Below are 576,716 nucleotides of genomic sequence, written 5' to 3'. Positions count from 1 at the left end.
TGGTCGGCTGCGGGAAAGTCCAGGCTAATGGGCTTTGGTTCAAACTTTGATAGGAAAAAAATCCAGGAACAAAGGCACTAATTCTTCCAAAAGCCCCAAAATCTCAGTTTATACATTTCTGTTTATGTTCATTCATAATAGATATACACAGCTGTTCTTATCATTCATATTCAAATTCCATATGCATCCTTAGCAGTTACTACTCCTGCCTCAAAATGATAAAAAAAAAAAAAAGAAAAAAAAAGCCATGTGGAAGATTAAAGAAAACTGAAAAACAACCTGTCTTGGGGTGTGAATTCTCCCAGCATCTGTGTCTGAGCTCTGGTCCTTGTGCTGGGGTCCAACCTTGGGACAGGAGAGGAGCTCACTGTAAGCCTGGGCTGGACATTTTAGGGACTTATTTGAGTCTCTTTGTCACCTGCCACAGACCACCCATCTGCTGAGCTTCCTCTGCCCTGGGTAGTGAGGTGGCTGGCTGGGGTTCACCCTGTGCCACCAGTCCTGGCTGCCATCAGTGTGCCCACAGGTTCCCCAGTGATAGTCTGCAAACTGGAGAGGAGTGGGCAAACCTGACCTGTTCCCAGGGCTGGGGCATCTGTGCTTACATCGCCCTGCATGAGCAGAAGGAAACTTTTCCAAATTCAGTGGTTTTAAGATTAAAAAAACTCCAAAACCAAGCAAAACCAAAACTGTGATTTTATGCGATTTGGTCTTTTCTTTTAAAAAAATTTCTCCGTCTCACATTCCAGAGGATCTCTCCTTGCTTCCTTTAAAAATTATCCCTGGACTAAGGAACAACAACAAAACAAATCTTGATATCTCATAGAATATTTGCATCTTAAACCTTTTTTTTTTTTTGATCCCTGGAGTTTGCTCTTACAGACAAATCTAGCGCTGTTGAGTAAAGCTCATTAGTAGGAACTATCTGCTAGAATGAGCAGCGGGGACACAGATAGCACAGATACTTAGAGTGTTGTCACTGGGTTTCCGAGTTAATCCTGCTGAGAAGTTCCCCTCTCAACTCGGAGCTGTTGTTCTGCACATGCATGACACTGCTATTGATTCTTAGGATTACTGGGGCAGGCTGAGACTCCATCCCTCTGCAGTGTGACCCGTGGTACCTCAGCGAGCAGGAGCAGCAGCAGTGGGACTGGGCTGCTGCAACAGCCCCTGACCCTCCTCCTCCTCACTTCTGCGCAGCGCCCAGGTGAGATGCAGGTTCTGGCACCGCAGAGCTGTCCTGGGCAGCTCTAACCCGTGTCCCAGAGCCAGGAGGGGGATGACACGCCCTGCGGAGCAGCGTGCTGCTGCTGTATTTACATTCCAGCGTAAATTAGCTTCTCCTCTGGTCTCTCACGCGTCCTGTCCCCGTCCCCTCCTGCTGCGCGCTCCCCCGGCCGCCGCAGCCCCTCCGTCTGGTTGAAATATCCTTTAATCGGGAGCTCATGTCTTCCCGCCCCAGCAGAAGGGGAGTGGCAGCCTGGGGACAGGGGACAACTCGAGCACGGGCAGACAGGGCCCCTCGCCCCACGAGCTGTACCCCAGCCCGGTCTGTAGTGCCTGGGCAGGGCGCAGGGTTGTAGCAGCACCTTCCCCCGTGTCATCCTCGACACCCAGAGCACTGGTTCAACATCTGCCCGGGACATCACCCCCACGGATGTGTCCCCCACTCAGGCAGTGTTTGGGTGCCTGTGAGACCTGAGGAGAGGCGTCATCCCGAGACTGAAAGATCCCCTGTGGGCTGCAGGAGGCAGGCCAGAGGAGTGGGAAGTAGGCTCACCCAGACATCTTTCATTTCATGAACAAACACACGAGGACCTGGAAGCAATAAATCCAGAGCTTGGACTACAAAACCAAACACGGCTGCAGCTCCCCCTTGGAACAGGAAAGTGGGAGGAAGAGGATAGCCACAAAGCCAGCTGAGGAGCATGGGCACCCTGTCCCCTCCTGAAACCACCAGGATGCTTTAAAGGAGCTGCTTCAGGGTGCTCTGGCCAAAAATGTGTCCCCCAAAAGCTGCCTGTGCTGGTTCTTTTGTGCTGTCAGTCAGTGTGCCCCGGGGATGCAGAGAGCACACTTGGAAGCAGCCTGGATTGACAGGTCCTGGGGCGAGCAGCCATCCCTCACCCTGCTGGGAGCAGCGGCAGCAGAGCCCAGGGGTGCAGAGGGTGCACTGGGAGGACATGTACCTTGCAGGTGTACAGCATCACCCACACCCCGTGCTCCAGGTGCCAACCCGTGCAGCAGCCAGAGCCCCCTCAGGGGCCACATGTGCTGTGCCAGTGGGTGCCGTGCCTGCCTGCTGCCCCGGTGTGGGGCTGCCCTGGGGGTGCTGCTGGGGGAGGGGGCTGCCCTGAGATGCTCTGTGGCAAGGTTCTGTCTGTGCAGGGGCATCCAGTTAGGTATTTCCCAGCCTGGGTGGTTCCTACCCACGGGTGCAGTGTGGCACCCAATTCCCGGGATGATTCCCGCCTCCCAGCGCTCCGTGGAGAAGCAGCTGGGAGCCAACAGACCCTGTTGCTGTGGGCTCCTGTCAGGTCTCCCCAGTGCAGCTATCCCACTCCTGCTGCCAACCTCCTCACTTTCCCCCTCCCACCTCGCACCAGGACCTGAGCATTTGTGTTGCTGTGCTGGCCCTGCCGAGACCCTTGGGCTCACTGGCACCTGCTCGTGCAAAGGGAAGGACGAGTGTGTGCCCAGGCTGTAAGTATTGCCCCCAAACCAACAGAGCTCACTTTAGGGAGCCCTGATTCCCATGTAGCAGGGGACATCCCACCCCACAGACTTGGGGAGTCCCATTCCCATTGGTCTGGAGACCCAGGGAGGAAGAGGAGAATGAGGATGGAGAAGTGACAGCACAACCAATGGGCAGTACAAGTCATTAGTGGGATCCCTGGCCAAGTCTGCACTTTCCCATGGTCAGCCTGCAGTAACCTCAGCTTCCCCACATCCCTGCCAGGTGTAAGGGCAGACTGGGTACCCACCAGCTCCCTCCCCACGACCCCACTCACCTGACTCGATGATCTTACAGATGATCTTTTCCAACCCAGATGATTCTTTTATTTCCCCTGGCAGCCGGGGAAGCTGCAGCAGAGCTGCCTTCTCCTTCCAGCACTCGGGCAAACTGCTATTTGTAAAACAAAGATGAAAACATAAAATCAAATGGATGAGTCAGAGGAGAAGTTCAAAAAACGGGGAGTGTGGGGAAGGGGAGAAGCAGGATCTCCATCTCCCCTCCCACCTGCCAGCAGGCAGGGAAGCAGGCAGGGAAACAGGCAGCACCTCGCCTGCTGGCAGCCCATCACGGCTTCAAAGCGGGCGCAGATCGGATCTAGCAGCAGCCAGGGATGCACGGAGCAAGCGCTTAGCGGGGAAAGGAGATGGCTCCGATAAGCCAACGTGTGAACTCCCAGGTTTAAATTAACTAATGACTTCAGATGCTGCCGATAGTCTGCAGGGGATGGGGAGGAGTGATTTATGGGGGAAGATTAAACAGACTAATTAGGCCAGCTTTACCACTTAGGAGTTATCCAGCCAGGCTGGGGGCTGTGCCAGGGAGGACCCACTGTGCCTCAGCCTTGTGAGAAAGGATGGGGAGCAACTCCAGGCCCTCCCCATGGAGACACAGGCACTCTGGCAGCCTCCTCACCCAGGAGCATCCCTGCAGGAGCACTGGAGATGCCACCATGCACTCCAGCGCTCAGCCACAGCTGCCCACTCTCAGGTGCAGACATGGGACACTTGTGGACTCTCTTCTGCTGCATGATCTGCACCTCCCCAGTGCTTCCCAACCAGCACAGAGGACCAAGGCTCTGCTTGACCCCCACTGCTTTATGGCCACTGGACCAGGCACTACATGGACCAGGTACCACAACTGCCAGGTCTCTGGGGTGAAGTGCAAGGTCAACAGGACTCACACCAAGGTTCTTTCAAATCCCAGTTACGTACATGCCAAGAATCAGTGATTTCCAGTGGCTGGGCAAGCACTGAGCTCAGCCTCATGCTGCACTGACTCACTGCTCTCACGTGTAAGAAGTTGCTGTGGTCTCAGCCAGGAGAGCTTTTTATCACGTTATGGGAAAGCACTTGTAGTTTCCTTTTCCAGGAGCCCTGGATATAATAAAAAGGCCTCCTCAGGCTTCAAAGCAGGAGGATTTTCATTGCTTCCTGGGCCAAGAACAAAGCACCATTGAGCACGGCCAACAGTTGTTGTCTCTGTCCCTTGATGTGCATCAAGCATCCCGTCCTCAGGCTCAGAGGGCTCGGTTCACAGGGATGGAGACAGGTTCATCCACAGCCATTGCTCTGGACCAGGAGCACTGTGAGACAGGCTGGTCCCCCTTGAATCACCCCAGTTAAACCATGAACTGCCAGGGTGGCCCTGGGCAAGGCAAAAGGAGTGCTGGTGGCCTGACCCTGTGGTTGGCATTGCTTCCCCATTCACACACTCGGTACCTGAGAGACAACGGGGCACTGCTGGAGTTTGTAATGTGGTTTTCAGCAGGGATTGAATGCATGACTGTGTAAACAACACAGAGATACCATGAAAACAGCTGTTTCCATGTTAAAATTGAAATTTAACAGAGTGACAAAAAGGAGCTGCAGGGGATGCAGCACGGGCTTCCTCCAGGAGCCCACATAAGTCGCAGCTTAGTGCTGGGGCACGAACTTCCCACCACATCCAAAGCTCAGCCTGGGGGTGATGCTTGCCCAGAGCAGTTCAGGGAAGTGTGGGGACTTCCTGCCCCTGGCCCCAGGGCACCCACACAGAGCCTGAGCCCTGCTTTCAGCCTGCCGCCTCCAGCACTGTGATATGCCAGGGACAGACAGCTGGGGACATTTCCCAGATGCCTTTGGAGAAATAGGAGTTCCTTGTCACTGCTATCAGCATGAGGCTCTTGGGCCCTTCGCCTGCCCACGCTGGGTCTAGGACGGGTTTCCTGGAGCTCTTTGTCATGAGGGCATGGGGACTGGCTGGGGAGGGCTCTGCCTGGCATGGTGCCACCAGTCCCATTGCTGGAAAAGAGGTTTTGGGAGAAGGAGTTTCTGATGTCCCCAGGGATCCTATGTGCAATGCAAAGCGCCAGGCCAAGCAGAGCTGTGGTGGTCTCAAGAGCCCCTGCCTGCTCCCCACATCCCCTGCTGCCAGCCCACGCTCTGTTTCAACCACCTCACCCCCTTCCCCAAGAAACAATAAACTTTCATGTTTGTGCAGAGACAGAGTCAGGACAGTTCACATGGGAAAAAGAAAAGGAATAAAAAGTCAGAGGAAAAAGCCTGGGCCCATGATGTCCCACAAACACCTCACCGTTGCGGCTGCCCGTGATCTGCTTCAGCTGTGCACAACATCACTGGCAAGAAATTACTCACTGCACAATATTTTTGTTTCCCCAAACCATTAATGAATTATTTAGGCATCTCTAGCAGTTACATGGAGAATGATCAACTGCTGCTCAATGTGGGCTGCCTCAGTGCCTGCCAGGGAGTAGCTTTTGGGAAAAGCACCCCCATTGTCATGACATTCTACGTGCCTGAGCAGAGCCACAGCACTGCAGAGCTCACTGTGGCACTGCCAGAGGGTAAAGAACGTCATCTCTCCCTACAAAGGCTACGGCCAGGAGTAGGAGCTTTGTTCCAGAGCTGGAAGAGCGAAGTTCACCTGCTCCGCCTCCCCCAGCCTTTTCCTCCCTGCAACGTGCTCCAGGCACCTGCCCAGTGCCAAAACCGTGGAGAAACTCAGCACTGATTTGTAATGTGTGAAGGTAATCCAGTGCTGGAGCAAACTGCTGCACTGAGTCACAGCAAACCTTGGCTACCTGCTAACGAACACGGGCCTGGGATGTCTGAAACCTGCGGAGAAAGCCTGGGCTGTGGAGAGGGGAGAGCTCCGGCTGTTGCTGATTGCAGCCGTGAAACTTCACAAGAGTGACCCCAATCCCTGGCAAAACAGCCGCTGCCAACACACACACATGCTCAAGGTGTCTCTTCGCAGCCTCCTGGAGTAAGGCACCCCTTGATATTCTGCACTAGCACTACCAGGCACAAGCTGGAGGCTCCTGAACCCAGGCAAGCCCCAGGCAAGGAGGTATTCCCAGCTACTGGAAGAAATACCTTTAATCCTTCAGATAAAGGCACCAAACTCGGAGCAATGAGGGGATAAAAGCACTCTCTAAGAAAACTTCAGAAGGACAAAAGTCCTTTCATAAGATTGCTCTTCCCTGTTGGAAAGGCATAGGGTGAGGATGGATTACTGCTGCTCTGAAGGTGAGCACTGGCTTGCCTGGTGCCTCACTGCTGAGGGATATGGGAGCTAATGGGAAAACTAGGGAGCTGGTGCTGACCTGCAGCACAGGGACGCTGTAAGGCCCCATGCCCTGTGGCTAAGGAAGAAGGCTATGTTTTAAAGCCAGAATCCCCAGGAAGGGATGGGAAGCCCTGCTCCTGGCTGTGTCTTTTCTGTCAGTATAGCCAGCAGGCTGCTCATGCCAGGGGAGACACTGGTCCTGAGGAATGACAAAGAAGCTCCCTGGGCTTTCAGCTCAACCATAAAGTCTCCTCATCCCTTCCCTCTCTCACTCTCACAACAACTTTACAACCTCTGCCACATACCCCTTTTTAGGCCCATCCTGGACAGGCTGGAGGCTGCACAGATGTCTGGGTGAGGGTCAGCCTCACCAGCCACCATGGATCTTGCCCCCCAGCAGGGCCTGCATCCCATGTGGCAGCCCAGCCATGCATCTCTCCCAACACTTTGCCTTCTCCCCTTTCTCCAGCTCAGCCCCCTGCATGGCCTCAGTTACTGGCAAAGGTTCCCATAGACCCTGGCTGCCTACATCCTTCTCAGACCTGGGGACCATCACCTGCTCCCAGCTCCTGAATAATATCCAAAACCTCTTGCTCATGGTTTCACAGCTGCCTGATGTCTCAGTCAGCCCCAGCCTGCCGAGTTCGTGGCATCCCCAGCACTCCATGAACTTGGCATGCTCCTGGCCCAAGGTCCCCAGTCGGTCTTTTGTCTTCTGAATTACTTCCTCTATGCTGAAGGATGGGGCAGAAAGAGCTGAGGGGTGCAGGTGAGGATGGATCTGGAATCCATGAAAGCCTGAGCCTGAGAATCAGTGCCTGTGTGCTCAGCCACTGCAATTTCCAGAGGAGAAATCACTCAGCCCACTTTGGCTAGTTTTTAATTTGGTGGAGCATCTCACCTCGAGGGTTTGGGCAATTAGACCTTTTCTGTAACTGATGGCTCCTCTGGCCCTGGTCCCTCTGATGTCTCAGTGCTGAAAGCTAAGATGAGACCTGGAGGGAGGGACCCGCTGTAATTGAGAGGGAGTTTGCAGACATCACCGCAGCCCCAGCTTCCCCTCCTTCACCCCCAGCCCCACTGTGCATCATGCGGCTCTCGCCTTCAGCGGGGCCTCAGACCCGAGGAACACACGCTTTTTGTCAGGGCTGGTCTCCTCATGTTTATTTCCCTTTGCCGTGTGAGCAATTTCCCCTTCCCACACAGGCAGCCCGGCCGTGGCTGTATCAAACGCGGCCGTGGGGATGGGGCCAGCCCTACCCCGTGCTGGCAGAGCCAGGCAGGGACGCGGGGCCGTATCTCATCCGCTGGCATGCAGCACGCCGCGCCTGCAGGAAACATATGTCACTGCTTAAACAGATCGTGAAAGCTTCAATCACTTCCTTATGGCGGAGCCGGGCTGAATTCATACCAACAGCCAGCATCTCCTGCGCTCTTTCCTGTGAGTGAGACCAGCCCTCGGCCCTCTGTGGGGTGCTCCCCTGCCTCGGTGCTCCCCTGTCCCCATGGACAGCTCCACAGGGAGCTGTGAAACACCATCCGGAAAACAAACCGTGTCTTGTCAGCACCTTGTTACCTCCCTGAGATGGTCCCTGCTGCCTGCAAACCTGCCCCGCAGGAAACTCACAGATGGAATCCTCCCCAAATTCACAGTTCACCCCCTGGCATATTTGCTGGGTGCACAGCTGCCGTGTTTGGGGCACTGCGCTTGCTGGCAGCACATGGCCAGAGCCCAGAACAGCCTCGCTGGTCCACAACCCCTCACTGAGCCCTGGGGCAGCATTGGTGGAGCTCACTGCATTTCATGGGCATGAGCTGTGCATGGAGGACAGGACCCCCCAGCTCTGCCTGTCCCCAAGAACCTTCATACAAAGCTTTCTTGGGGTGTATCTTGGAGCAATTGGCTTTGGAGGGATGTCAATCACACACTCTAGCCCGCTCCACTGATGGGGTTCTGGAAGCTCCCAAAGTCAATAAAGCAGACAGCCACAGCTGCCCCCCACGCCCCATCCCCTGCAGCAGGGTCCAGGGCTGCCAGGCGAGTCTCTCCTCCCGCAGACGTGGGTAGGTGTCGGTGAGACGATGCATCATCACGGCGTCTCTATCATTGCGCTCAGTTTTCTCCCGTGGGCTGGAAGTTGCTTTTTTTGGAAGAGATGCAGGCAGGAAACCTCACGTGGGCTTTGGTGATGAGACTGGCGGCTGCAGTCATCTGAGCCCGGCAGAAGATGTTGGTGGGCCAGCCAGCCTGGCCGTGAATGCTGTTGTGATGGCAGACTACCTGCCAAAAGAGCTCCCCCAGATTCTCTGCTGCCACCCTGCCTTGCCCAGGGCTTCCCCCAGCTCCCCCTGTCTCCCTGCAGCCTCCAGCCACCTCCGCAACACCTCTCGTCTGGCATGGAGGGGAGCACTTGACAGTAACATCTTCCTTATGTGCCTGTAACAACAGCCAAAATCCTTGGCCTTTCCTGGGATTGCATTTCAGTCAAATGCCCACACCCTCACAAAAAGAAAGAGGAAGACAGGAGTGTCATTTCTGCAAACACAAACACCCACAGAGATCCTTGCCTGCTGGAGACAAGGGCACACAGCCTGGTGCCATGTCTGTGCAGCTCCCACCTCCCCAAGCTCTGCTCACCAAGACTTCACCTGAAACAGGCAGTTTGCTTGGGACAGTCTTCCTGCCTCTCTGGTTGGAAGCAGCACCACTCCTGGAACGTTGTCTGCTGATCAGCTCTGGCTCCTTGCTGCAGGATCATTTTTCTTACCCAAAGCACCTTCTTCTTTGTGAAGGACAAGAACCAAATCCCAGCTCGATCTCACCAGTGTGATCTGCCTGGGTGCCTCTGCTCCGGGACCATGCACTGTGTGAACAGCCCTGGTTCTGTCAGTATTGGCAAATCCAATCCCAGCCAGAGCGGTGCCTCCCGCTCATTAAGGAAGGGAGTTGTACCTGACAGAACCCTCCCTACCCACCCCTGCAAGCCACCCTTGGGACGCTGGCCTCACTCAGCTGCTGTGTAACACATGTGGCAGCAAACCCATCCCCTGTGTGGCCACAGTCTTGCCTGAGAGATGGGAGCCACCACGGCTCTGCCAGCTCCCGTGCCTGCCCCAGGCAAGAGGTGGGGTGGCTGCAGCCCTATTTCACTGCCTCACACCCATCCCCTACCCCGCAATCCTCGGGGTCAGGTTTGCCTCCAACCCACGCCTGCTGCTTTGATGGGGCAGCAGGAGTGGAGCAGCCACCTTCCCAGCAGGAAAGAGGACTGTTCAAAGGCACAAGACAGTTCACATGGCCAGTTCCTGCCATGCTGGTGGACGTTCCTGTGGAACACACCTGCAATCCAGTTCATCTGCTCCCTTTTATTTCCAACCATCTCCCTGCCACAGCAATTCTTGTATATCAGTATCAAGTGCTTGGCTGCACACTTAATTTGTACCAATTAAACCAATTTTAAGGGGAAGAGGAGGTGCAGACTCACTACCCATAAACATTTTGCTATGTGGTCTACAACCTGCTCAAACCACATAGCTCCTCATGGTTGTAAACAACTCCCAACTTCTGGTTCCCAGCCTGTGTCTCCAAAAACATTTTTGGGTCGGACCCTCCAACCCTCCCCATCTACCCACAGCTCCGGTCCCTGGAATTTAGCAACACTTAAAAATATTTTACACGTCCCTGTAAAATCACACACATTTAAAGCCAGTTAAGGCCTGAATTATGTTTTAAGATGTTGTCCAATTTGTAAGCACCATAAAAACCTGAAATAAGTTATTGTAGAAATAACCACAGGGTAATTACTGTCCCAACTTGCAGCCGAGGAGGCCATGACCCAGGAGCAGGAGCAAACAGCTCTTGCTGTGGCTAATGCAGTGAGTGGGAGGGCTGCCAGCACTTTTGGGGGATCTATTTTAACCATCAGATTTGCTGTAACCCCGGGTAGCTTTGGGGCAGTCATTACACAGCTCACCTTCTGTTACAAGAACTCTGTTTTAATCTGGGTGCAGATTTGTCAGTGGCACAGAAAAGCCCAGTCACACTTCACCAGGGAACCCCATGGGTGCTTGAGGGAGGGCGGGAGGGATGGGGAGTTCAAGGAGGTGGTGTCAGGGCAATCCACTGCCCTAGACCTGTTTGAAAGCATGGAAGGAAGCATAACTTTGGCTGACAGGTTTTTCTCCCCAAAAGTATTACCCAGTGAGTAATGCAGAAGGCAATTAGGCCCATGCAAAAAAGTTTCCTGCTAAACCATACCAGGGCTCAGTCTCATGTTTTGTATTTGACCAACCTGGCAGGGGCTGGTGAAGGAGGCTGCAGACCCTCAGCAGCACTAAGAACCAGACAGCACACAAAGTGGCTTCTGCTCCTCAAGTCTCCAATTCATCTCTGCAAGGTTCTGCTGCCCTCTGCTACATGATCATTTTCTCCATCTTGCCTCCTTTCCAGTCACCATTCTGCTACATCTTGGTTTTTCTCTGAAATCCTCTTGTTTTTGCTGCCAATTTCCAGAGTGGGAAATCCACCACCGAGTCGGATGCACCAGCATTCCTTGGCACAGGAAGGTCTCATGGGAACATGTCTGTTCCCAGACACCCTGAGTGTCTCCAGTGACACATATGGGCTATTGGCTTCCCACTACCTCCATGCTGGTTTTGAACATCATGGATGTGCACAAAAGGTGGGTCATGAAATTAAATTACCCAGAGAAAGACATGGAGCAGCACCCATGCCTGGGAGCAAGCTGATCCCCTGCATGGCAGGAGCAGCTGGATGCCTTCCCCATGTTTTGCACTCTCCATCTGTCTCCAATGGAAGGCAGGAGCCCAGCCTGGAAACCCGCTGATTCTTTCCAGAGCTGCAAAACGAAGCTTTTTCATCCCAAGGACGCAGGCTGCTCTGCAAGCTGCCCTCCTGCCTCCCTAAACTCCGACCAGATTTCACACTGAGCCTTCAAAGGGAAGGAGCTGGAGCAGCATCCCCGGCAGGCAGTGCAGTGGGGCCTGGCCAGCCGAGCCCCCCAGGGACACCACGGGGCCACTGGTCCCCAGGGCAGGGCAACAAGTTCTCATGGCAGAGAGGTGTTAACGAAGGCCAAGCAAGCAGGCTGCGGCTCAGCTGCTGGCAGGGAATCAGAGAGCCCAGGTCTGTTTTGCTGCCAGGTTATCAGTGGATCCATCAAGGGATGCCTTCAAGACGCCAAATCTATCAGCTCTCCCATATGGATGCCATCCACACTGAGCCATTTCCTGCCTAATCGGTATCAGCCCTGCTCCTCCCTCCCCAAAAATTGCTCTTTACAGCCTGCTGCAACTCTACAAATATTTTTACAACAGGTAAAAAAGGCACGGAAAGCATCCCCCCCCCGCCCAAGCCTCCCTTGGGGCATTCACTGTGCACCACCACAACACTAACTGGGATGCAGGTGCAGGAAGACATCCTTGTGGTCTAACATTACTTTGCACTCTGAATTTTCACTGTGGCTCTGCAAACACCCTGGTGAATGTTGCAGGCATTGGAGGTACCCAGGCAGAGGGATGCAGATGACAGGGGCTGGACAGGACCTTCCTGGGTGCCAGCACAGAGCCCCAGCCAGGGTGTGCCTTATTTACCAGCAGAGAGGAGTTTACCTTGCGAAGGTTTCTGTGCCTGATAGCCTGGGATTATTTTGTCTTTCATGTGGTCTCTAATGAAAGGGAGTCTGGAACAGATGCAGATTTGAAAGAAAAGAGGAGGAGGAAATTTCTTAGCATAGGGTTTCGGTTCCCCTGCCTATAAACAGTGCTGACAGCGAGAGGCGGCAGTGATAAACACAGCGATAAGAGCCCAGCTAGACAGGTAATCTGGCACAAAAGGTCTGTCTGGAGAAGTTTAGGTAAAAGTCGCCACACGCTGTTTAAAAAACACAAAACCTCAAGCCCTGGCCAGTGCAAGTGGTTGCACCAGGGAATTCCCCAGCTGCTTGGGCACAGGGTACCCCTGGTAGGAGGGGGGTTACCCTTGTTACTAAGCGTGGTTGGTTTTTCTGCCTCGCAGCAGTGGGAATTCCCAGCAGAGGGGTTGTTCCCAGCAAAAGCACTCGGTGTTCCCTCCGCAGCCCTAAAACCATCTCGCTTCCTCGTCTGATGAGCTGTCACATATTCTTAGAGTTAAATGTCTTCAATGCGCAGTATTCGGGGAAAAAATCCCTCCTGTTTAAAGATTCATGGGTATTGGTGTCGGAGAGAAAACAGCAGTTTTCCCTTCCTTGTGGTCAGGAATTGCTGCAGGGCAGGATTGTTTCTGATAACAACAAACTGCATCCTGGCCCAAGGATCATCCCACTGGTGATACCATTCTCAGGGTCCCAGGTAAAGGACCATAAATCCTAAAGCCTTGAATAAAGAGTGTAAATGTTTTAAGGCAGGAGCAACATGTATAAATTGTGCAGAACTTTATAAAAGCCACGGAAAATACATCCCTGCCACACGAGCAGCATAAGCCTTACACAACAGCCGGGATGATTCACGGGAGTGGAGAGGCATGAATCACCGGAGGCGAGTGAAACAGGTTTTTACCCTGTACCTGTAATGCAGAGACAGCCCAGCTTCGGCAGGGATCTTATCAGCCCCATCCTGCTCCCTCGGCACTGCTGCATGACTTGACTTGCCGGCATCGGCATCACCGGGGTGTGATGGGAAGGGCCAGGGCAGGCTAAGGTGCTGTAGGAGAGCCAAGGAGGGTTTTCTTCTAGACCAGCTGATGCCTAGCAGGGATAGCAGAGAGATGCTCATTATTTTCAGGTGATAACAACAAAATATTTCTACAAAGAGCCATGCCAAAGGAGCAGGAATTGTATGAGTCTGGCCAGCACAAAGCTTCTGAAGTTGAAAGCGAAATACCCGAAGGCTCTGATGGCTCTCACTTGCCAAGTGACCTGGCTGCTAACAAAAGAGCCAGCGGGGGAATAGCCTGCTCTCTGGCAGGCATGGAGACGCGACTCTCTTTTGGACTGTGAGAACTGAATTGGTGGTTAGAGATGAAGGTGCTCATAAGAAGCTGAATTTTAAAACCTGTAAATTAACTAAGTAAGAAGGGGGCAAACAGTCCTGGCTTCCTGAAAGGGGGTTCATGCCTCTATCTGCCAGGATGCTTTCTTCTGTTGTCAGGAGGGCAAAGTAAGGAGAACTACTTGACATAATGTGTTTGGGGTTTCAAAGCTCTTTGACAAGGGTACCTTATGAGAGACTATTAAGGGAATTAAACGCTTGCAAAGCAAATGGAAAAAGTAACTCTAATGGTTGGAAGCAAAGAGGCAAAACAACATATATTAACAAGGGCTACCTTCCAGAAGGCTATGATACCCATGGGGAGGCTCCCCAAGTTTTTGTGTCAATACCAGGGGTGTTAAAGAGATGCCTTAATGATCTGGAAAAGGAGAATGAAAAATGTCATAAGAAAAAACCTGGCAGAGGACCCAAACTGCACAGAGTGTTCGGAACAAGCGAAGGCTACAGGGAACTTCAAAAGGCCTGAAAAGAGCTTGATGGATGGGCCAGTCAATGGCGGATGAAATCCAAAGTAGACAAATGCGTAGTCATGCACGCTGCGAGGAGCAGGCCCCACTAATTCAAACAGAATGTGAAAGCACAAAGGAACAGGAGAGATAACCGGGGAAACGCTCTGGTGCCAATACCTCCATCGGTGGCACCCCCTCATGGAAATCCCTCTTGCAGTGGGATTAGATGGTGCCATGCTCAGCCCAGGGTGCTTCACTTTGGTAGAGGCACTTTTCAGCCCCACTTTCCCCTGAAGGAGCCCAGGAGCTGCATCTCCTCTGTCAGGAGCTGCTGAGCAAGAGCCTGATTTTGCAGGCTGGGATTGCCCTCAGAGGGACTCTCCTCATCTCCCAGGGGAAGAGTCCAGTGAGACCTGCCAGGCATTTATCCAGCAGAATAACCTCCTAACAGCAAGGTAAAGTGAAATACCATGCTGCTGCCCCTGCCCAGGCATCAGCCATCCCAGAGGATAGCTGCTCTGAAGCAGACTGGGAAGGTGGGAAGTCCCAAACGGAGCCCAGGTTCAGCGGGATCAGCCGGTCTGGTGAGGTCCACGTGGTGCCTGACCCCGAAGCTGTCTCTCCTGGGACTGGGCGAGCTGCTTCTTTGCTCAGCTGGGGATGGCCCCAGATCCCTGCTTCTTCCCTCTCCCTGATGCTGCCAAAACCATGGAGGAACCGTAGAGCTGGGGCTGGACTTGATCAGCATTAACAGGTCCCATCAGCGGGTGCTTGGAAGTGAAAAAGATCTAAGGTGCCTTTGAAAGAGATGCAGATGTTGAGATGTATCAGTCACTGAACAAGGGGGCAGGGAGTGGCCCCAGGGCCAGGACAGAGATGCCAGCAGGGTCCTAACAAGTGGCTTTGACACTTGAGAGATGCTAGGCTTTGGGGGCAGCTTTGCTTTGAGAGCTGGGCACTCCAGCCCCAGCACTGGCTTTGGGGAGCTTCCCATCACAGGCTGGGGAGGGGAGAAAGAAATAAATACAGGAAACTGAGAACCACTGGGCAGTTTGGGGTGAGCAGGGACCTTGTGAGGAGCAGATGGGGAAGACCTGGTGGACACAGTGTGGAGGAAGCAATGCACACACAGCCAGGAGTGGGGGAGGGAGAGCTCATCCCCACAGGAGAAAGTAAGCAAAGAGACCCGAAGAGCCTCGCCGGGTTTTTCCCATCCATTCACAGCTTTGTCAATGGTTACTTTTCCGCAAATAAATTCAATATTTATTTCCAACAAGTGGCTGGTGGGAGGTAAAGGAAGGAAAGACACTTATTGAATAATTGCACAACCCTCAAGAAAAGCCATAAATTACCCAGCTCTGTCACTATAATTTCCAGCCAAAGTCCTAATGAATCTTTCCCAACAATAGTGTAAGGACAGGCCTGAAAATGTATTGAACCATCTAAGCACTTGGGTAAGCAAAGCAGAGGCATTAATAACCACCACGCGACAGCCCACACAGCGGCAGGGACAGAGCATGGCGGGCTGCCTTCACCCCACGGCCTCTGCCACAGCCTTTGCTGCCCTCTCACGAGGCGAGGGCAGCTCTGAGGGTCACCAGCCCAAAAGAGCAATTGCAGGCTTAAATAGTTCAAAGGTTTTGATAATTATAGGCAAGCAAACTCAACAGCAGGAAGGCAGCACTAACAGAGGCCAGTGCCTGAGGTATGTCTATGGGTAGGAGAGCAGCGGCAGTTTTGCTGGTTTACCCTGTAGTTTTGGTCCACAAAGCAATAGAAGATGAGAGGTTTGTCCACACAATGAGTCGTGTTTCACCTACAGCCTTCAGCCTAGCACATAAATGTAAGAGCAGATTAAAAATACTGGCTTTTTTTTTGGCCAGACAATAGCAAAATACAATAAAAGCGACTTCTGTGAATTGCTTCTCCAGGAAGTGTTTCTTAATTCAAACGTATCTTTCTGCCTTTTCCCCTCAAACTCTTCCAGCAACTAGCACAAGGTTAAGTTTAAAAAAATAATAAAAATTAAGTAGTCAGGCAGGTGGTGGTGGGTGGGATGGGCAAACCCCAGCTCTCACCAGGATTACACTCACCCTCACAACTGGGGCACAGCAGCACCCTGATGGCCATGGGATGCTGGTGGCCAGGGCCACTGAACTCCCTTCTCCCAGACAAACCCAGTCCTTAGCTGTGAGTCCTGTTGTGCCCGTAAGTCCCCAACATGCTGTGTGCTTTCACTTCACGTTTCACTCCTGCACTTCAACTGCTGTTCCCACAGTGAGGATTTAGTGCTGCCAGGCTCTCAGCACTCCTCCACTGTGTATCACGTAATGCCGTCTCCAAACCGCTGGCATGGCTCTCTCAGTGCTCGCAGGACCCCCATTACTGACATCCGAGCACTTCACAAACTGTAATGGATTTGAGCCTGCAACCTCCAGCTGAAGCAGGGAAGAGTTATTACTCCAGTTTACAGAGGGGAAACCACGACACAGCAGGGTTGGCTTGCCCAAATCCACGGTGAAATCTGTATCGAAGCAGGTGAGAGGGATGTGGTTTTCTGTCTCTTGGATTAGCATCTTAATACCAAATCTGCTGTTTCCTTCCCATTCCCATGGACGGCCTTCCTCCCCCAAGGTTTTGGATGTTATTGCCTGTCCAGCCACACTGGAGCTTTCAATCCAGAGGGACACACCCCAGTCTTGCTCTGCCAGAGGGCACAGACAGCTCCTGGGACCCTGGGGGGGCAGCTGGCAAGGGGGTCCCATGGGAGATCACAGCCTCCTGTGGCAGACAGATTAATGTTTCAACTTGTCTTGGTGTGACATTTCCATCTGGTTTGACAAACTAAACATTTGAGTTTGCAAATGTCAAAGTATTTCCATCAAAAATGTCGGCGGTGAAGCCTGACATTTCCTAATCTCTTTTTTGTTCCCATTCTGCGAACATTTTTGATATTTCAACTTTGTCTTGATTTGAGAGGGAAAACACACTGCAATTTTTGACCAGTTTAAGCAATTACATATTTTTAACCTAAGCCATTAGCTAGGTCCTGTGGGCTATTCCTGCCAGGAAGAGACATTGATGGTGGCACTGGACAGTCCCTCCATGAACCTCGGTTATTTTACAGAGGGGGTTCAAAGTCACAGCCCACAGCGTGCTGGGAAGCAAGCACATGAACTTTCCTTGCTCCAGGCTCCAATCTGCATCCAACCTGCCCTTCACCTCCAACTTCATGCTCAGCTTTTCCATGGGATCATGCTGAGCTCCATCTCCAGGGGCCTGGGCAAGGGTTTCTCAGCACCTCCCGGCGCGTGAGTGGAAGAAGGAGCAGGAGTCAATGCAGAAGAGCACGTACGGTACAGAAATCTATAGTCAGCTGCATTTTGATACAGTTCCCAAAGTACCTAATTATGCAGCTCGGATTTCTCCCTGCTCCTCATTCCAGCGATAGCTCACCCTGAATCTTTATCAGGCCTTCGGGCTGCGCAGACTGGAAGGAGACATTCGGCTCTCCCCTCTTCCCAGCAGGATGGGAGGGCAGAGGTAGAAGGGCAACATACTGCTCTTGTCAGATTTGCAGAATGCAATGTCAGGGAGCAGGCGTCTAAGTGCACATAACACCTAAATAAATGCCTGGCTTCCCCACGGTGCTCGGGCTCTGCCGGGGAAGGCTGGTGTGGAGCCAAGGAGGCAGCTGCAGCAGCACAGGAACACGCTCCGAGGGGGTCTTAGAGGGATTTGGGAGAGGGACAGCGTGCATGAAAATTGCATCAGAGCAACAGCTAATTGCCAAGATTAACAGGCTCCAACAAGTGAAGGGTGAGCACTTGAAGTATGAAGTGTTGACTGAGATGCGAGTGTTACCCACAGAGCCAAGTGGGGATGATGTGGAGAGGGGCAGAGCTATTTTTGAATGGAGAGGGGGTGACAGAGCCCCAGAGGGACTGGAGGGCCTACTGCCCCTTATCCGTGGCAGGGAGCATGGCTTTGGTGGGCAGATGTGAGGAAGCAGAGAAAAGGAAACCATGTTACTCCACCCAGGGGTTTGCACACTGGAGTTTTCTCAAAGATGGGGTTGAGGACAGCCAGCAGCACTGCCAAGGTGCCACCGGCTGTTCCCATTGCATGTCCTCACCACTACATCCCAAGAAAAGCATAGGAATGCTATTTGCAATTAGAAACTGGTGACCTAACTGGAGAGGATTGAGCCACCGGGAGCAAGCAGACAGCAGGGCACAGGTGGATGCCTGCTTGGAAAACCAGAGCCAGCTGCAAGAAAAATAAATACAGCCAGCCAGCTCCAATGCTCAGCCAACCCAGGGGCATGTTAAGTGCACAGCCAGGGAGAGCTGTGGGATGGCTGCAGGAATTGGACAGCTTATGAGATAGATGAACACCGTGGCCAGTAGAATTTGTTGGTGTTTAAATTAAATGAGAATGGACATGGAGGTACTATGGCTTTAGCAGAAACACCTGGGACTGCATAAGGCAGAGGATGATGCTGGTGTGGGCTGAAAGAGGAGAGGAACTGCCTACAGGAGAAGACAAAAATGCCACTGCTGTCTCTGTGGATGAGGGGAGGGAAGAGGGACGGCTGGGGCAAAGGCTGCAGCCCAAGTCTAGAAGCAGCTTTGCATCATGACACTGCCATGAGGGGAGAGGAGATGGATGGCACCAGGCAGGCTCCAGAGCACACACCAGCCTTGCAATGGCAAAGCTGGCAGCTTTGAAAATTCCTGAAAAGAATTCAAGGGAAAAGCTGAGATACAGAAGGAAAATCCAAAGGAGAAGCTGCAAGAGTGTCTTCTACCCCAAACACCAGCTGTGGGAGTGAAGAAGGTGCCTGGCTCTGTGCTGAGCTCAATCATTTTAGGATAGGGGCTCAGCTGGCATGAGCTGTAAGTGGCTGATACTGCAGTGGGATCAGGAGAGATGGGCATTAGTGACCTGCAGAAGAGTGGTGCCCACTTGAATTTGTGCCTCCAGGCCCTGGAGGGGCAATGCAGAGAGCCCTGCCAGTCTGTGGCTCTTCTAAAAACCCCAAAGAAAAAAGGAATGGGACACATCTGTGTTTGGCTTGGAAAGGCAGGAGTGCTGCGGAGGAGGATGATTATGAGATTTGCACCAAGTCCTGGAGGAAATAGATGTAGCAACTGGGAGCAAGCCCTGGTTTCCCCAGTTGGCTGGTGGCAACTTACAAGCACTTCGCCTGAAACCAGGTTTGGGGCAGGCATGATTCACGAACTAGAGAGAGATAAACTTCTAACAAACATTATTTGCAAACGCATCATTCAGCCAGCCCCGTTTCTAGGTTACACAGCTGACAATTTTGCAATGCAGAAAGAGAAAAAAGATCAAAACCAGCCAACATGTCAAGGAACATAAGCCACAGAAGACAAAACACAGGGGAAAAAAAAAAAAGAAAAAATACCAGTTTTCAAAGAGAAAAGGGAAAGAAAACATTAAACCGTGGGATGCCTGGAGATCTCCACCAGAACCAGGCTTGTCTTCCTCTTTACCAGGGCTGGGAAGTCAGAGTTAAAGTATTGAAAACTTGCAAACTCTTTGGGGTGGGTTAATGTAGGGCAGTGAACACTGTGCAGGGCACAATGGGGCTCCTGTCACAGCTGGGTCCTGCTGCAGGGGACAACACTGTTTTCCCAGTGCCTGGCATGGGGATGTCCTGGGCTATTCATGTGCACAGAAAATGGTTTGATCATAGCTGAGGTGGAAAAGAAAATGCCTGAATATCACTGCAGATATTCCCCCAAATGCGTCTATGCATAATGCAGCAGCATTCAAAACCCAAATAAAACATTATAGAATATATAAAGGGCGGGATAGAAAATACAATTATATAAAGCTGTCTTCACATCCAGACTGGGGGCCTTTCCAAAAAGATACACTTCAGCCAAACAAATGATGGAGCTTGGTACAGGGATAACCAGATGAGGTTTAATGGCCTGTAATAGGCAGGAGGTCGGGCTAAGTGAGCTAACAGTTTCTCCTGGCCTTAAAGCCTATGAATGTATGAATAAATCAGGGGAATACTTGTTTAGTTCCAGTCCCCCAGCCTGCAAAATTACGGTCCAGCAGGAGGGGAAGGAAATTAGAGATGGGCAGTGGACAAGGCATGGCATGAGGAAAGGGAAGAGGGAGGTTCAGGGAGCACAGGACTGGAAAAGCTCAGAAGCCACAGATGAAGATGCTGGGCTTTGCTCAGTGTGGCTGAGCCTGGAGCTGGTGGACAGAAGGAATTGCTGCAGTGAATTACAGAAGTGAGAGGACAGCTGGGAAAGCACAGCAGTTGCTGGGGCAGGAGGGAATATATGCCTTGGACCAGGATCAGCCAGTGGGACCAGGAGGAGATGCAGGATGGGAGCATGGGACACCAGAAGAGGTGGCACCAGTCCTCATTTCCTAATGCCTATGGACAGAGGAAGAAATCCCTCCACCAAATACCTCATCCAGGGGTGGGTTGGGGCTGAGAAATTCCAGAATAAAGATGGCCAGCAAGGAATGGGGAAGCACCAAAGGCAAGGGCATGGAATGAGTGAAGCCACAGGGATTGCAGCCGACCAGTAGAATAAGTAGGAATTTACCAAATGTTCCAGGGAATATGAAGGGCTTTTAAAAGCATTGGGGAAAAGAAGCGCTGGAGAGACAGAAGGATAATAATAAATGAGAAAGGGACTGGAAGGAATGAAGAGCTTTGAAATGGCTGTTGCCGAATTGCTTTTTTAAATTGCACTTTAAGGCGATAACTAAAGAGAAGAGGCATGGTCAATTAGGAACTAATGAAGACCTTGTAAATACACTTACTGATAAAAAGCACGTAAGGGAAGCCCTGACAAGCCCAATGTGCACAAATCAGCCGGGGCGAACAACATGCATTCTGAATTATTAAGGGAATTCACTAACGAACTTAGCGAGCCTCCACCACTTTAAAACCCACCACAAGCACCGAAAATAAAATTGCAGCCAGCCAAATTCCAAGCTAGCGTAACAAATCAGTGAAGGGCATGGGGGGGTTGGTGGGAACTGTCATGGAAGGAAATAAACACAAAGAAAAATTCAAAAGAAAAATAAAAGGAAGAGACTGGAAAAGGAGACTGACAATTAGTAGCCAAGAAATTTGTTTCATCTGCCAGGCAAGGAATGCCAAAAAAATTGGGGATTAAGGAAAAGGCATTTGATGCTCCCGGAGGAGAGCAAAGCCATGAGCAATGCCAAGGATGAATTTATTAAAGGACAAACTAGGGCAGTCAAAGCCAGTTGGTATTTTACAGGACTTTGCACCCTCTCTGGAGGCAGGGACTGGTGGATAAAGCCCTGCAGGACACACAGCATTTCGTCCTGTGTCTTGTAGACAATTCCTGGAGGAATTAATTGGTTACAAACAAGGCCAGCTTAGGAGCCCATGCGGCACAGCGGCCGGTGGAGGAACCAGCACTAGGTTTGGTCTTGTTTGGGACAAACATTAACGATCGAGAAGATAAATGGCAAAGTAATTGCATTTGCAGATGATGCTTAATTAGGTCATGCTGCGAACAGCAATAACACAACAGGAACTGGGAAGGTTTGAAACACAGGTGGAACCGGGCGAGTAAAGAGCCTGGAAGGATGCAGGGACCTCAGGGAGAAGGTGTCCTCAACGTAGGTGGTGGGGAAGAGATGGGAAACAACCCCGGAGCAGGAGGAGGCTGGAAACAGCAGATTAGGTGGGATTTCTCAATGCACTCTCAGTGCTCTGGAAGTCGTTGGGGTCGCTCAAAATTACCAGTGGCATGGTAGGGTTTAGCCAGGCATTTTGAAGCACAAGGAAGGCACTGATTGCTGCCTTGTCTGGGGTTTTGGGGCAGAAAGGGTGGTTCTGCCAGGAGAGAGATTCTCCCTTGGCTCCAGGCAGCTGGGATGCTGGCTCTCCCCTGTGGCATGGCCAGGGCTAAATGGGCATATAAGAGAGATGACATCTCCACTCTGGGAAAGGGCAAAAAGATTTCCCCAGCATGGGAAGAAACTCCCTCCTGCCATCACCCCAAACAGGGCAGGGCAAATAAAAGGAGTCCCAGCAGAACTGGTGTTATTTGGGAGAGCTGTCAGAGTGCTCACTCCTGGGGCACCTCTGCTTCTCATCTGCCTGATGGAAGCTGACGTTGCATGAACCTTTCCGAGCAAACTCAAATTATTTTAATTTCTAAATCCAAACAGCTCCAATTATATCATTTCCCCTGTGCGAAGCTGGGTAATGCTCTCCCTCTGCTTCCCTGGCAGGGCTACGGCAGCCCTGTGTGCTGGCAGTGCTGGGGGCTGAGGGCTGCTTTGGGGGTGCCAGGAACTCACACCCCTCCTGTTCAGGGACAGCTCTAGGGGCACTTTGGGACAGACCCCAGCAGGAAATTGAGATGGGGTGATGGTGAGGTGATTTAAATACACAGGGGTTTCCAAGGTTCAGTTTTGCATATATATCAGATAAAAAAGAACAAAAAAATCAGGCTTTTCAAAGAAATTAAAAATCTTTTGCATGAACATTTCTATCTACAGCAGAGCTCTTTGATTTTCCTCCTTTTGCTCCATACAGAGCAGCCTCCCTTGGCAGGCTCGGGGAAGATTTCACCATAAGGATGAGCAACAAACCATTTGGTAGTTACGGAAATAAAGGGGTGAAAAAAGCAATTGAGGAAACACTTCCTGAAGAGCTCTGCTTCACTAATTAACTGAGTTTCTTCCTACACTAGCCTGTCCCTCACAGCTTCAGTGCCATCCCTTTGCAGAGGGTATATTGCACCAATATTTGGATATCATAATTGTAATTATACACCTGTGGCTGCCTTTGGTAATTTTTTTTCTCCCACAAGGAGCTCTCCCCCTTTTCTCCAAAATTGCTACTCCCTCAGCACCCTTTTCCCATTATTATTTTACCCACAGCCCATGCAGAGCAAGCAGATCAATCCCTGGATGCAGTTTCTGCCTCTCCCACCCAGGCCACCATGGCTTTTTTCACCTCCACCCCCAATCCCCATCACCCCCAGCATCACCTCTTTCTCCTTCCTTCCCCTTGCTGCCTTCTCTTCCATCTCTCCCTGTGCTATTTTTACCAGGGTGCCAAGGTCTGTGCTTCCAGCAGCTCACAGAGACTCTTCTCCAGCTCAGCCAAGTCACATTCCAGGCACATTCCTTGCACCCACACTCAGCTCCCCAAGCCAGCGAGGGGTTTCTGCCGAGCCACCCCCAACCCACCCAGTGCCATGCAATCCCAGCAAACCTGGTCTCACACAGACAAGCCACGCTGGCTCTGTCACACACAGGAGATGCTGACACTGCTGCCACCACCGCCTCCAGCATCCCTCCCTCAGCCCTGCCCTTGCTGCCCTTCAGCACCTCCAGTGCTACTCCAGCATCACCTGGCTGCTGGCAGCCCCTGAGCCCTCTCAGCACCCTGCCTGCACACAGCTGGGGGCAAGGCAGGGGCTGAACTGCTCTTGCTCCCACCTGCAACCCCTTTGCTCCAGGAACCGCAGCTCTTCGGCACCCTCTCCTTTCTAGGCTCCAATAGAGTTTGCCGGAGAGCCCTCAGCCCCCCCTTCCCCCTTAGCCCCTCCATTTCTGGTTTAAATTCCCAGCCCCTTATCACATTACAAAGTAACCGGGGCGCCTCTGCGCTCCTCTAAACTTAAACACCTTTTATTCTCATTAAAGGGGTCTGTGCTTCTCTCCCGCTTTCTCTATCTCCCAGTTAAAAGCCAATTAATTACTGTTGACTTTCCCAGCAGATGTTCTCGCTTTGGCACTGGTCGGAAACGCGGTGATTTGTGAACCGCAGGGCTCCGGTGTGGAGGAGTGAGGACCAGGACATGCAGGCCAGCAGGGAAAGGAGGCCTTCCCAGCCAGCCTGGCTTTTGAAAAGGGAGAGAGCATGGCTGTTTATGAGAAAGTCACCGGCTGTTTTTCTTGGAAAGAAGCAAAATCCTCAGATAGGGGTAAAATCCTGATTCCACAGAAAATGAAGCAGTGTGGATTTCAGTTGGGTCTGGTCAGAGGTTTATTTCCCCTCGTACAAGAAACCTCTCATAAATCACCGCTCTCTCCCAGGGCTTTTCAAAGCAGTGATGCAAAACAGAGCTGCACTGTCCGCCAAAGGCTGGCCGGCCCTGGAGTACGCAGGGAAATGGAAAGGAATGGGAGGCCATCTCCACTGTCCCACTGCCCTGCCCCATGTCCCCACCACCCTGCATCTGTCCTATCATCCCTGCAGCTCACAAAATATCAGCCTAGGGAAGCAAGGATGAGGAAAAAATGGGTGCTGTGGGAAGGCGATGGGTGACAGCAATGGATCAGAGGGCAGATGGATCGAGGGAGGGAAGGGGCAACAGTGCTTGTTGATGGGGGTATCACTGCCATGGTGTGTGCAGGTGCACTGGTGGGCATGGGCATCCCAATGGGCATGGGCACCCCAATGGGCATCCTGCTGGGCATCCCAGAAGCATTTTAGGGGGTAAGGATGTCACAATATGAATGGGCATCCTGGTGAGCATGTGCATCTCCTGGCTGGGGCTGGCATCTTCACCACTGCCTTTGCTCTGCTGGGAGTGCAGCACCCTAGTGCGGAGAGGGACACAGGGTTATGGAGTCTCTGCCAACAGGGTGCTTGTCAAAGGCACCTTTTTCTACAAAAATGCTGCTGAATATACTTGAAAACAGTGAAGCTCCTGGGCTAACAGCCATGCAAATCCCCCTGATGATTACAGTGACTTTCTAATATCGACAGAAACCTCTGCGCTAATGAAATGCACTGAAGTTAAGCAGCCGTGGAAATGCCAGTGTAAAGGAGAAAGGCCACCAAACAGGCACTAATGGAAACCCAAATCCCCATAACTAAAGGGCTATGATTGGAGAAGAGGGAAGGGAACAGAGGTCTCCTGTGTCGTTGTCCCTGGACAGTGGTGTGACCTTCTCTAGCTTTGGCTGTGTGGTGCCCTTGTCCTCAGAAGAGAGGGGGATGCACGGCTGGGGATTGTAAGGGAGCACTGGGGATGGAAACTGGGAAGAAAGGGAGGACTTTATCCTTTCGTTCCTCAGTTTTGGCACTTTGAGGTGCTTGTCCTTCCTGGTGAGCCTCCAGTGGGAGCCTCCAGTGTGGCTGGGAAGTGCTGTCTGTAGAACAGGCACCTAAGGAATGCAGCTACTCACAGCCCTGCCTGGCCCTGACAGGCTGTTTCCCACTGAGCTGCGGGAAGAAAATGGGATTTCAGCTTTTCTTTTTCATGGTAAATGTTTCTGATTCTGCCAGCTGATGTGTTCACCTCTCAAGTTAATAGGCAATAAGCAAAGCGGTGTCATTCTTGTTAAGGAGACAGAAAGGGTTCCATTTAAATGCAATATGCGAGTGACATAAGCTGGGATGGGAGAATACCCCGGGCCTCCTGGCAGCGGTTCGGGGAGCTGGGAAGGGTGGTTTGCATTTTCTCTGACAGCAGAGGCAGGCTGTGGGCACGGCTGGAATACACCAGCACTGAAAATAGGGATTTTTGTCATTTTCCTGTCAGCTCTGCCAGGTATTTGAATTGAAATTGACCTCAGACACAGGTCTTCCTAGCTGCTCCTTCCTGGTTATCAGGACAGACCAGGCACCCTCTCCCAGCCCCACTCTGCCCTGTGTGCTGCCACTCTTTGCTGGGGCTGGAGCAGCACTGTGCTGATGCTGTGAACCTCATTTTGCTGGAGAGACGCAAGAAATAGGTACTGAACCCCTTCAGACATCATCCATCTTCCCGTGTGGGCTGCAAGGTGCAGGCAGCACAGCAGACCAGGGGGCCCTGTGCTGCAAGTACATTTTCTGTTGAACACTTTCTACTAATTACATTGAAAAATCTCACACTGAGATGAGGTTTAAGGCACCCAGGCGGTCAGCAAGAACATGCTCAAATCGACTCATTACAAAATCTCCGTTGCTGATAGGACCCTCTTATTAAATAACAAGTGTGGGATTCTTCTTGCTTTATAAAATTCCATTTAAAGGAGAAATTGCAAAAGCTTTCTGGCTCCTTTGATCATTTTTAAGGGGCCTTTCCAGTGTGGGAGAGAGACATTGACTTGAAGAGAAAGGGAGCAGTGCTGAGCTAAGGGAAGTGCTTGGTGGGGTGGCTGCACTGGGCTCTCCTCACATCTCCAAGGAGAAATTCCTTGGCTGTGTGCAGAGCACTGCCTGCCTTCACTGACATGTTCCCAGAGCCCAGCAATGCTGTGGCAACTGGTCAGGTTTGGATGGCCCTGATCCCTGGGACTGGGTGGTGAAAGGAAAGGAGAAATGCAGGGGGCTTTGTGACCAGGGGGCTGCTGGTGATTACATGTCTGTGTCACCTTGGAGGAGCCTGTGTGGTTTGCTCAACAAAGTTGAAAAGTGTCAGAATTTGGGTGCCAGTCTTGACCACAGACTTGGGTGATGGGAATGGGGTAGCACACATGGAGGCTGTATTTTCACTGCCCAAGGCAATGCTGGCATCACTACATCCCCACATCACTGGACATCATCCTGGGGAGACTCTGCAGCCAGGACCAGCACTGGGCTGTGCCAGGCTCAGCACTGCTGAGAACATACAAGGTCACCATCAAAAGCCTTCTCATTGCTGTGGCATGTGAGGGATCAGTTTCCCTACAGCCACGTACATCCTTTGGCTTAAACACCAAAGCCCTGGCAGGTAAAACTCTTTTTGTCTTTTGTCTTTTTATTGAAGGGCAGAATGCGCAGGGGAGGGAACGGCAGCCGGGTGTGTTCTAATGAACCCTGATTTCTAGCAAAGCCTTTAATAGTATCTCAGTCTTGTGGTATCTTGCTTGAAAAATTAATTCAAATTGGTTTGGATATAAGCCTTTTCACAGGGGCTGAGAACAAGCAGAAGGATCTGAAACAAAAGGGAACAATAATATCTTGAGCTGGAAGGTGCTGTTCAGCCCCAGCAAGGATTGGTGTTAGGCCTGGTTTTATCTAACACCTTCAATTAATTATCTGGGAGAGGGAACAAACAGCACCTTAATTAAATCTTCAGATGACATTACAGTGAAAAGGTGTTAGACACTTACAGGGACGTGCAATGTAGAAGGAGGTGGAGAGAGCCTGGCTGACTCAGTGATGCCATTCGGGAGGAGGATTTGGGGCAAGCTGCATTCTCCAGGCACCCCTTTTCCTCCTCTGCCTCATGCTGCATCCACAGAGATGAATGTGGGAGAGATCTCTGCCAGCTCTGTCTTCAGCATCCTTTGACCCCCAGATTCCTGTCTGAGCAGGTTTTGATGCTGCCAAAACCATCACCATGGAATGGCACTCGATCCTCCTGCCCGCTGCCCCTGTGGCTATGCTGACTTCAATCACACTGGACCGTGGAGGACTTGCACCTCCTGTGGCTGCTTCAGTATCTTTGAAGCTGTATCTGGGCTGGGTCTGCTCAGAGGAAAGCCAAAACCCTTCAAGCAATCTATTTGAGCTGGTGGAAACCAAGGGAACTTAACAGAGGTGCGCCTATGGTCTTAACTGGAAATACCAGGTTTATTAATAAAGAAACCAAGCTAAGGAATTTCTGGACAAAAAAGTTAATTAACTAAAAATTGAGCTTCCAGAGGAAGTTACATAAACATATTGGGGAAAAAAAAACAATAAACACACAGAATATTTCCAAGAGAATTAAGAAGAGCCATAAGCATTTCAGTCTAGAAATGAGAAACTAATATTGTGAGCATAAAGATCTCAGTTCCTTTGCAGTTCATACATTTTATAACAGAAATCCAGACATCTAAAAACCAAAATAAAACACTCCAATAACAATCATAACTCTGACTCTCTCTTTTTCTTCTTTCCTGGCACCCAGACAACGGCTCAGAAATGCATCTCATAACTCGAGCTTGGCGCCGGAAGTGACTTCTATAAAGTGGGATAATTAAGCAAGAGTAACGTGTTATTTTAGAAATTACATCCTCGCCATAACACGCCAGAGGAGGATGCTGGGCGGCCGCGGGCTGTGGCCGCTGCTCGATGCATGCTGGCATTCTCAGCACCAAAGCCTTTGGTCGGCATTTGCAGGGGGGAAGGAGGGTTGCCAGCGGCTCAGGAGGGTTGCAGTTAGCCCAGGCTTTGCATTTGGAAAGAGGTAGTGCTTAAATTGTGTTTAACTCCCAGATTCTCGGCTGCTGGGGAGGGCAGAGGGGAGGGCGGAGGTCAAAGCAAGGCTGCTCCTGGCAGACTGATTAATTCAGGCTGCGAGGAGTGGGGCTGCAGTGCTCTGGGATGACAAGCACTGACATCTCCCCGTGCCTTATCCTGCTGCACTAAGGCTGTGTTTTGCATCTTGTATCATGCGTCAGATGTTTTTGGTGTGGTGTGGCTAACAAACCAGCCGCTGGCAATTCCCATTCTCCTTTTCCACTGCATCTTTTTTATTGCTGGGGCTGTTGTCCGTCTTTTACATCCCAGTGTTTATTTTTCCCTATTGTTTAGATTAGCTTTAACTTCAGGTGGACGCCAGGCTTTTGTTCAGGAAAAAAACCAATCCCATGAGCAGCCAGATCTAAAAACATCTTGCAAGCACCTCTAAATATTTCAGAGAGAGAGTCTGTCAGGGTTGCAGGGAACGTCTCCGATCTGCTCTCATTCATGGTTTAACACATCCCTCGCCTCCTCCCACCTCTACAAGTGATCGCGCCTGAGCTCAAACACACAAGCACCTTCCTCATGCTGAAAACATGTCAGCAGCTTCCCGCGAGGAGCTGGGCCAGCCCGGGCTGCCAGCTCGGCTGCCCTGGCCCTGTGGGGGGGAGAGGAGCAGGAGGAGAACCGCTGCCTCCAATTAATCCTGAGCAAAGTCCCAGTGCAGCCAGAGAGAGCTCAGATTTATCTCCCGACTGCCTGACTTGGCTCCTCTCCCCCAAGCATTTGGCAGCGGCGGCTCCGACGCGGTGGCTGGTGGAAACCCACGAGGGTCTGCTGGTGCTGGAGCCGCTTCAAGGAACCTGCTGAGGGTCCCTGTGGAGCGGTGGGACCCTCGGGGCACTCCAGGACAGCGATGTCCGCCCTGCTATGCCCTGCTGCCATGCGCTGCTGCCTCCTTGCCCTGACCCTCCCGCCTGCCGCTGGCAGCTCCGCTGGTCACCGCGGGCACACGGCAGCCCAGCCTTGGCTGGGACCCTTGCCAGGCAGGAATGCCGCGGGGATGGCAACCTGCAGCCAGTGCCTAGCAGAAAGGATGAGCCGGCTGGTTAAAGAGGTGTGAAAATAACATTTTGTTTCAGTTTGGTTTGGTTTTTTTTCCCCTAGTTCTATTAAAAGAAAAGATTGGTGAAATCCCTGCAGCCGGGACAGAGCCAGCCACTCTGGCAGATCCTCCAACCTTAGAGGGAGGATGGAAGCAACTGGTGCCTGGGAGCGACGCCGAGATGCTGCTTAACCTTGGAGATGACCCATCTGCCCAGGCAGCTTCCTGCAGCCCCGCTGGGTGGGCACGCAGGGATAAAAGATTTCGTGCTGCCAGCGCAGAGCAGTAAATCACACTGGAAAAAGAAAAGGAGAAGCAGCAAAGGCAGAGGAAGATCGAAAAAGGGGTGGAATAAGTCCTGAGAAGAAGGAAAGGTGAAGGAGCACTTGGGTTCAGTGCTGCCTGGGGAGGCCTGGCAGGCTGAGCAGACCCACAGCCTCCGCTGCTCAATTCCCACTGCGCCAAGAGGAAAAGGATATCGCACGTCATTTGTAAATAAACCCGCGGCATCAAAGGAGCCCTCCCTCGTCTCCCTGTGCACCCATCCCAGCCTGCCACTCTGGGGAGAGCACACCAGTGCTCCCAGGGATGAAGCACAGGGAGGCATCAGGGTTTTGGAGCCTTATTTACCTTCTGCACGAGCTGGTGGCATGTCAAGGGGGGCTACCCAGGTGCTCGGAAAAGGGACATGTTGGAGCAGTGGGTAGAGATGTTTCCATCCCTTCAGCCCTGGCTAGTGGTCAAAAGCCGCCCTGCTCGGGTGCCAAACCATGCGGTGATGGCTTCAGGAGATGCTCGCAGGATGAGGACCCAGGATAAGAAGAAACTCGCGGGTACCACACGACTTCCCCGGGGCCCTCCTGCCTCCGCCCAGGCGCGGGGAGCCCGCCGAGGGAATCAGAGCTGCCTCGGCTCTCCGACTTCAAAGCTGTGAGGGGAACATAATGATGTGCGAAACGCCGAGCTGCCAGCTCCCCGCGGCCGGCCCCACGCTTCCTTTGGAGTAAATAATGCCGTCTAACGAGATGGTTTAATTGTGTCACGCTAATTCCACAAAAAAGCAGACAAGATTGAGCATGTGCGCAGTCACGGTGGGTGCAGGACCCCAGCGCCTGCAATGTCCCCCTCCCCACGATGGCCCGGTCACAGCAGGGCTGTCTGATGATGCTCAGCCCGGGTGTGAGTGGCAGAGGCTGCTGCAGGGATAAGGGAGTGATCGGCAGAGCTGTCCCGTGCAGGAAGTTCTGCTGCTCCAGGGCGCTCTGGGGTGCACATGGCTGGCTGGTGGAGAGATGTCTGGTGCTGGGCAAGACAAAGGGGTGAGGGAAAGTGCTGTCCCACACTGCAACCATCGGTACATGCCATGAGGGTCTGTGCGAGGGGCTGGGATGCTGGGAGCACTGCCAGCTTGTGAAGCCGTAGAGAGAAGCTGGAGTTCTGGCTGTGTGGAAGGGATAGCCTGTGGCTTAAGTTTGTCTGTGCTCCATGGGCATTCCTGGTACAAAGATACGGCGTTGTCCTTGATCACAGCGCCTCAGGGAAGGATGCTGTTGAGCCTTGCCTGCCACTGAAGCCCTGTGCTGATACCTCAAGGCCAACCCATGGGATGGCTGCAGGCAAACACCAGCTGGGAAAATCCCAGCAGCAGGACACGCTGTGCCCGGGGCACAGTCATGTCCTCAGTGGTGGGCTGGGATTCGCATAGCCTGAGCTGGAACGTGAGCATCTTCCAGCTCCCAGCTCACATCCAACCTCATTCTTCTAAATCTGTTTCTTAAATGAGATTAGGACAAAGAGCATGAAGAGCAGAAATGTGTACAAGGGGTAAACCAAGCCTGAGAAAATCCCCCAGCGAGCCTGAGCCTCGTGTCAGGATGTTTTGAAGTGACAGTCCCCAACTTCCATCTCCACGGCAACACTGGCTGACCTGGTGGTGCTTCCTGTCCCCCTGCACAGGCGTGCACAGCACCACGATGCTTCTGGGTGGCTTGTGGCCACTGTTATTCCTGTGGATTAGCATCTTATTGTCTGCAGGCAGCCTGACCCCACTCCCCTCACTGGGCTCCCTGCTGGGGCTCCTGGACCCCCAGGCGTGGCTTCAGCCATTGGCCACATGTGACAAGGTGCTGAGAAGCCAACACCTGTGCTTATGGTGGCCCAGCCACCCTGGCCACTGTAAGCTCTTTCCTGGACATAAACCCTTGGTTTTCTAGGCTGTTTTCCCACCACATGAATGAAATAAACCGATGATTAAAAGGAAAAGTAGGAAAATAAATTGCACCATGTGCAGTCGTTTGGACACCCCAGATGGCTTGTCAGCAGGGTTTGACTTTCAGGTCTACAGCACAGATGGCTCTGAAGCCAGGGGAAGAGCTGCTACCCGTCGTGTGCGGCAGCCCCCAGCCCTCAGGGCGCTTCTCCTCGGAGGTCAGGGGCTGTGCTTCAGCACCAGGGTCTCTCAAGTCCCACCAGTGTGCTCAGAAGAGGCTCCACTCACGTGGCTGTCACACTGGATGGGTGATGCTGTGACAATGCCCTCGTGTGCTGCCTCTTGTGCTGATCTGTTTGCACCAGGTGATGCCGAAACATTTTGAGAGCAATTCAGCCAGGCACCACGCCAAGAGCAGGATGGGAGGGCTGACTTTGGGCAGGGAGCACAGTGTTGCTGAGGGGACATTGTGCCAGGGGAAGGCTGGAGCAGGTTGAGGAATCTCAGTTGCCACGCTTGCCGTTTGCTCTGTGCAGTAGTGATGATGACAGCCATCCTCTCCTCCATGAGCCTGTGGCCCTCAGAGCTCCCTTCATCCTTTTCCTCACAGATATATGGTCTAATTTGGAACAGCAACTCCTTCGAGTGGAGGCTGCATCAGTCTCTGCCTGTAACTGCCAGACACATCAGTGTGGTGGCATCGGCATGAGACAGTAGCAATAATCATTAGCACTGGAGCTGAGAACTCCGTGCTGGCAGTGATGTAGCATTTCCATTAGGAGCCTCATACCGCTCTATTACTATGGCATTAGCAGGAACAACGCTGCTGCAGCCCTGGGAATGGCAGAGAATGTTGGCTGTGGTGGGGCAGCAGATCCTCATCAAACTTTCCTACTCTGTTCCCAGCCAGGACGCAGTGGCAATGCTCATGTCAACACCCAAGGGAAAACCTGTCCCCTATTACTGGTGGGTCAGTGCATCACACAGGGTCTGTCCCAGTGTTTTGGCATTGGTTTTGTTTCCTTTTCTTCCCCCCCATCTCTGGTTTTCATTGTAAAGCTCCAAACTTTCCCCTCCACTTCCCTGCGTGCAACAACATTTCCAACTCTCCCCTCCTTGGAGACTCACGAAGGCTCCAGGAAGAGGGAGGTTTGTGATAAACAGATGGGAAATAGGGAAAATAGTCAAACAAAGAGAGGAATGAGAAGGAGAAGAGAACAAGGTGCAGATTCCTGGCCACTGGGGTAGGAGGGGGAAGCGGGTGGATTATTACGTTAGGAGCAGCTTCAAACTCCCAATTCTCAGGGCACGAAACCTGCACAATTTAAAGTAGTCAAAACAAACCCTTTGCCGCTATTTATACTTGGGCTGCCTGCAGGCGGCAAAACCTTGAATCCATATTCCAGACCTAATAGATTCCAGGTGTTTTCCAACAAACTCCCCTCCTCCAGTGAGAAGACTGAATAAGCTCCAGGCACCTTTCATTCCCTCATCCCCCTCGGAGCAGCCAGAGGGAAGGAGCTGGCCCCCAGGGTGACCAACGCAGTGGGGCATCCCCTGCTCCCAGCCTTTGCTGCTGAGGCTGGAAATACAGGCTGGGAGCCAGGGCTGATGCTAGGGAGGGGAGCTTTCCTGATTGAGGGGCACAGGGCAGCTCTGGGAGTTACCTCTCTGCAGCTGGGCTGGCTCCCGGGGTGATGGGAAGAGGAACAAGTACGGAGTGGGAGATGGCCTTGCAGAGGGGATGCTGTTTATGCCTGTTACATCCCCATCTCCCCTCCCCACATCGTTATGGATGGCCCCGGGAGGTCTGCTGCCTCTGGAGGGGGTCCAGCCCCATGGCTGTGCTGCACAGTGCAGCCCCCGAGGGTATCTCCAGCATCTTCATCTGCTGGGTCTGGGGCAAAAGCTCTGTCCTGGCAATGCCTCACCGTGGTGCTGAACATGGAACACCCCGGGAAGCATCAGGGTTCCCGCATCCCTGCCTGCAGCCCCTCTCCTGAAGGATGCTTAGGTCTTGCAGAGCAGAAAACTCAGCCTTTTAAAGCAGCTGAGGAGAAGCAGCGCTAAGCCATGCTCAGCATCAGGCAATTAAGCTGGTGACAGGAGTCCAGAACAGGCTGTGCATTCCCTCTGCTTTCCTGCTGCTCTCCCAGGATGCTGGGCACAGCCAGGCTTTCTCCCTGGCATGACCCCCACACCCTCCCAGCCCACCACAGCTCTTCTGGTAACATTTGACAGATCAGCATCTATTCCCTGTAAGCTAAGTGAGGTTCATTTGCAGCTCCCCAGGAAAAGGTGCAGGTCTGGTTAAAAATGTCATGTTTCAGAAATTACTCAAGTGGGATAAAGCCTAACTCTGCTACTTATCAGATTTACTCAGCTCTCTGGCAGGAGGGTGCTGGGATGGGGATACAATCAGGCTGAGCCACGGAAATGCACAGCAAACCCTGCTCCTACCCCCTCCATCTCCAAAGAGGTGCGCGTGAAGGAGCTGGGAACTGCTTTTGTTTTATTCATGTCTCAGAGCCAGCAGAGGCCACAGGCATTAGCACTGCATTGCACGTGGCAGAGGAAACTCCCCATCAGTTCCTTTAGTGTGTGGAGGAAATTAGACCTCAGCATTTGAGCGACACCCACTGATTTAAGGACCCTGTACGTGAGGACCCGCAGCATTCCCTTGCTGCAGCAGATAATTCTTCTCCCAAATAAATATTTGTGCCTGAATTCAATTTTTTTTCCTCCTTTGAAACCTCCAGCTGTGGCATCCTGCTTTACCTGCTAAGCTGGAGAAGCCTCTGCTATCAGATATCTTCCCCTGGTGCAGCTCAGGTCTCCTCTCCTTTGATCAACTGATTGGGATCCTTAAATTTCTCACGGTAAGCAGGTCTTGCAGCTCAGCCCTGCCACGTATCTCAGCCTGTTTCTGATCTTGTTACTGTTTTCCAATATCCTTTGCAGGAATGAGGTCACCAAAATTGGACCCCTGCTGCTCTCCCTCTTGCCTCTGAAGCAGCACCCACCATGTGTACCCCACATCCCAGCCCAGCCAGCACTGCCATCATGTCTGCAGGCAGAGAACCCCACAGACCCCATAGCTGTGCAGCATCCCCCACACCTGGAGGTTTCCGAAGCATGGCTAAGGGCTTGAGCAGGAGCCTTGGCACCCTCTGGCAGCTCTTGTACCAACAAGGTGTGTCCCTGCTTCTTAAACAGCCCCTGCTCATTGCACTTAAGGTCAGGATTGACTTTCCTTTTTTTTATGTGCCAGATTAGCGAATCTGCCAAGAAGCAGAGCCAGAGCATCCAAGACTGTATGTAAGGGACAGGAGAGGGTCAGGACCCGGGGCTGGCACTTGTGACAGGGAAACTGCTCCCTCTCCTGAGAAGGAAAAGGGGAAGAGCTGAGCCCTTTGGAGTAATTTAAAATGAAAGAAATAAAAAGAAAGCGCGGCAGGAAAGACAAATAGTTTTCAGGCACTGTGTTGGCATTTTGGCCTAATGACTGATTAATCTAAAGCAGAGTCTCGTTACGGATTCATGGATGTCGATTGGATCAGATCATTAATTCCAGCATGCACTGACCGTGATTAGAAATCCAAACTGGCAGAGCCTGTGGGGGAAGGATTAAAGACTTGGGCCAGGAGGAGGGAGTGAGGTAGTGGGAAATGGGAAGCATGGTCATCCCTACGATGAGGGGAATGCTGTGCTGTCACTGAAATAGCTGCTGCTGTGGTCCCAGGACTGATTTGCTTTGGAGCAGTGGGAAAGCATCGCTCTGTTGGGAATGAAGACCGTCAGACACAAATCCAGGAAATCTTGATTGTATCCCCCAGAGCTGGGGCCAGAGGCACTCAGACGGGTCCAGTACTGCTGCTCAGAGGAGGCACAGCTCCAGAGAGTTTGCCATCCGCTCTTCAGCTGTCGGATGTCAACTGATTAATTTTGCCTGGGATTAATTAAGGATCAGCCAGTGACCACTGTGCTGGCGGGGTGGGGGGAAGGCTGTGGTGACCTCTTCACCACAGGCAGTAGTGGGAAGCTGGGGTCAGTGACCTCCTCCACGGACACTGCCACCGCTGGGCTGGGCTCTGACCCCACCAGTGCTGACCCAATGACTGCCTGGGTCACATTTCATCCTGTGGAGATGCAATGCCAGGGCGGTGTGCAGGAGCAAGGCAGTGCATCTCCCCCATGTTTCACCTGGACACTTCTCGGTTTCCCTCCGCCTCAGTTCCAGGTTTATGGCAAGTATTTTGCAAGGCACCATGGCAGCAGGATCTGCTGCTCGGCCAGCGTGGCTGCAAGGACAGGGGCAGGTTGTGCTGGCTGAGCTGAGCTTTGCCACGGGTGGGCACTGCCAGCTGTTAGGCAGGTGTAGGACTGTCTCACTGATGGATCCATTGTCAAATCATCACTTGGTCCAGGATCTGAGAGTACTGAACAGCGATGTTTTGGGGAATAAAAGCACCGAGGCTTAAGCAGATTCAGTGGCAACCTGAAGGAGGTGGAAGGCAGCTGTTTGAGCCAAGGCTGTTGCAAGATGTGCTACACTGGTGTGAGATTCCCATGGGAGAAGTGCAGGCGAAATCCTGCTTGCTCAGGGCTTCTACACTGGCTTGCCATGCCCTGTCATTCCCCTCTTGGTCCCAGTGGGAGGATGCAGGATGGAGGTCCTGGCTGATGGGGGTGGATGCTCCTGATCCAGGGGTGTGGATGGCTATGGCAGCTGGCCCCGGGGCCACGCCGCACTTCACGGCTGGAGCTGCTCTCACCGTGGGTGAAGCCAAGCCAGCCCGGAGCTTGCCCAGCCTGCTCCTCTGCCTCGGTGCTCCGGGGGTGGATAATGACAGCCCTCCGTTTCATGTGGATGTGAACGCCTGAGAGTTGCTCCGGGACGGCAGCTAGAAGGTGAATCATCACAAAAGCCGGTCCTGCTGTCCCCAGGAAGAGCTGAACACCTGGGCGGTGCTTCACAGGCACAGGTTTGAGAGATCGTTAAGCACGAATTCGAGATGCACCCTCACTGTGGTTCCAGCAAACGCATCCTCACACCTACAGAATGCTCACACCCCCCTCCTGCTGTAGGAACGACACAAGAGGCTGCACTCTGCTCCGAGCAAAGCGCTGGAGGTTGCAGCAGCAAACACAGGCTGTTTGAGCCTGACCTGCTGCAGCTCCCAGGGCCCTGCACTCCCATTTCCCTCCCATATCCAACCTGCAGAGCAGCCTGCCTCACTGCTCCCAGCCATCCCAGCTGAGACCTACCTCCATCTGGGAAAACCTCCCAGCAGAACTCAGAGCCAAGGCAGAGGAAGGAGATTGTCTCCAGGTCCCTGGCACTTGGTCTCAAGAGGTGTGCATTAAAAATGCTTGTAGGGAAATTAGTTTAATGGCATCAGCCAAGCTATGGATGCTCGAGGAACCCTCTGGCAGCACCATGGGTACAATTTAGTGGTGCTCCTCAGATTCCTTAGGAGCAAATTATAATGCTTCCACAGTGCTTCCAGCACCAGAGACAGGATCCAATTCTCTTTCTCCCTCGAGTGCTCTGTACGTGGCTGCGAGGGGACAACAGACACTGCATGGCTCCCTGAGCTGCTCCCTGGAGCAGGTAAGGGGGTGGATCACCCACGCTGCCGGTGGTCCCCAGGCTGGTGGGGAGACCTTGCATGGGGCGGCGGCGAGGGGTATCACTTACAGGCAGCAGGCACACAGGGTGGCTTGGGGTTCTCTGCTCCTCCGCAGAGCAACCTCCATATGGAAGCGAAAATAGGAAAAGAGGAGAAAGAAAATAAAAAAAATCCATACCATAGGGAAGATTTGCTCGGATTCCCCAGCTGGGACATTACCGCTGCTATTGCAAGAGATCTCTGTCAGAGTTTTACAAAGAAAAACTACCAGGAGAAATACATAACCTTTTCTTAACATCAGCAGCTCAATTAACTAATGACAGCAAAGCATTCTCCAGTGTCACCAGCCCCGCTGACTGTGAGTAGGTGGGGGGTGAGGGGGGCCACCTCATATTTATACAGCTGCGCCCGGCCTTTGGCTGGGGCTGGCTACTTAGGTTTTATCTCTGGCGGGATCTCTCCTGCCTCCCGCACGCGTGCGCGCACACATGCTTTTGAGAAGTGAGTTCCACTCCGCACAAGAAGGTTAACAAATACCAGACTGCCTCTAAAAATACCTCCTCAATCGATGCCTAGCATAAGCCAGACCGGAGTGCCAAAAGCTGCGAGAAAAGGCATTTGTTCCCCACAGGATTACTCCTTTCCTTCTCCTCTCTATGCTGCCAAAACTCTGGATCTGTCCTGGATGCCCATCCCACCTGGGTGCCTCTAAAAGGCTGGTCCCTCTCCTTACTTTTCGGTAAAAACCTCTATAATAAATCATTTGTCTGTGTCAATTGATTCAATATTGAGACGCGATTTGTAGCCACTTGTATCTAAATAGAATCTAAATTGTTATTACGGCTCCATAGTCGCAGCTTCTCCAGCATCGTCCCTCGTCTTGCCAGCTCCGCTCCGCTCTAATTGCCTTCAGCACGCTGAAAACACGAGCGCCTACAATTTGCAGGGAAGAAATTATCATCACATCTCCTTTCAGATCTCACTAAATGCTGTTGTGTTTATTCATTCACCCTGTGATTGCTCCCGGGGCAGAGAGCAGCAGGCAGGCTAATAGCAGGCAGATAGCGTGCACTTCTGATCAGAGGCCAAGAGGAACATGAAAAAAGAGGGAATCCCATCTCCGCACGTGCCGCGGGGGCAGCCCCCAGCTCCCAGTGGCTTCGGTGTCCCTGGAATGCTGCGTGTCTCCATCCCACCTGCTGCACACTGGGGACGGCTGCCCCGGTGGCACAGAGCCCTCCCTCGCACTGGGCTGGGCATTGCACGGGGTATGATGGGCATTGCGAGGCAGGAGAGGCTGTGACTCTTCTAATAATGGGGAAACTGAGGCACAGAGGGCAGTGGAGGTTGCTGGGGTGTGAGCTTCATTGTGGGGAGTCCTGCTCCTGAGGCTTCTCTGCGGGGCGAGTTCTTCCCAGGGCTGAGCCAGGGTGGAAGCAGCACTGCCGCAGTCAGAAGAGCTCACTGGCTCGCTGCCCCTCCTTGCCAGGCTTGGCGAGTGCCCACCGTGCTGGGCAGCTCTGGCAGCAGCCCTCAGAAGGGGCACCGGCCCAGGCTGCCCATAAATCACCCGCCGCATGTGTGTCCCTGGGCTCTGACCTCGGCGGGGCCGAGATTAATGGACTATCCGTTTAACCCCACTAGCCCTTAACTAGCCGTGAAGCACAGGAACAGCTCACCAACAGCACCGGTGGGAACAGCCCCGCTCCGTGGGTGGCTGGGGCGGAGAGGATGAAGAGCCCCTCTCTTTTGGAAGAAAGCTGCCTGGGAAAGTCATTCTCTCCAAGCAGGGGGGAACAGCTCTGCCACTTCTCCCCTGTGCAGGACATTTTTCATAATTACAAGGAAGAGCTCAGTCACAACAGCTCGACACAGCTGCAGTTAATACCTTGCCTGCTGCTGGCTTTGCAGCCGGTTCCTGCTCCACCTTCTGTTAGAGAGATGAACGCAGGACAGGGCATCTCCCCGGCGCAGTGCTTCCCAGCTGGCAGTGACAGCTATGTGCTGGGAGCCTGGGCAGAGGGACAGTGCCAGCCCCTACAGTGGGGTCCCCCACGGCCCCACAGAGCTGGGGGGAAGGCATGCAGCCTTTGAGGGGCAAGAGAAAGGAAAAGCACACGGCTCCATCCCCAAGCCCCAGCAGCAAGACACAGCTCGACCTCCCACCACCCCACCCTCTCTGCTGAGAGGCAGATTGTCTTCTCCTGCCCAGCATCAGGGTGTGTTTGGGGTTTCCTACTGCTTCCCCTCTGGGCTGCTTATCCAGCCTGGCATTGGTAGCAGCAGCACCCAGACATGGGGTGTCTTTGCACCACAGGAGGAGGCTGTGCAGCAGAAAAAAGCCCCCGAAGCAGAGCCAGGACACCTTTGCAATTGCTGGTGGTGACAGTGGTGGGTCAGAGCCCTGCTGCAGTGCCGGTGTTCACAGCCTCCCTGCCAAACTTGCCACCGTGCATTTTACAGCAGGAAAAGGGATGGGAGGTCAGCCTGGTGTGTCCTCAGACTCCCTCACTAGTCCCATGTAAGTTCACGCTGTAACCCCCAGAGCACAGGACTCCTGGTCCTGTGTTGCAGCATAATCCCCTTAAAGAATGAGCTGTTCTGCCTTCCCAGCCCAGCTCCTGTCTCCTTCCACCATCAATCCAGCTTGCACAGTCATCCATCCATGGCATTTCCCCACACCATGAGGGATACCTGGGGCAGGGTACCAAGGCGTTTTCCCCATTTTCAGCTCACAGCCCTCTAACACCGTTTTGGGGTTTTGAGCCAACTGCTTCTTGGCTTCAAATGCAGCATCCTCATCCATGGCAGGACCTGGGAGCTGCTCCTGAGAGCAGGAAGGCTGAGGTGCTGTGCTTCGTGCTCTACTCCACCTTTTTCCTCAGCCTTGGGAAGACCTGAGGGGTGATGGCCAGGCAGCACCACAGCCTCACCAGGACCTGCAGGTGCCAGCTCCCCTCTGTGTGAGCAGGGCTGGCCAGCTGAAAGCAGGAATCAGATGTCCCCAAAACCGCAGTGCTCACTCTTTCAATATTGTTATACAGGAAAATGGAGAGTAAATATGAATGAATTCAATATTACCCGTGTGAGATAGGATGTCGTATATTCACACGATTAAGTAAAAGAAAGTAAATGGAAATCTTTATCACTATAGACTGCTGAATATTAATAGTTATTGTTTGAGTTGCTGCAGCATGGAAAAGTCAATTATAACCTAAGTGTAAAAACGTCCTGAATTATAGATAAACCAGGCAAGGAAAGAGACGAATCTTCACCACACAATACAAAAACTGCGATAGAAGAAAAATAACTATGATAAGAACTTTAAAACAGTAGCTGTCAAAACGCACCCTACGATTCTTTGTGTTAGTTAATGCTATGTATAAACTGGAATCCTGAAAGGGTTAAATGCCTGCATGTTAAACACTTGCTTTATTTCTACAGCCTACACGGAGACATGGGCAATGGAGGGGAACTAACATGTTTGCATCTTCAGCACAAAGCCTGAATTTTCCAAACATCTCAACCCCCACACTGAGGCCAGGGTTTTCCAGCATCCTTTGGAGGACCAAAATGGTCAGGTTTCCCCGCATTTTCAAGAACAGAGAGCTGAAAATGCAACCACATGTGCCTTGGCAGTGGCTGCTGGGCCCTGAGCATGTGGGGAGAGCTTGTCCTGGGTCCCTGCCCAGGAGCAGAGCATCATCCCTCTGCTCTTGTTAAGACAGGAGCAGCCCTTGGGATACAGGAGGTCACTGAATCCCAGCCTGGGAGGTGAAACAGAGAGAGCTGCTGTAGCCCCTGTCCCTCCTCATGATCACACTTGTGAGATCACTTCTGGCAGTGAGAAATTAGGATACACACCATGAGCATTTTCCCAAAGATACACCATGGAGGCTGGATGGGGTTTGCTGCACCCCACATCCCTTTTTGTCTGGGAATCAACCAGCATTTCTTGCATTTATATCCAGAAGAAACACATGGATATCTATGGGGGGTGTCTTTGCTGTCCCTGGGGACAGTCTAAAGCTGGCTGGGGTCTGGCAAGGGGACAGTGTGACAGGAAGCTCTGCACAGCACACTGGGGAAGAGAGGTTGCCATTCCCCACTCACCCCGACACCACTGTGGATATGAAGGAGAGCTGCCCCTTGCAAGATGTCACCATCATTGTCCCTGACTGTTCCTGTCAGTGTGCAGGCAAAGGAGGAGGTCACACCTTCTTCAAGTCCCTCTGGATCTCCCATCATCCCAGTTTGCCCCATTGATGGCAGTGGTTTTGGCTGGTGTCCTCCAGTCCTGCAGCTATGCTAATCAACCACTCATCCCACCTAAATTTCCCTAGCCACGAGCAAGCCTTTTGCCCCGGGATCTCAGATGCCTTTGTGGCAGGAGAAGAGGTGAGCCAGGTGATCCCTGCCCCCTTGAAGGGCCAGCATCCGTTTATCGCCCAAAACAGAGGTTTCTAAATCACATTAGCTGCACACGTCATTGCTCTGAGGTGGTGCCAAGTGACCCATTAGAGCAGGGGTAATAACAGCAGATTTCCAGAGTGAGGAGGTTTGACCCTACACCAAAGGTGATGTGCTTCCTCTTCAGTAATTAACCCGTCCTGCTCCCACCCCTAGCAAATGCTGTGTCATTATTTTGCAATCTGGATCCTTCAAACAAGTATTTCTGCTCTCATTGGCATCATTTCTCCCTGCAGAACAGTGCTGGAGTTCATTGTATCGGCACTCATGGATAAGAATCACTTTCCTGGAGGAGCAGAGAGGAGCAGGCAGTCAGCCTGCTTCGCCCTGCCCTGGACAAGCCGTACTCCCTTTGTGCTGGGATTTGCTGTGCTGATCCCAGCAGGGAATTACAGACTGTCCCTGCTCCTCTGCCTGGAGTTGCTGGGTGCTGGCTGCACATTCCTCCGGCAGTGATGAGGGACTTGAGGCTGCCTACATTCTTGTCTGAAGCAGAAACAGGGCAAAGCCTTAGCTCTGGATGGAGTGATCCAAAGCTGCGGCTGGTGGAAATGAGGAACATTTCCCTCACCAGCCTCAGCTCAGCTCTCTAAGAACCTCCCATGAGAAAGAAGCCATGGCCACGGAGCCTTCATCCTCTCGTCACCATCCTCGGCTCAGATCTGCTGCACATACCAAGCCCCACTGCTGAGGTTGCACAACTATTTCCATTAGAAGCCATAATTAAGGTCAAAAACTATTTCTATTACAACCCTGCTTTACTCACTCAGACCTTCTTGAAAAATTCTCTTTTTGCTCTAATTTTTTCCATGCCCTGAGCCCAGAGGCAAATTGGGAGTTAATGTTTAAATTAAGCCTATTGAGGAGCATCTGAGAGACGCGAGAAGCACACTGTCCTGCTCCGGAAACAGCCTGCATCCCCCAACCAGCTCCATGTCTGGGTCCGGAGGGGATGCTTTGCTAGATCTGAGTGGAGGAGAAAGCTGATTAATATTAAGCTTGATTAATATGGGTCCATTGTTTAGACATACCCCATAGAGCATTTATATTAATTCCACACTAGCACTGCGCTGTGACCCCATGCACCGTGCCCACGTGCGGATATTTGTGTAGCCTGAATATTAAAATCATTTCAAAATAAGGAAATCTTGGCCACAGCCAAGATCAGAGCGGCGGTGGATGACAGCCCTAGTTCCCTGCTCGTGTGGTGAGCTGACACCTCTGCTCAGCCCGGGTACCATTCGCAGACAAAAGATGAACCAGCGCAGGAACAATTTGGCCTCAAAGCAGCTGTAAGTGTTTGGGTCTAGCAGATCACCTGCCGCAGGTCCTTCAGCGCTGCGGGGCGGGAGAAGGGCTGTTAGGAAGGTTACAGGCTTCAGGAGCAGACATTTGGGGAGATCCTATCGCTTCAGCTTGCTGCAGGCACAAGGGGGTTGTTGCAATTAGTGTAATTTCCTCTAGGAATCTAAGAAAACACCAGTTCTCCAAATCTGCTGAAATTCCTACCCTTCCAGAAAGGCAGGTTAGCAGCAGCCAGCCGGCACCTCCAAACCACCTCTGCTCACAGACAGAATTTGTGACTCATTAAGGCAACAAATATGAACAAGATCAATATCACCATCTTGAACAACTCCAGGTACGATTGGCATGAAAAAAAATCATCTGATCCGAGCTGTGGGAGAGAAGAAACACTCTGGGGCAAGACCCTGCAGGTATTCTGCTGCTAGCAGGCAGAGAGGCGGAGATGAGCTGGTGTAAAGGCGTAAGGGTGTTTTTTGGAGGACGTCTCCAATTCAAGGGTAGTTTCTCCTCCCCGAGAGGCTGCTCAGAGGTCTCGGGTTGTGTGCAGGGACCGGGAGCCGGGCAGACTGTTCTTGTGTGCATTAATCCCCTCCGTCTGCTCGCCATACGGGCTGCTGCGGCTGGCCCCGGCGGGGAGAGGAATGCTTTTGTTAGCCCAGCGCACTTGGCAGCCGGGAGGGATCGCTGGAAAGCAAAGCGGGCACTTAACGAGCCGCGTCCTTCCATTATAATTAAAGTGAGACCCAGAAATCAAAGCTGTTATCTGCCTGCCTGCCTGCCAGGAGATACACTGCCCTCAGTTGCTGCCAAGCCGGGGTCCAAGCCGAGCCCATAGGCTTTCTGCCCTAAGGAATGGCTGTGGACAAGGGCCAGGGCTGCCAGCGAGTCCCTGGCACCAGCTGGTTTAATTTACAGGTAACCCCTCTCCAGCGCCCGAGAGCAGCCGCAGGGTGGAGAGAGACCTCCGGCTGTCAGAGATCAACAGGGATAAGCTCCCCCCGTTTTCCTCCCAAGATTTCAGATGCTGGGTCACCTTCAGAAGGGAGGAAAGCCATGGGTTTTGGCAGTGGTTCCCAGAATAGAGGTGCAAGCCTGGCTGTTCACATGCTGTCTCGTCATTCCCCACGGCAGGATGGTGGGATGAGTGCAGGGGATGCAGCTGAGCTTTACTCTGCTCAGCTCTGTCAAGGAAAGCCTGACAGCAAGTTTTCACCTCAATTGCCCTAGAAGTTATGAGCATACGATGGGGAAAGGGGAGTTTTAGCAAGGAGTACCTTCCCCACCCAGCATCCCAGGGCATCCCATGGGTGTCAGCACAGCATCCCACTCCCCACCAGGCCAGGACAGCTCCTTGCACTGGGCTGGCGTCTCTGTGGCCACTGCAGAGACCAGACTCGGCGGGACCCTTCTGGTTGGATCAACATCTAATGGCCACAGCTGGGGGGAACAGCCGAGCTGGGGACGGAGGGGTGAAAGGGCAATGACTGATTCACAAACCACCCAGTCACCAGAACAAAATTCCCCTTCTAACAAGGCATGGAGCAAACAAATTATCTTTGTTGTTAGGAAATCTGTAAGCACTTATGGTTATAATTACCATCTGTGGTTTTGCCATTCAGGTAAAGTAGCAGCAGCAGCACTGATATGGGTTAGGCTCAACCCCGCGAGCTGCTAATCAAAACCAACCCCTTTGCCTTCAGGTTGAGGATGATGTCAAACTTGATAGAACGTCCACCTTTGATGGCTTTACCTGAGACCTAACAACATCTGTGTCCTACTCACAGTAGCTCTGAAAGGTAATATGTGTGGAAGAGTGAAGCCGCCTGCCATCCAAGCAGTGAGCTCCAACCGAAACATCACAGCTTCAGGAATCAATAAAACACAACTTGGAAAAAAAAAAAGAAAGAAAAAAAAGTGTAAACAACAGAGACCAAAGCCCAAAGAACTGGTCAGAAGATTTATATGCAGCTTAGTTCAAATTTCTGTAATCTATTTAAATTAATAGCCATGTCCCCTGCTAAATTGCTTCCAGAGACCAACAGCTTCCAGGTTGTTTCATTCTTTGCAAGGGAAGCGCAGAGGGGGACCGAGCTGTGGGCTTAACAACACAGTGCAACTCATCCTTTGAGGACTGAAGGCCGGATGTGGAAGGAGCTTGGACATGGCAGTGAGCTGGAGAGGTCCCTCTTAGCCGCTGCTCTGTGCAGAGAAATGCAGTGGGAAACAGGCTTGGAGCTGCTGTACCCTGATATCTGCTGTACTCCTTTGGAGTGGGGACAGGAGCATCCTCCAGAGCTCAGAGAACATCTGTGCTGAGTCCAGCTTAGCTCAGCACAAGGGACCCTGTCCCCACCAAGGAGGTTCCCCTCACCATGCTGCATGCTCCAAAACTATTCAGGCTTACCCAACATTTTCCATTTTAAGTTCTTCCCTCAATTCCTTATAACTGTGCCAGCATTTTAGTTTTCAAAAACAAGAAAAGCCCCCGGAGCTGGGGGCATAACCCAGGCCAGGAAGATTTCAGCCAATGTGCCAAATGAGATTCTGGAAAACAAAGATGGCCAAATTGAGAAATTCCTACAGCCGCTTCAAGGAGAAACTTGAATTCCTCTGCATTTGTGGTGGAGCTCTGAATTTCCCTGGGGTGCTACAGCAATTTTCCCAGTGATAATTCTTCCAAGTTGTGCAACATTTTAAGCCTCTGAAGCTCCTGGGTCACCCTTCCCGAGTGAAGAGCTCGCCTTTGCTGACTGACAACTCTGAGGATTTAGCCAAGCCCCAAACTGTGAATGCTGGGACAGCAGAGCACTCTCTGCTCTTGCACCTTGCAGAGGCTGAGGTGACTCCCATTTCATGGTGCAAACTCTCCAAATCCCAGGTAGGAAGAGAAGGGAGAGGAAGACTGCATGTGAGCAAAAGAAAAGGGAGGAATGTGCTGGAATGTGGTCCGAGGAGGGCTGGGACTTGGCAGGAGCAAGAGGAGTGCCACAAAAGTGCCACAAAAATGCCATAAAAGTGCGCAGGCTGGATCATGGGATGCTCAGCCTCCTGCAGTTGGAAGGCAAGGTCATTTGTCAAATACCACCTCTTATTTGTGCCAGGAAGAAATATTTAATTCCCTGTGGGTGAAATTCCTGATGTCAGGGCCTACTCATGAAATGGAGTAGCATCAGACCACCAAGACTAGAAGCTGCACCCAGCTTTCACCCCATGTCTGTAAGCTCTTGAGAAGGAAGAAAAAACAATTCAGAAAGGTCTCCTCCCTCTCTCCATCACACACTTGGTACCACAACACAAAACCCCACCTAAAGAGAGTTTGATTTTAACTCATTCTCTCTACCACAACCCACCTCTGGCAGAAACTAAGCCCTGGGAATTAGACCCCTAAAAACTGAAAGCCGGAAAATCTCCTGGAAACCATTACACAACCCAGCACTGTTGCGACACGTCTGAGGTACAATAAACAAGGTGCTCGACATACCAGCAATACCATTGCTCTGCCCTGCGTCACTGCCACCCACTTGCAGGAGACTTTTGTCTGTCCCCAAACCTCTTCTGAGCCTCAAGAGCCAGGCTGAGGTCCCGCCCCAGTGTTATCATGGTCACCTAGCCCCAAGCAGCTAGCATCCTGGAGGGAGGTAACAGTCCTGGGAAAACTGTGCTCCATGGATTCGACGTTGCTGTTTGTCTGGGTGGGACTTCTGCTGAGGTTTCACTGATCCCATTTCTATCTGTAAGCACTGTAATCACTCTTATTGTGAATGGTAAAGGACCCTTCCCCTCACCTTGCCTGCTTTGGGGAGTGCAGAGCCATGTACAGTGACTGCAAGCCCTTACATCCAGCAGCATCCCTCTCCCTACCCCTGGATCCAGCACCACGGGTGCAAAAACTTCTCACCAAGGATGGAGAGGTTACCTCTGTTCCCAGTGCAGCTGTTCTGTATAAACCATGTCCCACAGATTATCATCTGAGGGCAATATGTTAACCACAAACTATTATTGTTTATCTGCTATGGAGGCAGGCAGGTGCAGGAGGCTCTTTACGCTGAGTCATGACTGTGTGAGTTATGGCCGGGGGGATCAAGGCACTCAGTGGCACCAAGAGCTGCCATTATTCTTCAGTGCTACCTGGAGATCTGCAGACAACTCCCCCTGTTTGTCCATGATTCCTCCCAGCTTTTTAAGAAGCCATTTCCCTAGGCACAGCTTCTCCTCCTGCTTCTCCCTGGCAGTGTCCTGGGTGGTTTCCTCCAGCCCCAGCCATTGCCCAGATTCAGTGACTATCAGCTCAGTGCTGATCACAGGCATCCCCCAGGAAGGCTCAGCTTCCTGTGTCCCTGGGGAACAGGCAGCTCACAGGCAGGAGCTGGCAGCTTTGCAGTCCTCGTTTAGGCACCAAAGTCCCTGAGGATGGAGGATGCTGCAAATGCCCCAAATTGAATGTGCACCGAGCTGGGTGGCTGCTGATCCCTGTGCCAGGCTGGAGGGAGAAAGGAGGGCATGCAGAGGGTTTGGCACCCTGGCTCATTGCTGTTACCAATTCACTGGTGGAAGGGAGGTTTTGGGGATGGACTGATGGATGGATAAAGAGCAAAGTCTGGCAGCCAGCCTCGTGCTGGTCATCCTCACACTCCCTCTTCTGCAGCCCCAGACACTGGCAAATTTCTTCCTGGAAGTATTTGTAAAATGTAGGCAGCTTTTATAATAATTGCCACATGACATGATTAAAAAAACCCCAAAACCCCATGCAGTCTCAATGTCTCCTTCAAGCTAATATCATGCTAATGCTGAGCACAGTGAGTGGTGTAAGAAGGTGGATTCACAGCAGAGGCACAAAGGGAAGCACTGAACCCCCTGTGTTTTGGTCCCAGCTCTGCTGCAGCCCTGCCTGTGCTGGAGGAGATGCCTGTCCTCATATCCAAATGGGAGTTTGGTACAGCTGACAGCTCTGGGATGGAGCAAGACAGACTCACATCTTCCACACCACTGGCTTCCCAGTTTTCACATGGTTGTGGGTGCACAGCTCCAGGACAGCCAATCACACCCTGCCATGATGGCATTCACTGGCACAGGGAGCATTTCCTGTGGGTAAGGCAGTGGCTCTTCTGGGCTTCCAGATCCCAAGATTTGCATGTCTGACAATTCACATTGGGGAATCCTCTTGCATTGATATTTCCAATATTTGGGTACTGTAAAGCAAGCACAGCTGATGTGGAGTCATTAATATGAAATAAATGCAGCTCCACCATGGTGCTTTGACAGCCGCAGTTTTTCATAAGAGAATGACTCTTCTGAACACATTTTAAACCCAAACAAGCTTTTTCCTGGCAGCTAACAGAAACTGGGTTTTCAGGTGGTTTCACTGGCTCACAAGGCTTCAGGTGTGCCTTTGCTGGGGAGCCATTCACCTTTAAACCTCTACAAAGGCACAAGCAAGGCTTCAGGGCTCTAGGTGCACAACCAGGGCAGTGGCAGCATGGTGGGAGATGCAGGTGGGTGAGCTGGGATGGGGAGGGGTCACCCCACAGCCCTCAGGTGAGCTGGTGGTATGGGAAAAAGGGGTCCTGCAGCCCTAACCTGTACAGATGGCACTGCCCACTGGCCTGGGATCCGGTGGGACTGTGCTTGGGATGCTGCTGCAAGGGTGGATTTTTATCCCTTGGCTGTTTTTTCTTTAATTCCAGAGCCCTGGTTTCAGTCTGTGGCTGACACTGGGTTTCAGCGCAGACATCAGGCAGCGCAGCTCTTCCCGCATCAGCTCACACCTGCTCTGCAAAGCTGCTCTCCATCCAACACACACAGCCTGTTTGCAAGCTCTGTGTATGTTTGCATAACCTCGGGTTTTTTTGGCCGGAAACCAGGCTTTTGGGAGGATTTCTCAGGCTTTCAAAACCCATCATGGTGCTGGGGCCGTGAGTACGTGTGCTCTAACCACACAACGTGACAGGCAGGAGGAAGGAACGGCAGCCACGGGAGGGAAAGATGGGTCTGTCCAAGCTGTGAAAGCAGACTTTTTGGGATCACACCTTGCTTTTTTTTTTCCTCTCCTCAGAGATATTTTCTTTCAAACATCATAAAAAGGTATTGGATATTCTTTCAAGGATGCCCAGGAGAGAGAGCAGAAGGAAAGCCAGCCTGCAGCGTGGCTCTGTGGATAACTGATTGCTTTGCTCATTTTGGTCTGACCCAGAACAAATATGTTTCATTTTTCCAATGAGCTGGTAAAAAAATACAGTCCCCTTATTTCTAGTTTACTTAGGGCTGTTTTTTTCCTTTTTTTTTCAATTTTTTTTATTCTTTTCTTAGTGCAGGGCAATTTCAGAACAAAAGGCCAAAATGGAGACTTGAAAAATCACTTTTCAGGGTTTTCTTATTCTTGTCAATACAATTTGCCCCGCTCAGCTTGATTTCACAAACCATTTACAGTCACCTTGAAACACCTTTTTTTGGCCCTTTCGCTGCTCACCAGTCACCCTGCCCAGCTGTGGTCCCAGTGCCCCCCAGCCAGGATGCCAGGGCACCCCAGCACAGCAGCTCCCATGCAGGATGTGCCTGGCAGTGCTGCTCTCCCCTCCACGCTGGGATCGTGCTGGCGGCTCGGCTCGACGCCGTTTCCCCAGCGAAAGATGCTCCAGACTAAAGCTGAGATGTGGTTTGCCAAAATATTTGACAACACGAAACACTGCTTGGCAGGGTGCCAGAAACCCCATTTGAAAAGTGAAATTCGGCATGCTCCAGCCCCAGGAGTCTTTCCCACGTAGCTGGGGAGAGCAACGGCAGCACCCAGGCATGGGGATGGAGCTGAGGGCCCATGGAGGGCCCATTGCCTCCCATTTTGACCCTGGTGGGGCATGAGCATCCCCACAGCTCCCGGAGTCTCCACCTCTCCTGCCCAGGTGAGAGGGTTGAGGTGATGCTACACCCAGGCACTCTCTGGTAGGGCACAGGGAGTTTGCCTGAGATGGGGCATGGCTCTGGGGCAGCCTGCCCTCCCCCAGCAAGGCTTCCAGCCACAAATCCACCCTGACACAGCCTCCAGGTCCCACTGGCTCCAGCACAGCCTGCGGCTGAGGTGCCAGCCTGAGTGAATGAGCCCTTGCTGAATGCCAACATTTTCCCCCACTCACAGGTGGCTCAGGGGGACTGTGCCAGGCTGTCAAATGGTCCTGGCATGGCACCATTCCCTGGTCCCTGTTTGGGAGCTGTGTGCCATATGCCCTCCTTGCTGCAGCTTTCGTGGGACTCCCACCTGCCAAAAGTGATGGCTTGGGTGAGGAGCAGAGCACAGTGGGCAGCAAGGCTGCCATGGGGCAGAAAAAACCTCCCCCATGTCACTAAAAAATGTAAAAGTGTCTCAAAGCCCCTGTGGCAGCAGGACAGGATGAAGGCCAGGGCACAGACATGCTGCTGCTTCTTTCCTTTGTAACTCAGTCAGGATTTAATGCTGGGTAAATCTGTCACATGGACCTCATCTTTTTCCCCGCACCGTAAAGTGCTGAGCACACATCAGGGTGCTGTAAAACTAACTCATAATAAGAAATAAGGTCTTCCAGGATGAAAAACTAATGCATTATCCTCAGCACAGGGAGAGGTATGACAGAGGTAAGTGGTATATTTGGGAGGAATCCCTGCCATGTCTACACTTTGTCCTCCTAACCTTGCTGTGCCAGATGTTGGGGACACCCACTTCTGCCCAGGCTGTCACCCCTCCATCACAGCCCTCACAGGAGGCCCAGAGCTGCAGTGCCTGCATGGAAAGCTGCTGCCCACTGCCCTCCCACTCTCTGCCAGCCTCGGCTAGGAATGGCCAGGACTGGTTTTTGTGCAAACCAAATGCTCCAGCCTTCATTTGCATCACTTCGTCTGCGTGCCAGAAAGAGAACAACAAAATTAAAGAGCAAGGCACGGCAGTAAATACAAATCTAAAAGCAGCGAGCAGCATCCCCGGCAGCAGTAACACATGTCCAAGAACTCCAAATCCCAGCGTGGAAAGATGGCGCTTCTGGAAAGAGGTAGCAGAAAGGAGGAAAGTCTTCTCTGAGATCCCTGAAGCATAAATCCCCGATTTGAGCTATGAAGTAGAGCATTAAGATGGAAAAAAAAAAGCCCGAATCTTTGCCAGTAGGGTGATGTTCATGAAAAGAATAAATATCTGGAAGGAGAGTGGCTGTTATTGCTGGAATAACACAATCACAAAGGAACACACCGCAAAGAATTACACTGGAACTAAGAGGGATGGACGCTCGCTCTGTATGCAATTAGGCACAGCTCTGAGGCAGGGAAACACACATTTTTCTAGAAATACTGAGCTTTTCCATAGCACAGAAACCACCTCCTGGATGGCAGGATAAAGTAAAAAAAAAAAAAAGAATAAAGGGAACAGAAATCTGCAGTATCATAACAGAAATCACAGATCAATGTGTTTGCCCTAGGAAATGAACAGATACACATCAGGACTTGGCAGCTAAAGGAGTCTCCCAGGCAAAGCAGAAACAGCTCAAAAGGGAAGGAACAAAACTGAGAGGGAAAGAAAGGGAAGAGGGAGCAGGCTCTGGAGCAGACACCATCAATCTGCACATGTGGAGAAGGAGTCAGTGGCAGTACCTGCCTCCCGACCAGCAAAGGCTGTACATGCAAAGAGGGAGGACAAACAGCCCTGAGAAAATACAGATGATTTGCTTCCAAGGACTTTTTCTTGCCAAAATTTACAGGCCTGCAGTTCTCAGTTAATAGATGGAGCTCCCCTTAGAGCTTCTAATGGAAGAGGCTGAAATGAAAACCACCCGCTCCCCAAGGGAGAGGGGGGTCAGATCCAACAGCCTGCGCGAATGTGTTCTGCATCATCTCTGCCGGGACAGACCCCTGGACACCTCATCACATGCCCTGAGATAACGAGCTATGTGGAAGTGGGAATGTGGATTTTTAAATTAAAAAAGAAGAATAAACCGCCTAGCACAAAGAGATGATCATCAGAAGGAAATCCCAGTCTCCCGGCGTGCCTGAGACATGCGGGGTTTTGCTTCTTCCCTCCAGGACACCTCCTGCCTGACTGCTGGTAAATCCCATGAGATTTCTGTGCCTCATCTGCCTTTTGGGTGGAAAGGGTAAATACACTAAAACCGTGCAGATTTTGCCTTCCAGCTCTGCTCCCCAGCAAAGAGCTGCTCACGTTTTCCTTTGGTTCCTGCTGGTTCAGGATGGGGAGGGGAGCACAAATCACTTCCCTCCGGGGCACCTTCCTTGTGGTGATGCTGCAGCAGGTGGGCAAGGGGACTCGGGGACTGTGGCCAGTGAGTGCTATGGCTGCTGCAGCTGTTTGGATTAAGCACCCACTGCCGGCACCCAGCCAGCGGCGACTCCAAACACGCCGCAATCAATAACTCTGCCCAGACAGAGACTCGCTCCCAGACCTGCACAGGCTGGCAGGCAGCAAATGACACAATGGTAAAAAGAGGGACCCCAGCAGCTATTAAACACAATAGGCAGCAAACGCCTCCATCGATATTCTGGACACACAGCCTAACTCTCACCATAAATCACTCCCGATCACACTGTGAACACAACCTTTGCAGAACTGGCGAGGTGTCGCGCGGCTCCACGGGCAGCGTTAAATGCAAACTGTTTAGTTAACGGGATGACATATTTGCAGTTCGCCTGCATATGCCCCGAGTTGTCAGCCTGTTCCCAAACATACAAGGCAGTTGGAGTTCTGGCACCAAGCAGGGCACTGATGGATCTAAAAGGTAATGGAAAAGCAAGGTGTCACGGAGGAGTGAGGAGCAGAGCAAAACCCAACTGGCCCATCATCCAGGCTGTAACACCAGCTTAAAAAGTCTACAAAATGGGTGTGAAGGGATTATCCCGCCCCTTGCATATTCCCAGTTTGCAAATTCAGACCCCTCTGTCCCCTACAGCCCTTCTAACCCCTGTGGCCAGTTCTCTCCACCCTGGCAACCCGTGGCAGCAGAGCAGGAGATGGGAAGGGGAGCAGAACAGAGTGACCCCCACGCTCAGCTCCCAGGGAGCAAGGTAACCATAACACTGATTTATCAGGCCAAAGGCAGGTAAGTGCGGTCCCATTGAATTTGGAATACACAGTGAGTTGCCATCAGGAAAGACCGAGCGTAACCCAGGAGCAAAAGCAGCATGCAGGACCCAAGGGCACATCGTGCAGGAGAAAGGCACATGAAACCATATATGTCATATGAAACGTGCATATTTAATATATTTGCTTGGCAGATGGAATAACTTTGTTAACAGACTATTTAAATTCCTGAGGGGGTACCTGTAACTATTAGAAATTGATTTTATGAGCCTGTTATACAAACATTACACTTCAAGGTCTAAAGCATATTGAAATTCTTCCTGTTCTCTCTCAAACAGATGGTGCTAGGAATTTTTCTGAACCTACTTGTATCCATAAATACTACCCGCCAATCCCTCTTGCAAGACAGAAACGATCCTAATTAGAATGGTGAGCCCTCACCATCTTTTCCTCATCACACAGTTACTATAAAAACGCTCCAGAATAGGACAGTTTTGGCAAACCCCTCCCTGGGCAAGCGGCCGTGAGTACTCCCCTATGTTTGTCTTGATTAGACAGAATAAAAAGGGCTTCAGTGCCTGGAAACAAGGAAGAGTGGGATGGAGACAGGAGCAGTCAGTGTCTGTGGGTAACAGAGGGTTACAGCTGGGTAAGGATGAGGATGCAATTCCAGCAGCATCACACCTCCAAACCCAGGCTCAGCAACACACTCAGAGCTTCAGAGTACACCAAGAAATTGCAGAGAAATTAATGTGGGGGGTGATATTCCCCTACAACAGAAAAAAAGGCTCAAGGGATTGGTTTCGAAGGAAAAATTAAAAGAGCTCAATTTACCAAGCTTGACTAGGCATCAGCCAGGAGGAGATATTGGGGCTGGGGGAGCTTGATGAGGAGCCACTGGTGCCCAGGGTATTTCCACACCACCAGGAGCTGCCTTCCAGGGCATTACAAACAGGAGTGGGGGGGATCAGAAGCAGGTTAGCACTGTAAATACAGCCCTGAGCCCCTCTGGGAGCCACCCACGTGTATCTGTGGCTTCCTCGGTGGGTGTTCAGCCAGAAATGAAATTTTGCTCACTGAGATATCTTTCAGGGCCGGCAACAGATTCATTTAATCAAGCAGCCAGATTTGTTGCAGGATGAAATTAATTTTGTTCTGGGTAGGAGTGGAGGTAGTTGAGGGAGATGAGAGCTCCTATTCAGGGGAGAGAAACAATACTTGGTGCGATAAGGTGCTCGGCCTCACAGTGTGAATAGCAAACTGCAGCTCAGATAGGCCACCACATTTTTTTTTTACTCTACTGCCATTCATGAACAACCCTGAGCTCAAATATTGCCATAAAGAGCATTCACTGAATGGAAAAAAATCATTAAAAATTGTGGTCTCTTCCTGGACAACTCAGCAACAGAAAGTGCCAGCTACATTTGTTGAATAAATTGCTTGCAGGGAATAGTTTTTACTAGGTCTAAATGGGATGAAATTAAGCGTAGGGGGATGAATGCCAAGTACCACAAAACTATTCCTGGGTGTGAGAGGTACAAGGCAGGGAGCAGCCTCTTCAGGCAGACCTTGACAAAAAGTCATGTCCAGACCCCTCTTACACCCCTCCACCTGGCACCCCACCAATTTGAGGTTTCTTGCTCTGAATTTGGCACTTCTGTATCTCATCAGAGGGCACAGACTGGCCACTGAATCAGGGATTGGGGCCATCAGGTTGGGCAAGTGGACATGAGACTCTGTGGGTCCCCACATGCCCTGTAACACTCCAGCAGAAGATCTGTTCAGGTATTTCCCCACCAGTCCCAGCCCATTGTAGAGATTGCAGTGGATTGTTTGGATTTTGGAAGTTGAGAGGGCATCTCATGCACATGGGAGAGGGGCAGAGCCTGCAGGAGTAAGGCCACCCTTCCCCTCCTCTGTTTCTCCTGCTCCTCAGCTGCAGCAGCCACCCCCAGGCTCCTATTGTCCAGTCCATCCCAGTGTTTCCAGCCCATTCCCTGCCCTGACTCCCAGGCTCACCCCAAGAAAGTACCAGGACCCCAAAAACAGATGCAGGCCTGACACCAGCAATAGATGAAGCTTTTCAAGCAGTTATTTTCTAGGACTTCAGAGAAGGGAAGAAGGTGTTGTTGAAGAAGAGAAAAAGCAAAAAAATCCCAAATTATTCGCTTGTTCCATCTGCTGTCTTGTTTGGTCAACCCAAAGCAGGGGCTATCATAGGCTGAGGGCTGGTTCTCACCAAGGGAACATTATAAGGATATTTCACAACCTCCATCCTCCGCAGAGACAACATTTTTGTCCCTTTAACAGCCATTAAGGAGCAGAGCAGCCCAGGGCAGGATGCTCACAGCAGAGGCTCTCCAGCCTGGCCTTGTGCCTTTCACACTCAGACCCACCAGCATCCCCAGGCCAGGCACACGCTGAGAGATACCTGCAGGGTTTCCCTGGTCTCTGACCCGTGTGTGAAAGGCATCTGTGCGCTCGCAGCGAGAGGAGCTCCTGCCGTGCCCCCGGGCGATGGCGCGGCGCAAATTGCCGCAGACAGGGGACTGTAATGCGACCCAGCAGCAGCAAAGCGAGCCAGCATCCTTCCCGGCTGGATGCACAAACGCGTTGTGCCATGGAGCAGGGAGGTGACAAACCCCTGCCAGGTGGAATGGAGAGACCGTGGAGGTCTAGGCTTTCCCTGCAGGGAAGGGAGGCTCAAGACAGGATCAGGCTAATCAGCTTCAGGATCTCCTCAAAATCCAGAGGGTGAGAGAAATGCAGCATCACTATCCCAGTGCTACATTGCTCTCCCCTGACAGTTTAAGAACACAGAGATTGGGAGTCCCTTAGAAAGCAGCTGGAGGAGAATGGGTGTGGATGAGGGTCAGGGAACCCTGGAAATAACAGCTCACCTTGAGCCATTTGGAGATTTTTGACCAGACATGGGTCCTGGCTGCCTCTTGGTGCTGTGAAGTATCTCAGGAGCTCCAAGGCAATGGTGCACCCAGACAGCCCCACTAGCCAAGGCAGGAATGGGACAGCAGAGAGCTTCAAAGAGCATCAGAGATGCCCTCGACCTAAGGACTGCAGTGACTTCACATCCAAGAAGCACCACCCATTCCAAAAGCAATTCAGCACTGGCCACATCCTGCCCTGCTGCCACAACCAGACAAAAAATGAGCTGAAATTGGTGTCTCTCTGCCTACCCCCAAATTTTGCTTCATCCATGGGTGTGACAAGAGCCTGAAACAGAAACTTTCTACTTGTGTCCTCCTCCAGGTGCCTCCAAACCACTGCTGGGGGACACTGATGGGAGGTGCTGGGCAAACCTGGAGTAACAGCACTGCTCTGGGTCCAAAAAATCTTCCCAGGAAGCAGAATGGGTGGCTGAGAACATGCCATGGTCACGGAAGAGAGAAGAGTATCCAGACACTTCCTTGCCAGCCCCATGAGCGTTTCCATCACACTGGCACAGCAATTACAGAATCAGCCAAACGGTTAAAGAGGCTGGAGGGTTTGATTTAAATAAATAATAATAATTTAGCTTCCAAATTGCTCCCGCATTGAGGTGCTTCAGGCTTTGTGCAATGCAATAAAAACCCTCTCTAAAAACAACAAAACACGCTAAAATGTTATCAGAAAAACACTAGTCATTAAAATTAACAATTAAAACAAATTAGAAAGGCTCTACTGACACGGAGGGCGAGGGAGAGCATCCAAATGAGGAAAAATGCCTGGTAATTTTTAGTCACTGATAAGTAAAATAATGGTCTCATTTAGTACTGATTACCTAGAATTATTTAATTTTACTTCAAATTATTCAATTTTTGGTTCAAGTTACCTAGTAATTTTTAATTACCGATACATAATGCAATGACGAATGGCTCTTATTTACCTCTGTCTGCACAGAAGCGTGCAAGAAATCAATAGGCATTTCTGGCAAATTATTAAGCGACTTGATGAAATGACAGGAATGCTTTTCCCATTAGCAGGAGTTGCCGAGGATGAGTGCTGGGGCTGGGCTCAGGCTGAGGGAGGAGAAGCCAGAGCAGCTCCAAGGCAGGGAGGCCTGGAACACGGAGCGGCTTTCGGGAAGCGATGGGGTCAGAGCTGGGAAAAGGCAAACCCACCCTGCTACACTCAGGAAAGAGGTATTTGGTCCATTTTTAGCAGAGAGCAGGCTCAGCCACAGACTCTTGGCTGCCTCATTGATTTTTCCTTCTTAATGGAAACAACCTGCAGGACTGAAAATATTTGCAAACTGCTCAGGACAAAAAAGGGAGCAGCAATAACAACAGGGGCAGAGGGGAGGCTCTTCCAGGGCAATGTCATGCTGTGCCCCTTTCCCAGAATCTCTAGGATGTTTGTCTTCCCCTGGGCATGCTGCCTATCTATTTTTTTGGGGGGGTTTTTTTTGTTTTTTTGTTTTAATCCTCAAGCAAGGGCATTCCCTGGGTATTTGCCAGACATGGACAGGTCTTGTTAATGATATGAGAGGGGAAAGGGTCAAATGAAGAGGAACTGATTGTCCTTAACCTGTGCATGGACAAAAGTCACCTCTTGTCACCTGCTGGAGAATTTGTGCCTCCTACTGGAGCCAGGAATGCTTAAGCAACTCATCTAGGCAGGATTAGGGCTGAAAACGATCTTCATAAATCAGAGACAGAGCCAGGAAAAACAGGAGGGTGTTCACCAAGACAAGTGCAAGGTTCAACTGAACAAATACAGGGCAGAGGGGAGGAAGCCTAAATAAATACAGCAAGAAGCTGGCAAGGTAGCTGCTCTGCAGAAAAGAGCTGGGGGATGTAATGGATTGCAGGCTGAACACAAGGCAGGAGCCTTGTACTGCAACAAAAAAAGATTAAAAGATTAAAAAAGGAGTATTGTTGGGAGATACAAAAGGAGCATCTCACCTCCAGCACCCTCTGAGCCCTGCCAGAGCTCCCATTGTGAAGATGCCCTAATTTGGGTGCCACCATGTAACAGAGGTGGGAAATGAACAATGAAAGCTGGCCAAGGTCAGTGAGATCTCCCAGAGGTCTGCAAAGCCCTGGAGTGCTTGCCTGGCTGGGGTCATCCATCCCCTGGGGAAGGAGATGGGACATCCTTCAGGTGCAGAGAGGAAGAGACACACCCATGGTGCATGAGAAAAAACAGGCTGAAGCTTCAGGGAGGACAAGCTCCTTTTGGCTGCAATACTCATCAGGAGTGAGTATCACCTCCATCCCAGAGGGGCTGAGAAATCTCCCACAAACCCAGGAGGGGTGAGCTGGTCCTGCCTTGGTGCTGGGCTGTAGCTCTGGCAGCTACTGCTCCCACCAGGGGAGGGGACAGGGTGCCTCCCCCCTACCATCCCAGGTCACATCCAGATGCATTTTGCGCTGCCCAACGCCACCAGGACTGTTTGGCTGCTGAAGTGTTTTCAGCAGTCACTCCTATTATTTTTTTTAAATTAAAGAAATAGCTGTGAAACACATGATAAAAATCTATAGCTCTCCTCGCCAGCTTGCAGATAGAGTCCCACGACTGTTCATATTGGAAATTCAATTCCAATCAGCGTATTGGCAGGAAAGGATTAGGGTCAGTGCCAAATGCATTCATCCTGGCCAGCACTTCCATGAGCCTCTGTGTGCTCCACCAGCTACTCCGGTACCTGCAGAGGGCCCACCTCAGGAGCTGGCTGCTGGAATGACTCCCAGTGGGGCTCTCATGCTAGCATCCCATGATGTGCCCTGTGGAGGGTGTGGGCACATTCCTTGGTGATGCCTCCACATGCCCAGGCTGTGCTTACTTCCCTTCTTCCCAGCAATGCTCCCATGCAGATCAGAGAGCCCTGAGGCAGCTGCTCTGGTCTCTGCAAGCAATGGGGCCTGGCCAGCAAAACCTTCAATGGTCCTTCCTACCCTGTTCCCTCCACCTTTGGCAAGGAGCAGTCCCTATATCAGGATCCATATGGATCATCTGACAAACAGTAACCAGGATTTTGCACAAAGTAGGGGCCTCCAGGACCCCCTGCCAGCAGCTCTGGGGCTCTGTCCCATCGAGTCTCCCAGTCTAAGCTGCTCAAAAACATCACAACACACAGCTTGGTGATCAGTAGAGCCCAGGACACCAAACTGCCTTTGAGCACATGATGGCAAGGCCAGGGAGGGCTGTGCCAGGCTAAGGCAATACAACAGTTCATGTCTCATTGGGTTCAGGTGCCTCACTGTAAAGGGGATATTGGAAATAGAGTCAGCAGTGGAGAATTTCAAGCCATTGGGTTTTATTAGGAGTGTGGAGATAAATCTGAATAAAAATGAGTAAGGTAGAGGCATTACCCACAGGGTCTTATCTGATCTGGCGTCCAAACCTGCTATTGCCTCCACTTCCCTATCTCGAGGAGCTTTTTAAATGTGCACAGCTACAAATCACACTCTTTCAGTTTAAGTGTCAAATTAAATCAAGAAAAACGTTCCCCTGTTCCACATTTCCTTTGGTCCTTGGCTAAGCCCTGCAGCCCTTTCCCAAACCTCCACCTCCCACAACCTGGCACAACCCCAAGCCTTTGCCTTGGGAGACATCTTCAGCCTGAACTTCCCATCCCTCTGGCATGCAGAGCTGCTCCACTGCCAGCCCCTCTTTCCAGCAAGAAAGTTACTGAAGACTTTTTGCAGACAAGGTTTGCTATCAAACTCTTCCAGTCACCAGCCCTTTACCAGAAGAAATCAGGAAAAACCAGAGTTCACCTTGGCATCCAGCTCACTCCTCATTGAGTGTCCATCCCTCATGCAACAGTGAAAGCTCTGCTGGGACAGATGGTGAAATCCAAAGAGCAAAAGCTAAAAACTGATAAGAAACTCATTTTTACACCAGCACATGATTTATGTGTGGAACTCATCTCCGTAAGATACAACGAGGCAGAGAGTTTTGTAAGATTTTAAAGAAGATCTGACATTTACGCAGCTAATAGAAGATTCTGTTGCTCCATGAGTCAAGGTAGATAAAAGGAAGATGCCTGGAGGGAAGATAAGGCCATGTGCTTCGGAGCATAAGCTAATGACTAATAGCAAAAGACAAAGAAGAAAGCACCCCTGGGAGGTTGGGTTTTTCCTGTGTACCAGGTGTTTGCTTGTACCTTCTCTGAAGGTCCTGGCACATGTTACTGCAAGATCGGATATGCGACGAGCTGCATCACAGGCTTGCCCCAGGACAGCAACTCCCCTGCTCCTAAATTTCTAAGTTTTGTTTTGGTTTTAAATTAGACCCAGATCTCAAAGCCCTGAGAAGCCTCTGCCATTAATCCTCCTGACACACAACCTGGCTGCATGCACTGGAAATCATTGCTCAGGGGTTGGCAGGGCTCCAGGCAGAGGGGACTGAGTGCTGACTCACAGGGGCCCCAGGGATGCTGACACCAGGGCAGGCACCAAGGATGTCATCTTAGCTGTACCTGCACACAGAAGGATCTTGTCTGAGCAGGAGCATGGTGCTGCCTGGACTCTGCCAGTGGCTGGAGGGACATGAGTGATGCTGGCAGGACAGAAGGGTGCATTGCTGGCTGGCTGGGCCCCATCTCCACAGAGGGAGCCCAGAGCCCTGTGCCTCAGGAACTCTCACTGTGGCAACTGCTGCAAAGCATGAGGCCAAAGTGCCACAGTTCAGGGGACACAGTGGCAACTCACAAGCCTCTCCTGTGTAGAAGGGCTAGGAAAGGTAGCTGGGCTGGAGCTGAACCACAGGCAGAACTGCACAAATGTGCTGCTGCTGGGTGTGGTGGCACTGGGGCTTTGTGTTCACTTGCAGCCATGTGTTCCCACCTCCCATCTCCATGTTCTTCCACTGCAGCAACACTGCCACAAGCCCACCTCCCACCTCTGCCAGATGTGCTGCTTCACTGCCTTCTCCTTTGAAGGCCCTTGTTCCTGTGCGTTGACACCCGGAGCTGTCACTGGCCGCCTGCCGGCGCGTGCTTCGTGCCTTGGTCCAACATCTCTTACCTTCACAGTGTTTACATGATCTCAGCCTCCTCCTCCCCCAGGCTGTCTGCGGGCTCTGTCCTGCCTGTTGGCATACAGAACTCTCTTTGTACAGCTACTGTCCTCCGAGACATGGATGTTTAGGTTGCAGGACCCATCCCCTTCCCCTACATCCCTGCATCCAACCCCCACTTCACCAGCCAGCTCTAGGCCACTGACACCACCCAGGGCCCGTACCTTGAGATTTGTGGGCCCAAATGTTCCCTGTCTCCTGACCAGTGCTTCCACACACAAGTGGACCCCATCTCTGGGGCCAGCCTGCTGCTCTCTGCCTGGCCCAGCTCTGCAGGAGGCAGAGCTGCTCTGTCTGTACCCTGACCTCCTCCTCCTCCTCCTCCTCCTCCTGGTGCTCTCCCCATATGCTTGTTTGTGCCTGGCCCAGCCATCGTGCCACATAAAGTACTATTTACTGATGGCATTTCAGCCTCTCTAATTTGAGATTGGGAGAATTCTGGGGAAAGACTGCTTTTTCTTTTATTTACATATTTCCACAGCACCCAACAGACCCAGTCAGGGCCAGAGCACACACAGCCCCATCAGGAGCCAAATGGGTACTGGTTCCATCTCACCAGACCAGTGATGAGCCCACCTTCCAAGGGCTACAAGCACAAAGAAAGGATGAAACCCTAAAATAACTCCCTCTGCCTGGAGCTGGCAGCAGCCAGAGCCATCTGAATGGGGACACCCATCCCACCCTCCATCCCTCTTTAGAAAGGCTCAGCTGCCACTCAGCGGGCAGGACCCAGCTGCGAGAGGCTGATGAGCCTTTTAGCATCCCGGCAGATTGCAGCGAGCTGGTGTGATTTGCTCCATCCTGATGCAGCAGAAAGTTGCAGCTGCAGGGAGAGCTCCGGCATTTGTTACAAAACAGCTCCCCACCCTTTTCTTTTTTTATTTTTTTCTTTCTTCTTGAAAGCAAAAATATTTGCTTCAAGCTGCAGTTAGCAGAGCGCTGTCCCCGCGTTGTCACAGCCCTGGCTGCGTGGTGCCCATGGCCCTGCTGCCATCTTCAGGGCATCTCCCACCAGCCCGGGGTTGCGGCGGCTCTGCGGGAGGACGTTCCCGGCCACAGCTCCTCCGAGACCAAAGGCTAGGGGAAAAAAGCCAACAGGCAACTTCTGGAGGACTTTCCACAGCGCGATCCAAGAATTAAAAAAGCTAAACAGATTTTACATATTAAGACTACAACCCTTTAGTGCAACATTAAAGACTATTTACTTAAGAGGTTGTGGATGTTACGCTGGGAAGTTTTCCCTTCCACAGATGCTCTGAGCAGTGATGGGAGAAGCTTGCAACCAGCAGTTCATGGTGTTTTATGGCGTCGCTGCTGCTGCAGCCAAAAATGCTCGCTATCCTCCCAAAGTGGAGGTTTGCCCGTGCTGTGGTGATGGGCAGCTGGTCCCTGAGTGATGGCTGTGGGTGCTTTTCTTCTCCAAAATCACATGTCGAGGATACCTGTGGACTGTCACCAGCAAGTCACTGCTCTTATGGTTATTTACATAGTTGGGGATCTGGAAAACCATGCACAAATCTTATTCTGTGCCATTTTTCCAACATGGCATTGCCCAACATTTCCCTCCTCCCCCCTCCAGCATCTCTCCTCTGGATGACCCTTGGGAAAGCTGGAGGAATTAGAGATTAACAGAGAAAAATACTGCACCTAATCAGAAAAAAAGATATAATCAGAAGAGCTCGTTGTGAGCCCAGAAACTTGATGGGCTTTAAAGCTTTGAGTTTTCCTCCCGACCTCAGGGAGCCGTTCCCACTCCTCCGTTGGAGGCGAAAAGGAAGGTAACGCCTCCTGCTAAATCCAGATAACCCTGTTCATCTTCTGCGGCTGCTCTTTAGCGTTTTTACTGGAGAGGAGCCAAACACTGGGAAATCCAAGCCTCACCTCCAGCCCGCTCTTGGGCCACCTGTGCTCGAGTCGGCACAGCTATGACGGCCCTGTGCCGCCTCCCGAGCCGTCCTGTGGTTTCCTCCCACCCCAGACGGCGCTCCTGGAGCTCTATCTCCAATTCATTATGCTAAATGGGAGGAACCAGAAAGCCAGACTTTGGGTCAGCAGATTTTTGCTGGGGGGAAAAAAACCTAAAAAAAGAGCAGGTTTGGCTCTTTGTAGACACACTTCCCGCTACAAGAAAATGTGGGAAACCCCAGTGGGGCTAAAGCAGCCATTTTGCCCCAATTTTTTGATTGCTCTTCCCTGTCCAGGTCTGTACCTGCCACAGACCCAGTGATGTCTCCATGGTTTTCAAAGTTACGACCACCTGAAATTGTGTTTAGATGAGAAAAGCAGCTTTCATTAATGTCTAACATGTCCCCTGTGTGCCCAAAACACTCAGAAAGCTGAAGAAAAATTAAAAGTCATAATGTATTTTTTTATTCTTATTGATTTTTAAGCCTATTTCATTTTGGGGAGCTGGCTTGTAATTTTGGAGCGCTTGTGGGATAATATAAGTACCCGAGGCCTCATGGTAGGATTGTACAAAGACTTTTACTCATGTTTTATTTTTCAGTAACCTTGATAGCTAAACACAGTCTTGTGGAGAAGAGTTTTTAATATTCAGGCTGCCAAAAATAATTGCTTTTCAGTATTACGTGCTAAACCACCTGATGGGGCGACAGCACTGGAATTCATGTGGGCAAGCTGGCCAGGGCAGATCTCTAGTGAAGTGTGGGGACCAGCCACCCCATCCCAGGGCTTCCTTGCTTCCCCCTGGCTTTCATTGCAGGACACTGGACTTACCACCAGAAAACTGGAAGCCCCAGGGTGTGCTGGCATCTCCCAGTGCTCATGGGGAGGCTGGGCTGGCTGTGCAGGGCACACTGCGAGCCCAGCAGCTCCACATGCACATCCTTGCTCAGGAAGCCATGCTTTAATCAAGGCTCTGGGATCCTTCCTTTGCTCGCCTGGGGCGGGGGGATTTTAACTCTAAACACATTAGTGTGCGAGATTGAAAGGTAACGTGTCCTCCCGGGGCTGCCGAACAACGGAAAGGAGCCTGGGTTTCATTTGCACAGAGTGCGCAGTGGGAATTTCCCTAATCAAATAAAAAGAAAATGAAAAACTCACTCTCTCCAAAAGTTTAATTCTCTTAATTACATTAATTGGAGAAACATAGGAGCCTCCTTTGTACGCCTTTCTTTCTGCAGAGGAGAAGGGCTGCAGGAAGGGACTTCTCTTGCATGAGGGTGCAAGCTGGACCTGAATGTGCTGGCAGGATGGGATGGGGATGGAGGAGGCACAGCAGGGATGTTCTGTGGTCAGCCTCGCCCTCTAAGGAGCCTGGATGACCCTTGCATTGTCAGACCTTTTCATCCCTGGGAAATGTACAAGAGATTTTTCTCCAGCCTTCGTCTACTCCGGATTCCCATCAGGCGTCAGAAGGGACATGGGGAGCAGGACTCGTCTCACCCCCGGCTTCTCCAAGGCATTCCAGCAGCCAGGAGGTGGCACATAGCCCTGGAGGGGCTGTGCTGCGGGCTGGGATGCTCTGTCAGCCGCAGCCATGGGCACCCCCTGCACCCCCTGCCAGGTGCTGCCCACCTGCACAGCCTGGCCCTGCCGCCCCATTAGCACTCGGCTCATTTAACGCTTCCTTGGGGACAGAAGGGAGGTGACATCATGGCGAGCAGCAGCCGAGAGGGGGGAGCGGCTTCCGCCCCTCTCTGCACAGCCATGGCCCCCCAACAGCCCCCTGGGATCCACCCTGTCGGCTTTAACCCCTGTGCTGCCAGAGGGAAGGGAAGAACCTGCAAAACCCCCATGGTGTTGGATGTGTGGGCTCCCTGTCCCCACTGCTGGCCATCCTGACCCAAGTGGGGATGCTCAGCACCTTCACTGGGGACCATCCCTCAGTCCCTCACAACCGAGAGATGACACGGAGCAACTTCATAAATATATCAGAAATACCTGCAAATGTGTATTTCCCAGCCCTGCTTGGAAATCAGTGCTTTTGGAAAACCTGGAAGGAAAAGGGGTTTTGAACTTGAACCCACACAAGGCTCCCGCTGAAAGCAGCCTGGCCCCCACCCGACCTGCCTCCAGCTTGCTGGAGGAAAACAAACACTAAAGCAGGAACACGTATTGCTCTGCTCTTGGGCAAAATGCCTTCTTCAAGGGTCGTAATTCAGGTTTCCCGGGGCACCTGAAGGGCTCTGGGGAGGGTCAGTGTTTGGGTGAGCTGCAGAAAACTGAGCTGGGTTGGACGGCAGGATCTCCCTCCTCACGCCAGCTCCCCGGCGGTCGGCCAGAGGCTTGCTCCCCACTGACACCGCAGCAGGAAAGGTGACTCTATAACTATAATTTTAATATATAATGAGAAAAGTCTGTGTTTACTAAAAAAAAATAAAATAATATAAAGTAAATGGACATGGCCAGACCATTTGGCTGAATGCTCTTCCTTGGTAAAAAAAAAAAAAAAAAAGAAAAATAAAAGGAAAAGAAGGAAAGAGCCACCTTTGTAGGGGAGATCACGTCTGGAAAATTCCAGCCCAAATGACATAAGTTATGAGCAATTGAGAATTTGGATTAGAAAGGAACTGAGCACAAAACCTCAAGTATGAGCATCAGCATCCTGCTCACAGGTCCCCATCGCCTGAGCAGCAGTCAGCAGCCGGATGGCTCCCAGGGTGCAGATGCTCCAGACTGCTTTAGGGCATGGGGAGAGGAGAAGGGGGAACCTCTGAGTGACATCAGGGTGCTGGTAGAGCAGGGAGGATAGGGGGGAGCCAGGAATAATCCAGAGCCTCCCCCCTGGGCTGTGGATATTAGCAAAGAGCTGCTCTGAGGTGACATCACTTACCCACAGCAAAACACTGCACCCCAAACACCTCCTGTTCTCTCCTGCCATCTCAGGGTGGGGTTGAAGCTACAGCCCAAGTCTGGGCTGCTCATAAGGCTGAACCCACTGAACTCCTGTTGTTTCATGCTGGCTTAGCTCAGCTGGGGCAGCTTTGTGCCAGAAATCTCCTAACTGAATTTACTCCTGGCTTGCTGCAGGTCAGTCTGTGCCAAGAAATGCACAGGTGCAAATTAAATCAATATACCTGGTGTGGGGGGATGCTGGGGGTGTCTTTGTGGAAGATTTGCAACGCTGTCACCAGATTGGCCTTAAAGCCAAGTGAAGCTGAAGCACTGTGACTTCCATTTCAAAGCAGCCAATGTGTCTGCAGGGCTTTCCCAGCTGTACCTGCCTCTAATGAGGGCTGGAGACACAACATGACAGCAAGAGTAGCACCCTCAGGGTCCCTGCTCCTGGGGCACAGAGATGAGCCTGTCTCATTTGGCACAGCTACACGAGCCCTGGCAGCTCCATTGCCCCAGGGCAGGGATCAGGAGGGTGTCCTGCCCTGGCTCCCTGGCTCTGCTGAAGCCTGTTGCAATATGTGAGGCTGGATGCAGCAGGGACTCCAGCTGGACAAGGTCCCTATAGGATCAGGGTAACCCAGTGCAAACCAGATCCAGTGGGGCCAGCAAGCAGGGAACTGCTCCTTTTCCTGGGCAGGATATAGCTGCTGTGCCCCAGCTCCACCCCAGGATGCTGGTTCCCTGGTAGTGCTGGTGCTGGAGATCCTCTTTCCTTGGGCTGCCATCCATGTCCCTCGCTCTCCCCGTGTCCTAATCCTGTGTTTCTCAATCATCCACCGGGTGAAGGTGAGAGTTCACAGTCCACCTTGCAAGCTCCTTGCAGGTCACTATGGTCATTTCCACAGTAATGAGCAAAATAGTGCCAGGGAGTGGGAAATCATTAGCACAGCTCTTCTAACATGACTCTGCTAGACGTGACTTGGGGTGGTGTGGAACAGGGATCCTTCCTGGGTGACAGGGTGGACATGGCCTCATCTGGGATGCTGTGAGATTTGGATAACCTGGAAGTGATGTGTTTCATGCTGCTCAGCTTCAGCCTCCCAGCCAAGCTGTGGCCAACAGCCAGAAAACACCCTGGTCTCTGGGTCTGATCCACCCAGAACAGCACCTACTCCATGGTGCAGCCGCAGAGGATGGGATTCAGCTTCCCAAATTCAGCGGTCCCCACCAAGGTGGGTGTCTGTGCTGCCTTCAGGGCTCTGTCACAGGGATTATCCTGCCTGTGACACTGTGCCCTAAAGCAGGCAGACACCCACAGTGAGAGCCACCCAGTTCCCATGCCTTGGCATCCCAGACCTTGAGAACTAGAGATGCCCTTTGTCAAGTGAGGGTGCAGAGACCTCATGTGGGAGCTAGGTCTTGGCCTTGGAGTCAATGAACCCAGCCACAGCCTGCCCCCACTTTGTTTTATTATCTGCACTGTTTATGGGCACCCAGACATGGGCCTGGCAGTGAGGGGACATTTCACCCCTCTGGCAGTGCTGTGCACACTCAGCATCAGCCCCAGAAGCCAGCACTGGACAGTATCCATGGACAGCATCACCCCCCTCAGCCAAGGCTGGGAGAAAGGCAGGATCGGTGGTGTTATTTTACTTAATTTATGATTAAATGCCCCCAGAAGAGTTTAGCCCTTATTACCAAGATATAATGGCCTATTAAGGGAGCAGCATTCCCTGGAAAGCAGCCCAGTGTCAGTGACTCCTTATTGCGATAAGAACTTAATAATCACACGTGGGGTGAGGACAGGAGGAAGCCACAGCCTGCCCATGGTGCAGCCCAGGGGCTCCTGCCCGGGGGGGAAGGGGGCTGATGGGAAGCCCCTCTGGGGGCTCTGCTGATTGAGAAGGAAATCCCCACGCTTGTAAATCTGTAATTCCTCACTAAATGCTTCGTAACGACAACAAATGTAAAGTAGTGTCAGAAACCTCTCATTTTCTTTTACGGTAAAGTCATATCCTGAAGCCAAAGAAAGGAACTAGAGAAAAACTAATTGCTCACTCACTGTTTAAAATGTGCTGGTCTTTAGCATCTTTGCAGCTCCTTCGATCTGTTTTCCATGTTGTCCTATGGGCAGGGTGGAGAGCTTGAGCCCTGAGTGTCTCCTACCCTTGTAATCAATTAATTTCTAATTTAGCTTTCAGGAGAAGGGACCCCCCTCCTCTATGCCCATTTCCCAGCACATCGCTCCCAAGTGCGATGGTCTCGTTTGCTTCTGGGTTTGTTATTGAACAGGGAACATTTTCTCAGCAAAATGTAAGGCTGGGCGATAAGGACTGGGCAGGAACTGATAGAGACTTTGCAGATCGAATATGATGTTGTTTATTTGACTATGATGTATATTTAAAGGTCTCAGTTACAATTGGCCCCAGGCACTCTCTAATGAGCTGCAGCTGCCTGGACTCTCATTAGCTTTAATGACATCTTCTCAGTACATTTTTCTTGGGGTAAGACCTTGTCCTCTCTATGGTTGTGCACACACTAAAACCAAGAGACATCTCACCCTAAAAGGGCAGCCAACTCAAAACAGTGGAGCAATGATAAATGATGCAAGTGCCCAGGAGAGACAAACCTTTCCTGGAAGAGTCATTGTTTATTTAAGGCAAACTAAATGTAATTTACTTTGGCACGCCTTAGAATTAGACCGGGAGGTATTTGCGCCGAGGCTCAAAAAGTGGGTAACAAAGTCACCGTGTGTGTTCGGCAAAGATCAATTTGCAATTTCCCTGATTTTTGCCATTTGCCTTACTCAATGGGCAACCATCTGCCTTCCCAAGAGCCACTTTCGGAGGCAGAAAAGCGGCGAGAAAAAAACATGGATTAGGAGAGGAGGTGAGAGGAGCAAACACAAGCCCCAGTGTTAGGCAGCACCTCCCTGCTCCCGCTGCAAGCCGGCGAGCTGCCGGCGCTCCGGCAGGCTGCTGCCTATTGATCCTGCCCCTCCATGCGGAGCTCTGGCCTTTTTTTTCACTCTGGGTATGTCTTCTGGTGCTCTGCCCCTACCGCCAGCGGAGGCCTTATCCGACTTCCATCTCTTCTTCGGAGAATTGAGGGAGCAGTCATTAATCATCCGAGCTGTCCCCTCTGTGGGAGCACAATGGCCTTCTTTATCCTGCACTTCAACAGCCCTGACATGTACAATAACAATCAGCCTTGACGTATCTGTATTGCACCAAAGAGACTTACTCAAAAGGTTCTTTTGCAACATTTCGGGTTGTAGTTAAAATATATTGGTGTATTGTGAGGCGAGTGGTACAGATCATATCGGAGATGTATAAGGGTTTCTAGGTAGCGGGGCAGCATCTCACAAACATTTTTCTGGCTGCGTTGCTAACCCTGGCAGTGGAGATAGAGATGGCTGGTGCAGGGAAGGTGATCCATGCTTTCATGGGGTGGTTTCCATCCTGACTGTTTTCTTAGGGAATCTTTCTAGCTGGGTAATTTGGCTGCTTCTTACTGAGACGTGCAGAGCTTAGGAAGTTCCTGTCCCAAACTGAGTGCTGCTCTCGTGACATGATGGATAGTAAAGCACCATCCCAGCAGCCCTGGAAAAATCACACGAAACTTGTGTCTCCCAGCTGATGTCTTCAGACCAGTCCCACATTCAGGGATTTCTCCTCTACAGTGCAATACAGTGGAATTTTGTCCTCAAAATCCCGTCAGAGGCACACAAAGTTTGCAGGAGCTGCTCCTAGGATTTTTCTGAGGGAACATTCAGATCTCACTGCCACCACCACACGTGTGCACCAAATGTCCATGGACACAGGGCAGGAGAAGACAAGTTGGGTACCACAACTCCTGGCATGGTGGGGGACAAGGGAGAGGTCAGGAGAGGGGAAGTGAGACACGAAGGAGAAATGCTGATTGAAAAGGCAGCGAGCTGCCTTCACCCACGTTTAGTCAGTTGAAAGTTGCACTAGGAATTTCCAAGCCCTCCTTAAATTCCTGGGCTCCAAAATGCCACTGAACTAGCAGAGGTATTTCTGGACAAGTTGCAGGAGCTCCCAAACAACCAGGGAACACCAAGAAAATACAGAAAGATGGGGGTGGGGGAAATAAAAACAGGAAACAGGTGGGATTTACTTCTCCCTTTCCCCCCCTCATAGTTTCACTGCTTTCTGCAGGGGCAAGCTGCACCTCTGAAGCACAGATTAAATAGTTTGCTACAAAATAAAAATGCAACTGAGCTAACAAGCTCTGAGATTTAGGGAGACACCACTCCGGGAGATACACGTGTAGGTCACCGGGGCATTTCTCAGCTCTCCAGACCCCTTGGGTAACTGCTTTGCCCCTTCCATCCCCAGTGAAACCTAAGCCTGTCGTTTGCTCACAGCCAGGCAAGCTGCACTCGCTCAACTGTCCCAGCAGCCAGCCCTCCATTTGGCTTTCACCGCTGCAGATCCAACACCCTGCTCTGCCTGAGAGCAGCTGGGGCTGAGAAAGCAACGGTAATAGAGCAAATATTGGGATTATTACAGTTCAACGGCCTTTCTTGAAATTACAAATTGCTTTCAGTCCTCTGTACTGGATAAATGGGTGGGCAAAGCAGCGCTGGGGGAGTTGCAGGGTGGGGGTGAAGCTGTCCTGGGATCCCCACACTGTCCCTGCAGAGCTGCTGATCTGCTCCAGTGCAGGCAGACTCGGCGTCCCCAGCATCAAGTGAACCATGCCAAGCAGAGCTGCACATGCTGCCCTTTTGCTCTTATCCAGGAACTTATTTTTTTTAAACACATATTTTCTGCTGGCTGCCTCCACGGACTTTTTAAAAATATATTTATTTATTTCCTTCTTTCCTTCTTTTTGAAGAAATGCAGGAATCAAAAAGCACACGGCTCACAGCACACAATGACCTGGCCAGTGCTGCTGGATCCAGCACAGCCAGAGCCAGGCTGTGGGCGTGCTCTGAACGGCACCATCCCCTTGGCAGCCCCAGCAGCAAATGCATCTTTTCCCTTTGACACAAAATACACCCACATCCAACCTCTCATTCTCCCTCCTTGGTTCTCTCCTGACCTCTCCACGAGCACCCATGGAGCTGTTGTTGCTGAGTGCCACAGGTGAATGTGGGTGCTGCTGCTGACTGAGCTGGAGGCCCAGCAGATGCTTCCCATTTGGTCATGTTTTGGTGCAGTGGTTTGACGTGTAATTAGAATTATAAATTTATCCCATCCTTCCTCCTACAGCCATGAATTTCCCTGATCTCCTCACCGGGCTTTCATCATTTACAAATGCTTGCAGGGGTGACTGAATGTGGGGTTGGAGGGCTGCTCACCCCTGGCCATGTGCCATCATCCCACCACCCCAACCAGGGAAAGGCATTCCAAACTGGGAATGGCACACTGTGAGCAGCTGGCAGAGGGGAGGGAGATGGTTTGGGCAAAGCATCCCAGGAGCACCAGGTGAGGTTGAAAGGACTAATGAGCTCTGTCCTCCTCCTGCTGCAAGCTGTGGACCCAAGCACAGACATTTCAGCTGGTGGAGACTTGCACATCAACATATCCATTCCTCCAGGTTTTCCTTTTCAGTCTTTCCCCAAATAAAGGCTCATGCTGCTCTGCAGCAGGCTCAGGCCCCAGGCTTTTTATTATTTCCAAGGTCATTTGCTCTGCAGCAGGGCTGGAAAACAGAATTGCCTTTCTTGCGCTGTTTATGTCTACCAGATACACACTACTTGCTTTTTCATTTGGATTCATTTTCTGTGCTGTCCTGAGAGAAAGGAGCAAAGCAATTTTCTATTTACTGCAAAATTCCAACTGAGCAATTTTGTGGATCTGGAGATTGTCAGGAAGAGGTTACTGGACTGTGTACACAGAGGAGGAGGAGAGCAGAAGTGATAGGAGAAGTGCACAGAGCATGAGAGGCGATAGCTAAAGCTGTTTCAATCCCATCCCTGTCTCAAGAAACCTTTGACTAAACACCCAAGACTGGTAACTATTACTGGATGTGTGAGTAATTCCTAGATAATTTTTTAAGTATTTGGAAAAAAACAATGCATAATGAAAACATTACGTTATTGTCGTGCTGCTGACACTGTTGGCCAGATTCTCAGCTGCTGTGAATCATGATCTCGCCTTTGACTTGAGCAGAATTACGCCTTATTTTTCCCAGCTGAGGATCAAATCCACTGGCCAAGACTTGTGCCACCTTTGCCTCACAGGTCACAGCGAAGTTCTGCCTAAAAAGGTGGTAAATTTGGTGGTGCCTGCCCGTGGCTGGGCTCTGAAAGGCAGCTAAGGCTGCAAAGTCCTGGCTACAGCTGTTGTGTCCAGCCCAACCCCGATGGGGTGAGCTTTGTGCAGGTCTGGTGCTGGTGAGGGCAGGCAGAGCCTTTGCTGGATCCCAAGGATGAGAGTTCAGCTAGGGCAGGGCTGCAGCCAGGGAGCTGGGAAGCACCTGGCTGGCAGGAGGGAAGGGTAAACAAGAACTGGTTAGCAGTTTGCACATATAGATTAATTCCTATATGTTTTTTAGAAGATAGAATAATTTATTGTAATTACTGTTGACTGAGTTGTGTTTGAAGGAAGCAGCACTGTTTAAAAGGATTTTTTGAAAGGTATTGAATTGGGAGGCAATTATTTTTCTTTAAAATATGTTTAAGGATTATAAAAGTAATTACTGCCCTCAAGCCAGGATGTCTAATTATGTTAAACTGTGGCTTAAGACAGCACAACTTTGAGTCTCTTCCTTGGGTGGCTCACAAAGGATCAGAGCACACGTGGCATGGCCGGGGTAGGGTGTGGCACCGCAGCAGGGCTGCAGCCCTGCAGGGACAGGGGACGGACACAGGGGGATGAACGTGCGGCCACAGGAAAGCAGAGAAAATTGGGTGGGAAAAGGAGAAAGGGAAAAACTGGAAGAGCAATGGAAATGAGGGACTGTGGGCACCAAGCTGGCACCCCCATCATCCCAGTCTTTGGGCACCAGCCAGCCTGATGCCTGCGGGGAAGAGCTTGCTCTTGCTTTGGGGAATGGGCACACTGACCCCTCCGGGGCCTCTTCCTGCCCTGTTTTTCCCTGTTTTCCTCTGGGAGCCCTTCACGAGCAGCAAGAGAGAAGTATGCGTTTATTTTTCAAGCTTGCCTTTTGACTCCAACTCCCCTCTGTTCTTCTGCCAACGTGTGAGAAACAAGTTCAGGTTTAAAAGGCAACCTGAAATGTGCATGCACGCACAAAACAGTTTTATTTTTATAATGCCGTGATTTATGGGCCAGCTTGGGGCAGGGGGAGGATTTCACTGGTGATTTCTGAGCGTTTGAAGGCTGCCCATAGCAGGAGAGACAGCCAACATCCTACGTGCCAGGGATGTGGCTGCTGCAGGCAGGGGCAGAGGGCAGCGAGGGCAGCAGAGGGAATGGCACAGAGGGTCTCTGCCGTGGCACTGCGGCTGCACAGGGGTGGAATGTGGGGAGGCAGAAGTGGGAATGAGAGATGGAGCTGCAGGAGTGACAGGCAAAGCTATGCCTTAGGGATGTCTGAAGAGCTGCTGGGATTTGGGCTCAGCTCTGAGCTGGGGACCCAGGGGGAGGTGATTGCTCTCGTAGCTGAGCCGGATGGAGGCTGGCGTGCCGAAATGCGGAGCTCTCGTTCTCCATCCCTTGCAGCACCCGGCTCTGGAGGTGTGCTCACATGGCTGATCACACACATCAATTTTGGATACACATCACCTGGCTGATCCCTCTCACCCCACACCTCTTCTCCCCCAGGCAGCAGCAAGCCAGGAGGCCGTGGGCTGGTGGGGATACACACACACACTCCTCTTCCAGCATGCCTCAAAACAAATTCACCCCATTTAACCCAAACTGTCAAGAGGCATTGACCCAGAAAAGGCTGTTTCTGGGGGCAGCAGCCGAGCAGGCTGGGGCAGGAGGGAGGGCTGTGTTCCCCACGGTGCTGCTGAGTGGGCTGGGTGCTCAGCCCCGGGCTCGGGGGCAGGAAGGGAGTGGTGACAGCATCCTTGGCCATGGCACTGCAGCCCCAGGCACTTGGTGGTGCAGAGCTGCTGTCTCAGCGGCACTGGGGAGATACTGCGAGGAGGAGATGCAGCGAGAGGCGACGGATAATATCTGCTTTCTGGGAACAGAGAGTGCTGTGCTGCCACGGGAAGCAGCAGCTAGAAAGCAAACCAGGAGCTGCCAGCGCTGGGAGAAGAACAGCAGGGCAGCTTCCAGCATCCCACGAATCTGTCAAGTGTCAGCGCTGGGTTTATCTCTGGCTCGGCTGAATGAGATAGACTGGGGAAAATGCAGTCCAGACACAAGGTTTTTTTCAAATACAGAAAATTGCTTATTATTATTATTATTGTTGCTGTTGTTATTATTACTAGTGTTATTGTTATTTCTCAGTTTGGCTCCCCAGTGTCTTTGGGTGATTTTCACCCTTGGAGTCTGCCAGCTGAAATACTCGGTGTGGTTTTTTTCCAAAGCCACACGTGGAAGCAGTTCTGGGTGGTTTGGATCCTTTGTATTCTGTGGATTATAAAAGGTCTCTCCTGTAAGTAGCCTGGAAAAGGAGAAGTACTAATTATTATTAACTCTGCCAAAGCCAATAATATCCTTGGGTAATTATCAGTTTACCCAATTTTCCTGTGAGCCTACTGTGTAAATACACCATTGTAAGAGGCTATTATTTCCTCCATGCTCCACCTCACCATAGCACTTGATAGTTTCGGGCTAGTCACGTGCCTGTTGTGTTCAGGGCTGTTAATTTTGGTGGACAGTCACCACCAACAAACAAATACAAGACAGGGAATGGCAGTATATGTGCTCCTGCCACCCTCCCAGTCCAGCCCCTTCTTTCTGCTGCTGAGCCCCTCTTGCCCCAGCTTGGGCCATTTGCCACCTTCGTGCAAAATCCAGCAGGATGCTCCCCAGGGAGCATGACCACCCCTCCAGCCCCTGGGCAAGTGGCATGGCATGGCAGGGGTCATCCCACTGACCAGCTGCCTCCACTCCTGATCCTGATCCCGGGCATGACTTTCCCTGCCACGCTGAGGTGAAGCCGGGCAGGGATCCGGCAGGGAGGAAGCGTGTCTCACGGCAGGAGACCCGAGCTGCTTTCCCTTTCATCGCTGCTCATTTATTTGGATTAGAGTCAGCTCTCTCCTGAATCCTTTGTTCGCTGTTTGTTATTCCACATGCGCCCAGTGCTGCGTGTTCATCTTTATTAGCTTTAATTGCTTCCCCGTTCTAATGGGATCTCGCTATTCGCATACAATTGAAAGGAAATGTATTCATTAAAATAATTCTCCTCCTAACTGTTGTTTAGAGCTGGTGCTGTCAGTGCCACTCACCGTGATTTTGTCCCTTCCCACTGTCCACTGCCGCACGGGATCAGGACACGGGCAGAGCTTCTCTGGTGATTTTCTGTTGATGTGTACCACAGGCTCCAGGCTCAGGTCAGTTTGGGTGATGTTTGCCGACAGAGGAAAGGTCACATAAAGCCACCTGGCTGCTCTTCCTGCAAAGCCTGAGGCACACATGAAGGGGCAACACGTGTGTTTTCCCATCCCCAGGCTGCCTTCCACTCTCCCGGCTGCACCAGGGCTGTGCTTGGCCTCATCCACAGTCCCACACACCAGAGCTCCCAGCCTTCACCTCTAAGGGGAAGGAATTAAGTAGGAAAGTGGCAGAGAGACAAAAAGGCCAGGAATGCTTGAGGGCTGGAGACCGTGCTACAGAAAAGTCTCCAGCTGAAATTAGTGACAAGAGGCAGTTTCAGGCAGCAGACAAGCCATCTCCTGAACAGCTTGGCTTCCTCCCTGGCACTCAGACCAACTTTTCCTCCTTATTTATTTCCTCCAACCACCACTAGTTAAGGGTCTTCAGGGAACAGTTTAATGACCCTTATTCCTCCTGGCTGTTTATGCTGGGCTCTCCCTCCCCTACCTGGGGCTGCTGAGGTACCATCGCCACTGTAGCTAAGCAACCTCCCCATTAGCACACTGGTGGCTCAGACCAAGGCATCTCCTCACCAGCTTTACACAATTAGCCCCTCGGATTTTGGCTGCTGTGCCCCTCTCCTCCCCTCCCAACACCTCTCAACAGTTTGTTTCTGCAGCACTGTCCGTTCAAATGAGTAGATGTCCCTTTCGATGAAAAGAACATCCCCTGCTTTGTGACATTCCCAATCCTCTGTGAAAGCTGCCTTCCCTTGCCTGGCATATTTATGCCATAGTTTGTTAAGACCATCATGTAAGGCCAGGGATTGGAAACTGGCAGTTTCAGGGCTTGCAGAGCTGTTACAGTGGAGATGGGCAACATGTTCTCCTTGTAAGTGATGCAGACATGCAGGAGTTGTCCCTGCAAATGCAGCTGGCAGGGTCCTTCCCTACTGGCCGCCCCATGGGCTACCTTTAACTCACTAATGGGCCATGAGGGAGTATCAACCTAGCCAAACACCACCGTGCTGGAAAATACCTCGGCAGAGATGAGTGCTGCCTCATCTCCCATGCTCTTGTTCCTGTCCTGTGTCACCTCTGTGGGGTGGCTTTGCAATCAGCTCAAAAGCTGATGAGCCCATGCAATGTTTGTTTTCACTAGCCAGGTATTCCTGGACACCCCAAGGCTCCCCTGGTACAGACACAGCCTTGCAGGTTTCCTGGAGCTAATCCTGGACTGGAGCTGGTCTGGGAGCTTTGTTTAAAATGTAAATGACTCGGCGTTGCTGAACAGCAATGGCATTAATGGGATGTGAGTTTGTGCCCACTAATAGCATCCTGCAGGACTTCTGAAGGGAGTGTCTGCTTTATGTCTGCATTTGTCTGTCACACAAGAACATTGCCCAGGCCCCGGCTCCCAATCTATTAATATATTTGCTTAATTACACTGTACAGAGCGAGTGCCAGGCTGGCAGACAGACTGCAGAAGCTCTGCTATCACTGGAAGTGCTCCTCTGAAGAAGACAGCAGTGACATCACAGGCAGGTGACATCAGCCCCATGACAGTCTTCTGTTCTTCCATCCTTCTGCACACCCTTTTGCACACCCTTCTGACCTTGCCCTGCCAGCCTCAGGATGAGCATGGATGGGGCTATCGAGTTGGGCCCTGATGACAGACACATGTCATGCTCCCCAACAACTTGTCCTGCACATCCTAACACTGGCATTCAGCTGCCAAGCGAGGCCTTGCCATCTATCTGCATTTTAGAAGTGCCTATCAAGCCCCAAAAGACAGTGTTAGACAGACAGTAACCATCTGCCTGCAGGTCAAGTGGCTGTGACAGGCATCCTCTGGCCACTAAGACAGTGAGACAGTTTTGAGACTGCCTTCGCAGAGACCCTGACTGACTGCAGAAATCGCTACCTGTTCTGTCGCTTTCTATTCATCCTTGGGATGTACTTGAGAGCTGTCAGCTCCCCGAGTCATGGGCAGGCTAAATGTCTTGCCAAAATGTGTGCTCAGGTAGCAAGAGCATGCTGAACACTTCCAGCAGCACTGGGAGCCATGCCCTGGGGCACACACAGCAAGGGAGGACCCCAACTTCGATGGCCAGCAGCCCCCAGGCAGCAGTGATTGCTGTGGCCACCAGGCCCTCTCAGGTGATGCCAGAAATGCCCTGCACAGCTTCGCTGTAAGCGGTGTGAGATGGCTGTGAAGTGTTGAGGTGTGAACGGGGTGGTTGGCTGCTTTGCTGATGCTTTTTTGGAAGCCTTGCTGTTTGTCTGGCCAAGCAGTGGGACAGGACGTGTCCAGGCCAGGAGCTTTCATCCCTAACAGCCCTACTGAGCTGCAGCTGAAGCCCAGGTCTGCTTTCCTTCCCTCCCTGCCTTCTTTCTCCCCAGTGAGGTCTTTTCCTGATGCCTTCTCTGCTTTGATTCTTCACTTAATGCTTCACTTTGGACCCCTATGCTCCCTGTCCTCCTCCATTCCTTCTTCAGCAGAACAAAATGCTTGATCCCACCTTTGCAGGAGGTGCTGGTGGTTGATCCAGGACACTCTGATGGGAGGGAATTTGTAATAGGTCAACAATAAAGAAAAGTAGTCACCCCTTTCCAAAAAACCCAACCCCCCCCAAAACCCCAAAAAACAACCCCAAAAAGGAACTATTATGGTATCACACAGCAGCAAAGACAGCAGCTCGCAGGAGGGACCTCCTGACCAAGCCACCTGAGCAGCCAAAGAGGCTGAGCAGGGGTTACCAGGGGTGGTGTGGGGCTCCTTAGGCACAAACACTGATGGGGGAAGCTGAGCAAGGGCCAGAGCAGCCCCAGCATGGGTTGAGAACCACCCCTGGGCCCTGGGAGCTCTTGCAGAGACATACTAGAACTGGTTGTGAAAGATTCTGGTACATTTGCAGGTCCAAGGATGTGCCATGCTTACAGGGAATAACACCCCAGGATCTGGAAACGCATGCTGGCAGCAGGAGGAGCTTTTTCTCTCTTCCCAGCCATGGGGAAGGAGGGGAGCTGAGGGGAGAGAGGACAACTCTTGCTCCAATGAGAGTAAAATGAGATTATTATTTTTTGCCTCATTCTGCACATAAACCTAACACTTCCTTTGAGGCAGTCCTCCAGGACTTCCCAAACCCTGACTTCATCAAAAAGGAGAATATTTAAAAAAACTAAGCCATTGCACCAGAATTGGCCTCCTGAAGCTTATAAACATGAGTGAGATTAGAGAGGGGCAGAAGAGATGGGGAAATGTGCCTGATCCTGCAAAGGGTGGTGGGCAGAGAAAGCAAGGAGGGCTGCTGGGGGGAGATGGGGCAAGCAGGGAAAAGGTGGGAGAAGAAGGGCTGACCTTTGGGGAGGGAGACCTTGGCCCTGCAGGCAGTGGGGGCACAACTCTGTAAACCCCTCCCTGCTCCTGGTGCCTTTGAGATACCTCCTGAGGAAGGCACCAGGGCCACAGCAGGAGAGCCAACAGCTGTGCCTTGTCCTGTGCAGCACTGCAAACCTTGGCTGCCCCAAAGCCTTGGGGTTTTGGGGTTTTTGGCTCCTAATCGATCTTCTTTCTAAGCTTTACTCCGGTTACAAATGTGTGGGTTGTCATTTTGTTGCTTTACTATTTTTTTTTACTATTTGCCAGGTTTTTTTTATTTTCCTGCCTTGTTCCCTCACTGGGGTGTCCCCACTCGCCAGCAGCACTTGTGCTCCCCCCTCGCTGCTGCCTTGGACAGACATCTCCCACCAACCCGACAGTTCCGTGGCATCTCCCACATTCCTGAGCTGAAATAATCCCCCATGCTTTGTCAGGTTTCTGCACCAGTGGCCCCACTGCAGTTTAATTAAAGCAAAACCCCTCCTTGCTTTAGAGATTTTCGCTTACCAGTGGATTTCCCTAAGGCCTCATCAACCAGAACGCTTCTCTCTGCCTGCTCCTCCTCTACCAGCAGCGCAGCAATCCCTGGCTGCCCAGGGGGAATGGGCGAAGTCTGGATTTAAGGTTCCTCTGAGGGTACCTGTGTGGGATGCCCTGACACCCAGGGATGCACCTGGGTGCATCTGCTCATTGAACTGAGACTGGCCTTGTCCTGGGAAATGATATTTTTGGTCTTAATCCTAGCTTTGCTTTAGGCTCAGTGCATTGCAATTTAGCTCCTGTGCAAGTGGCTTTGTGGCCATTGCACAGGCTGGAGTTTGTGTTTAGTCTCCAAAAATATGTAGAGCTGGTGATGGCTCTGCAGCTGGAACAGCAGCCAGGATTACCCAATTACCAGTTTTTTTTCTTCACTGAGCTCGACAACAAGATTTGTGAAAAATTAAGAAAGGGCAATGCTTTTCCCTGCTTAGAGGAAGAATGAGAGCCTATCTGCCATAGGCTTCCAGATGTCATTTTATATTTTCTATAAAAATTTATAGGGAACCCAGCTGGCCCTGGAGACACAGTGTGAGGAGCAGACAGCGAATTGCCACTTGGCAGAGGTGACCATGCAGCACATGCCAGCAGTGCTGCTGCCTTCCCCAGCCTGGGGGTCATGGCTGAAGCAATCCTGGTACCAGAAAAACTCTGCCCTGTGCCAGGCTGGTGGGGCTCAGCCTGCCCTCGAGTGGACAGTGGGAGGACAATGTTTTGAGAGCAAGGTAAGCTCCTCCTTTGATGGGTGGATGAGGCCCCCAGGCTGCTCCTGCTCTCCAGCTTTCCTCACTCCTCGCTGCTGCTGGACCTGGTATTCCTCTGGCAATCCCTGGCGTGCAAAGTGCGCTGGAGCGGAGAGGGGAGCAGGATTGGCCCCTTCCCTGACTTGGTTTCGTATTTTCAGGAACATGAATTGCCATGGTTACCAAAGCCTGGGCTCCTCATTAGCAACATTTGCTCTCGATGTCAGATTAACGAAGTTGTTCCCTCGCAGCACTGGTGGGAGCTGCAGCTGTTCCGGCGCCGTTCGCCAGCGCGGGCCATCGCCTCACCTGCAGCCACCACCCGGCTGGGGGACAGGAAACCAGCCCGGGAGCCTGGCAGCAGAGTGGGAAGGGAACCCAGCCCCAGGAATGTGGCACCGCTGTGGGAAGGCAGCAGCACGACCAGGGCACAGGCTGCTCTCCAGCGCTCATTCTGCTGCATTTCCCCAGATCCCAATTATTCCGCCCGTGTCATGCGGATGCCTTGCACCCTCTCACGAGCTGCAGGAACAGCCCAGCCTTCATTTTCCCTAACGCAGGCTGCCGGCAGAAGTGCCTTTGAAAGCACAAACCACATCTGCTGCTCGTATCATTACTCGGCGATGGCTACACAGCATCAGTGCCACGGCCATTGTGCCTTTCTGACCCGCTCTCTCTCTCTGAAGAGGAGCTATTTAAAGCATCATATTGAACCATATCATGTGTCCACAGAGGAACTTCCAGTGTTCCCACTGTTGTACAGCTCTTGCTGGTGCCAGCTATGAAAATGCTGTTCATGCACTCTCATCAGCAAGGAGGGAGCGACTGCCGGGATCACACAGCCCCTGCCAGGGAGGACTGATGGACACAACAGAGTGCTGGGGATGTGCTGCCTGGCTGGGCATTCCCAGGATGCTGATGGGGGAAAGAATCAGCTCATGCCAGAAACTCTGGACCTGACCAAATGCCTTCAGTGACATCAGCATGTACGTGGTTACCCTGGCGATGTCATGTCATCAGGCTAATCCCCGGCGGCGCGTAATCTTTCCCTGTCACTAGGACAACACCGGCGGAAAGCAAACCTGGACCAATATCTCCTCATTTACCCAGACCTACCTAATCCCAGAGAAGCAAGTTAATAACATACATCAGCTCGGTATCTGCAGGTTTTTTATTAAACTCCTCGCGTAAGTTTTATATTATTTTGATCCTTGCCAACTCAAGCTGCCCAGCTTCAGAGCCAGCGAGGATGTGCTCACAGGAGATGTTTCTTGAGCAGGCCTCTGGCTAAAACTTATTTCCTCTCACTATCCGATGAACTCGTATTAATAATGAAAACATTTGTTTTAAAAATATAAAAAGTAGGTCAGATCCCTAGCATTTTACAGATGGAACAGGCTGAGAACAATTGACCGAGTGATGTTACAAGGGGTCGTCTGAGCTGCTCCTTTGGCCAGCATCTCCTCCTGGCATCTAGTGACTCCCTGGTGCTCATGGGGTCGTTTCCATTGGTGCCTGGCCGACCTATGTAAGCCCTTACCCACAGCTTTATCATCCCAGTGTGGATGAGCAGGTTTTTCCTTACCCAACTGTGGCTTAATAAGCTTCTCCAGTGAGCGCGGATCTGTAAACAGTGGTATCAGTTATTCTGTCTGACCTGCAGCACAAAATTGTTTTCCTGCTTGTGAAGGAAATCTTCAGAGGAGAGCCGAGGATACACAAAGGCGGCCCCATGTAGACCATAAATAAATATATATCGGTGCACGTGCTCTTTTACTTTGCACGCCTGAAAGCCAGAAATAATGTCTGATGCTTAGAAGAAAGGAAATATTTAGTTAGGAGAAAAAGAGAGAGCTGTAAGAAAAAAAGAAAAACACTATATATTTATTTTTTATGGCGCAAGTGAAAAGCCTGCGCTTTCGGCTTTGTTGAATTATTTTGCGCCGTATCTCTGGCAGAAATCGAAAAAAGACCTGCTCGCATCCAGCCCCTCAATTATTGCACCTCGCTTTTCAGTGTGCCAAAATGACATCTGAAGAACTGGCAGGAAGATTTGCCTCCACACTCTCCCTTGCACGCAGCAAGGCAGCTCCGCCGCGCTCAAAGGTGTTGGGAGATTTTGCAGCTTAGGTCAAAGGATGTTAATAAAGCACTTGAGCCTCCATATGGTATTTTGGCACTAAAATGTCAGCTGCTTTTCAGACACTGTACTTTAATCATTTCAGACAGGCCCCTTTTAAATGGTTTGTTTAGTTTGCTTAGAGAATAATATTTGTTATTTGGTTTTCAGAATGACTAATAAATGAACTGTCTTTGCTCGGGGAGAATAATGCCACTTAAGCAAAACCTGGTACTGCAGTTCAGAGCTATTTAATAAGAAATACCTGTCAGTGTCAGAATATATTTAGCGTGCATTAGCTTTGAAGAATTGCAGAATAGGTTTTCCCCTCGCTAAGTTTACTTTATGTAAAATGTAACACATGAGCTGTGAATATGTGGACAGCAAACAGACTGTATCAATGAATTCAGCCTCCCCCGGAAAATGCTGACAGTGGCAAGAGAAACACCTCCTCACAGCCACGACTGACACCGTCAGAAGCGGAACGTGTGACAGCTGCCAAGGAGCAGCAGCCTCCCGCCTCCCTCCCCTTGTTTAAAAAACAAAATCAAATCCAAAATAACACGCTGTAGTCTATTTATCCTCTTGTTTAATCCGCTGGGAAAGCATCAGCATAATTAAATGCTTTTAACCTTTTGGTTTTAACTCGTGATCAGACAGGGGTGCAAAGGGAAGCCGTAAGGAGCAGGAGCTCAGCACTGCAGCAGCCCAGCCATGGGGCATCCCCATCCTTAGTGCCACCAAAGCACTGCCCTGCCGTGCTGGATCCACACACAGCAAGAGGCATTGTGACTTCGAGCAGTTCTCCAACCCAGATCTGAGGCTGCAAACAGAGAATTTGCTGGACCAAGCCACAGCCACCCCATGTCTATTATTCATGCAACTCGGCGCTTCCTTTCACAACCCAGGTACTCTCTCCAGCCATCTGGGGCAGCTACTTGGGAGGCTGGCAGTAGGTTGCATGAAGAAGCAAGTTATTTACTTAGAAACTGTCTCTGTGGCATCTTGACCATCTGGAAAGAATATGGAAATGAGACTTTTAGCGAGATGGAGCTTTTCAGTTGATAAATTAACCAGGTATCTCCAGAAGTAGGTAGAGCTGATAAAAGTGAGCATTTCTGAGCACATCCCACACTTTTATAGCTTGCACACACATTTATAGGTGTGAGCATTTGCAATTTCCCATCTCACCTGCACATCTGGGGACTAAAGTCACTCTCCTGCAAACTGCCTGGGTTTCTGGGCAAACAAAGCCTGACTTCCAGCTGTAAAATTTTCGTGCAATGAAAGGAGGGGCCAGGCAGGGCTGGGTTACACAGCTTTGCCACCAAAGCCCTGCTTGCATCACCAAACCTGCCCCAAGGGGACCGAGCCCAGTCCTGCAGGCAGAGCAGGGCTGTGAGCGTCCTGCCAGGGTGGCTGGTCAGCAGGAGCTCCTCACCCCATGGCAGGGAAGGTGAGGTGCAAGTGTGCACCCCAGCATGGTCCTTACTCACTCCCCAGAGCTGCAGCAGTGAGCAGGAGCCTGGTGCAGTGGGGGAATAACACTCACAGCCTGTCACACACAGAGGAACCTCTCAGCTCTTATGCCAGCCTCTTACTAATCAAAATATCATGCTAGGCTGGAGTGGATCTGGCTTCTTTGAACGTGAGTCACATCATTTGCTGATTGCCAGGAGAGTTCCCAGGAACTGGGGGCAGCAGGACACAAACTGCAGCCATCCTCAGAGCTCTGTAATTTGTGCTGGAGCTGGATGGCTCTCCCAGCCACCCCGAGACAGGGCAATTAAGGCTGGCTTCGAGCCAGATGCAGGTCGCTGGGATCAGAGCATGGAGCCCCAAATTAAGCACTGTGAGAACGGAGCCAGGAGACTGTACAGAAGAAGTTAGTGAAGTAGCGAAGTCCCTGGAACAGCCACCCTGCCTTTCAAATGCAAATGCCATCTCAAGGAAAGTGTTTTGTTCTGCAGCCTCAGAGTGCTGACTTCTAATCGCCGAGCAGAGAAAATACACTCAGGAGTACCAGCATGGAGAAAGGGCTCTGGGGGTGGCTGGGAGCAGGTCAGTGGTACAGAGGAACACATTCCCACCAGCTGAGTCAATCCAAGAGCACACATGTTCAGTAAAGCCCTGCTCTGTGCCCACCAAGGGTAGGAGTTCATCTGTGTGCCCCTGCCATGCTGTACAAAATTATCTCCTGCTAATGCAGCCCTCACCCTTCCCAAAATGCAGTCTGAACTTCCCAAAAGCAGTTGAGGTATCTGATCCCTGTTCTCCTTTCAATATCATGTAAAAAAAGTTATGTACAACAGTGGGCAGCTCCTCCATTGTCTGCTTCCCAAGTGTCCCAACTGGACAAAGTTGGATGGATACACACAATCCAATTATAAACTGAAATTAGTAGATGTGAAGCACCAACAAGGGCTCTAGAAAAAGCAACAGCCCATCTTGCCAGCCCTGTGATAACCTCCACCAGGGGTGGGGATGTTGTTAAATTCCCAATTTTTTAGTTTCCAAAAATCTCCCTTCATCTCACAGGATCAGCATCAGCCAGTGGTCCTTCTGCCCTAGCATGGCTCCTTTGTCCCATCACCTGCAGGTTTTCAAATGGGAGCTCTGGGTATGGTGGAGTTGGAGGTTGTACCTGGCTGCACCTGCATGAGCCTGTTCTCCTACACCAGCATCAGGCAGGTGGATGCTTCTGCTCCCTGAAGCCCAAGAGGAGACTCACTACAACCTTTGGATGCACCCAGAGAGTGCTGGAGCTGCCTTGGCAAAGCACTGAGCAGGGAACAGTATTCCAGGGTGACACACACTTAGCTCTCCAGGGCAGGGGACTCTTTTGGAGATGCCCTGCTGTGCCCAAGCCCTGATGATGGTCAGCAGACAAGCAGGTTCCTCACTTCAGGCTCAGTGTGGTCTGAAAGTCTCCTTCATACAGGCATTGGCAACTCCTGTGTGATGAGGAACAGCGGGAGAGCAGCGGCTGAGCATCTGTCCCCTGAGCCTGTGCTGCAGCTACAGCCATCCACTGACATTTTTAACACTTTTCTCTAAAGAAATTTTTTTTTTGCCTCTACACATAGGAATGCATCGAGCTCAGGTGTGCCCAGATGGCTTGAGAAAACCCATGGGACCTCAGAGTGGGATTTACTGGCCATAATACTATGTAAACGTGCATGTATTTTAAAATCTGTGATTCTATTTTGTTAATAGACTGAAAAAAGTGATGCATTAAAGCAAAGCTAAGATCTAAGCAATGTCAGGTGACCTTGGAGACTCACAGTGCCAGGAGGGCTTGAAGCTGGAGCTGGCAGAGGTTCAGCCCTCTGGCTACTGAGCTGAAGGCTCTCCAGGTGGACTCATCCTCCAACTGCCCACTGCAGCAGCTAGGCAATGTGGGGGAACAAAAGCCTCTTCAGCAGGAAATTTCCCAAGAGGCTCCATGCTGGGTCCTGTGCTGTGTTCCTTTATGAGCAGCGACACAGGCAGTGTGAGATTTTGCCATTCCTGAGGTTTCCTAAAGTTATGAAGCCCTTGGCCAGTGAAGGGCTCCAGCTCCCTCTATACCCACAAATGCCCTGAATTTTTTGAGGAGCAGGAAAGTTCTGAAAAGAGACCCTCTCCCCTATCATCCCAGGATCACAGGCAGAAGTGCTCACTTTCTGAGGAACCAGGTTCAACTCCCATGACATTCATAAACTCTTTAAATGCAGGAATTAACCTGGGTTTCTAGAAAGAGTCTCTGATGCTTTTAAGCAGCATTTCAGAGGCAGAAATGATCTTCAAAATCTTTTGACTTCCAGTTTTGAGAGAAACACATTTTTGTTTGAAATTAGTCTAATTAAAAGATCACAAAATTAATTAAAACACAAAATGAAATGCAACACTTTGCATCAGGTCAAATTAAATGTTTTCACAAGATTTAAAATTAAATCAGAACTGATTTTCCCTTTGATTAAAGAAACCTCCCTCTCCCTCCCCAAGTTCTGGAAAACACTGATCCAAGGAGAATCCTCCTCTCCCAAACCTGCCCATTCCAGCAGGCAGAGGGGCACAGCTCTCCCTGCCCTGAAATGTCAGGGAATGGAGATTCCACTTCACACTCAACCCTCGGCTCTCACCACAGGCACTTTGGCTGGATGATATTTTAAGTGCTCCTACTTGGTGGCAGCAGCTCGTTTAAAATTAGCAGCACCCCTAATTGGGCAGGGGGGAGCTCTGCCTGGCAGAAATGGCACCACCGGCCCCGGGCACAGCGGGGGCAGCCCAGTGCCACTCTCAATAGCCATCACTGTCACAGGCGGGTTCCTGGCCAGGGCTAAACTGTCTGCCTGCTTAAATATAGCAAATCCCAAAATGTCAGGAGTTTTGGAGGCGGCTGCAGAGCGGTGGCAGGGAGGAGGCAGGGCTCAGTGCTGGGTGCTGGCACAGAACCAGTCCCTGCCATGGGCTGGGTCACTCCAATGTGCTGGTGTAACACCTGAGCTTTAATTGCCTCTGCTGTGGCCTTGTCCTGCTCCCGGTGGAGCTGCTGACACAGCCCACTGTAGCTCTTGGCACCAGAAAATACATTCTCCTCCGAGACCAAAAATATCAGTTCTCTCTAAACATCAAGAGAGTGGCTTGTGATTAAGCAGTTGGGGTTTTACAGCATCCTGAGGATGTAAAGTGCTATTTAAGTGATAGCTATTTTTACTGTTGTTATTTATTACGTGGGGCTGGTCAGTGCTGGGGTCCAGCCCCCTCTGCACGGCAGGTGTTCCCAGCACTGAATTCTGGTGTTACATGGGCCAGCCTCAGGCAAGCACCACAGCAGCAGGTGGCCGTGGTCCTTCTGCTCCCTCGGCAGGCTCCTGAAGGCAGGAATCACAGGGGGAAGATGTTTTGGCCCTAGGGAGAGTGGTTAAGCCAAGACCCTTAGAGGCGTTTATGCTGCTAAACCCATGGGGGAACCACGTGCTTCCCCACAGCACAGCACTGTAAGGTGGCTGCAAGGGCTGCATCCCTTGGGGCTGGTTGGACTTGATGATTTTGGAGTTCTTTTCCAGCCTGAATTCTATGAATCTATTGTTCTATCCCTATGGAGTGGAATGAAGCACAAGCAGGCACTTTTGAGAGAAATACTCCATTTTTCTCTCCCTTCCCTGCAATCTGGCCAAGCACAGCCAGCTCTGCTTGTCCCACTGGGATAACAGCAAGACCACAATCCCAGCTCCTGGTGCCCATGCCAGGGCTCAGGCCCACAGCAGCTGCCTTGGCTTTGGGTTTTACAGCTCCCTGCTGGCTCCCCTGCTCAGCTACCAGACATGAGCTCCCTGGGCACACTGGCAGGCACATCCCAGCGGGAGGGCAGCCAAAGGGGCTCTGTGTGGACAGACCAAGGAGCCAGGGCATGCATCACTCTCCCTGTGGCCACGGTGCTTCTGAACCCTCATTTGTGCCCAGAGTGACATTGCTCAATATCACTCGTGTGCTGCTGCAGCCCTTGGGGTCATTCAGCCTGGAGGAGCCAGGATTCCCCTCCACCAGGCACGGTGCCTCTAGAAATCCCACACGGACATGGATCCTCCAGCATCATGGCAGAGCCCTGTCTCTCCCTGTAGCCATGCATCCTCCTCCCCTGCAAAGGCCCAAGGATGAGCTAAGCCAAAGCAAAACCCCAGGCAGCTTCCAAGGAGTTAAGCACACCCACTCTCCCCTCTGCAAAAGGCAAACAAAGAGGCTCTCCTAAGAGTACCTTGGCCTGCCGTAATGGCATTAGGGGAAGGGCGGAAAGAGATCCTAACTCTCAGCTCACATTTAAGCATACAAAAACAAACAACCAAAAAAAGGGAAAAGTTAAAGCCATCTGAAAGTGCCTCCCTCTCTCCCAGAAGAGTGATAAAGGCTTTTTGGCAGAGTGAGGTGGTGTTTATTTTGGTTTGTGTTGTGTTGCTGCTCTGACCCCCTCAGCTGTTAGCCGGCAAACTTGACAGCCTGATTGTTTTTACTGGACTGCGCCGGAGTTTTGCGCTTTGCAAAAGTGATCTGGGAGCAGTTTGCACTGATTGCACAGAGGGCTCTGACCAGGGCCCATCGCCATGTCCTGCGCCATGCCCTGCATCCCAGCCGGGACTGCAGCCGGGGCTCGGCCCGCAGCTGGTTTAAATCATCACTTTCTTCCCATTTCACTGCACAAGGCAGCGCTTGAAGATTTTCCTTTCTATTCTGCTGAAATGTGACTCTAATTAGATGATAACAAGGCTCTGACATTTTCTAATCGTAATCCTATCCGTGCGAGGGGACGTTATTAAAACGATTAAAATTATTGATAAAGGGAGGAGGGGTGCTCAGTCAGAGAACTTGGTATTTGGCCCATGGCACAGGGGGGAGGATAGGTCTGGGTGTGTCCCCTGGGATAAAGGCACCACTGTCCCCCAGGTATTGCCACTCTCCAAACACTTGCTTAAGTAACACAATGCTGCCCACCAAGCTGGAGCCTCCAATCATGACCAGGACTTAAAGGAAAGGTAGCTTTGGAAACAAAAGGTGGCTTTAATGTAGAGCTAAGGAAGCACAGCTTCACCAGTACTGAAGTTACCAAGGAGGTGTCAGGACCCTTGTGTGCTCATGGAGAAGACCCAGTGCAAACATCAGCACTGCACGTGTTGAGGCTTTTAGTCCCTCTTTTGGCAAGATTTTTGCTCCATGGGATTAGCATGGGGGATGAGCAATTGTGCTCTCATCTGCTCAGGTGAAACCAGAGGGCACCATGTCCCTGTCCACAAAATGAGCAGCAGTTTTTAAAGCCAGGCATGTCTCTGTGGGCAAGAGTCAGAATCAGAGATGGAAAAGTCCTGAGGGCTGAAGTTTCCACAAAGTGATGGTGAACAGGGCACCATTTTTCTAATTTTAGTTCTAAAAGTAAAAGATTTTTCTTTTACTACCTTTGAACCCCCCATGGCAATGCAACAACCACCTCCTCTCTGAGCCAGGGGACAGACAAGTGATATCTCACACACCCTGTCCCAAATCAGCCACAGGCCCCTGCACAGTGCCATGTGAGGGGCATGACAGGTCTCCTGGTGGAGCCTGCTGTGCCACACAAGAGCTGTCCTTGTCATCCAGCTAGAGTCTCCTGAGCAGTCCATGAGCACAGGGCCAGACCCTACAGCACTCATCTCAGGGCTCCCTGACTCTGCACTGCTCCTGCAGGATCCCATTGATTTGTCAATCAAACATCCTTCTCAGCGGGGCTCCGCGCCCAGCTCCACATCATCGCTGCCTGGCATGGAGGCAGGCAGTTCTGAGCCAGATTTCTGCTCTGGAAACCTCGGGAATCTCCCTCAGTGTTTCCCAGAATAGCCCCAAGGCTCCTCTAATTTCCTACAGCTGCTGCGTGGCAGCGAGCCGGCGGCTCCACCCGGAGCATCCCCCTCGGTGGTGGCAGGAATGTCGGTGGCACAGCCCCAGGAGCTCGGGGATTCCTCATCCCAGGGGAAGTCCCTACACCTGCAGAGAACAAGGCTCATTTTCTAGCTCCAAAACAAGCCCAAAGGGGACAGCGACACGCAGGCGGCTCAGCCTGTGCGCTGACACTGCGGAGCTCCATCGCCAGCCCGCCTCACTGCCGAGGGCAGGGGAGACACAGCACTACCCACCCCAGCTGGCATCACCCCTGTAGCCCACACTTTCTCGAGGATAAAACAGAGCAGGACTTTTTCCAGCAGCACCCACAGCCCTGCTCAGCATGGAGATCTCCAGCTGAGGAGGCAAAGTCCCCGGAGAGCAGGAGCCAGAGGCAGACTGGGATGGGTCAGAATAGCCAGAATGTGCCAAAGCTTGGCGTGTTTCAGAAGCCTTTCCCAGCACTGGTTTGCATGCAGGGTGAAACCCCCAGTCCAGACAGGACTAAGGACCCCAGCAAACTGCAGCACTTCTCAAAGAGAAAAGTCCTCTGGAGCCAGCAAACTGTTTGCAGCAAACAATTTATTAATCCAATTTACATCTTATTTCTCTTCACAAGCAGATCATAGTCTTCATGAAATTGCCCATTGCTAGAAATCATGCAGCAAATATTTTAGGATATGAATCTCCAGCCAACTGCCTGCTGCCATTGCTATTTCCCTGTCCAGGACTGGAAATCTGAGCTGTGTAGGACATGCAGCTCCCACAGCACAGCTCATTCCCCACAACAGAGGCATGATGCTCTCCCAGCCAGGCACCAACAGGCAGCACTTCTTGGCTTATAAATAAAAAGCTACAACAGAATCAACCTCACAGTGCAAATATTCATGATTCTGAATTTGAAAATCACTTCCTATGAATAAGCCTGCATATTTTGCATTAAAATATGCTGCTTCAGCACCATTCCTGACAGTGTACATGTTTGCTAGAACAGCCACATAGAGCAAACCTGAAAAGGTCAGGAAGGGAAAGGGAACAAATTTACTGAGGAATTGAAACATATGTTTGGTGCTGGTTTAAAAAAAAAAATCTGCTGCAAGTACATAGATGGTGTCTTTGTCAGGGAAAGTGCACTATGCAGAGCTCGCTACACAGGGACAGAGGTCTCAGCTAATTGAAAAACTGATTAATTTTTACACCTACGAACTTTGGTATTTGGAAGATTTTAATTTCTCTTTAAAACGCTGAAGATTCCTTTGAAAAAGATTTAGAATTCATATTGGAAATCCACAAAGGAGTTTTTAAGACTCTACCTTCTTATTTTAATAAAATGTAGTTTAGATTTTTTTTTCTTGGAAATATCTTCATTAAATAGAAGAAGAACTAAAGGGCATGGTAATATAATTCACAGATGATACTAAATTAGGATATATTGTACACGGCAGTGCGGACTGAGAAATAATACAAAGGGCCCCAGAGAGATTGGAAACCTGGGTAGAAAATAAATGAGATTCAATTTGGAAAAATGCTGTCAATGCCTCTGGGGAAAATAATTTGAAACACGCGGAAACCTGGGAAGCAGGAATGGCTAACATGGAGTTTAAAACAATAACAGAGAGAAAATTGTCTGCAAAGCATTACAGACCCCCTCGAATGCCCGCTGGTGTCAGCAAAGAGGTTCCTGCTCCCTGCCGGGATGGCCTGGGGATGGTCACTGCTGATGGCAGAGGCACAGGCAGGGACAGGAAGAGGCTCATCAGCACAGCCCCGGCAGCGCTGAGGTGACAAAACACACGGAGGTGACCGGGGAGAGGATCAGGGCAGAGTAATTCAGGTGTCTGGGGGGAATGACCAGGGCTGGGAGCTGGGAATGGCCCCTGACAGGGTGGGTGAGGATGCTCTGTGGGACCCTGATGATGGTGAGGGAGCGTGGGGCAAGAGACGCACAAGCTAAACTGAAAAACAAGCTAAACAACCACCACCTCACAGGAGGATCTCACAGCAGTGAAGACCAAAGGCACAAAGAGCTTTTTGAGAGCACAAAAATCGTGGACTCACATACTCCTGCATGCAGCCCTGTCCTGGAAGGAGATGGGCTGAGACCCAGGTGGTTCCTTCCTACCTCAAGTGTTTCCTCTTCTGTTTTTCCCTCAAACTGATATGTGTTTATCAGAGCTGGAGAAAAGGAAGAAATGAGGAGCACAGAGCAAGTGTGGTCATGGATCCCATGGATCCATCATGGCATGGATCATGACCATGCTCAAATCCCCTTTTTCCCCCCTGCCCCCACAAACACAAGCTTCCCCCATCTCTTGGGACTGCAGTTCTGAGAAAATGAAGATGAGGTTTCTCACCTGCTCTTGCCTCTGCTCAAAGGGCTGTGAGAAAGGGGTTTGGCCCTGCAATGTATCTGAGACACAGGAGCAGCTCCATCTCACACCCAGGAACACCCACAGCCCCAAGCCTCTCACACAGAATGGCACCAGGTCAGTCCAGCAGGAAAACAACTAATTGCCTCTTTTTTCTACAGTTTCTTTTTAAAGGGTTGGGTACTATTTCTCCAGGGTATGCAGAGCTCTGCTCACCTGTCTTCTGTATTTCAAGAAACCATCTAAGCCTATACATTCCAGATGATAAACTCCACCTAGCAATTTTCTCCTTTTCATTAAAATTATTTACACCAGAAAAACTTAAAACAAAAATCGATTTCAGGAGAAACAAGGAGGGACAGACCAAGGACTCCAGCTTTACACTGCTATTTTTTAGCTTCTGAAAGGCACACACTTCGTTTATGAACTTGAGCATCACATATATATTTTAAAAGGTAACAGTAGAAACACTTGTTACTGTATCCATCATTTTTTCTTGACCTTACAAAAAACAGAGCTCATCAGGTAACAGCATTTCTGACATTTTGAAGTTGTTTTCTTTCACCTTTGGGATAGAAATAAAACCTTTAAGCATTCTGTTGAATGAGCTTTCAGAAGTGTGGCTTTGGAGACATCTAACCAAAAATCAATAGTTTTGTTTAGATAAGGTTGAAAGTATCCAAAACTTCCCGTCAAGTTGAAAAAAAATCAAATTTTAATTCTAATTCTAAAAGAAGTCATCATCTCCTAAGAGCATTTCAAATTAAATGCAATTGTTCTTTTCCTCCAGATGAAAACTCTGGCGTGGGAGTGGGGCTGAAGATGCTTTTGATGATTCTCCCCAGAGACATCCACAGGCTCTCAGAGACTTCATCTCAAATCAGAGGGAACTTGTTTACTTTTTTCTAGGACTATTGATTTTTAAAGACATCTCTGAAGCAGTTTGTATCTGCCTCTCACAAGAGGGGTCCTTAGGAATGAAAGGTGTGGATATACAACTGGCTCTTGAATTCCCTGAGAAACAGCAAAGAGGAGGCTTGAAAAGGCATTTTCCTGCACACCAGGACTGCCACAACACATCCTCTTTCCAGTCAACACTGAGCTTGAGCCAGCAAATATTTAAACCTTTTGAGGGCAAGAGAGAAATGAGGAGGTCACAGGACCCCAGCCATGTACAGCACAGCCTTGACTGTCTGCTCTCACATCATCAACAATCAGGTATTTTAAAAAGGCCAACTTCTGATGATTTGAGTCAAACACTTACTTGTCATTTAAAAAAAATAACCTGTTTCTAAAGTTGAGAGCCACAGCACACACTGAGGCAAAAAATTCAGTGGAATTATTATTATCCAAACACTATACCATTACTCTATTATCCAAACAGAGACACGATGCCCTCGCTCCTCATGGAACTCCATCAGTTTCATGGATGTGGGAATTTTAGCAGGTTACAAACTCAGAAAGCAGCATCCTTGCCTTCAGAAGATACCTAACCCTTTGGTTACTTGAGTGCATTGGCTCCCCCACTAAAACACCATGTCAGGCTTCAGACTGGAACAAAGGATGGATTTATCTACTACAGTGTAAATATCTGCACATTTTGTCACACAGAAAGCTCATCTCCTCATGCCACCAGTTTCCAGTCCAGCTACCAAGTGCAGGGCAAGGAGATCTTCACCCAGCCCAGCTCAGATGGAACTGGGAAAACAAGGAATCTCCCCACCCTTGCTCACCCAGAAAATCTGGGCCCACAATGGAAGGGTGAGAGCTAGAAATTCTAGAATTTAAGAGGAAAAAAGCCACACAAACCATTTAAAAAAGCTGTAGGTATTAAACCAGTAAATGTAAGCCCTTGGTCTCTCATAAATGGCTTCTGGAAATGCTTTCCATGGCTGCAGAGGCCCTGGATGATGAAAGGCATCGTCCTGTTGTGACCAGAATCTGTCACATTCATTATCTTGTACTCAATCACTGCAAAATGCAAAACATGGTTTGACAAGTTCCATTTCTGTATATAACCAGTTTAAAAACTGTATTGTTTATTTTAATTGCATACTATCCTTCATCCTAGTGCAGTTCAACAAAATTCAGGCTAAAAAACATTTCAAGGTTACGTTCACTTTTTTAAAAGTGAAAAAGCTGAGGTTTTGAATACAAAAATTGAACTATGCAATTGTTTAAATGAGCATTCCTTTACCATATCATCCTCCCTAGTAAGAAGTAGTGCCATTTTTAATGCAAGCAGCTATATTTGGTTACAAATCATGTTTTAGCAATTATACTACACAGCAAGAATGAACAACTCTGTAGTCTTTAATAAAACACACATGAGAAACAGGATCTTCAATTTACATTTATTTTTATCTTGCTTGTTCATTAAAAGTCTTGTTCAAAAACTACTTTGTCTTGTCCTTTCATGAGAGCAAAGCAAGGATGTGCTTGAGCCCAGCGTGGGACTCAACTGTCCTGAGTGGCTCAGAATGGAGCTGAATCTGCAGGTCTGAACTCAAGATGTGGCATCAAACTGCAGGCTGAGAAGCACTGCTGGAATTTAGGGCTGGGAAGTGGCAGGACCCCCTCCCTCGAGGGGCAGCACCCTGCTCTCAGCTGCATCAGTTGGCTCCAGGGGGTTTGGTCATTCTCAGCCTCACAGGTTGCTGTGATTTCACACAGCCAGGAGCTCACACCTACGGAGGTGAGAGCTGCACCTCACAGAGACATTGCCACCTGCCTTCCTGATGTGTCCCACGGACAAAACAAGGGTTCCCGCTACTAAAATCAGCCTGCAAAGGCAAAATTCATCTCCTCATTTTAAAGCCCACCAAAGGCTGCAGTTAATTCCCACTGGCAACAGACAGGATTCTTAAATCTACTGTGTTTCAGCCCTTAATTAAGACCTGGGGTAAGGAAAGGAGGAAGGCAAGGAAAGGCATAAGAAGGTAAAATAACAGGGCTGCATGGAAAATAGATAAACAAATCTCCCTCAAAATACCCAAGAGATGAGTAGCAGCTCACTACCCTCCAGAGCACCTTGGTCTCCTGCTGCCCCCATGGCTGGTCTGGTGTCAGAAAGGATTCCCACAGCAGCACACTTTGCTCCCACTCTAGGACAGACAAGGCTTCACCATCCCTGCTTCAGCAAGAACATTCAAAATTTTTATCAAAAATGAGAATCCAGGTCAATAACTTGAGGAGAATGATGACTTTGGTGGACTTGGCACCGCAGAGCTGCCTACCAACAGCAAGGGCAGGACCTTCAGTGAGTTCCCAACAGGCTCTTTCAAGTTTTCCAAGCCAAAGCCTTCCCTAGACCCAGAACTTCAACAACCGGGATGAGGATGCTGCAGGTCACTCAACCCAAGAAATCCCATCAGGAAAGCAGAATAAAAAGGACACAAAGGTGAAGCCATCGCAGTGCAGTTCACTTTCTGTCCACGGCGGGGATTAGCATAATTAATGAAGTATTTAGAAGCTTTTAGACTAGGACGCAATGCCACCTAGTGAACAGGATGGCGTGTGACAGACAGGGGACACCTCTGAAGGTTGGTCCCCAGTGGGGTGTCGATGCAGCAAGGTCCCACTGCTGCCCTGGCATGAGCAGTGCACTGGATATCATCACATCTGTGCAAGGATGCCCAACATCTGCCCCCAGCTCACCAGCTACACAAACACAAGTTCAAAGACATTTTAACCAATGAATAATTTAAAGAAAAATGCATTTTCAGTAGGCCATGAATTTAAATTTTCTTTCAACAAGACCTTTGAAAGCTGGAAAATATACAGCTCAAAAATGACAGATGGCTTTAAAATTAGAGATCAGATTATATGGGAATTTATAAAGGTATTGCAGAGAAAAGAGAGCACTGAATGTTACTAAATTTAGGATAAAGCCTGAGCAGACTCCAGCAATTAAATAAAAATTCAGAAAAATCCATGGCCCAGAGACTGTCACAGCGTTTGGCAGTGGCTGACAGTCACAGCACAACCCCAACTCACTAAGAGGGCAACCAGTTCCCATTCCTGCTCTGAACCATTTTCCACTAAAAGATCCAAATTGTGAGCAATTCAGACTCTCCATACAAGATATTTGATGCAGCCGTTTTTTTGAGTTTGGGGTAGGTTTTCTTTTTTTTGCCCCTAAACGAATTCCTGGTTTTGTTTAGTTATTTGCAAAACCATGTCAAGTTATAAGCATATGACCACAAATCAGACAGAAGTTGCTACTGATGTGGTTTCTCCCCCATCCCAGCATTTGCCACGGTAATACAGAGTTATAAAAATAACAGTCATGATCTATGGTAGGGCAGCAGTTTGATCAGACTAAAGACTTCTGGTATGCAAGACTTCTCTACCAAAAAATGTTTCGGCCAATTTGTAAAATTGATGGGACTCTGGAGTAATCGCACTGGAGCCGAACACTTACATGTTTGATACAGAGGGATTTTCAGTGGATTTGATGGTGGGTGGAAGGTGGTGGTGGGGAGGTTGGTTTAACATTCACATTCTTTCTGCAAGTGCAGTGCAGACGTTGCTGAGGAACGTGTGAGGAGACAAGGAGCGACGTGGCAGTGACACGCAACCAGGAGACACCATGGCTTGGTCACCATGAGCAGGGAGCTGGAGCACAGCAGCACATGCTGTTCTGGTGGTCCTTGCGTGACATCTGGTGGCCAAAGAGTACCCTGGGAAGAACCATCTGACTCAGGCTGCACCCAGGGAACCCCCACAGCCCCAGGGAAGGCCATGAGCCACAGCTCTGCTAGGAACTGCACTAGGACTTCAGTGCTCCATTTCTGATGTTTGCTCTGGTAAAATGATCAAACAGTGAATTTGGGAGCTGGACCTGTTTTCTAAATAGCACTGGTCCCCTCAAAATACATCCCAGTCCCTTCTAAAGAGTAGGACATCCTGTCTGGGGACAACCAATTGCTTACAAGAATCTTAAGTGGCCATTAATTCAAGGCATTGCATTTCATTACTTAAGAATATTTTAGCTACATTCATGTTCTAAAGGAAAAAAAACCATTCACCTGAAGAGTCATTCACCAGAGGACAAAACCCAAAACTCTGCCAAAAATTCTGCCCTGAAGACTTTTCTGTCCATTAATAGTGAAGCATTTCAGTATGCAAAACTGAGAGCAGATCTCCTAAGCCAAGTTTCCTGAATGAAAGGGGAATATACTAAATGAAGAATTACCCTAAAATTCTCTGTACTTCAGACTTTAAAAACAAAACAAAAAACACCAACCCCCCCAAACCTGAAAGCCCAAAGAAGCCAGACCTGAAAGATAAGCTGGAATCTACTGGATTTTTGAGTGCCTTTCCTCGGGGCAGCCCCATGTTTGCTGTGGAACAGCAGCGCCTGCCAGCTCTCCAATGGGCTGGAGCTGTCAGAGACACTGAGGATGAACTGCCAAACCCCAAGTGCCCTAAACAAACATGATGTTCAGCTGAACACTGCAGAGGGAGTTTCTTCCTTCACTGCAGCTGCTGCCTGCATTAAGTTGATCTAAAATGTACAGGCTTGAAGCAAGACAGAATGTCCCTTTGTGCAAAGCAATGATCCCTGCAGAAGGCATTTCTTTCCCAAATTTCTCTCCCACTCATCTCAAGGGCTTCCATAAACAAGATGGCTCCTTGTTTATGGAATCTGCATCAAGCTCATGTATCACAAACATGACCTGACCCACATTATCCAGTTAAATGCATCTTTTCTAAAGCTCGGTTTCTCCCCTGCCCTTCCTCCCACAACACATTTATCATAAGGTGGTGCACACAGATTCCCCAATGGATTTTTGATCCCTCCTCCTCTCAGCCACTTCCCAAAGTTGCCTGTAAAGAGCCCCAGGTAACCTTAGTGTTATGTAAGGTCTGGAACCTCAAAGTGCCAGGTTAGGGGAGATGAGTTACCAGCAATGCTGAAATGAAACCCAAGAATTAAGAACTCATCAGAATTTCAGGCAGAAGCTGGAGCTGTTTAGCACATGTTCTGCTTACTTGTGTTGAGAGAAAACAAACCAGTTGATTTCTCAAGATATTTCACTCAGTTTACAACAGTTTTTAGCTCTATAGTTTGTAATATTACATGCTCTGAAATGAAATTCAATCCCCAAATCCTTCTAGCTGGTTACTCATAAAACCCATTAAGTTCAGGCATAAGCAAACCAGACTCATCTTTTTCCCTCCCAGTGCCTATTACATATAAATAGTAATTATTGTTCCTGGCAAGGCTCTAGTGTCTCTTATGATTCTGTACTTTAATGATCTGATTTCTTAGTACTTTCCACTGAAGAATATATTTAACAAGCGTCCATGTTTCCTCCTCCATGATAGGATTTTTAAATTATGAATGTAATAAAGACAATGATGTTGCCAGTCTCATGATTAATAGCTTAAAGAGACATTTGCTAAGCCTTCATTCTCATCATTATCACAAATTCACAAGCTGTATAGCTTTGTAAAATGTGGCAAAGACAAGATTTAACTCTATAGTTACACAGCTAAATCCACAAGCAATACAAGAAGGGCATAAGTGTAGTTTGATCTAGAAAAGCAATTTAAGTCCTACGTGTTCTGTTGACAGATTTGTGTTTTTTAAATGCCACCTTAGAAGAAAGTGTCTAATGCAAGATTTCCACCCTTATTTGTGCAATGGGTGACATCTCCAATCTTGTATGTTGTCAGAACTTAAACCACAGTAAGTTATATCACTGCAAGACAGAGAGCATCATTAGTGTTCAGCTCAGAGTTATTGAACTAATCAACTGGAGAGGCTTCTCCTAATAACACAGATCCCAAAACAAGCTGCTACAAACATTCCCTCAAACATCACATCGGTTACTTTTAAAATTAAAATGAAACCAAACCGCTGAAAGAAAATAGGTTTTATGGTAAAACTCAATTTTATTACTTCACAGGAACATAGGCTTCATTCAATGCAAGAGCACACCCACAGCGCACAGTCATTGCTCAGTGGAGTTAACTCTGCAGCACTTCCCTAGGTTTAAATTTTCACGTTGCATTGAGTAAATGCTACAGTAGATAACGCCAATCAAAGCTCTGAGAAAGTAAAGGCAGGCTAAGCATTACGCTGGAGATTCAACACAAGCCAGCAGCTCTGTGCAAGCCTGTCTGGCTCGGTGATCAGTGCATGTGAAACATTCAAAATATCACCTTCACACTCAAGAGAGCCAGGTAAGAACAGAACAACTGCATATTAGCACAAAGGTCCAGCCTCCATTCTGCAAGTGGCAGCAGCTCAGCAATAGGCATCTCTCCACTCACCTTGCAGAATCAAGGCCACACTCTGCATTTATTGATTTGTATCAGGGGCACAGTCATTTAGAACTATAGATTAAAGCGAACGAAATGGAAACTGATAATTCATTTTCAATTCTGTTTAAGGTTTATTACAACTCAGGTAGCTTAAATTTGTCACGCACGAGGCAGAGGCTTCACCAGTTCTGGGACTATTTGTATAAATCAGCACAGCGAGACAATCTCTTTGGAACAAGTCGTGAAATTTAAGCATCCGCCAAACCAGTTCAGAGTGATTTATGAAAATCTGAAGATCACATTAATGGAATTGCTAACAGCCATAACTACATCCACATAAATGTGCCTCTCATAATAAAAACACTCTACATAGTTCTGAATGTTTTAAGAACTAGTAAAATGACTACAGATTATGAAGTCCATCTCCTCTAAGGCATCAAAGACATTCTCAAGGAGGAGTTAATTAGTCCAGTTTCACAGGATACACCATTACAGAGCCTGAGATTCCGACTGCCTGTGATTAATTTCAACACTGCACCAACATACTTTGCTTACATTAGATCTGTTTTCAATTTCCCCTCCTTTTTTTTCAGAGGCCCCTCACTGGTGTGTTCACAGCTGGAGACTCAAGTGCAACTCCTCTGTGATGCCCCATAACCAACTGGAACACTTGTCAGGAAACCTCTAGATGACAAGAAAGCACATAAAGAAGTACTTTCCAACATGCATGTTTCCCCACCCGGTTCCCCAGTTCACAAGGCAGCAGATTCAAATGCAAGCCCCCTCCTCTCAAACGATCTGGGACACACATGCACTTGCTTCAAAGCACCCACGTTCAGCACACAGTTCACAGAAATCCTGCTCTTCTGCTGATGCTGCTGATAAAGGGATTGTGATTTAAAGACTCCTCAGGAGCTCTCATACAGAGCAAGATGGATACCTACCAACCAGTAGTAGGCACCAAGCCTTAGGAAACAACTGCCTGTAGTCCAATGTTCCAGCACATTCCCATGCAATGAAAAATATCCATCAACAAGGCTACTTTCACAAGAAAATAAGGATCTTTCTTAGCAGGATTGAGCCTCTCAGGCTCATACAGTCTCACAGGACACCTTTCAAGCTTCCTTACCAAATCGCTTAGGTTCTGAAAACAAAAGCAATTTGCTCATGCAGTTCTCATTCAGTGTTCCACTCTCTTTCTGCCAGGAGTCTTGCTTGAGAATAAAGCCTCACTTGCACACTCCCAAAGTTGGCACCACCTCCATGTCTCTTCCTGGCCACCCAATTCTGTATGTTCATTCATATCAGGATATATATTCAGTGACAAGTTGAGGTAGGAACTCTGTCCTCTGGGTTAGCTGTAGCCTGGACCAGTTGTCCCACCACATGGCAGCACAAGAATTGGAATCATTCATGTGACACCAGTGCAGAGAGAAGATGAGAAGGGCAGCACTGGCTCACATGTGCTACCCCACAGGAGAAACTACACCCCAAGTTTCAATTTCCATGGAAGTCACACTCCACTGCTCGCAGTCACTCACCCCAAGAAGGAGCTGCTGTTCCTGTCAGTGACACCTCAAGGAAACACAAACAAACCATGTGCTATGGGGTGCTCTGCACTGTACAATGGCCAAATATATCTTCCCTGACTGGGTCTTAAGGTTCTTTCTGATTCATTAAGTTCCTTGTTTAAATTATCTAACCAAGTGCTTAAGGCTTTCCTTATCTTGCTAAATTAAGCCAGTCCTTGCCAGCTGCCAACAAGGGGAAGTGGGAACACGCAAGGATACTGCAGGAACTCCTTCTCCAGCACAGCACAGCACAGTGTACACGTGCTTCCACTTCCTGGCCTGACTGTGCTTGGCATTCCCTCCCTTCTCCCTCCCGTCATCTAGGAGGGATTTGCACCTGGCTTAGCTCAAGTCTGAATTAATTTGCAAGACAGGGAAGTCAAAGTGGTTTTCCTCCATCAGAAGTCAGGGCTATGGACAGACACAAAGTGAAGCTGTGCAACAGATGATATTCAGCAATGAAAATACTTTTCCTCTGGGCTCACTCCTTTATCTGGCAGAAAAACACAGCAAAGACATTTGCTGGTGTAGCAGTGCCAGACAACAATCTCTTCAAACAGAAGTAGCTCTCTTGAGCAAGGAGCACATCACAGTTTACAGACCAAGGTGAAAACCCACCAGATGCACCACTCTCACTCCCCCTTGCCCAGTGCAATAACCCTGCAAAGTTCAGTGCTGGGCTCGTGGGCTCACACCCCTCTGGAGTGGGATGACATCACCCCACTGTGTTTGTACTACACCCACCACAAGTGAGTTATTCCCAACCAGACCCTTCGGTGCTACTGAACGCAGACAAAACCAGGGGTGTTCGAGACAATCAAACAGCAGATGCAGCAGAAATGAATTAATTTATATTTGAACAAAAGCAAAAGCCAATGGGAGGTTAAAGACAACAAGCTTTGAAGAAAGAGCTGAAGGGAGAAATGGTACATTTTCACTGCATATTGTGGATCTGAGAAATGACTCAAAGCCATCTGAGATGTAAACAGTTACAGCCAAGGAGTTTATCTTACTAAGCTGTGACTCTTCAGGGCCAGCTTTATAATTCTCCTTAATACACACATCATGGAGACTTCTGCAGCATCCAGGAACTTACCATCCCTCTAACTGACTGAACACTTCTGTACTTTCTATTATACAGACAAGTGCTGAAGCTTTATTTGTGCAAAGGCTGCTTTTTATCTATAGGGACAGGCTGATTATGACAGCCAGAGAAATGCTAACAGAACAAACCTTATTAGCAACTTGAGCTATTTTATAAAGGGGTCTTCACAAATTAAAACTGTAGATGAGTTTAGCCACCCTAAAACGTGGTATTCAGTATTACACAGCCACAACAGGGACAATGGAACTACCAAATAGGTTCTAGCTGTTCTTTTTATGGCATTGATTTTCTTTTTGATACATTCAAAGCATTATTGCATCAGAAAACATATCATGCATCTTTATGTTTCCAGACAAATTCACCTGTATTTGTCATTTCTAGCTACATCTCAAAGGTGCACCAAATCTACCGTTTCATGGTTTTAATTGCATGCTTTGCCTATATGCATGCTGAGATAATAAATATTAAATACAGGAAAGAACATAAGAGAACCAAACTGACATTAGGAATATTCTATGGCAGCTCTGTTATGTTCTGCCAATTAAAGAACTTTGCAAAAAATTGAGGTAACAACAGTGGCCACACCACTCAGCTGAGGATCGCTCAAAATTCATGGAAGTTTTCAGAAATTCAAGTACACAAACACCAGCTGCAACTTGTCAGAAATGCCAGAGAAATTAGGTTGGCTGCATTTTATTAGTCTATTAGCTGGCGTTCACACAGCTCCTTGTAAATCCTTTTTCTCACTCGGGGCATATCTTCCTGGGAGAACTGAAAAGGCTGGTCTAAGGCGAGGCACTTGCAGTACTGGGGAAAAGGAAAAGGTTTGGTTGAAAAAAAAGGACATTTACTACATTAACAATACAGGCTACTGATTTTTAAAAAGGAATACTCTTACCTGGAGCACAAAAACCCCACAGTCACTGTCATTTTTCTGTTGTGGAATGCACTGAAAGGAAAAGAAACAAGCAGAGACATGTCAGATCCTTATCCTTTTATTTATCCTTTTGTTCTCTAACTCCTGCTTAAAGTCCAAAAGGAAATTCAGCATAAGGATCAGCTGTCTCGTGCTCAGAGCTAGCTGTTCTGCAGCACTAGAAACTGGAGTTGTAATTACTTATTCTGATCCCAAATTTTGCAAGGTGACACTCAACACCTTGTTAGAATAACACCTAACATTTAGAAAAATATATAGTGTAGGACAGAAAATAAATTACAAGTCTTTCTTTCAAGTTTATTTTCTTTTAGTGACCTACACAGAACAGCTTCTCAATTAGTTTAAATAAATGTTTGTACAGCATTATCTACTTTACACAGGACAAAACTGTATCAGCAAAGTCACACAGGCCTAGAGGAAGATTACTCTCAGCATCCATGCTACCAGCAGTGGCTTTCCTCCCCCAGCCACACCAAAGGGTGTCAGAGAACATGGTAAATGATACATCACCGGGCAACAGGACTGAGCATGGCAGTCTCAAATGATAACTTTCTACCTTCATTATTTCCTCAAACATCCTCAATTTTTGATATGCAGAGCTAAGAAGTCTCAATCACTAGTGTTATTATGTCTCTGGCACTTGAAGAGGCAAAGTAATTGTTTTTTCTCAACTCCCAGATCTTCTGCCTCACAGAATGCAGGAGGACAAACTGACTGCACAGGTTGTGCATGAGTGCAGAGAGAAATCACTTCATCATTGTATCAGCATCTAAAAATAAACCTGTGCAAGGAGGGAGCTGTTGGAAGTATGTCTAGTGTGCAATGACCTGTTTTATATCTTTGGAGCCATTATGGGATGGCTACACAAATTACATATTCCCTCATTTACACTACACACAAGTTATTCCCTTTTATTATTGCCAGACTTTGTTTACTTGAGATCAAATGCAATGTGCCACAAACAGCCCTAGAGACCAAAGCCCTCTATCCGTAGCAAACATAAAATATCAGCAGTAGCAACATTAGCCTGTTCCCTCCCTCACCAAAGCCCATCCATTTGGCATTCAGAATGGCCCTTTCAGGAGAAGAGGGGCAGCTGAGTCTCCAGCTCATTCATTGACCTTGTGTCAATATGGACACCAGCTGCAGGTTTTGCTGCACACATATTTAATTGTCCAGAGAAACGCTCAGATCACCAAATCACTTGCAGAAAGTGTTAAAGCCCTGGTGGGAGCTGAATGAGCAACAGGGCTGGAATTCCTATGTGTAACTACCTGCATCTCTCCCAGCAGCCTCCACGTGGGCAGCATAAACCCATTTACTACTTGTACAAATATATGAATTTAGAAGCAGCTTCATGAAATCTCCCACAAAGTCAAACCCCAGGGCTCAAAGTGCTGCCATTTACCTTTGTCACAGCAGTCTGCCAACCCTGAAGGAACTCGGGGCGATTCTTTTCTTTTGCTTCAGTCAGCAAATACTTTCGAATGTTCTTTAACAAGGAAAGGAAAAAAAAGCAACGTTATTCACCTGCTAAAGAATAGGGGAGAGACACAGACAATGTTTGACAATGAGGACAAATTTCAGGTGAGCATTAGAGCTGAGCCCAAATCTAGAGACAAAGAAACAAACTCTGGAGGGTACTGTGCCTTCTACCATCAAGGCTCATTTTGGTCTATCAAGGGGAGTTTTAACACCCCCCCCGCCACACTGTACACTGCTCTGCTTCACACCAGACTAGCTGTGGCACCCAGGCACAAGGTCAGAGTGCTCCCAGACATGCAGAGAAAAACAGAGCAGCCTGGCATGTGTTCTTTCCTGGCTTATTGGCTGCCACCAAGGCCCTTACGTTCGATACGGCTGCGTTTTCCTGCTGGAATCTCAATACAAAATGCTTGAGTTCTGCAGCTAATCAACAAAGCTCCAGGGAGAGTTTTAGTGACATACAGGAAAAAAAATAGGCTGACACAAGCGAAGAGAAGGAAGCAAGATAAATGAGACTATGGTCCTGGGTTAAGCAAATCCTTCTACTTCTCTGTAAACAGGCTGGCCATTTATAGCATAATTTAAACACTGCAGCACACAAATATATTCACCTTAGCATATGGATCACAGTGAATTTTGGGGTAGTGCTCTCCCTCAATCCCCTAAAACAGGCAAAAATAAAAGTGCCTCATGTTTGAGAGACATTCAGGTGCAAATGCCTTGCCTGGAATGGGATGGGAGAGACCACGTTGCAAGGCTGCATGAGAAATTGTAGGGCTGCTGAGGGGTGGCTGGTTTATGCTGCACATTCACAAGCTAGAGAGCATGAGATCTCTTGCTCCCATGACAAACATTAGCTTCATCCTCAGCAAATGCCAGCAGGCATACTATCTTCATTCAGAAGTCCTAGCTGGGAACTCTCCTGGGTACAATAATTACTACTCTTCTGTAAGCCAACAACTACACATAGTTAAAAGTAGAGGGCTGCTGCATCAAGCAAGCAATTAAGTTGACAAAATTAGCTTTTGTAAGAGGGTCATTACAATTTGCTAAGCCCAGCAAAAATTTCCTGGCTGCTCTTTATCAGGAAGACTGATAATTTAACTCCAATGTTCAGGCTGCAGCCCTGAAAGGTTGCTGGGTTATAACCAGAGGCAAACACCCTGTTTCAATGCAGGCCAAGGAAAAAGGCAACACGCTGTTAATAGCACAGTAACACATAAACCCCACTGGGCAACACTACAGCATCTTCAGTCCTGTGCTCTCACCCAGGCAACCTATCCCCAAAATGACCACAATATATCATTTATCCTAAACACAAGTCCCTTAAGAGATGAAAGAAATGCCCTCACTCTCCTTGGGGTTAGTCTGCTTCCCCATGGCATTGGGCTTTGAGCTCCTGCTTTTTGTGGGAGTGACAAGACAGAGTCACCAAAGCTGTGCTGATTACACGGTCAGGCTAATTGGGCAATAGGCAATCTGACCTCAACTCCCAGCTCTTGTGTGACCCTCGAGGTCTGTGCTTCAGACTCCTCAGCAGGACAGGCTGATTCTCATTTCATACACAGCAAGACAGTGACAGACATACCACATTTAAAGTTTATGGCTGAACAGAAGCAAGGGGGGAGTATTTTGTTTAAGAAAACAGTGCAAACTTTGCAGACACAGCTGTCACTCTTACCTCTACACAAAACTTAAAATGAATGCCTTGGGAATCATAAAATGAAATAATTCGACTGGGGATGTTCACAGTAATGAGGGACCAGTGGACTTCCAGGTGAATAGGAATTAATAAGAGAGTCTTTTTGAACAAGTCCACCTGGCAAAAAGAACAACATATATTAGAGAGTGTTCCACAGGCAGAACACAGCAAAGCAAGAAATTAATCATATCCAAGTCTCCTCTCTGCTACTCCATAACTGAAGTCTTCTTTTGCCCTCACCACTCCTTCACCACATTCTTCATGTTTACCTCATACACAACTTACTAACAAGCACAAAAATACAGTTGCAGCCCAAAAAGTGACTAAGAAACCTTGTACAGTATCAGAATTAATCACTACTGTATTTGTAGCAAAATCCTGTTCAGGCTGTAATGCAACATCTGTGTTGAAGTGGCATTTCATAGCTAATGATGGCAATACAATTGAGCCTCAGTTTAGGTTAGCTTCATCTCTTCAGTAATGACACTTGTCCAGAGTGAGTACCACTCATTTCTATTAGAGCTGCACCGTTGGTAGGTGACAAACTTTGGGGGTGTTGATGAGCTCAACACAACACAGCAATGTGCATTCACTGCCCATTCACAGGCCAGAAAGCCAACTCTATCCTGGGCTGCATCACAAGCAGTGTGGCCAGCAGGTCAGCGAGGAGATTCTGCCCCTCTACTGCTCTCTTGGGAGACCACATCTATGGTGCTGTGTCCAGCTCTGAGACCCCCAATGTAAGAAGGAGGTGGACCTGTTGGAGCAGGTCCAGAAGAAGCCAAGATGTTCAGAGGCCTGGGGTACCTGACTGAGGGAGTTGAGGCTGTCCAGTCTGGAGAAGACAAGGCTCCATAGTTTAAAGTTTCCATAGAAACTTGATAGCACCTTCTAGAACCTAAGGGGCTACAAAAAAGCTGGAGACGGACTTCAGACAAGGGCATGGAGTGATAGGACAAGAGGGAATGGCTTTAAACTGACAGAGGACAGGTTTAGATAAGATGTAAGAAAGAAATTCTTCCCTGGGAGGGTGGTGAGGCCCTGGCACAGGTTGCTGAGATAAGCTGTGGTTGCCCCACCCCTGGAAGTGTCCAAGGCCAGGTTGGATGGGGCTTGGAGCAACCTGTCACGGTGGAAGGTGTCCCTGCCCATGGCAGGGGGGTGGAACTGGATGATCTGTAAGGTCCAAACCCAAACCATTCCATGATTCTATGAAGAAGCTGTAATTATAGACACCCCACAAAACCAGCAAGTTTGCAGTTTGACGACTCCTGCTCTTACACTGGCTCTGGGACTTGCCATAGGAATGCAGGATGCTTTGGTGAGTGGATGAAAGGAGAGGAATAAGGCAGAGCAGATTCAACCTTTCTCAAACCTAACCTTGCAGCAGATGCACTGTGGTCACAGGCAAGCAAACAAGGGAAAAGGTCTTCAAGTACAGAACAAGCAGATCACATGCAACAGCCTCAGTGTCTCTGCAGCAGATGAGCCCTTATGCTTTTGGAAGGCAGCCAAGCCAGGGCCTTTCATGATCTTCCTTCTCCTAGCTCCTCCTGAAATGAGTGTCTAATTACTGGGGTTTTGGTGGCACAGTCCAGAAAATAAGCAAAAATAGAATACTGAACTAAATGAACTCATCCTGTGGGAAGATTTCTATGCTTTCTTCCTTTTTTTTTTTAAGCACTGTGGAACTTGAACAGTACATAATTGCAACACTGCTGGCAAAGGCAGGTCTTTTGTAGGAAAGAAAAGTGTATTTCTTGAGTAACAATGGGAAGTTGAAGAGACAAAAAGGTCTGGGCATTCACAGCAGTTATCAGCAGAGCCTGGTTCACAACAATCCTTTGATTGTGACAAGCATCGACCCTGCTCCCACCTGCAGAAGCTGTTTCCTGACCGGATTACAGCACACTCGCTACACAACGATCCATCATTCTTGGAGAGAAGCAGGGGGATGTCAGCCAGCAGCAAGCTGACACCACAAAGGAAAACTGGAATAAGATAAATGAACTACATTTTCTGTGATGTCCAGCAACAGCAGAGCCACATGAAACTCAAGGGTCCTCATGTGGCCCTAGTTGTTGGATTACTGCAGGTGTGCAAACCTGCAGCAGGGGTGTGGGAAGAGGCAGCCAAAAGTGGGGTCTTTAGTTAAGAGCTGATGTACAGAAAGAGTGGTGGCAATCCAGATTCACTTCTCCAAGACAGCAGAGTCAGCTCTGTGCCACGACAGTGGATCAGGAGTGCCAGTCTGATGGGTGACCAGAAGGGACAGACACCAACATGAGCTCTGAAACCACTGCAGCCAGAGGAAGAATAGGATATCCTGTATCCCAGGAGAGAACATCTATAAAACATGGTGCAGTATTCTGGTGTGTTTAAAGAGCACAAACAAGTTCCCCTTAATTGCACATTGCAGGATGAGAGTCTACAGAATCCTTCCCATGGAAACTGCTTAGTTCTCATTCTTGCTTGAGAGATTCTCCAGGAATTTAAGTGTAAATGTCTGAACAATTGTCCTGCTTTCATCGGGTACCTCTCAGCAGCAACAGCAATACAGATTCTGCCTCCAGAATCTACCTTAATTTCGGGGGTTTTTACAAAACTTGGGTTGCTGGAGAAAAAGAATGTTTAAAAAATAATATGTGGGAATATTAAGCACTGATATTCCATCTCTCTTTAAAGAGATTTTTAATAAATTATATGAAAAGATTTTATATTTGGATAATGAGTTCATCTCTAGCATTTCACAGATGTGTGCTATTTAAGTACTTCTGCAGAAAGATCATACATTCAAACACGGCCTTTGATTAGTCTTGCCTCATCTCCCATATTAGAAAGGACAAATGTTCATAGAAAAAAAAAGGAAAAAAGAGTATTTCTTTTTGCATTAGCTACCCCTGAAAATATCACACACATGATCTGGTATGGGTTCTGGAAAGCAAGGTGAATTCTGTTCCCATCACAAGAACAACAGTCTGGCTTATTAACCATGGGTCTCCAATTTCTGCTTTCTAGTACCTGGTATGTGTTACTTGGAGTAACAATTTAATTTTGTCAAAGAATGCCAGTTTGAGATAAAAGGAAGAAGCAGAATTAAGTCTGCTCTCCTGTAGATTAGTGTACCTGGCACTGTCAGGAGCAGTAAGAGACATTTCTTGCAGTTAAATTAACAACTTGCATGAACATACACAAAGAGATAACCTCCCACTGAAAATTTAGCCATTCAAAGTACACTCTTACAACATACCCGTACTAACTTGAATAGAGCCACACTACTGTTTTCATCAAGCCCTCCCCACTTTGTACAGCTCCTTTGCCAACCATCCTTTGCAAATAACACACTGTAACCCAGCTTCTAGTTAGTAATTGAGCCCAGCCCAGCAGAACCTGAGCACTAAAGACACCACGTTAAAAGTACCTTTTTAGTCCATCGTTTTACCCCATTATATCCTTTGGTTACGAGCTGTCTATGAAAAAAGCTGTTAAAGAAATGAACCTAAAAAGAGACAGAGAGAGAGAGGAGGAATGAGCACAGAAATTTTCATGCACAGTCATTCCCCTTCCCCAGGATAATTTATACAAAACAACTTGTAATGAGGCAATATTTAATGCAGGTTTAGAAACAGAACCCCAGTAGGGACAAACAGAGGCTTTGCCAAGCCTCAACTATTGCTGTTCTTCAGCAAGCTAATAAAATAAGCCTTATTTTCCTATAATACATGATGTGAGCCACTGCAGCATTTATATTTACATTTTTGTATCTCCAGGCATATCATGTTTAATTTTTTGGTTGGAGACAGACTTGGGAGAAAAACACCAGGACAAGGAGTTAGTTTTTGTTGTTCTTTACAGGGATCAAGGAAGAGAACACTGGACTGGAAAAGCGGGGGTGGTGGAGAAGGGAGTAATGTCTGGCTTTAGTTGCTGAAAGCTGAGACTCAATAAAAGAAAATTGATCAAAACAGTTAGGAGATTTAGTCCAACAACATTGTCTTTGGTATTCAACTACTATGACCAGCTCCTGACAAGAATATTCTGCTACTGGGAAGTATTTTTAAGATATGACAGATCCATTTGGTAAGTAAAAACCTACAGTTATGACAAAAAAAAATGCAGGCTTATGAAAAAAAAATTAGCTCCAGGTTAACACTATTATACACTGTGCTTAGCTTCTTGCAATTATAGGAACAGATTAATACAAACAGAAATCTGCAACATCTGTTTTTAATAATTCTGCTAGTGTAGAAGTGGTAGAAGGCTTGAGTTGTTACTTGAAAAAAATAGTTAGAAAATTCAGCATCTGAGAACACTAACACCCATTAGCTATGCCAACAGACTTCAAAACCACATTCTGAGGTACCCGCAGAAAATCTCCCGTGAGGATTTCAATTATGCACTACGAAGAAAAAGCAGACACAAGCAAACAGATACAATCTCCAATACCCCAAGCTTAGCACACACTCAGGAAATATGGAGAATACTAATGAAGAATCACCATCACCTCCAATCAAAGCAACAACACTCTTTCTTCCGAGCTTGAAGATTTTAAGAGTTACATTGTGCAGAGCTCATCTAAGAATGGCTTTGTTTGGTTCTTCCTTTGTGGTCTCACCTGAAAATTGTTCTGCCCTACTAGTAAACAGATGGGGTTTTTTAATTGTCACTGCTGCAAATTCAGACACAGAATGGGGGGGTTGTTATCTTTTTTTTTTTTTTTTTTTGCTTTCTTTTTCTCAACTGCCACCAACAGTTAGGCACTGCAGTTGCAAAGCTGTAAGCATTCTGTTGAGGATGCAAAAAACAGTCCTGCAGAGTCAATACTGCCACGGAACCAAGCAGCTCCACACAGATTCACATTCACCAGGCAGGCAGCTGACACAGCTTGAGCTGTTACAGCCCCCACAGCTACGAGGTGGGCGGGAGGGTGAGTGCAAGCAGCACATGTGCATGGTTCAGATGCTAACACTCATGGTTTGTCATCTCAGCAGAAATCCATCTTCATCAGAGATTTCAGCTGGAACACCAGGCTGGTGAGCAAGGGCATGAATACTGCACTTTAGAAGCAGATAACCTGGAAACAGAAACCTCTAGGGAAGAGAGTGGGATGGACCAAAAGAGGGCATGTGTCTTCTGCAGGTACATCAGTAACATTAGGCTACCACAGAGACACCTGCAGAGCTAATTCAGTCAGTTCCTGAAACAACAGCAACAGCACTGAAAAGGGAAAAGGACAGGTAGAAAATCTGAGCAGCACATAGCAACAAATTATAATGGAACCACTCAGAACATCGAGTTGAATCTCAATTCAATATCTGAAGTGTGCTAAGTTTCACCTTTCTCTCCAAATCTCTCATTAGGTACATTTGCATAATAACAAAACCCCCTCACCTTTTCAGGGACTGCATCCATTACGAGTTCACCATACATGTTAATTATCTGTAAAAGTTAGTAAATAGTTAAATACATACATTACAATTTTTTAAGACCCAAATTCACAAGTGCCCAGAAAACATAGACTCTTACCAACTAAAACCAGCAAAATGGAGAGGAGCCTTTATAGCCACATTGTCTGAAGGACAAGCACTCTGCAACTAATAGTGGTTGGCCTAGAGAGAGACTGTAACTGGCTGCTTGAAGTCTGCCTCAATCTTAAATGCAGTTTAATTCAATTTAAGCCTACTGGTGCATGCCCTGAGCTCTGCAGCCTTCCTGGTTTTTTGGCTGTGGGCCACAGTTTGCTATTTCATTCTGTCATTCTTGTAATCTGCTCAAGCTGGGGATGGGGAAAGTTACTAAAACCTATATGGGTAGCCACTATTTTATCAAAATAGTGCCACACCATTCCTTCAAAAGGAAACAGTCTGGTTGTGACACCTCCCAGCTTCCACACTTACTGCACCTGTCACTGTAAAAGCTGCTCACCACTCCTTTTACTTGCCAAGCTTAAAGTAAGAATAGTCCACCTCTAATGTCAGCAGAAGGTGCACAACTGATACTCTAACATAAATGAACTAAGAAGGGTTAGGGAAGCACATAAAAACCATGCATCTCTGACCTGGTCATTCAGCCAGTTCTGGCCTTCCAGTGTAGCCAAATCATCCATATCTAGCATGTGCTTGTTATAGAAGACCCGGAAATTGCAAGTGGAGGTTTTTGGATGTTTTTCCCGATACTTCATGATTTCCCTGGTGATAAAAGGTTTTCTAAAACAGGATTGAAAAGGTAGAGAAAAATCAAGTCAAGGTCATGTCCTATGGTCTTCTGTTCTGCTAGTTGTTAGATGTGGAGCGTGCAGTAGCAATGCAAGTGATTTGTCTTTACCAGGTGTAGAATGTGATACTGCTACACACCTATGGGAGAAATCTTCATTAAAGACTTCTTTTAATCTTCCCATGACATCTTTTTCACAGAGTGGTACTAAACTGCCATATTTCTTCATAACTTCATCTAGGAATCCTTTAAATATACCAGAAAAATGAAAGTGCAAACATATAAAAACCTTCTGAGTTCACCAGCCCAATAAAGCTCTTGGTTCTTACAAGAGCAAGCAGCAGTCATTCTGCACCCAACCAACATGCAGCACCACACATGGCAAGTATATATTTAAGAAAGCTAAGCTCAAATTGGCAACATTAAATAAAAGCGGGGGTAGGGGAAGAAGGACAAAAATAAAAATGCATGAATCTGATCACTCAAGCTTTACAGGAAAAGATCAGCCCCTGTTCTTGCCATGTACATATATATCCACATCCAACTAATTATACCAGTGCTAGAGAAGAATCCATCCCCTTCCCTACTTCAATTAGCATTTTAAATCATTTTACTGCAACGTGAAAAGCCATCAGTTCCTGCAACAGGTTTCATTGAAAAGCCAGTATCCTGTCCTTATGGCAGGCAGAATGACTCTCCTCAAACGCAGGCAGCTGGAGCTGGCAGCGTTTGCAGTCTGCTCAGTTCCGCTGCCACACCACAGTGAACAGAAAAGACGCCAGACAGACTCCCAGCAAGTTTAACTCTTTTACCCTTGTATCCTAGGGATGGCATTTAAGGTGACACAGACAGGCATGTTAGCCTGCCATTGCTAACAACAATGTTAGCAATCACAAGACTAGAAACAAAAGGTATTAACTTGGAAATAATGAAGAGATGAATGCTGGAGGAATTCGAAAAACTTAGGAAAAAGACTTTTTCTTCCTCAAACACAAGACTGGAATGCTGGAGATATAAATTCCACGCAAGCATCCAAAACCACTTTGAGAATGAAAGAGAATGGAGAACAGGATTTCAACACTTGCTAATAAACAAGAGGAAAAAAAGGCCAAGTTGTCTAGCTTTCTGAAAATTAATTATCAGATGAAGCAGAAAACATGTGTTCTTTGTACAGAAAGCTGGTGTGTACAGAAAGCTGGATCTGAGATCAGAGTCCAGGGAAACTGCACTATTCCAAAGTCCAGGACTGTTGTGAGGCCAGGGTGCGATGGCAGAGAGCATCACTGGATAGTGCAGTGTGTCCTTACTAAGGCTTTAACATTTCCTGGAAACTTTCAAGATCAGTATAGCAAGAGGCAAGATGAGAGAAACATTGGACAAAAAAAGTGCCAGAAGAACAGCAGTAAGAATACAAACCAAAGGAGAGAGATGAAGGAAAAAACCCAAAACACAATGGGCTGAGAATAGTAGAATAACAGTGAAGATGTAGCAAGAAGTGTGACAGAAGGAAGGGAGGAAGGATTGAAGAGATCAGATCACAAGGAAGTATTCTTCATGGGAAAAGAACCTTCCTTGCAACTCTGCCACAGACTTGCCTAACAACTTTTATCCCTTACATCTCAGTACACTGTGACAAGGAGGACAGTTCTCACTCTGGCTGTAAGTCTAAACAGACAATGCATGGGGCTTATGAATGTACCTTATTCTGTTTTAATATATAAAAATTTTAAAAGCTCTTTATCAATACACAGAGAAAGGATTGTTCGTGTCATTACAACTAAGAGCAGCAGAGACCTCCAGCTAGATAGTGACCTCACTTGGGCCAGTGTAACTCAAGGAAGAGAATACAAAGTTCAGCCCTGGGGCAAAATCAGTCACCCATCGAGGACAGGATTTACCATGGGGCTGTTTGATACCTAATAGCACTTTTAAACGAACTAAGCATTGCAGCCCATTAACATCTGAGTTCAGCTGTTGCAGAGAAATTCAAAACCCGAGAGCAGCCCTAACACTTGCACCTCCTTCACGTTTCTACCCCAGGAACTCTTGCCAGGTTAGCACATTCTTTTAGGGTGCAGTTAATTATTACCAACACTCCCAAACACACAAGAGCTCCTGTACACAGTCACAGCACAACTAAAATTCTTCTTCACTACTTTTCAGCTGAGAAAACGCAGTACTACACTATAAGATCACAAAACTTCAACTTTTGCCACCCTGATATGACCTTGGTTCTTGCCTGTTACAGAAGGACTACATCTCTTTTTCTGCTGGACAAACTTTAAAACTCCGTTGCAGAAGTGGTCTGTTCACCAGGTTACCACAGTTTCTCTCCATTTCTCACACAGCATCTGGTCCTTGCTGGATCACATAAAGCCTCTCACAGAGAAACACATCCCACACTAAATTGGAGACAAGGACGTGGAAAGCTAACTCCTCTCTTGAGGAGTCTCCTTTTTCACATTTTGCTTTAGAGAAATCAGTGGCAAAAGTGAAGGACAAAAAGGTGGGCAGAAAAATCAGAGTGTGTCAAACTTCAAACAATTCCTTCAACACTAGCTGACACCAGCTTCAGGTTTATGGGACTCTAAAAAGCCAGTTTCTCCAAAGGAAGTTATCAGAACATCACTGAAGTTACAGTGATGGTACAAAATGGCACAACGTGTTAGCTTACTGCTCCTTACTATGTGTGTAGAGTGCTGCTACACATAAATAAGACACCAATTACTATTTTTATCATGCTCCTCTTTAGAGAGACTATCAAATACTGCATGCTCAGCATAGCATAGAAAAATCCCAACGCCTTTTTGCTCAACCTTTGCTAAGACTAGTCTTGCCTTTAAAAAAAAAATATGGTCTAATAGGATTCATTAAGCCTACTTTATGAACAACTGGAGAGAAAACTAAGGGACAGTGAATAATATCTGGCTATGAAAACCTGAGTTGAAGTGATTTAGTTTAAGAGCAAGAGAAGAGAGTATAAGGGTAGAGAGAAGCATTAGAATACCCAGGATTTTCAAAAACCAAATTAAGAATAACAATTGTCAACCACTTAAAAACCTGACCTTTTGACTCCACATGATAAGACATTTAAAATTTCTATCAACAATTTCCCACAAAGATTCCAATTAAACTACATTGCATTCTCTAAAACAAAATAATCTCTTAAAATAGTTTGTCAGTTAAACATTCATTTGTCCCCCCCTTCATGCAGCTTTCCTCTTTGCAGTCTCACTTCATCAAATGTTATGCTAAGTGATCTTTACAATTCACAGCAAGAAACCATTTTTATAAAGGAATTAACAGAACATGTGAACTCCACAACACATGTAGTAGTTTTCAGGAACTCCTGGATGCCCTAAGATATGTAAAAAATATACCACAAAGCCACGTTGCCAACTGCTCATCAGCCACCCGGGAAGTTTTCTGACTGTTCCTTTTGCCTCCCTTCCGAGTTCCTGATTTCGGACCTGTGCTTTCTGGTGAAGGCTCCTCAAGGGGACTTTTACAGTAAGGGTGATCTAGTAATTTTGAACTAAAAATGTCCAAGTTTAAGGAACTTTCTACTTCCATCTGGCTAGAGCTGTCCTCATTCTGTGTCAGCTCCATGGATAAAGGTCCATTTGCAAAACTATCATTGACATCAGAACCCTGCAAGGAGGATTGCAACAGTGTCATTCCATCTACACCCACAACCTCCTTGGATTCTGCACCATCTTGATCTGAAATAGCAATTTCTTTTCCTGTCACAGAGACGACAATGTCAGAGCAATGATCCTCTGCCAGAGCCCCGTTGGTCACCACCTGGTGCAAGGTCTCTGTCTCTGGAGAGGCTCTAACATGCAGTTCTGGTGGGACAGCATCCACATTGCCATCCTGCCCTCTGGATTCTGGCTCCTCAGAACACGGCTCAGCAGACACATCCTGCGTGTGGCAGATCTCAGGTGCACATACTTCATTCTCCTCTCCCAAAGATTTGGGTGTATTATTGTTCATATCTGATAAGCTGTACCGCTTCCAAAGACGGTTACTTTTAGATTTCCAGTAGGAAAACCAATTACACAATCCACTTTCAGAGTCTCGCTGAAGCGTTTCTTGATGGTCCCTTGTAACTTTCTGCACCCACCTTCGCTTGATTTTTCTTAATTTGCAAGTCTTGCCTCTTGCTCGAAGTTTCGGGAATTTTATGATTCTATACCGAAACCTAACCATAGAAAGTTTCTTATGCATCATAAATAAAAATCTCTTTTTTACAGTATGATGGTTAAATTTGGACCTCTTTAGAGCTGTCAAGGGGCCACAAGTTCCATTCCACTCCCTTTGCAACAGCATTTCCTTTTACAGTTGTTTAAAACTACCAGGACTGTGTTGCCCTCATCATTATTGCTCTCCCCTCTGCTATATACAAAACCACCTTTCTTTACAGGTAAGGCAGCACCTTCCAGTGAATCACATGAGACATAATGGATTCTGCCAGAGATGCTATTGAGAACAGCAACAGTTTCAAATTCTTCATTCAAGGGATCCTCACTCTGAAAGGATCCATTGTTGAGTTTCCTTACTGCTTCTCCAGACGAGCTTTCAGCTTTGAGACAGGGACAAGATCTTTTTGCTCTCAGTAGTTTTGTACGGAAAGCTGTATGATTCAACAGTAGGTTTTGAAGAGGTTTCTGCATTTAGAAGCACATCAGGAGCCCACCTGATTTAGAGCTCAAGTGTCTTCCTTCTGCACCGCAGTCTTCTGTACAGTTTGTTGTGATTTAAGCTCACAGATAGCTGAGCACTCTGTCTTTTCTTCTAAGTGAGAAAAAATTGCTTTTGGAAGCAGTATTTCCCAAGCTTCCCAAAACCAGTGGTCCATCTTCCAGACTGGGCCAGCAGCTGACTTTGCCAAAGCAAATGTCTTCTATGTTTTTTCATTTTTCTGCTGCATTATGAACCTGAAAAACAGCTGAAAGAAAAAGGGAAATTAATTCAGAGTTATCTGGACTGTAACATAATAGCAAAACACTAAAGCACATTCCTCAGGCCACATGCCTATCTAAAATTCCACCCCTCCTCTAATCACAACGCCACAGTCCCTAAGACATTTTCACTTGCACCAGAAGGAAAAACAAGCAATAGTTGCAATGGTTCGGTGTGTAAACAAGCTTTCCTCATTTACCTTCCCTAGAGGTAAGGCAATAAACAGGTAATTCCCACCCATCCCATGCTCCCCATATGTAATTCATGACTCCCAAGCCTGAGGTTAAACCTCTCTCACTGCCCACGCCTAGGGCAAGCACAGTTAACCAGCTTGCCTCAAAAGGCTTTTGAAAAACAAAACTTTGAAGTCCAAGTTATCAACAAGTGTGTGCAGGTACCCAACCCCATCAGCACTGTACAAAGGAGCCTTTACTCTTGTGCAATAAACGTGAGCAGCCTCTGAAAACATTTCACATGCTCACACAAAGTCTTCCTTTAAAGGAACAGCAAAGCACGCACTGCCACAGAAATTTTGATTCTCCGACTAGATAAAGAATGACACACTTTACTCCATGAAGTAATTGCTCTGTATTTACAGCAACATCTCACTCCATATGAAACCACCACCATCAGCTTCTATAATCAATGTTTATCTTTGCATTAACAAAGCAGTACCAACACAACACACCGGTTAATCCTCTTAAAAAGTCCTTTCCCCACTAAAAACCTGCATCTCAAAGTGTTCAGTAAGCATATGTCTGAGACTATACAAGAGTGTAAAGCCTGAATAGTAGTATCTGTTTAACTTCACTACACAGCTAAAAATATTAATTAGAAGTTAGAAGAATCCAGAAACACAAGTGGAAGGCATGAGCAGCACACACAACATGGGATGTTTCACACAAATTGCCTCAGCATGTACATCCCATCCTATGTTTTACAACAGTTTTTATTCTTCTCAAATTCAGAAATGGACTTTTTCCTGTCCCTCTATCAGACTTATTCTGACTTACAGACTATTATAACAAGTTTTGCCTTAGCCATGTCTGTCCTAATAATTACACATAGGCATGAGTAGCTGAGAATAAAGGAGTCTATAAATGAAAATAAACCATTAACAATTTGACTTCTAAGGCAAATATGAATGACACCTTCAAAATCAGGTATTCAAAGTCTTAAGAAGCTCTTCTGCATTTTTCACTCTACTCATCTTAGACACAAACAGCAGCTGTAATTCTTTAATTTATTTTTATGGAGGAGAGGCGAGTGGAAATGCAGAGAGGACAAAGAATATAATTTATCACTAGGGTAAGATATTCCCATCATACAGAATACCATCCAGAATTCACTGGACTTACAACCTAAAATGAAACCTCGCTACCTCCACTGACTGACAGCACAGCTTAACAGTGTAAAAGCACTGCAACAGGGCCTGGCTCTTTTGTAATCCTCTATTACCACACAACTCAGTTATCAGAAAAATCAGGAATTAACATCTCATCCCACCAATTTTCTTGTACTTGCTCTTCCAGCACTTATATATTTCTCTACCCTAGATGCAGTTTATGCCTGCTTTTCCACTACGAATTCTACATGTCTGTCTATTGTGTGCAGCACCTACAAAATGTTCCTTGAGTGGCCTCAGTAAACATCAGCCAAACCACAGGCTTGCTAGGACAGCTTATTCCAACCTCACTTCATCCAGGTAAAACAAACAAACCCTGCCAAATCTCAACATTCTCAACAGAGCCCCATACACAGGGGGCTTCTGCCAACACAGAGAGTGTTGAGCACTCCGAGGAGAGCACAGCAGATGAAAGCAAGGATTTCATCTTCTCAGGCTCTGCAATAGGTGCCATATACCTGCCACTTTTAAGAACACTCCTGAACAATTTGGAGTCATCATCTATCTCCTTGCTCTCTCACAGCCAAGTCCAACAGTGTCCATGGACACTGCCTCAGCCATGGAAAAAGACTGAGCCACCACTGGATTTCTGAATAGCCAGGGATTACATGGGAGCTGAAATTCCTACAGCTGTTTCACCCATAGGAGACTGAACTAATGATCACAGTGGGAAAACCACTGAACTGGATTCTAGCAAAGGTATGCCCTGACAACAAAAAGAACCTGAGGCAAACCTAAATTGAGACAAGAGTGACACAGTTTCAACACAATTGCAACAGCAATGGAAATAGATCATTTATTCATTGGTGTCATGAAATCTAGCTTCTTAAAACTACAATAAAGGAAGATGTTAGGAAACCTACTCTACTACCTGTTCTTCTACTTCTTTTTTAACTTAGATCATTAAAAAATGCTTCACATTGTAACTTACAGAATTAAAAAATATTTCATGTTTGTATGTGATGCCCACACCAATTTCTCCACATTATAAAATCTTCCGTATAAAAAGGTTGCTCCTTAAAGTGTGAATAAAGTCTGAGCAAGCTATTTAATCCAAGCAAAGTTTTCTTGCCCTCCCCTCTCCCGTTTCAAAAATAATCAGTTTTGATTCTGGATCCCCTTAAAGCAAAGGCCTCCAAGGAGCAGTTAATCCCAGTCCTAGGAGCTGAAACAGTTGACTTTTCTAACAGCAGCGTTACTTAGAGCGCCAAAAGATAATCCACAAAAAAATATTTAATTAAAGATGCTGCTTGAAGAACTTGCTTTCTACCAGTGCTACACTGGAGTATCACTGGGTTCACCTGGCACCATAAACCAGCAAGGCAAAAGGACAGCTTAAAAATCCACTGCTAGGAAAGGAACTGAAGCAAGCAATGTAAAAACAAAAATAAAGCAAGCACCACCCAAAGTTTAAGAACCTGAAGAGAAAGTGAAATACCTGCCCCATCCATTGACAGAGATGAAAAACCTCTGAACTGAGGAACTTGCACCACTAACAGAGCCATTTGGCTAGTGTAAGCCACACCTCCACTGTGCAGGGATGCTGCCAGTTCTACTCCAGGAAACCTCAAACCCAAAATGCAGAAGATGTACATGTCCCAAAGACTAAAAGTGAAAGAAATTTACCTTAACTCACCCCTTTAGCTGTGTTTGACATACCATCTGCAAACGGTTAAATACTAAAAGGCACAACCTTGTTTGCACTGGACGAAGACAACCCCAAACTGTTACACCTCTGTATTAACGGCAGATTCTATTATAAATATGCTTTGTATTCGGATTTTTTAAAAATGTGTTTGGGAGCCACCCAATTTTCAGAATAGACTTATCCCAAGAGCTCTGGTAAACTACAAGCAAACATGACTGTAGCAACTTGACATCAAGCACTGCACACTTGCACAGGAATGGAGGAACATGAGGCCCTCAATCCTCTATGAGTAACAAATTCAGTGCACACACACACTGTATTTTCCTTAGATCAATTAGCAGCTCTCTCCATTTGCAACTTACCCAGCTGCAACTTACATCACCTTCACTGGAGTACTTTGAAAGACACTGTACATTCGTATTTTTCACCCATTATAACCCTGTTAGTTTAACCACTCACAGTGGTTAGCTCTTTGCAGTCCTATTTATTTTTGGCAGGTTTAGAGACCCCAGGTTTTAACTGAAAAGCACATACATGGGAAAGGCAGTCCCAGCAAATGCTGCTGACAAGACCTTACCAAAGGTTTCCAGCTGACATCTGAACTGTCAGACCACAGAAACCTTTTGTCCACACAAGGGCAGAACAAACTCACAGCACTGCAGAACAGCTGCTCCTTCATGCTTAGATCAATCACCTCAAGCCATCTAGGGCTGTGTCAGGGTGCCCAGTGGATCAACAGACACATGGAAATTCTTCTAATAAAAGAAGCTTGTTTTTAAGAGCATCAGCAATGTAAATAAAGCAAACAGCCTTGAGAGCGTGGCCTTGTGCAGGCGGGAGTATCTCATGCACCACCTGCTCCCACAGGAGGTAGTTCTTGCAACATCCACTGAGTTCAGCCTTTCCCAGTGGAGATCTGGGCAGCTCTCAAGGACAAGGAGGTAAGCAGGAAACAGAAAGCCAGCCTGGGACTGTGGTGCTCAGCTATGCTGTGCAAGAAGATGCCCTCCCTCCCCCAAGCAGAATCCAAAATTGGAAGGAGAGAGAGGAAGCTGGGGAAGGGTGTCTCTGTTCAAACCACCACGTGGCCAGAGCTAAGTTGATAAGGTCAGGAAGTCTGAAACGACTCAATAAGCACATGCAGGAGCAGACTCACAGCACTGGCAACTATCTCCTCTTCTCTTTCTCTTCTGACCAGCACAGTTCTGTGGACTGTTTAACAAACATTTTGTCCCAGAGGTGAAGCAAGCCCTAGGGAAAGGCACTTTGACAAAACATAACTCATTAGCACAAGACCATACAGAAATAGCCAAAGTCCAAAGTTACTGACTCACAGGAACACAGCAGGGCATGCAGCTGGTGACCTCATGGTCACACTGCAAGGCTTCAACTCCTACAGTTACCATGGACTCCTCTCAATCAGCACTTCTGGGAATTAACTCACAGTCTCACCTAGCTGGCTCATCTACTAGATTTATTTCTGGCAAGATTATATTATTTATTTACAGAAACACCCTCCTTTAGGCTAAACTAGATTAATGAAGGTATGGACATTAGGTAACAGAACATTTAAGAGAAATACTGTCACAAATCAGAGATGAACATTTTCTAGATTAAAGAACCCAAAGATCCTTTTGTACAAGCAAGGTGTAAGGAAATAAGTATTTTTAAATCTTCAGGTTTTAGACTGATTTTAATGAAATATGACTCAAGCTTTGTCCCTTCCTCTCTGAATACCACTGCAAGGCAGAAACACGGAAGTAGCTGAAACAAAGTCTATCAAACTTTGCTGTCCAAGCTCTGTGAAGGGAAGAGAAACTGTTACTTCATTTGAGGTCCCTGCATGTGTCTGAGGTCAAGGGTCTCCTTGATGCTTTCTGAAGACCTTCCTTAAGAGAGAGTGTATTTGCACAAGTATTATCACATTTTCCTGCACCATTTACAGATGACTTCTCTTCTTGTGTTAGCAACATACAAAAATAAGTAAAGATGAGGGTATTACCAAAGGCAATTCATCTCTCTTCTGAGCTAGAAGTCTGGGCTAGAACAACTGGAGCTTGGAAATGGTACAGCACGTTAGTTAAACCCAGTCTTTAGCTGAGGAACACATTCTGCTGTGCCTGTCCCGTGTCCCAGCGCCCACAGCTGCTGCTGCTGAGCTCCCCATCCCTCCCGACCAGCACAGCCCAGCTTGGAAGGACTGAGGGAGGGGAGAGCAAACAGCACTGGAGGAGATAAGCGCTCTGCTTACACTGCAGGGAGACTGGGAGCCTCCGGGAGCAATACAAACTTGGGGGCAGAGGAGCGGGGTCGAGAGCCTAACGAAGGAAAAACAAGGGTCTTGCAACAACTGAATATTCCCTTCTACAGCTTCCCAACCCCATCAACGCCCCGACGCTCACAGCGTGTAGCCAGCGGGAGCCTCCCCATGCTGCCCAGGGCACAGCGTCCCTGGGCTGTCCCCGAGTCCCGCCGGCCCGGCCACAGTCACAGCCACAGCCACAGCCACAGTCACAGCCCCGCGGCAGCCCCGCACAGCTGGGGCGGGCAGGGCAGCAGGCCGGAGCGCAGGGAGGCCGGAAGGCAGCGCAGCCACACGCGGCGCCCCGCGGCCTCTGCCCGCCCGCCCGCGGCCCCGCACTGACAGCGCCCGGGTCCCTCCGCTCCGCGGCCGCGGGTCGAGCTCCGGGCTGGCCGGGGCCGCCGCCGCCGCCCGCCGCCCCCCGCTCACCTCCGCCCGCGGCGCCGCCCGGCTCAGCCCGGCCGCCGCCAGGGCCGCGCTCCGCCCCCGCCGCTCTCGGGCCGGAGCTGCGCCGGCGCCGCCGCGTCAGCCGTGCGACGGGCGGGGAGCGGCCGGGCGGCACCGGGGCAGGGCCCGCCCGGGCAGCCAGCGCAGCACGGCACAGCACAGCGGGGCAGGGCCCGCCCGGGCAGCCAGCGCAGCACGGCACAGCACAGCGGGGCAGGGCCCGCCTGGGCAGCCAGCACAGCGCAGCACGGCACAGCACAGCGGGGCAGGGCCCGCCTGGGCAGCCAGCACAGCGCAGCACGGCACAGCACAGCGGGGCAGGGCCCGCCCGGGCAGCGAGCGCCGCGCAGCGCAGCACAGCATAGCGGGGCAGGGCCGGCGGCCGCGGGCAGGGCCGGGGCTCAGCCCCACCCGGCCCGCCGCTCCCCCTGCCGCCAGCGCTGTCTGCGGAGCCTCCGCGGGGCAGCCCGGGCTGTGTGAGCCGCGGTGCTCCAGGCGGTGCTCCAGGCCATGCGGGCCCTTCTTGGTGCCCTGGGCCCGCCGGGACCTCCCGGCCGCCGCTGAGCCCGGGGCGGCCGCGGAAATTAAAAATGCCAACCTGACTTTTTAAAATAAACCGGTAATTAATATCTCGCTCTGCGGAAGTGCTTCTCAAAAACCTAATTTACAAAATAAGAAACTCAACAACCTGACCTTTTAAAATAAACCATTAATTAATATCTCGATATATGGAACTGCTGCTAAAACCCCCCAAATTAAAATGTTCTGCTGTTAACTCTGGCCCCAGCAGTCTGGCGAAGCTGCTGCTGCTTCTGCGAGGCAGGGCTTGTTTCTCCATGTGTGCCCTGCGGGTCATCCAGCATCTCTGTACCCCATTTCCCCTCCCTGCAGCCCGGGGAAGAAGCTTCAGGCCAGTTTAACTTCTGCAGTGTTGTACAGAGACGTCATGGAAATGGGAAGTGCTCCAAAACCATTGCATTTTTGTTGCTGGGTGGAGAAAGGTTACACTTCCTCTCGCTGGGTAGCCCCTGTGAGGAGAAGCTGAAAGAATTTCTGCAAATAAAAGAAACCAGTGAAGCAGGGAAGATTGGGAAACAGCCACGATGCATCGTTTTCTGCTACAGCTTTGCACGAGGTGAACTGTTTTGTGATCATGCAGTATTCATTATGCTGTGCATTCCTTCAGGAATTACAGCATCCAGGCTGGGGGTTTTGAAATGCCGTAACAAAGAAATTTAAAAAAAGAAAGGATAGAGAGGACAATGGGGTGATGCAACAAACAAAACGGCAAAGTCCATGCCAAGCTGAAAGTTGCTGGCTTTTATTTGTTTGTTTGAAAAAAAGCCCAGCCCGGCTTTCTCGTTAAATACAGCACTTTCCTAAGCAACCGTTTGTTCTTCCTGAGCAGTAAATCCAGCCAAAGATGGGCTAAGCAGTTTCGGAGCAACAGGATGAGTCCTCTGGCCTTTATGAAACACGCAGTAAACAGGGTGCACAGGGCAAGGCTCAGGCCATGAAGTTAAAACAGAATATAATAAATGGAAAGAGGATTCCTCCTCCAATCCATCTGAGTGCTGCAGAACTCTCTGCAGCTAACAGCACTTCTGCACTCGAATCACGGCCTGACCCAGGCAATCATTAGTAGAGTCTACTCCAGGCACTTGAGACACATAAATGGGAGCCCAAGTTCATGAGATCCTCTTAAAAAATCATGATTTGACTTTTTAAATGTGGGGTTTTATGAGCCTTCTGGTTTTGCCTGTGAGGATCAGCCTTATCACACGTTCCTGTTTCCTCCCTGTCCGTGAGGGCTAATAGCAGATCTTTAAAAACTGGAAGCTGAGATTCTCAGATGAGTAAGATGCCTGTAAACACCAAGGCTTTATGGAATGCCTGAAAAACATGAGACTTGTGAAAATGAATAAATAAATAAAAGCCAGACTTGGCAACGCTGACAAAAAGGACTGAATACCAACTGCATTACGGTAACATTTTTGTGGCCAAACTTGCAGCCTCAATGTTTTAATGATGGCAGCCTTTACTGCATTTAACAGAAGCCTGGATTTGATTCTTTCGGAATAAAAGGGCTTTTGAATGCTCTGTAAAGGCAGTTTCCTGACTTCATTGATCGCTGACACAAACACCAGAATTAAATCTCCTACATCTTGAGCTAAAGCAACAATCCCATTAATTTGGAGAGCAGTGGGCTTGTACAGGAAGCAGTTGCTGGAAGAGGACATGCAGCATGAGCTGAACCAGTTGGCTGCTCTCTGTGTCTCATGTCGCCAAGCAAGAACAGGGCCAAGGTAAATCTCCATATAACCATGTTTTATTTGGAGGCTGCTAACAGCTAGTCTGAATTCAAGAAAGAATGTGAATAGCCACATCAGGAAACTCAGCAAGAGATTGTTCGAACTGGCAGGGTTTAAGAAGGAAAATTAAATTTGTTCTTTGTTGTCCTTGCCTGTTTTTCCACTTCTGAATCAGAATAAAATGAAGGACCACTCCAAAGAACTCGCACATTCCTTCACATAACTTCGAGTTGTGATGTAAAGACTATACTGGCAGAAATATCTGTAGGTCTCAGCACATAGTTGTCATTAAATACATGGAAAAGATTTTTGCTAAATTACAGTGAAGTAAAAAAAGTTTAAAAAAAGAAAAAAGGTACGTTCACAGCAGGCGAACTCTAACCTGAACATAACTATGTACATAATGATGGAATGTGACTACTCTTTGGCCCATACCTTGGAAGTCTGAAGTTTTTCCAGGCCATAAGCAGTTTCATGAGGTTAAATCCTTCTATAGCGCAGGGGTACAAGAGGTGGGAAGGAAGCAATAATAAAACAGATATAGCCCAAGCTCCCCTGAGAGGAAGCAGCCCCACTATGTAATATTGCCTCAGTACTTCCAGACCCTGCCCAGTTAATGAAGAGAATCTTGGTCAGTCATGGCAGCTCTGGCCCTGCTGAACATCCCCATGGCCACCCCATGTGCTCACACCCTGCCCAGGATTCTGCTGCCTCCACCCCTACTTGCTCATTAATTCCTCCCAGGACAAGTGTACAGCAGCTTCTGAAAAGAAGATAACTTCTGCATATCCCAGAGGTGAATCTTCTAGAATTTCAACATTGACTTCTATTTCACAATAAAGTAAAAGTGGCATTTCTTCTTGCCAAGTTCAATGGACTCTATAAAGATTAAGGCTTATGTCACTCTAGCCATGTAGATCTGCACAAACTTCATTTAAGAGGTTGCCAATTTTCCAGCTGCACATCTTAGTACATGCTGGTTACCCCAAAGCAAGGACTGTCCATATAATGTATGTAGCAAACTCCAAATTGGATTTGCAAAGTGACCTGATCAAAAAACCCCAACCCCACATTTTAAAGGTAGACTTCTATAGCCTGTTTAGGGCTATTCCATGGCCTGCACAGTTCACCCACAGCAACTTCTGGCAGAGGTGGGGGTGAGAGCACCTCTGACATTTCTGTCACTGCAGGGTGAGGCTTCCAGTTCCTCCTCTATGATTATAACCCAATTATATAAATACAGGCAGAGCTTTTAAAGCACGAAGCTACCACAACTTGCACATTTACTGCACTACATTTAAAATATCTCTACTTTCATAATTACAGCATTGACAAGGATTTAAGAGGGAAGGCTAATTTTCATGGGGGAGAGAGGATGCTTAGTGATTGAGGATGATGTGCATTAACATCAACATTCTGCTCTACCACAAACTCCTAGTGTGAACCACCCTGTATCTAGAATTTCAGGACAGTGCTTTCCCCACAGTGGTCACCTCCTAGCCCAGGCTGCAGGGCACAAAATGCTCTTGCTCTCTGTCCTCTCTGTGTGCAAGTCAGAATAGCTTGGGCCATCCTCAAGTGGTGAAGTGCAGATACCCAGCATTGTGCTGAAGGATGAGGAGCTACACAGCCCATCAGCTTTGCTGTGGCTCTGCTGGCTGCCCTCACACAGGTGGAGCAGGAAAGTCCCAGGTGATTCTTGCTGCTTTTGAGTATGTTCTCAGATCTCACTCTACAGACGCAGACAGGGCTGCTTGCCTGCCCTGCAGGTGTCTTTTAAAAACAAACAGATTGAAGTCAACAGGCTCCAGATATAATAGCAAAAGGCACTGTGGAAGTGAAAGAAACACAGCCCTAACCTAGTGTTTAGCTTTGGACTTGGAAAATCCATAATTATATCTTGCTGTATGTCTGCAGAGACCAGAGCTCATGCACAGGCTATATTTAAATGAGCTATTCCAGGTACCACAGGCAGTGTCGTCATGGTACCAGCACAGGCTGTAGAGCCCACTTCTGAAACCCAGAAAATATTCAGGTAACCACTGCTGTGCTCTGTAGCTCACCAGCTGCTCAGCAGGTAATGTGAAGCTAGTTCTAGGTACAATTTCTCACGTTTATTTAGGCAGTGAAACCAGCAGAGGAAGTTCTTGCTTCCAGTCACTCTTTTTCACTTCTACATCTCTGTTCCCTTCCACTGTCTCCTGTTATGCCACTACAACTATGCATGAGGCTCACTGCAAACTGAATGCTTGAATTTATTCACATGGAGAAAACAAAACCAAACCAAGACCAAAACCAACCAAACAAAAAAACAAACACAAAAAAACCAACCAAACAAAAAAACAAACACAAGAAAACCAACCAACCAACCAACCAACCAACCAAAAAAACCCCCAAAGAACAAAACAAAAAACCAAAAATACAACAACAACAAAAAAACCAAAACAACCAAAAAAACCCAGAGAAGCAATACCCAACAATTTTTCTCTAGAGTTGCATAGGAACCACCAGAGGCAGGGGCTGAAGTGGTCAAGGCTGGAAGGGTAGGTTGGAATCCCCCTTGAACATGTATAAATGGCACTAGTCCAAACGGTGTTACAGAAAGAATAAACACAGTTTCTTCTTTTCCAGTCAGCTGCCAGTAGTGTTCATTAAAACATGTTGGTTGTGTTCCCTCTAGCAGTGACACACCAGGGACAAGATCTGGGAGAAAGCTGCCTCCTGGAAGTCCTGCTGCTGCACAGCATCCTACTGGTACATTTTGTCTTTGCTTGGCAGCCAGACGTGGGACTTGCTTTTGACACTCTGCTGGCTTTCACTCATGTCAGATTGTGAGGGGTTGTCTCATCAGAAACAAAAGAGTGAAATGGAATAAGGAATAAATTAGAAGAAGGACCAAGCTGTTGTTGCAATTCTTGTAACTTGAAAGAATAAGAGGTATAAACCAGCAGAGATTTGATTATCAGCTTCCCCAAATGATACTGTTATTGTAATTACCAAACTCCTTCTAAAGCAGGATATAGCTACAGTTATTGCAGAAATGTACGTGGAGAAGGATGCAGAACATGCACTGCAGGACAGAAATGAGGATGTTTAAGTCAGTGAATATCTTTGTTATCAGGAGAGGCTGGAGAAGCTGAGACCATCTTCAGAGAGAAATGAGAGTGCTGCAGGGGTCTTCGTACATGTTTTCAGACCATTGAAAGGCAATTGTGTTTATGGATTTTTCTTAGCCTGGGAGAATCCAGTAGGAGAAAGTAAGGTCAAATGGGGAGCTCAAAATGACGTAGGCAAGGTTGTCAGCCTTTCCCAGTGTCCTATCAAGACATTTATGCAATATCATCTGGAGCTGAGCTCCCATACCTAAGGCTTTTGACACAAAATGAACTTTGCTTTTCAAATTTGAACTGACAAATAAAATGGATTATTCATCTCTACTAAAAAAAAAAAATCTAGGCAGTACATTTGGAACCCTGGAACTTACAGAAAATATTTGTGATAACAAGTGTGTTATTCAGACCTGGGCACATTTTCTGAGTTGAAGTTACAAGTGAAAGGGGAATGCCCCAACCCAAGCTCGGGGCCACTCCAATGCAGGAACTATCATCTTATAAACATAGCCATGGTCCGATTTAGGTAATTCAAGAGATGCAGCAGAAGATCAGCACTTACTGTCAGCCTCTGCCTCAGAGGCATCAGTTCATTCTGTGTCCTTGGAATTTTTAAAAGCCAAGCAGATGACACATCACATAGAGGCATCTGAAAGTGTTCAGACACAACCTCTGTTTCTGTACAGCCCTTGGAACACCTGCAGAAAAAGCCACGTGTCACTGCCAAAAGAGTCGAACCTCTAATCTCGTCTGTTTGTGTCTTTAAAACAAAGGTAAACTCTCATGTTAGAGTCCAGTGAAAGATTCCTGTGCTGGGCTGAGCCTCAGGTGAATAAGGAACTTTAGTAGTTTGAAGCATCAGTTGCTTGCATTTGAAAGGCATCCAGCAGTGGCTAGCCTGTGGCAAGTGACTGTAATCACTCCAACTTCACACTGATAAGTGTTGAAGTTTTAAGATCATGGATTACTGCTAATGGCTGAGACTAAAAAGGGAAAACAGGTTTCATTAAAGGATGCCTTGTGCTCTTTGAGTATACAAGAAACCAACCAATCAACCAACAAAAAAAACATCCCCCACAAAAAAACCCCCACAAAAACAAAACACTCCCCCCAAAAAACCAAAATAAAAAAACAGCCCCACAAAAGCAAAGCCCAAGCTAAACCTGTACAGTGTTACTGAAGTTGCTCTAGCACAAAAAACATCAGGGATCCTACTGTGCTTAAATACATTGTGGTATTAACCAAAATTGACTGCAAAAGGAGACATCCAGTCTGACCTTGCTGCCAGGACTTCTGAAATGAACAGCAAAGTATATTCTCCTCCAGTGGCAAGTCATCAGATCTAGATTAGAAGATGAATCTTCAGGTGAAGAAACCATTCCTTCTCCATTCATTGTGGACACACACAGACAGCTCCTACAAGTCAAAGGTGAGGGAGATGAATCTACCTTTAGTGAAAAACAGTTTCTTCCCTAACTTGTCATCAAAGACAATGGAGAGGCATCCCAATCCAGAGTCCAGAGCTCCCAGAACAGGGATGTGCAGGTCTCTCTGGACACAGAAGATACCATCTAAGGCAGCTGTTTGCTCTCAGATACACTGCAGTCACTGGCAAAACCCAGCCAAACCCTGTAGCCAGAAAATCCCTTTTTTAAAAACAGAAGTAATCTCTCCCATACAATGAATATTTTCTTGAATTATGAAAACATTGTGCCTATTGTTTTGAATGAAATCCCAACTCATCCTTATTTGACCTAGTTGAGATTTTTAGTAGTTTCTCAAATTTCTGCATTGCAGTGCTGTCAATACATACTCACAATAATGTTATAAAGATCAAAGGCTAAACTTGTTTCAAGAAGAATACCTGTAAATATTCCTACAGGCTTTTACGGGTAGTGATCCAAATTCTGCACTCACTTTTCTCTGGATAGGAGGGAAAGATGTTCATTTAAAGCCTGTTAGATAATTATTTTAACTTACATTTCTTGAACATTTATTTGTGGTCCAGAAGATACTGTGATTTAGAATCTTATAAAATGCTCTAAATTGGCTTAAGAAGAGCCACACAATGATCCGATCTAGCTAATATGTTAAATTGGAATAAAGTTGGATTAACTCACAAGAAGATAAACCACAAAATACTCCAGATTCACCTCAGTGACCAGTGATTCACCCCAGGCTGAATTTCTGTTCAAGAAAGATTTTCAAAGTTACTGAAGTTCTGGCTGTTGAGCAATTATTCATCTGCAGTTCTGAAGGACATTCTTCACATTCCCCACTTCTTCTAAAAGCTAGTAAGTATAAAAAACTTGAAAGAACTAAGCAAATGAAATACTTGAGCCTCTTACCAAAACACACTAACAGCTAATCATTATGCAGTCCAGGAAGGTGTGCTGCCGTAATGTATTCAATAATGTATTAAAGTTCCTATTGCAGTCAAACAAAATCTATTGTAAGAGATTTCTAGATAGACTCCAATTAATATCACTTTCAGGAGGTCTTGCTTGTCTCTGTGAGGCCAGAGCAGCTGGGGCAGCCTTTTGACTAACTGCAGGGATTTTCATCCAGCTCACCCTCAGTGAGCAGCTGCTGCTTTTGGTTACTGTCTAAACCTCACCCATGGAATTTTCCTTGGATGGAGGTCTTGGCCACCTGAAAGTGGCAGGCAGGTTCTTGGGCTTCTCTGCTACTTTCTTGGCCAGGTGATGGCAGCTGGATTTAGAAGAATGGGTCAAATGGTGCAGACAACAGTGGGAACTGGGATGTAGTTTTGTGCAGGAGAATCCCAGAATAAAATAATGCCACTGCTACAGATTCTATCTCCAGTCTTTTCTAATTCAGATGGTCTTCCTGCCTAGTTGAAATGCTTTGTAGCATCCATACTATGAACAGCCCCCATTTGAATGCTTTTTTCACAATGCAGTGTCAGACTTCCTCTTAGGAAGAGGAAGGAATCTCAGAGATTAGGACTGGGATTGCCTCATGTGGTAACATACTGTGATTTAGTTTCCAGTTGGTAACATAAGAATAATAATTCCCTAGCCAAGGGGGATCCTGTGAAGATGAACATGTTTTAGGCATTCAGCTAGCAGAGATACCATGACTGAATGCACAGGTATCAGAAATGCTGGGAGGAGCTTGCAAGGTGATGTTGTCCATCCCCTTGTCCCAGTATAGTGGTAGGTGACTTCTAACCCTCTCCTAGAATATATTTACATGTGCCCTATGTACACAGCCTGGTGTCATCCCTAGATTTACTGTTTGATACCCCTTCTCAGGACTCACCTGCACAAACAAATCTGTTTTCACACCTTCCCCTGTAGTTGCTTGAGATTCTTATAGAGCAGGTTCCCCTCCCTTTTATCATTACCCAGAAGTCCTCAAACAATTTGCTCTCATCGATCTGTCAAGGCAAGCATACTCAGATGAGATACTTCAAACAGTATCTTCCTCCTTTTCGTCCTGCCTGTCATCTCTGAGCAGGCTGTACACATAGACAAACTCTAACTAGCTGATGCCTTCAAAATGCATGTCCAAGTCTCTGTTAAAATCTGCCCCCCTCCCTCCCCACCCCCTGAAGCTGAATGCGTTGCAGAGCCTCTGAAAGGATAAGGCCTTAACTGCTGGAGTTTTTAAAACTATGCATCCCTTTGATCCCTTTCCCAAAATGCACAAAATACTAAAATTCTATCCTGGATTTCATTACACATAAAAAGACATGAAAGTGCAATTTACTCCTTACTCATCAACAACTACCCATCAGCCCTAGCTCCAAGCTAGACTGTTCTGGCCACTTGAAGAAACGGTTTTGAAATTTCCATTTCCAGATTGCCCTGGCAGGTATAACTGTGACTTTGCAAACAGCTACAGCTGTGTGTGCTAATTGCTTTCCTCTAAATTATTTATGAGACATTTTTGACTGATGAGATTTCTCACAACAGCATGTGCTAACCATTGGCAGTGGGCTCCTCAAGTGGTGGGAACTCCATCACCTGCCGAGCTGCAGAAAAGCCAGCTGTTAGCAGGCACTGCATCCTGCCTTTGCACTGAGCTGGGAGGGCAAGCTCTGCTTGCTTTCAGCTCCTTTTCCAATAACTGCTCAATATAAATTTATGTGTAAGCATTATATCTGCACATAACACACACCCGCTACTTTTGGGATTAGATCAGAGAATACTGGAGACTGCCTAATTTAGATAAGGCAGAATATAGGGTGTCAATGACCTGTGGAAGACAATCCATTTCACTAAACAGGACTTTTCAAGCTCTGGTCCCAGAGGCAGCAGGGGTTCTGTAAAATGCAATTAGGACAGCTACAAATCAATAGGCTTAAATTCACCACATAGAAGGTAGCAGATTTACCAGGAAATTTTTACAAGATACATAAACTGAAAAAGAATGGAAAACACGACTACAGAGAGAACAAAATACTTCTCATGACCCACTGCTTTACCACTGCGTTTTCCTGGAGGGCTTATCTCTGTCATCCAGCTAAAAGCTACTTTAAAAGCTATGTCTGAAGGTAACCATAAGCCCTGTCAATTAAAAAAATAATTTGTGTTCCAGGGACCAGCAATTTTTGTCAGTATATTTCCTTTCCCTTTCAGATATGAATAACTGATAGGGAGAAGCAGTTGGAACCACATTGGGTAGAAGAAAAACTTCATGTCTGGAGTTGCAGGAGCTTGAAAGGAGCAGCCAGAGGAGCGAAGCAAAGCAGCCTATTAGAGTTACTGCTCACTATTGGTGCTGTGATTACCTTCCCAGGAGGCTTTCAAGGTTGTTGGGTGAGCAACTGACATGACATCTTCACGAGTTTCACAGCTGTGTTTAAGAACTAAGTTTAAACAGGATTCTCAGCCAAACTGTAGATGAAATGGTGCACTGGGTATCTTCCTAAGCAGCAGTTTTTTCTTATTCCATAAATTTTAAATAATTTGAATTTACCTTGTGCTCATTTATTCTATATATGCCAGAAGATTCCGTGTTTTTTCTACAAAAGTGTACTGACCTCAATACAGGAGCTCAGACAAGAACAAGACAGGGTCAAAGGGGCTCTGTTTCTTCTCAGAGGTGAGCTGGTATTTCTGAGCCAGGTCAGATATTCCTGAGCCACTGTGCTCAGTGCAGCAACGATATAACCTGAATTGTTGTGGAAGGTGTACAGCACACCATAATCCAGCTGTGCATAAGGTCAGGAGGAGGAAGGCAGGGCAGAATGTGCCATTGCTCTAAGAGCACCCAGAAGTTTCATTTCCTTGCAGTGGAGTTGGCTCTCTGGCTGTGTCCTGTTCAGTGGCTGGAACTTGGGAATTGGACTCCTTGTGCTTCCATGGAACAGCAGCCTGGGGATAAGGAGATGGGTTCCCTACAGAAGAAGAGGAGGAAGCAGGGAGGGGAAGCTGATGTTCCCAGCCACCCATCACAGATGCAAAAGGAGACAGGACAGAAGGTATCTGTCTGGATCTGACACAGACTAACAGCATGGCACAGGTAAGGCTAGGAAGTCATTCATGCCTCATTTCCCCCACCTGTAAATTATTCCTCCCCCTTCATCCCCATTGGCACATCATTATGATTGCTCAATTAATTAACAGTTTAAAAGAGCTTTGAGACATTCAGATGGAATAAAAGGATTTTTTCTATTTCTGCTTCTCCAAAGTTGCTTGTATAAAAACTGAACTTTGTAAGTCTTTCACTGATGATGAAGATTTACTTCCTGTTTATGGATGGGAAGGCTAAACCATGGAAATATTAAAGTGCACATTTTGAGAAAGAGTTTCAAGTTCCAAGATCCCACTTTCTGCATGTCCAGCTACACACAAACACAGCTTGCCTTTTCCCAATCCTACCTGTGAGCAACCACAAGTGAAGACATTCTCCCACTCATGTTCAAGATCCCAAATCAAGTATCTCAAAGCTTTACCCTCTCTAGGAAACCTACAGGGAAATCCAAGAAAACCTGTCTGGAAGCAGTGCACTCCAGTGCTCTGCCTAGCACATCACACACAGCACACTTGTGTTTGTCCAGAGCTCCAGAACAGCTCCATTGCCACTGGGGGGTCAGAAGCAGGGATCAGACTATGGGAACTGTCTATCCCATGGCTCTCCAGCACAGTGATTGTGAATCAATGTATGATGGGGGTGAGAGTTTCCCTGACCAAAACAATTAAAACTCTTACATAAAAATAGAATGCTGAAAGGAAAATCTGCCCATTCTGCACTATTATTGTGTTTTAACAGAAAACCCAAGTTCCTGTCAAAAACAAGAGAATAGACAATCTCCAGCCAGCTTTAATAGCAAGATCTTTTGAAATACTCAGCCATCTGTCACAGCAGGAGTGCTTGTTGTTCAGCCCTTCTGAAAAATTTGGCCTTTCTTTGGGAACATGGTGCTTTTGAAACTCAGCTCTCTGGCCCTCCTAGGAATCACTTCTTCCATGGAAGGTCCTGCTCTTTTTGTGTCTACCAGAGCTGTCCTCAGTGCAGTGCAACCTGCCAGTAAAGCAGATAGAGAGGGGCCTGAAGCACAAAACTGGAAGGTTGCCCTGAGCTAGCCCTAAATCCAAGGACAAATTGATAGGTTAAGTCCAGAGCTAACTGTACTTTCATTTAACGTTTTTTTTACTACAAAACGTTACAGACATATTTTAGCAAATTACCAAATGCATGTATCTCATGAAGAGTCATCACAGAATACTCCTTTTCCCCCTCCTCTGATTCTTCCAGTCCTTTCACTTCCTTCTCTCACTATTGTTGACTTTATCCCAGGTGAAGAAGAGGTGACAAAGGAATCAGCAATGGAATGAATTGCTCCATGCTCATAAAAGATTGTTAATAGTGAGACCTCAATTTGGGGTGGAAAACCAGCTTCCAAATAGAGCTTTCTGGGGGTTAATAAAATCTGCTATGCAGAAAGGAAAGTGCAGAAGCAGGTGAATCATCTCACACACTGGGAGCAGGCAAACAGAGAGAGCATCATGCACAGCACTGCTGTGAAACAGAATCCCTCTGTAAACACCTACATCTGGAACCTGCAGTGATTTTCCTCCACAGAACAAACATTTAAAGCAGTGATGTGAAGACAGCCCAGCAAAGCAGAACACTAACGTGGACATTTGCCCTTTCCCCTTCTACTGGTGTGTTAGAAGAACATTTTGCTGGTCTCCATTTTAACAAATATAGATTGAGTTCCTTGTGGTTCTCTGGGACACAGACAAAAATCTTGTTACCTTCAATGAAGCAAGACCTACAAGAAGTCGATGGGATACATAAGAATATTTTTTATTTCTGAAGTGGGCCAAGAAGCTTTGAAGTTACATTAATACCTCCAGATAGAGAGTCACACAATCCCTCCTGCTGCAAAGAAAACCACAGTAAAATGGCTACATTAAAGTCAGCAGCAAAATTCCCACCAATTTCACTATGAACAAGACTTCAGGCCATAAATCTGTTCTGCAAAGGGTTTCCTACCAAATGTTTGAAAATTATTTTTTCCAAAGGAAAAAAAAAAGTTAATTGTTTCACTGTATTTTCTATAAAAAGCCATAACCAAACATTTCATTTTAGATTGGGGTCAATCCCAATTAAAAAATTTCCAGTTCCCACACATGTCTTCATGAAGCAGTGGAACTCTGTTGGCTGATGTGTCCTATTGCTGAACTGAACTGACACACAAGAGCTTGATAATGCCAGGCAAAATGTTTTGGGTTTCCAGCCCCACAAAAGAAAAAAAAAACAGCATCTCAAGATTCTTCTCCAACTCTCCCTCCCAAGTTTGCACAGAAATACATATGATAATACTGCAATTTTTGAAAGATATGTTAAAACTACAATTCACATCACCAATGGCTACCACCTGGCACAGTCTTACCAAAGTTAAGAAGTTACTCTGGAAAATAGAGCATAATTTGGAACAGAATTCAGCCTGAAGAGCTTCATGTCCCAGAGAGCCCAACAAAACCTTCCCCTTGGCTCTGCTCATTCCTTTCAGGAAGAACCCAGCGGAAGGGAGGCAGTCAGTGTGACTGCCAGTTTTGCAGAGTCCGTGAAACTCTTTGGGGACATGACCCCTGTTCTGGCTCTGGGATCTCCAACAGAGGACTCTATTAAAAATTATCCTCTCTAGGGCCCCAAAAATCTTCACCTTTGACCTTTCTGAGTCATTAAAGAGTATTCAGCCTGTAATACAACAAATACAGCAAACTTCCATTTGCTACAGCACAGCAACCTCAGAAGCTACTGAAACATCATAAAATAACAGCCCAGACTTTGTTCTGCAAGGCTGAAGCCCCAGGAATTGAAAAGAACTTCAGCACTTGCTTAAGCTTAAGCACAAGCTGAAATGCATGGCTGAATAGGAATGGCCTGAGGAATTATGCAAATGCTTAGATGAATCCGGGTCCAAATATGAATTACTTTAGGAGACAGAGAATCAAGCAGTGCAATTTAATCATTTTTATCTCCTTACCAAGAATGCACAAGTTCTTACAGCTAATATTACAGCATCTTCTGCTGCTGCCAGAAGCCAAATGACCTATTCTTTAACAGTCAAGCTCTCCTCATTTTCAAACTGAAGATTAGTCCATTTATGCTGAACAGTGGCACAGAATGACAATTTCATAATACACAGATTGAGTGCTATTCCGTTCACATGTTACATTACCTTGCCCTTTCATCCACTGCACTACCACTTGCAATTGACTATCATGGTAATAAGGTGGAGCTGCTTCTAATCTCCAGTTGTGTATGTTCTGGGATGCTGGCAATTCATTATACACTGCCATGGAGTGACCAACTGGATCTGACCTTGAATCTGAACACACCAGAAAAAGTGAAGATATAACTTATTCATATGAACAGACTGCAGTAAAGTTACAGGAGCTGGGCACTTCCTTAAAATGCTGAATAAAATGAACCTTCAGCAATGGCACTGCCAAGGGCAACCAGCATCTCCCAGCAGACTCTCAGTGCTGTCCACAAGTGATCCATCCCATAAACATGAAGGCTGATTGTGAAAATTCTTTGACACATGACTAGTCCTTACTTCTGCAAATATTCTCCCAGACATGAGCATTTTCAGGGTCAAGTCCCACAGCTGTACTGCTAACAGGCAGTACAGTAAGTGTCCAACACAGTTTCCAGTTTGCCCTCCTTGCAGGAATATCAGTGAATCCATAATATAATCTCTGATTATGTCACCATAGAAAACTAATGCTTTGCAGTAGGATATCATAATGCTTCCACACACTAAATAAAGTCTTTATTTCGCTGTGATCTGAGCAGAAATGTGTTGGAGAAAGTGGAAAGCAATTAATAAGTTCTGCTACGAGAAAGAGGATTGTGGTAATTACAGCACAATTGCTGTAGAAGATATACAAAAGAGCTCACTGAGAAAACATCCCAATTTAGACTGCACAACTCCAGGGACTGCTTGCTAACAAAATACAGAGTATTTTACTTCTAGGTCACTGATTCCAATCTGGCCTCAAAGGAAAAAATGACTGGAAGTTAATGCCAGCTGACAGTGGTGTGAAAGCTGCAGGGTGGATCTCAGCCTGATCCTAGCAGATTGGAGGACACAACCCAAGTATTTGTGATTTGTGTAAGTAATACGGCTAACAATTCAGACTGTGATTCAATGATACTGTAAATCCAGCTGTAGGACTCTTAGGACAAGGAGCTGACATGACATACACAATTCTGCTGATTCCAGCTTGTCTGAAACCTTTTGACAAGTTAACAGTGCACAAACAGGTGCTGGGGCAGATCGGATATCGTTGTGCTTTTTCCAGCTGTAAGAAAAATCCAGGTGGTGTGTGCCAAGCAGTCCAACAGGAGTGCAGGTAAGTGCCCACAGCTCACTGAGATCCAAACTGCCTGGTATCAAGGGTCACCAATCCATGGCCTCCCACCTTCATCCTTCAGTGGCAGCAGGTGCAGGCTCTGTAGGAGCAGGCACATCAGAACTGTACTGTTTTATTGCTGCTGGTCACTCTCTGAACCAGAGACAAATGAAGGTGCTGTCTACACCTCCGTCTGTCCTGTGAAAGGGTGGAGGGTGCCAGATGGTTTGCAAGTCACCCAGGACACATAAAGCCACACAGGCATTAAATAGCATAAATAGCGAGGCATTAAATGACACCATCCCTGCTGGCACCACATCCCTGCTCATCAGTGCTCCATTCATTTAAACACTTTAAAGAGAGCAGGGAAATAGGAGATTAGAGAGATGTGCTGCTGCCTTTGATAAGCCTGAAAATAGAAGCAATGTTTGTGTTAATCCTGCAGCAGTAATATAGAAAAGGCACGATTAACTGCAGTTGCAGGAACAGTCTAGTGCAATCTATTTTCCCAGTGAATTTCTCCACGGAAAGATGGGTCACAGGGCACACCTGCAAAATGCATCCAGGCATTTATATCTGCATTGTGTCCATGGCCTCTGTTCCAACAGATGGTTGGCCAAAGGATTTCTTCTCCTTTTATTTTATTTTGGTTTTTTTTCTGAACACACAGGAGCAGAGCAAGCCCTCCTGCCAACAGCACAGTGAATGCAGAGCATTCAGCAATGAAGGGGTGACCTTGATTAGTGTCTAATGTGTAAAAGCCAGTTACTTTTCAGCACATAATAAAGTGGAAAAGTTCTGCTGTGATCTGCCAGAGTTCTTCAAGCTGCTCTGAGGAATACTGTTGGAGATGCTGTCCATACAGTCTCTGTTTCAGGCACCAGCTAATCCTTGGTCCTTCCACACATGTGGTTTCTCCTGCTTCACTGCAAGATTGCTCCTAGAGAAGAGCATGTGTTGTTTATTACATAACAGGCTATTCCTTAACCAGCAGCAAAATATCAGGGGCAGCTCTACCTGACTGGTACCTACAGGTAGAAAATGCAGACAGCTTTGGTTTAGATTCCTTGTTTTCTGTCTTATTTCTCTTAAAAATGATTATATTCTGTAAGCAGTATCTATCCCTCATTGCTGCTAACAATGGAGAGGAGTGAGCAGCCCTGTAGGTAAGAAAAGAAGGAATTCTGGATCCACTGATACTGAGTGAAAATATCCTTGCTGAGTGTTCGCCTTAGAACTCTACACCTTTGGGAAAGAAGCCAAAAGAGGCTGGATTAGCTGGTGTGAAGGCTTGCAAGATCAACTGTGCCTTGGAAAGGCAATACCATCATAAAGGTGCTACTGAGAATAGAGAGGGATTAACACGGTGTTTGAGTGGATCCATCAAGTCTTGGGATGGGGAAACATGAACAGTGCTGGCATTATGGGATTATAATAAAATCAGGCTGATGATGGAGAGGGGGAAAGAAGTGGTACCTCTCCTCTACTAAATAACAAGAAAGAATGCTGGCTAGAAGGCTGCAGTCCCTGTGCACACAGCCACATTTCACAGGAACTGCAGAGAAAACCCCCATTCGGGACAGAGTCTGCGTTAGCAGAGGCCACAGAGGAACAGAAATCAGGAACTGGTATAGACAGTAGTATAGAAACAGAGTGAACCAAGGAGTTTCCACATTCTTTAAAAACGCAGGGCACTCACAGGACAAAAGCTTCCCTGGGGGCACGGGAAGGGGGTAAAATCTGTGCTTTGAAAGGGAAAAAATTCACAACTTATAAAAAGGAGGGTGGGAATCACAGATCTGGAAGCCAAATGCATACAGGGGCTGCGCTCTGCATGCAGGGGGAGGGGTGTTGCACATGGGAGGAAAGATTTTTGTGCTTTTTAGAGGTTTCTAAACCCAGAAACCTACAGCATTCACTTCCATAAGGTACTCGTCTCTCTCTCTTTCCTTTCAGAGCCTATCTGGAGAGGAAAATGTTACGCTGTTAGCATTAAAAAGGAAGGAAAAAAGTTAAAGTGTTTTTAATTTTAAGAAGAAGAAACTTCTTTATAGCTGCATAATCAGTTAAAAGTTGCCTGTGGTGTTCTGTCCATGTGCTAAGTGTCCTTAGGGATCCATATGCATCTGCATAATCATCTATTTTAATTATATGATGCCATAGGGTATATGATACTGCATGGACAAGTAAAGAGACAAGGAGATGACAGTGGGACGGAAAATACAGCGACCACATTTCCATCAGCAAAAATGACTGTTGCATGCAGTCATGAGCATGGGATGGAGGAGGAAAAGTCATGTGTTATAAGTTACTTCAATCCTTCAAGTTCCTAAAACAAATTCCTTCAATCCCTTGTGAGGCAGATTTTCTCTCTCTTCTGTTCCACGTCTCAAACCCAGTATGATTTCCTGCTCCAAACTGTGGCAATGCACTTCAAGCCAAGGCATCCATCTTCTCCAGGCTATAATCACAAGTCTCTGCCATTTCAGAAGCCCCCACCTCACAGCAAACCCCTCCTATCCCAACTCAAAATCCCAGCATTTCTCCAACCTCCCTGTTATCACTTATACGTATATAAACATTGACATTATCTCTACAAAAGAGATCAGGAACTTCTGGTATCTGAAAAATCCCAGATCACTCTTTCCAACCATGAGATGTTCCCATTTCCTAACCTCATTTACAATGGAGGTGATACAAAGAATGAGACTTGTTCACATCAACGACAGCTCAAGGATTTTGGAGTTGGAGAGAGATCAGGGGAGTACGGTCTGTCCACAGCCAGATCTCTGAGCAGCACATGCTGTTTATCACACCAAGCCAGAGTCATGACTGCATCTCTTCCTGGCAGATGAATCCTTTCTCTTCCCTTGCTTTTCTCCCCTGGTAGCTGTTGTGCTCTCCCAGCACCTCTCTAGAGACCAGCAAAGACACTGGTAGTACAGTGGCAGCACACATGCATTAGCCATTTCCCAGTGATCTTTATTAGCTGCTCTGGCTCCCAGAAGTATATGCAGATTTTGTAATGATGGATTCATAGGTCTCTTTTTGGAGGTGAATCCCAACAAATGACAGCACTGATGAAGGCACCAGGACCAGTGGTGAAGCTGTCCCACCTCAGACTCTTAGGGACACCAGGAGGTGAAGGGTTTACCTGAAAAACAGAGCAAGGCACAGGGAGGAGTTTTAAAAAATGAAAATATTTCTAGCAGAAAGACAGTGACATGAGCAGGCTAAAACAGCTGCCAAGAGCTTGTCTTTCCAATGTTATGTTCTAACTACCAGCACAGCACATCCTACCACTGAAAGTCAATTCAACAATATCTGGATTAGTAACTTGAGATGTTCTGTTACAGACTGAGACAGACTTGGATGGAAAGGAGTTTCCAATCCTGAAACGGCAGGGTACAAACTTAGGTACAGACTGAGACCATCTGAGCTTTAACTCCTGAGTACACTTGAACTTTGCTCTAACTATAAAATAAAAGAGGCACAGGACAGAACAAAGCAGCTTTAAAAAATGCTGTTGACACTCGCAATTTCATAAAGAATGGTTTCACCCACCAAAGTGAAAAGATGATCATGCAAGTGGGTAAAATATATTAAACTGGGAAAACAGTGCTAGCATGCCCCATAAAGAAAATACCCTGCAATTACCAAGAGACAGGATATGGATAAGCAGTTTTCAAGAGGAAAGCCCCTCTATCTCATTAAACAGCTGCTTCGCTCCTGCATTTTTTCCCTGTTCAACTCTTCACCTTTAATCTGCAATCCTCAGCTATGCTGCACACACCAAGAATGCAAAGCTGACAAGCACAGAAGGGCCTCCCTTATCAGCTTAGGATAAAAGCAAGAGATCGGAAGGATGGATTGTCTGTGATTTTTCATTGCAGACTGGTAGATACTTTATGCTAGTTTCAGACAGGCTAAAGATTTGGAGATCTGAAGATTCATTTATCTTGAAAGATATATTGGAGAAATATTGGTAGAAAATATCAGGTGAACTTCCACACAGGAAAGAAAGAAGTGCCACGGTGTTCACACCTCTGAGCAGTGTGACAGTGCAGGGCTGTGTGGCAGGAGCTGGGGACAGCAGGGTGATGCCATTGCTCCCCCTCACACAGGACTGAGCACTCCCAGTGCTGGGGAAGATGCAAATCAATGAGTCAGTCCTCTCTCTCTACAGGGATGTCAAAAAAGAGTATATGCAGGTAAGAAGTCTGCAGTAATACACCACCAAAGGAAGTTTCCTCCTAATCTCAGTGACTGCCTTATGGCCTTTAGAAAGAGGATTTCGATTTTTCCTGAGGACAGCAGGTAACCCCAGAACACTGCTGAGCCACTGTGGCAGGCAAGGGAGCACAGAGGCTCCTAGGCACTCTTCCTTGCTGTCTGAATAAAGCTCCTGAGCACAGAATAGACAGCTTGGTCAGGGCCTTCCTTATCCTCCCCTCCCTGCTGTGATCTCAGGGGGCTCTCACTCCAGGCCTCTGATGTGTTGGCAGCCTCTATAATTTAGAGTAGCTGTGATTTATGGCTTGGACAGAGCCTGTACTTAGGGAGTACAAGGGTAGGGCTGGCCTGACCAGTATAACTGTGTCGTTGCCAGCCCTTTGTATTGATCAAATGAGTGATGGAAGTGAAGAATTCAATGGCATTTGCTGTCTGTGAGGATCAGCGAAGGGACAGGGAGCTGGGGTGGAGGCAGGGATTTAATTACCACTCACACCCAGCACCAGCAGCCAAAAGTGTGATGGTGACACTCTGTATTGATGGGAGGAATCACTCTTGGCGACCTCCCTCTGCACCTCCGCTCAGTGAGGAAGGAAACAGGAACAAGAATGAGAAAATTTTCTGAATGCTTCATCCTGCATTAATCACGTACCATATCCTTCTCCTCATCTAGTCTCAAGGGGAATGTCACAGGCACTGGAACAAGAGAAATGAGAGGAAGTTTACAGTTGCCTAAGTCTAAGAGAGAGAGGTGTTTGTGGCACACAGCATGTTGTAGCTCCCACTATAAATTCATGGGCGGATTTCCAACAAGTAACAGGGAGCCAAATCCAAACTACTCAGTGAAAGGCTTGAGCAACCTTTAATCAGATTCCTAATTGGTCTTTTCCTCTGTTTCAACATTTGTTGTTTGAGGAAATCAACAAAAGTTCCCAAATGAGCTTTTAAAAGTGCCATTCAGGACATGATTGGGTCTCTTTGAAAAGGGACAGTTCTAAATTCAATCATAAATATTTAATACTGTTGTCTGCCAAATTTAGCAAATGGTTTTAGTCGGGACCTGTATTTATCATATTACCACCTTCAAGACAAATGCTTACGAGGAATGCTCAGTCTTCCTAGACTTTATTCTGCTAATGAGGGCATGGCCCATCTTTTCCAAAACACCACTTCTAAGACAATGGTCCAATTTTTACATTACAGCCACATCTGCCTTGTACTGGCTGAGTAGCTGTCATTTGGATTCCTCCTATCAACTCTGAATTCCCTTTCATCTAGGGTCTGTGTTATGTGATGGCAGCCCAGAGCAGTGACCTATGACTATGCTTGACTTCTTATCTCATGACATGTGGACTAACTTACAAATGCAGGTAATTAGTTAAAGACGTTTCATGACAAATTAGACTAATGGAATTGTAATGGTTAAATTAAGTCCTGGGGTCAGTTTTAAGGTCCCTTGTTAGGGGTGATAGTTAAAATGCAAGCTGTCAGACTCTGGGAAGTATCTTGTTTCTTTTACTAATGTGCTTCTTTTGCATGTGAAAAGCCAAGGACATAACTGCTTGATAGGGCCTGGTCCAAGGGAAACAATCTGGTTGGCAGTTTCTGGATAAGTCCCTCAGTCCTGCTCCCAAACTGTGTCCTGTGGGCAAGGCACACGGTGGAGAAGAGCAGTAAATGTGCAGAAGGATCAAAGCACACAACTTTGAACTGCTCTGAACACTAATCTCTCACTCTCCCCTTGCACCTTTCAACTGAAAATTTCGTCTGACATCTTTCTTCAGGGAGGAAGTTAATTTTGCAAAATCAAACAGTCCAACATAAATTAAACAGATAAATCATGTCCTGTTATCCACATCCTTCCTCCAGAAGGAGTCTGCGAGGCTCTCCCTGTAGGCTCTTCTAACAACAGAGCGACTTGATAACTCACACACTGCTAAGGACAAATAGGAAAGGAAGAGACAACAAAATGGAAAACATTATTCTGTAATTTTGTCAATCCCTGGGTACCCACATCTTGAGCACTGCATGTAGTGCTGTCTGTGCAATCTCAAAAAGGTACATAAGAGTGAGGAGAAGCAGCAAGAGCATCACAGGTACCAAATGGTTTCTGTAGCAGAGGAGACTTCATACACAAGGACTCGTTTGTTTATCAAACAACAGCTGAACTTGGATGTCATTGAAGTATTTAGCATGGAGTGGGAGGGAGAAAGCAAATGGAATAATTACTCTTTGCTTATAATAAAAAGGAAACGCCTTTTACAGAGTTGGTTGTTGAATGTGGAGGTCACTGATGTAGAGTCCAAAGGAATAAGTGCATTCAAAAAAATTAGATAAATTCATGGGAGTCTGCTAATAGCCACTACATACAGCAATTCAGATAGAGCCTGGAGCTGAGGAAGTGCCTCCACATGGAGCACCTGGAGCTGGAAAGACATCAGAAAAGGGAGTCCTCTCCAGTACTGTTTTATGCTCTTTTCTTACACTTCCAGCACTGCAGTCTGAGACAGGACAGCAGGCTGGACTCACTCAACAGAGCCACTATCATCACCTGATCTCAGGTCTCTCCTCGCTGCAGACAACATATTAATCACAGATAATGTTAAGCCACTTCCCTTCAAAGGCAGCCCTGACCTCTGATGGCCATTGCAAGGAACATCTCGATTCAGAGCTGTCTCCTGCCCCAGCATGGGGCAGTGGTGAGGGCAGGAGTACCTCATGTGTGTCAGTACATGTAGATGCACATGTGACTCGGAATGAGATGAGATCCCTAATTACAGTCTCCATTTTTAACTCCAAGCACATGCTTTGATCTTTCCTTTTCCAACATAAACACAGAGCAGAGTGCAGATTTAGACAGACATCCCCTGCTGAAATGCTGCACTGCTCCCTGGCCAGGCAGAGAATGAGACAGCGAGTGACACAAGGCAGCTGTTTGCTACATCCCTGCATCCACACTCTTTGGATATAATGGCAAAAAGCACAGTCCAAGGACCCCTAAGGGAGAGAGAGAAAAAGAGTACCATGGGTGTCTGTGTTCAGACATCATTTCAGAGCCAGTCCAGGCAGCTCTGGCAGGCTCAGCGCCCTTCACTGCTGTTTACCTCTTGAAACTAGAATCAGTATTGAACTCACATTAAAAAAAAAAAAAATCCAAGCTAGAAGAACCGAGAATGTAAGATAGCAGTAAGATGGCAGGTGGAAATCAAGACAAACATCCACTCAGTGCCTTGACTTTCTGTATCTTTCATTTCCCTAATTACTGGCACATGTCATTCACACATTTTTCATATATGCACCAGGACCAAATGACACGCAAATGCAACAATTTTCCTCCACAAACAAAACCAGGATTCAAAAGCCCATTAATAGAATGATGCAAAATTCATTGCATTGTGCATCCTTGGAAATATGCATGCACACTCTTTTTATATCACTTCATATACATGAAATAGTAATAAGTAGTAAACACAAAAATATAAAATGAGAACCTCATGTTGTTACTACACTACAGTTCTTCTTTATGTGAGAGCTTTTAGCATTAATAGCTAGAGGAGAGTACACACAAGTCACTCTGAGTTTGGAGAGAACTCATTAAGTTCCACTAGTTTCTATTATAGAGATAGGACTATATGGACCTTGAACATAAGACAGAAAGATGTGAACGATGATTTATCTGGAATATAAGAGAGAGAAAATACTTCCCATTAGTGGAATAGCAGCAGCTGTTAACTCTGTAGAGCATATATGTATTATTTTGAAAAGTCTGTAGGTAGGGAAGATATTTCAGCCTCAAGTATCCTCATAAGACACTGACATACTTAAGCTGCAGTTTGCAATATGTTTGTAGACTTAATGCTTGGCAATTTTTTGATTTAGTGTTATTATACAGAAGAGATACCAAGATGGTGTTGTCACATAAATTATTATTTAAGACACATAACTAATGGATATAATACAAAAATTAATTTGAAAAATGGATAACATATCTAATCTAATCTAATATCTGTCTTTAGTCTTGCTTTGAGACAGCCAGAAAGCAGGACTATTCAAAATTTTGCCTTTGGTAGAATACTTATTCAATCCTAGTAAAAAAGGATAATAAACACTTATCTTCTTTGCTTCCACTGCACAAAGATGCAGATATTTCCTAAAATAACTTTGATATTTCCATGTAGGACGAAGCTAATTAGATTCACAGAGTCACAGAAATGCTGGTTGGAGGAGACCTCTGGAGATCTGCAGTCCAGCCTCCCACTCAAAGCAGGACTGCTGCCAACACCAGATCAGGTCAACCACGGCTTGGCCCCACAGCCTCTTAAAAATATATAGAGACGGAAATTTCACAACCACTTTTGGTGACCTGTTCCAGTGCTACACCACCCTCTTGATGAAGAAATGAAGCATGAGAAAGTCTACTGAGAGTTGTAGTATCTTGTAAAAGACTAATGAAGGTCAACTAAATTTTGTTCTTAAGGAGACTGTCCCTAAAAGTCTTGTGTCTCTCTTAATTCTCACAGATCGAGTAAAACCCAGTTAAGGAATAGTATTTAACTGACCTATCTCTATTTTGATGTCTCACCAGTGAATATATCCTCAAAATCACCTTCTGATGGAATGGAAATGTTCTCATTTTTATCTGATGGAAGGAGAACTGAGGTGAACAGACACTGTGTATTCAATTACACAGCACATCCAAAACAAATCTGGGAACTGAATCCAGATTTCCTATGCACTGCATAACTGAGTTAACCACAAGATCACTTTATTGTTACTTAGTCTTCTTTTCCCACCAGCTGCTGCAAAGATAAGTTGCAAAAGGTTGAAACAAGGCTCTAAGTGCAGCATGAATGATGACAGCCTTTGTCAGGGTGTGAAATTTAGAAACCCTCTTCTTTACTATGTAAGAAAAAGTCACTCTTCCTTCCTTATCCCTGTAAGTATGGAGCTCACTCAGATCTCAGTCTGCAATTCTTTCACTTCATCTTCCCTGAGATGAATCTGGCAGTTCCTCCTGGAGAATGTAAATCGAAGTCACTGACTGGCTCACACATTGACTTTAGATTTCTATCAGATGTCAAATATGCCACTGGAACCTTTGAGAAGGGTTCAGTCTTTAAAGAAACACTCAAAAATGACAAGTGGTGATCGGAATGCAGCAGTAGGGATGGCAAAAGCAGGGTTCAATGTGTATATCTACACTCCCAAAATGAATCAGTTGGAATGTCATTGAGCGTCTTCCCTGAAGAGCAAAAGAACAGCCAGGTCTCTGTACTCACTTCCTATAATTTCATTCCCTATCATTGCTGTGCCACAGAGTCAGCTCATCTAACAGTAGGAATTGACTTCGTGGAATGAGGATTTACTCCTGAGAATGGGAGCACTCAAGCCCCCGCAGAGGTGCTATTTTGTACCTGCAAACCTTCGCTGCACTCATCTCGTGATAGCAGAGAGATGCAGGATCCCATTACTATCTCTAAACACACAGTCCCCTGTTAGCCAAGATCATGCAGTGCCCCTTTTACTGCAGCAATGTAAACATTTACCAAGAGAAGACAGGGAAATATGATCTGACACAAGAAGATTAAGCTGTATGGGTTTTTCACAGGAAGCCAAGTTCTTTAGCTGTCAGGTAGAAGCCACAGAGTGATGCCTATTGTTTCTTGAAGAGTAATTACTTCTGATTGCTTCCGAGTACACTAATTTGTCTTGATACAGAATGACAGCATAACCCAGAGCAGTGGATAACTGCATTACCTTACCTGTGTACAGGTTTTCTGGGGCTGGCAAATACACCCAAGCTGGTTTGAGCAGCACTAGAACATTGCCCTCACACTTTGCAGAGCTGTAGGCAGGCAGGAGCAAAACCTGCTGCCTCTCCCTGTGAGGGGCAGTGCCCTTGGTGCTGGGATGGGATCTCAGGAAATCCTGGCTGGTCAGGGGTGGGGCTGGCTCAGCACAGCAGCAGCATTACAGAGAGGCAAGGCAGAGGGGACTGGGACAGCCAGTTTCTAGAGAGGAACAACCAAACCGAATAATTGAATGATAGGACTGCAATTGTTAATTTTCTGATCTGCTGATATTCTCTCATATTCTCATACATTATATATGCTTCATATGCTACTACCTGAATCCATTCATGCACCTATGAAAAGCCTTTTACTAATTTCATCCAAATAAATTATTTTGAGTAGTATTCCTGCCAGAAAAAAAGGAATAGAGAGACAGGGAAAGCTTGCTACTTCACAAAATTGTTGGAAATGTCAGAATAAATTGTGGACCCCACCTGAAGTGCTATTGCTCAGTGATGATTTTGCTATGTCATGATTTTATGTGGTTGTTGCAGGGCAGGAGGAACCCCTGCACTAATCAAAGAATCCTGCTTTGTTTGCTCCTGTAGTGCAGTCAAATTAGGAAAACCTGGAAATTGTGCAAACTGAAAGCTGAACAAAATGTTCAGGTTAGGTCACTCAGAGTGTTTTGTTGTAATTTTTAAAAATTTTGTTTCTATTTTAATTTTTTCATTTAAATTTTCTGATCTCAATTTCCTTAAAACTTCAAAGTAGAAAGTGACTTCAACTGAAATAAAAATATTAAGATTTCAGGTTAAAAATGTCAAAAAATACTGTCATATACACTCTGAAAAAGCAGTTTCATCCTTTGGCTGAGTTAGAAAAGGATCCTGGTTTATGAATCATTTCAATTTTGAAAAATTAGGATTTTTAAGAGGGAAAAAATAGTGAAAGGGAAAAAAAATGAAAAGAATCCCTGATTGGTTCTAAACAAAAATTCACCAAGGCTGTTATCTATTGATACTGTCCATTTGCAGAAAAGAACCATTTTATCATTACTTACTGTAGTTCATCATAACTGACTCTAATCAGTCAGAAGCTAACCAGGAGTCAAACCCACAGAGCTGCAGTGAGGGGTCACAAAACTGACCATCATGTTCCCAAACTTCAGCTGCCATCCAGAAATTCAAAAGCCAGAGAACAAGCATTGTACTATTTCTTCCACCCTCCTGGCATCCCTCAGATTCTCCTTATGCCACTTTAAAAGCCATAGCAGCTCCCTGCTGCTCTTCACGTTTTCTGACACTTCTAATAATTCTGGTCTTAAAATTTCTTTGCAGGGAGAACAGTGAAGGCATTTCAACTCTTATTGCAGATTCATTGCAGCCTAAGAAAAACAATGCTCACCTCACATTACCTCTGAGGTGGTAAAATCATTATTTTTAAGATCTGAGAGGTCTGGCTAAGAAGTTTATCCTAACTAAAAGAACACTGCCTTTGACTTAACACCCTGTGATTGTTCCCAGTTCTCCACTTCTGAGGCAAGATAATACTGAGTGTGGCACTCCTATGGGCTCCACCAAGAATCATTTCTCCAAAAGGTCTCATTATCTACTGTTTGATTAATTCTTAAAATTGTGGCTGTTGGTAATCTATTTAAGTCTTCCCTCCCAGGCATGGCTCCCTGCTTTTGTTTGCATTAAAATGGTTGTTTCCTTCACCTGTTTGGGTTTTTTTCTGAACCAGTGTATAGGCTGGGTCTGTGCAATGACTTGGAGGAAGGGGGAGCAGAGGGGGAGATGCTGCCCAGGCGTTCTCTCAGTGACCATAGTTAAAAAGGTTTCTGTCTGACCCATCCTAAATTGTTGTGTCATGATGCTCTTGGAGCCCGCAGTGTCTCCAGCACCTCTTTCATGGGCACATCCCAGCTGGCCACAGACACTGCAAAGGGAGACAGGAGCCCATGGGAAATGCAAAGTCCCAGCAGCACAAAAATCTCTGGGCATTGCCACGGGATAGAGCAGAGCCCCTCAGAGCTGCCCAGGAGCTGAATCTGCGTGTGCTGCAGGCAGAACAAGACCTGCAGAACAAGACCTGGGGCTAAGTTCAGGGCAGCTAACAACAAGGACTCAAATAACAAGAGCTGCAGAGGATTTCCATAGCCCACGGGCAAAATGAGTGGCCAGAGATCAATCAGGGATCACAGCCACTTACTCAACCTCAGACCTGCAGAATCCCTGCTGCCTGCAGCAGCCAGGAGCTCTCCCTCTGGAGCCAGAGCTGGCTTGGGCAGCAGCTGGATCAGGAACAGGATCAGCTCTGGTGGCTCAGCACACACCTGGTCCTCCACCATCCATCACCATGTCACAGTTGTGCACCCAGTCAGGACAGACCCCAGCACAGTAAAATGTCAGCTGCCTGCCCTGCCAAAGTGCACAGAAGCGGAGAAAAGATCCCTAGGACCTGTTTTTCCAAAAGACAGATTTTTGGAAAGTTCTCTCCATGTGTATGGATGCTTCAGGTGTGATCAGGCCAAATTCTAATTACAGTCAAGACAAGGTCCTGTCCAGTGTCCAGCATCCATGGGATAGCACTCTGAAGGCAAATAGTATTTCAGAGTGACTTCAGTTATTTACTCTGCAAATTTTGCTGGAGTAGCAAAGAAATTTGGTTCATGAAAGCATAAAGGGAATCTCATGTATAATTTTTAGTAAGAATTTATTGATTTAATTCTGTCTACAACCAGAACATGAGATCTAATTTTCCACTGGACATTAATTTAGAGAGTTTTCTGAATTTAAAAACAATAAAAATGAAGACCAAAATGTGACTGGTTCTTAAAATAACCTATAGGAAATTAAATCACATTAAAGTGTTAAAAATAAATGTGTATTTATGCCAGAAAAGCTTTTCCAGATTTGAATTATGCATTGTGAAATAAAAAGAACATAATAAATGCCTCTCTTCATTTGTGTGGGCTTCATGATAAAAAGAACTGATAAATAGGTCAAGATAAAAAAAACAAATGGATGCTGTGGTGTGGAAGTCTTGTCTTGTGTTACAGAAGTAATAAAATAATAAATCAGCATTTACATAAACACATTTACTCCTCCTCTCCAAAGCAGTTAATTGTTTCACGTTATCAATAAATATGTAACATTATGGATGGTGTTTTCTTTTCTTAAATCAACCCTGAAGTAATTCTATTGATTTCCACCGAGTTCCCAAAGACCAGTTTAGACCCACTATGTCCATTTAAATATATAACTATGGAAAGCACCTTTCCATAAGATCTGTGACATTAGTTGCCATTATTCAGTATTTCCAAATACAGTTCTTCCATAAAAGTTATTTACCGGCTTCTTACACTGCAGTTTATCACAACCTTCATTATTCCCTCTAGGAGTTGCACTAAATCACCCAGCTGACAGCTCAAGTGATCCAGTTCCCTGACTGCTGGTGCTTCTAAAATAATCAAGGTCCAAACCGCCTTCTATAAAGCTTCCATTTAATCAGTGCTGACATGCACCTTAGATTGCACTTCAGGAGGTGCCAGGAGTGCCTCCAGGGCTTTGTGGCTTTATCACCAGGCAGACAGAGCGTTGTTCTGCTGGCAGGTCACGCGATGAGCCCAGCCCTTCACCTGAAAGTCACTGCCGAGGAGGGGGGATTGCTTTACTACCCAATCTCCCCACACCTTTACAGTTTTGATCCAAGTCAAGGAGGTGGGAAGTGGTGTTGTTTGGTTTTATGACAAGGAAGCAACAAAATCAGAAATCCCCTTGCAGGGTGAGCCAGGTGACAGGACCAGGTACAGCTTCTGATCCCTTGCCTGCACATCATGGGTCAAACAACTCCCTTGAGCAGAAGCTGGATATTTCTCTTCTTCTGACAAAAGCAGTGTCAGCAGAAACAAGTTTTCTTCCAGGCATGGTTTATGCAGTATGGGAAACTAGTTTGAGGTATATTGGCAAAAGATTATTATTATTCTGCCAATATAAGCCATGTCTGCTCCAGGGAGCTCTGCCCCCAGTGCTCAACCAGTCAAGCAGCCCTGTGGATAGACTGACAGATATACGAGGAAACTTCCCTGCTTTCAGTGGCGCTAGCATGGATTTGTCCTGATAAAACTGTGAAATAGATACTGGCCCACTGTTCATTCTTTGGCACTTGAACAGTTTTCTGAGGAGCCACAAGAGTCAGTGCTATAACACTGAGCCATAAAAACAGACAGAAAATATAAACACATGTGTCCCCATCTCCCATAAAAATTAACAACATTGCGCTCAAGAAATACTTTCTAAAAGTTCCAGGCAAAAAATATATTCTTTGAATGATTTTTAATAAAAAAAGTGAAAATTTCCCACCAAAGACTAAACTTCAAGCAAAACGATCTTGTCAAGAATCCAATTTCCCACTGAAAAGCATGATAGGCTCTCCCTTAATAACAATAATGACAATCACCACAGCCAGTGTGCTACAGATGGAGCAATGAAGCAAGAAAATAGCATGTTCTTCAACAGAACAAGAAGAATAGGCAGCATTGCCCCAGACACCGTGCTAATGGCAGTTTTTGATCTTGGTACAGCAGCGTTTCCTGCTCGAGAGCTACAGCTGACATGGAGCACTGCAGGCTGCTTTTCAACACCTTCACACTTGCTGCTCTCACTCGGAAAACTGTTGAGAGGGAAACCACCACATACTGCAGCAGGATGAATTTTAATCCCTGTTTTACAAATTTGCATTAGAAAACCTCGAAGGCTGATGGAAGGACTCTTATCTGGAGGAAGACGATAAGATCAAGCAGGAAAAGTCACTTCTTCCAGCCCTTGTGCAGAGGGCTACTGTTTGCAGCAGAGAAATGCATAAAAAACAAATACATAAATCAAGACATATCACTCTTTGGGATATAGAAAGATACTTGGAGCAAAATACACGAGGTTTGGAGCAGAAGGTGGGACAGAAAAAGGAAATATTTTTTCAGCAGGCCTGTCCTGGTTTAGATGAGGTACCAGCCAAAAGGCAGAGCTGGAACAGATTTCAGGGTTCAAAAGTCATAAGATGAACTGCAAAGAAAAATGGATCAACTTACAATTATCTGAACAATGTCCATGGTGGTAAGAAAGAGAGGTGGGAAAAAAAGATATTTTGTTGGTAACATTTTTTTTATTCCTCTATTTTTGTGCTGCTGAAGCAATTGCGCATTAAAATTCTGTGCAAAGCTGGTGCGTTCTGTGCAAGAACATACTCTTGCGTGCATAAACTGAAAAGTTCTGAGTATCCCCATGTCTGAGTCTGGGAAAATCTATGCCCAGTGTGAATAGAGCCCTCACACCAGGGCTGAGCACAGACCCTTCAGAGCACATGCTTACACCCACAGTGGCTAAAAAGTCAAGCCTCTCCCAGAGCTGCCCAGGAGAGGTTTGAGGAAGGAGAGCTCTGCCAGTGTTTTGCTGGTGTGACAGAAATCTTTGCATATTTTCAGTTCATGAACTTTTAAGTAGGCCTGACATATAATGAAGCCTTACAGCTTATGCCCTGAAAAGACTGCAGGAGGATTCAGCAGGTCTCATAGATCTGTGAGTGAAGGCACTGAAGCTGCTGTGGTGGCTTAACTCATCACATGGACATGAAAGACACAGAGCACGAGGTGCCTGATGGCTTTTTCTCTCTGTTTTGAAGACTGTAGTGGGAAGTGCTTGGCACAATTGTTGGATCATTTTCAGGCTTTGCCCATTTTCTATGATATAACTGCTCGCTTTGTTGCTTCCTACAAAATTTAGATTTACACTGTCTTGTAACCCATTTCACCTGTTGACATCAATAAATTGATGGCTGTTTCCTTAGACTACCCTGAAGTTCAATCCAGCTCTATCTGAAAACAATAGCTACTTCTCCAGTGACACCAAGAGGAGCTGGGATGTGCTGAAAGGGGAGGAAAGAGGTAGATCAGTTGGTGGATCTACTTTCAAAAATGCCTTCTAAACAAGGGAGAGGCAAAACTGTTATCTCAGCTTTACAGATGGGAGCAACAGCATAATTTGGGAAGAGTCCTGCACTGTGATGTCTAAAAGTAGGTCTCTGCTGCAAATAGGCTTCTACAGAAAATCTACATACAGTTAAAGACCTAAGTGCTCAGAGGCAGATACTCAGAAATGGCAAGCAGCCATAATTCCTCCTGAAACCACTGGAGTTTTATGGATGGAACTGAGGAAGCACTCTCTCCGTAAGAGAAGTTGCTGACAATAAATCAGCAGCAAGTGTTGCAATTACTGCCCCACGCAGTGTGATGCCTTGCTTGATGCTGCCTCCACAGAAAAGAAATTCTATTGATGGTACTTCTCACAGTGGCACTGGGAAAAAAAAACAACAACAAACAAAACCAACTTCACAGCAGTTTTGGCACAAGGAAAGATCCAGACAACTGCCAGTCTGCACTTCAATACAAAATCCTGACCAGGAGGAAAATGACTCATGCAAAGTCTGGAGCAAGACATGGTATAATGCTTTCATATGGCCCCAGACACAATTATAATTCCTCCCATCAGCTCTTCCTGCTGACATCAGCTTTCTCATTGGTTTGGCCTAATAATTAGAAAAGTTCTTAGAACTTAACCAGAACATCATTGTTCCCATGGAAAACACCCCACTGCTCCTGTGATGGGAAATAGCTTTTTTCCTCTTTCCTTTTGAAAATTTTACTGCTGATCTGGCTAGGCCAGGCTCCAAGTCTAAGCTAGGTTTCAGTGTGCTTTTACAACGCTGGCTTCTCATCGGCATCTCCCACTGCTTCTGAAATCAGCCAGAGAAAATGAGCCTTTGTAGGGAGCAAGCAGAAATGTCTCAGAAAAACAGATGAGCAGCCTCGACTACACCCTGGAAGCAGAGCAGGAGGGGGAAAGGGTTCTCACACTGCCCTCCCTGCCCAGGTGCTGTCCCCTGGCTCCATCCTGTTGGGAAAGAGGAACTCTGGTGCCATCACAAACCCATGAGAAGGCAGCAGTGGCCATGGAGAGAGGAAAAAAGAGCAGTTAATGAATGTCACTGGAGATAGTGTGAGCTGCTCCTGGGGCTCGCTGTGTGGTAAGCAGAGAATGATCAGAGGTAGCAGCAGCTAACAGATGTCTGGCAGTGCTGCTCCAAGGGAGCCCTGGCATGGTGGAGATGAAGGAGGGAGGGAGGAAGGGAGGAAAGGAGAAATGGCCTCCAAGGACCAGGGGGGTTGGTCCTTATTTGCAGGAGGCTGACAGGAGATATTCCTGCAATCCCAACCCACCCTTGGGGAATGAATTGGGTCAGGCTTCTCTGGTAAATCCAATCTCTCAACTTTCCTGCACTATTTCCATATTTTCTCTTAAAGATTTCAGTTATGACAGGCGCTGTCACTGTAACTGCTCAGGCAGACACAAGAGGAAGAGATGTCCTTTGAATACAGAGAAGGTAAGGGCTGGCCCTTAACTGTATCTGGTGATGTGGCCACAGCTCCACCCAAAGCTGCTGTGGTCACACTGTCTTAGCCTCAGGTGATGATGGGATTTGGTTCTGTGCCTTCACAGGCAGGATTTTAGTGAGCTTCCAGCGGGCAAGTTATGACAGTGTCTGTCAGTTCACTGTCCCATTTACTTTTGCATGATGTTAGAGGGATTTGGAGACTGGAGCTCCCAGCTTTAAGATGGTAATAACCCTTTTGCAGCTTAAAATAAAAAAAAACAGTAAACCCAGTGGAGGATACAGTTAAGCAGTAAACCAGCTTAAACTCAGTAAACCAGCTTAAACTCACTATGTTTCATTTGCTTTTCTCACCATCCATCATATCATCTCGGGAGAGCTCAAAGCATCTTATAATAATGTGAAGAGTGAGAATTTTCTGGAAGAATACTTGCTAGAAAATAGCTTTTTGACTCCTGGGCAATAGCAGTTTTACAAAACCACTCACTTTGCACACTGACCCTTTGCCATCAGCAAGGAATAGTTGTTAATTTTCATTTTAAAGGCTCAATTTCAGATTCTTCCAGCCACATAAGCAGCACTCCCTACCCCAGCTATTCCACTGGAAGAGATACTCAGATCATATTATGGATTTTATATATATATCTATCTCCACACACATGCCATAGTGCTCTACAAAGCCAGAATGGGGTAAGGAGGAACATGAGCCAAACTGAGGAGCAGCCCAGCCTTGCACCACCTTAGCAGGCACTTTCAGGCGTAGTGACATCCTCTGTTTTCTTCAGCAGTGAAATGACCCCTGACTGTTTATTATCACCTCTGCACTGGGGTGTGCTGCCAACTGAGATGATCACCTGGGGAATGTGCTGTTACTGGAATGAGCCTGGAATGGGAATTCCTCAAGCTGGCATTGCTGAGGAATGTTTTATACTGTAGATCTATAGCCTTAGATTCCTATGGCATTACAACACATGGCTTTATGAGCCTGTCTTTGGGAGGAGAGAAGGTGTTTTAACTTGTGCTAACGTTGGAAGGGGACTCTTCCCTCCTGCTGTTCTCATTGACATGTGGGGTGTCCTACTGTGCACTCCAGCCATACCTGTGCTGGTCTCTCTGAGAAGCTGATGGGAGTTTTAATTGAATACACACAAGAATGCACTCACACTAACCTTACCCAGCAATACAAAGATGAACTGAGTGTGAGGGGCACCCAGAGAGCAGATTTTAGCCCTCCCTGTGGACAGCTGAATAGTTTGATGCATTGTTCCTGGGAATTGTGTGCTTGTTCTGATGAAGGCTGAGAGGGAGGATTCCTTGCTGGGCCACTTAACATAGCAACATTCCTGATAGTGAATCATCAGAATAAACAACATTCTTCAAAGTGGAGTACAGTTTCCCATTGTGAACACAAATTTGGCTTTTAATTTACTCAAGACATCAGAAAGAAAAAAAAGTTAATTCTTATGAAAGGCAGAAGCAGCAGCAGTCACCTGTAACTCAGCACCAAGGGGATCAAATCACTCTACAATTAACTCTCACAGTGCTCCTGCTGTGAGGATGATTATGCTTTGATGCAGAAACTGAAACATAAATGGTTGGTGTGCTTAGGACTCTGTACTGTGCCAGCACTCAAACAGGAACACAGCCCAGGAGTCTCAGCCCACCACCGTCGGCTGAGGGGTTATTCCAGGGTGTTGGAGAGATGCATTCTCCAAAAATTCATGAGTGGTTACTGTCTCGAGCTACCTGACACTGCCTTGCCACCAGATCAGCAGGCAAGCAGGACACAGCCTCTTTAGGGATGATCTCTTAAGCATTCCCAATCCTATCAATCAAAGCAAGACAGGTTTACTTAAAATGGCTCAAGTAACAGCTCTTTGCTAACCCGAGAGGATTTTGTCAGAAGCAACTTAAGGACCCTCTTCTGAACATTCCTGCAAACAATCTGAGGATGTGATAACATCTGGCAGGAAGACACCGACAAACAGCTGGGAGAGGAGGAAAGACTGGGAGACAACAACCCTTCATTTTTAGCAGAATTGGATTCAGAGATAGATATCTGATCCTGGCTTATCACAGTATCACCTGAATCACCTGGTAAGAAAGGTCCCACAGAGGAAAAGAAAGCTTCTTTGAGTAGCTACCCAAGAACACCTCCTGTGGCCCACACACCAGGTCAAAATTTTGGCACACTAAACAGAGAAAACACAATTAATTAAGGTTTGGATTTTGTTTGGTATTAGTTTGGGGGTTTTTTGGGTGGGGTTTTTTTCATGTTTTTGTTTTTCAGGCTAGAAAAATACCCAGAGATGGTGTCTCTGAGCTTCATTTTAAGCTAAATTCTGACAAACCTCTCATACACCAGCCTTAAATTTTTGCATCAGTTTAATCCACATATTTTTCCCACATGGACAAAACTTTAGTTATCCTATTGAGATCACATATTTTGTAGTTTTTTTTCAAGTTTTGGGGTCTTTCCCTACAAAAAAGCACTGAGAAGTAGATGCAGACCCATTTCTAGCTTTGATCCTCACTGTGCCATGGAAAAAGTATTGATCAATAAGTATCAATTAAAAAACCAAACAACAAAATACCCCACCAAAATAATATTCCATGTAAATATTTCAGAAATCTTTGCCGAGTTTTTCCAATGTTGGTGTTAGTCAAGAATAGCTCAGTGAAAACAGTGCAAAGGTGCAGAGAACCAGGTCTTTTATCAGTATTGCAAAAGCATGTTGTCCTGCTGAGGGGATCAGTGAGGCTTTATCCAAGGTCAGGAGTTTTGTGAGTGTAACTGACCTCAGTCGTGCTGCTGGGTAAGCTGGTTAACCAAGGTGAGCAATGAATCTGTGAGGTCTCCAGAGGTTGCTCACACTGGCACAAAGCAGAAAGCTCATGAAGCTCAGCTACTGAAGTGCTCCAGGTCTGGTTTGCCCCTTAGGTGACAGCAGAGATTAACAAATTGTTTTTTCTCAGTTGACAGTGCCCATTTTCAGGGTGACTTCTGAAAGACTGGAAGGTGAAAGTGTCACAGAGGCATTGAAAAGATTTGGAGAGCTGCAGCAATTAGAGCTGCCTTTCCTCATGTCTGGGAGAGCAAAGGCTTGGAATGGCTCTGGCAGCACAGCCCAGGGTAGCTCTGAGGTGCTGCTGTTCCCAGTCACTCCAAGGAGATTCACTCTCTCTGTGGGGCCAGTGAGCTGCACTTTCTGTACTGAAGGGAGCCAGTGTTTCACCTCATGGAGATCACAGATGTGGAAGCATGAAAGACAGCACCTTCAGGTCCTTCTTCAGAGTTCAGTCACAGTAAGAACTGTTTATACCATGAAAAGATTGATTTAGGGTGAGTTGTCCATATATCAGAGTTCATACAATGACATCTAAAATCTCTAGTCTGCAGAAAATCTCTTGTCTTAAGGGACAACTCCTAACTCTACTGAAAACATTTCAATCACTGAATTCATCGCTTGGCTCTGCTAGCCCAGTCCAGGGCTCAGTCCCTCAGGCTGTTACTCAATCAATGCAGCTATTGATTTCATCAGGAGCACTGTCTGCACGACATCAAATGCTAAGGAGTTCACAAGTTGCCAGGCTGATAAAGAGTTTCTCCATGAGAATGTGGCTCTCTTTGTTGGAGAAAATGGTTCAGATATTAACTGTTAGTGAGCTAAAAGCAGCAGAGACCCACATGGTGCATATGGTGTAAAACAAGTGATTTATTAGACCTACATGTTGCAGCAACAGACGGAAAAAGAAAACTCCAAGTGTCATCAGGAGGTGATAAGTGGGCAGCAACAAGTGTAGTTCTGCTACTGTCTACACCCCTGCAGTTTGTCCACTTGTACCAGTTCAGAGCCTAGTCTTACATTCTGTTCTGGCCTGAACCCTGCAAATCTTGGCACCCAAGAGTACTCTCACTGAGCACTGAGACATCACAGCCTGCAAACAGCTAATAAAGCAGAAAATGTTTTCAGCAGCAGACCTTGAACTAGAAAGCATCCATTCCACCATCCTTTCAGTATGATGCATGCATTTAAAATAACCACTCTCACACTTATACAAGGAGAACTGAAAACTCTGACTCAAATTGAAGCTATGTACTCCTCAGGCAAAAAATGTGTCGATAGGGAATGGATTCCTCATCTCAGATTTTGTACCCTCTCAATCTCTTTTGTGTTGCAGTCTTCATTTTTAACAAAATCTAAAGAATAAGAGAGTCATTAGCAGACTGCTATCAACTTTGACCAATTCCAATCTCAGCATCTGAAAAACACCGAGAGGCTATTATTTTGTTTCAGTGATTTCTCTTTCCCATCTTATATTTTGAATGTTTTGGGGTAGGGACCAGTCCTCTGAAGAGTTCAGAAAGCACATACTGATTTTCAGACAGCAGTTGCAATGAGTATCATTGACTCTGGGATATTTCTGAAACTTGATTAATCTCCCCTCTGAAATAGTCTTTCCAAATTATTCATAAGACTAAAGTATATTTAATGCCAGCAATATTGAACTGATTTGAAATGCATAGTTATGGGTTTTTTCCTTTTAAATGTGTTTTACGCTTTAAAAAAAAAAAAGGTTCTGCAGTGTTTTTGATAATGAAGGACCACTCACACTTTCACAATATAGAAGTCTTGTCCTTGCACTGATTTATACAGGTTTAAGATTTACTCTGATGTCAAATTCTGGCCCCACACAAGCCAATGGCAAAATTTTTATGAAGCTCAGACTTGAGCCATACCACACAGGGCATGTCTTTCTGTAACGTGAATGGTCTTTTAGATGGCATTGCGTGAAGTAGAACAAGGATATATTTAGAATAAACATGTATCGTTATTTAATACTAATACTAGTACTAATAATATTTGGTAATGTAATTGCATTCTGCCCCCAGGAGTTCAGAGCTCCTCCTGCTCACATTCCTGAGTTAAGCAGCACAGCATGCTTATGTATTCTCCCTCCTTTTCAGGTGAGGAAACTGAAGCTTACAGAGAGGTTTAGCCACTTGCCCAAGGCTACAAAAGAAGTCTGGAATATGATCTTCAGACATTTTAAAATACTGCCAGTGGCTTAAGGTGTCTAATTTAAGAGAATCATGATTTTTGAGAGGCCCAAAAACACCAACAGAGATCAGACTGGGGAATGTTCAAGAACATCTTTCTAAAGCACGAGGCAGAGCAGCACAGTGATTATAAATCTCTCAAACTGTGCAGAGGTCCAGAGTCAGTGGATACCTTCTGAAAACTCTGGTCTAAGGCATCTAGAAAAGTGAATGATCTGATGAAGAAAGAACAGCCTTTTGTCATTCTAAAAATACCAAGCCTGTACATCATGTGCAATGAGAGAAAAGTTCCTGTGTGAGACATCCTGAAGAGATAGAGAGCTTCACACACTTTGTGCCATTTCCTCTTTCACACCTAAAAGTGTTTAACAAAAATGAGTTTCACTTTAGTCACAACTCTGCCTACATCCAAAGCATTAATGTAGAAGTGCTTATATACATTCTTTTATTCCTTACCAAACCAGGGCTGATTTCAGCTCACGAGATGTAGTCTCCACTGAAATAAATTCATTTCTTGTATTCTGCAACGGAGAAAATAATGAGGACAAAGAGAGGGTCTTCTATCTACACATTTTTACAGAATGAATTTTTATGAATTTATTTGTTGTCTTAAATGTGAGTTCAAGGTATTAAAAAATCCAGTATATTCTTTCTTTCAAGTTCCACTTTCTTTGGTAGAAAGGTCTGACTGAAAGCTGCTCCTCAAGACTGAAACAAACAGCTCCACCAGACTCCCAGATCCTATGGGACTCAAAGTGTAAATCTCTGAGTGCTCAGTTGTGCTGCTTGCTGAGTTTACACCCTCTGTGAAGCCTCTCAGCCTGAGCCAGCAGTGCTGTGTTCCACCCTTAAATGGCTTTAGAGCCAAAGCTCACATCTTGAACAGCACCTGGCAAGGAGCTGTGAGATAGTGCAGCATACAGAGCCTCAGCACAATATCCCTGTGCAGGCAGCTCAGAAAACCAAGTGAACACCTCATTCTGCTTATGCTGACATTTCCACAGGCAGCATTACATACTTCCTTGAGATGGCAGTTCCCAATGAGCATAACAACATCCATCCAAAAAGCACGGGTTAAGTGTGTCCAAGAGCACTGCAAACTGTGTCTTCATCAGAACAGCAGAAATTACCTTGTTCTTTTCCTCATTTTGCAGTGATTTTCTGTATTAACAGAAAATTTTTCTTCCTATTGGTTTCCTTAGACTGTCCTTAAGGCTCCTTTAGGCTCCAAAATTACTTGGGAAATTTGGTGTTGCTAACATTACTCTGTAAGTTAGGAATCTGAGGGAGTTTATTCTTTGTGCTGGCAAGCCTTCAAACTATCTTGATTTTATCAGCTATAATTCATGTTTTGTTCACAGGACAAGCTTTTTCTTTTGTATTATTTTGAGTCATCTCTGGAAAAAATCACCTCGCACTAAGATGTAATAAAATATGAGAAGAGATTATGACTTATTAAATTAAGCCAAAGCATACACTGTATTTTGGTATAGCACCATCCCTGGAGGGAAAGTGAATACATTTTCAAATGAGTTCTGCTTCCAATTAGACAGGAAAACAAGTACCTAAATTTTCAAAGGAAACCAACACACAAGGTGTACAGTGAACACAGGGTACCAAAAATCCCAGCTCAACAGAAACTGCTGGATGCTGACAGTCTCAGCCAAGACTGGGGGCTGCACAATGTTATTTGCAATTTTTTGCTCCAGTCCTTCCCCTATAAACTCTGCTTGCTCTGCATGTATTTTGCTACATGGGTGAATCTGGAAGAAATGGTAAAGCATTTTTCACAGGCATCTTAATTCACACCTATAAACAGCTTAAGAAGAAAATGACCTTCTGCCTGTTGGATGTGTGCCTCTCATCACTACGGGTCACTTATTTCAATTATTTAAGTTTGCAACATTAAATCCTCTGCCATTGGAACAAACGAGGACTTTAGTCATTGAATTTAACAGTAGCAGGATCAGGCAGATATTTACTTTCAGGCTCACAGGAAAATGAAATAAGATAAAAACCCCTATCCGTTAAGCACGCAGTGCCCCAGTATTGATAACCTTTAAAAATTATGTCAAATACACATGAGAAGGAGATGACTCAGCAGCTCCAAGATTTTCAGAGCAGATGGAACATCGATGTCCCCATATGAGAGATTTCTATATACCTGCCTCTTGCTGAAGACACTGGTTCCAGTCATGGAAGCAAAGATTTTTACTGCAAAGCTGGCTTTGCTAATAATAAGTGTGAAATAAGGATATTTCTCAAGGGGATTTTCTAAATTTAAAACGCATTCTGCTTCTTAACACCTCCTATCCTACAGAGTGCTTTAGCCTACCACAGTCTAAATGCAGTAATTAAGTGTAAGTGTAATTGTTACAACTGTCTATGGCAGGACAAAAGTAATTGTCGAGGAACTGTCACATCTCCAGACTGTCCTGCTTCCAGTCCATAAGTCATGGCTGTGGGATCAAATTATTCCTCCCAATTCCCCTCCAGTTCCACTCCAGTGTGTTTAACTTGACTAGTGGCACCATGACAAATGTTAGTTACAGTCCATCTGACTCTCAGTGCAAAAAAGGCAGGAATATGCCATATTTCTCATTACACAACCACAACAAAATTTCAACCAGCCCCACTGATGTTTAACTTCCTTGATCCTTTTAGTCATCGTATTGGTTGAGAGGAGTCACAGATGTCCTGAATGTGAAGGTGAATGTTTGGTTTCCTTATGGATTTTGCATCCTCTGTCCACTCATATCCAATGCAATGGCCACTTCTACCCTAAGAATAAAATCCACCATTCAGATTCTTCGACACTACTTATGCTGATCTGGTTTGGTTCTGTAACTATTTTCTGAATTTTTATACAGAGACAGTGACTTTAGCACATAGCCAGGAATGATGTTCAAGGAGTAAATAGTAGGGCTGGGAATTAATCACAGGACATTTGAGAAGGGCCACTAAGCTCTTCTCTGCCATGAACACTAGCTCTGCAGGGCTGTCCCCTCACCACACTGGTGGTACCAGGGACCAGAGACAGGGTCAGAGTTTCTTCCCTGACCTGGCCAAAGCTGGGCCAGTAGCTGTTCCCTGTTCCCTGCCATGTCACAGGAGCTGGAGGAAGGACACAGCTTTCCCCAATTTGGTAAAAACACCCCTGTGTGAGAGGAAGGAAGCAGGCTGGGCCATCTCAGTGCTCTCACAGGAGCTTCTTTCTCCATGGGCACCTGGGGAAGCAGGGCTACAGGCAATACTAGCATTTGTGCCCTTCACCTTGTTTAAGGAATCTTGAAATGATCCTGCCTAATAAATCTTAGTGCTAAATCCAATCATCCGGCCTTATTTCATTAGTTTTGCTGCTCTGAGAATGGCAGGCTAGTTTTTCCTGTAACCCTTCTGAATTTCACACATTCCTTTTACTCTCAGAATTTATTTTCCCTCTGGAGTCTGAAGTAATCTGAGAGAGCAACAAGCCACTGCACCATTATAAGCCCCAGTTTCTCTATCAGTGTAGTCCAAACATGCATCTTACTGTGCTTGCTTCTGTAATAGAGGTTTGTACAAACTGCCAGGCAGAGACTGATGGGAGACAAGATAGGTATTTTCTGCCCAGAAAACAAGAATCATTATTAGGCAGAACACAGGTAAAAGGAAAACTTGCTGGGATTTGACTAAACTTGGGCAGTTTCCCCATTTAAGGTGACCAGCAAAGAGAAGAGACACCATTGCTGCAGCACTTCACCATCACTGCAGAGGCAGCCCTAGGTGAGATGAGATAGCACACTAGTGTGGATAAAGAAATATTGGTCAAGGTTGATTTGGTACAAGTTCTTGCTTAAAACAGTACAGAAATGTCTAATGTTCACAAAGATTAAATGGACATCACTTTAAGTCACATTTGGAAACTCCCTGCCTACCAAATTGCCTGTCACTTGGGCATTAAAAGCAAAGTTCAAACACATTTTCTGTAAGTCCAGTGAAATATTATTTCAGAGCTTTGGTGCTTTACTCAACAAAAACAATTTTCTCATTTTTAAAGGCCATGCCAAGTATTCTAACAACTGTAGCTACAGATCATGTAACTGAAAACCTTCCTAATGTGAGCTTGAGAATTTTTACTAGCTCTAAAAACAGCTGGTCATGAACATACTAGTCAGAAAAGAATACAAAACAAAACTAGTAAAAAGAGTGTTGATTGCTAGCTCTCTCACGGGTATTTTTAACCATTTCTTATATATGGTTTGCCTGTCTAGAAGTGAGAATATTCACATTATTTATTTCACAGCTATTTGGGAAAAAAAATCCCCTAAATTCCTAATGAAGTGCATTTGTTTTTGACCAATACTTCTAAAGTGAAACCTGGTGTATGTCTTGCACAAAAAGTTTATTAATGTTGACTGTTCTAGGATGAAGCAAAACTCCTTGAAGATGAGTTCTAACCTCAAAAATGTTTTTGAACAGGTTTCAGGGATCTGTCTTCTCTAGCTCTGTGTATGCACAGACATGCTGGGGGTGTAAAGGTGAGGGTGTGTTTGAGGGAAGAAAGACCCTGACTCTGTTCATCCACTGAACTGGGTAAGCATCCTTGCACTGATTTCAGTGATATTTGGTCAGACTACACTGACCTGTTTGCTCATACAACCTACAAGAAGCTTTCACTGATTTGCTGGGATCTAGATTGATGGTTAGCTTTTGATTTTAATTGTTAAAATTCTCAGTAACTGGTACCTGGATGTAAGTATTGGTTAGAAACTAATACTTAACAAGGCAATACAAATATATGATGAAAATATCAGCTAACAGGCATTGGCAAATGAACTTTTACTGTATCTTTGCCAATCATTGTGCACATAAGTTGTGCATCTCTTCACTGCGCCAAGCTGTGTTAGACTAGAGTGGTAAACAGGTAAACAAAACATGCTTTCTGTTGCTATCACTGCCACAATAAAGAGAAGCAGATTTTTAAATTTCCCAGGCATTTCAATGAATAGTGGAAAGTTATGATAAAATTTGTAAAAGAGGATAAAAGAATGAGTCTGATGTAAAGCCATTCCTGAAAGGCAGGAAGAGTCTTAGTCAAACCATCTCTGGTCAAAACGAAACCTGCTCTTTAAGATCTTCCTCTCTCTCTATTTATGCTGTGCCTGAACTGTACAATGTGGCAGCAATACAGCCTTCAAACCAAAACATCGCTCACCTTGTCACTAAAGAAGAAGAGGAGTCCAGTGGTTCATACTGGTTTGCAAGTATTTGATTGACCTTTCCCTGGTTGCTGAAAGGAATTGCCATATTGCAAATCTGATTGTCTCCCTGTAATCAGTCCTCATGGCAATTTCAGAGGGTATGTCTAAGAAGAGTACCTGAATGCTTGAAATCCAATAAGGCTATTGATTAGCACTAGTGACCTCTGCCAGAAAAGGTCAAAGGGAAAATTCTCTTTCAACTTCTCATCAGCTTTTAGCAAATGAGTGCCAGATCCCATGCTTCCAGCTTAGCGGCACCATGGAAACCGGCCCAGGTGAACTGCTTCCCATTACAAAAATCTGTGTTAATCACATGCATAAGGATGATAGAAACGCTCCCCGGGATCCCCAGTGCAATGAAACAATGTGACTTAATGACATTTGCAGGATCCTATACAGAAAGGGGGGAAAGAATAGGATTTCCTTCAGAGATAATTAAGATAAGGAACAGAGACATCAGTAGGGTAAAAAAAAGGTTAAAATAAAGAGTAAAAATCCATGCTGCTGTATCTCAAGTTTTGCACCTTGGCCTTTCATATCTTCGCAATAATTTTCAGAGTCCTTCCCCAGTACAGGCCAGAGAGAATTTTTTATGAACTCCCGAAAATAGATTTAAAATTCACAAAGTCTCATAACAACCGCTATGCTTCCTGCCACTCTCCTCTACGGTCGTTTTTCAGCTGAGAACTCAGCAAAGCTCAACAGACTGACACGCGGCCGTGACTGGGCTGCTAAACACGCTGTGATGTTGGGGAGATGATCCTGCACAGCCTGTGGCTGGTGAGGTTTTTAGCGATTCGGATCTCAGCCCTTTCGGCCGCTGCGATCCCGCGGGAAGATGCTGCTCCGGAGATGCACTAGCACCACCTGCCGTCCGCAGGCGCGCACTGCACCCCCAGCCGCCTCCCCGCGCCTTGTGCTTCTGCTTATTCATCCTTCGAGATCCTTTATTTGTCTTGTAAGGTAAGAGGAATAAAAACAGAGGCCACTTAGGCAGGGGTTGTGACATCAGCACTCAGGAACTCACAGGTGGATACACATTGCCGCAGCCAAAACACAGTCTGGTGTTAGAGAGCAGGGGAGATGGAATAAATACATCCCCATGGCTTGGGAACAATTTTCTCACCTCCCCAGCAAGCACTCACACAATAAATATATTTCCAACTCATGAAATGAGGAAAGATTTATCTTTTATCACTAATTTAAGCTCACTGAAAAATCCAACTGGCTCTTTTACATAAGGAAATCGAGTGCCTAAGTCAGAACGTTTTCTGGTGAAAATCAGCATAGCTCCAGGGACCTCTACTCGGGTGGATCAGAGCCAATTAACTCTGCCTTGTGTACAGAGGTCTGATAAGTAAGCCTGTGCTGGGGATTAAGTCACCCAAAAGAGCACAGACAAGGCCAACTTTTATCTGCTGCTGTTTGCGAGGAGAGGTGAAAAGACAGTTGGTCAAGTGAACCAAACTGGGCTGGAAGCCAACTGGTAAAACCTCAGTGACTCGGGCAGAGTCATTCCAGATTCAGATCTGCATAATGGAGACTGCAACCCAGCTTCCCCCTCTAACCCCAAGCCATTTGACTTAAATATGTGTCCTAACTGGCACTCCTAAGTAACACTACCTTGCAGAGAGTCTGCATCCAGTAAACATTCACATGACTTCACATCCATTTGTTTTATCCACCTGTGACAGCAGATCTCAAACAAGCCTTTGCAGCAGATCTCAAGATTTAGCTATTTTATCAGCATCCTCCAACTCTCCATTTTAAAGGCTACATAGACAAATGTCTAATAGTTCTGCAGTCAGTGCACACAGACCTCCCACACAGGGGAGATGGAATTATCTCCACATTACTGTTCCTCACCTCTGCAATATCTCCTTTTTTTTTTTTTTAGATGGACCTGATTAGGCTGTCTTTGCTGTGAGGAGGCCCATTGCTGGGTCTTCAGGGACTGGCATGTGCCTGGGGCTTCCAGATCACTGCACAATGCAGTAAGTGGAAGCACAATAGCAAGTGGAAGCTTGGGTGAACTGCTCTGTTTCAGACAGACAGACTGTTTAATCTGTCCAGGGTTTAGTGACTGATAATGACTGACAGACTGTACTGCTAAAAACAAAGAAAGGCCTTCTTTGCTCTTACATTCCCTTAGTCTTGAATTTCCAAGAATAAAAGAGCTACCCTTCTCTGTCTGCTCCTGGGTAAGGGACTCTGCTCACCTTAGAAACCTTTTCCTACACCCATCTCCATGGAAGCATGTTCCTGAGCAGGGTGCCAGACAGGGGTATGGCACTGCAGATGTTCTACCAGTTCCCTGGGCTGAGGCATTCACACCTCCCTGTCCTGCTGCCCCTCACCATCAGACACTGAATTTCTTTTCCAGATGCCTCATGCTAATAGTCCAATCATCCTGAAATCGGGCTAAATGCCCCCATTTTCCTGTCCACTCTTTTATACTGCTGATGAATTAACAGCACAATGTTCCCAGCCACATGGCTCTGCTTTTCTCTTTTTCCTTTGTTACATTTCATTCCACTTCTGTTACTCCAATTCTCGAGGTCATCTGGCCCTTTGTGTAACATATCCTGATCCTCCTTTACTAATGGTGTCCTATAAAAGCTACCAGCAATTTGCATAAGTGCATCTCTACCTGTGTGCTGAAGACATTAACCAATATATTAAAGCAGTTTTAAGACTAACGTAAGATACCTGGGAAATGTCACTATCCGTTTTCCTCCAAGCTGATACTTTTCCTATTTATAGCACATATTTTTGTGTCTCTTCTTTAGCTAGCAGAATTGCAACATGTAAGTAACATCTTTAGTGATTCCCCATATAGCAGCTATCAGAAACGAAAGCCTAGGAGATCCACCATGTTTTTCCTGATTATTGGTTATCTAAAATTGATTATCTTAAAAATAGTAGTGTGACACGACCCATCATTAGTAAAAGCTTGCTACATTTTATTCCACTTTCCTCTCTCTGCCCCTCCTATCCTTCCTCTCATATTATTCTTCCCTCCAAAGTCTATTCAGAAGTCTTACATGCTATTGTTACAAGTCAAGCAACCCTGTTATTACTCCCCGGAAATACAGGGCGTTTTTTTATTTGCTGTTCTCCAATCACAAGCCTGAGGTCCTGCTTGCTCATTTCTTGTGCCCAGTCTGAAAAGGTTCTAGGACAAAAAGTGCCTTGTCCCCTGTGCCCACTTCCCTCCATGAAAGTGTACAGATTTTGCTGTGCAAATACAGATTTTGCTGTGACATTTCCTCTCCTTCACCTCTTGCCAATAGCTTTTATATTTTTTATGGAAGTGGTGATCAGGCAGTTTGTTGCTAATTCCTGTTGTGTTTGGAGCAAGACTACACATCATCATAAAATGAAAAGATGGAAAAGGTTTATGTACCATCATCACCAGGCTTAAATGGACTGGGATTGTCTCTTGGATGAACCACAAACTCCTCATGCATGTCTGCAAAGATGGAGCTGTTTCCAAGACTCACTCCTCTATTTAACTCATACCCAGCCTTGGGTCTGCTCAGCTGCTGAAGCATCCTCACACCAGGCAGCAGTCTCCATTTCTGAACCCAAATAGTGTGGGCTTATTCTGGGGAAATCCTGATCCCCAGAAAGGAAATCAAGCTCTGTTTCTTCCCCAGCACAGGACTTGCAGGCAACAGCCTTGCCATGGGCTGAGGTCACAAACTTTTGGTATTTCTTACTTCTTCCACTCCTTTCTACTCTCTTGCCAGCCAGCAGTTTTTTTTTTTTTCAAGAATCCCACAATACCTATCACCAGGTACTTCCTTTCTCTAGAGAAGATTCTAAGGCTTTCTTCACTCATTCCCATTTATTTATATTATTTTTATATCATTCTCCCTCAGACTTCTCCAGTAAGATCAGGCTCATCTTAAAGGATATATATAGGCATTATTTCTCCCTGCCTGCAGTTGACTCTTTCAAGGCCAGTGTGGAATTTTTGCATGAGGTCCCAAAAATATAATAAAGAGTGAGTTAGAAGAGACTGACCGTGAACTTCTTATTGCATCACTGTGTGATGGTCTGGGTATTTACTAGAGAAAGTGCTTTGATGTTGACTTAAATGTTGTTCATTAACTTATTTTCCATCTCCCATGTTTCAAACTATGCTGAAATACAGTATTTGTTCCTTTGGAGAACATGTTATGTAAACGTCTGATGAAAAGTAAATATTTTCTTTGAAGAAACTGGTTATACCTGATCCAGTCTGAAACATGGAAGCTACTATAAAGGAGCAAAGAAGGTCTCTCTATTCTGACATCACTCAGTTTAGGTAAACAAATATGACAGCCAGTATCACATCAGGAATTGCTTCCAGGCAATCTCTGGTTTTAAATCTACTGGGAAACAAATGAATATTTAGGACTTTATCATCCCCTCTTCAATGGCACATGTGCCAATATGGCTGTATTTTTTTCCATAAGCTGTGCTTAAAAGTCTTAATATTTGAACAAATTCAGCATTCTTGTGCCTAAAAAATGAATCCATATCACAAGCCTTATACAAAGGCCAGGAAAAACAGAATTCTTATCCTTGACACCCAGCAGCTTTTCACAGTCTTGTCGGTCCTTCAGGCTAAGGCAGTACTTGTCACCTATGGATCTCCAGAAGCTTCACCAAGCAGGTTCTCAGCTCCCCCAGTGTGGTGTTACCCCTGCTTGACACGCAGAGACACTGAAGCTGAAAGAGCTGGTGCTTCCAACCACCGCTGTAATGCCGGTGACAGTCTTGCTTTGTGTCGGCAGTTTGCCCAAATGATCTCCAGAGATCCCTTCCAGACAAATTTTTATGATTCAGTGGCTCGAGTGGTTAGATTATCCAGGTTCCCCGCTGGCGGCTGTTGTTTCCCACGTGGCTGCACAGCCCCTCGCAGGATCTGTGTTAACCCAACTCGTGCAGTTAATCTGCCAAAGAGCCAACCTCACCACAATGAATGATTCATTTCTGATGGATTAACTCGCTGCATCACCTCACTGCATGGTTGGGTGAACGAAGGAGCAATGCCAGAGGAGGGTGAGAGCTTGTGGCCAGGAGCAGGGAATGTGCCCTCCCCTTTCCGGGGCAGTTAGCGGCCACAACAGCCAACCCAAAACGTCAAGCCGTGCCTTGGGGCAGACATGGGAATTGAGCCTGCTCCATTCTCCACGCCTGCCCCGTTTCCCCGACCTGTCACAGTGCCACAGGTGTGGTTGAGTACCTCTGATGGACATCTGCCAGATTGCCCCGAGTTTGCTGTGGTTGGGAAGCATTAGGCATGGATCCTGGCATTTGGACTGCAGGCACGGAGCCGTGGCTGGAAACAGCTGGCAGGGGCAGTCCCTGAGCCCCATGATTAAAACCTGTTAGTAGCACCATCTCCTTAATTTTCTGACAGCATGTTCACCAGCTTGCTGAAGGTGCAAAGCCCTGCATCCAGGATATGCCTCTCTGGAACATGCCACTTGTATACATTTTCCACAATTTTCTGTACACCAAAAATTTTAAGCATTAAGAGATTTTGGCTGCAGGTAAAATGTTGTTAAGCCCATGAACAGCACTTCCTCTAGTTCCTAGCTACACTGAAGCATTTTCTGTTTGTAAGCTCAGGTCCTTCTGCCCTAAGAGGTTATCTTCAAAAACATGCTCTTATTTCAGATTCAGTTTCTTTGACCTTTGTTACACAGCAAACTTGAACTTCTGCTCTAAGAAAGCCTGTTCATCTCTTCCTCTCTTCTTCAATAAGCTTCCCATAGTACTCTGCAAGTCTGTTTAACACCATTTTGTTATCTTTTTTGTTCTTGGTAAATTTTCCATTCTGTAGTCCCTTCAAAGTTGGCTAAACTGGTTTCCCAGCTCAAGCTTTAAATTTAAATATCAATCACCCAAAAGTCTGAGTATAAACTTTAGTATTAATTATCCCACATTGTCCCTAGTCTGAGGGGACATGGTTTTTTAAATGCTTTTTAAATATCTACAAAACTCTCTATGCTGGCACTTCTAACCTGATTAGTTTCAGTGGAATTTAGTGAGCTTTCCTGTTTTTCCCTCCCACAATTCCTTTCACAGGCTTTAGTTGATGAGAGGCTTCAATTTGTGGCATCCAAGGTCGTAAATATCCAAAAATCTCCACTCCACCTCTCTGCTCTACCCAAGATACCAACCAGTCTGGCTCATTGCTCCAATGTTTTTTCCATGGGCACTGTTGCACCTTCTCCAGGGTTTCTGGTAAAGATAAACTGGATGGAGACAGAGTGGGAACTGAAAATGGAAATAGCTATTTTAGAAATTATCCCTGCCCCCAAATAAGATGTTTTGTGTTCAGCTCCTACTGCAGAAAGGGCCTTTGGACTGGAATAGGGGAATTTACTCCTGAATACAGTGTTAATCTGTTGGAGCCACGTGTTTCTTCTCACAGAGAGATAATTCTTATGGAATTATTACTTTTTCTGGATTTATTAGGGGGCGTGTTTGGGGTGAGTTGCAGTTGATTTCAGAATGCAGAAGAAGCAAAGGGCATATATTCCTTACAGAGCAAACTGTCTTTTAATGACAAACACATATTGATCTTAGCAGTGGGACCCAATTGTGACTGAGATCTGGAATCCCTAATAGTTTATTACTCAGAGATGCAAGGAAAAAAGGTTTTCCTCCCTCATTACTGTCATAATGCAGAACAGAAATTGTGCATTTCTTACTGACTTAAATTTTCTTTTCAACAAAACTGAAATTATTTAATCATTCATCCTCTATTTACCTTTCATATCAAAGCAAAGTTAACATAGGCAGCTTCATGATGCATGTAAAACAAATCCCAACAGAGACCATTCCAGGATTGCAGGGGAAATTATTTGTATCATTATTATTCTACCAGGTCACCGGCAATTTTCATCTCAAACCCAATACATTTTCCCCCCAGTATCTGCAATGACTTCCAAAATTATGCAGATGATTATTTTATTAGCATGTACCCAGATGGTAGACTGCCAGGAACAGTTACTGTCATTGCATCTAGCTCTCTGTAATGCAAGGATTACTAAGAAAACAGTGCATTTGGCCACTGGTTATATAAATTAAGACCAAAGCAACAGTTACAAACTCAATTCAAACAAAATCAATAAAATGTTTGTGAATCATCAAACTAGTAACATTAGACATAATGTTAACACTAATCTTTTCATTTCAGTCTAGCACAGCACTGAGATGTGGCAAATGTCTGACAGGCTACTCCTTCCAATAACAACATTTCTCACTGACTTTATTTAAAGCCAGTTCTATTTAAAGCAGTTCATCACGACTCTTGCAATTTACTCTATAGATATACCTTAGACCTCATCTGAAAGACTAGGACCTAAGAGCAGAGCAAGCTACAGTAAACAGGGAAAAACTCACATTCACTTTAAAACATCATTTTTGTACCATGGCATTTGGATCCCTTTGTGACATTTGCCATACTAGAATGACAGTGATGTTTATTCCAATACTGTACTGTGTATAAATGCAACGTTTGTCTCTTTCTACCTCCAAGGGATACAGTTTTTGAAATCATTTTGGTTATGAAAAGCACTGGGGGATAAAGCACCTGATGCACTGTAAGTTCACCTGGTGAATACAAAGTCCTGGGACTGTGTGGCTGCAGAGAATGCTGTGCAGCGGTGCTGATGTCAACAGTGGCTGATGAGCTGCCACATGCTGTGGGCTGAAATACTGTGGGTATTTCAGCACTCATCCTGACCCTGGGGTCTTTTCGATTGCTGAATACTCCCCTCCTCCTCTCCTTGCTTTGATTTCTTCCTCTGGTGTCCATCTCATCCCTGTGGTTCCTCTTTTCTGGCACTGACACAACAGTGACCAACCAGCCCTTACTTGTGTTCGCCCTTACTTAGCTCCCAGACTAAGAGGTATTTTATTCTTGCTGGGCACAAATAGAGACTGGGGATTCCTTCCCCCACTAAATCCTGGACCTCTCTTTCTTGTCTACAGCACATTGTGCAGTGCACTCTTCTCTCTCACAGGCAGATCACTGTGGGGGAATGTGATGGCAGCAGAAGTCACCTAGCTTCCTCTGTTGGGCTGTGACAGGGAGGCAGAGAACTGTGGCAGTGTTTGCTGCTTGGAAAACTTCTCCCCATGTTCTTCAGGAAGAGGCAGAAGGCTACCAGCTTAACCACGCAGGTTAAGGCATGCCCCAAAAGTGTGAAAACATAATCCATAAGAGCAGGAGTTAGCATATCACGGAGACAGCAATCTGAATACACCTTACACTGTTTCAGAAATCTGTTCTCTATCTGTTCAGGCACGGGTGGGAAGATTGTACTGTTGGATCTGGACAAGCTAGGAGCCAAGTGTTATATTAAAATCTGTGTGCCACAGGAGGCTTGTGAACACAGGTCTTTTGTTGAAATATACTATATATACTATATCTGCAGATTGGGTTTAGCTTTACACCTTGATTCTTCTGGCACAGCTGTTCACATTAGGAAAGTCAAACATGATGACAGATCTGATAGCTGGCACTGTCTGATGCAAACATGGGAAGCAGGAAGCAAAAGAAATCAAAGAAGAAAAATGTGTCTCTCCTTTAATGCACAACAGCAAACACTCCAGCCATATTCTTGCTGAAAGGAATTTGATGTCTCGGTCAGTGCTTTGCCTAATGAGCTACCAACATCAATCTGTCATCATCTGTATTATTTGAAATGGCCTCTGCTGACACAAGGTATATTCATGTACTGGCCCTCCTGGGCACTTGAGAGTTCAAGTCCTGGGCAGTTTATACCACACTGAATGATAATGAAGGGTAACAGAATAATCATTGGCTTCCTTCTCTCAAGGGGAGGCAAGAATGTTGTTGCAGGGATCTCCCCCAGCCAAGAATGGCTTTTGATTACAGAGCTGGGAATATGAGTTATTTGTTTCTCTGTGCACAAATAGGCTCTAGCAATTCTTTGCAACAGTGCTTTAGCTCTCCAAAGCACATGTAGTGCATCTGCCTATCTGTCCTGGCATTTCCATGAGCCTGCCCCAAGTATCTGATTCAAAAACTTGCAAGGCTTTGTCAAAAACCAAGAAACAGATGAACACTGACAATAGGTGGGAATTTCAAGTAAAGAAACCCACTTTTAATACTCTGTCCTTACCTCTTCCTATAATACATAATATTACACAATCATCTTTAACATCTTCAGCTGTACTCAGAAAATTATTTATTCTGAAAATATCTTCTGAGTGCAATTTTAGATTGCAAGGTTTCTAACCAACACCCAGCAGTTGTTTCAAAACCCGAATCTTTAACTTGCGTAATTAGATGGAAGCTTCACACAAATGAAGCAAATAAATTGTCAAGAAACTTAATACAAATGACAACTACTACATTTTTATTGGTACAAAGTTTGCAAAAGATCTTGTTCCCTTTCAAAAAGTACCTGGGAGTTGCAACACCATAATCCTGGCCAAGCCTTATGCTCCCATGTTAATGCACACTTACAACTGCAGTTGAACTCCAGGTGAGTTATATAACAAGACAAATAACAATGTTTGACACCAGTATTACCAACCTTTCTGTTAGGAAATCAAAGGTTTCTGAATGTATGAACTAGACCTCACTTCCTCTTCTATAGCAAGTAAATATTATATGTTCCCTTTTTTAGTGAAAGGCTTTCATCCAGCTACCCCAAGGACCATCTCATTTGCGAGACTTGTGTGTGAACTATAGGATGGTTTCTTTGCTCCTCGCATAACCCAGAATGAATGCAGGAGTTAGGAAGGGCCAGATAAGACTCTTTTCAAAGGAGCATTTCAAACATAACTGCTTTAGGTAAGCAAGGACTGTAAGATTGTCCCTAGAGTGGCATTGCCATGTGTGCTCTTAAAGGCAGATTAGGAAAATAGCTGACAAAACAGAAATGTAGCAAAAATTCACAATTTCAGGTGGTTTTAAAACATTTTGCCTTGTGAAGTCCTAAAATTTTTCCAGTGTAAGTGCAGCCACCCATCTGACAAACCCAGCTTTCAAAGTCATATAACACATTACTGCAGATAATGTGACAAGGGGCAGCTCTTCAGGCCCTGTGAGAACTCAGAGAGGTGATGGCCTCAAGGACAAGCTCAGAAGTGGGATTCTTTCTGAAGAGAGTGAAAGAGACATATCTGTCAGTGACAGGGCTGAATGGCTCAAAGAGATGGTGATGGCAGAAGGGACAAGGTGAGATCCAGGTGAAAGTTGAGTGAGAAGGTCTGATCTTGGCCAAGGCCTCGCAGATGCAAGGAGAAAATTGAGCTTGATGTTCTTGTGAATGGGGAACCACTTGGAGAAATGATGAAATACAGCCTTGCAGAAGGACTACGACCAGTTGTAGAGGAGGGCATCATATGGAGATCATCATAAAATGAACATACTGAGATACAGTCACAGACAAAACAGGAATTTGAGATATATTTGACAGGAAGAAAGTCATGATGTAGACACAGGCTAGTTGTGTTAGACAAGAGGACTCAAAAAGACCCAAGATACTCTTCAAGAGACAGAAGAATGGAAATCACAATGGAAAATAAGAAACTCACTGAGCCTTACTATGCTCAACAGAACAGCAGAGGGGATATGCCAGGGCAAAGGCTGAGATGCCCACTACAGAACCTTGTAGCCTCACCAAAGCAGTTCTGTGTGTTCTCTTTGCTTGTTTTATTCACAAATCCATGAGTACAAAAGCAGTGTTCTACACTAGCCACTTACATGTACAATTTCTAACTGGCAGAATTTAACATCACTGTTTGGTTCAGAATTTCTGGGCTGAATGTAAACAAAAGCTACAGCTCTCTTTCCTTTGGCATTTCAAAACTTAACAAATTCACAAACATATCAGGAGAAAGTGTTGACATGCACCTCTTTATAGAAATGTGACACTGGCTGTTGTTTTTAATCAGCCCATGATGCTCACACTCACATCTCCCTTTCTCTGAGGCACTGAGGAGGAGGTCACCTGGGCATCGGTGTGTTTGTTCAGAGAGCCTTGTGTTCATTGCTCTTGACAGCCTGGGGTCCCTGTCTGCCATGAATCGAAGGCTGTGTAAATTAAGCAAGGAAAGCTGTAAGTGGAGCTACTTTGTTGTCATAAAAGTCATCCGTATTTTATGTCTAACATGCAAAATTTCAACTCCTTAAGCAGGAATGTCTATATAAATTCTTTCAAATGGCACTTACTTGGAAAGACCCACTTCCCCTGTTGCAAATGTGTTATTAATATATCGCCTCCATGCTATTAAATTAAAATGTCCCCCTCATGTTTCCGATCTTACTTCCAGATTTTTAGCCATGTGGCTGGAAGGCAGCAGAGAGTTGAATTAAGTGGGTGATTTAGGGACATGTAGCAGTGAAAAAAAAAAACACCAAAAGACTTGATCATCTGCCTCACTAAAAATAAATACCTTTAATTTTTTTTAAACTCTCTTGCTTGTCAGAATTATGTAAATCTCACTGGGATATTGATTGAGTTTGTCATGCCCCTGAAGGAGTGCTCCAAGGTGAGAAAGGATATCAGTTTGCCATCCTCCCACCTGCCATTCCCAAGCCCTGCCTGGAATAGTGTGGATCCTGCTGCCACTCATGCCAATGAGCCTCCACATGGAAACATATACACTATTTTCAAAACAGTAGCCCAGCATAAGTAGGGAACAATTTCATGTTGTCAGACTGCCACAGCATAAGAATGAATGTGCATTTTTCTCTATAAAACTCAGTAGAAAAAGCACTTACCTACAGTGCCAAGACTGAACTTCATTTCCCACATCAAAAATATGTCATTGCAGCTGAGCATGTGGGAATCCAGAGAGCACAGCAGGCTTCCTTAACACTTGCTACTAAATTTCAGGATTTAACTCAGCAAGTGAAGATAACATGTGGAGGTATCATGTGGAGTTCTCCATCAAGGAGACTAACAGAGCCATAGAATATGACAGCACCCAGACAAATCGTGCATTTACATCTTTAAACACTCCTGTAAGTAGAAGGAATTAATGTGGCATGTTTCAGTTTGCGTTTTTAAACTGGAGCCATGTGTCTGTAGACACACTGGTAGTGCCAGGACATTCACTGGTTCTCCCAGAGAGTGGAGTTGAAATTCCCTTGCTGTCCATGGAGATGGGGAGAGGTCAGTGTGACTGCAGGGCGTCTGTTTACTCAGTGTGAAATACCCTCTTTCTGCTTCTGATCCACTGTTTGCTCCTGCTGTTCAGCCCTGCAGTCTCTTCCCAGGTGCCCTGCTTTGTTTGTTCTAGGTTCTGGTATGAAGCAATGATCAGGGGAACACCCATAAAAGCTGGAAAACCAAACTGTAGCATAAGAACATAAAGTCAACCCCCCCCAAATCCTTCCGTAGCTGCTAATCTCTGATTTCACAGTTGCCACCTATCCATCTCCAGCACAGCTTTCCCACACCCATCAAATTGCACAGGAATGATACTGAGAGAACCATGACATCCCTGCAGGGCTGAAGCAAAAATATCCCACTGTTTAGAGTTGCATGGCAACATAAATAACTTTGACCTCGATAAAAGGGTAAGAAAGTATAACAAATTTAGGAAGGGGGGGTCTCCCATACCAGGTCAGCATAACACAGGGTAAGTCAATCAGGGGCTTGAAAACCCTCAACTCATAAAACTGCTCTTGTTACTGATTGCAACATCAAAACACAGAGTAGGGAAAATGCGGAAATGGGGAGGAAAATTTAAATCAATCAAAAACTTCACTAAGACAAAACATCTTATATAATCTTCCCACTGGGAAGAGAAGGAGAATAGACTTTCATGTAACAAATGCTAGTTTTGTCAGTTGATGTACTTCTGGAAGGCACTCAAGTATTTCAGTGGCATAGACAATAGAAGAGAAAAATAGAACAAGAGAGAAAAGAACAGAAATAGACTTGGTTGGCTTTGTCTGGGAGAGATGGTCAAAAATTAAAATTTCAATTTCAGTAAAAATTTCAAAATTCTTGACATTTTTTTTTTCTCTTTCAAAGGAAATGAAAAATAAAAGCAGTACAGTTTTTTAAAAGAAACTCTAGCCAGTGAAAAATGTCTCTGAAATAATAAATACTAAATCTGGAAGACTAAATTTCAACCCTCTCAACCTTTCTACATTTCTGATAAGTCCAGGAAATGGTCTTATCTAAGGTTTTACTGACAGGCATCTGGTTTTCCTGACTCTTGAATTCCTCTAATGTTTTGAATTTATCCTTCTACCCAGTGACACCAAAAATTTTTACAAAATTCAGTGAGTTATTTCAGATCAGAGAATTAAAATGGAAAATAGTTATTTTCATTTTACAGATTTTTTAAAAAATAGAGATTAACAGACTGAGCTCAGCAAAGCTGACAGAAAAGGAATCTCTATCTGAACACCAGGACTAAAGGTTCCCCAGTTAGATGCCATGTCTGCACACTTTATTTCTCACAGGAAGAAATTTCTCAGCTGCAAATAGCACAGCAAACTAGGGCACATGGTCAGGCTTCCTTCTCTTAAAGACTCTCATCTTTAATAAAAAGAAATTAATTTACATATAATATTCCACTATTACAATCTGGTAAGACTGTTCCGGCTTCACAGTTTTTCTGCAGCCTGGAATTCGTGGTATAGGGACACTGGGGGACTTGGACTGAAGTGATTCTGAGCCAATTTACATCTGCTGAAGATTTGCCCATGTAGTGGAAAGGGGCCAATAAGACTATGCAAATCAATTAGTCTAATTTGTCTTGAGGTTTTTCTCAGACCTCTATGGGTTTTCACACACTTTATTTTTAAATGCTGATTATACTGTCATTTAAGGAAGCAATATGCTGCCGTGACTTTAACTTTCTGACATTTTCCCTGCAGACATTTTCTTGCCTTTGCAGGCAGGTTTCTGAGTAGGTGATGGCTATATAGAAGACAGCCCTGATGTTCCAATATCTTGTGAACTCGATGATCCGAAAGTAATGTACTTAATCAAGTGTAAAGCAAAAGGTGATTAAGTTTTGCAGTACTGTACAATGCCTGACTGCTCAGAAATGCATCTTTTGATGTGGTGCAGAGAATTGGACCAGTTCTGTCTGCTTTACCAAAAAATGACGTTTTAGTAATCTGAAAAGAGAGCCTCAGAAATCCCCACAAGTGTTTAACTTTGATCTGAAGCTTTAAAAAGATGATATTTATCTGTTTGCTTGGCTAATTTGCTTGAATTTTAAGCTCAGGAAGGTGTCAATTTGACATCTAGGGAAGTGATTCTTTGCTTTTTTCCCAGATGAGGTTGAGCAGGGGCAGCAAGTTTCCAATCATCACTAGCTGTTCCAAGCATCCAACCAAAAAAAAAGAGAGAAAGCAAAGAAGAAAACTATCAACTCACCTTTCCACTGTGGTTTATATGAATTATTAAGAACTGAGATTCAGTGGAGCCTCAGTTTTTGAGCACAGAATCAATACTATATTTTATATAACAACGGCAGCAAACCCAGCTTGTTCTGCTTCCATCAGAGTGAAGCCTTGTCAAGTCTCAGGCAACTTAATTCACCAGGGCCAAAGTCTCACAGCACTGATGTGAAAGGTGGATGGAGGTGGATTGAAAACTGGCTGAAAAGCTGGGCCCAGAGGTGCTGATCAGTAGCACAAAGTCAGGGTGGAGACCAGTAAGTAGTGGTGCACCACAGGGGACAATACTGGGGTCCAGTCCTGTTTAACACCTTCATCAATGATCTGCATGATGAGCAAAACTGGGAGGAGTGGCTGGTATGCCAAAGGGTCATGCTGTCATCGAGAGGGACTGTGACAGGCTGCAGAATTGAGCTGACAGGATCCTCATGAAGTTCAGCAAGAAGTCTGAAATCCTTCCCCTGGGGGAGAACATGTAGGAAAATACACTGGGGCCCACCGAGGTGGAAAACAGTTTGGCAGGAAAGGACCTGGGGGTCCTGGCAGGCACCAGTTGAGCCAATGATGTTCTCTTGCTGCACAGAGGGTTAACAGTACCCTGAGCTGCACTGGGCAGCTCTGCCAGCAGCTTTAGGGAGGTGATCCTTCCCCTGGATTCAGCTCTGGTGAGGCCACAGCTGGGTTCTGTGTCCAGTTGTGGGCTTCTCAGTACCAGAGGGACAGTGTAGCAAAAGGCCACAATGATGACTAAAGTGCAGGAGCATCTCCTGTGGTGAAAGGCTGAGAGAGCTGAGACTGCCTAGCACAAAGAAGAAAATGCTTGGAAGGGTTTAATGGATATAAATACCAGAAGGGAGGGTGCAAAGGGGATGGAGCAAGACTCTTTTCGGTGGTATACTGTTACAGGGCCAAGGGCAATGAGCACAAACTGAAATAGAAGGTTCTGTATTAACATCAGGAATCACATCTTACTGTGAGGGTGCCCAGAGAGGCTGTGGACTCTCCTTTCTTGGAGATAATCAAAAGCCACCTGGACATGGTTCTGGGCAACTGTTTCAAGGTGGCCCACCCTACTTGTGCAGGGGGTTGGACAAGGTGAACCCCAGACGTCCTTTCTAAAGTCAGCCATTCTGTGATAAAGTGATTCTGTGAAAGACTTGTTCACTTCAGTGGGGTTGAGATGTCACCTTCTGTGCAGGAGCCCACGGAATTCAGCTCACTATCTTGTGCTGTAAGAACTATTTGCAGCCACTACTGCAAATACAGGACAATGTGTTACTATGTCTCAGGCACGAAGGAGAGAGAATAGATCTGCACTGAGCGCAGTGAGAAGATATCTCTGCAATTCTTGCCTCTTGAGTGAGGATGCTCTAAAAGGGCAAGTTGTGAGGGGACACAGGCCTGCAGGGACCTGACATCAGCAATCCCAATTTCAGAGGGAACAATTAGGCAGATGTGTGTCAGTCTATACCCAAAAGGTGAAAGGCTCCATTGTCATATTACCTGTAGCCAAACTACCTGATTGCACTTTTAAACTCCTTTCCCAAACCAAATACAAATTTCCTCACATGTATCACAAGTCACCCCAAACCCACTAACTGCAAACATTCCATGTTGCACTGAGCATTAATAATCATGTTGGCACATTTCTGATCCCCTCTATGCCCACAAAGAAAGTTCACACAGTCACCAAGAGGGGAATGGCTTGAGTAAGCCTATAGAGAAACTAAGGAGAGGTACAGCAGGCTTCAAAGTATTTCCTTTTTGTCCTGCTTGGTAAATAGAATACGGAATGTGAGTGACAATGAAGAGGGAAAAAAGAAGATAATAAATCCTGTTTGCTATTTGAGGTTTTAAGTTGTTCTTTGAAACTGGAACCCGAAGTTGACTGAACTGGGTTATATATTATATTTAGGAATATGTAGAACTTGACTGCAGAAATGTAATACATCCTACAGTATTTGCAATTCTGAAGTAGAAAAGATGTAACCTAAGAAACTGAGTACTGACCACACTGAATTTATAAATAATGATCTAAGTCATTCACTGTGATAATAATATGTCATTCAGGTGAAAAAGAATTTCTGCACCTGGTTGAAGTTCACCTCAATGTTTCATACCAAAAAAGGAAAAAGGGAAATAAAAGATTTTCAGGTTAGAAATTGAACTGTGCACTACCAGTAAAGAGTAAAATACTACCTTTCTAAATAAATCATGCTCAGACCAATTTTTTAATGCAAGAGGGAGAAAGAGCCTTTCTCCCCCCCAGGAATCTCTTCAATTTGCAAATCCTAGCATCCAAAATACACCTCATGCCACAAAACTGAAGCAAATCATCCGATCTTTTTAGTCCCTCCCCATTCTCCTTCTTTATCATGTAATCTGTCCAACTGAACCATTTCTATTTATAGAGTTTTCTGTATTCACAGATTCTAGAGGAGAGAGGCATGACTCAGGACTGTTTCTTTTCCCAAAACTTTTAGCCTCTCTCACAATATTGTGCAAGCTGAGAAGAAATACTTATTACCTACAGTAAAAAAAAACCAAAAACAAGAACAACTTCTAACTATGCTGAAGTCTTTCCATTCATCTTAAATCTGCAACTAGTCCCTCAACTCTAAAAATTGACAACAGAGTTTCAAATATGTTAAAGTCAAAAGGCACCTTTACTGTTCTGCAGCCTGATCAATGCCATGACATGGATGGTAGAAACTTACTCTAAAACCCCACAGGAAAAAATATTTCTATTGGTTGAGCCAGAGTCTATCTAGCTAAAATCTATCTAGCCAAAGTCATCTAACCTTAAATTAAAGATTGTAAATGCTGGACACATCATAGATGTTATATTTTTCTACATAGAATATTTTTTATCCAGTTACGCTTTTGTAAATATGTACTCTGTGAATGTAAATATAAGATTGGATCCAGCATTCCTAAGCATTTAAGCAGCTAATTTTCCTCTACATTCTCCTTAAAACACTTTGTGCTCTTTAGGATCTTCTGCCAAATCCTCAAATCTGTACAACATATTCCAGAACCATTCCTACAAGATGCCTGCTTTGCAAAATAGAACTCCAAGAATTATTGGACATATTCAGATTATTCAGTGAAAAAAGAGCTGATGCAAAGGATTTAGGAACTATGCCTCATTTACTATTCCAAATAAATTCAGTAGCAAAAGTTGCTATTCAATTACATTTAATGTTGAATGTGATCCTTAGAACTACTTAAAATTCCATTTTCTAAATTATCGTGTTACTGATCTCACAATTTAGACTGGTGTCTGGTGAGATTTGGGCCCCAACAGAATGTGTCCTGTTTACAAGAAAGCTTAATTAGCACTAGCATCTCTACACATTTAACAGAAGGGATCATATTCCTCTTTCAGGGACAGTATTTGGTCAGTGGAAGTGTCTAAAAATTGTGTTACATTTTTGCTGACGCTTTCTTCTCAAGCCGCTTTAGCAGACTTCGCAATATCCTACCTGATAAAATTTACTTTGGCCAATATTAATCAGTCAGCTTGATGTCCTAACATTTACTTTTCTCTTTTGTTGTTTGCAATGCTTCTTGGAACTGGGACAAATATCAGGCGTGTGCTCATGTAAATCTGTGGTATGTACTATATAAATGAGGCCCCAGTTCTTGCTACCTAGCTACCATCTGAACTGTATTCTTAGATCTTTATTTCTGAAAGGGATCAGTTTTCCTCAGGTGCCATGAAGGCTCTAGTAGCTTTAATACTGCTTGTTCAGCTTCCAATTCACAAAGCTGTACCAGCAGCTCCCCCTGCTCCCTTGGGCTGTGATGACCCAGAATCTGAAGCAGCAGCTGAAGTTGCTGTGAATTACATTAATGGCCACAGTCATCACGGATACAAGTTTGCCTTGAATAGAATCGAGGATATCCGCGTGGTACCCCAGGTAAGTGAGGAGCTCGCAGGCAGAGCACTGTGTTCACATGGGGATGCTTGGAAATCACCAGTGCAAGGGCCTCCAAGGGCTCCATCCTCACATGGGGAAATCAGCATGGCTCTGTTGATTTAAATGGGGCAAGGACACCTGGTAGCAGTGGAGAATCCAGGTCACTGGAATGTATCTCTCAAAGAGCAGAACAGAGGGGGAGAGAGAAATGTTCAGACTTTTTTGTTCAATGCTAGAAAGAGCTCGGTTTACAAATGCAGCACGTTTGCTAGGGCAGATCATTCCAGGTGCTGATTCGTGAGTCTAGTAGCTAATCTGGAGAAAAACTGAAGCTAATATTTGAGATGCAGGTAATTATTTATTGGCTAAATACATACCTGTCATAACTCCATGCTATTAGTGATTTGCAGTACACATTAATTTTACCTAATGTCCCATCGAGCTGCCAAGGGGTCTAAATGGAAATAACAGTGGCTTATTTTCCCTAAGATCTATTGCCATCACTGTAGGCATCTAGAAAGGCCACAGAAATGGTCATGAATACAATGTATGTGCCAATACAGAACCTTTGATTCTCTTAAAACATGGAAAACAGTCCCAAATAATGACATGAGTGAAACTCCATGGCTGTTTTCCACTTGTTCTGAAAGAGAAGATACCAAAGTCATTTAGAAAAGATTACAACAGACATAAATGAGATTAGAAGTGTGCTCAGAGTTACCCACACAAAAACACTGGTTACCCTGCTTTATTCATATTAATGCTTTTACACTAAAATAACTTAAATGGTTTAAATGGAATCACTCATTAATCAAACATCAGAAACAATCTTGGACCTAGGGAACCCAAGGAATTGTGTCTAATGTTAGAGATGCAAAGGAACTGGTGCAGTTCAGTGTAATTCCATTGCACTAAATGAGACTGGTCAATATTCACTGGTGTTTGTTTGGTATCTGCTTATAGAAACATGAAGTTTTTTCATCAAAAAGAAAGCTGTTGATCCTTTAAAACTACCCAACCAAATAAAATAAAGTTAACTTAAGAGAACTGGCTCACTACACACAAGCTGGACTTTCCAAAATTTATGGGCCTGTTCCTTATTAGCTGGAATAAAATCTGTGTGATTATCTTGCCTTACTCCAGATCTGGACTCCTGGTTTTTTTATGAAATTAAATAGTAAGGACCTTTTCAGTTTCTCCAGTGTATACCTGGAGTTATCCATGACAGTCAGCAACAGAGACCCCAGTGCAGCCCCAAGGAAGAAATCTGGTGATGTTTTGTGAAGAAATCATGATAATTCCCATGGTTTATTTTTTTTCTTTCAGGGGCCAAATAATGACCTCATATTTCTTGAACTTGACTTACTGGAGACCAGGTGCCCTATTCTCAGCCCTACACCTCTTGCAAATTGCTCAGTGAGGAGCTTTGCAGAACATGTGAGTACCTGAACACAACCAGCTGGGTGCAAGGGTGCATGCTCAATATGTTGATGCCAGAGGCCAGGCTATCCCCAGATTCCCAAGCAAATATTATATCACTTTAACAGCATATAACAACCCAATCACTTGTAACCTCCTTGCTGACTTCACTAGGATTCATGAAGTATTTCACTCCTGGATTTCTTTCATGTCCTGTTATCTGAGGAGGACAGATCTCTGCCAACGTAACAACCCACATACAGTCCATGAATGCCACGGGGCCTTCTTTAGGGGCTCCAGATTCAGCCCCTTTTGGTCAGCCCAGACGTCAGTGCCTCATTGCAAACCACAGGCAGGGCAGGTTGTGAATCTGTGCAAAAATACCCTTCCCCTGGCTCCATGTGGGTTGTTACCTGGTGAAACTCCATCAAGCCACCTCTTCCTAGTTAAGACTGCAGAGGAGCTATTCCCTTCAGTTAGGGCTCTGCCTTCAAAGTAATGCTCAGCTGGAATTTACTGGCCTCAGATATTTTGTTCTTATGCAAGTGTGATCCAGCTGTGAGACTCTTTCCCAGACCAAAGCAGTGGAAGTGTTGTCTGAGCCTGCTGTTTCTAGAATGGGGCACAATTCACAGAGCTCACTAAATATGAATCATGATCTACCCCTGTATTCATCAGGGCTCAGATTCTATTTTCCATCTGGGGGGAGGTAACTCTAACTGTTCCCTCTTCCCAGTGACTCCAGCTTTGCCTTTGACATCTCCTCCCTGTTGGATCATGTTGCTCACACAAGGCAGCACACTCTGCTGTTACCATGGCCACTGACCAGCTGAGATTAGTGAGAATGTTATCAAACAGCTCTGTGGAAAGTCTTAATTCATAACTATTCATATTCTTTGCTCTATATGAAAGACAAACCTGTACTAAATGTCCATAATCTTGCTACCCTGGTACTTTTGATACTTTTGAGGTCCAGATTTGGATCCAGATTTTGTAGCTCTGATCTACCTTTTACAAAATCAGAGATGAGGACACACCTAGCAGTGCCTTTGCCATCAGACCGATGTTGCCAGGAATGATCAGCCTGGATCTGCTCTTTTGAATTTATTGGCCCTTTATCAGAAAATTCAATTTATCTGAACAATATAAGCCTTTGATTTTTGTCTCTCTCTAGGCAGTTGAGGGTGACTGTGATGTCAAACTGCAGAAGTTGGATGGGACATTTTCTGTGCTTGCTAGCAAATGCCACTCACATGCAGGTAAAGGCTTTGTTCTGTAGGTTTGAATCTAGAGGCTGGAATATTATTATAGCAGTGGTTACAGTTCAGTAGCTTTTCTGATTCTAAACTGCTGGATATAAATATGGCAATAAAGGACAACAGTTAATGGGTTTTCTAAACCCAGCCCCCTTTTCTGGTTTCATTCCCTTACAAACCCACTCTTTTGCTTTGCTCCTCTTTACTGTGACAATTAAGACCCTGTCAGACTAACTGGGGAGGAAGTCCCAGATTTGAGTATTTTCATTCAGCATTTTAACCTTAAGAATTTGATTCCTTGTTGGTTTGAGTTTACTTGAGCTTCTTGATCATCAGAGCCCCATTGGCAGATGCAGCTTCTTTACTAAATCCAGCATTTTCAATACTGCCATGGGAAAGCAGAATGTCTATTCTGCATGCTCAGTGTGAGCTCTCTTTGCTCTGTACGAGATGTCTTCGGTACTACTGTCAAAACTGATGACTGAAATAACACACACAGACACAACTCCAATGAGCTAAAATATCTTCATTTTTCTACTATTCCTTGTGTGAGCTGAAGCACCTTTTCACTGGTGTCATAGAGAGTTTTTCAGAAATAAAATTTACTAAAAACTGAGTAAGAACATCTAAAATGTGCTATTGAAGTCCTCAGCACTTTCCCTTGCAGAAAGATTTCAATGGCCAAGTCGTGTGACACACTGCCATCTATAGCCTACACTGGAAAAATTCCAACCACTGTAATTTGGGACAGATCATGAAACAGTGTTTTGTGTTACTGAATAAGTCTATAATACCTTTCTAAATAATTTACAATCTGATCAAAACATGATCTGTTCCTCCTGCAGATTCTGGTGAAGACATTGTCAAAGTGTGCCCTGACTGTCCACTGCTGGTGAGTCTGAACAACACTGAGGTGTTAGAAACAGTGGCAGCTGCACTCAATGCCTACAACAGCAAAACCACCGAAGCTTACCTCAGACTCCTTGAGATCGGAAGAGCCAAAATACAGGTAATTTCTAGAGCTATGTCTAGCTTTTCATGTAAACAGAATATTTCACCTATAGTGGTTGTGCACTGCTACGTAGTTATGTCTGCAAACAGATGCAATTTGCTTGCTCTAATTTGCCCTCCTGATTTGCTCCTAATTTCCTATTATGTGTCATTTTAGCCACAGGATTCCCTTTCCCTCCAGTGGGAGATGAAGCCACATTTGCCTTTTATCTTTTCTCAGCAGCTCTGCAGTTTCCAAGTGCAAAGTCAGTTAAACAATTTTCCTGTTTTATCAGGTTTTCCCAGCGCATGTTGTTGCTACTGAGTTTGCTGTGGGTGCCACAAACTGCTCTGCAGAACAAGCTAAAGCCAATGTGGAGGATTGTCAGCTGCTGCCTGAGGATCAGTCTGTGAGTATGGCAGCACATCAGCCCCAATCTCCCCAGCTCTGAGGTAGAAAAGCAGCATCATGCTGGGATGTGCTTGCACTGGAGCAGGAATAGACCCCTGTGGGGATCAAAGTGCAAGAGATGTGTACTATCAAGATATGCTTTTCAGTATATAATTCCTAAAGCTATATCACACCTTTCTCTTCTCTCTGAGGTATCTGGACTGAATTCTAATGGATCTGAATATATTTGAAAAAGCCTTGAGGACCAGAGAGAGAATATTTTTAATAAACAGAATGTGTATTACTGTTTACTGTTCTTAAAATGAGCACCTGAAAAAATCAGGCTCTTTGTACTGGACAGTACACAGTCACATAAAAAAAAGGCACATTGTTTCCCATTCTTAAAATTCTAGGGCTGTCAGGGTGCTTTGTTCTGATATAGTGGCTCTTGAGAATTATAGTGTATACTTCATCATGTTAAAATTCTTCTCTTTCTGATGAAATTGAGTCCTAGGCAGTTTTAGTAGATGGGAGCTTTTTACCTAGATTCTTATGTACTCTTATCTTCCCTCATATCTAGACATACAAAGAATCTTACTCTAGAAGAATATAGAAGTTTCACTTATTTGCAGGTTATGCATTTAAATAGCTTGCCTTTTGAGATCAGCAACTAAAAAGCAAGCACTTTACTGCTCAGATAAAACATGAGAACAGGTAGCCGTTTTTAAATGTGATGAAATTAAACATTTTAATGCAGGCTCTCTCTATTTTCTAACTATTTTCTCTTGACTGTGTTCTGCTTTGCCAGAATTTTGGTTTCTGCACAGCAGAGATGGTAAAACGTCCCACACAAGACCTCAGGGTGGACTGCCAGATGTACGGACATCAGGTACCAGCTCCAGATATTCCCTTGCTTTCCAGGGTATTCCATCCTACTGGTACTGCTAAAAGCCATCATCTTGAGTTTACTTGTTCCACTGCAGACTGCATTAGCTATCTGTGATAACTTGAGTTTAACTTTGTATCCTAAAAGCCACTGAGTGTCCTACGGATTTATGTGCTGGGAACTATGTCACCTCTGCCATCTGTTCTCCTGACCATCCCGGAGATTCTTATGTCTAGCAGGGCAAAAGGAGCCAAACTCTGCTCAGCTAGAGGGATGGGGCAGATAAATGTAAAACAGAAATCAGCATTGTGGTAGATTAAATCAGCTGGAGGCTTTTAGTAGTCCTTAAATGTGACTGAATTCAGGGACCCTTACCTGCACTGCTATAGCAAGGGAGGGAAACATATGCACTTGACCTGAGTACTCTCCAGGTATTTTAGCCTACATTTGAACTCAGAAGGACTAGGTGGCAGTTGAATGCTTCCTATGGACAAGGGCTCTTGATAACTCAAAAGTAATTAGCTGTCTAAGAGGTATATGAAAGAGAAGATGAGACAGCTGGTCTCGAATGTTTCACCAACTGTGCAGGTGGCCCTGAAAGTTCATACAGCACAGAATTTGGTCCTAATGATTCACCAGCTATAAAAAATGTGTTCCTGGCTTCCTGTGCACGTGTTCAAATGCAAATCAGATTTCTGTGATGGTCAGGAACGTTTGTAGCTGGGTTGCAGGCCTACAGCTAGGTAGGAACAGGGTACCTAGTAAGATATCAATGACCTGTATGTCATAAGCCTCAGATCACTGAAAACCAACACAAACTGTTTTTCTTTTCCAGCCTGGAGTTAGCTACGCTCATCCAGGTCAAGACACATCAGCAGGACTGCCGCCCAGTGCTGTAGGCATCATAAACCACAATCTTGGGCTTGCCCACAATAACCCTGTTGCATCTGAATCTGGCTCTTCAGAAATTTTGCGTTCTATGCTCTCAGCAAAATCAGTAACAAAGAGAGCAGTTGCAGAGGCTGCTCAGCATGACAAAGTACCTCGCCGAGTTGGCTTTGTGCCTCCTCCTCCTCCCTGCCCTGGGAGGATTCGCTATTTCGATATCTAGGCTGTGTTTCAGACATGCAATGCAGCCAAGCTGAAGGATCAGTGCAGCAACAGCAGCAACACACAGACCACAACATCGAGTAAAAATAGGTGAGAACGCTTGACTTTGAGCTCAAATGAGTTTTACCCTCCAGAGAGCAGAGCTGTGGCCAGGATCTTGCAAAGGCCTGCTCCAAAATATAGATGATTACAGCATATAGCAGTAGTTTTCTTTACATACACGGATTCTCTAGTTAAAATACAGAAAATATTGTTTCAATGAAATTGTTGTAAGAGCTATACAAGAGTTGTAGCTTTGTGCTAGAAACACCACCTGAAAGGTTAGCTCACAATAAAATGTTCAATGCTTTGCTACCTTCTATCTGTATATATTTTCACTTAGTTGTCAAGTATCTCCTTCACAGCATTATGAGTCATATTCTGGGCTTGATTTCAAAAACACTAAGCTCCTGTACTTCTCATCAGCTTCACTGGGATGTGTGGGTGCTGAGCACTGTGGAAAATCAGGTCAGACCTCTCTTTTGATCACACACCAATAACACTAAAGAAGCGGCAGGGAGAAAAAGTATTTTTCCCTTCCACCTGTAATGTTTTCTATCCATGTATCCATTTGATATCCACCAGAAATACCTCAAAACTTTTGGACATGGCACAAGGGTGTCCATGTCTATGAAAAGAACAGAGAATCAGGACATACTCATTGCTGGCAGGCTGAAAGCATCAATCCTTCCAGCCAACTACATGTGTATTGTCTGTCTTCCAGCAGACACACAGGTGCAGTACTATCATGGGGTCCTGTATGGTCTGTGTGCATATGAAGAAATGCCAATTCAAGGGAATAAAAAATATATGACAGACATGTATCTCATTTAACAGGACCCAGAGAGTGATGGCAATTTACCATTGTCCTAGTAGTCAAATCTTCCCTGAATTTTTGGCACATGTTAGAGGCAGAATCTATTCTAGGTAGAGAATTAATAAGGGGCTGGGGCCAGAAGGATCTTTACTGCCAGCCAGACTGGAATTCTGCAGGCCCTGGGGAGCAGTCTAAAAGACAGTCATGAATCTTTAACCAGGAACAGCACTTGCTACAAGATAATTATCATGCAGGCAGCAAAAAATTGCAGAACACGTGTCATTTCTGTGCTGTTTCAAATAACCTGTCCTGTTCTCCTACTTACAACCCTCCAGTACTCAGTAAGCAACACAACTAACATTTGCTCTTGGTGATGGTGCAACAGCTCACAATACAGAAAGGTTCTGCTCTGCTGTGTTAATGGGGAAGTGAAAAGCCATTGGCACTTGCACCAGTGCTTCAGCTGGGTGTGTAGAGAGGAAAGAAAAAGGGAAATCAGCTCAGACTCTATAAACCATAGTCTAACGTGATGGCAGGACACTGAGGGCAAGCTCTGCCTGTGAAGGTAGCAGCTCTCCCATTTCAAGCAAAAATGCTGAGTTTTGCAGTAATGGTGTTGTGGGAAATTGCACCAGCCATGGCCAGTCAGTGGCACAGAAAATTTTCTGATGGCAGAAACAGTATGTTTATAGAAGGGATCCCTGCCCATGGGAATCTCTGAACTCCAGAAATGCTGCATTTTCTTGTTGCCTTTTCCAACCACACAAAGCAAAGACATGTAGCAGAAACATCTGCAGGCTCCATACTTCACAGATGTTCTCCTACACCTGGTATAACCACTCCCTTGTTTTCTAAAACAGGAAGAAAAAAATATTGTCTCTGTGCATTCCACTTTGGTAGCTGCACTTCATCTTCTTTCTCCTTAACACTTGTCCTCTTAAGGACACACCGTGCCCCCTTACAGATCTGTTTTCCATTATTGCTTTGAAGCAATCTCTTTGTCTCCTCCCAGTATAGCCCCATTTTCATGCACCTGGGCCTTAGTAACAGATTCAGTATTTAACAACAGATTCCTGGGCAATGAGAGATATGAAATTGTGATACATAAAATACAAATGCCTCCTCTCTTGAAATGCAGCATGAAGAGTTTTGCCAGGTCTGCATTGCTGGCTGACGATGTTTCTCAGCTTTTTCAAAAAAAAAGCATGTTTTGCAAAAGCATATGTACTTCATGTACTGCTTTGGCTGGACATGCTCAGATTTCCCAGCTGTGTCCATGTTTTGAGGTCAGCTACTTCAACAGAGAAATTTTTCTTTTCCAGGCAGAATACAAAGAACAGAGTCAGGGATATAACAATTCCCTATTATAAGAAGCACCGACACAGCCAGTACTAACTGGCACCCATCTCCATAGAAATGCCACGAACTGTAAGGATAAAGAAAATGAGTTATTATCCTTTAGCCGCAGGGGAAGCATCCCCAGGCACATGGAACAATGTGAGTGAGTCTGCATTGCTGCTTCTCTGGTTCCTGTACTATGGCTACAGCAGGATTCAACATTCACCCCTTGTATCCCTTCCCTCTGGGATACAGTCCCTACATTATCCCTCACCCTGAGTTTGCAAAGCAACTGGCAACACATGAGGGGTTCATTCTAGCAGCCATGTGCCACTTCTGTCCTGCTATCAGAGTTTTGCACCTCTGCCACCAAAGTCTTCTTAGAAGAGTTTCAACTCCAATGCTGTTGCAGGTCTTCTGGCTGTATGTGTAACACTTCCCAGCTTTCTATGGACATTTCCTGGGACACATTCTGCTGTCTCCCAGAGGAAAATGCTTTAAACATTTCTGGGCTAAGATTCTTTACACTGCTATAAAAAAAGTGACAATATAGCTATTTTTAACTACCCCAAACTTCACAGTAGTATTGAAGAGACAATTGAGCCGTTCACTTGCACTGTTTCTTCCTCACTCAATACAACCTTCAAACCTAAAGGTACTTGGGGTCTTCCAGCATGAAGCTGCAATCACAGAGTCCCATGACAAAAAAATAAGACCCAGGGAAGTGGTAACCCAGCTTCTCGTATCCTTCAAGGTGAAATGCTGCAGAATTGCCCCTTGGTAGAAAAGCAGTGACATTCACTGGGATCCTCCCCAAGTAATGTTTGCTGTCACTTCTTCAGATCTTCAAGACAGCAGCTACTCGTAAAGTTATTCCCCTTTGTCTCCAGCATGGAGTTCCTGACAGATTCACAAGGCACACTGCTGTCATTTCAAACTAAAGGCAGAATTTTCCATGACTCTTGAGAGGTCTCAGTGCCTCCAGGGCTAAGGAGTAGCATTCATCTGTAGGTATCCAGATGAGTAGAAATGCTCACAAAATGAATCCAAACTGAGTTTTTGATCATGACCAAACTGACTGCATATAATAGAGTCAATTTATTTGTTCACAATTGGCATTTAACAAATACAAAGTGCAAAATCAGTCAACCTTGTGGCACTTATCCATTTCCAGTTCAAATTACTGCAACCTTTGTCACTGTTTTATTTCTGAGAAGAACTGGATTACTGACAGAACAGAGCTGGAGCTAGACCTGTTCTGCACGTAGGTTTATTCAAGCAAACGTGAGGTTTCTTGAGGAAGCAGCTATGTGTGTGTATTCTTATCCCTTGCCATGAGGTCAAAATTGCATGATCTGCCCACTGAAGTCCAAATTAGAGATGGAAAATCAGGAGGAGAAAGTGTTCTCTGGTCTCAGAGGGAGCAACAACACTTCTGTAAAACCTTGTAATCATTGACTTAGTGTTTACTGTTGAAGCTCCAGGTTTAAAGGTGATGGTCAGTATGTAATAAAAGGGGGCACAAGTTTATAAAGAGACACGTCTCCACTACAAAAGTATATGATCTCACTCAGGTCTCAGCCCCTCCATCCTGACTGACGACCCCGATCTGCAGCACCAGCTCTCTAAGCAGAATGGTTTGGCTTCCTTGGATGCTCTTTGGCATCCAGGTGCTTTGCTCCTGCACTGCTGCCCCTGCTGCACAGGGAGCAGGGGCTGCACTGCTCTCCCCCCGCTGTGATGATGCTGCAGTGGAGGAGGCTGCAGACCTGGCTCTCCGCCAGATCAATGCTGACCGACAAGAGGGCTACGTTCTCAGCCTCTACCGAATTGTCAGCGCCCGAGAACAGCCACAGGTAAGTCACCCTCTTGCTCAATAGGTGTTTCTCCCTGTGTCTATCACTTTTTCTCAGAAATATCTATTGGAACTAAGAAATATTTCAAAAGGCAAATGCGAAGTTCCATTCACAGGACTCCAGAGGCCATGTCAACTTTATGCACAGACTAGAAACAATTTCATCACCACTGTGGGCAATTAGAGAGCAAATCTCAGTCATGACTCTCTGCTGCCTGCCCTTGGAATAGCTCCAGGCATCAGTTCAAATTTGATATGAAACACCACTACTCTGATTTAATTTCATTTTACACCTTCCTCCCACTGCCTTGAGCAGTTGGAGTGCAAAGGCTAGTAAGTCATCGTGTGTTTTGCACAAAAGATGTGAGCACTAACAGGTGTAAACATATCCCGCTTGGGACCAAGGAATTCTTTTACAGACCTCTAAAAGATGACTCATTCTCCAGAAGAAACCTGAAACCAGTTCAAGGGCAAAAAATACACTGGAAATACCTATAGAGTATCACTCACATTTCCTCAAGTCTCTTATTTCTCTGTGTGTGCTTAATTTATGACTATTTTGTGTTACAATAACTGAATCTACTGGCTCCAACTACAGACAGCCTGAAATGAATTCACAAGGGCCCACAACAGATTAGGCACTAAGGAAGCCTGCTGCTAACACTCCCTGCAATTCTTACTCACTTCCCATATGCTTACCTGAAAGGCTGAGTTCTGAACTCTATAGAAAATTAGGCTTGTTGCCAGATGCTTAAAGATCTGTGCTGGCAAAGATATGACATTTCTTCCTGCTGCTCTTACAAGGACATGGTTCCTGCAGACACACTGTGGACTCCAGCAACCTGAGATCTCACAGTTAAAGATGCTCTGCTGTGCTCTGCACTATGTTCTCTATATTGCTTTGCTCAGGTGACAGAATGTGCCCACTAAGCAACTGGATCAGGTCTCTTCAGAATTTTTCCACTTGGTGCATATGAGCTGTCCCAGAACCCACATCAGCAGTCATGGAATTAAGTACTCAGACTCCCCTCCTGGGGCTATTTCCTATTGACAATAACTAGAACCACCTATGACTACCCTAGACTACAGCATGGTAGGTGCAGACGTGCTGTGAACCACCCAAGTCATCTCCCAAGTTCTTCCTTCACCTGTGCCAAAGATATCTCAGCACAGGGGAATTTTGGTCCTTGATTGTGATTTGGTCTGTCACTTAATTCCCTAAAGACTTAGCTTATTGCTTTAGAGCAAGCATACTTTGTTCATCTCAGGGTTTAATTTACTTATTTACTTTTATTATTTCTTTTTTTTTTTTGCATCTAATATTTGTATCCTGTAAATAAGGTATTTCAAGACATTGCAATAACAAACTAGACATTCTCATCCCTTTGTTGTATTTTTGCTGCTGCTGGGACTGAGTACATAAGGAGGAGTCAGCAATGTCAAGGGGGTTCACAGACAGTAACAGCCTTATGCCACTTCCCATTCCTCTCAAAAAATAATTTTTTTCCTTTACACCAGTCAGTGGTCCTTCCTCTCACTTTCTTAACCAGTAATGAGGATAAAAACATTTTCAAAGTTACTTCAAATTCAAATCTGCCCTTAAGCAACCTGTGGTTCAGCTTTGCTCTAATTGAAACTAATGAGCCATCTGCTATTAACTTATATGCAAGTAGGACAGAGCTTGCTTTCATACAAGGTTCTCATGATTAGCTTCACTGACAGGCACTTAACCAAAATTACAAAACATGCCAAAATATTTCATTTCTTCCCCTTGCACCAGGTCACACTGCTGCCCCACCTCCTCTGGCTGCCAGGCTGCCCAGCACACATTGCAGCCTGGCACCAGCAGTGCTGAAGAAGGGATCTTTTTGGCAATGCTGGAAAGATATACAACTTTTTATTCAATACTAAGCAGATATCAAAAGGCCTTTGCATAACGGTCTTTTAATGAAAATTAAAATAAGGATGATTAAACCTTCAGTGATCTGCTGAGCTCTGAATAAGCTCCAAATTATCCTTTCCCCAGTGGAGGATGATACATACAGAAACAGGTAGACCAAAAGATGTGTAGATTTTATAATAACCTCATCTGCTTATTAGAGCTAGTATTATACAAGAGAGCTATAGGCAACAAGAAACACAGTTTGGTCTGCCCTGGTTCCATTTAGTGTTTCTAATATCATCAAGCTTTATAATCAATATTCATGATTCAGCTGAGGAAACCCATCTTACACGGAACACATTTGATGATAAGAACACTTCTTTAATGAGGTATGTGAGTGCTTTTGCCTCCAGAATACCTTAACAACCAGCTTGAAAGTTCAAGTCACCAAGTCCAACTATGTGACTCCTTAAAAACACACATTTTTCTTGGCTATTTCTTTTTCATGTGGATAGTCTTAGTGATGGCTTTTTTCTTATAGAAGTTATATTTAAGGTTACAAACTTGAACCAAATGGTGCACTACTCAAAAACACATTTTCAGCAAATAGCAATTACTCTTTGACCAGTCTTAATTTGTGTTTACTGATTTAAGCTATATTACCTTTCATATTAAAGAGACATATCATCATGGTATTTAGGTATCTTGTATGTAAACAGAAAATTATGATTAGTTCCTTCCACAGAAGGATCTCTGCAGCCAGGTGTGGGGATCCTGCTGTGCCACTGCACAAACAGTGCTGCTGCACCTCAGCATCACTCTTTGTCAAAATAGCTTTTGATCTTTTCATGCCTTCAAAATGGCACTTATAATGAAACCTCAGGATTAGAGTAAGCAAACCCTGAGAGATCAGTGCAAGGCATTACCAGATCACTTTATGGAACACTTTGGAAAAAAAAGACTATATGAAAATACAAAAAATCGTAGAAAGCATGAGAAGTTGCATATGTAAGAACAGAACTAAGAGACAATGATAACAAAACAATTTAATCATTCTTTATTTTCTAATGGTTTTGCTTTTTTATATTTAAAGGGTTTGGTATTACAAATATATATGGTAGAGCTCACATAAAATCACCATCCCACAGATCACCATAGTGTGTGATCCAAGTAGTTTGTCACTCAATCTCCTCAGAACTCCAGAGCAGATAACACTTAATGGTTTCCTAAGCAGTATAAAGACAAAAAAACCAGCAGTACTCCAGCTTTATGTGCCTATTGACTGGTATTTAGTCGCTGTTAAACAGAAACCAAAACGAAACCCAAAATGATACAGACAGTGGCCCCAGACTTCCACAAGACTGCTGCCCCATCTAATGTCTTTTCCATAAACCAATGAAATCAACCAGGGATGAATGAATCCTGATCTCATTCAGTTTTGGTTTTTCTCCCCCTTCAGCAAAGACATAATCTCAGTCTAAACACGCAGCTAATGCTCACATCTAAGTTCTTGAGGATGTAAAAATCACAGCTGCCCTCTTTCCAGCTTTCCGCTGAAGATATAAATAAAACATGATCCTACTAAGCTGTATAAACACGCTGGTAAGGTGCCTATCTGTATCTACAATGGAAGCAGAATGAGGAGCTGCACCATGCAGCACCTCATGCTCCTGCATTATGTGATGTAAGCACTAGATATACAGAGCTGTACTTTTAGTCCTTCCTCGTACTTCTTGCCTGGAAAGATGTTTGCCCAAAAGTTGAGCCTGAACTGTTTTGTGCACCCTGTGCTGCAGTGAACTCAATAAAAGTTTCTGGACTTAAGCCCAGGTCAGAACCCAAGCACTGGACTGAAGCTTTATGTGAGTCTGAGACATCCATGTGACTGCAAAGTCTCTCACAGCACTGATAGCTAAGAGAATATTTAAGCTTCTGCATCAATGCAGCCTTTTTCTCTTCACAGCAAATGCAAAGCATCCACACTTGAAGAGGACACTACCCTAAGAAATAAGATATTTCTCTATCTAATGCCTACTGAGAATGTTCCATGTTAGCAGTTTTTTATTAATGTGGTATTTATCATGTCATTATTTCAGGCAAAATAACCTGCCTTTCAAATCTGATAATAAAATGCAGTTGACAATGAAAACATCAACATGTTTACTCTTTAATCTTGGGCTCTGGTTGGTACCAGAATCAGAAGGATAAAACTGACCAAATGACTGTTCTTCATGTAAAGCTGGCTAGCTGCATGACCAAACCTGTTCTAACAGGGCCTGAATTTCACCTGAAGTACCACTTTGGTCACAGAGTGCTCAGTTCTCAGGATACCTATGCATTCCACCAGCGTGTCTTCCATTTGTCCATCTCTGCTTATTATGTGTCCCTACTTTGTTTGATAAAAAAAATGGGATGTGACCCTTTTTTTTCTTGTTTTCAGGAGATCACTGGTTCAGTCTCCTATCTCCTCTTGGATGTAGTAGATACTGAATGCCATGTACTCAGCAAAAAGTTGTGGAAGAACTGTAACAAAAGACCTGCTCATTCAACTGTAAGGATTTCATTTTTCTGTTTAATATCAGATATGATGAGTTACTCAGGTAATCCTGATCAAAGCAAAATCCCTACACTTGCATTTTTAGTGGGCAACAAAGCTTAGAAAAAATCCAAGCCCATTTTATGATAGCCACAGTTTTGCTCTGTACCTTCTAATCAGTTCATAGACCAGTAATATTTATTTCAAAAAGTGAAAATTAAAAGAAAGTTTTCAACCAGAGCTAATAAACATACCAAACTAAATAGCCATGCTAGGACACTATTTAGAATAATGCTTTACTTTTTATAGCTACTCTGTAAGAGTTTATTTTAAAGATTGCCTGTCAAGGAGAGAATAAAAGAAATTCACTTTTATATAACATGTGATTTTTGGTTTAGTTTAATTCCACTTTTATTCTGACAACTTTGCAAAAAATTGCACTGAAATAGGAGAAAAAGGAAAGCTCAGCAAGATAAGCTGCAAAGAGAGAAAGTGGTCAAACACTGTTTCTAGAGGTGCCCAAAAAAACCCTTAGAAAATGAAAAATGACAAGAAATAAGTTTCACATTAAACAACAACAAAAAAAGGAAGTTATGATTAAATTGTCCTGGACTGCTTCTAAGGTCAATAAATTCTAACTTTTCAATGAAAAACAAGAAAAAAATAAAAATAATTCTGCTCACTTCTCATTACAGTGATTTCACCAGGAAAAGGGTGAAAGCCTATATGGTTAAAATTGTTTCAGTGAAGCCAAGAAATGCATGTCCAGAGGCCTTGATCACACATGTAGGAATAACTAAGAAGCTCTCAGAGTATATACTTTCAACTCTTAAATATAAAGGTACAGTGGCTATTAATAGGCCAGTATTTTTTCTGCCATAAAGTCAGAGTTTTCTGTGTGCAGAGGTGACCCTAATGCACCACAAAAACTGATTTATGGTCCTTCCTACCACTCTCCCTATGATTATAGGGAAAAGGGGGAAGGTGGAAGACAGGTGACTGGATCCAGACACTCTGAACTCTCTCTGTGTTTAAACTTTTAACACAGACCCAGCCCCAGGGGCAGGAGCTCTCTCTGTGACACTTGGGCACTTCTCAGCTCCCAGAAGTGTGGCTCTGGGCAGGCCACCCTGCAGACAAGCACTGCATCTCTGTAACTCAGAATCACACCAGGGGAGGAGCTGGCCTTTTATTTCTAAAGGACATGCTTAGAAATGTGCTTCATTGTAATCTGAGTATTAACAAAATTTTTATCTGGAAACGAATTCCATGACTCCAAGAAGAAAATGAACCACTCTTGTCTAGGTACTAGATAATCAGTGCAAAGGGTGCAATATTAATTGTTTTGAAATGTTTATATTGTTTCAGGTTTACGGTCAATGCAAAGCAATTATCTACATTAATCAGGCAAGAAATATTGCTCATCTGAATAGTTATGAGTGCACTTTACAACCAGGTATGTCTTTAACACACTCTACAACAGAACTGGAGAAACTCTTTGCCAAATAGCATTATTTTAAATGTAATTACGACACCGCAGTATCTCCATTAGCTTCAGCTGCACTGGTTTTCTCAAGTCAGTGATCATAAGGCCAGAGAGGTCCTGCAGCTCAAAAGAGTTCAGTAATAACTGTTTTAACCTCTGGAACACTCAGCAGAGCCTCTGTATTGGCTTTTACCCTCTGAACCAAAAGCATTTTTATGGATTTGTGAAAGGCAAGGAAAATCAGCAAACCCACTGTCAATAGGTTGAACTTTTTTCCTTCAGTGTCTCTACCTCCACTGCAACATTTTTATGGGTCTGCAAATACATAAAGATTCAGAATTATTGAGGGACTCAAACCACAATTTGCTGCTCCACAGGAGTGGAGGACAAGTGGGCAGGGTTGGGGGCATAGATGCATTTACAGTGACTGACTTTATCAACATGCTCTTATGGTTATGCCTTCTCTAATGGTATTGTTTTGTTTGAATAAAAAGTTCCATCCAAATATATTTGGTCAGTATGTCCTGACTGCCCAGTTGATGACAATCCAACTAAGCCTGAATATTTGGAGGCTGCTGATCGAAGTCTTGGCAAGTTCAATAGAGAAAGTGAACAAACTCATTACTTCTCTGTCCTCAATGTCACAAGAGCTTCAATGCAGGTAAGCCAAAGCTCATCTGACTTGTTTTAGCCCTCAAGAAATATGGAGCTTCCAGTTCTACATTTTGTTATGTCTTATAGATTGTTTTGATTTTGTATTTGTATAGTACAGGGAATACTTTTATGCAGAATTCTCCTGATCTTCTTGATCTAAGACTTTGATTCCATTTATTGTAAAAAGGAGGGCTTTATGAGGGCTTTAAGTCAAGATGCACATTTGCTTCCAAAGTTCAGGAAGGCTTCATTGTGAAGCCTTCACTCTTTCTTCTTCTACCACCATGAATTACCAACTCCCTAATAGAAAACATTTAATAAAGCACAGTCATACCTTCCAACATATACCTGCAAGTTACTGAATGAGTTTAAGCATGGTTTAAAATTAATTTTAAACCAGTAGAAAGCTTATGATCTCATGGCCAAGTCCTCTTTGTTTACCACACTATTATCTAATCTCTCTAAAATTCAGCACGCGTGGACAGCAAAGTGTTTTTTTGTTCTTTGTCTCAAACTGTCAGGTATTACTACAATATATTATTTAATCACTTTCATTTTCCAACCCCAATTTCAGAAACAGTAAAATGATCCTGTTCATTAAAACAACCAGAAATTGTCAACAAGACTCCGAAGAGGGTCTTTGGCTATGTAGTTCTATGTGGATGCTAACTTATGACAAAATCCAAACTCATTTCAACTATGTCAATCCACGAGTTACTAAGATTGTGCACATAAGTTACTTATGTGTACATAAGAAGTGAAAAATGACCAGGCAATAAAGCAGCATCAGCAAACAAACATTCATTTTAACACAACTAACAGTAATGCCCCAAGTATTACTTGTTCCTTCCAGACTCAGCAGGTGTTTTCCAGCTGTTTCAAGGTCAGTAGAATTCTTTATTTTTCCTGACACATGCACAAGTTCTAATTGCCACTGGCCTCTCATTTACAGTGGGTCACTGGTCCTGCATATTTTGTAGAGTTTTTAATTCAGGAGACATCTTGCTCCAAAAATGACACGATTGCTGACATCTCCATGTGTGAGCCACTTCCACCAGAAGTAGCTGTAAGTACTTTTTCTTGTATAAATACCAGTTTTCCAGATACTATGATTCCTCAGTGAATACTAAGTATTTATCCCCCTGGCTCTTTGTAGACAAAACCAAAACCCATGGTCATCTTTCTATGGATTGTGGCTCTATACTGTCTGGAAACTCTACAGACTGCTTTAGAATAGAAAAACATTTCAGCAAAAGTTTTGAATTCTTACCAGAAGTCCATGAGCAAAGGAAACATCAAAAAATACCATCCAGAAAAAGGTGGAGCAGCCATCACCTTACAAAAGTGAATGAGTCTTCAGGATTTCTTCCAAGGAAACAGACATAGACAATAAATTGCACACAATGCATAGAGAGTATATTCATACTACAACCAGGTCAGCTAAGGAAAATATAAGGAAAAATTTGAAGAGAAACTGGAAGACTAAACAGGCATGCTGTCAACAGAAATCTTTTCAAGCCCCATCTTTATTGAGATCCAAGCCATGGTACCTACAGCCCAGTACAAACACAACTACTAGAAACAACTTTCTTTTTCACAGTTTCTTTCACTAGTATGGTGTGAAATTGGTTTTGTGTGGAAAATTGTATTATGTTCCATACACAACTTGCCTGCATTGGGATATTCTGCTGCAGGAGAACTTAAGCATGCTGTTGTAGTTTGGCCTTAAGTAGTCGGCTTATTTTTGCTATTGTGTTACCTAACCCTCCTTTGCAAACACAAGGCCTTTTTGAAAACGCTGCCTGCCTTTGTAAGGTTGCCAATCCCAAAATAAAGGTTTGCCCAAGCTGTTTATCCCTACAAATACACTTAGAAGCTATAACTATTCAGCCTTTCATAATCACTTATTTTACAAGATAGGAGCTTAGTATCAGTGCTCCATGTGAAAAAATGCTTGTATTTTCTTCTTACAGCAAATCGGTTTCTGCAAAGGCTCTGTAGTGAACAGTCGCGAGGAACAGTTTGTCACAATATCCTGTGAAATCTACAGTCAGCAGGTATTTCTTAATATAATCTTAATACTGCAAGAGTAATACTCCTTTCCAGTATTGAACTTTTGAAAGCCCATTCATTCTTAAATTTTCTTATTCATGAAGACATGTGCTTCAAGAAAGTGATAAGGCCAGATGAGGAAAATTCTCTCGTGATAAAAGAGACTCTTACTGGGTGGATAAAAAGGCAATGGAGTGAGTATAGAGACAATCAAGCAGAATGTGTTCAGAGTGCTCTACAATGAAATTGTAAATCAGAAAGAGAATGCAAGGGGCAATTACTGTAGTTACCCAAGTTTCATACACACTGGTACCAGAAGCAGTTACATCTGACTATCCTTTGAGCTTCTGTTCTGCAGCTGGTTTTGAAAGACTAGAAATGCAGCAGATCCTTAGTGTGAAAGATAATCTTCGTATCTGAAAGAGTTTGGAATTGCTCCAATTTAGATAATGCTTATTCCTTGTTCTTTAGGATCCTGCCACCAAAGAGGAAAACCAAGAAGCAAATCCTCTCTCCTCACACCTGGAAAAAACAGTGGGCTGGGTTAAAATTCTACCCCCTTTAAATGAGGACATCACTTTCCATAGCCTACGAGAAAGTCAAAACGAACATAAAGACCGAAAGCCAGTTCCACCTAAGGCTGCGGGATCTACACCTGGTCTTGACAGAGAAAAAACTCAAGTAAACAAACCAGACTTGACCAAACCAGTCACTGGACCAGTTATTCTCCCTTTTCCTGAAGAACCTTCTCTATCAGATTCATGCCCAGGAGAAGCAAAGCAGATGGATGGCATCCTCCATCCTTTGATTACTAGAAAGCCTACCACAGCCTAGCCAGCATCCATCCTTACCTGTCTGCAGAGAAATACCAGTCAAAATGGCAACATGGTTTTCAACTCGTGTAACATCTTCAAATAAATAAATTGTTTATTATGGTCTTCATCTTTGGCGTTCTCAGTTTTAAGAAAACAGAATAGATTGGGAAAAGAAACTTATCTGGGGCATTTTCCGGCAAAAGTATTTGGCTTTTAATTCTCAAATTCCTCCCATCAGGCAGAGTGTGAAGGAAAGGTAACTGTGGGAGGTAAAAGAACTTGTGTGGCTGGGACAGGCAAAGACATACGAAAAAACTATCCTCAGCAGCAAAAGTCTGTTCTGTCAGGGTGCAGTGCAGGATGGTGAAATGGAGCCAAGTGTGATAACCAGGCTGGCAAGCTTGGGTAAACTTCTTAATCATAATGTGAGGATCTTAGCCTGTTTTTTAATGTCCCGCAGATCTCAAGGAAGATTATTTTTTTTCTTAATGCTTCATACCTCACTTAAAGCATGTGGAAGAGCCTACACATGTGTGAAACCTCTGCACATAATTCTGGCTGGTGGAGAATCAAGCCCCAGCTATTCAGAGTCTCATGCTCTACTGACGCTGCTGTGCAGGAAAAACAATGATTTAAAAAATCAGCCTAATTCTTTCTTGAGATAGGTCATATTAACTGCTTTATAATAAAAGCCAAAAGGGACACTCCACAGCCTGCAGCTAAGAAAAAATCGATTTCACTAAAGTCAGACATAGTAATTGTACTGACAAAAACAAATATAAATAAATGAGAAGATAAGAAGAAAAAGAATGAACGTAGGAAAGAAATGTCATCTGTGGCCAGGAGTACACTGATATTTGCAATAATTATGGGACTTGTATGAGACCACAAAGCCTTTTTCTAGCTGCCACCAGATCTGTAAAACCATTTGTTCAAAACAAAATCAATAAACTATTATTGTTTCTGAAGCTTTTATGATACTGTATCATCCCTAGAGATCCTGGATAATTTCTGCATTTAAAGAGCCTTTCAACAAAAAATTATGGTTCTGTCAAAGTATCCTGGCATTATGCAAGTTGATTAAAATGTATTATTTTATTATTATAAATAAAATATAAGTATTATTTTGAGTGAGAACAAAATAATATTGAAATACTGTATGGAGTTATATTCACAGAAACTTTTTCCTTTTTCAGTCTGCAAAACTCTTACAAACATAAATTTGATATCAAGGAATAATTTAATTGCGTCAAAGACTAAAATAAGCCAAAAAATAATGTGTGAAACATATCAACTGAGCCAAAAGTAATTCCATTTCAATCCTACATTATGAGAAATTTCAATATATTTTTGGTTTCCTTCATTTCAGAGAAGAAAAACTTTCAAAATCATATAGTTCTCAAAAAATCCTAAAATTCAAATTCTAGCTAATTCTTATTGCAGTAGGAGCTCTAGGCTGTGTCAGCATTCCCTTTTATATCAAGTCATTGAATTGCAGCATCCTGTTTTTCCCCTGGGAAGTTTCACCTTTGCCAGCTCAGGTTTCTCTAACATAACCAGTATGTTCTACTTTCCTGGACAGGAGCCTCTGATTTGCCATATGCCAAAATCTGGGATACCAGGCACTGCTCCATGCCCTCACACAGAGCACCCAAGGCTGCCTTTAGTGAGCCAGGGAATTGAGCACTGGGGCAACAGCCTGTCACACTTCAGGGATTTTCAAAACGCTGGGTTTGCCCCTCTTTTCAGCTGATCACCACACTTCTCACTTCTACTGCAGAGTCCTTTCCATTAACTGTTTGCATGTTGATTCTACTCTCATGGTAGCTCCATCAGTTTAATGACACTACTGAGACTTTTATCAACATACACAACCAGATTCTTCCCCCAAAGGAGCACTGGGGAAAAATCAACTTCATTAACTGCTAGTCACAGCCAAGAATACCCCATTTCACTCAGTTCTTTTTCTTGACTACAGCTTCTTACAACAGTAAATTGAACAGCCACAGAGAGTGGAGATAAATGGAGTGGAGTTGGTGTGAACATAGGCAGGGGAAGTTACAGGGGACATTGGAAAGTCTGGATCCACAGTTTTGAGCATTCCATTCGAATACTGTGTAGCCTGTTCTGCAGATGAGGCTCAGAAATGACACTTGAATCAATATTTTCCCTAACTTGGATCTGGGATTTGGGTTCAAGGACTTCTCTGATTTAAAAATAAACAGCAGAAGAGGTGTTTATCTGAGCAGAAACTCCATCTCCAGTACAGATCAACAAAGCACCAGTGGTCAATGCAGAGTCATGAGCCTTTCCTTTATTTGCTGTGGCACTCCAGCACAGAGTCCATGCCTGGTTTCAGTGTCACCTGGGCTACCACCAGTGTTTACCGTAATAGAGTCCCGGTACTGATGTCCAAGATTAAATTCTTGAATTACAAGTAGGAGACTTGAGGTTGTGCAGTTTCTGTGTTTCCTTTGTCCTCAGGACATACCTGGATACTGCGGCACTCCCATATGGCATTGATATTATTAACAGCTGGTAGCATTTAGTCAGCAGGAGTTCAAATCCTGCTGCTGATTCAGCACATTTATGCCAGTCTGTGAGTGGGCCAGCACTGCAGTGCTCTCCTTCCAGCACACCCACATGGGCAGTCTGATCTCCACACGGTGACTCTCTGAGACAGGACTGCAGCAAATCCTCTTAAAAACATGCCCAGGTAGTGCTGAACCTCTTCACCTTCTGGCCTGGTCTCAGCTTCCAGCCAAGGTGAGCAAAGCAGCAGGCAGTGACACACCCTGTGTCCACACTCCAAGTGCTCCTCACCTCCTTGCAGGACTTTGAACTGTTAAGTGCTGCTTTTCTTGTCTGGCAGAAAACAGGCCAGTAAAACAAAGAAACTCTTCATCCAGTCACTGGAGATGAGAAGCACATGGGTTTGGGCAGAAAATTACCAATTCACTTTTCAATTTTGTTTTATAGTTTTTCAACACTTATTGATCTTATGATACCATACCTTCCATTAATTACTTATTATCTGGGCAATGTCCAGCTAAAATCTGGTCTGATGTTTATTTGAGCAAACATTCCAATTTCACATGAACAACGTTTTTTACTCAGGCACAGATAAACAATAGTCAATGACCTCCAGGACTGTTGACATTTTTATCTGGTATTTCCAATCTTTTATCTCAGGTGATATAGGTGAGGCACCATGAATGCAAAAAAAATGGGGCTGTAATATCCAAAGCATACAGAAGAAGATTTGCTGGCTTACTTATGCATACATTGGCTATGCATTTGTTTAGATTTTTTGCCTATCCATCTCCTACTCATCCTTGGAGAACCAAACAAATTTCAAAAAGCAAGACCCGGACATCAAAGTTCTTAAGATGGGTTGAAAAAGCAAGGTTTTTATAAAATAAGCTAAACATAAATTCTGTTTGTCTGACTTCAGAACCTACCTATTGTACACACTTCATAATTAAACATTTTCTTCTGCAACTCTGAGATTTGGAACTCCCTCTGACCCCATTCTTAACATCAAATTCTTAACCTCACCTTTTCCCCAGCCTCTCAAGGCCCTCTGCTAGAAGGTCAGTCTTTCAACATAGCCTTACACTCATCAATTTACAATTAGACAGTTCTTTTCTAAAAAGCAATTTGCAGCCAAAGACACTGAGGACAAGACAAGGAATACTGACACTGTTTTTATTCCCTGTGTTAGTCCTTGAGGCCTCCTAAGCAATGAGACTTCTGTAACTACATTGTCAACCTGCTCACTTGACAGTTGTCTCCTCCAGATAGCTTTTGAACTTGAGGTCTGGTTGAATGAAATTTGATAGACAAGGTGATGAAACTTGCTACAATTTGATAAAAAACTGGTGACTGGTAGAGAAAAATAAGCTTCAGGCAGAGAGGGGAAGCTATAGCTGCAGCTGCTGCTCTGAAAACCATAACCAAAGCAAATTTGTCTAACATTGCATTTGCATTGGGGGCATCCTGTTTACACCCAGCAGATAAAAATAAGACATGCCAAATTTACATATTTTTCCGTCCTACTTGGGGCCATTTCTGTTAAGTGCAAAGCCACCCCAAGAACTGAAAACCTTTTTTGGATTTTGCATCAAGGCCACCAAGGTCTGCAGCTCCGGGGAATTTCAGACTGAACCAAAATATAAAGAGAAGTCAGCCCAGAATTCACCTGTAAGCAACTGGAGCCACATGTGTCTGTCTGAGATGGGCTCTGGCTGTGGAGCAGGAATAAGAGAGGCTGCAGAGCAGCACAGTATGAGATGAGAAAGGTCCTGCTGCCTGCACAAGTGACTGAGCTGTGGTGACACCAGCCTGGCAGTGAAGCACTCCTGCAGAAGGCAGAGAACAGTCTGCTCATAGCAGTTGTACTCCCAAGAAACCACGGATATCTGTAAATAGTTATAGTTGTACTTTAGGAAAGGAGGAATTGGTTATTGCATATAATCTCTTTTATGTGTCAGCTCTCCTTTTCCTATCCCTCTAGTCTAAAGTTTTATTTATTAAGCATTTCATACACTATTTTTCAAGTGGGGAAGATAAGCCTCTTTTTGATGTGTTCTCCCAGTCCTCTGGAGAGGTTTGGGATGGATGTTTATTACCATATCCTTAAAGTTGGAATGTGGATCACCTCTTACTGTTGCACGTCAAGCCTTGGTAAAAGTCATAAACGAGGTTTTGATACACTACTCGAGAAATGCCATGTTTGGATAAATGTTCCTATTCCTTCCAGCAATCTGTTTATAGAGATAGCTTCATTAAAGCTGCACACAAAACTTACAAGTAATAAGTATAAAAACAAAATAAGTTTTTAAAAAGATATCAAAGTGAAGGAGAAGTAATAAAAATACATTATCCTGACTTAAGTACAACCAATATTTAATTAACTGCTCTTACTGTGCCTGGAGTGCTTGTCCATGCTGTACTTTAATATACTCCAATCTTTCTTTTCCAAAGAAATCAAGGACAAAATTCTCTAGAGTGGGAACAGAATCTTACTTTACTTCTGCAGTCAATTTTGCAGGAATTGCACATTTTCCACTGTTTGTTCATACTGTTTCAATCTCATACATAAAATATACATAAGCTACGGTCAAAAAATGATGGGTGTCACAATGAACAACCCAGAACAGAAGAGGAAAAAAAGAACAATCTGCAAACAAGAGACGGCTGAGGGAATTGTCTTATAAATCACCTAATCCAATGCCTTTCTTCAGTATCACTGCCCATTTGAAAAAATTAACCAGTATTGTAATAAATGAATTGGGGTGCAATTTGGAACAAAGCAAAGATTGGAATATTATTTTTAACTGATGAGATATATTTCAAATGTCTTTGATTATTTATGCAACATTCATTTCATTGCTTTTTTTGCATCTTCCAGAAGAGGTTCTGAGTAATTATAATGAAATATTATAAAACCAAACCCAAAAGAAATGCCCTATTTGATCAGAACAGTGGTACATCCAGCCCAGTATTCATCTCTCCCAGTGGCAAAAGACAATTGAGGTTAGAAGAAGCTTATGACCTGCTCCTCTCTGCAAACCACTCCCCTTGTACTTTTCCAGCACCAGAATCATTGTACCAAGGACTTGAAAGGGAACTCTTCTGCTTAGTCCTCCTAGTATCCACGTAAGGACCTGCTGTCCATGGACTTTTCTAGGCAATTTCTGCTCCCAATGACAGTGATTGCATCCAGATCTTTCTGTGGCAACAAGTTCCACAAGTTCACCACTTGTCCCCCCACCCCATCATGGGGGGACTATTTTTAACCATTTTAAGCTCACTTATGATAGTTTTGAGTGCCCCTGGTTCTAATATTGTAAGATGCCCCATTTAGCTAATCTACTACCAGAGAAGTGTTAAGTGTGTCCTGAACTAACCATGAATGAAATCTGCTGCTTCATCTCAATGCATTTTAAAATACGATTTCTTAGACATCAGACATGCTAAGAGATGGATTTTTTTTTAAATAAAGATTAATGAAATTAGGTAATTGTTAAGGATGATTATTCACTGTGTTTCTGAATGTTTCTCCAAAAAATAAGTAGAAAAAACCCTTCAAGGTCAAACATGTAAATCCAAGTCATAGAATCATAGAATGGTTTGGGTTGGAAGGCACCCTAAAGATCATCTAGCTTCCAGCCCCCAAGTCAATTACACCTTTTTGTGTGAAAAGCTAATCCAACCTTCACATCAACCAGGATTTGGAAAATTCCTCATCTGAGTCTGACCTTGTCATTTTGGACTCACTTTGCATTTTTGTATTTTCTTATTCAGTGTTTGAATTTTGTATTCCATCTTCAGCCACTCCCTGACAAGCAATTACTGCCTTTTAAGAATGTCTTAAACTATCCTGAATAAAAGATTTTTAATACAATGAGACAACATCTCATCCTTTCTGCTTAGGAGAGGATATTGGCATATCCTTGAAAGGCATGAATCTTACTATAGACTGCATTATTTTAATAAATACAAAAAGGAAAATTACCAGCAATTCTCTAAAGAAGTCTATGAAGGCTACCACAGACAAAGAGCACACAAAATGGCTCAGACTGAGAATGCAAAGGCAGCTTTATGTGACTTCTTGCCATACCTAGATTACATGGGTATTAGGCCAGTCAGTGCCATTTTGAGTACCAGTCTGAAACGATGTAAAGCTGATACAAATCTGCTCTAATTTTTTTTGAGCTGGAGGAGTAGCAAGTACTCAAATAGCAGCTACAGACCACCAGCTTGCAGTGCACCTTGAGCTATATCCCTTTTCCAAATCTGAGTGAATGCCTTGTTTCCCTTTCACTAGTTCTCTGCTGGTTAAGGATCTGTAAAAACAGGAATATAGATACAGCCATAATTTGACCACAAATATTTCAGCATATTTTCAGTTCAACTGTTTTAACAGTAAACAGAAGACCAAGATTGTGTCATATCTGCACACATAAACCGGACCTTCTTACTGCCAGGCTCAGCCTTACACTGTTAGAAGTAAGTCCTTCCCATGCTAAAGCATTTCCATTGCACAATGAGTGCTTAAAGAATCACAAACAGGCCCTTTGACAGGTAGTCCAGAGAGTGTTATAAGGCCTGCTTTCCTCAAAACCTGATCAATCACTATATAATCATTTACTTGCTGTTTGCAAATGTTAATCCAGGGTCAAGGTAATGGCTGTCTGACACAACACTTAAATTTATATAAAACCATGCCCTTTTACCATTTCATTTACAACTTTGGTGGGCTGCTCTGATTTAAAAGCAGACTGCTGGCTTTATCAGGGCATGGGCACAAGTGACCTAACACTGCAAACAAAATGCTGCTTCTAGCTTCAGCTTTTTTTCTAACACTACTGCAGTGCTGTAATGCCCAAAGTGAAACAAGCATTACACCTGCAGACTGTAACACCATTGAAACAGAGGCAGGAGTGGCCCTGGATCTAGTCAACAGACATCGCAGAGATGGCTATGTTTTTGGTTTATTCCGTGTTGCTGATGCACATGAACTGCATTTAGTAAGTATCAACTTAAAGGCAGATTTACACAGAACTGTGATTTTCAACTAATTAGCCAGGTCATTAAGTGCTTATGTTTATTGCTTTTAGCAGAACAGTGTTGATGTAATTCAATTAATCAGCTGTGATTTACACCACCTCAGTATTCATTTGTGTATGATTCATTGAACGTAAACTTGATTTCAGATGACGCCGAGTAGCCTCTGTTCTCTTGGTCAGCAGGATGTTTGCGTGAGAGATGCTCTGAAGAGCTTTACATAACTCTGGAAATTAATCTGTCCTGTCTGCTGTCTGGTTTCAGATGTTATGCTCAAAATTTATATTCAGAAGGTTTCTTTAATCCTGGAATATCTAACATTAATTAGACCAATGTATACTGCAAGATCGGTATTTTGTCATTATCTTAATTTTGGAGAGAGCTGGATAAACTGGTGGAAAGGAAAAAAGGCAAAGGAAATCAAAGGAGTTGCTACTCTCCAAAACAGGAGGGACTGGATGGAGAATCCCTATCAGTCATTTCCTGTTTCCTTCCTATTTCTATTTCTGTTTCCTGGAGAGGATATGTAAGCCTTTCTCAATGACTACTTAAATGCCAAAACAAATCAGAGCAATTCCAGCAAAATCTCTACTGGGTTTATACAGGAGTTCTAGAAGCATAAGATATTCAAGTATAAACCACAGAACAGTTCTGGACTTGTGCAGAACTATAATGACCAAAATGCTTTTAAAACAACCATGAAGACACTGTGTAAGACCACTTTTTTCCCCCAAGAGCTATTGAGCAGGTGAACAGAGGAATTATCTACTGCATATTTGGATGTAGACACTTAACCCCTATTTTAAAATTAGAGACAATGCTAAGATATAGAAATATTGTAAAACCAGTGCTTAACATGACACTGCTGGACTCTCAGTAATGATAATATTTCACTAGACTTCAGCAATTCTTTCACAAGGTCTTGTCAGTACAGAAACACTCTGAAAAAGGAACCTGAATGGATGGAACTTCATAAAATCTGAGGACATTTATTCACAGTGAAGGGATTTGCATGATTTTATCTAAATGACAAAATAAAATACATGTGGGTTCATTCTGAATTCCCATATAAGGGCTGAATGAAATTTAAATAATCCATTCTACAACTGTTTCTGTGGATCACAGAAAATTCGTAGCACCACATCCCATTACACTGGCAGCCAAATTCAAATTTGAATTTTCCTAATCCTTTTCAGTCAGGAGAGAGAACATACTAGAAGAGTTCCAGAGATAAGGCTTCTGATTTTGTTGGGATTATTACAGTTCTGTTGCGTCACTCCCCGAATAAACTGAGCAGGAAAAAAGTTCTGAAAGAGTATCTGGTCATTAGGTAATTCAAAATGGATGTAGATACATAATTGGCTGCCTAGACAAGTGATGTCCTAATAGAACAATATGTTCTATGTTAAAATCAGAAAGAAGGAATGATAACCTTCGACCAGTGGGATTTTCCCTACTTGATGAATGCCAGATCAACAACAGATGCTTCTCACAGGTTATCAACAAAAAGATGTGACAAAAACAGATGTGACAAAAACAAAAACAGGTGACAGTTTTAAATTGCAGGAAGGGAAATTCTGACTACATATAAGGTTAAAAAAAATCATGGAGAAAGTGGTTAAGTACTGGAATGGCCCAGAGAGGTTGTGGAACATCTGTCTTGGTGATACACAGAATGCAGTTGAAACTTTGAAGTTTCAGCTTTGCCTTGAGCAAGTGGCTGGCCAAGATGACTTCCAAAGGTCCCTTCCAGCCTGAACCCTTTCTATGCTTGTCAGCTCTGGAAAACCTTAATAGAGAACTGGAGAAGCTTCATTAAAGATTAAACATATCGACCTCAAAAAAAGTTTATTTCAGATCAAACTTCTTGTCTACAAACTCTTTTTTTATTTGCACTTCTTTTCCAGGGAAATTCATCAGTTTTCTACTTAACTGTGGATGTGCTGGAAACTGAATGCTCTGTCTTATCCAGAAAACACTGGGAGTCCTGTGAATACAGTGACACCTATCCCATGGCAAGTAATGGCATCTGCACCAACTCATACACCAATAATGCATTGACTTGATCTTCAGCTGAACTGCCCAGAAATTTGTATCACAAAATATCTCATTGAAAACTGGGCTTTCATATGGCTCATTCTAAACTAAAATCTATCTAATTCTAGAGTTGTTAAACATAAGCTAGAGGCTTGGAACAGAATTGACTCTTCAAATAAGTGTAGCTTTATTTAACTTGTTGTCTCAAGGGAACTATACTCCACATTCCACTGATTGTAGCAGAACATATGTTTTAAGGGTAATTTGCTCACAACTAAAGGGCACTAGAAATTATTTTTTAAGCATGTTCTTAGTATATAAACCAGAAATACCAGTGGTATATTTTGTCAGTTTTCTGTCATAGCATTTGTGGTATGACAGTGTGAAATACCGGTAGTGTCAGTACATGAATGATATACAGCAATACTTGTCCTTTCTTGTTGCTGTCCGATGATGCAGTCTGGGATGAGAACTCCCACTCCAAAATTTTATTTAAATAGGAGGGTTGTAATACTGTGACACATGACAAAGCAGGAAGGCCAGGAGGAGAGGAGAGAAAGCATTTATTCTTTTTCTTAAAATGGAGTAAAGGAATAGCAGAAAAGCTCCAACCCTTTTTGATAGAGATTTGTGTTGCCTGGCATTCTAACTTTCCCTGCTATCAAGTATTGTCTTACTGTGAATAAATATCAGGATGACTAAGAAGGTGGTTCAGTTATCCATTGTCTACTCAGTCATGCAAACTGAGAATTAAAATAAAGGCTCTTGTAGAGAGGGATCCCATTTTATCTCAAGACAAATTTTGTGAGGTACCTGATCAAACATTCCATTAATGACCACATCTGTTATTCTTAGAGGTACTGCACATTAAAAGGAGGTATAATTTCTATGATCGCCTACATCCAATTAAATCCAGGGAAAATAACATCATAATCATGTATTTTTTTTTCCTCTCAGGACTTTGGGCAATGTAAGATTATCACATATACAAACCATCTGCTGAAGAAACCTCAGCTATATGGATTTAATTGTACATTGAGTCCAGGTAAAATAACCACTGTTGTAAGCCAATGCATACCTCAAACCAGCCCTAGAACCAAAGCCTGTACACTACCAGAGTATGGTAACCGTAACAGATTCATTCATCTGCTTGCAATTCATATTTTAGATAATTCAAATGGAATGTTAAGAATGAGTAATAGAATTAAGGTTACCCTACTCCTCTGAACCAGACTTTATTGATGTCAGATGATATCACCATTCCAGTCCACCAAGATATGATAATGAATATCAGAACAAATGTAAACTTTGAAAAACTGCTCATTTGGGGCGGTAAGATTCTAAGGTGATTTATAAGAAAACTCATTTTCATGGGTTTGGGGTTTTTTTCACATTACAGGACAAACCCATTTTTGTGGAGTGAGGGACAGGTATTTCACTTCCAAGGAAATGCTGCATTTAAGTTTCTTGCTATGAGTTCACATTAAAGGCATGGGCACACTCCCAAGAGTATTAATATCCACTGCAATATTAGTAAATTATTTGTTTTCACAGTTCCACCTGACTTGGTAGAGTGCAAAGATTGTCCTGTGAAAATTGAAGCCTTAGAAGTCAGTGAAGAACATAAAGATATTGCTGCAAAGGCCCTGAAGAAATTCAATGGTGAAGGTAACCATACAAACAGCTTTGCTGTGGATAAAGTTGAAAGAGTTTTAAAGATGGTAAGTGGCATTTTCTCCTAGAATTACTTAGAAATGACACAATTTTGTGAGCAGCTCCAAAACCATGGTTCCAGAACTCAGACCCTTCTAGGATCAGATCTACCAGCATAAATCATCTGTTTAAAGTTGAAAGTCCTGCTTCAGCAGACTTGTTATCAACTTCAGCTTAGGTGTGTGAAAGCAAAAAGATTTCTCATTTGCTAAAAATTGTAGCAGTGTGATGGCATTCCAAATTCAAAGCCTCTTTGTGTACAAATTTTAATTTTGAATGCATATTTACCTATCATAACATACATGAGTTTATTTACTACTGAGCAGACTTCGAGATGGACAGCTGTGCGTTATCACAGTCACACATTTTGTCAGTTGAAATGTGACAAAATTTTTTACTCTTAGAATATTTAGCACATGGGTACAACACACAGTGGAACATGCTCAGCATCATTTTGACTCTGGCTGCAGAGCAAAGCAGCACTCTGAGGATGGGAGGTGAATTTATGTTTTAACTCATGAAGAACTTCTGGGTCTGGTAAATAACTCCATATCTGAGTGATGTCAACATGAAGACTTATCCTTTGGGTGATTTGAAGTATATTAATACCAAAAATTCTTGTTGGTAGATACTGGAGACATTCACTTGAACAGCACAGGATCATTCTGCCAACACATGTGTCAGCTCAGGACACCTCTGTAATGAGGTCCCATGGCTCACACCATAATATGTGTGGATCTTGGAAAGTGCCTAAATGATAGAATGCCAAACCCACCTCCCTGCAGCTTTTAATATCGCTCAGAAACCTGACAGTGTTCCACGCTGTAGCCATGTGCATGAGGTGTCCCTACTGCCATTTAGAAAGGGATTGTTTTCACATTGCCTGGGTTCATGTGTTTCTCCCCAAACACTTTGTTTTCACACTTCACCATCTTTAGCTACAGCAACACTTTAGATTGTACCACAGGACTTTAATGCTCAGAAACTATGAATTACAATAAAAAAAACAATTGAGTTAAACTAGTGAAACTCATGTGTGCACACATGCTAATGACACCTTCAACACAGTCTCGAAATAAAAGTACTGCTATAGTTGGAAATTAAAATGAAACACCTCTTTATGGATTTTAATAGGATCACAAAGGCCTTCTCCCATGTTCGTATGGAGTAATGCCTTCTCTATAACTAATGCCCCTGACAACAGAGAAAGCAACAGTCTCACAGTAACTGGCAGAATTTCACCTCAAATTAACATCACCACTGTAACACTATGCACTCCCATCACTGGAAAGGGATGCTTGCCATCCAATAGATCTCTCTACTTCCACAGGAGTAGCAGTTCAGTTTAGGAAGAAGACTCTAAGGACACTCTTCCTAAAAACACAGGCTGTAAAAGTAACAGGTTTTATAACAGACATACTAAACAAAGAATTAAAGCAAGCATTCCTGGAAGTTATAAGGATGTGAGGCAAGTCAGGTATAAACTATCTAACCTGTTTTCCTTGCTGAATATGCATATATGCATGAACATTTGAAGGGACAGGTAAGGAAAGCATGAGATAGATGGGATTCTGACAATAAGATGGAGTATGATTGCTTTGAAAATTACAGTACTTTAAATACACCTAGTTACCACTTCTTCTTTGACCTCTTGGTTTCAGACTGCCTCCCGTGAAGGTCACATTTTAGGATTCTCTATAAAAGAGACCAACTGTTCCAAATCTATGCAGCAAGAAGATCAGGCATTGGAATGTGATTTTCTGCATGGCTGGCATGCTGTAAGTAAAGTCTTAGAAGGAGAACTGATACAAGGGGCGGTACCAGGAAGATTCTGACAATATATTTCCAAGTGTTTCTTATAAGCATGCACTCAAACTCAAAATTAAAAATCCAGCACGTCCAAGCCCAGATCCTAATTTTACAGCTGCTCCTTTATCTTTTATAAGGAGACAGCCTGAACTCTCAAATCTTAATGTAACTGGAGTCTGGCATATTAGAGGCCTAGAGATTTTCAGGTTGTATCTGGCTTTTGCATTCAAATTGTGGCCAATCTCTAGCAAATCATTCATGCTATGTCCATAAAAACTTTTACACTAATATGAGTCATAGATTCTGAAAAAAAATGTATCTTATGTCATCCCAGTGAGCTCAGGGCCACTTTTTTCTCCTCTGCTGCAGAGGAATGGAGAGGAATAATTCAAGCTCGTCTGCAGAAAACTACCAAAGTTTTCTCCTCACCCCACTTTTCCATTACTATAATAGTCTACACCAAAGAAACAGCTAGGCAATATCTCATAATTTCAGAATAAAGTATTCCCCAGAAACGAAATTGAAATAATGAAATAAAGACATGGGAAAAAAACATGTAAAACTTTTGGTTTAAGTACATTCATCACCTTCTCTGGCTTTTTATACTCCAGAAGACTGGAAACATTTTGAATTAACTGGTAAGGGAGCTACAATTTCACTACAATGAAGCACAAGGCAGATGGCTATAGATGGTTTGAATTCTGTTCTCAGTGCTGCCACTGCTGTTGTTTGTGTGCAAAATGCCATTAACAGTTTTAGTCACTGATCATAATGGGTTACTGATGGCCCCAACACAGGTCAAGATAAAGCACCCAGTACAGAGAGCATACACAGAACCCTTCACCTGTGTTCTGTACTCTTTCACATGAGCAATTCCACACACAATGTCTGGACAGCAGGAGAAAGTCAAAGCATACACGATGCTAAGAGAAGTAATGCTAAAAAATTACAACAAATTACTTTAAAAAAAAATTTATGGAGGAAAGCTCTACCTTGAGCTTTGTCTGAAGCAGCATAGCTACACAGTGCCAGGTTTTGAGAACTTTGAACAGAATTCCAGAATAGTCCAATCTCAACAGATGTTTGACAAGCAAAGATAGAAAAAAAAAAGGAATAAAAATCAGGCACCTACAGGTACTCATTTTGGAGGCATCAGTAGCTGGCCAATCTCTTAGACATCAAAAGGGAAGTAAGACGGGGAGTAGCAGCCCTCTAGATGCACATGCTGAAGAGCATCTAGTGTGCATCTCAGTCAAGAACCCTCAAAACCAGCAAGTATTTTAATCATTATTAATCACTGTCAAGCACTGGTCAGGAGGCTCAGGATCTGGCTAAGTTATGTGAATACATTTAGGTATTGAAGGAATAGCCTAACTCATAAAATGTTTCACATTCGGTAGTTTGTATTAATTCCATCACAAGAAGCTAGATGTGCATTATGTTTTTTTCCCTTTCTTTTGCTTAGCACACTGGATTCTGCAAGGCAAGAATTATCAGTGGCACAGATGAAGCTGATGGAACAGATATAAGCTGTGAAATCTACCATCCTTGGGTAAATACTCACTAATGAACACATCTCTGGCTATATCCTCATGCAGGTTACAGCAACCTTGCTTAGTCCCGACCAGCAGATGATCATAACATTTATGCCAATTTTCTATTGCCTGGGTGTGATGCAGCATGCCAGGACAGACTGATCTTCAAGTCCTAGGTCAACCAGAGGATAAATTAGAATTAAGCTGTCCCTACTACTCCTTCTAAGTGTGTCTTCTCTCAGTTCAATAACTTGACATAGTATGAGTGAGTAGGGATTAGCAAACAAGTTCAAAGAAATTTTAGCAAGCAAGAGGAGTGGAGATGACCTTTATCACATTTACTATTGCAGTTTATATTACAACAGCTACTCCAGTGTGGATTTATTTTGTTTTGAACTATCACAAATATTTCTCAGCTGGTTATATAATTTCATTTTGACATGGTGTAGTTTTCCTGGAAGATTTTCAATAATTTGGCATTTTATTATCTACTTCTTCCCTTCTATCTTGGAAAAAAGGCAGTTTTTTTCCTTACAGACCATAGAGCTATGAATGCAAACTTACTTACTACAACTCTCTCTTTCCCATCACTTTCTTCTATCCTATCAACACCTGATTAATACTTCCTCCCTGGTTTTTTTATAAACAGCACCATGGCTGTGGGCGAAGAGGCAAATATTCAGTTTCAGGACATCCACACAAACATCCCCACTATCATAATTTTGGTCACAGACATCGCCATAAGCATCACCACAGACATGAATGTCCACACTCTTCTCAATCCAGACCTGAAGACCCTGAGCATAACCCCAAATCCAGCAAGGAAGGTCAAGATAAAGAAGGACCTACTATTTCTTCCCCTCCTCCCCATGATGAACCAGATCACCACCATGCTACTCCCCCTCCTCATGGACCAGATCATGACCACCCTCATCACCATGGACCACCCTGTCCCCCTCATCATGGACCAGATCATGACCACCCTCATCACCATGGACCACCCTGTCCTCCTCCTCATGGACCAGATCACGACCATCCTCATCACCATGGACCACCCTGTCCTCCTCCTCATGGACCAGATCATGATCACCCTCCCCACCACCATGGACCACCCTGTCCCCCTCATCACGGACCAGATCACGACCATCATCACCATGGACCACCCTGTCCTCCTCCTCATGGACCAGATCATGACCACCCTCCCCACCACCATGGACCACCCTGTCCTCCTCATCACGGACCAGATCACGACCATCATCACCATGGACCACCCTGTCCTCCTCCTCATGGGCCAGATCACGACCACCCTCCTCACCATCATGGGCCAGATCACGACCACCCTCCCCACCATCACGGACCACCCTGTCCACCTCCTCATGGACCAGATCATCACCACCCTCCTCACCATCATGGACCAGGTCATCACCACCCTCCCCACCATCATGGACCACACTGCCCTCCTCCTCCAGGACACCCTCCTCATCACTGTCATCACTATCACAGACATCACCACAACAAGACAAGCATGTCAGGAAAGCATTTTCCGTGCCAGATAACAGGAGCTCTCTATCGCATCCCTGTTCTAAATCAGCAGGATTCTCTCACACCTCCCACTGCAAACTTTCCTGAGCTGTCCCAATGCAAACTTCACTTCTCCAGCACTGGTGAAGTTATTCCTATCTCCAGCTCAACATTAAAGGAAATGCCAGAAGTTCCAGGCTTTCCAGATCACCTTACACAGTCAAAATCATGCCCTGGAAAACCCAAACTTGACCTTCCAAAGATTTTGCCTTTATTTCCACATAGCCTCGCAGCAAAAAATTCTCCTGTATGACCTCAGAGATAGATGTTCCTGGCTTGAGAGTTGCAGGGACAATGACAGCCCTACAGTTAATGAAAAGAGCACATGGAGAAGGGGGAAAGCATTCAGTTTCTAGAGAGAAGAATCACTGAAAATAATCATTAAGTATTTCAACCTGCTTCTTCATCCTGGCTGTCTCAGGCTCCACTTTAACTGAAAGGCTCAAAATTCTGAGTCCCTCAGATAATGTGAATGGGTAAAAATCTCCCCAGAAAACTATGCTCCTTTATTTCTAACAAAAAGGAAAATTCCCTAATAGTGAAAACTACCAGATAAAATCTTACATTTTCTCATCATTCATAATTATAATGTACTTCTCCAAGGAATCTGACCTAGAGGAAAATTGACTGCCTTTCTTAAAAAGTGATCCATGATACTACATGAATGCTTTATACAGATTTAAAGACAATAAAAACATGCAAGCATTTTTTTCTTGACACAGTTGACTAAGTTTTGTCTTTTGGGGTTTTTTTTCCCTATAAATAATTAGCTACTGGATATTAAACTAGAAATTATATTAAACTATTAAGCTGTTTAGGTATTAAACCATGTTTAGGTATTAAATCCATGAGGCAAACTCTAGCATAAATTGACTAATGGTGTTTGGGTTACTACTGTTACCTAGAAAAGGTCTGAGAACATTTAATGACTTGCAGTCTCACTGCAGGGTGGCCTGCACAGGTGCTTCCATTGCTACAGCTGCTGGTGGTGATACACAGAAATATTGCAGTCAAGGACAGTCTTTTTCAAACAGTTCATAATTTCTCTCAGGGGAACAGAAAAGCAGATGCATGTAATAATTCTTTCATGTAAATGTTTTCTTTATTGCTGAACCTTCCTCATTGGTAACTGAGTTGGGAGGAGCAGTAAGAAAGAATAGTGGTGCTTCTTTATACTCCAGTTCCCATCAAGGTCAAGTCCCTTCAGTCTAGGGACCAGCAAGCTGGTTCAGAACAGCGATGTCATAGACAAGAACATGAGATTAATCTCAAAAAAGTTAGTAATTTGGTCCTCCAAATAGCTTTTTCATGGCATAAAGTGAGATACAGTGCAAGGGCTATACTGAAGAAAAGGAAACAAAGTGAGGGCTCAGTGTGACCGAGTGAAGGTTGACTAATTTTTAAAAGTCCCTTATCATGTATGAACAAACTTATTTCTGGTGTAGCTTATCCACAGTCTCCAAAGTGCATTTCTTTAACTAAAACTTGTAGAAAGTGTGGCTATTTGACTGTGCCTGGGTGCCAGGCACCCACTAAAGCTGCTCTGTCACTGCCCTACTCAGCCTGACAGGAGAGACAGTATAACAGAAGGCTCATGGGTCCAAGTAACGACAGAGAGAGATAACTCACTAAATATTGTCACAGATGAAACTGACTGGACTTGGGGAAATTGGTTTATTAGAAATCAAATTAGAGTAAGAGAATGAGAAATAAGTCAAATCTTTAAAACACCTTCTCCCCACCCCTCCCTTCTTCCTAGGCTTAAATTTACTCCTGATTTTCTCTACCTTCTCCCCCAGCTTGTGCAGAGGGATGGGAATGGGAGTTGCAGTCAGCTCATCACATGTTGCTTCTGCCCCTCCTTTTTCCTCAGGAGAAGGGCTCCTTACAGTCTTCCCTTGCTCCAGCCTGGGATCCCTCCTATTGGAGGCAGTCCTTCATGAACTGCTCCAGTGTAGGTCCTTTCCATGATGTGCAGTGCTTTGAGAACAAACTGCTCCAGCATGGGCTTCCCACAGGGTTGTAGCCTCCACAGGACATCCACCTGCTCTGGCATGGGGTCCCCCAGGAGCTTCAGGTGGATCCCTGCTCCACCACTAACCTCTAAGGGCTGTAGGGGCACAGCTGCCTCACCACAGTCTGCAGGAAAATCTCTGCTCCACACCCACAGCACCTCCTCCCACACCTCCTTCACAGACCATGGGGTCTGCATAGTTGTTTATCCCACATATCCTCACTTTTCTCTCTCCTGTTCTTTCCCAGCTCTTTTTTTCCCCATTCTCCACTATGTTATCCCACAGGCACTGCCACCAGCACTGATGGGCTCAGTCTTGGCCAGAACTGGTTCCATCTTGGAGCTGACTGGAATTGGCTCTGTCAGACATAGGAAAAGCTTCCAGCAGCTTCTCACAGAGGCCACCCCTGTAGTCCCCTGCTATCAAAACCTTGCCACACAAACCCAATACAGCAAGACACAGCTGGAACACAGGAGCTCAGGCAATCCCAAGGTGTTCACAGATCCAAAGCAAAGCTATTTGGTGCCAATACAAGCACCAGATGTTCTCAGCCAGCTATAATCCTGGTTTGGCGAGACACAGGCGACAGTATTTAATCCTTTGTTCTTGGGCATCACATATCTGTAATGACAACAAAGCACTGTGGAAACTGACTAATCCATAGTCCAGGCAGTCTCCACAGAGATGGAATTTCTAATAGGACCATGAAGGACAAGGTTTATCAAGTGTTATTGAAGGGTTACTTGACATTCAACCATTATGTATCTGTCCAAAGACCTTTTTCAAACACGTTCTGAGTACTGTAGTTCTCAGAACTATTGCAGCCTGAACACTAAACAGATCTATAAAATTTACAAGATTGTTGTCCAAAACTTCATTGTCACTGTGACCTTCTCGGGTGTTTTATGTAAGCCTAGTAAAATTCATTCTCAGTAGCAGTTTAGGTGTTAAGAAGTCAAAAAGCTACAAAGACTTCTTTCTCCTTTGCTTTGCCTACACTGGTCCCCAGCTGCAGCCATTTATCCTGTTATCTTGATGGCAGGTGGATAACCTTAGTGTCATTCTGGTGAACACACAAAGTTTATTTAGATAAACTCAAGTTTATTTGCAGTATAAACAGGGTATGACGAGAACCAACCAACCCCAGCAACCCACTCATTGTTTACTTAGCTATTGCTCCTGAAAAACAGAAGAGGTGACTAAAATCCTACCAGGCATTCCTTTTCCATTTGGTTTTTAAAGAGCCTTCTAAGTCAGGAGGCCTTTTTCATCCAATTATGAAGGCCTTCATTGTCCTAGCACTCTGCTGTGGTTTTTTCTCTAGCAGAGCCACCCCTCTTCCTTTTGAGTTTTCGGACTGTGATGACCCTGATGTCTTTCAAGCTGTTGATGCAGCACTGAAGAAATACAATGGAGACAGAGCAACTGGTAACCAATTTGCTCTATACATGGTGATGGAAGCCAAGAAAACTGTAAGTAGACTTTGCACAAAAAAGAAAAAAGTTGGAATTGTTTATGCACTCTGAATCAGCTTATCTCCATCTCGTTTGTAAGGGGGGAAGCATGACAGCACAATGTCTTCTAAAATGTTTAAAAAAAATCAAAGTGACTTGCACAGTAAGATACTTGTTCCCATGACAAGCAGGGATGTATATTATGTTTTTATCAGCTGAACTCTGTGTGTTGGTGAATTTCTTACAAATGCAAGGACTAAAGAACGGAAAATTTCAATCACCAATATAATTTGTCTTACTAGTCTACTCTGTTCTCTTCTTTCTTTGTTGGGAATTCTATCCTTTTCCATCATCTGTAAGGTTTTCAGACCAATGGCAAAACCACACTTATTAAAAAACATGAATATAATTTTGACTTGGGAAGAGCTGGTGGCACACATAAAAAAGAATCACCCAATAAAGTTTGGCAGTACTCTGAATTGTTTGTGAATATTATTTGATTGACACCAGTCCTAAGTCACAGATCTAGCTAAAAGTACTAGGTGGTGTTTTAGTCAAATAGGGTGACAGCTAAAATTACAGAAGGAAAAAAGAATGCAACATGATCCTTTGCCTGGAGTCCTTCTGCATAGCCTTAATCTAACAAAAGAGTATTTACCTCTGAGAGACATACAAAGATGGTATTACCATAATAATGACAAGCATTACTTTACTTGAAAATAACATTAGCATTTCTTTTTCTACTGGATTGGATTTTCAGATGTAAACCACAAGAAATCCAGTGTCAGAGAGAATATTTTGCACTCCAAAATCACAAGACACTTTTACCCAGACAGAAATTGACCTCGGAAAGGAGCCATGCATTGCTAAACACTTACAGCAAACAACCCACATCTCCTGGCACCTGCCCTCCCATGTTCCTGTTTACACACTGGGGACATTTTAGCATGTGGAGACAAAGACTGCAATCAGAAAACCCTTTATACAATTAATATTAAATAAATGGTCTCGCTGTTCTCAGTGAACTGCATACATCCTTAACAGCCAAATGCAAACATCTCTGTATCACAGCTGTAATACCATCTTCCATTTGCTGATGTTCCCAAAGGACAGATGGGAGTTTCAGAATTTTATCTTAAACAATGTTCTATTTATAAGAATACATATTTATTGCAACTATTATTCATCTTTCCTTCTCTAGATATACATATTTCCTTTTCTTAAAAGATATGAAGTGGAAATAAATTATTACTTTGAATGATTGATCTGATTACGATGTTAACTAAAAACAGAGAAAAGGAATCTGCAATTGAAATTTCCTCATATTTGAGATTCTTCTTCTAAAAAGAGTATAGATTTTACTCCTTGCTAGTCTCACAATGTTGAATGCATTAATTAAATCGCTGGTTATTACATATTCATGTACATTCATTATTGATAGGGTAATAAAACATAAAAGCTGACTAGTGAAAGACTAAACCTGCCCCAGTTAAAGGCATAGATGTTCATAATAATAATAATAATTAAATAAACTAATAGCAAACAATACAGAAATAATGTTTTTTCTTACTTTGTTTACTCACTGAGGTGATTTATTGTAGATTTAGAACACTGTAACAGAGAACAGAATTTGGCTCTTTTTCAGTCCCAGATAGTATAAGCTAATGTAGTTCCATAAAAGTCAATTTCTACCTGCTGAGGATTAAGTCTATTATATTTTTAGAGCCCCTTTTATCCTTTTTTTACAACCCTTATATCAGGTACCTCTACACTTGTTTGTACATGTGGCAATACACAACAGGAATTGAGAGAAGGCAGAATAAAACACTGTCTACACCAGTGTAAATCCAGTATATGACAACCACATCAGCTCAGCTTCATTTTTTTTGCTAGCACTAAGGCAAGAACTATAATTTAATTCTCCCAGCAGATACAGAGAATAACTGGTTATTTTAGAATAACCAGTGCTGAACTGCTGCCTGTTTGCATTTGAAAAGTCACATTGGCAGAGCATTTTTAGTGGCTGTAAAAGGTTAGTAACTTCTGACTTAATATCTTCTTTAAAGGATGAACCACAGGCTCTGCAGTGTTGTCACTGTCACCTGTAGGTACAGGCCCACTACTTGGTTTATGGCAAGGACAAGATGCCCACTGCTGATTTACCACCTTCTGAAATACTTCAACTGGCCAGGCCAAACTTTGCTTAATACTTTTTATTTCATCTTATGAGATTCCTGAGGCTGCCCTGCCCGGCAGCCCAGCCTTCAATGCCTGTAGAAAAGCACAGGCACTGACCGAGGCTGTCTCCAGAGTACACCTCTGCTCGCCCCTTCCCGCGCAGTTCGGGCAGCTGAAGTTGCCTGGTCCCACCGAGCAGAGGCTGTTTGGGCACTGCCAGGCTGCCTGAGGGCTGCTGGCTGCTGGCTGCTGCTTCTGGGCTGCCAGGGGAGCTGTACAGAAGGAAAGTGGACAGATCTGGGAGGAGGCCAACAGTGAGAGAGTGAGGGAGTCAGACAGGAGCACAGTCCAAGCTGGTAATTATGCTTATGATCCAAGCAGCCACCCAAAGTGGCTTTTTTGGAGTACATTTGAATGAGAATATAAAGCTTAACCACTTCTTTTTGGTTCCAAACCCCTTGATACTACAAGTTAAAATGAAGGTAGTTGAGCATATTGTATCTATTATATCAACATATTGCCATTGGAGGTAAGGGCTAAATAATGTAATTAGGTAAATTAATATTTGAACTACCAAGATCTGACAGACCAGCAGCTAATGTGAAGCCACACTATAAAATTTAAGGTAATCAACGAATGGTATTTACTTTTTTGAAACTCTTATCTTCTCATTTGATTTATTACTATGCAAATGATGACATGTATATTGTTTTAATCCAGGCAGGTCCTGACCCAGAGTTCTACATGAAATACAGAATACTTGAAAGCACTTGTGCCGCTGAGGAAAACAAACACTGGCAACAATGTAATTACAAAGTATCGGCAGAAGCTGTAAGTATCTGTCCGCTTTACAAGTTCTCCGAGCAGAAACATTAGCATAATGACTAGGACTGCAATTGTCTGGGGACAAATACCGCAGAAGAACTAACTTTTTTAGCTGCATTGTTTTTAAGAGGTTATATGACTACAGTACAGTGCAGAAATACTTACAACTGTAAAGTTAGCTACAAGAATCCTGAGTTTTCCATTACAATCTTGAATATATGCTGAAAGGAACATTTCAGTGCTTCAATATGAAGGTTCACAATAAAGCAAACATAAGACATGTGCACTGTGAGAGTGTAAGGACTGTACAATTTTGTATTAATTATGTATAATAGGAACTTGCACAACAAATACTGAAATGGAAGCTGCTATGGCAGAAAGTTTGGCTTTCAGCAGTGCCAAGCATGCCTGGCTCAGGCCACCAGAAAGCACCCAGGGGAGGTACACCGAGAGCACACACTGCAGGGACACTGTGCACTCCCAGGGGAGGACACTGCCATTTCACACAGTGCACAGCAAGGGATGATGGTGACAATATAATTTGAATCTATGTGAAATGCCATGGTCATTGCAGCATATCTTGTACTAGCAGACAGGAAAATGGAGAAATACCTAGTTAATGCAGTCTTTATTCATGGGCATGTGTTCATTTCTGTAACACAGAATGTAAATTCTTTAGTTAATCAATACACAACATACAAACACAAAGCAATCTTACAAGTTATCTACTCAGTTTTTCCCCTACTTTCGTCACAATCAACAAAACGGATCCTTTTTCAGTAACAAAACAGCAAGTTAGATGTTACTACAAATATACACATGAACTTCTTCCACAAACTTAGTTTGCAACTGTCAGCTGTGTTCAACTGCTGAAGCACTGTATTTTTCCTTAGCAAGTTTAAGACAATTGTTGCCATATGTTTTTGCAGAAAACAGGAGAATGCACAGCTCGAGTTCATATGAATGATGCTGATAAAACAACTAATGTTTCACAAGAGTGCAAAATTTTCTCAGGTATGTAACTATTCGAGACATCATTCAACAAATACTTTGACAAATAAGAATGGAATAAATAGAACACTAAGATTTTCAGGTAATTTTCCTTTTAAAGGTAGAAGCTCCTTAAAATTCTAAATTTAAAATTTATCTTGTATATTTATAAGATAAATTTATATTTATCTTATAAATTTTCTTTTTGTAAGCAACTACATATTAAAGATAAAATTTCACTGCACTGTTATACACATATAGACTAAGTCGGTAACGCACAAGCAGTTTCTGCCCAGGATAAAAAAAACCAGCACACGTATGTGTAGCAAGTTTCTTCAAGTTAGTTAGTTAAGAATTATTTAAAATTAGTTTGCTTAAGACCAAAAGCATAGCAGTAATTTAAGCGACTAAATGCAACTTGTCACACTTCAACTTTCTGCCCTTACTCATTTAAGGATAAAATTGTCCCAGGAATAATTAGAAAAACCTTTGTATGACAAAATTGTATGTTACTTTTCTCTAAACTTAAAATGACTGATTTTTTTTTTCTGTTGAAGTTTATCTAAGCAAGCACTTACCCCAAACAAGAAAATAAAAAAAAAAAATCATTTACAAAATAAAAATCTGGCAATGATGTAATTATGTAAGAGACTGATCTTTTAGACCTTAACAATAAGCAGTACTACATTTTTCACCTATAATACATTTATATATGACTATTACATTCACATAGTAATTTCCTTAATTAAAAAGAGATCACATTGTTTTAAAGCATTGCAATGAGAGATCTCTATTCCTGGTGTTCTGAAAGACATACCCATGCTCACTTTAAAATATCCATCTAACTATTAACTACAGAAATATTCACCCTGATTCCTGAGATGTTGGGCAGCTAATATCTGTTTTTTGTTCTGGCTATCTTGTTTAAAGCTGAAATGGCTTTACCTACAGCCAGCGACCTTCTAGGAACTGCAGTGCACAAACTCCATGTTCTGCTACTGAACAAATGCTGCATTTGTAGGGCAATGGTGACACCTAGTTGCCAGCAAAAGTTCTGTGAATCCCACAGAGAATGCACGAGAAATTTGCATTTGAGTCTTTGCTTAGAAAGCAAAAAAACCCCATACATAAATTAAATTAATTAGGTATTCAGCCTCAGGAACTCATCCTTTCTTACCAAGTTATAGCACCTCTGAAAAAAGAATACACGTTTGTTCAGCATAGTCCTTATGAAAGTGCTGAGACCACAGTTGGCGTAGAAATGGGTGTGCTGTTGGTTCATTATCGCCTTTGTGACTACTTACTGAAAACATGGTCACGTTTTTCTGTAAGGTAGCTATCATTGCTGAGTCAACATAAGCAACACTAGAGCTACGAAGGGCCAGACTTTGGTCACACCTGGCAGGTGGGGGATTTCCCCACCATAGTGGTACCACACTGTTCAGCCTCCTTGGTGGAACAGTTTGATCTAACTGACCCTGGACTGCTTTCCTGGCTGCTGCAAGCTGGCGTAACTCCATTCCAGCCAGTTAATGCCAGCTGAAGATCAGGCACACAAATTTTACTTCAATTCCACAGAGACCACATATTGTCCCACTTCCATTCTCAAGCTCACTGACTCGTGAAATTAATTTATGTACTGAACTATAAAATTAATTTATGAAAATCCAATCCATGATTACTAGAAAGGAAAGAGAGTTAATAGGATTAGTAGCAGGAAACAGGAGTTTGAGCATCCCTGTCAGGCTTGTCTATCCACAGCCAATCCAGTTGGTTAAGCCTCAAGGTAACACCAAGTGGTAACTGGCAGCTACAGTTACTAGCAGGGACAGCAGAATAGTCCAACTACAGTCCCTGGGGCACTTGGAGTCACAGCAGCTCACGTGGGTGAGCCAAAACACTCCTACTAAGTCCCCATCCTGAAAGGTGGTGAGGAGAGCAAGCAGCTGCACACTGTGGGTGATCTTTGAAGAATCTGAAAACCACCCCCTTAGCTATAGCCTCCACTGGCTCTTCCCTGGCTGAAAGACTAATGTACCTTCCTTAATGGTGTCAAAACTATATGCAAGGTTTTTCCGAGATTCACTAATTGCTGGCATGGGGTTCACTGCCAAAACCATGCCTGGACCCTAAGGTCATGGACAGCCCCTGCCACCACAACCAGAGTGTGTTCCTAAATACAAAAATGTCTTTGGAGGCCTTGACACTGGAATACAGGGTTTGCTCATCATGCCAGTTTAAAGTAGAAAGGTTTCTTGCTCACTCCCAGATAGGAAGAATGAAAACCCAAGACTGTTTTACATGAAGCCCTATGGTTTTTTGTTTGTTTCTTTTCCAGATATGCCCAAGATAAAACTTTCTGAGGCTCCATGTCTTGGATGCTTTCATCCTATATCAAGTGACGGTTCAGAAGTGTCAGAAATACTGAAAAAAGCCATTCAAAACTTTAACAAGCACGGTAAAGAATCTGCCCTTTTTAAGCTTGTGGAAATAAAAGAAGCTAAGAGACAGGTTTGTGCACAATTTTTCTCAAAATTTACCAAAATAATCCAACCCAAAGCAAGTATCACGTTTGTTTTGTGTATATTTCTGATATTAAGATGCATATAGAGGGTTGGCTCTATAAATAGTTATCTTCATTTATAAGGACTCATAAACAGTTACCAGCTGGATTTTCAGAGTTCTCAGCTTATAGTATACACACTTTTCATCTGCAGTTGCATCTAACCAGTGCTTACACCAGTTTATTTGCATTCAGTGCCAGCACATGCATCCTGTATCATCTCAGATGCTCCTGGGTACTTCATCTGGCCTTGCCTTGAGGCTTCAGCAGGAGCAGATCCCTCCTAGGGGCTGTGCCAAAGCTGCCAGCCTGCACAGATGTCTCACATACTCCCCAGCCTCTCAAACAGCAGCAGGCATCTCTGTTTTTGCAAAGCAATAGGGTCCATTTGTTAGCAGCTGCTATGTGCTATAGGACAGGTAATCCCCACATAGGAAAAATGGGTAAGAAAACAACAACAACAAAAAAATCAACATGCCACTTGCTGCAAGATTTCTGCACATGGGAATATCTGCTTTGCAAGAAATGACTACTCAGGTTGCAGAAATTCTATGCCATCTGGTATTCCACGCAGGAATTCCTTCCCTGTGAAAGGCTCTCCTATGGATTGAAAGGCTCTCCTATGGTGTGACATTGCTAGAAAGCAAAGTTTATTATTTGTTTTTTAACTGGTATACAACCCAACACCAAATAGTGACCCTTTTCTTTGAACCTGTATGTATTTACTTAGCCAAAAAGCAACTTCTGGTCTCATGTCAGTTTGACTCATTATTTAAATCAGACTGTCCTCTTTATATTTACTGATGTCAACAATCCTCTTTGCTGAAAGACAAACTTGCACAATATTTAAGCCACATGACAAAATGTTACAGACAAAATGTTACAGACAGACTGCAATCCAGCAGCTGGAAAGAGAACCATCATCTCACCTCCAGCAAACAGAAAAAAAATCAGAGCCCTCCACTTCAATTGATCTGAGACAGAAATTTCCTATATTTGATTATTTCTCCTTTTTAATCCAATGTTACCTGGCCCCACACTATGATTTGGAGAGATTTCACGGGTGAGAAACAGCAGCCACAGTGAGGAAAATGGAACAGCTTCCTGGAGAGAAAAATTTTAAAAAGGGTTATGAACCTGGACAAAATAGTGTGTGCAGGAAGGTAAAAGCTCAGGATAGACACAATTATGGATAGATAATAAATGCAGAACATTCAACAAAAAATGATGCCAGCAGTATAAAGTTACATTATTCAGATACTGTTTTACTGTGTGCCATGCTCAGGAATGCAGGACTTGCCAGGCTGTATTAGTGTAGTCATCTATCTAGACCAGCTTCCTGTCAAGGGGACTAATAAGTAACAGATCTTTGGAGGAAAGTCCTCCTTTGGAGGAAAGAAACCCAGCAGCATGAGGCTGCAAGCTTGCTAGGAGAAGTGGACATAAAATACAAAGTGCACTTCTAACAAAAGCAGGACTTCATTTACATTTTGTATTGTAAGGACAAGTTTTGTTGTTTTGGTTTTTTTTTTGCTGCCCATGAATGGCTTAATGACTGCAAAGTGATTTGATGGATGGAAGGCACTAGATGAGTAGTTTTGCTTTCTTTGCTAATCTCATTTAATAGTTTAAGTTTCAAGTTTGTATTGTTTTACATAATGTTTAACCTAAATATCTCTTCCAGGTGGTAGCTGGATGGAATTACGTAATTAGATATGAAATTGAGGAGACTAATTGCTCCAAAGGCGAATTTCCAGATTTAACTCCACTATGCAAAATCACTTCTAGAGGTGTAAGTAATCTTCAAAATCTGTTTATCAAGAAAATATGATGTTAACAAATAATCATCGAGATCTGACTCAAGAAAATATTTATAGTCTTGCTTCACTTTGTGAACAAAGGTTAAATCCAGTCTTATACATAGCTATCTATTTATGCAATTAAGACATGGGTGTTTTTTTCTGAATCACTGAATCACTGACTAAGAGGAGCACTGAAAGGTTTTTCAGATTATGCTACAGAATCTAAACAGTCTCACATTGACAATAAATCCCTTGAGAAGTTTCTATCCAGATATTCAAGGAGTTACTCATGTACAGCCCCAAAAAGTGACAATTAAAATTACTACCATTTTTCCAGCCTAAGACACATTTTCTAAGAAAAGTAAGTAGCTGAATTATTACTTAACCTCTACCACAGTCTAAATAAGAGCGCCGCAAAAGACATTCATTAACAAATATACATAATCTATCTAGACAGTGCTGCAAAATCAAGTACTCCCTCAGCTTCTCTGACCTGGAACTGACACAGCTGCACCAAAAATAGAGGCTTCCTCTCTCAACTGACCTCCCTGGACCAGCTCACGAGGGGATCAGAAAAACGATTTTGCAAACACAAGGCAGAGGGCAGGAATGCAGAGTCACTATGAACAGTGGTGGTAAATGGGAGGGGACAGACTGGCATCTGTTTCAGCCGTTGTGGAAATGCACCACTGAGTGTTACATTCAGAAGCCTCTCCTGTTCAAAAATTACTCCTTGTACATCTCAAGAATGTTTCAGAAGTATTGATCAAAAAAGGAAAGAATGACAACACTGGTAAACAACAGAAGCGTGAGAGTCAGACTAGTTGAAGCAAATCCCTGCATTATCCACATGCCCTTAAACCTTAAGCAAGTTACTTAATCTACTTGAGTCTGAGTTTCCCCAGCTGTCACCTAGAGGTGATGACTTCTGTCACCTCACCTACTGCAGGAGCACTGCCTCCCTCCCTTGTGGCTTTGGTCACACAGGGCTTCTGGAATTGGATCATTAGCACTTATCCCCTGAACTTGCTAATAGATCTGACAGATGTTATTAGAATACCATATTCCAATAATATTCCATTCCTTGGAATGACAATATTCCAAGGAAGTTTTCTCATACCTTTATTTAGCTCTGTACTATTAATTTTAAATGGGAGGGAGGACCAGAATTGCACCCTGTATTCAACACACATATGAACCACCAAGCTATACTGGGACATTACGTCAGTCCCTTTAACCTGGATATCAAGCCTTGACATTATTCTTCATTATTTTTCTAAATGCTACTAAGTAGATTTTTCATAATTATATTTTATAATTACATTTTCAAGTAACTGTCATAGCTCTAAGATCTTGATCCTGAATTTTGTCTTCCTTCTTATTCTACAGCTAATAGGTTCCTTTAGTCTTTGATAAAGGGTTTCACCAAAACCTTTTTGAAAATCTCCATATATCAAGAGGTCTCTTTTTACCCACCTTTGCTGATACTTTGAAGAACTTTGACAAACCTGCATAATATGACTTCTGATTACCGCAAAACCTCAGTCTCTCCTATTCATTGCCCCTCGTTCTTTCCTTATTACCATTTTTAATTACTGGAATGGTGAAATTGGTTTTAGGCTCTATAATGCTTAAAAAACCCCCAGGATCAATATCTGCTTTCTTCCAGCTTTAAGACATCAAGGCAATTTTAAGCAAGTTATCTACCGCAGTTTCTTTAGAAGACCTGAGAAAATATGAGAAACTCACTAATGATTGATTAGATAATTGTGTGATTTTCTGTTTGGTCTTTACAGTTTGAGATAGAAATTCCATGGAGTTCTCCATAAAATAGGATTCTGGCTTGTAAACATCCTCATTTTTTTCTGTAATGAACACATAGAAATAGTTAATTTGGCTTCTCTTTTAGGGTGGTATTTTCTCTGTGTGGTCCCTTTGAACCCTGATTATTTATTGGCTCTGTAGACTGTCTGTCAGGGAAGGAAGGGAGGGAGGGAGGGAGGGAGGGAGGGAGGAAGGAAGGAAGGAATTATTAGAAGCATGCTTGACTTATTCTGTTAGCAGGAAGGTATTAGGATGTGAGTTTCTTCTTTATGTCTAAATAACAAGAAACTGTTTTGCATTTTTTACTCCAGCGTGTAGGTAAATGTGAGGCCAAAGCATTTCAGAATCTTCATGCAGAGTTTGTGGATATTGCCAATGACTGCAAGTTTCCAGGTATGTTGTAGGCACTAACAATTTTGAAAGTTCCACATTTTCAATGTCTTTTATTGTTATGTACTGTTACTTTTCCTCTCTGGACACAGATTATCAACAGCTTCAGAGCTTTGGAACAGAGAGCACGGTGTTGCTCCATGCACTATTCAACTTGGTTTTCTTCAACTCACAAATTCGTTGCCAATTAAATGGATTTCTTGTTTCACCCAAATCAGGTCTTTCCATACATGTAGCTGTTCTCTCTCCATATTTTCTGGCTACCCACAACAGGCACACACAGTTCTTGTTTCTATGAGAAAACTGTTGATAAGTGTCCCATGTGACAGTAGGTGCTGACATTCTTTTGGATAACCAAAATATTATACTGCTGATCATATTTTGGTATGATTTCATAGACTCAAATATGAAGAGTTCCAGAAAGCAGGGCTTTATAACTGCTTTTCCCACTCTTTGTCTGCATTAAATCTTTTGTTTCTTAGATCTGAAACCTGTTGGTCTCTTTCAGTTGAAGAAACAGTAGTTGCTGCCTTTTGCCCAGGCTGTCCAAGGACTATCCCAAATGACAGTCCAGAACTGAAGGAACTACTGAAGGTTTCTCTGGAGAAGTATAATTCAGAGAGCAATGATGATTTCTACTATAAAGGTGGAGAAATACAATCAGCGACAGTTCAGGTTGGGATATATCACAGACACAAGGAGCTGACATGACAGTATTATTGGGCTGAGCTGAATGTTAGCTAAAGTGTGAATTCTGATTTGAAATAATGTGTTTGTCTAAGTGTTGATACATGTAGTAACTGAAATATCCATGTAATTTTTCCTGTAAAATCTAATCCATATTGGCTTGCATTCAAAAATTATTCAAAGATTTCCCATCTCTTGAATTTTTACTTTTTACTTAAAACAAAATGATTTGAAAAGCATGTGAAAAAGGTTGGCTCAGGGTATTAGATTTCTGTGTATCTACCCTACTTTTTACTTTTGTAACATACCTTAGACTTTTAAAGTATGAAGATTTATTAGACAGGACTAGTTCCTTCATCCACCACACCAGTACTCTCCATGTTATTTTAGGCAGTGTCTACCCTACAATAATTGCATGGTCCAAGAAATGAGGCTTCTTAATTTCCTGTAGAAATGTGTTATTTTGTACACTGATTATGCTGCTAATAATACTCCAGCTAGATTCAGAAAAGGACATCTGTGCATAACTTAAGATATACAGATAAATAGAGCTTGATAAATGACAAGGAATCAGGGGTATAATATTGGTCAGCATTTGCATCAGTCCTGTTTACTGACCCAACACATCAAACTAGAAGTTTAGGATAGAATTGAAAATTTTACAGTGGAGTAGTTCAGAAAATACTTGGTCATAAATATTCTTGAGCATGAGGTGTCACTGGAGAAGGCACTAAAAGCACACCAGAATTTTTCCAAATAGCTTATATCATCTTAATTTTACTATCTGTGCCTTTTCTTCTTTCAAACTTTGTTCTTCTTTCTATTTCCCTATCATGTCTGATATTAGCATGCATACACCTTTAAAATAGACTTCAGGGAAACAGAATTTCATGTCTTGCCTGATGGCCCTGAAGGAAGATATATTATTTCAAGCTCTGTGAAAAGTACTAAGAGAGCTCATAGCAAGCACATTCTTGAACCCATGCAGTTTCTCTCTTTAATGCGTTTGGCAAATAGGTTCATTTTCAACTGAGCCTGTTCATCACACACTTTGTTTTACTCACATTCCACTTTTCTGACATCATATTTGGCTCTCTACAGAGCTATCACTAATGATTTCATCTGTTACTAATGAAATTACTACAGGCATTTAATAATTGTGGCCCAAAATTAGTCTGACCTTTTCTGTTTCCTTCAGCTTCAATGCTAGAATTTTTGAGAATAGGAACTGGAGTAATTAAGTTACTTGATTAGAAGCAGATAAGTTTACTGCCAAATATTTTAATATTGTTCTTAACATATGTTGGCCCAGTGGTTAGGACTTGTAGAATATAAGTAGTATAAGCTTGTAGAAAATTATGTTTCCTGCCAACCCTTTTCAATAAAATACCTTTAGCACAGAAAGCCTTCTTGCTAATTTTTCAGATGGTTGCAGGAAAAAAGTACCAAGTAAAATTTACAGTCTGGAAGACAAACTGCTCAAAGAGTGAGTTTGAAAAACTGAATGAGGACTGTACAGCCACATCAAACAGTGTAAGTAATGATAATGTTGCCAACTGTAATGTTTCTAATGGACAAATTAATTTGCATCAGAAATTGTAAACGCTTAAGTAAAATCACACTCTGAGTTCTGTTACCTCTTTCGGTAAACTTTTGTTTCAAGAAGAAGAGCGCCTTTCACTGTTGGTAACCCAAGTTAAGAAACACTGAAACTTAAACTGAGTCACTGCAGCCACAGGATCAGTGCTCATTGCAAAACCAAAGGAGCTTTCTTTTGATAATAATCAATTAAAGAAAGGAGAGGAGGAGAAGGCTGCTGCCAAATGAAATAGCTGCAATACTCCTGACTCCATGGACTTGCAGCTAAGGAAAACATGAGACTGAAGCATTACTTGTGTGCAAAGGAATGATGTTTCTGGAGTGCATGCCGTGCTGTTGATAGCGGAAAAATGTGTTCCGGACACTGGAAAGGAATGCTGATAGGGTCAGAAACCACTGGCAAAGGAGTTGTTTGGGGAAAGAGCTTTTAGCTCCCATCTCTTTTCCCATCGTATGAACAGTGCTTACCTGTGAGATTTTAAAATTTGTCAGTGCAGCAGGCACTAAAAAGAAAAAATAAACCTTCATTTCAATTTCCCGATTTTTAGCAGGAGAAATACCATAAACAAAAAATACTTCTTAGGAATATCATTAAGCTTAAGCAGTTAGTGCTCCAAAAGTGCTGGAGATGAAAAATCCAATTTTCAAGATCCAATCTAGAATCCAAAGTTGAATTAAAGTGTTCACACAGGCGTACTATAACCTTGAAAAGCTAAGATGTGATGTGTCCCAATACAGAAGTACTCATCACTAAGATAGATTTCATAAATATTTGGTTAAAGTTTCAAGTATTTTAAAGTATTATTTTTAAAAAGTGTCTTTTTCAGGCCCAAGTCTCTTTCTTTGTGTCTGCAGTTTTGTTGCCTTAATGTGTTGGGGGCTTTTTTTTGCTTTGTTTTGTCAACAGGCATCACTGTCATGCGAAGCACAAATTCATGTGATCCCATGGCAGAATAAAATCTACCCCCAGGTGAACTGCTCTGAAGTACAGACAGCGGTAAGATTCCTCTTCTTTACACATCCTCTCAAGTAGAGTGTAGGACAAAGGCAGTCATTAAATTCTGTGTCTTTCCAAATTATCCCATATTTTGTACCAAAAATAAAGGAACACAGTTCTTTTAACAGCCTCAGTAATATCACACTCTTTGTTCTCACCCTCTAACCTCAACAACCTGTTAGATCAAAGCAGTTTCACCACAAGGTGAGACAGTGGACAACAAGGTGATCACACAAGCAAGGCACCAGGACAAGAAGTTCTGCCTGTTGGCTGTTCCTCTGCATTGTCAGTTAATCTCTGAAGTATCAAGCCCCATCAACTCTCTTAAATTACTACTCATACTAGGTTTAGAAGTTGAAATAAAAATGTGTTTGCCAACACAATAATTATACCCCACAGATTTCCGAAGCATCTGTGAACCTTTCCGTATAAGTCAAGTAGCACCTGCCACAGCTGTCAATCTCTGCACAAGGATCTTTCACTTTTTTCCTACTCAGCTCCACAATTAACTAATCCTGAATGTGGGTCAGTTTGAAAATCTCACAATGGAATATAAGTATTTTTATTATCAAATATTTCTGAGGATTGCAGAACTTTTAATAAATGCAGAGACTCATGTGTGACACCTAATAAAGACAGATTAACCTGTTCTCATAACTAATAATTTCAGTGTGCTCAGCACCTCCATAACTACATATTCATTTATTATGTATCTACCAAAGTCTCTCCTCTCTATTTTTACTACAGCATTTTTTCCATATCAACTTTCAAATTTAGCTTCAAGCCAAATAACTCTGATTTGCAGCTAGATAATGATCAGAGACTTTGGAGATAAAAGAAACCCATGTTGGACAGTGATTGTACACCATGTATTCAGGCTTTGTCTTCCAGTTGAACATCAATGAGGGAGTAGAGATGACACAATAAAAACAGAATGTTTGATATTATCAGCTTTAACCTCTCTGTATTATTTCTAGGCAGTATTCTGAAATGCATATATCAAATCTAAAAGTAAAGAATTCAATAGTTACATTTTATATAACAAAATGACATAGATGTTCTGTATTTTCTGCCATTGATGCTACTCAGAGATGTGTTAACCTTCAGCATAAATTGGTTCCATACCTGGGAGTGTTACACTCTAACAAGTGCTGGGACATTTAGTCCTAGAAACCAACTGTATTGTTCATCATTAAAAACCCGTACATGTGTTTTGCTCTCTGTAGTATCATTACTCTTACACTGACAAAATTTCAGTGATATAGAAATTTTTCTTTTACACATATAGCTGCTAAAATACTCCAGAGTTATTTAGGAGGATGCTTATGTTTGTATGCTTATCACAGAAGAGAGAATTATTTAGTTTAGATTATAGTTTAAAAATCTGCTAAATGATTCATGTATGGCCATGAGCCAGCTTCTGAATTTCCCAGATCTGAAGCAATGGCTCTTTTTCATGTAACAAATGAACAAATGTGGCTATTATTGCAATATTTTTTAGGTGTTCTTTGCAAGAAGGCCTCCTGGATTCACACCTTTCCGGAGCACTGTGACGCTAAGCCAGACACATGCAGTTTTACATACTGATAAAAATGAAGAAGGAAGTCAAAGCCCAAGCACAGAAACGAGGAAAGACAATGGACAGCAACCAGAAGGTGAAGGTGAACCTGAGCATAAGCACAGGCATAAGCACAGGCATGAGCACAGGCATGGAGTGAAAAAGGATCATGAGTCTGACAAAAGGCATAGGCATGAAATTGGTTGTGGGCACAGAAGCGGCCATGGGTGTGGGCATAAAAAACATGGTAAAAAGAATAAACATAAACATCCAAATCCCCAATCTTCTGAGGAGTCAAATGAATGGGGTTTTAGTCAAAATGAAACCCTCCCATCAGCCAGTGCTGAAACAGCACTGGAGCTGGTTAGTACAGGGGGTGGAAGGAAGGAAACCAGTAGACCTGCAGAGCCACTAATTCTTCCTGATACTTCTTTACTTAATGGGTCACCAGATCACCCAGAATCGACTCGCCCTAGATGTCCTGGAAAACCATGGAAACAACTTGTGGGCTTTTCAGCCCCTCCCAGCTTTCCCAGAGAATTCACAAATGAGGATCTCTTGCCTTCTGCAGCAGAAAACATAGCTCCAGCAACAGAAAACAACGAGGAAGGCTTTGATCTCGCAGATGCTTTACCATAATTCAAACACCGAAGGATCCTTTTCAGAAATGTTATATAGAAAATAAGAATACTGTCTTTTGAAATGTATAAAACATGAAGAGGAAAAAGCTCAAATTCTGTTAACTGAAATATTCAAGTAGGTCACCAGCACTTCTGGGGACCTAAGACCATATGGCAATACTGTGTATTTGCATATATTTGCAAATATGTAAATCACTGTAACTCATCTGCCTCAAATTTCTATAAGCACAAACTGAATCACTGCATCAAATCTTACTGTATTGTATTTAAAACAATGGCAGAAAGAATTTTGCAGATTACATGAAGAAGCTCAACCAAATATGGGTAAAAGAGAAGACAATATAGAACAAGGGAACCTCTCTTAGATATGTGAAATAATTTTTCTCTAATTTCTCTAATGGAGTGGATCATTTAAAGAACAAAATAAAACAAAAGAACCTTTGTAACTGTTAATGTCTTTGAACAAATCAATATTGCCACCAGTCTATCCACTAGCAGGTTGTTTTGTTGGATGAGATAGCAGGGACAGCTAAGAGAATCCTGAATAAAGCAGTTTTATTATTCTTATACATATTATGTTAACTACTCAGAGAAGCAGGTTGACATGATTGACAGATTTTCATTTAGCAGAGGTGCACAAATACTACAGGTCAGATGACAAAATTACAAACTCTTGAGACACCTAAAATTTGTGTGCCATCTTCCATTATTAGGTTGTGCATAATTTTGAGACTGGACTGATTTTCCTCTTCTAGGTATCTTCCAAAGGTTGAGTTTTTGGTGGGATGCATTAGCTAGAAACCACCAAATATTTATTGCAAAATAAAATGTTTTCCCTCTGTATGGATGCAATAACTTATTCAGCTGAAAAAAACCAAACACCCCACACAGCAATAAATAAATAAGTACTTTAATGCCAGATCAGTTCACCAGTTTGAAATGCTACTCAGTCCTGTAAAAGGTTATTGACAGGGTAAGGTCCTACAAATGGTAACACTTCACTGATTTTGTCCTAAAAGACCATATCACTTGAAACCACAGTGGAACGATCTTCCAGCACTGCTGCAATTCTCTGAAGCTGCTCATTCAAACTGCTGGGATTTCTGTGGCATCAGGACTACATACATAACAGCTGGCATTGGGCTAGGTTTAGGGTGAGGGCTAGGATTAGTGCTAGGGTCTAGAGAGTCAAATATCCTACAGATCCAAGAACGATGGGTACGGAAAAAGAATGCCACAATAATCTCAACAGAGCCACGGCCTATTTATTATTCTAAAATAATAAATAATTATTTTAGAAATCATTCTGAAACACAAGTCAGTGTTCCACGTCTAAAAATTTTGAAACAGAATATTTGGATATTTCTAGAATGGAACATTTCCCCTTCTCATTGACGTGCTCCCACAGAAAGTTTCAATTATCACCAACCAGCACTTTCCGATGGCAGAATCTGCTGTGAGAAAACTCCTGACCAGAGCTGTTCCAGCTCTACTGCTGAAAAGCTCTGCAAAACCCAGCTTCTCCTCCTGCCGGAATCACGCTGGAGAGCTTTATCCAGGGACCGCAGCGTCTAGCGAGTACTTTCCTCCTTGGCCAGCAGATGGCACATTTTCTGTCACAGGGTTTATGATAGCCAAATTTTGTCAGTTTTGTCATTGCCAGGAATGGTTTAGCAGGCTTAACACTCAGCGTTTCTTCTGGGTGAGTAACATTGTAGCTAAAAACACCCCGTCTGTGCAATCTGTTTTAAATATTAAGCTCTAGCAGTAGAGCTTCGAGATTTGCCAGTTACTTACTATAAGCAAAGAGTATAAATAACACTCTAAATGTAATTTCATGAATATAAAAACTAAAAACTAGTCCTGCACCAGAAAAATTACATTCTTACTGATTCAGATGATTCGAACTAGGAGGCTGGGGTATGAAAACATGTCTGAATAAACCTCTGTTTACTCATACTGCTGGCATCCAGAGCTACATTATAGCTATTCTGAATTTAATGTTCTCCCCCTCTCTTGTTCATTCCATCTGTGACACCGAGAAAAAATACATATTTTAACTGACCAAGTGAAAAATTCCTCAGCTTTACTATGGATGGACTATTGGATTTTTGCCATAATTCAGACATGACCTTTTCATCACACTCAGCAGTTCAAATCATCCTCTAGTGCTTATGTTCACACAGTGTAAGCCACGGGACAGAGCTGTGCAAACACCTGACATCAAAACATGTGGAGCATTAATGAGGAACAGTGCTATTTGATAGGATGTAAGAACCCATTTCTTTCCTTGTTTTCTCAGGTCTCCTAGCCAGCAAGATATTTGCTCCCAATTTAGGAATAACAGCTCTGAGGATAAATGAGTCTAAGTGGCTACAGAATTAGAAATGAGACCACTACATGGCTATTGTAAATGTAGAGAGAGCTGTACCAAACCCAATGTACAAATTCCTCAAATATTCCTAAAAAATAACGACAAGGATAGATGTTTTCAATTCTATAATCAGCTACTCACCCACAACTCCTAATTCTGCTGTGTTTACAAGACCACACTAGCATAATCCAGCTTCCACAGATTTAATTAAGCTTTACATGAAGTTCATTTGGTAAAATGCAATTAATAACACAATGTTTCTACTGCATTACAGTTTAAGAGGAAGGCTGCTTTAAGGACGACAGAGTGAAGGTTTTTCTACTTGGGTAAAGCATCTTGCTTCAATGAAGTACGGGTAGTACTGATGTTTCTGCAATGGTTTCAATCTGCTGCCCAGTGAAAACATAATCACAACCTTCAAAGGAGTGACTCCTACCCATATGGAGTAATAGGGATTAGAAACCTCATAGTGATTCTTTTCTCTTCTGCCATGACTACTGATACTGTTGATCTGTAGGTTGAAGATCAGGTATTAACTACTTACCTTACTGTTTTGGTTCAAATTGAACCACAGAGAAATTCCCTGCAGAATCCAGAGTCATGCCAAAGGAGTATATTTGTTTTAAAAATGAAAAGACAAAATATATTTATGAGAGGCACTGTATGAATTCAGTGGATGCCTCTCTACCTTCCACTGGATGCACTTATCCCAGGAGGCATAACAGACCACTTGGCTTGAAACAAAAAAATTACTATAGTTTGAGTAAAAAACAAGGGAACAAACCTGACTAAGGCAGAAGGAGGATGTACCTGTCACCCAGAGAGGATATATGTTTAACTGAAACTTTTTACTATAAGAAAACTCACACAATTGAAGTAGACAGGAATTGAGGACTATTGATTTCAAGCTGGGGAACATAATGCTCATCAATAGAACATCAACAGGAACTATTGCATGTTTAAAGAAAGACTTCAACCTACACATCCAAAACACTATAGTTCAGTGTCTTGAAAAATTTACGCGACACATGTAAAGGAACATTGTTTTATTTCTTACTCTAACCCTTAAGCTTGTCAGCAGAAGTTAACTTCTTGTCATTCAACCCAACAGAAAAAAAGACTAATGCCATAAAACATTATGAAGAAGTAAATCTACTGTAACTGAATTCTCTTCCTTTCATGTGCCAGTTGTGCTACTAGCTGTATACTGAGTAGTAATATGTAATGTAAAAGAGTAGTAATACTCTCAAAATTAATAAAAACAAAGGGGTATAATGGGACATGGCTCAGGCTTTGCAAAAAAAAAAAAGAAAATAAGTTCCAGAAGGAATCCACAGTTCAGACTGATCATTTAAGCAGTCTTGTGACTGTTAAACTAAAATCTCCTGTTTGAGTGCAGAGGCCTGATTTTAAATTTTGGTGAGAAGTCTGTGCTTCCATTAACCTTAAATAGTATTATGGGTACTCAGCATTTCAAAAATCAGGCCTTAGGGCACTCAGCCAAAGTCTATCGTGTAGACAGCTGATATTACTTGGAGTGGTTGAGATGGAGATTGAGCAATGCAACACCTCCAAAAGATAATTATGGGCAGCATTAGCCATCAAAGTAGCTTTTATATTTTACAGTGTTTTGGGAATTGGTGCAAGTCCTGGCATTAACCACAGCAACACTAGTGGCTTAACAGCTTTTTCTTCCTGGCCCAAATACAGAGATTAAAGTGTTCTGGGCAATGTTTTGCCATACTTCCTAATTCTCTTGATCACTCCCACAATATAAATCAGGAGGAAGAAGCAGGTAAACCAAGCATAAACTACAAGATTACTTCTTTCTTCAGAGCTCAGTCCAAACAGATTAGCAGACTTACAAACAACTCCTCTGCCTTGTTCAGCTTCATTAAGTTGCTTTTCTATCATAAGACAAGCAAGACACCTCTGAAACTTTGACTCGAGCTGACAGATCTGTTGGTTCTAGCTGACAGTTAGGCATAGGAACAGCATCGATATGAAGGTTTTAATGTGAGTGCACTCCACTCAAGACATTTCTGTATCAGCACTACTGTAGTTCTGCTCTTTTCCACTGTAAATACATACTAGCCACCATCAATCCATCAACTGGAACCAATAAATATTCGTACTATTTGCAAATTTATGAGAATAGCTTGTCATTTAGCAATATTGTGTTTCTGGCCACCTGTTTTGGCCAATGAAGAACTATTAAATCAATCATAGACTGCAATACTAACCTTCCACTAAATATTTATAAAAGCCAACAAAATTTTGATCTGCTTAGGGCCCATCCATTCCTTCTTTAGCAGTTACTCTACAAAGGGGTGTTTATTATGCAGTCATACTTGTTTGAATAACCACCTCATGTCTCTGAAGAACCAAAACTGGTTTGACCCAGAAGTTCAGTGATCGCTTGTGAAATGTAGCACCAAATGCTCTGTGGAACTCAGTCCTAACACAATTATTCACTCAGCAAGATACTAACAATTGTTCAGAGCAGAAGGAGACTAAACCCCTTGCTGACACTGAACTAAACCACAATCCCTTGTACTGCCAAGGGGTGCCTCAGACATGGATAAAGACTTGATCTTCACATGTGCTGGCTCAAAGAACCCACACAAACCTTAACAGGATGTTACCAACCCCAAGTGCACTGGGCACCAAAGTAAATAAAAAGAATTGATCTGAAGGCTTCAGGAGAACTTTCTGTACGTTACAAGTTTGACAAAATTAGTCTGAATCACGCAATGAATTTGACTAGTAAAAATACACTTGAACATCCAATTCCACATGACTTACCTTGGGTATGGAAACTTCTGTATTCAAGATTGATGTACCTTGCCTAGTGCCATTCATGATTGGGAAATGCATGTATGAGCTAAACTCTCTAAACTCAAAGAATAACAATTTCACAGTGAGAGATGGTAATACTAAAAATAAAAGTCTGAATCCCTAACATTTACACCTGAATTACTGAATCTCAATCAAACTACCAGGCTGCTATAGAAAAAAAAAAAATTCACTCTGACCCAAACTGTGAACACACTCCAGGAGAACAGTCAAACTCTATTTGATAAATGGTGATAAAGTGCAAAACAAGAAATTGTGAGAAAGGGCTGATCTATCCAAGCACACTCAATAACACAGCAAACAGATGGTTAAGCAATATCAACACAGGAGTACCAAAATAGCTAAGACAGAGTTATCACTGCCTCCACAGTTTGTTTTATTCTCCTCAAGGCCCCACCGTGCAAACACAGCAGGTGTGCTGGGTTTGCTGTGCAGGGCACATGGGTTCAGTTGCCTCAGAAAGATCCTAACATCTCAGAGAGGAAGCAGGTGAAGAAAATATGTAACATGCTACAGAGATGTAGGAACAGCACCAGCAGCAGCTTTTGCATGAGTGTGTTGTAGATAATTCTGCAACGATCTTGAAGAGTCTTAGACTACAAAGCTCATTCCATTAAAGAGATCCCACAGAAAGCAGGTCCGATGTTGGCTCTGTTGCCAATATTCTTGAATATCTAATATTAATTTTTATTTGTTTATTATACATTTCCATTCAAAAGACACCTACTTAGGTAAAAGAAGATGAAAGATCATTGATAAAAGGTTGATAACACATCAACATATTGCAACAATCTTACCACAAAAACCATAATTTCATTTGCCTTTTGAAAGGTTTCACAGCATTGCACAGCTGAATGTAACAACTGAGGCATTTTAATACATAGAAACAGAATTCATCAGCTCAAGATTATGCTGAATTTTTTACCACTATTTTTTCTTCTTGTTTCTATTCCTACTGAATTTTTTCACAGCTGTCTTTACACAGGGTAAAAAAATTAATGCCAAAGTAGTATCAAAAAGCAGCTACCTTGAAACAGCAGTGAGTATTTTCTAAAGGAAAAAGTCACTCTTCTTCTCCCTCCTTTCTTTGCAGCATTTCCTCCTGAAAGCATGGGAGTGTGCTTGCTTGCTCATCACTCCTGCTACCCTAAACAACTGAGATAGCTTTGTTCTTCTGCACCAGCAGTTCTGCTCATGAACACTGACACTGAATTTCCTTTTTTAGACAGCAAGGACGCAGACTTTCTTCCTCTTCTCCCTCCCTCTGCCTTGCCTCCCCTCCCCCTCCTACAGTCTTTGCTGTGCCCTCATCTTACCTTCAACAGCGCAAGAAATCCATGCTGCAGTTTTTTTCCTCGTTAGCAGCTCTATGGCAACAGCAGTTCTGAGGCAGCAGTCCTTTATAGTTCTCACTTCATTCTCTTTCCTTCTGCATAAAGATACACAGTTTGTTAGCCCAGGAAATCAGCAAAGACAATTCTGATGTGATGTAAATTAACAAACACAATTCCACCATTATTTCAGGGAAAAATTGTGTTCCTGGGGGTACAAGGTTGTATTCCCAGAAGAGATGAATGTTAGTAATGCAAATGAGTAATAGTAAAGGAAATCAGAGAACTCCTTTTGGGTAATTAACTGTAAAATCATCTTTGTGATAACTCATCTTCCTTGGACAGGAAGGTGAAAAGAGAGAATTCTGACCTTAAGATATACACAGTATCACATCCAAATAAAGTACTCTAAGAATTTGTCATTGTTTGACTGAGTCTTTATTTGTTATTCGCACATAAATCAGTGCTTTGTTTGTTAAAATCCTGCTGAAATAAAAGCAATAATAGCATACAAGCCCTTGTAGTCTTGTAACCCATGGACAAGTATTTATCAGAATACATTTAGAAATGGGAACACAAGCTTTAGAGAACAAAAAAGCAACAGAAGTAAAACTATCACTAATTGTGTAGTTACCGAGTGCTGTAGTATCTGCCTGCTTTGAAATTAGGATTTTCCTGACTTCAGTACTTTTAAATTAATCAGAATGAGCTACAAATAAATGCTGAATATGACAGCAAAAAAACCAACTATTTAAGACTCAGAAACAATTGTTATCAGAAGCTCTTAAATTGAAGCACAAGATAAAAGTACTTTAAATAGAGCCACATACATTCTCTTTATATACTGCAAAAAACCTGCCAGTAATTTATAATTTAATCACTTTCATCACAGACATGAAATAAATGAATCAATATATTCCTGCAATTCAGCATGAACTTGCATTTCTGTCTCCTGCTATGTAAAGAACAAAGGTTTCTGGCCACTGCCAATTGCTGTTACACGATGTGTTAAAGGGCATGTCCTCGATTGGCATGGGCAACCACAGTTACTCCTGGCTAAAGCAAAGGGATCACCTGCATCCTGTCTGTGCTTGCATCAGTTCCTGTCCATGCTTGTTGGAAAATGTGGAAAATACGGGCAGGTGATCCTGGGCACAACCTGTAAGGAAAAAGATTGAATTCCTTGCTAATTCAGCACCTCACATGTTTATTTTTTTGTCTCATCTGGCAATACTCAGTTGGCATACAAAATAATACAGAATAGCATTCTGGGATGGGTTGAAGCACAAACAGTGGGGGCTAAGGACTGGCCTACAGAGGCTTCCTAGCACTAAACAAAAACCCCAAAAAACAGAGCAGTTTCATTTAGCAGCTCACTTGGCGCTTCAGCATCATGGGCACACATTTCAGACTCAACCATGACAGGAACATGCAGCTCTAACACTGTTAAAGTGAAAAGCCTTAGAATAGTTATGTCTCCCATCCAAAAAAACTCAGAAGGATTAAGAAAACAACCAAATAAAATCATTAAACAAGTCACAATGCTGATCTTGATTAATTTTTTAAACTTCTTTTAAACATTTCCCCACCTGGAGCTGCTTTGCAGGCTGAAGCATAGCTTGTAAAGCAATCAGTCCCAGCTTTAAACTGTTTACAGTCTGAGATTCTCCAAAGAAAGATGATAATTTCCATTTTACAAAGAGATGAGAGAAGGGCACAAATCTGAAACTACTCATCTATAGTTTCGCATTGTGCTGGTATCAGTGACAGAAAGAAAACTCTGGGAATCTGAACTATAACTACCTGAAGAAATGAACAGTCTCAATTTTCTTCTGAAAAGTAAAGCCCAGTAGGAAACTTTCAGTTTGTAGAAATTAAGATTTACCTTGAGGCAAATATCTCTGATTACACAGCTCATTTTATTAATGACAAAGTATTTAGCTTTATTATTAACTTTTACGTGTTCTGACAAGCTGTATAAACTGCAAAATATTGTTGTGATAGTTAAAATGCTCTGATAGAGAAGAATTATTCAGTTAATATGCAAGGCTGGCTATGGACAGAAAGAGCTTCTGTTAAGGAAAAATGAAGTAATTTCTGTAATATCTTACTCTTACTGCTTAGGGACATACACATTGGAAATATTCTGACAATAAAGACCTGTGATACACTCAAAGCAAAGCTCTCTGTGCAATGCTGTATCAGTTGATAACACCAGACATTTTGTTGTCTCTAATCTGAGATAGAGACATAACTCACAGCACTGCACACACACTGAAAAGCACAGTGTGTTTATTCTGACGTCCAAAAGTGTGATTTGCATGGGGAAGGAAGGAGTCACATGGCTTGCTGTCACCAGTCAGAACACAGTGCATCTACCAAGGTACACACATCTACAACAGACATTAGAGATTATTACTCATTTTATCACATACTGGTCCTGTGAATTTACCCATCTAAAAGTCAAAGACCTGCTTGGCCTTTTTGGTGTTTTCATCTTGGGCTTGGTTCACATGCATTACTTCCTCCTACAAAGTACAGAACACTCAATTTCATTACCAATGAGGAAAGGTACTCAAATGAAATACAGAGTATAGGACTGCCTGAATTGGCTGCTCCAAAACTTAACCAACTGAAATCAGCAATTAAAAAACTCAAGCATTGTCAGTGGATTGCCAATTTTTATAATCATGAGAATAAATAATGTGCAGACATGGTTAACCAACAGCAGAAGGAAAAGTGTTTGCTTCAAAATAATGCACAGGTTTATATCTAACTTTCTCTCAGAATTGGAAAAAATGTCCTTTGTAGATTGTCTCACAGAAATATATGAGTATTTATATCTCACAGAAATAGATGAGACGTAGTATTTCATTACATAAAAAATAAATGTAACCACAACTGTGTCAGGCTGCTATCAGCAGGCACCACCTGATTCATCTCTCAGCTTTATTTACTTCTGTAATATAAAGAACAAACTCTACCCTGAAAGTAGCATGCAATTTATACCAAAAATTTCTAGGCCTACTTCCATTACTCATCCCCACATTTTTCAAGGATTTGCCTACACATAACCCCTGAGGCAAATACTGTAACTCCCACTTTACAGAGGAGCAAACTGAAGAGCAAAAAGAGCTCTCATTCCAATAAAACTCAATGGCAAGTCTCTAATAAATATCATCTTCTCAATTTTAGTGCTAAAATTCCAGTCTGTGGTCACACTAGGAGTGCTTGACACAACAGAGAACAGAGCTAAGCTGATTTCATGTCCTGGGCTTGACTACAAACCTTGAAAACTTGGAAACAAAAAATCTAATTGCTCAATCAAGAAGAACATTCAAGATCTAAAATTGTAATTATTGAGTTTTATAGCATGCAGAGGACTGGATGACTACAAAAATCATAAAAAGAAAAGCGTATTTTTGTTTCAAGTATTTGGGTTAAGATTTTATTGTGCCAACATTCTTATTATTACCAGAACAGTTATAAAAATTACAAGACCACCATAAGTGATTCCATAGCACAGTTTTCTTATGTTGCACTCATTTAAAGAATTAACAATAATTTACATACTTCCACTAAGAAATTAAATACTGAATTTCTAGAATTAACCCCAGTTTTTTATTAGAAGACCAACGTAATGCTAACCAAAGTAAAAGGGAAATTTTTCAATTCCAAGCCCACTGAGTGAAACTACATATACCCACTGTAAAAAAAAAAGGTAGTAATTAACTTCCCGTAGTTCTTTAGATTTTTTGATCCCCTGAGAGAGGGCTGAGAAACTAAAGTTCCTTTGAGGGACTAGAGTACTCCTGCCATTTCCTTTTGAGCAGCAGTTTACAAGAACTGTCCCACTGTATAAAAGAAAAACCATCTTTCTTAAAAATTCCATGATAACTTCATTATGCCAGAATAAGAAATAAGTAACAAATAACTTCAAATCTCTGAAGGCAGGAGGGTCACTACAAGTCTGAATTTAAACTCTATGAGGAGATGAATTAATGGATGAATAACCTGAAGGATTTAATTCACACAACTTTGCTGTTTCTTAAAAAAAAAAAAAAAAAAAAAGGAAATTAGTCTTAAAAAGTTTAACAAATTAATAAAATCAAGAAAAAATTCAAACTGTGAAAGAGAGAACTTAGGCTAAAAAGCAAAACTCTGCACAACTGAAGCAGGAACACTCCTTGGAGACAGAAAACTCTGCACAACTGAAGCAGGAACACTCCTTGGAGATGTGTGCTCCAAGCAATTAGGAAGCACAAGCCACAAACCACCCTGCATACATTTCAGACAAGTGAGTCAGCTGGCCAACAAAAGGCCCAGTCCACCCCACATCCTCTGCACAAGCCTGAATGTCTTGAATAGACAAAGCATGTGGGACAATTAAATCAACTAAAGCACTTTAAATCCCATTGGCTTTCCATAGTGCTTGGCACCTAAGTAACTTAAGCATCTTTGAATCTGTTCCTCATTGGCCTAGTGCACAACTATTCAGTGAGACAGAACTTGGACAGGGAGAGGAAATTCTGGATGTACTTTCAATTCACTCAACGGGGACATCACTGAGATTTCACAACACAAGTGTGACTACAGTTACAAAGACTAGAAATAGCTGTCAAAACATAACAAAGTTGTAGGATAACTTTAAAAAGGGTGACAAAGCAGGCCTAGCAGCCCAACATACTAAAGTCATCATAATGTGCATTTCAGATTACACTGAGGTACTATAGAACACAAAGCCAGCATTCTCGATACATTAAAAATACTGTATCTTATATATTCTTACAGTATAATTTGTTTAGATTGTAAATACAGTGGAATGACCAAAAAATACATTAGCATTAATGACACCCTGACTGCATTTAAATAACAAGCATGGGACTCCAGGAATTTGGACTTTCTTTCTCCTCTGGAGGTTTTCCAGAACCTTTCCTATCCACTCCTACATCTGAGGAAGCACGCTTTTGTTTAGGCAGGATCCTTTGGGACTGATGAACTGGAAAACATTACTTCTTGCTAACAACACCCTAACAAATCATCTTGATCCTTAACATGACCTACCGTGAGCAAACTCTTGTCTGTTTACCATTACCTTCCTTGCCCTGCTAGTCATGGCAATCAAACAATACACAATCTGAACTCTGGCACAAGACTTACAAATGCAGGAAGAGAACTCTGGGCTCTTGCAGGTTTCCTGTGAAGTACCTGACAGTTTCATGGCAAATTCAAATCATGCTATGAGATTTCTAAAAGGATATTTCTGAAATTTCCTAATGCAAATTGTACCATTGTGTTTGCCAGAATATTGGTGAGCAGGGATTGCTCAACTGGAGCTCAGTTTCAGGAGTTGTCAGCTCCTACTGCTTTCTTCAGATACGTCACTCCTTACTTCAATCTGCATGAATAATCACTGGAAACCCAGCTGCTAAACCAGCTAGTCCATCTGTTACCCCTGTTAATAAATGTATAATTATGTTCACTCTCACTAAAGAGCTCATGATTCACTGGGATTGTCTTTTTGGGAAACATCTTCAGAAGGTTATTAGGTGTACATATATATGTGGCTGTGGATCCTATCTTTAGTAGCACAGACACATTATTTAGTGTCTTCTTGGTATGTCTTCTGCCTGATAATAACATGAACCTGCTCCTTGGGGAGCAAGTTTTCAGTTGAGGCTGCTCTAAAACGCTTAATCAGATTTAAAGCCAGGGGACCACAAGAAATCCCAGCGTCATTCCAAGATTTTTGTCAGCGACAAAATCTGACCTTTCGGTATCTCTCACTGATGCTTCATGTTCAGAACACAAATAATTCCAGAGAGAGTATGGCTAACCCTGGGCCAAAAATACACAAATTAGGTATGAAAACAAACAAAAGAATTGTTTGCCCTACTGTAACTGAAGAGGTATTTCTCAAACACTATACATGGGTTCTAAAGGGTATAAAATGTAGAATTTTTTCCTCTAGTCCAGTTAGGGGTCATTGCTATTACAAGAAGCCTGAACATTTGCTATCTTGTTTCACAAAAAGAGAAGACTGATTCTGTGTTTCCAACGATTTGCCTGAAGTTAATGAAATGAAATTTCTTTCACCTTTTCATTTGGTGAAAGAAGTAAATGATTTCCACTGGAGGAAATACTGGGTTCTTTTTCTCATATACCTTAATGTGCAACATCTATGTGAATAAACGCCTTTCACGTGGGAATTGATTATTTGTTTCTTAAATCATAATTTCATCCCTACAGTCATACACTCTAGGCAAATAGAGCATCTGCCAAGGGGCCACTGGAATGAGGAGTGCCACTGCATTAAAATAACCATGAACCAAAGCAAATAACACCACCAAATAATTCCATCAGTCAAACTCTGCCAAATTCTGCCACGACCATGTGAGAGCAGATACTAGAATGGTCACAGGCTTTTCTTTATATTTAAGCATCAGATAAAGCATAAATTAACAAAATCCTCAGACACACAGAAATTTCAAGCTCCTCAATAAAGGCCAGTGATCAGGAGCTCGGGGGGCAGGCAGCATTGTTTGGCTCTGTAGTTGCCTAATTCCAAGAAATGTTGGCAGCTGATCAAGAGACTCCCCATTATTTTAGACAGTAAATAACAATACCAATTTTAAAAATTGTCCCCCGTGATTGAAAGTGATAATTTTCAAAAAATTCTAATTTTTAAAAATTTTTCAAAAAATAGAATGAAGTTTAGCCAAGTGAAGTAAAATAAGACTCGCAGCAAGCTAGAGCAATGAGAACAGTTTCTCCTTCAAGAAAGCCAGGAAAGCCTTGTTACTGGAAAACTATTGTCAAATCTGAACACTCAAAGTGATCTGAATACATGGGTAATCTGAAATGACACTGATTTCTTTATTGGAAAAGATAAAGTAGATACTTGTTCCTGAGATGCCATTTCAGGTCTGTGAAGAACGATGGCTTACCTTCCTGAAATTCCCACGGGTCTGGAAATCTTTTTCTCTCAGATTTGCAAATATACTAAGACTTAAATGCAGTACTTAAATAAAAATACTCATCAAATCAAATTCAACAGCTTTCTCAAGAAATATTCAAGATCCTTAACAATCATTCAGTAGTGTGATTTCTCCATTTAGATTCAAAGTCACTTGAGTGGGAAATCTAACTGTGACAGCCCAAACCTGTGTTCACATTTTTTCTTCAGTCCATCCTGTTTGTTTTACAACCAGAGGTTAATAGTCCATGCAAACTGGCATCATTCATTCAAAAGGCCTGCGGCTATTGTTGGATGTCTATCTGAACTGCAAACACAAGAAATATCCTCAATATTTTCTACCCAGAATGGGTGGACAAAACTTGAGAGCATTAGGATAGGTTGGCAGTGGAGCTGCATTTTGTATAATTTTGCTGGGATAGTGGTAGGGTAGTGTATTATTTCTGCCAATAATATTGTCCCAGGAGATGCTACCACAGGAAGACTTAAGGTATATACAGTCTTTGACAGGTTCCCTTTTTGGATATTCTAGATGATTCTAGACAATTTACGATATTCTAGACAAGGTAAAGGGTCGAGTGTTTCAAGCACTGCCTCCATTTGTTAACATATAATCACTATGGAAACACATTTGCAAATTGATCCACATAAACCAAATTAAATTGGCACAAAATTACTGCTCGCAATTTATATTACTTGCCTCCGTCAGAAATACCCACGAATAGATTATTGTGAAACCTGAGAGGAGCATTAAAATGACTGATATTTTTTCTGTCACATTATGGAAGCGCCGGGCAGCTTTGCGGGGCTCAGCAGGCCCCGCCGGCCTGCACTGGGTGAGAGGCCAGGGCCGAGCGGGGCAGCGGTGCTGGGAGCCCTCAGAGGCCTCCATCTGCCCCCCTCACCTCACGGCCTCTCCGCCAGCTCCCAGCGCTGCCCCTTCAAGCCCAAGGCTGCCCCGGGCCCGGCAGCGCAGCGGGGAGAGCGAGAGCTCGGGGTGTGTTTGCCTGTCAGGGAGGAGGAGGAGGCGGGAGCCATTGCTGTGCGCGGATGGGGCGGATGCCTGAAGAAGCCTCTTCCTCTCTCCTCTGTCACCCCCGACTCCGGGGCTTTAAAACAACCAACTGGACGGGGAAAACGCGGGCAGGAGAAGGGGCCGCCGGGCCGCCCCAGCCGCTGCCGCAGGGCCCCTCGCTGTCCCCTCAGCCCGGCCGGCCCGCGGCCGCCATTGCCCCTCCCGCCCCACGCTGCAGCAGGGGCCGGGCCGGGAAACCCCGTGCGCGCGGGGGGAGGGGCAGGCAGAGGGAGGAAGGAGTGGGGCGCTGTGACGCACTCAATGGTGCAATATCCTTCCGCGCTCCGACAAAAAAAAAGTAGTTCCGTGTTCCACGTAACCTCGTGGGCACGAGAGGCTCATACACAACCTTCGGATTAACTCAGACAGTCGCGTGACTGGAATCTCTTGGGAAAGAGGGCTTAATCCGGGGGGATTCGTGCTTTTTTGGCCGTGGCATGAGGTGCATATCCATGCGCAGAGCAGAGCGCAACGAGTCCGGCAGCGGGGCGGGTATATAAGGCGGGCGCCGCGGAGGGCTTGCCTTTTCAGTTGAGGACAGAGCTGGTGAGCGGAACATGTCAGGGGGCTCCGCGGATTATAGCAGGTATGGCGGGAGTGTGGGCCCTCTCCTCGTTTGGGGGTTCCGTGGGTTATGCGGGGGCGGCCGGGGAGAGAGGAAAAACCGACAGAGGGGGAGGGGTGGGAGCCGGAGCGCCCTGGGGGAGGCCGGGCGCTGTGCTCAGTCAGCCCTGCGCCCTGGCCCCTCCCGTTCTAGACGTTTCGCTCCCTGCGCTGCCCATGCTGGCGGTTCAGCAGCGGTTTAGCTCTGGTCCTCGGGGCTCGCTTTTCATTACTGGCTTTCGTAGCAATCCACTCAGCCTTGGCAAGGGTTTTTTCTGAATTAATATGTGTAGAGCTGAGTTGCAGTTTAAATGCCTTTCTGTGGATTTTTATTTTCTCTCGACAGTCCCTTTTCCCTCGCGCCGTTGGTTCGCCCCGGGTTTTCGGGCCGCGCCGAGGGCGAGACCATTCTATTTTTGCGGGGGGAGGGTGAGCCCCCCCCCGGGCGATCGCCCGGCGCCGTCCGCCCGCAGCGCCCTGTTTGCGCAATCCCAGGGGTGGAGCTCTCGCGAGAGTTGCCCGGCGGGGCGGGGCGGGGGGGATCCGCTGCAGCGCCGGGAGCGCGCCTGCCCGCCCCCCCTTCCCCCCGCGCGCCGCCGCGGGAGCGCGCGCTCGGTGCGCCCATGCCCGCGGCTTCGGGCACGGCCCCGGGAGCTGAGCCGGGGGCTGCTGGCGCCCGAGCCGCTGGGGGAGAAGGGTGGGAGTTTGTCCATTGGCAGAAGCTCAGAGCACCTGCTGGAATGATCTGTCACGGGGCCGCTGCTCTCACAGCCGAGGTGTCAGCTCGCTTCTGCGCGGTGGCTGCTCCTTGCTAACAGCGTGTTCTCTCTATTGGCAGAGACCATGGCGGCCCAGAGGGAATGGAGCCCGATGGTGTCATCGAGGTGAGCGCTTTCGAAATGACCTGAGAATTTATGTGCTGGTGGACATGGGTATTTGATTTAATATTTTTTATTTCTTTATTACAGAGCAATTGGAATGAGATTGTTGACAATTTCGATGATATGAATTTAAAGGAATCCCTTCTAAGGGGCATTTATGCTTATGGTTTTGAGAAGCCTTCAGCTATTCAGCAGAGAGCTATTATTCCCTGCATCAAAGGTATGCAGTCGATCCATCAATATCAACATCGAATAATTAGGAAAGCTTCGTAAAATGCATATGTTGTTTCGTTTGTGTGCAGTAATAATTGTTTGTAATCTTCATTGAACAAGTGATATGATGGTACACCATCTTTCGGGACTGACCTGAAATGGAGAGAACTCTTTAGTACTGATCACTTACTTCAAGGGAAATTAAATTAAACTAACATGAATGACCCATGTGGGAGCAGTAAATGTGTATCCTACTTTTTTTAGGGTATGATGTGATTGCTCAAGCTCAGTCAGGTACTGGCAAGACAGCCACATTTGCTATTTCCATCCTGCAGCAGTTGGAGATTGATCTCAAGGAGTCCCAGGCACTAGTATTGGCCCCTACCAGAGAACTGGCTCAACAGGTATTGATAGTGTAGTTTAAAAAAAATGAAAAACCTTGTGTGTTGCATAGGTTTCAGGTTTCACAACTGTGAGACATCATTACTAGACTTTTTAAGGGGCTGTAATTAATATCCATTCAGAACTCTTTTTGTGTGAAGTAATGGGGGATACAAACTGGCTGCTGTACTATAAGTTCTCTGCCTCCTTGAAGAGCCGAGTTGATGCTCATGGAGGGTGTGCTGGGGCAGGGGTGCAGGAGCCAGCTGCTGTGCTGTGTAAAGTGGAAGGAGCATCTTCAGCAGAAAAACAAAATTACTAAAGCACAGTGTTCTGAGTGGAAACAAAAAATGTACTTTTTTTGGAAGCTATTTGAACTTATGTGCAGTTGTGCAACATGAAAACTGCAGTGCACATTTGGTTACTTAAATGGTTTTGTATCTTTGTATGTTTTCCTGACAACATAATTGCATGTCTCTGACATTCGAGGTGTGGTATTCTTTTATTCTAAGTGGGTGTGTGGTAACAAAACTTAAAAAACGCTTGAATTTTTAGGGTAAGTGTATGAGTAATGTGGGCACTTCAAATATAACTGTCATTTTGAACTAGAATAAACTGGAATGCCAGTGCTAAGTGACAGTTTCTCAAGGTAAAGCTTTACATACTAAATCAGACAAAAAACAATCTAAAACAAAGGAATAGGAGCCTTTGATCAGAATGTTACACCTTTGTTCTACTCTAAAGCTGTTGTTTAGGTGATACTTGTTTTTAAACCTGGCTTATAGTGGTGTCCCTGGAGAACATTCACAGAAGTGTCCAACTGCTTAACATGCAGGCCTGAGCAGCTGAGAGCTTGAGCTCACTTATGGTGGCCCTGCCTTTCAGCTTAGTAATTGTCCCATGGCAGTCACTAAATCAGCAAGTTCAGCCAGTAAGGACAAAAATGTGACTTTAGTGCTCCTCTGACTTAATATTTCTAGCGAACAACTTCTAACATGTGAAGTTGGACAAAGTCATTTTACCAGCTGCAGCTCTAAGAGCTGCACAGTCCCTGTTGGGTGCCTTGGCTTCTAGAGTCCATAAAAGCCAGTGATAATGGGGCTTAAACTTTTGTCCCATGAACTACTAATGGAAGGTTCTATTTTAGATTCAGAAGGTAATCCTGGCCCTTGGAGACTACATGGGAGCAACATGCCACGCTTGTATTGGTGGCACAAATGTGCGCAATGAAATGCAAAAGCTCCAGGCTGAGGCTCCGCACATCGTGGTGGGAACTCCAGGGCGTGTGTTTGATATGTTGAACAGGCGCTATCTTTGTAAGTACACATCTCATTGTGCTCTTGCTCATGAATTTCAAGTAAAAACCTCATACTCCGTAACAACTTCAGTGCATTTGTTGTTACTGTGGAGAGTTGTGCTGGAAAGCTTAGTACTTAAGGATGGCGGTTGTGTATTTCTGAAATTTAATGAGATACTACTCTTTTTCCAATAGCACCAAAATGGATCAAAATGTTTGTTCTGGATGAAGCTGATGAAATGTTGAGCCGTGGATTTAAGGATCAAATTTATGAGATCTTTCAAAAACTAAGCACAAACATCCAGGTAAAAAGCTTGTACAAGGTTAAAGTGATGGATGCAGATTTGGTTATAGTGTGGCTGTGAAGTGAATTGTACAAATCAGAATTGTATTAGGTATGTGCTAACACACTGCAACGTATTCCAGGTTGTGTTGCTGTCAGCTACAATGCCAATGGATGTGTTGGAAGTGACCAAAAAGTTCATGAGAGATCCCATCCGTATTTTGGTGAAGAAGGAAGAGCTGACTCTGGAGGGTATCAAGCAATTCTACATTAATGTTGAGAGAGAGGTTGGTATTGTTACTCTTGCTCTGGTAGGGGGAATTAGATTCTCTTACCTTCTTGTTAGAAGCACTGTGCTAAAATTGTAGAAACCAAGGCTGAGCTTTGGTTTCTGCAATAATGCTAGTAGAGTAAACGCAAGAAGAAGAATAACTATGCACTGGATCCAAAAGGACTAGGGTGGACCTCTTTCTTAATGTCCAATGTCCTGTGTCTGAAGATTTGGTGCAACAATTGATGCAAAAGCTTGACTTGGTTTCCAGGTTATACTGAATATAATAGTGCAAAAGCATGCGTGATTGCTTGTTGCATTCTAGTTTTATTCCTTGTTCAGGGTTCTTGTTATGTACTGAACTGTCTGTGTTGTGATGCATTTCCTGATAATCTTTGTTTTGCTCAGGAATGGAAGCTGGATACTCTCTGTGATCTGTATGAGACACTGACCATTACACAGGCTGTCATTTTCCTGAATACAAGGAGAAAAGTAGACTGGCTTACAGAGAAAATGCATGCCAGGGACTTCACAGTCTCAGCTCTGGTAAGAATTGCTACTTCCAATCACTTCGGATATACTTTGTATTTACTGAAAATAAATGTGATGAGGGGATATCAGAAGCAGGAAAGTTATAATATAGCTGTGCAGTGCTGTATTATCGTTCCCCCTGCTTAAAGTAAAATGCTTCCTTTCTATCCCTACCTGCTTCGTTCCCACAGCAGGTAGGGACGCTGGGTTTCATACATAGCTTTGTTCTTCAAAGGGTATTCTGGTTTGGAGCATCACAACACTGCACTAATTGCAACTTTGTTTTAAATTCTCCAGCATGGTGACATGGACCAGAAGGAACGGGATGTTATCATGAGAGAGTTTAGATCAGGGTCTAGCCGTGTCCTGATCACTACTGACTTGCTGGTGAGTATTGGCTTATATTGAACATGTTCTTGTTACAGCCTTGTCCCAAAAGCTTCATAATTCAGTGATGGTTTTTGTAACCTGAGCTATTGGGAGCTTTTTGGAAGAGCAAAGACCATGCTCCACTATGGACTACACAGTTGTAGTTCATAACTAATGATGTGGTTGACAAAAGCCCGGAATAGATAAATTCTAAAAAATCCCTTGAGTTGCATTAAAAACTTGGTGTTGCTTTACAGGCTCGTGGCATTGATGTGCAGCAAGTGTCCCTGGTTATCAATTACGACCTGCCGACCAATCGTGAGAATTACATTCACAGGTCAGTTGGCTCTGCCTCCAGTCAGTGCCTGTGCTGTGCTGGATGTGGGCATTGGCACAGACTCTCCTCTCCTGTTCTGTAGTCCTCACCAAACCAGAGGTGTTGGCATCCATGCATACAGTAAATGCTCAGAGCTAGCAGGGGATAAAACCACTCGTGGATTGGCTTTAAAAAAGCCCTGCCTTGCACAGCTGTGGTTCTGAAACAAGGGAGGAGCAGAACTTTTGAACACTTAAAAGCAGTGGGAAAACTTAGATGTGTGACAGGTTCAGTGATGGCTGATTAATCAGCCATCACTGAGGTGTGGGGAAAATGCCAGCGACTGAACTGCCTTTTGTCATGTAGGCTGTGACATATTAGTGCAAAGCTGCTGCTGGTGCAGCAGCTTGACAGCAGGGTCAGCTTGATCTGGGGTTCTTGGCTGATCCTGTGTAGTTGCTGGTCAGCAACAAGAGAGACCTTGCTACTCCTAGCAAATGCATTCTGTAGGGCTGCCTTCACTTGCGGAGGTCCAGCTGTGTTCATGTTGTGTGTGCCCTGTTTGCTCTTGGTGGCTCCTTAGTGGGATTCTTCTGTGGTGTGTGTCTTCTGGTAGCAATTTGTTTCCCTAGGTTTAGTTAACTGCTTCTAGTGACTGTCCCTAAATAAAGTAAACTGTGCTTTGTTACTTGATGTAAAAAAATACAGGAGTCGATAGCAGCAGTTGATGACACAAGATGGTGCTCAGAAACGACGTTGACGTAATTTAGGACGTGGATTCGTAAGCGGCACAGTTTGAATAAAGAGCGAGTTGGTATTTATTTATTTATTTTGTCATGATTATCCCCTAAGTTTTGTGAGCCCTTTCTGTGTATTTAGCTCTTGCTGGCAAGGTGCTCTACTGTGCAGTCTGTAGGAAGGTGTGGAGCTCATGGTGGGTGTAACTAAACTCTGTGCACTGATGTGTCCGTGACTGATGTGGGCTCACACAGAAACGTTGAACTTTGTTTTTGCTCTCTAAAAAAAAAACCGCAACAAACCCTAAGTTTTCCCACTGGAAACAGTTAGACTGAATTAAAATTCTGAAATTAAGTGTGCTGTTCCATGTTACTGGATGTAATTGGATTAATTTAGTTAATCTGATAGGTAAAAACCAGCTTCTCTTCTGTGTGCTCTGTGCTTGGGAGTGGATGCATGAGGGGTGGGTGCGTAGTTGAACTGGAGGGGAGGGAGACTCACCCAGGACCTCAACACAGCACCAACCATTAAATAAAGATCTTACTTTGCAGCTAAAGAGTAACTGTGTGCCCTGCTGCCTGCCACGGGATGGACCTGCTGTGCTGCTGGCACCAGCTGCTGGTTTTTCCTGGCCAGATGTGACTGGGGTGGCAGCTGGTCTGTTAAGGCAGCATAGTCTGGCCAGTGGCAGATAAGAGCAGCAGTTACTGAATGGATCATGCAAACATATGAAGCAAATGCATGGTTAACTTGGATGTAAATATGTTCTCTCTTTGTGCAGAATTGGCCGGGGTGGCCGTTTTGGCAGAAAAGGTGTGGCTATCAATTTTGTCACTGAAGAGGACAAGAGGATCCTGCGAGACATTGAGACTTTCTACAATACTACAGTGGAGGAGATGCCGATGAATGTGGCTGATCTCATTTAATCCCCGGGATGAGGTGGTTGTGAATCCAGTGCTCGCTGTTGCTGAATAGGCGATTCACAACGCGCATTGTGCTTCTTTCTTCGGGGATATATTGAATCTTGTCTCAATGCTCATTACGGATCAGAAATACAGATTTTTGATAAGAGAAGCGACTTTCTGTCGTGAGCTCTTGTGGGGAAAGCCATTGGCTTTGTCCACTTTAGGGTTAGACTGTTGGGGTTGGGTGGAAAGTCATGGGGTCTGTAAATTTTTTCTTTATTAGAAATTTATTTCCTAGTTCCATAGAAGTGGTTGTATTAGATGTTCTTTATCATTTAATAATTTACTTATGGACTAAAAGATATAAGTGCTGTATAAAGTCAGCCAATTATGTTAAACTAGCCTACCTTCCTTTATTGTATGTACTTACACCTCAGATTAAATTGGAAAGGCCTTTCAAAATCTCTAAACTTTTATAAGAGCATTAAAATGCATTTTTGTTTCATATGTATTTATTCAATAAAGTATTTAATTAGTGGTAAGTGTGATCTGGACCCTGTTGCTAAGCCCCAGCAAGCAAGCAATCATACTATTGTCTTAGTTAGGGTTAAACCCAGTAAAATTTGCCATATTGCACATGTCTTAATGAAGTTTGAATGTTCAATAAAATACTTCTATATTCACTTAAATTGTAAATAGTTGCTTCTTGGGTTGAGGGGAGGGTGACAGCTCAGGGTGGGAGCTGAACGTGGCAAGAGCTGCAAGCTTTGTCTCTGTGCCCAGAGCTCCTGTCCATCATTAATAGCAGGGGTGATTCTTGACTATTACAGGGTAACCTTCAAGTGCCAGTGTGTCCCCGGGTGACATAGCTCTGAGGTGTTGGACCTGTGTCCTTAACAGTGAAACACCCTTTCATCAGAGTAGAAAATGCCTCACTTAATTGGTGCTGGTTTGATGAAAAAGCACTGCACTGCATCATTTATGCTTAATAGCTGTCAAAGGGCACCCTTATTTTCCCCCGAACCATTCAGGAAGGTGGACCAGGTGACCAAACAACATTGCTGAAAGGATATATCCTACAGATCACCACTGAGAGCTCTGGTCGTCTGGGTCACAGCTTTAAAATGGTTTGTCAGCAAGAATGGAGTTTCCCTGAAGACAGGAAATGTAAGTAATGTCTTTTGAACGTGGCCTACCCTTCACTGCACATTTCTTTGATAGCTTGAGTGGAATAAGTTGCAATATGTTTTACTAGTAAAGTGATATTTGCAATGTTTAACCCTAAAGGATCAAGATGGTGGAGGCAAGGGCTGTGTGCCCTAAAGAGCTGGGTTCAGCCTGAAGCTGTGCTCAGTAGGTATGGGATCATTTTGCTAAGTCAATCTATTCAAAACCAATATGGCCTAAGAGGAGTAATGGTCATTTTTAATACATTTTTATTTTCATGTGTGTGCTCAACAAAGAGCTGCACTTTTTTTTTTTAGCCCTCTGCTCTTAACCCAGTGTAAAAAAAGTGAATCAAATACTCCAGCCTGAGGTTTTTCAACTGCAGTGCAGTCCTTTTATTGCAAAAAACAGTACAAAAGTACACAGGGCCCTGCTCTCAGCTCCAGCCACCCACAGAACAAAGGGCTGCTGGAGGAGTCAGGTGTTCTGTGTGAGCTGCTGCATCACAAGGGCACAGAGACTCATCAGCTGCAAGAATTCATCAGCACCATCTGCCAGGCATTTGTCCACTTCCTGCAGACAGAACAGAGAAGGGAAAAACCCTCTAAAAATGGCGGTGCTCAAGGCAGCTGTGTCTTGGGTTACAGTAGAGAGCAAGAAAACAGAGCAGCCGTTTTCTTAATCAGCACAGATTTCTCCAGCAGTCACATCACACCTTGGACTGGGAACAAGGAGCTCTCCAGCCTCCATCTGCTAGAGGAGGGCACTGCATGACAGTTCCATACACAATGGGATGCAACCCTGGCTCTGCAACCCCCTGCCACAAGCATCACTGCAGGGCATCCACACCACCTCTCTGGCTGCTCTGACTTCAGCAAAACCTCCACTACAGCTGGGTTTCTTCTTTATCAAAATGAAGCAAGTTAATGAACTTTTTCTTTTTTGGAAATGTGTATTTTATGCAACAGAACAAAAATTTGCATTTTGCAGCACCTTTTTTAAGTGCTGACTTATTTTCATCTTAATATTCTTTCCCCTGTTCTATTTAAGAAACCTCCAAACAACCCAATCCACAAACCTCTTGATTGAATCCCATTAGAAGAACATAATATGGGTAATAATTCACTTAACTGGATTTCAATTCCTTCTCATGAAATTTCTCAGGACAATAGGTTCTACCAAGAAACACTGGTAACAAAAAAATCATCACATACTTCTGGAGAGAGACTGTGCAAACAAAAATTAATCTGTGGAGATTAATGTGTTTTGTTTTTTTAACTCAAGCTAGACTTACTGCAAGTTTCTCAACTATGGCAGATTTCTGCTTGTCGCTGTAATCTTCGCTCTCCACGACCGTGTCATGCAGCTGGTTTATAAGCTGAGCAACAGCAAACCCCTCATTGATGAGATTCTGCACAGGGAGAGAGGAAAATGGAAGTAATTCAGCAGCAGAAATACGACAAACTGGAAAAACAATCCTGAAAAATTCTGTCGGAACTGAGAGACTGCACTGCAATTTAGTATGGAACTTCCAGCTTCCGACAATTTACATCTTGGCAATTTCATAAGACATTTAAAACACTTAACAACCTACACTGAACCTGTCGAATCCTATTCTAAAATTAGGAGAGCTTGGCATCCACAGCATCATGTGGCAGTTTCACAGCCTTCACATTTTAAAGGGCCACCTACTTATGATTTATTTTCTTCATCTGGTCATTGCTAGTCTCAGGGACAGAGAGATCTGTAAGGCCAATACTTTTTTAATAATATAAAACCCATGGCAACTAAAGATAGCTTTAAAAAATAACCAGTAGTGCCCAGTTACAAAAACATCAAGTATTGGCCACAAGTGAAGCCAATTAGGGAGAGAGAAGTTTATGGAAACAGAGTTGGTGCAACCTTATTTTTCTCTTTAGCCAAACAGCTCTACATGCCATCAGTTTAACCCAGGGGAAAGCCAGAGTCTCACTGGTAAGGAAATTTATTTGCAACTTTGACAGCTCTTCCTCTGAAGGGAAAGCCTGGAGTCCTAACTGGTAAAAGACACTTCCCAAATGTGCATCCAAGCTGACTGAGGCCAAACATTCTTCAGCTGCAGCCTGGAAACAAAGGATTCACAGGGCCATGACTGAGAGAAACACCCAGGCTAAACACAAGAGAAGTCTACCTTTGCCAGTGTTTCAAGTTTCTCAAAGGAACCACTCTGGCAGCCCAATAGCAGTTCATCAATTGTTTCTTTAGGGATGACCTGTAACAAGAAGTGACATCTCTTAATTTCAACTTTGTAAACTTAAAATCAGTGTTGATGATTAAAGTACAGATCCAAACTGTTCGTGGCAGAGGCCGTTTCAGGATTTCATTCCTCTATCACAACCAACTACTTCAAGCAAGTGTATGAGACAGACTAAATAAATTTTATAAGTGAGAGCTAGGCTGCAGGATTTGTCCTATATTGGTGCTATTGAAACAAAAACCCTATCATGATAATAGACTGTTGAAGTCACCTTCCTAAATCCAACACACAACTGCTTATTCAGGACACTGACTAAGAGGAGGACATACTTCAGCAGTCAGATCAGCCGATGCTTTCTGTACCATCTTACACCTAAACAACACAACAAATCAGTTTTACTTCCAGTGACACACTCAGGACATCCAAAAAAAAGCCCAATGCAGTAAGACAAGACAATAAATCAGAAGAAAAATGTTGACAGATGCCGTTATTTCGCTCTGTGCAGGGAAGAGCTGCATATTTTCCCCTCCACTCATTGTCATTTCTGTCAGCTGAGCGCCTGGAGAGTTTAGTTTCAAAGCTTCTTTATTAATCTTTTGTACTAAGGTCACTCCAGGGTCACAGAAGTTGTGTATGATCAAGAACTTCAAGTTTTTATGAAGATGTTAAATTGGGCTCCTTTGGTTTACACAAGCATTATTCATTTAATAATGGAATTTCATGCTTCTCTTTCCTGTCATTACAGTCAATTTCTGCCAGGTTTCAAATGTCTGATATCTATTCAGATATCAGCTGTTTTATAGTTAGATGCACAAAACTGAACAACAACTTCACTGTGAAAATTGTTTAAAATTGTTCTGTCAAACTGCACAATAGCAATTGCCTCTAGTTTCATCCAAGTGAGAAGCTCTCAACCCCTACAATTAGCTATGATGGCAGCACCTTCATGGGAAGTATGTCCATCATTAAAACTCATTTCTTTTTCAGCTCCTCAACTCCTAATCTCACATTTCCTTCTTCAGGAGTGTTTTGTTGCTATAGGAACACCTTCACACACATTTTACTGAATGTATTTTCTCTCTGGTTTCTCCTGTGCCTCTCCATATTACCCATGTCATTCTAGAACAAACCACTGCTGTTTCATTAAAAAGCAGGATCCACACAGATCCTTGTCAGTGTCACTGTGAACATTAAGTTGAAAATGAGCTGCTACTGAAAATCACTCCCCTGTGGTGCTGCCAAACCAGTATTGCAATGATCTATGCATACACACACAGAGAAAAGCACCAAAAAGATGTTCTATTCTACTCTCCCACAGAAGGCAAGACATTTTGCATTTACGGGCAGACTATTTCAACTTCAGTTTGAATTATAAGACTATTTTACAGTTTTCCATGACCTACAGAAGAAGTGGCTAGAAACCTGCTATGTCAAAAGTGTACAGAATCAGGCAGTCTTTAAAATTCTGGTGGATAGTATATCACTACCATGTTGCAAAACTAGTGGGTATAAAACAATTTTTTAATCAAACTTTGAGCAATGCTAGATAGAGGTAGCAAAAAAGCTTTTCAGAGTAATTACAGGAGAAACTGTAAGGCACAGCTTACCCCAGCAATTTCAGTGATTATCTTCTCTGTGATCTCCTTCCCACCCATTAGGCGAGTGGCACTCTGAAGAAAAGTAATTGCTTTTCTTAAGTCCCCTTCTGACACTTTCACAAGGTATGATACTGCCTGAAAAATAATGTCAGAAAATGCTAAGTTGTGTGTTCACTGTTAATTAAAATCCAGTACACTTTTTCAGCAGTTATTTTAAAACATCAAGTAGTGCCTAAAGCAGATTGTCAGAGCCAAGCACAATACACAAGTTACAAAGCAACCTCTCTGCTAACACAAATGCGTGCTGGCAGTTTCAGAAAGAAGCACAGTTTAATGCCAGTACACTCAGCAGAGAACAAAAAGCCTCACAGTCTGGCTTCAGTTTTTTCTGGTGGACATTTCTCTGGTTTTAGGATGACTTAAAATTCATCTCATTTATGGAAGGAGAATAAATGAGTTTATGTATTTTATTTCATACAATTGAGTAGTCTGGCAAAGTATGCTGACTTGGCCTCTTTCACTGCCATGCAATTATGCACTGGATTAAGCCATAAAATTACATGGCAACCACGAAGTTACCTCATTACTGATTTTCACATGTTCCTTCTCAGAAACATCCAACAGCCTCTGCTGTTGGATACTGTCTGACAAAGGCTTGAAGCGGAATTTGGAGCATCGAGATGTTAAAGGTTCAATTATTCTGAAAGACAGGAAGAGAGTGGTGAATGAATGTGTGGTTAAAGTTCTCACAGACCAAGCTATAAAAGCAGAAAAGGTTTAAAAAACTTTAAGGTTTAAATAACCCTAAAACTGCAACATCATAAAAATGAAAAGTGAAACCTAAGTGTTGTTTCAGGCTTGCATGCAAATAGCAACGTCTCCATTAACCGAAAACTATGAAAATTAGGTAACAACGTTTAAGCAGGAAAAAAAAAGACTACGGACAAGACAGCAAATCCAAATAAGCTACAAATTCCACATGTACCTGCTGATGTAGTTACAAATCAGACAGAAACGTGTTGTTTTAGATTCTTTTTCCATTGTGCGTCTTAAGGCTGCCTGGGCTGCTGAAGTCATAGAATCTGCCTCATCCAGGATTACAATTTTAAAAGGAGGACACATTTTACCACTGAAAAATCAGAAATCTGTTATTCAGCAGACATGCAATGTATAGACCAAGGGGAAAAAAACCAAACAAAAAAAATCCCTGCAAAGAGCAAGTACTAGTTTACTTAAGCATGTATCCTTGATAAATAGAACATAGTTAGAAGTTCAACCTTTTAAAAATTATTTTTAAAGACTAACATTTGTAAAAAAGGGGGAGACTGAGCTCTCATAGAAAGACACTTGCATACTGCAAAAGTCCTCTCAAATACATACTCTTACTGTAAGTTTCTTCTTTTAACACCTCATGTAGCTCTTCTTTCTACAGGCTTCCTGATTCCCTAAACTCCCAAGAATACTGCAACAGGCTGATTTCAGAGCACAAGACCATTTCTTGCCAGGCAGTCCTGGCATGCAGCTTCTTCCTGGTGCTTTCCATACGCATGGCTTGACCTGCACTGGGCTTCTCATCACCTAACACCAGAATCTTTTTAGCAACCAACACCCATGTTGTAGGAATTGCTGCAGATTAGAAGGACTAGGGAAGTAACTTTCACCATGATTTACCCAAAGTTTTTCTATTGTAGTTTTTCTATTTTTCTATATGTAATCTGCAAAGGCAACAACATGTGACTAAACCCAGAAGCCTTGATCTTGTGGAGTTTTCCCTGTCTGCCTCCAATGCTAACAGCACTGGTAAAAGATCCTCTGAGGTATTCAAACCCGCAATGTGAAATTCCATGAAGTAAAAGCTCAACCAAAGCACTGTGTGCTGCCAACTTCTGGGCACTGCTGACCCATCATTTATATTAGAAACAAAAACAACCACATGTTTTGTCCTAAGCAGGAGGGGTTTGATTCAGCACTTACTCTGAACGGCTTCCAGATGCAGTTAGCTGAGCAAAAGCCTTCACTTTTTCCCGAATCACTTGTATCCCACGCTCATCAGAAGCATTTAACTCAAGGACTCTTTGCCGGAATAAATCAGGCCTGCAAAATTTTTATAACAACGTATTAGCTACTAACCCTTGTAATGATATGTTATAAAATATAACAACAACCCTTCTGGCTGTTTTGAATGGCAGGGATTATTTTTATCAGAATTACTCAGTAACATTGTTAAAAGACAGTTAAGCTGAGATCATAAAATGTTAAGTATGAATTTCCATTAGCTATTTTTAGAATCTCCTCCCAGGCTACAGAAAACAATGAAGTATAAAATTACATCAGTTAACCAGGAAAAAAAAAGTAGGCAGTTGGCTTTGTAAGTTCAGAACACTATATTATATGTCTTTTTACTTGTATCTTGTGGGCAGAAAAATGCCAAGATACAGTCACTAGCAGTACTACCAGAATGAAATATCTACAAAGTACAAGACATGCAGTATTTACCTGCAGTACTATACTCTATGTAAAAAAAACCCCAAAACAAACCAACAATTAATATACTGGATTTAAAATCCTGGGAATTAAGATGGACTCACAATGTGGAGTTGTCTTCCTACTACTAAAGCAGAAGTGCTTCTCTCCAAAAAACAGTGAGTCAAAGATTAAAAATGACAAATTGGATGGGGGGAGATATTAAAGTCAGCATTGCATTTGATCATAACATCAAACCTCATCCATTTTTTGCTTACAGATCACTGAGTTCACAACTCAAAAACTCCCAGGTGTTATAAGAGAGTTAATGAATGCAGACATGCTGAATTTTAGTCTGAATCCCAATATTACTTTCCAGACACAATTCAATGGAGCGTAACAGACTAGAACCCAGACATTTTAGGAAGCACTTTGAGATCTGTGTGTTGCAGTGTGTAACTAACAACTTACTAAATAAACCATAAACATTGGAATTCCTTTACAAAGTTCAGTAAGGCATATGCAAACCATTTTTTTTTCCATACTCATTGTTAGATGGTTACATGGCTGCTAATCTGAAGTGCTGTAAGTCTATCGTGGTAACAGGAATCAGTGACTTGTGACAGGACAAATTAGAAAGAAATTTTATGTTAGAGGTGAATTAGAATATGAAGATATTCCTGAAGAATGCTGGGAACTACATAAGAGTAGGCAATGACCAGAGGCACCTCATCACATGATTAGGAGATATGTGACAGTTGATTACACTGAAGCAACTTGATTCCAGCTTACCCAAACAGTTCTCGAGCAGCTGCTAAAATAGTGGAAGTCTTTCCAGTTCCAGGTGGGCCATAGAACAACAGATTGGGAAGCTGAAACAGCACAGGACCATTTGTAAAAAAGCAAATAAACAACAACAACAAAAAAAATCCACAAACAGGAAAGCGAACTGAAAATCTAAGCACCTAACAGAACAGAAACTCCTCACAGTAAATAATATCAAGTCTTTCACTTCTAGGTCTCTAAAGTAGGACAAACAGTTGCTTTTTATAGCACAGCATGAATGAGTTATTTGGTGGCACTATCCCATGTTCTATCAAAACTGATATTGCAATCTGTATTTATTGTTATATATATACACTCCAGGACATGTCTGAGATCACTAAAGCCTACAGAACCTACTGTTACAATTGCAGTGACACACAAATTTATCCAGGAATGCCCTTAAACAGTCTGGATAATACCAGCAGTGCAGATGAAACCATCCTTTGCTTTCTCAGCTCCCCAGGCTGCCTTGTCCAGCCACACTGAGGATTGTGTGCTCCACCAACTCACTGCAGTGAGCACGGGGCTCACTGAATCCAGTGAATGCTGGTTGCAGTGAGGGCAGTGCAGACACAGCCCAACAGCGACCACAGGGACAGTCCCAACAACTCACTGCACTGCACAGCCCTGGCAAATTCCAACACCCATCCAAGACATTTTCAAGGGAGACCCGTGGCATTTCTGAAAGAGATTAATTATCTTTAAAATAATTTAATTAATGAACTCAGCATGAAAAATATGACTGCATTAAGGAAATATGCTGACACAGGAAGATCAAAGCACAGCAAAAACCACAGTAATATTTATAGGGTGACATTTAGTAGCACAAAGCAAAAAAAACCTCATGGATTTAAAATATAACTAAGTATCTGCTAGATAGCTGAAACTCATTAGATGGAAGAAAATATAAGCTGGTTTTGTTCTGTCTGTCAGAAGAGCAGCATAAGACTGTGTAACATGGTAGTCCCAGAAGAGCAGCATAAGACTGTGTAACATGGTAGTCCCAAATGAGCACTTTAAATGCAGATGTAAGTTATTAATACTAACAGGTAATAAGCTGCACACAGTTAGGGTCATCCTTAGACAAGGATGATGAATCCAAACTGGGAAAGGTGATTAAAGGAGTGAAAAACCTATCTTATGAGTAGTGACTTTAAGAATTTGATTTACTTAGCTCAGCAAAACAAAAGCTGAGACGGAATATGATGGATCTCCGTAAATACATCTAAACAACACAAAGAACAAAGCTGGCATAAACCAAATTTGCATAAGCCATGACTGAATTTTGGCTTTCCAGTTGACATAGGAGTGATAGTTTTCTATATTACTATTTCAAACAATCACTTTTATAAATTATCACTTTAAAACTGCTGTCTTTGACAATAGGGGATAATCCACTTCTACATTCTTAGAACAAGAATCCAAAAGTTCCCTCCAACCAACAGCAAAAAGACAAACCTCTCTAGTCTGACTTGATTTCTAGCCCTTAATAAGCATTCTATTTTTAAAGAGTCAACTAAAATTAGATTAGAGAATTCTATGCTGAATATAGCATGTAATGCAGACAGAATGGGAACAGCGAAACCAAAACCATCCAAAGATCAGAGAAAAATGCAGGAGTACACAACCTCTGATCAGAAAATCAGCCTATTTTAACAACTAAGACAAGACACAGAGCACAGACTCAGCTGTGGAGGTACTCTAAAAGTAGACATAGAAGAATTTCAATCTTCAATCAATTTCTAGTAGATAAATGAATTTCAAGTTTTGCCTGCTTTTTTTGCCAATCCACTGTTGCTTGTTTCTCTAATTACTAACAAGCTAACAGCATCCCCTACTAACAAACAGTTTTTCAAGTTTAGGTACCACAATATTATTATCCCCCTGTATCTTTTATGACAGCTCCAGAGAGATGAAATGTCAGCTGAATGACAGCTGAAAACTCACCAATCTCTATGCTAGGTTAACACATTGCAAGGATAGATGTTTGCAAGGAGATTCATAATTCCATGCCTCTGTGCTAATTCATACACTACTTGTCCTCAGAACAAACCTTAGCAGAGAAAAAAAGTTTTAATTAGAATCTGTTTCCTAATTCCATTACATGCTGACTTTATCACTGTTTCTGTTTCAACCTTATTTATGCTTGTTTCTCACTGAAGTATTTACATCACTTTTCACCAAGCACAGCCTAATTCTTTATGTAACTGCGGCAGTATTTTTAAATAAACTGCAACCTGATCTGGTTATCCATTTTTCCATGCTTGCCAAGAATAAGTAGGATACCTGCAGGCATCACTCTGCTCATGGGAAAGCTACCACATATAGTGCAGATCTCAGCTGCTTTTCCAGAAGTTTCAGTACAATGAAGATGGGAATTGCAATGATAATCCTACACTAACTCTCAGTTATTAAGGTATCATGAAGCAAATTAAAACTAAGGAATACCTGGCCGTTGTCAATTTCTTTGCAAAAAAGCAACAAGAAATCAACAGTCCTGGCAGACAGGAATCAACTTCTCCAGTTCAAACCCCCTTGGACCCTGCTCTCCTCAGTTTATGACAGGACAATGCTTGCTCTTACAGATGGAGGTATATTAGTTATAGGGAGTTAAGTGCTGCTGCATTTAGCAGCTCACCCATCAAGGCCCACAAATACAGGCCAATAGCCAGAGGACTGATTCTCCAACACTGTGGTTTAAATAAAGCACATTACTCAAACCTACAGCATTGTCACAGCTGTTTCTTTGATCTCACCAGATCTCCAAATTGAGAAAGAGCCTCTGAAGTAATGTTTGCTTACTGAAATAAGTACCAGCCACTTCAGAGTTTCAATTAGACTTTTGCTTTTCTGACAGAAGAAGTCCTTTCAAGAAACTAATAAAAATGTATAATTTTTTTAAAAAGCCAAATATTTTAAAGTACTTGCATGATTTTATTCTCAAATGCCTTGCTGAGTTTGGGTAACTATGACAAAATAGAAAGCCTCTAACCATAAGCAGAAGTTATAATTTGTCTTTTCAACTCAGGAGGCCAAAAGTCAACACAAGTGTACTAGGCTCAGAATCCAAGAAACACTGCTGTTCCACAAGCTGTAGGGTTTTAAATAACTGTTGCTCAAAATAGAACATTCCAACCCATCACCTAAGCAATGTTACACAACTGATATGTCCAGACAGAATAGGTGGCAGCAGCTCATTTCTCCTTCACTGTTAACAGTTCCTTCCTAATTACCTCAACTCTATAAATACTATAATCCAGCAGCATTGCTGTTGAAACACAGATTTCTGTGGGTACAACGTTACCTGACAAGGTCACATTACAAGAGCATTCTCAAAGCAAATCGAACATGGAGACAGGAACTGAAGAAAGAAATGCAAATCTTTCACAGCTGTGTTGTACCAGTTTGATTTTGGCTTCGTACACTCAAACATAAGGTACTTCTGCTTTCGCAAGCTTTGATGAAATTATTATTTTCAGATAGAAACACTCATATTACTGCAGAGCAAACCAAAACTGCAGGCCATGAAAACAGAACCAGCTATTGAAGCACAAGAGTGACCCTCCTAGGTGAAACATGAAGGGAACAAAGTCTCAGTGGGTACAATGGAAAGAATTGTTCAGATTTGGAGAAAAAGCACAGCCATCTCTTTGCTGTGTATTTTACTTCTCCCTTCAGCCCCTTCACCTCCCCATCGGATGGTTTGGAAGAAATAATCATCATATCTATCAAATATTTACATTTTTATCCAAAAGCCAATGCAAGTGTAAACAAATGCAACTGCAAATGCTCTGCTCATCTACACTCTTAGGTCAGACAAGCAAACCCTGCAACTGCCATATTTAGTTTTTTAAAGCCAAAGAGACTTACTTGGAAGCTTTAACCCAAAAACTTTGGGGATCACTATCCGGGCAGTAGACCTGGCACTTATAAATTAAATTTCCCTCATCAGTAAAAAGTTTTAATGTTTCGTGATTTCACAGAAGCACTGATAGATCACTAGAAACGTCTAGGAATGACTGGCAATCCAGACTTTCTCCTCTTGTCATAAACAGAAATGTCAAAAGCACCAGTGGAACAGCAGTGTGGACACAACAAAAGCTTTTCCAGGTTTGAAACTTCATCATGGAACTATGACAGTTTTACAGTGTTTAGAGGATTGGAAATATCAAAAGCTTTGCACATATATCACAACAGGATTTATCACACAGGACATATCATGAGGAAGTCACTCAGCTTTTTTGTGAAGTACCACTGTAAAAATGATCATTGCTGAACTGGACAAGAGAAATCTCTGTTACTATTGACTCAAGTGTCTGTCTAAAAAAGCTTATTAGATGGATGTTGTCATTACACTCACATCAGCACCTTCCAGGGACTTCTTCAGCACAGCTACAACTTCATCCTGGAAGGCAACTTCATCCACGTTTTTGGGGCGGCTAAATAAAGAGACATTAAATATAATTTATTAGCTAATGAAGTTTTATAGGAAAGCTAAAAATTGAGAAAAACAATAATTCCCCTTCTAATTACATCAGGTACTGAATATTACAGTGAACTTTGCAGCTGAAACCAAAAGCATAACACGAAGAACAGGAAGTCTAATGCCTCTGTTCTGTATTACTGAAGTGACCTAATTGCTCAGGAAGCTCTTTTTCTGCTGTAAACACCCATCGGAGATGTTTTTAAAAGCAAAACTGCAATATTTTGCCACTTCGTGATAAAGGCTTCTCAAAATCCCAAAGCATTAAATGCACTTATGCACCAAAACACAGCGATGAAACAGCACTGTTTGACATAGCCAAGAGGCATTTTCTGCTCAGTACCAGCCACAAAGGGCACTTACAGTAGCTCACCGTCCTGGATTTCCCTCGTAACAGGGAAAGTTAAGCTGGTTTCCCTGGTGGGGAGATCCACACCTGCGACCCCTTTTCCCTGTGAACCCACTGCCTCTCTACACCCCCCCAGAGCCAACCTCCCCTCTCACAGCCAGCGACCCCCCTTCCCCAGAGCATCCCTTACTATTTCTCCACCCAGGGAATGGGTTTGGTCCTCTTGCTCTCCCCGCTGCTCCCGGCCGCGCTCTTTTCCTTGGCAGCGACGGGCTTGGTGCTGATAGAGGCCGGGCCTTTGAGGAAGGCCTGCATGGCTGCGGCTCTGCCAGGCTGTGCTGGGCTCCCCTCAGGATCCCCTCAGGATCCCCTCAGGGTCCCGTGGGGTTCCCCAAGCCCCTCAGGCCCCTCCGGCCCTTCCCGCCAACCCGCCCGCGCACGGGGGCGGAGCCGCTTCCGCCCGCCGACAGCCAATCACAGAGCGCGGCACCGCCGGGGCGGAGACGGGAGTGACGTCACGCTGCGCGCGCTCCTGCAGCCGAAGGGGCGGGGCTCCGGGGCAGCGCGCGCAGAGGGCGTGAGGCGGGCGGTGCCTCAGGGCGCGCGCGCCGCGCCTCACGAATGCGCCTTTCTGGGCACGAAATAAAGAACAAAAAGAAACCCCAAAAAGAACAGGCGCTGCACGAGAGCAAGCGGAGGAGGGACCTCTCTGTGCGGTGGGACCTCTTGCGGTCGTGAGGCAGGGCCTGCTCGCTTTCCCTGAAGGCTAGGTTGCATTTGGGGGGCTCTGGGAGCGCCCTCGAGTTAGTGAAACCCAGCAGAGCCCGAGGCTGGCCAGGGCCTGTCCTGAGACTGACATTTGCGCCTTTATGGGCCTTGGTGCTCAAACATGCTCCGTCCCTCGCTGCTGCCGTGTGAGCAGTTCCCCCAGGTGTGCTGCCTCAGGGTTATCGGTAATGGAGTGAAGCAAGTGAATCCTTCGTGTTTTCCCGTTATTTCTAATAACATCCATTACAGCAAAGCCAGGGAAAAAAATGAGGAGTGCGATTGACATGATAGATCCCTTTAAATGCTGAAAAAACATCCTGGTAGATGTGGCAGTCGTGATGCTCGCCCACATTTCCATGTGCTGAGTGTGGAAAGCTTATCTGCTGCTTATCCTCCCAATTACACACCAGCTTTGTGGATAAAAATTGGAAGTGTTTCTGCTACCAGCAGCTGGGTATTGTGTGGCTGCAGATGTTCTACTTTACTATTTTCCCTTGGCTACTCCTGGGCATGAGACAGAGTGACCTGGGAAGCTGCAGTAGTGATCCCCCAGAACAGAGCCTGTGGAAGTGAAAAGAGACTGGAAATGGTCTCTATGGCAACAGATGATCAGCCTTTGGAAAAGGAGATGCAGGAAAATATGTAGGCTGAAAATACATAAATCTGTCAGTGAGTCAAACCTGTAATGCTCGTCTGGGCAATTTAAAATGAGTTGTTTCCTCTCATCTGGCATTCTTCTATGGAAGAATGAAATCCAGATTGTAGCCTTAGGAAGAAATGCCCACACATATAATTACTGAAGTTGTTTTGTTCTAGATGAAAATGCAATGATTTTTTTTTTCCCCACTGTGATTATATTTGGTACTTCCAAGTCATGGTAACAAATCATTTCTGAAATCAGTTTCTTTCTGAAACTGTATAAAGCTTTGCTGTCTTTTTGAAGCTTCATTCTATTTGTTGGTCTCTATTCAATCTTCTATTCTTAATAAGGTCACCTCAAATGTACCTGGCATTTGAGCATTTTGTCAGCTCTGTATGAGCCTGAGGTTCCAATTCAGCAGTGGAATGTACCTTCTGCTACATTAACTGAACTTTGTAACACAACTTTTTGTTCCATTACCTTACAAAAGGTTTAAACTTCCAGAAAGGAATAATGAAGCCCAAGCTTCTCTCTCTTGCTCCCTGTTTTTCTGTCTCTTCCCCTCATATATATAATGAGCGAAAATTATGCTTCCTCTATTCTGTTGAATTGCATTCACTCACCACCTTAAGGCACAACAGATCAAACTCAGACAGTCACCATGTCCTCTCATTTGCTTTTCTGCAGTGTTTCCCATTGGAAAAGACTGTGTTTTATACCAGGTTAATCAGTACTCCTTGAGCTGACCTAAATGGGAAGCCTGGTTGCTTCCCAGTTGCTGTGGTTTAACCCCAGCTGGGAACTAAATCCATGCAGTCCTCACTTACTGTTCCTGTCCCCCTGATGAGATGGGGAGGAGAATCAGAAAAAAAAGTAAAACTTGTGGGTTGAGATAAGAAGAGTTTAATAACTGAAACAAAGTAAAAGATAATACTGAAGACAACAACAATAATAGCAATAATAATTGTGAAGGAGAGAGTGAAAAATAAAACCCCAGATGAGTGATGCACACAAAGCTGATGGATACCCAGCCCATCCCCGAGCAGCGATCAGCCCTTCCTGGCCAACTTCCCCTATTTATACACTGGACATGATATTCTATGGTATGAAATATCCCTTGGGCAGTTCAGGTCAGCTGTCCCAGCCATGCTCCCTCCCAGTTTTCTGTGCATCTCCTCACTAGCAGAACATGGGACACTGCAAAGTCCCTGACTTAGGGCAAGCTCTGCTTGGCTACAACCAAACCATCAGTTTCGTATCAACATTAGTCTCACACTGAATCCAAAACACAGCACTGCATCAGCTTCTAAGAAGAAAACTAACTCTATCCCTGCTGAAACTAGGACTCCAGTCTTATGTCAGCCATTTGCAGCTGTACAGCCACAGAATAAGGGTTCAAGAGCTCATCTGACAGAAAACCAGTGTGTCAGGGGGTAGTGACAGTAGCAGGGCAGGAGAATTGAGTAGGGGGAGGACATTTGTCTTTGTAAGTTACTCTGCCTGCTGCCCTGGAGACCTGCCCATGCCTCCGTCAATCTGGACCTCCAGTCAGTTGACATGAAAAGCTTCCTAGATCAGCTCATAGTTTTTTATGATGCTGAAAGTGGACGAGTGGCTTCCTTAAAATAAACTACGTAGAGTTTATAAAAGTAAGCTGGCCCTAAAAATTACAGAATCACTGTTTAACACCTTTGTCTAAAAACCAGGATTTGTTTTGAAAGAGGAAAGAGTTGAAAGAAATGAATACAATAAAAATCGGCACATGGATTTTTGTAAAAATTTAACAGCAAACATTTATCTCCTAACTTTTAGCAGTGGAAGACTTCTGTCAGAATTATGTAAGTGACACAGAGCAGACTAGCACTGGCAGTTTTCACTGTCCAAGCTGCATAAACAAGAGAAGGTTCAAAGCATGATGCCAAGAATGTTGAAGGTATCAGTGGGGTTTTTTTTTTTTCCCCCTAAGATACAAGAACTAGGACAGCATTTGTCTCAGCTCAGCTCAGGTAACTGTGGGATATGATCTCTGTATAAAAAAAATCATGGCTAAGGTGGATACTGCAAATAGGAAAGTATCCATTCCTTCTCAAGATGCAGGAATCAGAGGCCTGAAACTGAACTATCAAGTTTCAGATTTAAGACCAAAAGAAGTATTTTTTTTCACACAATGCATATTTAAATTGCAAATCTTGGTGCTACTAAATTTTATGGCCATCAAAATTATAAGTAGATTAAAAAATAGCTAGACAGATTCCTGAAGAAATAGAGTATTAAATATTATCATTCATATGCAGACTTAAGCTCAGAAAGTCCATGAGCTAGAAATCACAGCAATCTGAAAGGGAAATACTGGAGAGGGATAATCTCTTTAAGTGGCCTCTTTCATGCACTCTTTCCTAAAGGTATATTAGTGGTCCTGTTCACAGATGGGCCATTACACCAGCCTGTGTCAGGACAGTTGTTCTGGAGCACAGAAAGGGAATGATTGATGTAAATGATGGTGACAAAAAGGTTTATGATTGGGAAGGAAGGCAGTGAGAGAAGCAGAGAACTTTGCAACTCTGCTAAAACTAGTGAGTGTCTTCAGTGACCTCTTTTTCTTCAGAATGGATTTTACAAGCAACTGTGCTCCTTTTCAAGTAGTTGAAAAAGCATCTGAGGCAAAGCAGGTCAGGCTTTGCAAAGCTTAGGCAAGAGGCTAAGTGAGGGTAGAGCCTCAGGTGTTGCCAGGGGATCTGTGTGTTGGGAAAAGGTGTTCCTGTAAGTTTTGGCAGAGAAGCCCAGATTTGTCACAGGAGCTGACCAAGAGGGCAGTGGAAAGCTGAGAACAGCAGAGAAGCACTAGCACTGTGACCCTCTAAAAAGCTAAGCAAAAGCACTGTTGGCTGAAGTGTTCCAAATAGAATAAAAGTAAGAAAACTTAAAATATGGAGTGCTACTTTCCTTTACTATGTGATTGATGTTCCAGAAAGGAAGCAACACTCTGTGTGCCTTCTTTGTGTATGAATCAAAAAGATATCTGACTCACTTAACAGTTTCTTCTACTAATGGAAATGTGCTGCAGATCTGAGGTACTGCCATAGCCAGTCAGAAGTGGTGACAGTGTAATTACCTTTCCCAATTGTGCCAAAAGTCTTCTTGTTCTTCCCAGCAAGTAATAGAGCCCCAGCCTTTGATACAGGGATCAGCCAGTTGAGACACAAGAGTTAGAGGAAGAGGTATGACACTAAAGTAGCTTGTTTTCAAAGGAAGAAACTTAGTAAAGGGATTCTAAACTTCTCTGGTATTCCATCAGACTGCCTATTTTTCTGCTGTGGAAATATCTTCAGATGCACTCTGTACACCAGAAGGTTGTAATCTTGTTCTGAAAGGAGATTTTTGTGAAAAGTTGAGAGATGGGTGAGCTTGTAAAAGTTATGTAGGACTGGGAAAATGGAAATAATCAAGACAGTGAAGAAGATAGGCTAGTTTCATGGATGGATCTCATTTGGATTCTCAACAGCCCTTCAGGCTCAGTTGGCTAAGTGTTTTTTAGTGACAGAAGAAAGATATATAGCTATATAAGATGAAAAAGAAGAAAAAATACATTTTTTTCCCCCATGAGAGTTTCCCCTTCCATCTGGTCAGGCTTAGATCCTTATAAACACTTTTTGTTTGCAGCGTGCAATTTACTGCTTATTAAAATTGCTTACAATGCTTGGGCCTCAGCTGTTTGATTCAGGATCTAATAAACAGCTGGTGATTTGTCAGGCTGTCACTCTATGGAAAAATCAAATTCTTTTGCCTGTTGGCCATCATCTTAATAGTGGAACCATGGTGTTTGTGCAGCCCCGGATCCTGCTTTCAGTGAGATCCCTGACTGGAATGTAAATCATCATCCTCTGTACCTCTACCACCTGTTTACCAGCAAGGGCTTTTATCCTTCAGAGGGGAAGTCAGTATTTGTTATAGAAGTACTGGCTCAACTTCACAAAAAATCACAGCACTCGAAATTGTTACCATCCCATTGATGGACTAAGTTGCTTTGGCATCTTTCAACCATTTCTCAAGTGACAGATACAGGGCTTTAACTTCTCTTTGTGTCCAAGAGATCCCTATAATCCAGATTCCTGTTTTTTTCCTTTCTCAGCTTGGGTCTTAAACTATGGATTACCTGTGCTTTTGCAGTATTTTTGACTTGATTCAGTCCCTGTGGCTCTTGCATTTGGGAATTTGTAATGGCAATACCCACAATGAACAGCAGCCTTTTTTAAATTCAGGCACCACTGAATCTTGGCTGTGTAAAGAAATCATCCTGTAACTGGTAAAACTAGTGGAGTTTGCTATCCCATGGCTGTATCCTGCAGCCCAAACCTTCCCACCAAAATTTCCCCCTTTTGTTTATTATCACTCACATCATAAGGGAGGGGACAGCACCCTCAACTCGAGTGAATCCCATGTCACCTTGGACTGAATCCCATGTCACCCACCCCACAGTTTAAGCTGGACAGGGAGCAGCCACGATTAATTAGTGAGTCCCTGCTGCATCCTTTACCCTCTCAGACTCTGTGCACCTTGCTGATTTTCAGTGAACCTGTGAAAACTAATTTCTCTCTCCTGAATTGGATTGCAGTTGACTGACAGGTTCAAAAGTTATTGAAGGTGTGCTGGAAAGCTGAAAAGCAGATTAACATAGCACGAACTATTAGTAAGAGAAAAGGGATTTTAAAATAGCAAATGTCCACATCTGCTGTTACTGATGCTGAATAACAATGTTGGTATAAGAGCATATGGTCTTAAAATAGCTGAGAATTAATCTTGCTAGAAATTAGACAAAGGCTCTTAGTTATCCTTGATGTTCTTGAACAGCCTTGCTGTAGGAGTAGTGAGAGCAAACCATCTACATTGCTTTTCAGTGTTTATTTCATTTATGAATGGACTTATAGAGTGTCTGAGCCTGCAGAAAAAAGAAATCTGTTAAGCGTCTGGAAGCATGATGACTTTTCTAGCCCTGTGATCCTACCTGCCATCTGTGACCCTCCAAGAGCAAAATAAAGAATCCCAAAATAAAGAATCCCAAAATAAAGAATCCCTCAAAAAAATTATAGCTAGATGTCAGTCTGCTTCCCACATACTTTTCCCCCCCAATGATGGCATCTCTTCCCTGGTTGAGGGAATCCTTTTAACGTTAGTCAAGGTCTCTGCCCAGATGGGCAGTAAAATCGGATCTCAGAAAAAAAGGCTTTTGCTTTAATCCCAAAATGTTGGCACGTGGGTGGCTCTGAAGTCATACTTATGTTTTCAGACAGTTTTGCTGTTAAACTAACTGAAGTATCCAAGGAACCTCTTGGCATAGTTGGTCAGTCATCCCAAAATGAGGACAACAGCACAGACACTCAGACTGGCTTGTAGGTCAGCCAGCTGATTATAGGATTTTCCCCTCACAGAGGTAGATAAACCTTTTTGCTACACCAGGACAGCCACACTAACTGTGCTGCAAGACCTGGTGAACCCACAGGGGTATTTTACAGCTCCAGCTTTGTGCATACATGCTGACAGGTTCTTTGGCGTGCTTGGAAAGGTGGACTTAAGTAAAACTCTGTGGATGGGTAGGGATCTGGAGTTAGAGCTGAGCTATTTCTGTGGGAATAGAGCAGATCTTGCAGGCAGCTGCAACCCTTCTCTATGTTATTTCTTCCATTTTTGCTGTATAATGAGTTTTCCCTGTTTCCACAATTATGCTGTGTGGAGCTTCAGGTAGGCTACCAAGGATGAGGTGCAAAGAGGATGGAATGGAGCCATACAAGTCTCTGACTCGTCCCGCCCTTTCTCACTTCCTTGCCTGCATTACTTTCCCTCTTCTCGGATCTCAGGTGGGATCAGCAGCCTGAAGGGCTGGTGAAGCTTGCCCGTTGTTCAGCAGCCCGTTGTCCCATGGCAGCCACGCACCCGGGCAAGGCTCAGCTGTGTCGCAGGCACCTAGGGGCACCTGCTCCCCCCAGACCTGCTCTGGCCACTGAAGGCCACCTGTGCCTGCCTGCCCACGGGCACGGCTGAGCTCCGTGGCCATGATCGCAGGTGAGCCCTGCCCAACAAACATCCACGGCTGTTTAATTCACCCTTGTACACGTGCAGCTGGAGAGGGTTCCTGTGGGGCTTGGGAAGGATCCCAGGGGTCCTGTCCATGCAGGTGGCCATAAAACCTCTGGCCACAACACACCGAAAAAGCCCAGTGCCCCCCTCCCCCTCCATGAAAGCGGTGGCCCCGCAGGCAGGGGCTGGGAAGGGGGGTTGGGGGAAGGTCTCTGGGGACATGGCGGGGTTCCACTCAACGACAGCCTGCAAGGCACTCGGGCCCGAGGGGGTGCACCGGAGGCTGTGAGCGTGTTGTTCTGCACTCCCAGGCACGCTAGTGAAGGGAGCGTCGCAGAGCAGCTGCGGCTGTTAGAGCTCTCCTGCCAGCTCCACTCCTCCCGATGCCATTCCTACCTCCAGGATTTTTCCCTGACTCGCAGCATCACCATCCAAAAGTCTCCCTGGAGGAAGGTATCTGCTTGCTGGTTTGTCTCTTTATCCTTTGCCTCATCCGCGGGAGAGGGGAGAAAAAAAGCCATAAGCAATCAACTCGCCTGCCTCTTTCCCCTTTTATATTTCCCCCCTCCTGCTCCCTTCCTTCTGTCAAGGGGGGAAAATCCCCGCCTGGAAGGAGCTTTTCATGGTCCATGCATGGATGGCAGCAGATTGGAAGAGGTGAGCAGCCGACAGAAGATGTGAGAGCTGGAAGGGCCGTGCCGTGGGAGTGGTCCTTGCTTTGTGTGCAAGTGAGGCAGTGAGTGTGCAGCCTCCCACTCTGGGTGCATCTTTTTTTGGATGCTGTGTAGTTCCCTGTGTGAAATGCTTTTTTGGCTAAAAGAAGAAGAGATGTCACATCAGGAGCTCACCCAGCGACTGACTACGGTTATCACCCATGTGGGTAAGGCATCCTTATTTTTCTTACTACATTTGTGTGGATTCGGGGGCCCTGTTCCTCAGGAGGTGCTGCTGCCTTTGTGTGACAATATCACACCTGTGTGTGAAATAGGAGCCATCAGCAGACTTCGAATCCCTGGCTTTTGGCAATTAGACAGCCTTGTGTTGATGGTTTGGTTTGTTTTTCAAGCATGTTTTCTCTGAAAAGCAGAAACAATAAGAGAAGAGTGTCCTACCTGTGAAGTGATCTGTGTAAAATACCCGAGTACAGTCCTTGCAGGGAGGTGGCGGAGAAAAGGGGGTGGTGGGAGGATGCTGGAGCAACAGCAGCGCTAATGTGCTGTGCATTTGTCTGTGAGACAGGAATAGTAGCCCATTCTCAGAGAATTTTTTCAGGGCTTTTGCTGTTTCAGGATTTCTGGAACGTGCTAGGACAGGATCTCAAAAGCTTTTCTCTCTGTCTGGCTTGATTTTACTGTTTCTAACGTTTAAATGCCAGTGAATACACGTGAGGCCCTATGCTGTGCATCTGAGCTGCATACCCACCTGCTGGCATTGGGGACTGAACGACAAGGAACTGATGAACCTGAAACTAGCAAGACAGTAGGAGATGCTGGCGATTAAAATATCAGCTGAGAAAAGCATTTGTGACCTTTTTTTGTTACCTATAGTTGAGTTAAATTAGATTGCAGCTGTGTTGCATCACATAAAGAGAAAATTTTTAGTTGAATTGCATAGGAGAAAATTTTATAGCTCTCAGTGTTTGCAGTGGATTGTGTGTTGTGAATGCCAAAGATGTTGTACAGGTTCCTGAAATGTCTTTGTCACTGACTTTGCTCAGTATGTATATGAAACAGTGTGACCAAAATTTGGCTTTTAGAGAATATGTATGTAAGATTTTAGACCAACATTATTCTTTGGTTTGATATTAGCTATAGCAGCTGAATTAAGTTTAAGAAAGCAAATGCAGTCAGTATCTTGCCTAAAGAAATAGCACAAAAGCAGATTTAAACTGAATAAAGTATTTAAGACCAGGCCCCATCTCTCCAAAATCTTTCCCAGGATAACCTGAGCAGGAGCTTGGTATGGGAGAGAGTATGATTGCCAGGAGAGCTTGCAGCAGTAGCCTCTTTGACCCAGTAATGCCAACATGAATTGCTTTGCATTTGTGCAAATTCAGATTGACATGAAGTCACATGAATTCACGTTTTTTTTAATGAAGATTTAGGATTCAATATGAGGATTTTTTTTTAAAGAGTATTTCAGTAGAGCCAAAAAGATTTGTGTATCTTCTGGTTTTCTTGTTAAACTCAATACAGGTCCCTATATCATTCATATTGAGAACCCTCCTTGGTATCAGGAGGGATCTATCAGAGGTAACATAGCATTATGTTATCTACTGCGTAATATATGATTGTCTAAGAGGAAAAAATTTTGGACACTAGAAATGTTGATGAACCTTACTCCTGTCCCCTTCTAAAGAAGAGGTTTCTGGGTCATGTGGCTGATGCTAGAGAGTCTTATTGGTTTCCTGGAGGTCAACCAGCAGGCCAGTCCTCAGGAGAGGAATGAAGGTCACAGATCATGGTGTTTTCTCCATTCCACACTGAGGCAAAAGCCTAATTCATCAGCTTCTATCCAGGAAGGATAATTCCACCATTTTCCCAGCCATTTGAGACCTACAAATCAGACCCTTCTTGTGGAATCTGTCTGCGTTTTTGTAGGCAGAGTTAATTTTTTATTGAATCATGTAACTGGTAAAACCAGTTGTACAAAAATGGAAGAAAGTAACATTAAAACCTTTGTCATTGGCTGAAGGAAGAACATTCTTTCCAAACCCATGATGATGATGCACCATGTTTATGAATCACATGTTGTAACATGGGTGCCATAGCTAAATCAGCAGTAGCTTATTGGAAGAGTAATTCCTGGGAAGCTGCAGGGGTCTCTTGTAATTTTAATGGGAATCTTTACAGCTCAAACAGGTGAAAGGGCTCTCAGCCTTAGCAAACTGAGGGGATCCCGGGCCATGTACATACTTAACAGTGTTCACTGTTTTTACAACAGGTATCACCCTCATATTGCCACCTGGACTGATGGGATTCAAACTGTCTAGAACGTAGCCAGGTCTTGGTTGGCAGCGCAGCTCTCAGCTCACCCAAGAGCAGGAGGGAAGAAACTTATTAGCAAAATTTGCAAAATGCCAAACAAGAACTTTATGGGAATGTTAAAAAGAAAGACCTTTATATTTTCAATAAAACCTTTATTGGGATCATTTTGGTTTGTGTGAAGTAATGAAACACCATTTTATTTTTAATGTGTCAATAAGAGTGTCACATAGTTAATTGCCGGAGGCTCAACTTATCTGTTCTGGGCAAAAGCTTTCAATCCTCATTAGCTGACTCATGTTGTGTTAGACAGTTCATGTGCTAGGTAGAAAAGCCTCTTATCCTGCTACAGACTTCTTACACGCAGTACCTGCCTCACCTGGGTCAAAATCAAAAGTTTGAAGGCATTTTGCTGCTCCACAGTAGCTCTCTTAACTCAGTACTTTTCTAGTACCCTGCAGAGTAGTGTATCTTCACAGTGTAAAACAAGAGGACTAAATTAGATCTCTTAAATAGGCCTGTGCTCCCTCAGCCTCCCTGAGATTATTCCTGATTGTCCTGGTGTGGGTGAGGTAACGGGGCCACCACAGGTGCTTAGGACAGGAGGAGTTTGTAAATGCTAGCATAGGCTTTCTGCTTACTATCTGAGATCTAGCACAAAATGCTACCCAATCATGTTACCAAAACTGCGTCAAGATTCTTTTTTTAATTTACCCTACTTTCGTTGAACTTGTTTGTTGGGAGGTGTTGGGGAAACACTCATCAATTTTGGAAAAAGTGTGTCCTTCGGGTAGGTGGGCAAGTGGCAGCTCTTCTGGGATGGGGAGGGAAGAGCTTTGTGGGGTGACATGCCTGGTGCTGACGGCAGGATTGTTTGCCTGTGGGAACAGGCGCAGCTCTTCCAGCCTGCAGAGCCCACAAGAATATGCTTTTGTGCACTCACTACCCACCCACAATTGGCAGTTGGCCCCCAGAAGTCTGATGCCAGCTTTGCTATGTGTGGGCAACGTTCTAGGCACAGTTGTGCATGCAAGCACCTCCACCCAGTGCCCCATTTTCTGTAGGTTTTTTTTTTTTGTAAAATGATTTTATAGTAGGATGGAGCTGCTACAGCAAATGTGAGCTGTCTCAAAAGGCCAGCAGCATGGCTCCTCTCTTGCTGATAAAGAATTCCACAGCACACTGGAGATGGGGTTTTCTTAGAGGATCCCCTTAATTCTCAATGAAGTTCTAAGGGCTCCTCCCCTTCAAGTGTTAACTGGACCCAGATGAGCTGACTGTCAGTGTCCCTGGTAGGAGAGGCACTGAGGTGAATTTGCAGAAAGTACTACCTTGCACAAATGTTGCATACAAGAAAAAACCCATACATTCACACCACCTTTCATCTGATTTTATACACTCTTATTTTTCTGCTCTCTCATTTTATGCAAAAAACAAAAAGGAATTTAAGCAACTTAAATTCTTCCAAATCAAAAGGAAAGTCAGTGACAGAACTTGGTAACTTGCTTTAGGACTGACGTCTCAGGACTTAAAATTTCTATCTGTTAACTATGGTGTGTCAATTCCTACCACTATTGGCTTAACAACCGGAGTTGAGGAGCTGTGTGATACCTGTGTGTGTGAAGACAAGCTGTGTTACAATTTGGGACAGGAAGTAAAGGATGATACTGCATCTACTTGACTGTGTGTGAGGAATTTAGGTCAGCAGAATGGAATAACCCGAGCTGGCACTTGTCCGAGGCTAATGGCTAAGCATCACAAGTCACAGAATCTGCTTTATGCTGCAAAGCCAAAAATAATCTAATATATCACAGCTGTACAGACAATTGCAATGTTTCTGATATGTGCCTATGGACATCAAGGACACAAAAAAGAGATATTTTAAGAAATTAACTTTTGAGGTACTATATCAAATAGGCCCTTTGCTACTCCTATGCAAAGGCTTAAATCAAATCAAATCCCTCTGTTTGCAGTATAAAATTCTTGCCTTTGTTTTAGAGCATTCATGCATTTCAGGAACTCTTTTCGAACCACTGATTCTGTGGCTCTGTCCTACTTAGGGGTTTCTGGTGCACAGCAAGGGGAAACTGGTCTTTCCATTGACCTCAGCACACTAGGTTTCCTCACCCAAAAATAGTATACAGGCATAGGAGGGGCATCAATCACTGCATTCCCAATGCAATATGACAATAGAAAACTGTGGAAATGTGTTTGCTAAATTTACTTGGGATCTCATGCTGACAAAAAATGTAGGTTGTAGTTTCCCCATTCCTACTTCTACAGAAAAATGAGCTTTGATCATGTTATCTGCATCTTTGCCTCTGTACCCCAATAAAACCTTTGAACTGTTGGCCAATTTTTACCAAATTTGGTGAAGTGACAATGGTCAAAAATATTGAATTCATGGGAAATATAAAAATGGTATCTGAAGAGAAAGATGAAAATAGGGAAGACAAGGGAAATAAGCTCATTCTATTAGACCTCAGAGATACCATGTGAGAAGGTGGAATGTGAGAGAGATATTAGCAATTTATCTTCTTTAGTTTCACAGCTTAAAAAAGCTACTTGTTTACTTTTTTGTTCCTAGATTGTGTTTATTATTTTTACCCCATTCTATATGGCCTGTTCTGTGCAGCTGTTTCACTTGCAACTGCATAGTAAGGAAATGTTTAAAAGTGTTTTGCTAATGCTGCAAAGTTTGTATCTATAAAAAGTGGAAACTAAGCTCTCACAGAAATCCATGGAAAATGTGAAGATGTGCCTAGTGCACTTTCCAAGATGTAGAATATTGCAAGTACCACAGACTTGTTTAAAGCCTGCATTCTAACCTGGTTTGTAGAGGCATTATGAGAAATAAAGATTATAAGAAATTGCTGTGAGTTGGGATCCAGAACACTGGTTTGTCTCAAGGCCAAATATTTATGTGATGGTTTGGCCTCATGTTCAGGTAGACAGAGGTGACTAAAGAGCTCCCCAGAAACAGTAGCATTCTTTAGGCTGCTTCAGTTTCAGGAGAGAACAGCTAGGAGATATTCCTCTTCTACATTCCATCTCTTACTTTAGATGAATACTTTTTCATATGGGATGTGATCCTGACATCCTTGACAGAATTTAAGAAATACCTTGCAGGATCCAGGTGTGATACTGTTAAAAGTTCTTTTAGGGCAGCATGCAGTAAAGGAACCATGCAGAGTCCCATATAATTGAAAGGCTGCTTACAGCCCTGTATTCTCATTTATTGATAAGCTCCCCAAAACTGGCTGTTACAGCCTGAGCTTTCATTCTCCAGCCAGTGAGAGACCAGGATGTTGGACAGAAAAGGGAATAGGAGTAGCTATCCACCATCTGCTTGCTGCAAGGTTTTCGCACTTTCTACTTACTCATGTTGTGATGGCAACTGTTGGAGACAGGGAGCTATGCTGGATGGAACTGAGGTGTGATCCAATCTGTCAGTCTGTAAATCACTCTCTCTTTCAAAAGCCTTCTCATTGCTGCTGTTTAATGCTACAGCAGTCTCCCTCTCTCCTTTATTTTCTAGCCTGCCTCAGTAATGGCTTGTAGGTGTTTGTTTCTTGGCATGGAGGAGTGTTTACATCTGAGGAAATTAGTAAAGGAAAGTCAGGTGGCAGGATCCAAGTTTAGCTGTTAGTACTGGTAGCAATGCCTATGGTCCCTTCACAGCTATGCATGCCAGGCACCAGGTCCTCTACATCCTTGGAAGCTCTACTGGCTTCTGCAGTTTCTTTGATAGTGCCTGAAACATAGTTGGAACTCAAATGAGTTGTTCCAAGATGCATGCTTCAGTCGGAAGGAAGTCTGTTTGCTGTTTTGGTCAGCTCTTCTCATGATTTTCCTGAACCCACCTATGTTTCAGGCCTGTATTTGAGACAGTGTTAGACCTCTATAGTTTTAGTGGAGCAGAAAGCAGGAACCTGTGACTTCCAGAGCAGGCTCTTGCAAACAATATATGGTATTTTTTTGTTGAGTCCTGGGACTTGTTTGTTTTTAATTTTTGGGGGTGGGGAGAGGGTTGGCTATCAAATAATTTTTGAAAAAGAATGAGGTAGCTTATGTCAAAAGCAAGGGATAAATGACTTCTTACAGCATCATTCAATGAGCTAGCCAGAATGTGGCACTTCGCCCTCTGCTCATAAACACTGCAGAGTATGCCAAGGGCTACGTGGAAGGAGGAAGTGGGAGGAATCTCAAGGGTGAAGGAAGTGCAGGAGGTTTCCTCCTGTGTGGGGTCTCTGAGTCAGGCACAATGAGAGATGCTGGTGCTGACAGAAGTCTTTACATGCTAACAGGGCAGGCAGTAGTGACCATTCTGCATTGCTAAGGCCCAAGCTTAAAAAGCAAATAGGGCCAAAAGGAGGTAGAGAGGAGCCCCTGTCCATTCCCATTTCTGTGGCAGAGGGGAGCTCAGATGGCCTCACTGGAAATTAAACTGAGCTGACATCTATCATGTTGCCTGGCAGGTCGTTAAATACAAGGGCCCTTTTTCCACCTCTTGCCTCATCTTTTATTTAATTCCTTTTTCTCGCCTTCCATATGGTGCCTGAATGCAAGAGTTCCCCTGAGAGGACATTTCCCTGGGGGAAAGAGGATCAGGATTTGGGAAGGTATATGCAGCACCAGGTCATCTCAATAAGTAGAAAATAAGCTAATCAATTCCATTGCTGTCACTCTTTTCCCCCTTCTGTACCATGTTTGAGGCCTCTTTTAGTCCTGAGGCTGGACTCAGCATTTCATCTAGGATGAACCTTTCTGAATGGGGCCCAGGTGACTGCTAAAATAATTCTGACAGGACAGTGTCTGGTACATGATACTAGTCCTGTCTGTATATTTTCTCCGGTTCTTCAGAACTGGGCTTGTGTTCAAGCATTTGGGAGAAGAGAAACCATAAATATTTTGTGTTAATGCTGTGTTTTAGCCTGCTGACCAGGCTTCTTGTACTTCCCTTTAGAGTTCAGCACAGTAACACCTGGATTTCCCCAGGTGGTCAGTGACTGGGAGAAATCTAAGCTCTCTACAAAGCTGCCTGATCCTGCTTACATGAGAAAATGCTGGAGAATGATGTGAAAGGGACAACATGGAACATGGATCATTGCTGATCAGTGACTCACACTAACCAGTGCAGCAGACACTGCCAGAATTGAAACCAAGGAACAGAAGGGAGACAGGGTGAAGAAGCAGCCAACTCTTACATGCATAGATGGAAAAACATCAACTGTAAATACCTTAAGTGATCTGTAAATCATGGCATGGAAGGAGGTAATGCTTAGGGAGCAGGAACCTTTTCTGTGAAGAAAAGTTCGTGAGTGTAGTGGAGGGAAGGACAGCGGGCTCCACTATGGCGTGGGGACAGATGTGTAGGGGACAATTGAGTTGAGATCACAGTATCTTCAAGCTCCACTGTCATGTAAGCAGAACATAGATAACATCTGTGAGCCCAAAAGCATAACTACCTCTGAGGAATGATTGAGCTCATGTACTGGAAGAGAGCCATGTCCAGCACGTGAATTCAGGCTGGTAAAGTCTGAAGCAACAGCATTCATTCAAGGGTGAAATACATTACATTTGTATGCACTTACCTCTTGTCTTTTGCAGTGCAGCATTGCAGAAGGCTGGTGCCTTTTCAGCAGAGGCCTGGAAGTAATTCTGCATTAATGAATTATTCTGAATATAATTCTGCATTAATCCTGTTTTCTATTAGAATATTTCCTACGGTATAGTAGGGAATGAAGCCCCGAACTGAGAGAGACAGTCATTAATTTCTGTGGACCCTAGGATTTCGTTTACAAAGCTGCTGGCTTCTGTCTCCATCTTTTCTAGCCATTGCAGGGACCTGACAGTACAGAACAAAATCCCCCCAAAATGGCCATAGGAAACATAGGCTACCAGGATCAATAATCAATGTTGTCATGAAATGATTGTGTATTTTGTTTGCCAGAAGAACAATACACACACACATGCACACACCAGCTCAAAACAAGCTTTGCACTTCCTGTGCATTGTATTTGGAGTGTTCTTGAAAATGCATTGTTACAAAATCACTGCTGTCATGGAATTTGAGTCCTGTATCTTTTAGGCAGTCAGGAGCTAAACAAGCACAGCCAAAGCACTGAGTTTCCATGCCTTCATGGAAGCTGCTCTCATTTAGTATCACTGCCTGCATCAAAGGCTTGTGGCCATGGTTTGGCTCCAGTATGAGGTATTACCATCTCATAGTAGCTCTCCTGTTCTGAGCACGGCGGGGGCTTGTTGGCCCCTCAAGGCAGTCAGCCAAGTCCTCTCTTGTACCTGTAGAGCTTCCCTGATTCCAGAGGTACATGAATGCAGCACAGATGAAGTTCTCTGAGGAGGACTCCGTTGGAGTAAGTGCAGGACTTACAGTTAATGCAAAGCTGACTCTCTGGAAGTTTAAACAGAGACACAGAGGTCCCTTTTGGAATGTTAGTCCAGTGTTATTTTGATTTTAAAAGTCACTGATTCCTGACCTGGATTACTCAAGCTTGGGAGTAAAGGTTAAATTTCTGCAGAAGCCAAAATCCTTTGAAACATTGCAAAGAGGTGATGGGAAATGATCTCTCATCAATATTACAATAAAGTGGCTCTGATCCAGAAAGGTGCAAAGAGCTCTTTATTTCTGTGTGAGTAAATGGGGAACTGCTGGTACTCAGCACTCCACAGGACCAGATATTTTTGTCTGAGTGCACTCAGCTGTAGCTGACCCAGCTGTAGCCCCTGCTGCAAATACATATAAGAGCTAGCACACAGTTGGCACCTACTGTCAGTATTGTCCTGGGTTCACGTGGGGATCCTGAGTTAGTTTGTCATAGCTCAAGGAAAGCTAAGCTGAGAGGATCTCGAGTCAGATTCTGCACATTGGTGAGCGCAGCTTGTAATCTCTGTGCTTCCAGGTACCTCCATCTGTGTCTCAAAGATCTTGGATGGCAACCAGTAGCTCTTATCCTGTTTATGCAGCCACCCATATCACCTAATATATAAGCACCCCAATAGTACAATAGTACTACAGTGGGGCTGTCATAGTATCAATCCATATATTAACACCATATGTTACAGAATTCATATGAGAAAGGCTGGATCTGCCACTTCCACTGTGCAGACTGTTGCCCAGGGCAACGAGATATGAGGGGCTGCAAACCATTTAGCTCTTGCTTCCTCTGCATGACCGGGAGCTGTGTGATTTCCAGTTTCCCTTGGGCAATGAATTGTCTACAGCTGGCCCCAAATACAAGAGCTGTTATCTGCAGTTCCGAGACATAAATACAAGACAAACAATGCTGATGTACAGCATTGTGGGCTGCCTGGCAACAGCTGCTGATAGCATCTGACTCTCCTCATACATGCCTTGAGCTCCAGAGATTTTGTAGGAGTAACTCACGTTGTACATTGGACAACCACTTCAGTTTCAATGAGAAGTGAAGAAAATCTGAAACCAGAGAGGGTATCTTTCAGTATTTCAATAGAGTGATTTTTGCCTTCAAATTCCAAGACCTTTAAGGTAGTAGCCATATTTCCCTATAGGTAGGGAATTAGCCCACAGTTACTGGCATCTCCATTTATTATTATTGCAATATCTCCAGTTTAGTTATGACTTTCTAAGGATGTGCACATGCTGACAGGTATCGAGAAAACAACTGCGGCAAACACATGCAGCTCTAGTAGCAATGAAAAACAGAAATGAGATTATTTGGATGTGAGAAGTTTGAACATGCTGCCTCTTCATGGTACATGTTACAACTTTAATGCTTCAAATGCTTTTTTTTTTGTATGGGTTTCATATTCTAACAGAATTGCTGTGGCTAGAATTACTATCAGGAGAGTTTGCTCTTGTTATCAATCAATAATCCTTCACCTAACAAAGGATGACTATAAATATTTCCCCCCTTTGAGTCTGAAGTTCACTGATATCCATTACACTGTGGTTCAGAGTTCTCTGAAGCTGCGGCTTAATTTTTGAAGGGATCAATATTGGTGTTTGCAGCATAAAAGCCAAAGCTGATGGCATACATAGGAGCCATACTATTGATCTTGCAATATCCAGAGAAAAAGGTTATTTCAAACTGAAATAGCTGTGGCCTTAGCATGACCCTGGGCTGTAGGCAGGTGCATAACTGATCAGAGAGCTCCCAGCAATTACATGGCACTTGTTGGTGCAGGAAGGTTGCTGGGAAAACCTGCTTAATCCTTTTTGTTGTGATCAGCTTATTTTGTGAAAACAGGCTTCCTATTTTTTTAAAGGAGAGATTCAAAGCTATTCTCACCATTTCATCTGTCTCAGATCTAGTATCTCCTCCCCCTCCACACTGAGGAAACCAGGAGAGGTTTAACAGTTGGCTTTGAAGTCACAGTTCAGTTTGAGGTAAACTTTTAATAATTTTTGTGAATAGCTTATAAAATCCATCTTCCTGGTTTTGTTTTCTACTGGGGGAGAATGCAGTTTCAGCAATGTGCAATTGTCATTTTGGATCATGTTAAATTGCACTCTGGCTATACAGCAGAGCCTTGTGCATAATTTTATCTTGAATGGGAGCAGAGAGCTGGCAGCAAGTGCCCTGTGAGGAGCAGAACTGGTTGGACAGAGAAAAGATGAGCTTGTCGGTGATATTTTGTGCCCATTCTTCCCCAGTATCTGCAACATCAGCTCTGTACAGGCCACACTGCCTGTCCCACTCTCCCCCTCAGAGCTGAGATGTCACCACCATGCGAGGTTTTCCCGGTCCAGCAATGGGAAGGAAAAATGAAACACAGGCAGTCATCCCCTGCATCCTCCTCTTTCCAGCAGGATAGCGGAGCAGAGCTGCTGCCTGGGGAGGGGATGTGTGAGTGTGCTGGTCTCGGGGAGCAGCTGTGCCAGAGCAGCCTTGTCTGCCGCGGGGGAAAGGGCAGCAGAGGGCACAGCAGCGCCGTTTGGCACTGCAGTTTCCACTGCCCCAGGCCGTCAAGGGTAGAGTCAGACCTTTGTCGGATCAGCTGGGAGGCAGGAGGTTACAGAGCTGGGCAGAGGAGTCTCTCTCCTTCAAGCCCCTTCTGCAGGAGATGTTCTAGCGCTGCCGGGTTGGGTACCCGGGAGCTGCTCTCGGTTGCCGGAGAGATCCAGGCGCTCCCAGCGCCTCCTGTTTGCGGAGGAGCCGCTGGAGGGCGCGGGAGGGGGAAGCATTCCCTGCCCAAGCCCCGCAGGCACGGCGCATCTCCCCGCTCCTGTGGCAACAGCATCACATGCAAAGTACCGACAGCACGAGTTCGGAGGGAGCCGAGGTCTCCAGAGATAAATAGCCTATGAGATGGGGCTGAACCTTTGAAAATTGGGGTACAGAAGGTCTTTATTTAAGCTTTTCATTGAAACTGGTTTATACTATAGGAGGACATCACTTTACATGTGTGTTATTCTTGATCTTTTTAGGAACAATAGTTTAAGTTTTACATAAAGCCCATTTTCCTATTTAGGAGTAAACACATCCATTTATTTTAACCTGAAGAAAAGATAGGAAAGTCTAATCTTACAACAGACTCTGTTTCAGCAAATGTGAGAATCTATTGTGATTTTGATCACTTAATTAAACACTACAGAAGCTATTAAAAGTCTTAAACATATGCCAGCAAGTACAAAAATTAGGAATATGCCTTACAGAAAAATAAGACTGGCATTAGTATATTTGTTCTCACCCTGCAGAGAGCTGTCCTGCCATACTTGAGCAAAGATGGAAACATTCAAATGATATATGAAGTGTAAATTAATCTAACAAGTCTAAACTTCAGGTCAGGAACAGCAGAGAAAACAGCTGAAAACAGCATTACTCGCAGCATAAGGGGAAGGGAGTGGGGACTCATTTAAATGCGGTAGCTGAAGCATTGGGTGGAGGGTGTGCTGGTGGGAGGCTCAGGTGAGAATGCTCTGGTAGTTCAGGATGACTGATGTACTCAGGACCCTGACTCCATGCTGCTGCCGAATAGAAAATATTTTCTCAATAGAGCCCACATGCTCTAAAATAACTCCCATGTCCACTGCCAGTGCGGATATTTGGGGTCAGTCTCTGAGCCTGATTTTAAAACTTCGTGTTAGCATTTTGTTTTTATTTTACCCAATTTGTTCATTCATAGTAGTTTCAGTTCAGCAGCCTTCACTATGAGACCTGCTGACACTGAATGTGTGTGTAATAGTAATTAGACTGATAAAAATAATATGGCAAAATCTTAATGAGCAAAACTCTATTTTAAATTCAGTGTTGAAAAGATGGGGATATCTACAAATGGTATAAAATAACATTGAGAAACGTTCTGTGTGCCATGCTTAAGGCTGCAACTAAGAAAGGGATATTTCTTGTTATGTTAATACATATGAATTTTCCAGCTTTTCTGTAGTAATTGCAATTGATCCTAGACAAACGGTATGAATACCTTGGGATTCAGTTCCCAGCTGAAGAATTTTTCCTTGCGCTTCATTGTTTGTATTGAGATTCTAAAGTTCAGTGGTGGGTTCTTACAATGCTTCTGATGCAATTAAAAATATTACGCTTTTTCTGTTTGTTTTACAATTGATTGGTATTCTTAAGCAAGTATATTTAAACAAGAGACATGAAAATATTGTGTAGAATTATGTGCACTTATGCTACAAGGGAGCAGCAAAGAAGTGGATTAATAGAGGGTGAAACCATTGTTAAGCAAATTCAAAGGGCTCTCAAGCCCATGGGAGATGTGTGGATATATGCTTTTAGCACATTCCTCCCCCTTTTTAGGTTTTTGTGGGGCAAAACTTTAGGCAAAATTATTCCTTCCCCCACAAGCCTTCTTCAAATAGTTCTCACGTGCATACTCAAATATATCTAAGCAAAAATATTATTCTTAAATTGTATCCTTTTATTGGCAATTAGAAAGGAAATAGTCCATTTCATGGCAGTAACAATTTCTCTGTGGTGCCAGAGTGCTCAGCTGAGAGTCACTGGAGAAGTACAAAGCATTATTTAATGCTACATGCCATGAAGTGAACTTACGCCTACTGGGACTAAGGTCTGTAAACGGATGTGGGATTTAGATACATTTTATTGAGTTAATCTGTGCTGGTCAGCAGAAAGCATTTGTAATGGGGTTTCCTGACAGACTAAAGAGCAATTTCTTATCTCATCAGAACACTGCACCACTCAGCTTTAAGCAATTTAAGTGTGTGGTGCTGCTGAAGTCAAAGCTCTGTCCTTATTTCATGTGGGCTGGAGGTGTAACCTTGTGCAGACAGTGCTCAGCACATCCCAGAACATGAATGCTCATAGTGGGACACTTGGAGTTGACAGGGAAGGTCTTCATGCATTAGTGTAATGTTGCAGAGAAACCCTTGTGCTATCTCCTGTAGGAAAAGTTTTCTCAGGTGCAGCTCTATATTGTTTCTGCGCCTGAAGCTGACTTACAGATCTCTTTTTTTTACTGTGTGGGCATACTTGCCTGTTAATATAGATCCATGAATCATTTTAGTCTTGATATGAAAGGAAATGAGGCTTTCATGCTTGTGCTTTTTCTATCCCAGCTGGCCCTCTTCCATATAATTTTAGCAGCTCTTGCCTGGTTTTGACAAAGGATTGAAACTCTTGGTTTCCTGTAAATTTATCCTATTTATGTATTCAGGATTGGGTATGGTGACAAAACCCAGTAATTGTGCTGGCTGAGGAGGAGAGGGAGAGGACTGGGGGTGTGCTTGTGTGTGGTGAGGCAACGTCTTGCCTTGCTGTGCCTGGAGTGTGATGCAGTGCTGCGGCTGGGGAGAGGTGAAGGAAGTGCACACATGATACATGTGCTAGCAGGTTATCCATACCTGAATTTTTCTGCTTCACACCAGGCTTTGGTAGCCTGAGCCTGTAGATTGTTAAATCTGTTCCAACTGGTGGCTTAGAGACAAAGCTGGGGTGGATAAACTGGGGTGGGAATGGTGCAGGGTGGACATGAGGAAGGAACAGCTCTGCAGTATTATGCACTGAGCAGGATAAATTCCTTTTACCTAGCTGTAGATGTGTGCAAGCATCCAACTGCCCTGTGTGGTTGCACTTGTGGATAGACACAGGGGATAGTGTTCCAGCCTCTCATTTGCTGGTGCTCAGCACAGAGAAATGACTGTGTGGGCAGGTGCTTCAGGACAGACCTCTGGTTTCTGACAGCAATCCTGGTCTGGGAAAAAAAAGGAGGTGTAGTTCACAATTGCCAGAGCAGAGGGAATAACTCCTCTTTGACTGATTATATCCTCAGTTCCCTAGATGAACATAAGCCTTGCCCTGGGGATGTTAAAGGAGTGTGTTTGATGTGTATCTGCCAGCTGAGAGCCCAGTCAGGCAAAGCGGTCTAGGAAAGTCTATAGAAGAGCTTCTTTTTCCTTGTGGACTGCACAGAATGACAGAGTGACCCTCAGTGCACAGACACGTGAACAGGGAAAAATCAATAGTCCCTGAAGCCCAATCTCCTACCCCTTGTGGTAACTGATGTTGAGTGCTTGAGAGATGGCAAGAAAACATTGGAAATGCCTTTACTGTACTTTGTAATGTGAGAAGCTCTTTCTCCCTGTTCAGCTAGCATTTGGCATGTGTCCAAAAGCCTGGAGTATCAACAGCCCTTGTGATGCTCACAGATGCTATTTTTATCCCTGTGTCTTTCTGGTTCTCCTTTATGTGCTTCAAGTTATGAATTGCAAGCAAAAAAAATGCTGCTTCCGTCAGGGAATGTGCACAGCTGCTCCTCAGGGAAAAAAGCTGTCCTGGTGGTCTTGGCTGCATGGATCCAGCAGCTGTTCTGCACTGGGAGTGCTCCAGAGGTTTGTTGCAGCGAAGAAGAAGTGAAGGGGGGAAGAAAGAGGAATAGTGCAGTGAATGCAGTGCAGTGCTGTGGATGAGAGCAAGGATCAGGGTTACCATGTTCTGGAGGCTGACTCAGTGTGTCAGTGACAAAGGAGAAAACATGTTCCCTTCTTAATGTCCAGAGTCTGTCCTTTTCAGCACTCATGGTGCTGCTGGAGGGCCATGACACAAAGACTGTGCCTGTGCACTATTGCTGCCCTGCTGATACAGTTTAGGAGTTCTGGAGAATGGGGATCTGATATGCCAGGTTTTATAGAACACAACTTTCTCTGGGTTACCCAGTGTCTCTCTTATGTGTTTCTTTTGCATTTACTTGTCTTTCAGTTTATTCCCCTGATTTTAAGGCTCTTTAAGCCAAGAGCCATATATGTTTTGGGTAGGATTCCTCAGGAAAGCTCTTGGTCTCACTTAGGTCATTAAGCATTTTCATGATCAAGACTGGAATAACTTTGCATCCAAGCGTAACCCTGGATACAGCTAATCTTTACCTCTGTGTCAGCTACAGATAGGTAACTCTGGGATCTGTTTATCTTGCCAGTCAGAGGCCTAGCAGGACAGCAATGCCTTCTGTTCTTGGTGATCTGCTCTTAGTTGCAGAGGTCAAGAGAGCCAGGTAAAATAAACACAGCAGGTGCAGCAGCAATTCATGCCCATAGCTTGGCCTGTGACGATTCTGCTCATCTTCTGATCTCCTGAGAATCTTGTCTAATCCAGCAGTGATGGCATTGGCTTGGGGGTTTCTTTTTGTCTGCATTTTTGTTTATTTGTTTTGGATTTTTTCCCTTTTTTTGTAAATGATGGTAATGGTCCTTGAATAACCTTGATGTCTACACAGTTTTGAGATGACAACAGAAGTTCTTGGGCTAAGGTAGTCCTTTGATCTTCACTACTCGCTCCTGCGTTTGGCAGTTTGCGTGGGAGTTTGTGCGTCAACAGTGGCAGAATTGTTGTTTCCCTCTGCTGAAGGTGACCAAAAATGTTTTGCTCGTCCGTTAAGAAATCACTTTAAGCAGATCAGTGTAATGAGATTCTGAAGCCATATGGCACTGGAATTAGTGCCTTCTAGTGCAGGAACTGCATGTTGCAATAGCAAGTGCTGTAAGCTAAAAGTAATTTCAAGAACAGTAATGTTTTTTCCTCGGCTTGTTCCTTTAACTCCTTGGGGCTTAAAACAATGCCTGGGATGTAGCCTTTTATTAAAAAATGAGGGAGAGGAAATCTTGGTCTGCTTTTTATTCGTTGGAAGAAAATAAATGTAAGTTAATAAAGAAGATCAGTTTCTATTTCCTAGCTGAACACTGGAATGGATGTTACCTGTAACAGCACCAAGAGTGCTCTGAAAATAAACCTTTGTGTGAAACTGCTGAAATGCTTCATGGCTTACCAGATTCATTATCTGGGTGATGGGAAGGCAGAAGGAAGGGTTTGGAGGTATATGCAAAATAAAAATGTGTTTCAGCATAGCTGTCAAAGATTAGTTCAAACGTCAGATAAAACATCACATATAAATAGGAAAATGTGAAGCTGGGGTTTCAGGAAGGAAATATAGATTATTTTCTTAGCTTCTACATGTGTCAGTCTTTGTAGTGTTATTGGATTTAGATTACTTATTTCTTAGATTTGTGGAATACCACACGCATAGGTAGGGGGAACTGCTGGTCTTCATGAATAAATATCTTTTGCTGTTGGCTTTTTATGTTTTGTCATTTTTAAAATGTTTGTAGATAAGAGAGGTAATTTTTTCAGTCTCTTCTACACTAAACTTTCTTAATGGTTCTTACATGGCTGTGAGGAAAAGTGATGCCTGTATCCCCTCAATTGCTTTAATGACTGTAAGTGTTAAGTTGCAAACAGGGAGTGTTTTACAGTGTTTTCTAACTGCCTCATTCACACATGCAGCAGAAGCAGACTCCTCTTCCTCCTTCTTCTGACACATAAGTGCTGTTCCCAAATGCAAATCTTGACTCTTCACAGGAAATTACATCCCTTGGGCTCATCATCATTGAGATCCAATGTGTTTGTTGCATGTTTCTTGTTTAACAGTGATACCAACCATTACAGCACTGCTTTTTGAGGCAGAAGTATCTTGTTTCATGGGAAGAGATATGGGCCTTAATCTGATTTAACTGAGCTGACTTTACATTTGTTGCCATCCTCTGGCTACACGGTCATGGCAGCAAGCACTTTGCAGCAAGCATCAATTCCAAGGTGAACTGGTGCTTCTGGTGAAACTAGGAACTAGTGCAGTTCTGCAGGCTGTTTTGGGGAATGGCATCTGAGGGTATCTGGGTCATGGTTTGTGGGGTGGGGTCTTTTTTGTTTTTTTTTTTTTTTTTTTAATTTCTTTTTTACATTTGTTTACTTGCTTATTCATTGCCAGACCAGCCCAGATGATGTTGCTAGGCAATGCTGGCAGTTCATGAGCAGAAAATGTCCTCTTCCTTATATTTTCCAAACATTTTGCTGTGGTTCTCTGGAGCAGCAGGAAGGTAATGCCCTTCCATTCTGTGTTATTATGGAGAAAACCCAAGGAAGCATGCCTACCATTTTCTGTATCTGTTCCCTGCACTACGACCTTCTGCAAGCAAAGAGCAGTAAGTCAGACTGATACCTTTTAGATAATGGATGAAAATTGTGAATTCAGCCACACTGAGTGTATGTTTGGTAACATGTTACATAAAAGAATTCCTGCAAGCCAGCCCCAACTGCTGCTCCTGTGCAGATACAGCCAGAGCAGTACAGAATAGGTCATTTGTGTGGCAGGAAATGGGGCAGATCTCAGTGTTCCTCTGTCTGAGGTTTTCCATATGTGTCAGGAGAAGCTAGCCCAGCTTGTGAATGGGAATGCAATGAAACTTACAGGAAAATAAACAGATCCCTCTGTCCATCCATCCCAGCCCTTGCATCACAGCACTCAGTCCCTGAGGTAACCCTTCTTGCTAAATGTGTAGCAGCTTCAGTCATCTTATTTTGTGTCTGGAGCTGGGTGATGGCAGTGGTACCCCAGGCAGCAGAGGTTTGTATTTAGCATTGTAATGGATCAGGATTTCTAGGGAAAGACTGGGAGATTATTTTAGACAGTTTTCCTGTTGTGTGCTGTGTGGCAACCTGTGCTTCCAAAGCTCACAGCTAAGGCACATTTCTTTTTGCATTCACTTCCACCATCAAGTCTCCCCCTTGGAACTCTGCATGTCACAGATCCTGCTGTTGCTAAGGCATGTGGATACTCGTGGAGAACAGTGTACACAAGGGAGGGTGGCAGACAGAGGTGTATTGCCACAAATGCTGGATTCTCCCTCGTTGTTTGTCTCTGTGTGCAAGGTTAAAGTGCAATTATTTTGTGTATGTCAGACATGAATATATTGTCAGAAAAGTTTATTTTCCAAGGTATATCATGTTTGCCTGTGTAACAAAGGACACCTTGAGCCCCTGTAATGAAAGAAAAGAGGGAGGAACAGTTTAAAGATAAAACTGCAGGGTTGTGTTTCTAGTTTTCTTATCTCCTGATGACAGTTTTCTCCAAATTAATTCTGCCTTCTGTGCCACTGCTCTCCCTATCTATAAAATATTGCTGTCCCCATGGGATTTCTCTGTGGAAGCTCTAATAAATTTTTTACAAATGCTAATGAATCATGCTATTCAGCAGCTCAGTACATCAATGTCCTCACTTTCCAGGCAGGGCCTTGGCAAAGGCAAAGAGCAGAAGAGTGAGCAACTTCATGCCTCATAGCAGATTTGGGGGTTAGGGTAGTAAAATCTTTTACCTTTAAGAGTGGAAATGTCCTTTATAGCTTCATTTCATCAAAAGAAGAGGTTTTGAGACTCAGGTCTCAAGTCTGGTAGCTGTTTGACTGCATGGTCAGTTTGTGTGTGCTGGGTTAGGAAGCTTAAACAGCTCTCCCTGTGTGGCAGCAGAGCTTACAGGGGAGAAGCTGTAAGTTTGTAGAATGGGAAGGAAGTAGGGGTGGGTGAGTTGATTTCTGTATATTTCAGCTTACAGGCATTCAATGCAGTCCAGCCAGTTATTCACCATTTTAGTAATGGCACCATAGGAGGCTTTTTTCTCCTGAACATCTTTGTCTCCTCTAGGTCATTCTGTGATGTGGATTAATTAGCCTTCTGCTTTCCCACTCCATGTCTAGGGATCAGCTGTGATCTGAGCAGGCCATGAGCTGTACAACACTGGATGTTCTGGCACTACGTAAAGTGCCAACAGGTGTTAGTGACTGAGGCAGAGGAAGGCAAAGGTTCTCAATCTGTGTGTGAGATCCTTGCAGGAAACTTTCTGTGCTCAGGTCACTGCAGTTGAGCTCTGGCTGGCAGCTCAGCCCTGATTCAGTGGGTTCTCATTGTATTCTTTGCACTGTCACCAATGCTGGCCTTGTGCCTGGTATGCATCTCCTGTGCAGTCCCCTGCCGATCCTAGGGATAGTTCCTTTTTATTTCACTCTATCAGTATTGAGTGCTCTCTGCACTCAGTTCCCCAAGAGCTAGTTTCTTCCTAAGGCTCTCTATCCAGTGATTTGTATTATAGTAATTGTTAAAAGGGAAAAAAAGTCAGCCTAAATATCCATCCCCTTCAAAGGGGGGTTTCTAAATGTATGTTTCAAATCTCTGATTTTAGTGTCTTGCATGATGGATCCAACTTCTTTGTTTAGAAAATTAGCTGGGGGGCTGCACAGCTAGCAGAGCATGTCTGCCAGCAATATTTCCCTTGTCCTCCATTAGCTACTCTGTTCATTTCGATTATCAGATCTTATGAGCAGGGACTGTGCACAGCAGCAGAGGGCTTTTCTGTACAGTTGCAGCCTCCCAGTGCCACTGCCAGACGTGTGAGTAATTGGTTGAGCAGCTCTGCAGAGCAGTCTCCTTGCACCGTCCAAGCTGAAATGCAGAAGTAAAAAAATCCTTTCTCAGTGATGAAGAATCATAAAATCATAAGCCTGAAATGGACCAAAAATCATGAAGAAAAACGTTTTCTCAAAGAAAAGTTCTTTGTGAGCATATGTGGCATGTTCCTTAATAGTCGTTCTGTGATCTTGCAATGTGCTTCTGGGATCTTGTCTCTTCATTGTTACTTATAAGACAGCTTTAAATTAATGATAAGGAAGCCATTCAGGGCATAGGCTGTGCTGAGGTTCACAGCTTTCATTCTGAATGAGAGATTAAAGTAAACTGATATTGAAAGCAAGGAGGGAGAAACAAACACAGTCAGTAAGCCTATAAAAGTCTTAGCCAATTGCAATGGTGAACATCCTGCTGGCGAGGGTGACCTTGAATGAACTAAGTGGGATAAAGTCACCAGGCTGGACTGACGGCTGAAGAATCAGGCTGGATTCCAGCAAACAGAGAGCAGATTCCTGACAAGAGTCTCCTGAGCTGTGGCAATGGCTTCTCGGTGTCGGAAATGTGGACAACAGGTACCCAGGAATCTGCCTTTCACTGCTGTCCGGATAACGGAAGGAGAAATGAAATCTTATCATGATTTTATAGGAGGATGCATTAGACTGGAGCGCATGGCAAAGAAAGGTATGTGCAGCATCTTTAAACAAAATAGCATCTTCTCTTAGTGGTAATTGCATTGCATCCCCAGGCAGTTTGCAAAAAGATTTTATTCTTAATGCTTGCTCTGAGGAGTCAGTGATAAATAAAGGCAACTGGCTGGATTTGGATATTAACTCAGGTGTGATTGCAGCATTTAACTAGGCTGTATATTTCTGGGATATTTGCAGTGATTTGACCTAAAGGAGGCTAAAATGAATGTTAGACTCATTCTGAATAAATATTTATTTCACTGGGGTGTTAGACACTGAGCTTTCTGTACATGTCAGGAGCAAGTAACTGCTGTACATGGAAAATACTTTTTTAAAAGGAATGTAAAGAGTTGGAGCAATGGGTGTCATGACCCAGTTGAGCCTGTCACCCTGTGCTCCTAAATTACTATGTACATAGAAGGTCAGTATCTTTCTCTGTGTAAAAAATCTGGTTTCACTGTGTTAAGAAAGTTGTACAATGGAGCTTTTTGTGCTTTGTGTGAGTCAGCCCAGGTACAGGGCAGTACTCCTCTCTCAGGGGGTTTACTAGTATAAGGTACTGGTGTCCTGGCAGTTTGTGCTAACTGCATGTTAACTGTGGAGTGATGTGCTTGAAATTTAGGCTGTTGCTGTCTAGTCACATATCAAGATTGCTGAATCATAGAACACTTTTTCTCTGTGTCATTGAGAGGAAGATTTTTCAAGGAGCCCCGTTTCATTTGCTCTGTTAGCTTGAATAAATACTTAGTAAACCTCAAATGGAGAAATTTATAGCATGTTCACTAGTACATGATTAAAAGTTTCCCAAAAGCATGCAATATGATTATACTTGGAAGTTGAATTGTTTATTATGATTTAATTAGCTGTTCAGCAAAGAGAGTTGCATTCGATCTGGTAAATCGAGAGTATTCTGCAGAAAAAGAGGTGGACCAGAAGCAGGATATCAGCTGCAGCCACTGCCTACAAACTGGGGTTTGCAGATGCTTTCTTTAATAGGGCTCTAATGCACAATGTCAGGGTTTGAAAACTGTAAAGCCAGTCCATTGTACCTCTGCTTCTGTGGGTGATCCATCCATGCTGATCTTTGGGCTCAGTGCCTACCTATGCATTGTTGTATTTGGCTGACCTTTCAGTAACACTGATGTTTCCAGTTTCATTCTTTGTATTGAGGCATTCTGAGTTCAGCGCAGCAGGGTAGAAATGTCTGGTATCCCAGTAAAAGACAGCAGAATTCATTGAAGTTCCTTCCTGAATGTTTGATCAGGTTGCTTATGGCTTTGTGGGCCTGTGGACCTGTTGGAGGCAGAGCTCAGGCATCTGCTGCTCTTTTTCTTCCTGTAGTAGAGAGGGGAAGAGACTGGTAAGAGCTTTGCCATGGTTACCGTTCCCAGGGAAACACCTTCTCTGCCTCTGGTGTTGAGAGACTACCTGGCATAGTATTATGGGCAGAAATCCCTTGGAAAATAATTTTTTTGCTAGAGAACAGATAGCGTGTCAGATCAGCCTGAGCCTGTTGTCATTTTGTGAGGCAGAAAACATCTTTGCTGCTTAAGTATTAAATTCTGCCAGTGAAGCTATCAGAGGGGCAGAAGTTCAGTTGTTGCTGAGGACAAGGTGCCTTCAGCTGCAGCTGTTGGAGCTGTGTGAGCTGTGAGAGCACACCTGGGCAATTGTGTCTGCAGACAATATCAGAAGGGGGCTAAGGAGCTGGCTAGGTGGCACAGGAGCTCATAACAACACCGCCTGGGTTCTTTTCTTCTGCTCTGAACTCACTCTGACACTGTGTTCATTGTGGAGTTTTCTTATCTGTAAAGTAGGCGTGGGAATTACCTGCCTCTATAAAAAGTGGATCCTGATGATGTAGTTATGACTCCTTCATGTGACTACTTTGATGACTAGACCAGTTTCCCTTAGTTGTCTGTGCTGCATAAACACAGAGGAAGAAGGATTATCTGTCACAGATAACTTGGATCCTGTCTGCCCCATCTTGCTAGTCCTACAGAGTCACTGATAAACTCTAGTGATATGTGCCCTTTTCTCAGGCTTTCTCTGAACATAATGGCAATGGAGGATCCCTGTGGCATGTTCTGAGTTACCTTCTCTTAGGGGGGAGCCCTTTCTGCAATTTCAAGATCCAGCTGAAGTGTTGTTAAGGACTTACTGGCTGATGTTTATTCAGTACTTCAAGCACTCAAAAATATTAAGCCATTTCCACATTGTCCATTCCCAAGACACACATACAGACCGTGTCTGTGGAGTCCTGTGAATATTCTGTGGAAATTTTACCTTGTGTATTAAATTTCATAATGAGAAGAGGTGGAAGACATGCAGGTAACAGAAATAGAAGCCACATGGTTGCAGTGGCCTGCAGGTTACCTGCCTTTCATCAGCAGTACCCCACAGCAAGCAGTGTTGTGCCAAGCTATTCCAGTTCCTCGATCATGCAAGTTTCAAGGATTTCTTTGAATCAAAGTGATTTCTTCTGATGAGTGGTTAGAAGTGTGGTTGTAGGCTCCTGTTCAGGTAAAGACATGCAAACAGTGAATGCTTACAAAAAGAAAGTGCTGCTGTGAGGGGCTGGCTGAAGGGCAGTTTCCTTATGGCCACGTGGTGCCTGCTCAGAACTCCAGAGCCCTGGCTCCCTGCACAGGCTATATGAGCTGCCTACAGGTGCTGAAGGGGCCTCTGAGGTCTGGTGTTCAAATGGTGCTATTTTGAGTACCACTATATGACCTTGAGACTCTCTGGGAGCTGCAGCTCCAAGGTGCTGCTTATAGCACAGCTATGAGAACTGAAGGGAAGGAGCTCCCAGGAAGCCAGGCAAGAGATGTGGTAGGGACTCCAGTCCAAGGCTGATCCTTGTTGGAGTGCTCTCAGTTCCTCACGAAACAGATAGTGATGCTGAAAGCAAAGCATAGCCTCTTGTCATGAAATACATCATTTTTGGACAAAAGCTCTCATGTATTTTCAGCACTGACCTGACTATTTATGTCACCCAGCTGCTGGTGAACATCTTCAATGCTTGAGGACACCTCCTGCCAAACTGGCCCCTTTGTCCTCAGATGCTCCTAATTAGCCTGCCTTGTCGTGATGCTCAAGTCCTCCAATGGGATCACACACCTAGGGGGGCTTTACATGGATGAATGATCCTGTGCTGGCTATGACTATGTCTGTGCATGCTTTGGAGCTTGAGGCTGCAAGCAGATTATATATTTTTAGGGGAATAAATGTGTATTTTTCATCTGTGCTCAAGGCTGGTGGCTGCATAAATCAGGGCGGTGAATCTGCAGACACCAAGGAATATGCAGTTCATTACTGAGTACATTACAAAATCCTGAGCAAAATTCAGGATTTTGCTGTTACTGCAAAACCAGACAAGAGCTTCCTTGTCAGTAGGATGAGGACCTGTCTGTTGTGCTATCAGGGTTTCTGCTTTTGTCCTCTGTAGGACAGAGTAGTGCTGCAGTTTTGCCAGTCCAGCAATCACAGGAACTTGTTCTTAGTCCTGCTGCTGTGTCTCTCTTACTGCTGGAGTTGAAAAGCAATTCTTCAGATCCATCTGTTCAGGGAAGAAAAGGGACTGAAGTACTGGAGCAGTTAAGGAATTATGGTGCTGTTACTGGAAGGAAATCCCATCCAAAATGAATTTGGGCTGAAATTTCTTGGACTTTTTGGAGCTTCTCCACCTTTAGCAGTAAAATAAATGAGAAATGCTTTCCTTTCCCAATTGACTGACCTTTCCACAAAGGTGTTGGCTACTGGACAAAGTGACTATATCATGTGAAGACCAAAATCTGCAGTATAAGTGGAAGGTATTTCTAAATCCCTTGAGTCCCAGTCACAGTGCCTCCTTGTGTATTGCTCAAAGTTGTTCTTGTTGTATTTGCATTCAGTATTTCTTCCCCTCTTTAATGTAAAATGCTACCTAAGGGACCTGGGATAACTTTTTTCAGCTGGTTCTCCCTGCATATAAAATAGCTGAAATAAAATATTCTGTTTTCCACAGAGGTTTTTCTAAGAGAAGATTATTATCTTAGATGCTTGTGTTTCTTTTCAGCAGTTCCCATTCATATGCAGTGTGCTCTGCTGTGGTGGAGAAATACTAAAACTCTGTTTACCTAATCAGAAAAGTCCAGACAATTATGAGGGAAATAGGGAAGGCACAGCTTGATTTCCATTTAAAAGAATTTTGAGAGAGATGTAGCACTGAAAAGATCAAGAAAACAAATTCTCAGAGGGCAAATTATAGCAGAGGCCTTGTGGGTATTTATGTTTTTCCCTTTCTCCCATGATACCAGAACAAGAAACAACTCAGCGAAATGGAAAAGCATTAAACATGGATAGACAGATTGCTATAATTGGCAATGTTTTGTTAACTTGTGGGACTTATTACCACAATGTAATAGCACGGTTTGCTTTTTTTTATTACCTAAATTGTAGTGTAAACTGTCTGGGGAGAAGATTTCAGGGGAAAATGGTGCTGAATATGCTGGGGGATTGGAGAGTGCCTGTGCAGATCTCTCACCCTGGTTATGCCCATGGAGCTTTTTCTCCAATTTCAGCCTGTTCTGCTGCTTCAAGCCTCACTTAAAGACCCAAATCTGCTTTGCTAAAGTATTGATCTTTTATACAAATTGTGCTGCTGCTTTATTACCAGAATCTTGCTGTGGATTAGCCTGCCCAGTGAGGTTTCTAAGATAAGGACTTTGCTTCTCCACCACCTGCACATTATCTAGTAGAAATACTCATGATCAAGTATAAAAAAATTATAAATAAAGCTTGGTTGGAGCAGTCCAACTGTATATAAATATTTGGACTATGCCAAGTGCCTTGTTGCACAAATTTCTGATCATATTAGTTAATTCCATTTTTCAAGGGCAAAAAAAATCCTTCAGGCTTTTGCAACAGAAAAGAATTATTGACCAAGCATTTTTTCCACCTTTTTCTAAACTGGGATATCTCAGCATCTTTGTTCTGCACAGAGTCAATGCCTTATTCATATTCAGAACCTGTTCCTGTGAGTCATTAAACTGGGGATTGCTCAGTTCGGGCTACTTGTCTAAACTCCTGAGTCACTACCTTGAGGTACTGTGCTTCTAGGAGGACCTCTGAGGAGGTCTGCAGGAGTGAAGATGTGATTTTGAAACTGGGATACTGTTAATTAGTAAGGGCATCATTTGCTGAGGTGAGATTGGAAGAGGTAAAGGAAGGGGATACTATGTTCCATTTTCCCTTGACTTTACCACTAAACTCAAGAAGTGACATCTGTCAGAGAATGGATGAAACTGGGGACAACTTAAATTTTCAGGTCAAAACCACAATAAAAATCAATGGGCTGTAAGTTAAAGTAGGGGTTTTGACATGAGCCAGTTTTTTGTGTTGGGCCAGCTCTAGCGGAAACAGTGGATTTGCAGTGAAGTCTTTAACGTAAGATTAAAGAGCTTTCTAAAATGCTGGTTTAATCCAATTTCCATTAACATCTTGTGTGTTCAACAAGTCAAACACAATGAGCCTAGTGGTTCTCCCTGGTCCTGCAGTGCAAGAATCTGGGAAGATGACCTCTGAGTTGGAGTCACTTGGGTATGAGCCATTCCTTGTCGTGCTTTTGGAGGCTCACACCCACAGCTATGAACACATGCATGTGCAGAGACAGATGCTTACATGGTGCAAGTTATTTCAATGAAACTGGGGTGTGTTGTAGCCAGAGAGGATCATGTCTTTGAATATTTTTTTTAAAGTAAACTTAAATGTGTAGTGCAGTTGGTTACCAGTAACAAAAACTGAAACATCACTATTACCCTATTCTATGTGCTGTACGATGGTGGGACTATATTTGGATAGTACAAAATACTGTTCTGCTGAGAGAGGCACAACTAAACCTTTCCAGCTCTGCAAAGACATTTTGCAGATGCATACTGAAATTGTCTGTACTAATTACCGAAATGAAAACGTCTGACATGTGTAAATTTAGCTTATGAAACTTAAAGTGCTGCCTGATGAGAATGTAGTGGACTGAGAGGAATTTCTTGGTGTCACTACTGTGGTGAGTTCATTCCTGCCCTTATATCCAGAATCCACATAAGGTTAGTAATTTACATTCTCTTGCAGAGTAGCATTTAATCTTCTAGCTCCACAGCTGGATCTGCTGCTTTTGCAGCATCTCTACACACAGAGCTAAAGTGATTTTTAGACTGTAATCATCTGGCACATTTATCAGCCAGTGGGATAGATGTGACACTTGTCTGCAACTCTTTGGATCTTGTCCCTCTGTGCTCCTAGGGAGGCCAATCCCGGCAGGAAGGTGACGGATGGTGCCGGGAGAGGGCAGTGCGCGACCCCAGAGCTGGCTGGGGACCCAGCTGTGCACAGGCTCGGCTGCTGTTTGGGCTCCCCCGGAGCTGAGCTGGGCTCAGTGGGTATCAGGGCTGTGGTCTGTTCACTCTGCACAAGCAGAGCTGAAACGGAAGCTCCCAGGACAGCAAAACGTGTCTGAAATGGGAAGCAGATTTTGTTCATTGGTTACACGTGGACATTTATACTAGTACAGACAGCAGAGAGTAACATGACACACCTGCTACAGCTGGTGAATTCACTTGTTTGGCAGGCAGTGTAGGGGAGGCTGGGGAAAGGAAATGCAGCGTAAAATCCATGCATCTTGCCACTCTCCTAATCTGCCTTTACCCACCAAGTAGTGTCTGTCTGTAATGCTACAGGTGTCATAAGCTTTCATGTGTATCTTGTACCAAGCATGGTGATACTCTACTTAGACTTGGCATTCATTTGTAACTACATAGAAATCCTGTTCATTTTCTCATGCTATACTATAAGCATTGTCATAATTTGTGTTGGTTGGCTGATGGGAGAAGGATGGAAACACTGGCTGTATTATCTTTAAGACAGATCCACTGTCCAGTAGCTTGTCTGTACAAACAACTTTGGTCTGCTCCTCAATTTACATCCGGGGAAAAATGAGGTTGACTGATAACCTGAATTCCTCTCCCTGTGCCTCAATTTCCCTATCTAAAAAATGAATGACACTTGTCTTTTTGGAGCCTGATTGATGGCAGGACATACAGAACAAACAAGATGTTACCATTGCATCACACATGCTATGGACAGCTGCTCTACCCTGGGTAAAGAGTGACTTGTATCTAAAGCTACTGAGCTGCTGGGGGTTGTGGCAGTAAAGGGACAGTAAATTTTATCAATTAACCTGATGTTAAAGTATTGCTTCTGGGTATTGCTTCATACTGCTATAAGTGTGACATTACCTTCATTAAGCCACATGTGTATTCCCTCCATGCACTGAAAATTTGTGTCCTGAAGTATTTGTTGAACTAAATATGTAAAAGTGATCACTCTCTTGTTCAAAACCCGAGGTCATGTTTCCTACCAAATTCGTAAGTCTCGTGCAGTCTTCTCCTTTGTCTTTAAATAACAGCACTATGTTCTGGCGTGTGGGTGTGCCTTCGGGATAGTACTCCAAGACAGCAATTCACACCAGCACTGCTGGTTTCCCTTGGCCCTGAATACTCTACTATTTAAAGTTACTTTAATGAAAGCCCTTTCCATGCCTTAGTCTGAGCAAGTGAATCTGTTTTGTTGCTTGTTGGGCTTTACCTTTATTGTTTGTGCCAAGCTGTGAATGCCTCCGGAGTGTCCGAGGGCCTGAGTGGAGAGCTGCCCAGGCAGGAAGAGGCAGCTGTACCTTGGGCAGGGTTAAAGCCTGGGCATGGTGCAAGTCAGAGGTCTCTGCTGTGGTTTGCCTTGAAGCTGTTACTAAGCAATTTGTGCAGACTCCTCCAGGAGAGCGTCAGCTCTTTGGTGCACTGTTGGTTGGATCCAGGATTGCTTCCACAGAGTGCTGCCTCTCTCCATCCCTCCCCTCTGCCTCGGCTGAACTCATTGCCACAGCAGGACTGCAGAGAAGCCAGGCTGCCTCACCAGGGAGGGCATGTGCTCGTGAGTGTCTGAAGGGGCTGAAGGGGAGGCATTGCTCTTTGCAGTGTCTTTCTGTTGCTTTTTCTAATGGGCATCTGAGCTGAGCTGGTGGGGACAGCTTGGAGAAGGCTGCAGGAGGGTGGCTGGGAGCTCTCTTGGGCTGAGGGGTTTGCTGTGGGCAGTATTTGTCCCAGAGGTACATACTCAGAGTGCTGCTGGTGGCTGCTGTGGCTCACTGTTTGTCTCCAATGACAGTAACCAGGAAAATATTTTTGAACTAACTGGCCTCTGTTCAGCAATGAGCAAGCAACCAGTCCTTTAGCTCATGAGCTCAGAAATTATGTGAATAGGCTCTGAAATCATTTTGCTGGATGCAATAGTTCAGGGCAGAGCCAGTGGTTAGAATTTTTCTAAGATACTGTTTCAGCTATGAAACTGTCTGCTGGCAAGCTCTAGGAAAAGGAATGAAGTCTGCTGTACAGTCTGCTGTATCTCTTGATTAGCTCACTGTCCAGGCATTGTAGTGAGAGTATTGTAGCTTTGCAGTTTGCCACATGTGGGTTTTGTTATTCATAATGGTTTTTAACATGACATTATGGAAATGTTCCTTTGTTCTATTCTCTGAGCAGGAATTTGTGTTCTAGCAATCCAGCATTGTTGCAAAGGACAGATTTTGGGAAGAAGATGAATTAAATTTTCTCTGGCAAAAATCAGAAACTATCGAGAGGGACTAGGCAAGAGGCTGTCCCATGCCACTATAAACCTGGATTTATTTCTTGAATGCTGAGATTAGACCTTTGCCTTTAATGCCTTTTATTAGGGAAGTTTCAGTTTTGTGGATAGTAAGATATAGCATCCCCCCACCAAATTCCCAGCACATGGTCTGTGAAATCAAGTGATGTCTTGCTTAGCAAATGATGTGGTATGGTGTATTTCTTTAGATCTTTTCTGATTATGGATGGTTCATCATGTAGATTTGTTTGCAGTGACTTTCAAGTAGGAAGGTGTCCAGTGTGTTCCTTCTTTGCATTGGAAATGCAAGTGAACCACAATTATTTTATATCCAAACCTGAACTTCCCCCCAGGCTTTAGATCCAGCCTTCCAGGTGGTTGCTAACTCAGCAGACCCCTCAAACATATGCGTATCAATCTCAAATGATAGCAGATGGCTAGAAAGTTCAGATACAGATGAGAAATCTGGGCCTGGGGAACCCCAAGACTCAGAATGCTTGAAGTTGACAGTTCTCAGTCAGGTCTATCTATAGTTTAAAAATCAATCATTCAATTCTGTGTCAAATTGGCAAACATGCTGTTACCAGTCCTGGCAGGATGTGTCCCTGCTGTTAATACAGTGCTGCTGCTGACATGCACCCTCCAGGCTTTATGTCAGCTTTCTAAGCCAATGTCAAAATATTTTGGAATACACTTCCTTGGATGAAGAAACAGATCTTGCTGCTTTTTACATTTAACCACTTCAAAAACAGTCTTTGGACTGTTTGACCTTACTTGTCTAGATATCTACTACCTTAGTGTTCACCAAGTTGAGTCGCTGTTACAGTGAAAAGACCACCAACTTAAAGGGATACTTCCAAACATGAACAAGAGTTACTGAAGTATTTTCGAAGAATCTTCAATCTTTGGAAGTTGGCAGCAAACTTTGTTATGGAACTTGGCTTTAATGATAAGGGAAATTGCATTTAAGCAAATACTTTTTGTAGGTTTTGCAGTTGTGCTTGGTGAAAAACTGGTCTGAGAGAAAAGATCATATCAGTCTATGCTTCATTTTGGCTTTTGTTTTAAGCTGATCTAAGTCTGATTCTCTCCTGGAAGGGTTAGATCTGGCTTTGCCAACCCCCATCCCTCCTATGCATTACCAGGGTTTGTCCCCTTCAAGCAGCTTTGCAGAGAACTAACCCAGATCAGAAGCAATCCACTAAGGAAATGATTGCTTCACCTTATTTACAATAACTTTATTCCTGGCTTAGTTTTCAGTTGACTCAACATGGGTTAGGAAAACCAGAGGTGGCAGGAATGTGCAGAAGAATAAGAAAGGATGGGATTTCCTTTCTGTTTATGGCTGGATTTTTAGTTCCTCTTTAGAGCAATCTGTAGTACAGGAGCTTGTATCAGTAACTAACCTCGCTGTTTGTCTGCCTGGGCTGAGCGAATAACCAAACCTTTTCAGAAAGTAAACAGGGGGCACAAATGGTGAGAAAGTAAAATAAATAGAAATAAAAAAAGGAATCCAAACCAAGAGCTTCTTTCTCTGATGTAATAACCTTGACCTTGAGGAAGAGAAATGTTTTGCTTAAGGACTTGAACTGGGAATTCTGGTGGGACAGAATATTTTCAAATCCTTTAGCCTGCTTAAACCTTATCAGGGAAATATGCAAATTCGCTTCCTTAGTGTGTTTAATTCTTGAAATCTAACTTAGCTCTGCTAGCCTTAGTTGTTGGTGGCAAGGAAAGCAGACTCAGGACCTGGGAGAAGTTCTGAACTGTAGGAATTCTGCAACTTTCAAGCTCTGGATTTGTGTGTTGCCTTTTGGTACTTCTCAAGAAGCATAAGAACTCATAGCATGAGGTGTCCTTTCATGTTCATAAAATGAAATATCTGGCCTCATGCTTAACCCTATCTGACCCTTTTCCATCACATCAGCAATCTGATTTTTCTCCAAACCCACAATTACGAAAGCTCTGAGTGTAATTTTTGACTCAGCTTGCACAAAGTAGAAGTAGGCAGATGTATTTTACTATTCTAGAAAAGGTTCCTTTCACTCACAGCTGTCTTCTTTCCCTGTGAATTACTTATTAGGCTGCCATTAAGAAGATGAACTTTGCTCTGGAAATTTGTAACCCATTATTCCAAGAGTTGTGACTTCAGATGGGGGATTGAAGCCATCCTCTCCTGCAGTCAGCAGAAGGCCAGGCAGTTGTAGCATCAGTCACTAAAAAACAAAGAAGCCCCAGTGTCCCGTTGTGGCTGGTGGCCTTTAGTTGTCCTTCATGGAGCAACAGGCACTGCTGTGTCAATCTGCTCAGTGCAGTCCAATCCCTCACTCCAGTAGGTCATCTGTCCAGCACTGTTGGAAACAATTAGTTGCCATTAGCATGCAAACTAGTTTGTGTCTACTCAGAGAAGAAAGGAAAGAGCAAGAGGATATTCTTTGTTGGTTTTAATCATCTGCTGTTGGTGTAGCTCCTCCAGACCTGCTGTGGGAGCTCATACAGCTGGGTGAGACACAGAATAAGCAAGTGTGTGTGAGGGGAAGCCCAAGCATGTTTCATTTTTGAATGAGGAATTATGAAGCATAACTGAATGGCTTTCCCCTTGAAGATTAGATAGCACAGTTGCAGCAAGCCTCCCTAGAGAGCAGGGAAGGAGGAGAAGCTGTGCCAGACAGATGGCTGTAGTAATTGCTTTTCTTTTTCTCCCCCTTGGTAGAAAACCTTGGGAAGCAAAACTGTGAGGCCTAATTCTTCTGCATTGAGACTGGCCTCTGCTAGGAATTGAATTTATAGCCATTTAAGAGGAGAACCAAGAGTAGATGAACTGACTTGTTTCTTTTATTTTTTTCCTTTTTTATCACATCCTTATTCATATTTAGATTGTCCTGGCAAATTCAATTAATTCAAGTAATGAAGAACTGTATGGTGTGTGTCAATGTTCATCTTTCGTGACCTATGTAGGGGATTGGCATTGTCTCATGTAACACTGAATAATCAAACATTTTTCTGTTTTAAATTTTAGAGGCTGTGGATAACTGCCTCGTCAATTAAAAAAAAAAAAAAAAAGAAGTGAAGACCACAAGAGCGATCTCACAAAATGTGAGAAATGTCTGCTTCAAGTTTCCAAAAATAAATGTGTTCCAGACATTTGGCTGGTGAATATTTTGATATGATCTTGAGCTGCATGCCTATACATATTTTATCAGAGGACAGGACTGCTCTGAGGTGATCGGGGATTGTCCAATTTCTTCTGCAGATGTTTGCAAGGTGCAATGAAACACGATAGTTGACAAGTCCCTGCAGCTTTTCAGCTTCCTAACACCTTCCCCTCCACCCCATATAGTGTTAAAATGTGCCCATAATTAGTTAGTTTTTCTGAAGTGGTCTATGAACCTGCAGCTGTCAGCTCAATTCCAGCTCATGTCACCCTAAAGAAGGGGTTTCTCAGCTGGAATATCAGTCCCACAGAAAAATGGTACCTTGCTCTGTACAGGAGGGTGAATGCCACTTCCTGCTGCCTTCTGGCTTGCAGTACAGACCAGAGAGGCTTCAGAGCTTCCTGGGGTAAAGCTAGTGGAAGGTATAAATGATTAATGCTCACTGATGCCAGGCAAATGTCATGGCTTTGAAACAAACCCTGACTTGGGTCTTTTGGTTTGCTTATAAGATTTTTTTCAAGCTTTTCTTCTAGTCAAAGATTAAAAACTTCCTCCAGCACCCCCAGGTAATCATGTTTCTGCAGACTGGAACTTCTACTACAAGTTCTGTGTTGTGGTGGTGTTACAAATTCATCCGTATTGGAGTGTAACCACCTTTAAGCACTGTCCTAGAGGAAGATGCAAATGGGACTTTGTGTGCTGTTGGCTGCAGCTGCCAAGCTGGACATTTCATAGCTACGTGGTCTGATTAGCCATTTGGGCTCGTGAGGCACCTACCCTTGTTTTCTCAGATTTTCTGTCTCCTGCTGGTTTCTTCTGCTGCAATTTGTTTTCCCAGCATGTCGGTGTGTGAACTGTACTGACTTATAGGATGTGTGATTCCTAGTCACCAAATGTGTTTTGTACCACCTTTCTCATCATCTGAACATCTCCTCCTGAGTGTGGGTTTTACAGCAGATCCCATGTGGTTTGTCTTGCCCTGGCAGGAGATTTGATGAGAAGTAACTGACACTCTACAGTTCTTGTTTCTGTTGCTCCATCTTATCCTTACATCACAAAAATCATCCTCCTTGACTTCCCCCCCACCAATTGTTCAGACTTATTGCCTTTTTTGTGCATCAGCCAAAATCTGTGCAACTTCTTTTCACTTAGTGTGACACCCTCTGTGACACAAGCTCTTCAGCTAGCTCGACTCAAGGCATTAATGAAGTGTTTGAAAATGAACAGAAAAATTTCCAAATGACATTGTGTCATTTAAAACCTAGGGTCCCTAGTTCTGGAAAGGATCAGAGTGGATGTCTGAAAGCAAGACAGAGAGGGTATTTGGGGCAGTGGACTAGGATGGAGGAGAAAGAAACTAATCTCTAACCTCTCTGACCTCCCTCTCTGTTTCTGGACAGTTGGTTTAAAACCAGGTGCGCCAAAGTATTGCAGTGTCTTCATTGTATTCACATCGATGAATATCTTGGTACTTTAATGGCAAATGCCTGCCCTGACTCAAGTCTGTGGTCTATCCATATCCAGCTTCCTTCCTTCCACTTGTTGTCTGGGCATGTAGAGGTGATCTATACAAAACCAGGACTGGTTGTTGTTCTGTACAGTGGCTAATGGAGTAATTACAACAGGTGTTATTCTGACATAAACCTCGATCCTGTCAGTTGAGTTGGCAGCTATTTCGCAGTAAATGTTGCTACTCTAGACTGGTGTGAAGAGTAGGGAGAATAACTGGGTGCACCTGTTACAAAAAGAGATCAAATTAGCTCCATGGGAGATTATAATTGCTTTTCGCTCCATAGATCACACACAAAAGTTAAGGTCATTTCTGCCCAGCTACTTGCCAAGTTACTTTTTAACTTTTCAGTGTTTACTTCAAAATAGCAGGCTTTGTTTTCATGAGAAGAAAGTCTCACAGCCCCTTATTTCCTCCTTTTACTATGTATTTGCTTGTAGCGGAAAAAGCATCAGGAAAAGAAACTGTTCTGGATTGGCTGGCTACACAAAGTCCTCCAGCAGAGATCGGGGAGTTCAGGGTGGAACAGGACTGTGTACGTGGAATAGACTTTACTGTTTCAAAGACTGAAAAGCTGTTGTAGTGAGAGGCCAAATGCAGTGACTTAATATGGAACCTGAAGCAGTAAAGAGCAGGCCATCAGCTTGAGCAAACCTATGGCAAGTTCTGGCAAACCTACTAGAGCTGGTTTATGGAAAGCTCTCTCTGAAATCACTAGGCAATAGATGAAATTAACAGGCTGAAGAGGAGACTCTGTAAGTATCATAATCTTGACCATGATAGTCATATAATATCTCAACCAATAGCTCAGCCAGGCTCTTTATCTTTGAATGTCATCTTTGTTTTGCTGGGTTGTTAAAGGAGGCAAAAATTGTTGTTGAGGCTTTATGAGCTCATTGAAGATTTCTGTTTTCCCTTGCACAGATGAAATCATGCAGCAGGAGATACGGCCGCTGGTAGCCGTGGATATCATAGAGCAGCTCCACAGGCAATTTGCCATCTTGTCAGGTAAGAAGTTGCTGGTAATTACACTCCAGGATTCTCTCAGAAACATATTGGAATGTGTCATGCTGATTGTCACCCTTCAGCTCTGTACAGCAGCTGCAATAGTATTTTCATATTGCTCATGAAAAGTGCTGCTACAGTAAGATATTCACTGTGTATGGAACAGATAAAGGCCAAGTTGCTGTACTTGTTTTCCTTAAGGCAAGTTGATTTTCCATGTCCTACACAATGGGCTGGGAGGAACATATTTAGAGTGCAAGAAATTAAACAAAATTTTCAGTAAATACCTTTGCACAATGTCCAGGCATCTTGTTTGTGGGAAAAGATTTTGGTCTATCAGAGATCTATTCATGACCTCCCCCTTCTTCCTCATTTGCCTTTGTTTTAGAAATGATTCATTGCTAAAGTCTAAGGTTCTAATCTTTAAAAGATATGATTATTACATATTCCTTTGTTCGCCTGAAGTTTGCAATCACACAAAGTGACGTAGTTCCTTCCCCAAAGAAAGAGCTGATACTGAAATATTTGGCAAATTATTTTATACATTATTTTGGATACTGTAGATGATAAATCTTATCTGGGTCCTAAAACAGCCTCTGCTATTGACTGCATGGCCTTTGGCTACTCCTTTTGTCTCTATTTCTGCCTGTTCTGCAAATAGGAGAATTCAGAATTTGCTTATCATCTTCCCCACAGAAACAGTGAAGTATTGTGAAATTATAAGAAGGTTCTCTTGAACAGCCTATCTCTCTTGGTGGAGAGGAACTCTAGGTATAGAGTGCAGAGAGTGTACCAACTCAGCTCTGAAAATGCTCAGCCCAGCAGGCTGAGCATTTGCATTGCTGCATCTTTGCATTTTTAAATACATTCCAAGTTGCCAAAAGAAATCCAAATCTAATTTATGTAGAATTCCTTTTGAGGCTCCGATTATTAAAACTTGGTTTTGGAGTCTTCCAGGTAGCATCTTGTGGCAGTTTCCTAAGCTCAATATCTAACTCCGCATTAGGCGGAGGATATTAACTGAGCAGAGGTGGAACCAACTGCTTTCTCAGGGTCCCACCTGCCTAGAATTCCTAATGAACACAACCCCCTGGGCAAGACAGTGCCTGTAACTGCATTGAATTGCTCACACCTTTTTCATCCCACTGTTGTACTGGGTGAGTAGGAATTGTTGAGAATTGAGTGCCTCATATGCAATTGTCTACCCTGTAAAATATGGAGGATTGCTATTTTTGAACCCCATTACCTTGCAACATTTGGGACCAATAACAAAAGCTGAATACAGCATATAATGAGCAACTTGTAGAAAGTGGTTTACTAAACAGGAAGAAAAACCCATTTCCAGTTCCAGCTAGAACCTTAAACATGGAATAAAAATGTCAAGGGTAGATATAAAAAAAGTATTTTCATATTTCTTTATGGATTCATACTTTCAGCAGTGCCTGTATTCTCACTGCTATTTTAGCATATTCAACTCTTCACATTTATCTAATTCTTTTATTCTTGGGAGTGATGAGAAAGGTGTTTAAGGCTATTTAAATGTGAGCTGCTTAAAGACTTGGAAGATAACTCTTCATAGCAGGCAAGGCTGAGGGACTCATTTGTTGGAATCAGCAAATAACAGGTTCATGAACTTAGAATTACTAATAACAAATACCAAAGGTGAGTGAGAAGGTGTCTTTCATACACCCCAGCTACATAAATAACAATTCCCATTTTAAGAATTTTCAGGCTTATCTAAAATCTCCTCAGTACAGTCCAGAAATTGTATCCTGATATAAAACAGGGCAGTATAGTTCATAGTTTCTAAGTTGATTTCAGTCTGAAGTTTACAGCTAAATTTGGAAACCTGGGTGCCTCCACTCCAAAATCCCCATGGCAGCATGTGAAGATCAGGAAGATAAAATCACCCACTTAGAAGTCCCTTTGTCCCAGTGTCTTAATCTGTCGGTGACCACTAGTGAGTCATAGCTAAAACATCATAGCAGGAATCTTCCTTACTCTCCCTTTATTGCCTCCTGCAAAGACAGATTAAGGTGCAAGTGAGAAATTACTATATTTTTCAAAAATGCATTTCTCTAACTAATATAACTTACTTTTTCCTTTAGCAGAAGATTGGTTTTTTTCATGCAATGAAAACAAAACTGGGCTGTCTTCTGCCTCATTTCACTTATTAAAGTAATTCACACATAAATGACCTCATTTGATTTTGATTTTTTTTTCCAAATGGCTCTGTAGCTTTTCCTCAAAGCATGCTGCTTTGCTGCTTTTAATTAGGTATGAGCAACCACAAGTATTTTGGTGCTTCAGCGCTTGCCTACATGGTGGCTGAAAATTTGATACTTATCCTATTTCCTGGTTTTTCAAATTGAAACACTGCAGCTCACTAGCTGCTGTCTGGAAAAAAAACCTTCTGTTCTTTGGTCTCACCATCATGGGCAGTAAAAGGCAATTCCAATGTTCTTGTAGAGTGTTATGGGCATAAATTATGTTTCTCTGAACAGCTTCATAACAGTGGTGTATGCTGATTTATACTACATGGGGTTATTTATTTCAGTCTGGAGGCTGCAGCCCTCAGAGCACAGCCAGTCCCCTCTTCCATGCCCATACAGAGCTCAGGGGATGTAGCACTGAGTCTGGTTTGTGTTACTCCACAGCCTCCAGCTTTGTCAAGCTCTCCTGTTCAGTTCTGTGGACTCCAAATCCATTTGTCCAGTGACAATGAGATCAAGTGGTTGACTGTTGCAGACTTAGTCATAAATATTTCTTTGGTTAATACCACCTTTTTAGTAACAGCTGGCAGTTGAGGCAGAGGTGCTGAACCCACAGTATTCCCTTGCAGTAAAGCAGAAAAGAAAGAGGAGAATAATTGAATCAAAGGCTCTTTGTTTTCTCTGGATGTGAGTCATTAGAAACACTTTTCTCCACTATTACTGTGTGCAAACTTATTAAGAGGATCTAACTGTCCTGCGGTCTCCAAGCAGGTGGTAAGAATTGCATAACAAGTCTAATGAGTTTGGTGTTTGATTGTGTCAGGGTCTAGTTATAATGAATGTATTAGCTACTAACAGCCTCCTGTTTGTCCTGGTCCTCCACCTACCAGACTAACCAAGACCTTACTCCATGCCAAGAACAGGGAAACTCTCCAAAGCCTTCCCTGGTCCACTGAGGTTATGGAAAAGGCTGCAGTGTAATGTGGCAATGTCCTTAATCACGTAATTTTACTTTGGCCATCTCTTTTGCCATGTGCTGATTTAGCCCTGCTTAGCTTGTGGGATCTGGTAGAAGTACTGGCTCTTGTGGTTAAATTCTAGTTTTGATAACACTACTGCCTCTTTCCTGTCCCTGAAAACTGAACTCCCAGTTATGGAACTACAGCTGTGACAACACAGGAGTGCTCAGCTAGGTTTGTGTGTTTCCTGTAGCTGTTAAGGGAACTAGATCACAAAGTTGAGTAGTACTGGAAATCTGGTTATTCTAGCACACCACTTTTTACTCAAGAATAAAAAACTACTAGTAAAATACTGCTTCTGTCCTGCTAGCAGACTAATAAACTGCTGTACCAATCTGCTCTTGGAACTACTACTATCCCCCACCCTGCCTTTTTATCTGCAGCTTCACAACCTGTTCTTATCTGTAATTACTCTGTCAAAGAGCCCAATCTGCCATTTGCAGCAATAATGGATCGTGTTACTAAATCACGACTGTATTAGACAAACTGTCACGAAGTGTATTAGCAGAGAGAATAATTTTTTTTGTGTTCGGCTCCTCTTAACAGACTTCAGTGGATGGGAGAGTATATCTGAAAATGGTAACTGACTCAGAAGCCAGTTTATTTAATTTGCAAATCCTGGAGGGTATTTGGCCATCTGCTTCCTGTTTAAACTGAGCCTTTTGGAAAACCTGGCCTGACCTTGTCAAATGGACAGTTTGGATCTTTTATAAAAATTGAGACCCAGGAAGCATGAATTAATGAGAAATTCATCACTCACAACCCTTAATCAACATGGAAAACCAAAACAGCAGAGCATGAAGAAAGCAAGACCTGACCAAAACAGTGAAACTTCAGCCAAGATATCATTCGACTTTTTGGCTGTCTGACCCAGGAGATGAGCTGCAGTCAGAACTGGGCTGTCATGACTCAGGGAGCTCTCTGCATGTGGGCAGACCCAAGCAGTTAAGCCTGCATGTGTCAGCAACATTTGAGAGAACACTTTCCAATACTAACTGATGAGTTAGTGTCTGTGGCAGGCTGGGGAGGTGAGCTCTGGAAACTTGCAGGCTAACTTTTGGAACTTCTCCTGACCATAGCCTCTTTGTTGGGCTGGTGTTTTTTATTAGTTCTGTTTTGTTTGATTTCCCAAGGGAGTCAGCATATTTGGTGATCTCTAGTTAAAAGAGCTGCTGGCTATGGAATAGGCCTTTAGTGTAACCCCTGATTGTCTAAACCATGGATATTTTTTGTGCTTGTGTGGGAGGCATAGGTGGGCTAGAACTGAGGAGTGGGAGATTTTCTAAGATCCCCATTGTGTTCAGGGCCTTGGCCTGCAGTTGTACTTGCTTTCTCTTTTTACATCAGTCATACCAACATGCAGCTTCAGCTCTGGGCGCTCTCAGAATTCAGCACTCACACCTCATTTGTCAATCACACCCTTTACACTGCAAAGCAAAATTAAATTTTCTCAGTTGCCATAACCTTTTCTCCCCCACATATATTCCTTCCCCAAATACTTCAGCTGTTTTGTTTCCACAGCTGAATTCTAGCCCCATCTTCACTGCAACAGCTATCCAGGCTGCACTGGCTGCTGGAAAGTCTGTCTAATAGGAGCAACTATGAATGCTGCTCTGTGTCCTGGGACTTGGGGGATTGGCACACATAAGAGTGAGCAATGGTCTCATAACCATGCCTTGTACTACCCTGATACAGCTTTTGTGCTATCTCTCCTATACTTCTTTTTCTTCCACATTGACTTTCTGACCTGTCACCTAGGTTCTTCCTTTCCCTTTGCCCTTGGGCCACAAGTGAAGATGAGAAGTTGAGCAAAAATAAGGAGTGTGCCCAGGAAGAGGAGGCAAAAGGTGCTGCCATTCTCATTCTGAGTAGCAAACCAGCCAGATGGTCAAGTTGACTGTAATATTTTCCTTGTAAGTCTTTCCTTTTTCCAGGCAGTTCAGCCCTCTGCTCTTCTAAATCCTGTTGTTTGCATCAATTGTGCTCCAGCTTATTGAGCTCAGGTCTGCATAGGAGATGGCAGACAAAATCTGGTTGGGTTTCATCTGCAGCTTCTGATGGAGCAGCCTGGGGTCTGGCTGAGGAGCAGTGACCCAACCATGGGATAGCCTGTGGGATAGCCTGGCTTCCCTAAGGCAGAGTCGGGAGTGAGCCTTTGTGTTCAGCTGCTGGATAGTCTGAACCTTCCCTGCTGCCAGCTGAACCTCCGGCCTTTGTGGCTGCTGCTTGCAATGGCCACTGTCACCAGCTGCTGATTCCCTGGCCAGGCACCAGCATTTGGAACTGCCAGGAGGTGCTGGAGGTGGCTGTGCTGCTTAGAGAGTGCTGCAGGGTGGCATCTAATGGCACCTGGAAGAGCTGCAAGTCAGAGAGACAGAGGCCAGCATGAAAACGGCTGCCAGCCATGGCCACGCACCTGATACCTGTTTTTCAGTGTGTCTGTTTTTTTGCTCCTGACTGCACTAAACTCAAGGTTTTGCTTGCCTCTCTCTTGGGGCTCGTTATCTCAGTTCATGCCTCATGTTGCTCTGGCCTCTCTCTGAGCTCTTGTGCTCCTGACAAAGCTCCCTGGGCCCCCTTACCTTGCTGCACAGGCAGTGCTGAATAGCAGAGTGCTTCAGGCAGCTGTAAGGTAACCCCTCCACCTCTCTGCTGTGCTCATTGGCTCACTCTCTTCAGCACTTCTGTCTCCCTCTTCCTGCCCTCACTTTCTAGATAAAGTGTGGTTTTTTTGGTTTGTTTGATTTTTTTTTTCTCTTGAGGATTACTTTTTTCTTTTGGCCTTCTGTGGAGCTGCTGGAGCTTGTTCTGTCCCTATCTGCCTTACTTATGATGGACTGTAAATTCTTCTGTTTGGCAATTGGACCCTTCTCAGAAGTGATGCCCAGGAGCATAGGGATCATGCACAGTCCCAGCAAGCACAAGGATAGTATACAAAGAGTCCTTGGGGCCAAATTCCATTTACTCAGTTCTTATGGCTATGGAACTGACTGAAGACTGTCCCTATTGGCTTTTAGTTTGTGCTGTCTGCCCTTCCAAGATATTGAGTAGTATCCAGCTGAAGTATTTCAAAGACTGGAAGAAATCTTGTGGCGACTCCCTAGAAAGCAAGGTTGATGGCCCATAAAAAAAAAGGGCTGCAGCTTGTCAATTCACATTCTGCAGAAATTTGCATACTGCAGCAATTCTTGGTTTAGTGTCAGGGAAAAAAATGGCATTAACATTTAGATGTGTGGAACTGCTCTCTCAGAAAGAGAGAGTTTTCCAGACACCCTTGGTATTTAAAGAGCTTCTCTTATATCCTGTAACATATATTCTTGTTTTCTTGTTAGATACAGAGATAAATAGAGATAGATCATTTTCATTTGTAACTCAACTACTGCTTGAAGTTCAGATATGGGCAGGAAAAACCCGTTTGTAACATATTTGTGCTATTATTTGTCACTCAACACTTCAGACATTCCTGCCCTCACCTTAATGATTATGATACTTAACGATTTCCAAACTCCCTCAAACTTCCACCTAATTTCCTGGTGTGGCAGGAACTGAAGGTTTCCTTTTTTATTTCTCTGTCTGAAATACAGCTGTGCTGAACCACCTAGGCCTTCTGGTTTGGTTGCAGCAGGAATTGTTGCCTTCACAGTGGACAATGGGATGGAGACCAGGAGCTGTTAAGGGCCTGTGGCTTAGTCAGAAGCAGGAGCTGCTGACTCTTAGTTGAATGTTCAGTCTGAGGCTGCTCATAAGTGTCCTAGATTTGTTGCCAGTGGTGAAAGGAAAAAGTCAATGTTCAGTCTGCTTACATTCATTCTTTGGATGGCTTTTTATAGGAGAAGATCCCATGACAAAAATACACACCCACATATATAAAGCTCATCATCAGCCTGCTGCAGCCAGCTCAGGGAAGAGGCCAGGGGACGAAGAGCACATGTGTGAATGAAGAGAAAGATAAAATAAAAGGGATACAAAGAGATTCTGGTCAGCAGGAGCATTAGAAGTACCATTTGAAACTTGTAGTCAAACAAATCTTGCATACAACTGTGTGGCTAGCACAAACCTTTCCCATGAGAATTGTTTTCTCTCTTCTTCCTGTGTTTTATAAACAAAGATAAAGTTTGGATGTTATTAAAAACAGTTTGTCGAGATTTGGATGGTTCAAGCCTGACCAATCTGCCTAGGGGGAGGTTTCGAACGGACCAATCTGGGTGACCTTTGAAAAGTCTATATAAGTTGGAATTAAATAATAAAATGCTCTCTTTATGCCACACGGAGAACTGGGTCTTCTCTCTCTGCTAGCGGCTCAACAGCGACACAACTGCAGTCAAACTATCAGGTTTTGAAGAGGAGATCCAGGGGAGTCTTTATCTTATCCTACAATGGCAAATAACCAAATATTCCAGGTTACTACATCTCCCTCATTTAAAGTATCTTCAGGTATTTGAATGTGAATGGGAAAGCTTGGTTCCCAGAAACCATGTGAATATTCACAAGATACCACGTATGAAATTCCTTGGCATGCACTGAGCTCTGCACAAAGAGACAGCAGACAATTTGCTATTAGATTTTCCTGGCTGTTACTCTTTGTGTCCAGGAGATGTCACTGAGCATCTGTAACAAGCCAGCCTAACTGGGTACCTGCTGGTTGGAGTTCCGGGTCTAGAGTGCAGCAGTCTGGGGAAAGTCTGACTAAATTTGCATGACAGCATATTCTCTATCACTGCTGGATATCCAGCTGCCAAGCCTCAGCATTTGACATCACCCCAAGGCCAGTGGGGAGCTCAATGTGGAGGCCATGGCTCTGCTCAGCATTTGAAATCCAATTCAGTGCAGTGTGAATGATGGCTTTCTTGCTTTGCCTCTTGGCTGAGAGACTTTTGAGTCTCTCTAGGCCTGTTTTCTCCCTGGCAAGGTGAGTTTAGTGAATGATCTAATGCAACTGAGTCATTTTCAGATGTAATCAAAGCAATAACTTTTAGAAAGGAAAATAGGGGCTAAAGGTATTTTGCTGATACCATGTCACCAGATGTCAGAAAGAAAAAGTGTTTCCTTCTTCAAAATTCCTGTTTTCTAGAGCTCTGAATTTTACCTTGTGCAAACATTGTATTCCTCAGCATTCCAGCTCCCTATGGCTAGACAGCACAGAAAGGACCTTAAACAATCTAACTGAGGCTGGGCAGATAGGGCAGAGGCAGGATCAGGACTAGCAAGGGACTGTCCACTCTACACAGAAATAGCCAGGAATTACTGGAGCACCTCCTTGCAATGACCACCAGCACAGGAGCAGGAGAAACTGGTTTGTGGTATCAGCTGTGGTTATCATCAAGGAAAGGCAATGTCCATGGGAGCAGCCTGGAAACAGGGTTTATTTATGGGGATTGAGAGGGTGCTTTCAAGGAATGAGAACTCATTTTTTTCCCCACTGCCATGCTCCTAATGGGATTATTTATTTGATATTTTCCTTGAGGAAGGTAATTTACTGTCTCCTTCTCACAGCTTCCCCTTTACAGTACAGAAGCTCAAAATATGTTTTTTCCTTGGGTAAGGGTCCTGTGTGTGATAAATGACTCAGAAAACTATGTGTACAGCAGGACTATACTAAGTATTTAGTATTTACACTGAGCATTTTTTTTCTTAAGGAATGACCTAAGACTGGATTGGTCCCAGGCTTGTATCATGGGTTTTGTCTGTGTATTCAAAGCTTGTATGCTCTGTTACTTCATTTTGTTTGTTGTCAAGGAGGAACTGGAGAGTGTTGTACCTATACATAGGGAAATACTGTAATATTATCACAAGAAATTATTTGGAAATGGGAAACAAAGAACAAAAACAAAAGCACTTAATCAGAATTGTGCAGAAGATTAATGAAAAAGCTGAGAATCTCAAAGGCTAGAATCTCAGCTGGAGTAAACTGAGCTAATGAAACTACAGTGAGTTATATCAGATGGGAGCTGATGATTACTGGATGTGGGTGCTTTGCACAGAGAGATATGCCAGTGTTTCCCATTTGAGTACTGATCAGTCTGTCCAAAGGCATAAAATCACCCTCTAAACTTTACAACTTGTCTTTTGCAGGAGGAAGAGGGAAGGATGGGGCACCCATTATAACCTTTCCAGAATTTGCAGGATTCAGTGAGATACCTGATGACGATTTTCTGAACGTGGTCACTTATCTAACCAGCATTCCCAGGTGAGGCTAAGCACAAAGGTCTGTTGGTTTCCTAAAGAGTTTGCTTCCCCAGTGGCTCACTAATTGTAGTGATGCTACCAGGACATACCTCTAGTAGCTCTGCATCTTTCCAGTCATTATGAAACTTCCCTATTTACTGGAGGCCCTAGGAACTATTTCTGTCATTTGCATGGGAAAGGAAGCTTCATGCAGGGCAGGTTGAACTGAAGCAGAGCAGGAGTAGATTTGAAGAGCAGCAGCAAAAATGGCAGATCAAAGGGAGCTTAGAGGGCTTGTTTGTGAAAAGTTTCGGGGGCACTGTCTGTAACAAGGGAAGGGCTGCTTCTGGAAGGAGCCAAACTTACACAAGTCCCATGACTGCTTATTCTCTGAGTGCATCTTTCTATGTAGCTTTCCCTTTGCTGGCAAAGCAAGTGAGATGTCCCACTGACAGGATTCTGGCAAGCACCATGTGCTTTCTGATACTTCAGCTCTTTGGAGATGGCTCCACATCTGGGATGTTTTCATTGCTTTTTGCCTGCACCTTTATAAGGATAGTGAAACAAACTGGCTTCCCCTGCTCTGAGGAAATGTGCTAAGGCATGGCTGCTGAATTACTTTTTGTTTAGCTAAGAGACCTTAGTATTTTTTCAGTTTCCTGATCCTGTCCCTCGACCATGGCTGTTTGTGCTAGTGAGAAGCACAGCAACGATTTATTATTTCCTGTGGTCTTCTGTGAAAAGGTGCTCAGAGGGTCACAGCAGAAAACGTGCCTCCTTCAAGTTTGAGTGAGAAGTTTTACACCTCCACCTACTTGCATTCCCCATACTTGCCAAAGTTGTTGCCAAAGCAAGCTGAGAGAAACCACATACTGTGAACTTAATAGCTTCATTGTTTCACTCTGCTCTGTGGGACTTTTGTTCTGCCAGAGGAAACTCTGTTTTGAGTATTTCTTCAGTCACTTCAAGACTGGGAGGGCGACCAGCTTCAGGGTATATAAACCAGCAACAGTGGCTGAGAAAACCACAAAACTAGTTTCTCAGTTCTTTGTACTTGTTGTGCAGGGAGATGATTCCCAGTAATGTTGTCACATGTTGGGAAACCAGTGTGTTACATTGTCAACATGATAGAAATGCTTTGAGCTTCTTCAGCCTGTGTGAAGCCCAAAAGCACAGATGGGTGCAAAAGAAGTTAGCCAAATTAATGAAGGATTGCTCCACCAATGGCAGCTGGACACAATGGCTCAGATGCAAACAAAGGCTGAAGAAATTAATTTATTCCTTAATGCTGGGACTTGGGAGAATATACCAAGAGAAACATTGTCCTTCTCATTTTCCTGCTTTTTTCTCAATAGCCACTATCTACCAACATTGGCGTCAGGATGTTGAGCTAGATGGACCTTTGCTTTGATTCAGTTTCAGTTCTGTGTTTTCTCTTCTCCTGAGGAAGCCCAGAGCTATGTGCAAAGAATGATGAATTGAGTTTCAAAACTTTGTAGAGAGCTTTGATATACCTATTTTACAGATGATGAGATATGTGTGAGTAATATCTCACACCACAGACAGGCTCACTAAAACCTGTGTTGGGTAAGTGACTGTTCAGTTTGCTTTAAATGACTTGTTCAAAGTCAGTGACAAGCTGGGGTTTGAAGGTGCATTTTCTGCATACCAGCGCATTGGTTTGACTCTTAGGTTCAATCATAGACCACACTGTAAGGATGTGAGTTTTCCAGGGAATTTTCTAGTCTTTACTCCAGTGCCTTTAGAAAGATTGCCTGCATTTCTTGAGCCTCTATTTGAAATTTGCCACTATCGCTGTAGATGGTGAAGGAGAAAGATGTTAATTTAGAAGAACCTGGGCAGCAAGCTTTGTGTGATTTATGACATAATTATATGGAGCTCAATCTCAATAAGGCATAAGTAGTGGACCTGTTTGGGCACAGCAGAGTCCTGTTAATCTGCAGTTGGCTGGTCCATGCACACAGAGTCTCTGCCATATACCTCAGCAAGCAGTAAAGGGACTGCATTGTTACTTTTGACAGCACTACTGAACTAGATAGTGCTGTGTGTATTATAACACTGTTCCTGTGCATGTAATTTCACTGCTAGTAGTCCACCTTTTGCTTTAATTCTCAAGAAAGATGTGAAGGTATCTAACAAAGTGACTAAGAACAGAGAATAGTCTCTAACTCTTCTGGAGTTACAGAGGGTATAACCATGAATCAGGTGAGATGAAGTATAGTTTGAAAAGCAGTTCACCCTATTTATCATAGAAAATACTTCCTTCTTCAGAGTGTAGTGAACCAGAGAAATCAGCATCATTTCCCAGGCAAATGTAGAGAGAATATCTGGTTTTTATCGTGTCTGATTTTGCATATCCTGTACAGTAAGTTTCAAGCTAGTTGTGGAGATAAGCTCTGTGATTGCAGATAACATCATTTAGTGTTAGTAATTTTGTAAGTCCCTCTGGAATGATTAATCTTTTGTGCTCATAGGACAAAAAATATGAAAGGATTGAAGTTGAGCCCAGTGATGCTTTTGTAGCCTGGTTCATTTTCCCTCTGGTTCAACACCTGCTCATGAGAGTGCTCCACCAAAGGGGTCTGCATACAAACACATCCACAAACACATGGTGCATACCTCTGTGCATTCACTCTTACACTAGATAGCTCCAGAAAACCCTTTTTTATTTGCTTTATTCCATGGCCAGTATTCCTTTCTCTTTAATTTGATATGGATTAACTACTTTGCTAAATAGGCCCCATTCTCTGCATCCAAAAGAGGTCATCAACATCTGACCTCCTCAAGTCAGTTTTCAAGGACTAACCTGAATTAAGAGCTGAGGATGGAACAGTTCTGCTGATTGCATATATTTCATTCAGGGAAAGGGAACCTCTCTGCCAGACATCTGTAGATCTAGGCAAATGTGCCAGAATTCATTTTGGAGGTAAGCCTGATGTTTATCTGCTCTTCAGGATTGTCTTCAAATCCTCCTTTTTAGAGAACTGGAGGAACCCCAATGCATTTTAATAATGAGGGTAGAGATATTACAGTACTAACACTGAGAAACCATTGATAGAATGCGTGTGTGTATGTTTGTGTGTGTGTGTGTTTGTGTGTGTGTGTGTGTGTGTTAGTTTGTTTTTAAACAAACTTTCTGTGGGTACACACTCAAGTGGGGGCTCTCAGCTGTACATCCCCTTGTGCTGATGATGCCATCCTGGCCAGGCCTCTTCCCGTGGCTGTTCACCTGCATCCATCCCTTAGTGCCAAATGACAGTTAGACCTTGGTATGGCCTTTCAGCATGCTGATTGAAATAGGATCACTTAGTGACACTCTCTCTGTTTCCCTGGCTAAATTTAGGACCTCCTATCTAGCTAAAAAGAAAAAAAGAATCACAAAAAACCCCCAACAACAACAAACAAAGAATGCCACAAACAAGCAAAACAAAACAAGAAAACCTCCACATCAGAAAACAAACATACAAATACCATTGGCTTATCTCAGTGACAAGAACTGATACTATGCTGAACATAATTTGAACATGAAGACCTCAGGTTGAGACTTTTGCGTTTAGTTTTTCACTTTTTCTGTAAAATCTGCAATACACACAATATCTTTGTTGCTTTAATCTGAACATTTATCAAGGAATTTTATTCCGTGGAATATTTGTTGAGCCACTGAAGGATATGCATGTGTTCATGTATATCTGAAAACTAATGAAGGATGTGTATACATTTGTGAATTTATAAAAGGTAAAACAGATGAATTCTCTTCCCTGTGCTTGAGAGGCACTGCTGCAAACACGTTTCCTGTTCTCTGCAGAGAGCTGCATGTTGCTCCACTGAAGAGGAAAGGTCATATATTGTCGTTGAATTCCGTAATTCTGAGAGGAATGCTGTGAAAATATTGAATTGGGAAATTCAGTGAGTTTTCCTGTTAGCAGTATGAACTCTGAGGAGCATTCGCATGGCATCCCAGTTTTGCACAATGCTTTGTCTTTCAGTTTTTAAACCTGCGGAGCTGCAGCAAGAGCTCAGAGTTGTTATTGTGTTGATGGTTTTCAGCAGATTATTGACATGAGTTTGTTCAAAATGACCAATGGAAATGATGTTCCTGGGTTAGCCCTTGCATGGACAGTGGAATAGGGATCAAGGAGATACTTTAAACATTTTTTTTTTCCTTAATCTGTGATTAGCTCTTTGATTGCAGTATGTCCTCTGATTATGACATTTATACTCTTCCTGCCTGCCTCTGGTTTGTCCTGAGATGACTGAGCCATCCTGCTCTAATGAAGTTTCTGGACACTTTTCAGTGTGTACTTCTTAGCTTCTCCAATGCTGAGTGCTCTTGGAAGGCAGAGAGTAGAGCAGTCCCACTGAAACCTTGCACTCCAGAGTGGGATATTTGAGAGGGAAAGAGAGGATGGGGTATTTATGAGGTCCACATAGGTGGAATGGAACACCAAATCAGTGCCTCTTAGATCCTCCTTGAAGAGCACTGAGAAGGAACAGGAGCTGTTATTCTAGCCAATATGTTGAAAAGGCTGGTTTTGAATGGCTTGCAACCCCGGAACAAGTTTGTGATTGGCAAAATAGAACTCTTCAATTTCTGCTTTGCCTACCAGAATTCCTGGGGCTTTGTGTACACAAGTCAGGGGATACTGATGCCCTGGAGCTCAGTGCCCCTGTCAGGTGTCAGCATACTTGGAGAATGCAGACTGCAGGGGGGTGTCTAGTAGCTTGAATTACTTTGCAGAGAAAAAAATATTTGGGGTATTTTTCTTCAAAAAGAGCACAGTGTAATTTGTGATCCTGAACTATTCATGTCACCTAGACTGGCAGCAGAGTAGCACAGCAGCTGGGAGATTCAGCAGATAAAATATTCATGTTTTGTGTAAGCTGCTAGCCTTATGCTGGAAAAAGAAAATTTGCTGGCTCTCCTTTTCATTTGCATTTCTGCCAGATATTCATTCTTTCCACTGTACGTTGTGTTTTCATAATGGGCTCCGAGCGTGATGTGACGGAGGCTGTGTTTTGCTGCAGTTGTCTGCCTTGGAACAGGAATCTCTCCCTGTAACCCAGCACACCTATTTCATCTGTTTTGCAGTCTGGAGGCTGCCAGCATCGGATTCATCATCATCATAGACAGACGACGGGACAAATGGAGTGCAGTCAAGGCATCCCTGACACGAATAGCAGTAAGTGCTTGCTTTTGTTATTTATCTTCTAGAAATTAAAATTATCTGCTGAACCTTCAGCACACGATACAGCCTCCTGTGCTTATTTTAAGCTCCCATTTTCTGGCTGTGGATGCAGATTCTCCCTGCCCTGCAGCTCCTAAGTGTTAAATAAGAGAGGAAGGAAGCTGCAGAAACAAATTACACAGTCTTGTTTACTGCTGAATTAGCACAATTTCCTTATTTTCTGGGTTGACTGCAATATGAATTCTAGTAATTTGAAGTTGATTCCTAGAGGAGTATGAGGTACCCCTTCTGTTCCCTGAAGAGGGATGACGTGGCCTGCTTATGAAAGAAACAGATCCCAAGGGATTTGTGTTTGCATGGTAGTAAGTGATCTCTGTCAGAAACTCTTAATAGCTTACTATATCTCATTTGCAAAAGTCAGAGCTGGGCACTGATTTTCAGTGCTAAGAAAAGCAGCTGTTTTAATATATCTCTTATTAGGAACATTTACTGTGTGAGGACCAGGCACTTAGACACAGAGGTGTAGCATGGATGGATGACAATGGCAACTTTAAGTTCTTGCAAGGTATTCAGACAGGAATGTTTTCCATTCTCAGGCTTTTTTGCTGCTCTCTTCAAGAAATTGTTCTTTTTTTATGCTTGATGAGCTCCGAGGGGTGTGAGAGATGTAGGCTGGGTGTTGCAGGCAGGGCCATATCTGATGAACGTGTTGAGTGCCTGTGTGTATGTAAAAATATGTGAGGTTAAAAGGGTTCAAAACCGTTTGCAGAGTGAATAGGTAGGTCAGCCTGGGGAATCCATCTGTGCCACCAGCTTCCTTCACCAGGTCCAGCATGGGCAGCCAGCTTTGCCCTCTAGTGGCTGCAGCCTCAAAAATGGGAAAACCTCCGGAGTGCTGGTGCAAACAGGGCTTGATGGGCTTTAAATCTGGGGGAGGGAGGCACTTGTCAGGAACTTTGGAGCTCTGTGATAAATCTGCACCAGAAAAAAAAGTGTGGCTGGGCAGTAAAATCCATGGGCCAGTCTTGCTTTGGAAATAGTGACAATGAGCACATGCTGAATGGCCCAGCTGATACAATGAGCAGCTGGATTGAGCAAGATTCAGTAATCCTGCTTGCTTTGCCCTGGTGGGGAAACACTTGGCTGAAAATTCCCTTACAAAGTATAATTGTGCCTTCTAAGAATTCTATATTTCTTGCAGGGAGCATTTCCAGGAAACCTGCAGCTGGTGTTTGTCCTGAGACCTTCCCGCTTTATCCAAAGGGCAATCGCTGACATTGGCATTAAACTCTATCGAGATGACTTTAAAATGAAGGTACCGGTAAGCATGCAGTTTTTTGTCCATGCATTTTCTTTACCTCCATATCTCCAGTTCTGGGCTCTCAGCAATTTGTCATAACCCAGGGCTGCAAGTGGCAACTGTGGCCTTTCATCCAGGTCAATGTGGTGATGCTGAAGAGTAAATTAGCAGTGGGTGGTTCACAGTATTTAATGGACGTGTTCCCATGCCCAGTCTAGCTACAAAATGTGACTCAGTTTTTAAGTACTGACATTGTAACTCAGTGGAGATGTTCCCCTCATGTAGGCAGAGGTAGATCTCACTCCAGTGACAAACATAAGTATTCAGGACTGCAGAACAGCAAAAGCCTAGGGCTGAATTCTGCTCTGTTTGATGGGTTATCCATGGGAGTGCTCACTGTCCCTGTAACATTGGTTATTCTGAATGTCTTTTATGATTCCCATGGCCTCAAAATTCAGAGCTTGTTTTTTACTTTTTTATATGCACTTGGCATATTCTGTAGGTTGATGAGACTGTGATTTGAAGAAGGTTATCCATCCTGAAAGAGTTTAAGATGATTCTGTAATAAGTCTTTTAAGAGTTTGTAGCTGCATCTTTGCGTGTGGTGTTTATAAAACTTAAAAAATTTTAAGTTTTATAAATAAACTTGAATTATGATTATTGATGGTATTTCATCCTGGATCAGACTCATATTCTGTTCCATGGTCACTTTACTGGAGGGATTTCAAATGACTGCTTTGGATTTTGCTTGTGGATATATATTGTTTTGCCAAATACTTATGGCTCTCCTCCAACAAATTCTAGCTCTGTCAATACTCAAATTTAAAGTTCAGGTGTTTAAAACACTTTCTGATTCTCCTGAAGTGCGAGACAGCAGCCTGTTTATTATAGTGCATACAGAAAAGGAGCCATGAATATACATTTGGTTACTGTGGTTAAATTGTAATATTTACTGTCATTTGGTAAGGATGGCTTTTTGGTAAAATGCAAAATTGATGAAAAAATTTACGTTTGAATACAAACCAAAATATTTTATAGTACTTAAAAAACTGGATGTATCTATATTTAATATGCCACAATCTGTTACCATAGCAACCCTTGTACCAGTGATTGCAGCCCAGAAAGGGAAAACTTCATCCAGGACTAGCATTTTCTACCAATTTAGCATTTCCTATACTTTTAGCAATGTATTTGACATCACAGTTGCATTTCAAAACTTGGAAGGGATCAAAGTTGGAAGGGAGGTTAATTCTAGGCAGGGGTCAAGCACTGCATTAAGTATGAAATGGTAACTTATCTTTCTTACAGGCAGGAAAATCAAGATATCAGTTTAGTTTGGGGTCGTCTTGGTTATTTTGACCATCCTGGGTATGTCCACAGAGCTCTTAGAGAGCAGCCTTACAAAAACCAAGAGCATGACATGCTTGCTGGATGTGCCTGCCTCCTACCCAGATATCTGCAGACAGCCTGTCAGATTTATATACAGGCTGCCCACATATGCCTGATGCTATTCTAAGTTGCTTAGGGTTTACTACAGGTGTTGTAGGTTCCTGGGATCTGTCATGCTCTCTGGAGGGGCTTTTCTCCTGTGTTGCAGCCCATCCTAAAAATACAATCTGGGCAAGCCCCTGTGTACCCCATTTTCAGAGCAGGGAAGTTACTGAGAACGATGTCTGTTTGTCCTCCTTGAAAACAGCATCCTAAATGCCAAGCATGAGAAGAGAACCAGAGAGTTCTTGTCCCATTGGAGATGTCCTTACTCAAGGAATTAGTGATCGATATCTTCAATGTCACTATGGTCTTTTAAATTGTTTGCAGGTTGTGTGTTCGTGTTGTGTATTCATGTCATAACTGGGCTGTGGATGGGTTGCATTTCCTATCACAGCTGTGAGTCAGGACCAAGACATGAGCATTCAAAAGGGGCTCCAATAATATTGTGTGCATTTGTTAAGGAAACATTTGCTTAATAGTTTATATGAGCTATCAGATTGTAGACATGTTCAGTAAAATAGATTTACTGGGTTAAATCAACACTGTAATGAGTGGAAGCCAAAAGATCAAACAGAAGCTGGAAATAAAGGCTGAAATAACCAACCAGACACAAAAAGGAAATGCAGGATTTATAGCGCATTGACATACAAATGTGGGAAATGAAACCTCATAAGGTAATTCTCTGCTGGGACAGTGATTTGATTCAATATCATTAACCAGGATCAAGGTATAGAAATATAGGAGACACAGCAGGGTTCATCTGTAATTAAAACCTGTGAATTCAAAAGGAACACCCAGAGATGTACCCATGGAACCTTCCCTCACAGGAAGTGAATTAAAGCATCTTCAGGGCATACATAAAAGGCTGAACAATCTGTCCATAGCAGGCACTTCCTTGAGCTTTGTAGTCTGTGACTTCTTTTTTTGATGGCCTAACCCATCAAGAAACAGCCCCCCCACAGCTCTGTGTTCCACACTGACCCTTCTTTTCTAAACTGCTGCTCCCTTGCACTCTCCATCTGACTGACTGTGGCTGTCTTCCATCTGGCAAGCAGCATGGGAGATGCTAATGCTCTCTTAGATTGGTTTCTTAGATGAATGCTAGATTGTTCATAGGCTTTCTCCTGCAGAAATTCCTGGATGGTGAAGATCCTGCCCTGTTGGGTAGCACCATAGCTAGCAATATTTATAGGTTTGCTTTGTGACTCATGATGACAATACCAGGTTAAAACAAACATAAAATTCTTCCTAAAAGAAAATCCATGACAATTTTCTTTTGTAGTTTCAGTGAGGTTTGAAGTATCAGATTTCCAACTCGTCAGCAACATCTCTGATGGGCAAGAGCTACAAAGCAGTTAAGACTTACTTTTTCAAATGTGATTTCCAATTCAGAATTAGTGCATAGACTTCATGTTCCAGTCTGAGGCCTTTTCAAGATGATGCAGCTTTTTGAGTTTTCTGGCTTTGATCATAACAGAACAGTGTTTCATGATGCATTCAGGGAACAGTTTTTCCTTTAACTTTGGCTGAGATAATCAGCTTTCTTTGCCTCAGTTTCTTCAGCAACAAGAACTTCTGGTCTCTGTGTTTAAAGACACAGGGGTTAAGGAGAAGATGAACTGCTGGAAGTGAAAAAGAATAGAGTGAGGACCTACTTGAGAATATTCAGCCTGTACAGGTCCCTGAGGCCACATTTATCCTCCACTATATTCTTGTGTCCAAGTTAGGTAGGTGGATGGATGGATGGATGGATGGATGAATGGATTGATGGATAACTACGTATGGATTTAAAAACTAGTTTCATGATGGGCTTGGAGGATAATGGTAATGGGTTGTACTCTACCTGGAAGTGGGCAACAAGTGGAGTGTTGTAGTGATACCTCTGGGACCTGCCCTCTTTAATGTCTTCATCAGGGACATGGAAGAGGCCTCAGGCTGCACTGTCATCAAGTGTGCAGATGACACTAAACCAGCAGGAGCAGTTGGCATACTCCAGGACAGGGCCACTGGAAAATAAACTCAAGGAATGGGCTGAGCAGCATATTATGTTATATATACAAAGGGGACAAAACAAAGTCCTGCAACTGGGAAAGACTTTCCTTCCAGAAGGATTTTCTTCCTCAAGAAAGAACCCATGTTCTTCCCTTCTGACAACACAATAATGGTGTTGTCAACAACAATTCACACTGTAGCCTGACTATCTGAGGAGCATCTCAGCAGAAAAGGACCTGGGAACTTGGTAGACAGCAAGCTGCACATGAGCCAAAGTGTGCCCTGGCAGCAAAGGAAGCCATCAGCATCCTGCGTTAACAGGAGCAGTATGAACAGCAGCATAACCAAAAGGTTGAGACAAGCACTTGTCCCCCTTTACTTGGCTCTAGTTAAATCACACTGAGAATATCCTGTTCAGTTTTGGTTCCCCCAGTACAAGAAAAATACTAATCTGGAGTGAAATCAACAGAGAGCCAAGAAAGTCAGGTCTTGGAGCACATGTTCTGCAAGAAGATGCTGAGGGAACTGGGCCTGTCTAACCGGGAGAAGGGAGGGCTTAGGAGGGTTAATAGGACATAGCAGCAGCTTTCCGGTCCCTCCAAGGAGGTTACTGGGAGCTCACAGCCAGCTTGTGCATGATGGTAGGAAAAGAAATAACTGACATAAAATGACACAAGGGCAGTTCTGACTTGATATAAGGAAAAACCTTTTCACCACAATTAAGCAGCAGACCAGACTGCCAAAGGAGGTTGTACAATCTCAATCTTCAGATGTTTTCAAGTCTCAGGTGGATAAAGCCCTGAGCAACCTGGTTTGATCTCACAGCTGACCCAGCTTTGAGAAAAAAGTTGGGCTAGAGATCTGAGGTTCCAGCCAACCTGAATTATTCTAGAAAGATTCTGTAGAAAATATCAGCTAAAAACTTGTTCAGGTTTGTTCTCGAGGCTTTTCTTAGAGCACTATTAGCCTAGAAAATACACCCTCTTGTCTCCATACATCTGCACTCATCTCATTGTCCACAGTGTTTGCCAGTGTATTTACCATGCTCCATTGGAGTCTGCTGACATGCAGAGCCACTTAACCTTTCTTTAAACAGAGTCAGATAACATATTTGATGTATTTCTGACATTTATTTATTTAAAACTCTTAGTCATTTGGGCTCAACGTTTTGCACTTCTGTTGCTGAAATCATGGCATATCTTCTAGCTGTTGGAACAACAATAAATGTGTGTTATTTGTGTAACCACTTGTGTTGACAAATTTACAGTGGTTGCCAAAAGGTGATGCTGCTTATCTGAAGCTGAGCTCCAATCTTGTTTGGCTTTCCTCAGGCAGGTCTAGTGGTAAGGAGACTCTAAAGTAAGAAAATAGATCTAGGTTTGTCTCTCCTTTCTCTTCCATTATGATTTTAAATGGAATAATGCCAATGAACTCAGTGAACATACAGTGCCAAAAAAATTCATAAAACTGAAAGAAAAATCTTATTCTTAATGGTTTCATTTCAGCACTTCCCTGGATCAAGTGGTTGGTGTTGAGGAAGCTGTTTAACTTGCCTGTGCCTCCATTTCTATTTCAATAAAAGTTATCTAGAGAATAAATTATTTTATGGTAGTTTGTGTGGACATTATCAGTGCCATATTTTTTGCTCTTGATGTGCATGCAAAATGACTCAGCCCAGCAAGGAGTACAATGATGTCAAACTAAGGTTAGCTCAAGAATGTCCATGTACACATTGAGAAGGCAAAATATAGAGAAAATAAACTGTGGCCATGGCATGAACAAATACAAGAAGAGAACTTATGGCCTATGGTGGAACTGCAGTGTTCATTTACATTAAGGCAAACCCAGATCCTAGGAGCAATGATTGAAAGGCTCACTATTTCTCTCAGTCCAGTGTGTTTGGATTCGTTTCAGATCATCATGTTAAATTCTGTCTCTGATCTCCATGGCTACATTGACAAAAGTCAGCTGACGCGGGAGCTGGGAGGAACCCTGGAGTATGGCCACAGCCAGTGGATCCATCACCGAACTGTGAGTCTTGGGCTTGTTCTAACACATCTACACCACAATTGTCTAGGTGACAAATGCAGAGCAACCATTAAGCAGTAACTTTTCAGTTGCCTTGCAGCCTTTGAATTCTTCTAGGGTCTCAGGGAAAGTGGAAATCCATGACTCAAATGGAGAAAGGCAAATTCCCCAAAAGTTTTAATAGTAGAAGAAATTGTATCTCACAGTGTATCTGGCCCAGGGCCTAACAGAGTCATGGTATTCTTACTCAGCAAGGCCTGTGGGCACATTCTCTTGGGTTTTAAATAATTGATGGGATTCATAGGCCTTCAGCTGAAGTTGAAAATAGGCTCACTTTACTAACTTTACAAAGGTCGAAAGTGAGGTTAAAAGTCTCACTTTAAAGATTATTTATGTCCATGTTTTTAAGAGAATAAAAATACTCAGGGCAGTGTATTTTATTTTTAATTTCTATCCTATGTAAGCGTGCACTCCAGCTGGGTCTTCTTTTGGGTAACTGAAGAACAGTTGTTAGCAGAAAGGCAGAAAGACTTTGTATTCTATTTGGGAAACTTGTACAGATTTGATTTTTTGTTCCTCTTTGGGCTGGTTAATGCATTTCAGTGTCTGCTTCAAAACAATGTAAACAATTCATTATGGTGCCCAGTTAAAATGACAGTTCACAAAAACCAGACTCCAAACTCTGGCACATTAAGCAGACAAAATATTGTCTCATTCTTTCTGAGCAAAAATGGGCTAAGCTGGGTCGTGATCCTGGAAAATTAATTGATTTCACAGAGAGTCTATACAGTATTTGCATCTCTCTTTGGGGGTCTGCTTGCAAGATTAGTGTATTAATCTTGCAAGCAGATTAATCTGTGTAAGCCACAATGTTTTGCAAACCCACATCCGTGTAAGCCTCAATGTTTTGCAAAGTTCTGAGCAGCCCTGGGTTTGAGTCTGTTCTTGATGGGCAGGTTACATCTTACACTCATAACAAGAGATTTTCTGTGGTAACTTTGAATCAAATCACTTTTGTCACTTTCTTGCTATAGTTTTTTTGTGTTCTGCTGTCCTTATGAAATTTAATTTTACTCTTCTTGAGAACTACGAAATATTTCAGGCTTTTAACTATGCAAACAGAGAATGTGAATTTCCTCTAACATTAACTTTCTACATTTATAGCTGTGTTGACTATAATGAGGTTAGGGTTGAGATGCATGAGCAGACTTACGTGTCAAAAGTATCAAAAATATGAAACTGTCCTTGCAGGAAGGGGGTGTGTGAAGAAATGAATCATCTATATGAGCTTTCAAACAGGTTTGAAAATATGAAGAAGGGGAATAAAAAGAGGCACAAGAAAGGTTGTATTATTTATTAATGACAGGGGTTTACATAAAGCAATAATATATAGTGCAGTAAAATATGCAAACAAAAGTGAGCCAATAGTTTAGGGGAGCAGGGCTATGTAATCCCCAGAGGTTCTGGTTAAATTTGTTTGAAAAACTTTTATGAAGCAGAGAGACTTGAAGAAAAAAAACCAATCCACAGATGTAGCTTAGGTAAATTAAACGATATTATTCATATACACAGGAGAAACTGGCGGCAAGCATGCTATTAAGTCAAACACTGGTAAGTTTGTGGTGCAGTCAGCCAAGAAATATCTGCTGGATAAGAGGTTGTTATCAGGGAAGTGTCAGCTTCCATGGCACCTTGAAACAATCTGACTTCCAGTCTTGCTGAGCTGTGGTCTTCATGCCCTTTGCTGCTTCTCTCAGTGTTCTCATGTCTTGTCCTGCCAGTGCTTTTCTTCTGAAAAAGCTTTAAACTGGCTAAATGGCAGTGACACAGTAACCTCCTTGCATTGTCCACTATTTCTGCTTTCCTATCTTGGCTGCCAGGAGCCTGTGAACTTTCTTGCCCACAGAGTACATTTGTGGCTTTTGATAAATGGTCTTTGGTTGTGGATGGTCCTGTCTGTGTCAAAGTCAGAAGTATGACATTTCAGCCAACTCTAATCCAGTAGTTTCAGTGCTGAGAACAGCAGGATACAGCTGCTGAGCACTAAGGCAGAGCATGTGTGGGTCTGTGTTGAAAGCAGGCATGAATTTATGGGGAAAAGGGAAGAAGGCTGTGAACTGTGCTAGCATCGCTTCATGGGGGGCATGTTTAGATCAAATACGTGGGCTGTAATTTCTCTCTACACCTTTTGAATGATGATCTACCTCCAGCTGGTTTTTCACTGAGAACACAGCATAATTTCAACTGTCATGGTTGCAAACAATGAATTCCTATCATTGCTGCAGAAGGGAATTCAATGTGCAACAACTACATAGTGTTTGATTGGGTGTAAGAGCATCCCTAGGGCTTGTTGACTGACTCAAACCAGTGGGGGGTTAGATTAAAAAGTGCAAAGAATAAAGAGCTATACAGAACAACACAATCACCCCAACATTTGGGCATGATCATGAAAAACATCCCATGCAGTTACTTGCTACTAGATATAAAGGTTTTAATCACATCACAGGTCTGAACATTACATTCTGCTCTGAGAAGGCGGCATTGTTTTTTTTTAGCCTTCCTCACCTCCCAATTCTTCATTAAAATCATAGATTTCTGACAAGTTTTGTGTTGGTGCACCCAAGTGATAAAGAAACAGCAATGTTCCAATGAATTTATGCATTTTAACTGTATTTGTAGTTGTTGTCATGTTTGTGTACTAACATGGACAGATGGGAGGAAGTGACTAGAATGCAGCTGGTACAGATAGGCAAGATGGAAATGCACATTTTCAGAAGTCAAGGGAAGACAGATTACTGCTGAGTGAACAATGGCTGTATAAATATAAATGTAAAAAGCCTTTGCCCTATATATTTCAGGAGTGTTCTCAACTTAAATAAAGCCTTAATTAAAATTTAAAACGCAGCAGAATTTCCCAGCAAGCATGGGCAGAGGATCTGAAGTTCCAGGCCTGGCTTTGAAGCTGATGTCCTATGTGGTTTCATTATGTCTGCTGAGCTCTGGGAGTTCCCCCTTGGCTCACAGAGGTGACAGTACTTGCAGACCTGTGAAAAGGTCATTTGTGACACATGGTTTAATTTGTAACTTTTAGCACATTACCCAAAAAAAGGCAATGTGACGAGCTTTGGAGGCATGTAATACTTGCAGCATGGTGTGTCTGAAGGACAAATTGCTTTTAAAGGGCTAAGGATAAATAATCAATCTGTGACTTTATGCTCTTGCTTTTCCAGGCTATTGAAAACTTTGCAATGACAGTAAAAACAACAGCACAGATGCTACAGACCTTTGGAACAGACTTAGCAGAGACTGAACTTCCCAACGATGTGCAGTGCACAGAGGAGCTTCTCTCCTCACACACTGACCACCACAGCAAGCTGAAGGTGATTGTTGACCCATGATGACTCCAGCAGTATAACATACGAGTTCTGATTTAACAAAATTTCCTGCCATCACTTGGCAGTCCATTGTCTGGAAACCACTGAGAAGGACAGAAACCTGGGTTCAGTTCAATTACATTCAGCTGTGGAAAAGGACATTTTACAGCTTCAGGAATGATAGAATGGGGAAATGTCACTTCCACTGTGTGAGAGGGAGTGATGGGATCACATCTGGAATAACATGGGCTCCTGATGAAGAGTTCATCAGAAAGGATGAACTTGCATTGGAGCAGAAAGAGAGAACATCTGTGAGGATAGTCAGGAATAGACAGAATGATCTAAGTAAATGATGACTGTTGTTTTGTTTACAAAAAAAAAAGTTGGGACTAGTTTAGCTTTGCAAAGCAAGGATCAGAAGTAAATATTACTGCTGTCAACAAATGCCTTAGGTTAAACACAAGATTAAAAATACTACTTAAGATATATTAGCACAAGAACAAGTTTTATGGAAGAGGTGTGCAGTGATATGGGGATTCATCAGCTGACAAGTTAGTATTTGAGCCTCATTGTCCTTTTTATTGCTCATCTTTCATGCTGGGAAGACACTTCAGTGGATGACTTCTTATAGCTGATGTATTATAGCTCAGCATGTCATTGAGGAAATGCCATTAAGAAGTGCAATGTCTCAGCCCAGTCTCTTGGCTCACAATCTACAGCATACATTCAATCTGTGAAAGAATAATTTATTCTTCAAGTGGCCTGGTCAGATATGCAATCTGCTCAGAAATTACTCTATTCCTTTTCTCAGAAATAGATCTACTATTCAAAGTGAACAGATTTAGGTCTCTGCATTTTCTAGAAAAACATATCACCTTTGGTAAGCATTAATATTTTGTTTCAAGTATCTTGTACCTATGAAAGAATCCTCCTTTTTCATTACTATATTGTCATCTAAGAGATGTGAGTGTTGTTAGAAGTACATACAATTTGTTTTTTTCCCGTCAGGATGAGCTGAAACTAGCAGTGAAGCAAGGGGCCACCCTCCTGACATGCATTCGGGAGCCTGTCACCCGAAGTGCCAACTGCAAACTCAGTCCAGATGAACTGGAAAATGTGGCTACAGTGGAAAGGTCAGTGGAGCTAGATTACCTTGTGCAAATTGCTAATTTATTCCTAAGAGATGCAAGTGTAATTTAAATAATTTAAATATGCAGGTTATAAATTACGACTGGTTCACCTACTCAGGATTTATTGGACAGGTAAGTCAGAGAAGGGAATAATTTAGAGGAATTTACTTGATTAAACTGTGTAGGCAAGTTCAAACTAGTCCTGAATTTCTTGGTAATTTTTAGTCAGACCACTAACTATCTGGCTGAAGATTTAACGTGGCACTTACTTTCCCTGTGACATGTATATCCTCCAAACTTGTGTGCCTGGTTAGAAAGTGGCACCTGAATCTCTGTGGGAGGAGAGGGTGGTGTGCTTGTGCATGTCTGTGGAAATACTGGGGGAGGAAGTGATGAAGATGATACCTGAAACCTACTGTGTGTCACAGCTGTAGAGACTCAGAGAGAGAGAACCCCCTTTTCCTTCCTACAATGCTAGTTATTACCATTAAGCTTTTAGTCACCATGTAGAAGTTTCTGCTGTGCCATGTGATGCAGTGGAAACAGAAATGCCCTGCTAGGGTTTCAGTGTGTCTGCATTCACTGGGAACAAAGGTGCTAAAAGTAAAGCTGAGCTGATATTTTTCACTGAATACTTTAAAATCCTTTAAACAGTCATCCCAAAGGAATTTGCGAATTCATCTTGAATTCAACTACTAGCTTTGATTAAAAACACATTTTTCAGGGACAGATTGAAAACAGAAATTTGTTTTTTGGAGGAATAGGAGGGAGCTATTGGCATTTGCCTCAATAACTTGATGATTTCAGCACTGCCCTACCTGCCCGAAGAGTGCCGATCTATTGAAATACAAGATATTCAGAGAACACTTTATTTTCTTTTTTTCTACTTGTTTAAAACTGTTCTATTTGTAGTTAATGGATCACTAAGAAACTATGACGATGACTCACTAGTCTGGTACCAGATATTTTACTCAAGATATGACACCTTGATATTAATTTCTTTGCAAAAAAATGTTTCATCATTTACACAAAGTAAAACAATGTCCATGGGAGTCGTTATGAGCTTCTAATCTATTGATTTTAATGGACTGGGAAAAATTATTCAGTCCTTGCCTCTTTCTGATGGGTGAAGAAAATTAACAAGTTGTAGAGTTCTGCTTTAACCATTCCATAAAATAACAATTGCATCATATTCAATCTGCATCAGTTGGGGATGAATTACCTTTGAAGCATTGGGTGGAAGCTAGGGAGAGATAGCTGCCCTTGGCTGCCAGAACACAGAACAGCTCTGAGTCCCTCTGCACAGTCTTACAGGACTGTAGCTGCCACAGTAGATCCATGTCACTCATCTCTCACATTCCTGCCTGTCCTACTGCAAATTTCATTCTTTTTTGCTTAAGGGAGAGTTGACACAGAGCCCTCTTACCTGAGGGTAGGCCTCCCCACCATCTCCTTGCTCTGCTTTCTGCCATCAATTACTGTAACTTAAAAGAAATGAACCACAGGAAATAAGTACATTCTGTTCATTATAATTTCTTAACAGGTTGTTGGCTCAGTTGGATGAAACAGAAAAGGCTTTTGATCAGTTTTGGACCAAGCATCATCTAAAACTAGAACAGTGCCTGCAGCTTCGACACTTTGAACACGATTTTAGAGAGGTATTTCTCTGTTCATGCTAACTATGCCTCCTCTGGTAAATAAGGTCAAATTTTACCCAGACTTGGAGTATACTGGCAATCCAAAAAGGAGGTTGGGAGAGAAGCTCTTCATTATGAAATAGGAAATGAATATTCAAAAATTAAAGTCTTGACAGCTATCAGATGTCTTGCAACACTTGAATAAGGCACAGTGAGGAAAGTGCCAGACTGTGAGGCCAAAATGTGGAACACCAACTTCTAGGTAAATAATTTTGCATTTTTGTGTGAAGTTATCAAATACAGTTCCTTCTGTGATGGTAAGTTGCCAATCCCACCAGAGTCAAGGAAATACAGTTCAGAACTGCCCAGCTGTCAGCCCAGAGACTGGAGTAATACAGATTCTGGAGAAATATAAACTCCGGAGTTAGAGGTTGTCAAAACTTGGTGGTTCTAATTAGTGAGAAGCAGGGAAACTCTTTGAGGAATAGTTGGTTGTTTATTTATTCCTTGGCTTTTCCATTGTGGAGCAAGCTGAAAGACTAAACTTGAGATGCAGACTCTTCTCAAGGATGTAGGTGAATGTTGTAATTTTTATCAGTATCTTGTGATGGGGTTTTGGGTGGGTTTATTTTGTTTTGGTTTTATGTTTTTGTTGTTGCTGTTTTTTAGGTAAAACTGACATTGGATAACCTCATGGAAACACAAGCAGCTTTTGCTGACATTGGAGACAGTGTTACTCGAGTTGAGAACCTCCTAAAGGAACAGAAACATCTGGAAGAGAAAGGACAGGTTTGCACTCAATTTAGTATTCTAGCTGCTATAGACATGGTATTCTAGACACTTCCTTGTCACTGTCTTTTTTTTTTTTTTTGGTCCAGATTTACTCTCCTCTCATGAATCATTATTTTAAATTGCAAAACAGAGATCATAGTTTCCAGAGGCTAGGTTTGTTCAGACCCAGTAGTTCCAGTTCATTACTTGCAAAGCTAGGGAAAAAATCAGGGAAAAAGCCTTGTGTAATGAGTGTCCCCAGTGTGTGAGAAAGTGGACTCCATAACCTCACTGGGCAACCTCTTCCAGTATTTGGTCACCCTTGCAACAAAGAAGTACTTCTGATGTTCAGTTGGAACCTCTCGAGTTTCAATGTACTCATTGACATTGAAGTTGACCTTCAATGTAAATATAAAGTAAGACATATCATCTATATTAATATTCCAATCCTTTATCCCCAGACTACAGCAGGAATTACAGAGATTGATTGCCATTATTATGCATTCTAAGATCTAACTGGATTTTCTCATTAATGTCACAGGAACCTTTGGAGAAGGCCCAGTCTCTGGCTCTCCATGGAGAGCAGCTCATCCAAAACAACCATTATGCAGTTGACTCCATTAGACCAAAGTGTGTTGAACTCAGGCGGATTTGTGATGACTTTACCAATGAGACCAAGAAAAAGTATGATATTCTGGGAAAGTCTCTTGAGCTGCATAAGCAGTTAGATAAGGTGAGTGAACCTTCTCAGACAATAGCCCTAGCAAGGTGCTACTAAAAATGAATAATTTCATATGCTCAGGTAATTACAATGAAAATAAAAAGTTGTGTTTGGTTTTTCTCCATTTCATTCAGTAAATGTTACCATAAATATTGGAGCTTCACATTAGTTCAGCAAGTTCAGTTCTGCATATCCTGGTGGGGTGGCTTGTGGTCAGGAACTGCAGCACATTATGAAGTAACATTGATCCCCTTTAGTGACATGTTAGGGCAAATCTGTATTTCACAGAGTAGAAGCAACACTTGACAACATGGTCTGTCAGTGATGATAAGTTCTTCTTTCCCCATTTTTCTTTAAAGGCAAGCCAATGGTGTGAAGCTGGAATCTACCTCTTAGCTTCCCAAGCTGTGGACAAGTGCCAGTCACAAGAGGGAGCTGAAACTGCACTCGTTGAAATCGAGAAGTTCTTAGTAACAGCTAAGGAACACCAGCTCTCCAACCCGAAGGAGTTCTACAATCAGTTTGACATGATTCTCACCCCTGAAATAAAGGTAAAACCCCTCAGATGTACATGTGCTCACTTAGAAGTTAAAAATTGCCAATTGCTTTACCCATGAGAGTCTACTGGGCTATATATTTGAGCCTGCTAAAATATTCCTCTATCTCTACTCCCAAAAGGGCACTGTGGTGAGAATTTGTGGCCATAAGTTATACTCATTAGAGTAGTCATGCAACACATATGTCATTTTCTTCAGAGCAGTCCTAGAAGTACTGCATGAGTACTTCACCATGTCTTGGTCAGTGAAACTGTGATCTGGGCAGAGTGCATGGACTGGGTTGCAATAAACTGCAGCACAGTGTGATCTCCAGCTCCAGTCTGAGTCAGGTAATGCAAGTCCTTTCTTTACTTGCTCAGTCCAGCACTGACAACCATTTGTTGTTTGCCTTTTCTTTGTCAAGGCCAATGCCCAAAGAATAGTACAAAAGCTTGAAGATGTACAAGAAATGTTTGACAAGAGGCAAGTAAGTCTGAAGAAGCTGGCAGCCAAACAGACCCGGCCAGTACAGCCTGTCGCTCCACATCCTGAATCTTCCCCAAAGCGAGCATCACCAAAGATTACCAGACCAGCACCAGTAGGTAAGCCACAAGCAGCTGCTTTCAGACACACACCAATGTTTTGTCCACATGGTCATGTTTCATTTTTGTTATCAGAATGAGCACTTGCATTTGATGTGCAGTGTCAGCCTTGTAGGTCCAGCTATTAAAAATGAACATGAAATACCTGTCACTGCAAACATACAAATGAGGGTGAATCAAAAAAAACCACAAGGCATCTCTTCCTGGGTCTAATCTACAGAGTACATTTCTGTACTGTGTCTCTATAGTGTGTTTTATATTGATAATTCTCAAATACCCAAGCCAGGGTAGTCAATGCAAGCCTGCAATGTAAGCATGAGAACCTCTCTTACATTGCAGAGACTATAATGTGAATATTTGGCTTTCAAGGGTCACAATTCCTCAAGTTTCAATCAGATACTTGCAAAATTAGGGTTCATTAGTGACTCTTGACTCATTTGTGCAATTTTTGCTTTTGCTACATAGATGTTAATTCACTTCCTAGCTTCTCCTCTGCTAACTAGAGAAGCTGGCATTGCTTCTGTTTGGAAATTACTGAAAGTTCCTGATTTGAGGTTAGCATTTGCCTTTAACCAAGATAGCTATTTTCTGCAAAAGGAACATGGGTGAAGCTAATTTAAAACAATGTATCCTGGAGACTAGCCACCCTGGGCTTGGTGGCAAGAAGGGGTTGTCCCTTTAGAACCATAGGGCCGTTTGAAAGGGAAACCTTTAGCAAAAAGCCTTGAAAAAATCCTAATTTGCATGAAGAGCCTGTAGTAAACAGCTTTCTCAACAGGAAGATTAGGATGGCCAGTAGCCTGACCATTTTGCTTTCTAGGAATACCAGCAGAAAGTCACACCAATGTCCCTGTTCTCCTCTGCTCCCCAGCATTCATCCTTTCTTCCAAAGGAAAATCCTCTTCTTCCCATTCCCATGCCAGTTTGACATCTGCACATTTTTTCCCCCAAAACCATGCTAGCTGTGTTTTTTTATGTACAGTTCCTACCTCAAGTTTCAACTTCACTGTTGGTTTAAGGCAAGCTGAGAACACAATGCCTGTGGAAAGGTCCTGCTCTGCCGCACACAGATCCTGCAGCACTGTGCTTCCCTCTTGCACTGGGGTGAGCACTCAGTTTGCTGGAGTTGTGATTTGCCTTAAAAACTCAATAAACAGACTGAAAATCTGTAGCAGTTCTTTTTCCATTGCATGAGTTACAGAAATTCAGGGAACGCTGGAGATCACACAGCCAAGTCACCTGCTCCAAGCAGCACTAATGTGAGAGTTCATCAGATTGCTCACTGCATGGCCACTAGTGCTGAAGCAAAGGAAGTTGCAGAAAATGGGCTTATGGGGTCAGTAGGTCAGAGCCAGTTAGTTCCTGTCAGTGGCAGCACAGTTTTAGGATGGCTTTCACCTATTGTGAAGTTGTATCTTCAGGCTAAAAGCTAATCTTGCAGTTCTGCTTATGTCTGCAGTCTCTTGTTTCTGGAACTTCTTTCCTGTAATTTTAGAGCATTTGCAGGTTTTTAATTAAATTGGTGTTAGAGCCTTATAGAGCAGTGACTAGTTTATGACAGTGCTCTAAGTTTTGATTCTTGTTCATACAGCCCATCCCATACTATCAACTCTTTCACATAAAATCATGAGATGCTCCCTTGCTCTGTCCCTTGAATTGCAACTCTTGGTTATACAACCCAATATGGGGTAACTGTGTGACAAGGATTAGCTTTCTTGTCTTATTGCAAAATAAAAGCTAGGTGAAATTTATTATAAAATGTTACTGTGGTTGTTCTGTGGGGAGGCACAAAGTACAAACCAGTCCTGTTCAGACACTGATAAGTAGACTCTGCCATCTCATTCAGATTCTTGAAGGTGACTGACCGAGAGTACCTCTGTACAAAGAAACAGAAGGGCCTAACTATCTACAGCTTATCAGGGACTCACAGTCAGTCACTTTAACAGCCATGAATGGTACATGTAGATTCACATATTCTTTATGAATCCTTTTGGTGTTATCCAATTGTCCACTATAAAGAATCAGATTCTGAAATTCCCGAATGCCTTTTTCCTCAGAATACCAAAGCACTTGGCAGTAACTGGTCAGTATTTTAACCTCTTTTGTTTCAGAAAGCAAATTGAGGCACAGATAAAACAAAGAATTCACCAAGGTGTTTCACAGTCTGACTCTGAAATGTGTCTGAGAATAGAAACAGGGACACTGAGTCCTATTCCAAGCTTGAAAACGAGGCTGTGAAATTCTGCTCTTCTTGAAGCTACCCTCTTTTGGACTTTCCTCTGTGTCCTTGCTTCACATTCATGGCATTAATGCATCATCAGCATTTACTTATGGGGAGAATTTCCAAGATGAGCAACATCTTGGAAACATGAGAGAAGCTTGGATATTGTAACTCATTTGTCATTTGTTATGCAGGACATACCTGAATATTTCTAAAAGCTTGCAAAATAGGATATGGCAACAGGAAAATGCCATGTTCCTAGACTGTAAAGACAAAGGCAAGCAAAGGCAATAAAACATGGTAAACAGAAATAGAAGACCAGAAAGAAAGGCTTTTGTCCCCAGGCAGGAGAGTAACAATATCATGGCAGCACTGCAATGGTTGGTCTGTGAAAGGAAAAGAAGTTACATTTGTTCCAGAGTAGATTTTGTTTTGTTTTTCCTTGCTGACTATCCATTTTCCTAACAGGGAGTGGTAGGGAAAATTCAATCCAATTCAGGATGCTAATGAAAAAATCTTCACTGATATGTAGGCTCAGACATTAAATACTCCATTTATGTGAGTGTCAGTCTCTCCATTTTACATGGACAAATACATAGGCAGAGATAGATTTTCTGCACACAGGCAGAACTGATACCAAGTCTGAGAGAAAGGTCAGGTTTCTGTCAGGGAAATTATTGTCACAGTTTCATGTCCATGTCCTCGTGGTTTCTGGTGACTCTCAGCAATCCTTTAGCTTGGTGAAAATCCAGAAAGGCAGCTCAGAGCTGCACTGTAACTCTCCTTCGGTCAACACTTTTCTATGGGGCTGGAAACTCTGATGCAAAATTTTAGATGAATACCAATTTTGCTTGAAGCTTCCAGTTTCACAAGTGGACATGCATATTTTGTAGGGACAGGCCTATTCAAGACTGAAGAACTAGTTCTGGAATTATTGTGATGCTCAAAAGTCTCTGCCAGCTGTATTTAGTGCACATTTAAGCTGTGAAAATTTGATTAAATATTATTCACAGATCAACCCTGAAAAGGCAGAAATCTCTGCTGACTTTTTTATAATGAGAGCCTTGAAAATATTTAAGTAGCGTTGATGACGCCTTATTTTAAGGAGAACTCTGTTTACTCCCGGTGGGAGCTACTTGAATACTGCAAATGGCTAAATTTGTCGCTATATATTTTGGGAGGAAGGAAGTGGCACTTGAAATATTTTTGCTCTGATTCACTTCTGAGAGTATAATTTTTGATGATTTGACTGCATATTTGTTCTCTGCATTTCTGTGCAAAACTGGAATGAATTGGAATAGGTCCACAAAATCAAAACATACAGTCCATCAGGCACAATGAGATGAACTACAGAAAAGTAAAGGATAATACAAGCTATTTAGAATGATTGCAGTTAGCATTTATCTGTTTTAACTGACTTGTAATTCTCCTAAACTCTAACTCTTTGACATGAAACTTTCCCAAAGGCTATCTTCTTCAGCCTGACACATTCTTGTCAGAATTTCAGTAAAAGGGCATTTGGCCCTCTCAGCAACCATGGTTAGGAAAAATGTCTTGCTGTAGTTACCTTTCTGGCAAGAGTTGGAACATGAAAGCACAAAGTGCTATAAAATATTCACCTGGAGATTTCTCTGGGTGCAACATAAATGTGAAATACAGGAGTAGAGATGTTAAAATTCCTGTGAGCTTGTAAAACAAATAACATGCTTAACAGCACATTGCACATACAAAATCCATGACTTACCATACAAACAACTTAGAAGGCCAACTGGAACATAAGATTCATAAGGGTGGAACACAGCTGGAGCCTTTTCTGTTCTTTAAATAATAAAATTTAAGCTAGTTCCATCTCAGTTAAATGTATACAACTGCTCATTGGATCCAATCCAGCATTCCTCACAGTCACTAGTGCATAACGCTCCCTAACTAATAACATCTGGATGGAGGATAAAGGAAGAATGTCATGCAAGAGTCTCGGGATGTGTGCAGGGGAGGTGGGGCTGCAGAGATTAGCTGACTCAGAAGAGATGGTGCATGTGATTTTCATTAATGGTTTGAGAAACCACTAGTTTCTATGGTTCAGTGTATTTCTATAAATAAAGTTGAACAAAAGAAAAGATACTTTCTGTTTTGTGGCTGTGAGATTGCTATTACACTTGAGCCAGTCTGAGGAAACCAAGTAGTGTCTCCTTGTAGAAGAATATTCCACATCCAGGAACCTCGATTTGTGCTTCTTATATCAGCAGATTTTCAGGGCCTTGACAGAAATTTTGCTAGAGCAAATAAGTCTAAATTATATTGCCTAAGAATGTCAAAGTCTTTCTGCCCTAAGCCATTAAGTGATAAACCATAGCTGCTCTGGTGTTTCTTTAGCTGCCTAAATATTCTGTTTTGTCATCACCAGCATTCAAAACTGCAATTAAGCCACTAATTATCTTCAAACTCATGTTCCTGTTGGACATCATGAGCAGCATGTCCCGATAAAGTTTACCAGACTAGTTAGTTCCATGCTTGTTCTTGTCAAAGGAATTTGATTCTGCTGTAGGTGATAAGTGAGAATGCACAAACTCATACAGAAAAGAGATGGGAAAACATGTGATGGGAAAATTCCCCCCAGACCTGAATGTAAAGTGTGGTATTTATTTTAGGTGGGCTTGGAATATCTTACAGGTGCTGGGTATGTATTGTAACCCTTGACTACAGTCTGTGTCTGTTGCTAGGGCACATTTCCCAGGTGAACAAATCCAGCTGTCTCTGAGCACCTGGGAGCTGCCCACAGTTCTGTCTGTCCCTCACTGGGGGATGTAGTTCCCCCTGTAAGAGATCAGCATTCCTGTGTCCTGCCACACAGGAGCAGGGCAGGGAATGGGTGAAACCACAGCCTTTCCTCACAAGCAAGATTTTCTCACTGATTTTATTTCAGTCTTAGAGGGGTGGAGAGACTGCAAAGCAACTCAGAGCTCATGAGTCTCTGTCGTTTTCTAGCAGCTTTAGGGATGGTACAGCCCATTTTACCACTTGCTGTAGGCTGGGTAATACAACAGTAATTCCATATTTATCATGCAATTTGTTTGTAAAAAAATATAGTGAGCAGTGCTAAAGCCCCAAAGGAAAAGCACAGTGGTGCTCCAGGTGAATGCAAGTGACAAACCCAAACCCTGCTTTACAATGCCCTTTAACAATATTTGCTTTAAAAGCAGCATCAAGCATTTTAAAATATTAATGAAATCAAAATGAAATCATCATTATGTATTGTCCAGGGGAGTAATGTGAAACAATAGGATGAAAACAACCTTGAAATCATGCAGACCTTAGATCTAGACTGTAACTAGATTTCTAGTTACAGTTTTCCTTTGTTCCTGTGCCTTTATTCTTTCAGTAGAGAGCTCAGCATTATAATTTTCAGCTTCTTCAGCATACAATACTGTACTGACCTTGAAACAGTCAATTGTACTGAATTTTATAAGGGAGTTTCCCTTATATTTCCAGTTCTACAGTAATTAGTACAATAATAATTGGCAGGTATTTGGGCTGTTTCTTTCTACACTGTTCCAGAAACTACTCAAATGCAGTGACAAGCAGCAGTCTCTGACCATGGGCCAGTCAGTAACTGAAAAATTCTCCAGAGAATAACCAAAGCAGCTTATTTCCTGTTTTCAGTTCATTTCTGGGTCAAATTGGAAAGGGAGGTTCATTGTGTCAATATGAATCATATTAATCTCTGAAACATACACAGTTGAATTTGACTGCTTTCTTATCTTGTACCTGTCTCCTTTTGTGAAATATGTCACACTGGAGAAGCCAAGACTCAGATTGTGAGCTGGCCTGAGTAATTTGCTGCTGGATCAAAGAGCACCTGCAGTTGGGCTTCTTGTGAAAGTGTCATCTTTTGTTTAAACTGTCCTGTGGTCTCTTTTGTGAATCACCTGGAGCTGTCTGAGCTTGCATGTTGTGATCCAGACATCAAAGTTGTAACTGATTTCCACTTTTTCTGCTGCTTGCTTTCACCCAGTTTTTTCATACCAGTATCAACCATCCCTTCAAGCTACGAAGTTTTCTGATTAATAAGTCAAACAACTTGTATTGCTGGCTATGCTTGTATAAGCACAACTTCTCATGTTTTCTGAAGTTATTTCCATTGTTTTCCTTTATTTCCACAACACATCCGTAAAATTTGTGAATTAGTTTTGTAGAGCAATCCAATGGACTGAACTTGGATTTCGACAGGGCAACTAGACATTGACAGCATATCCAGGGTATTCAGGTGTGGTTAAAAGTATGAAACAATGTCTTGGTGGTCAAGTCTTAGATTTTTTTTCTTTTAATGCTGATTTTTCAAGGTATAAATAGGATATAGCTGGCAGAAGCTCTGGGAGATAATTGTGTTTAATGTAATAGGTATGATCACAGCCTGTGTTTTGTCATGGTTGTGGTAGGTGAGAATTTATGGATAAGTGGAATCTCCAGGGTGCATCAGTATGGAAAAGGGTGAATTTGCTGATGCTTGTAGCAACTTTACTCAGAGATTCATGGGGAAACACATAAAAGGACCCATTTAAACTTACCAAATATTCTGGTTTTGCCAACAGTTGAAGTCATCCTCCCTACAGATTAGAAAGGTATGAAAATGTTTGACAATTGGGATCAATATCTTCTATGTGCTGCATCTTGCATTTTTGTTCCCTTGGTTCCAAAATGTCAGCACACCACTTTTTGGGTGAAATAAAAATACCTTTGAGAGAACAAATAGTACTTCAGGGAAAGCTTGCATGGGGATGGGACGAAGGCATTTGTTGAAAGTAGTGCCCAAAATCAAAACAAAACCCCTGCTGTATATTCTGAAAGAATGATGGAAGAGCCAAAAAGAGGCATTTGCATTTCAGCTCAGTCCTGGGAACCACAAGAATCCTCTACCAGTTGATTATAGCTGCTGGTGACTGCCAGACTTCACTGCTCCATTGAGGAAACTCTCTAGTATGGAGTCATTGTGAGGAGGTAATAGGCATGAAATGGGCATTGCCAAGTCCTTATGTCATTCATGACTGGATAAATCCAAGGAGATTTAGGGAAGAGTTGGAGAGAGGCTGCTTTAATTAATTCTCTTCCCACCTGTGTGATAAGGCTGTTGAAAAGACACAGGGTAGAAAAAACGTCAGCTTCCATTATTATTGTCTCTGAAACTGATATGTTGTCTTTTTAACTGCATATAATTTGGGGTGCTTCTCTGTGCTTTTTTTCCCCCTTTTTTTAAACTACTTTAGAAGATGAATTTAATTACAAGGGCATTTGAAACTTTAAGGTGTTTCTTTTTAAAAAGTGTGCAGCCCTCTCCTACATAAAACCTTTGATACTATGTCCTCCTCATTCAAAGATTTCTGCATCTTTTTTACTGTATCCCTCAGCTTGTCCCAAAGAAGAAAAAGTTATTAATGACTATCAAGACTCAACACTTCAAAACATTAAGCTTGCTGAAACCCTCTTAAACAAAATGTTACCAGATGCATTTGAAAACACCAGCTTTTATTCTTAGAAAAAGTGCTTGTTCAATTAGAAAGTTTTGCCAGAATAAAAAGGAAAAGGACTTAATTTTTTTCTTTTTTGCTTGACCCAGGTTCTTTCAGCATTTCATTTGGCATTCATACATGTTTTCACCATGACATGAATGGGTGCCTATATCAATTCAGCAACTAAGAAAAAGGAGAGTGCTGCTAGCCTTTTACTTGCATGTGCTGTGAACTCATTGTCAATTTAAAATAAAACTGTAACAGAGATTATTTTCTGCTCAAGGATTCCCCTTCTCACAGTTCATTCTAAGCCTTTCCTTTGGCCAGCAGGCTCAGCACAGGTGGTTATGTTGTTAAGGATGGCTGTCTGGTAGCCTCACACCTCAGTGTCTGCTGGGGTTTTCAGAGCCTGCAGGGCCACCAAACCTGACACAACAGGGCATATTCTGAAATAATATCCTCAGATTCTCTGTCCTTACACACCTGTCATTGTGACATGCTGAACTCCTGTGGCTACTCTTTTGAGAGTTGCTCATGTAATGAAACCTTACAGAAAAAAATCCTTTAATCCAACATCAGCAAACCATTACCAGAAACAAAATTTACTTTCTTTGTCAACCCCCACAAGCAACACCATGCAAGTGACAATTACCCAAGTGTTGGCACAGCTGGCTGGCATTTTCCTGTGCTATCCTAAAGATGTATTTCCCAGGGGAAGCCAAACCAAAGTAATCCTTACAGTGTGGAGCTGAAGATGCCAATTTGTGACACAGTGCAGCACTGAACAAGGGAACCCATCCCTTGTGCCAGCTGGTCCAGCACAACTCAATTCTCTGAGCCAGGTCTCAATTGCCACTGATGTGTTGGGATCTTTGCTCATTGCTTTTATTAGGAAGTAGAATTTTAACTTCTAGCACGTTTTCTAATGTTACTTTCTTTTTCATTCTGTCAGCTACCAACAGGAGGTCCACCGAAATTTCCTGCCCTCCAAAGACCATTTCTGAAGTAGAGTTATCAAAAAAGAAAAGCATTAAGAAGACTAAAGGTGGAATTAAGGTAGGATTACCTGTGATTTGGGGACATCCTGTATTGTGAGAGAACTCAAAACCACAGAAATATAGATTTACACACTTATACTTGGAATTTAAAAAAATTGGAACATTTCAAAGTTAACTCTCTCATAAGGATTTCCTTTCACACTTCACATTGCAGTTTAAAAGTTACTCTGATGATAGTGTTAAAAGATTTATGCTCATGTACATACAAAAAGAAGTTATGCTAAAGGAGAAATCATTTTCAAAGGGTGAATCTGGAAACATAGAAACAATGTCCAATAACAGTACATTAAAGTGGACCCAAGTACCACTGAGGTAGTATTCTGAATGGTCTGTGCACAAATCCAATGCCTTTGCCCTCTTCCCTTTAGTGAAAAGTTTACTAAAAATAACAAATCAAATCATACACAGTGCTGGTCACTCACATACTAGTACTTCTACACCAGTAACAGCCACACATGGGTGTGCTACTTTTGTCTAAATGTGTTTTTAAAAAAATGTTTAATCCTGTTATTGCAGAAATTCCACACAGATCAGAATTAGTTTGGGGTTTTATTTGGTTTTTGGTTTTTTTATTTTCTTTTCTAGGGGAATGGGTGTATTTAGGAGAGAGAAGGGGAGGAACAGTGTTACCCTGGGGCCTGAAACATTTTAAAAATGTGTCAAATGTCTACCTGGCACAGTTCTATAAATTAATTTTTTTATATAATACAAGCTACTTTAACCCAACTCTTCTGTTACCCACACCCCTGACTTGCTCATACATTTCATCTTTATTAGTCTAAAGCTGAAAGTAAAAATTAAATGCAGTCCATTTTCCAAAATGGCTGACACAGCCCACAACTTCAGCAATAAGCACAGAATAAAACACAGTTATCAGCAGGAGCATACAGTTGGTCTCCCCTTTGTCTAAACTCACAAAAAGTAACTTTGGAATTAGTTTTACTCTCATCACTAGTGCAGGTAATGAGCTGCATTCTTCCCATGTAGTTAGGAATATGCAGCAACATGATATAGGCATTGTAAAACATGCATTCATTCATTTTTAATCCACTTTCCAAGACAACGCTGCAAATTATGTCACTCTTCCTTCCTTCCCATTGTTCTGATAATAGTTCAGATGAGGAGTTTATTACTGGATTCCATCATTATCATCAACCAGCTAAACAATTTAGCAATATAGAATGTAAGATAGGCAACAACTTTTCCCCTGCAGAATCAGCCCTTAAAAATGAAAGTGCTCAAGAACTTAGATTCTGCTGGGGTTTAGATATTGGCTTGGATTAACAGCAAACTCAGCAGCTGGGTTGTTTTACTGAATTTGAAGAGATTGGCTTTTGAATAAGTGCAAGTAGTGCTTGGTGCTCTTAAAGCTGCAGGCAGGAGGAAAAGCCTGCTTAAAACTTGCCTGGAGAGCACTTGAAATGATCCAACTCTGCAAGACTGGACAAGGGAGTAAGTGAGTGTTTATCAAAATAAAAACTGGAGCTATGCAGAAGCTCTGTTTCAGCCTGGGCACAGCTCTGCCCAGGTAGCTGTGCTCAACACTGCCTCACCCAGCTGCTGCTGGGACACAGACACTTCTCAGAGGCACACAGAGGATTCCCAGATTTGTCCATAGGGCATTCCACAAAGAGCTCTGGAAATGCGAAGTCTTTGGGTTGGCTTCAGACAGGAAATGAAAAAAATAGTATTTCAGAGTCCAAGGAACAGATTATTATGCCTGTAATTATCTACATAAGGAGATAATTCACATTCTGTGGTGCAAGAATGTAATGATTTTGCCTGGAGTAAGGAATGCCTCCATGCCAACACTGAGCAAGGATGGAGAATATAATTAGACAGGAGGTATTTCTGTGGATCTAGAATTCAATTATTTTAACTTGTCTAGTGACTTACTAGGTTAGGTAGGATCCTTTTTATTCTTTCAGAGAGTTAAAGTTCTCTAAATAAAAAAATCAGCAGTTAAGTATTTTCAGTTTTAATGTATTCTTCTCATTCAGATTGAAGTGATGCATGAAGCCAGTCAAGGAGGGTCTAGCAGAGTCCTGGTGACCAGTGAAAGTGATGAGAACTTGTCAACAAGGAGAAGGTAAGGCTGCACATTTGAGCCACTATATATTTTTTCTTCTTAAAATGCAAATTATTGCATTTATAGTACATTCTCTACAACTTCTTTGAAGTTCACCAAGATTAATAAATAATCAGCAATAATGAAGTCACTGAAAATGCTTACATCCATGAATTTATACCCAGTCTATCAGATGGAAAAGCAAGCAAGAGTTATCTTTTGGGTTGGGGCTTTTTTAGCTTTTTTTGTCTTAGAAGCATTAATTACAAGATGTGAGACAAGAGTCATTAGAATAAGCCTTGCACGTACTTACAAAAAAACTCAGTGTTAAAGATCCTCTTATAGTGTTCAGAATATTCATATTTGACTGTATACCTCTCAGAGGCTTCTGGGTTTTTCAACTGCAAGCTAAAGTTTCTGCAAAATCTGGAGAAAAAGATTATTAATGATGCATTCTAAAGATCAGATACTTAAATCACTTAGTTCAACAAAAAGTATCAAGCAAACCAAATTTTAGCTGAACTGCAGTTTCTAGGCCAAAGGGAACAATTGAATAAAAAAACCCCAGAAAACAAAAAACCCACAACAAACTCCACCCTCCCAAGAAGCCAAATGCCACAATCCTGACTTCATTTCCTTTGTTCTCTTCTTCACTATCATTTAGATAATTTATACTAAGTTATGCCCCTGTCTCATACACTGAAGCCACCTGATACAAAAGGTAAAAACCCTAGCTTGATACATTATGTCAGACAAATTGGAGAGACATACAAATCATAATTATCTGAATTTAATTATATCCTATAAAAATACCATGTCTGGTCCCCAAATCATTAGCTACTTTTCCAAAGGTGCAAAGTATGATCTGAAATCTTGTGTAGACAGATACACATCTCCAGAGGAACAGCTGCCTGAAGACAACATACAAATTATAACAACAGGCTAAGCTTCTAATATCTGGCAATTTTATGTAACTTTAGACCTAGAAGCTTAGTAAACAAGTTTGTGAGCTCTCTGTCTTCTAGGGAACACCGATTTTGCCTTTTGCACACACTGAGGGCAGGGGAGAGTGGGGGGCAGTTTGAAGTCCTTGTGTAAGAGGGAGCTCAGAACAACACTTTAAATTATCAGAACTGATCCTGTCAGTTACAAAGAAAGCAACAAGAGATATTTACCTTTGCTGTATTGTTTAGGTTTTTTTTAAAAGAAATAAGTCTGTTTATTCAAAACAAATTTTACAAAACAACTGTCTTTCTGTGGTACAGAGCAAAGTTTAAGAATAAATATTGAATACTTTGTATAAAAATTAGTAATATCAAAGGGAAACTGATGCAAACCAAACAAACAGGTAAAAAAAATTAGCATTAAATATGCTGTGCAACAATGTCAAACTCTTAATGAGGCGTGACCATTCAGGCTGATACAGTTTTATTTGTAGAAGTAAAACTAACAGCCCTGCATTGGAGCACCGAGACTATTGTTAAAAAAGATTCCTGATGGAAGTGTACAAATCTTAAGCTGTGTTTAGAACCAGAAAATATGAAGTTTTCCATGTCTCCATGTTTTGAAAGGTGTGCCTTCATGCTTTCCTTTTTATTCAACAAGCAACTTCACTGCAGCAAAAGAAAATGCATACTACAAACATCAAGGCCCTTTTAAGATTAAGAAACAATCCAAACAAAACTCAAACCAACTGTAAAACAAGGTATTTCAATGGCCAAAAGTGACTTTCAGATAATGGCAAACTACATTTAAGCAGCATTTTAGATGTCAGATGGTTAAAGCTACTTAAAGCTTGCTTTACTTTTGCTTGTATGAGTGAAAACAAATCCCAACACACAGTTAAGCTGGAAGACTAGTCTTACTAGTACATTTTGGTTGCATACTGCATATGAAGACCCTCTTTCCCTTCAGTGAACAGGGTGGCTTTTCCTAGCAGTGCAGTTCTCTGTGCAGCTTGGTTGATTTAAATGGCTCACAACAAATCAGAAATCTGATGAAGCAGCTTTCCTTCAATACAGAATAATACTTACTCTATATGTGCATTTATTTTCTCTGTATGCAACAGGTTATGTAGATTTACATCCCCAGTACTATTATCCATTTGTTTAGGCAAGAAAAGGAACTGGTTTTGTTCCATCTGAAGTATAGCTGTTATAGTCTTCAGTTGTTCTGACACTGACAAATTACTTATTTGTGGGCTCTTTATATGCCCAGCATTTGGGTCCAGTTAGGAATCTTATCTTCCTTCTGCAAAACCAATTACAGAAAGTTACATATTTGACTTAATTCCAGTAGCTACCGACCCTCCATCTGAACAGCTTAGAGAACAGTCAGCAAGCTCACTCCTGGATTCTGTCTATACTGACAGATGCCATTATCCATTCAAACCAGAAAACGTGCAGCACAGCTCCAAGAGCAGTAGCAGTTAGTTAAACCAAATTTACTACTCACAGCTTCAAACCAGCAAGTCCTGTACAGCTACCACAGGTTTATGGCAATTAGCAACCAAGATATCTGTCCTGAGAGTCTGTGGAAGCACCGTGACTGAGCTGTGCAAGGGCTGCAGACATCCTGCAACTCTGGCTCTCTGCAGTATCTTCATGGCACCACAGGACAATTCATAAGGGCTGCAGTTTGCACATCACTCAGCTCTATTTTGGTTTAAAAAGCACAGGTATTTTGTTCCTTTGCAAGTGATATTAACATTGAGATGTATTCAAGATACAGGGGTTTGTGGATGCAAACAACCCTGAAATTATAATGACAATTTTGACTGCAGGAGAAATATTTAAGTTATTTTGATTTGTGTACTGAGTTTCTGTGAATCACCATCTCCCTATCCCATCAATGCAAAGTCAAAGGTTGTACAGAAAATATCCTCCCTCGACGTTAGTACAAGCATGAAGTTTTGCTTTTATAAAGTCTTTAAGTCTTCAACCTAGCTCTTGACTTTTCTCAGGGACTTTTGCTTGCTTTTCATCTCTAGAACCACAAATATTGGAAAACAGAAGCATTATTAAATGAAAACTAATTTAACTTATTTGCTTATTAAAGATTTGACTGTTTAAATATACTGATTCAGTTTCTGGTAGACAGAGAAATATAAGCCCAACCAGTTACATGAACAGTATTTGACTTTTATACCTTCAAGTTTTAAAGGGGGTTCCTTTGGTGCTTAAAACCACCAAGTCAGAGGGCATCCAAACACTGTTTCCCTATTTCAAAGATTTAGGGAGCCTTGAGAAAACAACTGTAGCAGGTCTTTACTTCTAGCACTCACTGTTTGTCAACTATGCAGGTCCAGACTGACTTTGTATGAAGCACTGAGAAATGGTGAATATTTGTAGAGGGTACACTACCTTAAACTACTGTGATAGTCTCATTCATCGAGTCAGAAGTTCCACTTTCCTCATGTTTTGAAAGGTCTACTCCATTTTGATATAACAGATTTTTTTTTGCCACATGCCTTAGTTCACATAGTTTTTAAAAAAACAATCAAGACTTACAGACAAGTTCAAAGAAACAGACATTTTCAACAAGCATTTCAAAGTCTAGAAGTCAAGTCCACTATAGTTCACTTATAATCCAGGCTTGCATCCCTTGAAGAGTGTAAAAAAACAGGCTACAATGTAAAAAGTTGAAGTACAACAGGAGAGCTATTCCAATAAGTCTCTGAACAGAGCCTGGGACCATCTTCTTCCTCTCCCTCTGCCCACCCCAAGTATTCACGTGTAAATTTTACCTCTTTCCATGTTTACATACATTTTGGATAAACACCTAAAACGTTGTTGCTCTGTCTTGGCTCAGTGGATCTTCAATGCAGATATTCAAGTATTAAGAAAATGCAGCTGAACAAGGATATGTGTCCACATAGTACAGTTTACAGAGAAGCATAATATTGACTAGTCTGCAGTACATTCTACCCCAAATCCCTGAAGAAATCTTTTTAACTTTGGGATCTGTAGCCTGCTTCCAGAGCTGGCGAAGATCATCTACATGTCCGTGAGATGTAATCATCTTGTTATAAATGCAGGGATGATATGGAGCCTTTCCTTCCCCAGAAAAAAATACATGATATTGTGGTACAATTCCCATTTTATTGGCACAGAGACCCATGAAAACATCATCTATATAAAGACTTGTATTCAGAGTCAATGAAGCCTCATAGACTTTAGCTGCTACGTCATTTGATACTACATATGCAGCTCCTGCTGTGTAGTCAGGGTAAGAGGGCCACTGGTACATTTCATATGGAACATAGTATTTGCTACTCTTGTCTCTTATGGGAGGGGATCCACGATGGACACGACCAATCCAGAGATCTTGAGCACCCATTTGTGTGAGACTCTGGAGATAAGCAACAAGATTTGGCATATGGATAAATATATCATCATCTGCAGACATAATGAACCTGGCATGAGGACAGTAGGCATTCACCCAGCTAAACTGCAAAAGCAATTTAAGAGTAAGATTGTGAAAAGTATCCAAGAAGTCTTGCTGAATCAAATCATGGTATTTCTGGTCTTCGAGCTCAAGGTCTTTTTGCTTCCATGTTTTCTGCAGATGGTCTGTTGGTTGTCCTAAAGCAAAAAGGGTTTTGATGTTGGCATTAAGTTGGGAACGAACATACTTCTCATTACCCCAAGTTTGTCTAATTGCATCCCTTCGATGACGGTTTTCAGGAGAAGTCTTCACAAACAATAGGAGAAGGACATCCTGCTGCTGACATTTCTCTCTGTGGTTGATCAAGTACTGGTAGCTTGATACTCTGTTCAGGTTATCCCTGCTGATAGACAAGCTGTCATTCACAAACTGGTAGCTATTTATGAGGTATCTGTAGGAATAGGACTTCATATGGCTCACAATGTGATTATCAAATGGTACCCAAAAAATCATGAGACACAGTATGAAGCAAGTGGCACATATCTGCAAAAAATGGCATTTTCTGACTCTTCTGGGACTAACAAACATTCTGATGCAGTTTTTATAATCCTTATTCTTGTTCAGGATCAATGTTTTTACAGTACCTGTGGTTTAATTTGAGAGCACAGTGTCACCCTTCAAGATAAGTGTCCCTTATAAGGCATGATGTCTTTCATTCAGTATCCTTGCAAAGACAGCTTTGTTCACAGACTTCACAAGTCATCTTTCTCAAAAAACGTTTTTCTCTGATTGAAAGAACGCAGGCAGTTTTGAAAGACGAGACTTGCAGGTGAGTATTTTCCCTTTGGGGCATCTTGACGCAAACACTGCTGTTCTAATCAGAACTTTTCATGTGTTTCTTTCCTTCATGAACACCTGCCAGTTCTGAAGGGGGGAGAGGAGAAGAGTTTAAGTGAGCTGTTATTAACACATTTGGTTTTAGGCTTGGTCATGGAAATGACCTGACTACTCAGTGACTCCCCATCACCACCCACATAAGCGCATCCCTCCCATTGCCCAAAATAAAAAAGGAACTGACTGGCAGCAAGTCAGAGGCGGTCAGTGGCCCAAGCTTGTGGAGGCCAGTGAAAGAGGAGACTGACACAGAAACCTCTTTCTTAGAAATCCCCACTGCCGTTAGACAACATTTTCAAATTCTTCTAAGCTCGGAGAGCGCCGCACCCTACAAATGGCCGGGTTTACAAATTGCCTTTGGGCCGGCGGTCTGCTGAATACCCGGAGCCAGGCGGGGCCCTGCGAGTGCTCCCGGGGCAGAGGGTGCCAGGCCAGCGGTGCGGCCCGAGCCCCGGCAGCGCTCCGTGTCGCCGTCCCTCCACACCGATCCTTCCCCCAGCCCCGGCGTGCCGCGATGGCCTCGTCCCGCACCTTCCCCGCGGCGGAGCGCCCTGGCAGCCCCGCTGCTGAGCCCGCCGGCCTGAGGGGAGCGAGGCCGTTGGCCTCAACGGCTGAGGGGCTGAGGGGCCGCGAGCCCCCCGCGCTCCCGCCAGCCCCGCTCCGCTCAGGCCGCGCCGGTCACCGAGCGGCTGTTAAACGGCACAGGACACACGGTGACAAACAAGGACACACGGCTGGCCCTCCCGCCGGGCACCGCTGACGCGGCACACCTCTCCGCCCCGCACAGCGCTCGCTTCGGCGCTGCTCTCCTCTACCAGCCAGGGTGTAATGGAGAATCCAAAGCGCAAAAAGCCACCCAAGTCTGGCCTGCTTGCCCTGTGCTTTAAAATTCTGCTCTTACAGCCGGAGTTGTCTGTGCTATATAATAAACAAGAACAGCCTGAAGTAGCAACTACTTGTTCATCCCGTGAAAAGCCAAAAATAGCCGTCAAGCAAGAAATGTAGGATTAGCACTGTAAGGAAGGACATCCCACAAACTAAGCACTTGTTGCACAGAAACAACTCCTGAATCAAGAGAACACAAGCTATTGCTTTCAAGTCAGAAGTTATGTGCAACACTAATGTTTGGAGACTGTTTTAGCCACCTGAAGTCTCGCAAGTAGATAGCATGATCAGAACACCACAGAATATACAGAGCTAAGAAAACCTGGGGCAATTTTGTGATGCTACAGGAAGAGGAGCAGCTGCTCAAAATGGAAACCATGCATTGGTGTATCTGAGGATTGCAGATTGTAATGCATAGCAGAAAAGCTGTATGGGCAGTTTGGTGAATAAAAGTCAGTCAGCGCTTTTTATAGTATCAGTTTAAACCCTTTTTATTTTGGAAACATGATGTTAAACAATGCACCTCAGAGTTATAAACTCAGCAACTTTACAATAGAACACTACTGCAAAGCTTAGTCTAGTTTCAGATGAAGCACAGGGATGCAGACAAGCTGGAGTGTTACAGAAATCCCAATATTTGATAGTTCCTTTTGAAGGAGTGGGTCTGAAGATACCAGGCAGTTAGGTTGTTCACTGTCATCATGATAAACTTGAAAGCAGAGGACTGAAAACAAAGGGAGCACAAGGCAATCTGTTTAACCACCTGAAGCAAAGTTTGCCTTGGTAAACACAGGGAGCCTCATCACCAAATACAACGTCTTTAGATTGCACTTGGATAAGAAGTTTGGGAAACACTCTGCAATTGCCCATGTCATCTGGTAAAAGGAGACAACAGTCAACACCACAGATACACAGGACACGGTCATTGAGAGCTAGCAGTGAAACTAACCCACATGACAGTTATTTCCCACTAGGGAAGAATAAAAATCGAGAAAAAAACCAAAAACACCAATAACACTCAAACCAAATCCACAAACTCACAAAAAAAAAAATTCACCACAAAGCACAGAAATCATCATGGAAACAGCTCTAAATATGGAGCAGCTAGCAGGGGACAAGACGCATGAATAGACTCAATTTTCTGTTCCCTAGCACCCCTTTCCTGAAGTCAAGGATGCTGGAAGGAGAGCTTAAGCTTTTCCTTGGAGAAAAAACAAGCCATAAAATTAACTGGCTAAGGGTTGGAACAGTCTGGTGTGTTGTTTCCTTGTTCTAGTTCAGTGGGATTAGATGAACCATTATGGTAATACTACATAGAGAGAAGTTATTCAGAATTCTCCTCAGAAAAATCTCTCTCAGGTAAAACTTCAACCTGTGCCTATAGATGAGCAATACTGATGGAATTTAAGGAGGCCTATACCCACTTGCCCATCTCTCTCAAAAAAAGTATGGAGACTTGCGCTGAAGGTACCAATGCACAAAGAGAGTCTCTTTAATTGTCAGAACTTTTTAAAGCCCATTTACAAGACCCAACCTTTGGGCTTCGTCATGTTCTCCTTCCCTTAACAGAAAAACAAGTTGAAACACCACAGGAGCTATTTGCTGCCGTCTAAATTTCATCATTCCAGGAAAAGTAAACAATCAGACTCACCACCAATATGTTCTCCCTAGCAAGAGGAAACACCATGGAACAGAGATAAAACCGTGCTTGACAGTCATTTTTCTGACCATAATTAAGGTGTTTTGCCTCTTGGTGTGCATTTTCTTACTTGTGGCTTGAAAGCTGTTAGATCCCCTCTAAGATTGGAACGAGACTGTGAGAATCAAGCATCCATACACAGTTCCTGTAACTGCCTTTCTTCCCAGCAGATTTAAGATTATAACTGGTATTCCCCCCAGCTGCAAGTACTGCAGGCTTTTGCCATCCTGTAGCAATCCTGCCTTTCCTAAACAACAAGCTCCTTTAACCTTTCAGCATTACCACAAGCATGACTCACTGTAGCAACTCTTGGCTATTCTGTGTTTTGCATTTGGAGTACATTCTAGGGTATAAGAGAAACTGGCATAGTTTGACTTGCAAACTCGATAGTTTGTAGAGTGACCACTATGGAAAAGCAGATCCCTAGGGAGCTACTTAAACTGTTCACAGAAGTCAATATTTGAATAAAGTCAGTATGAAGTTTATTTCAGGATAGAACAGTTTTGGAAAGTCAGCTAAGGAGAGACAGACGAGACATACTAAAGAAACAGAGACACCCTAAACATGAAACACCAGAGGCACAGCCCCTCACAAGAAGAATCACACAGAGACAACATTCACACAAAAGACATCCAACATGGAGATTTTTTCCTACTAACACCACCCTGATAAAAATCTAAACCCAAGAGACTAACTAAGACTGCCCAGAGAGAACATCTTAAAATTCCCAGCTACAAATTTTGTCATGTGGTACCATATACAAGCTGGGCTTCAATACACCACACCCCTGCACAGCATGCATTTTAGGACAAAGATCATAATGTATAGTTTTTTTTCACTCTTCCTGCCTAGGAGAGAGGATAAGTTCAGATCACAAGTTGCTTTACCAGGAAATGCAGGATATACCAGAAAACACTATTTTAAATAGAAGCATTTCTTACAATCAGCTGGTAGCAACTGTCCCTTTCACATCAGCAACTCTTAGTTAAAGTTCAGAAGATGTTTTAGAAAGATTGAAGACCTCAAGCATTACCTATTCCAAACAGAAGTCATGTGAAGAGCTGCTGATTTCTCTGTCCATGTTTTGTCCTTGGTTGTGCCAAAGGCTGCTGCTGCCAGCTGAGGTCCTCTCATCCTTACCACACCAACCTACCACAGCTCAAAACAGCTCTGGAGTTTATATTGTTGCTCAAGCCAAATTCAGCTCCTCCCAGCCTCTTGCCCCCAAAGAGCAACCTGCTGAATCCCTGAAGAAAGTATCAGAAAGTGGCTAATTGAGGTCAAGGTGTGCCTACCCTAAGTGCACAATAGGACTTAAGAGTTTCTTTTTGTAGAACCAGATCTAACACACATTGTTTTCTAAAGCTTTCAATCTTTTCAATTCTAAGGCTACTGCTAGGCTGCGTTACTGCAGAAATTTTGAAGTCCTAGGACAGGCTTTTGCTCTAAAGTTAGGATACTTTTGTCACATGAACTACTCCGTATCAGCCTGTTTGACAGTGGAAGGGATGCCCAGGTTAGAATGCACATTGTAGAGATGCTTCATCCTGGTTCAGCTGCCCTCCATCCTGCTCGCCTCCATCCTGATGTTAAATGTTACAATGTGACACGAGATGTCCTCTAAGCTGCAACACCTTCTAAAGGGCCAAAGCAATGTGTCCAGCCACTGAGGTGACAGAGGCAGATATGCTGCAGTTAAAGCTGCATGGGCCAAGATTATCACTGCCTGGCTTTAAATTCAGGTAGATTTGTCAAACCTAGGGTGAGCATGGGACAATCCTGAAAAGACTGAGTTGGATTTTCTTGAAGCTTTCAAAATCTGGTTAGAAAGGGGCTACAGGGTCCAAAGAACATGTCTTGATATGTTTGAGAGTTTTGTGTAAGTAGAATATAAAACTTATTTTGCTGTGTTTGAAGCAATTTAAACAGTTATAATTCCTGTGAAATTGAACTCTTCCATCTCCAGTATTGATTTATGTACTGTTTACACCGAAAGGACGTTTAGTCAAGTTTACACATCAAATAAGCCACCAAAACACAAGTTTATTCGGATTTTTCATTCTGATTGGCTAATTGAAGATTAAGAAAGTGTCTGAGTTAATGGGAGCAAAGCCTGAATGGAGTTTGCTGCTTACAGCTTTAGCTACAAGATTATGTAACCCAGGTTCCACTGATCATTTTTCTGTTGCTGACATGTCTTCACAAGTCATGTTATCTGTTATCTGTTCCCTGGCCTATGTCCTCCTCCTTCACTTCATAATACCTGAAAAACTTCCTATATATTAAGCAGTTGCTTTGAAACTAATCTTCAAGTTCTTCTTTTATGTGAGCTATGTCACAAAAAGCAGAACAGAAATACTAAGCAACTTACATACTGTCACTTATAGGACGTCCTGCCGTGGTGATGGAAGGTCACTTTAGAAAAAAGATGCAGTAAGTTACTTAGCTAAATCTGCCTTCCTACATAGTTTGCAAGCATCAAGATGAAAAGAAATCACAGACTGCAAAGAAAATAATTTCAAGTAATGTGAGAAATTCTGCTGTTCTTGTTCTGTCCAAACTGTTGAGAATGGAAGCCAATTCAGAAAAGTATTCTGTAGGAAAACAGTCACAATGGCAGTGGAATTAACAAAAAGAAACTGTCCAGTGCTCCAAAGATCCATGAAAAGTTTAGAGTCAGGTCACAGATGTTGCATCAATAAGGAGTATAATGCAGCAATGACTGACAGTAGCTTTGCAAATTCTGTTTCAAGAACATATAACCCATCTTCTGCAGTTTCCTATGCAGGCTTCACCTGCAAGCTTTTTAGTTTGCCTGCAATTCCCACTCGGGGTATAGTTTCCTGGGATAGTACACCAGCATTCTTAGATGCTGTTTGTGCATGCGTTGAGGACTTCTCAGACTGAACTGACACCTGACTTTCTATGAAGGTGAACTTTCAACACTTTCCAAAACACAAACTCCTTAAATGATTCAGAAATTGCTCAGTCATGAGAAATCCCCTTATTAAAAACCATGGGCATTGTAGTACAGCACTTCCTCGGAAGTTCTGTAACAGAAGTAACTACAACAGCACCTAGAAAAATGAACTGTTGAAAGCTATGCCCACTTGCTAATTCTCACTGATGTCTAAAACTTGCAAGTGCTGAGCAATGTTGGCAGAGAAATTAAAAGGATGGCAAAGCTTTAGATGGCAGTTGAGTAAAGCAGTTCAATTCCTTCCGGGCTGGAAGCAGAAACAGGTTGTAAATGCTTAGCACTGCCAGGAAGCAGCTAATTGCTAGTAGAGATTTCGTTTCTACAGAGGTTTTGCACTTACTGTAACTATTGGGTGGAAAGAAAAAGAGAGTGATTTCTTCAGTTTCCCCTAAAATGAGCTGAAAGCTTCCCAGCTGCTACAAGCCAATCTAAATGGAGACATCTACCAGAATGGACAGATTTGCCTTCATAAATTGCTTTCATCAAGATCAGTTGCTCAAAACAGCCACTATGGAGATGGCAGGAGGAGCAAGACCACCTTTCAAGCACCACTCTACCTTTAGACTGCAATTCTCAGTTGTTTTAACTTGCTATATCCACTGCAGATTCTTTCCTGTACAAGCTAGAAGGAAGGATGGCATTTTCCAGAATGAGTCTCCAAAATATGAGTCATTTAGTTCAAGGAATTTTGCATAGAATGCACAAGCACCAACATGAATTACTTTGCTTTGCGTGCAGCAGATTGGTTGAAAAGAGCCTTTTCTTTGCACTGACAGTAAGGATAATACTCTGAAGTTTCTGTCTGGCAGTGACATGATTGAGGCCACATGTCCTCATGTTCTGAGAAGAGGGACTTAGTTAAGCACTTAACTTCCACACAGACAAGTCAGAGCTCTAGGACAAAGCTCCCAACACTGAAATGACACCTATTGTACAACCCACCACATCTGTTTTGGCAGCAATGAGCTCTAAAGCAGTCTGCATTTCAGTAAGTTCACTTATACAGTGCCAGCATTTAAAAACGTATGAGACTGGCACACATTCCTTTCTAGTCCCATGTACAAACACAAGAATAGGTAGCAAAGAGGCAGAGCACATTAACTGCAGCTGTTAATGTTGCCCCATTAATATAGCCTCTGGAAAGTCATCTCCTTTGCATTTTACAGTAGATAATTTCTGTTTGTATTTGGAATCTTACCTGGAAGCTTCTGTGCAAGTGGTGTAACGAATTTTCTAGTGATTCTTTATCACTTACTCCCAGGATATTATAAACAGAGTTTGCCTGCAAAAGTGGGCAAGGACCACAAGAGCCATTACAAAGGGCTTGCTTGCCACTACTTTCTATCCCATATTAGTGTATTCACCTCTTTACAAAAGTGTATTTCAGACAATCTTGCAAGAAGGACATCCCATTAAATATGGCAAGCTTTGAGCTGAACATTGAAGAAAACTATTTTCCCCATGCTTGAGAAAGCAATTGTGAAATATCAAGCAGTTAAGGATCCAGTACAAAACAACACTGGAAGACAAGAAATTGCAAATTCTCTAGTTAGGCATTAATACTGAATATTCCTGTTTCATAACATGTTTCAGCTGAAGAGCTACAACATCAGGGTTCCACCTAATCAATAATTCTTTCTGCTGCTGTTTTAAGTAAGCCCATTCAAATATTTATTTGCAGCTAGATCTAGAGGTGTTATTGCCTGCCTATTTTCCCCACAAACCTGAGGTGATTTCTGTTCCAGTCTGCAGGCCATACCTGAAGATCAAGCTGAACAACTATCTGAAGCAGACTTTTTCCATGTTAGCTGCCAAACTAAAAGAGGAAGTCAAATTCTCTCAGACTGACACAACTGACAGTAAGACTAGTTCAAGATATCTTTCTCTGGGGCCTCTCAGAAACTTTTCTTTTGCCCAGCAAGAATACTTTAAAAAAATGCAGTGAGTTAGAAAGTGTGTGAAGGGCTTGTTTAAACAGAAGGGTAACACCATTGTACCATGGAACTTTCTAGGTTTCAGGATTTTCATTCCAGAGTAAATATTCTCTCATCTGCTCCCCAGTCTATCCCTCTTCCTCAGACAATACTATTGCCTATGATCCCAATTCAGCATCAAACTAAAGATGGATGTCCCATACTGCAGCAAGAGTTTGGATGTTACGTGGGTCACTTCCACTACCAGGTGGGAAGACAGACAAATGAGAATTCATAAATTCAGTTTTAGATTAGGATACAGGGTGGTTTTGTGCCAAAGGATTGTGTTTTCACTTTCAGTTTGACCAATGATGATAAAACATGTTGGAATTAAAAATATCAAATATAGTGGTTAACTTACAGGGTATGGGACCTGGTGGGTTTTCTTAGTGCTCTATTACATTCTGTATTGAGGTTAGCACAGATCAGAGGTTAACTCTTGAGTCCACATAGCAAAGCATCATCCCATCCAGACTTCCCAGATCAGTTCAGGTGCCTAAGCTTGCCTGTCTCTCCTAAGCATGGCCCATTCACCTCAGCCAAGTCGCATGCTGACTTGCCATGCAGACACCCTTTATGCTCTATACACAACTGAGCGTGACAGAAGTCCTGCATCACCCTTTTCTGCATCAGTTCCTTTACTCCAATAGTTTCTTTTCCCAAACCTACAAGTAGAGCCCAGGGAGACAAATCTGCAGGTTTGCTTGCAACATTCAAAACACATGCACAAGAGTTTGAGGGTGCTGCTTGCAGAACAGTAGTGCCAGTTCCCATCCTAAGATCCCATCAGTCAGAACCAGCACACTTTTGCTAAAAACTCTTCCATCTTGATGACTCAGGTGACGTAGTCAGGAACATAGCCTGGTTTTCAGTTCTATTGTCAGGGAGGTATCCAGCTCTGCAGTTTCAAGGCCATGCTTTCCCCATCACATACACACCCCCAGCAAGCACAATGTCCAGCGCTACACTGAGTCCACCACACACAAAGCTGTACCTCAAGCAAAACACACACACACAAAGGTTCAGTAATTTAAGACACTCCTTTTAAAACAACTGGGATCAGCCTGGAAAAGAAGCTGCTCTGTGGAGAAAAACAATACTTCTATCCACATCTAAGGAATCACATGCATATTTAATTAATTATAAAATATGAGCTTTCTGATTAGTGTTAGTGAAGAGGAGAACCTCTTTAAGATGACCCCTAATAGCTCATCCCCTCCCACTAATGTAGTGGAGCTGCCATTTTCACTACACTTCAAAGGCCTCCTGTTGAGATCACCAAGAGCAAATATTCCCCAAGCCCCTCCATCTTTGCATACACCCACAGATCTACGTGCACTTAAGAACAGTCAGACATTGCCCACTGTTCCCTTGGCCCTGAACAGAGTCCACCCTTGTTCATCTCCCATTCACTGCTGTGCACAGCTACCACCAGCTCTTAAGCTGAAAGAGAGAAATATTGTATTCTACTCGAAGAGGAAAGTTATTAATGCCCCTGTCTGCTTCTTGCATAATCCCATCTAGTGGGTTGTCTTCTTTCATTACCAGGAAATGCATATATTATTCGAATCAAGCAAGCAGCCTATCTGATCACACATTCACTTCTTGTTTAGCATTTGTACTGCAGTTATTTTCTTAAGAGATTAATTACCATTTGGGATAGTTCAGCACTAATTTGATAAAACTGTTTCAACACATGCAGATGCTGTGTAAATGTCAAGTCTATATATACCATATGTATGCACACATTTTTTATAAAAGCATGAAGTACTAGTCATTCAAGACATACCAATGGAAGTTAAAGAACTTGTATTTTTAATTACTTTAATTTTAAAGTTGCACAAACAGCACCTTAAATTCAACTAAAGAGTCACCCTAACTTGAGGCAAATCATTATCTGGAAATAGCAACACATCAGACTGTCCTATTCTCCTAACTTCCAGCCTTCGATTCTGAAAGCATTCATGCAGTCTTCACTGACCTAAAAAAGTTCGAAATAGTTGTAATATTGAAACTGAAGAAGCAATAGTTAAGAGACACAAGAGGTAGTTTGAGTAACCAGACTCCTAAAGAAACAAGCACTATGCAAATCTGTAAGTTTCATGTTCTCCAATCTCTATTTGTATCAAGATCCCACTTCTTGGGAAGTGATTGGTCTCTTTGGGGAGAAAGTTACAGAAGAGAGCATAATGTTTCACCACTGATTTAGCACTTCTGTGAGATCTGGATTCTTATATCCAGCTACCCTTTTCCACTAGTTCAATAGTGAAATGTTTAATTTCAATTTTTTTATATGATTATGTAAGTTTCAAGGTTCTAATGTAGTTTACACATTTTAAAGTTTTCAAGACAGTCAAATAGTTCACATTGAAAGCTGATAGTTTTTTCAAAATTCAAAAACAGATTCAGTACTGAAGACTTCTACATGCATATTGGGGGTCTCCATGATTGCCTCAGGCCAGCCAGAAAGACATAAGCATCTCGGATTTTAGGATAATGTGGATCGAGAACCACCTCAGCACATACAAAGGAGCTGCACATTGGCTGGGATAATAGCGGTGCAAGGCTTTGTTTAAGCCTGTCTGCAAATGGGGTGGGATGAGTTCCATTAATCCTCTCCTACTTCTGTGGGAACTAAGGAGAATTTTGGCTTTTATACAACCTCTTCTGCAATGCAACAAGGGCAGGGATTGAATGGGAGACACTTGCCTGCTTTTTGTTGTTCTTAAATATGGGGAGCAGGAAGAGCACAGGCTCATGGCAGAAAAGCAAAGCAAAGCACCCCTCCTCCCCCACCCTATGCACTTACGAGAAGCACAGAGCTGCAGCCACTGAGGAACAGCATCCTGCAGTTCCAGCTCACCACAGCTCAAATGCCCTCTCTGAAAGCTGCTAATAAGCCACTGGCCACAACAAGCCACAAAAACAGCGGACTAAGCAAAGAATTCCTCAGGCCTAGCTTCCAGATGCAAATCAGATAAGGAGAGTCAAACAAAGGAGCTGCAAAACACTCCCAACATGTTTAATAAGCAGTGAGATTTCTCCAAGACTACAGTCTTTGTAAATTAAATGAAGGAGCTTGTGTATTTGCATTTAACCAGAAGTACTTGTCTCAGCTTAGGAGAAAAGGATAATAGGTCACAGTAGTCAATGACATCAAGAGTCAGTAAATTAATATTTTTGCACGTATAAAAATACATGTCTGTTGTATATATGTGTGCATATATACACACACAAGGCCAAGAATGTAACAAACGGCCTACAGCACTTACATTCACACAACAACAGATTAAGAACTGCTCTGAGGACAGTTTAGTGAAATGGAGTTAAATAGAAACTACAAATGAAATTCAGTGAGACAGAACCACAAAACACCAGTCTGTGGACTGTAGAAGGAAGCTACAAAGATGGGAGTAGAAGCTTGCAAGGCAGGGATGACTTAAGGCATGACTTAAGAAAGAAAAACAAAAAGCCAGATCATTTTAGAAAGTTGAGCTTTGAGAACAACGCACTAGAAAGCCAGTATTTGTAATTACCACGGGACTTTACTCAGGTCTTGCTGACAAAGCAGCCAGAACCTCAGAAAACAATTAGTCATAAGTATGGGGCACCTTTGCCACCCTTATTACCCACTGTAAGGCTTCCTTACCAAAAATGTAGTGAATAAATGTTATTGGAATCCAGGAAAGTTACAGGGAAGAGTTGTGAAAGCACTTTGTGTGGTTTTAACAATAAAACACATGGATTGCATACTCTGGTGCACAGTGCAAAGTTAAAGTATAAGCATCCTTTAGTTAACCAAGTCAAGTAGCAGAAAGTTCATCCTTCCTCTCTCTGTTTCATATGCCATACAAAAACACAACTAATGGAGGGCTGAGGGCACAGGGCTGCAGTGATGTGTGTAAACTGCTACTTATGAGTAATAATTTAAAGAAGAAGAAAAACTAAGTTTTCTGCATTAAGACAAAAGGTCTGTTTAGTCTGACAAACCTCCTCAGGTCTTAGTTGAAGTGAGAGTGGAAGACACAAATGATGCAGGATACAATAGGAGAAGAAATATGAGCAGCCTTACTAGGCCAACAGCATGTTCAATTTGAAGAAACTTTCCTTAGCTCTAGATGCAAAGGACCAATTAAATCCTTTGCTACCATAAGTTGGTGAGGTTGAGCTGCTGCAACTGAAAGGTCACAGTGTACCTTCAGAGCATGGCACCATTTCCATGAGTTTTGAGTGACCAAACATCTTTTATTCAAGTTTTAAACTACATTCAGAAATCTGGAGTTGGTACCGGACAGTCAACCTTGACCTGAAACTGCTTTGCAGAAAGCCACGGCAGGAACTCCTACAGCCTGTGGTCTTCACAGTGTGTACATGTATGTACCTCTTCAACAGCCCTGCCAACTAAGTTGCTTTTGCTTACAACATTCCCTTCTTTTGAGGTCATCTGTTTGCAGGTTTTTTAAGCTGCTTGTGATCTGTTAGATTTTCTGAGTTATTTCGGCATATAGCAGCCACAGCATCTCCAAGCCACAATTCTGAGTTGAAGACCAGACTATGCAGTGAGCCAAGCAACAAGTATATTTCAGGGCTGGTACAGGTTCATTCTAAAAAGTTGCAATTCCAAAATGAAGGTCTTTCATCATCCTGCTTCCATGCATTGTGGTGGTTTCCCCATTGACTATAAAATATAAGTCAAGTGTCATCTTGTAAAGATCCTTCCACAGCATTCTCCCTGTTGCTGGAGGGACAAATGTCCTACCTGAAATACTTATGAAAGAGGGGAACCTCTCTAATGTCCATGACTCTTATTTTAGTTTTTGAAAACTCAGGAACGTACACAGCTCAGTACAAGATCTGGACCACAATCTGCCAAACATTAACAAGATTCCAAATATACAATGTCTCCTTTATTGGTGAAAAATCCTGCTTTCACTTCTGGCCAGCCTCACAGAGGTGGGCCATGCTGCTTTCCACAGGAATTGAAGGATTAGTTATTATGGAGGTCTAAGATAGCCTCATTTGAGATGTGTACATCCTAAGAAGCTAAGGAAGGAATTTGACTGAACTCTGCAAGTGCCGTGTGGAAGGAAGAGCCGGTAGTGCAGTGCTAATTCATCACGTTCTGGTGCCCTCCACCTCTTTCTGCCAGTCCCAAGGCACAGCCAGACCCACCATAGTAACAACAATACCAGAGGGAGGTTTCCCAACAGCAAAACCCCCTTGGTGCTTCTGTCCTTTCAGTAACCAACATCTTCAAGTTAAAGGATTACCTAGGCAATTGCTCAGGCACAGAGGGATAACCATGAGAGAGGCAATGCTCAGTACATCCTAGATGCCATAACACTGTAGGTGCAGAGAGACACCAAACACGTGAGCCACTGGCATTTCCAACGATAAGCGATGACTTGCAGGGTTTTCCACATGCTTCTCCCTAATCTGTAGGTGAATTACCATTCCTAGCATCAGTACTCACTACTCCAGTTTGGCCAGATGTCAGAGAGACTGTCCCAGCTGCTGCTTTGAGCAGCAGGAGCAACCAGTTTGTTTCTCAATAATTTGGGATCTCAGAGAAAGCAGAAAGTGATACAGTTTTGTTTCACTTAGTGGAAGACAAACACTAAGCAGATACTATTATATTTCTAAGCAGAAAAACAAAGCAAACAGACTCCAAAACCCTTACCTGCAAAAAAGTCCACATTTTACTGAGATACTACATTTCTGTATATAATAGATGGTGGACTTCTATGAAACTAGTTCTAGCAAAACAACCAGTATCATCTGTAATACCAGAGCAACACCCAGCTCTATGTGACAGTCCAGCCTTCTGGAATACTGCTAGAATATTCTGTGGCTATTATCAACAGTGACTTACTGTCTCCTGCCCTATTCAACAAGAAAAAAACCCTTAGATTGCAGCTATTTTCCCTTTTAAAAATTAATCCTTTGCTTTTCTAGCCCCATCCTTTTCCCTTTCCAGCTGCTAGGACAAATGCAAGAAATGGGTAAAAGTGAGAACGAGACAGCATCATACAAACCAGATTTCAACAGCTGCACTAGTAGTTTCAACACTGCTGCTAAGAGATCCTCAGGCATAAGGCTGGGAAGTCCCGCGATGAGGATGCTTCAGCACGTACCAAGTTCTCCACTGCCTCGCCGAACCAAGACAGTTGCAGGGGTTCTTATCATTGTCTTGCACTCAATGTAGTCGCTTACGCCGGCGTAATGTCAGTCTCCCATACTCCCAAGATCTCACGCATAAGCAGTTAAGGAAGCTACTTCTCCCCAAACAGCTCAGGTGTTTTCTGTGCTCCCCGCAGCGCGGATGAGCCAAAGCGATTCCCCCTTTCCTGGGGCCCTGCCGCCCCCAGCCCGGCCGAGTCTGCGGCTCTGTCCCGCGCCCGCCTCCTGGCTGGGCAACAAGAGCACCGCCAGCTCTCCCGAAATCCTTTGAAACCCAGGAGAATCGAACATTCTGGGAAAGTCGCGGGCTGGAGGACGCCCCGCCGCCCCCACGGGGTTTCCCCGGATGGCTGTTGCCGCCTCCCGGCAGCCCCGCGACCCCCCCAGTTCAACGCAAAGCGATCATGATCCTCCCCGCCACCGCGCCTTGCCCCATCCCCATCCTCCGGGGCACCCGCGGAGCCCGGGAGCGGCCGGGAGGGGCGGCAGGCAGGCAACAGCTTCCAGCCATGCGGCTGCGGGCGCCCCTTCGGGGGAACAAAGGCGGGAGCTGGCCGGGCCCATCCCCGCACACCTCCCCAGTTTGGAGCTCCTCAGCCTAGCCAAGAGCACAGACAAAAAAAAAAAGATACTTTTTTTTTTTTCTTTTTTTTTAGCTTTGCTTAGCGCAGACGCCGTCTTTGAAAGCGTTCACTCTCCTCCTTTTGCCTAATGAGTTTTCTCCCGCCGTTTTTCCTATGGGGTGCCCCAAAAGCTGCTGGGGAGGGTGGCAGCCTCCGTGCCCACGTTCCCCAGCAGAGCCGCTCCCGGCCGGGCTCATCGGGCGCCTACGAGGCCGGGGCGGGCGGCAGCCCCAGCACTGTCGGGGGCGCGTCCCCGTGTTGCAACGCAGGGCTGCGCGGAGAAACTCCCAGCCGGATCTGCGAGTTTCTTATGTGGGAACAGTGGAAGAAGGAAAAAAAAATCCCACACTTTTCCTGTAGAAAAAAAATCGTTTGGAGAAATAGGAAGCCGGGAGGGGCTGCTGGAACAAGGGGCGGGAGGAAACGGCGCGCCTTTGAATGGGTTGTTTCACCGCAATGCTCCAGTGGCTGCGAGTTTTCCCTCCAAGGCTCAGGGCATGAGAAAGACCCTGAAGGGCCACAGAAAGCTTCTGATACTTTTCTGTCTTTTTTTCCCCCCTTAAACATAATCGACTGCCCCACAATCAAAGGTTTGGAGGGAATCTGCTAAAAGGCTACACAGAGCAGACATCAAAACTACACTGAAGTTTGAGTCTCGTTTATCACAGGAATTTGAAATCCCAAATCCCGACAAGACCCTTCTTTAGGACGGGAGCGGGGCAGGCGCGTACGGCGTTAATGGATGCGGACTGCACCGAAACCTTGGAAACAAAGCAGTTGGAAAACTCGTTTGTCTAAAGCAGGGAACCGCAATTCCTGAAACGCGGAGAAGTGAGACACCCTCCTCCCCTGAACAGATCAGCTCTTACAATCCCTGAAGCCAGGCAGAGAAGAGAAAAAAAGCATTTAGAAAACCAAACTATTTTCGCTAATTTTAATTCCCCGGCTGCTCGCTTTAGCCATTAGAGAAACGAACAACCCGGCTGCTGTTAGTTCGGAACGCGCGAGGGGCAACGGGACGACACGCAGCAGAGATTCCCGCAGCTCACCTACCAAACTGGCCGGAGAGCTGCTTTCTCCTCCGCTTCTTTGCTCGGGCCGGGCCGGGCCACCGTGCTCCCGGCTGCAGATGGGCTCCGGCGGCCCGGGAGCCACCGGCTCCGCCCCCTGCGCCGCGCTCCCCGCGCCCGGCCCGGGCTGCCTCCTCGGCTCGGGTGTCCCACAGTTTGCAAACACCCTGCCCGCCCCCGGCGCTGCCTGCCCTGCTCCCGAGGACGTGGTGAGGATGAGACTGCAGTGGGCTGTTTGGGGAAACTGTGTCTTGCGCTGAGGCTCAAAGTGATGTGCTAAAAGTTCAAAAGTACTTGGATCTTAAAAATTTCTTAGGGGACGCCATAAAGGTTTAGCAAATTGCTCCTCTAAGTCTCCGAGGTGACAAATACCAGCTTATTTCTGAGTAGTTAGTTTGTAGGTCGGAGTGAAACTTGTTTATCTCACAAATCTTCAGGAGTAAGAAAGAGCATGATTTAGGGTTTCTTTTTCTCTTCCACCTTCCCCATAAACCTCAGTGACTTCCTTACACCCCCCTGAGGGGAATGTCTGATTCATTGAAGAACATCAATAGTAAGTCAGTCTCCACGGGCAGTAGGACTGAGACAGGAGTACTTAAAAAAAAACCAAAGAAGGTGCTATGAACACGCCTTCTTTAAATACACTTTTGCCAAACTTCTGTAAAGAGGAAAACTGGGTTTAAAAAAGGCATTTAAATTCAGTTGAAAAGCCACTACAATGCTGTGCCTTGTATACAATCACAGAATCACAGAGAGATTTCTCACTGAATATAAATATCAAACACAAACCCATTGTGTATTTCCCATTCTTTCACATGACTGTGATTGATCTGAATCATTCCTGACCTCATCATTGACTTCATAGAAATTTAACTATTGCATATCATGACAATTAGGGTCTGTTTGTCACTTTACAACCATAAACCTGACAACATCTTTGTGAGGCAAGGAATTGTTTTCTTTTCACACACAAGAGAGAAAATAGAGATAGGAATACTGTTGACAAGGTCGCCCAGCAAAAGTAGAGCAAGGGTAAAACCTGAGCAGCTGATGATCCTACAGAAGGATATGTTGTTTTGCAATACAGGTTTTGCTTGGGGAAGCTTCAAGGCCTAAAGAGTTTTTCACTTGATCTCTCCTTTCTCCTGTTTTGTGTTCTAGTATGACTAAATACTTTATAGCAGCCTTCCTGTTTGATTCTGCAGTAAGACAAAATATAAGTCTTTCCAATCTTCAGTTCATCTTAAAAGTTTGTGGGTCATTGTGGAAATCTGACATGTTATCAGAGCAGTGTTTAAATAACAATGGAAATAACCTTATAAACAGAGCATCATTCATTTTTCTTACCAAAATAATTGCAGATTTCTTCCCTAGTTCACAAATGTGGTGGGTTTTTTTTTCCCATACATTGTTCTTCTTTCTTACTTTTAGATGTAATTTCTGCATTATCTGTGTCTGGATAATGTAGCTCCCAAAAAATACAGCTCCAACGAGTCACATTTTCCAAATCAGGAGATAACTTTAAAATTTAAGGTGTGTTTATGTGGAAACATAATTCAGACATAATTATGAGATTTGAAGAACTGGCTCCGTAGAAAACAAAGTCAGAGGAATTTCAATTATTGAAGAAAAATGTCTGTTTCTAATCAGCACTGCAAAGAAACTCAGTTTGTCTTACAGTTGTATCCACTTTTTTCCTGAAAAGTGACATCTGCTCAAAGGATCAACAGCCTTTTCTTTGTGCACACTAATGTCCCATCTTGATTGATCTGAATTTTCCCCAATTTAGAAGCAGCATGTCTGTCAGTGAAGCAATCATTCTTCATTTTGCTTGTGACCCAAAATTACAGTAGAAAAGTTTTTATCTGTATCACTTCATTGATTTTAGTTTTTCAGTAATAAGAAAATATAAAATGAACTTATTGTTCCCTTCCCCTCCCCTTCCCCTTCCCCTTCCCCTTCCCCTTCCCCTTCCCCTTCCCCTTCCCCTTCCCCTTCCCCTTCCCCTTCCCCTTTCCTTTGTATTAAACCAAGTCCTGTTAGGTCCTCTGTTGGGATAAAACTTACTTAGAAATTAAGCTCCACCTTTCCATTTTTCCCCCAGTGATGTTGGTAGGGAGGGTTTTCCAGAGCACCACCCTTATTTGCTTATAAATTACTTCTTAAACATCTCTTCTCAGCCATATCTTGCCCGCTCAGCCCTGACAGAAGTGCAGAGCAGGTTGCATCTCTAAACCAACAAAGTCAGAACCAGCACTGTCTATGTTCTGCAAGACACTTCACATGGGGTTTTCCCCAGGAAACACCTTCTCTGTAATCACCTTGTCCTGCAGTGCTACAGCACACACAGGGTCAGGTCACTGCATGTTTAGAGAGCAAAGTGTTTTATCAGTGTGAGGCAAGCACTGGGGAGTGGATGTGAGACAGTGAAGTCATGTACAGGATGGGGATTTAGGCACGTGGACTCCTGGTACCCAAACAGCATTTCCTTTAGCTCAGTTAGTCAGAGCATGGTGCTAATATCAACCTAGGCTGTGGGTTTTCTGCATGGGCCACTCATTGGTCTCACATCCAGCAGGAAACTTCAGGCCCTATTTCAGAGTAATTAATGAGTTTATAAGATTCAACAGAACATGGAGAAATAGCAAGATGTTACAGTGTTGAGGAATGATTTGTAATTCCTGCAGATTTGTGTTAAACTGCTCTGCTCTTACTGCTTCCTACTCTCAGTATGAGCAGCAAGTTTTAGCTATTCTTGCCCAGTGGAAGAAGAACGTTGGAGGGAAATTCAGTAAAATACTTTGTTTCTAGAAAAGAAAGTAACGCAGATGCCTACTTATCAATGGAGCATTTGCCCAAGGGGGTTGGGATCAGAGATCCGTCGGTGCTTCTGAGCCTTTGAGTCTACATGGAGCCCTGAGGAAGCCATACGGTGCTCTCAGAGGGGTTGTGCCAGGTGCCTCTGGCCCCACTGCTGCTGTCTTCATCCTTCAGACCCATTCCAACAGGAGGGACTGACATGATCCAACAGCACCTTTGTGTTGTCCAGTGCAGCCTGGTATAGTCTGGGCCCAAGATTCATGAGGGGAGATATTCAGTCAATAGAAGGACAATCTAAAAATCCAGAAGCACAACCATTTGGCAAGCCAAACCTGCATCTTTCTGTGTATCCCTGAGGTGGTTCTTTTATGAGAAATGTGAAAGTCTTTCACAACCACAAGATTTTGTGCTTAGACTGTAAATATGACAGAGCTGGGCATTTTTGACAAAATTACAAGGAAGGCAACCGTTTCCAGTGCATTTACACTAATGGCTGTAGGTAACCTGTACCTGTTGCAAACTGACCAAGTCCATGGTGTCCTAACTACTGCATTCCATAGTATCTTATATGCATTGACAACTTCGCTGGGATATTATTCAATTTACGTTTAAATGTTATTGCAGGGGAATGATTTGGTCTGGTGTTCTATGGGGTGATTTTATGGCAGGCAGTCTGATTCATAGGTCTGTTCTGAAAATGGTTTCACAACCAGTCTAAGCTCAATTAGGGCTGCTGCTGCACATTTTGCTCTCTCTCCCCACACCTACTTCATGTAGTCCCTTCATATTCGTTTTACAGGCCTGGCAATTGAGCAGCTGGTATGACCTTTTATTTTTCATTTTGTGAGTTACTTTTGAGTTAGATCAACTCCTCTTGCTCACCAGTTTACCTGAGTGGGCATGCTGGTATACACTCACTGTCTAATGTGAGGAAGCGGGGAGATGGTGTGACTGGGAACATGCCAAGATGTGTATTTGTTCCTTTATAGTTATGGAGTGGATAAACTGACCAAGAAACTCCATCCAATAAGCTGATATTAGCAATCTCCATCAGATAGGAGACTGAATTTCCTGTAAATTTGGAGTATTTTTCTGGTTGATTTGCTTTGGATCTGGTACACCCAGCATTTTTCTAGTCCATCTTGGGACAAGGGCTGGGAGACTTTGTTTGACAATGTTAGTGTTTCACACTGAAAACATGTAAGTATGACCTCTGTTCCTGGGCTTTCTGACCACAGTGTCACTCTTTTCATGAGATGACCCGCCAGGTCTTGCATGTGGTTTTGGTGTTCTCAGTGAGTTGTCAATGTGACCTTGACAGAAATCACTTATAAGCACAACAGTGTGTATATGGAAGTGATCAGTGTGCAGTGGCAGGAAATGCAGTGTTATTCATGTTTCATCTTCAGGTCTATTACTACTGAATAATCTGAAAATTGCAAGGCATTGGTGGTTTTGGACTTAGGTGAGGCATGTCACATAACCAGGATAATCCTAACTTTCTAAATTAAATTCTCATGACACAGTAAACTCTCCTGCAGTTTGTATTCAGATAGAATTAACTTCATGATTGACCAGTTCCAGGGTTTGGAGTCTGAGATATCATTTGTGGGATTTTAATGAAAGAGAGTCAAGTTTAAGAATAAGGGGTGGCCTCAGCTATCACTGAGAAGTGCACGGAGCACTTCTGCACACATGAAAAATAGTCTCCAAGCATGTACAGTCCAAACTCACTGCTTGTCCTCTGAACATGCACATATAGTTTGCTTTACTTCTGAGGAAACCTGTGGAGCATCTGGGATCACTTCTGCACACCAGCAGCCAGCTGTCACTTTGCAAATTCACATCCTGGAGCATGCAACCTGTCTGTCTGAAGGTGTTTGTCCCCTTAAATGACAGGTTCCAACTGCAGATTTGGATATTATTTAAATCTAAGAATCCTTTAGATTCAGTGTATCTTAGTATCTGGTCAGTGTTATTGATCTAACAAGGACTGGGGACCTTCATAAATCAGTCTGTGCATCACGCTGAACATAAGAATAAGTATATCACTCTATCATCAGGTTGTGTGGGTAGAGCAGGACAGCACTTCTGCCCTGGGTAAAGAATTAGAAGCTATTTTCAGAATGAGAATATTGTGCCAGAGCCCTATTCTAAATCAGCAATAGCAAAGTTGCACTGACATTAGGTCTGGGAATTGCTAAATTTAGGTGTGGACTGGTGTCAAAAATACTAGCTCAGGGAGTGCTACTAAAATCTTTGGTGTCCAAGTGCTTGTTGTAATCATCAGAGCTGCGTATGGCAGGAGAGAACTAAGTTTCCTGATTTTATTACCTATTGGCTGAAGGTGCAGAGCTTCTACAGGAGGCAGAGATAAATATTAGAATCATAGAGTGGTGTAGGGTGGAATGAGCCCAAAAATCTTGTAGTGCAACTCCCCTGCCATGGCCAAGGAACCTTTCACTAGATCAGGTTGCCTAGAGCTCCATCCAGCCTGGCCATGAACATTTCTGGGGATGAGTAATCCACAGCTTCTCTGGGCAACCTGTTCCAGTGCCTCACCACCCTCACAGTAAAGAATTTCTCCCTGATATCTAATCTAAATCTGCCTTCAGGCATTTTAAAACCATTGCCCCTTTGCTGTCTCTAAAGGCTTTAGTAAATGTCTCTGTCTTATAAGCCCCCTTTATACTTTGAAAGGTCATGAAAAGGTCTTCCTGAAGCCTTTTCTTTTCCAGACTGGACAATGACTTTTCCCCTTAATAGGGCGCAAGTAAGATCCATTGCAAAGTTTTCCATTCAGTGTGTAAATGGAATATATAACAAATTTCATAAAATAGTGCAATATAAGACTTCTATTACAATTGAAAGAAGGTGATTTTGCTGAGTGTTACAGTAAAACCCCCAAAACATGTCTTTCCAGTCTAATTCTGAGGCTCATGAAAACTTGCAACTGGTAGGGGGGAAGAAGTTGGAGCCTACATTTTAAAAGACAAACTGTGTTTTTGACATTATTGACAGGCACAGAGAGCTGTTTTCTTTCACCAGACTTAATGAAAGTTCAGTCAGCAGGAGAAATTTCAAGAGGCCACAAGCCATTTCTTGTTTGCCATCATCTCTTTCAACTTTTACAAAATCTTTCTTTTCAGAGAAGTTTCCCTGTTGGGCAGATTGGCTCCAGCACTTACAAGTCTAATTACAGCCTAAAGGGTTGGGAAGATCTTTGAAGTGAAGTGTATGCTGCCATGGAGGGAGATCTTCCTGCTGATAGAAATCTGTGCAGAATAGCAAGGGGAGAAGTATTCCTACTATAGTTCCAAGTATTTCTGGAAACTTGGAAAAGTATTATGAACAGGAGAAAAAAAATTCTTATTATTACAGTACAGTAGTTTACTGAGTGTTCTAGAGGCTTCCTGAAGTCCTTGAAGTCCTTGTGTCCTTGCTCCCAAATAATCTGGGAGGTAGAGAAAAGCTGAAATGAGCACTCTGAATATGTTTTCTTACAAAATTTGCTCTTAATCGAATATCAAAGAGCATTAAGCAGTCACTTCTGCTATTATCTCTCATACCTGCTTACTATTGGATACTAAGGTTATTTTAATACTCTTCAGAAATTCCAGGAATTCCTCAACTTGTTTTCTATGCAGTTGTTCTGCTGCCTGTTGGCTCTGGGCAGGTTCCTGGAATGCAGCTGGCCACATGCACGTCCTGGATGGTTGGTTTGATTTAGGCACATGAGGTAATTAGGTTCAGAGGTATCTGCTGTCTTTCCCCGTGTCACAGAAATGTGTGTGCTCCACTTGAAAAGAACTGAAAACTTCTGCAAGCACACAGTCAATGGGGAGCAATCTCCCTCCTCTTCCTCTGCCTATCCAGGACAGGACTGAAGGTCTGCTCCCTCCCAGCCCCTGATCCAACTCAGGGTTTACAGAGCTCAGGCAAATAAAGGCAGCTTTGTGTTGGCCTAGGACTGAATGCATCTTCTCTGAAGAAGCACATGTGGACTTGAAGCTTTATGTTTGTTTCTCCCCTAACTGTAGCTCAATCACCTCTCCGTAAAAACCTGACTTTGCTCTGCCATGGCTGACAAGGTTGACAGTCCTTGGCCTTTATGTATTTGCATGAAGGACAGCTTGAAATCCTAGGTATTATAGGCACAAACCAAGGAGTGCAGGAAATTAGCCATGTTATCACTGCCAAGCTGATGGATGGGGAAAGAGAAGAGGCACTGATACGATTTCATACCACCTCAGTTCAGATGCTGCTGCTTTCTCTTTAAAGTGAAAATCTCCAGGCTGGGAATGCATTGAAACAAACTAGAAGGAATCACACCTCTCAGAGTGTAAAATTCTCCAGACAGCTGCCAAAGCTTTCCCTTTGCACATTCACACCAGTTTCAATGAAATCTGATTTTAAGCTGCTCTGTAGTTAAAAACACCCAGCTCCTGTGTGTCAATTAGCTCATGAAGGAGTGCTGAGCACTTCACATTATTTACAACAGCACAAAGAGCACGTCATGTTGCCTAATCAGATGTCAGTGACTTGCACCCACACTGAGCTGACCTAAATAATTGCACGGTTTGCAGGATAGCACCCGACAGGACAGAGCAGATGGGAGATCACTCAGTCCCATGTAGTGAGTGATTCAATGGAGCAGTGATTTATCAATTGCACTGTGCAGTAAATCACTGCTGACTTTACTTCCTGCGTTTAACAAGCTGCTCATTAACTGGGAATATAATAACAAGGTTTGGAAAATTTGTGACATAATCATGTTCAGAATTCTCTATTTACTTCTGAAAATTCACATAGATTTTTTCATCCAGCAGGAACATTCTTTCCTCATATGAGTCTAGAAAGTCATTACATAGTATGACTTGCCTGTCCAGCAGCTCCTCTGTAGACTCTGCAAAGTTCCTGTGCACATGCAAATTATTCAACACACTATTGCTGATCTTTCTCTGTAGCCTCTAGTTGGAAGGCGCTGATGCTTAATTTGCATTTCTAGTTATTACAAACCTGTCTTCCAGTACTGTTGCCTAGTTAATAGCCCTGTTGGACAGACTAGCATGGACAGTCTTGCCTTTATGGCATCTCACCTGCATTAGAGCTGAGCAATGTGGCTCTGAGCATGCTCTTCTTGGTAGAATGCCTGAGTTCTGTTTGTCTGTTTGGCTCCCTCAGTAGTGTCAGGCCAGACTTACTGAGTGGGCAGAGGAGACCAAGAGCTCCAAGCTCTGTGCCAGCTGTGCCTGGTGCAGTGCTTGTACTTCTCCCATTCAGTGTTCCAGCTGCACCCAGCCCCAGCTCCAACTACAAACACTGGAGTGGCAAACAAGACTTTTCCCACGTAGGCAAGGCTTGTGTAAGACCTGCAGCAGCCACTGAAGCTGATAAACCAAACTCCCTATTCTTCTGGGGAAAAAAGGAAAGGAATAGCAGTCCTGGATGAGCCCAGAAATCTCTCTGTCCCATTGTATTATCTTGGATATTCACCATTAGCAGCTGCTTAGAGAAAAAAAGTAAGAAACCCAGATGCTGGATAATATCCTTCCAGTTTCATCAATCTGCACTTTCTGTGAGAGTTTTCTGTAAAGTGGCCCTCTGAACACATTCTCTAGCTGGAGTCTATCCTACAGTTCTCTATAGCTGCTTTCTAAATTTGGAATATCTTTGCAAGAGTGTCTCTCCTTCTTTCTCTAAGTTTGTCATTAAATTCTGCAAGCAGTATTTCAGAGGTGTGGCAGACAGGGTTGCCAAAGTATAGCTTAGTAAATGGATGTGGATGTTGCTGAGAGCTGTGATTCCCAGTCCCTGCTGGGTGGAGTGTGATAGCTGCAGATGGCAGGATCCTTGCCTGCCCCTCTGTCCTAGATTTCTGTGGCTGAGGAAGTGTGACATACAAAAAAGGGATATTTGTCCTCAGCCATGGCAGTTCACAACTTACTGACTGATGTAAATGTGCCAAGAAGAGATTAACTAAAGCATAATATGTGTTCCAGTTACTCCTGTAAACTCCATTTTACCTCGTCAGAATCTTTTCTCCCTGTTCCATTGCCTTTGGCACGTAACTGACACCTGGGTTTATTTCCCCCAAGCCCCCAAAAATACTGATTCTTGAGACATTTAACACCATTTAAAATCCTATCACAGTTTGGGCTGGGGGACCATACATAGATAGTCTGGCACAATGCTTTGTGCTATTACAGGAAGAAGCAGATTTTGCAGGATGGAGTTTCCTTAGGGTCACATCTCAGACAGAAATCATAGAATTATAGAATCATTTCCGTTAAAAAGGACCTTTAAGATCATCAAGTCCAACTGTTACCCCAGCACTGTGAAGGCCACCACTAAACCACATCCCCAAGTACCACATCTACATGTCTTTAAAATAGCTCCAGGGATGGTGACTCCACCACTTCCCTGGGCAGCCTGTTTCACTGCTTGAAATACAGATCCTCAAAGGATGAGGCATCTTCACCAAATCCATCCCCTCCCTTCCAAGTGCAACACGATCTTCTCTGGTCAGCCCTCTCCAACATAAACTCAGGCCTGTCTGTAAAATCAATTATTATTAATTTTACTAATAGAACTAATTCTTCATTCTACCCAAATGGCCTTACAAAGTCTTGCAGAACAAAGCTGTCAAAGGCAAATCTGCCATGAGAATCAAAACCTCTGAAGCTCTTCTCTTGCTGAAGAAGTTGGCCCTTCAGGATAGAATTTGTGTTGTCATTTGCATGAAGTAAATAATAGTTCTGTGTAGAGCCTGAGCTCTAACAGTCAACATGAATTCTCAGTAGAAATAGCACCCGTTAAGTTTCTTTTAACCTACTTCTGGGTTTTATTTTGTTGGTCTTGTCTGTCTGAAAGTTTCGGGGTTTTACCACTGTAGCTTTTGCTGTTATTAAAAAAGGCCTTTTTCAAGTATCACACTTTACCACTGTGGGTGGGAAAATCCACAGCATTGTCAGCCCTTATCAGATTTCTTGCTCAATGAGGTCAACTGGTATTTGGATATTGTTGTATCATGTCTACAAAGGAACGGAAAAAGCATACAGCATGTAATCTGAAAGTAGTAGCTGTCTTAAAAGTCAGGTTGGGAATAGAAAAAAACTGTTAATTTTTTTTTTTTTTTTTTGCAAAGGTCAGAAACTGTTAAATATATAGAGATTTTTTTACCTGCTCTATTTTCAACTTTTATGAAAATGCAGCCAGGAAGAAATTACTGCCAGGGCACAAAAACCCCATGAATTTCTCACATGAGTAGGGCATGCAAAATTTAAAGTGCTTAATTTCAGAAGCCTTATCTTTTGAATATCAGCTGCCACTGATATATGTGACTAATATATACTAATAATGCATGTTCTAGTCATTACTAGCTAGAAACAAGTAAGAGGGTAAATCTCAGTGTAAGTATTTTAATTACCTTTACATAACTTTTATACATATATACATATATTTATATTTTAACATTTTAAAAAGCAGTGAGCTTCTTTTGTTGGCTGGTAAACTTGAGTACCCATACTGGCTTCAGTTCAGCAGATCAGGACCATCTTAAGCAACTCTAGTGAAGAATGATGCCTTCCTTGTCTGTCCTAACTTTAAATCGTTTATGAACATGCTTTGTTGCTGTACTAGATCTGCCTGGCCCTAGGAAATCACCAGGTTTTCTTTGGCTGGGTAATATTTCTAAAGAAGAATATTTGAATAATTAAGTTAATTCTGTGGCCTGCATGCAAATACTCATGAGCTCAAGCAAACAAAGAGTGCTAAGAAATTACATGGAATTCTGCACAGTGTGGGAGCAGCCTGTTAACCTGCAGTGTCTCAGTTACATCAGATATTTTACAAGCACATGGTGTAGTAGCTTCTATGGATCTCAATCTACTACCAACCTACTACAATATTATAAAATACAACCCAACACTAATAACTCTTAGCAGTTACATTATTTTAATATATAAATTATTCACCTGCTCTTAGCAAATTGATTACTCAATGCTGAGATATCACAGAGCTAAATATATCTTTATCACCAAACAGGAACAGCGCAGCTGCAAGATTAAGACCAAAATCACGAGGTGGGTGGGCCTGATGGGTAGTTCACAAATATGGGTAGTTGACAAATATGTACACAGCTACATGGGCTGTTATTTTTTTCCACAGTAAGGACCTGTCTGCAGCATCCACATTGTCTGAAGCTAGTGCAGATTTGGGTACAGAGATGCGTCTTTTCAGTGTACATGCACAGTTGAGATGAGAAACAACTCCTGCCTGACTTTTAGTCCTCTATTCATATTATTCCTTTCTGTAGGTGATTTAGTTAATTTGCCTCTCCATTAACAACTATGCTCTGGTTCCTATAATGTAGGTCAACTAATTAAGATATATAAAAATATTTCCCCAAGGTCATTTGTTTTGGGAACAATGAATGTGGGACAATTCCTTTTATGTGAAGAGTTCAGATCATTTCAGAAGAAGCAAAATATTCTAAATAGTGACTTTGGTGGTGAAATATATTTCTTACAAAGATGTAGTCCTTCTGCTCAGAAGAACTTCCATAATAGCTGGAGCAAATCCATTTGACATTGCAGCAGGCAATTACAATATCTTCAGTAAAGGGCACTAATTTTGAGATGAGGAGGAGTGTACTACCTAAGTCCTTTATGCTTCTCAAAGTTAGGTAGTTGGGGCTTGTTTGCAGCCATGAAATGTACTTTAAGAACAATTGGTCTTTCGAGACATTGCTCTCACTGGAAAAAAGAAAAAAGAGTACATGGCAGAGAAATCAGAACTGTTTTCTGTATGAACTAACAAATACAAAGTTCTGTTGAAATAAATGTTCTTACGTCCCAAATGATCTTTTATTCCACTTTAGGAGGTAAAGTACAGCAACTGAGTCATTACTCAAATTTCATTTGAGCTGTTGCACAACCTCAGTTGAGAATACTTTTCAACTGAAAAAGGCATTTTTAGCACTGTGAGAAACAACAACAACAAAAAATCCTCTTAAATGCAATTATGTAGGTGGAATGGAAGTTTCTTCTACTCAGCTACTGACATGCTGTCATTTCTTTTCATTCCATAGCACCAAGATAATTTTGAGATTTTACGATTACACCAGTCCTAGAATTTCTTGTAGTGATTTCTAATTCAAAACTGGATGTAATATTTATTGCTGATTCTGTTTCTACTGGAACAATGAGATTTTTATCATTTACTACCTACAGATACCATCAGAAAAAAATGTAATTTTCCTAAATTTTATTTACATTCAGAAATAGAAATCTCACAACACTTTGAACTAGCCAAAGTGCAGGACCAAGGAGGTTTTTACCACCATGCTCATCTTTTGCAAGCCAGTATATTCTTCACTCACACTTCCCTTACGTCCAAGTCTATCCAATGTTGATATTTATTCTCTGTTTATGTTTTCATTACACTGCACACAGGTTCTTTTGGTCTTTCTATTGTGTTTGAAGCCTTGCTTATTAAAAGAGCCCCTATTTTCAATTTAAGTAGATCTCTATATTACATATATTTATAAAAGTGGGATTTTATTAATTTATTAAATTAAGTATTTTGCTGTTGCATACCCATTTTCCGCTGTTCTGGCTGTTGAAATTAGTCATGTTTCATCTACTAAGCACCATGTGTTTTTGCAAGACAGATATGGAGAACTCATGCACAAGTGCCACTTCTGCTGGTTCCACATCTGTCATGCAGTCAGGTTTTCTGCAGCACAATAATTTTGGAGCACCAGATATGATTTATGGTGGGGGTTCTTTTCAGAAAAGCTCTCTTGTTTAATTCTAAGTGATGGCTTCAATTCCTCTTCTGGGAAAAGACTCCTTCTCAGGATAGGCACCTGTGATAGCAAATCCTGGCATAGAAACAGGGTCTGTGAATGGAGGTGAGCCAATGGGTTTGTTAGAGAAACGCAGCTATGGAAACAAAAATCCTGCATTAGTTTATGTTGCCATCTGAGCAGGATGCACAAATAGTAACTGTGTGAGCACAAAGCCATTGTGATTTAGCCAGAGGGGATATTAATATAGGTTGTGGTAATCTCTAGATAATATTCCTGCTTAGTGTTTCATTATATTCAATAGGGTTTTTTAAGGCAGCACATATCACAGCAGAGAAACCATCTGACACTGCTCCCACCAAAGTTATGGTGATAAGGACTTGCAGAATGGCCTGACACCCCTGGGGAGCTTGGTCACCCATTCATTTATGTTTCTTTTTCCTTCTGTTATTAAAGAAGAAGGAAGGAGGAAGACACTGAGATGAGAGGATCTGATGTGTGTCTGCTTTATGGTCACTGTGGTGAGGACCTTCCTAGAAGTGTGCTCTCTGTTACCAGAAGCCAGCTCAGATAAATACCTATTGACAAAGTTTTGTTGCAACAAAATAATACAGTGCAGGATAAATTTATAGTTATAGCAACAACGCTGCTAATTGCTATCTGCACAGTCCAAATAATAATATAAATAGCTACCTTTGATCTGAATACCAGCCCAGGCAGGGGCTGATAGAGAAGTGCACCTCTAGAAGTCAAGGGTGCTAATTAACACCAGAGTTTACTTCAGTTTCAAGGTTTCACTTACAGCCTTGGCTGAAGACAAGTCTTTTCCCAGTGTTTTGTTGTCCATTTCACCTCCTACATTCTTACCTTAGCTGAAGAGCTTCCTTTCTGAAATAAATTCTTTTCTTCACTGCAGCTTAGCATGACTAGCTTGCCAGATGTTAGAGACAGCACTATTGACAGAGTAGAATAATTTTCTTATTACTTTCTCCTTTCTTACCATCCTTATTGCACTGGTACTGCTGGGCTTCTCCAAGCTGGGAGTGGTGGAAACTGGGTCAGTGCATGAGATCTTAGGAGGGCTGCAGGGCCACAGGATGTCATAGCTGCTGAAGTGACAAAAAACGTGCCCAAATGACACCTCTGTAAAATCCCACTGGTGGGAGTTGTGGTCTTAGTATAGCCAAGGCCACAACGTTTCGTTAGAAACCCAGATCAGTCATTCAATGAAATGTGAGCTAGTTCATGAATTTTAATTTTGTTCCATACCAACAAGTTTCCTCTGCTGGAGGAGCCTCTGACAACATGCTATCAGTGAGTCTGTGATGAGTGAGATCTCAGCCAGGTCAGTGGTGGCTGAGCTCCCTCTGCTAGGACACATTTAACTCCCTCCATAGAGGGAAAGCTGGTCCTGACCTGCTGAGCAGTGTTTCACATCACTGTTTCCATGTCAGGAAAGCCACTGAGTCAGGTACTACTGCAAACAGAATGTTTTACCTTTGGCTAACTCTTGTGGTTTGGTGAATCTCTTTGTTTCATTGGGGAAGGAACAAGTATACTTGAGTGAAATGAAATTTTACTAGCAGCAAGGGTGCCTACAGATGGGACCTTAGGGATTTCTTAGATTCTGATCTTTAAGTGAGATGCTTAATCCTTTGCCATCCCTGCTGAGATGGTCTGTTTGCTTGGGAATGATCCTGGTGAGGAGCTACCCTTGTCAGAACTGCCCATAAACTTCAGCCAACTCAGAGTTTTGTTGTTTTTGGACTGCTGCCATAAAAACCTCAAATTCTTGTAAAACGTCTCTGAAATAAATGAACAATGGAGTGTGGAAATTCTCCCCTTCCCCTTTACCTCACACATCCCAGTTACAGTATAAATGACTTCTAACCTGGTCATGCATGTCAAAGGAGAAAAGGCATTTGGAAGAGCTGCCTGTGACAATAATCCTGTCAATTGCTGCATCATATTTTCATTAAACGTGATCCTTGCAGCAGCTGTGTGCTGAGTTCCCCTCGCTGCCCCATGACAGTCACAGAGGAGCTCCTGGCACAATGAGCAGTGGAACATTCTAGTGCAGTGCACACAGGGGTCTCCTATACTGGGGACACCTCAGGGGGAGCAGAGAGAGTCCCCTGGAGCCCACAGCCAGTGCAAGAGTGGCTAACAGGACCTGAGTGTGGCCAGGAGCACTGGTACAGCCCTCACCCATTGCCCAGCCTTGGGGCAGACAATGAAATTTAAGGCATTATGTGAAGATACCTATGAAATCCCAGCAATTTTATAACAAAGATGTGAAACATCAGTTGAAGGTAAGGTCTAGTTTTCTCAGTATTTATAACGTTTCTCAAGCAGTGGTCCATAAAGGAGTAATAGCCTATGAGACCTGAATAAGTGGTACCCACTGAGCCTACAAAACCACATTTCCTTGCAAAAAGACTGGGGAAATCCAAAGGAAACCAATGAATCTATTTTAGTAGCCTAGTAATGTGTTAGTCAGTGCTATTACATTTTGAGCTGCAAGCTGAAATGTGACTATTTTATTTTCAAATGCTTGGCCAAACAATTCAAATGAGGCTTTATCAGAAGTGCAGTTGTTTTTTTTTATCTCAAAAAGGACATCCTAAAATTGGTTATTTGTCCAAAAGTGAATTGGTTAAATTCATGTTTCTGTGAAATGTCAGGTGTCTTCAAGATCTATGTCTTCAAGTTACCTAGAAGCATTAAACTAATGTTAGAAATGAAAAGTCCAAAATGTAGTATAAATATTTAATCTAATTTCATGTTTTCAGACTTCTGGCATCATCCAGTTGCTTTTTTTTTGCAATGTATTAAAGAAGGGATATCTAGTCACTGGTTTTGCTTATTTTATAAAAGAAGCAAAACAGAAACATTAGCATAGCTTTGAAGTATAGTTTCATTTTATTGAGTATTGTTAGTTTTATTAGATATTCTTAGAAGAAAAAATTTTTCTTTTTCCCTCTTAGAATTTTTTTTTTAATCTGCAGGTATGAAAATGACAGAAAAAACCAAAATGAAATTTAAAATGAGCTGAAAAACATTACATTCCAAGATGTATTTAGGTCTTTTATCAACAAGACACAATATTGAAGTACAGTGAAATGACCTTCAGAGGGTTTTTGTGTGTAGTCAAAGGCATAAACAGGAATATGCAAGGAATAATTTTTTTTTCTTTCACATGTGCTTGGTTAACACTGTAACTCTCTACCTGTCTTGTCTTTTAGCCACATAATCAATGAGCTGATAGAAACAGAACGGGTTTATGTAGAAGAACTTCAAAGTATAATAGAGGTAAGAAACTCTGCTGAAATTACTTCTGATGCTTAACCTCTAAGCCATCACTGCAGGTGCACATCCTTCACTGGCTGAGCACTCCCACCTCCTGTTTATAAGACACAGACTGTTAGCAAGATAACTCAGCCTTGGAGGTGGAGAATAGGAAGGACATTTTGAACAGCTTTCTTCAGGAAAGCATAAAGCTTAAAGGAAAAGGCACCTTCTCTGACTTGAGCCCACAGAGTGAGAAGTTGCATGGTTCTGAAAGTTATGGACAGAGAAATAGTTAATAATGTGTCTTTTCAAAATATTACCAATAGGTCTCAGAAGCAGCACCCTTGATTTCCATGGGGCCAGACACTAAATTCTGTGAATGTAGGTTTGGAAAATGAATGAAGAAAGGGAAGGCACTCCTCCTGCTCCTCTTTATTGTCCCATGCAGTGCTTGAATATAGAAAAGAGCAGCTCATGGTGCAAAAATAATCCTTGAGCTTTTGAGACTCACAGGATACCAGCATACTCTGTGTGGGGATTCTGAGGTCCCTAATTGGTGAGAGGACAGGAGCTGAGTAGGGATCAATCATGTTTATGTTTGGGTGGGACTTGACATGTGGTTGCTCCTTTATTGCATTTGATCTGTGGGAGCTGGTAGCTCTCATAATTGATATATTACTCTTGAGTTTAAAATCAGAATGTTCTCTCAAAGTTTTTATTGAAGAAACACAATCCAGTTTCTATGAGAAACAAAAAAATAGTCAAGCCAAATACCACAATTCAACAAATAAATCCAAACTAACTCTTGTGCAATGAAGCAGTGTGGCAGAAAGATATGTGTCTGTCAATCTTAGCAGTCTCCATCCCTACATGACCAAAATGGCTTTTGAAGCCTAGACACATCATTTCATCTATTTTTATTAACCCCATAATCTGTCCATTTGTGGTTAAAAATGTGTTTGCACAGTTGCTGGGTAAAAGCCTTTGTATGCTCTGTGGAGAACAAAAGCAAGTGGACTTGGGGGCTTTCCAGTGTCTCAAACACAGTACATCTTCCCTGGTAAAAACAGGCTGGTTTTATTTTCCACTCTTCTCTGCAGGGGTATGCTTCAGAAATGGACAATCCCAATTTAGTACATCTGATTCCATCTGCACTTCAGAACAAGAAGGAAATTCTTTTTGGGAACCTGCCAGAAATCTACGATTTCCACAACAGGCACGTGGGAACTGTGGTGGTTGTCCTGTGTCCTCGGGTGCCACCATCATGTCCAGTCCTTTTCTGTCGGGTGCTTTGTCATGCTCACGTGTACACTGGCAGGAAAAGTCATCCTCACTCTGACTCAGTGTGTGTCCTGTAGAACCCATGTGGAGAGAACACCTCTGACATCATCTATTTCATCTTGTTTTGTGAAATATTGTACCCTTTGTGCATTTACTAGTGATTTCCCCTGGCAGGATCCATTCTGAATGTCCCTTGTAGTCAGTATTTTACCACCTCTTTTGAACACTGGTAGATGTCACACAGCTAAATCTTGATATTTTTTGCCTGGCAAGACACCTCTGTGAGGAAGTTTTCTTAGCGTTCAGCTTAGTTGCCCTATATTTCTGTTGTCAGATCAGAAGAGGTTATATATTTGATGACACTTTTATCCTTCATGTAAGATCATAAACCTTTCCAGAAGCTTTGTCCATACTGTGGACAAGGAAATCCAGAGCCCATAACTACAGAATACCAGTTATTAAGCAGATGAACTCTTTTTCAATCAGCTTTCAAAACACAAAGCTTTGGGCAACTTCTGTAAATTTCCTGCTTTTCCTAGCCTTGCTTAAGTAAAACTGGCTGTAACCAATTTGAGAATTTAGGAATTCTTTGAAAAATAATTGCCTGTAAGATGTAGCAAACAATTGAACAAAATAAATTTTAAAAATCTCTTTTGCAAGTCTTAATATTATGCCAGAGTAGTTAATGCATAGTAGAAAAATTATTTTCCAGTTTATATATATTGAAAGATTGTGTCTTCCATTTGAAGAAAGATATTCATCTCCTTTTGCTAGCCCAGTTTCTTTCCCTAAAGGCTTAGTGCATTGACTGTCACTGCTGAAGCCTTTGGACTACATCCCATATTTTCACTGCTTGCTGATTGAGCAACTACATCTGACAGAGCGTTCCTGTCTTTTCTAGCTGTTCTGAAAAATCCTCATGCCCAAATGGGAAGCAGGTATTTGGGCTACATATTGGAAACAAATTTCAACAGCCAGAGGAATCAGATGTAGCAGATGTTTGTGAGCAGAGAAAACATGGTAACTTTTGTGATTCAGGGAATCAGCTGACAGCAATATCCCATTTTTCTAAAATAGGTATTTCTTTGTGTGTCAGAATTGTTACCTTGCTCATTGAATCCTCATAGTACAAAAATGAAGGCTTTAGGTTGGATTTACACAGAAGCTGGCACACGATGTGAGTGGGATTTTGCATTACTCTTTGCTCTTTTTTTCTCCCTCTCAGGATTTTCCTTAAGGAGATAGAAAATTGCATTGAAAACCCTGAGCTTCTTGCTCGATGCTTTTTAAAAAGAGTAAGTATATCCTTTTGTAGATTTCAATGAATATCTATGGTCTTATCCTACAGTACTTACAGATTTACTCCTATCCTTTCACTCCATTTGCTTTTGTGAATGAGGGAAACTCCTCTAAGCAAATATTCCCAAATTAAGCCACAGTTACTAAGCATGTATTCTGGTATCTGACCCTTTACCTGGTTTACTGACAGGAAGATATTTGTTACCAGTGTTTTACAAGTATTTTAAGTCCCATTAAAAGAAAACCCCAACAAATAGCAGTGATTCAAATATTTAACATGCTTTTCATATCAGACACATCTATAGCAGGAGCCTGATGTAACCCAGACACCACTGTGCAGTAAATAAGCAGAGAGCAGTATTGGTATTGCAGCAGGTTGCCCTGAGTGCAGACAATACATCCTGTTCCTGCTTTATCTTATCTCTCTTTGCACCATTCAGGACACTTGCTCCCCTAGAAGTGGCCCAGCAGAGTCTGCTGCTGTCCTTGCTGACCCCAGCAGCTCCATAAGACTCTGTGAGGTTCATTTCTTTACTTCTTCATGAGATTCAACAAGTGGGATTCTCCCCTCTGCTGGGAAGTGACTCTCAGTGCCCAAATGCTGCAGCTCTCTCTGAGAGCTCTCACTGATGTCCCTCCTCCACCACCACCCCCAGTCAGCCTGGCCATTAGTTCTTTCCTGCAACACAACCAAAGGTGCTTGTTTATACAGCACTCGTTCAGGGGCCCTACTACTGAGAAAAAAATCTGTTTTGGTGGTTCGCTGCTGCTTTCCGAGTCTGACAAAACTGCGTGAATAAGACTCTGTGTTTTGCACAGGAAATGGAAGTGGCATGAGAAATGAGAAAATCTGCCCACTGTAGTCAAAGGTACCTCCTGCTGTATCCTGCATGGAGCAATTTCTGCTTTTCCAGGGCACACATTAAATACAGACAGATTTGGAAGAACCAGTCAGAGGTGCTGAGCACTGCCACATTACTAAGATTTAATGGGAATTGTGAGCATGTGATGCTTGCAAAGGGTATGCTTCCAATTTACAAACAGGTCAGGCTGGAGAGAATCATACAAATGTAAATGTGATTATATGTCCATTGGATTATTTTCTGTTTAACAGCGATGCATTTAGAACTTGAGTAAATGACACTGCTAAGGAATATGTTGTTATCCTAAGATTCAAATGCTGGGCAGGAAAATATTGTGGTGAAATCATTATGCAAAAGAGGATAAGCAGTTTTTAAAGAATGCAGACCTATGAAACCCAAGATATGTAAAATAGTCCATGTGTTGCATATACCCCTAAAGAATGCAGCTAAAGAAAAATTCTTGGTATAGAATTCTTCCTATGATTCTGCAGAAGGTTCAAATTCCATATTTAAATATTGTAGCTTATGTCTCTCTCTGTAAAAACAGCTATTGAGCCCAATTCACCTCACTATTTGACCAATATCAAAACAGCACTAAAGCTGGGGCTCAGGTATGAAGTGAAAGAAAACCAGTCCGTCTGTCACCTTCACTCATTAGTTTCTGTGGCCTGGTCAAACCACACTAAATCTATCAAATAAGAGGTTAAATCATGCATTTGATTTCTCCCTATTTCAAATTTCACACTAAGAAAGCACAAGCTTCTCTCTTGAGATGTCTCTGCTCACACAGTAGCACCTTTGATTTGAGAATTTGCCCTTATGTTCTGTTTTTAGAAGAAGCCACATAAAGTCCAGAAATGTGTTGTTTCTGTTGGACTGCCTTGAGGAGGCACAAACAAAAGTCTGGTTGTGTGTTTGTGTTCCCCATGATTTGGCAGCTTTTTATGCCTTCCTGCTGAGCAGTGGCTTCTGGCTGCCCCGAGAATTATGGCTATGCTTGCTATGACATGGGGAAACAGAAGCAGCTGCTGCTCTAAGGGGTGCTGAGTTCTGGGAGGAAACTCACACTGTTGCAGGTTCTCCTCCTTTGTATGGGTGTGACCATCCTGCCACAACATCAGGGTGGGCCTCTGATTAGAAACAGAGTTTTTTTAGATACATACTTTGAAGAGTTTTACCCTGTCTGATCACACTGGGCCTTTTCAGCCCTGATTCCAGAGCTGCTTGAAAATATCCTGAGGGCTGCAGTGAGACACTCTGGTGCCAGAGTCACTCCGTCCCCTGCCAGTCATTCCTCTGCTGTGTCCCCACACTCTTCCACCTCTACCAAAGCCCCTGGTCAGCTGTCACCATGAATGTGAACTCTTCATCTCAGGTGATGGGAGAAACAGGCTGTGGAGTCTCTCTCTGGCTTTTCTCCTGGAACATGGTAACAGAATCTGATAAAAGATGAGCCAGAAATGCCTTTCTTGTTCTCTCTCCCATTTAGCCTGACCTCGTTTAGGGCATGATCTTCAAATGAACTAAATTACAAGAGAGTCACTAAACTTTGCCCACATGGCAGCTATTTTGCCATCATCAAGAGGCTTGACCTTACTTAAAACTCTGCATTGTCAAAGATCACACAGCTTTCAAAGACAGGAGGGATGTGCCCTGAATACCTTGCAGAATGGGTCTTCTGGTGCTTTATCAGCGACAGGAGGGACACTTTGGGCTGATCTGCTGTACAAAGGGCTATAAAGAAGGAAAGCTGACCATACCAAGGCAGAAATGCCCAGGATGAAGCCAAAGGTGTGTCAGACTCCTTACCAAAACATGCCAGGTGATGTGTCTGGCAGGAGTGATTCACTGTGGATTACTCCTGTTCACTTATTCATATTGCTAACCTTAAGAAAGGGAATAATTTAATAGGAGCCAGCAGTTGGGGCATTTGGTCATTCAGGGAGAAAGAAGCATTCAGAAAAGGAATTTACCTGTGAAAGGACAGCAGCAGCTGACCAGCAACCTGTGAGTTGGATTCAAAGGGCTAAATTCTAGTTTGATGCAAAAATTATTCATAAATCAGCAGTCAAAAAGATAATTGGAACTGTGCATATATGCCATGTGCATTGAAGCTTACAGAGTCTCAGGGTCCAAATCAGTGTGGAAAGAAAAAAGCGTTTCAGGAGAAAGGAGTATGGTGTAATAGTGCCAGAAAGAAGTCAGAACCTTTGCATGTGAAAATAGAGATGTGTGGAATATTTAAGACTGGGATTTGAATAATTAGGCAATCAATTAATTCTTGGCATTTTAGAGTCTGAGCCTAATAATTTAATCAGGAATTTTCTGTTCCTAACACTATTGCAAAACTTAAAGCTGTAATTAAAGATGTAAATATCTGCCTGAGCAGGTGTCACTGATTTAGGCAGCAGTAGATTGCATTGGCATAGGGTGGTTCCACTATGGCAAATTACTGGTAATTTGTTGGTTATTGTACCTTTTCTTTTAAGTTTAAATTCGTTCTTTTTTCTTATTCCTAGTAGTGCTCTTGACTTTCTAACCCAGTCCAGTTAGATTTCTGTGAGCCAGGAAGAGATTGTAATGCTTGATTATGCTTTGTTGCTATTTTTAGTTGTGTGGGGTTTACCCCCTGCTAACTTCCCTCTAGGGCAACATGTACAAACAATTCTGTGTTTGTGAAGAAAACTCTGCACCTATTTTGAAACAGCAACCATTAATACTCTATTAGAGTTGCAACAGAGGAGGTTTTTGTATTGCATAATCCTTAACACGGTGTGGTGTTAGGTGACACAGCTCTGATTTCACAGCTGATTCATCAGGGTGATGTCAGGATGGGTCTGTAGAGGAAGACAGTAGCAGCACTGATTTCTTCTAGTAACTGTACTAAAGGAAATGCTTTCCCTGCAGAATAGGAAATCTCTGGTGGGCTGGAAGCACAGAGGCAAGATGCAGGAATTCCTGAGATTTTATTTTTGGCTGCTGGGCTCCAGGGCCACCCGGCACCTGGTACAGCAACACCCATCTCTGCATCCACACACACAGCCCATGGAGCTCAAAATACTCCTCTCTGGGCTTTTGTAGCAATTGTCTCTGTTTTCACTGAAGTCAGTGAGATTTTTGCCATGGAACTCAGTTGAGAGCACTAGGAGTGTAGTCAAATCTAAATAGAGTTAAAGTGAATCCATGCATTTCTGATTTGGATAGGACAGGGTTTAATTACATCCCCCTGCCTGGCCTGGGACATCAACAAGACAAACGTCCTCCTTTTTAATTCATTCTTCTACTATTGAGAGCCAACGTTATTTTCAAAGTGTGTTGAACAGGTAAACCTTAGCCACATGGTGAGAATTGGTAAAAATTACATTTTGTGCTGGTATTGTTAATAAAATTGTTAATAAAATTTATACTTCTAATATTTCTTTTTGATTTTTCTTTTTCAAACCATCAATTCACCTCCCTGAAAAAGATACCAGTTTTGCAATTAGATTATGTGTCTTCCAGTCTGCAGTCTCCTTGCTTTGTGAGACGAGTGAGGGGGAAAAAAATCTTACTTTCAGTGAGATGTACTTAACTTGTACTTACTTAAGTAACTTAATGATGTAAAAATCAAGTAAAGTAAAGTAAAAATCAAGTTTGGTGGTTTCAGTATGTTTTTACATACAGAGTTATTCCCATGTAATAGTTACTATGTGTCTTTTGATGGAAGGTAACAAAAAGTGTGATTCAAGAAAGATGCTCTCTGGATTCTTTTTCCTTCCCTCACCTAAACTCTCCTTTTCTTGCAGAAGGAAGACCTCCAAATATATGAAAAGTACTGTCAGAACAAACCAAGGTCTGAAGCTCTCTGGAGACAGTGTGGAGACAGCATCTTTTTTCAGGTGCAATTTCACTGCAGACTAGCAGTGGAAGATCCTCAAAACTCATTTTCCTTCTGTATCTATTTTTTAGAAAAACTAGAGTAACACACAGACTTTTCTGCATGCTTCTTATACTGATGGCAGGTGCTCAGTGTGTGTCAAGGGGTTCTCTACAGGAGACTGGGTAGGTAGAGCAGGAGGTAGATTTCCTGGACAGGAACCTGACTCTGCAGGCTATACCCACACCAAACAAGTGCTGGCTTCTTTGCAAACCCCAGCTGATTGCAATCTCATCAGCAGGGAAGGCCAGATTTCAACACCAAGTTAAACCTAAGCATTGGCTCTTGTTTAGATATATTTTCACTGTGGTGTAAGTAACTTGCAAATTCCTATGCAGATGGAACAAATTTCTCTCTCAGTTAATTCACAGACATACAATCTTCAGATTGTCAAATGATAATGATCTTGATGTCTTGCTTGTGTTTCAAGAAACAATTGTATTTTTTCTTCTGTGTTGTCTCCTACAGGAATGTCAGCGTAAATTGGATCATAAGCTCTCACTTGATGCTTATCTCTTAAAGCCAGTTCAGAGAATCACCAAGTACCAGTTGCTCCTAAAGGTAAGTGCTCTATGACAGTGCAAAGAATTCCAATGTACAGCTTGTTTTACTTCTAGAATGGCATGTCAGTCAGGACTACCTGGAAATAAATCCTCACTCAATTCTTCAGCAAATACTTTGCATTTTTTAGTTGTAAAATGGTAGAAAACAGTCTTGTACAGGGCCTTGTATTTTAGATACAGTAGTATTTAAACTACTGTACACAGTTTACAGTAGTACTGTAAACAGTACTTGTATACTAAATAATAGCAGTATACTATTATATGTATAGTTCTCTCTGTATAAAGTAAGATATTTTTATAGTAAGTATTTTATTGTCATATTTATTGTTTTATTTATCTTTAAACAGAAATTGAGCTTGGCTTTGCTGGATCAGTATATGATTTTACAATTTGAAAACAGGAACTGGTGCCTTAAATTCTGTTTTTAACATCTGTCCCTGTTTAACAAAACCTTTTCAGCTCTCTGAACTGATATTTTCCCATGGTTGTGACTCAAACCTTTCAGAGGGAGCCACTCCCTTTTGCTGCTTCTTTTTAAAAGACAGGAACAAGCTGTCTGTAGCTTTTCCACAGGGTGAATATGTGAACTTCCCTCTTGATTTAGCTGGAACCATGAGTGGTCCATGCTTGAAATTCTGGTCTGAACTGGGCAACAGGAAATATATACACTCAAAACAATGATTTTTTTCTTCTTCTTTTTAAGGTGGTGGCTTAAATTTCTGTGTCCATCTCCTTAGTGCTTAAAAGTAATATTTACTGACTTTCCATATGGGAAGGTCGTGAAGGTGAATTACATGCTGTTCTCAATCCTCTGGGCTTAATGTAGTGTTGTGTACTGTCATGAAATTTAGCATTGAAATTTGCAATGAAGATTTTAGGCTGCCATTTAACTTGCTAATAACTACCATGGCACTTTGTGCCAGTATAAGCCACGGGAGGACCTGGCTGGCTATTCTTGTGCAGTATTTCTATGAACTGTTTATTGACTTTATGTAAAACTATAGAATCCAAATATTGAAGGGGATATTGACAAGGATGCAGCTTGACTGATTCCAGTAGATTTACATCAACACAATCCAGAAATAAATTTGAACTCTATTTCTTGAAACCCTTCTGTGAGAAGGGGAAAAAAAAGTCAAGATCTCCAGAAAAGCAAGAGTAAACCAGATTTTACTTTTAATTTGAAATATGACTGTAAATAAACCCAAGATTAGATCAAGGAGTAAAATTCTCAAGCAAAACAGGTCTCAGCCATTGGGGTTTGAAGCTGGTCAGACCAGTTTCAACTTAGCAACAACACATTGGCACTGGCATGTACTTTGTCAGGGTTTATGAGATCTGTGAAGATGGTGCACTCTTTCCCTGGCTTCAGGAGCATTTAAAAATGTATTAAAATAGAAGCCAGTGAAAAACTGGTAACAAACAAGTGCTTAAGAGGCTGTGTGCCTTGAGTGGTGGGCAGGCTGGATTTGAATTTTGGGTCACAATTATTGCAACTCTCTGGTTTCAGTTTAGCTAATATGTTCATGCTGATAAAAGCAGCATGCTCACTATACAGAGATCCATCCTTATCCTAGAAAATGTGCAGCAGGCACTATAAGAATGCATCCTGCTTTTACCTTCTAGTTACCCAAGCACTTGAGGAGAGACTACTGCTCTTTGGGGTTTGCAGGAACTACCTTTTTGCATCCCTGTTTTAGAGGAACACAAGTGCCTCAGCTTTTGGATTAAAATATTTCCAAACTCATAATGTTGAATGTCAAACCTGCCAAATTCAGACTAGAAATTAATTTATATTTTTAACAGTGGTAATAAGTACCTGGTGGAACTAATTGTGAAGGAAAATGGGAAATTCTCTAACAACTGAAATAATTATATTGAGTTTCTTTTCTAGCAGATGTGAAGAAAAACACACATTGAATGTAATTCTATGATATGCAAGGAGTTTGTTATAAATGTGTTAGAATGTGTCTAATCTTAAATGAACCCTTAAAGCTTGAAAATGTTCAAACAATCAAAATGTGTGTCCTCTGTGACCACCCTGGTGAATGTTGTGTTTGGGGTTTTTTGTTCCTCTTTTGTTTTCCTACAGTTCTGTTACTTTGTCTATGGAGCACAAATTCCAGGGAGGATTGTCTTATGGTGTCTTCTGGTATAAGAAGTTCTCAAGTAGTTCCCATATCTTTTTTTAATCAGGAAATGCTGAAGTGCAGCAAGAATTCAGAAGGTACTGCTGAATTGGAAGAAGCCCTGGCCACGGTGCTTGATATCATCAAATCAGTGAATGATTCCATGCACCAGATAGCAATCACAGGATATGAGGTAATATCTGCTGCTGCTCCCACTCTGGTCTTGAGCCATCCTGTGTTTCTGTCATCACTGACCATGCTGTGCCTGTGGCTGGTACTGTGCTTTACATTGCCTGTGCCACATTCCTGAAGGATGCCACTCAGTGGCATGTTGTGCTGACCAAAAATACATCTCAGCACATCATGTGGAGGTAGGCTGTTAATGTGGGCACACAGTGGGGCAGATGCAGGATTTTTGAGTAATTGCACCCAAAACTCTTTTCTAGGTGAGAGGTAGAAGTGTGACAAAACTAGCTTAAGAAATTTGCTGAAACTTTGTGACTGCTGTGCAGCTCAAGTGTTTTCAAATCTTTAGCACTTAGGGAGGAAAATTTGGCTTCCATATGAAGTGGGTAATGGAATCCATGCCAATGACTGGCAAGCTTGTTATCTGAAATGTGAAATAACAGCCACAGTACAAATCAAAGGGCACAAATATATAACTCTACGGAAACTGCATTGAAGTCATATGACTTCCAAGAATTAGTACTGACTACCTAAAATGAGTCCTTAAGTGAGAAGTGGAAGTGATTGACACATAAAGGAGAAACAGTCCTGGCAAAATGAGGCCTGAGAATCATGTGGTTGCCCATTTTGAAATAGCTGCGGGGTGAAAATGTCAAGAAAGAAACAATATACTGAGAATTGTTCAAAGAATTGTTACATCAGATTAACAGGCATTAATCCAGAGAAACTATTTTGTGCAGAATCTGACTTCCTGAGAAGGTGCTGAGGTCTACACAGACACTGTCTGGGTGGGAAGATTTAGTCTGGTTTTTGGGATGGGAGTGACCTCAGGAGTTTTGATTTGTATAGTTCTCTTTTGTGCAAGTGCATCTCCATCTGGTATCTGGGGAAGCCATGCCTGCTGCCAACATGATTTTATAAATAAATTTAACTGCTTACTCGTTTAACTGCTTGTCAGAGATCCACTGCTGCACACAGCTGGAGATGCGCCTTGGACTGTGCATGACATTTGGGATGAGAATGTGGGTTCAGCTGTACTGGGTTGAAGGTGAAGCAGTGGCCACCTCGTTCTGGCAAGCACTGAATAGGTGTGGTGACTGCAGATCAGAGAAACACCGCAGGTCATAAATATAACCTTAGATCTCCCAAACCTGACAAACTTAAATAAAGCAGCATATACTTAGTCCATTCTGGTCATGGCTAAGTCTGAGTGTCTCGGAGATTCACTTTAGAATAACTCTTTATAGCCTCTATATTATTATTGCAGACTTGAACCAGTCAATGTGGATATGGAACGTTCATGGATATAGTACACCTTTTATCTCCCCAGTTCCCTTTGTTTCTTATCCATTCATAAAAAGAAAGATAACTTTCCTCCTGTTTCTCAGTAGTTACAGCAATTTAGCAAAAACTTTGTTTTGAAACAGCACTGTAAAGGGATGGGGAAAAGAGCTTCTTCAGGAAAGGTTACATATTATCCTGAGCAGGGGGGATCTATCCAGATTCCTGTCCATATAAATGTTGAAGTCATCCTTTTACCTATTGCTTGCTTTAAAGTGGGAGTAGTTTGGTACTCAGGAATTCAACAGAATATTCCTGTTCCTTTTCAAATTTTACTTTTGAATTTTCCAGCCTTTCACGAAATGCCAAAAAGTAGCTCCAAGTACTAGATTTTTGTCTCTGCTTTCTTAGCTGAACTGAAAAACATGGCAAAGTGGGACATGGTCACTGTTTAACCCAATGCTGACAGCGTTCCTGAGATGATTTGTTACATTCTTATTAAATGGGGTGAAAGTGTGAAAGAAGATACACCCAATAATTTCTTCTCCCTGTTCCACCTGTCCCAGGTGCTCAGCTGTGGTGCCAAATAAACACCTCCCATAGCTGATGAAACCACACGCTATCTTATGGAGACTTTTCCACACAGCTGTGATAGAAATAGTTGCCTGGAACACCTTTCAGAGTGGGATATGATGCCAGTAGGGAAGCAGGTTTTGTGACAGCTGATGAATGCTCCTAATTGCATAGGATATTCTGTTTCTTGGACTTGTGCACATGCAGATTTGAGAAGCTGAACTCTTGTATAAGAAATTGCTAATGTGTAAGTCTGGGGTTGGTTTGGTGTAATTTTTTTTATTTTTAGGCAAAACCACAAAAAAAGTAGGATAAAACTTGCAGAGCAGAAGTTTTACTTGTGTTTCCTACTGTCATCCTAACATTTGTACACAGTCTGGCCTGGGTAGTTTGTCCATGAGTTATGGGGAGAGATTCTTACAAGTTATCATATGTATCTCTCATCTTCCATAAACGTGGGACACTATTTATTGTTCTAACAGGGAATATTTATATTTTAGATAGCAATCAAATCCTCCCTTTTAAATAAACTTCCTTTAGGATAAAATATGACTGTCCACTAGCAGAAATGACCAAAAATGTCCCCCTTTTTGCTGCCTACACTGAAGAGAGCCCAGTGCTCGTGGGCTCATGGTCAAAATCTCCTGTGGGATTGCTGCAGGCTGCCATCCCTGTCTGTCTCTTTCTCCCTGCTTTGGCAGCCTCTCACTTCACTCACTATTATCCCAATCCCAGATTCAAAGTTGGAGAATCTGTATTCTGGATCTCAGTAATCAATGTACTTTTCACAGGCTTGCAGTTTATAGCTGCATGCAGTTGTGAATACAAACACCCACAAAGAAAGATCCAGTTTTATATATTAGAGCTGACAGACTTATCTAAATTGTGGAGGTATTTGAATGATTTGGATCATCTAATAGTACCCTGATATAGAGTGTATAAGTACCTAATAAAGCTCTGGTTTTGCAGTTGAATGTAGGGTAGAGGAGGGGGAGGGAGAGGGAGAACAGGTTGCAATTCTTAGTATAAGAAATTAGACATTCCCTCTTGGAGCCAATGTCTTCAACTTATAATCAACAGAGCATGCAAATGTTGAAAATAAGTACTTTAACAATGCACTGGGCTTGTTCCCTCAACTTATTATACAAAGCACTCCTAGGAAAACTTGCTGTTAAGATAATTATGATTACCATTATTTGTTGGATCCCATTACCACATAGATATTGCCATGTCCTCTATCCACACATTGCCCCTCTCTTAACATAAAACTGTTCTGGTGGCATCTGGGCTAAATATTTATATTGGTTGAAGTATTTACCCATCAGGGGTCTTCAAACAAGGGCTTTAATTTAGAAAGCTCTGGTTCCTGCCTAGTTTCACTCTCCCTCAGGTACTTTTATGGCTCCATGGTGCATTCACTCCCTCTTTGCCCTGGGCTGTGCAGCATTGCATAATTTGCAGATGGTGAGCCAAGGAACTATTGACAAAGCTTGTAAAGACTATTTGCAACAGGAGGGAATTACATACCTACATACCTCTGGGCACTGATCTGTGACTTCAGGCATCTAAGCTCTTTCAAGGTTTTGCCCAGGGATGGAGGAAGCTTGTACAAGAGTGGAAACTGAAACTGGATCTTCCAGAATCAAAGCCTTTGTTTGGGTACTGGACTGCACTGTGCTTTCCTATTGCCTTGAAGTCAGGAGCCTTGAAACCCACTTTTTGTCAGAATAAACTTCCTCTGAGGTGACCAGAGGGGACAGCATGTGTGTCACATGCAAAGAGATCCAGAGACAGATCTTAGATGCTAACTATGAGTGGGGAGACAAACTGGGAATTACGGACACGGAACCAAGTGAGTTAATGGTTATATGAAGAAACCACACAGGTTTAGCAAGTAGCAAGGGGACATGTGCACTCTCCAATGCTAGGGATGCCTCTGCCTGGAATCTTAAACACCACCAGAGGAATGAATTATGCCTGGGACTACCCTGGTTTGAATGTGATGTGTGCTCTCTCTTTTCCTTGCTTGCCAGGGGGATGTCAGTGAGCTTGGCAAGCTGTTGATGCAGGGTTCCTTCAATGTATGGACTGACCACAAGAAAGGGCACAACAAGGTGAAGGACTTGGCTAGATTCAAACCAATGCAGAGACACCTCTTCCTCTACACAAAGATGCTACTTTTCTGCAAGAAACGAGAGGAAAACACTGATGGCCATGAGAAGACAGCCTCATACAGCTTTAAAAATTCATTAAAGGTAATGCAGTAATGGTGGGGGAGGGAAAGAAGTCTGGTGCTCTCACAAGACAAGAGTGTTTCCATGAGGAGATTTGAAGAAGGTGCACATATCTGGAGCTATCTTGCACCCCTGAGTAAATGACAACTACTGTTTAGTTTTGGGCTGGAGACAGACCAAGCCATGTGTCCTGCAACTCGAGATGTGAACCTTGTTCTTTGCAACTTGTCGCAAATGGGCAACTTGTATCAAGTTGCAAAGGCTGCAGCTTCTATCAAGTTGCAAATGTTCTTGCCCAGCATCCCATCAAGAGAAGCCAGACTGCATGGACCTGCATCTCTCAGCGTCCTGCCTGTGGGTATCCTCCAAGTGCAGTTCCACTGCAACTTTTACTATGGACACAGTTGAGCAGATATATTCTGTGACAGTAATAGCTACAGATGAATCAGTAGAATTGCAGTAGAATTGCCCTTTTATTTGCAGAAGTGAAATTTCCAGGTATGCGTCAGGACATTTTAAGTTGGGAATCACAAGTAGGCCACATTTTCCCTCTAAGCACATCGGTGTGACATTTGTGACTTTAGCCACCTAACAGAGATCAAGTGTAACATTCCAGACTTATTACAGGGTACTGAGACAGGAATTGTAACAGAACCTGGTTCAGGGCTTGAACCAATTCATATAAACATTTCATGTTTCTTTCTGTGGAGATAAAAGGAATGGTAGCATAACACTGTCTAAATCTTTAAATCAGTTCTGAGGTGAATGAGAGCAAGAGGTGGGAACAAATACAGGAAGAAGATGAGAAACTGGTTAGTAGCAGCGGAACTTCAAAATTGTGATTAAGAGCTTTTCATTTAAGAAGTAGAGAATTATTTTCTTCTGGTTTTTTGTGTTGTCTGGGTTTGCAGATTAGTCATTAAATCTCACAAATCCCTGCTCCATCCTTATTTCTCTCCCACCTCAACAGGTCAGTGATGGCAAGTGAAAAAACAGTCTTCCTAAAACTGAAAACTTTTCAAGGTGAACAAGAGCCAGGATGGGGTTGAAAACTGATCCACAGTTTAAGCAATAAAAAAAAGAGGATAAATTAATGATCAGACATTAGCTTGGGTTAATTTTGAACACTCTTTTTCCCTTTAGCAATCAAAAAGACAAATGACAAATTAGATATTGAGAAATAACATGTTCTGAATTTTATTTTTAATGACTCCCCAAGGTGCAGAAGTGAATGCAGCCTTCTAAAAATGCTTCTCAGATGACTGAGTTTAAAGACTATTGACATTTTCCAGATTCCAGCTTCTTCTTTTCCATTTTGAAACAGATGAGCACTGTGGGCATTACAGAAAATGTAAAAGGGGATAACAAGAAGTTTGAGATCTGGTATAATGGCAGAGAAGAAGTCTATATCATCCAGGTAATGACAATTTGTTTTGTTTCCAAGGACTATGCTTCCTTTCAATTGAATTGTTTTTAAGAATGTTTTTAAGAAGTTTTTACTGTCCTGTACATGCCAGAAACAATAGCCATTGAAAGCTTCATTGTTGTGTACTTCATTCATTGAGGCACTGAAGTGGCCAATTTATTGTGTAAATGGTCATGATTTTGGCTAAAAGAAGAAATAAATTAACGGGAAATTTCTTGGAATGCTGGACACAAAAGCAAGGGCAGGTCTTTAGATTTGTGGTAACTTTTCCATCCTTAGGAGCATCTTCTGCTTTGCTCAAAGCTGGCCACAGTGTTCCAATCCTTGGCAAATTTGACAGGCAATGTAGGTCAGGACTGCCCACATGTTTTAATTGGATCTGCTTTGCCTTGTCCTCTTCTGTTCTCAGGCATCTTCTGTTGAGCTGAAGAACACCTGGATTTCAGAGATTCGCAAGGTCCTGACAGGACAGCTGGAAGCATGCAGAGGTAGGGCACACAGAGCAGCATCTGGGAATGTGTCCTTCCTTCTGTGGCTGTGTGTGACAGCTTGGGGCTGGGATGGGTCACAGTGTCAGCCAGTACCACTGGTGAAGCCAGCAAGGACCAGCTGGGAAGTTGCAGCATTACTGGGATTTAAACCCCTGTCCTGGTCAAAGAAAGTTCATTGGATTTTTAGAAACTACATGGATAACTATTCCGTTCACAGCTAGTCTGAGGAACATGGTTTTCTCCTGTTGTCCCTCTCAAGCCACAGCTCTAGAAGTATCCTTTTACATCAGCATGTGAGGAGATGAAATCCCAGTCTCACTCTGTGCCTGCTCACAAGACCTGGATCAAAAAGTCTCCTTCCACATCCGTGACTGGACACAACAACTGCTCCTCTGTCCTACTGTTTGCTTTCTTTTGTTTGGGCTCTGAGGGTTTTTGTTTTAAATATAGTCACCCACCTTATGTTCTAAATGTCAGTTTTCCCATCTTTCCATCTTAGTGACCTCCCTGTAAAACATGGTTAATGACATTTCCCTCTCTCACAGAGATGTCACCATGAAGGTGGTTTGTGATGTGTTCAACACCATGAATGGTTGAAGCCTCATAAGTACCTGAAATAATGACACCCTGTTTAATATAAAATACTGAATCCCAGACAGACAAAATTCAGTCAGGTTATTTCAGATGGTAAAAGAGCATAATGATGATAGCTATCATAGATGCCATTCTATTTATTCTCTTAGGACAAAAATACTCACACCTGTGTCCACTACAGACATTTCCTGGATCTTGGCACTGCTTCTCACCTTGTTGTGTGTCATTTTCTGCTTTTCTCAGACACTCATCTCTCTTTAAAGCAAGGCCAGCAAAGCCTCTCCACCCACATCCTTCAAATTCCTAAGCAGACTTTGTCCAAGGTGGAAACCTGTGTCTGTGCTTTAACTTTAGAGGTCACCTCTATTTTAATTGTCTGTTTCACAAAGACAATGAGTTCTTACAGCCTCCTTAGGTAGAAGGAAACAATTATGCACATTAGCCTCAGCAACTGAATCCATCCCATAACAATATACTTATTTACGATGCTTACTACTCTGGTCTTTTGTAGCTGATCTTGTCTTAATCCTTTCTCCTTTTTATTCTGAGTTTTACTGTGATCAATTCATCAGGAACTGCTGAGGAAAGACCTTAAGATTCTTGTTAGTGCAGATTCAGGACTGGCTCTAGAGGCTTTCTGACATGGTTTGTAATATTTGCTTCTGAAGTATAAAAGCTAGTGTTACTTAGGCTACCACAGAAGACTTGCTAATGGAGAAAATGTACATATTTAATAGGATAGAGTGCTAGTCCTACATTTGTGTTTTGTAGGCAAAGGAAATGAAGCATTTGTGAAATCTTTATAACATACAAGACCTATTAGCTTGAGTTACTTTGCATTTTCCAGAGAAAAATAATGCAGGAATCAAGACTGAAAGTTTTTTGAGGCATTTATATTTTGATGTTCTTTATTGTTGTGTCCTAAGATCATACGATTCTAGAATATTTCAGGTTTCAAGGGACCTCAGGACATCACAGTCCAAGGTCCTGCTCAAAGCCCAGTCAGTTATTGGTCAGACAAGGTTACTCAAGACTTTATTCAGTCTGGTCTTGAGAACATCCATGGATGACTTTCATTCTACTCTATGGGTAAAGTCAAGCTTTCCTTCATTGTCAATCCAGCAGAACAGCAGTCAGAGGGTACAAATTATATCTCATATGCTATTGCAACTCTTCCCATTGTGTTTCCCCAAATGATCACATGAATCAAAACCCGTATTACAATACTGATGTCAGGAAGCACATGCTTTGTCCTGTGGTTTTAAAGTTTCTATTTCTAATGACTCACGAAAGAAGAGGCCTTAATCCAAGACTGGATATTTTTACAACTGTGCATTGCAGTGGGAGAAGGAAGAGGAGATATATTTGTTTGTGTGGCTGTTTTTAATGACTGTTGTTAGAAGTTGCACAGGGGGTTGGAATGTTGGCAGGAACCAGATGAGATGGATGAGTGAAGGGCAGAGAAGGTGGCCAAAGGTGTGTGATAAATAGTTTAACATGTGGGTCACTCGTGTCCAAAAGCTCGGTGCACACAGCCCTGTCACATACTGCAGTGAGCATGGAATGCTAACAAGGCTTGGGTACCACCTTGATCCATCAATCCCAAATAACCCAGCTGTCTCTTGCAGGCAAAGAAATTACTGATGCAGCTTAAGGGATTTGTGTAAGGCTGTGAATCAGTTGCCAAACCCAGAAATGGAGCTACTTCCGACTCCCTACCCAGCATGTGCATTTCTCCCCCACCAACAAAGGACTTATTTGAGTTTCATCTTTCAGTGCTGCCCCTGTCCCCTTGTCACTTCTCCTTCATTGGTAGGAGGTTCATCTTCTTTCAGAGTGAAATAGCCTAGGGATCTCAGCAGTCTGGGAATTTTAAGCAGTTCCTTCCATTGCTTCCTCACTTCTCAAGTGTCTGACTATCCTGTCTGAAATCCAGGCTGTCAGCAACTTTCTTGTAATTTTTCTTCACTCAGCATTTACTGGACAAAGTACAAGTCTGTTGCTACCTTTCAGCCCTGCAAAAAGAGTGAACAAGGGGCATATGAATAACATTTTCTGATTACTGTTTGTCCAGCATGCTGAGTAAAAACATTCTGCAGAGAGATGGGGATATATTCTACCACAGGGCTGAGTATGCAAAAGGACTGATGGACGTGTTGCTAAATCCAGAAAAAGCTGTGAGCCACAGAACTTGTATTCTGGGAAAAAAAGCCATTATGTCCATTCTCTAGGGCCATATCATGCAGTTAGCTAGTAAGAGGTACAGAGCAAAGAGAAGGTAGTACGGGAAGAAATCTCTTCTGCGGTGAAAAATTATGAGTAGAAGAGTTGTTTGGTGAGGTAAAAGGTGTCATTAAGATCTTAATATGCCTTCCTCTTCAAGTACAAGTATTTCATTTTGATTGCAGTGGCACTCAAAACCTCTCCTCTCCTGTTTCTCTCCCCCACCTTAAGCAACTTACACAATTTGGAGCAATTTCTTTTTACTTTTTCTTTAACAGAAGCAAGTCAACTGCACCAAAGAATCACTGAGAGCGTGTATCATGCACCAATGGATTCCTCCAATGCCAGCAGGTAACTACAGCTGCCTTGGCATTTCAGGGCCATGTTTTGTCTTGCCTTTGGGATTTTGCAGTACATAAATTCTTAGGATTTGTGTTTAGCTTCCTGGATATGAACTTACTTGACAGTCTTCAAATTCTTTAAAAATATATAAATACAGATAAAGGTTTTGCTCAAGAGAGAACTAACATCACAATGCAGAATTAATTTAAAAGATTAGCTCAAGTTTAGACAAAACATATTGGAATATTTCCAGGATGTTAAATGGAGCTGTTAGCAAGTTTTTGTAATGACCCAATTGCTGGGCAAGTTTAATGTAAGTTGGCATGGGATATCACTGTACAATTTTAGCAGGATCAACCAAAAGATGAGATCCCAGGTAACACAGCCAGCCTTTGAGAGTTGTACAACTCAATGCCAGAAATATTAAACAGATGTAATGCTATTAAACCTGCACCATGTTTTCTCTACGCTTGGTTAATTTGCTTTGTTTAGGGTTTGAGGGTTGAAATCTTCCAGCAGAACCACCTTGGGAATAGGAGAAAATTATTCCAGTAAGATATGAAGTGCAATCACAAAAATGTTTCAAAAGAATTCAGGTGTGTGTCCTTACAAGGCTCTTAAAATGAGATTTTTCCAGAGCAGAAATTATAGACAAATGTGTCAATAGAAAATGAATTAACTCCAGGAAGAAAGGCCATGTTATCAGCTATTTGGCTGAGAATGGACTAAACCAAAGGAAAAATGAAGTGTTTGTTGTCCTCACTCTGCCAACTGTGCCAGAGAAGGAGAGGTCAGGTGCTCCTACTCCAGATTCCAGATTATGAATGGAACAAGAAGAATACAGTGAGTCTTCATGAAAAAATAATGCTCTGAGCTGTGAAGTTCAGGGTGTCCCATTATCTGTATTACATATCTCCAAGAGAAGCGAGAGCAGAGGAATTGCAGCACCAAGCTGCCTTTGCACTCATTGATGTGAAATGGTGGATCCAAAATTCCTCAGACTGTGGAGCCATTTCTGCAGCCTGTTTTGGGATGCTGGGTGGAGGCAAGGAGGGGAAGGAAGAGGCAGGACTGTGATAGCCACCATGTGGGCACAGTCTGTGTTCCTGACTGACATGACCAGACAGCCCCAGTTGTGAAAGGTGCTGGAGGCTATTGGAGACAGCATTGCTAAAGAGCAGCCAGGACCATCAGTGCTCTGCCAGCAGATGGAGGCTAATTAATCATTGACATTTTATCTAGCCAATAGACACCTACTCCTGGGTTGCCCTTGTGTGACAGTGACTCTGCTGTTTGCTGGGAATTGTCAAACCTCTGCTGTGACATTGGGGAAATCTGTTTGTGGGACGCTTTCCACTCCCCGAGCAGTATCTGTCCCATGACAAAGACTATCCTCTTTACTGTTTATATAAACACACATCACTTGGGACTGCAATTCCATGAGATAGGGCAGGCCTGACTTGGGATTGGAGCTGAGGTGCTGGCAAAAGGGACACTTAGAGCCAGTGTCCTTAATCCAGGCAGTTATTGAGTGTCCCTAAGTCCTGTTCAATCTTTTTCAATTCTCACTGTCCAAATTCTTCCACAAAGTTTCACTGCTTAATCCTGAAATAAGACACCCTGTGGTATCCATTGCTGCTGTATCTCTCTCAAGGAATGGCTGCTGCATTTCATTGATAATGAAATGCTCCCTTTGTATTGTTTTCTAATCTATTTAAACATATGAAACTTAAATAGACTATTGTTCTAACTACTTAACTATCTGCTCTGTTGGAAATGACTGATGCAGTCATACATCCATGTAAAAATATCCTGTGAACATGGATAAACACAAACCCTTGGAATTTGGCTGCAGATGCTGTTTCAGAAATGCTCGTGTGTTCTCTTGGTGTCTTTCTCACAGCTGTAAATCTTTAACTCTGTCAGCTGCATGTTTCACGGTTATCCCAGCCTAGCTGGGAAGGAGCAGAGGAAAAATAATAAGGAAATGCGAGTGTGCTTTGGATTTGTTCCCATATTTATCTTGAGCCCCATTTTGTACCTGACATTGGGCTGCAAAATCACATTTTGATTTAGTACAAGAGGTAACAGACCTTGCTAAGATTCCATCAGAAACAGGTCAGAAGTTCAAATGCAAAACAATTAGTCCTGGACTGCCTTATATTTAGAAAAGGTATTTACAGATCTCTGGTATTTAAAATGTTTTAAAGTTTTTAATGATATCTTGGACCTTCCCTTACAGCAGAACAAACGCTGTGAATAAGTGTAGCAGTTCATGTGTTGATTGTAACCAGCAGTTTAATTAAGCAGCTGATATATGTCAATAACAAGCACTTTGGCAAAGAGTATTTCAAATGTGTAGATACAATGAAATATGTAACTGTCATCTGCCAAAGATAACAGTCAAACACCCAAATTAAACCACCAGACATTTGCAAAACAATGAGGATAAGAACCACAAGAAAACTTTGCAGCATGAATATCCTACAAACCTGGGATGGAAGTGTCCTTCCCATTACAGATCCAAGGCTGGTACCTGGGCAGATCTGTCAAGGTAGATCCTTCCATTTGTGATTCAGTTGCAGACAGGGATATCCCACTGGGATTCATGTTTTCAAGGAGTAGAAGAAACAGAAGTTGGGGAAGCCAATAGAATTTATATGTTGCTCTATGCATGGCATGACCTCTACATGACCATTCAGTGTCCATTTCTCTCCTGGAGACAAATGTATTTATGCTGCAAAGGATGGAAAATCAGGGTTATCTTTGCTTACCTGGCTTCCCACTCCAACCTGCCAAATCTGTTGCACTTGCAAAGAGAGCTTGTGCAGACAACCAGCTTATTCCTCCATTTTTCCCTTCTCTACTCTGACAAAGCACATCCCTCACTGTGTGGTGTGGTGTGGAGAGGAGGCAGGACAGCTTTTTTCCACCATACATGCCTGCACAGATGCAGACTTTTATAGCACACAGCATTTTAAAACCAGCCCTTTGTTCCTTAGGCTTCCATGTCTTAGGGTAAAAAAGAATGACTAGTACTCAGTGCTTTATTAGATGCTAATCAGAAACGTTACTATTTTTGTATTTCTTTTGTCCCAAGGTATAGCAGGAAGTCATCAAGTATATATGAAAACAAATCTGAGACATCAAACGTGGAAGCATCTAATAATAAAAACAGGAATTCCAGTCCCAGCGCCAGACAAAAGAGAGGTAGGAATTCTGACAGGGCTTTTGCTTCCAAAGGGTAATACTTTTATATTTGCATGTATTTGTGAAGTTTGATGAGGATACTTTAAATCTATGTTGTTTAAACCCAGCATAAAAAAACCCCAATGCTACAAAGCTGAGTGACTGCACTGTGAAACTTGATGATCACCAAAAGGCATTACCACTCTAGGATTCTTGAGTCTGAGTTTTGGTGCTTTTAAAATCTTGTGTTTTTCAAAAACAGAACTTTGGGACAAGAATATGTGTGTTTTAACCTTCAGTAAAGTTGATTTCTAGACATATTTAATTTTTTTTTTTCTACAGACTTTGCTAACTGATTTCCTTGTTTTAAGTCAAGGAAAGTTTTTTGCCTCCTCTGTGTACACCAATTCCCCTTAGGTGTACAGTAAATAAATCCACACGCAGTCACAGAAAGTCCCTCCATTATTTGAGGCCATAAATACAATAGATCTTCTATACAAGAGAGGTTAAAATAAACGCTAAAAAAACTGTATCTCATCTGACAGTAGCAGGAACAGAAAATCTTTGACAGCAGTTTCTCTTTTAGGCAGTATTTCTTAATGTTGAACTAAGAATTTTCTAGTAATGTAAAAAAGAAAATTGTGAGGTCTTAAGAAATTAATGCCCAAATAAAGCCTAAAGTAACATCCCCTTTGTAAAAAGAGGTAGTAAAAAAGAAAGTGGAATATATTTTCATTGAAAAATAGGCTATTCACCAAAAGATTTTTTCCTTGCAATAAGTTTTCATGCTGGGAAAAAAAGTTAGGGATTCTTCATTAAAAAATCCAATCTTAAAAAATTGTTTAAGTACAATTTTATTTTTTAAAAAATTAACTTCTTAAAAAAAATTATAAAGTGGAAAAGCAGCTTTTCCTTTGAAATTCAGAAACCCCTTAAAAAAAATCCAGGAAAATTACTGATGTTTTCTAACTGTCCAGCTTACTCAAGAGTGTGGGAACTGGGATCACCCTCTGTGCCGACTGTCATTCTTCTGTCTTCTGCTTTCCCATGATCAGCTCCTCAGGGCTCTGGCTGGGATCCCACTGGCTCATCATCCTCTGGTGGGTGGCTGCTCCTGCAGGGCTGGGCAGTGAGTCCATTCTCGTTTGGGGATTCGGGTGCCCTGTGCATCCTGAGCTGCAAACCACTCTGTTCAGAGCCAGCAAAATGCTCTCCAGCCCAAGATGTCCCACCAAAACTCGGCTCTGTGTCCCTGCGAGGCACCTACGGCTGGGGCTCTGCAGGGGCTGAGCTCAAAAATGTCCAACACCCGGCAGGGAGCCTGGGGTTCTGCCAAAACTGTCTCTTTTGTGCCACCTACTGCCTGTAAAATGCACCCAATATCGGTGCAGTTAATGTGAACACAGATTATTTTAAAATATTGGGGGTTTTCTGCAGTACAGAAGGGGAGGCTACTATTGACAAGCTATTTCAGGTTCATTATCCTTATGGATAAGTGCCTGTGGCAGAGTTTTCTACATATAAACCAGTGTTTTGCGTGGCCTGGCTCGTGGAGTCACTGCCTTGAAGTTAAATGGGAACAAGTCCTGCAGGAAGCTGTGGGGATCCCTTTGTCTGCCTGCCCTGCTCTCAGCAGGGTCAGCTGGAGCAAGTTGCTCACAGCCATGTCCAGGTGGATTCTGAATAGCTCCAAGGATGCTGACTCCACAATTTGCCATGGGAATGCCATCCCAGGTTTATCTCCTTTCACAGTAAAAAAGGTTTTTTCACATTTTTTAATGGAATTTCCCATATTTCAGTTTGTGCCTGTTGCCTCTCTCATCCTGTCACTGGGCTCCACTGAGAAGCATCTGGCTCTATCTTTATAAGATCCCCTGAGCCTTTTCTTCTCCAGGCTGTGCAACCACAGCTCTTTCACACTCTCTTCATGCCAGCTACCACAATCCCTTAATCATCTTCATGGCCTTTCACTGGATTTACTCAAGTATGTCCATATCTCTCTTGTCTTGAGGAGCCCAGGACAGGACAGCACTGCAGGAGTGTCTCTCTCATGCTGAGAAGAGAGGAAACATCACCTCCCTGGACCTGCTGGCACAGCTCTGCCCAATGCAGCCCAGGATGCTGTTGGCTTTCTTTGCCGCAAGTGTGCACTGCAGGCTCTTGTTCAACCTGTTGCCCATCAGGACCTGGTTCTTTTTATGTTTGGAAATGGTTTCCAGGGTTATTTGGTAGACCTGCAGAATGAAGGAAAAGGTTTGAAATAACTCAGGTGGAGACAACATGACTTTGGAGACCAATGTCTGATGCCTTGATGGTGCTGAGAGGCTGGGGGGACTTGTGAAATGCTAAGGGGTCCCTCAGTGAAGTGATGCAGTTGCAGAGCTGAAGAACTAACACAGGAACCCACCCCTCTACACCTGCCCTGTTGTACTCTCTCTGGGACTCTGATAATTAAATGCTATGGATCTTCTTGCCCTAAGAAAACAGGAAGTAAATATATTTTATATACCAATCTCTGGATTCTTTATAAGCTATAGTATTTTTACAAAGATTTCCTGGCTCTGGGAGCAGCCACGGCAGGGAATGGCCAACACAGACAGGCTGAAAGCCAAAGGCAGCCCCACAGCTGAAGCCACAGCTCCTCACCAGATGTGCCTGCTTGGCCCAGAGCTGGCACTGGGTAGAAGGAGCTGAACCACAGTGACATAAATCTGTGTTATTAAAATCTGTTCATCTCACACCCACCTATGCATGCAGCACCTCGGATCTTGGATTATTTTGGCTGCAAATGAGGAAGTGATGGGATGCGCTTTCCTTTGGAAGCACAGCTTGTCTGTCTGTTGCTTGTCAGTGTGGATTCACTGTCTCTTCGTGTCCCTTTGTACTTTTGGTCTTCATTTGTCCTTCTAAAAGTTTTCATGTGACAGTGTATGAAATTAAGAGGAAGAAAATCTATTGGTTAAATCCTAAGGCTCAGAACCAGGTACCCAACACATGGTTTTTCTCCTGCTCCTTTGCCATAAACCTTCTGTGTGTTATCTGCCCACGCCAAGAAAGGAGCAGATGGAGGATTTGGCAGGAATGCATGGATCTGGGGGGTTTGATCTAGGTCCACCTGTTTCCTGCAAAGTGAGTAACTGAGTATCTTTCAAGCCCAGAGCCTCAGGACCTCGATCCATCTGTGACTGATCTCTGCAGAGGCGGCTGTCAGACAGCATGGCTGATTATTCATGCCCAGCCTGGCACATAAGCTTTGCTGGAATGGCATCCTTTCACCCCAGCAAATCATGAGATCAATTGCATGACTATGTGCCAGCTTTAGAAAGGCTTCAGCAGGTAAGGCTGAAGGTGTACCAGCCACAGGGCTGGTGAGGGCAGACTCCCCAGTGCCAGTGCTGGATAGCAGAAGTGGGACTGCTCACTGCACTTGCATGTCCTGCACTGCAAGACTGCTTATTTCTCCCTACAACTTGCTGTTCCAACCAATGATGTGTTTCCATAGTGGAAGGCACTAGCTTGCTGCTAAATAGTATTTTCCTTTGATGAGAGCTACATCCCTTCACCTGTTATTATTCTTTAGTTTTGTTTTGTTGTTGTTCTCCATTAAAACTCAGTGAGCCAAACTCAACCCAGGGGCTCTGTTTGGTTCAGCTGGTTTAGTCACCCTGACCTCCTGTCACCTTTCTAATTGATTAGCTCTTGCTCAGGCTTGAACTGAATCAAAATTTATTTATTTCATTTTTAGTTGTCACCCAGTGCTAACCTTTCCTTTCCCATAAGCTGAACAGCTGACCCTTCCTTCCTTATTTCTCTTCCCTCTCCCTCTCTCTCCTAGTTGATGCTTCCAGCAGCCTTAACCTTGAGCGCACAGCGCTTGCTAGAAAGCGATTCACATTGCAAGGTCTTTCCAACCGCAGAGCTCCACCCAAAGGTAACATCACCCATGCAGCATTTGGTCTCAGGCCATCTGTCTCCTGCACTCCCACAATGTTCTCTCCATCCCATAGTGCCATCCATCACTGTTTCCTAAAGTGCTGCCACATCTCACCCAAACGCTCCTTTCTGGTGCACACAAAGACTCTGCTCAAAGACACCGTCACCAAAAATTGCTCCCACAGCAGCGTTGGCAAGGCAACCTCTGGGTTGGCTGGTTGGGTCTTCTACTGGTGCACAGTGCAAATAACATTTGTTTCCAGCTTCTCTCAAGGGTCAAAGCGTGAACTGGTTTTAAATGATCAACAGAACTTCTTTCAGCAACTTACAGGCTTGAAGAGAAAGGGTGTCATCTCTGTTGTGTTACATAAGATTTTAATGTGTGAAATCATTCATTGGTTGGACCTCTTTGTTTTTTCAAATATTGCTCAGCTGTGGCCTAATGGTTACACTGGAGAACCAGAATTCAGGAGATCTGGGATTTATTTCCACTTAATTATGTTATATGATATGGTAAAATGCTGTGTTTTGAATACTTGTGCATAAATGTTTAGTAGCTATCCATGAACAGAGAGCATTGCAAGTTCCTGTGATGGCTGTACAAGGAAGAGACTTTAGAGGAAAGAAAAAATGTGAATATATTTAAGTTTAATGACTACTTCAATCACTTTCTGAAAAGATACTGTAATTACTCCTTTTATTGGTTTTGTGTGACTTTTCTCCTGTTTTGATAAATGATATTTCTTCTGTGAGACAAAGGGTTAGTGTGCAGTGATGGAGAGGGTAAGCATCAAAGGAGGAAGAACCAAGACTAAAAAAAAAAAAGGCAGACATACAGAAGCAATAAATTACTATGTGATAAAGCAGATAGGAATGCACCAAGAGTCAGCACTGCCATAAGATTCTGGCTGCAAGTTTAAGGCTGCATTTGATAGCAAGGTCCAAGATGGAAAAACCAGCTCAATGTCTAAATATAAAAATCAGTAGTTTTTAGATCTTGTGACTTGATGAAATCAATGACAAAACACTGCTTTCAGAAATAATGCTGTAAATTTTGCAAGTTTGGCTCTACAATTTTGGGCTGCTCTTGCTTTTTTATGAATTTTTCTTGTCACATGAAATGTCTTGCCTTGTATTCAGTGTTCCAGGCAGTGAAGCACACCTCAGTAGAGTTCATACTCCTCAGCTGTAGGTGCTCTGAGCTCAAAGCCTCACTGGGTCTGGTCACTTGAGATTCCTGTGGAACATCTCTCCCACAATGTCCTGTTTCACTCTGTGGTGCTGATCTGCTGCTGACCTGCTCCTGGCCTGGAGGGAACTGCTGGCAGACTGTCTGGGTGGGCAGCAGAGTGGGGTCATTCCTGCAGGCAAAGCCTGTCAGCACTGCACGGGCTGGCTGCTGAGGCAGGCTGGAAGCTGGGAGAAGGGAGCAGGGAAGTGTTTGCAATCAGCTTGTCCTGCTCTTGAACACTTTGTCTGAAGGTTTTCATCACTGGTCATGGCAAAGGATGGTGTGTGGAGCTGAGACTACTTTGGTTCAGACCTGCTGTGTCAGTTCCTGTCCAGAACACATAAAAGGGAAGGTCTAAACAATAAAATACCCAGACTAACTAGGGTGAAAACAAGATCGATGGATATCAACTGGCAGTGGAGCATGGATGCTCAGAGAAATGCTGAACTGTCTGCCTAGGCTGGATATGAAGGGGTGGAAAATGTTGTATATAATCACATTTGGTGTTTTAGCCAAAGAAATGCTGATGTCTGGAGAAGAAACTTTACCATCCTGCACTCCATCAGTGCAGAGATCCCCAGGGCAGCCATCCCAGAGCTGGCACCAAAGGGTATCAAAGTCCACACTCACAGCATCTCCCCCATCCTTGGGTCATGATTAGCCATCCTGGTTTGCAGAGCCAAGTTCAGATTCCTTGGGGCTGTCACAGCTTCAACACATCTCATAGTGAAATGTGGAGAAGCTGTGTCTTCACTCCTGAGCAGACTTAGAGAAAAGGCAGAATTCTAAATAAGCAGAAAAACCCCACTATGTAACCTTCACTTTCTCCAAGCTGGTTTGCACTGGTAAGGATGGAGGCTCAGAGAGTGTTTTCAGGCATTCACACAGTTAAATTTTAGAAATGACAAGTGTGAATTCCAAACCATTCATGCTTGTTTTTCAGTGTATTTCAGGGCAGTCATCACAGAATAAGCAGTTCAGTGTCTAAAGTGATCCAAACCTCATCTGTAGACACACACCCCATTCCAGCCATCATGCTCATTTCTCTGTGTTTTGTAGCTGTACTTGGACACTACTTGGTTGCTAAAATAATCATTGGCATAAGTCTCTTTTCTGAAGTATAAAATTGGTGCAATTGGAATTGTTTTGAAAGTATGTTCAAAATAACACTTTCTGTGCTTTTTAATTTGTTGAGGGTATTTTTCCTGTTTGTTTTAGAGCAGCAACCTTTCTTTTCTTTACCCTTTCCTAGCTGCTGCTTTGCTTTGAACACCTTTTACCCTCAGTGCTTATTAACCTCTAACCCTGCCCTGCATTGCATCTGTCTGTTCTCCCAGATCCAGAGTCTAAGGACAGAGAAGTTACCCGTCGCTTTTCCCTAGCCTCCTCCATCAGCACCACAGTTAATGCTTCTGCTGTGACCAAAGGTACTGTCATGCTGCTTGCTTAGCTCCCCCTCTCCCTGCCTGTGGCTGACACACTCACTGCCAAATGCTGCTCACAGACTGAATCCCTCAGGCTCAATTTTTATAAACACAGGAGGTTCCAGTAGAAGAAGAGTCAGCACCAGGGTAACACCTGCAGGGAGGCAGGCCAGGACATTCTGAATGTGTATCAAGGTGTGCTGCCAGCACACAGTGACTCTTCCCAATTTCTCCATAATAAGCTTCAAAAAGTGTTGCTGGTGTCCATGGAAACTGGATTAATTTTCAGCTGATGCGAGGTTAGGTTTCCAGCTTCTCCCTGGTTTGGATTAACTGATGTTCAATTGGAATTATTTCTCTGCTTCCTTAAAGCTCTTTAAGATTTTTGCTTTCAAAAAGGAGAGAATCCCCTCGTTGCACAGCAGACATCAGATATCAAGAAAGCCTGGATTCTAGCAAAACATAGAGGAGCAATAGATGCCAGTTTTAATTGTATTTAACAATATCACTGTTATGATCAGAAACTATATTTGCAAGGAAATTTTCATATGTGTAAGAGAGATGGGTGCTGAATGCACTGAACTCCATGCAGTTTGTGTGGGAACTTATAAAAGTTTTATTTTTGAGCTTTATTTAGTTGTAGGAAAGGCACTTTTACAAAATGTAAGTTACTGTATTTGTGCCTAGATTTAAACTCAAAAGCAACCCATGCATTTAGGCAAGTTGATTGTGTTGGAAATCAGTAGCATTTTGGGCACATAAGCCATATCATGTCAGGGATAATTTTAACAACAGAATATATGGTCTTACATGGAATTCTGAACATGGAATTCGGAATTCTTTTGGCCGTTCCTGGAATGAAGTGAAGGAACTGATTTGCAAGGTTAAGATTTTCAGGGCAATTCACAAACCAAAATAGAAGGAAAAATGGCAGGATTAATTTATATAAAAAAATCTTTGCTCTGTACTTGTCAGGAAGGAAGTTGCTCAGTATCTGTTGCCTTCTAAACAGCTGTGAAGGATATGAACCACATCCTTGGCTGTGGTGAGGCTGTCAGGGAATGAGGGCATGGTGGGCTTTGATGGGCAGAGGAAGGATGTGATAATCCCACTACCTACAAATGTTTCTTTGACAGCACCTTCAGACCATAGCACTAGAACATCACCACATGGAAGTGAAGGGCATGGCCCAGGAGAAGAGGTTCTTACAGCTTTTTGCCCTCAGCAACAACTCATAAATACATGATCAACTGCTAAATGATGGGAAGACTGTTATTTCCTTATAATTATTTTCAAAGCTGGGAAACAAAATGGAGCACATATTCACAAAGAAAATGAGCAACCAAGGGTTGTTCTTTAGTGTGGTTTATCAAAGAGAGCATGTATGAGTTGCAATGAAAGTCAAGCTTTGTCAGTTTCATATCAAAAATTCCTGTCCTAGAATCCTGTCTGCCAAAAGACCTTTGGCAATCTCTTGGGATACTGAGAAAGCTACTTTTGCAATGATTTCCAAGCTAGAAAACAGAATCTGTGCTTTTCAATTAAGTGTTTTATTCACAGCATCTGCTTTAAGAAAATACTTCACATGACAAAAGAACCAAAGCCTGTGTCTTAGCCTAGATGCAGGTCAAGCCAGGGTGTTGGGATCATCACTTTGGAGGCTGCAGCTGCTGCTGGGTCAGATCCTCACTGCTGACAGTTCAGCTCCCTCCACATGTGGAGTTGGGGCACAGGGGAGGCACTGAACATGACCTGTGGCAGGTGTTCCCCGCTTCTGTGGGTCAGAAGTGTTGGCTTTGTGGGATCTGCCCTGCCAGCCTTGTGGGTGAAAGCTGGGACTGCAGGTGTGGCTGCCTCAGTGCTATCTCCAGGGCAAGAGTGAGAGCAAACATCTGTGAGACCTGAAGGGAAGCAGATACTTTTGCTGTGATGTCTCAATGTCTATTGCCAGAAAGGGTCTGTTTCCTATCCACTTCACAGAAGTGTGTATCTTCACCACCTAGAACCTAGGGGTTTGTCATTCTTCTGGGTGAAATGACAAGTGTTAGGTAGTTAGTGTTTTCAGGTGATAGGAAAGCAAGTTCCTCCTCTAATGATATTTACAGCCTTGTGACTCTGTAAACTTCACACAGGTCCCCTTGTTCCTGCAGTTAAAGTCAAGAGACATGAAATAAAGAGTGACCCAACTCCCCTTGGGTTTGAAGGTAGGAGTATTTCCATCCTGCATGAAAACCTCATTTGATATTATTCACTGAATTCACATCTCATCACAGCTGGTGGATGACACAAGTCCATTAGGGGGTTGGGATCAGTTTATCTGTGTAACTGGGATAAAGACAGTTACTCCCTTGCTTGTCCCCTGCACTCATATTCACCTAGGGATGAGCCTAAATTAAACCTCCAAATCTCTGCCTGTTTTGGGAAGTAAAGCTCTAGACTGACACCTGGATCTGGATTTTCTGCCTGGCTTCTGCCTCCCTGCATAGAGTGCAGCAGCAAGGAGCCAAGGAGCAGCTTTTCACCTTCCCCTGCAGTCTGGCCTCTTGCATCTCTCTTCCCTTGTTAGCGTCTGTTCCTAATGAGAGAAGCAGGAGCCATGTGCATGAAGACTACAGGGGAGGCTAGACTGTGCATTAATAGCCATTGGAGGTGCAGTGTTTCATTTCAGACAAGCAGAATTTCCACCAATTTGTTGCAGCAGATTCATCAATCACTGTTTAATGAACAATACCAAAGAGTTAAATTGGGATGCTGTTCCTCAGCCACTGGAAGATCACCAGCTTCCATTGTCAGCTTTCCCCTTTACCTGAGCATTTGCCTTAGGGGGACACAAGGAGCCAGGTACCTCTGCTGTAGGACAGGAGGAGAGAGATGTACGCTGAGGAATCCTTTCATGGCATTGTGTTGTTCTGTATAAAAACTTGGTAGAAAGAGCAGCTGAACAGGTCAGTGGTGGAATCAGTGAAATATCAGAGCTATCTCCCATGGCACTCCCAGCAGAAGAGATTGGAACAGAGAGCTAGGAAGAAACAATTCAGAAAGCAGATGTAGTTTTCCTGTTTGCAGAATATTTCCTTTTGCCAGTGACACCTGGTACTATGTTTGGAATCATCCTGGCACCCAGCACTTGCCTTCCTCACTGACAGATTCCTTGATCTCAGCATTCCATGTGGCTGCAGAGGCAGGGGGAATTTCAAGGTGCAAGAACTGTCTGCAGCATAGAACTGACTTGCTCCTCACTGGTTAAAAACTAGGTCCTACTGCATAACATCCCTCACCAGACTGAATTCCTTTAAGTAGGAAACAATGAACGTTATCATCCCAATATTGCTGCTAGTGCCAGGGTTCTGAGTGAGGTAATAGCACAAGGGATTACCCCACAAAATTGTGTTGCATTCATCAAGAGTCATGAAATCATTAATTTCTGGCCTCCCTGGTCCCATTTTGCTGCTGTATGGATTGGGATCAGAGGCATAGATTATCACCTACAAAACGATTTGAAATGCTGCAAGAAAATATGTTCAAAACGGGTAAGGAAGCTGCAATGAAATAGAACACTGCACTGTTCACTCAGCAATTGTTTTCCTTAACATCAATACTTCTGTTTGATTCATTTCGCTGTTCTCTGTCCTTCTCAGACTTACAGTTTTTCTGTGGAATGCTGCTGTCCTTTCACTCATTTGTGCTGGTCATGTGTCTCCTCTTTTATAACTGTTGGACCCCAGTCCACCTGTTTGTTAAAGAGCCTGTCAGTTGCAGAGGTGATGCAGGAATTCGCTTTGTACTGGTTGTCTGGTCACTATTTCACCTTGAAGACACAAATTGTACTTCCTGTCACAGATGCTTTTGAGAACACCATATTGGCCCAGACTAAATGTAATGCTGGTTCCACCACGAGATCCGTGCCTAGATCTGCTTCACAGACAGGTAAACAAAATCAAAGCACTTGTAATCTCAGTTGGAGAGTGCAAACTAAATTTATGGTAATATTTACTCTCTTTATTATAAAGAGATTTTTCTCTTTTGGTGAATATTATTTCCCATCAAAACAATGAAAGAACAAGCTTGGATCACTAGCATAGAAACAGTGCCCCAGATTCTGGTTTTCTGACGTCAGGCTGAAAATAATTCTTTTAATTGATATCAGAGAGCTCAGAATTTAATCTGTCTTATTTTTTAGCTTGAATTAAGCATTCAAAGCAAGCTATTTCTTGATTTCTGAAATTAGAATAGCAATTTGTATGGAAGAGGGAGGCTGATGCATGTGTTTATAAGGAATTCTTGCTGGTGAGGTTTCTGCCTTGGATGCTTTCTACAAATGACAGTGGCAAAAGACTATGGAAGCTTTGTCTAATAGGGTAGAGGGATCTCTTTTTCTCTTAGTATTTGTAGCCCAGCCTGTGAGTTTGAACTAAAATTGCAGTAGCAGTTTGAAGTTAATTAGAATCAACATATTCCTGTATGTTAGACCTTTGCTAGTATTGCCGGGGTGAATAAACTGATGCAGGTTAATGCCACTTGTAGAGATGGAAATGCCACTTTTTTACTCCTTTAAAAGTACAGATGACCAAGCCACACCTGTGGGGTGATAGCTGGGGATGCAGCTCTGGTGGAAGAAAGTCCGTGTGTCCCTTGTAACTGCGTTACAGTTGTTGGAGCAGACACAGTCTCTGGGCAGCAGGAGGGAGGAGAAGAGGCTGCAGAGCTGCCATGACTGTGTGTTGGACCAGCCAGTGCCTACAGCAGGGAGGATGTGCATGGGGAGGGATTAAATAAACCAATTAATAAACCTATTTCTCTCAGATCAGGTTGCTTTTCTGTTTACTGCCTGAACTGCCTGGCTTGGGTTTTGTATTGTCTCAGGCCAGGTTTTGGTGTGGGTTGAGACTGCTGAGATGTGCACAATCCCAAGCCTTGTGCTCAAGCACTGTTTTGCCTTGTCAAGACCAATGGCCCACAGGATGTAAAGAACTTGGTTCATTCAGCATCTGCTCAGCTGTGAATCAGCTACTGCCCAGTAGGTGCATTAATTAGGAAGGCACATGGAAAATTGACTGACTCCATTCAGCTTGTACCAGTCAGGGCTGCAGAGTCATTTGGTAGATGCAATGTCTGTCTCCCCCAAGCTGAACTGTAGTCATCTCCATCCCCACCAGGAAATGGACAGGCATCAAGTGCAGCAAAGTGCAGATGATGACTGCCATCTGCACAAAAGAGCTACTTTTGCACAACAGGAGCCTCAGGCAGACAGATCTTATAAAGCTCAGCCTCAGTTTCCCTCAGGACACATCCTATGGATGTGCCTTTGTAGGTAAAGAGACTGGCTGTTGATCTTGGGCTGGAAATCTCTCTTGGAGTCTGTTCCACTGGGCTGGGGTGGTTCTGGGTGAAAATCATGCAGTAAGGCAAGTAACAGCATAAATATGACTGAGATCTCTCCTTATACCCCTGGCTGTCTTTGTCCCTTCCCTGCACTTCCAGCCTGCTCCAAGGGATAGTCTTGTAAATCGCTCAGGTGCTCATCTCACCTGGGGGTGAGGTGGAGATAAGAAGTCAACCAAAATTCCATGGTTTTGGACTTACAGTGAATGTCTGGAGGTAAGCTGGAAAAGGAATGATCATGGCCTTCTGAAAGTCATGCCAGCACAAGTTATCATTTGCTCTGCAGGAAGATTCCTGGTCCTTGTTTTTTGTACCTCCTGAAGGGCTCAAGTAATGTTGAGCACTGCAGGTATCCATGGGGATGAGCACTGCAGCCACACAGGCTGCTCTCACACAAGTGACAGCAAGTGGTGCAGGTTTTTAGAGACAAAGTAATGGCTGTGACATAATTTTTATGGCAAAAGCATGAAGTAAACTATAAAAAAGTACAAGTGATTCGGTAAGTGGAAGAGTGGGAAGTGAACCTGTGACATTTATTTTATAAAGACTGATTCTGAAAGAGGCTAATGACTGATAGCTAACTCTTTCTGGTTTATCTCTTTTGAAAAGGTTGGCCCAGCAGACAAATGCCTTCTCTAGACACATTTGAAGATTTTGAAGCCATCCCTTCCAGCATGGATGAGCTCTCCAACTCTTCTGACTTGGAGGAAGAGGCCAACCCTAACAATGTAATTGCTTTTTCAAATTACACTGTCCTTTCCCAGCACAATCTCCTCCTATCTAAGGATCACAATGTAACCTGCAAAGTTTGGGTTAATACCAGCCTTAAATTCATAGATATGTGGGAGTACAGAAGATGGAATTTTGATGTGGGGTGTTGGGAGATTATTCCAAGACTATTTTGCGGATCAGGATGAGGACCACATAAAGTCACCTGTACTTATAAGCTGTCACTTTACCTGCTACAAAAGGGAGGGGAAACTCTGAGTCTTAAAAGAAGTAACTTCAGACTTTCCCAGATAACTTCACATGGTGTCACCAACCCAATTTTTGTATCAGAATAATTGCTGGTGGGTTAAGTCTAAAGTACAAATGTACAGCGCAGGTCTATCCTAATTTTGAATTGTATTTAACCTGGGCATGATGAAACACAACTGCCTATGGAAGGGATCTCTGCGAGCTTTAAATGCCTAATTCAGTATTTAATTAAACTCTCTCTCTCTTGCACAGTGTTCTTTCATCCATAGTGACTGTGTTTCTGGTGCCTTGTTTCCTTCATTTCAGGGGAGCAATCTCTTTCGGGTAGAAGGCAGTTTTGACAGCTGTTTCCCGGATTCTCTTACTCTCGAGGATGGAGATTTAGTGCAGTTTGTGCAGGAAGGAGAGAATGGTCAATGGTGAGTATGGCAGAGAGACAGAACTGGACAGGTAGAAAAGCCATAAACTCCTGGAAAAGACGGAAAATACTCAGAATAATGTCAAAGTCTCTTCAAAATCAATCCAAATCCACTGATCCCGCTGCTCACAACATGAGGGAGGCAGTGGGAGGCATGAACACACAAGCAGCTTTAGTTAATTCCACCTGGGTGGCTTCAATCCCAAACACTTGTGGCATGAGGTTTAAGGGGACAGAAGTTTGTGCAAAGGAACTGACAGGAATATTTGGGCTTTTGACACCAGAAGAACACCTGTCAAAGGCAGCACCTTCCTATAGGATACATCAATAAAATCCCCACACCTCCCACTGAGAGCAGTGAGCTTGATCTGGGATGCTGGGTCACCATCTGAGACTGAAGAAACCTATCCCAGATACCTGTAGGACTGCCCAGGGTCCTCTGCCTCCTTCCTTACTTTAGGAAATAATAGCCCAACATGCACCTCTGAGAAACACAACCCAGGGAAAGGCAAGGTAGGAAAATTCACTGACTGTTCTCTGAGTTTCAGGTTAGTGAAGAAACTGGTCTCTGAGAAAAGCGACTGGGTTCCTTCCAGTATATTGCAGCCAGCAGAGGGGGACAGTAACAACGTAATTAAGAGCAGCAATGCAGGTAATAGTGAAAACATGTTACTGATTTGTTTTGGTTTTTCCCCATGCTGAAAAAGGATATAATGGTAAAAAGAAAATGTGATAAAAAGCACACTTTCTGTATTAAAGTACTCACCTGAGTGCATGTCTGTGCTGCAGTCTCTGGTGATGAGGCTGAGCTAACCTGGAATTTGGTGCCTGGCTGTCAGAGCTATTCAGGCACAGCAGCTTTCATTGGCCTCATTTAATTGTTTTCCCCATCCTGGGCAGAACTTGAATCTCCCATCAAACTTCTATGGCTACCTGTACTCAGGCTATCTGCTCTACAGCTAAGCCAGGTGTCTCATCCACAGGGTGTGCCTGCAGGACAGCTTTGATCCTGACATGCACAGAGGTTGGATGTAGATCAGCATCAGGGCTGTGGTTCTGGCCTAGGTCTGAAAACATTAAAATTTCATGAACCATTACTGCCTTCATCATATTTCACAGCTGGCTCAGAAAGCTGGAGGAAGGGCTGCTCTGGCAAGATTTCAGCCAAATCAGCACTAAAAGTCATCCTTTCTCAGCTTTGGTTCTGACCTAACACCCAAGCAGGTAGCACTGGAAAAGCTGAATCTGAGCAACTCTGCAGATCAAAGGTTTACAATTTTAGACTAATATTTGTCCATCCTTTAAATATAATTTACCAAAATGTGTCCTGCTTTTCTTCTGGTAGCAGAAGAAAGCAAAATCTGGCACAGCCACTCCCTGGGGATCTGTGATGGAGAGCTACCAGCACTTTATTCTGAGTTACTGATATCTTTTGAATTTTTTTTTTTTGGTCAGTTTGTTAAAGTGGAGGAAATCCTTTTGTACCTTCAGATTTCTTTGCTGTGGTGTAAAGAGATTTGGTAATTGCTGCTCCTTCACCTCCACAGCAGGTCAGTTCTTTCCTTACCAGCCCAACTTTGACTCTCATTTCACTGCCATATCAAGTGCTTCAAAAGAAAAACAAAGCCACACACACATTACAGTTACACACCCAAACAACCTCCCTTGCCTTTCAGGAAAGAATTAGGAGAGCAGTAGAATTGTGATTATTTATGTTTTATTTCATTCCAGGCTTTTAACAAAGAACCTCAAGACTGTAGATGGAAAATCCTGTAGACATATTGTAGTGACAATGCCCATGTGCTCCTTTTCAGACATGTACAACGATTCCTGCAGCACAGCCTCAGTAGAGTCAGACACGAAGGAAAGTGAGGTGGCCAAAAGCTTCCCAGCAGAGCAGAGGGCTGGCAGCTGAACAGCAGGACCAGCCTTCCTCAGGACCCTGTCCACCTCTCTTTATCTTGGGTGGACACTGGATCAAAGTTGCCTTTCTCACAAGCTCTGAGGTTCATAATTCACTAAAACTTTATCAACATGAACAGAGAGAACTGTGCTGTCCATCTGGCAAGCTGGGAAAAACAAACTTGAAAGGAGCATTAAACATCCAGAAAACATCAAACCTACCTTCAGTATTAGAGGAGAAAAATGCTTCTCGCATTGATTATCAAACTGTTTCAGAAGATGTGGCCTAAATTAGGTCGACAGCAGAGCTGAAGAGTTTCTATGCACGCACCTTTTGGCAACTTTGCTTGAGCACCACATCACTGCAGAGAGGCACGTGGTGGTTATGAGTCCTTGCTCCACCCTGGGGTCACCTGGAGGTTTTTCCATTTGCTTGCCTCTGGCTGTGCCTTCCCTGTCCTCCTTAATTCCAGCTGATACATCATCACAAATGTGCCCTTTTTGCTGTCGGTCAACACCAAAAACAACCCACCTGAGGGTGGCTGTGGAAAGGAGACTTCTGAGTGGGACCAGCAGAGAGGCTCCTGCAGCAGTGCCGTGACTCCTCCGCGGTGGCACGGGAAGGACCTGCTGCACACAGCATTCCACACCCTGGAATGGTGCAGCTGGCAGCTCCTGGCTGAGGTGCAGGGCTTAGCAGGGAAGTAAAGATGTGTAACAGCTACTGTGACAAAGAACACTGAACTCTTTTTACAGTCCAAGTCATTCCTCTGCCCCCTCTACAGTCTCTGGTTGCTGGATCACAACCCTTTGCATTTGGTGCCGAGAATTCAATTGAATGCCATTTACTGTCACATGTTTGAGTAGACTGCATGCTTTCCTTGTGTGCTGGGCTATGAGTAGATACATTTCACCCCCCATTTGGAATATTTAAGCATTGCAAATAGGCAGTGAGCATTAGATGCTCCAGTGAGTGGATAAAGTGTTGTTGTTAAATACTTCTTTCCAGGATGTTTGATGAAAGGACTGTACCAAATCTCTGCCACATAAGGATGTAATGTATAATATAAAGTGATTACAGATGTTATTATTCCTATACAAGCCATTAGCTCATTTAGAGCAGCTGTTAAGGCATGAAGGCATTTTGATGGTAATGGGGTCTTAGGTCCCACAAAAGCTGCTAGTACTTTAGTGAAGATAAATATTGACTAAGGATTGCAAACAGGCAAAGATCAGTCTGGTAAAAATGACCCTAGAAGAAGCTCAAGAGTGAGTGAGTGGCTTTCACTCTTAGGGATGTTTTGTTTAACCCTCAGACTAGTGGTGCATTATGTAAATAACAAAGGGCACTAAAAGCACTAAAAATGGAGATGAAGCAAAACCAAAACCCACTCTTTACCAGTTGAGCCTCTGAGCAAAGCAGTAGGTGTCTGTATCATTTCTGATGTCACCTTTGCAGGGACTCGAATGTTTTCCTTTGTGTCTCAGTGGAGGCTGGCATTGCAAATACCTTAGTGTGAGTCAGGATAGCTGTGAAGCAGGTAGATAGTCCTGTTTGAGAAAAAGCCTTGGAGTAGGTAAAGGCTTAGTCAGATCTTTTTGCCTGTGAAGACTTATTGCTTAATTATAAGTTGCACTGTGGTGATTAATTCCCATGGCTCTTCTAACCTTCCATATCTAAACTCTGATTTTTGACATTTTCTGTCCATGACTAAAGGACCTGAGAGTTCTGAAATACCTTTTTTGAAGCTATTTCTGTCCTACGGAGGTAGCAGCTTGCCTGTTTGTGTTGGTCATTTACCTCAAAAATGATGTGTAGGCTCTCAGGAACATGAATCCTCCTGGTCTACTGTAGTTATCAGCATTTTGCAGGAAGAATTGATTCCCTTCAATACCCTAAGGATATATGCAGTGACATTTTCTTACAGTGCAATTACTTTATCCTTTACCTAAAATGAGTTCATTCTGGTTTTTTCATTACTTTCAGTAATTTTTGCACAGTAACAGTGCTGCTGTCTACCCCTGCCCTAAGCATAGGAGAGGGAAGGGCTAGGGAGCTTTGATTGCACATTAATAAGTATAGCAAGCTTTTATGTGTGGGAGAGAGATGGGGAAGGGTTACTCTGAGTATATGAAACTGCCAAAATGAAGATTGGTGAAATTGCTGACAGACAGAAGGATGAAAACCTGCACTTTGGATTTTTATTTTGAGGAATCTCATTCTGATGGTGAAATGGCAGTGGGCAGTCTCTGAACTGAGGATGAGAAATCAGGTATTGTCAGTCCATTTCCTCTCTCTGCACAAGCAGGGTGACAGTGTGCTGGTCCTACTTCCCCTGCTGCCTTGACACCTTCCTGTAAAACGGGAGCTATTGAACTTCCCACCTGTTGAATTCTGATGCTAAATTGTACCACGTATACAAAACTGGGGACCCTACCAAATTGGGGAAAGCAAAGCATTCAGCCCTACATGCCCTGCTGTGCCCTCCATGTGTGCCAGTGGTGGCATCCTGTAGAGCAGTTTAGAGCTGGAGCAGGGAATTGGGTTACTGAAGAAAAGTGTCCTCTCCCAGCTCCAGACCATCTTATCGTGGCCACTGCAAAGGTAGGGGCTGGATTATTGCATTATTGCATCCTCCCTACTTTGCTTTTTGTTCCCTGAAATCTCATGTTTTATCCAGCTCCACCAAAGTTTGAGTCTGTCCTGCTCCATGAATGTCCTGGGGATGGCAGGTCCCTGTGTCCCCTAGCTGTGCAGCAGTGGCACAGCGCTCTGGTCTTTGGGAGCTGATTGTGCCACAGCTCCTCAGCCACACTGAGCCTGAGCAGGGAGCTCACAACCATTAACTGTGTCTGTAACCTTCCTGCAGTGCCAGGCACCTGTTTCTGTCCCCATGTTCCAAACCCAGGGCACAGGGCAGCCCTGGCAGGGTCTCCTGGGCCCTTTGGCACAAGACAGGACCACTGCAGGGCTGGCTTTGGGAAAGAATGAGTTCAGTGACAGACCAGGCTGCTGACACATCCTAAAGCAGCCCACAAAGAAGTAACCTGGCTTTGCTGATGAGACAAGATGGGGTTTGATGACTTTTTGGATTTTTGAAATAGTATGCAGGATAGTCTTTCAATGAGTGCATTTCTGTCAAGCAAGGTGATAATTAGGGGAATGACTCTCCATGTACCGTCTAGAAGATAATTTGGAAATGTCCAGCAAGACTAATGTGTATGTTAGGGTATGCTTATTCTGTCTGTAGGTCTTTGACACCATCCTTTTCAGGTAGATAGACCTAAAAATCATGGTTTTCAAATAAGGATTTCATTTCAGTGCCATTTGGGGATGATATAATGACCATTTAAAAGTCATTTAAAAGTAATGGTTGTGACTAAGTTCTGGCTGTAGAAGACACCAGATCCCAGGTAAATCCATGCTGCAGCAGCCCTGCTGCTGGACCTGTGCCTGGCAGTGCCCTCTGGGGCTGGGCTGGTGACATCTGCCCTCCAGGCTGAGGGTTTGCCTGGGATCTCCCCCCTCAGCTCTGCTGCTTTTCTGTGACACTTCAGAAATGTCACATCCTCAGCAGTGCCCTGTGCTCACTCAGGTGTGGGTGAACTGCACACTCCTATTTCTGGCACCCATGGCAAACACAGACAGGCAGTTGTATAACACACAAGTCTTGCTTTTAGTAAACCAGGCTAAAATAGAATCAGGCCTCATCCTCTCCTCTCACCTGAACTGCACCAGGTGGAGAATCAGACCAATGGTTGTTGTCTTGAACACAAACAGCTGCAGCCAAACCACATCTGAGCTCTGGCTTTTCTCACCAGCGACAGCAAAGCTCTGTTTGTGTCTTATGTTCTGGTTGTGTGTGTGATGAGAAGCCATTTTATTATCTATGATTTTCTTAGAGTGTTGATATTTCAAACTGGATTGGGTATGAGAAAGGCCATGTGCTTTCCAAAAATACTCAAAGACTTCAAGTATATATATTATTAGAAATATGTAAGAATAATATGAAAAAGATCCAAAATGTGTATTTCTTCTTGCAGCTGGAGCTGAAATAGCTGCTAAGGTTTCCTCTCCCCAGCTGAGAATTGGTACAGTTTGTTTTTATTACATGATTTCCATGGTGTTGATAATGATGTATTTGTATATTGTGACTGATGAGAGATAATCAGACAGGGAAAGAGCACAGAATTACCTGTCCTTTTTTCCAGTCAAGACAGAATGTATGAATTTATTACAAGAAAAAAAGTGTGCAAATGAACTTCCTGTAATTAGGCCATTCTGACCTGTGTAGAACCACACTTTGTTTGAAATTTATAAAAATTATAACTAGTACAAAACCCTGTGGCTGATGTCTCTATGAAGCAACAAGTAAAATGAGATCTTTTTCAATTCAAAATAAATGACTATCAGTCAAGGCATACTATCAGAGCTGAAAAAATCCACACATTGGTCCCTTGTAGCTTTAATTTGTCCAACACACATGTCACAAAGGTATAGTAGTTGGGGTTTTTTTTTCCTTTTACCCTTTTTTTTTTCCTTTACCCATCTCCCTTAGTCAGGTTCTGAATCCCCAGAGCTCTTAGGAGAGTGCAAAGGTTCACTCTGACAGCTCAGAGGAAGTTGTAGATGACTTCATTATAGTTACCCCTGAGATATCTGCATGCCTTTGGCTACCACTGTTTATTAGGGAGTGCTGTTTGACCCAAATACAAGTTGTGGGTCATGTAGAAAGGCAAGCAGGTGAAAATGAGAAAGCAGAAACACAATGCAAGTAGAGCAAGATAAACTGGAACTGATTTAATGCAGATTTCTGTAGGTAAACTTCACTTCACTTGACTGTTCAAGTCATTGGTGTCACCATGTTGCTGCAGTGAGTATTGGTATGAGAAAAAGAAGAATTAGCAGCATTCCAGACACCAGTGTGGAGCTGCTTTGTTCCCTGCCCGAAGCAGCCCCCTGGCAGATGCCCAGGGCAGGGAATGATGATGCTCTCCTGAGTGAGTGATGCTCTCCTGCTGCACATCGAGCTCCTCACACCACACCCTGCCGTGCAGCTGCTGCCCCAGCCTGGAGAGCTCTGCAGAGCCCTTGGTGGGACACAGGGGAGGCACTGCATCTGCTGGGAGTGAGTTGGGGTGCAGAACCAACAGTGAGCCCCCCGGCCCATCCACCTGGGGCGAGAGCAGGCAGCAAAGGGTGGTGCCCACCTGCGGGAGAGCCCGTCTGGGGCTCTGCTCAGCCCTGTCTCACTTGTAGCAGCTGCTCTGTGCAGATGGTCACAGCTCTCCCTTCTGTGCCTGAGCATAAAAGAAGCAGTTTGGCCTTAAGGAAAGTACTTTCTAAAGAACACGCGGGAGGTACTGATTTATGGCTGTAACTCTCTGCTGGGTAGCTTTGCACCGGGTGGGTGATCAGGCCGGGAGGGAGAAGCACAAAGCTTTCCCTGGCCTTGCAGAGCCCTAGGTCTCAGTGCAGTGAGCCTGTCCTCCTCCCAGCCAGCCCAGCAGTCATTTCTCTTTTCACTTTCTTTCCTAACCATCATTTATTTCCTTCTGCGTGAGTTTGCAGACGAGAAGCATCGCTCTCCCCCTCTCTCTCCACCTCCTTCCCAGCCATGTGACTGAGCACTCCCCGCATCGAGTGAAACTTTTCGGTCCGCAGGAAAGCTCGGTTTCCTCTCCAGCCGCTCCCCGGGGAGAAGCAGCACCTCTCAGCCGTGCTGGCCATGGGGAGGAGCGCTCGGCAGCTCATCTCGCTGACCCTCGCCTGCGGTGAGTAACAGCACCATTTCTACCTGAAAATTGGGACATTGTGCCAGGTTTGTTTCCTCGCTGTCAGGACAGCACCTAAGAGACTGAAAACTTTGAAGAGTTTTGTTGCTAGCGCTAAGGGTACCTTCAGCAAAGTCTCACTGCTAAGAAATAACCATAACTGCAGTTAATTGCAGCTGATATAGACTTAGTTTGATGTTTTCATCTGTGTTTTCCCTTGCACTCTGTGGTGGCATAAACTCTGTGTGAAGGAGTGAGTTCAGAGTCATCTTAGAAGCAGACTTTTTTGGCTTTGCTTTTCTTAATTAAAAATAATTTCCAGACCTGCAGAACTAACTGAAAATCCTTACAGAGACAAGCAGGAAAGAAAAAACAAAAGAAGCATTGCTTGAGTCATTAGTTCGTCTGCATTGAAAGAGGTAGAGCAAGGTCAGGAAAGAAGGAGTGAAGCTGGGGGATCTCTCAGTGACAGACCCCATCAGAGTCACCATTTGATCCTTAATGCTGCTCTGTGAAAATCTGGGAAGCTACACAGATCAAAGAAATCTCCCAGTCCTTTAAGTCACTGCTCTACACCTGCAGCAGCACCAACTTTGCCTGGTGAAGGACTGAATGTGATTTAATCTGTGGAATGGCCAAAGGTTTGAGCTCATGTTGGGACCCTGGACTGTGGTGTGTTTTGCCAGGGGCACACAGGGATCACTCAAGGAACAACCCCTGTCCCCTCCCAGTCCATGAGCAGGGAGAGTGCCCAGGGATTCCACCACCAGCCGCTCCTGCTCTCTCTGCTTTCCCACACCTGCTTCATAGTCAAAGTCTGCTGAAGTAGCCCCAAAACACATAAATCAAAGGAGAGCAAGATCAGACTGAGAAGCAACACCAGTAATTCAGTGGTCAGCAGTCACTTTTGACGAGAGAACTTGTTTCCTCTGTTCCTTACCCCTTTTTGATCTTTCTTTTAATAATTTGTTGTGATGTTTTATTAATGTCATAAAGTAAAGTCTTTCTGTGCAGATAGGGAATTAAACATAATTAGTGCTTAAGGCATAAAGGTCAAATGAGTTGGAGGGAAGCTATGATAGTACCGAAACCTCTTCAGAAACTCTTGGTGCTTTTCCAATTCCTCAAGCAAACCAAAGCAGCCAGGGCTGGTGAGAGCATTTCCAATGATTACAGGAGCTTGGTCAGGTTTTGTGTCCACTCAGAATCAGCCAGCTAAGCAAGAGGATTTCTCCTGGCAGCAGAAAGCAGAACAAACCCGCTGGGCAGCTGAACAGATGAGTGTGGTTAGATGAAAAGGGGAAAAAAGTCCTCAGTAAGAGTTTGTATCACACACCCTGGTACAGGCTGAGAAATGGCACAGCCAGGCCATGGCACTGAGCACTCAGCTTCCCACCACAGTGCCTGGGAGCAGAGCAGTGACATTCCTTATGATCAAAACTTGTCACCAAAGCATGAAAAAGGGATCTCGAGGCCCTGACTGGGAACAGTAAATTTCTGAGAGCTGCAATGGTCCGTTTCTGAGAATTCTGTTCTGGAGAATTGCATGGAGGCTCCCACACACTCTCAGCTCTGAAATACACAACTTTGATGCTAAAGTGAGACAAGGGGACTGCAGCCCTTGGAAGATACACCCAGAGCACTTGAATCCTTCAAGCAAAATGTTGCTTGTATGAAGTTTTGAGCTGGTTTTATGGGAGGAAAATAAAAGGAGACTCCTGAGGGGTACAGAGCTGCCATTCCTCGTTGTTCTGTGGCCCATTTTGCTGTCAGAGCCATGAGAAGGCTGTGCTGGGGGAGCTGTGCAGGTGGCTCCTTCCCAAGCAGTGCTAGGCTCCCAGAGAGGAGTGTGGCTGTGCTGAGGGAGCCACGGTGAAGCCTTCCTGGCCTTAGCTGGAGGGTAGGTCAGGGACACCGTGTGTCTCTTCACACAGCAGAGCCACCAAACCACCTCCAGCAGCCACCAAACACCGCTGAGGCCAAGAGGTGCAACCAGAGAGCAATCCCTGCCCATGCCTGGGAGCTCATATGGCCAAATGCCTTTTGGGATGACAGTTCAGCAGTGTGGCCATGCACTGGCAGAAGCTCCAAAATGCCTGGGAGAGCCTGGAGGAACAGTCTGGTAGTCACCCAGTGAGCAAGAGCCATAGGCCATCCCAAAGACATTTCTGGCTTTACCCCTCAGCAACCCTGTCAGGCTGAACAGTGAAAAATAATTGGGTTGAAATGACCTTTTGAGGAGTCTTATTGAAAAGCTGTGGGGTTGCTTTTCAATGTCACTTATATAATATTTCTCTCCCCATCTGTGTTATCTGGTCATTAATCAAAATCAATATGTGAAAAGTAAGACCTACAGACAGTTTAAGACTCATGTAAATTTAAATATGGGTTGTTTCACAGTCTTACAGGGGAAGAAAAAGAGAAAATTGCAACTTCTTCTTTTTTATCATGCTGATACACTCGGATGCAGCTACCCATAACTGGTGTATAGCAACTGCTCTGGCTTTCCCCTGGCCTCCAGAGAAGGAGATCAGTTATCTGATTAACAGCTCTGCACCAGCTGTGGTAAAGTGTTGGGGAAAATGAGGAAATTAACTAAAGTATCAAATGAGTTACACACTTTCAGGTTCTTTTTGATAAAAATCACAGTATTATTGGAGGCTTTCTAACTGTCTCAAGTTGCATGTCTTGGATGGTAAAAGCTACAATGGCAATCAAGTGTCTTCAGTACAGCAAAGAGTGTACCAGGCACAATTTTAGGAGTAAGTAGTATTTACTTCTGCTCTTCTACAGCATAGCCATTTTTAATGGTGGTAAGGGTTAAGATCAGTACATCTGCTCTTATTTCTTTGATTTTTATCTTGAATTTGATTCAAAACCCAGTAGGTTTTATTATTCTTATTTAGTTTAAATGTATCCTGAAATGGTGAGATTTTGTTAATTCAGCTATTATTGAAGATCTCTGTTCATGATGAGTGACAATAAATAAATAAATGAAGGGAAGAACTTGTGAGATTTCAGCCATTTTCACTCTAAAAGTGCCTCTGGCATGAATCTATCCTGAAATCCAAATCTCAGCAACCTTCTTGCCACCAACTTTGCCACCAGTTTATGAGGAGTTTCTTTGACAGTGTACAATGGACTCAGACATGTTGAGGCATTCTCTGTGGAGCTGTACTGCTGGGAATATGAGCTCTCTTGGACTTTTGCGTCGCTTTTGACTCGAAACTGGAGAATTCATCTCTGTCCTCCAGCTAATTTAGGCAGCAAAGCATGTAACTTCACCTAAAGCTTCATGCACATCAAGAAACTCACATATGTCAGTGATTTATGATTTCTTTTATCTTGACCTTGTCTTTCCAAAGTCTAGTTGCAAACTCACAGTCAAAGATTGAAGCAGAAGACTTGTGACATTCACCTATTCTACAATGTACTTCCCCACTTTTTGTTCACTTCTTTATTTACATTTAGGAGCCAGATTTTCTTTTCACTTCTGCAAGGGACATGTTTCTGTAAATGTTACTCAGTGGAAGCATAACTTTGGTGCTGTGACTATTTTCCAGTGTGATCCAAGATTTTGGTGCTGTGACTATTTTCTGGTGTAGACCCTGGATGCTGCCTCCTGATTTTTTTTTTTCCTCATTTCTGAGACTCCATCACTAAGAGGGATGGTCTTTCTTTGGGTTCTTAGGAAGAAGAACTTCAGGGTTCAAGCTGACATGGCTACCACAAAACCATAAATAAATATCAGGAATTTCCCAGGCTCCCAGACTGGTTTCCCAGAATGTTGTGAATCACTGTAAAACCATTTCATTGTCTCACTTCCTTCACACACACAGACACAGCCCCTTTCCCTACACTTTGCTGGTGAGTAACCAACAGCCCCTTTGGCTGTTACACCTACTTCATCTTCAGTACACCTCGACAATTTGCTTCCAGCAAATCCTGCTGAACTAGTGCCTGCAGGGAATTCTTGTGCTGCCTGGGGATTGTGCAAGGTCTGGTTGCTCAGTGTGTGGAGAGCTGGGAGCCAATGTGCTCCCACTGGAATTGGAATACTCAGGGGTATGAAGCTTGGGGGAGTGGTGCTAAGCTGTGGGTTGTCCTACAGAGCTTTCACTCTCTTATCATGACTGGAGCCCAGTGAAAAATGAAATAATATCACCCATTTGATAACAAAACCAGTGCAGTTCTGTTGTGATTATAAACATGAAAGTAAAATGTAAAGGTTTCTAGACTACTGACTTTAGTTTCTTTGCAGCATTTTCCTCCTGCTTTGCTGAGGTGGCCCTGGGGGTCAAACTCTCTCCAGAAACCACATCCTTCCACCAAATGGCTACTTCTGCTCAGCCACTTTCCCTCTATCATTCTTCACCCCATCAAAGCACCACAGCTCATTTTAACAACACAGGCTCTCTTCAAACAACACCCATGAGCACCAGAACAGCTGTGCAGACAACAGCTGCAGGCCAGCATGGGGCAGAGCAGACAGGAACAGGCACTGGATCCACAACCCCTGCAGACAACAGCAGCACAGCCAGCCAGACGACAGCCCAGGCAACGCTCTCGGTTACAGCTGCAGTGAGGAGCACAACCACCCCCTCTGTGTCCTCCACAGGCCGTGGGAGGAGAACATGTGGGACCACAGGAGTGACAGCAGCAGCCACCAACATCTCCCTGAGATATGAGACAGCAAGTAGCCAGGTGACAGCCACCCATGCCTCTGCAGCCACCACCATGCAGAGGGCTGGGCACAGCACACGGTCACGGAGACAAACAGCAGGCACTGGGAATGCAACAGCCACAGCTGCTGTCACCAACACGACAACCACCCATGCAGGGACACAAACAGCCCCCACATCCACTGCCAGGACAGTGAGACCCTCTCCCACCCCACAGCCCTCTGCCATCCCCACAGGCAACTACACCGTGTCCGATGGGAACAGGACCTGCGTCAAAGCCGTCATGGGTCTGCAGCTGATGGCTCGAAACACAGACCAGGTGAGGTGGAAGCTGAGCTTTGTAGTGACTTTCTTTATTCGGTGGTATTTGTTCTTCTTTCCAAACCGTTCTCAGAATTAGCTTCTATGATAAAAATAAGTGGTTTGCTGCCAGTCTAAGGCCCCTCATGTGCCACAGCGTCTCAGCTGCTGTACTTTGGCCTGTGTGATGATGATGGCAGAGGGACATACAAAGTGCTTTCTTATTTCAGTGATGTTTGTGTGGGAGCAATACTGGGGCAGGAGATCAGCCTGCAGGGTTATTTGTGCTTCCTAGAATGGGAGATTAGTTAAAATCTGAATTGATTTCAATGAAGAGCTTGGTGTTGTGAGTTGCAACAAAAGCAAGAAATTGTCCCTTCACAGACTTGGATTCAGAGATGGATTGTCTTCATGCTGATGTATGGAGATTTTAGGATCACAGGAGCTGCCAGGTCCTGAAGAGCTGGTCCCCTCTCCTAGAAGTGACCCACTGAAAATACTTCAGCAAATTATGTTGTACAGCCTGAAATGGCAGTTGTCTTTCAGACTTAGTTTTGTATCCTCCATGAATACAACACATGGAGCTACATCCTCAGGCACTGGAGTTCCTATGCTTGAGCCCTCCCTGTTACAAATACAAATATTCATGTTTGATGTCTGGGTATTTGTAACATGGGATGAGAGTCTAAAGTTTGTGAGATTAATTTTCATCCCTTATCCTGGCAGAAGCCAGGCAGGGAGCAGGATTCCCAACCTCACCAGACCATAGGGAGATGTTTATAATAACATAATGTGCTCCCTCTTTATAAATTATCACTTGTACTCACCTGACCCTGCTCTGAATCACATCAGTTCACTGAATGTACAGAAACCCCCAATATTTTCTGCCAGCTTAATGCACTGGAACAGCTCAGTGATGTGTCAGACAACCACCAATGCTGGTTTACATTTGGGGAATGACCCTGGCAGGCAGCAGTTTGGCTGCCACCACCACTGGCTTGTTCATTTGGCCACACAGAGCCTGTCTGGGGTGGAAGAAAAAGGCTGCTGTAAATCTCTGCATGTTTGTTACTAAGTTCCCTCCTCCTCTTCATCAGCAGCCCTACAGTGTCTCTTCTCTCTGCAGGAGCCGATGGAGTATGTGACTGTCAACCCCAATGCAACACGGATATCTGGAAGCTGTGGCACGGTGCAGTGTGAGCTGAACTTGACTTTTAGTGCAGGATTTGTAAACTTCACTTTTGTAAAGGTAATGGTTGCATTTAGAGGAAAGGAGTGTTTAGGATTGGGAAGCAAGAACTTGGGCTGCCTTTGATCTAGCTTGAGCTGTGGGAAAAAGCATTTTATCTCTCTGCTTGTTTTCCATCTATATAAGGCACTGTAACTCCTGTCCTTCCCAAAGGACTAGAATCATAGAACCATGGATTAATTCGGGTTGGAAAATACCTCTGGAGGCTGCCTGGTGCAACATCAGCCTCAACTGATCAGGCTCAACTGATAGTGTTCAATCAGGTCTTGTCTGTTTGAACTTTCAGTTTGGAAGTGAAGGGTTAGCACACTGCTCTGCCATCCTCTGACAGAAAGTCCCAGAGAACAGTGTCAGATCTGCCCATCAAGCAACACAAAATCTAGAAATAGCCAAGCAAAATCTGAGTCTCTTTTTTACATAGATATATGTCTCATGGGGGGGAAGGTCAGGTCTGCTGTTTGCATTGGAGTGGTGCAGAGGGAAAGGGTTTGGGACTGGAGTCCCTGTGCAGGAACAAGGTGTGCTGGGAGCTCTGACTCACCTCACATTGTCAAGTTGCTCTCAGCCAGTTGCTTCCCATAAAAGCTAGCTTGGGTTGTCAAATTCAAAGGACAGCCTGTGCAGTTTTAAGTGCCCAGGAGTCATGATACATCCACAGCTGAGGCAGCCTAATTTCATCTAATTTCTGAGTGGAAAATTCCAAACAAGTGAACTACAACAACAAAATTGTAGATTAGTGCCCTTAAAATGCACCACACCAGGAAGACCTACACACACAGGAACTTGGAGAAAATGAGAAATCCTGCTTATACAGTGGGAAAATGAACTTTGTTTTTGACATTGTGTCTGTTGATACCATTTTCTCTACTGTGACTGCATCATCTGTGGGTGTGCCTCTTACACAAGCTACCAAGAGTGCTGCAGTTACTATAACCACAGGAGAAAATCCCTGAATGCAGCATCCTCATGCTTCCTCGGGCATTTGCACATTTTGGGAGGCAGCACTGTTTATCTGAAAGCTGTAAGGGCTGGGTGATGATGCCAACAGGGCTAAGACAGAAGTTAATACTGTATATAAAGTCATTTCCTGGGCAGAGAAAAATGGGCAGGAGCACAGCAAGGGTTGGATCCCATCAAACTCTGGCAAGTGTAATGTGCATCAAGGCCATGTCCTGCAGCTCCAGAGCAGCTGAGAGCTGCATCTGGCCATCACTGCTGATCTGTGTCCTTCAATTAATCAAGCCAAAGTGTCAGTCTTACAGCCTGGTTCCAAGCTCAAATTAGAGACAATTAAGAAAAGTACAAATGGTTAATCAGTCATTTTCATAGAAAGTCCAAGAGGGAACAGCAAATTATACCCCACATGTGTCATTTATTCTTGAACAGAAAAAGTGTGTCAATTAGTAATCATCTTTATTTTAGTTTATGGCAAAAGTTTTTTAAAAGCTACAGAGAAGTGAGGTAAAAAATGAAGGCACTCTTTCAAAACAAAAGATCACTTCAGACAGTGAGTGTTTGCTTTAAATGTGTGCTTCCTGCAACAAGAGGAGCATTTTTGATGTTACAAGAATCCTTAGAGAAAGGCTGGGGATTCAAGAACCCATGAAAGCCCCAGCTTGCAGCACTGCAAAGGAGACTGACGTGAACCTTTAGGAGATGCTTGACCTGTCTTGCCCTGAAAAAAGGTGGTTTTTGGCACAGCATTAGACAATCCACCCTCCACTTAAAGATAAGCCTCAAGAGCAAAGCAGGGCTCAGCTTGGACTGCTTTGAAATTCCAGTTAATAAGAAATCAGTTTGCTGCTGGCTTTTTGTGTTTGGTCCCCACAGCCTCTCTCGGTGCTTTGAAGCAAGAGTGCTCCAGCAGTGGCACTTGTGGCTGTCCCTGGTGGGAGAGGAGCTGGCTCAGGCCCCAGGGCTGGGGTGGCACAGGAGAGGGGCTGCTTCATTGCTCACCACTCCAGTGGCCTTTGTGAAGGGCTTGGAAAAAGGAAGTTGTGTAACCAACCCACAAGACATGAAGTAGGAGCAGGTGTTTTCCACTAGCAAAATTTTTAACTGTGACCAAACAGAACATAGCACTGCCACCCAAAATATTTCATCTATTTATGTCTTTCACTTGGAATAATGCTGAGAACCTCTCCTCTGGTGTATTTCTTTCTTCAGTTTTCCCACTCTGTTCCTACCAGTTTTCACACAGGAGACATTCATGTCTACTGCCATTTACTCACCAGCTGCACTGTGTGCTCACAGCTGGAATTAAACTGGGCAGCAGGGCTGCTGCATCAGGCATCCCATGATACTCCAGCACTTACCAGGGGGAACCTCCCAGGGCTGGCTCTCCTTGGGACACTCCAGGGCAGGGCAGTGTCCAGGTGGCACCAGGGTTTCAAGGCACATGCAGGCAAGGACACCTGGTTGGGAATTTTGTTCTGTGCTGTTGTGCCAGGTGCTTTCCATGTCAGTAGTCCTCTGACTTTTTGGTTATCAAAAGTATCTCACAAAATTCCAGCTCAAGCAGTTTGTGTAAAATGACACCTGCATGGTCCTGTTTCACTGACCTGAGCAGAATTGGTGATGTAACTGAGATTTGGAAAAGAAAAACACATCCAACAAGAGGGTGGGTTCTTGGGTCTCAAAGGTGATGCTTTACAACGTGTTTCTTTGGGAAATTCTTTATGACCATTTTGCTATGGTGGGCTGTGTTTCTTTGCCCTGCAAATACAAGTATATATTATGAATAAAGACATACCTTCTTTTGCAGCAAGCTCCAAGTTACTCTGTCAGTAAAATTGAGAGCAGAATACAATTATCTACTGAAGGTCAGTGATTTTACAGTCTTAATTTCATGTCAAACTGTTTTGGGGTGGGATAAGCTTTCATATCTTTTAAACATTGGATGTTGCAGATATGTGTTTTACCAAGCTGTGAATGTGTCATTCACCTAAATCTTAGGGTATAAAAATGGAAGAGGAAAGAGCCAGTTGGAGTTACATCACTGTCATTGCATTTTCTTTTTGATCTCAAAAGCTTTCTCTGCTGCACTCTTTCAGAATAGAGATTACTTCAAACCTTGTCTGCTCCTGTGAGAATTTCAACCCCCTCTTGCAAACTCAGTTTGTTAAAGTGTGATTTGAAGAACTATCTAAAATTTTAGCCACTTTTTCAGGCCTAAGCTCAGCTGAGTCACCCACTGATAGTTAAAGCACTAGTTTAAACATGTAAGAAAAACAAGTGATAGTTTATGGAGACACTGTCCATGCTTCAATCACCTCTGTGACTGCTGCTCTGCCAAAGCACTGGGGATCCTCCACTTTACCTCAGAAAGATGTTGGTTCCAGCAGAGTTAGTGTGGATTCTCATCTGTCTCTCTCTGGCCTCCAGGAATGCTTTACTATGCAGCCCTAAATGAGAAGCTGTTTACAACAAAGCTGGGGAATTCCTTTAAGTGTGCCAGCAGGCAAACCTTCACCTTGGAGAGGAACTTCCAGATTCTCTTTGTTAATGTGCAGCTGCAGGCATTTGACATTGTTGATAACCAGTTTGGACAAGGTGAGTAGATTCCACTCTTCCCAGACCTACATGTCAGCACTCTGGTAGCCTGATGGATGTAATTTGCTAAATTGTACTCAAACACATCCCACTGCTGTTTTCTCTACCTTTCCTTAGTTGTTTCCAACACGGTGCTAATACCTACAGAGGATGGAAAAGTCTCTTTCCCTTCTGCATTCAGTACCTTCTGTTTCACCTTCTCATTAAAAATGTCCAACTCTACAGCCACAATTTTATTTTTCACCAAGCAAGCAGAGTTGTGTTCACCACCAGTGCATCACCCAAAAACCCAATGTGCAAAGTTCAGTTCCAGGTCACTGTTCTCAATACAGTCAGATTTTGGCTATTTTTAAAAGCTCCTGATACTCACATGTGGCTAGCACAGTTTTTCCCATGAGAGGTTTTCTTGTGTTTTGTAAATAAAGATATAGTTTGGATGTTTTGGAACAGTGTCCCAGAACTTGGGCAGTGCAGGCCTGGCCAATCAGGCCTGGGGGAAGGCTTCTGACTGACCAATCTGGGTGACTTTTGAGAACTCTATAAATGTGATGAAATCAAAACAATAAAGGTCATTCCTTCTTGCCACTGAGAACCGATGCATTCATTACTCTGCTAGCTGCTCAACAGCGACACTCACATTGTCCCACAGCTGCAGCAGCAAAACTGCCAGCTAATAAGGGATGTTTGTGAAAGCAGGATGATATTTTCAGAGCAGTTGTGTCTAGACATGATGAAATGGGCTCCTGAGGAGGAGTAAAGTGGCTCACTCCCTGACTCCTAGCTTCAGAATGAAAGGTGATGCTCATCTCTGCAATTTGTCTTTTCTTGGAGAAGTGCCACAAAGAGGCAACCAGGTATGTTCGGAAAAGACAAAGACAGACCAGACAGATGGACTAGGTGGGATCTTGTGGTCTCTTTCAAATTGTCCATCTTCTCATTTCTGTGGCTTCCTCTCAGGACATATCCATACAAGAACTCAGGTGCACACAGGAGTTGACCAGCTCTCCAGCCCTTCAGATGCCCTAATAAAATTTTCTCTCTTCTGACACTTGTCTTTCTGCATGCTTACAAAATATTGCCCCTGTATTCTTCTTTTTTTACTTTAGATGTGTGTTTTGACTCAGTTTGCCTCTCTTTGGCCAATTCCTCTTCTGTTAGGCCATTATTTTGATTACTTTTCTTATTCTAAAAGGAATATAATGGGAAACAACATTTGGGGCTTTTTTAAGACGTGAACTTTTTAAAAGCCACACTGAGAATCCAATCTATGCTCTCATTCTCATAAAGAATTTTTTCATGGGATAATACTGAGCTGGAAGAACTCATGGGATGCCAGTGGTCCCCCCATTCCCATTCAAATGTGTGCAGTGAATTAGTTTGGTTAAGGGATTAGGTATGGCCTCACCTCTAGGAGAGACTCAGCCGAGAAAGATGCTCTCTGTCTCTGTCTCTCTCCAAGGTCAGACTAATCTCTGCTAGTCAATACTATATAGAAATTTAAATTAGTTTTGATCTTAATCAAAGAGCTGAGAAAGCAGCTACCTCCTCTGAAATAATTCCCCAGTGGCCATAAACAGTTATGAAACTGTTGTATACCAGCTGCATATGCAGATTCTGAAAGAGAAAATCCCCAGTGAAGGAATGACTAAACACATCACCAGCCTCCTCCCCCTGGGTGTCTCAAGACTGATAGTTTCACTTCTGTTGCTCCTGATTTGCTTATCTTTAAATGGGGAAGAAAAAGAAAACATTAATGGTCACTGGTTTCAAGTTCCTTACAGTTTTGTACAGATTGCAGCAGTGTTATAACAATAGCTTGATCTGTTTGATTCTGGGAATCTGTAAAAGGGCCTTCTGTACTTCAGTGTAACAGAAACAGTTCCTTGAGTGCATAGAGTTCATTCCTCATTCCCAATATTTCACCAAAGCAAAATAGCCAATTCAAATTTCTCTGGCTTTTACAACACTTAGATGCAAATGCTTTTCAGCTCATTTAACAGCAGGTTACATTAACCAGACAAAGTTTTTAAAAGGCAGCCTCTAGTAGAATGCTCATGCCTTTGGCTTTGTGGCATTGCATCACCATCTGGATTAGAGCAGAAGAGGATCAGATTTTGGGAAGAGCCATGTGGAGGCTCTGGAGCTGTGACATGGTGTCATGCACTCCACATGTTCCCTGGGCTCACTGCCCACTCACTGTGTAAAGATTCCCATGGGGCAAAAGCCCAAGCCAAGCTACAGCCTGTGCCAGCATAGTCATGGAATAACACTCGAGGCTTTTATCTCAGAGTGCTGTTGAAACCTGCCTTGGGAGTGAGAGAGGCTCAAGGTGTTGGATATCCTTCATATCCTGGCTATAAACTGGATTTACTGCTGAGCTGGGATGTACTGTGGGGTTTGCTGCCCTGCTTAGAGAACAGTTTGCTCTGCAGGTGCCACTCAACAGCAGCATGATGGAGGTCTGTCTTTCCCTGGAGCCCAAGGAAAGACCATTCCTGTAAGTCAGATGGAATATGAAAGTCTGATCCAGTTCTAGGATAATACATTAGTGGTCATTCCCAGACATTGCCTTCACTCCCATGGCTACACTTGTATTTTGAATTTGAGACTGATCCTACCATGTTACTGGGTAAATTTTCCATTTCTGTCAGTGGCCCACATGGTGCAGCTTCTCCAGTGGAAAGCTGTCAATTTACCTCAGTCTAAAAGTTCACTTTTAAGTAATAAGTTCCTGTTTAATCAGAAGATTACTTGAATATTCATTTGGGTAGGAACTGGCTGAGGAAGTCAGGATTTGCCCTCTCTGTAGCTAGGAGGTATGTTTGGAGTGATGTCTTTGGATGGTCCTTCAAAGATATGATTTGTGTCAGAACCTTTTCTAATAGCATCATATGTACAACAAAATTGCAATGGTACTGCTAAAGCAACTCCCTGGACTATGTCCAAGGCTTCTGCCTTCCAAATCTATGAATGTTCTGAGTTAGGCACCATTATCCACAATTATTCTGAATTAAACAGAGAGAACAATAAGAATTTGATTTTTCATAGGAAACACGGACTCAACAAGGATCCTTACTGTGTTAATGATGTGCTGGGCTGTGGGCTTCTGTCTCTGGCCTGATCCTTTTCACTGGGAAGAAACAGTCAGATATCACACAGGAGCACTTTTTGACCAAGCAGGATGTGTCCTGGTCTCCATTTTCAGACTGGCACTTTGTAGTGTGATGCTCCCCATCTGCTTGTGGCAGGAAAGCTCCTGCTGTGTGTGTGCTGAGTGGTGAAACAATTCCTGCAGATATGAGGGAGCAGAGCCACTCTATAGGGAAGCACAGAGCTACTGCAAAAGGGGCAAGGATGGTTTTCTTGAGGTAAGGCTCACAGATAAAAAATGTAGTAAGTATAGCTCAGGGAAAAGGAAAAAACAAAGCAAGGTTTTGAGAATTTCTGGCTTGTATCTTCCAGCTTTTCTGGAGTATAGATGTATATTCGTCTGCTGTAACACATTCTCTGATCTCCTTTTCCTTTCAGAAGAAGAATGTTTTCCTGACAGAAACAGCAAGGCAGCTCCCATTGCAGTGTGTCTGAGTATCCTGGGATTGTTTGTCATTGTGTTTGCCACCTTCCTGATCTCCCGGAGAAAGCCACATAGAGGATATGAACGCATCTGAGGTGCCCTTGTATTTCCAAATGTGTGCAGCAAGCAGACAAGTCACAGGAGTTTTTGCTTCTGCCTGGCAATTTCACTGCCCTGAAGCCACATTTTTAAGTGAGATGACACCATGTGTTTACAGCTAATGAATATTTCTGGAAAGAGTTTCTTTAAAGTGGGAAGGAGAGAACTCACACCTTCTACTTTAAGCTATTCTTAGCATCTAATTTAGATATAGTCCAGATGACCAAAATGAGGAGCCTAAATTCTCTGTGTTACCCACAAAGGATGTCATTTAGATCACCTAAGTCAGATCCCTAAAAATAGCTTAAAGCAAGCAGTACCACTATCCCCCAGAAAATCCATCAGGTTTGTTAATGACAGTGTTTAGATTTACTAAAAGATGTAAGTCTGACCTTCAGGTGAATAAGCCAGAGGTCCACAACTACTTCCACAGAGCTCTCCCTTGTTAAGTAGGAGCTCACTGAAAGCTTTTTGGGAACATGGTGTGTGCCAAAATCTCAGGGGAAGGATCAGTGTGACTCCATTCATAAGCACGCTCTTAGCAGCCCTGCAACACTGTCACATATCCTAAGTGCCTGGGTCTTCCCTCTCAGCCCTTTGCAAAGACACAGTGGTGATGTGTGATTCTTTCTCTGGAGCTTAGTATGTCCTGTTCTTGTGAGAGCTCAGCAATCTCCCACATCCTGCTCAGACAGGGACCTGTCACGCTGAGCCCAGGAAATGTCCCTCTACTGAGACAGCAGCACGGTGGTCTCTTAATCCAGGAAGGTGCCACACACTGAAATGCCTGGGTGTGACACACCTCCCTTAGCAGGTGTAAAGAGAAATCACTTTATTCCAAAAACCTTTGGTTTTTGCACAATTAGGCCTTTATCTGTTATATTCTTGTGAAGCACAACAAACACATTTCAATCAACCACCACAAAGCACGATGTGGACACGTGCTGGTTATATTACTTGTTTTCTAGGGTTATATAAAACTTGTTTTTTGCCTCTAGTTTAGCTGAGTCATTCCCAGAATGCTTTTCTGGTTAGCCAAAGTAACAGAAGTGAGCAAAGATTTTACAAGGGTAACAAGGCTCTTATTTTGTAAGGTTTTACTTATCTGCAGAACCTGGGAGTAAGTGACCACCATTGAGGCAAACCTGCACAAGGTCCATGAGAAATGCAGATCCACTGATGCTGGATGGTCGAGGATTCTGTGGGAAATAAAGGCCTTGGATAACTTGCTGTCCAAATGTGAGTTTTCTCCAGTGTGCTCACAGCTGAGCAGCTGGATATTCATATGGAAATGATTTGGAGTTGCTTTAAAGCACACTAATTGATACGCTCTGTAGTCTATTTCCTGCTAAACCAACGATGAAGGCATGAGAATAGTAATTGCTTTTGAGATTAAGTCCAGCTCATGTTCTTTGTTGTAACAAGGAAAAGCTCCTTGTCACTAAAAATTTACAAAGCTAAACATGTGCACAAATGTGCACATAAACACACACACACATGCACATGCCACACAATCTGCTCACTGAAGCAAACGACACCAAGATTATAAGAAATTATGTATAAAAATATTTGTAAAAGAGAAAATAATACTAAATAAGAGCACACTTCCCCCAGGGAGTTAGGGTAATGGCTTAAATTTTACTAATAAAATTTTGGCCGGGAAAAGGACTGTGGAATGGCACTCATTAAAAAAAAAAAAAAGACTCAAGTCATATGCAAAAATACCTTGACAGTTTAATCTGTATCTAAACAAAGTGGAAATGCTGGGAGCTATTTTAATTTTCATGAATAGTGGCCCAAATCCTGCATAGTTATTAACGGTGATGGAACCTCACTGGATTTTCACTGGGTAAAACTGATAGTTATGTCTTTTCAGATACTCCCTTAAGTATTTTTAAAATAGTTTTGATGTTTTACTAATATTTAATCATTGCAAGTGTACTTATATAAACTAAGAAAGAAAAGAATCTTCTATTTCATTAATTACTAAGAGGTAATTAATGAAATAGAGGTGCTGATATGTGTGAAGCAGGAAAAATGGTCATACTGTTCATAACCAATATAATATGTAGCTGTGGAAGCAATTAACATTCTCCAGAAATGTTCCCTTTGAGTCTGAATGAAGCAATAAATAAGAGATAAAGACAATTTGGAAGCACTTTTACACTTGGAGAAATAGCAGAACAAAGAACCAGCTGTGAGCACAGGGACAGCTGAATATATTTATGAGGTAAAATAACACAAGAAAGGGATACCAAACTTTCAAACCTTGAATACAGATACAGAATTTGAGCTGTATTCAGTTGGATACTCAAATTGAAATGTAAGTATTTCAATTATTGTTTTGTAAAGGACTCCAGCACTGTTCATAATGCTTAGTGAGATTTATTGAGCTCATTTTCCCTTCCTCCTTCTCCCCTTGGCAGACAAACAGCCACTGGACTCAGACCTTGGGCCTAATAAGATCCCTCTGGTTCTCAGGGTTACTTAATACTATGAATCTGTTGTTTAGAAAGCAGGTTTTTATACTGAATTAAAGTGTTCACTTTTTAAAAAATGCAAGACATCTGGGAGGAAAGGTAAATGTGTGAAAAGCTTCCATTTGAAAATGAGTGTGTGCCTGCAGGAGGGATGTCACTGTCCCAGACTGTTACATGTGGACATTTTAACAACAACCTGCCTAAAAGCTCAGCACATCGTCTCACCCTAGGCTGTTTTGCCCAGTGGGTAACAGACATCTTTCCCACTCAAAGCTGAGTCCCATTTTGCATGTTCTTTGGATTGTTGGGTTGCATGATCTGTGTTGCTTCTACTGACATGGATGTAACATTTGCTTGTTCTGTTCTGAAAAATTGCTTTAATATTCAGTCTTTTAAAAAAGTTTAATATCAGCATGAGGCCAGAAAAGTTTTCTTAATGACTGCTAATTCTGTTTTTAATAGTGTGGTATCTTCTGGCATTTTTACCAGTGATGCAAGATTTCCCCCCAGTTTTTTTCTTTCTACAGCGACTCAACCTGTTGATATTGAACTATGTTTGGGTTCAGGTTTACCTGATTTGCTCTTACGCTTTTTCTTGCTATGATTTGTTTGCTATTTTTATGCAGCTGCATTCTGCCCTTTGTACATGAATGATACTCTGGGTTTGCTCTAACTGGCACAGGCAAAGTGCACGTGGTACAAACTAATGAAGCAATTGGATGCTCCCGGGAAATGCTGCCAACATGCAGCAAAATCAATCCAATGGAGTTAGTGCTTTACAGTAGTGGAGTATCCATTGGAGAACTCTTTACTGCATCAGGAGATCCCAGCCTCTAAGTGCAACCTTTCTCCCACCTGTGCCCCAGCCTGCATCGTGTCACCTCCATCCCTGATCCTAAAACCCAGCCAGCCTGCAGCAGAGACATGTCAGCACAGCAGCATAGCAAGGAGTGTTGCCTCTCCAGATTTAACACTGAATTAGAATTAGACAGCCCAGCTGCTCCCTGAGCTGCCATGTGCAGCTTTAAAAGCTGATGCCTGTATCAATTTTCTGCCAGAATTTAGGAATATATTTAACTGGTACTTTTTTATCTAATGGAATGGCTTTGATGTCTTCCTCTCATTGGGCAGACTCTATAGGGTAATTGGTCTTGGTGTTGTGAGATTTGCTCTTTTAAACTTCTTGCTTGAGGAAACACCTTGAGCAAAAAGTCCCTAAAAGAGCACCATACAAAAAGAGGATATTTGGTAAACTACTTGCACACTACGTGGGCCATAATAGTCATACCATGGACAGCAGGGCAGTTTTGTCTGCTGTGGGAGTGGACAAGGCTGCAGCTGGGTACCAGAGTGATTCAGCAGCCCCAGCTCACTTCTTCTCCCAGCTGCAGACTCAGCTCAACCCAGCCCTGAAGCAGAAGGTACTGATGAGGATGATGTGATGCATTGATGACGTGATGCATCCACCAGGGAGGCAAAGCTTAACTTCTGTGCAAGCATGTGCTGGTCAGGAGGCAGTGGGGTCATCATGGGGATGAGGAGGTGAGCACATCCCCACATCCCTGTGTCTCCCTGGTGCTCTGCTGCAGCTCCCATGCCAGACCATCTCCTGTGGTCTCTCTCACACACCCAAGGCGAAATGAGGGCATCCCAGAAGCATGATGATGTCACACTTAGGTCACCAAGGAGTTTATAAAGCAAGGTTTAATTTCTTTCAGTCCTTTTCGTTCTCTGATGGACAAGCCCAAATTAAGAAACAGCTGTTAATTCAATTGAAAGAGGAAGAGAGATGTAGATTGGCATCTTGGGTGTCTGAACATGGTTTGGCTGATCACTTCTAGCTTGCTACAATGTATGGCTGCTAAAAATTACTTGCTATGAGAAGTAAAAACATGGTCCTTATTTTTCTATTGGTGTTTCTATAATAAAGGCTGTACTTAATCATTGGTGTGCATTGCTGTGCAATGATTTTACCTCTGAAATGGCTGAGTGAGTCTGACTTGTGGTTTTCATGAAGCAAATGTTGTTAGAAGCAGAAGACATGGCAAAGATGGGGGAGAAAAACCATCCCCTGCTGCCAGCAGTGATGGAGGAACTTGGCTGTTGGAAAAGTGCCAGTGAGGGCAGCAGAGGAGCCATAACTTCCCTCGGGGATAACATACCAGAATTATGCTTCACTTCATTTCCAGTGTCAGTGCACATTCCTACATGATGGATAATTTAATGTCACAAGGTGAAAACTTTGCAAACCCCTTGATTTGTCCTTCAGAAGAAAATCAGGGCTGCCTGGAGAGTGGGGCAGTCTGCTCCGCCCTTTGGCACTTGCTTGTCCTGGTAAAATGTTACATTTTGTGCCAGCTTTGCACCTATTCAGTGGGCAAGGTTCCTCACTTGTTCATACTTTAGAAACTGGGCTGGTAAGTACACACTTGTGTGTGTGTGAAGTAGTCCCTCAAAGGCTGCTAATGTCTCAAAATTCTGTCTTTCTTGACAAGGTTTAGTGGAAGATGGAGGAAGTGTCAACCATTTCCACTTAAAGGCAAAAAGTCCCCCTCTATGAGTCATGCCCTGGACTGTCACAGAGGCGTAAAGGTTTGGAATTCATTGAATCAGAATGTTTAGAAGAAAAAAAAGTGTATTTTTAAAGCATCAATAACAAGAATGAGGAAGGAAAGATTTCTATGGAGTTACCCCATTGTGACTAAGGTGACAAGACACTTGGAGGGTACACTTCCCTCACATCCAGTACTGTGGCCATTGCATGCCAACAAGACAGGGGGCTGTGGGTCTGAAATTTATCAGCCACAGCAACATAACACTGCTGGGCTTTCATCAGCATCTGGGCTTTCCCAGCTAACCACAAAATGTCACAGAACATACATTTCCCTTTTTTTGCAAGTCTTAATTGCCTTTGGAATTGGTAGATCCCAAGTACTTTAATAAATTATAAACTAATTGACTCCGTTTCTTAGCTCTTTCTTCACAATTTTAGAAAGGAGCAGGCTGCATTTCCATCATGCAGAAACAAAATAAATGGCTTTTGATAAAAAGGAAAGTTTTCAATCTGAGTCAGGATATCTGTGTTTATTAGAGACAGGTCTTGGTTTTGAACCTCAGTTTTACTGGGATTTTCCTATATCACAAAAATGTTTGAAGATTATTAATCATGAGTCCAGACAATGTTTAACCTCATTTTACCAGGGAATGACTTTTTTGTCATCTGATCAAGGAAAATGAATTATTTCAAATTATGTTGTTCACAATCTGCTCATGGAAAAGATAATAATGAGAAAATGACTCAAATTACTCATCAAAGCAGCTTTCAAGATATGCCCAGCTTCCACAACAAAATTTTTTAAAATGTTGCCCACCCAACCTATACACTACATCAGAAGGTTCAGCAGAGTGCTTCTATCTATAGATGTGCACATCAAACATATTACTAGTGTCCGTGAGAAAATTATTTCTGCGTGTAAGCTTTATTACACCACACTTTCAAACATCTGCGTGGTCAATCTGGTGATCCTCTTGACTTTGCAAGCCCTAAAAGCCCTGCTGGCAGAATGCCTTCACCAAGCGCAGATTTGCAATATAAATGAATTTGCCACTTCCATTAGTTCTACTGCTAAAAGCATCAACTCCCCCATCACTTTTGATGTATGTACTGTAAAATATCTGTAGCTCTCCCCATTGTCAAGCAGCTACACTACAAAAAATGCTGCCATCTTGTGTTTAGAGACAAATTAAACAGTTTTAAAAAATCTGGATTCCAAAAGGCAAAGGTAGGATCCACGCTGTCAGCACACTGTGTTGAAGAAGATTGGAGTGAATGAATTATGCAGAAGCGTCACTTAATTTTTAAAATCTCATCCTTAGAGCAGGTGCTGATCCCCCTTGCAGTCAGATCCAAGGCACTGTATGATTTCCCCAAGCAGATCCAGTGCCTGTTTAACCTGCTTGAACCACCCAGCCCCTGGTGTGAGGGTCACCACAGCAAAGTAAAAATAGCAACAGCAGAGCAAGCAGAGATTGCCTGCATACCGATAATGCTCTATATATGGGACACTGTTAATGCTTCTGAGCATGGAGAACATGTAAGGCATTAAACACTGCCACCATTGCACTTGATAACTTGTGTATTCTTGCTGTGAAAAAGCATGGCTGCTTTGCTATTTGTAAACAACAACTGCCAATGCTTGTTCTGACTGTGCTGGGGCTGGACAGGTTTAGCAAGGCCCTGCACCCGGGTGGGCCTTAAACTGCTGGATATTGGGAAAAAATTGTTCCCTGTGAGGGTGCTGAGGCCTGGCACAGGGTGCCCAGAGCAGCCGTGGATGCTCCATCCCTGGATGGATGGGGCTGTCAGCAATCTGGGCTGGTGGGAGGTGTCCCTGTCCATGGCACGGGATTGGAAGGAGAGGAAATTCAAGCTCCCTTCCCGCTCAAATCTTCAGTGGCTCTGTGAACTGCAAAGCTCCAAAGCGTGAGGGAACAGGACTGATCCTGACGGCTTTGTGATCCCACCCTGTAACCTCTCCTTCTGCCCGAGGCGGTTCTGATGCAGGACCCGATCCCGGGCACAGGAAAGCTGTGTTATCCCAGGATGCCCGCGCCCTTCCCAACAACCCTCACGTTCGTGTGTCGCCACGCTATTCCAGCCCCGGATGTCATTCCTGAAGGAACCCGCTCCGCTGAGCCCGCGCACCCACAGGGCCGGCAGCCCTTCGGCGGCGCGCATCGTTCCACATTTAAATGAAATTCATTCCCTGTCCCCTCTCAGCGCCGTTTCTCGTTGTCACCCAGCACCCCCGAGAGCCATTTCCGCGGCTCTCCGCCCCGTGACGCGCTCCCTCCGCCCCTCCCGCCCCCTCAGGGCTGTCCCGCCCGCGCTGCCCGACATGGCGCTGGCCGAGCGGTGCCGCGGCTGCCTCGGGGCGCTGCGCCGGCTGTGAGTGCGGGCCGGGGACCCGAGCGGCCCGGGAGCGGGCAGGGGAGCCGGGCCGGGGGCGGCCGAGAGTGCGGGCCGGGGGCGGCCTTGGTGCCCGGGGGAGCTGCTCGGAGCGAGCCGGAGCCCGCTGCCCGGGCAGGAAAGGGGCTCCGAGGGGGATGCAGGAAGGCCGGGCGGCTCTGTGGGAAAGAAGAGCAAATAAACCCTCCCGGGGGCTTTAGGGAGTCGTGGCAGCTGCCGCAGGTCCCGTGGAGCTGCCCGGGGGAGCGGCTGGCCATGCCAGCTGTGTGTACATTGTTCGGGACACGCACAGCTCCTCGTCCCGCGGTTATAATCAGCTGTAGTTGGGTGGTGCCGAGGGTGCCCCGTGTCTTTGGTCCGATAACGCCTAAAAAATGCTGGACTTGATCCAGAATTCCGGCACTGATTTACATACTAATTAAAGCAGTGCCAGGAGTTTGCTTTCACAGTTCTATCCAGCCTCTTCACCTCCGGTATCTCATTTAGTTAGCATGAATCATTTGAAGTTTAACTTTCCATTCCTGATAGACTCCGTAGCTCTTTCACATTGTTTTGTCTTCCACCTTTGCTCTACAGAAACAGCTCCTGTCGCCTTTTAAAGCTTTTCTGTTTTGTGGTTGTTCAAGTCTTCTTTCCCAAATACTTCACAAGTATTTGCCTCACTGTAATAAATGCAAGTTGTTGGCTGTTCTGCCCACCAAAAAGAGTTTTCTTTCTTGTTTGAGAAACCCTTTGATTATTTCTGTTTGAATGATACTAAAAAAGCAAGGGGATAATTTTTGTTGTGTCCAAATGAAAGTACTTAAGGAGAAGTCTGGTGAAGTTTGAACAACTTTCCTTGTTGTGCCTGAATATGTTCTGTGTAAATGGATGTATCAGAATTTTCAGTGCGGTCTCAGCACTGCCCTTCTCTCACCTGAAAATAGATCAGTTGTCACTTCTTCATATGCCCTTGTAACGCTTCTGTCTGTTTATAATTGCACAGGCAATGGAACCAAGTACGAATATTTGTGAAAAGGGCCTCAACGATAGGTATGAAATTTAACTCCTTTGGCTACTAGCTTAATGCTGTGTAATGTGGATGGTTTTACGGCCAGTTTTAGACTACCAGTTACTGAAAGACTGCAGGGTTTTTGAATATTCAGTATCTTCACAGTTTTTGAGAACAGTAACCTGTAGCTAACCTAACAGAAATCATCCTTAATGTTTAAACAGCAGTTTGTATAATTTTATCCATCATATTTAGGTATATGGAACTTAGTGAAAACTATTTTTGAGATGTTTTCCTCTGAGTTCTTTTCAGATACAAATGTTGCAAAGTCTGTGAGAATTGTTTTATAAGTACAGTGGTATTTAAGCAATAAATGAAGGAGAGTAAAGGTGTTTAGCAAGATGATTTAAACTCAGTCTGTTGTCCTGTTATCTAAAAAGTTATGTTTGAGAATTCAGAGATCTTTTTTCATTTTATTGTTTAGTTTTAAGCTATTTAGTTCTGGCTGAGAAGTCTCTGGCAGTGCTGGCCTTATACTGCTACCAAGTCGTGGCTGCTGTCATGAGACTTTGTCCCACCTTGTAAGTTACTGCGGAAAAAAACCAAAGCAACAAAAACTTGATACTTTGTTATCTCTTTGTGACTGTGTATCAAGAGGGAACAGTGCTCTTCCAAAATTGTCAATCATTTCTGTTGTGAGGCACACAACACAGACTGGATTGTTTCCTAGTTAGTCCAGAAAGCACAAATATAAGCACAAATCAACTGTTATGTAGAAGTAAGGGGTTTTTTTTATGGTTAGAATATATTTTTTGGATTCTAAAAATGAAAAAAAAAAAGCTTAAACATACTGTTGCATAAGGACTCCAGGGAAAAACCCCAAGCGTTGCATGGGAATGCTTTTGGGTGAAATGTGTTTTCTCATTATTGGAAGAAAAGCATCTACTTTATAAATAATGTAAAAGAAATCAGAATTTAAAAATTGCTTTGTTTCCAGGAATGTTTTTGTGGATTGGTTTCTTACTGTGCTTCATCCTTTCAAACAGGAGGTCACAGCATAGGGAAGATCCTTATTGCAAACCGAGGAGAAATCGCCTGCAGGGTGATGCGAACAGCCAAGAAAATGGGGGTGAAGTCTGTGGCAGTTTACAGTGAAGCAGACAGGAATTCCATGCATGTAGCAATGGTGAAGTATATTCCTTAACTTTGTGATTGATGTTCATCCACAACAGTATTTGTCATTGATATATTCTATGTGAAAGCAGGTTTGGGTGCTGATGCAGTTGATTTTCATTTCTGTAGAGGTACTGCCAAGTTTTCCTTGAATGGATGAAAAGTTTGCCTGGTGTCTGTCTCAACACCTGACGGCTTATTAGGAGGTGCATTCAAGTTTGACTCTCTAACTCTGGACAGCCAGAGGTTAGAGAATAGACTCTCATTTTAGGAAAAAAGTCCCAATGTGTTTCACCCAGTTGAGCCTCTCCATGAGGAAAGGCAGTGATTTAAACTGCAGTCTGATCAGTTATGTAATTAGCTCAGAAACTCAGTTAAATTTGCTAATATGCAGTCTCTGTTGTATATATTTTTTATAAAACAGGCAGATGAAGCATATTGCATTGGTCCACCACCCTCACAGCAGAGTTACTTGGCCATGGACAAAATACTGCAGGTGGCCAAGGTCTCAGCAGCACAGGTAAGTAGATGAGACCTTAAATTTTCTGTTACTTCCATGTCTTTAGTTCTTTTTTTTTTTGCTCATCTTGCTTTTCCTTAATGCTCTACTGAATTTCCTGAATTTTCTAAGCTAAATTGATACAAAAAATAGGCTGGTAACATTATTCTATTTTAGGCTATTCATCCAGGTTATGGTTTCCTCTCAGAAAACACAGAGTTTGCAGAGCTGTGCAAGCAACATGGAATCATCTTCATAGGTCCACCTTCATCTGCTATCAGAGATATGGGTATTAAGAGGTATCTGTTTCTAATTTGTTACTTGGTTATGCAATTTACAGGTTGGCAAAGCTGATTTTGTTAACAAATAGCCAGTTGCTCTGTAATTGCTTTGTTCTGTCAATTTTCATTGTATTTCTATGGTTTTCTTCAAAGGAATAAATTCGAGGTTCATAGATTCCTATAGAGATGTAAACGGTCAAGATTGTTCAGTTGTTGATATTTTAGTAATTAGATAAGTAATGATTCTACTTTTCCAGAATTGAGGCAAAGAGTGTAATACAGGTAAAGGTTCAGCAGTTATTTTGGATGTCTTGTATATTGGTCAAAAGAGCAGTGGAAAAGAAACACCAAATCATCAGGGTTATTGTGCCTCATGTAAAATGGGGTGACAAGTTCAGTTCATCACAGAGGATATTATTCTTAGCTACTTAGATCAAAGAAGTGCTTTTAAGGTATGAAGTATAAATCAAAAATATGGAAATGAAGTTATTACTGACACAGGAGCTATAAAATAGTAGTTAGAGAGAATTAATTTTTTTATCACCTCATAATGTGATAGTAAATTGCCTCAGTAATTTAACAAGCTTTGCATGCATTTTGGAGGTTAGAGTTGTTATGCTGGAGTGTTTTATGGGTGGTGTGAATGCAGCCTGTTTAATGAAAAGAGTTTTGCCCTTGTACAACTTTCAATGTAGTTTTGACAGGATGCGGCGTTTTAGTCTGAAAACACTAGGTTTTGGCCTCTATAATGTGGAAAGAACAGTAAAACTGAAATGTAATCCTGCTTCCATGTGGAGAGCTTGGAGAAACAAAAATCCCTGTTTGAAGCATGTGCTGAATTACAGTCCAATCCTGTGTAGCCCACCCATGCAAGTAGTCCTGTTGAGGTCTACTGTGAAGCTATTTTCATGAAGAGAATTAACACTGGGGACTTTATACAGGTTTGGAGCTTAAAGTAAGACAAAATATAATTATCATTCTAAATATAAAACTGTTCTGTCAAAGCACTTCCAAAGCTATAATGTCTGCTGCTGGCGTTCCTGTTGTTGAAGGTTATCATGGAGAAGATCAGTCTGATGAATGTCTAAAGGACCATGCCAGGAGAATTGGATACCCAGTAATGATTAAAGCTGTCCGTGGGGGTGGAGGGAAGGTAAGGAATTAATCTGTTCATCACATGCTGTAAAGCTGTCATGTCTCAGCATCTGTAACTTGATATTCTAAAAGAAATCTGAAAACAAAAACTGGAAATGTACCTTTTGTTAAAATTTATTATTAATGTCCGTCCTAGCGCTATGAAATCTCATTTCCCTTTGATGTGCAGAAGATGAGTAGCTGGAATAAACTGGGAGAGTTTTGCTTATTTCAGTGGATCTCCAGTAATTCACATAAGCAGAAATGTTGTGCTGTGGATTTGTGCAAAATTAGATGACTTTAAATTGCTACTCTGTGATAGCTTCTGTGACTTCTTTTGCTAACAGTTTTAAGTGTTGCATAAGAAGTGATTAGAAATACCATTGTAAGTATTTTGTGTTTAGGGACTTTTTAATGACTGGTAAACTCCCAGTCTAAATGTGATTTTGCTGTGAAATAAATGTCTGTAAAAATTAAATATAGAGAATTTTAGTTATTTCCAAAATAGCAATATTTGTTCTGTAATAAAAAGTTTTTCTCTGCCAACCTTGGAAAATTCCTATTATATTTGATAACAAAATTGAATTTTGTGCTCACACATATCAGTGGAATGATAGTATCTATTTTTACACTTCTTATAGCACTTTCAGTGGGACTTAGTCGGATTATCTTACTGGAAGCTCATACACAATTTTTCCTGAAGTCTATGACAGGAGGAAAAAGTGTTATTTTTTAGCTCTTTTCTCACGGTTTGTGTGTAACAAGGATTTTAATTTTGTTCTGTATTTTTAGACATTTAGATCAGCTTTTTCCCTGTATTTTAGGGCATGAGAATTGCTCATTCAGAAAAGGAGTTTCTGGACCAACTAGAATCAGCAAGGAGAGAAGCAAAGAAGTCTTTCAATGATGATGCAATGCTGATTGAGAAATTCGTAGATAATCCAAGGTAAGAAATAGATGTTTCAATATAAACACTGTAATGCTTATTCTACTGTTAAATAAACATAATTGGTTTAATAGTAGCATGAAAATTTGTCTTGTATGTTTGATTTGCACTATGGAAGTTTTTAATTTGGTCAAAATTGTTTATAATATATTGAATTTCTTGTAGTGGCTTTGTTTTGAATGACAGGAATTAAAATACTACTGCTTGGGAGACATGGCAGTGAGTAAGCTTTCTAAAATTGATTTACATTTAGAAAAAAAACCTCTCTATAATTTTTAAAACTATAGACCTGAGTCAAACTGTGATGGTGTTTCTGCTGCCCTCAGGTGTCCTAAACCAGTTATTTAATCTTCCTCTATTTTGATATTTCAAGCAGAAGTGAAAATCTTAGCTTAGTTCATGCCTGGCCCATGAAACTGAACTAATTTATTTTTTATAAAGAACTACTCACAGGGGTCTGTTTGATACTCTTGTATTTTCCATCTGTTTTTCCTTGAAGCATCACTGCAAGGAAAACATTTTTTTCTAAAGAATCTGAGGGTCTGCTTATGCTGTCAGGTGGGCATGAGAAAAAACTTATTCCTGGGGAATTTCTTTTGCCAGCATCAGGGGATTGTCAGAATGTATTTTTATTTTTTTTTGTCAGTATTTTTATTAGTTTTTTAATAGATTAAAGTTCTGCCACCTGATAGTTGTCCTTTGAAATAGTGTTTTGAAGTAAACAATGTTATTCCTGAGCCAGGGCTGCTGCAGTCTCTTGTGAATTGCCACACAGTAAGTTATAAGGCAAATAATCATTATCTAATTAATAGTGATTTTACTTTTATTGCAATAACTGAAAAAGAGATAGCAGCCTTCAAATATATGCTTATCCTGCAACCTGTGAGATTTCACTGCAGTCATTGGTATTAGGAATCCTGTTTCATTTAGGAGCTTGAGTAGGTTTAAAACAGTTGAAATTCTGCATAGTAGCAGCCTCACTTCTATTCACTTCTAAATTTTTGGCATTTTTTTGAGGGCAGAGACTTAAACCTATAAGAAATCCTACTGAAGTGTGCAAGTTTAAAGTCTGATTGGGGCTTTGTTGAAATACATTAAAACATTTATTTTTATGGAACAGGCATGTTGAAGTCCAAGTATTTGGTGACCAGCATGGCAATGCAGTGTATTTGTTTGAAAGAGACTGCAGTGTGCAGAGGAGACATCAGAAAATCATTGAAGAAGCACCAGGGGTGAGCAGAGAGTTGTTGTTAATATTTTTTCTGAACTGACATGTTTTTAAAGTAACTGCTATCCCCCATGGGATGTATGTAGTGGGTAACAATTCATTTGTGATTCTCAGACCTGTTTTAGTTTTGCTCCAGAACATGTTCTAATTGAAAAGAGCTACATTCTTTGGGAAGATGATTCTCAAGGAAATATTATGTAGATTTCAAGTGTAACATAGAATAGGGTTTCACTGCAGTTATTAAATACTGTGAAATAGTCATGCATACCAAATTTATTATCACCAAATACAACAATAGTTTGTCATCTTTTTATTATTATTATGATTTACAGCCAGGAATTAGTCCAGAGGTTCGAAGGAGGCTTGGAGAAGCTGCTGTCAAAGCAGCTAAAGCAGTGAATTACGTGGGAGCAGGTAAGTCTGGGGAGTTGCAGCTTTTAACTTAATGAGACTTTAAGTCTCAAGCAAATGGCATCTGACTGTTTTAGAGCGTGACACACATCCCCCAATTTTTTTGAGGTTTAAGCAAGTAATCATGTAGTTAATTCTGATGTAATTACAGATTGAAATTAGCAGACCTGAGCTCAAGATCAGTGGCAGCAGAAGGATAAAAAGAAAAAATTTCAGAGCAGGTAGTTTGATCAACTCAATTGTTGTTGCAAAGTGAGCATTATGAATTAGTAAGTTTGAGCAGAGCAAGGAGGAAGTATTTTCTCTTTTAGCATACAAAGGATAATACTTTATATGCAAACAGTAAAGCCTTTAAAAGAAAAACACAACTCGCTCTAAAGTCCACATCATTTCCCATATGAAAAATAACCTCCTAAAATTGTTTGTTACTTTGTTTTCTCACTGCTTTCTTTGGATGTTTGTTTAAAAAAAATTACACAGCCTATGAATATTCAGAATACTTTTAAACAGTCTTGATGTGCTTTTTAAAGTGCGAATGAAATGCAGTTCTTACTGTAGAGAATGGCTACTAAACAACACAGGTTATGTAAATGTCCAAGGAAACAACCTCTCTGTTTTCAGACCTCAATTTTGTGACTCTTTTAGATAACTTGTGTAGAATTTAATGAAATTCAGTGTGTCTGATTTGGAAATTATAGTCTTACCTTGGCATAAATGAATTAAGTGTCTTAGGTGTCTTTTCCATAAACGGATACCTAAGATGCTCTTTGGTGAAGTGTCCTTGTGTTAAATACCTCAGGAACAGTCGAATTTATTATGGACTCTCAACATAATTTTTACTTCATGGAGATGAACACCAGGCTGCAAGTAGAACACCCAGTTACAGAGATGATCACTGGAACAGACTTGGTGGAATGGCAACTTAGGGTGAGTGTTATTTGATTTTACACGTGGAGTTCCTCCTGAGTGCTCTGTGACACTGCCTGAGAGGCCAGATGGGTTTCCAGATCCTCATCTCCTGCTTAGCTGACAGGGTAGGGTTTCCTTTGCTCCACAGGAACATCTCACATTGCTGTATTGGATGCAGAGCATTGTGTAGGTGCTCTGAATTTCAACCAGTCTTCCCCCAGCTGTGTAGAGAGAAAACATTTTTTAAAGTGTATTTAGAGACATTACAGAGAGTGTGGGAAGTAGGAGGGAGTAGTGCACTGATCTTTCCCTTGCTATGCTGAAAATTTAAAAAAAACTTTAATTCAAATGTATCTGTGGCCCAAAAATCATTCCTGGATCAGGCCATAGGAGGAAAAAATCTTTACAAAAACATGTCTGGTGTTATACCAGTATAGCCACATTCTGAAATAAATGTACAGTGGGGTGGACTGGAGCAGGAGATTTCCTCACTCACCCAGTTTGCAGAGATTACTCACACATTTGGATGGTCACAGGAAGTTTTGGATTTTGGGGAACTTGAAAACCTAAATTCTGGTTGGATAAATCCAGAAGTGAGGACAGCAGCTTAAGTAGTGTGAGCTTAAGGGTGGGGTAGTATTTAGTGTAATCAGAAAGAAAATTAAAATGGCAAATGCTGATGCAAAAAGAAGGAACATTTGTCTTCCTGATCTGGGAATGGAGCATTGAATGCTGAGTGAGAGCAGGGATCAAATAACATTGGAAGGAAGAGAGAGAAGGTGGAAAGGTTCAGTGGTCTTGGCACTTCTTTTCTTCTTGTGCTTTTTTTTATCTGCTTTCTAGTTGTTTATGTTTAGAAGAAAGATATTAAATATTTCATAAATCAGCACTCCAAAATACTGATCCTGCATTAAAGAAAAAAACTATTGTTTTCAGGTTGCAGCAGGAGAGAAGATTCCTCTAATGCAGGAAGACATCCTGCTCCAGGGCCATGCATTTGAAGCTCGAATATATGCTGAAGACCCTAATAATAACTTTATGCCAGGAGCTGGGCCACTGTTGCACTTGTCAACCCCCCCAGCAGATCGTTTCACCAGGATAGAGACTGGAGTCAGGCAAGGTAAAACCAAAGGCAGTGATGTAAGAAGAAATAATTAACATCAAGATCTTTCCTTTGTAAGCATTTCCCTCTTTGGCCTCAATAAGTTTGTCTAAAAGAGTGTTGTTATAACGACAAATCTCTACAGAATTATTCTTTCTTGTGATTTTCCATGTAGTTTTGGTCAATCACTGAGTATTTTATTTCCCTCTTCCTTACCTGTACCTCAATTAATGTTCATTGGCTCATGGTGATGATATTTTCCTCACTATTTAGCAATCCTGCATTCTGATTGCAATAAAGAAATTTCAATTTGAGTAATGTTACCTTTACAAAATTTATAAAAATCTGTCCTGAAGTTGTCCTTGAACTTGAAATGCCAGGTCACATCCCCATGTTCTTCAACAACTTTAATCTTGAGAGAAATGTGGCCATGAGTTGTGCCCAAGTAGGATGCCATGTGGTGTCCAGTACTTTGCATTACCAACCTTCATAGCTATTTAGTTTCATGTTACAGCATTTTTATTTTATTTACACATTTTAGGTGATGAGGTTTCTGTGCACTATGACCCCATGATTGCAAAGCTGGTTGTTTGGGCTGAGGACCGACAGGCAGCTCTCAGAAAGCTGCGCTACAGTTTGCACCAGTATAATGTAAGTGGGAGGAACCCAGTGGGATTTCACAGCTTGGGCATAAAATACTGCAGTAAAACAAAAGTGCTTTCCAAGAGGGAGAATTGCCACTATCATTTCAAATTCATTAGTTGTTTGCAGAAGTTGTATTTTTTCCTAATTTGCAAACTGTTTTCATTGGTGGAGTGAGAAAAATAAGAGTGAAGTCTAGTTTTACAAATAGATTTTTAAGTCTGTGGTATCTTCAATTGGATGATGCATCTGGGACTTTGTAGAACAGTAAGGCTAAACTACCTTTTCAATTGTAGTGTGAGCTTTCTCAGACTTAAAGTGTTTCTTAGGTGCAATTTGTGTGAGATAATGTTTGCTTGTAATTTTTAATTTATAAAAAGAACTAAATTTTTAGACTATACGTGTGGTAAAGAAATATGCTGTCAGTTCTTTTTAAGAAACATTCCATTTTTCCCCTATGAAAACTACAGGTATTATATCTGTTTTCAAAAGCGGAATTCAGAAGGTTTGGCTTGAGGTGAGACTGAATATTACTTGTGCAGAATTAATTTACACTTTTAAATCAACAGCATGAACGTAACTGAGGTACTGAAAATGTTGGGCCCCTTAATGTTTTAATTAAAAGTGAAATTTACTGTAAGGGAAAGAGGATTCTCTTGATTTTTTTCTGGAATTTTCTTCGTTCTGTCAGTAAATGTTGACAGCGTAACATGGTTACCACTTTCACTGGTTTCTCTGAAATAATGGTGTTGTTTCAGTAGGTATTTTGCAATAAAGGAAATGGATAGTATATAGTAGATTTAAAAGTCCTTCTTCCCACTTGTTACTATTAAAAGATGAAATATGGGATACTGAAACTATTGTAAATCATATTTAATAAGAAGCACTTGTCAAGTTAGAAATGTTCTTTTAAATACTCAGAGCATGGTTTTCCAAAGGAGTAGGTTTTTTTCTGAAATTACTTTCTATTATTTACTATTGCTGAGAAACTTGTCTCAACTTCACAGTAGACAAAGGCAGCATTTAGAAAACAGTGCTTTTGAGAAAGCAGCTCTTGGGTTTTTGGTTTTTGTTTGGTTTTAATTTTTTGTCTTTTTACAGTTAATGGTTTAATTGATAATAAAACAGACAAGTTGAATGAATTACATTTTATTGATAAACTTTGTTTCAATGGTGCTACGTGAAAAAAATATTAATCTTTTATCTGTGCATAAGTTGAGCAGGAAGCTGCACATTCATAACTCAATTTGGCAATATGCTTCTGTTTCTTTACAGATTGTAGGATTAAGCACTAATATTGATTTCTTACTGAGCCTGTCAGGACACCCACAGTTTGAGGCTGGAAATGTGCACACTAATTTCATTCCTCAACACCATGATGAACTATTTCCAACCAAAAAGGCAACTCCACATGAAGTTGTGTGTCAGGCAGCTCTAGGGCTCATACTGAAAGAGAAAATGCTAACAGATGCTTTTAGAGATCAGTCAGATGGTAAGGATCGTTGTTTTATTTTGTGAGCTCATGTGCAATTATTTCATTTACATGTTCTTTCTTTGCCCTACTTTGTGGCTGCTCAGGGTTCTGTGTTCTGGCATCTCCCAGGTGTTTACACACAGAGCAGACTAACTTTTGTTAAGGGACAGATTATGGGATGTATCACCACTGTAACGTCCAGAGTACTTCCCAAAGCACTTCAGACAGGCACTGTCTGAAAGACCTTGGGATTCATGGTCAGTGACAGTGGGAGCTCTTTGCTCTTGATAAGCACAAACAGTGACCTTCTGCCTCTGTTATTCCCCTGTTGGCCCAAGGTCTTCAGTCAGAAAATTGACTCTGCTCAGAGGGGGAGAGCAGTGGGGTTTAATGGAACCTTCACCTGAAGGTTAATCAGAACCTGCTGTGGTGTAGTTGAATTCCCATGCTCTCTGGTCCTTTTCGAGGCTGTGTTAATGGAAAATAGCCAAAGCCCTTCTTTAGTGTCATGTTGTCTGTAGGTTACACAGCATCAGTTTATTCAGTGTTAGAGATCGAGAGATTATCACTCGCAGGGACTGCAGTGGTTCCCCAAATTTTATGTGCAATATAAATACATAAATATGATGATAGTAACAGTAGGACAGTGATTTTAAGGTGTAAGTTCTAAGTGTTGTGTTTTGCCAAAGCAGAATGAAAATAATGTACCCTGTGTATTTTGTCTTTTAGATAAATTCTCGCCATTTGCATCCAGCACTGGTAGAAGAATAAATATGTGTTACACTAGAAAACTGTCTCTGCTGGATGGGGAAAACAGTAAGTTAATAAAGAAGTGTGTGAAGTGAAAGGAGGTACTTGATGGATAAAGTTATTTTAATTGGTGCTTGAAAATTCAGGCTAAGAAACAGCAAATAGAAGCAGTATGAGTTTTATGCAGTGTAACCTGGGAATTCACAGACTTGTATGTTTAATCCACACTTAGATCTTGAGGACATGTGAACCAAATTCAAATTACTACTAATGTTCATTTAAATTAATGTGGTTGAGTTTTTAAAAAGAGCTGAGTGCTAGTGACTATTTCAAACTTCATTTTGGTGCCAAAGTGCTCAGTACTTTCACCCCTCACTAAGTTGTTTTCTGTCTGGATAACTTAATACAGATTTCAGAACATAATTTCAGGTGGTCATCTTTGAAAGAAAAATTGTCTGGAATTCAGTATGAAATCTGCAGTGTGTAATAAGCTAATATGAAAAGAGTTGTTTTTTTCTTAGTGTTTTTATGTCTCATTTTTATCAATAAAGACTTAATATTGTTTATGTCATCATTCTCTAAATACTATAATTAAATCTACTCACAAATGCATATTTTGTTTTATTGGACAGTTGTGGATGTAGCTATAAGTTACAATCAAGATGGGTCATACAAAATGCAGGTACAAGTATAATTTTTTCAGATATTTCATTAGATAAGAGTCCTTTTTTTGTAGATGTCTCTTAGTATTGTTACTAAGGTTGCTTGGTGATTACAGATACAAGATTCTATTTTTAGTTTGCTTGTAGCCATTGCTATAAACTGTTACTTTGACCTGAAATTATCTTTGCTGGATTGGCAAGGAAGAGTTATTAAAATGCTTCTGAAAATAAGGCTAAAAAGTATTTGTATTTTCAGTATTTAAAGGTCTTATTCTTTATTTTCCGTGTTCATTTTTTTCTTTCTAAAACATGGGAAGTTAGATTTAAATCTGCATTTAAAAAGCCTTTTTTTCCACAGGACTCCTGCTTTATTCTGTGCGTGAGACTGGATCTCCTGTGGGATAAATAAAAGCTTTCTAGAGCATTATCTGCAAGATAACATTTTATTTTGAAGATGGAAATTGGAGAGTGATTACCAAATGAGATGAGGAATCTTCTGGTTAGATAATTGAATGATACCCCATAGAATTGGCTTCTTTGTCCATGCTATAGAGCTCCTATAGTGTACAGCTCAGGATGCCTTAGATGTAGATAATTTTATGTGCACATTGAGAGTCTCCACTTGTGGCTTAAGGGGCTTGTGTTTGGCTGGCTGTTGAATATCCTTCTTGCATCACCTGTAGCTGAATGGTTTTTCCCCTCTGATTTGGCGCCCAGAATGAATGCATACTCAGGAATGCAGTCTCTCTGTAGTTCTGCTTCTTGTTTTAATATTCAGAAAAATAGAATTAAGAGAAGTATTTATTAACTGGATATAAGTATTTATGAACTGATCAGACTGTATGGAGATGAGTGTACTAGAAAAATTACTGTGCTTTCAAGGGTATAAACATATTTTGGGTGACTCAAACCTTTACCTAGGGAAGAAGGAGGAGTGGGGGTTGACATGGAATGGAGAGAAGCTGGAGATAAGGAATGTAAAGACATAATTGGGAGCTAATTATGAGCAGGACAGTGCCTCTGGAGTGTTACAGAATCTGTCCTGAGGCAAATCAACCAGAGCAGGTGGCTGGGCCATCAAACTGGCAGGCACTCAGTGCTCAGAAAACCAGTTTTCTGCTCAGGGATCAGTGTCAGATCAACAGGATGATTTCAATGTGTGTTTTCAGTGGAAAAATAATTTGCAACTATATAAATGAAGACTTGAGTTGTACTTCTACTTGTACCATCCTGAAAGACCAGCAAGTCTCTGATTCTGTGCTCAGTGATGTCAGACTCAGAAGTAAACATATCAGTAAAATGTAATGCACTTCTGTTTCTGTTCCTGCAGTCTCTGTGTGCTGCAGTTGTACAGGTGCAGTTTCCACTGATGCAGATGAAGGGTTACTCATAAATAAATGACCTTTCTACTTGGTCTTTCTTTTGCAGTTTTGGTGTCTCATTGACACTATTTCCATTACTGCTCTGCTCCTTTGTAGCTTTAGTGAATATGTTGCAGTTCTTGTCTTGTGAGCTTCTAAGACAGAGGAAGTCACCTCTCTGTTAGAAAACATTGTGGAATATGATGTCAGCTGAACAGTATGGATTCTTCAGCTTGAAGAAAGTCAAGATGCTAGGAAAAATTAAAAATACTGGATTTTAATACCATCACTAAACTGAATATTCTGGGGTGGTTTTCTTTGGTTTTTTTTGAGAAATAGTATCTCTTTGTTAAAGATAAAAGTTGTCCTGGGTGAACATATTAGACAATTTGCTGAGCTGTTTGTACTGGATACAGAACAGTCCCTTAACTGAAAAATAAAGGATACATAAGATTTAAAAAAATATATATTTTTTTAATACCAGAACTGTCTATGCAGAATCACAGGTTATAAGGGGACAAATACTGTCTTTTGGTTTATTGTTCATGAAGGGTTAACCTTTGTCCTTATAAAAGCATTTAACTTTCAGATTCAAGACAAAACGTTCCTGATTTCTGGAGAGATCTTGAAAGAAGGTGATTCACTTTACTTGAGGTCTTCAGTAGATGGAACAGTGTCTAAATCCAAGTTGGTCATTTTGGACAACACCATTTATCTTTTCTTCCCGGTAAAGTTTCTTTCTTTATTATAACAAGTTTAAAATTTCAGAATTTTATCCATGTAAATGAAAAATATAAATTGAAATAGAATGAGAAAGAGAATCAGAATTTCAGTTTCTTACTTTGACCTATTATGTTTTGATACTTGTTGGATTTATGGTCAGTGAGAAAATGAATTACTTTTATAAAGGTAAAATACAATTGGTGAATCAGATTTGGAAATGATGATTTAGGAGGGGGGAGCACAAAGTATTAAAATTGTCAGGTATTTACATTTGTAATGTATAGAACATTAGCAAGTACAATAATTTAGGGCATGGGATGAATGGGGGATAGAATGAGTCTTTGAGAAACTCTGGGAAGCAACTCTGAGAGGACTTAAGGGACTTTGAATAATGGTGAGAATTTTTGACTAAATTTAGCACTGAATTAATTTTATTGTAAATTGTGAAGCTCTCACTGGTAGTGCTTGGCAATGAAGATGCCAATGTGTCTCTTGCAGGCAACCTGCCTGCCCCCTCTGCAAACAGCCTTTATGCATTTTCCAAAACCTTCTGCACTGTTGCACGAAGAAGGAAGGTGCAAATTTGGGGTTTGTACAAAGATCCACGTGGAGGTGCTTTGTCACAGGGGTTGTGCCTTCCTTGCTGGTCCTTAGCAACAGCAGGTGTGGATTCCAAGGCATCAGACATTGGCAAAGCAGTGACCATGGCCATCCTTCTGGGGCCCTCACCCCAGGGTCTGCCACCCTCAGAGCTGACTGGTTTGCCTAAGGCTGGATCTATTCTTTCCCTGTGTGTCTGCCCATATACTGGTGCTATTATTTCATGTTGTTAACTCACCTGTCCTGGATTTTCTTTCTGTAGGAAGGCAGTGCTCAGATTGGCCTCCCTGTGCCCAAATACTTGTCTGCAGTGAGTTCAGGGGCAGAGCAAAGTGGTGCTGTGGCGCCCATGACAGGCACAGTGGAAAAGGTAATTATAACAATGTGGATGGGAAATGAATTCTCCAATATATCCAAGTTCACTCTGCCAGAAATGGTGCTTCTGTAATGCCAGGAAAGAATTGGGGCCAAAAATGTCAGTGCTGTGTGACTTCTGATTGGAAAAAGCCCTGTTTACTCTGAGTTTTCAGCAGCCACCCAGGACTTTTTAAGGCTTCCAGACTTCTTTCTCTAGAGCTCAAGAAGATCTGAGCTAATGCTACTGATTAACTATTTTTTTCTTCATCCTAATTACTTCCTAAGTCAAAGCTCTCTGATGTGTTACAGGCTGTTTGATTCATTTTCATCTAACAAAAGAGTGAGATGCAAGAGGCAGTTGCAAAAATATACTCAGAAATGCCTTTTTTGTTAAGCTGTGTGTTTGTTTCTTTTTCTTTTGCTCACAAAGTCTAGTGTATTCTCTGTACAGTAACAAAGTTCCAACAGGAGAATTTAGTGGTTGAAGGATTTAACCACTAATAAAAAGGCATGAAGGGTGGAGTACATGGAATGTTGATCTCTGACATACTGAATGAACACTCCAAATCAGAGTAATTGTTGAAAAACGAGGTGGCTTCTGCCATCTTCTTTCTGGATGTTGTTTTAAAGAGCTTAGGGATTGGCTCCAGGAAGAATTCCTCCAAGTAGAATTGCTGAAGCCCTGAAAGAGTAGAATATACATCATCTCTTCTAGTGTTTCTTCTTTGACAGGTAAATGGCTTCCTGGTTTTCCTGTCAGCTGATCCTGAACCTCTTTCTGTAGACTCTGACTTCCCTTGAAGAGATCTTATCTAGAACTATTCCCTATCTAGAGAACTAAGATACCCAGATCAATAAAAATGAAGATATGAGGCTGTTTTGCAAAACCACACTCTGTGGATTGTGTTAGTCAAGATCCAGCTGATGATTTTGAATGGTATAGACATAAGTGACTTTTTTCCCCCAATTTTCTCCTGAATTGCAGGTGTTTGTGAAGGCAGGGGATAAGGTTCAGATTGGAGACCCTCTAATGGTTATGATAGCTATGAAAATGGAGGTAAGTGACATATAAAGGTTTTAATTACTGAGCAAATAAAAATCTGATCAAAATTTAATTATTTTTGGTTGCATTATTGAATTATAGTGTGGAGTGCAGCTTGCAGATGTCTGTATCACTTCATCTGCTGTAAAGTGAGTTTTGTGTCTGACTAGATTTCAGAGGATTATATTTGCTGTTACTTTACTAACAAATGATGATTATATAATCCATGGTATTCTGCAGCTGTTTTAACATGCATTTGGGTGGTGTTGTCAGGCCTTCTGTCCTCTCCTCTCCTTTGACTTTTCCAGCAGAAAACTGTCTTGGTGTATCTCTTGCTCCCTGGTTGTGATACAGGCACATGGATGTCTGCAGCTACTTCAGGCTGAGATTTAGCTAATGGGGAGTTTGTATGCACAGGAGTCTTCTTGTGTATAATCTTTTTATTATTATTTACATAAAGTTTTATGAGGAGCACACAAAAGATTCTGTGTAATTACCCACACAGCATTCAGAGGACTGGCATTTTGGCTGTTTTACCTGGTCACAGTGCTTGGCTGTGGCTCAGATTGCTTAAATTACAGTTTTTGTAGCCTGAACTGGTTTGGTTTTACTATTAGTTTAAAATAAACCTCAGTTTGTGGCAGCAGAGCTAATACTGTTGAGAAAATCTGCCTTTCCCATATCATATTCTTTTTTAAATTACACTCAAATTCCATGAAATAAAACTGTGTGCACTAAAAATCCTACACCCCTAATGCTTTGCAGTTGGATGCTAAATGTGTTTGTGCCTCTTCAGCTGGTATCTCAGACTGACATTATCTGAGTTATTTTTTAAGGTTACTGAATTATAAAATGTAAAATTTAAATAGCACATTATTGTTTAAATGAGTCCCTGCTTAGAAGTGAGGATTTAATATCTGATATTAAATGTTTTGATATCAGACTAACCCTTTGTAGAAAACTACCCAGAAGCAAAGCTACAATGTAAAACTAACCTGGTACAATAACAAGCAGACCAGTTTGGGGTTGGTATGTAAGCATGCTGTTCCTTTACTGTAATTAGTAGCTGTATTTGTATTTCATCTGCATTTGCCAAATATCTACTCAGTAAAGACCCCTATTGGCCAGAAAACAGAAATATCTTTAGTAAATCTGCAGATTTCTCTTAAGGGAACAAATCTGCTCTCTGATTAACATTTTGGATTAAAACTGTATTATTTCTGTTTGGTATTTATTACAACAACAAAAAATATTAGTGAGGTAAAACATTGTTCAGCTGTTTTATACTTCAAAATACAACTTTATATAGCATTTTTCTCCCCAGTATACTTATGAAATATTAGTGAGAAAATAAAACTTGAAAATAGACTAGGATAATGTTTAAAAGAGGGTTTAAAGTAAAAACACATCAGACGAAGGAATTAAATGTGTTTGATTCTAATTGCACCAAGGAGTAATATTAGCATTTGCTGGAGAGAAAGAGGAGGAAAACCCCCAAGTTGTCTGCTATTCACTCCTGCTGTGTTTCTGTGCAGCACACCATAAGGGCTCCCCAGGCAGGAGTGATAAAAAAGGTGAATTTCCAAGAAGGTGCCCAGGCCAACAGACATGCTCCACTTGTTGAATTCATGGATGAAGAAACAGAGTCAAAATAAAATTCAAGGAAGGTGCATTTTATTTTTTCTACTTTGCTGATTTCCGCCCAGAAGAAGATTTGTTCATATTTTCAGCAAACTGTTTTGTACGACGGATTGGGGGATTGGTTTCCTCTGCACTTCCTGCATAGTTTGACTGTAAATTATGCTGACTTCACTGAATTTTATATATCACTATACTGTAATTGTATTTATAACTTGTGGACCTATGTGATTGTTGTCCAGTGGTTGTTTGCCTGTGGAAAGGCATTAGGCTGGAAGAAGATGTGGAATTCTGAAAGGATCAGAGAGGTTAATAAGGACTATAAGGTACAGACAGGTTGAGTTCTTCTGCCTACTTATTCACAGCTGCCTTTTTGCCCTTAAATATGAGGGGATTTATGTGAAGGAAGTCTGAAAGACAATTGTTTTGTTTTCTGGCAAAATTCCTGTTTGTGGCTTATGTTTTTGCCTTAATAGGGAATTTAGGATTGTTCCTTAGGCCAGAATCCCTCTCCATCATTTCTGGTGCATCTCTTTTTCCTGTTTACCTCAATGAGTTGTGAAAATCTGCATTTCAAAAATTATTTTAATATACCTCAAAATCTCTGGTACAAAGCATTTTGCAAATACATTTGCTACACTAATCAAAGTTGGAATGTACTGCTTTCCAAAAATACCATTTGAACTTTAAACATGAACTAGTACACCTAGAAAGTGTGCCAAAACACAATACTGACTTTAAAATTTTCATTACTGTTACCATATTGTTCATTTTCTAGTGTATTTCTTATTAGCTGGAATGAAGTACATCAAAGTCTTTATAACAACATGAAATGTTACTCAGAATAATAGATCTTTTGTTTATGCAGTGTTTCAGAAGGGAAAATTGGTAGGTTTTCGGATATGCAAAGAAAATAATTCTCAGACTGATGATTTGTCATAAATGTATTTTAACTTACTTAAAAAGCACCTTAGAGAAACAAGAAAAGGGAAAGAAAAAATGTTTTAATTGTTGCAAACTTTGAAAGTCTTTTCACCTTTCAGTTAATGTGAAGTTCTGTTACCATGTGAAGTTTTGATTGCTAATTAAATTCAATAATCTGGTTTATACTGCAGAAAGAAACAAATCAGATGCTGCAGTGATCCCAAACCTGTAGTTAAATCTGTGCAAATGGATCCTTACCTGAAATCTCATTTCTGAATCAATATACAGTATCATGGGGAATTCTCTGAGCTGCTTCTATAATTGTGCAGCCTTGTCTGCAATGCAGAAAAAAATGGTAAAAAAGCAATGGCTCTGGATGGTCTGTGTATTAAAAGCTCATTTTAATACTTTTCAGTTTTCCTTCTAATCCCTTGGCCACCTAGCAAATAAACCCCAGTGATCATCTTGCAGAATATTGCCACAGTGATTTTTATTTCCTGCCAAATAAAAATGAAGCAGAAGTTTGACTGTTTGTTTTGATTTTTCTCCATTTTGTTCTTTCCTTGGTTGCTTCTGTTCATGCATTAGATTAGAGGGTTTAAGCAGCTGTTTCTGTATCATCTGATGCTGATGAGCACAATCTGCAGATCACATTTAGGAGGCAGTAATCCCGACAGTCGTGATGGGGTTTCACTGCAGGTAAGGTGAGGGACTTGTTTTATCCAAAATCTCCATATAGAAACATGAGCTCAGCCCTGAACAGACTCAGCAGCTTGGCATTTATTTTTTTTCTCTCTCTGTGACACTGCTGTGTTTCTAGACCTACTTTGCTGCACTGAATCTGTACCAAAACATTAAAACTCCCAGCAGGAGGTTCTCTGCCCGCTCAGTCTGCACAGCTTGGCTGCACACAGCCAGTGCAGCAAAACACGTTCCCTGGGAGCTGACAAAATGTCCTCCCTGAGGAGCCAAGGGAGACAAGTAATCTCACCAGTGTTCATTTCCCCTCACTTCTCAAAAATTAGCTGTAAGGTTTTTATCTCTATAGGTTTCTACTGAGATTGGTTTTGCAAATAGTGATGGTTTTGTTTATTTAAGCAAAATCTCTTGTAGAAGTAGCTGTCACAGTTTGCACACTTGAAATGTTTTACTGCAATGTGTTTTAATTGAGCTTGGAGATGCTACGTTATTAAAAGTAGGTTGTTCCCGTGCTAGTATTTTAATTTACAAAATATTCATGAATCTTCAGTTTATTACAAATAAATTCTTACGTTATAAATGTAACTTGGTAAGAGCCCTAGGATAATAACATAGCTGTTACTGTTAGACTAAGTGGTAGACTAAGAAAGAAATTTTAATTTTTAAAATGCAGTATTTTAGCATTTGGGCTAAAAGGATAATCTCTGCTACTGATTTATTATCAATGTACCTTTCCAAATAGTGCTGTAGTTCTGAAACAACAGTCACAGATGTTACAGGAACAATGAATCTAAACTAATTCTAATTGTAATGATTTTCTCTTGCTGCCAGAGGGGAGAGGGGGCTGTGTCACAGGATATATAATTCAGGCACAGCTGGTCTGCAGGAAAGAATGAGGGTGTTGGTGTTCCAGACTTGAGCTTCTGTGAGACAGGATCAGGGAGGAACACTCCTTGTGAGCACTGGTCAGCTTCAGTCAGGTATGGATCATCCTGCCCAGCAGTGTGAATGGTGCCAGAGCACAATGAGAGCCCTGTATAAACTTCAGTTATCCCCTGTGGGGATATCACTCTCCTGCACTCTCCAGCTGCTGCCAATTCCTGGGGTGTATCCAGGGAAGATCTCTGGTCTTCCCTGGTGTGGAGCCTCAATCCATGCTGGACCAGCAACTGAGATGTGGGGAGTGGAAAGCAGGAGAGCAGGGCACTGTTCTTATTTCAGCCACTGACTCACTGGGACTTCAGGCAAGTCACTTGGTAGATACTTGTGTTTCCTCCTATTTAATGAAGTTGATGGCAATCAAAACACTGCAAAATTTGTGGCCATAGTGATTTATAAATAATTTTCTATGCTCATTGGGAAAGTTGTAATTTCAGATGTTGACTAATTGTACTTGTAAGGGGTTTTTTTTAACCTTTTATGCAGCAGATATCAATACCACAGAGTTATAGCGTTTCCAGTGTGCATTGTATCCTAACAATTTATACCAGTTAGTTACCAGAAAATCTTAGCTTCAAGTCTTCATTCTGATTAAAAAATGAATATTCAAGTGACTTTTGGCAGGACTTTTAAAATTTAGTCAGTGGTAGGGGAAAATCTGGGCACACAACTATTTTATTGAAGCAACTTGCACCTGTTTCAAAGAACATATCACCCAGTGCACTATCACAGGTATATTCATTTCTGTTTTTAATCCTTTTTGAGCAGATCAGGAATTGTCTGTTCTGTTTGTAAAAAGCTCAGCAGTGCTGAGTAGAATATGTTTACTGAACAATCAATGGCAATTGATTAAGTTCTGAACTACCAGCTTTTATACAAAGTATATTCTCAACAGATACTTCAACTTCTTGTACAGTTACGTTCCAAATATAGATTTTTACACACAAATGCCTCACAGGTAAGTATCACTTAGTACCTCTAAAATACCAGGGCATAGCCTTCTGCATAAGAATTCCATTTGGAAAATAATGTATACTACTGTATTAAAAAAATCAATATTGTAGAAATTGGTAACTGAAACCTTGATATTATTTTTATGTAAAGCGATTGAATTTCTTGGAAGAGAACCTGGATTCTAAAAGCAATTTTGAGACTTTTGATATTCTATTAAAATAATACAGTTGATAATACAGTGAATGAATGTTAAAACAAACATGGATGTTCTGGTTGAATACACCATATTTGTTATTACAGCAGTAATTAGTAAAACACATCTGGAGTCCTGCTGGGTTTTAAAATCATAATGGTAGCTGGATTTTAGCTTTAATCTGTGTCCTGGTTTCAGCTGGGAGTTAACTTTCTTCATAGTATCTGGTACAGGGCTGTGTTTTGGAGTGAGAGAGAGAATAATGTTGGTAGCAGACTGATGTTTTAGTTGTTGCTGAGTCCTGCTTACTTAAAGGCAAGGGTTTTCCGGTTTCCCATGCTCTGCCAGTGGGCAGGTGTACAAGGAGCTGGGAGGGAGCTTGGCTGGGACAGCTCACCCAAACTGGCCAAAGAGACATTTCATACCATGGAACACTGTGCCAAGCATAGGCATGGGGGAAGTTGGCCAGGAGCCACTGACTGCTGCCTGGGGACATTCTGGGCACCAGTCAGAGTGGGTTGAGCAACTGTGATGTGCATCACTTGTCTCTACTGGGTTTTATTTCTTACTCTCTTTTTGTTGTCTTGTTTTTCATTGCAGTTGTAGTTTTATTATTTATCACATTTTATTTCAATTATTAAATTGTTTTTACTTCAACCAATGGGTTTTACCCTTTTTTCCCCATCCTCCTGCCCATCCCAGCAGGAAGTGGGGGTGGTGAATGAGCAATTGCATGGTACATGATTGCTGCATGGAGTTAAACTATGACTGACCTTTTTGGTTCCCAATGTGGGGCACAAAGGGTGGAGATAACAACAGATCTGACCAGAATGTGTAAAACAGATTTGTTGCAAGCATTCATTATATTAATTTAATAGTCACTGGTCGCAGTGTTGATTTGTTTGTTCTCAGAGTTGTTGTGCTTGTTCTCAGGTTTGTCATGCAATGACTTGGTGTCCAAGTTCCCTTTGTGCTGTTTATCACCTCTGGGGGCTGGGCTAAGGTTGATTCTGTTGTACTTTATTACACTGGCTTATGATATCATAGAATTGCTGGTTGTGAAACAAAGGAAAAACAATCACAAATGAGGCTTCTTTCAGGAAAATTGCTGCTCCAGTTTCCAGTGGGCAGTTCCTCACACAGAAGAGCTAATCTTACTCCTGATCCTATGGAAAAAACTCCAAATCCATTTTCACAAGAAGCAGAGAATCCCAAGAGCAGCACTAGAGGGGCCCTGCCCAGCCCCGTGGAGGAGAGGGCCAATCAGGTTTTTGGGACTTCGTGGATCAGATGGCCTAGCACATCAGAGCCACAGGAGTGTAAGGCTCTAGCAGATACCTGTGCCCAGTGTATCCTAATGCCATCAAGCTGTAAAGGGGCAGATCCCATTTTCCTTTGTTCCCTATCCCACAGCATGTGAGCAGCTGTGTGGTACTCAGCTGCCAGCTGGGGTTAAACCAGCTGACAGACTGTTTTCTTTATAAACAGTTCTGATGCCACAGCAAAGCTCCAAAAAGTGTCTGGTGAAAAAGGCTGGTGAAAAAGCCTTGCAGTCTGTTGCCTTTTAGGTGTCCTGGAAAGTCTCACATCATTCAGGCCTGCCAGGGTATGGTGGAGTACAAGAACTTTTCAGATTTTCTTAGGCTTTCTGACCTGACTTCACTTCCTTTGTCACATAAGGCTGTCCTGCTCCCTCCCACAGATACAGTCACATGGAAAATGGCTCCTAACAGTGCTTTGGACTGAGTGTAGTAATTGGTTAACCTCTTGTGTAATGCAGGAAGGGTGAAAAACTTAATAGAAGGTGAACACCCTTCCCTGCAACCTATTAACAACGATCTCTCGATATTGGCACTGTGTCACTGTGGCTTAAATTGCTCAGACACCTATAGGAGGACTCACACTGTTTACTTCCTCTGCACTTCTTTCAGTGTGGAAAAAAACCATTATGGGCTGTTAGAGACATTCCAGTTGTATCAGTTGAACAGCACAACAGGAGCAGACCATTTGGTCTGTACCTGTGGATGTCTACAGAGTGATATTAAATCTCCTTGTGCAGGATAGTTCATGGGACTTTGTTCTCTCTTAAACATGGTGGCAGTTTGCAGGCAAAGGGCCATGGTTGTAATCACCCTATGGCTATTCCATCAGTGTACCATGATTTGGTGGTTTCACTTTCTAGAACACGAAGCAGCTGATAAAAAGATGAGGAGGTCAGAAAGACATGTCCAGGCCCAGCTGTCCCAGGTTATTGTTATCCTTCATAAAGCTTTGGGCCTCTTCCTCAGAAAGTGCTCTAAGTGGAAGTTCTCAGCAAGGGGATTACACTAAATGGATTCTGCTTTGACCGAACATGAGACTTATTTGTCTGCTCAAGAAGAGAGCTCAGGTCAGTGTAAACCAGCTCAGTGTTCTATTCAGTTACACACTTGACACAGTTGGATTTAAAAAAAAATAAAAAAAAATCACTGCCTTATTCTCCTGGGGCTCACATGAGAAGATAAAACATCATTGGCTCCCACAACAAAACAAGGCAAGTGTGTCAGCCTTAAAATAAATTAAACAAGTCATCATGTTACCGTGGTCACAGTGATTCTGCTGCGTGCACATTGCACAATGAAATTTCCTTCTCTGTATCACTGAGTGCACGTGTCATGTTCCCAGGCAGCAGAGCTGGGTATCCCTGCTCTGCCCTGGGGCTCCATCCTGCACAGAGCTGTACAAAAGGGAACATGTAACAAGCCCGACTCGGGCAATTTACCCTGAATATGTACAAATACAATTTTTGGTGGTCTCAGGGTGCCTCTTGCATTATAAAGCATCTGGTTTTGCTCAGAAATGGTGAGGGTGAGATCAGACAGCACACACATATCATGCAAGTGCCCATCTCCATCTGCAGGCAGGCTCAGGTGTGTGGATCTGGATGGAATTAGGGCAATCTGGCTGTGTCCTGAGGTGTGTCCCTGCCCATTGCAGTGAGCCATGTTTAGAGAAGCTAACTCGCTCTAGTCAGGCCATGGTGGCCAAGAGCTCTGGGTGAGGTAACTTCACACTCACCAATTCAGCCATATCCATGGAAGCACTCTGGAAACCAGTACAGAAAACCATACTGCAGCTCCCACTGAAATCAGTAACACTAGACTTAAATAGCAGCAGGAAGCCACTCCTTTTCTCAGGTACAATTTCACCTTAGGAGTGATCTTAAATTGGAAAAAAACCTCACAAGAAGTAGTATGCATGCTGTGAATAGCAGCAACCTGCATTTTATTTCTTTTTTAAATTTCACTTGCATATCACTGAATCATCTTTTTCTCTGCTCTGCTTGGAAGCAGTTAAGTATGATTTTCCATTCCTTATACAACAGGAATTCATAATGTACAGCAATTTAGTAAGTTAGGGAGATTGAATCAGAAGTCAGTCAAAAAAACTAAACACAAATACAGTGTGCCCCCAGACACTCAAAAAACCCACTAAGAGACCATGCATTACAGAAAACCTGCAAGGTCTCCAGGTATTAGGGAAAAACAGGCCACTTTAAAAATCCTCCTTCTGTCCTGAGGCATCTCCTGCATGCACAGCTCATCTCTCAGATTATTGTTACGTGTCGCAATAATTCTCCAGGTCTATGTTGTGTCTTCAGCTGGCAGGAGGGCTGTCACAGCACGTTACAGTGATGGCAATTAGCTAACTCGATCAAAGAGATTTCCAGGTTTGGCTTTGCCTCCCCTGCCATGGTTACATGGACTGGGCTGGTGTGCAGTGTTGATGGCTGTTCACTGGCCACTTTGCATCCATCCTCAATTTCAAAAACATGCTTTTTGGGAGGATTCAAGGTATCCAGGCAACTACTGTCTCCCAGGACAGCTGAATTCAGCTATATTCCCATACACTTAATATCAAGATAACTCTTAATTTTACTGTTTCATAACACCAGCACAATTTGACATTTCACAGGACAGGCCTGCTTTCCCTCACCAAATACAACTTAAGTCCTCACACTTCCATCCAAGCTTTACTATGATTTTCAGCAAAGTAAACAAGAAACAATTCAGACTCTTTTCTATAAAAACACACATATAAACCATGGACATCCATGATGAGGAATGGCTTTTTGAAGTCTTAATTTCTCTGTGGTGTGTACAATCATACCAGTCATGTAATGTAAATACAGAAGCTTACTTTAATAGCTCCAAGCTCAGCTGGAGATGAGAGAACAAGATCAGATCTCAAACCTTTGTCCTTTACAGCAGTCTGCCACCACTGTGAGTTTTATCAGCAAATATTCTGCTTCCCCAAACGTCCTCGGCTGCCAAAAGCCTGCAGTAGGTAGAGTAAGCTTTCCTGGGAAAAAACAACTGTCTGGGACAGTGGTGCAAATCGTGATTTAACCATTGCAGCCCCTTTTGGTAGTAAAGCTATGCTACTGCAGGAAGAGCTTCATCTGTCTACAGCTCCCCAAAGGGGATCACAGCCTGGAGAAATGAGGGAAATCCCACAGGTGTGGAGGTGCTCCTGTATGAAGGTGCCTGCAAAGTTGCTGCCCCGAGACTTCACCTTCCCCAGGTCTCCGTGGCTGCTCAGCAAACGATTCTGTCTCCCCTGCGAGTCCATCCTGGAAAGCTCGGGGGATTTTCCCACCTCACTCCTTTCCAAGTTCTTACCCCCGGCAGCGGCGGCAGCTCCACCCTGCGAGCCCGCGCTGGGATCACACCGGGCGCTGGGAAAGTGTCTGACCTTTTGATATTAACGAAATACGAACACATATGGAATTCTCCCGACAGAACAGCAGGCCCCGGGGTGAGGAGCCGCTGGGATCCCGCACCCCGCCTGCCCGCCCCGCCGCATCTCCGCCAAGCCCCAAGCCCACCCCGCAACAGCCCCAGCACGCTGGGGAGGACTTTCCCCTCGCTTCCCTCTCCTGCTCGGCTGACTCGCCGCGCTGCTCGCCCCGAGCTCAGCGCCGAGCGAGAGCAGCTCGCCGCTGCCGGAACGCGGGCCGAGGCTGCCCCCCGTGAGGGCTGCCGGCTCCCGCACTGCGCATGAGCGGGGGAAGGCGGCGGAAGGGCCCGTGAGGAGCCGGGAGCCGCCGCCGCCGGAGGAAGCGCCGCCGCCGCCGCCCTCAGTGTCCGCCCGAGCCGGGAGGGGAGAGGCCCGCACAGCCCCCACCATGGTGAGCGGCCGCCCGGGGCTCCTCTGGGCTCGCTGCGGCGCCTCGGGGCCGGGCGGGGGCAGCGCGGCCTGGTCGCGGCGCGCTGGGTGTCCGGGAGCGGCGGGAGGGCCGGCGTCGGGGGCTCCGCAGCCGGGCACGATGTGCTGGCCCGGGAGCTGCTCGTCCTGCTGCCGGGCACGGCGGGACCGGCCTGTGGGGCTCGGGCCGGGGCGGCGGGCGGGCGGCGGGGCTGCTCCGGGCAGGGGCCTAAGCGGGGGGCGCCGGGATCCCGCCCAGGCCTGCGACCCGCGGGGCTCCGGCAGGCCCGCCCGGCGGGAGGGGCTCCTGGCACGTGGTGAGAGGGCTCGGGCACCGCTGCGGGACTGGGGCGGTGTTGTGGGCAGCTCCGTGCGCTCTGTGCCCTGCGCCCGCCCTGTGCCTGCAGCAGCGCTGGGAGGGAGTGCAGGGGGCTGCCAGGAGCCTGGGGCTGCTCGGAGTTTTTCCTCGGGATTTCAGGCGTCTCAGGACCCGTTAAATGCTGTCAGTTCTCAGGCAAACTTGGGGGTGTTGATGCTTCTTGAGCTGGGATTGTGTTGGAGAATGTCTGGATGATTGTTCTATGGTTTTGGTTGGTTCTATTCACAGAAGTGGTGTAAAGGAGGGCCTTGCAAAGGTCCTCCTAGGAAAGGTCTTAAAGGTCTGTCTTGCATTTTCTCTGTAATACCATTGTCCTTATAGCTGAGGGTTTGCTGTGGACTCCCACATCGACTGACTTTCTCCCTTGCTTCTTTTAGGGGGAAACTGCAGTGTTTGGAACAACATTTGCTGATTTGATTTGCCTAAACAAAAGAAAAATATATTCCTTCAATTTAAGTTCGTTATTGATTTCTTGCACTGTGTCTTATGCACCAGAGGGAGCAGGTTTGTAGTAGTTCTAGGCGTTCTCTGTATTCAAACGTTGAACAGCTTTAGCTACTACACCTGTACAGTTTAAAGCAGTACTTTTCAGTCTTAGGAAAGGGTGTAGGAGGGAGTCTTAAGATCTACTGGTGTATGCTTATTGGTATAAAGGTATCTGATACCTGCTTTTAATATTATTCTGACAAGTAGTGTTAAAAACATATTAAAAAAATTACAATGTCACCTTTAATTGATGGAATTATGTTGGCATAAAAATTTGGTTAGCCAGTATTTAAATTAGTGGTGTGCAGACCTCTAATAAACTTGTCACTATGTAACTAGTATAATTTTTAATTGAATAGTTTGATGTAGATCTTCATTCATGATTTTTATTAGAGCTTAAGACTGAAGTCTGAGTAAAGTTCAGACTGTAAATGTGTCTTATTGTAATTCTGCAGGTCTGGGACTGTCTCAAAGAGTGCTTACACAGTAATGTTACACAACTTTTTATGAAGACTTTTTTCCATAAAAATCACCTAGAGCTGTCTCACAATATATCCAGTAGGTAGACAAAATAAATACACAGTTGATGTCTTGCACATACATATATTATTGGCTGGCTATGAGATTAAAAATTTAAATTGGACAATACTATAGAAAGTTGCATTATAACAGAAATAGTGAGGCCCATTATTGTGAGAATAACTTCTTGTGAGAAACAGCAGAGTTCTGTCTGCTTGGTCTTCTTGGAAATACTTAACTGAAGAACCAGCAGACATGTTTTGTGTAGCAGTTCTGTACTGGTAGATTGGTATTTATCAGATTGGAGGGAGCATGTGAATACTGCAGGCATGGCCCTGAGCAGAGCTGTTAGGCCCTGTGCAAACAGCTGTGTTCCAGGTTGTGCTTGTTGGCTCCAGCAGCCAGGTGAAAGGATGACATAGACGCTGAATTGGGACTAAATGACAGGTAGCAGCTTTTAAAAGTAGTAAATACAGGGATGGATTGTTTCCAGTGCCTGGGTGTAGGATTCTGTACCTCTGCTTGTGGTATGTCAAAATCGTCTGGTTAGGGGTGAGGTAGCAAGAAGTCACAGAGATCTGAAGATGTCCATCCAGAAACATGAGATTCAATGTCCCATTTTTCTGCCCATGTACACAACTGCTCTGGCTCGTCCTTCCAGTGGCTGTGGCCAGGTAGCATGTCCAGCACAGCAAATGCCACGGCATAGGCTCCTGCAGCTGGGGCCTGGCTCCTACCTGGCCATGCAGCACTGGCAGGTAGAGCACTGCTGGCTCTGGCTGAGTCTCACCAGTGTCCATATGGCCAGTGCCTTGTGCCTTCAGGTCAGAGGTTGGCTCTCTTTGTCCCATGTCTGGAAGGGACACCACACAGCAGCCTGTTGGGCTCTGTCCTTTTAGGTAACTTGAGAAGTGTTTCTGTTCAGCGCTCAGAAAACCAACACAATTCCTTGGATTGAGCAATCAGCCTCTCTTATCCTCTCTTCATCTGAGCTGTGTGAGCAGCACCTGTAGAAGTGTCCTTCACCTTCCCTGTTAGTGTGTTATTGCTTCATCTCATCCTGAGGACAATGATGTGCCCATGAGTCAAGGCAGAGCAGTAAGCTGGTCCATTTTACTCTGAGCCATCTTCACCGAGGAGAAGAGCTACTGCCTGTACAGTTCTGAATGATTTAATGAATTTAGAACTATGGGTGGTAATCGAGGCAAGTGTGTTATTATCTATATCTTTATCCAGAGCCAAATGCTAGCCTTGTGTCTGTTTACATTTTCTATTATCCTGTCCATTTTGTGTTCTCTGAAAAATATTTCTGTGCTGATAAATACATAATTTCTTACGGCAAACCTCAGCTGACAGGATGTTGCAAAATTGAATATTACAAGAATTTCATGTCTGACGCTGTCTCCTGTAATGTTATTGTACTTCATGACATTGTTATGTAGTGTTTAACTCAACAAGCTGTTCTGCAAGGCCAGCTATTTATACATGTATTCTGTGGTGCATATGCATGTCTGTAGAAGTTTGTTGATATTAAATACTTGAGGTTTGGTTGTCCCATAGTAAAACTTTAGATTCTTGGCATTACGCTTAGAGTGGAGTAGTCAGAGTGCTAGACAAGATGGTGCATGATTTTGTTTCCTCTCCTAGCTTACCAGAGATCCCTTTGAACTGATACTTTAAATCACTTTTAACTAGAGCCATGAAAAAAATGTTCAAGAATATGAACTACTCTTAGAACAAGGTGTGAAATTTATTATGTAGCTCTTGATATTTCACTCATGTTTTATGGTGCCAATGCAAATATACAGTATGAATAGAGCTTCTGCCCCAGACCAGAGTTAAGAATGCTAAACAACTGGCTGCAGTTGTTATGTTGCCCTTTTTTATTTGGAGAAGCCCTGATTTTTGGTGTTTCCTTCACCTCTCAGGTTGGCATGAATTACCATTACATCTACTGCAGTCTTCTGGGTAGCTATATACTGACCTTCTGCCTTCATGAAAATAAGGAAATTATTTTATCTACTAAAAGAGCATTTTAGAGTGTAGAAAGCAACTTTAATTTTATGTTGTTTGTGATTTTTTCATTGGATTTTATATGTCAACAGACTTCATAAGTGTTTAAGTTTTGTTCTGTTCCACTAGTGCAAAATGGATTTCACATCAGCTTCAAACAGAAGCTTAAGAATCTCTTGACTTTCTTACCTCGTGTGCCCTCTCTCAGAGAAACTGCTGTGGAAAATAAAATGTAGTTGAAGGATGTGTTTATTTACATTGTGCAGAAATTGTGGCTATTTACTTTAATTGTTTTTGTCTTTCACTTAGACTTTTTGGTAGTATACCTGTGTGCCATCACTGTTGGTGGGTTAAAAATTCAGTTCTGTGCCTTCGTAGATTTCTGTTGTAATTAACTTCTGTTTTCTTACCAAACAAAGAAAAATACTCGTGATTTTGCCTTTTAAGCTTTAGCCATGTGTTTGTTGAATACAAGCAGTCAAGCAGACATTTGTAGGAGCCTCGTCCATTCCTTTGATGGTTACACTCCCAGGTGGAATGATGCGGGAAGCAGAACTCTCCTGGCCATTCGGCACAAGTGGCAGGCGGGTGAGGGAGCTGTGTGCCCGAGCCGCTGGGACTGAGTTGACGTCAGTGGGGTCCTTGGGAAGTGCAGGGATGCTTCCCGCAGCCACAGCTCAACTGGAGTCTAAGTGCACTCAGTGTAAAGGCCTAGACTTTGTGGAGGTTGATACTATTTTAGAAAAGGCTTTTACCTGTCACATGCATGAGAACTTAACAGGCTTTTCTTTGAGTCCGGCCTGAAACAAAAGCACAGCTGTCACATCATTCGAATTCCTTTACTTAGCAGTGAAACTAGCAGGAATCTGATCATCTGTATCAGCAGCTGGGAACGGTGGAAAGCAGTTACTCATTAAGGAGGGACTGGGTGAATGCCTTCCTTGGGGGCCACAAGGGATTTTGGGGCAGCAAAACTGGTCGTGCCCTGCTTGTCTCGCTGGTGGCCGCATGTGACCTTTGAGCCAAGTCCAAGAACAGCGCTCTGGTCGGGATCCTCAGCTCTCCAGTCCAGGCAGTGTGGGACAAAGGTTGGTGCTGTTTCCCATGAGCATTATCCAGGAGAGTGGAGCCCTCATTCGACTATTAGCTGTCCGCAAAATGTTGATGACCAGTGTGCAGAATTTATCACTGAATCTGGGGCGACTAAAAACTGAGTGCAGAAGATAAGGAAAAACAAAGTTGTAGTCAAGAGTTAGTAGAGAAGTTTTAGCATTTTTTGTTCCCTAGACTAGGAAAAAAAAATACTTGGGGAAATAAAAGTCCAAGTATTTTTTTTTAATTTTTTATTTGTAGTCTTTCACTGAAGGATCTGATCAAGGAAAGGTTATTGAATTAGAATATTCAAATTTGGTACTTCATGGTAATAGGCAAATCGTGATTTTAAAATCAATGTTATAGAACCAGATGTTAATTAGAATGAATTATGAATCTGCACAATGTAGCTTTTCATTTGGAGAAGTTATTCTGTGTTTTAAAAGCAAGGTTATCTGTCTTGTGACATCCTTGTTATAAAAGGTAGCTTGGATACCACACAAACTTAATCAAAGGCTTGCAGAACTGAATTTTTCCTTTTCCCCTTAACCCAAGAAATAGGAGTAGAAATTAGTTTCATTTGTTTCCCATTGGTTGTCATTTGTATATATTAGCAAGACAGATAAATAAAATTCTCTCTTCCTTTTTAGCCAGTGTTAAAGTTGAGATGTTTTAAGTGGATTGTGTTGCATTGTAGCGAGCACAATTTCAGTGTCAGGTATTTGTTGCCTGATGACTGTGGGATTAAAGGTTATGTGCTGCTCTGTATTCCACTTAAAACAATTATAGACTGTTAGCACTCAATGCCTAGAAATAGCCCTTAAAAGTGCAGAAGGTTTGGAACCTGTTCCTGCTTGAAGTGTGGGTTTTTAATGTGCTGAAAGAAGAGCTATAATAGGATAATAAAAACTCAGCAGTAATTCCATCTCTTGATGTCCTGTAGTAGGCCTTCAAAGAGTGTCCAGTCACCTAGGATGTGGAGTGTCTCGTCTGCACTGCCAAAGATCTGCAGAAACATTCATCAAATATAAAGAAAGTGCTTTGGCACTTCTTCACTGAAAATAAACTCATATTTGACCAGGAAAAATATGATTATTCAAGAAAAGGATTATGGCTGAACAGTGTGATTTATTGCATGTTGTATATTACTGAATGCTTTACTGATTAGTGTAATTGGCTGCTTGACTCTTTGCAATTTTGATCTTTTTGTGTTGTTACTATCACTAAGAAAGCCCCAAGCATGGGAAAATCTCATGTGCATATGTAGAACTTAAATTTTATCATAAAAGGCATTTAAGCTGCAATTTTTGACCTAACAAATTGCATTCTTTTCTGTGAGAAGATGCAAAACACCCCACCTTTTGTGGTCCTGGGCATCCCTGGTAAAGCCTATTTAAACGTGTTCCTTGACTTTTTGTGGGATATCTCTGCTTTTGTTCAACCTTGCCAGGAGTAGGGCAGAACAAAGTCTCTTGGGGTTTTACAGAGTACTCACTATTAAAAGGGCTATGCATACTTATGTGTACATGTTAAAGAAAAACCAAACAACCAAAAAACTAAAGATTAAAGGCACCAGCTTTGTTAAAAAAGAAAACAAAAACAAGCTATGGTAATTAAGTGTAACTGCCCTGTAGTGCAGCTGAGTCTGTGGTGATGCAGCAGTCTGGCTGTGTGGAACTGATTAGAAGAAGCTGGTAATTGATAGAGAAAATTAAATTTGGGATTGTTTCATCTTCATTTGGGATTTCATTCAATGGTTTGTTTTAATATATCTGAGTTTACAGTACCTTTGAAAAAAAAGCAACTAAAAATCCATTAGTCATTTCTGGAAGTCATTCCACATGGCTTTGTCAGCATAAGTGATTTTTGTGGGAGTCAGAGCTCAGTGGTGTGAGGTGCTGAATGTCTGCTGTGGAGCCAAGCGTGCACAGCTGAGGTGCACAGGAGCTGCTCTGGTGGCTTGGCCTTTACCTGGAGCCACAGTTGACAATCTCAGTTTCAGAAATGTGTTTGTAGCCAAAGGTCCAGTGTGATAACCTTCATCAAGAGACTGAAATAAAGCAGCAACACATCCTAATCTTAAAAATGGTACAGCCTAAGTAATATTGCTCTAAGTCTGCAATCTGAGCTAAAGGTTTGGCTTCAGTTAAGTGTTGTAGATACAGGGTAGTTTTGGTTTGAGGGGGATTTTTTGATTAAAGGATACTTAAACAAAGGGTATTGTTCTATTTAGTATATTATGTGAGTATCAGTTTAAACCAAATGTGATGCTCTTGTATTTTTTTTAATGGTGTAACTCTGACGCTGGTAACTTAACATTTCTTACAAATAATAGTGTTCACACTCATTGTCATCAAGCCAAAGAAAACTGATCCTGACTTCTAGGACAGATGAATTTGTGTTCTGAAGCGTTAGTACGTTCTTCTAATGGTAATGTGACTGGACACTAATTATCCTTTGGAATTAAGAGCTTGAGCACATACTGCTCCTAAATCATTGGTTCTTTGGCTGAATTTTATCATGTCTTGGGATTTTTTTTGCCCTTTTTCTCCATATTCCCTGAGAAGGAGCTGTTGAAATTACAGTTACAATAATGAACAGAATATACAAGTTTTGGTTAGAATACAAAGTAAACTAAAAATGAAGTATTTTTGCCATGTAAGAAATCCAATCCTGACTTAAAATTTTGTCAGAGCCCTAATTTACCAAGCTGTAACATTGGGTGCCTTTTTGCTTTGACTATTCTGAGTGAACTGCAGAACTGAATTTGGGTGTAGTGCAAGAGCTGTGATTGCTTTCTCCTGATCAGTTAGCTTTGTGTAACTCATACACTCAAAATACTCAGTGTGCTTTTCATCAGAAATATCCTTGGGAATCCCTCTCTGCTGATAAGCTACTAGCAGCAAGTCAGCATTCAGTTCTGGGCTAGCCCAGGGCGGGATGCCTCTGGGTCTGGGCAGGAGGCCTGGAATTCCAGAGCTCTCACCTTGGCTACTCATCCCCCGCCTGCCTCAGGCACAATTACCTTTTTTTTCTTAGCTTCAGTTGCTGCACCTGTGAAATGGAGACAATGCCTCCTCGCAGGAATGTTTTGCTGAGGACCTTCAAAGTGAAAAATCTCTTTAAAGAAAAAGAGGTCTTTAAGGTATTTCAGTGTGTAGCTCCCTGAAGTGGATGACCCAGCTTAGTCCATTGCTGCCATCAAGGACACCTCAGGAGATCCAATTCCAGGTGTGGCACTGATCCTGCAGTAGCTGGAACCAGAAGGGATAGCTCAGTGGTGCTGAGCTGCTCAATGGTCTGCTCTGCCCCACCTGTGGAGGCACTTGATCAAATATTTTGTTACCCTGATTGCTTGGGAAAATTATAAAGGTATTGATTTAGAAAACATTAAGAGACTGATTTTTATTTACTTTTTTTTTTTTTGTCCAGTAGGCATTTCTAGTTACAATATTGTCTGTTTTCACTAGAACAAGTTGAAATCATCACAGAAGGATAAAGTGCGTCAGTTTATGGTCTTCACACAATCCAGTGAAAAGACAGCAGTGAGTTGTCTGTCTCAAAATGACTGGAAGTTAGATGTTGCAACAGACAACTTTTTCCAAAATCCTGAACTTTATATACGAGAGAGTGTTAAAGGATCATTGGACAGAAAGAAGTTAGAACAACTATATAACAGATACAAGGGTAAGTACTCTGGATTTTAAGGCTTATTTCCTACTTGTATAATTCTTATTTACAATGTATTGGTGCTGCTGTGTTCTTGTGCTGGGAAATTTTAACCAACTCTTTCAGCTTTGTTTTTCTATAAATAATAACACAAGTTAGAGGGGGAATATAGGTAGGTTTCTGCTTCACAAGGATTACATGCAGTTGCTTTATGTGTTCTGAATGTATCTCCATTTATAGGACTTCAGGGTCTGGGCTGGAATGGTGTGTACAGTGAGTAATTGTGATGGTTAATGATGATTTTAGGTAATTCTCCTGGGGCAGGCACATCACACAAGACTTGATCTGACAAAGGGAAAGGTTGCATACCAGGGTTGGGTTCTACCTTAATTTTTATTCAGCTTGGTCTTATTATCAGATAGTTACAAACAGAATGTAAAAGAAAACAAAGTCTCTTGATCTGCTATACTGCCACTGTTCAACTGATGTCCTACTACATACAGTAAAGTGGATTCAGTACAGCAGAACAAATCCTGTGTTTTAGCACTTAACAAAAAATCTAAAAATGAGTGCTGTGTTTTCTGTCAGTTTTTCTGTGTTTTCTCTGTATAATCCAAATACCATTTTTCTGAAGTCTGTGTTGGCTTGCGTTAGTAGATCTTTGTTAGTGCAGTTGAAATGTGAGCATCTCACTTCCAGACCAGATGTTGATTCCTTCGTGGAAGGAGGAGTGGGCCTGGCTGACTTGGAATCGGTAACGGGGCAGCGTAACTTCCCCCTGGAGGTTACCATGTCCAACCTCATGCATGCTGGTGGTGCCAGAAAATGCATAAAACTGCTGTTGGGGTAGCAGTGGATGGGCAGATTTGGGTGTTGGTGCAGCTTGGAAATGAACACTGCAGAATGGCTTATAATGGAACACAGATCATCAGCCTTGCCAAAGATGCCAATAATTGAGTGTGCTGGGGGGAGAGAACCACTGTGCTCTGTAGGGAATGAGTCAGAAGATCCTGCATATTATTAGGCAGAAAACAAATGTTTGTGGTGCTTTTGTCTCTCAATGAAAATAACATGAGCTTCATTGTATGGGAGGCTTTATTGCAGTAACTGCCTCAATTGTTAATGCTTAACTATTGAGAATACTCATTTAATTTTGTTTTTAAAATACTGTCTTATAATGGCTGATCCCAAAATGGCTTCTTGAAAATGTTTCCTTGTCTTAGATATACATGTTGTACAAATTAGCTTTTTCAAATACCTGTTTTTCTTGATACTTACTTTTATGTCCCAAAGATCCTCAAGATGAAAATAAAATTGGTATAGATGGTATACAGCAGTTCTGTGATGACCTAGCTCTTGACCCAGCCAGCATTACTGTACTCATCATTGCATGGAAATTCCGGGCTGCAACACAGTGTGAATTTTCAAAGCTGGAATTCATGGATGGAATGACTGAGCTGGGGTAAGTTTTCAGTGAGTGTTAGATGGTGACAGTGTGATCCAGTGTCCTGTTCTGGGGAATTCTCAGTCATGTTGTCCTCTCTGAGACGTTTCAGAGTGCAGCATCACTTGTCTGCCTTGTGAAAATGCAGCCCTGCCTTGGTTGTGTGAGCATTGTGTGGTGCTTGGCACAGAGCTGCTCAGGCAGCTAAAGCAGGGATGTTGGGCTGCACTCAGGGGTTTCTCTGCCTTGTGAGAGTGCTGTACCCTTTATCACATTTTCCTAACAATCTTATGGATTGTAGAACCTGATGTATCAGGTACAGTATGTGCAAATGCAACATGAAGAAATAACAACAAATAAGTGAAATTCTTGTCAAGGTGCAGACTCATTAAACTTCCTGAATTTTGTTTTGATAATTGTATTGTATTACACGAACAGTTTGTAGATTTTTAACTCGTGTTTTATGGCAAAATGAATAATAAATAAATAGACATGTTTTTTAAAATGCAGATGTGACAGCATAGAAAAACTGAAGGCTCAGATTCCTAAAATGGAACAAGAATTAAAAGAGCCAGGAAGATTTAAGGATTTTTATCAATTTACTTTCAACTTTGCAAAGAACCCAGGACAGAAAGGTTTAGGTATGTATTCTTATTCATAAATATTGGAAATGACTAATTAAAAGAAGCAAATGAATGTATTATTGTGATCCAATGAATCTGAAAGGTAATCACCCTTGGGATAAAATACATCTCGGTGTTTTGAAAGATAGATGTCAATTTAAGGGGTTCAAATTGATTATTAATAAAGGCTACAGGATTTTATGAGAGAGGTTTTATTCTTTCACTCCGAGTGCAGCTCTCAGTAAGCACAATGGATTATGGTCTTACATTAAAGACATAATTGCACCACTTAGAATTTGCAGCACTGAACAGATTAATTGAATTTTTACTTTTAGGATAAATTGCAGCTGTAAAACCATTTTCTGTGTAAGCACATTTGTACAGTCTCTTGTAACACCAAAAATGCTTGCAAATGTCGTAGCTAAATAGAATTGGAATAATGCAAATGGATTCCTGTGTGCTGGGACTGATGCCTGTTGCTGTCTACCTACAGAGATTTTTTTTCCCCTCACCTCACTGAAGGCTTTTTTATCATTATTTCAGATTTCACATGCTGAGTGTGGCTTTGGTTAGTGTAACAGTTGGAGTGGAAGAATAACTTATTAAAAATAATTTCAGAACACCACAGTTTGGGTGGAATTAAAGGAACAAACTGCAGCTCTGTCAATTCAAAACAACAAAAATGAGGGAATAAAAATTTCTTTTGAGCAGTGACGTTAAACAGCCAGAATGCACATTCATTTCTATACAGTGTGATTTGGATATTAGCCATAACTAGCATTTCATGATACTGTAACTGGTAACTTCTTAAGGTAACTGTTCTACTTTTGAGAAGAAATAAATACTGAAAGGCTAGTAGGTTCTTTCTTGGCAGCTTGTGAATTTGTTGTTCTCAGGAATGAAAATGCCCTAAACTGGCTGCCACTGGACAGCTTTGCATTCCCAGGCTGTGTAAAGATGAGCTTTCAGCTTTAGTTTTATTGGCTTTTATGTACAGACCAACTTTTGGCTTAAAATGAGTATTGAAAAATAAGTAAATAAGCAAAAGTTCTTTGCTTATTTACTAGTTTTGACTGCGTCATTCTTTGACATTTTTCTGTATCCTGTTTGTTGTTTTCAATCGGATTGTGAATTTCATTATCTCCAAAGAAGCTAAAAGTGCTGCTAAACCATCTGAAAATACTTGTGCATACTTGCAGTCAGATCTGAATCATGCAAATAAATGGATGGGCTGATTCGTATTTCTTCTAGAAAGTCATAATAATTTTTTTAGGCTGCTACAACAAGGAAAATGTGGACAGCAACTGAATTGTGGGATTTATTTACCAGGAAAGCTGATGCACTTGCTTTATTTCTCATTCATCATAAAGCTTCTTTGTGCAGGTTAAGCTCTGTCAATGGCAGACAAGTATAGTTTTCTGAGATCTGTATAGCATATACATAGTATAAGATAGCTTTTTAAATGGTTTTTGTTTTTAAGTCTGGGTCTGGAACTGATGTAGAACTGAGCTTAAAGTCTGGATGCTTACCAGCCCTTTTGGTGCTCATAAATACACAGTTCTAGGCATGAATTTACAACAGGGCAGAATTATTCTGGAAACCCTGGAGCAAAAGAATACTGGGAGAAGTACAGTGCTGCAAAGTAAGTGCTCCTAGTTAGGTAATTAATTTTGGTGTGTCTAAATAACTGCTTGTAGGAACTTGCAAATTGATTTTAATGTATATTGGCCTCTAATCTTGCAAACGTTGTGCAGTAGTTCAGGCACAGTTCTGGAAATATATTTCCTCTGCATAATTCCTTATTACTGGGCAAGTACTGTGGTGCCTGAAAAGTTCTTGTGATATTTGCATCTCGTTGGAGAATACCCTGTAGCTGATGTTCATCTCAAACAATGTTTGCTTCTCTTGCATCTCTCTGGATAAAACTCAGAATGGAGAATGTATTTTGAGACTTTCATGTTTGATCCAGGAGGACTTTCCTGAGCATTGTCACACTTACGGAAACCTAAAATTATACCTCTGCCGTCCAATTTTGTTATTTCATAAAATTTTTTTTTAAAAATGTAATTTGTCCCAAGACATTACATCATCATGCTTTACATGTTTGGACTCATACAAGGAGTTTGAGGTTGCAGCAACCTGAGATTTGGCTTTTAACAGCCTTTGCTTACCCACAAGAATTAACTCAAAATTGTATATGTCAGAATGCACAGTTTGTTTATGGTGATTGTTTACAAACCACTGTAAAATGCAGTGATTTGATGACAGTGCATTTTTGCATGCACACCATTAGTGCAGGACAAATAAATAAAACTCAGTTTTCTAATCTGTTTCTTTGAGGAGCTGATCACCTTCTCCTGAAGTTTGTATCTATGAATTTTCAGAAAGGCAGTAGTTTTAGTTGAAAGCTAAAATACATATTTTTCTGAATCTCCTGTTAAAGAGAGCTATTGAGCCTTTACAGTCTAGAATGAGTTGCTAATTTCATATACAGTTTTGAATATGAAAGTAGTAAGTGAGGAGTAGTGACTTCTGTCTAATTTGTCTTCTTGAGACTCAAACTTACACTTTTGTGTGAAATCAAAACTCTTTGCAGCTGTTGGAAAATCCTTCACAAATTTTATTCTTTACTTTAACCAGGAAGTATTATAATGTCACTCTGCTGTTTGAGAAGCAGAGAAGATATCTTTTAATATCAGATAACCAACAATTCAGAAACTCCTCATCACCATATATTTTCCCTCCAGCAATGCAGATTTCACACTTTGTTTTGTTTGCTGTTGATTTCACCTCCAAGATCTACCTCCCTGTATTCTTTTAAATATTTGGGCACCCTGGGGGAAGGAAGGGAGTGGTGTTCTTGGGTTGTTGGCTTTTTTCTTTTTCTTTTTTTCCTGAGATGTGCAGTTCATCCTGTGCCTTCTCTCTGCTTTCACAAGGGGACTGTTTATGGAAGAAATTTGCTTGACTGCCAAATATATAAGAGCTTTTGTTTAACAAGAGGGCATTTACCTAGGCAGCCTTTTGGGGTCACTGTGTGTGTGTTTGGCCAAGGATAGAGAGTTTGGTAATTCACAGTGAGTGATGTTTTGTTCTGCAGCACAGAGCAATTCCCTGGTAATTCCTGGTAGTGCAGCTGACCCTGGGCAGAGTGGTGTGGCTGGGTTTGAAATGTCTTTTATCTGCTCCTGTCTGCCCCTGCTGAGCAGTACTGCAGGGCAGTTGAGCCTTTGGCACACACAGGGAGGGGAGCTGCCTGTCCTCCCCCTCCATGCCACACTGACCAGGCTCTGACAGGCACTAGGGCTGCTCCCCAGTGGGTTAGCTCAGCTTTCACTCATTCCAAACAAGCAGGAATTTCACAGGAGGCTTTGAAAGAAGAAATAATTTAAAAAACCAGCCCACCACAAAAAACACCCAACAAACAAAAGAAAAAAACCCCAAAGCAAAACAACCAAAAAACTACCTCAAACCAACGACAAAAAACCCCAAACAAAAGCAAAAACTCAACCCAACCAAACACCACCAGCAACAAATAAACCAACTATCTCCTGTCAGCATAAAGACACTACTTAAAGATTCTTTTTCCAAAAGAAAATCTTGACTGCAGAAATGAGCACTTGACAAAAGCCTCGTTACAAAGGCAGCACCTGTAATAAAATTGCTCTAAAAATGCAATCATACAATTTAGATAAAATTAGCTTTTTATCTTAGATATTAAAAAATGAAAGCAGCTCTCACTACAAAATACTACAAGTTTCCAAGACAATAGCATTTCTAAATCAAAAATACTTTGCTGACTTTTAACTAAAGTATTGTTAGATAGCAAAAGTCATATGACATGTCCTGGGGGGATTTTGGATACGTTAGGTATTAATATGGGCAATTTTCAGTTCTGTATTCAAATTACAGTATCAAAATATAGAACACGTCTGTAACATTTTATTTACGGTTGCCTTTTTGTTAAGAATACATGGGTATATTTGCATTAGTTTAATCTTTTTGCATTTATGGATATATGGTTCATCTTGGTGTTGGATACTTGTGGAGATTATATATTTGATATGTATATCTCTAAAAGTAATATATTTTAATATTACAGATTTAGAAATGGCCATTGCCTACTGGAATTTAGTACTTAATGGAAGATTTAAATTTCTAGACTTGTGGAACAAATTTTTGTTGGTAAGTTTAAACCTTTACATAATCTGGACCACAGTATTTTCAAAACCTGGAAGATAAAACATGTTTAAGTTACTGAGTAGATGAAATAGACTGTCTTGACCTAAATCCCAGATATTCCTAGTGTGTGCAAGAGAAATAGTTTTGGGGATATGGATGTGTCTGAGACAGTAAAAATGAATGTGTAATAGGGTTTTAATTTATTTATTTTTAAATATAAGTTTTCCACCTCTCTGAACAGGAACATCATAAAAGATCAATTCCTAAGGATACCTGGAACCTTCTTCTAGACTTTAGTACAATGATAGCAGATGATATGTCTAACTATGATGAGGAAGGTAAATATTTCTGTTTTCTCTCATTAGCTTTAACTGTGTTTTATGCTGCATTTATTACTTGGATCTGCTTTGGTACAGCTGTCTGACAGCACAATTAGAGTATCACTGGTGATCTGAAGTCCAGTCAGAGCTGCTTTAATGCATGTTGTAATCATCTCTTTGTTACTGCTGTTCTAAAAAAGAAATGCTGAAACTTTCATGGAATACATTTTCTTTTTTTGTTCTAAGCTCAGACACAAATTCTTTCTTATTGAGACAAACCCAAATTCTTTCTTATTGAGACAAACCCTGATATTTGACTGTTTAAAACCCACAGATTCTTGTTGGTGCCTTTCTTGGCATCTTCATCCAAGTAGCTGATCCATGGTCTGTGCAGCTCAGTATAAGGTCCTCTGGTTATTACATTTTGTAGCTTGAGAAGGTTTTGAAGTCTGGTTGCTTCAGTTTATGTGAGGCTTGGACATGTTTTGACATAGAAGTGAAGCTGGCAGCACACAGGGCTTGCTGGGCAGAACTCACTTCCTACCAAATGTGTTTCTTGTAAACTTTTGTATCGATCTTTCCCCTTCCAGTCCATCTGTAGCCAAGAACATCTGATTACCCTCAGTCCTTGGCAGCACATCAGTTCAGTGAGGGGAGGAAACTAAACTTGTGATACCTCTAGAGCAGAGGGGAGCAAACTTCTGCAACTTTATTTAGTAATTACGGACGGTCCTCATTCCCTTGTCAGTTATGAGTTAGGATTTTTGTCAATTTTTTGTTCATTTTTGTCAGGAAGATCACCCTTGAAAGAGATGTGTATTAACTACCTTTAAAGGAAGCAGAAATCTTTAACTGGCTCTTAAATTTCAAGCAGGAAAATAAAATTTTATTTTTTTCTTCAAACTCTGCCTACTTTAATACTGGAAATATCCATATCCATGTCTGGATATGGAGCTTGTAAAAGAATGCCTTGTTGAACCCAGTTCTTACATTCTGGTGTTTTTCTCTTTTAGGGGCATGGCCAGTTCTTATTGATGACTTTGTGGAATTTGCACGCCCTCAAATTGCTGGGACAAAAAGTACGACAGTGTAGCACTAAAGGACCCTTCTAGAGTGTACATAGTCTGTACAAATATCTGAAATGGAAAATTGCACAGTCAATTTCTGCTGGCTGGACTGAACTGAAGATCAATCCTCACAATATGGCTGAGGGTTGAGACAAACCTTTAAGGATACATCTTGGACCATATCATATTTCATTCTTCTACTGGTGGTTTGGGCTTTTCTTCTAGTCTGGACCACTCTTGCCCGTTAAAATTCCAACATTGTGGATTTCATCATGGATTTATTTTTTGTTGGTGGATCACCCTAGTTTCATCTCCCATAAGTCCTAGAAGCTTTATAATTATTTTGAGGTTTCTGGTTTCACATAAAGCACAATGCTGGTCATCATCAGACAACTGTTGTATGGCATCTGAATTATACAGATCAACATCAAAACGATTTTTAAAAGAATCCTTAAATATACACTTGGGGCTAGTTGCAAAGACTATACTGATAGCACTTCCTGCAAGAGTGATATATTTAAGTGTACTGGGTCCGAGTTTTTTCTTTTCTGGAAAATTGCAGGTGTCGTCTGGGTTTGAGTCTCTGGTCAAAGCAATGGCAGGAATGACCCAGGAGCCCCAGGGCTGTTGATCTGGGGTCTCTGGTGCCTGTCTGAGGTTGGCTCGTGGCTCAGCTGGCTCTGGGGACAGCTGGAGGTTGACACAACTCGTGCACTTCCAGCCCCGTGGGCGACGGCAGAGCCCTGAGTGGGACGAGCTGTGTGTCCTCACAGAACCCAGCGTTCTCTTGGTTACTCTCTAAGAAATCAGATTTCATTACAGTTTTGAAATGCTTATCTGTCTGTCAAAGAAAGGTTTTTCATTTCTGTGGAAATCAAAAACTTGAATATACTGAATTTGTGTCTTAACTGTTTGCTACACAATACAGTATTTTAAAGTGAGACGTGACTTTTATGGCTGAGGTGTGACGAAGCAAATGGCCCTGTTGTACAAGAAGCTGGTGAGGTTGATGTGAATCTGGGTTTTGAAACCATTATCCTTGTAAGTTAAATCTTTAAAACATAGAGGTACTGGCATTATGGATGACACCCTTTTAAAAATTATTTTGTTGAGTTTTCCTCAAATTGACATATCACTGTGGTTGCCAAATACAGAAATTAAGAGTAAAGCTTTCCCAAACAAGCACAGATCAGATACAAACTACTACACTGGCTTTGTTTGTTTAAATTATTTTGTGGATCATCACTACTTCTTGTCTTGCTGCGTTTGACTGAATCACTTCATTTGGATCAAAGCAGGTTTTATCAGATGCAATTCTTTAATATTGCAAGAGCTCTTTAGCTGCTTTTATGGTCTTTTACTCCTGACTGAGTTACTTGTGAAGAAGAGCTTTGATAAATCCTGCTCTGTAAAACAAGCTGGAAAGAATGAGCTCCAGGAGAGGAGACAGGCCATAGTTAGAAGTGAGGAAAGAGGTTAGCCCATGCTCTAAATAGTGCCCTGATACGGCCAGAATTATTTTTGAGATGAGTCATTGGTACTTGCACTAAACTGCAGCACGATTTTATGCGGATGCTAAAAGTCTTTTAGGGAAAAATTGACTATTAAACAGCTAAAATTTTTATTTGTACTCTGTGCAGTTGCCCTTTAGGCTGGCTCCCCTTACAGTAGTGCCCTTTTGGCAAATCCAGTTGTGCATTTATTCCAAGAATACAGTTCCTCAAAAACATTGCAAACTTTCTCCAGCTACTGGAATTGGCTATGCCAAAAACTGTGTGTTTTGCTGCTTTCAGTATTTCCTTTCTGTTTTGTGTAAATAAAAATGGGGACTTGAAATTATGGGGGTGGGTAGGGAGGAAAAAAAAAGCTCGACAAGGTTATCTCTGCGTGCTGTTTTCTGTCTTGAGGGTTTTGGTACTGTTTCAGATTGATTAGTTCAAGTATGCTGTGTTTGGAGAGGAGAACTGACTTGCTTTTCATCCCAATGCAGACTTGACCCTCAAAAAAGTCTGGGATTGGGCAGTGGCAAAATGCCGTGGTGTTTTAGAGACTCTTCCTTTTGAATGCAAGATCTTTCCAACAAAATAGTGTTGTCATCAGTTTGGTACTACATGCTTATAATTACTGTGTAATTATAAAGAAATACATAAAACTTTGATTAATTATGTTGCAGAAAAGGGTTATTTGTGCTATCATGGCATCTTTTTCAAAATGACTGAAGTTGAAAGAAACGTTGATTTAACAGGGTGTTGTTCTAAGGACAAAATGCCTGGTTACAGGGAATATTTTGTACTGAAACATGCTCGGATGTGGCCATGTGGTTTTTTCCTTTATATATGTGTGGGGTTTGGTTTTTTTTTTTGTTTTTTTTTAAGAATGCAGCCAGTTGCTTACTTGGATTGCTTTAATTCATAAGTGCTTATGTCTTGAATTTGATGATCTCCCCACATTTAATTTTGCCAAATGTCAAGGAAAAAAAAAAGGCAAACATCAAGTTTGTAAGCTGTTTTTATACATTAAAATATGTACAAGATTAGAAGTGCCCTGATATAAAACACTTAATCTTGAGATTATATTTAGTAAAAACCCATCATTTACATATCTCTGTAAGTTCAAAATGTAACTTCTTACAGTCCCTCTCATTACCAACAGAGGCAATAAAGCTCCAGTGAAATTGCCATGACTGAAGTTTCTACTGCATTGTTTCAGTGTATTTTTTGTAAAGCTTGTTTCTAGAATGTGCTTTCAAGGAGGGGGTGGGGAAAAAAAAGCATGGAATATGTGTCTTCTGCATAAAATACAGATCAGGGATAGTCTTGGGTAAACAAAATAATCAAGAAACTGCTACCCCACTTTGCCTAGTGCTTGTTCCAAATGTTTGCAAATCGCACATGGAGCTGATTCTCCCAGCCCTTGGCTTTGCCATTGCCTGGCAGGTGAAGGAAGACACCACACACTGCAGTGCTTTAAATCTGGCTGAAGTACAGCAGTAAAGTGGTATTTTTATTGATCAACCTGTTAATGAGTAACTTATGACTTGCTTCAGAACTGTTTTACAATGAAATCAGTACTGAGAAATCCTTATTTAAGAAAGATACATTTTTTTAAAGAATTTAATAAACTTTTGTCATTCACACTTCTATTTAAATAATGTTGCCAGAAGTCTCTGAAGATTTTATTTGAGTGTGGTAAACTGACTGAGTTTGGCTTTTAAGCAAAAAACAGTGGTGCCCTTCAGGGGTCTGAGTTCTCCAGGAGTTCACCACACCTTTAAATACCTGATGTAATTATAATTTCATCTGTCAAAAATATGCCTTAGCTTTGTAAATACAGAGCTGGTTTAGTACCAGCATGTAGAATTATCTGCAGAAATAAACACCCAATTTTTTCTCCTAAATAGGCCCAAGTGTGACAATTTAAATGGTACAAAACTCAACACCCAGCTTCTGGAAGCTCTCAGTCAACAAAAGCTGCCTAAATGCAATTTGAATGTTTTGAATGAAATTTTTCTTTTCTAAACTCCGTTTTGTGTTTTCAGAATATAAGATTTCAAGCCTTTCTCAGTGTTCAAGGACCACTGGCAGGAGTCAGAGGGATAAATCAAATTAGGGTCAGGAACCTGAGGGTGAGATGAGTGGGCTGTAAAACTCATGTGGGGAGAAGCCCAGGTTGTGTTTCTTTTTCTTGCTGGTGGCTTCTCTCCAGCCCTGCTCCTGACTGATCCTGGGGTGCAGCAAGCCTGGCTGTACTCTGCCATCTTCTCTAACACAGAATTAAAACAATGACTCAGCTAGAAGTGAAATTTTTATTTAATAAATATAATTTTCATAAACCATTTTCAAAACAACTATTGACCAAGCTGTACAAGGAGCAAGCACATGGCCTCGCTGTCAGAGGAGCAAAAATAACATGAGGCAGCCACAGTGTCAGAGGTCCAAAATTCTTTGTATTACTTATTGCTCATTTCCAGTGGGCAATGCCCCCTAATCTGCCTAAAATTAAAGATCAACATCTTTTAAAAGGTACTTCTTGCAGAGATCAGATCATTCCAGTCTTTTTCTTCAAAAAAGCAAACTCAATCACACTTCAGTGAAAAAACAGAAGTCTGGATGATGATTTGTTATTTTTGTATGCATAAGACCCAAAATCTGTCACGGGACTGCAACTAGGAATTGTAAAAATACATTCTTTGAGATACAAATAAGATACTCCTGCAACAAGGTGTGCCTCATTTTTACCCACTTTCAACTGCACGCTCCACAGATTAATTATCCTGTTGTCAAAATGTAAAAAGGGTGAGAACTGCTGCTGTTGGCAGTGATTTCCTCGCAAACTGCCGAGCAGAGATGGACACACCGCAGGCCAGGAGGTGCCTGCCGGGCTGTGGCTCAGCCAAGTCCCGCTCGGTGCAGTTCTGTCCCCGCAGAGCTCTTCAGTGCCCTCGGAGCGGCGACAGGCAGGGAGCAGCACAGCAGTGACCTCTCTGCAGCCGGGCTGGGCTGAGGGCACAGCGGGGCACAGCCGGGTGACAACATCATCCCCCGGTGAGCACCAGGCGGCCCGGGCAGCACACACAGCTCTGAGCGAGTCCTGACGCCTTTGAGAGCAGCACTGAGCTGAAGGGAGAGAGAAATCTATAGAGAGCAGAAGCCTGGCAAATCCCGCTGCTGAGCAGCGACAAGAGCTGACAGAGCCACGAGCATCCCCAGCATCCTCCTGCTAGGAACTGAGTCATTCCCAGAGAGCAGCAACCAAACCATGCCACTGGAAACAAACAGAAGCAAGGAACGTACCAAACAGCCAACGAGAAAAACATTTGCAGGAAAAAACCCACCCCGGAGCTGTGATGAAAAGAGTCTGGCTGGGAAATAATTTAGGAACAGGATACAGGTTGAAATGAGTCCCTGCTGCAGGGTTTGCCCAGTGCTAGAACAGCTCCTTTAAGCAGTGACATCTGTGTAACAAGACAGTGGCAAGGGCAGTGACAGTGAGGAGTTATTAGGGATTCCACACCAAAAAAATGAGAACCTCAAAATAAAGGTTCAAAAGCACATTATACTTGAGTACTTTTGAACACTGAATGTCACCAAAATCATTAATATTTAGAAGTAGAGAAGTAGCAGATAAAACTAGGCTGCAGCTTTGAGACACTTCTAGCACTAGAAAATGGTATTTTATTCCAATATACAGCTCCACTATTATAAAAAATATTTGAAAGTATTACCAAAGATTTTCAGTAAGAAACTATAGGTGCTTAATATGCATTCTAAGTTGCATGAACTTTTCTCAAATCATTCTGAAAATGAAAAGCTGAAGTTTTCAGCATTCCTTCCTTTGAAGTTTTTTATTCCCCCTCCCCTGCTGTAATCTTAACAAATACACAGAATATTTTTAAGCAGAATATTTACATTTTTAGTTTTTGAAACAATTCAGAACATCTTCTCGGTTTTCTTTCCACTGCACCCTCTTAAAAGCATGAGTTTGGCAACTAAAATTATTTTTCTAAGAAGTAACAAAACCAAACCCTGTTTTTCCCAGAGGGAGAAGTGGCCTGCAAAGAACAAAATCTCATCTGGGAAGTGGCTGTGGAGAAGGTGCTTCCTAAGGGACACTGCACAGTGAAGTGAATGTACACCACTCTTCCTCTGAACCACAAACATCTACCGCAGGCTTTTATGGATTTCAAGGCTAAAAGGTACATAATAAAACACTTCCTCCCTGTGGCAAAGTCCCCACCCGTTCACACTCTCACTGGGAGGTGAATTGCAGCATTACACTGAATTAGCTGGATTGTTCAGTTTGCCTCATGAAGGACTCTGCACTGTGTGCCCTGTGCACAGTGAACTGCTTCCTACACTTCAGCTATCAAAGAAATACACAAAGTCTTTCTTCCTTGAATAGGAGCATTTTAAAAAGATTTGTGACATCAACACAAAACCCCAGTGACTTCCACACAAAGTATTTGTCACACCAAAAAATCTGCCTTTACACAAACCATGGCTATGCTCTTACTCAATGAGACATTACTGATTTAGATTTACTGCAAATAGAAAAATATACCTTGGCCGAGGGATGGATTCTTAAGTCCTTCCTGAATTGCTTAAATGCAAGTTTCTTCGGTAACCTTACAAACACTGGGAAAAGGGAAAGCAGGGGGAAAGGGAGGAGAGGAGATGGAAGGTTTTAAAGAAACACATAATGAGCGCAAATTATTCTTCAAATACACGACTGTGCTGCTTTTGTGCAAATCTACAGAACACATCGGTGTGGTAAAAGCCAAAATACATCACCTAGAGAGCTGGGCCAATGGAAATGCTTGGAGTGGGGTTCATGGCAAAGCCTCTGCTTCCCACTGCACACAATGAACCCATCTGGATTTCAGAGCAGGACACAGAACCACAAGGATGGATGAGAGCACATGGGCACACACTGATGGGACAATGTGTGCCTGACACGGACAAACAAATACTGCTGAACAGTGAAACACTGTGACTGAGGTATCAAACACAGCTAAACAGCAGATATCTGATTAGAGTACTAAAATAATTCTGTATTTCCTGGGTATCCATGGCAGCATGAAGACTCCTAGAAGGAGAAACTCTTATTGAATGAAGAAAATTACTATTTTAACCCCAGGTTTAATATAGATATGAAATATAACAGAAGTTATAGGAGTAGATGAAAAATCTTAAGTGTATTTTGCTACTAGTGCAGATGTGGAGGGGACTGGTTAGATGACAATCAGGTTATTGCATCTCCAGCCAGACCCAGGCTTTAAGCCATCTGCACTGGGATTAGTCACATGTTCATACCTGCTGCTTGGAGAAGGCAAGACTCAATTTTAGTGATTCTTCATCCCCTGGGTATCGCTGGGGCATCTAGTGCACACTGACATTTTCAACTTTAAGCTTCACTGCACTCAGTCATCTGAAGACATGATACAGAAATGCACTATGAACGCTGAATCAAACACGTATTTAAAAGGAAAGTTTGCTGCATTTTGTTTCTTCTTCTTGTCTTGTAATTTATTTTTAAAGCCTCAGCTTCTGAACTGGTCTTCACCTATAGCAGTGGGAAAAACCCCTCGGGTGCTGCACCTTCAAGTCACTACAGATTTAACAACAAAGTTGCAATGACAATTTCTTTACTGCAGAGATCTTGCCTTGAGCACTGAGATCTTGAAAATCCCATGGTACCTGCAGCCTTCAGGTGAGAGTGAAGCTGCCAATCAGTAATGCAAAAATAAAGCTCCAAGAGGAGAGCTGAAATAATCCCAGTTAAAGTCATGGGCAGGAATAATGAACAGCAGAGCTGTTTATAGGTAAGGAACATCCGAAGGATCTGATCCAAGGAAAGTGGGACCTGTTTAAAACTTCCTTTGCTCATTGAGCTTGGGAGAATTTGAGATGACAAGAGGGATATGTTCCTCTGGCAGCAGACCAGTTACAGTCAGCCAGGTTTACAGCAGCCCAGATTTTCAGTTTTTTACACCTTTAACTGTCCAACAGGAAGAATATTCCAGTTATTGATGGGCTTCACTGTCAGACACTGACAAAAGGGTGTCCCAGAGCAGCAGCATTTTACCCAGTCCCAGCCCCAGCACTGTTCCCAAGGCACCCTTGCAGCACCATTTCATCTCCCACATCCAAGGACAAGCAGTGCTTGAGCCATCCTGGCTGAGGGGACAGTGAAATGTTGCTGCTCCTCAGCCCCCACCACGCACACAGGTCTGTACTGGGACAGGGGAGTACCTGCAAGATGCACCATGCAGAGCTCAACTGTGCAATTTGTTTTTATTGGCATACTTAAGTATCAAAACATTGCCATCAAGGTCTTGGATCCTTCCGATAGACGAAGATAATTAAGCATTAATTATATCTTCAAAGTACAACATGACCGAATATAAATACATGAAAAAGAACAAAACATGCAAAAATTCCCCAACTTCAAAAGGATTAATAATTCAAAAAATTTATGCTAGTGAGACTTCTGCTCAACCACCAATTGTTAAAACATTTTTCCATGTCAGGATCCAGAGCTGCTAACAAAACACACAGGGCATAATAAAAGATGACTGACTTATGAATTGTACTTTGGGAGAACAGTGAACTGTTATATCCCTTATTATTCCAAATTGCTGATTTGTCACAGTTAACAGTGTTTTTCAAAGCAATGGCTAATATATTGCCACTCATACACCAGCATAAATATTTGAATTGCATTTAACTCTCAAAAATTACTAAACTGATTGCTTACAGAATACAGTAACCGTCCACAGAAATAAAACTGATTTGCAAACTGCTAAGACAGCATCTGCGAGACAGCTCAAAATGAATGTGTGTGTTTAAAGGGAAGGGTCATCACGAAAAATATGACTTGTAAAATTTTCATTGTGGAAATTCAAATTGATTGAAATTGGATCACTCAAATTTGGGAGGAGAAGGATTTCTGTCATTGCGCTAGTGTGACGCCTCAAGTATTAAATGTAGGATTCCAATCTGCTCATACAGCAACAAAAAAGATCAAATGGTCAGATGTAAAAGCATTCCTCAAAAAATTGTTTAGCAATTTGTAGGTATAATTAGAAAAAATCCTGGAAGCGATTGCTGTGCAGATTATGCCAGGCCAGACCAGCCCTGTCTGGACTCAGGAGTCCCTCTGGGCTTTCCTAGGGCAGCACCTGCTACAGGTGTGTGAGCAGCACAGCTTCCACAAGGCTTTCAAAAATGTCCCTGTCAGCAAGTGGCTGAGTCCATTGTGGAGAGAGTCAGGATGCTCCTGTCGTTGGCATAGAAGGGATCCGATGAACTCCATGATCTAAAGCAACAATAAAAGAAAAGTTTGGCTGACTGGGAACTTTATACTCTAGAGGTGAGGAGAAAAATCTATGAGAGCAAGAGATAGAAGTGTTATGAGAGCAGGCAAATGTAGCTCTTTAAAGGACTAATCTACTGATTCCATGTATGTACCTGCAGTTCATTCAGACCTTTGGAAACAGAAGCCAATTCACGCCTACTACAGAATAAACACACAGCTACAGATCACTCTGAATTAAAACAGGCAGCGGATTTTGTGCCTATTCTGCAGCTGAAGTTTCAGTGCTGTGCCTCAGGAGGCTGTGCATGCTGCCTGTGCACAGAGGCTCTGTGAGGCTGTTCCAGCAGAGCCCTGGGGAGCACACAGCTAACCCTGGAAATGCAGCACAGCTGTGTCCCAGTGGGAATCATCCATGCTGGCTGAGCCTGGGGGAGGCAAAACTCATCTACAGCCAGGAATCTGTTTCATCCCTTCCTGTTACACTTCAAAACATCAGCAAAACACCCAAGACGTCACAGCTGCTGACTCAGAGGGAATCTCACAATGTCTTTCACTTGAGGACAAATTACTCCTGGGGAAGAAACACTGTTCTTTGTTTATATAGGACTAAATGTGAAAAGCTGAAAATAGACGTTTGGAATGCAGGAGATCAAAACATAACAAACTTATCCTCCAAATAAGGCTCTGTCAGAAATCTGCTGTTTCTTTAGAACTGTTCCATGCAGTGCCTTGACACAAGAACCACTAATGGGAGACCCAACACTTCAGCAATGATTCCTACTGTACAAGAAATGTATGTGATCCAGCATTCATAATAGTTTAGTGACTGACAAGTGAAAGACAATTTAATGGAACAGACAGACAAAAATGCACTTTAACATACAACACCACACATTTTATATTCTAACTGGTGAATGAAGCTATAAGAAAATACTTCTCAAATACATTTTACAAGCAGTAAATTTATCACAAGAGACTATATTCCTGTGGCCCGCTACTCCAAGCATTTATACAACTTTGATTCATCAAAGTTTCTATCAAAATTTGATACGATGCTTGATTTCATGTTATCATATTTGACAGATTATCATATTTGACAGAATATCAGGAGCAGAGAATACAACACAAGCTGGCTACAGCAACATTATTTCAAACAGTGCTCTTCATTCTACAGCACTTGCACGAACAACATATTCATCAGCATCACTTCATACAACAAAAATAATTTGCAGCTACCTCCTGGTTGAATAATTAGCTGTTTTATAGAGTACAAGTACTCAAAAGACCATCCTGTTGGGGATTGCACAATCTTCTGGAGATTTAGATAAAAAACAAAGCAGCTCAAGCTCGTGAACAAAGTCTATACAATTTTACAAGCATTTTAAAATCACCCAATAGTTTTCTTAAATCTACCTTCAGCATTTCACAACTTGCAACTGCTTCAGGGGATTTAAGCAATTAATAAGCTAAAAAGTGAACAAAGACTTTCTCGTGTTACCAGGAAAGTGCAAGGGACAAAATGGTTCCTGGACTTTTAGAGCATGTTTTAAGTGTCAATACTGAGTGGAAGGAGCTGAAATCATTGGAGAAAGCAAATATGACTGAATTAAAAAAAAAAATCTCTTTTCTATTTGTACTGTATATAAATTTAAGTGAAACTAGAAGATCGTTCAGAGCAATTTCAACCAGAGGCAGAAGCAAAACCCACAGAACTTCAAGCCCTTAGTGTAGCACCAAGATAGTTTTGCATATTCATTAAACTTAATCCCAGTATCTGTGTTCTAAGAACTCTAAAATTATTTTGCTAGATGGAATTTCATCTGAAAACTACATGAGGTAAGCAGACAAGAAACCTGAGAAAAAGCAGTCTTGAAAAAAAGTGTTTAATATTCTGTCAAATATGAGTTAGCTTCAATAAATATTTTTAAGTTCTTAAGGAAAGAAAATTTGAGTGGAACGAAGAGCAAATTGTAAAACTGCAAATACATTGCAGAAAACAAAACACAGAATACCTACCTTATAAGACTAGAGGCTACTAAGGCAATTGTTAACTAACAATCTGCCCTAATTAGATAACAATAAGTGAAAAGAAGTAGCATGAGAAATTCCTCATTTGGAAAGCACAATTTTACGGAGAAGTGAAAAAGAAAAAACCCAGAAAACTTAGAGCAACTGCTACCAAAATGTTGATTTTTAGACCAATTAAATGCTCACCTTGTAGATTAAAAATTCTATTAAATTGTTTATTTTACACATCATGCCCGCTTTCTACACAGCAAGTTTGAATTAAAAATGTACTTAATTGTAACAGTTCATTTGTCATATGGAATGAAACTTTTTGCATACTCATACCCTAGATTTGTAGAAACATTGAATAAATTTCATAAGCAAGCCAGAAGAGAGAGACTGACTGAAAGCACAGACACTGTGTTCAACACAAGAGTTCCAACAGAGATGAGCTACAGACCAGGCAATACCTAAAGGCAGAATCAGAGCTGACAAAGCTGTCAGGGAAAATCACTCACACGAGATTTGATACCCAATGAATGATATCACAACCTTTAACTGAAAGAGACAAAGTTGCTCAAATACAAAATGAGTTTCCTTGAAAATGTGTGAAGTTCAGTGTTTTCAGGTTTGCCTTTTGACCAATGAAGGACCATGATATCATTCAGGGACAGAGATCACGATGTACAAAAGACTATTTTTACTTCTACCCCCAAATATTTCCATATTTGTTTGCTAACCCTCTTGTTTGGAAATGGGGATATGGCACATGAGAGGATTCAGTGAGAGCTCCTCTCCCAGTTGGGCTGACTGCAAGAGCAGTGTTGCTCCTTAGACATATTAAATTACTCAACGTGCTTTTACCCCACTGACGTTTGTTTCACACGTGATTTGTGAAGGAAAGATTTATTTAGCACATACTTTGGAATGGCACACATGATTTTGACAATATACCTTCTGGAACCCAAAAAACATTTAAAATTCTTAGAACCTGAAGACTCTGTTCCGTCAATTATTCTGATTTTAGAAATAGATTATAAAAGTTATACTACAAAAATATTTCATCTTCATATCAATCAATGGCTGAAAGATTTAAAGACTCTCCTTCTAACAATGAAGTTATATTTAAAGGGGGGAGTGTGAGCCTTTTATATACCTTCAGGAGTAATCCAAGCTCCAAGGTAAATATTTGGAGGTTGTACATCAAGAACCAAAGGGAAAAGTCTTTCGACTTTACAAACAACTCCTGATTCGTGAAGGCAAAAAAGTAATCATAAAAAGGAGAACAAAAACAGCAGCAAGGCTTGATTTTCTAAAGAGGAGAATGTACAAATCAAGAGAAATTACGGTAGATACAACACAAGAACTTGTAAAGCCAAACTAAACACTTTAACAGAAATCTTTCGAAAACCGTTTTTCCCCTCCCCATCCCTAAAGAAACCACTCAAAAAGAAACAAGAAGCTAATCTTTCAGGATGAAAAAAAGTACAATAAAGAGTTGCATTTTCTACTTAGATACGCAAAACCTGCAGCTGGTTTCTAGACATCTATTGCTGCAGGCTCATCAGGTTCCAGTTTATAGGAGAATCGTCTGCAGCAAAGGCTATTGAGAGAAATGCCACACCTGTTGACCCGGGTTGGGCTACACCTTCCCATTAGTCGTTCCAGCATTCTTCTAACAGATGTGCATGCTGTTTCCCCATCTGAGAAGCAGCACATGGAGTCCAAGCAGTTGATACCTGAACCTGCCTCAGTAAGCTGGAAACAGGAAACAAAAAAAAAAAAAAAAAAGGGGGAAAAAAGAAAAAGGAAAATCAGTACTCACGAATTCTAGCAAAGAAGAAGTTATCAAAAAACACTTAAGAAAAGCAGGTTTTTTTAAAGTTAGAGTGTTGAATATTTTTCAATTTTATAGGAGAACTACAACAATAATATTACCACTTCCTAAGGTCTACATACACTAAAATTTGTTCTGAGGTCTGAATGCAGCCTTGGTGAGCTCGTGGAAATGGTATGGCACCACATCTGCCTAACACTGGGAATGAACTGGTTAGGAGTTCCCTCCAACAAACCCCACAGCAGAGCACATGCACTTTCAGCTGGGATGCCTTCATTCACCTCTGTGGCACTGCAACAATTTATACAAGCTCAGCCCTATTTTAAGGGAAATCTATCAAGAGAAAGCTTCAGGCTGCAGAATACAACACAGCAACCTGATCCCAAATAATTTTTCCTCAAGTGAATAATGCAACTTCCTACAATAATTGACATTATATCACTACCATAGATACCCTTGGCTTGGTACAGAACAAAAGCACATTCCTGATTGTGTGAACATGGTTTATCCAAAAGCAAACAAGGCTGATGTCAGAAAGGTTCAGTCATGTTCATATCAGCATGAAGTATAATTCAACATTAACATAATTCAACATTAGCATAATAAACTTTCAACAGCTCATTTTTGTAGGTGAGGAAAAAAGGAATGAAAGAAATAAAAGAAAGCAGTAACTGATGAATGGGTGTGATTGCCACCTACCAGTGTGCTCCTCTACAGCACTGCTGCACCAACTGCAGCACAGCTGGAATCTCCTACTTCTGGAGACACAATATCCTAAACTGACTTCAATAACCATTCCAAAGAGAAATAAAGATGTGGAGTGTGGGGATGCTTTTTAATTTAATTTTAAACTCTCCATAAGAGCATCCTGTCAAACAAATACTGAACACACAGCCTGAATTGAGGCATCCACTACCCTCTCCTCACACCAGTGAAAGAAGAATTCTGGGAGGAGGCATCTTAGTCCATGACAGGACACAGCTCACTTAAGACCTTCCCACAGCTTTTCCCTGAGACACCAAAGGCCAATGACTGTTGTCTGAAGATTCTGTTTTTGAGCTCCAGTTTCTTTCATGCCACCCACACTTGCCAACCACTGCAAGGAAAGTGAAGAACCTCAGAGTTCCCCGTGGGAATGGTTTACCATGGGTGGACACACTGTGTTTCCTAATCCCCCCAGACAGGCAGCTGGACACATTTACAGCTTCACAACAGAAGAACAGCCTACACAACAAAGAAGAGGCAGCTAACAGAAACAAGAAGCATTTGGAAATACAAGAGAAAAATTCCAACTGGGAGGACAAGAAGGAACACACAGGCAGAACTGGTGTTTGTTTCCATGCACCTTTTCCTATGCCTGCCCCTTCCTCAGCTCTGTGCCACATTCCCCACAGGCCCTGCAGACCTTCCCATCACACCACTCACTGTGATGTTTGCAGGATTGTCAGTCAGCAGCTGTTGGAATGTACAGGATCTCTACAAACTGAGCTCCCTGATCCTGTGGATCCTCCTCAGAGGCTGTGCTGAGAACAGGCAGAACACACTTTAACTCACACACTCATCTGGGGGTCTTTGGGACACAAAAGGAACATTTACTGTGACAATGAACTTCTGTACCTGAGGGGCAGGAGCAGAAGAATTGCAAGCGACAGGTCTGAAAGGGGTTCTGGTTAAAACACAAACAAAACAAAACAAACCACATCTCAACAGAGCCTGTTGAGTCCCTCAACACTCTCATTTGATGGCCACCATGAGTGGTCCCAACTGCAGTGTCACAGAAGATACCAGAATCAGAAACAGCACACTGCAGCACCAGCAAACACGACCTTCAGAGCCACCTCAGTGTGCTCCCAGAGTTGTGACACAAGAGATTGCACAGAGCAGAAGGAATTCCCATTTGGAGGTCAGCACTCCCCTGCTGCAGATGGAGTGACCTTTACAGCTGTGGTCACAGCAACAAAAAACTGTAACATTCCTGCACTCAGGATTTCAAACTGAGTATTGAGTTCAGCCATTATCCTCAAGGAGACCTTTAAAGTTACTGCAGGAAGTCACAATACAATGGCTATATGTTGAATCAGATGAAGCAGACCATTTTTTCCCTTAGAAGCTGCTATCCTAAGAGCCAGCAGTCCCAGATATTATCCAAAGACTGTCAGAAAGAGGAACCAAGAGTAGCCCAAACGAGTTTCCAAGGAGGGAACCCTCAGCTCTGGATTTTGGAGACCTGATGTCTCTTTTCCTAGGATCATGCTTGAATCACAGCTTATGGAAAAGTTAATACCCTTTGTTAAGAAACCAGCAAATGTGACCATACATAAGCCTGGAAACAGCAATTCTGTTCTGTCAAATTCGCAGTTAAGTGTGAAGTCATACTGTGAGAACATTAAAGACAAAAAAACACAACTCAATTTTATATGCAGATATATTGTGTATTGTGGCCTGGTGAACATGGATTTTTGTGTTTACATCCACTACCTGGAAAGAAGAATCATGTGCTACAGAGTCCTTTTTCTCACTTTCTCTCTGTGGAGGACAATGATGGTCATAGTTTTATACCCAAGTAAAACCTGTCATGGCAAGGCAAGAAGGCATAATGTTCCCTGAAACAAACCCTCAGGAAACACAAGGCAGGAGAGACAATGTTTTACAAAAAATGAATGAGAGGAATATCAGATATTATCAATATTTGGGCAGCAAATAAAGTAAGTTCAAATGGTAAGATCTGGGATCTCAATAAACATAATATTTGATATGAGAATGGCCCATTGGATGTAATAAATCAAAAAGCAACTGAGGTGCAGAATTAAAGAATGATTCAGCTTGATAAAGAAAAAAAAAAAATCAAACCAACATTCTATGATGCAGATTTTCTCTTAGATACCAAAAATACATGGGTTATTTTGGAGATGGCTCAATGACTGTCTCTATATGATAAATGTCAATAAATACACACACATTAGGGTACAGTGGGAGTACTACCTAGTGGAGGTAAGAACTGTCGGGCAGGCAAGATGGGTCTAGCAGCTGCCTATTGTCCTCCCCTCTGTGCCTGCTTTCAGCAAAGTCACATGCTGAGCTGACTGAACCCTTATCTTCTTCCATCTGGAAGGACAGAAAAGCAACAGATCTTATAAAGCACCACGCTTGCATTGCTTTCAAACAGTCACCATTGTTACAAGAACTTTCATTTCACAGGTCTGGTCTTGAGAGAACGAGGCGTATTAGCAAGGTCAAGAGGCAATTTTTATTTTTGGTGGATCAAATGTGGTTTCTCAGTGCCTAAGTGCTGAAAGTGTTTGGCCTTTTTTTGTTCCACAGACTACAAAAGGGGAAACCCAAAAAATTTGGAATCTATTTCAAATTCTTAGATTTTGGAGTTTTGCTTGTTTTCCCCCTTCTAACAGAAAGGACCATTTCAGTTTGTTTGTCTTATTGCACATTATCTCACATGCCACAAGACAGACATTTCAGCCCAGCATTTAATCACACTGAAAAGTTGGGACTTTGTGGAATGGGGAATGTGTTAAATCCTGTACACTAAGTTAAGAGCACTGCAGGGAATTTTCCTGAGCCCAGGTCCCAGCTGCCAACATTCTGATGCCACATGGATGTTTCAGAAAATAGATACAAGAGGGTCATTACTATTCCACAATTAAGCTAAAAGTTGCTCCCTACTGTAAATCTCACTTTCTTTAACCCTTAATACACTGTATCCCAAAATCCCAAACAATTAGGATTTAAAATTTTATAGGAAAATATATAGGAATGTTGACATCTAACAACGTCACTGGCATGATGTTTTCATCGCTTCTTTTTCTACTCTTCATATCAAATGAACCTACAAATGCCAAATGAATTCATTATTTCCAAGTCATTAGACAAAAGTATCTTCAGGTATGTGCACTTTTGTGACTGAAGACAAATCCAAAATAGTCCATTCCTTCCTCACTGCCTCATCTTCCTCAAATAGGTTCTGTGGATTAGCCAACAGATCAGCACCAAGCTATGTTAACACAATGTACAGCCTGTAAAGGAAGAGATTACCCTTGATCACAGTGTAGCCCATCAGGGTGTTCTAGTACACCTCAATAGTGTGAATTCATGCTTCACTTGGACAGTTTTCTCAGAAATTACATGTTCCTTACATGAAACATAGGCTGTAAAAGGAACAGAGACCTCTCTGCTCTTGACTCAACACAGCCGGGCTGGGTCAGACCTGAAACTACTGGGAAGGGAATCCCATGGAACGGGAGCTAGAGTTAAAAACAGACAAGTAATGAAGGCCATAAAGCCAGGGCATGGAGCCTGGAGCTCTGGAGACAGCTGAGGAGCAGATCTGGACTGAGATGAAGGGAAAACGAGGCAACAACAGCCATGGATGGGCCTGGTAAAGGGGAAAGAACAGGGTTTATCTGAGACGTTAAATGCCCCGGAACCCTGGATAGAAAACCATGCACTGACAGCCTTCTCTGTAAATAAAACCCCTTCTGGTGTCTTATATTTCCCCAGTTTTGTGTACAGTTCATAACACACTGTCCAAAGGTAGAAACTCTGTAAACACAGTTAATCCCATCAGTAAGTAGAATTAAAACATCTACACAAGCAACACTTCTCAAATGTGGCTTAAGATTTCTGACAGTTCTTACAAAGCACGGAGACATGTAGACAGACATGCACACAGAACACTTTCTTTACATATAAAAACACAGAATGAGATACAGTGGGACCCAGTCAGTACCCTCAGATACATATTTCACACATTCCAAGAACAGGAGAGAGAGCTATGGAGGAAAGCAGTGCTCAGCCAGACTCCAGCTCAGCACAACACCTGCACCTGGCCTGTGCTACCTCATCTCCTCTTCATCCCAAGTTCCAAAAGTGACAGTACAGTTCAGAGGCAAAATTTAAAAGGCACACACAAAACTGCAATTCTGACTTACAGGAATCACCTGGACAATTAGAAGACCCCCCTCAAAGATCCTGTACATCACCAATGTACTCAATACAAACTTGAACAATTTTGCACACTGTGAAGCCTACAGAAATAAAACATTATTAAAACATCAATCTTCTCTTTTAATTTGCATTCATAAAGCGAGTCTCCTTTTGATCTCAAGAGAATAGTAAGCATGTTGGCAGAACAAGGCATAACTCAGTTTAACCTGGAGTTATGCTCCTTTTGAGCCTTTTAATACATATTTACAAACAACAAAAACCTGCCAAAGTCTGTTCATCAACCTCCATGCATTCTGCAGTCACAAAGGATGCAATCCCTGGGTGGGCATATACAAATAAGGTGTGACAGATTAGCTGCTTTACAGCTACATATTCACCAGGCAGCTCTTTTGTTTCAGTGCTCCTACAGTCTTCCTTGTCTTCTTTGCCCTATTGCTTTGGGAAAACCACAGAAACCAACCCATGTTCTTCACTTCGAATTAGATTTTATTTAGTACAGTGAAGTAAGTAGTTTCTGTCTACCAGCTAATTTTCCTTTTCACTGTTTTACGCAAGGATCCACAGGATAACTTCTGAACTCTGTCCACAGACAGAATAAAGAACTAGAGAAACCTGAATCCTTGTTTCCTTCTTGTTGCACTTTACAAGCTCAACTGTGTATTAGGAAGGCATCAGTGCTGGTAGTTTCAGGTACTATCAGATACTCAAGTGTGAAAATTCTGACTCACAAGAGAACTGGATTTGTATAATCATTTGTTATTCATGGACAAAACAGATTTCCCCTTTTTCTCAACCTTCCCCCTAAGTTTAATATAAAGAAAATTGCCTCACATTAGCAAGGATTCTCCTGGAAAACCACCATTTTAATGGCTACAGTGCTGCATTCCTACAGCTTTATTTTCCTTTAACTATCCAGCTGCAGAACCATTAAAATGTGTTTAGCTTTGGAAATTTTAAGATCATCTTCTAAAACCTTTGACGTAGATATGATGCGTGATGTAATTCACTTTAATAATTAATTGAGAAAACAGAGACTTACATAAACTTATCCAAAATTTTTAAAAGGTAACTTGATAAACTAAGATATCTGATAAACCAAGAATTTTAAATGCTTACTTGTAAAGGCTTTTCCAGAGGAACCTCCCTAATACGTTGCAAAGTTTAACAGCTTTCAAAAGGTATACTGTACTTTGCCTGTTTTAAAGCTATTAAGTGTTGAATTCAAAACAAAACAAAATCAAAACCAACCCACTACTATCCCCCTGGGTGTTTGGAAATCCAAGGTGGTATGTTTTACAGCAGGTCACTAACACCACAACACAATGGCCATTTCAAGTTTTGCCTTGTAAAGGTGTAGTGCACTCTCTGGGGAAATACAAAACTTTTCTCTTTTGGTTAAACAAACAGCAATTAAGTCCCTAAAATATAGGTTGGTTGGTTCTCCTAGGCACCTATTTGCACGTTTTAAACAAGAAAATCACCTTGAAAAATATTTAAAAGGAATCAGATCTTTGCATTAATTCTTGCTGTAGGATGTAGAAGTGGATACTGGTGGGATTGAACAAATTGAGACATTGCTGATGCATATGAATGCTTAAGTCTTACAAGAGAGAATCAGCATTTGACAGCATTTCATGTCATGAACTCGGTGCATTTGAGGAGTTGCAGAATCATGTTTTACCTGTACAGACTCATGTATGCTTTGATCTTGTTTTGAATAATTTTCTGGGACTTTGTAGCCAAATGCCTTTAGGAATATGTATCTATACACATTGAAAACAAACAACACTCACTTTTATAGCTGCACAAAACAGACACAAAAAGCCTCAGCTGCACAAGGGTATGGACGCACCCAAGCTTAAAACATTTTCTGCTCTTTTGACACAATTGAAAGCAAATTAAAATGGGCAAATAACTTGCAAGAAACTGCTGCCTGAAGTACATGGATCTTCCTGTTACAGCCTCACAAAGCTGAAATTATCCAGCATGCAAAAAGCACTGTTAACTTTTATCATAAAGAAACTAAAAGCATTATAACCATGCTAGAAAGTATGATTATTCAAAAATGGATGCAAGAACAGCTGATCTTTATTCTGAAAGTTGAGCATCATGCTAGGGATGTTTTGTCCTAACAAAAACAAACAACCAAAGCACGTCCAACACATGCTACTTAGGAGAAGCATTTGGCTCAGAAACACAGAGCAAAGCCAAGAAATCACCAAACTGAATGTTTCTGCACTACAGGTATTGCCCTCTCACCCCACTAATAAATATTCATGCCTCTTCCCATCTCTCTCAGCACTGGTTAGTTCACCTTGAGCATGCATAAGAGTTGATGAGGAACTGTCCCTCCTACTCTACCTAATTTTGCTCAGCTGATTCCTTGCCCTGGACAATGGCTGCAGTGCGATGAACTCGTCACTTAAAGCAACTCTGTTGGAGTACATCTACAAGTGGACAGAGAAGGGATGGAACATACATGTCAGTAAGTAGCAGCAGTAATTTTCTAAGAGAAAGACACAGGACAACACATTGTTATTTAAGAGGAATACACATCATATACAGAACACAAGCCTGGTACCTTCAAGACAGCTCCTGGGATCATCACAGCCAGTCACTGATTGGTAGGACCATTCTTAAAGTACTTTTGCTTTCACACTGAGAAAAGGCCTATACACTTTTACCATCTGTGCTTTATCAGACACTTTTATTCTATATTGCTTTCTCCCCTCGATAATGCTGTGATTTATCTTTACCCAAAGATTTATAGTTTGATTCACATTTACCTCCAATTCCTCCTGTATGAATCTGTAACAGACCTATATTAAGAAATTGCCCACGAGCTACTTCAGGGCAACTGACCTCAGTCAAACACAAGATGGTGTTTCTTTAGGCCAGCAAAAAACCCTTGGAACACAGCAAAAATAAAATAAAATGAAGTAACACACATTCATCTTAAGTGCATTAAGGGACATAAAGTTAACCAAGCTCATTTTCTATGGAAGTCAACCCATGCTTGCCTGTCAAATTTTTAGTTTCCCAAAACGAACGACTGAGATTTAAGTTGCTGTGACAGAACAATATTTACATTTTAAAGTCTACCAAGTGTTTCATATCAGTTAAATTTCTCTGCTCTCTTATGAATAACTGAATTAACGTAACATCCAACAGATCAAACTCACTCTTGATGCTATCACTTTATACTAACAAAAAGATACAAAATCAAGGTAAGGCAGATCCCTACAGATATAGTGAATTCAGAGCACTAAGTTTTTGGAGTAGGTCACACACAAAAAATTGCTGAAAAATTAAAACAATAGGGGCAAGCATTTTCAGCTGAGAAACCTGTGTTTTGCACACTGCTCCTGGGAACAGTTCAGAATTTAAATGATGTCAGACAGAAACAAACAACCTAAATAGCTGCAACTTAAAAACAAGGAACTAGGTCATGTAACAATTTATATTGCCATGATAAAAACACAGTAACTGTAAACCAAGCTTTTTCTTTCCCACAATATGAAAATATAATTTAGTCCTACAATTAGAAACGAATAATTAAAAACACTCAGTTATTCAGAGGGTGCACCTACACTATGAAAAAAATTTAAAAGGACAATATACAAAGTTCCATATTTACTCCTTCAATGACTTCCACAGAAGTCATTAACATCAGTCCCCACCCTTAGCATTTAGGACAAAGACATGCTCCAAACCCATTCTATCTGAAAGTCAGTCTCTTCCTCTGCTTGGAAACTGAAAGGAAAATATTTACTAGGAATTTTAAACAGAAATTATGAGGTATGATCCAAAAAGAAGCATTCTGTCACTTCTTGACAACAAAGGGTGCTAAGATGATCATCTGTTCCCCTTCAGTTGCATCTACTTTCTCACTGCAAGAACAGTGAAAGAAATCCAGTGGAGTTGATTGTCCCATTAAGAGCAAGAGTGGGAAAATCTCAACAGAATAAATCTCAAGAATGGAAATGAAAGGTGCCTTCTTTTTGCAAATACATTTTTGAATATAATCTCACTATCAGACACACAAAGAGAAACAGGATGGCTGCTGAAGAATTTCTGGTCAAATCCCATTTCACATACTTCAACTTTGCTGCATCAGGAATTAAGAATTTTCAGAAAAAATACCAAAGTATTTTGGTAAACAGAAACCCTAGTGCTGACTCTGTCAAATGCAAAGTAGAAAGCAAATAAAGAAAAAGATGACTAATAGAGATGCACAAAGCAAAATCCCCATGGCCAAGAATCAAGCTATAGCCACAGGAAAGGTGTTAGACATTCATCAAGATTCCTTTTTAAAAATAAAAAATCCTACTGTGTCCTTGAGAGCACAATTGTAATGGAAGCAAACTGAACCCAAAAATTCTTTAGAAAGGACTCAGAAAGCAAGAGAATGCAGCAGGAAGTCTATGGATAAGGACAGGAAAAAAACATGTGGTTTTTTGGGTTTTAATTCAAGCACTTCAAGAACAGGAAAAACCTCAACAACCACACCAATACACTGCCAGACAGCAACAGCTGATGTACAGCAAGGAAGGAAGGGGAGTGTTTGATAAATGTTGCCACTAGCTTTTGAAGAGGAAAAAAAAGATAGATAAGTATCATTACCTATAGACTCTCAATCCAAGAAGTGCAGTAATGTGCAATCCAGAGTCTTATCAGGTCTAGCTGAACAGTCTTCTGAAAGCCAGGGGTTATTTAGCTTGGCTTTCAGGTACTAAATTCCAAGACAGAAAAAGCAGCCAATATTCCAATTTTGAAAAGGGACTAATGGGATATTTTGGCTAGCAGTAGACTTGTCAGCATGATGTTGATCCTAGGCAAATAAGGAGAATGTCTCACATGGATTTTTTTTTAAACACACAAATTAGAAGGGTAATATAATTTAGGTACATCAACATGCACTTACATCAAAGTAATGACAAGGTTAGATGCTAAAGATAACAGCACTGATGCAGTGCAGTCAGGAGTTCTGTATGGCACAGAGCTCAGTGCCATTTGCATTAAGCAATTAGGACACCACAAAAATCAATGTGGCACACAGATGGACAGAAAGCTGCTAACAGGTTTCAGACCATAACTGTGCATGGGATATCTCTGTCATTCTCTGGGTTCTTCATTCACTTTCACTATTTTTGGCCCTATGCTAATTGATCTCTCATCAGTGACCTGAAAGAAATCAATGTCACCACCTGCAGATGTGCAGAAGATGGGTTATCAATGTATATTATTCAATAAACTGAATACAGCTGGGGCACTCATTATTGCCATACTTGGCACTGATGTCTGCTGTGCTGCAATATTGAGTCCACTGGCGAAATCCAAAATTCAAGATGAGGTTGAGGAATCGTGAGAGTTACAGGAAAAACCCAAGAATGATGAAAAGATTTTAAAACAACCTTTTTGAAAGAAGATGAAAGCCTAACATACCTATCAGTGCAAAAAATACTTTGATCACAAACCTAACTGAATAAAACAAAAACCATAATAGAAAGCTCAGTTTAGCATAGTAAGTATAAAAAGATAAAATGTGGAAAAATGAAATCAAAGAGACAGTCACTATTAAAACAATGGGTCAGGATGATTTCTCCACAACTGCCTCTAAAAAGAAGAAAACATGCAAACAGAGATGAGATATTTACCTAAAAGACAGCCTAATTTCACTAGAATGATTTAAAGGGTTATTTTGTATCCTGTGTCAGGCAAAAGGGAGATTCTATTACCACAGCATAACTTCAGACGTTGTCTGTGAATCTGTGAAACTGCCACATGGGTAATTAGCTTTAATTACAGAATCAACAATCAAATGCTTAGCATATGATATGATCTAGATCTGAGAAATACTTATTAAAACAAGCCTTACTAAAGTAACTTTTAAAATTATTGTTTCCATCATATTTAAAGAACTATTCAGTGCCAATCACAGTTGTAATTCTAACACCCAGACCAAAATAAGTTTCAATCTAAATTCCAGTATGAAAATGCACAGTATGATCCTTTAATCTGAGATGAAGACTAAGTGACCCCTTCATAAATAATTCTATTCTTGTTATTATCAATTACTTAAACATAAAACATTACTGCCTTGTAAAATGGTGTCCTCACTTTTGTAAATTTAAATTAACAAGTGCATTTTGAAATGAGAACACTTCTCTGCATTAAACATGACAGCAATGTAAGAGGATAACTATTGGTCAAGTTGGATACAAAAGCGTAACATTACCTGAGCTTTTTCAGTACTTGTTGGTTGCAGATGTCTGTACAGCACTTTCTTCACAACATCAATAAACAAACAAGCAACTACTATGAGGATTATGGCAAACCAAGCAGAACCACTTGACAACAGTTGAACAAATACAAAGTACATGTCCTGGGTATGTAAAAATGGCCTGAAAAGTTAAAAGAAGTGGCAATTACTACAAAGAACTTCTAGAAACAGAAGTACAGCATAGGCTGTCTCAAGTGTGTCTTATTTTACATCAAGCAATGAGACTCAGGACGCAGAGTCACAACTGCACCATGTCCATGTAAAGTGCAGCAACCTGTTGGACCTGACCTGCAAATAAGCTCCAGGGAGAGAGGGCACTGAACTTTGGAGGAAAAGTTGCTGATTTAGTTTTAAATTGTGTTGCAGAGAATCAATCACCATCCTATCCCTTCAAGACCCCAAACAATGAGAAAAAACACTTTACTGATCCAAACCTCAGTATTTTTATTTCTGTTGCAAATATTTACCTATTACATAGCACCTTTGGGAACCTACCTACTTCTTAAAAATGCCTCTATAGTTACAGGCTGTCAGAGACAAGTACTGTGTGTCCTCAAGCACAGGACAGCATAGCAGCCCTGCCTAAATTTTTTAAAGAATCACCAAAAGCAAGTGGCCACTCTGGGTTTAAAATTTTTTTTTCTGCAAACCTGTCACAAAATTCAGAGCAAGATGGTAGAACATAATATTTCAGTATTTTTTCATAGCTTCATCGATCTTAAATGTAATAAAAAGGGGGGAAAAGAGAATCACTTACCAGATAATTCCCCCATAAAACAAGGAGAATATGAAATAAAATACAATGGATCCCCAAGTAACAAAATGGTTTATCCATGTCCAGAAGTGAGTTTCTAGTGCCATCTAAAACAGAGATAACTACAGTGAGCTTCTGTTTTCCACCCACTTCACCGAAAATGATAAATACCAGTCAGAACATACTTAAGAACTTCCAGCCCAAACACTAAATATTGTTGTATCACACAGAAAACTAAAGAAAAATTTCAACCACTGTTGAAACTAAAGATAAAAGTCACTTATCTGGAATCTTCAAGAAACAGCAACTTTTGAATCAATTTTAAATTACTGCTTTATTGTATATTTGTCTATATATCCAAACACAGAGAATAGGTCAGTATAATAACCTACCTTCATCGTAACAGTTATAACCATAACGGTGAAGACCAAAGTACCAAATGTCCAGTTTCCAAACATCTAAGAAAATGGCAAGGCAAAAATCATGGAAGGAAAAAACATCAGTTAAGAGCATTCACAGAGTTGAGAGCATTCTTTTTAAGTCAGCTACACTAAAGAAATAAGACTGTGGACATAAGCTTGTGACAAGTAATCATCATGAAAAAAGCAAGGAGGACACACAACACAAACTACTAGAAAAAATACAGCTTATGATAAGAGCAAAATTAACAACCCACAAAGTCATCTTTCTTCTTGGTTCAAAACAAATCACCACAAAGGCTACATGAAATATTTTAAAAAAAGCCAAAACAGTAATATGTAATTATAGGAAAATGAAGATACCAATTTGATAAATTAATTATAAGCGTCCAATAGAAAGGAAACATCAGGTGGAAGGTATTCACTTTAAGTGCAAAACACTTTTCAGTTTAAATACTTCCAGGTAATTTCAACATGCAGCATCAACTGAAGGTTCACTTTTAACCCCAAGCACAATTTTACAATTCAAAAATAATGGTGCCACTGTATTTTACAAAGAAAATTCTAAGGTAAAGACACTTTGTTTCAAGGCTACTAAACACAAAATTAAGCATCAATTCTGAAACACTGATATCTGTCACTTTTGTATTCTCTTGTGAACATAAATCAAACTATCAAAACTCTGAACAAGGTCTACAACAATAAAATCTCAGCTCTGACAACCAAGCAGGGAGGCTGAGGTTGTATCTATCTACACACATGCTACTCACAGCTGCCATTCTACACCAGGTCCAGCCTGGAAGTGGCTGGGGGGTCACAGGGAAGATGTTGCTGTTTCACCTGTTTTTGCCACTGACAAACTGAACAACAACCAAATCCTCAACTCTGTGTTTACTGGCAGCAGACTAAGCAGGCAAGGAGGAAGGTACCACATGCAGACAGGCAATCAGGGTCATCCTAGAGCTGATGTGTCAGTATGGCACAGGGGCACGGAACTGGGATTCGCACAGTTGTAGTTCTTGTTGCAGAGCTCTGACAAAAACATCCCATCAGCCTGAGGACAGATCTCACAACTGCTTCTCTCATCTATACACTAGGTACAAAACTGAGGCAGCCATGAGTATGGATTTACTGATAATTTTAAAGATCTTTGTTAAAACATGCCTTCTTGAAGCCTTGGATTTACTTGTCCCGCTGACAGTAATGGTTAACAAGTATGCGCTTGTTGTTAACTGCTGCAATATTCACTTAAAAGTAAAATTAAACTTCTGAGCGACCTGTGAAAGAAAGTGTCTTTGCTAACACTGCTCTCAATGGTCACAGAGTTAGAATGCAAAACACAAACAGGTTCTTGCCACCATTTTATTTTTGAACACATTTACACTGTAGATGCTGCATCCTTTAATCCTATGAAGTAACGGATACAATATTTTGTATCTCCTCCTCCTCTAAACTCTTACCATTTGCCTGTTAGGTTTCAATATCTGACGACATGCACAGCATGAAAAGGGGGAGAAAAAAGAACTAAAAGATCAAGTAGTTGCACAATGTGTTGAGGTAAGCCTTAACAAAGCACCAATGTAAATTTATAAAATAATTTACAATCTCTTCTATTTCTGCTGTGCTCTGAACAGAGAACTTGGAATGGAAACATGAGGCCTTGCACTAACACTATCCTGTATCACAAATCTGTTCAGGTAGTCACTTCTTGAGAACTTAATAAGAAAGCACTTCAGCAGTGCACAAGGCTCTCTTCCCTTAAATTTTACTTTTCCAGGCACACATTAAATTTGTAAGAAACTTTATGTCCTGCAGATATTTCACTGCAACACAGTTTTACCAGTTTCAGTAACCATCTTTTAGCAAACAGAGGGCCAGAGTAACTAAAAACCAAAAATGACTTAGAATTTATTTGAAGTCATATCACACAAGAAGCCAAAGGGCAGCTGCCAGTTCCCCAAACCAAACAGTTGTTGCTAAACACAACGAAAGAAGTCTCTTCCTGCCCTGTGGACACTTACTAAGCAATTTTGAAGTGAGGTGCTTTGACAACTGAAGATGGATGCACCAGAACACACTGATTCATAGTCTAAAATTACCTCATTACAACAGTCCTGAAGGACCTTTACCAGCTCACAAGAATTTCAAATACCACAGCTTGTAACAAATGACAAGAGAGGACACAACTCATACCTCAGCCATGAAATGACATTTTAATCTAAAGCACAACTATTTTAACATTCAAACATCTCATGATGGAATAGGTGCTCCAGCTGGTTGCTCCACTCCCCCTTCACTGCTCCTCCCTCTGCAGGGATTCTGCCAACCACCAGCTCTGCCTGCAGCCACTCAGGGCCGTTCTGTTCACTGTCTGTACATCACTGCATTTCTGACTAAACTTCCTGAGCTCACACCCATTCCCTGGCACCAGGTCACCCCTGTGGCTTCAGCAGGATGCTCTTTTTGTCCCTTGTGCCACAACTTACAACTCTGCCAAGCACTATGAGAACTGGCAAGTTCTTCATGCCAGTATTAAGAATGGCATAATGAGAATCAAATTTATTTTTCCATTACTATCCATGTTTAATGAGGGAAAAATCAGTATCTAACTGCTCTAAATTGAGTTAACTAATTCAGAAACAGGGGAAATAAGGAAACAGACTTGTCATGGTTTCATCCAAGCCTTAGAGTACCTTTGTAAATGATTCCTCCTGTGAAATTTAACATCTTTAAAATAGAAAGTGTCAAATTACTATTTGATGATTTCATTAAGTTATAGTCTTAAAAACATTTATTGAATAACAACCATAATTTAAAAGCAGCTTGCAATACTAAATTTAAAAAAATGCAGAGTAATTAATGTATTTTCAGGAGAAGCTTTAAGACATTTGTCAACTTTTAGCCTAACTTTATTACAGCTACTGAAGAGAGGTCATTGCTTGACACTGCAATTAAATCCAACTCAAAATGAGTTTTGAATGAATGAATATAAATTCTCATTTGCTGACATGAAATACGATTTTGACAAAAACAGTTTACAAAACACAACAAAGTTTAAGACAACTGTGATACATCTATTATCTTAAAAGATATGTTCTTCATGGACATATGCTTTCTGACAACATCTACAATTTCCACATTAAGAAATATTACTCTTGAGAGCACATACAAATATTGACAAAGAATCTTTAACTATGTAGTTCATAAAAACAAAATCTTTTGGACACAGGAGGATTTTTTAAAAAAAACATTAAGAAATATCACCAAAAACACAGCGATAGAATAACACTTATGATATTGTACCTGGCCATTTCCCAGCAGAGAAGTGTCTTCTCCCATTAGAAGATACGAACCATAAAAGAAAACAAATGCATGAAAGAAGCCCAAGATGGTCCAGTAAAGAAATGGTTTAAACCCCAGATGGGCATTTTTACTGATGTCTCTGCAGAAATAAAACAGATTTTGGATTTCATACTGTCCATAAGTATCAGCTATTTACACTGCATGACTGCTACTGCTCTGAATAAATGTAACTTTCAACTGCACCAAAACACATTTAACAAATGCTGACATATGAAAAAAAATACATAAATCATGGACAAAAGAACTCTGAGCTCTCATGATTTGGCTCTGCTTTAAGCAGCAGTCACCAATGGCAAGGGTTTCTAATGGGTCAAATTCAGAATAGCACAAACTAGAATTCTTGTCCCTGGAGGTGGAACTGCAAGAGGAAGAAAAAGCCAGATCTCCTGATACTTACCCCTTGCTCTGCTTAAAAGACCTTTACAAAAAGAGAAACATCTGAGAGACGTCTCCTTTTTCATAAAAATACCTACTTTTTTCTCCAAAAAGCAGTATGCAGTGCAACATGCTACCACTGGGAGGACATCTAATTCAACAGGAAATCGCTTCTCTTCTTAGTATTGGATTTTTTTGTGGTGATTCCCCAAACCAAGGTGTCCTAGTTTTTCATTTTCCTGTCTGAGTGATTTTCACCTCCTACATATAATGGAGGAGAAGGCTGCCAATCATGTGAGCTGACCAAGTGCTCAATGCTCTTCCATTCTTAACATGGCTGACATAAAAAGACACTTCTCTTAAATTATTCCTGTTAATTAACTTTTAAGACGAAAACTATGAAGCTTCAATTCTTCCTCATCCAGACAGTTACTAAAAATGCCTAAATAACAGATAAATATTGCACAAAAGGCCTAATAGCAAGTTCAGAGTTCTGGAGATGCCACTTTTGCTTTACAAGATGTGCCCCTGTGGGAACTGTGGCAGGACATACATACCTGTAGAGCACAGGTTTACTCTGCAATACATGCGGGTGCACATGCTGCTCAAAAAGACTGTAGATGAGGACAGGCAGGGAAGTGAAACAAATATTGTACAAAGTCAGGTATACACTGTCATAGAGCGTCTGCAAAGGAAAGCAAAAAGTATTTGATGGCTTGTAAAGAAAAAAGGTATTTATTATTAAGACTTATTTATATAAAGATTTATATTTATAGATATGATTTCTATATTTATTAAGATTTATTAGCACACTAATAGCAGCAACAATTGATTAGTTACATGAATTTGCTAGTCAGGAAAACAGCTGTACTCACATAACCATCCAATACCATCAGCTATCAAATACAGAAAATGAAGCTGGATATTTGTTAAGTGTAACATGTCTGTTGCTCCTTATGTTACTGTTCCCTATTTTCAAAACTATGGACCTCAAGTGTTTCACATACAAAATGTAAGGCATGAAATACTCACTTGTTGTGAAAACAAACAGAAGAACTGATATAAAAATTGTGGTGTAATAAAGCACACATTCTGAAATGAAGAGAAGTGAAGGAAACAGTTAATTCTCAGTATATGCTTCACAGCCCTAAAAGAAATTGCTAACTCTTAGAAGCTGGTAAAAATACACAGGGGAAGAATAAAACATTTCAGCATTTTACTTGGCAAAGTAAAGCAAGATGCTTTGCTTGAGAGCATATTTTGTTTGTCTGTCCTTTGGGACAATGAACTTGAGAAGTATAAACTTAATTATATGTGCTTGATGAGCACATCTCACTATGGGAGTCTAAGCACTATTAAAGTAGAAGAAATCCATTCATTTTCCCCTCAGTTTCTTTTTAAGAATTTCTTTGCAAAAGAGATTCCACATTTAATTCAAGCAAGCTGTGCCCTGCTCATTGTGAGTTTGTTGCATGGGAGCAAAGAAATCAGAAACCAAAATATAACACCATGCTGTTGCCTTTAAATGAAAGAAAAGAACTTAAATTGGGACTTGGGAGCCAAAGCTGAAATCCCAGATAAAATTCAATGGAGACAGTGAGTTCTGACTTGTTATGAAAACTGATGATCAAGTAAAAAAAAAGAAAAACAAACCAACCAACCAACCAAAAACCCTGTCTTGAGAAAACAAACACATCTGCCTCTCAGGTTAGACAAACTCACTGTGGTAACTAAAGCCCATTTCTAGGTGGAAGGACTAAACAATTTCACAGTTAAACTACTGCATTTGGCTGTAAAATATAAAATAAAAAATCCCAGAAAACATGTTTGAATAGAGATATTTAACCTGCTCCCAACAAAAATCTCAGATCTGGAATAAATTTCTTGGTGGGAAAAACTCACCTTATAAAAAAAGTACTGTACAAGGGTTGCTATTCTAATATAGTAAAAGTGCCCATGAACAAAAAGCAACTTGGAGAGGAATTTAAACCGTGCTATTGCATAGTCACTGTTTCTTACAGCTTGCCTTCCTTCCTTGCCCATGATTCCTGTAATGTTTGGGAAACAAAACACAAAACAGGTTAAGTATAACAAAAACTGAAATTTAAAAAAGCCAACAACATTCATCTGTAGCTACAGTTCTGTTTTCCTGCACTTAAAACATTTTAAGAACTTCACCCTTCTGTTGCAGAAGAAGATATTATTCCTCACACGGCTGAAGAGAGCTGCTCATTTGATGCTGATTCAAATTTTGAAAAGCTCCTATTGCTTCTGACAAAAGCAAGTTACCTATGCCAACGTGTGCCTCCTGTATCATGCTCACATCATTAGCACCATCTCCGATCGCTAACGTTATGGGCTTCTCTGGAGAGGTTTTTAACAGTCGAACTACCTGGAAAAAGAAAATTAAACACTTTCAGATTAGACAGTGTACTTACAAACCATGTCATCAATTCCCAAGTATCTCAGTTAGTTGTCTATCTGTAGATAAAATCAATATGTTTTATGAACATGCATGTTTGGGTAAAAAATGTCTTTGGCATATCACATGTATACATTAATTCCTTCTTTAGAAAAGCTACCTGTTTTGGAGCACAAGCCTGATTTAAGCCTATTTTTCTGTTCTAATCTCAATGTTCTTTTACAACTCTTAGTTTGGTGCTTTATCATACAAAACAAAGTCAAGTCAAGTAAAATTTGGAACTGAGAATTTACTTACGGAGTAATACAGATTTAACGCCCTTTACTAAGGGGCATTCTTCATATTTATAATTAATGAAACTAATCCAGGAAAAAAAGCAAATGCGTTAGCTAAAAGATCAATATGCTGTTATTAAGTAAAACAGCTTCTTTCTAAAGCAACTTCATTATCACCAAGGGGTATTCTCAACTGGCAAAGACACAGAAGATGTGACAGAATGAGGAAAAAAAATGTTGACGTACAAGGCCCTAAAATACTCAGAAGAGGAGCAGTGATACCAGATCTTCAATGTAAATGTCAATAATAATATAAATACACAGGAATTAGTTAGATGAGGCTTTTGGTTAAGGAGAATTAGTGATTCATTAACCTCCCACAGAGCTCTAGCTTAAGGTAGAAGCTTCAGTAATTCAGTTGCAAATGGGTTGCAGGTAAAGGTAAGAACACAGATCAAGAGGTTTTCCAAAACCAAGAAAATAAATATGTATGAAAAAACATTTTCCCCCATCAAGTTCCAGAAAATCCAAAGTGGAAATATCAATGGAGCAACTGCATGAGGTTAAGCAGACACAAAAGACCATATTGGAGTAATTGAGCTGTAGCTGGCAGTGTCAGGGCATTGATTCACAGGAGTGGGAATTCACTTCACATGAGGAATGCAACAGTGATTAAACACAGTCCACAGCTCAGAGAAATCCACCTGATTGTGGGAATACATTCCCTAATTGCAGGTATTAATATTCAAGTTTAAAGGTTCCCCATTCCTAAGGGGTAATTATTTCAAGTACACTTAGCATTAGATCCTAGGAAGCAGCCTTAGAGAGGTAACAAGGCTGCAGGATGTCCCCCAGATCAGTCCTCTTGAGATCCCCAAGGCCTGGGTAATTTAGACAGACAAACATCTATGTGAAAAGGTCAAGACAAATCCTCTGGCAAATTTTAACAGCAGCAATCAACGGCAGCTCCAAATGACTGACATGATAATGTTTAAAAAAGGTTTTGAGTCATAAAACATACCAAAATTTGTAGTGAGACTGCTAGCCATACATTAACATGCGTTGTAATTAAAGATGCAGGAAATATTGAGTTCCTTCTTAACCTTGGAATAAGCCTCACAGAAAGGTTGCCTATAGCAAAAAATCATGTGCAAGACTAGACTAAACTGCCCTGCACTTCCTTCCCTAGCCTTCGTGTCGTATGGCATTTGTCTCAGTGATTTATATACTTCAATGTTGGTAATTAAAAAGTCCCTGCAATCAAAATTACATTTTACTGCACTTCATGACTCAAGACAGGAAATCATCTCGATTATCTGCAGGCCAGGGGAGGAATTAAGGAAAGCAGTACAAAACATCATACATCAAGTTAAATGACAAAATAAGAACAAGGACACAACACTGACAAATAACTGCACCTTAAAGAGAGAGGATGGCAAAAATTTCACCTAAAAGAATGTACAGAGTGGACATATCCAACAAATTGGTTTACTCAGTGTAGCTACAACTTCCTTTTAACATTTTATTGAAACTAATATTGTACCAGGTAAACAGTTCTATACTGAAGTGATTCTAAAGACTGCATTAGAACTCTGGCTAAATGCTGGAAGCAGGAAGAGTGAGCTCAAAACAGGTAAAATAGCTACAGTAAAGCAACCTGCCCTCTGGCCCATCTAGTACCTCCCACAAGGCTTTCCTAGTGCTTTAAGGTAAAGAGCTGTCTTTTCATGAAGAAAAAATTTCAAAAGGAAAGAATTTTATAGTCCTTCATAGCTTAGCTCTCTAGAATAAAAAATAAAAATAAAAAAAAAGACAAAATCTGAATTTGAATCTTATCCAAACTGTATTTGAGTAAATTTCAGTACACATGAAGGAAAAATAATCTTAGAAGAGAATATTAAGGCAAACCTCCCCTGGAGAGTAGGTTTTGGCTTCCCATCCCTTTTACTTTTTCCTCAAACTTGGGTATTTTTAAAGTATTCAGATAAGCAGAGTTTCTCTTTACAGGTTCCTAAATTTTCAATTTAGCTTTTTTGGTTTGGAGAAGTGATGGAGCAGCTAAAGCAAAAGCATGCTGTGATCAGAAGAGCTACTGCCTTACTGAACACTCAAGAGGCAGAATAAAGATGAACCATTTTCTTGCTTGGTGACAATATTTTGACTTCTCCATCCACTTGCAGATTTTCAAACACATGCGTAGGAACTTCTGAGCAAACTATTCCAGATAACTGAATTTAAGAAGGATTCAGAAGTCACACAAAAGGTCAGACAAATAAACAAAAGAGTTTCAGAAATCCTTGCCTGCTCAAAGCATGATAAAAATACTTCAAAGACAATCCTGGTTTTATTCTCACTTACCTTTGCTTTCTGAAGGGGTGCCATGCGACAGCACAACACTGCAGAACAGTTTTTGCAAACTTCCATGAACAGTTTTTCATGTTCCCTGAGTGCAAGGGAGAGGCTGGTCCCATCCACAACCAGTCCATGCTGGATAACATGGTCTTCCTTTATTCTATTCAGGGACAAAAATGTTGACTTTGTACCAGTGTTAATAGTAAAATTTCAATTTTGCTATAAACTCTGTTGTTGGCCAGACAATAAGCAAATGAGTTTATCTGTTAGACAGACTACCTCTTCCAGTCTATTATATTAATAAATCATTTTTTTTGAAGATAAACTCTTTGTTTGGTACATCCATCAAAAAGACTGCCACAAAATCTAAAAATGAATGCAACCCAAGCTAAGACCATCAGTGAGACAGTGACATCTCAGGTATTTTACCTCTTGGCTAGCTGCCTCAGTTGTTCTGCACAGGTACTGTCTGACTTGTGCTGCACGAGCTCAAGGATGTTCATGGTTCTGTGAAAGTGTCCACAGGATAAACTGACACTAACAGCTGTTTCATGCTTGTCTCCAGTGAGCACCCACACTTTGATACCAGCCAACCTGAGGGCTTCTATGGTTTCTTGGACTTTCTCCTGCAGTCTAGAAAGAAAAATCATAAATAACCAACTGAACACTTTATAAACAAAAGAGATCACACTGTAACCCCACCATCATGGTGAGTTTAGTCTGCATTTGCAATGTTACATGTATTTTCAATCTGGTAGATAATAGTCTGTTACCAGCAACAAAACAAAGGCCTTGATGAAACAAAAACTAAACTTCCATCCTCCTAAGGTATCAATCAGTAATAAGCATATCTTGATTTAAACTAGGCACCATCACTGCATTTGAGAAGCTTTAGAACAGTCCACAATAATTACTGGCTACTGTGGTGCATGAAAAGCTTCTCAGTGTCCCATCTGCACCCTCCAGTGTACAACACACCCCCTGACCCACACAGCATGTTCTACACAAGTGGAATACTTTGCAAAGGAGCTGTGAGTAGAAGTTTTCCAAAGGAATTTTCTGTTACACTACATATTAACTGGAACTATTCCAATTCAGAGACATGAAATCTCTCCTGATGAAATACACTCTACGTCATTGTTATTAAGCCAAAATCAGTCGGTACAACTTGTGTTCTGAATGTCCCTCAATCCAAAGAGTGGTAAATATATTAAACAAGAACAGCACAGAGCCTTTGGTCATAGTGGGAGAGTTTTTCACACTTCCTATTTAAGGTATAAATCCCAAACTTGCTGGGTTTGAGCGCAGTTAGCATTAACTCCATTGCATACTTGTCTTCTACTCCCGTGGCCCCAAGTAATTCCAGATCCCTTTCTATGAAGTTGAACACATCTGCTAATCTCTCCTCCCGTTGCTGTAAGGCAGTCCTGGCCTCATGAAGGCGTTTGCCAATTTCCTGGTACTCCTCGGGTGTGAATCTTCTGTAAGCCACACACAAAGTTCTTAGGCCTTTCTGTGAGAAAAGAGAGACACATTCAGAGTGGACAAGATTCTGATCTAACAAGGTGTCACCTGTGATTTTTTTCATGTCAAGTCACAGTTTATACTGCATGAGTTTTCTTCTGATCAGCTGAGGCTGGGAGCTGGGCAAGCATAAACTCTTACCAAAGCAAATTCATCCACATGGATCCTTGTTTTGTCTATTTCTCCACTCTTACTACGAGGAAGAATAGAAGATTCTGCTCCCTTTGTGAATAAAAGCTTCTCCCCTAGAAAATCAAACAACTGAAATAAAAATAATGCCATTTAAGAAGTTCTCAAGGGCTGCTTGTGCAATTTCTGATCACCTACCTGAGGGACTCTCTACAATGACACTCATTCGTCTGCGATTTGGATCAAACTCCAAAACATGAAGCAATTTATACCTGTATTTTGTGTTTTGAAAGAAGGAATTGAAAGAAAACATTTTTAGAAATACATTTCCAAAGACAATTACTTATAAATAGACTCTTACACCACAGACCTTTCCTCAAAGTGTTATTTTTATATAGAAACTCTGAAAGCGATGCTGTCACTGCTGAACAACAATCACTGTTCATTGTTTTTATCAGTTTATATATGCTTAATTCCATTCTGCAAGAATCAAAGTTTCTTCTACCAACAGGAATAGTTTCCTGCATACTAACTTGAAATTTGGAGATTACAAACAGCTCCTACCTATTTCTTCACCCTTCTGTCATTATTATATGTGTAACTTTGAAAACTACATTTTGTTTCTGACATTTGTAAAAAATCTACACGGTCAAAAAAGTGTGTGTGCCCTGGTAAGTGGATTAGTTTTTATTATGCTACCAATAGCTTATAAAATTAATTTTAGACACTTAACTTCAAAGTACTGCCAAGTAGCTGACACAGATGAAACTGGTAAAGGGAGTTATGGCATACTGCAGATATACAATTATTGATAATTTGTACTCATTTTGGGAAAGGTTAAAATATCTAATTAGATTATGCATAGATGAGACTGATTCTGGGAAGTTCTAGAGCTGAAACAAGACTTGAATAAGCAATTCAGTTTTCCAACTCTGCTACAGTCTCAACCTTTGAGGAATGGGCAAAGATACAAACTGTTACAACACACACCTACACAGAGTAACTCACACAAAATTCTTGCATCTCAGCTACAATTGGTAAGGAATAAGATGCAAGCTGTCTTGAAGACATCAAGGGAAAAGCATTAAACAGAGCAGGCTGTGGAAAGGCAAGGTTTGCTTATGAACAGAGAGGATTAAGAGGAGAACATTACAATAATCTTAACTACTGTTCAGTCCTTCAATATAATCAAGGAATAAAAACAAATACCTCTCTGGTTTTCCAAGACTTTTTACTTCCATACTGTCTCCACTAATTCCAGTAAATACCACTCCAACTCTAAAAGTAAAGAAAATATACATTTAATTATCACTTTAGAAAAAATGCCTTTTAATAGAGGGAGGGGAAGTGGCAGGGAAGAAAAGGAAAAACTCTTACACCCCATTACTGTTCTCTGCTTCTAGGGAAAATTAAGAATGCCCGTTTTCTGCAGTATTTTATTCACAGCATACTCAGACTACTGTAATTTCTCAAGTATTTTCATAAATATTTTACATAATCATTTTATTATACACCTAGGAGTTTGTGTATTTTACATCTGAATGTTTTCACAGTAAGGTTACAGTGCCAGGCCCTGGGCTTCACCAATGTCCTGAACCATTTTTAAGGTTGCTTTCCCCATGGATGGTTTGCCCTTGCAGGCAATTCCTGGGTCAGACAGCTCTGGCAGTGCTGCTCACCGGCTTGCAGCTTCCACTAAAGCTTTTTCATCTGGTGAAGAAGCATAATATTCCAACGGGGCTGTTATTCCGTTGGCCTGCCAGGGACCATCAGCACCATCTGTCTGATCTGCATTGATCTGCACTGTATGGCAAAGACAAACTGCTTTCAAGAAGAGTTCTTCCTCTTTCACCTAGAAGAAAGAAAAAACTTGATTTGTAACATTTCCATATCAACCCAGTTTTGAACACATTTAAGAAAAAATTGTTTTTACTTAAAAATCTGCCAAGCATTTCATGTTTAATAATCACATCTTAACATGTTTAATAAATATTAGTTGTTCAGTAACACTTAAAAGCTTCAAACTATTTAGAAATTGACTTATGTTTGTTGAGGCTTTTTTTATGCTAATGAATATGCTACAAGAATATTTCTCTGAAATAAAACACTTTCCATCTGGGATGACTAATGGTGGGAAAACCAAAGAGCCTTACCAAACCATGCCTATTTCCATCTGGAGAATCTTCAGAAAATCCCTCTGGAGTTAGTTTACCATTGACCTCTTGGTACTTTATGCCATTAATGGAGCACTCCCGAAACTGCATCTCATTTTCAGTTAATGTACCAGTTTTGTCTGTAAACACATACTCCACCTTTTGTAAAATAAAACAAAAAAAACCAGACTTGGAATTGCATTTACTTGTTAGAAGAGAAAGATACAATAATCTCCATTCACATTTTCTGTTACACACATGTTTTTGATCATATAAGAATTTTAGCTTCTGCCATCACGTCATTATACCTTATTTTAAAATGAATCAGAAATCAAATCACAAGTAATAAAAAGGCTGCAGTAAAAATTTGAATATTTAAAAACTAAGTAGAAAATAGGTTAAAAAACCCAACAGACAACATATTTTTTACTCTACCTGTCCCAATTCCTCATTGAGGTCTGAAGTATTTACTTGTGCTCTCTGGTTTGTTTCTTCATGATAGAGGTCAAGATCCCAGCCAATAAAAAAAGACCCAAGAAATTTCTGCATCTCAACAGTCACATAGAGTGAAATAGGTATGATAAAATTGTAAAGTACCAGAAAAGCAAGAAAATCTGAAATGAATCTCAGAATCTACAAGAGAAAAAGAGAAAATATGAAGATTACTACAGTGATCAGGTGAAACATGGTGACTTAATTATGCTTCAATATGCATGAAAAATGACAAACGGGGAGAGCCAGAGAAGCCCAAGTCCCACGTAAACACGAGAGAGACAACACTCCAGTGACAGCACAGGCATTTGCAGGTTGCCCCAGTAACACGCCTTCACACTGGTGCACAAAGTCTGCCTTGAGCTATGACTGCATGTTTCAATTCACAAGTTCATTAATTTTTGTCTCTCTACTGAATCTGTCAGGAGGGCTGCCAATTAATATTAACTGTCACGATGATTCTGTTTTTGAACTCTGAAAGAGTTTGGTCTGAAAAAATGAACATGTTCCTCATTCCATCAAACAGCATCATTCACAGAAGCTCTTCTAAGGAACCCTAAATTGTGAGGGCAAATACGTGATTTTCCATGCTCTCAGAGGAATCTGCAAGAACTCTGCTGTTTCAGGACAGCAGAGTGACAAGAGGGTTCCTGTCTGCTGGCATTGCTCAGTGACCTGGGTGATCCAGACAACATGAAAAGAATGGGACCATGTGGATTTCTTTTATTCCTCCTCAAATGACTGTGTTCTACACACACATTTTAGGCAAACACCTCTGTAACAGGACAGAACCTTCTCTTCATTAGGTATGGTAATTTTAACAAACCCTGAAATGCAACACTGTGGTCTCTTTTTCATGTGCACAACAAAGTCAGTATCTAAATTGCACTTTGGGAAGACTCTTACCAACCCCTGAGTACTGAGCAAGGGAGATTAGAGATTACAAACACCAGGCCACCTCTTTTAACTCCCCCAGATACTGGTGCAGGAGAACATTTTAAAGAAAGGAAGCATAAAAGTAGTCAGCAATTTGCAAAGCTAAATTATGTCTGTTCTTCCTCATTAGGGAGCACTGCTGTAAGTATTTAATAAATAATTAAAGTAGCTGACAAAACTCAGCAAGTTCTGTGCCTAAAGAGAACTTCCAAAGTAAACCAGAAAAGACAGATAGAAAGTGAGAGCAGCAATTCATCAAAGAGAAGTAGTGACAGTTACTTAAGTTAGAGAGTCTCTTCAAGCAATGGCAATGAAATAACAATCAGTACACACAGGAGGAGACAGACAGGGAAAACACTCTGAGTAAGGAAGTCAGCATGTTGAGAAATGCAAAGCAGATTGTGGAAGTCAACATGGGAGACGGAAAAACAAAGACATGACAGGAGAATGACACTGCAGAAACACACATGGCTCTCTACGTTCCTGATGGCAGAAGTAAAGGAATGGAAAGATTGAGGAAATACTTATCCCTGTTCTACTCAGAACTGAAAGGCTCCACAGGCTAGACTAACTTGCGTAGCAGTTATTTTAAATTAAGCTCCTGAACTGCTTTGGACAAAGGTAGACTCATACAGAAATCACAAATTAAACAGAACAAAGAAAAATACAGACTAATTGAAAAATGAGACAATTTTCAGAACCGCAGATTTCAGGGACATTTGAAAGTATCCCTTCAACCTTTAAAGATAAGTGAGAAGGCAAGCAGGAGCTTGAGCAAAATTACAGCCTTACAAAATTGCCCAAACCATCTCAACATCACAGAACATACAAAATTCCTGAACTGTGAAATCACTGCAATAGAACATACACAAAAAAAGCCTTCCTCCTCCTCTTTTCATTTATGGAATGACAAAAGACATCCTAAAGAACAGTAACAAGAAAATAGACCATCAGAAATTGTCCTCACAAAGCCTTTTCAAAAATTTTCCAAAAGCTTGGTCTTTTCATAAAGCAAGAAAAAGTCCAACAAGTAACAGAGGTAGAAATATTTCTACACAATGGTGAGGCTACATGGGACTAAGTCAAAAATCACTGAGACAACACCACACAGACTTGCACATGGATCATTAGGTGGTTACACATAGAATAGAGACATAATATATATTACATTCAGTGTATTTTGGTTGAGTGTTCCTCAGATATGCAACTGGACAGAACTACTGGGCAGAATTACCTTACTGCTGTTTCTTTCATGCTCTGTTTTTTCATTATACCAAGGCTCATCCCATTTCTCTTCAGCTTGCCATGCATACTTTAAAATAGTGCTCAGAATGGCTTCAAAGAGGAGGATTATTAGATAAATAATCAGAAAGGAATTCATGGACCTATAAAGAGGCAAAAAAAAAAAAAGCAAGCAACTTCAGTTTATTTTACTTAATCTGTTGACACACTGGTTACATTTATTGATCAAAAACTTGTTGGACCTTTTTCTAAAAAATGTATCCTGCGCTTGATATGAAGTTTCTATGTGACAAGCAAGCAACAGGATGGGAAAGAAATTCTACACCTGACTAAGATAAACTCTCTATATAGCAATATGAAGACTAGATTAAGGTGCAGGAACACCCAAACAGTTGGCTTGTGTCACACCTGTAGTCCCAGACTGCCATGGCTGACTTATCCTTTTCTTTTTCCCCAAGGACCTTGCAAGGCTGTGAAGGCAGTACAAACAATCACAGCAGAAATCCATGGCTGCACCTTTTCCTCAGTCAGAAGAGCACTGCCATGTGCAGCTGAGTGTCTAACCCAAGCCAGGCTACAGCAGGATACAGTCACACCTGCCTCTGTGTTCTGTAATGCCAGCCAGACCATGCTAGCACCCCTTGGTCTGATGGCTGAGCATCTCTTGTGCACACTACAGTGGTATCTGCATGTAGCTATAGAAGAATAATCAATTCCATATTTGCACAAGAATGCCAGGGGGGTCTCTCAGATTTTTTGTAACGGGAATAAAGGCAACGTATCAGAACTCCTTTTCCTTTTAAAGTAAATTATGAGATTCAATGTAAATATCTATCATAGTAACACCTATCCTGCAACCAGGAGCAAGCTTGGGTATTTCCACTTTGTACACTACTAAAGGATGATATGTCAAGAAATGAATTTTGTCTTTACAGCTTCCTACTGAAGGTAAAGCAATTAACACTCTTCCCTTTGCCTACAACCCAATGATGAGACCACCAGGGTTTTAAGGTTACACAAGAAAAACTAAGTTAAAGCTCTACAAATAAGAGAGATATTAGAAAATAAACATACTTTTCTACTGCTGACCGTTTCTGAGATTTACTCTTGTAATTTAATGCCATCTTTGTCTCCATACCTGTATACACAGCAACACCTGGGAAGGAAGGGGGGAGGAGTTAGACTGTTAGACTCTATTTTTTGCATAAATACAATTTGCAGAATTTTTCATTTTGAGAGACACAGGATAAAAGCAAAAGGTGGTACTGCTTCTGTGTTTACTATGAGACAGTATTTTGTACTATTTGCAATATTCTTCTATAGTGAAACAGTACTACTGAAGTAATTTTAACATGTACTTTAGCACTGTTATTATGACTGTACTGCTCTTCAATATGTATTTTATGGAAATCAGCATGGTAAATCTCAGGAGAAAGCCTTGAACAATAGGTAACAGTAAGAACAGTCACTTATCCATTGAAGTTAAGTTATTCCTTTATCAAACCTCTTCAAATATTTTCACAGAGCAGAGCTGGAACTTTAAATCCTTAGAGATTCTTCAGCATAATATCATTACTTTCATCTATAATCATATCCCCTCAGGTAACAGTCAGCAAGATTATTACAATTTCTTCAGTGCAAGTAGAATTAAAACACAGTTCATCAACATGCTTTAAGAAGAGAATACTCTTTAAATATTTAGATGTCTACAAACCAAATATTTCTTTAGTGTTTTTTAATCTTGCTCCACGAAGTAAGAGACTTTCAGGCCCAAGAGGTCTAAAAAGAAATAGACACATCAGCATGTAAACATCAGCTGGTTTGTATTCTGGAGAAGTACTGAAATCCAGTTTCCTATGCAAAGCTGTCCTGTATCCTCTATAAATCCCCAATGCAGCAACTCAATCTGTCATCTTAGCCCTTTCACCACACCTCCCACACATCTCCACAGAGCTCTCTGTTTCCTTTCATGTCTCCTTTGGTCACTGCCATACTCCCCCACCACTGCTCCATATCCCAGAATTACTGAATGAGCTAAATATTCCAAAGGGCTGGTTCAGAGACCCACAGGTTACTTGGGAAGCAAGCAGGCAAGAAACCAGTCGAGCTCACAGTGCACCAGGAGTGCTGTTTCAGGTTTGGCTTATTTACCAATCCTCTACCCCTCTGTCAAAGTGAAATTATCTAGAAAGTTCAAAAGCTATTCATACCAAAGAGACAAACAATTAGATGGACACCACCACAGCAGTGCCAATTTTGTTTCCTAGCATGGGAGGCAAAATTTCATAGATGTTTTTTCCTCACATCTATAACAATACAATAACACATTCATTTCTTCAGCTAAATTAAGTGCAAACAGTGCTCCGAGAAGTGTCTAGATAGAAACAAGGTTAATAAAAGGTTAGAACCTTATGTTCTACTGCAGCAGCTGTATCATCTCTAGAGTCTGCCAGAAGGGTTGGTTTGAAATAAAAAAGTATTTGTCCCACTATTTCAAATGAAAGCAAAAATTTAACAACTGCAGTGCTCAGGTTGACATATTGGGTAGAAACAAAAGAATTAAAAATTCATATGCCAAGTGCTTTGGCATACAAGCCATTGGGTTTACCCTACTTTTCCTTTAGCTGTGACACAATCAAACCAGGATCACTATTACAAAAAAGAGCTCTCAGACTTGAAGTTCCTTTGAAAGTATAACCTGGAGTTACTAAAAAAATAATTCCAAAGCCAAAGCCACAATCCACAATCAAAGATTTAAGTTAAATGTTACTGCAAATGTAGCAGTTGCCATCACAAATACCACGTGTACCAATTACAGAGATTATCATGGATTATTTAAATTCAACATACATATGTTAATATTTTAGGCTAGACTCAAACTTTGACTGAAAAATTGAACTTAAAGTGACTAAATGCTTGAGCATTTAAAATTTTCGTATAAGAAACCTGAATCCAGAAATATAAATGAAGTTTGTAAAACCAATCTGACAAACCCAAAATACCAAACCTGAATCAGTGCAACACAGACTAGAGTTTATCTTTGGAAGACAGAAAATATTTGGTAATTTTACCAAAGAAAATTTGGTAATTTCTTGTGAGTGATTTCTATGTCTTTATTTCAAACCATGATCCTTCACATTCCCGTTCTTCCTATTTTCTCTCCTGTCCTGTTGTGGTGGGGGGAATTGAATAAGCAACTGTGTGGATGCTTGGCTGGTAGCTGGGACCAACCCACAGCAATTAGAAATCTTTCCAGGAAGTCCACATGGGGGTCTGTAAATGGCTTCACATCTTTATTTTTACATTTGCACATGTGTTTGTGACTTGCTGTGACTGCACAGGGAAAGGTGGTGAGCACATGATTATGTGCACACAGTTGTGCTCCCTGTTACAGATGTAAGCACTTATCTGCACAGTCCAGCTGTAGTTTGAAATAGTTACTAAAAATTACAAGTTTTTAGCAGCGGCTTAGCTAAACCAGGAATTTCTAGGAATCTCAACTGGAAAAACTCCTTCTCAGTGCCTCTGACGACAGGGGATCTGTTGCAGTCTACATAATACGTCAGTGGAAATTGGTTCAGATCAATAAGTGCCTTAATTAACAAATAACAACAAAGTTATCAGCTGATTACCAGTGCCTAAAAACTACCTGCTTCACAACAGCCAAGCTCCCCAGAACTCCTGTACTACATCTGAAAAACTGGGTACTAATCAACTTCTTTCAGTAATTTTTTCTCATCTCCATCTGAAGTATGCACTGCAAATGATATTTTTAGTAAAAATACTTCCCCATTCCATATATTCAAAAGTAACTCTTGTGATCCACCTCTATGTGTTTTAAATAATCATCTCATAAAATTTTACTCACCGTACTATTTCTTCAGCTTGTTGACTTACAGTTATTCTTCCAACAAATCTATGAAAGACGGACATGTCTTAGAAATATCTACATGAAGACTCAAAAATGTAAAAACCTCCTCTATATTTACAAAATAGTCATTAATGGTTCACAAGTACAAAATAAATCAACTTTTATTAACAAACAAACTAAACCAATGTGGCAAAACTGGCAATGATTTTATAAGAAATATTTAGCAACAGAAACATTTATTCCTCAGAGGAATAGTCATTTGAGAAAGCTCATTAATGCTGATAAATTACCACAAAGATTATATTTCTATTCATTTAAAACAGATTGCGACTTCTTGATGATTCAGTAAGAAATAATTACTCAACAAATCTAAGTTTGCATATTATCCACCAGAAATAGTAGTTTTTCATTTAATAAACCAGATCTACTATGTGTTTAAAAATCTGACACTTGCATATTTAGCATGACTCCAGCTACAAATAGGGACATAAACTTCCACAGTGATTGTACCTTAACTTGTTAAATATCAAATATTTGAACAACTGCTCAAACTGAGTATCTTGATTTTAAAAAACTTAGTATTACTTTCTCAAAGATCTCCAAGCTTACTTAAGAACAGCTGTTATGATATACTTGGATTTTAAAAATTATTACTTAATAGCTACCATTTTCCATTATACAATTCAGAAGATACTTGATATGAATGTAACTTTTGCTATCCCAGATGCTGTTTTACAGAGTCAATGACACTGCTTGCTGATGTTAAAGCACACTTAGATATCCCTGTTTTTATCTAAGATTTTGCTGCTGAAGAATGGAGTTCAAATCTTCTCTTGAGCATATGCAAAATAAATATGATGAGCACATATCCTCAAAATTAGACTTCGGTCAATTTCACTTCAAAATATCCTGTATAATATTGAAATCTCCTGGCAGAACCTTATAGAACCTTCTTCAACCTGCTCAGACTTGTAGGCCATTTAATCCTTTAAAATCTGGAAACAAAGTTAACTGATTAGAACAGAAATGTACATAATTAAAATAAAAAATATAGATATTATAATGTCTGGTTTACTACTCAAGTACTCAAATTCAACTTGTCACTTGCAACTTTCAGTAGGTGCATATGTATAAACACAAGCTGATTATTAAAACCTAAAATTCAAGCAGATGTCTGAAGCTATTTTAATCCCAGCAAGACCTGTAACATTCTGAGCATTAAACACCTCATTTTGATTAAATTTCAAAATATTTACTAATAAAGTGATACCTGTATAGATCTGCTTCTGGCTGCTGACATTCTATAACAGCTACCAGTTTGTCCAGGTTGGCAACAGATTGCAGCACTGCTGTTTCTGGGACTGCAACGTGTGTCTGTAAAACAGTGCCCATGAGGTTAATACAGGACTGCCAGGCAGCAGGGGGCTATTTCAACAGCCTGAAGGAAAAGTGGCACCACAAATTAACTACATTCTATTCCACAGAAGTAGCCCAGACCTTGAGATTGGTCTCTCCATCCAAACTTGCAGTGGTAACATGGCATGAACCGTCAACTCGGTCAGATGACAGGAGCACCAGATCAACAGGGAAAGTCTCATCTTTGGCTACTCTGACAATGTCCCCCACCTAATTACGTGAACACAAAGCAGAAAGATACAGAGGTTTAATGAGCAGAATTCATTTCAGCATTGTTATCCAACCACAATGATTAGTAATAAAACAAGAGCATCAGCTGTGTGATAGAACCAATTTTTAATTTGTCCTTCAGCCACATACCCGAATGTTTTTAGATCTGGTTTTCACAAGGCCGCCACTTCTGACAACATAAACTGGAGCACCGTTGACTTCATTATCTGCTTTATGTCGTAGCCAGTCTTCATAGCCCTGTGGAAAGCACATTAAAATCTACTTTTTAAGCAAGAAAACTAAAAAATATTTTTAAAAAATATCCTCCAAGCAAATGTGCTTCAAATTACTTCCTGTATTGTGCTAATATAGGTACTAATGAGTTTCTGCTACACCTGTTACTCAAGAACCTGGGAAACCTCTTGATTTTGTCACTTTACACAAACAAGTAAAGGCAAATAAAGTAGCAAAAGTGGTGAAGAAATTTAACAGTCCCACGTTCTCTTAAAACAAACAGGCAGTGACATTTTCTGCAGATCAGATGACCAAGCACTCAATAAATCTTTGATCTGTATTGATTAATACACCACAAAACTGGGAACAGTCAGTCCCCAGGCTCCTTTGTGGATTCTTTTTTTTTTTTTTAAAGAAGTAATATGAAGACTGAAGAAGACTGAAATTCTCAAGTCATAACATATAGCATTTCTTATAGTTACTGCCATAGCCTATGCCTAAAATCCCAAGATTTAATTGTGTGTGACACACTGTTGACGCATCAGCTCTGTCCAGCAAGAGAAGATGAGAAGGTTTTAGTTCTTTTTGAGTCCTAATGGAACAGTCTGCAGCAACTGAGCTCTTAGGTGATAAATTAAGCAGCTTTCCTTTACCTGCTATTTCACACTTGTTTAGGCACCTTTTATCCCCTGCACACACATGTGCAAATACTCAAGATTGTGAATCCTGGTATACTATTTGCTTCCTATTTTACTAAAGTATGACTCCACTGCTTGTTTAATCTAATAGCATTAGATCATAATACATAATAATCTCTGATCCCCAAGTCTAGGCACTGTTTGGAAAGCCCCCCCAGCAAGCACAGGAAACGGATCAATCATACAGGAAGTTCAACTGCATCTTAAAACCTAGCAAGATTCCTGCAACTAATTTGCAATAATAGAGGCTTCCTAAAATGCTTTTCTGTAGGTATAAGAACTGTGAAAGAGTTAAAAAATTTCCTTGGAAGTCTGCAGACTGAAGTAGGCAGCCATGCGAAACAGCAGGCATAACCCCAGCTCATCCTACAAACATTATATGAATGTCATAATACAAAAATACTAATGCAGATGCAGTGTAGAGAGTTCTGTGGTTGACTGGAGTTTGTAGGAAGAGTTATATGATGGATTTTGCATGTTAAAAGCACAGTTTTGCAGTTCTACCTTCACACATCTCCACTGTGACTAGCACAAATGAATAAGGACAGCACAACTGCACTGTGTTTGAAAACAAAGATGAGAGAGGGGGAATGGGGAAAAGAAAAGCTTTATATGCCAAATGCTTAAAACCCAATAATTAAGAAGTGTGCAGTAAAAGCAGCCATACAGAGAGATACTGGGAAATGAGAATCCTAAAGCCCATAAGTAAGACTCTTTTAAGAATCCTTCCTAAGCAGTATGAAAAAGGAAGAGTCAGTACCTACAACTCCTTGCTAAAGGTGACTGACAGAGGAAAACAAGGATTTAACTAACATCCAATAACCTTGGAGCATTTGTCTTATAAACCTGAACAGCTGACCAATGTTGATATTTGGCAAAGAACTGAAATTCACCTTCTTTAGAAAGTACAGATTTCAGCGCTTTCTCCATCTGACACCTCCTGCCTCCAACACCAGGGTGACACCTCACACCAGGGAATTCTTAAGAGCCAACTTAGTGTGGTCAGTTCAAATTCCCCCCAAATTTACCTACTGCGGCATTTTTGAGAGTTCCTTATACTCACTTGAAAACATTGGAAAAATACTGTGAAAAAGAAAGATGCAAGAGGAATACAGGGAATGTTGCTTACTTGCATGAAAAGAAACTAAAGATTAAAATACCTGTAATTAAATTATATTCTTAAATCCTGCTTAAATAACAGCATCCATTGAGAAAAGATCTGCATTTTACACTACCAGGCTTTTCATTCTCAGTTTAGGTCTATAGTTAATCAAAACCCACAAAAGAGTTGTTTAAAATTTACCTGGCAGTCAAATAAACATCTGTGTTCCATCAGATAAATATCTATGAACTTATTAAAATGGACTAAGTTTGCTAAAGTTCCTTGGGAAATACCTTTGTTTTGCTGTATCTTCGTATGTTTTTTTTAATTTTCTTTTTTTTCCTTTTAACTTTTTGGTCTGTTTTTATTTGTTAATTTTGAACTCCTTGGAGCACTGCATACAGATCTTCACAGGCACAAGAAAGAAAGTGCTCTGGCTAACAAGACAGACAAAATGACACAGCATGAACTGCATCACTTTGCAGTTTTCTATGTCCTTCTTCTGACCTAGGTGCAATTACACTTCTAAGGAGAAAAAGTTCTGTCTCCTTGGCTGAGATTAAAATAAGGCTGAGTTCTGAGGTTTGCTAGAGGTGCCACATTGACTGGTCTTCAGGAGGCAGGGGAGTTTTTCCATCCACCACTAAGCTTCTCAAACCTACATATGATTAATGCTTCTATTTTTCCCCTTCATCTTTTGAGCGAATGCTAAATTATAGTTTAACATTTATACTGATATAACTTCGTATAGAACCAGTGCCCCACAGCTTTCAAAAGGGGGTTCCTTCCTGAAAATCTGCTTCCTATTACACTTCTGGTTTAGTGAAAATGGGAACTGATTTTGAGGCAATACTGGGGATTTTTCTCCCTGCACTCCCCCAGAAGATTTATCTTTCCTCCTTGTCTGAGGGCGGCCTGGTGGAAATAGCACAATTCATTGTCCCTTCAAGTTAACAGCCTGTGAATATTGCTTGCCTCCTTTGCAGCAGGTAGGAGAAACATGAGAGTCCATTAGATCAGTTTAGGTGGTTCCAATAGCCCTCGCAGAGATACTGAGACAGCCAGAAAATCTCTTAATGCTTGGTAAGTCATGAACAATTCCAAGCTTCCAGAAGGAATGACAGAATCTCTGTTCTTTGCAATTGATGATAAGGTACTTAAATTTCCCCATATGAGATTGGACACCTGGAAGCAAGGTGGTGCTGAGATTATTTTGGACTATTTTAGACTTGCACAAGTCCAACTTCATTCTCGAAAAAGCGATCTAATATTTACAACTCTGTTTCATAATTTCTTTTAGTTCACTCAGCTTATTATCCATTGCCTACTTATGATTATAGCTCTTGAACATGTGATTTTTTTGGGGGGGTGATGGTAACAACTGCAATTGAATAGGATTAGAGCACTTTACATATACATATTGCACAGCAACAAGGTGAAATGTTAGTCCAAATATTACTCCAGCATTAAGAACCACTCTGTCCCAAACACCTTTCTATCAGCTTGAAAGCTAGAACTATTTTTACTTTTGTCCTATTTTTGGGTGGCTTTGGGTCTTTCTGGCACAGAAGGCAAATTGAAATTCCAGTTAGAGCTCTGAAACAGTCTCCTGCTTATTTTTCAGTTGCGAGGCTGCATCTATTCCCCAGACAGCACTGTCAAACCCCTTGAAGAGGATAGTTCCTGAAAATTACCTCCCTGCAGAAGAGATTGCAATTTTTATCCACATCACTTCTTTATTTATGAGCTTGTTTCTTTCTCCTCTTGCTTTAAGGGCAGAAAGAAAACAGAAGACTTTTTTTCTTTCTTTTTTTTTTTTTTTTTACATTTTGATTCCAGAGGCTCTAGGTTTCAGTAAGATGTAATGTGGTGCTTGAACAAGATTTCTATTGAACTCAGAAGATTTTTCTTATTTCAAATGCTATGAAGCACTCCAAAACGTTTTATGCACCAAAGAAGAAGAAAACCATGAGCTTTCTAAAGCAGAGCTTTTACCTAGTACAGGATCACAGTTAATACATATTTTGCACCATGAAACATACCCCTTGGAGCAAAATTTGCCTTTTAGTTACTGACAAACACACCCTGCACTGCTGCTCATCTGCTCAGGCTCCTTTCTCAGGGTGTGATGTGGGAGGACTGGTTCTAACAGGCAGCGAGGTGTGCCAAAGGAATAAGTGAGGAGCTTTCAGAAAAGGTCTGATAACAAGTGACATGTAATGTTTAGACAAAAATGCTGCCTGACAGTCATCCACTGTCCATTTTAGGGTACTGCAGTGAGTCACTGAGTACTTGACAACCAACCAAATGCTGAAGCTCAAGTATATAACTAGAAACATTAAATACAAAACTGTTTCGGAAAATTACACCATGTTAATATATTTTTAATATTGAAGCATTATCTTGCTTGGACTCTGTTAAGTAACTTTACTTTAGAACGACATCATGTCCCAGGATTTTTCCCCTTTACCTGTTTTATGGCTGTCACAGTTATGACAAAGAATAATGGCAATCCACTGGTAATAGGACTGGTAGGGGTATCTATCATGAGCTAAAAGAAAAGAAAATAGGAAAATCAGCCCAAATTTTATTTTTACAATTGTACATGCCAAAAACAACTCCAAATGAAGCAAGATGACAACTATTTTCCAAACTTCCCATTATAATTTATGAGTATTTTTACTGCACTTCCTGCAGTATTTCTCAAGTAAAACTCAGTTTCTGACAACTAAATAATACGTTAATTATGATGTAAACAAACATTCTAGCCCACAGAGTAGCCTTAGTCACATTTGTAATGCATGTGACAATTTTAACAGTCCTTACTAAAAGGAAGGTACATTTTCATCCTAAAAAACAAATTCAATATATTACAAAGGAAGGAAATCTACATTTCATTAAGCTGTTTCAACACCCTATATAGTCTACTGCTTACCAGTAATGTAGAGTATAACATCATCTACTTTAGAAGTGAAAATAAAGTTAAGAACAGAAATTTCCAATGGTTTAGACATTAGAGAACACTTTTTTTAGACTGCATCTTTCTGGTTGCCCCAGGTTAACATGCAGTTTTTACAATTTGTGCTATTATTGCTGGCATGCCAAAAGTGCAGTGTACACAGTAAGGTTCTGTATGTGGGGGGGATGTTAGTGGTTCTCCTCTGCTGCAGAAAAAAAACCAGCATGGTCAAGTGCTGTAAAGGAAATATACACAAGAACTATTCAAAACCACAGACATTTATTTAATCCACTTTACCTGGGACTTATGGCTTTGCTTTGGGAATCATTAAAGAAGAAAAAAGAAGTCATACATGAAGTTTACTGTTATGGGGGAAGAACCTCACAGAGAAAACAGATTATGTCACCTTACAATGCACACATGAGGTTTTTGGTTGTTTGTTTTGTTTTTTCCACTGAAACAGACAATTTATGGAACACAACAAAAACGAGACCTAGCCTGCAATATTGTCTGTTCTTTAACTGTAGCACTACAATTTTAGCTTGGCAGCATATTGATCAAGAAAACCCCTACTACCAAAAGCATCTAATTTTTGGCTGGACAGGATTAATCACGACATTTGTGCCATCTATACTCTCTCATTCTTTCTCAAGAGAGGCTCACATATGCAAATTAAGCATGTTTTGTTCTGATGGAATCATCATGCCAGCCTGCTCCTTTTGCCTCTTTCACCAAGACACCATGGTCCTCTGCCTGCCACACAGCTGGACACATCCATCACACACCTCGTGTGACCAAAATGCAGTCTGTCACCTGGTTTTGGGCATGCACATGTGTGGTGAACAATGTGGACTGGACTGTGCTGCAAGTTGAAATCACACCAGACTCTGCCCCAGCTCTGCCATCCCCAGTGGAAAAGGTGGTAATGACAGACACTGCATCTTGGCCACACGAGATTCATAGGACAGGGAAGGTACCAAGCTGGTCAACTTTAAAAGGCACTTTTGCCTTATAAAAGGAAAAAAAATACTAGATATTAATGAATTTCCAAACGAGATTTGAATAAAAATAGAATTCCATTCTAACAAATGAACAAAGATGACTGCAGCTTTTCTGCTGTTCTGTTTCCAAGAACACAGACACACAGACAAAACACTTCCCATTCGTGAGGGCATCCACTTGACACAAACTGAGAGAACAGGATTACACTCAGAACAGAACTTATGCCCTTAGATACTTATTTGTTCATGGACATCACATTTAGATATTACCGAAATGCAACAGTTTGAAAGAACTGTGACACAACATTGAACTAAAAAGGTCAATCTGCATTAAAAAGAAATAAAAGCCATGCTGTCTGTGGTTACTTTAAGGAACATTTACGTTACATCTTCAGCATGTTCCCTGTCCTCCCCTTGCTACAATATGTTAAAGAGCTTGAAACATCACAACAGGAACGACAGAGTCAACATTCTGAACTAGGAAGATGTGATGGACAATACATTTTGTTACCCTGAGTTAGAACTATATGACTTTAGTAACTCTCAGCACAGGAACTTCCAGTCTAGAAATGTCCTTTCCAAATGCAGACGAACGAGATCAAGCGACACAGAAGGCAACGGATTAAAGGCTGCAGAACTGGCTGTGACACTGACACCTTACACAACTGCAGACAAATTTTATCAGCTCTTCACTATCCCCATTCTCTGTCAAATGAGATGCCATCTTTTTCAGATGCATACTCTAAATGCTGGTTAATCACTGTGGCGGGCTGTATGTGCTGAAAGCATTCTATGTTGTAATGAAAGAAAAGTTTGTGTACCCCAAAGTCTTGTCTCTACCTCAGATATTAATTAGTTTTTCAAAAGTCACCATCTCTCCTCCAAACCTTTCTCCCACTTATCCTTCACCTACTAAACCTGCAATAGCCCCACAGAATCCAGGTACATTACAGAGCTGGAAGGGCAAAGATCACAGAAAATGTACAGACTGTCCCAATCTACTTGTGGATGTTCTTAATTAAAATAAATACAGTCTGCTACAAAAGGCACTGCAATATTTCTGACCTAAACTGTAACAATAACAGCACTAACTGAGGTCTTCAAAACTGACAAACCTTCGATTTTAATGATAATGTCTGTGTGCTCATTTTATCTGAAAAAATTGAATTTGAGGATCTTAAAACTGTATCACAATAGTCTGTTGATTTACAAAAGCAATAGTCCACCTACAGTGAAAATATTCAAATATTCAAATATCAGCACTGCCCACAAAAATAAGTGCATTTGGAATTTCATTACTAACTAAAGAGATTTAGAGTTGTATTTTGAGGCAGACAATTGAATCTCTGTGCTGGCAGTGCAATGTACTTTGAAGCTGCACACTTAAATATATTAGCATTCATGAAGATAAAATCTAAGGATAATACTTAAATTAGGACATAATTATTTTTAAAGTGATATTATTTTCCTAGAGAAACTGGAAAAGTGTTCTTTTGTATGTAAGTGGAGAAGTTAAATTCATAGAATAAGAATCAGTGGCAGAATTTACAACAAAATTTGCGATTTCCTGAGTATTATTCAACTTACCTGAACCAAAAATATAATGAGAAAATAAAAGTTGGCTACTCTTCTGAACTGCTCAAATAAGTTTTTTGGAACAAAATTCCACACTGTATACTGAAGGGAAAAAAAGGAGAGAGAGAATAATTATGACACAATGTACAATTTTTCAATGAAATTCAGTTCTGCTCCCATTGAACTCTCCTAACCCAAATCTTCTCACTCCCCAAGTCCCCTCCCCCAAACCTTGCTCTTCTCCCACACAGAACCGCTGTATCCAATTTTTGTTGTTTTTTATTCCTTCTCTTCCCAGTACAGCTAGCAGGGAAGCAGGAGTAGCAACTGCATTGCCTCTACAGGCCAAGTTTAAAATATTTTCCTCCAACTGGGACAGAGGCAGCTGGAGTCATTTGGCTGTTTGCATTCTGGGTAGGAGGGAAGAAATTAATTCCTGCAGCTGTAACATTCCCTCCAACTCTACAGCAAGAGGCACATCCCCACCATCAGCTCTATTGATTTCAATCCAAGGACACACCAGGAGGGAATCTGCAACTGCAGTCCACTGCTGATTTATTTTATGCAGAGTACTAGCTTTCAATTTGGCTATTTTAAAAATCCTCATAACCAGCTTTACCCTGCCTTTTAAGTAGTTTGGGCAACACTAGTTTAAAAACTACTTTTCTTCAGGAAGCCTGACCAGCTTGCTTAATTGCTCAGTACTTGAGTTTTGAGGAAAGAAGGATGAGAGAACGAGACAAACTACACATGAAGCAACCTAGCTTCTCCCTAAGAACAGTTTAGAGTTTGTTTCATCTTGAATATTGCATATGCACCACTAGACATAATACAGACATGTACATTTGCCACACAACTTCTTAAGTAATATATCAAGTGGTTTTGCCATGACAAATTGATTCCTTACCTTGGATGATATGATTCTGTTGTCCGCAAACTTCTGAGGAACATAATGGCCATGCTGGGGAAAACGATTTGCTATATAAATAGTTCTTGTGTCGCTTTGATGCGGTGGGTCAAAACCCTGAAACAAAAAATTAAAAAAGAGGTAATCATGAAAGTCAATTTTATTAACTGCTCTTTTGTAAAATTCTTTGGAAAAGGACATCCAGATATCAAGCAGCAATTTTCAAATAGTAAAGAAAATTAATGTATAAAATTGAAGTCTGCTGCGTCGAGAGAATTTTCAAAAAACTGTGGGGAAAAAACCAAAATCTCAATTTTGAAGTTGTGTACTCATTCTGAAAAATGAAAGAAAAAAATCCTGTCTCAAGAAGGATAGAGAACATTTGCTACCATGCATACTCAGAAATACTTATCAATAATTTCCTGCCAAAACAGATGATCTGGGTGAGGTCCCTGGGAACCAAAGCCCTGCTTTCAGGTCTACTGGTCAGTATTTTCATCATCTGCCTCTTCAAGAGGAAGTGGAACACAAGTGCAGATGACACCATCCTGGGACTGCAAGAACACCAGATAAGAGAAAACTCTTGACCAACCAGATGCACAGAACACAAAGATCCAGCACAAAGAAACTGAAATCTAGAAAAAGAGAATAAAAGCCCATAAAGGAATTTTGTAGAAAAATGTCAAAGGCTATAGCAGATCACAGGCTAGACATGAGTCATCCACGTCACCCCACTGAGAAAAAGGTTTTCAGTGGAGAGGAGGCTGGAGGAGGAGAAGGAGCCACAGCTAAAGCACTGTGAACCAACTGGACAGCACCCAGAGGAGTGGAACATGAGCCCCAAGAGATCCTGAAAACATGACATATAACGCAAGGCTGAACAATCTAAAAAGCAAAGAGCAAACAAATTAGAGTCATTTAGCCTGGAGGAGATGAAACTTGGGATATCCTAGTAAATCTTCTGATACATAGGAGACTGTTCCATTGAGAAAATGGGTACTTTGAAGGACAAAGAAGAACACAAGTAATTAAGCTTAAGTTGTAGGTAGGAAAACTTATGTCTGGGTATTGGAAAACAAAGAGAAATTCCTTTGTTATGGAAAAGAATAATTAAACACCAAAATAAGTCATGAGGGAAGGTTGCAATGCCTCTGTAACACAAGGGCTTATATCTAGGTCATTCAAGTCTATCTTTAATTGAGCCTTTCCTGGGGCTACATGACTCACCAGAACCCTTCCTAGCAATAATGTTCTGACCCAGAGAAGCACGTGATGGCAAAAGACAACAAAACAGTAGTAATTCAGACAACGGGACAAGCAAACTACTAAAGTAAAAGGCAAAAAGCTTTAAGACATGAAATAAACTAGTGAAATTAAATTTGAAAATTATGTTTGATTGGGAATCAATAACTGCCTGCAAAGTGGTGAATTCCAGTATCAGCATCACACACACTCCTAATCTTAGAACCAACTTGCAGAGTTTGCACAGTCTCCTTGTTCTTTGAAGCCAAGTGAAAGGACAACTGGTGGTGTCCTTTGCTAGAAAGGACATTACCAATTCCATCACTGCAGGTGAGGAAACTGCATTTGCAGTTGTGTTGCTCCACTTGTGAATGAGACTCAAAGCTTGATTCATGTCAAATAAAAAGTGTCACTTCACAGAATTCCAGAAGAAGGTACCTCTGTACCACTTAACTACGGAAGATGAACAGTGAGCAAAATGACTGACAAATAATGGTTGGTATTGATGCCTGATGGGTTTTTTGTCCTTTTTCCATTATACTTTTACACTCTTTTTATACATCCTTTTACCCTTCCCCATTCCTGTACTTTTTACTCCCTGTATCTCAACCCTACATGTTTATAACCCTTGTACCCTTGCCCTGCTCAGAATTCTTTGGGGACGATGAAATATCCCCACAATCTCAAGAGCATAAGGCAACAACCTTGAACAGAGCTCCATCACTGAGACATGTTTTTGTAAACTAAGTTGTAACCTTTTTGGAGGGAGGTAATTTTAATAAGGGAGCAATTACTTCATTTGTTAGACTTCTCATTGGAGACTTTTAGATAAGTATGCTAATCTAGGGGGTCCCTAAATTGTATATGGGGGATATCGAGGGGACTCGAGTCGTCGTGGTGCACCTGGAATCCTATTAAACCAAGGTAATACCCTTTTCCTATACTGCGTGTCTGTGTCTCAAATTTTTATCAGCATTTAAGACATCAGTATAACCAAACAACAATTTTTGTAATCCATGAATATTTCTAACACAGGACATTAGGCATGTTCACATTCAGGATGGTGTAATTTTAAAGTAAAAGAATAATTAAAAAAACCTCTCAAACATACAAATGTTTGTGTTTGGCATCATTACTACAGAAGTATTCTGCTTTAGAAAGAAAAAGGACCAGAATTATGAACAGAGAAAGAAAGGAAGGGGGATTTTCCAAAGAGATTTGAAGGAGAGTAAACTTTAGATGACAAGCAGTGGAAGGCTGGTCTAGTCACATGCTCCAGGGTGAAAACTTGTTTAAAGATAAGAGTGGAGCAGGGAGACAAAAAGTAGATAGGGGAAAGGATGGAAAAAAATACACACGATACCAAAAACAAAATGCAAGGAACTGCATTCACAGCTTCAAGAAAATAAATTCAAACATGAAAGGAAGATGAAAAAAAATGTACCTGTTAAATGCTGACAAAAAAAATTTAAAAGAGAACAGTGTTTGTAGCAGAAGCATTTTGGATATCTGACATTAGTGACACAATATTTCTAAATCAATCCAGAAGATGCCACAAATAAAAGTGTTTTGCAAGGACGAAAAAATGCGCCTAATTAGTAAGACTTCATACACAGCTCTCTTCTATCTCAGAAAATGTCTGGCACTCACAAAATGTCAGACATTCTCACTTTGGAAAGTCAGACTCTACAGCCTGAAAAAAATCCACTCTAAATCAAACAGATGTAAAGCAAGGAAAAAAAGCCACAAAGAGCAAAGGAAACAAGTGGCAGTCTTCTTTCTGACAGTGATAAATGCTAACCTGCATGCCACTTGCTGAACACTATTAGAAGATAAATCAAAGATTACTGAGTGACTAGGATATCACTGAATTTTTTATATGCCCTCTTTGGGCCACTATCTAAACACCTGAAGGTTGATGAGTTTGATGACATTTTATTATGAAAAGGCCTCTGTACAACTCCAGCCTCACTGCACAAGCCCTTCTATCAGAGATGAATACCTCTGCTGAAGCAGACTCAGATGATTAAAAGCAAGAAATCTATTTTCCAAATAAATCAGAATCTCAGGCCATACAAGTTTACAGGTGCAGTTGTGCAGCTGAAACAGCTTGAATTTGCAGTCTATACAGATTTCATTCTGTTTTGTTGACATTTGCCACAGAAAAGGCACAGAAGCTGTGCAGTCAGCAGATCACAATGCACACGCAAGGCAAGCTGGGGACAAAAATTCTTCAGTTGTCAAAGCTACGGTTGGAAAAGGACACATCCCTGACAACCTTAGTGACTTGGCTGTAGTCACAGCGGGAAGTGAGTCTCAGAGCTAGGAACAAAACCCAGATTCCCTAAGCTTTATGACTGTAACTACTAAAAATCACTTGAAATTAGCCAACAACTCTGCCATCTCATAATTAGCTGATGAGACCACAACCAAGCAGATCTTCCAGGGAAATTTTAATTATGTATCTCTCCAAGGAAAATTCTGCACAGGCATTGAACTTCATTGTTCAAGAGCTGAAATGCCTTTAGCTCTTCTCTAACTATAGGGCTGGTCACAGAGCCTGCTCCTGACACAAAACTGATTTGTAGTCCAAATTTCTGCCCAGCACAGGGATTTTCCACAGTAACTCTATGCAGCCAGCAAAGCAGTGCAGAAAGCACACTGTTTCCTAATTTCACTTAATAGACAGTTCTCTCTTGTTCTAACGTCATTCTCCAACTCAGCTGCAAAAGTAGGGTAACATGCCCTTGTCAAAGGATTTCTGCAGCTAAACAGCATGAGCAGAGAAACCCTAAATTAGAGTCTTGCAAAATGATTAAGTTGTCACCAATATCTTTCCAAAAAAAGTTAGTTTTCCTGCAGCTATCTAGTGATTTCTACCCAAGCACACAGATCATTGACTCCATAACAAATAATGCTGAATTTATTACAAGAACTGGTACTTAAGGCTTCTTGACCAGTTATATTACAGCCATATATGTTACACGAATCACCTTTGAATAAAATTTGACCAGAAGATGAAGTGACCTGATTTACTCCCCTTCATGTTGCAAATGACAAGTAGATTTATTGGCTAAAGTTCAGTCCTTCAGATGATTTACCAACACAAGCCAGGCATTATCTACCCTTGGAATACAGCTCTCATGTAATCTTTGATAAACACCTCCCCAGCAGAAGTTCTGCACCCAGATGAACTTAACATGGTTGGTTTTGAAAATAGCCTAAATGCATGCCACTTACATACAGCATACACATACTCCAGTCAGGCTGAGCTATAAGGCACAAATGAAAATAACCTTAAAAAAAAGAAAAAGAAAGAAGTGATTCATAGTTTTCATTTTTAATAAATTTGAATGACTCTAAGCAAAGTCGAAGCAATTTTACTAAACTTCTTCAGCAGTGATTTCATTGCTGTTCTAAAAGTTAGAGAAAGACATTCTTTGTGCAGTAATTAGGCCCCTTTAAAACAGCACAGAAAACATATCCTGGGGAACTGAGGAGAAATGTTTGACTGCAATTTTATGCAATTTATTTCATGAAAGAAATGGGATTCAACAGCCACCCCCAAACAACCCTCTCCTACATTTTGTCTGCATCTCAACCACCGCACTTGGAGAATTGCCCATTGGCCATTAGGTACAGAAAACTGATCCAACCAAACTGTCATTTCCCAACTTTGGTTTGTGTTTTTGCTTTTGTTTGGGGCTTTTTTTCCTCCCACTTTTTTTAATGTGTCATGCCAATTGTCTGGTGATTTAATAAAAAGCTTCACTGTGAAAGAAGAGTTTTACATTGCTGCTGAGGAAGCACTAATAACACATTTAACAAATTAAGCAACCACACAGGAAGCAAATGAGAAACAGCACGACAAAAAAGACCATCCCAACACCTGCAAGTGCAAAGGAAGAAAAGAAAAAAAAGCTTTTGCAGTCAACTTGTTGCTATAACATACACATCTACTGCAAGAATTTTAACTCTTCAATACACTATTATTGTATGGCAGTGTGCACCAACACCCTCCCCACACACTCTACAGCACTGTTAAGTGAGATAGCAAAAATCCACAGATCTTTCAGCAAGGATTAGTGACATGAGACCAGGAAACACATCAATCTCATTATCAAGCTTTGCAATACATTGATAATTACAATCATCTGACAGGCAATTTTTGCTTACGACTCGCATAGACTTAGTATAGTTTAGTATAATCTCCCAGGGTTTCTTATTCATTACTCACAGCTTGGGGGGGAGGCAAACCACCAAACTTCTATTTGCCAGAAGAACTTCTGCTATGTGACGACTGAAAAGTGAAAGGGGTTTGAAAAAAGGAAGTCTCATTAAGAGCCTCTTCCTCCTTTCAAAACCCACACTGAACACTACAGAGAAAAGCAGCAGTTACCCCCTAAAACCTTTTGAATATCACATACTACTTAACAAAGCTAATAAACAGAAGAAAGTGTGGTCTCAGAAGCCCTTTTTCCCAGGGAAGTGACTTGACTGATCGTGGCTGCAGAAGCAGAACACCACATTTCCTGGCAGACAGCCCAAAAGTCTGCTATTACACTGCTGTCAAGATATATTTTGATTAAAGGTGTTTTGAGGAAATGGATTTTCTTGCTTTGGATTTTCTTCTGAATATACATAGAATACTTTTCCCTCTGTCAGATAAGATGATCTATTCACACTCCATGCCCATTTTCAAAAGTCTGTGTAAATTTGTACTCCATACAGTCAGCCAATAATTCTTTCAGTCATGTAACTGGGCAGTAGTCAAACTGAATTTGGCTTATCAAAGGTTAGCACGAAGGAAGAAACAGCCTCTCACAGCAATTTTAAACACTGTTCTAACAACTAAAATAGTGAATCAGCTGAAGCACCCTGATGTGTACACAGTGCCATGCAATTTGTTCCTCCCTTTTTAAATATCACTGCAGTAAAGAAATAAAACTGTACTAGAAGTTGTGCACTATTCATTCAACTTCCTCTTTCCACTTACTGTATCTACAGCTGTTGAAAATATCTGATAATAAATCATGTCGTAACCCCCTAAAAGACCTATAACCAGATTACATTATTTTGTGAAAACACACCCTCTAAGCAACAAGGCCCAAGAAATCATGAGGCAGTAATCCTTCCTTTCACAAAGTTGAAATATGCCTCGTTGCTTTAAGAGAAGTCATACTGGTGTTCACCACAAAGTCCTGGTTACACAGAGCTCAAGTTGTTCTTATTTTACCTTATTTTACATACTATTTTATCAAGATGCTCACCAAAAATAACTTGGAAAAATCCCTACTTAAAATTTTAAAAAATCACCCATCTTCACTTTATCTATGTCCAAAACCAAAAAGCAAGGTAAACTGGCCTCATTATGCTTTCTAACATAGCAGCACTCTCAAAGACTGCTACAGCATGTCCAGTTCCTGTTAGCAGCACAGGATTTTAACAGAGGTTCAGGTAAATTGTTTCATTCTAAAATAGTCCAGCTTGCATCAATGAAGGAAATGGCTTTCTTACCCTCCCCTACAATCCAAATCACAGCATTTATAAAGCATAATCCATTTTGGACTTTATATGACAAAACAAACCTAAGTCCTTGTAACAGCTGCTCTTTCGTGCCTGTCTTCATCAGAATGCCAAGATTCACATTCTTCCTACAGTTTAGTATTCCAGTACCCAAACAGGGCCCACAAGAAAGTCAGGGAGGGACTGTTTACAAGGGCTTGAAGTGATATGACAAGGGGGAATGGCTTTATACTGAGAGAGGGCAGTTTAAGATTAGATATAAGGAAGAAATTCTTCTTTGTGAGGGTGCTGAGGCCCTGGCACAGGTTACCCAGAGAAGCTGTGGATGCTCCATTCCTGTAAGTGCTCAAGGCCAGGCTGGATGGGGTTTATCCTCTTCCCTCAATTTATTTAACCAACCAAATGCATTCCTCGTCTGTTGCTCTATTTTAGGATGCTCCCTGTCAGACACACACATCATCGATAACAAACAGATCCAGTGACACTTTTGCTCAGATGCTTTTTGGAAGGAAACAGACTTTACAATAAATATGTCCTCAGCTCCAATGAAGGAAGAAACTTACTTAACAGTCAGTTTCTAACAAACAAGCCACAATCCCAAAGGCAGGGCTAGTGGCTCCCAAGTTACATTTCAAGGCCAAAGAACGCTCTCTAAATTTTTTATCTTTTAAAAAACATGCTTTATGTTGAAGTCCAAGAAGTTGAAGAGATGCCGAGGCTTGACGGTATCTGTGCTCCAAAATGTTTGGTCTTTTGCCACTTGCTCCCAAAGCAGCCCATTGCTCTAACATGGAAATGAAGATGCCTTTTAAGTTCCAACTGTACAGTTCTAATTTCAGAACTAGAAGTTTTCCTCTCTGGGCTCCAGCAATTAGTTTTCTTTATCTGCAATATCATCTTCCTGTCAGGCATGTACAAAAGGAGAGTAGGCAAGATTTCTAAAGCTGAAGGGTGACTTCAGACACCCATCAGGAGACAACTATAGGGCATTATATTTTATAAAATAAGAACTGAGAGCTCAAAAATCATAAGCCACTTTTTCAGAAGACTTCTCAAAATATACAAACTACATTGAACATGGAAAGTGCTACAATTCTGCAATAATCAATCACAGAAACAGCAGCTACTAAACAGGTCACACTAAGAAGTACAGAACCAATGCAAGAAATGAAACATTTAACATACAAATCTTTCATGTACATTGAATGACCACAGCATCTCGGAAAAAGAACCCCCTCAGTTGTATCCTTTCTGTACATTCCCTGCATTTGTTAAGTAGGTTTGCAGCAGATTTTCAATATTAAATGAGGAATTTAAATCTGTGACAGGCTATGAACTTTCACTTAAAACTAGAAACCAGCTTAAATTTTGTAGACAGTAATTTCACCATAAAAAAATTACATTTGTCAAGTCCGTGACAGGAAAAATACAGAGCACTCATACATTCCTTTATGTACTGGCATACTATATACACTTTTATCTTAAAATTAAATGCTGCTTACCGTCTGCTTTGAAAAATCATTTATAAAAGTATTTTACACAAGCATGAGGGGCTCCTGTTCTGGACTACTAATACAGCCATTATTGAAAACGCCTGTTTTCAATATTTGGATTTGTTCCAGTAGGCAATAGCTACTTATGCCAATCAGCTCTTGCCCTGTGAGTCTAATTCACACTTTCTTTCAGCACGGAAAAAACCCAACAAACCCTTTCCAAAAGCATCTTCCTCCAAAATCACTGTTAAATAATAAATCTTCAGCCTTTTTTCAAAATGTGTGCCAAAATTATACTGACAATTGCTGACAGTGGCTGCTCAACAAATTTCACAGGAAGAGTATTTAGTTCATAGCTGGAACTGTCTAGCTCTTCCTTTTAACATGCTTTGATAAAGCCTGCTCAGTAAAACATTAGTTTTGAGTCTACTCCATCCACCCAATAGCACTTTTAGTTCTAATTCCATTTTGAACATGATTTATGATCTAAGTGTCAGTTTAATGCTCTGCTTTCAGACGTGTACACACTAGTCTATCCTTAAAGCTTGCTAAATCTTAAGTTTCCTTTCTGCTTTGTGGCAATTCCCAAACAGACATGTAACTATCTACAAAAATAGATGGGTGGGCACAACCACCCATACAGCAGGAAAAAACACGCAAAGGAGTAACAAAATGCAAGAACAGATGACAACATGTATTTTTGGGGACAAACCATATAAAACCTCTTCCCCTAGTAAAACATTTCAGGATAAAAACAAACAGTTTGCCTTTTGTCTACATCATTATCTCTTTCCCATTTACAGGAAAGTTCTCCTTTCCCAGACTTATTTTTACTCAAAGTAAACAAGGAAAAAAATCCTCTTAAGTCACGGCATGTGGGAGGCCAAGGAATTGCAGGGGTTTGTTTTTAAAATCATGGTGTAGCTCTCACTATAGCCCTACTTTCTATCCTTTCTACCACAGTCTGTACTAATGCTAAGTGGTTTTCTCAACAGCAGGTGAAAATAGGTTTATATTAAAAAAAAAAAGTCTCACTGCAAATATGTCACCTGTGTTTTGCTAGAAGATATGACCTTGCATTTACAGAGGCACTTTGTCACATCTATTTTGCTGCAGTTCTTATCTGCTGGCTTAACAAACAGATTTTGTGCTAGAAATTGAAGGATTTTTTTGAGAGGTAAACTGTAGATACCTTTTTGCTGGTGACATAGCTACAAAAAAAGTCATAACTACTGAGCACACCACAATACAATCAAGAAAAAGAGAAAGCAGATCATCAGTGAAAACCGTAAGTCATGATGCTTTTAATGAAATTTAAACACATTTTTATATTTTTCTCTTATAACTTCTGTCTCTCCATCACAAAGCAAATGTCAGTTTTAATGAAGTCAGCAAACCCATTTAAAACTAGAAAAACAAATACCAATGATATTCAAAACACATGTTGAATGTTATTAAATCCAGCACATATTTACTTGCCTTAGATTATGAATTTTACCTTCCAATGAGAGTACAGAAATGATCTCTTAGCAGTAAACAGAACCTTCCACCCATCCCACCAGATACTCCCTACTGAACAGAATACAAATAGTTTTTGCTCATTGTCAACAAAATTATATTTTTCTCCCTCTTCTCCCTCAGTCACACAAAACCCATACACAGACAGTAGTTATTAAGGGAGCAAGACCCTGTTAGTGCAGGAATGTTATACAGTCAATTAAATAGTCCTGTTATTGAGTGATAAGTGGAAATCTGGCACAACAAAAATTTGCTGCTTAAAAAGCTCATGGCTAGGAAAAAAATAAAAGGAGGATGGAACAAGATACAGGTCAAATATCCAAGTATCACAGCAAAGCAGCCCATCAGACAACACTGATCTTCCCATTTTTAAAAGACTCTTTGAAAGAATCAGTGTCAAGTCTGGTTTGATTAGGTTTTGGTATGCAATTTTGAGATTTAGAGTTTAATTTTCATGAGGTAAGACTTAAAGATTACACACAGGAGACAACGGATGTCTCCATTTGGAGCAGACAGCTGGCTGAAGACAGGGCCAGGTTCTGCACACTTTGGAACACACTGTGCTGCAAATGTATCAGCCCTCAGCAGTCGCAGAATACAAAGAGAAAATAAGGTTATAAGACCCAAACACAAGGGAGGACTAGCCCAGCAGATCAAAGAATGTCTCTAGCAAAAAACCAGGGCCACATTTTCCCCTGTGCTAAGTTACAGGAGAGGAGTCCTTGACCTCCAGCTCTCAAACTACTCCAACAAAGCAATGCAACCTTTGGGCTGTTCTAACATGCACCTTGCTGATCCCTCACTGACAATTCAGAAGGTATTAACTGGGCAGTCTGAACAATGGGAACTCTTCTGAGCAAATATGCATTAATTTTTCTAGCATAAAGTACCAAGCACCCACTTAATTTTAGCCAGACAAGGGAAGATGCTTCACTGGCAAATAAGAGGGGGAAAATTAAAAAAAGAAAATCCAGAATAGTAAGGTGACTTCAGAAGCTAGATTCTCAGTCATTGGATTAGTTTAAAATATTTCTGGCATTCAGAAAATAGAGGGAACTCTTTGGAAATGAAAAAAACCAACCCCAGAAAGTAACTGCATTCTATTAAATGATTAAGTGAAAATAATACACACTTGTCAGTGCAAACTATGAGATAAATGCTATCCACCTTGTTCAGAATGCCAGTAACTGCAAGGTATTAAAAAATACCATCTGTCCCCTCAGAACATCTTAACAGTAACCAACATCTGAAAGGGAAAAAAAGCATCCCAGACATACAATCCTCTAGTGCTAATCTATTTTGAGGACATTCCCTTATTTGTAGAAGTTTTTCATTAGAACATATCTAGAAGATGAACACTCCTACAGATACTGTGCTGGATGAGGAGGGTGTGAGGTGTGACAGGGACTACCTACACAGAATAGTCAAAAACATTCCCTGTGATCACCCCTCAATGAAAGCGATGGAGAGCTTCTGAGCTTGATAAACTCCAGACATCCCTCCCAATCTGAACCTTCCTATAAACATGAAATAAATAGAATAGTCTGGTAGCTAGGTTTTACAGTTAATCTAGAGATTTTATCTTTGATTCACAGTTAAATAAGACAGCTGCATTTGCCCAAATACCCAGCTCTCCACAGCATTAAAGTTGTGCACTACGCATTCAGGTTCTTAAACTGCCAAATCCAGCAAAAGGCTTGTCTTGAATTGTGATTTATAAAAGAGGGGCCAGGCAGGCAGCTCTTGGTTTTCTCCATTCAGTATCCTTTGTACATCATTGAGCTGTTAGACCACAGATCAAAAGCCTCAAACTCATAATTGCAGTAGAAGAGAAATCCTGAGACCCTTCTCCGCTTGGCAGGACTAATAATTCAAAACTATGCAGCTAAAATCATGCATACAAGGGTATTCTATCACAATTTTCAGAGACCTCCTCACCAGACAACTGAAGGTATCATTACTTTCTGTTAATAGCACTGCAACAGCTCCTGCACTCCCTGTGCAGCACCAGACACAAGCACAGCCCAAAGGCTGTCACAAACCCACCAAATGACAAGTGGAACAGAAAGTCCCCGGGTGTTACAAATGTCACCCTACTCTCATTTTGTGTTGGTACTGCACAAACTCGACCATGAGAGCCACAATAGCACTTTGTACACAGATTAGCTCCGAGGCCTAACCCATCATACCTGGAAATGCAAATAACACATCCTATGCCATTCCTGAATGTTAATGATGCTTCCTATCAAGTGTTGTTTATCCGGTTGCTTTTTTCAAGCAGAGTTGGCTGTGCCTGTGGCGTTATGCAATCCTCAAAATCCACATGCCTACTGCTCTCTGAGATCTCAAGGTAACAGAGCTGGAACCCAAACATCTCTCCTGCCCAAAGGTTGTCTTTGTCAGGGCATTTTACTCAAAGGCATGAATTGTAACTCCATTTGACTCTAAATTTTTTCATTACTAAAGCGTAAGTACTTCCAGCTATTAACTAGATACTATAACATCACATTAACCAGAAAGTTAATGACTTACTATGCAGCTTTATTTAGCATGAGGCAGCATTAGATGGAAAAAACCTGACAAACTGTCTCTGTAGGGTGGTCTGAATTGTTTCCGAGCAAAAAAAAACAGACTGAAGGCCAAGATATCAAACAACCTGATGATTTGTGCCTCATAGGCATTGAAGGTCTACTACTGTCACCAATTTCTTATATACAACAAACCACTAAAAAACATCTAACACCTCAGTTAAAAACCTGTTATGGACTTGTTAGATGATAATAAGGACGAAGGAAATCTTACATTCTCAGCATGTCTCCTCAGAGGATTGGTCATGCATTGCTATCCCTTTTGTAGCTCTACAGGCATGCACAGGTCTTCACAGAGCAAAGCACAGCAAAGTCACTACTTTAAAAACTCAATTAAAATAGTCCGAATTCCATACAAGTTCACCTGCTTCATTTTCCCTGTCCCCTTTACCACTCTTGACAACGCAAGCTCTCTAGACCATATACACTCATGGGCACTTACGATATGAAACACTGCTCTCTTAAGCAAACAAGAAGTTGCAAAACAATTAATTGATTTCATACAGAGAGTACTTAATAACTACCTAAAAGCACCTTCAGCAAAGTACCAGTCCCTCCCCCTTTCTCCAATCCCTTACTACTTTTCCAGCATTTCTGCACACCAACGTTTTCCTTTTGTATTACTACATCCCACTTACATCACTCCCACATATTTGCCTAATTCCAACCCTCCTGTACGGATGAGGACCCTTTTTTAAAAACCTGTTGCCACATCAAGCACAGGTACAAGCCACGCTCCGCAACCCACGCATTCTTCTCCTCTCAGACACAGATTTTGGCACCTTTTGATTCAAATATTTCTGTCACCCCACTCTTCCCACTCATTCTGATTATTTTGTCAGCATCTTTCCCCATGTTCTCAGCCCTCTGACATTCTTTCAGAACCTAAACATGACAGCCATGTGAAGAAGAAAACATATGGTGGGATCTATGTTAAACCAACGATTACACACAGGGATGAGTTGTCTGAGTGTCCTTAGGAAGAAACATGCTGTGTGATACTTATCTTAGGCCATTTTTCATCTTTATGAGCTGTGAAACAACCAAGCCATTAACATCTATGACATCTATAGGAAAAAAAATCCACAAAACACGTATCACTGCAATATTTTTTTCTCATCAGTACTGTATTTAAATGTCTCTCAAGAATCTTGACGTTTTATTGTCCCGCTTTTCTATTGCACTAATTCCTCCCTGTCAAAACTAGAGCAAGTCTTAAACAATTATTTTGCACCGATTTCCCTCAGAAGTACAAAAACCTCCTAGTGCCAAGTTTATTGCTCATCTTGTTACACTAAGCTTTTACTTTCTATTAAGGGCAAACAGATTTCTGGAAAGCTGGTCAGTGTACTCGCAGTGAAAAAAGCAACCATGTTTGACACATGAATTGCTAGCACTGATACAATCCTAACCTAAACTCTACAGAAGACAGCATAACGTTGCTTTAAAAACCACACACACAAACCTCAAGCCACCTTCAAGTGGAAAAAATGACAGCTATGTTACACCAAACAGGCTTTTTTTCTAAAAACCGTGTGCACGATTATAACAGAACAGAAGAGTGCAGTCAGAGCTCAAACAGAGCAATTAATTTCCAGGTCAGTAACTCTTGGTGTCAGACCAAACTACTGAGCACTGTCAAGCTGGCATTGAGACCATCACCACAAGCTCTATCCCCCACACACAGAACTTGGACAATCTATGGGCCATGGGAGACAAGGCGAGGGAAGAACAGGAGGAAAAAAGAAAACACAATTTTTTTTTTTTTTTGTAAAAAGTGATGCAACCAATTCAACAAATCATTAGTGAGACAGAAGCTTCAACAATTAAAATCCGAAAACCTAACTAATACAAGCTCTTGCACCAACCTGGACAACATCCGTGATGCAAGGTAACTCCAATGAATGGAAAGTTATTTTACGAACGCATCATTTAGAAAAGAATGCCTCCCTTTGAAATAGTGCTGGCCGGGGCAGGAAGCCGCCAATACTTCAAATCAAAACAGTGAAACCCGCTGTACTTCCCTGCTACAGCAGCACAGACGTGACAGCCACAGCCACAGCCGCCTGTTTGCCCTGCTCGCTCTAACCCGCACAGCAAACAGCGCCTGTATGGGGACAGACACCCTCACTGCTGCCTTTTCCAAGTGCTTTCCCCCGCCAAAAGTATTTCACGGATGTTTTCCTTCCATTTCTTTCGCTTTCAAATCGTCAGCACGCAGCGGCTGCGAAGCGCTCAGGTACGGGGAAATTAACGAGAGAGACGCACGTCGGGTGAAAAAGCCTTAAAATGTATTTCGCAACGGGAAGGAGGAAGAAGCTGAGACTCTCTGAAGTGTCGTCCAGGGAAAAAGGCACTGTCATTTCTCCGGGAAGTTTGGGGAGCCCTTCCCAACGGGGCCACAGGTAAGGGAACGCACTGTCCTCCGTGCCAAGGGGGCTTCGAGGAAAAAAAAAACCACAAAAAACCTACCAAAAGCCAAAAAACCGAAACGCCCCAAACCCTCCCATAGGGGTTAAAAATAAAACTAAAAAACCCGACAATAAGGATCCAAGCGCAGCCTGCGGCTCTCCCCAGCCCTGCGGCCGGACTGCTCTCCACCCTCCCGTATCCCGGCCATGCTCCCCTCCTCCTCCGCGGAGCCGCGGCCGGGCAGCGCCGTCGGGACGGGCCGAGCCGAGAGCCCGCCGGGCCCGGGGGAGCAGGGGAGGCACCTACCAGCTGCTGCCGGACCCAGCGCAGCATCCCCGGCGGCGCGGCTCGCGGCCCCCGCGGCGGGGCTCCCTCGGCAGTGCCGCGCCCTCTCTCCGCTGTCGCCGCCTCAGGCGAGCCGCCCGCCGCGGCTGCTCCCCATGGCGCGGGGCCCACGCCGAGTCAGGAGCGGCACAGCCCCGCCGGCGCCCCGAGCCGCGGCTGCCGCCGCCATCACAGCGCGGCCGCTGACACCCGGCGGCTGCGGCCGCCCCGGGAAGTGACGTGGCGGGGCGGGCAGAGGGCCGGGGTGAGCATGGAGCCGTGATGGGGGGAGCCGCCGTGAGGGGGGAGCCGCCGCGATCCGCCCGGCGCCCGGGTTGCCGTGGCACGGCTGCTCCGCTGCCCCGAGCTGCGGCTTCTCGGGCACCAGAGCTGCGCGGGTCCGAGCGAGCCTCGGGCAAAATCGCAGCTCCCCGCACGGGTTCCGGCCGCAGCCCGTCAGGGCTCAGTGCCCTCAGCCAGGGCTTAGCGTGTGAAGGCCTCCTGTTCTACCCCAGTGAAGCCACTGCGGATTGTTTTATCTTTGTTTTCTCGCAAAAAATGCGAAGCGTGCACATGTTGGAATAAAGACTTGGAAAAGAGGCCAGCTAATCAGTCGCTGATTTGAAGTTAAAGCCCAAGGCACGGTGTGTGAGTCCCCCAAAGCAGGGAACACGAGCTGGAGGATCTGGCTCCCTGCTGTTGGCAGCAGTCATGAACTGCTGTTTGCTGAAAATCGGGGCTAGAAATGTGCTGATGTCAGGCAGTGATCTCTCTGAAATCTTCCACTAGAAGAAAACTTCCCACCTGGACAGGTTCCTGTGTCACCTGCTCTGAGTGACTCTGCCTTTATCAGGGTGTTTGGGCTCGGTGATACCCAGAGCTCCCTCCCAGCCTTGACAGATCTGTGATTTTGCTCTGAAAACAGCTGCTGCTTATGGCAACACAGCAGTGTTCAGCAGCAAACACTTGGACACACCTATACAAGTCTGCAGCTTCTGCGCCTATGGGACTAAGAACTAAAGGAGATTATTTTAAGCAGTAAAGACCTGGGCTTTTGTGGCCAAATACATTTGTCACTGAAGTCAGTGACAACTTTGACACTGACTTAAAGAGAAGTGTTTCTGTGTGTGAAGAGCACAATTCCTGCCGTTCCCATTTGTTCCCAGGGAATTATGATTTTTAGCAACGAATCATATCTGCCATAGTTTTTAGTGTTTGTGTAGAAAATTAGAATATAATTCAGGATTTAAGATGGATGATCTAATGTCTGAACAACTGAATCTTGTGGTGAATGCTGATGGTTTAAGCATTTGCATTTAATTAGAAAAATAACGTTTAAACAGCAGGGAATAAAACTATTTTTATCAGGCACTTAGGAAAGCTAATGTTAGCAAAACTCTGTATTAAATGCTAGGCATTATTTCAAAACATTTAAATACATCAAAGCTGATTTTCAAACAGCTTGCACTACCCTATTCATCTAATGTGAAGTCGAAAATAACAGAGTGATTTCATAGCTATGGCACGTTGCCTGGAGAGTGGCCTCAAGCCAGAAGCTGAACTGATACACTCAATATTCATGCTTCTCCTTTATCATCAGATGTAGAAGAGGGTCCTGACCACTACACACTGAAATTGATATGCCATTACTTTGAAGTGCAAGTATATTTGTCACTCTGTCCCTGCCAAATTTGAGTTGCACTTTCTGTAAGCCTCTGTTTCCGTGGCTTGCAGTTGTGTTACATAAAGCTGCTTGGCGCTGTCTGTTCCACATTTGCTGTAATGATACTGTTTCACCAGACAAAACTTGGAAGCAATTTGCAAGTGAATTGAACCCTGCAGTTTGTATTTTTCACTCTAAGATGTTTGTATTTTAGTAGATGGAAGTATATTGGTAGGATGGAATTATTTTACTCTGTGCAGCAAAGGCTCTGACTGCACCTTTTCAAATATACAGAAAAATTCCACTAGAAAAACATCCTGTCCTAGCATACTGCCTAGTAAAACTTTGCATCTTTTAAATTGCTCTAAAGCCCACACTAGACATTTATGAAGTTTCATCTCACCCTTGAGAAATAAATAGTTCTCAGAAGAGAAAATTGAAGCAGAGCAGACAAGCCAGATATTGATTAGCCAGTAACACTCCAGCATTTCTCAAATCAGAGGTCAACTGTATTAAGAATTAAGATTCCCACATCAGAGATCCCACTTTAAAATAGTGCCTCAAAGCCTCACCTGAATTCACACAGCAGGCTTATACAGAAAAAAAAGGCAACTGCTGAAGAAAAAAAGTCACTTTCTGAAGATTAGGTTTAACCCATCACCCAGGCTCTCTTGAGTAGACTCCAAGCTTTCCACTTAACTATCTATGAGAGCAATGATGTCAGATGTTTATTTAGCAAGATCAGGATACCAATGCTGTCTGATAAAGAAATATTTACTTAAACATAAAAACACACACTGAAATGTTAGGTCCAGCAAGCTTTTATTTATATGTGCATGAGTAATTCTTATATAATCAATGGTTCTACTTTTAGGTTTATAAAATTAAACATTGGTAAGCACAGAATCATTGCCTGAACATGCAACCATCAAATTGATGCTGGAGCTGCTGATGCAGCTCCCTGAGCTTGTTCCTGTGCAAGACATTCATGCATTTCCATTAGTTTTGAATGGTATTTTGGGGCCCTTTTTCCAGCAGGAGCTGGTGAGGTTCTGTCAGGCTATATGGTGTCCTGCCAATTGATGGGGACAATTCAAAGAACACAGACAGTAATGGAAAGAATGGTCTTTCTCATTTTACTATGAATATTAAGGCAACACAAAAGTAAAATGATACATTCCATAAAACTATGCTCTTGGCTTCAGCAACAAGCAAAAATAAATGAGGTAATGCACCTAATCACTACTATGGGAGAGGATAGTGATTGAAAAAAATACATCACCAATTGCCTAAATACTTTATCGTCATCCAGTCTGCAGTTGCTGGGGAGCCCCGTTTCTCAGCGAAGACCTGGAGAACCCTTCCTGGCAATTGGGAAATCCTACGTGGTGTGTCCACCCATGGGTGAGGTCTCCAAAATTGCCCCAAAAGTGGGTCCAGCTTTTATAAGCCCAAATCAGCAAGTCAAGGCAAAGTAATTATATTTTTAGCATAAAAGCACCTGGATTTGATGGCACAATTACTGACCGGCCAGAGCCCAAGCCTTGACTTGGAGGGTTTTTCCCTAAAATACCCTACAAACAAGCCTCTATTCATGTCAGTTGAGAAAGTTTCTTAAAATGATACATTTCTTACAGATAACTACACAAGGTTACAAAGAGCTAGCATGAGTGTCTTTGTAATCTATTTATAGCTAAATTATACTGATGGTGTTAGTAACACAGTGCCCAGGATCCATCTTGTAAGTCAACTCTGACTGAGGCCTGCTACTCAGGCTTCAGCATATCATCTGGCCACATCCAGTACATGATGAGAGGAGAAGGAAGATTGCCCCTGATGCCAAAGGGTGGGCATTCCAGCATTCCTGCCTTGGAAAACTCTGAAGTGCTTGGCAGCCAAACCCTTTCGCCTGCCACATCCCCAATGCAGCAGCCCCATCCCAGGCTCCCAGGGTGCTGCTGCAGTGCAGACAAGGCATATGGTAGCAAAGAGGATAGTCTGCTCTGACTTTGGGGCAGCCCAGCTCTTGTGTTGTGTCTAGAAAACACCTCTGTCCTTTGGGACAGAAAAACAGCAAAGCCAAAGAGGTGCAGAGTAGGGATGTAGGTTGGTATAGCAAAAACCAGTAATACTTCTTACAGTATAATTTTCTGGTGGAAAATTACCCTCAGTCATTACTTTGGTTTTAATGAAATATTTTGTAATTTCTCTAAATGAGTATTTTAATCTATGCATTATTTACTTAGATAACTGCGGTGCTAATTAAAAGTGTACGCTATAAAAATGCCTGTTTTGTTTCTAATCCACAGAGAGAAAGAGCTGCCTGAGAGAGAAAGGGTTTCTTCAAGGCATCTTTACTCCACAAGCATTCACTTATTGGCTGAAGCATCAATTATATAGAGATAATCAGTGGCTGATTTTCAGTCACAAGGCCTTTCATCTAAAGACACATGTATATTCTTACCTAGAGCTACCAGTCTTCGGGGAAAAAATAAAAGAGTTAGAAAATGAAGTGAACTTTTCAAAGGAAAACCTTGTGTGCAGTTCGCCACTCCTTTTTTGTTCCCTGCAAGAAATAAGATCAGATTGAATTACAGGATGCACAAGGTGACATTTCCAAGACACTTACTGGATCTCCACAATAATGCATTATTTTTTCATTTCTTCTTACCCTTTTTCTCAGTTGCTAAAACCTGGATCTTGACGTAAAACCTCACCTTTCCATTGTTGTTTTTTTCTTTTCGCTTGAGAGCTTTGTTGAGAGTGTCGATCTTCAACTTTTACTCAGCACATTAAAGCTCAAGAGAGCTGCACCCCAAGTGCCAGCTGAGGGGCTCCATGTGACAAGCAGAAGGTCAAACCTGTCAGTCCCCTGCAGGCACAGAGAACTTTGCACTGCACCACACTTCACCAAAAGATGCTCTGCACTTACCTCATCCCTGGCTGTGTGGAATGGCCTGGCCTGCTAAATGCGAGTCAAGAGAGTTTACAATCAGTGCTACTCAGTTTGCAAGGCCCCAGGATAACAGGAAGCTGAGGAAAGCATTAAAATTCGTCTTCCCTTTCAGCCTCACTGTTAACCTTTTAATTACGTGTTGCCTGTAGGCCATAATGTTTCTCTAAAGCTGTTTTGTTTTCTTTTTCCTCAGGGAAGCAGTCCAAGATTAGAGGAAATAGGAAATCCTGGAAAGCTATCCCTTATCTTCATGAAGCTGAGCGTGACCAGGATGAAGAATAAAACACTGATTGTTCATACTCTTTTTTTTCCTTTCTTTTGTTTTTTTAAGGGAAAAGATAATTTTTTGTAACCCACAGCTTATAAAGTTTGGAACACCTCTAATGGTCCTGTCTTGATGGAAAGTGGAAGACTCACAATCTTGCAAAATGAGGGGTTTGTGAGGAAATGTATCAAGATAAGTCAATTAATTAATATTACATCCTTGACAGTGACATAATCTAGCAATTCAATATTATAAACAAGGATAACCTTATAAGATGTGATTTTTTTTCTCCACTCTTTATTTAATTATTTATAAAAATACACTTTTCCAACTCATTCATTCTTATCCTCATCCTGTTATAACAACTTACTTTTCTAATTTATAAGCCTTAGTGATTATTGGCATTCATACATCACCTCATAGTTAACCTTTGTAAAAAATTGCCAGGCAGAAAACTATGCATCTCAATAAAAAACTCATAATATTCTACAGGGAATTGTTTTTTCCTGTTTTTTTAGCACCTCATTAAGACCACTGAGTGGATAAAGAATGGTTGAATTCTTGAGAATAAACACAGGGCTTGGTATCTAAGTCCCTTGACACAAGTCACCTGGGTCATTACTGTGACAACTTTAATACAAACAGTGACCCACCTAGGGATGTTACG

General features: G+C 42.7%; 13 protein-coding genes, 4 long non-coding RNA genes and 3 other non-coding genes across 51 annotated transcripts; 12 read left to right on the top strand and 8 right to left on the bottom strand.

Moving 5' to 3' along the window:
- Nucleotides 1-72,744: 72,744 nt before the first annotated feature.
- LOC146433164 (uncharacterized) lies at nt 72,745-88,336 on the bottom strand. The gene is made up of 2 exons (XR_014854011.1): nt 74,873-88,336; nt 72,745-74,082 (listed from the first exon to the last, which is right to left on the bottom strand). It is a non-coding gene; the product is annotated as an uncharacterized LOC146433164 (long non-coding RNA).
- Nucleotides 88,337-101,173: 12,837 nt separating this feature from the next.
- On the bottom strand, nt 101,174-116,737 carry SENP5 (SUMO specific peptidase 5). 3 transcript variants are annotated; one of them, XM_085069159.1, is made up of 9 exons: nt 116,486-116,737; nt 111,927-112,032; nt 111,632-111,779; nt 110,965-111,012; nt 108,995-109,072; nt 105,553-105,690; nt 103,795-103,878; nt 102,348-102,398; nt 101,174-102,256 (listed from the first exon to the last, which is right to left on the bottom strand). In XM_085069159.1, exons 2-9 carry the CDS (start codon nt 112,013-112,015, stop codon nt 102,146-102,148), a joined length of 747 nt encoding a protein of 248 aa, XP_084925285.1. In that variant the 5' UTR covers nt 112,016-112,032; nt 116,486-116,737; the 3' UTR covers nt 101,174-102,145. The 3 variants fall into 3 exon arrangements, with proteins under 3 accessions (XP_084925285.1, XP_084925284.1, XP_084925286.1); XM_085069158.1 differs by lacking the exon at nt 116,486-116,737 and adding an exon at nt 115,167-116,267; XM_085069160.1 differs by lacking the exon at nt 111,927-112,032.
- Nucleotides 116,738-127,294: 10,557 nt separating this feature from the next.
- On the bottom strand, nt 127,295-131,375 carry LOC146433162 (uncharacterized). The gene is made up of 3 exons (XR_014854010.1): nt 131,261-131,375; nt 129,253-129,391; nt 127,295-128,958 (listed from the first exon to the last, which is right to left on the bottom strand). It is a non-coding gene; the product is annotated as an uncharacterized LOC146433162 (long non-coding RNA).
- A 52,281-nt stretch (nt 131,376-183,656) lies between these two features.
- Nucleotides 183,657-190,346, top strand: AHSG (alpha 2-HS glycoprotein). The gene is made up of 7 exons (XM_085069146.1): nt 183,657-183,935; nt 185,262-185,372; nt 186,529-186,613; nt 187,456-187,619; nt 187,897-188,010; nt 188,800-188,880; nt 189,713-190,346. Exons 1-7 carry the CDS (start codon nt 183,732-183,734, stop codon nt 189,986-189,988), a joined length of 1,035 nt encoding a protein of 344 aa, XP_084925272.1. The 5' UTR covers nt 183,657-183,731; the 3' UTR covers nt 189,989-190,346.
- Nucleotides 190,347-193,713: 3,367 nt separating this feature from the next.
- On the top strand, nt 193,714-203,588 carry FETUB (fetuin B). Its single transcript, XM_085069145.1, has 7 exons — nt 193,714-194,037; nt 198,359-198,469; nt 199,823-199,910; nt 200,435-200,601; nt 201,547-201,660; nt 202,568-202,651; nt 203,118-203,588. The coding sequence occupies exons 1-7, from the start codon at nt 193,816-193,818 to the stop codon at nt 203,478-203,480; spliced, it is 1,149 nt and encodes a 382-aa protein (XP_084925271.1). The 5' UTR covers nt 193,714-193,815; the 3' UTR covers nt 203,481-203,588.
- Nucleotides 203,589-210,706: 7,118 nt separating this feature from the next.
- Nucleotides 210,707-220,425, top strand: HRG (histidine rich glycoprotein). 6 transcript variants are annotated; one of them, XM_085069152.1, is made up of 9 exons: nt 210,708-210,996; nt 212,941-213,048; nt 214,028-214,115; nt 214,625-214,791; nt 216,445-216,561; nt 218,058-218,144; nt 218,777-219,267; nt 219,319-219,356; nt 219,498-220,425. In XM_085069152.1, the coding sequence occupies exons 1-9, from the start codon at nt 210,799-210,801 to the stop codon at nt 219,959-219,961; spliced, it is 1,758 nt and encodes a 585-aa protein (XP_084925278.1). In that variant the 5' UTR covers nt 210,708-210,798; the 3' UTR covers nt 219,962-220,425. The 6 variants fall into 6 exon arrangements, with proteins under 6 accessions (XP_084925276.1, XP_084925278.1, XP_084925279.1 ...); XM_085069150.1 differs by having other exon boundaries at nt 210,707-210,996; nt 218,777-219,189; nt 219,247-220,425; XM_085069153.1 differs by lacking the exon at nt 219,319-219,356 and having other exon boundaries at nt 218,777-219,248.
- A 2,461-nt stretch (nt 220,426-222,886) lies between these two features.
- KNG1 (kininogen 1) lies at nt 222,887-239,684 on the top strand. Of its 2 annotated transcripts, none has more exons than XM_085069154.1 (11): nt 222,887-223,195; nt 226,076-226,186; nt 227,110-227,194; nt 229,509-229,681; nt 231,418-231,525; nt 233,671-233,752; nt 234,258-234,424; nt 235,862-235,969; nt 236,943-237,032; nt 238,534-238,693; nt 239,042-239,684. In XM_085069154.1, the coding sequence occupies exons 1-11, from the start codon at nt 223,001-223,003 to the stop codon at nt 239,227-239,229; spliced, it is 1,467 nt and encodes a 488-aa protein (XP_084925280.1). In that variant the 5' UTR covers nt 222,887-223,000; the 3' UTR covers nt 239,230-239,684. The 2 variants fall into 2 exon arrangements, with proteins under 2 accessions (XP_084925280.1, XP_084925281.1); XM_085069155.1 differs by having other exon boundaries at nt 222,890-223,195; nt 238,534-238,687.
- LOC146433157 (uncharacterized) lies at nt 239,610-254,140 on the bottom strand. Of its 2 annotated transcripts, XR_014854009.1 has the most exons (3): nt 253,674-254,140; nt 246,867-246,951; nt 239,610-245,890 (listed from the first exon to the last, which is right to left on the bottom strand). It is a non-coding gene; the product is annotated as an uncharacterized LOC146433157 (long non-coding RNA). The 2 variants fall into 2 exon arrangements; XR_014854008.1 differs by lacking the exon at nt 253,674-254,140 and having other exon boundaries at nt 246,867-247,769.
- A 134-nt stretch (nt 254,141-254,274) lies between these two features.
- Nucleotides 254,275-261,320, top strand: EIF4A2 (eukaryotic translation initiation factor 4A2). Its single transcript, XM_085069156.1, has 11 exons — nt 254,275-254,429; nt 255,285-255,330; nt 255,415-255,547; nt 255,805-255,944; nt 257,069-257,237; nt 257,414-257,523; nt 257,645-257,788; nt 258,181-258,318; nt 258,601-258,690; nt 258,930-259,009; nt 260,508-261,320. The coding sequence occupies exons 1-11, from the start codon at nt 254,401-254,403 to the stop codon at nt 260,650-260,652; spliced, it is 1,224 nt and encodes a 407-aa protein (XP_084925282.1). The 5' UTR covers nt 254,275-254,400; the 3' UTR covers nt 260,653-261,320.
- On the top strand, nt 255,658-255,728 carry LOC146433156 (small nucleolar RNA SNORD2). Its single transcript, XR_014854164.1, has one exon. It is a non-coding gene; the product is annotated as a small nucleolar RNA SNORD2 (small nucleolar RNA).
- On the top strand, nt 257,835-258,016 carry LOC146433155 (small nucleolar RNA SNORA81). The gene has a single exon (XR_014854165.1). It is a non-coding gene; the product is annotated as a small nucleolar RNA SNORA81 (small nucleolar RNA).
- Nucleotides 258,394-258,521, top strand: LOC146433154 (small nucleolar RNA SNORA63). Its single transcript, XR_014854159.1, has one exon. It is a non-coding gene; the product is annotated as a small nucleolar RNA SNORA63 (small nucleolar RNA).
- An 844-nt stretch (nt 261,321-262,164) lies between the features above and the next one.
- On the bottom strand, nt 262,165-274,228 carry RFC4 (replication factor C subunit 4). The gene is made up of 10 exons (XM_085069144.1): nt 273,943-274,228; nt 273,281-273,359; nt 268,888-268,967; nt 267,607-267,726; nt 266,618-266,761; nt 266,212-266,332; nt 265,642-265,767; nt 263,969-264,049; nt 263,093-263,209; nt 262,165-262,371 (listed from the first exon to the last, which is right to left on the bottom strand). The coding sequence occupies exons 1-10, from the start codon at nt 274,065-274,067 to the stop codon at nt 262,276-262,278; spliced, it is 1,089 nt and encodes a 362-aa protein (XP_084925270.1). The 5' UTR covers nt 274,068-274,228; the 3' UTR covers nt 262,165-262,275.
- A 7,068-nt stretch (nt 274,229-281,296) lies between these two features.
- On the top strand, nt 281,297-436,879 carry MCF2L2 (MCF.2 cell line derived transforming sequence-like 2). 9 transcript variants are annotated; one of them, XM_085069129.1, is made up of 35 exons: nt 281,297-281,685; nt 281,823-282,112; nt 316,870-316,953; nt 326,255-326,369; nt 331,458-331,548; nt 332,756-332,875; nt 338,252-338,368; nt 341,596-341,745; nt 342,748-342,872; nt 344,413-344,527; nt 345,176-345,295; nt 345,819-346,010; nt 346,358-346,549; nt 346,959-347,136; nt 355,814-355,917; nt 357,920-358,008; nt 394,554-394,620; nt 395,700-395,815; nt 397,106-397,175; nt 401,828-401,920; nt 402,427-402,519; nt 404,718-404,843; nt 408,724-408,945; nt 410,249-410,341; nt 410,760-410,838; nt 413,937-414,009; nt 417,101-417,210; nt 421,025-421,120; nt 423,691-423,780; nt 425,910-425,981; nt 427,618-427,704; nt 429,769-429,887; nt 430,444-430,556; nt 431,104-431,207; nt 432,370-436,879. In XM_085069129.1, exons 2-35 carry the CDS (start codon nt 282,010-282,012, stop codon nt 432,468-432,470), a joined length of 3,819 nt encoding a protein of 1,272 aa, XP_084925255.1. In that variant the 5' UTR covers nt 281,297-281,685; nt 281,823-282,009; the 3' UTR covers nt 432,471-436,879. The 9 variants fall into 9 exon arrangements, with proteins under 9 accessions (XP_084925255.1, XP_084925254.1, XP_084925253.1 ...); XM_085069128.1 differs by having other exon boundaries at nt 281,297-282,112; XM_085069127.1 differs by lacking the exons at nt 281,297-281,685; nt 281,823-282,112 and adding an exon at nt 302,408-302,602 and having other exon boundaries at nt 332,756-332,869.
- Nucleotides 289,280-290,662, bottom strand: LOC146433151 (uncharacterized). Its single transcript, XR_014853926.1, has 3 exons — nt 290,520-290,662; nt 289,811-289,865; nt 289,280-289,517 (listed from the first exon to the last, which is right to left on the bottom strand). It is a non-coding gene; the product is annotated as an uncharacterized LOC146433151 (long non-coding RNA).
- On the bottom strand, nt 358,762-378,856 carry B3GNT5 (UDP-GlcNAc:betaGal beta-1,3-N-acetylglucosaminyltransferase 5). Of its 6 annotated transcripts, none has more exons than XM_085069141.1 (2): nt 378,657-378,856; nt 358,762-363,297 (listed from the first exon to the last, which is right to left on the bottom strand). In XM_085069141.1, exon 2 carries the CDS (start codon nt 362,959-362,961, stop codon nt 361,825-361,827), a length of 1,137 nt encoding a protein of 378 aa, XP_084925267.1. In that variant the 5' UTR covers nt 362,962-363,297; nt 378,657-378,856; the 3' UTR covers nt 358,762-361,824. The 6 variants fall into 6 exon arrangements, with proteins under 6 accessions (XP_084925267.1, XP_084925264.1, XP_084925266.1 ...); XM_085069138.1 differs by having other exon boundaries at nt 378,661-378,856; XM_085069140.1 differs by lacking the exon at nt 378,657-378,856 and adding an exon at nt 376,840-377,228.
- Nucleotides 436,880-437,024: 145 nt separating the features above from the next.
- Nucleotides 437,025-456,114, top strand: LAMP3 (lysosome associated membrane protein 3). Its single transcript, XM_085069136.1, has 6 exons — nt 437,025-438,232; nt 442,494-443,233; nt 444,341-444,463; nt 447,228-447,285; nt 447,848-448,015; nt 451,544-456,114. Exons 1-6 carry the CDS (start codon nt 438,187-438,189, stop codon nt 451,681-451,683), a joined length of 1,275 nt encoding a protein of 424 aa, XP_084925262.1. The 5' UTR covers nt 437,025-438,186; the 3' UTR covers nt 451,684-456,114.
- A 2,904-nt stretch (nt 456,115-459,018) lies between these two features.
- On the top strand, nt 459,019-477,089 carry MCCC1 (methylcrotonyl-CoA carboxylase subunit 1). 2 transcript variants are annotated; one of them, XM_085069124.1, is made up of 19 exons: nt 459,019-459,116; nt 460,123-460,169; nt 461,175-461,314; nt 461,726-461,821; nt 461,978-462,099; nt 463,087-463,234; nt 464,040-464,161; nt 465,282-465,393; nt 465,722-465,803; nt 466,600-466,727; nt 467,646-467,829; nt 468,353-468,462; nt 469,729-469,945; nt 470,657-470,743; nt 471,310-471,359; nt 473,290-473,427; nt 474,286-474,393; nt 475,366-475,437; nt 476,958-477,089. In XM_085069124.1, exons 1-19 carry the CDS (start codon nt 459,067-459,069, stop codon nt 477,075-477,077), a joined length of 2,133 nt encoding a protein of 710 aa, XP_084925250.1. In that variant the 5' UTR covers nt 459,019-459,066; the 3' UTR covers nt 477,078-477,089. The 2 variants fall into 2 exon arrangements, with proteins under 2 accessions (XP_084925250.1, XP_084925251.1); XM_085069125.1 differs by lacking the exons at nt 473,290-473,427; nt 474,286-474,393; nt 475,366-475,437; nt 476,958-477,089 and adding an exon at nt 471,698-473,253.
- An 8,614-nt stretch (nt 477,090-485,703) lies between these two features.
- On the top strand, nt 485,704-504,428 carry DCUN1D1 (defective in cullin neddylation 1 domain containing 1). The gene is made up of 8 exons (XM_085069122.1): nt 485,704-485,939; nt 493,916-494,132; nt 495,408-495,576; nt 496,069-496,199; nt 497,740-497,823; nt 500,284-500,366; nt 500,605-500,701; nt 501,697-504,428. The coding sequence occupies exons 1-8, from the start codon at nt 485,937-485,939 to the stop codon at nt 501,774-501,776; spliced, it is 864 nt and encodes a 287-aa protein (XP_084925248.1). The 5' UTR covers nt 485,704-485,936; the 3' UTR covers nt 501,777-504,428.
- ATP11B (ATPase phospholipid transporting 11B (putative)) lies at nt 504,097-571,393 on the bottom strand. Of its 9 annotated transcripts, XR_014854007.1 has the most exons (32): nt 571,148-571,393; nt 556,063-556,179; nt 555,168-555,257; nt 552,091-552,171; nt 547,737-547,844; nt 547,458-547,586; nt 547,231-547,334; nt 545,958-546,005; nt 543,804-543,868; nt 543,164-543,245; nt 542,082-542,232; nt 539,855-540,052; nt 539,420-539,578; nt 538,946-539,118; nt 538,476-538,544; nt 537,465-537,538; nt 537,279-537,382; nt 536,945-537,126; nt 536,043-536,246; nt 535,620-535,773; nt 532,854-532,956; nt 532,467-532,612; nt 531,597-531,656; nt 531,122-531,249; nt 530,130-530,268; nt 526,800-526,865; nt 526,411-526,514; nt 525,609-525,774; nt 521,732-521,817; nt 514,199-514,332; nt 507,811-507,884; nt 504,097-506,514 (listed from the first exon to the last, which is right to left on the bottom strand). XR_014854007.1 is itself a non-coding variant. In XM_085069117.1 (31 exons), exons 1-30 carry the CDS (start codon nt 571,172-571,174, stop codon nt 514,230-514,232), a joined length of 3,420 nt encoding a protein of 1,139 aa, XP_084925243.1. In that variant the 5' UTR covers nt 571,175-571,393; the 3' UTR covers nt 504,097-507,884; nt 514,199-514,229. The 9 variants fall into 9 exon arrangements, 8 of the variants coding, with proteins under 8 accessions (XP_084925243.1, XP_084925246.1, XP_084925245.1 ...); XM_085069117.1 differs by having other exon boundaries at nt 504,097-507,884; XM_085069120.1 differs by lacking the exon at nt 521,732-521,817 and having other exon boundaries at nt 571,148-571,392.
- Nucleotides 571,394-576,716: the final 5,323 nt, after the last annotated feature.

The sequence above is a fragment of the Lichenostomus cassidix genome, chromosome 9 (assembly GCF_008360975.1).
Source record: "Lichenostomus cassidix isolate B80296 chromosome 9, HeHo_3.0, whole genome shotgun sequence".
NCBI classification, from domain to species: Eukaryota; Metazoa; Chordata; class Aves; order Passeriformes; family Meliphagidae; genus Lichenostomus; species Lichenostomus cassidix.
Note: the sequence above shows the minus strand (reverse complement) of the source record. Positions and strands in the feature narration are given on the sequence as shown.

Bases quoted from the DNA above. Each gene is read 5' to 3' on its own strand.
- SENP5 (XM_085069158.1), bottom strand. From the start codon at position 116,118: ATGCTGTTGCAAAGGGAGTGGAATGGAACTTGTGGCCCCTTGACAGCT. The intron at 105,691-108,994 runs GTACTTTTAACG...TCTTTTTGCCAG, and splicing joins TAAAACGATGGACTAAAAAG to GTGGACTTGTTCAAAAAGAC. The intron at 103,879-105,552 runs GTAAGAGTGACA...TCCTTGTTAAAG, and splicing joins ATTTTAAGTTTTGTGTAGAG to AACATTCGAAAGTATTTGCT.
- AHSG (XM_085069146.1), top strand. From the start codon at position 183,732: ATGAAGGCTCTAGTAGCTTTAATACTGCTTGTTCAGCTTCCAATTCAC. The intron at 188,011-188,799 runs GTGAGTATGGCA...CTGCTTTGCCAG, and splicing joins TGCTGCCTGAGGATCAGTCT to AATTTTGGTTTCTGCACAGC. The intron at 188,881-189,712 runs GTACCAGCTCCA...TTTCTTTTCCAG, and splicing joins GCCAGATGTACGGACATCAG to CCTGGAGTTAGCTACGCTCA.
- FETUB (XM_085069145.1), top strand. From the start codon at position 193,816: ATGGTTTGGCTTCCTTGGATGCTCTTTGGCATCCAGGTGCTTTGCTCC. The intron at 194,038-198,358 runs GTAAGTCACCCT...TCTTGTTTTCAG, and splicing joins GCGCCCGAGAACAGCCACAG to GAGATCACTGGTTCAGTCTC. The intron at 201,661-202,567 runs GTAAGTACTTTT...TTCTTCTTACAG, and splicing joins CACTTCCACCAGAAGTAGCT to CAAATCGGTTTCTGCAAAGG.
- HRG (XM_085069148.1), top strand. From the start codon at position 210,799: ATGCTGCTTCTAGCTTCAGCTTTTTTTCTAACACTACTGCAGTGCTGT. The intron at 210,997-212,940 runs GTAAGTATCAAC...CTTCTTTTCCAG, and splicing joins ATGCACATGAACTGCATTTA to GGAAATTCATCAGTTTTCTA. The intron at 213,049-214,027 runs GCAAGTAATGGC...TTTTCCTCTCAG, and splicing joins ACAGTGACACCTATCCCATG to GACTTTGGGCAATGTAAGAT.
- KNG1 (XM_085069154.1), top strand. From the start codon at position 223,001: ATGAAGGCCTTCATTGTCCTAGCACTCTGCTGTGGTTTTTTCTCTAGC. The intron at 233,753-234,257 runs GTATGTTGTAGG...GGTCTCTTTCAG, and splicing joins CAATGACTGCAAGTTTCCAG to TTGAAGAAACAGTAGTTGCT. The intron at 238,694-239,041 runs GTGAACCTGAGC...ATGGGTCACCAG, and splicing joins ACAGCAACCAGAAGGTGAAG to ATCACCCAGAATCGACTCGC.
- EIF4A2 (XM_085069156.1), top strand. From the start codon at position 254,401: ATGTCAGGGGGCTCCGCGGATTATAGCAG. The intron at 257,238-257,413 runs GTAAGTACACAT...TTTTTCCAATAG, and splicing joins GTTGAACAGGCGCTATCTTT to CACCAAAATGGATCAAAATG. The intron at 257,789-258,180 runs GTTGGTATTGTT...TGTTTTGCTCAG, and splicing joins ACATTAATGTTGAGAGAGAG to GAATGGAAGCTGGATACTCT.
- RFC4 (XM_085069144.1), bottom strand. From the start codon at position 274,067: ATGCAGGCCTTCCTCAAAGGCCCGGCCTCTATCAGCACCAAGCCCGTC. The intron at 268,968-273,280 runs GTGAGTGTAATG...GTGCTGTTTCAG, and splicing joins AGTCCCTGGAAGGTGCTGAT to CTTCCCAATCTGTTGTTCTA. The intron at 266,762-267,606 runs GTAAGTGCTGAA...CTGATTTTTCAG, and splicing joins GCATCTGGAAGCCGTTCAGA to TGGTAAAATGTGTCCTCCTT.
- MCF2L2 (XM_085069126.1), top strand. From the start codon at position 302,461: ATGGCTTCTCGGTGTCGGAAATGTGGACAACAGGTACCCAGGAATCTG. The intron at 346,011-346,357 runs GTGAGTGAACCT...TTTTCTTTAAAG, and splicing joins TGCATAAGCAGTTAGATAAG to GCAAGCCAATGGTGTGAAGC. The intron at 430,557-431,103 runs GTGAGTATGGCA...TCTGAGTTTCAG, and splicing joins GAAGGAGAGAATGGTCAATG to GTTAGTGAAGAAACTGGTCT.
- B3GNT5 (XM_085069141.1), bottom strand. From the start codon at position 362,961: ATGTTTGTTAGTCCCAGAAGAGTCAGAAAATGCCATTTTTTGCAGATA.
- LAMP3 (XM_085069136.1), top strand. From the start codon at position 438,187: ATGGGGAGGAGCGCTCGGCAGCTCATCTCGCTGACCCTCGCCTGCG. The intron at 438,233-442,493 runs GTGAGTAACAGC...GTTTCTTTGCAG, and splicing joins CTCGCTGACCCTCGCCTGCG to CATTTTCCTCCTGCTTTGCT. The intron at 447,286-447,847 runs GTCAGTGATTTT...TCTGGCCTCCAG, and splicing joins AATACAATTATCTACTGAAG to GAATGCTTTACTATGCAGCC.
- MCCC1 (XM_085069124.1), top strand. From the start codon at position 459,067: ATGGCGCTGGCCGAGCGGTGCCGCGGCTGCCTCGGGGCGCTGCGCCGG. The intron at 465,804-466,599 runs GTAAGTCTGGGG...TAAATACCTCAG, and splicing joins AGTGAATTACGTGGGAGCAG to GAACAGTCGAATTTATTATG. The intron at 475,438-476,957 runs GTAAGTGACATA...GTTTCTGTGCAG, and splicing joins TGATAGCTATGAAAATGGAG to CACACCATAAGGGCTCCCCA.
- DCUN1D1 (XM_085069122.1), top strand. The intron at 495,577-496,068 runs GTAAGTTTTCAG...TTTAAAATGCAG, and splicing joins GATGGAATGACTGAGCTGGG to ATGTGACAGCATAGAAAAAC. The intron at 500,702-501,696 runs GTAAATATTTCT...TTTCTCTTTTAG, and splicing joins GTCTAACTATGATGAGGAAG to GGGCATGGCCAGTTCTTATT.
- ATP11B (XM_085069114.1), bottom strand. From the start codon at position 571,174: ATGCTGCGCTGGGTCCGGCAGCAGCTG. The intron at 532,613-532,853 runs GTAACTTGCTTT...CAAACATTACAG, and splicing joins GGAGGCACACGTTGGCATAG to GAATCATGGGCAAGGAAGGA. The intron at 531,657-532,466 runs GTGAGTTTTTCC...TCTTCATTTCAG, and splicing joins TACAGTACTTTTTTTATAAG to AATGTGTGCTTTATTACACC.